Source organism: Prionailurus bengalensis, chromosome A2, assembly GCF_016509475.1.
Source record: "Prionailurus bengalensis isolate Pbe53 chromosome A2, Fcat_Pben_1.1_paternal_pri, whole genome shotgun sequence".
Lineage (NCBI taxonomy): Eukaryota > Metazoa > Chordata > Mammalia > Carnivora > Felidae > Prionailurus > Prionailurus bengalensis.
This window is the reverse complement of record NC_057348.1, coordinates 46,248,217-46,824,932: the sequence shown is the minus strand read 5'-3', so window position 1 is coordinate 46,824,932 and position 576,716 is coordinate 46,248,217. Positions and strand designations below refer to the sequence as shown.

General features: G+C 41.4%; 3 protein-coding genes and 1 long non-coding RNA gene across 9 annotated transcripts; 2 read left to right on the top strand and 2 right to left on the bottom strand.

Annotated features, from left to right (window-relative positions):
- Positions 1-16,906: 16,906 nt before the first annotated feature.
- Positions 16,907-23,246, bottom strand: BHLHE40 (basic helix-loop-helix family member e40). Its single transcript, XM_043587986.1, has 5 exons — positions 22,407-23,246; positions 22,170-22,239; positions 21,804-21,911; positions 20,670-20,793; positions 16,907-19,385 (listed from the first exon to the last, which is right to left on the bottom strand). The coding sequence occupies exons 1-5, from the start codon at positions 22,982-22,984 to the stop codon at positions 18,529-18,531; spliced, it is 1,737 nt and encodes a 578-aa protein (XP_043443921.1). The 5' UTR covers positions 22,985-23,246; the 3' UTR covers positions 16,907-18,528.
- Positions 23,247-119,646: 96,400 nt separating this feature from the next.
- Positions 119,647-138,459, top strand: LOC122487458. The gene is made up of 5 exons (XR_006298387.1): positions 119,647-122,897; positions 135,156-136,036; positions 136,826-136,958; positions 137,188-137,225; positions 137,329-138,459. It is a non-coding gene; the product is annotated as an uncharacterized LOC122487458 (long non-coding RNA).
- On the bottom strand, positions 123,031-451,237 carry ITPR1 (inositol 1,4,5-trisphosphate receptor type 1). Of its 6 annotated transcripts, none has more exons than XM_043587979.1 (62): positions 450,984-451,237; positions 450,128-450,198; positions 429,135-429,242; positions 423,912-423,982; positions 332,048-332,163; positions 322,642-322,728; positions 320,245-320,403; positions 318,255-318,353; positions 317,152-317,235; positions 316,897-317,043; positions 312,531-312,626; positions 310,996-311,040; positions 306,938-307,092; positions 299,044-299,143; positions 297,466-297,626; positions 296,825-296,966; positions 294,741-294,899; positions 292,450-292,622; positions 291,119-291,238; positions 289,390-289,584; positions 286,549-286,800; positions 285,508-285,649; positions 284,250-284,403; positions 283,062-283,249; positions 279,575-279,713; positions 278,847-278,901; positions 276,569-276,734; positions 276,289-276,459; positions 275,724-275,789; positions 274,077-274,214; positions 270,441-270,566; positions 267,883-268,083; positions 265,555-265,806; positions 264,076-264,201; positions 261,708-261,836; positions 257,143-257,263; positions 254,268-254,452; positions 250,112-250,260; positions 249,037-249,148; positions 243,365-243,397; positions 235,633-235,668; positions 234,440-234,490; positions 228,952-229,084; positions 226,757-226,947; positions 196,751-196,931; positions 194,775-195,028; positions 188,850-189,050; positions 187,195-187,305; positions 184,943-185,038; positions 182,323-182,445; positions 181,134-181,238; positions 178,107-178,299; positions 171,486-171,608; positions 165,175-165,350; positions 160,839-161,003; positions 155,988-156,183; positions 154,536-154,628; positions 153,198-153,337; positions 152,470-152,635; positions 149,406-149,566; positions 131,277-131,438; positions 123,031-124,349 (listed from the first exon to the last, which is right to left on the bottom strand). In XM_043587979.1, the coding sequence occupies exons 3-62, from the start codon at positions 429,224-429,226 to the stop codon at positions 124,263-124,265; spliced, it is 8,250 nt and encodes a 2,749-aa protein (XP_043443914.1). In that variant the 5' UTR covers positions 429,227-429,242; positions 450,128-450,198; positions 450,984-451,237; the 3' UTR covers positions 123,031-124,262. The 6 variants fall into 6 exon arrangements, with proteins under 6 accessions (XP_043443914.1, XP_043443915.1, XP_043443916.1 ...); XM_043587980.1 differs by having other exon boundaries at positions 234,440-234,487; XM_043587981.1 differs by lacking the exon at positions 310,996-311,040.
- A 32,219-nt stretch (positions 451,238-483,456) lies between these two features.
- Positions 483,457-576,478, top strand: SUMF1 (sulfatase modifying factor 1). The gene is made up of 9 exons (XM_043587978.1): positions 483,457-483,772; positions 501,607-501,780; positions 505,672-505,746; positions 527,507-527,589; positions 529,477-529,599; positions 530,352-530,466; positions 535,719-535,832; positions 564,681-564,740; positions 575,356-576,478. Exons 1-9 carry the CDS (start codon positions 483,503-483,505, stop codon positions 575,464-575,466), a joined length of 1,125 nt encoding a protein of 374 aa, XP_043443913.1. The 5' UTR covers positions 483,457-483,502; the 3' UTR covers positions 575,467-576,478.
- The last annotated feature ends 238 nt before the right edge of the window (positions 576,479-576,716 follow it).

Here is a 576,716-nt window from a genome sequence, read left to right as displayed (position 1 = left end):
CAGCCATACCTACTGATCCCACCCATGCAGTGGCTACAGTCCTAGATGAGAGGAATAGAGCCCTGAAAGCACTTCCTGTCACCAAGTTTATTCGTGTATGTTCTAGAGAAGGGTGAATAAATAAGCAAGTCAACAAGGAAAGTAATTGCAGATTGGGATAGGAGGCAAGCTAGGTGAGGAAATAGAGAGTATGAATGTGATGGTGTTTTAGAAAAAAGGTTAAGGGAAGGCTTTTTTTCAGAGGTGCCGTATGAACTATGGTTGGGTGGGTGAGGACCCTGGGAAAGGTTGTTCTCAGCAGGACTAACTGTGAGAGCAAAGGTCCTGGGGTGGGAAAGAATCCAGTGGGTTTCCAGGATGTCCAAGGAGGGACTGAGGTGTGAAGGGAGAAGCATGGAGTGGGGGGTGGGGCAGCAGGGCCTGGGTCCCAACATCTTGTAGACCACGGGAAAGGGATCAGTTTGTCAGGGACTGTCAGTAGCAGAGGCTGGATTTTAATCCAGAATTTTAGGTCTCCATGGCCAGCACAGGCTCTGCCCCTTTGGCCCAGGCCTCGGTCCCCATTCCCCTAGGTCACCTCCACTCGCAGAGGGTCATAGGGTGGACACAGACGTGTCCATTGCCCAGCGCAGGAGCCTCTCAGGCCTGCTGGTTCCCCACTGAACAACAGGAACAAACTCGAATTATCAGACAATCAGACCTAAGGAAGTTGTTCCAACCCAAGACTCTCCCTGCAGACTTCTGGGTCTCCTCTCTGCCTCCACTTACCAATCTGTCACAGTGGTATCAAGATTGGCCTGACCTGGGTTCAGATCCTACCCTCATTACCAGTGGGACAGCAGACGAGTGGTTTAATTGCCTCTCTGAGCCCCCCTTCCCTCACCTGTGAAGTGGGCTAATACCTGTCTGCTTTCACAGGGATGTGGCTGAACAGACAACAGGATAGGAGTAGCGTCAGAAAACATGGAGAGCCTGCTCTGGGTCAAGCATGTGCTCGTTGCTTTACGGGCATTAACTCACTTTATCCTTGTATCAACAACGTGGGATCAGTATTGTTAGCAGATCCAGCTTCGTGGGCATGTGGCCCGTGCAGTCATGCAGGGCCACCCTGCACGTCAAAGGGCCCCACATTTGGTTTCATGTTGCCATGCCATGCCATGAAATTCTTAATTTTTCAACAAGGGGTCCCACATTGTCATTTTTACTCTGAACCCTACAAGTTATGCAGCTGGCCCTGATTATTTTATATTCATCCATAAATTCAAGAGCTGTTTATTAAGCCAGGCATGGTTTTAAGGCCTTGAGGAGACAGGAGTCAACAAACAGAATTTCTCACCCTCACAGAGCTTACTTTGTGTCATTTGCCAGAGAGAACCCATGTTCAGAGAAGGTTAGTACCTGCTTAAGGTCACACAGGGAGCAAGGGGGTGCCCAGGTTCCAAGTCAGAGCATAAACAGCAATAGCATCCATCCCCACCCCTACCTGGCCTGCCCCAGCATAAGGCTGGAAAGTGTTTAACAGAGTGCCCGGTAAAGAAATAGGGAATACTGTTGTTCTAAGAGCTTTAAATGTATTAACGCATTTAGTTACAACCCCAGTTTACAGACAAGGAAATGGAGTCTTAGAAGGATTTAAATAATTTGCCCAGAGTCGCTGGTAAAACACAGGGCTGAGATTAGGAACCCAAGTAGACTGGCCTAGAGCCATGCTCCTAGCCTCTCCAGCATATTGTCTTTTGAAGTAATCATTCAGAAAATGATGCGTTTTATAATTATTTTATCACCACCATTTTCATTTTTGTCTCTGGGGCCCCATGCACACATGACCCAAATCACTTTGTGCAGAATGAAAGGTTAACACATGAATGAGCAGATTCATTCAACATGTGTGGCACCCTGCCACAGCACCCCAACCATTGGTCCTTCACTCCCAGCCTTTCTGTCTTGCCTTGAGCCAGTGATGAACTCTCTCAGTGCTCAGGATGTAGAAAACAGGGTCGTGCCTTCCAGTAAACAGGCCAGGGCTTGAAGGGAGGGGGTGCTGTGGGGAGGAGTTCACAGCGATGTTTATCACTGAGTAAAAGCCTTCCTTTTCCTCCCTATGGGATGACGTGATGATGGGGCTCCTGTAGCAGAGGTTCCCTCCCCTAGAGGCTGTCACTGCTCAGAGGGTCTCATCTCCCATGCTTGGGCTGATTGGAGGATTGTATCAGGCAGACAGTCTGTAAGCACTGGGTGGTTTCTAGAGCTCTGGAAGAGACTACTGCCCAGACTTCCTATCATGCTCACTGATGCCGGACATCCCCTGTCATTCATTCATTATTCAGCAAGTATTTATTGCATGCCTACTGTGTGTCAAACACTTTTCTAGAAACTGGGAAATAAAACAGACAAAAAAAAAAAAACCCTTGCCCTCAGGGAGCTTATATTCTTGTCAAAGATATTTCCACTGGAAATTCTTTTGAATGGATGGCAGACATTGGGAAATTTACCTTGTTGGTTGCTGGATATTTTTTCACTCATAAATATAATTGAGTTTTGTCTAGGACATAGATGAGGCTTTTTTTTTTTTTAATTGTTTCAGGTGGGAGAGTAGATCTGGGGAGAAAGGCTATAGGCCTAGGAGGAGGAAGACTCCTATTAGTTATTATTAGTTATTAGTTATTCATGTGAACGAATTTATAAGATCCTTTCTGAGGCGTTGTGGTAACAGGATGGGAAGCCCTCGTAGACACTAGAGTAGAAGCTAGGACTCAGAAGAAAAATCCAAAATTGCTCTTGTAGCATTATTTCATTTGAACTCATCACAATCTTGCAAATCAGCCACAAGTCAAGAGCTTCTATTTCCATTTTATAGATGAGGGAGGTGAGGCTTGGTTGGAGAGCTCAGACGACTGGCTAGTTAAGACTCAGGGCTACTCATGTCTCCCCTAGAGTTCCTTCCAACAAACCTTGGGTCAGGGGTCACGGTCCAGTGAGGGAGAACAAAGGGCATCGATGATCCCCAGCACTTGTGCTGACTTGGTTATTTCACACACCGCTGGCTTTGCTCCTTCTACTTCAGGTTTTTCTGAGAAAACAGCCTTGGGGCAGAAGCCAGTACAGCTCAGGTCCCCTGAGCAGCAGCCACAGGGTTAGGAAGAATGTTGATTCCTTGAGGGCAGGGACCATGGCAGGGGAGACGGTGGGGGTGGGGAGCAGTACCTAGAACACAGCCTGACCCCTAGTAGGTTTTTAAGGAATATTCGTTGAACAACAAGACACAAAGGAATGGATTTGGGAGTTAAATAGACAGTAATAAACACCTGCCTCAGTGACTTCATCTGTAAAATGGAAACAGAGATTCCTTGCCTTTTAATGCTATTTTTAAATTTTGTTGATGTGCTTTATGCTCCATGAGGGCAGGGTTTTTTTTTTCTGTTTTATTTAACTACTGGTATATCCCCAGTATCTTAAACAGTACCTGTCACATAGTAGGTCCTTAAGAAATACATGTTGGGTGAATGGACAAGAGTGAAACATCTAGGTTTCAGTGAATGTGCCTAAACAGGATCCAGCATAGCACTACACTTAAGAGCAGGGAATTTGAGGTCAGACCTGAGTTTGACTCCTGGCTCTACCACTTATTAGCTATATAACCTCAAAAAAAGATCTCTGAACCTCAATTTCCCAAGGATATATAGTGAGGAGAGTCATCTTGTCTGCATAAGGTGTCCTGAGGCTTAAGTGAGGTTCTATGTATAAAGTGCTTAGCTTAGTACCAGGAATACAAAAAAAAAAAGTTCCTAAATTATTAAAGTTTTCATATGTCTAAGAGTGAGGGTGCATTTTTTTAAGGGCCATTTTTCTCCAAAAGGACTTTTATCCCTGAGACTACCCCCCAAAGATCCCAGAGGTTGTTCTCCTGAGACATGAGGCTGCATGGAAAATTAATGTCTGTCAAATCTCCTGTTGGCAACTTAGGAACGCCTTGAGCCTACGAGGCAGCACCCTGTCATGCCTTGTACCAGCTCGCTCCTGATGCAGCTGGATTCACTGTGGGGGCGCCAGCCTCTGCTCAGTGCTCTGGTCTTCAACAGCCTTTTGAAACTGGGATGTGCCTTCTCTTGTCTTGTTGGCCTGGCCTCAAAGCTAACAAGCAGCCTGTTCCTGCACCAGGGTGAAGTGGGTGCTCGAGAGATCACCAGTGGAGATAGTGAGTGAAATCTAGTCCCCCAGCAAAGGCAGCCAGCAGATAAAGTGACCGCTGCAGGCTCTACCGTTCCCTGTGGGGCCCGTCCATGCTCATCAATGGATCTAGTCTAATTCATAGGCCAGAGTTTTGGACTTCCTGGACTCAGCCTCTTGAGCCCATGGGCATCATGAATATTTGTCAATTTTTGCCTTCGAAACTTTGGTCATTATCAAGGAAGATTGCATGGCTTTGAAAAGAAGCCAAGGAGGCTGACCTTGCTGTATACTGCAAGGCAGGGGAGGACTCCCAAAGGTGATTAGACAAGCCTCTGACACCAGAGGGTGAGGACTCAGAAGATAAGGTAGGAAGGGTGCTGGTCACAGAGAAAGCTCTCGACTCATGAAAGCAATTATTATGTTGATTTAAGAAGGAGATTCCAGACCTAAGTGTCCATATTTCCTTTTGACATTTAAAAGATAACCCAGGTTTGAGGCTCATTCATACCTCACTTCTTTGGAGACCTTTCTGGTGCTTAGTCTCAGGCTTCACTACTTCTCTGTGACTTTACTCCCCATCTGTTCCTCATCACTGCAAGCTCCCTTAAACACATGTGTATGTGTGCGTCTGCAGCTCGCTGGTGTGCTTTCATTCATTCATTCAAAAATATGCAGTATGGTCTAATGGTTAGGAGCACACCTGGGAGCCAGGGGGCTAGAGGTCACTCAGACACTTGCTAGCCTACCCGCTTACAGGTAATGGGTGACCTACCCACTTACTCTCTCTGCCTCAGCCCTCTCTCACCTTCAGAATGGGCATAAGAGTACCAACTTCATAAGGTTGGGTGATAGTCAGCTAAATGATTACCCACAAAGCATTAGAATAGGGCCCGGAATAGAGTAAGCACTCAGTATACATACTGTTCTTAATCTCTAACAGCCAAGGCAAAAAGGAGAAATGAGGGGTGATGAACCTGGGGGTAAGTCATGTAAGCACAGGAAAAGCAGAAGTGTAGCCAGACCTTGAGACAGCTGAAGGGTTTTCCCGTTCTGTCTCTTTCTGTCTCTCCCATCTTATCTCTCTGCCTGTCAGCTTCATTCGGTCACAGCAGCCCCCTCTATATGGCAGGAAACATGGCCTCCAAAGCATCCTATTTCCTTAGAGAGAGACTAAATTTTCTACCCTAGATTCAATAATACCCCGCCCCATGCCCGGCCAAAAAATAAATAAATAAATAAATAAATAAATAAATAAATAAATAAATTCCCAGGGAAATATTCTGATTGGCCCAGTTTGGGTCATGTGTTTATTCCCCCCACCCCCCTCCAATAATCAGCTTTGAGGGGAGGGAGGGAGATGGAGTTGCACAGCACAGACACAGCCACCAGGGGGCCTTTACCCAGGTATCAGGAACCCCCTGTGAGGGAAGCCCCCACTTGAGTCCTTGAGACTATCTGATACTGTCTTCTAACCACTCCTAGCACTTTTATTGTGTACTGGCCGGAATGAATGCCATTTCCCCGAGTAAACTAGAAGTCCCATAAGAAGAAAAATGATGTTGGACACTATTTTCATTCCTTCTGTCTTCCCTCTCACCCTGCCTGTCACACACAGGATGGCAACGTGAAGCACACTGCTAGTCACATGGTCATGGAATGTCCCAGATAAGGAAAGAGGTTGAAGAACTAAGGCACAGAGACAGCAATTTGCCCAATGTCACACAGCTCAAACTAGACTCCAGGTCACTTGCCCTGTGATTTCTGATAGCTTTCCCTCTCTTCTAAGGTTAAGGCTGCAGTCCTCATCCTCACAAGGAAACTTCCACCTAGCCCAGGCACTTCCTGTCTCCCCAGGCTTATCTCATACATTCTGTACATCCCCAAGGTGGTCATTATTTGTATTATTTTTATAGTTGCCCGAGGAGCCCATACTGATCCACTTTCCTCTCATTAGAGATAAAGGGATTTGCGCCTCTGCATTCCAGCCAGAGTGGCTTTCTTTCTGAAATTTGCCTCACTCCCCTCACCTTCAGGGCTTTTGCACTTGCAGCTTCCTCTGCATGGAACACTATATTGGTTTGCTGGGGCTGCTGCAACACAGGACCACAGATCGGGTGACTTAAACAGCAGAAATTTATGTGCTCAAGTTGCGGAGGCTAGAAATCCAGAATTAAGGTCTTGGCAGGGTGGATTCCTCCTGAAGGCTTCGAGGGAGATCCTGTTCCAGGTCTCTCCCCCAGCCTCTGGTGAATTTCTGGCCATCTTTGGCATTCCTTGGCTGATAGATGCATCACTCGGTCAGAGTGCCTTCATCCTCACATCGCCTTCTCCCTGTGTCATGTCTGTCTCTGTGTCCAAACTGCCCCTTTTTACTAGGACACCAGTCGTATTGGAGGAAGGCCCACCCTAACAACCTCAGATTAACTTGCTTACCTCTGTAATCACCCCATTTCCAAAGAAGGTCACATTCCAAGGTATCGGTGTGGGGACACAATTCAATCCAAAACAAGCACGCTGCTTACACTCTTCCCCACTCCAACCAGACAGCTCCTCCTTATCTATTCCATCTCAGGCAAGCTTTCTCTGACACCAGGCCCTGCCGCCTTCTCTTGCGTACTCTTCCTTCATATTTGTCACGGATTGTTGGTATCTGCTAATGTAATTATCTGGCAAGCACCCGTGTCCCCCCTCAGACTCTCCACTTCCCAGATATAGGAGTGTGACTGTTGTGTGCCCTGCTACAGCCCCAAAGCCCAGAACTTGGGCTTCCAATAAAGGGCATCAGTAAATATCTCTGGCCTGAATGAATGATAGATTGAGAGAGGGGAGTCTTTGCTAGTCACAAAAATGAAAAGGAGGTGGAAGCCAGAGCTTCAGACGCGGAGAGGCTAGTGTCACCTCCAGAGAGAAAGAATTTATTCCATGAGCCACCAAGGGCCAAAACCCTGCCCACACACACCCTTCCCACCTTTGAGGAGCAGTCATCGCCTCTCCTCTCCCAACAGGTACACTGCATAGCTGTGCAGGGAAGGCTTCGAGAACCTCAGGGAAGCTGGAGGTGAGTCAGAAGGGACTGTAAAGTGAACAGCTCTGAAACCTAACCCCTGGCCTGGAGCTGGGAGGGAGGCAGGTTCATGGAAGGTAACAGTGTTTGCTTTAAGATCCAAGGGGCCCTAGGCAGCAGCATCATTCAGGAAAGCATTCTAGCTGGCAAGGGGCCAAGTGAGCCCCAAGCTCCAGGTACCTGGGCTCGCTGTGCCACCATGGCCTGCGAAAGGTGGCAGGATGGACTCCGCAGGGTACACCCCTTCCCCAGTGAGCCTTCCACAGGGTCACCTGTGTTGGAGATGCAGCTATAACCTTTGTGGCCTCCACTTTCTCTTGTGTAAGTGAGGGACAGTGTCATCAGTGGAAGCAACTCAACCTATCCCCAGCAGGAGAATTCCAGCCCCCAGGCTTCCCAGGGCCCCCCTGGGAGCATGCCATAGGCAATAGGATCCCAAAGGGAAAAAACGAAGCCCTCCCAAAACCCAGCCCAGGACCAGGGCCAAGCTGGAAAAAGTGACTTCCCAGCCAGTCACCACGTTTTACCCCAGTGAAAGGCTGACTCATTGCAACAGGCCTGGGCTGGCTCTGACTCGAGCCGGTGGCTTGGAACATGCCTGGACAGTGAGCGCCTTGTCTGAGAGGCTGGTCCATGAGAAGCCACGGGTCGGGGGAGCCCAGGCCACTGCCCTGGGAAACACCTGAATGAGGCCTCAGGAGCCCCCAGGGAAGCGGTGGTTGGGGGGACACCTCCTCACACCCACAAACTCTCAGAGGCTGGCATAACACATGCTGGATAAGGTTCGGAGAGGCTCTGAGACCCCAGGGTGAGTTAAGCCCTAATGTCCTGAGGCATAAATGTCATGGTGCACTCTCCCCACAGGAAATTCAAACAGAAAACAACACTAAACAAAATAAATGTAGAAAAACTTGACAAGGTCTTGATTTTTTTCATGAGATTGTCTCAGTAGTTTCCTTTGAAATATCAAAAACATTATTTTTCAGTACTGGGGGCAGTGGGAGAGAGCTGGGGCTGCTTCCTCAGGGCCCTTCAGTGCACCTGTGTAGTGGTTAACTCAGCACCATGCCGAGTGCGGCCTGTCTCTGATGGATGCCCCAGACCCTCTTCTCTCTTCAGGACATCGTCCATGTTGTCATCCAGGGCTCTTTGGCAAGGACTCTTGAGTCATGTGTTGGCTTAAATCCTGGCTGTGCCATCTGTTTGCCATGTGACCTTGGGTAAGTCACTTGATCTCACTGAGTCTCAATTTCTGTACATGTAAAAATGGAAATTACACAAGGTAATGCACACATCGTGCCGAGTATAGTACTTAGCACAGAGTCTGGTATATATACTAGATCTCTTCCAGCTTCTCCCTTTATCCCCTACAACGCTTCTTTCCGGCAAGGACGTCATCAGTCATTTGCACTTTAGTACAAATAAGCTCCTATAAGTGCCATTCGTTGTTTTCATTCACTTACCCAACAAATGTTTGTGCACCTTCCTTGCACCTGATTTGAGCTGGGTGCTACTACTCTGTGTACACAACTGTTTCTGTAAGATCACCAATATGCCCATTTGGTAGTGGAGGAAACTGAGATTCAGGAAGGTGAGAGAATGTTCCCAAAGTCACACAGCAGAGTCTAAGTTCACTTGTTCATTCAGGAAACAATGACTGAAATTTCTTTCAGGATCGGTACTAGGGACACAGCAGTGAATGTGTTGGACCCCTATCTTAAGACTCTCGTGGGCTACTCTGTGTATCTTACCTTTTGTCATCGCTCTCATTGTTCAAGTCCTTTTAAAAGCTTGTGTATGTGGGAAGGGAGAGCCTTCCCCTTCTGACCAATTGACTGTTGGATGGAGTTGCCTTCTTCCTGGTGTGCAGGACTGGCCCTGCCCAAGGCTGAGCTGACAAACCAAAAGAGCCTGCTGACTTTTTTTTCCATATCTTTCTGGGGCTCTGCTGAGTGTAGATTTCCAAGACTACCTAGGAAGAATTCCATTCTTTTCCTTTTTTTGCACTTCATGATACATATCACAGACACAATACATGTTCATTATTAAAAAAAAAAAGAAAATACAGAAAAGCAAAAATTCTCAAAGTAACAATAACTCTAAGTGCTGCTAAGATGGTTAAAATTTTGCTATATTGTCTGCCAGACCTTCCTCTTATGCAATTATAACACAATTAATAATGATAATAATGATGATGATAACACTAATTTTCACTAACCCTGAGCAGAACTTCCTTTGTGCCAGAGACAGTTCTAAGCATCTTAGACATTTTGGCTAATTTAATCCTTACAGCAACTCAACAGATTATTGCTGCCTTCATTTTTATGGGTACAGAAATTGAGGCAGAGAAAGAGAAAATTTAAAAGTATGGATGTTATTCTTTATTTTAAAAATAGGATCATTCTGAAGACAGTTTTGTGACCTACTTTTTCCCTTCACAATAAACATATTTTCCCAACATACTTTTTCATGGCTATTTAGTATTTCAGCATTTACACAAACCATAAATTACTCAGTTACTCAACCAGTCTTCTCTAGGTCATTTTTTCTGATTTTTTTTTTTTTACTATGACACAGAAATGTCCATCCTTGCAGCTAAATATATGAACACCTAATTAATAACTTCCTTAGAATAACTCCTAGAGATAGAATCACTTGGGCTGAAGATGTACATGTTCCAAGGCTTCTGACATCTTTTGCGAACTACCTCCCAGACAGGCAACTCTCCTGAGTTGCTAAAGGAATATTAACTATCACCGCTCATGGAAGACAGCTTTGCTAATACCCATCATAATGACAGCCGCTCATGCTACCAATCCAGCAATCCCACTTCTGGGAGTTTACCCCATAAGTATTGTTGTACACATTCAAAATGATACGTGTATAAAATTACTCCTTGCAGCCCTGTTGGTAATAGTAAAATATCAGAAATAACCCAAATGTCCATAATAAGGAACTGGTCAATAAATGATAGTATAGCTATACAATGATATCCTGTGAAGTTGTGAAAAAGAATTAAAAGCCTTTCTATGTATTCATGGGGATAGCTGCCAAGACATAGTAAATTAAAAATAAGTGCAAAATGGTGTCGATAGCATGTTATTTTTTAAGTTTATTTATTTATGTTTGAGACAGGGAGAACACAGGCATGAGTGGGGGAGGAGCAAAGAGAGAGGGGAGGAGAGAGCATCCCAAGCAGGCACGGAGCCTGATGCAGGGCTTGAACTCACAAACCATGAGATCATGACCTGATCAAAAGTCAGACGCTTAACCAACTGAGCCACTTAGGCTCGCCAGCATGTTATTTTTGTATGAAGAAATGATAGCCTGCGTTAATATTTGCACCTATAAACATAAATAAGCACTAAGATAAGTTAAAACAGTGTCTAGCTGCTTACTTGTAAGTGGCTTTGGTGAGGCCAGGGGGACCGGATAAAAGAAGATGAATCAGGACAGGAGAGAAATTTTTTTCAATGATCACTTTTTATGTTTTTAGATTTTGAAACCATTCTGTGCTTATACTCAGACAATTAGTCTTTAAAAATTGCCTTCTAGGAGATGTCAAGTGAAGTGTGTGCATTTTTGATAACTGTGTGTTTCTGGTGACTGTACAGTTTGAAATACTGCTTTTTTTAAATCAAGTTTTATAAAAAAAATTAAATAAATGGAAATTGTCTTCCAGTATTCTTAAATTATTTTAGGTATGATAATGCTATTGTAGTAATTTTTTAAAGAATGCTTACCTTTTAGAGATATATATTAAAATATTTATAAATGAAGTTATTTAATGTCCAGATTTGCTTCTAAATAATATATAAGCAGGGGAAGCAGATCAGTACATATATTACAGCTGAAATTGATGGGGCATGAATTGATGATTGTTAAAGCCAAGTGATTGATACAAAGAGGGTTCATTATGCTCTTCTATGTATTTAAAAAAAAATTTTTAATGTTTATTTATTTATTTTTGAGACAGAGAGCATGAATGGGGGAGGGTCAGAGAGAGAAGGAGACACAGAATCCCAAGCAGACTCCAGGCTCTGAGCTGTCAGCACAGAGCCTGACATGGGGCTTGAACTCACGGACTGTAAGATCATGACCTGAGCCGAAGTCGGACGCTTAACCTACAAAGCCATCCAGGCGCCCCACTTCTGTGTATTTTTTTAAAAAATAATTTATCGAAGGGCTCCTGGGTGGCTCAGTCAGTTAAGCGACCAACTTTTGGTTTCGGCTCAGGTCGTGATCTCACAACTCGTGGGTTCGAGCCCTACATTTAGCTCTGCGTTGACAGTGCGGAGCCTGCTTGGGATTTTCTGTCTCCCTCTGTCTCTGCCTCTCTCTCTCTCTCTCTCTCTCTCTCTCTCTCTCTCTCTCTCTCTGTCTCTCTATCAAAAATAAACGAATAAACATTGAAAAATAATTTATCAAGGTGAGATTCACATAAAATTAACCATTTTAAAGTGGACAATTCGGTGGCACTTAGCATGTTCATAAACTTGTGCAACTACCCCATCTATCTAGTTCCAAAATATCTCCATCACTTCCAACTAAAACCGCTGTACCCATTAAGTATTTTTTCCCCATTTCTTCCTCCCTCAAGCCCCTGGAAGCCACCAGTCTTTGTTCTGTCACTGTGGATTTATCTAGTCTCAATATTTTATGTAAATGGAATCATACAAGGTATGACTCTTTGTCTGGCTTCTTTTACTGAGTGTAATGTTTTTGAGGCTCATCCACATTTTAAGATTTATCAGCACTTCGTTCTTTTTTAGTCTAATAATACATAGAGACCACATTTTGTTTGTCCATTCATCCACTGGTGAACATTTGGGCTGTTTCCACCTTTTGGCTATTGTGAGTAGTGTTGTTATGTGTGTGCATGTACATGTACTTTGTTGGAGTACCTGTTTTCAATTCTTTTGGGGACCTACCTAGGTGTGGACTTTAGGGTTATATGGTAATTCTATATTTAACTTTTTGAGGAAGCACTAATGTGTTTCCCAAAGCAGCCGAAACATTCTACATTCCTGATAGCAGCGTATGAAGGTTCCGATTTCTCCACATCCTCGACAACACTTGTTATTTTCCGTTTTGTTTTTTCTTCATTACAACCATCCTAGTGGGTGTGAAGTGATATCTCACTGTGGTTTTGATTTGCATTTCCCTGATGACTAATGATGTTGAGCATCTTTTCATGTGCTTCTTGGCCATTTGTATATCTTCTTTAGAGAAATGTCTATTCAAGTCCTCTGCCTATTTTTAAATTGGGTCATTTTCCTTTTTGTTGTTGCTGTCTACTTTTATATATGTTTTAAATGCTCCATAGTAAAAAAAAAAAAAAAGATGTAAAAATATTAGATATTTTATTTAAAACTTTAAAAATGTTTTTTTTTTTTTTTCTGGAAAGAGAGTACTTTTCCCTCTTTCTTGCCCCCACATGTGAATTCCCCAGAGACCCTTGCATAATCCCTATCTCCATATGCCATTCGTAATGTGATTTCAAAAAACTATTTGTTCTTCAAACAAACAAATAAATAAGCATAAGTTTCTTCCCTTTTGCCTTTTCAAGGATGAATGGGGGATGGGAGAGCAGGGCTGGGGCTTAGGAGTAACAGAGGCTGGCTGTCCCTGCCACTCTGGCCTCAGCCTGGGGCTGACCCCCCCCCCCCCCCCCCCCCACCTAGAAGCCTGGTAATTCATTCCCTGATGTCCCACCTCAATGTCTTTGCTAAGATTCCTCCGGGAAGGGAGGGTCCCATCTATAGCAGGAGAAACCTTCTGGGCCCAAATCCAGCCACATCACAAGACTGGATGGCCCAGCCGCGAGACAAGCATGTCAGTGGCTTCCATAGCCAATGGGAGAGGCTTCGCCCAGCTCATGTTCCCCTGTGGTAGTCGGGCCAAACAGATGGCTTGGGATAAACAGGGGGGTGGTGCTGGGTTGGGGGGGGTGGGGTGGAGGTGGCTTTGAGTGGCCTTAGCCTCCCTCTGGATCCTAGAGAAAGAGGCAGGGGACATGAAGGCCATGCCTGAGGAATGGGCTATCGTTTGGTGCCTTCCAAACATGCGTGTGATGTTTTTAGCAGTGGAACTCTTGTTTGGACCAATCATTAAAATATATAAGTCAGAGAAGAAGGAAAGAGGGAGCAGCTCCAGCTGAAGAGGCAGTGAGAAGCCCAGAGCCTTCTCTCCCTCCATGCCACGTGGCACCTCTGGGAATTCTGGGTCTCAGGAGAACACTCCGATCCCGTTAACACATAGTCTTTATATGAAAGCACTTGGGAACTCAACACATTCTGTCTCTTTGAACCTTGTAGTGGGTTCCAGAGCCCTGAGGAGAAACTAATAGCAAGGCAAACTCCAACCAGAGATACTGGCTCTATTCTCCAAAGTGCGGTGGCCTCTTGCTTACCCCTCACCAGCCGAGCACTGGGGAAGTGGTCAAGGGCTAGAGAGACACTCCAGGGTTTGGGTGGGCTGAAGGAAGCTGAGAGGGACAGTGGGTGCAGTGGCCTGGTCTCCAAGCCTGCTCAGGTCCCCTTCTAGGGAGAGAGGGTGGAACTCAGTCTGCCTCCCTCTCTCCCTCCTTCCCTCTGGCAGAGCTGCCTTGGGCCCCAGGCATCTCTACCCTACCTCTCCTAACCTTAAGAGAGATGTGAGCACACCCCTATTCCCACCGCAGAAAATAGGACATAGAATTTCCTCAAACCCAGATCCTGATTCTCAGCACAATCAATCTGTAGGATGCCCCTAAATGTCCCCCAATTCCTGTGGGTTTCGTTCTTTAGAGAATGGGCCCATTTTATTTTTGTACTGCAGGATGGTATGTGGGGGCATTTGTAAGGAAACAAAGAGTTGGGCAAGTAACTTTACTCTCCGCGTTTGTTACATCTTCTGCCCACGGGGGATCAGCGTACCTACTCCACGGGGCTGTTGTGAGGGTTACATGAGTTCATGCATATCCAAGCCAGCAGTAGCTCAGTTTAGAAGCAGTTCCATACCAGAGAAAGGGCATGATACTTGCTGTCTCTTCCATGAAGTGTCACCTCAGATAAGGCATTTCCTCTCTCTGAGCTTCAGTTTTCTCATCTGTAAAATGGGCATATTAATATCTACCCTTCATAGTTACCAGAGGAAATAGAGATAATTCACACAAAGTGCTTAATATCGTGCTTGGCACAGGGAAAGTACTCAAAATATGGTAAGAACAATTGTAATTATCACTACTTTTACTTTTATTATTATTACTATCATTTCACTAGAAGGGCAATGTGGGTTAAGCACATAGACACGGGAGTCAAACTGCCTGGGTTTAAATTCCACTTCACCTCTGGAGCTGTGCTACCTTATGCAAGTTACTTAACCTCTCTGTGCCTATATTTTTAAAAACCACATAAGGGGAATAATACTTGTACCTATCTCATGGAGTTGCTGCAAGAATTCAGTGATTGTATGTGGAGCGCTTTGAAGAGTGCCTGGCAAATTATAAATTCTACAAATGTGTTTGCTGTTAACAGTTCTGTTATTATTATTATTATTATTATTATTTATTATTATCAACAACCAAACTCTGAAAGTCTTCACCTTGGATCCGATTGACAGCCACAATGCAACATTAATGGTTTGGCAACTCAGAAGCTGTGTAACTTCAGGCAAATTACCTCCCCTCTCTGAGCCTGCTTTTATTTGTCTCCAAAATGCGAGTTGTAATACCACCTATAATGGTGCTTCTAGGTTGTTAGGCTTCATTAAGGAGCGATGACCCGTGGGAAGCTCCTAGCTTGTAGTTAATTAGGCCCTTGTCCCAATGCCCTGACTAAATCCAGCTCCCCACCCCACCCCTGAGGGAAAGCGCTTGGATTCCTTCCTTCTGGGTGCGAAGGGGGGAGGGGGGGCTGCCCGGCACCCGCTGCCAGGCCCTATTCTGGGGGCCGAGCGATCCCGTGGCCGTGCCAAGCTTCCCCGGGGATCAGGTTTCTGCTGACGCGGTGCCAGGCACGTCTGCTTCCAGGAACCGGCAGCCGCATTTAGCCGCGGGCCGCACATGAAAGGGCTGCAGTCGGAAACGTGACGTTGTGTCAACAGGCGAGGCAGGTCAGCGCTGGGTGAGACCATCCCGGCAGGCCCGGAGGGTCACGCCCTGTCTGAAGGCGGCCAGATCCCAGGCCTGGGCTCCCCTGCCTCTCGCCACCTCTCTCTGGCCGCCTCGGAGCCCAGCACTTCACCCCCTCACACTCACACCCCTTTTAAACAGAGGCCCTCTTTGTACCCAATGGGCAAAGGACTGGGGTGGAAGCCTCTCCTCGCATCTCCCTCTGAGCTACTTGGAACCTGCTGCAACTGGGCTAGAAGGCAAGGCAAGGGCAAAGGGGGCAGAGGGACAACTGCTACTTTTAGGGGTGTGCGACAGGGCAGGCTCGTGGGGGGGGGGGGGTGGGGATTCTGGGCTGAGGATGTGTCTGAAGCCTCAAACCCTTTCTTAGTTGAGGTTGCTCCAACCACTTCCTTCAGTCCCCACAGCTACTCCTTGAGTTATGGCCCCGGAAAGAGAGAGGGGCATGCAAAACGAGTTTGGCCCTGGTGTCAACCCCATGTTCCATCTCCAGAATAAACTTGACTTGTTTGGGTTTTTACCAAAGAAGTCTAGCCAGAAAAGCCTAGCAATTCATGGAGGCATTTCAGGGGTTTAGCAGGTAGGAGAGCTGGAGGCCCAGGCCCTAAGGATCTAGGAGAAAGCGGGATTTCCAGAATTTGCCATCTGTCTTGCTGTAGAACATGTGAGAAGGGCTCAGGATCCTTATTTTACCTAATCAAGAATAGGCATGGAAGGGAGATGATGGGCCACCAGCTCATCTCTGGACGCCTTGTGCAGGGCTCCTTCCGTGACACCATGCTGCCTGGGGAGGACTGTGTTTTTTACAGCCTGCATTCTGCATCTCACACAGCCAGGCAACTCTCACTCTTGCCTGCTGGCTCATCAGATGGCAGGGAAGCAAAGTCCTGCCAGGCAGGTGGTGCCTTGACCTGGCTGAGAACTCCCTGGGGGCACGTTCCCCACTTAGGCTCCAGACACCCAGAGGGTTCTAGAAGACTCCTGTGCTTAGGGATCTGAAGCATGGCAAACCAGGCACTGGCCGTCAGGACATCCCTTAGAGGGAGAAGGGGAGAAGCAAAAATACTCGACCGGGTCATTTCCCACTTCTTTTCCCGTGGAATTTTTTTTTTTTTTTCTCATAAGAGCGCTTGACTAAGGAACACCGATACTCATTCACGCACAAACACACCCAATGAGAGGAAGTCCAGGAAGGATGTAGAACATAATTATGGAATGTTGCCTTCAGCAGCAATAAGGCAGGATATGGCAAATCCATTAGACATTGCTAGACTCAAAAAAGTTAGACTGGCTTGGCAGAGGTACTATCCCCAGCACCAATTATTATTGCATAATAATCCATTAAATCTTTTCTCCATGTGCCTCCCCCTCCAGCAAGCTCCCCAGACCCTAAGGCCCAACCATCCCACATTTTGATTTTCTGTCAAGTTCTTAAGGACCGTGTCAAAAACAGGCTGGGGTGGGGGACAATGTACTTTTTTTTTGCTTAACTCTGAAAGGAGGCACAGGGTGACTATGAACCTCTAACAAGGGTTAGTTAAAAAAAAACAAATTAAATATTTACCTACGAAATTGACCAAGTTTATTCTGTCTGATTGAATACGAGGCACATTAAAAGCTGAATGAAATGATGCCAAGATTAAGTAGTTGTTGCCTACAGCCAAAAGGGGAGGGCAGGAGACAGCCATATCACACGACTGAGCTATTTTTAAAGATGCAAAAGACCATCTTTCTCTTCCACAGGAAAAGGATTATTTTATTAAGTATTTTAAAACAACTACTTAACATTGACTCATAGATAAAAATATTTACAATTTCACACCTTCAGGAAGGTTCCAAAATATAAACACTGTACCTCTCCCTAGAGAAAAAAATTATTCTTCTCTTCAAAAACAGGGATACATTCATTTTTCTCACTTTGTAGATCAAGTAATTATACAAATAAACATCTGAAACATTTTCCTTTCAATATATTTATATAATATATATTTATAACAGTTTTACAAATAAAGGCAATGACTTTATACCAAAATAAAAACAGGAAAAGAAAAAGTTAAAACACGATCGGCGATCAAGCATAGTGCATTTTGAAAAGCTGGTGCAGGGCTAGCTGGACAAGTCAGAAAACAAGTACTCTGGACCAAAAATAAAACTTCTTTGAAGGAGGCAGAATCCTTTTTAGCAATAAGGACGCTCCCTATGCCGTCGGTGAGGGGAATTAGCCTGCAGAAAGGATCTTGCTGTGCCGAGAGCTGGTTAGGCCTTTAAGCTAAGCTTGGTGAAAAGCGGTTTTAAGGATAGAACTGAAACCCGAATCTAGCTCTGCTTGTTGAAGGTAGCAGTTTGTTACTTGGCTTTATGCATTTTGGGGGTACTGGAACTTAGGCACCTGCGTCTCTCAGACCCTGCTTTGGTTCTCCAGACAGCGAGATTGTTTTCTAGGTGAGACCTAGAAACAGGTGCCAGAGGCCCCAGGGACTCCTCCCTCTTTCCCTGGCAGCTCAGCTTTATCAGGGGGCCCTTTTCAGTTCCTTATTAAGCTAATCACTGCGAAAGCCTGAGTAGGGAACTACATTCTCTTTATTCATCAGAGGCAGGGGTGGGGGGCAGACCTGTAGAAATCTCCCCAAACCACTACCGTGCTATGCCAGTGTCTGCTACCTCACCGCTTAGCAGAAAGCTCAGTGTGGCTGCCCTCTCCCCATTTGGTGAGTCACGGCAACAATAAAAGGGAGAAGGGTGGGGTCAAAGAGCTGGCTGGGAACTGCGCTCTGGAAAGCCCTCTTTTGAAAGTACCTTTTTCTCAAAGCCACAGACCCGGCTCCCAAAATGAAGACTGACTCACAGACCAAGAGTCTGAAGCTTTTGAATATCCAGCTGATTTGTATGTTATCGGAGGGGGCTATTTTCTGGGTGGGGGAAAGTCCAGAGGTCTGCTACAATCCCCCCTATATCTCCTGATGTCAGGCAATCCTTCATATCTTCCCTATGCCAAAAGGAGCTTTAATGTTCTATACCAACCCACCAATGCACACGCGTGCATGTGCACACACATGTACCCCAAATCTTCTCTCCATGCCTCAGATTATCTCAGCATACACACTAGAACAATCTTGCTGCAGTCACACTTTGGGGGGTGGGGGTGAAGTAGGGAGGAAAGAGAGCAGAGTGGCAGGGTCCCTTAGTCTTTGGTTTCTAAGTTTAAAGGGGGGATCTGCTTCAAAGCCTGGAGCAGGGCAGAAGAGTCGATGGCTGGATGGGCTGGCAAGGGAGAAGGGAGTCTCTGGGGCATGAGCAAGGGGGCTGAGATCTTGTCTGGGTTCATGAAGCTGGTGAGGGCTGCAGCAGAGGCGTTGAGGCCTGGGTACAACACTGGGACGGAGGTGGGATACCAGCACTTCTCCAGCATGGGTAAGTAGGCGGTTGCAGACGGCGGGATCAGATAGAAGGGCAGACAGAAGGGAGGTTGGTGTGGGTGCGGGCCCAGGAACGGGGAGCTGATCAGGTCACTGCCAGTGAAATGGCCTTCATCATCTGACAGCTGCATTCTGCTCTTTTTCGTTGGTGGTTCTTCAGATTCTTGCTTAATAACACCGATCCTTTCTCCCATGGTGAACCTACGTCCATGATCACTTTTGAAGTACGGCTGCTCACCACGTAAGTCACTCTTCTCGGACTCTCCTCCATAGCCACTGTCTGTGTCCGTGTCACTGCCACTCTGCTCCCCACTCGAGTGAGCAAAAGTCCGCTGGATGACCGGCACACAGTTTTTCCCAGGGCCTTCGGAGCCTTTGGCTAGGGAGCTGGGTTTCTCCTTGAAGTCCATGGCTTTGGGAGCTGGGTCCGACGGCTTCCTGGAGGTACCACCCTGTAGCAGCTCTGAGACCACACGGTGAAGGTGGGTGACAAGCTGTGAAGACTTCAGGTCCCGAGTGTTCTCATGCTTGGCCAGGTACTGAAGCACCTCCCGGGCACACGTCTGGAAACCTGAGCAGAACATCTCTTGACCTGCTTCCACATTTCTCCCCGACAGCTCACCTGGATCAACACAGATCCAAAGGAAGACATTTCAGAAGGCCCTGTGGTTCAGCCACATCCCATACCTCAAAGACTGAGAGCTTTCCTTTTTTTTTTAACAGCACCTGCTGATGTGTGTCCCTAACTCCAAAAGTAATCTCAGAAAAAATGTGGATTACACTGAGAAGTATAAATACAACAAAAATAACCCATTATCCTGCCACCCAGAGGTAAACTATGAGTTGTGATGGCTACATAATATCCCATCATAGAAACAGAACATAATTTATAGAGATGGACTATTTTCCCTCTTTTTCAATTTAGAGCTTGTTCCCGCATCCTCCTATGTTTATAACAAGAGTCATTTTACAGAACATCAACCCTACCATACTGCACAGAGACCAGTCAAAAAATGAGATGAAGAATAAAGGAACAATGTCCCCTAAGTAAGCTTATTTTCAATTATAAAAGTTACAGCCATGCTGGGATCTTTACATTTCAAAGCTATTTCAAAGCCTTTTCCATGTATTCTATCCCCAACCCCCAAGAAATTAGGTAAGTTCATCTTCCTATTTTCCATGAGGGAACTGGCAGAAAAAAAGCACTTGCTAGGTTTTGGGGATTCTCATGATACTAGTTTTGGAAAGATGGGGGAGAAGAAAGGAACGAGGCAGTGGGTAGAAGAACTTCTCCCCAGTCTGTTCAGTATTATTTGGGACGGGTGAAACTAGAAGGTTACAAGGTGACGGTGATTCTCTGGAAGTCAGTAGAAACTAATGATGAAACTTCAGTGGTTTCATTAGATTGTGCAACGCACCGAGATACCTAGTGGCTATTCAGGGAACCACATGAAATGCAGGAAAAACTCCCGCTGTCATCCTGCCAGGATCATACCACACACGGAGTGATAAGGAAGTACAGAAACAGGAAAACACTGGGGCATACCCATGATTTATTCTCCAGTGAAAGAGGACGAGGAAGACCGACTGTAAAACACCCACGATACAAATTAGAGGTGCCTTGGCATTTTAAACAGGAGGGGGAAAATGTCCCAGAACCCAGAAACCCTTAAACCAAAATGCCACAGAAATATTTTATCATTTGACTAATACCTATTCATGCCAGGTGGCACACAGCAACATTCCAAATGAAAAGTTTGACCTTTTAGGAGAGATAAAATGACATCTCCCCCGACGAACGTGCATAAGCAATTTGTTGTAGGAATGTTTCTTATACCAGATGTTGAGCCCACAGGCTATTTGCGCTACAACTCTTAGGTGATGGTAACCAGACTCGGGCACTCACCAGCTTGTAAACCGCTCTGCAGGGCAATGATTTTCTGCTGCTGCTGATCAATTAGGTTTGTTAGTGCTTTCACATGCTTCAACGTAAGTTCAAGAACCACTGCTTTTTCCAAGTGACCCAAAGTCTGGAATAAAAAGAGCCTTAGTCAGCAGTGAGCTTTGAGAAGTCCCACCTCTGGGACACTTATTAGCAATGGGAAACATCTCTAAAGGGAAAAAGAAAAAAAAAAGAAAGAGAAAGAAAGAAGGAAAGAAAGAAAGAAAGGAAGAAAGAAGGAAAGAAAGGAAGAAAGGAAGGAAGAAAGAAAGAAACAGCCTTTCCTGGTTGACTACATTTAGTTTTAAGTTTGGAGATGATGTTTTTAAAAAGTGTGTGTGTATACGTCAATACATATCCACATGCTTCTGATTAAAGAATAAAAAAGAAGTGTCATTTATCTTTGGAGGCATTTTGGAAGAGGCAGCTACATCAGCTCTGACAGATAAATTTCTCCAGCAGCCACTGCTGACCTTAACTCAGGGGAATCCGGAGATAACATTTCTCTGCCGTGGTGTCAACCTGAGGAGGGACTTCTACCGTGTCTGGCAGCCAAGAGGCTTCCCCTAGCTTCTTTCCTGACACCCTTTCATAACTTGCAGCTCATCCAGCCTTTTACTTCCTCCTTAAATACATTTTTTTCCCCTTTCCCCAACCAAAGGCTGCCAAGCCGTTGGCTACTGACAAGAAAGGACAGGACATAGAAATCACGCACCAAAAACAAGTCCTCTTTATTTTTAAAAAGGAAAAGGTGGCGAGAAGGGGGTAAATAAAATCTGTGTGTTGCTTGGTTTTACCCAAGTCAGCAAAACTAAAAAACCCTGAAAATCACCAGAAAGGAAAGGGTTAGACTCTTGAAAACGAAGGCTAGTTGGTATTGGAGCCAACTTGGAGAAGCCCAAGTGGTTCTCACTTCATTTGCTGAGGACGCCAGAAAATTCCAGGGCTGGGGAAGGGTACCCCCAAACAGAGCCACCCGCCAGCTCCGAGCCGGCCATCTGCTCTGCAGTTCCCTGAGGGGCCTGCAGGCGGCGAGTGACCCCCGCCCGCCCTCTGGGCAGAAGAGCTGCCTTGGAGAGGGCCCAGCTTCTCACTTACTGTAAGTTTGAGATGTTCGGGTAGGAGATCCTTCAGCTGGGCGATGCACTCGTTAATCCGGTCACGTCTCTTTTTCTCGATGAGCCGGTGCGGCAGTTTGTAGGTCTCCTGCGAGGCGCACGGGGAGGCGGTGGGCGCCAGACCAAGCGGGTAGTGAAGCCCCTCTCCTCCCTCACCCGGCAGCGGGATAAGAGTTGGGGCAGCGAAGTCACACCCAGAACCACTTTCTGTCCCTTCTTCTCCAAGCATTTAATAGAACCACCGATCCCACACCGTGCATACCCCCGCCAAGCTCAAAGTGAGAAAACTTTTCTTGGAAACTGCGCGCGCCAGGGGCTGGGGTCCCGAGAGGTGCGGTGTTCTTACCTTGCTGTCCTCGCTCCGCTTTATTCCCCTCTTCGACTTGAACACTTGGTACATGTGGGCAAAATCCATCCTGCAGGGAGAGGGGCCAGGTAGGGTCGTGACTTTGCGTGCGCACAGGCTGCAGGAGCCCTGGCGGGTAAGAGCCCCCGGATGCGCCCGAAGCTGCTCCGAGTTGAGAGCGGCGCAGAACGTAGGGTTGGAGCCGAGGCTTGAAGGCGCCAGGGAGTGCCAACTTACCCAGGTAGGTCTCCGGGCTCCAGTCCTGGAGCTTTGGGCAGGCAGGCAGGGGGCGGTTGCGCGCTGGGGATCCGCTCCATGGCGCGGCGAGCCGGGGCCACTGTGCACTCCTGTCTGCAGTAGCGGAACGTCGGGGTGAGGACTGTCCTGCAAGGGGCTTCCGGGAGGTCTCTCCGCAAGGGTTCCTCTGAGTCTGATCTCTGAAATCCGCTGGGCTGCGGGGCGCTGCGGCTTTGAGGTGCTGCTTCAGTTGGGGGCGTGCATGGTGTCCCCGCGGCCTCTGGCTCCGGCTCTGCGCACAGACTGGCGGTGTGTGCTCCCTGCGCCGTCTGCGCGGTGCGAGCCAAGTGAATGAGAAGTGGGGCGGGCGGGGAGGCGGGAGGGAGCGCGGAGGGGGGGGCGGTTAGGGCGGAGGGGGGTGGGGGGGGCGAGCTGAGGAGTAATGGAGAGGCTGCGGGCTGGGTTAAATGGGAGCGAGTGGGTGGGTTGGAGCTACGTGTTCTACCCTGTGACTCCAGGCACGTCTGGCCGCTGCCAGGGAGGGAAGGAGCGACCTGCCCGCCCTCCCCCGGCTTCATCACATGAGTCTCACGTGTTGGACAACGCTCCCGCGGCTGCGAGGGAGCCCCCACCCCCAGCCCCGGCCCCCAGGTGTCTGCGGCTGCGGCTGCCTTTCCCCGAAGAGGGGGTGGCAGCGCGGCCCGAGTCCTGCCCAGCCGGGTGGGGGGCGCGGAAGCTGGAAGGGGCCGGGGAGCCGCTGGGGCCGGGGGGGGGGGGGGTTAGTAACGTGGGCGAACCTGCCCCAGGGAAATGAAGTAAGTTCCCGTCTCCTGGGAGGGAACGGGGGAGGACGGATCCGCCCGCGTCTGACTCAAGCCGGGAGAGGAATATCCCCTCGCTCGCTCCAGCCCAACCCTCTTCCTCCTCCCCCGCCCGGCCGGCTCCGAGGAACCGGCGCGCAGCGGAGGGAGGCGCCCGGCCCCCCCTGCCTTCCCCAGAGGCTGGTGTTTCTTTCCGTCCCGGCTTCCCCGCCCCCACCCCTCAGCCGGGCGTCCAGGAATTGCCCGCCGTGGGGAGGGGCCTAGGGGCGGGGCGGATGTCACCCCATGGGAAGCGGGCCGCCAGCCAAGCGCAGGGGCAGCCGAGGCCGCCGCTGAGCACGCTGCGCGCACCTGACCGCCGAGCGTGTGCGCCACGGGCCCCTCGCTCCCCTGGAGCTTCGCTCCTGGGTGCAGCCGGCGGGCACCCTCTTGCGCGTACCCCCTGGGTGTCCCAGTGCCCATCTCCACCCGACTTCGACAAGTCCAACACTGAAAGATACCGGGCGCCGTGCCCTGCGTTCCCTCCCTCCCCTGCCCTCCCCAGAGCAGAGGCTCCCGGGTCGCCTCCCCTCCGGCTGCAACGTTACACAACTGCGGCGGCGACGCCTGCCCCGCAGCAGCACGGGGCGTGACGCTTCACGTGGCCGGGGCTCGGCCTCAGGGCAGTCGACTGCGAGCCCCTCTGCGTCGGCCATGGGCCGGAGACCCCGGGGACCGGGACGCGGTGTGCCCGCCAGGGTGGGCCATCCCTCCGCCTGCCAGGAGCTTGGGCGGCGCTGTTGGCTGTCTGCACCCAGAGCGGGAGGGAAGAGAGAGACTAGGACAAACTATCTGTCCATCACATTGAAATCCTAGCATTCGTTCAGTGGGTACACATTTGCTGAGCCCCCTCCTCTGTGCCAGGCGTTGTGCCCGTTGCTAGAGATACTGTTGGGAGTCCAATAGAGTCCACCCTTGAATTTACAGGAGCCTCTGGAAAGAGGATAAATTGGGCAATGAGGGGAAGGCGGCCCTGGGAAAATTATAGAGGTGCCAGTGGCAGAGAAAAAAAGAGAAGTTTGTTTTGTTTTCAAATTTTATTTAATACGGACCAAGATGCCTTGGAAGAGGAGGAGGGGGAAGAAGCTAACCCATTGCCCTCAGCTTGGCGCAGAAAGGCCTCCCGCAAGGGGCCCCAGACCTCTGCAATGTGCGCGGGCGGGGGCCCCCACCTACCTCCGCCGGCAAAGTCCGGTCTCCGTGACCTTCTAACTCAGCCTGGAGCAGGGAAAACAGCTGAAACTCCAAGCCCGCGGTGTGAGCCGCGCTGATGCAGTCAGAGGAGGGAGCCAGTGGAAATTCATGACTAAAATAAGGCCTGGCTGGGGATTTCACTGACCTCTGTGCTGCCCTGCCCTGCAAGTTCGGGGAGTTGAGAGATGACTGTAAGCCGTTCCCACCGCGCCTCGGGTCAGTCACCCCGCTGCTGAGTGGCCTGGCTGTGGGAAGGATTGAAAAAAAAACGGGGTCGCCGCTGGGACTGGGTGAAGTTTAGCCTGGGGCGCAGTTTGGGGGTGTCAGTCTTAATTGGCAGTGTCCTTGACAACCTAGAGAACTGGGATTCACACTTTGACCAAACTGGGAGTGGATTTCCTCCAGGTCGCTCTGGAGAGCTCCCACTTCCTGTTTATGTTTCACAAGCGTCGAGCTCATTAGCAAGTGTGAGAAATGCCTCCTTTTCTAGCTGCTAACTGGCTTGTGACCTCTTTTGGGGGCTCAGGGATCCTTCCTTCGCAGAACGTACTTTTGGTGGTTTCTGTTGTCGGCCATCTTTAGGAAGGGAATGACGGCACTCAACTTCCTGCCAGGAGGTGGGCAGCAGAGAAGGAGAAGGGGGGGACTGGCCTGCCCTGGGTTTGCGCTTTCAATCTAGGGCGACCTGCTTCATTGTGACTTTAATACGGGTGAAGAATTGTCATGACTGCATCAAAACCACAGTTCCATCAGGAAAGAAGCACTAGGGGAGGAAGGAACACTTGTCCCTGAGCTGTCATATACGCCGCGCACCCCGTGCCAGTCGTGAACTCAAACATTTGAGCTTCCAAGCCTCAATGTCATTCTTAGATGCTTTGATGTTATCAATACTTTGTGTCCTTACCCGTTCTACAGTTGGAAATAACAAAATGTATGCATTTCCTACTTTTTGTATCAAATGTATTCTCAAGCTTCAAGAAATATCTCAAGAAAAAAAGAAGGAAAGGAAGAGAGGTGGGGGGAGGAGGGGAGGAGGAGAGATGGGGAGGAAGAGAAGTGGGGAGGAGGAGAAGTGGGGAGGAAGAAAGGTGGGGGGCAGGGAGGGAGGGAAGGAAGGAAGGAAGGAAGGAAGGAAGGAAGGAAGGAAGGAAGGAAAGGATCTCCACCCTACCAAAGTTTTTCTTCTCTTAATAGCTTGTGATTATTTTTTCATTAATAAACAAAATAATTCCTTCCCAGCCTGTGTCTTTACACCTTGGAAAATCTTAAACTTTCATTCTGTCAGCTTTTGTAGATACTTGTTTAATGCTGTTTTAATTTTTAGACTGTCTGTAAAAACTTTTGTCTATGTTAATTCATTTACTCACCACCACCTTATAAGGCAGCTATTAGCTCATTCTTACATTGATTTAACACAGCTTTATTGAGAACCACTATATGCCAGGCATTGAATTATATCCTAGGAATACGTGTGTGCTCTTAAGGAAATTGAGGCTCGGGGAGGTTAAATAACCTGCCCCAGAGGGTTAGATCTGGAATTAGACCCTAGGTTTGTTTGGCTTCAAAGCCTGTACTCTTAATCACTACATTCTTGGCTGCTTGGTAGGGTTGTATGTGTTGTGTACTGTTCAACTCTAGGGGGAGCCATTCACATCACAGTCTGTGTGAGAGCACCCTCTAGAGTTGTGCATTATAACATTGAGCAGCTGCACTGGGTAATGGTGACATTTTGTAGCTCTCCCCTCTGTTTTGTCTCTTTTACATGTAGAGAAAACATAATTTTGTACAGAGAAGGACAAGAGTCTCCTTTTATTTTCCTACTGAGACTCAGCATTTTGAAGGTCTGATGCTGTGTGTTGGGAAGAGTCTGTACTGTTACCAGGTTCCTTCCTGTGTAAGAAGTTGGAGCTCATAGCCTCCTGCATTTACCCACACCTTTTTTGCTCAGACATCATCACTTTTTGCCTATTTATGAATCCTCAAATTTTTAAAATCACATTTCACATATCACATTTTTATACATTATGATCCAATAAACACACAAAAACACACACACTTTAAGTACATTTAAGCATAAGGCAGCCCAGTCCAGGGCAGGGCTATAGCAATAAGTCACCACTACCCTCTCTCTCTTACTCCTGAGTAACCATTGCTAACTTAAAGAAAAACTTAAACCATTTAAGAAGAAGCCAGCTCAGTGTATTTCAGACATAAATTTTACAAAACAAAATTCCCTTGATATATGAATTCTGGTATTTGCTAGTCTACTCAATTTTATTTAAAAAGTATTCTGGTCTTTACTTAACAAATTGATTTTACAACTTACCAGCAAATCCTAACCTACAGTTTGAACCCACAGTTTGAAAACATGCTCTTTCCACTAGTGATGTATTGTAATTTTAGCTGGTTCCCATCAGAAAGAAGTCAATAGCATTTGTGTATCTGAATATCTTTCAAATCACTTGTAAAAATGTTACATAAGGCTGCTGGCCCTGGTTGAATTCAATGTTATAAATGTCTCCATTCAGGATATCTTGCCTTATGCTCAAATGTAGGAGTAAAAATATTCAGAGTTTCATCAATGCATATAATGTTATATGTTGATGAAATGTAGTTCCTTCGTTCAGTGAAGGAAGTTTTCTTCTATTGCTAGAGTTCTGTGAGAGTTTGTCATGAAAGCAGGTTGAATTTGTCAAATGCTTTTTCTGCATCCAATGAGAAATTCGTATGGTTTTTCTCTTTCATTTTGTTAATATCATGAATTATGTTACTTTTGAATGTTAAGCCAACCTTGAATTCCTGAAGAAGTCTATCTTGATCAGTGTATTATCCTTATTTTTATTTCCAGATTTGCTTTGCTTTGCTAATATTTGCTGGGGATTTTTGTGTCTATGATTGTGAAGGATATACATCCGTAGTTTTTCTTTCCTCATAATCTTTGTCAGGTTTTAGTATCAGAGTAATGCTACCCTCATAAAATAAGTTGGGAAATATTCCTTCTCTTTTTTGTAAGACCTGATGTAGGATTGGTACTGCTTCTTTCTTACATCCCAGGAGAAGCTTCCTGGGCCTGGAATTTTCTTTGGGGGAAGGTTTTTACTATGTATACATTTTCTATAATACGTGTCAGATATATACTTTTTGTTTTTTCTCAGTTGGTAATTTTTGTTTTTTAAGGAATTTGTCTATTTCACTGGAATTTGTCAATATGTTGGTATAAAGTTTTATCCTTTTAATGTCTATATGATCCATAGTGATAAACACTTTTTACTCTTAAAAATTTTTTTTGTTAATTTGTGTTTCCTTTTTTTTCCCTTGATCATCTTGCTAAGAGTTATATCAGTTGTATGAATCTTTACAAACATCCAAATTTTGATTTTGTTGATTTTCTCTATTGTTTGTTCATTTTATATTTGATTAATTTTCTTTCTTATTTTTCTTATTCTCTTTCTTCTAGCTATTTTGGATTTCATTCCTCCAATTTTTCTAGTTTCTTGTGATGTAAGGTAATATCACTGATTTTAAACCTTTCTTCTTAGTAAGTATTTAAAGCTAAAATTTTTCCTCTAAGCACTGCTTTCACAGAACCCCACAATAGTGGGATTTGTGTTTTACTTATCATTCAGGTGAAAATATGTTCTAATAGTTATTATCAGTCTTCTTTGACTCATAGGTTATTCAGAAGGGTATGTTTAATTCCCAAATCTTTGTGAATTTTTCAGATAACTTTTTTCTTTCTCTTTTGAAGTAATTATAGAATCATAGGAAGTTACAATAATAATACAGAGAAGTTGTATGCATCCTGCATTTATCCTGCACTCATCCTGCTTGGCACCATTTTACTGTCTATAATACAATGTTAAAACAAGGAAATTAGCATGGGCACAATCTACCGACAGTTTTCAGATTTCACCCATTTTACATGCACTCACGTGTGTGTGTGTGTGTGTGTGTGTGTGCGTGTTTCTAGTTCTATGAAATTTTTATCACATGCATAGATTAATGTAACTACTGCCACCATCAAGATGCAAAACTATCCTATTACTACAAAGTCCCCTCATGCTATCCCTTTGTAGTCATACTCATTCCTTTCTCCTCCCATATCTCTAATGTTTGACAACCATTAATCTGTTCTCCATCTCTATAATATTCTCATTCTAAGAATGATACATAAATGGAATCATATAGTATTTAACCTCTGGGGTAAATTTTTTTTTCCGCTCAGCATAATCTCTTGAGATCCATCCAAGTGGTTATGTGTATCAGTAGTAAGTTTTGATGAGTGGTATTTCATGATATGGCATGGATTGTTTACCCATTCACCCACGGAAGGACAGTTGACTTGTTCCTATTTTTTGTTATTATAAAACTGTGAATATTTTCTTTTTTATTTTATTTAATGTATTTTTAAAATTTACATCCAAGTTAGTTAGCATATTGTGCAACAATGATTTCAGGAGTGGATTCCTTAATGTCCCTTACCCATTTAGCCCATACAGCCCCTCCAGTAACCCTCTGTTTGTTCTCCATATTTGAGTCTCTTATGTTTTGTCCCCTTCCCTGTTTTTATATTATTTTTGCTTCCCTTCCCTTATGTTCACCTGTTTTGTATCTTAAAGTCCTCATATGAGTGAAGTCACATGATATTTGTCTCTCTCTAATTTAGCTTAGCGTAATACCCTCTAGTTCCATATATGTAATTGCACATGGCAAGATTTCATTCTTTTTTATTGCCAAGTAATACTCCATTGTATATATATACCATATCTTCTTTATCCATTCAGCCATCGATGGACATTTGGGCTCCTTCCATACTTTGGCTATTGTCGATAGCGCTGCTATAAACACTGGGGTGCATGTGCCCCTTCAAAACAGCACACCTGTATCCTTTGGATAAACATGTAGTAGTGCAATTGCTGGGTCATTGGGTAGTTCTATTTTTCATTTTTGAGGAACCTCCAAACCGTTTTCCAGAGTGGCTGCACCAGCTTGCATTCCCACCAACAATGCAAAAGAGATCCTCTTTCTCTGCATCCTCGCCAACATCTGTTGTTGCCTGAGTTGTTAATGTTAGCCATTCTGACAGGTGTGAGGTGGTATCTCATTGTGGTTTTGCTTTGTATTTCCCTGATGATAAGTGATGTTGAGCATTTTTTCATGTGTCTGTTGGCCATGTGGATGTCTTCTTTGGAGAAGTGTCTATTCATGTCTTTTGCCCATTTCTTCACTGGATTGTTTGTATTTTGGGTGTTGAGTTTGATAAGTTCTTTATAGATTTTGGATACTAATCCTTTATCTGATATGTCATTTGCAAATATCTTCTCCCATTCCTTTGGTTCCCTTTTAGTTTTGCTGATTGTTTCCTTCGCTGTGCAGAAGCTTTTTATTTTGATGAGGTCCCCATAGTTCATTTTTGCTTTTGTTTCCCTTGCCTCTGGAGACGTGTTGAGTAAGCAGTTGCTGTGGCTGAGCTCAAAGAGGTTTTGCCTGCTTTCTCCTCGAGGATTTTGATGGCTTCCTGTCTTACATTTAGGTCTTTCATCCATTTTGAGTTTATTTTTGTGTATGGTGTAAGAAAGTGGTCCAGGTTCATTTTTCTGCATGTCGCTGTCCAGTTTTCCCAGCACCACTTGCTGAAGAGACTGTCTTTATTCCATTGAATATTCTTTCCTGCTTTGTCAAAGATTAGTTGGCCATACGTTTGTGCTCCATTTCTGGGTTCTCTAGTCTGTTCAACTGATCTGAGTGTCTGTTTTAGTGCCAGTACCATACTGGCTTGATGATTACAGCTTTGTAATACAACTTGAAGTCCGTCTACTGTGAATAATTTTCTACACATGTTTATGTGGACATAAGTTTTCTTCTCTGAGATAAATGCCCAGGAGTATAATTCCTGGGTCATATAGTAATTTATGTTTAGTTTGTAAAGAAACTGACCGACTATTTACTGGAGAGGCTATACCATTTTATCTTCACAATTGCAAGGAATGAAAGATCTAGTTTTTCTCTATCCCTACCAACATTTGCTGTTGTCACTAGTTTTAATTTTAGCTTGTCCAAATAGGTGTGTAATGCCAGATATCTTTTTTATGTTGGTTTCTACTTTATTACTATTGGGTCAGAAAACATACTCTATTAGATTTTAATTCTTTGACATTTATGAAGATGTCTTTCATTACCCAGCATATAATCTATCTTGATGAATGTTCCCTGTGGGTTTGAAAGAATGTGTATTCTGTAATTGGGTACAATATTTTGTCAAGTCGGTATTTTATTGAGTTGGTTGACAGTGCTATTCAAGTAGACCTCTCTACTGATTTTTTTTTCTCTGTGTGTCCTAAAATTACTGAGACAAGAGTATTAAAATCTCTTCAACTATGAGTGAAGATTTGTCCATTTCTGTCTTTTTTTTCTTTATACGTTTTGGAACTCTGTTATTAGTTGCAAATATGTTTAGGATTGATATGTCTTCTCAATGATTTTATTCTCATCATTAAAATTTTTTCCTCTTTTCTTCCAGTATTATTCTTATTCTGAAGTCCAGTATTATTCTTTTATCCTTGTCTGATATTAATATAATTACATAAGCTTTTTTTTTGTTTTTTTTAAGTAGGATCCACACCCAACATGGGGCTTGAATTCATGACCCATGATCATAAGTGGCGTGCTATACAGACTAAGCCAGACAGGTGCCCCCACACTGGCTTTTTTATACTTAGTGATTGAATGATATATGTTTCTCTACCCTTATGTTTGCAATCTGTGTCTTTATAATTGAATTATATATATTATTAAGCCACATGTTGCTTTTGTATCAGTCTGACAATCTTTGCCTTTTTATTGCAGTATTTAATATATTCATATTAGAGGTAATCATTAATACAGTTGGGTTTAAATCTCCCATCTTGATGTTTATTTTCTATGTGCCCTATTTATTCTTTGTTTCTGTGTCTACTCTTCTACCTCCTTTGGGTTTATTGCATTTTTGAAGCATTCCATTTTATCTCCTGTTTTTAAGTATACTTCTTTATGGTATATTCTAGTGGCTGTTCCTGAGCAGTGGTTCTTAAACTGTACATACTTTAGAAAACAGCTGGAGGTCTTATTAAAATATAGATTTCTGGGCCATACCCCCAGAGTTTCTTACTCAGTGGGTCTGTGATAGAGCTCAAAAATTTGCATGTCTGAAAACATAAGAGACTCTTAAATATAGTGAACTAACAGAGGGTTGCTGGAGGGGTTGTGGGAGGGAGGATGGGCTAAACGGGTAAAGGGCATTAAGGAATCTACTTCTGAAATCATTGTTGCACCATATGCTAACTAACTTGGATGTGAATTAAAAAAAAAATTTGCATGTCTGCTAAGTTCTCAGATGCCAATGACGATGTGTATCTGGGGACCATACTTTGGTAATTTCTGCTGTAGAGATTATACTCTATCTTTAAGTTATCACAATCTATGTTCAAATAACATGCTGACAAATACTATTATACAACTATTATACAACAAAGTTGTATTATACAACTTTATAGATGTATAAGAATCTTACCATATAATTCTATTTATTCCTCCTCTTAACCTTCGTGCTCCTGTTATTTCCATTTTACTTCTGCATAAATTATAAACCTCATAATATATTGGGGTTTTTTTCTTGAAACACTCAATAGTATTTTAAAATATCATGCATGCAGATAAATAGATATAGATGCACATATATTACTTTAAAAAGGTCTCGGGACACCTGGGTACCTCAGTCAGTTAAGTGTCTGACTTTGGCTCAGGTTATGATCTTGTGGTTTGTGGGTTCGAGCCCCATGGCGGGCTCTGTACTGACAGCTCAGAGCCTGGAGCCTCCTTCAGATTCTGTGTCTCCCTCTCTCTCTGTCCCTCCCCCGCTCACACTCTGTCTCTCTCTCTCTCAAGAAAAACTTTTTTTTTTAAAGGTCTTTAGCATTTGTTAAAGTGCATTTCTTAGCACTTTAAGGATATTCTATTGTCTTCTGGCCTCCACTAATTCCAGTGAAAAGTCACCTGTTATTCATACCATCAATCCTTTATGTTTATACCTTTTATCCCCTTTCAGATTTACTGCTTACCATTGCTTTTCACCATTTTTGCTATGATTTGTTTAGGTGTGGTTTTCCCTGTATTTATTCTGTTTGGGGTGTGCTGTTTCCTGGTTCTGTAAGTTGGTATTTTTCATCAGGTTTGATAAGTCTTAGCTAACAAAACCTCAATGGTTTCTTCTGTCATGTTGTCTCTCTTATTTCTGGGACACCGTTTACATATTGGGTTGTTTGAAACAACAACCCCTTTTATATCAGTCTGACAATCCTGGCCTTTTTATTGCAGTGTTTAATATATTTATATATGAGGTAATCATTAATACAGTTGAGTTTAAATCTTCCATCTTGGTATTTTTTCTACGTATCCTATATATTCTTTGTTTCTGTTTCTACTTTTCTACCTCCTTTTGAATTTATTGAGCTTATTGTCCAATGCTCAGGTTCCTCTGCTATTGAGTCTGCTACTAAGCGCAACTTCCAAGCTATTTCTGGATCTGCTTCTATTGCTTCTTTTATATATTAACCACAAGACACATTTTGTTGGTTTTCTGTAGGTCTTAGATTTTTTTTTTTCTTTTTTAATTTTTTTTTTAACATTCATTCATTCATTTTGGGGAGTGAGAGAGCATGAGCAGGGGAGAGGCAGAGAGAATGGGAAACACAGAATCTGAAGCAGGCTCCAGGCTTTGAGTTGTCAGCACAGAGCCCTATGTGGGGCTTAAACTCATGGACCGCCAGATCATGACCTGAGCTGAAGTCGGACGTTTAGCCGACTGACCCACCCAGGCACCCCTATAGGTCTTAGATTTTTATTGTGTGCTTCGTATTTTGTAGGAAAGCAAAGTAGAACAGAAAGTAAGTATTTACCTCCAGAAAGAGCAAGCCCCTTCTGTGAAAGGCTGAGTCAGTCTGATCTGTAATTGAGCTGGGCCAGGGCTCTGTCATAGCTTTAGTTAGATTCATTTCCCTGCTGCTTTCAAATGTTTTCAGAGTGAGATTAGGACTTCCCCTTCCGCGAAGTCTGAGATCTGAGCTCTGCTGAGAATTTTGAGATCTTACCTGTACTTCAAAACCAAGCTAACAGGTATGAGAACTGAAGGAAATCTCTCCCTGCTCTACTACCTGGATGATAACTTTCTGATTTCTCTTTGCCTTTTGCTCCCTTGTTTCTGCCCCTCTGGAGATCTCCTCCAGCCCTTTTGTGCCTCTCAGTTGTTTGCAGATCCCTGGAATTTGTGAAAGCCAAAAATTCCTCAAGGAGTGAACCAGGCCTTTTATGGCTCTGGTGTCTGCCTGAGGCCTGGGAACACCGCTGCAAGGAGGGAAGGATGGAAAAAGGACCTGTGGAGAGGGTTTGGGCAGCTCCTTAGGGCTCAGCCAAGAGTTTGGCTTTGTACATGGAGTGGTGGCAACTGCAGAGAATATTCAAGGGGTTACAAATGAGCATCTGAATTCCCCTGCCCCGCTTTTCCTTCCAATAGCCAGGTAGATTTGTTTTCACCAAAAGAGACTTACCAATTGGAATTTTGTAGTTACGATATTAGCTATTGGTCCTGTGTTTTTTACAGAACTAATTAATACCTCAGTAGAAGAGAAAATAAAATTTCCTTCAGTTTCTGAACTTAGTAATGCAGTACTAATCTCAAACAAAGATGATTACAGTCCAGATTGCCTTGTTAGGAAGAAAGCATGGAGAAATCTGGAAAATAATGACAAACCAGCTGAAGATACAGATTCAATTTAATAAAACTTTACCACTCAAAAAGATGTAGAGGGAAATAATCTAAAGTTTTGGTGACATCTAGTTAAAGAGAATTTAAGGGATTGCAATATTTATTTAATCAAAAACATTTACTGAGAGTTTTCTATGTACCAGACACTATGTGAATAAAATTTTTATGACTTTACTCTCATGGTGCTTGTGGATGGCAATTTTATTACTTTAAAGCATGTAAGTAACTTGAACTAGGCTAACTAATTATTGCATGCTAGTCCCCTGGGGCAATTGTTTAATGAGTAGACAAGAACTATTGATAAATTACCATGATTTTTGCATACAAACAAGGGCGTTTTAACTGGAAATTAATTTGTTCTCTTAGGTGCTTAAATCATATTTCTTCAGATATTATCCACCCGATTCCTTTTCTTGAGCAGTGCCCTTACCCTCTTCAATGGCAAAGATAAAGTTGAAGCTGACCTCTAGCCAGTTAGCACAGTGTTTTCAAAGAGTAAGGACTTATAAATGGTGAATGATAAAAAAGATTAAGAGGTCCAAGGGGCACCTGGGTGGTTCAGTCGGTTAAGCTGCCGACTTCGGTTCAGGTAATGATCTTTCGGTTCATGAGTTTGAGCCCCGAGTCGGGCTCTGTTCTGACAGCTCGGAGCCTGGAGCCTGCTTCGGATTCTGTGTTTCCCTCTCTCTCTGCCCCTCCCCCACTCACACTCTGTCTCAAAAATAAATAAACATTAAAAAAATTTTTTTAAAAAGAGGTCCAAGAAAGCAGAATGATATTTTTAGTAGTTAGAACCAGTGCTTTGGTGCAAGAAGACCAATGAGGATGAGAGCCTTGTGGGAGTTACTTAAAACCTCAATTTACTCTTCTGTAAGATGAGGTAACAATGATAGCTATCTCATGGGGTCCTTGTGAGGATCAAATTAAATATGTTTAAAAGACTCTCACGGGGGCGCCTGGTTGGCGCAGTCGGTTAAGCGTCCGACTTCAGCCAGGTCACGATCTCGCGGTCCGTGAGTTCGAGCCCCACGTCCGGCTCTGGGCTGATGGCTCAGAGCCTGGAGCCTGTTTCCCATTCTGTGTCTCCCTCTCTCTCTGCCCCTCCCCCGTTCATGCTCTGTCTCTCTCTGTCCCAAAAATAAATAAAAAAATGTTGAAAAAAAAAATTAAAAAAAAAAAAAGACTCTCACAGTGCTTGGCACATACTAATGACTCAATGTTCGTCAATACTATTTATTTTTATTAGTAGAATGCCAAGAATTGCTTAGCATATCTGAGCAGAATTTTCTCTGCGAAAGATATTGACATTGACCTCAGATTCTAAGACTGGAAGGTTTCGTATGCAAATCGTCCATTGCTTTTGGAACCAGCAGCAAGGTAACAATTTGGGAATCCTAAGCTTTTTGCCCAATAAAACATTGACCTTGTTGTGTTGCCCTTCCCCAGCATGGTGAAGTTTCCAGAGTAACCTAATAAGTTTTAGTTGTTGTTGTTAATAAACAAAGCAAACCTTAAATTTTAGCTTTTAAGTATATAAAAAAATCAATAGGGGTGCCTGGGTCGTTCGGTTGGTTGACTCTTGATTTGGGCTCAGGTCACGATCCCACAACCGTGAGTTGAGTTCCTGGATTAGCGTGGAGCCTGCTTAAGATTCTCTCTCTCTCTCTCTCTCTCTCTCTCTTTCTCTCTCTCTCTCTCTCTCTTGCTTTGCCCCTCCCCTGTGCATTCTCTCTTTCTCTCTCTCTTAAAAACAGAAATAAAAAATAAATAGATGATTCTGAGGAATATAAATTAATGTTTATAAGAATTGTGACTGAACTGAAAACAAAATGATTAGGCCTATGTGAAAGTACCTTCCCTTAGAATCTAAGCAAAGTCATGGAAATTTTTAGAATTAACCTACATAAATTCATTCCACAAAGAGGCAGTTCCATGGAAGTGTTCAGAGCTCTGTGGTTTTGTCTACAGGGTGCTGAAACTTTTGAACAATTCAAACAATTGGCCAGTATTTTTTAAAAATAAAATAAAATGAAAGCTGTTTTACAGATGGGCTCAGTAAGTTAAGACATCTGATCCAATGGCCAGCTGTGCCTGGGTGGACTTTGCCTGGATGTATCTTTTTAAATAGTTTAGCAATAATAGGGATTTGTGATAAGAGTAGCAAAGAAAAATAGACAAGTTGTATTTAATAAAGCTCCTAATAAATACAGTATGAAACTCTGCCAACCCACACTTTATTTAAAAAAAATCATCCAGGACTATTCATATTACAAAATGTGGTTAACTCTTGATTTTGTATAAGAGATTATATACCGGTTCATTCAACACAGATTTATTGAATGCTGAATTCATCTGCTTGGGCTGACATAATAAAATACTATAGACTGGGTAGCTCCAAAAACAGAAATTTATTGTCTCATTGTTCTGGAGGCTGGAAGTGTGAGATCAAGGTGCCAGCATGGTCGGATTCTTGTGAAGACTCCCTTCCTGGCTTGCAGACAGCTGCCTTCTCACCGTGTCTGTGCGTGGCAGAGAGAGAGGGAGAGAGCAAGCTCTCTGGTGTCTCCTCTTATAAGGGCACTAGTCCCATCACAAGGGCCCCACCCTTATGACCTTACTTAATATTACTTACCTTCCAAAGGCCCCAACTCCAGATATTATTACACTGGGGCTTAGGGCTTCAACATACAAATTTTGGGGGAACACAGTTTAGTCCCTAGCAAGTGCCTTCCTGTGGTTGGTACTGGAAATACAAATATTATCTCTGTCCTCCTGGAGGAGGGGAAATAGACAATAAGTGAATAAACAAGTACAGTCAATTGATTTCTGAACATGATGACTGCCATAAAGGAAATGAAGGGGGTCTCCAGAGGGAAGATAATGGAGCAAGAGATGAGGAGGCCACTGGCACTTCTGATGACGAAACATTTAAGCTGAGACAAAGCAATAAGAGGGAGCCAAACACCAGAGACCAGCCAAGAGAAGGGTATTCCATAGAAGGGACCACGAGGGCCAAAGCCCTGAGGTGGCAGGGGCTTGCCACGCTCTAGGAGTAGACACAAGGCTTTTGTGATTTAAGGGTCATGAGTGACACAAGAGGAGATTGTAGTGGTAGCGAAGGGCTGGATTATCTGATTATCTCCATTTTTTTCTTTTAATTAATTAACTAATTAATTAATCTTTAAATTTACAATAATGATTTCAGGAGTAGAATCCAGTAATTCATCCCCTACGTATAACACCCAGTGCTCATCCCAACAAGTGTCCTCCTTAATGCCCATCACCCATTTAGTCCATCCCCCCACCCAATACCCCTCCAGCAACCCTCAGTTTGTTCTGTGTATTTAGGAGTCTCTTATGGTTTGCCTTCCTCTCTGTTTTTATCTTGTTTTTCCCTCCTTTCCCTTATGTTCATCTGTTTTGTTTCTTAAATTCCACATATGAGTGAAATCATAGGATATTTGTCTTTCTCTGACTGACTAATTTCGCTTAGCATAATACACTCTAGTTCCATTCACATAGTTGCAAATGGCACGATTTCATTCTTTTTGATTGCTGAGTAATACTCCATTGTATATATATATACCACATCTTCTTTATCCATTCATCCATTGATGGACATTTGGGCTCTTTCCGTACTTTGGCCATTGTGGATGGTGCTGCTATAAACATGGGGATGCATGTACCCCTTTGAAACAGCACACCTGTGTCCTTTGGATAAACATGTAGTAGTACAATTACTGGGTCATAGGGTAGTTTTATTTTTAATTTTTTGAAGAACCTCCATGCTGTTGTCCAGAGTGGCTGCCCCAGATTGTATTCCCACCAGCAGTGCAAAAGGGTTCCTGTTTCTCTGTATCCTCGCCAACATCTGTTGTTGCCTGAATTGTTAATTTTAGCCATTCTGACAGGTGTGAGGTGGTATCCCATTGTGGTTTTGACTTGTGTTTCCCTGATGATGAGTGATGTTGAGCATCTTTTCATGTGCCTGTTGGCCATCTGGATGTCTTCTTTGGAAAAGTGTCTATTCATGTCTTTTGCCTGTTTCTTCACTGGATGATTTGTTTTCTGGGTGTTGGGTTTGATAAATTCTCAATAGATTTTGGATACTAACCCTTTATCTAATATGTCATTTGCAAATATCTTCTCCCATTCCGTTGGTTGCCTTTTAGTTTTGCTGATTGTTTCCTTCACCGTGCAGACGCTTTTTTATCTTGATGAGGTCCCAATAGTTCATTTTTTCTCCAGTTTTGCTAATAATAATACCGAGGCATTTATTGGTACCTTGTTATGAGCTAAACTTAATCACCTACAATACTGTAGAATGTCTGTTAATAATTCAGCTTCCTCAATTCACTTTGCCTACACTGATAACTTTTGACCCTAAGATGCTTAACCACCTATTTAGAAAGACTCAAGGGGTGCCTGGGTGGCTCAGTTGGCCAACTCTTGACCTCAGCTCAGGCCATGATATCACGGTTCATGGGTTGGAGCCCCATGTCATTGGGCTCTGCGCTGACAGCTCAAAGCTTGCCTGGGACTCTTTCTCTCATTCTGCCCCTCTTTCTCTCAAAATGAATAAACTTTTTTAAAAAGGGTATTTAAAAAGAAAGACTCAAGATGTATAGTGTCATCACCAGCATGAGACAAGTCAAGCCCAGTCAGTTATCTGAGGCAGGTTGTCAGTCACCACACTGAGACCAGCTGGGGATAAGCAGCCATGCACAGTGTTGTGACCAATTAAACACTGACTTTGTTGGACTGGAGACTGTCCTGAGCTTAGGTGCAGTGTGACTCGCTAGAACTGAGGCAGCAAAGTAGCCCATATAGAATTAACGCCCACATGGTTTGCCTGCCTCTGTAATCAAGCTCACCCTTACCCTAACTCAACAGGTGTATTTCCCTCCTCATTTGGTACAAGACATCTTTTATCTTGGCACAAGAGCCCAAGGATCTTTGTTTACAGCCCTGATGTTATGCCAATGACATTCTTGAGAGGTAGAAACTATTTGCTTCCTTGGGCTTTTGAGAAGTTCAATAATTTTCCCTAACTGACATCACCAAGTGTTCAGGAGTAGAATTCAAGTTCCTTCTCATCCAGAAAGGTACTTTCTTCTTTTTTTACTGTCTATTTATTTATTTTGATAGAGAGAGAGTGTAAGTGAGCCACAAGCAGGGGAGGGGCAGAGAGAGAGAGGGAGAGAGAGAATCCCAAACAGGTTCCACGCTGTCATCGCAGAGCCCAACTCAGGGCTTGAGCTCATGGAACCATGAGGTCATGACCTAAGCAGAAATCAAGAGTCGGACTCTTAATCGACTGAGCCACTGAGATGCCCCAAAAGGTAGTTTCTGTCTGCTTTCATGTGGTGTGGTGAAAGGGTTTGTGAAAAGTATGCGATGATAAAATGCAAAAGCAGCGTATAAAATTGGCTGCTTTTGACCTCCAGTGTCTGCCGTCTGGAGGGTAAGGTTTAGTGACTTTTCTGGGCTGGGTACATTGCATGCATCCTCATCAATTCAACTGCTTGATTATAGAAAGTACTGAATGTATTTACTAACATCTAAGTACTAACTGAAATGTTTAGTCATTGAGGGAAAGTGTGTATTGTTACTTAAGGGTCTGATCTAATAATGCAAATACTGAAAAGAGAAGGAATATTCGAAAATTCATGAGGGGCAGGACAAATGGATCATGTCATGTAACAATGCAGGTGTAGTCCCCATTTACACCAATGAGTCAGATGAAATCCGGAGAAACACAACAATTCTTTCAGCTTTATAGACCTGGAGTGTGGAACTTCTGATGCCAACTCTCAGGAACCAGTTATTGCCCCAGGAGTGTAGAGACATTTAGTGAATGCAGTAACCTTTTTATTTAAAAAAATTTTTTTAATGTTTATTTTTTTGAGAGACAGAGAGATACAGAATGCAAGTGGGGGGTGGGGGCAGAGAAAGAGGGAGACACAGAATCCAGAGCAGGCTCCAGGCTCTGAGCTGTCAGCACAGACCTCGACACAGGGCTTGAACTCATGAACCATGAGATCATGACCTGAGCCGAAGTCAGATATTTAACTGACTGAGCCACCCAGGCGCCCCAACAGTAACCATTTTAATTCTGCAAATATGCCCTTTGTGCTTTTTAATTCTTTCATGAACTGGACTATAATGTAGAACTATTAAATACCATTTGCTTGTATTAGAGTCTAATTAGATTAATAAACAACCAAATGAAGCTTTATTACCTTATATTTCAGTGTGCCATCTGAATGGGTATGGTTACCTTACGATGTGGTATTTAAAAGCCATGTACTGGGGCGCCTGGGTGGCGCAGTCGGTTAAGCGTCCGACTTCAGCCAGGTCACGATCTCGCGGTCCGTGAGTTCGAGCCCCGCGTCAGGCTCTGGGCTGATGGCTCAGAGCCTGGAGACTGTTTCCGATTCTGTGTCTCCCTCTCTCTCTGCCCCTCCCCCATTCATGCTCTGTCTCTCTCTGTCCCAAAAATAAATAAACGTTGAAAAAAAAAAAAAAAAAAAATTTAAAAGCCATGTACTTTGCTACATTTATTTGGATTGAGCTTACCACAAAGTGTTTTTACTTAAAAAAAAAAAAAAAAAAAAAACAGCCCAGGATTTAAGATGACACTGAACTCAGGAGTGTATATTTCTTATTTTTTTAAACTTTATTTATTTTGTGAGAGAGAAAGCATGAGCAGGGGAGGGGCAGAGAGAGAGTGAGAGAGAGAGAATCCCAAGCAGGCTCCATGGTGTCAACACAGAGCCCAGCTCCGGGCTGGAACTCATGAACCGTGAGATCATGACCTGAGCCAAAGTCAGACGCTTAATGGACTGAGCCACCCTAGTGCTCCTGTACACACTTTCTTGAACAAATGATTTGTGCTTAGGCTTTTGCCCCACCCAGCCTTAGTCATTAGCTTTAAGATCAAACAGGACTTTACATCGGGAGGGAACCGTACAAATGGAAAATAGGAAAGATTTCAGCAGAAAATCTGGCTCAGAAGAGAAACTCTGAAAAGAAGTGGGGGGGGGCCTCTCTCTGATTCTCACCTGTTAATCCTGTAATTCTTTCCCTGGCTTCTCTTCCATTCGTACATTCACTCATTCATTCATTCAATTTATTGAGTGCCAGACATTGTCCTTTGGGAATTGTCATTAAGGAATCTTTTATTGACTTCCTCTTAGTCTGTGTTGTTTTCAAGAATGAAAGAAACAGCAACCAGTGACTTCTGGTATGTGGAACAGATGAGTCCCATTTAAACTTCCTTTCCCTGAATTAGCTCAAAGGGGCAGCCTGGCTCTTTCAGAACACCAATCCGTCTCCAATGCCCTTGGCCAGATATCCACAGAAGGCTCTGGCTCTGGGACAGGGCCAAGAAAAGACGAGGACTCTAACGCTGAGCCAGATTCTCTACAAAATGTGTAAAAGAAGATCCGGAAATGTTTGTTGCCATCTTCAAAATGATGACCCCTGACTAAATGTTGCCATTGAGGAACGGCCACAGAAAGTTTCCCAAACTGTGTTCATGGGAGATTTGTTTCAGTGGTGGTGGCAGGTGTTTCTTCTGGTCTGGGGCTGGGGTGTAGCAAGGGAGGTACCTAGGACAGAAAACTGAAGGGGACACTCACTCTTGCTCAAGTGCTTTTGTGCAAGTGGGCGCTTTCTTAAATGCTGTGTCCTACGTGCCTCCCTTGCCTAACCCTATTTCCGGCCTTGCAAGTAATTCTTTTTTTTTTATTCCCCCCATTTCTTCCCCAAAGAATCCACTGGCAAATAAATTTAGAAAATATGGCTCGCCATATACAGTCTGTTCTTCAATTCTCCATCTGCATTTTCTGGTTTATACTCAGTGCACAGCTGTCTCTTACGGGCCCTGAGAACTCCTGCAGTAAAGAAATCCTATAAGCCTAGTTAACCCTGCATTTCCCCAATGTATTTGTGGAATTATTTTTGCTTTTTAAAAGGAATGCTTATTAACATCTCATGGGACCTTTTGGAAGTTGGTTAAGAGCTACCTCAGAATGGTTGCATATGGAACATAGTCTATTTTGAAAACTTTTCTTTGTTGAGTAATAGCTATTTTCTATTCTGGTTTTGGGTTCATTTGCAGGTTGCACTAATTCCTCCAGCATCCGAATAAGGGAAGGGTTAGAATGTTTACTCATCCCTCCCAGTTCCCAGATTATCAATTCATTTATTCAACCAACATCAATTAGGCACCTACTATCATCTAGGAATCCAAAGGTGAGTGAAATAGAGTTCTTTATCCCTGAGGGACTAAGGAGGAGTGGAATAAGTCCAAATACAGTTTGATAATTGCTATAAAAGAGCAAAAGACAAATAAGAAAAGTGGCTCATGAAAATATCCTTTTATGATTACACCACCAGACTAAATTGGCTGCTTCCTAGAGAAGAGCTATTTACAATATTTTTCGATCTTATAACACCCAGCAGGGACTATGCACATAAGAGATAATAAATATTTGTCAAGTGACAGTTGAGAAAAAAAATCTTACAATTTAATTGATGTACACTTGGTTGTAGTATCTATTAGGGATCCTTGGAAGAGGATCCCTTGCAAGAGGGATCACATTGAAAAGAAAAAAACGAAAAGTGTGTACTGACCCCTCTAAGTTTCTGTTTCCCTCTCCATAAAATAAGGATAATTTCATGGGGTTCTTGAGAGGACAAAATGAGAAGGTACAAAAAGCAGCTGTGTTCCCTGGCATGTCAATAAGCTACAGTTATATTATGACTACAATACAGTGTGCTTTTTATCCACAAAGTTGCTAAAAATGGCCCACTCTGATTTGACAGAGGTCACCTAGGCTTTATACAGTTTCATCCATGGTCTCTCCTTGTTGAGAACACCGTTTTGAAAGGCTGGGGTGAACACATGTATCCCTGGGTAAGACTGCACACACGCAGACACACACACACACACACAGACACCATACCACACCCACTACCAACACCACACACGTACAATACACCACACACACACTTGCACAACCGAATACATAACACACACATACCCCACACCCCAGTACACACACCACACCACACATACAGCGCTGCCCCCAAATGCATACCACACACACACCACACCACACAGACAACACACACACTACAACTCACCCAACACACACATACCACACATCCAATCATACAACACGATACATAATACACACACACCCTCCCTCCACACTCCACAATACATACACCAAACCACATACAGGGCTCTACCCCCCAAAACAGACCACACACACACTTACACAACACAATATACAATACATATACAACACACTGCTTCCACAATATATACAAAACATGCACAACCCTACCCCTAAATACACACCAGAAGCATACACTGCACACACACACCTGCGTGCATATACGCACCGTCCCTCCCCCCAAAGACACTAACAGTAGCTCCCTAAATAATTTGATTTCCCCAATCTTCAATGTAAACTTGCTATGAAAGAGTCAGGTTGGTCGTTCCTCTGAAGGCTGTTTTGAGACACAAAGCAGGCAGGGTAACTAGAAGAGGAAAGCCGTGAGCACCCATCAGCAAGACCAAGGACACATTACTTCCGGTTAGCTTTAAATTCCTCGGCCAGCTCTCTGTAGTGTTCTCTTTGGACACGTCGCTGATTTCTGCTGGATCATATAATTAGCTGAATTGACTATCATCCCCACTAGTCTACATGCTCCCTGAGAAACAGCTTTGAGCCACATTCACCATGATATCGCTGGCTACTTACCCTTGTAGTGTTTTCTAAATTGGAACAGGCATTCCAACTGCACGAGTGACTTGAAAAAAAAGTACCGATTTTCTCCCAAATCTCAAGGAAAGGGACACAGTGAGCTCTGTTTACAAGCCTTTTTGGGAGATTTTAGGCAGCCAGTGTGGTGTTTGGGATGCACGGCCCCAGAGTGCTGTGTTCCAGGTCTTACTCATGGTTAGCTTTCATGCAAAAAAAAAAAAAAAAAAAAAAAAGAATAATGTATGAGAATGCAAGGACTTGAAATATAAGAAGGCGTTTTGCCGGGTGCCTAGATGGCTCAGTCTGTTAAGCATCTGATCCGTTATTTTGACTCAGGTCATGATCTCACAGTTTGTGAGATAGAGCCCTATGTTGGGCTCTGTGCTGATGGTGCAGAGCCTGCTTGGGATTCTCTCTCTCCTTCTCTCTCTGTCCCTCCTCTTTGCTCTCTCTCTCTCAAAGTAAATAAACATTAAAAAAAAAAAAAGAAGGCATTTTGCAGAGGGGTGTGTGTGTGTGTGTGTGTGTGCGTGCGTGTGTGTGCATATGTGCCACATGATTTACAAAATAGAGATTGGTCTGTAGTACAAGATGTTGCCTGTGTCCAGGACCAGGTGACCCAGAAGCCAGAAGATCACCAGGAGGAAACTGGTACCACAGGGTGGCAGTAACTTGAAGAAGCCTGAAGCAAAGCGGATCCCTCCCATTTTGCCTGAGTCTCACCCCGTAAAACAGCACAGCTACCAACTGCAATAGGCTTCATTCTTTTGGTTGCTGGTTACAGGCAGCCCCAGGTTTACATCATCCTGTCCAAAGGATCCTAGAGGAGAGTAAGAGATTTTCTCTCCAAGAATCCACAAGTAAAATATTAGGAAAGGAGCCTGATTGGTCCAGCTAAGGTCACTTACCTTTCCCTGGCCTAATCTCTATGGCCTCAAGGCTGGAGTGTATTGCTGGCCAATCCAACTTTGGCCAGGGGGCAGGGTCCTGCGATCAGCAACCCTGACGGAAGCACCTGGAAGGGAGGCAGCAGTTCCTTGAAGGAATGGTGGCCACTCCCAGAAGATCTCAAAGGGATGGCTGTGGGGATGAAATACATGTCTGCTCCCAGCCATGACTCTGATCTGCTCTAACCTCAGGCGGTCAGCTAGCTCCAAAAGGATGCAGTCCATCCCCCAGGTAAAGCTTCTTAACCCTCTCTGTTGAAGAGACTTTCACCTTCAAGTAGCCTTGAAGACTGTGTGTTTTTATTTCCTTGCATCTAGAGTCAGAGCTCAAAGCAGGTATGGTCAGTCTAAACATCTTTTGGAAGTCTACTGTTCCAAAGAAAATATCTTGAACTGTATTATCCCCATTTGATGCCAAAAATTATGGTTTCCCCCTCAAATTTTTATTTTGAAAAATCTTGAACCTACAGAATACTTGAAAAAACGGTATAATCAACATCCGATTTAACAGATTTAACAATTGTTAACATTTTGTCACACCCATTTGATTTCTCTCTCTTCTCATGTGTATGTAGAAAGATAGATACCTACACAAAAATAAAAATATTTCCTTTCTTTTTTCTTAACCAGTTAAGAGATGGTTGCAGGTATGATGACACTTTACCCCTGAACACTTCTATCTACAAAGAAGACATTCTCCCACATAATCTCTAGCTAATTGATATGTTCAAGAAATTGAACATGGTTGTACTATTATTACCTAACATATAGTCTATATTCAAATTCCCCCCAAGTGTCTCAGTAATGTCCTATAAAGTAATTTCCCCCAGCTCTGGGATCCAATCAAGCATGACACATTGCATTTTGTTGTCTTATTTTTTTAGTCTCCTTTTTTGTCTTTCATTTCATTGATATTTTTGGATCCCAAGCTCCAGTGGCAAATGTTCCTTAATTTGGAACTCTGAGTCTTTCCTTATGATGAGATTCAACATTTTTGGATGGAATACTATGTACTTCTCAGTGTATTCCCTCAGGGGCACATGATATCAGTGTGTGCAATTATTGGCCATGTTCACTTTGAACACTTGATTAATCTAGTACCTGCTAAGTCTATCATTATAACAATACAGTTTGCTTGTATAATTAATAAGTAATTCACATACAATCATGTGAATACCTTGTTTTCCAACAACCTTCCACCTTATGGTGATTTTTTGTCTGAGTCCATTATTACTATGGTGATTGTAAAATGGTTATTTTTCTATTTCTTCTATTTCTCCCACATTTATTAGTTGGTATTATTCTGTTAAAAAGAAGCTTTCTATCTACTCAATATTAATTTTTATTTTTATTAGCAAGATGGACTAGTGGATTTTTAAAATTTAATGTGTTACAGTCCATTTCTATTTTTATTCATTCTGCTGCTCATAGTGTCTGAAATTTGGCCAGCGAAAGTACCTTCATGGTGGCTCCTCTGTCCTTTGGAGATACCATATCAGCTTTTGAAAGTGTCTTTAGTGTCTGGCAGAAGATGTTCCAGAATGGCATTGTATTTTCTCTGCTTATCCTGGAATCGGCCATTTCTCCAAGGAGCCCTGATTCTTTTTTTGGTGTTTAGAAATCAAGGTATAGGTGGTGGGTGTACCCATTACTATTGGAATGACACTGCTTCCACATTCAGTAGAATAGAACCTGGGAATACATGTATGTATATACATGCACATACACACATATACCCCCACATATCTATAGCTATTTCTATGTCTGTCTACACATATTAAAAACTGTGAGATCATACTGTTAGCCTCAGTTCCAAGCAAACACTACAGGATTCATGCTATTCTTCTCCCTTTCCATGTTTTACAACTCTGTTCTTGAACAGTGAAATAGATATATAGATATTTATATAGAAGATAACATTTAATCTTGCAAACACTGTGCTATATTCATAGAATGGAATTCTGCTTGGTAAAATAGAGGAATACGCTAATGCTCAATGTGGATTAATGGATGAATCTAAAAAATTATGTTGACCAAAAGAATCAGACACACAAAACTCAGACATGTATATTGGGTACATTGTATATTCCATTTATACAAAGTCCAAGAATAAGCAAAGCTCATCTATGGTGATAGAAATCAGAAAAAGTGGCTGTGTCTGGAGATAGTGGGAGAATTGACTTGAAAGAAACACAGGGGAACTTTCAAGGGTGATGGAAATGCTCTAGATCTTGTTCTGAGTGGTGGTTGCACAGGTGTATTCGATTGTCAAAATTCATTGAACTGAACACTTAAGATGTGTACAGCTTAATGTATCTAAATTATCTTGATAAAAAGACAAGTATAAAAATATGAAAAATAGCTCTTAAATGAAATGTCACTCTTAATAAGAAAATGCAAATTAAAACAGCACTGAAATACCACATTCACTTATTCAGGTGGCAAAAATAGAAACTTGACAATACACGCTGTTGGTGAGACCATGGGTAAAATAGGCAATAATATCTAAAAATTTCTGGGGCACCTGGGTGGCTCAGTCGGTTGAGCTTCTGACTTTGGCTCAGGGCATGATCTCATAGTTCATGGGTTCGAGCCCCACATCGGGCTCTGTGCGGGCAACTCGGAGCCTGGAGCCTGCTTCAGATTCTGTGTCTCCCTCTCCCTCCTCTCCTCCCTGGTTCATGCTCTCTCTCTCTCTCTCAAAAATAAGTAAATATTAAAAAAAATTTAATATCTAAAAATTCCTAATTCCTAAAAGTATCTAAAAATATTTTTAAATAGCTGTATTTGCCCTTTGCTCCATCTCACTTCTGGGAATTTATCCTGACTATATAGTCTGCTGCTAAGTTTCCATATAGACTTGAGTCTGTTTCTGGATTTCCTATTCTTTTGTGCTGGTCTGTCTATTTATGTTATAATATTATACAGTTTTAATTATAGAGGTTCATAGTAAGTTTTAATGTCCACCAGGGCTAGTCCTCCCTCCTTGCCTTTCTTTTTCAGTTTTTCTAGCTATTCTTGTGTGCTTTATATTTAAAATATGGGTGAAGTTTAAAAGCAACTTGTCTAGCTCTAGAAGCAAAAGTTTAATGGTATTTATTTTTATTTTTCATTTTCTTTAAATCCAAGTTAGTTAACATACAGTTTAATAATGGTTTCAGGAATAGAATTTAGTGATTCATCACTTACATATAACACCCAGTGTTCATTCCAACAAGGGCCTTCTGTAATGCCCATCACCCATTTAGCCCATCCCCCCACCCAACACCCCTCCAGCAACCCTCAGTTTGTTCTCTGTATTTAAGAGTCTCTTATGGTTTGCCTCCCTCTCTGTTTTTATCTTATTTTTCCTTCCCTTCCCTTATGTTCATCTGTTTTGTTTCTTAATTTCCACATATGAATGAAATCATGTGATATTTGCCTTTCTTTGACTGAATTTCACTTAACATAATACATTCTGGTCCCAACCACATTGTTGCAAAAGGCAAGATTTCATTCTTTTTGATCACTGAGTAATATTCCATTGTATATATATACCACATCTCTTTTATCCATTCCTCAGTGGATGGACTTTTGGGCTCTTTCTATACTTTGGCCCTTGTTGATAATGCTACTATAAACATTGAGGTGCATGTGCCCCTTCGAATCAGCATTTTTGTATCCTTTGGATAAATACTTAGTAGTGCAATTGCTGGTCATAGGGTATCTCTATTTTTAATTTTTTGAAGAATCTCCATATTGTTGTCCAGAGTGGCTGCACAAGTTTTCATTCCCACCAGCAGTGCGAAAGTGTTCCCCTTTCTATGCATCCTCATTTACATCTGTTGTTTCCTGGGTGGTTAATTTTAGCCATTCTGACAGGCACAAAGTGGTATCTTATTGTGATTTTGATTTGTATTTCCCTGATGATGAGCTATGTTGAGCATTTTTTCATGTGTCATTAGCCATCTGGATGTCTTCTTTGGAAAAGTGTCTGTTCATGTCTTTTGCCCATTTCATCACTGGATTATTTGTTTTTTGAGTGAGTTTGATAAGTTTTTTTTTAAAATAGATTTCGGATACTAACCCTTCATTTGATATGACATTTGCAAACATCTTCTTCCATTCCAGCGGTTGCCATTTAGTTTTGATTGTTTCCTTCTCTGTGCAGAAACTTTTTATCTAGATGAAGTCCCAATAGTTCATTTTTGGTTTTGTTTCACTTGCTTCTGGACACATGTCTAGTAAGAAGTTGCTGTGGCCAAGGTCACAGAGGTTGTTGCCTGTTTTCTCCTCTAGGATTTCAATGGTTTCCTGTCTTACATTTAGTTCTTTGATCCATTGTGAGTTTATTTTTGTGTATGGTGTAAGACAGTGGTCCAGGTTCATTCTTCTGCATGTTGCTGTCTAGTTTTTCCAACACCATTTGCTGAAGAGACTGTCTTTTCTCCATTAGATATTCTATCCTGCTTTGTTGAATAGTAGTTGGCGATACATTTGTGGGTCCATGTCTGGGTTCTCTATTCTGTTCCATTGGTCTATGTGTCTTTTTTTTGTGCCAGTACCATACTGTCTTGATGATTACAGCTTTGTAATACAACTTGAAGTCCAGAATTATTATGCTTCCACTTTGGTTTTCTTTTTCAACATTACTTTGGTTATTCGGGGCTTAATGGCATTTCTATTGGATTGCATTACATTTATAATTTAGGGATAAGTGACATCTTTATGATGGGGCATACTTTCCAAAAACAAGGGATGTCTTTCCATAAAGTTTACTTTTACATCTTTCAGGAGTGTTTTAAAGATTTCCTCATAGAACTGATACACATTTCTTGTTAATACCCGAGCATTTTAGCTTTGTTGTTGTTGCTGTTGTCATTGAGGCTTTTGTTTTCAAAATCTCTTCTAATTGGTTATTCTTTGTCAATATGAAGCTATTGATTTCTGTGGGTTAGTTTTATATCCTGATATATCATTGAATTATTTTATTATTTAAGTTTTATCATTGAATCTCTGGAGTTTTGCATATCTACTATCATATCATCTACATAGATCATTTTACTTCTGCTTTTCTAATTCTTATGCCTCAAATTGCTTCCACCTGTCTAATTTCATTGGCTGATACTTCCAATATTGTGTTAAATAGTAGTAGAGATAGTTGGCATCCTTACCATACTTTAGTGGTAACATCTCTAATGTTTTCCAATGAAATAAAAAGCTGGCTTTTGGACTTAGGTATGCTTTATTATATTAAGGAAATATCTATCTTCTTATTTTATTGAGTATTGGAATGAATATTGAATTTTATCAAAAGCCTTTGTGGCATTTAGGGAAACAATCATATAACTTTTCTTCTTTAAAAAAATTTTTAATGTTTATTTTTGAAAGAGAGAGAGAGAGACAGCATGAGCAGGGGAGGGACACAGAGAAGAGGGAGACACAGAATTCGAAGAAGGCTCCAGGTTCCAAGCTGTCAGCACAGAGCCCGACGCAGGGCTCAAACTCACAAACTGCGAGATCATGACCTGAGCCGAAGTCAAACGCTTAACGGACTGAGCCACCCAGACACCCCTAACTTTTCTTCTTATACTAATATGGTGAATTATGTTAAAGGATTTCCTAACACCAAACCATTTTTGCATTCCTAAAATAAATTCCGCTTGATCATGATATATTTTTAAATGAGGTGTTTTGTGGGTTTTTTAATGCATCAATATTCATAAGTGAGTCTGATCTTTAGGTTTTTGGTGTGTGCTATATTTATTAGGTTTAAGTATAAATGTTAATCTTTATAAAAAATTTAGAAGTTTCTATTTTCTATGCTCTGGAATAATTCATATAGCATTGGGATTATTCAAATTTGAAAGTTTGATAGAAATCCCCTGTGAAATCATCTGAGTGTGGTGATTTTTTATGGGGTAGTTCTTTGAAATAGTCCTTAATACTCCTATGAAAATTTGTCTGCTTAAAAATTTTCTCTCTACTAAGGTCAGTTTTGTAAAACTTTATTTCTAAGAAGTTATCCATTTCATCTAAGTTTTCAATTTTATTTGTGAAGGATTGTGAGTATGGTCTCATGCTTTAAAAAATTTCCTCCCCTTAAAACTTTTCACTTTTCTTTTTTATTTATTTATGCCTTTTTGTCTTCTTGATTAGGTTAGCTAATGTTTTCCTCCACTTCCAAGGAACTATTTTTTTTATTTATTAATTAGTTATACTATTTTTCTGGGGTTTTTACCCTGTTAATTAATATGTACTACTTCTTTCCTTGCGCTTTCTTTTGGTTGACTTAGTTGTTGGTTTTCTAGCTGTTATCAGTTGGCATTTCATTTGCTTGTTTTCTGTCTTTTATTATTATTTACATAAGTATTTAAGGCTATGAATTTTCCTCTGATCGCTGCTCTAATGTATCCTCTAGTTTCTCATATGTAATACTTTCATTATTGTCATTTTTTAGAAATCCTGCTTTTGTGGTTTTTACTTCCACTTTCACGTAAGTGTTGTTTAATTGAGTGTTTTAATTTTCACCCCTAAAAGTCTTTAAAATATTTTGTAGTTTTATTGTATTGAGGTCACAATAATGTTTTAAATTACTTACTAGTTAAAACATTTTTCTCTGGAAATATTAAATTAAAATTAATATGAAGAAGATGTGCTAATTCATCTGGTGACATCTTGTAGCCCCTGGCATATGAGCACATATTTAGTATTTTCTGGTCATACTTTTTAACGGATAGAACCTTCTCATAATGTTCTAATATTACTTTCTTATCAATGAAACTATTTGATTAAAATAGTCTGGATAGGGCACCTGGGTGGCTCAGTCGGTTAAGCAACTCACTTCGGCTCAGGTCATGATCCCACGGTTTGTGGGTTCGAGCCCCACATCAGGCTCTGTGCTGACAGCTCAAAGCCTAGAGCCTGCTTCGGATTCTGTGTCTCCTGCTCCTGCTCTCTCTCTCTCTCTTAAAAAAAAATTTAAAAAAATTAAAATAGTCTGGATAAATCAAGCCATATTGTCAACCTAAAATATGTATGTATATATATATATATATATATACATACATATATATACACACATATATATGGTATGTGATATAATATATTATATATACTATATGTATTTTTTCTTATGGCTCAATATTTTTATGAGAACTAAATTCCTACCTTTTTTTTCAGTCCACTGAAAATATTTGCTCTCTGCAGTCTTTGTTTTCTTTAGGGTCAAGGTCATGTAAGGGGCTACAGTTCTACATTAAGGACAACCTAGCACAACGCCCAACCATTAGTGTGTTCAATAAAAATTTTAAAAATCGATGAACAAATGAATGAATATACTACATATAGATTATAATTTACTTACTTTCGCAAAATAATATCACTCTGATAGATCATCAAGTAGTTAAGTATGAATGCTTTGATCTTACTGCTAATAACCCCTTTCCTATCACGCTTATAATCTAGGTTTAATGGGTTGGGGTGCCTTATAACTTAAGTACAGTGTGTTGAAAATAGCATTTTCAAGGGTGAGTACAAGAAGACTAGAGTTTTCTCAGGCTAATGAGAAGGAAGTAATTTCTCAGCCTGCCTTAAAATAACAACTCATACACTCTTTCAGTTGATGATACAAAAAAAACAACTCTTGAAAGGATCAGTGTTGGAGAGAAAAGATGGCTTCACAAGTCACTGAATCTTTTCCCCAGGTAAGTGTCTCTAGACAGAATATGGAAGGAAACATAGTTTTATTTTATTTTATTTTATGTTATTTTATTTTAATTTTATTTTTTTTATTTTGTTTTATTTTATTTCATTTCACTTTATCTTATTTTACTTTATTTTATTTTGGAAGTATTTTATTTATTTCATTTCTTTTTCTTTTTTCTTTTTTTAAGTAGGCTCCATGACCAACATGAGGCTTGAACTCATGACCCTGAGATTAAGAGTCATGCTCTACTGACTGAGCCTGGCACCCCTGGAATATAGTTTTAATAAGCAAAAACCTCAGAATTATGTGGCAGTGTGTTGCATTTGATAGCCTTCAGTTAACCATGCCTTCTGGTATTTATACCCTTGAATAGCTCCCTTCCTTGAATCTGAGCAGGCCCTGGGACTCACTTTAGCTGACAGAATATGGTGGAAGTGATGCTATGCAAGCTCCAGGCCTAAACTTTAGAAGGCCTGACAACTTCCACTTCACTTTTGGAACCAGACACTATGTTGTCAACAGCCCAAGCCACATGAAGAAGAAACATAGAGGAGTACCAAGGGACTCCAGGAGCGAGCCATCTTGGATATACCACCATAGTTGAGCCTCAAAATCCTGAGTGGGCAAATTATGGCTTTCAGTCAAATGTGGCCTACCACCTGATTTTGTAAATAAAGTTTTATTGGAACATAGCCATACCCATTCATTTACATATCATCTGTGGCTGCTTTCTCCCTACAGTGGCAGCACTCAAGAGTCACGATAGAGCCCTTACAACTTGCAAAGCCTGAAATATTTTCTGTTTGACCCTTGGGAGGGAAGTTTGCTGACCCCTATCCCAGATGGTTGCAGCCCCAGCTGACATCATGTGAAGCAGAATGCCCACCTGAACCAAATCACCCCGCAGAATGCTGAGTGCTAGCCAAATGGTTTGCTGTCTGAAATCATTAAGTTTTGGGATGGTTTGTTATACAGCAACAACTGAAACAAATGATAAAATCTGATATCTATATTTTATAAGCTTGATGATTTCATGGCTTAGCTTTTTACTTTCTTTCCTTTTTGCTTAACTTTTAGTATGTTCTATTGAAATTTTTCTAATTTGTCTCAGTCACGTGTCACTGAAACCTCTCTCACCAAGGTCAACACACTCCTTGTTACTAAATCCATTGGGTGTTCTTCAGTCGTCATGTTGTTAGACTCTTGGTCAACTTTTGACACTGTTGGCTATTTCTTTCACCTTGAAACACTTCCCCTTTTATTTGTTTAAATCATAACCTCCTACCTTTCTTTTGTCTTCTATGAAGTTCTTTATCAATTTCTTTTTAGGGGAGCTGATCCTCTATCTACCACTTAATGTTATAGTTCCTCAGGATTCCTTCCCTTCTTAGACTTCATTCAGCATTTAACTAATAGATATTGAGCCTACTAAACACTAGGCACTGTTCTAAGTTCGTGGGATCTGTCAGTGAACAAAATAAACAAAAACTCCCTGCCCTGGGAGAAAATTTTAAATGTATACATAATAAAATACATTATTACAAAAGCTTGAATTTAATGTATGTTTTAGAAAAGAAAAGAAAATGGGATTAGAGAGTATGGGGTGGGGGAGGAGGATTTAAAGAAAGGTGGTCAGAATAGAGATCTGAATCATCTAACTCAGAAAGCATCTCTTTGAGATGATGACATTTGAACAAAGCCTTTGAAAAAAAGTGGTAAAGAAGCAGGCATGTGGATATATAGAGAAAGAACATTCCAGGCAGAGGGAGCAACAGTGCAAAGACAGTCAGGCAAGGAACGTGCCTGCAGTGTATGAGAACAGGTCAGATGCCCCTGTGGTGGCAATGAGCAAACAGTAGGAGATGAAGTCTGAGAGAGAATTGTCTCCAGATCCTGTAGGGCCTTGTAAGCCACTGTCAAGACCTTGTCTCTTCTCAGTGAGATGGGATGTCACTGGGGCGTTTTGAGGAGATGAATCAAGTTATCAAGGAGACCACTCTAGCTGCTCACTTGAGAGGGGAATGGGACTGGCAGTAATGGCAGCAGAGCCTCCGAGAGGGCAGACCAACAGGGTGCAAGCAGAAACCAAGAGGAGTGCTAGTGTCTTCTCACTCAACACGCTTTTCCTGGACCATCCAAGGTACTGGTGCTGCCATATTTCTAATTATCATTCATGTGCTTCTCCTCCTAGGTCTATTTTTCCAGCCCAAATCTCTCTCCTGAGTTTCAGACTCACATATGCAAAGACCTGCTGGCCATCTCCTCTCCCTGTATTCTGTAGGCACCTCAGACTCTATTGTTTCCTCTAAAGCCTTTGTCCCCATCTTGTTTCCTCTGCATCACCACTAAAGCCATGCAGCCACACCTTCTTGTTAAAGGCATTCTTTTTAAGAGGCCACTGCTAACACATGTGTTAGTGAACCTTTGCTGGCCTATAAATGCTTTGGGTTCCATTAACACGTCATTATGGTTTAGTTTATCAGATTTTTCTGCCTATAATGGTGGTGTGAAGGATAAGACATAGGATAGATAGGTTTTAATTGGGACAAGATGATGGAATGCTCTCTTAGGAGACAGTTCAGGGCAAGGCGCCATATTGGGAGAGGGTACTAAATGCCCTGAAGACAGAGGATGGAACTGCAAAGGGAATTCTCTACATTTTACAATTTTGCCCAACAGAGGCACTGTCATTGTGTATTATGAAGACACATAATTCTGAAATTGTCACTTTTGTTACAAATAGTACATTTATCACATAGCAAGAGTTGGGCTCTGTATATATCACAGACTTTGAATTTGTGAATTCAATTTTCTACCATCTCTCGCAGGAATTTTTTTTGTCCACTCCCCATTATAATTTTAGAATTTAGCATTCATTCTTTTGACTTTTAGCAAAGAAACCAGTTTTGTTCTGGAAAATATTTTGTCAGAGGGTGTGTGATGCCTTTTTCCATGATCTTGTTTTTTTTTTTTTAATTTGTAAAGGAGCTTAAGAAATATCTTAATCTTTTCTCTTATAAATTTTTTTTAAATAACTGATACAAGGGAAGTAAGTCTTCCTAGGTTATATTTTTCCCATATTATACTTATGTGTGGGAAAGAGTCTTGTAAAAACCATTAATGTGAAACTAACTAGGCCAATGAGAGCTATTATTTTTTATTAGAAAATCAGCTGCAAAATGAATGTTTAAAGGCAAGCTTAGCATAGTTAAAAATGTAATTAAGTCTCATTCCTTGACACTTGAAAGCTCTGTCTTATTTATTCATCATATTCAACAATATTTATCAAAGGCTTGCTCTGTCCCAGGCAGCATGCTTTTGCTAGGGATAGAGTATAAACAAAACAGAGAAGGAGCTTGCTACCATGGAGCTTAATTCTAGTGGGGAAGGCAGACAATAAAACAGTAAAAATAATTACTACTTGTAATAAGTGCTAGGAAGGAAATAAACAGAGTGGTGTTGGAGGAGAGAGAGAGAGAGGTGAGAGAGAGAGGTAGACCCCCAGACAGACATGGGGAGGCTGCTTGAAGAAGGGCCTCTCTGAGATAGATGAATTCCAGTCCAGTACTGAAGGGTGAAATTGAGGCTGCCAAGAGAGCTAGGAAAGCCTCCCTGACAGAGGGCCCAACAGGAACAAAGGTCTAGAGGCCAGAAAGTCTTTGTGTTCCAGAAACAGAAAGGAGGCCACCATGGCCACAGCGAAGTGACCAAGAATGACAGAGGCACAGGACAGGCAGCAAAGAGGGGTGGGAGCCAGATTGTGCACGATATGTATGCCTTGGTAAGGAATTTGGGTTTTATTCTGAGTGTGATGGCCAGACCATGAAGAGATTCTGCAAAGGAATGTGGTGACCAGATGCTGTTTTTCTCTTTCTAAAAAAAAAAAAAAAAAAAATTGTGGCAAAACATACATAACATAAATTGTACTATTTTAACCATTTTAAGTGGACAATGCAGTGTCATTAATGTATTCATAATGTTGTACAACCATCACCACTACTCATTTCCAGAACTTTTTCATTATCCCAAATGGAAATTTCCGTACCCATTAAAAGTTACTGTGGGCTACCTCAGTTGAGAATCATTTTTTGTTCTTTTAACTTTTCTATACCCATTATGATTTTTTTTAGGCTCTCCCTAGGTAGAGACTGTGATGGCGACTCCACAAATTCTGTCGCTAAATCTTGTCCTCAGACCTGTAGTCCAGACTGGAGCCCAGGGGAGTGCAAGCTGATGCTTCTGGTTGGGGGTGCGTGGGAAGTAGCAGCTGGATTTTAGACCAGTTCCAAGCAAATAATCTTCCTCGTGTCAAAAATCAGCCACACCACTGTGGAAAATAGTTTGGCAATTTTTCAAAACATTAAAACAGGGGCGCCTGGGTGGCTCAGTCGGTTGAGCGTCTGACTTCGGCTCAGGTCATGATCTCACGGTCTGTGAGTTCGAGCCCCACGTCGGGCTCTGTGCTGACAGCTCAGAGCCTGGAGCCTGTTTCAGATTCTGTGTCTCCCTCTCTCTGACCCTCCCCCGTTCATGCTCTGTCTCTCTCTGTCTCTAAATAAACATTAAAAGTTAAAAAAAAAAAACATTAAAAAATAGAACGATCATATGACCAGCAATTCCACTCCTAGGTACCTACCCAAGAGAAATGAGAACCTGTGTTCCCACAAAGACTTGCACATGGATGTTCATAGAAACTTTATTCATAATAGTCCCAAATGGAAACAACCTAAGTGTCCATCAACCATTGAAGGGGGAGACACAATGTGGCATATCCATGCAATGGACTACTTTATAGCATCCAAAAGGAACAAGCCTCCAACACGTGTTCCATCATGGAAGCTCAGAGACACGATGAGTGAAAGAAGCCGTACACAAGAAAGCACGTATTATATTTGGATGAAATATACAGAAAAGGCAAATTTATAAAGACAGGCGCTAAATGAGAACGTGTGGTTAGAACAGGGAAGGGAAATCAATAGTAAATGGGCATGAGAGATGGATCTGTCTTGGGTCAGTAAGATGAAACTATACTTAACACGGATTTATGATTATAGTTGTATCACTTGGTAAAGTTACTAAATATCATTGATACACTTGATATGGGTGAATTTTATGTATATAGTCTGATACTTAATGCTCTTTGGAAGATAAAAGATGCTCTGCTGGACCAATGTTGAGACCTTTTTTTTTTAATTTTTTAAATGTTTTATTTTATTTTTTAAGAGACAGAGAGGGACAGAGAGAGAGGGAGATACAGAATCCAAAGCAGGCTCCAGGCTCTGAGCTGTCAGCACAGAGCCAGATGCAGGGCTCAAACCCAGGAATGGGAGATCATGACCTGAGCTGAAGCTGGATACTCAACCGACTGAGCCACCCAGGCACCAACGTTGAAACTTTTTTATCGAGCAGAGTGGGAGGGAAAACCTGTCCTAACATTGCTGACATCTTGCTTAATCTGTGAAGATCTTATTTTGAAAGGTTCTCAATCTCTCTATTTTAAAAAAGAATTAAAGCCTCTAAGGCCATTTTTTAAAATGTTTGTTTATTTATTTATTTATTTATTTATTTATTTATTTATTTAGAGGGGGTGCATGAGAGCAAGCGCATGAATGGGGTAGGGACAGAGAGAGGGGGAGAGAGAGAGAGAGAGAGAGAGAGAGAGAGAGAGAGAGAGAGTCCTAGGCAGGCTCCACACAGTCAGCACAGAGCTCCACGTGGGTTCCATTCGTTATGAGATCATGACCTGAGCTGAAATCAAAAGTCAGCCGCCTAACTGACTGAGCCACCCATGCACCCCTCTCAGGCCATTTTTTTTTTAAATGTGAATTATTTCAGTTTTACCCAATAACTGCAATTCTTATTTCTGTCAGTTTTTCCTGACCAAGATTCAGGATCTGAAATAATTTCTGTTCCCTGAACTATTTATGTTTGTCGCCATGAAAATTGGTTATCCCAAAGATTACTGATGAAGATTTCACTGTTGGTGATATAATGGGTTTGAGGAATTTGTTTTTTAAACTTTCAGAGAGGCATTTGTTCCTCAAAAGGCTAGAAGGTTCTGACAAATACGATGTGGTGGGTAGGGGAACCCTTCATAAGAGAACTTGACCGATGTTTGCTAAAATCCTGTTCTTGGCTGTTATTGAAAACTATCTTCGAATTAATTTTAGTTTTATAGGGTATGGTAGGAAAAGAAGGGCTATTTTACTAAAATCTTTTTTGTAAAGTATCATTTTAGAAAGAATTCAAGAACAAAGGCCTATGGTGTGATCTTGGGTAAGTCTAATTATTTCCATTTTCCCTCTTTTTCATCTATACCGTGGGGACAGAATCTACCTGAAATAAGGCAACATACAGAAGCACCCAGAACAGAGATTGCCAACAGTTGTTGCAAATACAACTCTATAGTGTTTTGTTTTGTTTTGTTTTTATTCTCATGGAAAATACTATTGGCGGTAGTTTGTGCGGTATTGATTTATTTGGCTTTTTTTTTTTGTTGTTCTATTTACACAGTCATTTCTTCTCAAAAAACAAACAAACAAACAAAAAACCCCAGAATGATGGGGCACCTGGGTGACTCAATCACTTAAGCGTCTGGCTCTTGATTTTGTCTCAAGTTATGATCTCACGGTTTGTGAGTTTGAGCCCGGCAGTGGGTTCTGTGCTGACTGCTTGGGGCCTGCTTAGGATTCTCTGTCTCTGTCTCTCTCTCTCCCCCTTCCCTGCTTGATCTCTCTCTCTCTCTCTCAAAAATACATAAACCTTTAAAAAAAGAGAAACAGAATGAAAACCCTTCTATACCATGGCTTTTGAAAGAACAAAGTGATAATCATCATCTGCATCATCATCACCATAAACAATAGACATTTATTTATAAATGTAGGATGGGGTTGTGGTTATGAGTGGGAGCTGGGTCAGCCTACCTGGGTTTGAATTCCCACTCTTCCATTGCTAACTCAAGTAACCTTGAACAACTCACTTAGCTTCCCTTTGCCTGCCTTCCGTTAATAAATTTGGACTCATTAAGGTACTTTTGTCATAGGACAAATATTGGAAGATACAATGTGTAAAAAGCACAACGTGGTGTAAAAATGGAACCAAAATGATGACGATGAGGAGGTATCGATCTTTAGACTCTGTATGAGACCCTCCCCTTCAGTAGCTAGCAATCTCTGTACTTTAATTCTAAATTTTATGTGACTTTAGTGAGTTTTGAACTGATAAACTTCGGGTTTCCTTGCTCATAAATGGAAACCACTATTGTAGTTTTAATGAAAGGCAGAGAAATGTATTGTCTGACTCTTCTCTCCTTTAGGTTTGAGGAGGTATGTGTAGTTGGCAGGTCCAAGGAAGACTTGAATTAAGCATTGCTTATCTTCATGTCTTGGAACCTCCTTTTAGGAGTCTTCTCTCTCTTCCCCTTCCAGACTTTTCTCTGGATGATTAGGGTCTTCTTGTTGCCTCCTGTGGATGACTGGAAAACATGACAAAAATATTTTACAGGTACTTCCATCAAAAGGTAGAGTCTATATGTCCATACTTGGGGTCTGGGTTGTTCTAGTAACTTTCACTGACCAACAGAAGTGCCCAAAGTGATAGCATGCAAATCCAGGAGTTGCAACCTTTCAGCCTCTGCCTTTGCCTCTTTGAACACTTCCGTGTGACCACCACACCATGAAGAATCCTAGCATGAAAGACCATGAGAAGAGAGAGGCCTATACATTCCAGCTTTTCCAGCTGAGTCCTTTGGAGTCCAGCCTCTTCTGATTCACCTGCTGCCTGTGGCCACATGAGTGAGCACAGATGAGACAGATGTGACCCAAAGAATTGTTAAAATAGTAAACCGTAGACCATTGATTGTCCTGAGTATATTCCTAGGAGTGTAATTGCTGGGTTGTGTGATAGCTCTGTGTTTGACTATTTGAGAAATTGTGTTTTTGTTTTGTTGTTGTTGTTTTGAGAGAGAGAGAGACAGAGAGAGACAGAGACCATGAATGGGGGAGGGGCAGAGAGAGAATCCCAAGCAGGCTCTGCATTGTCAGTGCAGAGCCCAATGCAGGGCTCAATCTCACAAACCATGAGATTGTGACATGACCCAAAATCAAGAGTTGCATGCCTAACCAACTGAGCCACCCAGGCACCCCACTGAGAAATTGTTAAGATGTTTTCCACAGTGGCTGCACCATGTCACGTTCCCACCAGCAATGTATGAAGGTTCTAATTTCTCTGCATCCTCATCAAAATGTGTTATTTTCTGTTTTTATTTGTATTTGTTTTTATAGTCTTCCTAGTGAGTGTTTATTGCTAGTGTATGGAAATACAACTGCATTTTGTATATTGATTTGGTGTTATGCAACTTTGCTGAACTGGTTTATTAGCTCTAATGGGCTTTTTGTTGGATTTTTACGGGTTTTCAATGTATAAGTCATGTTACCTGTGAATAGAGACAGTTTTACTTCTTCCTTTCCAGTCTGATTTTCATTTCTTTTTCTTGCCTAATTGTACTAGAACTTCCAGTACTATGTTGAATAGAAGTGGTAAAATCAGATATCCTTATCTTTCTCCTAATCTTAGGAGGAAAACTTTCTTTCACCATTAAGTATAGGGTTAGCTTTTGATGTTCCATAGACACAGCACAAGGGTTTTTATGTGTTCTTCCAGGGATGATTTAGTCATACATAAGATAATAGGTATTAACATAACCGTTAGATGCAATGTGTAGACCTTGACTGGTTGCAGTTATAATATATAAATTATATATACATAATAAAAATATAAAATAAATAATAAAATATATAATATATATATTTCATAATATCGACTTTTTATTTTATTTATTTTTAATTTTTTTAAACGTTTATTTATTTTTGAGACAGAGAGAGACAGAGCATGAACAGGGGAGGGTCAGAGAGAGAGGGAGACACAGATCTGAAACAGGCTCCAGGCTCTGAGCTGTCAGCCCAGAGCCCGACGCGGGGCTCGAACTCACAGACCGTGAGCTCATGACCTGAGCCAAAGTCGGACGCTTAACCGACTGAGCCACCCAGGTGCCCCTAATATCGACTTTTTAAAGAGGCTAAGCTACTTGACTTTTGGAGTGTCCCAGATTCTAGATTTGTCTGATTGTTTCCTCATGGTATTGTTTACTGTGTGCTTTTATTCCCGGTATTTTCTGTAAGTGTGAAGGTTAATCCTAAAGGTTTGATTAGATCCAGGTTAAATATTTTTGGAAGAACATTTAGTAGGTGATTCTATATACTTATTGCATCCTATCAGGAGGCATGTGATGTCAAGTTCTAACTCTAGCCGTGAGATTAAGTTTGATCACTTAAGTGGTGTCCAATGGAACTGTCCTTTGGAAAAGTATATTTTCCCCTTTCAGGCTCTGAAATAACCACTCCTTTAACCATGAGAGAATATTGAAGACTTGGATTTGGGGGTGCGGGGGTAGGAAACCATTTGCTTTTTTTTCTTCCTCATATATCCTAATTCCAACTAGTGTTCAGACAACTTTTAGGTACAAATATAAATCAAAAACATTAAAACTTTTTTTTTTTAATTTTTAGAGAGAAAGAGCACATGAGTGCAGAGGGAGAGAAAGAGTCCCAAGCAGGAGCCATGCTCAGCACGGAGCCTGACGTGGGCTCAATCCCACAACCCCAGAATCATGACCTGAGCCAAAATTAAGAGTCTGACGCTCAACTGACCAGGCACCCCCACAAATAGAAATTTAGAAGCAAGCATGCAATAGATCGTGTGACATTCTGTAATTTGGAGTAGTAGGTCATGGTCAGTCAGCTTCTTACTCTGGGATCAGTGGAAAGGTCATTGTGTTAGAAATAAAAATCAGGGATCAAAATTCCAGTTTCTGATCTCCCACTAACTAGCCATGTTACCTGAACTCATTTAATGTCTCTGGGTTCCAGTTTCTTCATCCATGACTCAAGGTGGTCTTTAGAATCCCCTACCTTAGAGTCTTCAGAATCATGAGTTATGATTCTGTGGTTTCACTCCATTTCAATTAGTGAAAAATATTAGATCACATTTATTAGCCACACAATGTGGGAGCTTTCATTTGTCTCCAAAATTAAAATACTTGGGAATTTCAATTAATCTCATGATTAGGAACTGCCTACTCCATTTGGATGCTCAGTAAGTATTCTTGTGAGCCAGGTACTAGTTTTGATGAGGAGTCTATTTTGCTTTCATCATTATGTTTTATTTTAATTTTAATGTTTCCCTTTATTCTCCATGACCTAAGAAAATTGTTGGGCAGCTGGGTTACTTTTTCTCAGTCCTGCAACTTGAATTGTGTCCATGTCCTAACCCCCAGGACCTCAGAATGTGAGTTGTCTGGAAATAATGTCATTACAGATGTAATTAATTAAGTTAAAATAAAATTCTTAGGGTGGGCTTTAATCATATGACTGGTATCCTCATTAAAAGAGGGAAAGTTGGACACACACACACACACACACACACAGAAAATGCCACTTGAAGGTGAAGGCATAGACTGAGGTGATATATACATAAGCCAAGGAGTGCCAGATTGCTTGCAAACCTCCAAAGTGAATAGAGAGGCCTGGAACAAATTCTTCCTGATAGCTTTCAGAAAGAACCATCTCCACTACCACCTAGACCTTGGGTTTCTAGCCTCCAGAACAGTGAGACAATACATTTCTGTTGTCTAAACCACTCAGTTTTTGGTACTGCCTATGGAAGCCCTAGCAAACTAATACACTTGCTATCTCTGATCTGGTAAAGAATCCCTTGAGGAAATGTAATACTAGCCTATGTGGAAAGTAAAGAATTCACAGGCTTTCTCTTATGTAGATGTCAGAAGCCTGACCCCAGGTTGCAAATGTCTCTTTTTTTTCTTCTTCAAATTCTATCTCAGGCCAGACATGTCTTCTGAACTGTTCGTGGTGACCTTACTGTTATTGTGTCTCTGCTACATTTTGTGCAAATGTACACAGGAGTGTGTATGTGCTTGCAGGCACATATATATGTGAACGCTAACCTTGTCCTTTCAACAGATTTTGACTTTTGATACCAAGGACACAAAGAGAGACTAGAACAGAATTTAAATATCTTAGTTGTGTTACCATACATATGGTCACATCTACAATACAAAAAAAAAAAATATAACCAGACTTTTGACTGAAAATTTCAATAATCGCTTACACTTCCTGCATGGATGTATAGAAAGATTTCAGCCATAGAGAGGCACAGAGGGGCCCAGCTAAATAAAAAAGACCTCTGAAGAATACAGATTATCTAGACATTTTCATTCATTTCTAAGCTTTGCCATAATCTTAGAATGTAGAGCTCTCACTACATGTTATATTTCAGTAAGTAGTTTGAAAAGCACACAGACGCAAAAATACTTTGGTTCAGATGAGTGGCTTCAGAAAACTATATGGATCTAGTGTTTTTTTGTTTTTTGTTTTTTTGGGGTTTTTTTGAGCGTTTCTTGCTTCATCTATTCTAACAGTATAATTCAGTATGCTCTGAAAGATTTTCCTCCCCTGTGCCCTGATGATCGCTATGGTCCCTTTCATTTACAAAATGCTACCAGTCTAACATAAATAATGGCATAAGTAGTTGGTGTTAACATGGATTTTTCAAATATGACTTTTCAAGGTTGACATTCTTACATAAGCCCTCATTGGTGATGTGTAACAACAAAATCATCTTGCAAATTTAACAAACAAGTCTAGGTTTTGTTATCAAAATTTTAACTGTCCGTGTCTTTGATTATGTGCTGTGGAAATAAGAGAGAACTTAACCAGGGAGTTGATGGATGTGAATAAAAAAGGGACAATAATAGGATTTTTATACTTATTCATAAGGAGAAGGTCACAGAGATCTGCATTATCTGCAATTAATGCCCTGTGTCAATATAAGCGAAATGTACTCGTCTGCCTGAAAAGAACTCGAAAAACTTAAGGTTTTAAAGGAATTCTGTTTTATAGAAGGTAAAGTGACTTGTGATGAATGGAGAGTTTGTGTGGAATCCCTGATCTGGTCATTAATTCCTTGAGGAAATATAATAGCCCTTAGGGAAAGTAGAAACAAAACAAAACAAAACAGCCTTTCTCTTCATAGTTGTCAGAACCCTGATCAGGTTGAAAAAGTCTGTTTTTCCTTTTCTTTGCAAATTTTATCTCAGACTAAACACATTTTTCTGAGTTGTTCATGGGGTACTTTGCTGCTGTTGTGTTTCCAATAGGTTCTGTGCCCATGTACATGTGCACATGTGAACCTGTCTAGATGCCACAGGGCCACAACAAAACTGTAACATCTGTGATTGAGGTTAGAATGGTTTTCTCAGGGGCATCTGGATGGCTCGGTTGGTTAAGGGTTGGACTCTTGGTTTCAGCTCAGGTCATGATCTCGCAGGTTCGTGAGTTCAAGCCCCACGTAGGGCTCTGTGGTGACAGTGAGGAGCACGCTACAAATTCTCTTTCTCCCTTTCTCTCTGCCCCTCCCCTGATCATTCTCAAAAATAAAGAAATAAACTTACAAAAAAAAATCTTCAGGGTTACCTGGGTGGCTCAGTTGGTTGAGCTTCCGACATCGGCTTGGGTCCCGATGTCACAGTTTGTGAGTTTGAGCCCGGCATTGGGCTCGCTGCTGTCAGCACAGAGCCCGCTTCAGATCTTCTGTTCCCCTCTCTCTCTGTCTCTCCCCCGCTCACACTCTCACACTCAAAAATAAATAAAACATTAAAAAAATTTTTTTTTAAATCTTCAAAAAAAAAAAATGGTTTTCTCAGGCACAGAGTAGAACGTCATTAACCAGACGTTATACACAACACTCAACTTCTCCAGTGGTATAAAAAGAACGGAGACTTCAGATTTTCCTCTTAAGATTCATGGTGTTACAAAGACAAATGAAAACCAAAATGAACTCCTACAAGCCCAAAGGACTTTGACATAACTTTGACACCATCAGCCTAAAATACTCCCTAGTCTCGTGGAAGTTCTAATAAACTCTGGAGGAGGCATTCATCCAGGGTAAAAATTTATTCCATAAAAATTGTCTTTTCTTTAGGGATGCTTCTGGAAATATCAACACTTATCTCACGAATGGCTCCAAAAATGACTCCATAGTCCATAATTTATCTTTACAAGCATGTATCCTAAGAGTCTGGCTCCAGCAGTGTGGGGTTCAAAACCCAAAGAGGTACAAGCAGGACTGTGACTTGTAACACAAACGTGATAATAACTGGTGATCAAATGTAATCTGACCCAAGATTTTCTAATGATGATACAGGGTTACAATTTGGGGGCTTCAACAAGGTTGTAGATAACACATTTTTAAATACCGATGTTTTTATGATCTCATTTCATATCTGTCAGTTCAGGTTTTCAGGATATCCATCAGTGTATATGAAACATTGTGCCACTGGTTTGACTTTTCCAGGATCCAAATGCTTGTTTTCAAACCTGTGCTGAGTTAGGTTCCTGAATTATGCTAGTACATTTCTGAAAGTTCACATATCTGGCAAACAGATTATTTTTCTATTTACGAATTCACTTCTTTTGTTGTTTTCTAGGTCGTGTGGGCTACCAAACACAAATTTGGTGAGACTTTCAGAAATGTGGGAGGATTAATTATTTAATATGGTGAACTATTCCTGTTTTGTTCACAGTAACAATCTGTCTTCAGACACCCCAGGACATGCCCTGTATTTGGACTCTTTCTCCCCCAAACTCATCAGTGTTAGCAGATATTTAAGGACTCAACAAGACAATTATGGATAAAGTACTAACTAGTACTCACAAGACCTAACTAAGGCTCATATACATTTAAGCAGCTCATAATAAGAGAGGGCAGAGATGGGAATGCTTCATCTACTCAACCAAGGATGTGCTATCCACACTGGTCTTTAAGGGTCAGGTGATGCTTACAGTGTGTATATGCATGCACCATTCTGAACCTGGTGTGAATTATCCAAATGATTTCCCCCTTTCTTCCTTCTAAACCTCAGTTTAGAAATTCTGCTGGGAAGGCTTTCTCCACCAGCCTAATACAGGGCATGGGTCAGGGCTACCATGTTGCCCAACTAGAAGGGTACCATTCACATTGTGTTTTCAGTGGATGGTGCCCCTGGAGTTAATGCAATGAGGCAGACCTCCCCACATGTCCCTCTTGTGTGCTATCAGAGCACTCTGGGCTTACCTCTTCCTCTGACTTTATCCAGCTGGATTGCAACTGCCTGTTTCCTTGTCCATCTCCCCTCCTTAAGAACAGGGACTGTCTTCCTTTTATAGGGCTGAACTTGACAGAGTATGCACTTAGTACAGGTTTATAAAGGACTAACGTGAGTTGTTGAATTGGGAGACCCTGGATCCTGCACTCCCCGACATCCAGCCCTGATCAGCCAGTAGGAGTGGTCTTGTTTTATTCTTTTAATTTTTATATATTAAAAAAAATTTTTTTTTCATGTTTATTTATTTTTGAGAGAGAGACAGACAGACAGAGTGTGAGCAGGGGAGGAGCAGAGAGAAAGGGAGACACAGAATCCAAAGCAGGCTCCAGCTCCAAGCTGTCAGCACAGAACCTGACGCGGGGCTCGAACTCAAAGACTGTGAGATCCTAACCTGAGTTGAAGTTGGACACCCAACCAACTGAGCCACCCAAGTGCCCCTGTGGTCTTGTTTTAGAAAAAGGTGCTACTCAATCCATATGGCAGCTTCCTGTTCCCTGTCAGTTATGAGAATTACCTCCTGCCAGGCCCAGTGCCCTGTGGACCTTCTGAGAGAATGGGGCTGCCTGAGGGGCTGGAATGGGAGACAGGAGTTAAAGAAACCCAGGTGCTCCCCACTTGATTGGCAACAGGGTTTTAAACAGAAGCACTTCCACCCCCTCCTACAACCCCTTCTCTTTTCTAAGGTGGACCTGTCAATCCTAAATTCCGTTTTTTTAATGGCAGAGGATTATATAACCAGTGAAGACTGTTTTTTTAATTTATTTAATATTTTATGAGTATATAAGTATAGATGGAAGTATCAAAATCATTGACACCAAAAAAGTTGGTTCAGCTTTGTGGAAAACAAATCCTTCTGCTGTAGTACATTTTTCCATTAAAAAAGAAAAAAAGAAAAACTGATTTTCAGAGTCCTGCCAACAACACTCTAAATGTAAGTGCTAGATTTGCAAATAGGCTTATATTCAAATTTAGAGAATATGCATATTCAGAGACTTATTATTCAGGAAATATTTGGTTATCTTCAGACTAAGTAAAACTTTTGGCTAAAAATAAAAGGGGTAACATATAAATAGTGGGGAAAGTTAGGGAGCATGCCATCACAAGAATAAAACAGAGAGAAAGAGGTAAGGAGAACTGCGTGTTGTTTGACTTGTCTTTACCACTACCTGAAATTCAATTAAATTTAACAAATATTAACTGGATGCCTAGCATGCAGAGGGTGGGAAAATGAAGTCTTGACTCCCATGTTCTTCGAGTTGAGTAGGCAGGATATAATGGAACAATGAGACTGATTCATCCTCTCCTGCACCATTATGAAGAGCAGGTGTAATTCAGCGTTTGGACTTCAGTTCCAGAGGTGGCCTCTGATTGGTTTAAGCCTATTATGGTAGCCCCACCCCCTAATCAATGATTGGTTCAGGCACTCAGCAGGCCACAGTGGTTGGTTTAGGAATGACTGTGTGACCCAGTTAAAGCCAATGAAACACCAAAGAGAGTTTTTTTCCTCAGGGTTTCAGGGAATGTTTCCTCTCCTACGACAGAGAATAGATAGTAGTCTTCCAAGAGCCCCTGTTGTATATGAATAAATGGCCCAAAATCATCGCAGCCTCTGGCCAGTTGTCTGAGGATAGAAGATGTGAGCAAAGATAGGTAGCATCAAGAAAATCACAGAGAAATGGATGGAGAACTTTGATCAAGCCTTGCCTGAAGCTGTACTACCTACTTATTTTAGTTATGAGTCAACAGATCTTTTTTATTGTTTAAGACAGTTGGAGTTGTCTTTTTTTTTTCATACTAACTGATACAAGTGATAAGCACACTGACATTTGTAACACTGGTCAAAATATATGATAAATAATGTTCAGGTTATACGAAAAGAACAAAGCAGATTCCATCAGAGATGAGATCTTGATGCTAGTAATCATAGAGTTCAATAAGAAATATATTATCAACTAGAAATTAAACTAGGCTTATGATGATGAATTACCAGCCTACAGAACAAATAGCAAACATTAAATAAGAGAAACCTAAGTTAGAAATGAATCATAGAATTTAAGAGTTGGAAGAGATCTTAAAGCTTAGATAGGAAAGCCCCTAGGTTTCCTGTACAGAAATAGGCCCCTAGAGGTTAAGTAACTTGCCCAAAGTCACAGAACTGGATTGAGCAAGACTGAGGACCTAGTTTTTTTGAATTCCAAATGGGGTTCTTTCTGCCACAGTTTCCTCTCTAAAGATAGGAAATGAAATAGGAAAATGGTATTTTAAAATGTCAGCATTGGAAGAGGAGAGAGGAAAATTCTGCATTTTTATTTAACGGGAATTTAGGAAGCTTATAATAGAAATTTTGGATATTTTGTTTTTAAATCAGACCGTGGCCTTTAGTAAAAGGTTGAGCATATGCTACCATGTGGAACCACCTGGGGTGGCACTGTTGCTAAGCGTCCCACCTAAAGTAAGGCAGTGCTGGTTCAACTCATTCTCGACCCAAACCCTGACTCCCCTTCCCCCCCTAGAGCTGTCAGTCAGCTGGCTCTCACCAGAGTTAGACTATACATTATTTTACAAGATCGAAAGTCAGTCTATCAGGGGTCACGAGCAATAGTGTGTTCAGCCTGGTGCTGCCCCAATATAAGTAGTAAGGGATGTTTCTCTCTCTTCCTCCACATATCGAGCAAGGTAGGAGATTCCAATAGAACTGTATTACGCTAAAACTGCAACAAAGCAGATCTCGATTTAGAACTGTGTTCTGGTCTCAGGTGTTCTATTTTAATTGCTCTAAGATCTTAGACATGTTTAATCTCTGGGCCTCCATTTCCTCATCTGTTAAATAACAACTGTCCTGCCCACCTTTCGGGGTTGCTATGAAGATCAAAAGAGCTAATGATTGTGAAAGCAGAGGGTGAATTCTACAACCCTGTTATCATGATCTGCTTCATACCCCTTCAGTTTAAAGATCAGGGGGCCAAGAGCAGCTGAGTGATTTCCTGAGGACTGTTAGTGACAGGTAGAGGTACCCCTTCCTGAGAACAGTGAGAGCCGACCTCCAGCACAGAGATTCATAATTACCTACAAAACAGCCACAAGATTTGCTAGATTTACTCAGCAACTACCTAACGAAGCTACATATGAGCACTGGATTATACCCTCTCTTTTAGAATGATGCCCCAAGTATAATTAAACATTATATACAATGTCAAGAGAGATTGGTAAGAACAGTCTAGCCAAAAGAAGCCCGTTTTAAAAACAGTTTCCGGCACTATTTTGCTTTTTAGCTAAAGAAAGGAAAAATGCTCAAAGAATGAGTAGGAAGTCTGATGAAGGAAATGAAAATGATTTCTTGTGGACTTGCATTAATATTACAGTCATCCAACAAATCATTCTCTTCTTCAAGGAAGAAGAATTTCTTCTTCAGGGAAGAATTTCCTAAATTCTCCTTCCACCCGAGTTGGTGAGCCCTCACACTCGAGGCATTTACCCATAACTTAGCTAGAGTCTCCAGAGTTAACAATTTAAACAAGTGACGTCTTGGCTTAGCCAAAAGGACTCTAAGATCTTAGGGTCTATCATATTAACATTCTTTCTATACTCTGTCTTATGTATTTGTCTGTTTGCTGCTTTCCACAGCCGTATCTGAAGCAGTTTATACAAATATCTCCTCTGTCCAAGAATAAGATAAGTGGAGCAAGTATGGAGAAAGAAAAAAAAAATGTGGGTAAGGAAATGTGATGAACTGCCAAGACATAGATACCCAATAGCCCACCTCAGTTGCCGGAAGTGGGGGAAAAAAAGAAAAGGAATGAAACCAACCAACCAACCTACAAACAAAAAACAAACAAACAAACAAACAAAAAACCAAAAAGCAAATTCTAGGCTTTCTAGAAGCCAAGAGCAAAGACAATCTTTGCTACCTGGTTATTGCCATGTGGCTCACACTCAGCGGCCTGTGTGGGGATGGCAGGCGGGGGCCGAAGGCAAGCTTGGCTTATAGCCGATACAGTGCACTCCTGTGGCATCATACTAGTGAAAGCATTAAAGTTCACCCTGAACTCTGAATATTCACTTTTAAAACATCCATCTGCCATCCACCCACTGAACCCAGTGAAGTGGCTGCTTCACTTCTCCAGTGAGTACCCTATTTACAGATTCTCCTACCTCCAGCAAAGTGGGCACTATCCAAATTCAAAGGCTGTATTTGCTCCCAGGGAAGCCACTTGGAGAGTCTGCTAATTCACTGCCCTAGGCAACTGCTTGTTTCATCTCTGTTCTTTTCCCAGCCGGAGTCTTTGTTCCAACTTATTTGTATGAGTTAATGCTTCTTGATATCCAGAGGCCTATTCCAGAGCTCACTCATTAGTCAAATCTGTTTTTTCACTCATCAATTATATTCTTTTGTAAACTCGCTAATCCAAAGGAAAGTGAGTTAGGTAATTTGGAAAAACAAACAAACAAACAAACGTTTAAATATTGGTATTATAATGTTTTCATGAAAAGTGCTTCTCTAAATTAGAGTCAGGGTGCATATGTGAATAATGCAAGTGGATGTGGAATTTTAGGAACAGGTCTTTATTCCTGGGTCCCATCTCCCTAGAGTTTCTCTCCTCTGATGTTCCTTTTTAACAACCATACTGTATATAAATAACTTTATTCCTTGTTGAAAAAATAGAAGTGTGAAGTGATAGGACAATGGGTGTGTATGGGAGGTAGGATTGAGACGTTTGAAGTAGGAAAAGGATGGGCAATACGAACTGGGCAGCTTGATTTAGCTGTGTCTATAATCATTATTTAGTGACAATTTTTTTTATCACCATCTGCCTTGCTAATCACGGTTTAAGAACTAGGACCTTAATTCAACCTCTACAGATTGTTTTAAAGTATTTGGTCTATCTAACCACTGATGAGAAATTACCAGAACCTTTCAGAGAAAATTTTTAATTCATTTACACAGACTTGAATGTTTAAATTACATGAACATATCATCACTTTTATTTTAGTCAGTTTTCTTCTCTTGTTTTGATCTGCCGTTTGACTTTTTGCCTTGCCAACCCAGATTCAACTGTCTTCAAAGATGTCTTTAGCTATCATTTAAAAAATCAGCTCTCTTTTCTTTGGATAATTTTGCAACCTGGAGAATTCAAACAACATTGTCTAGTTGTGTTGTTGACTCATGTGCAATCTTCAAAAAAATACATCATTTTTGTGTGGCTGATTAGGTTTTGTAGCAAGGTTCTCATAAACATATGCTCTTTGGAGAGTAGCAATAATTCCGTCTGTTTTTCTTTCCTGTTCTTTGTAATACACAAGGTGGAGGATGTACAGATGTACAGGGGATGGAAATTACTCAAACTCTCCATACCTTAAAAATGCATTTTAGATAGAAAAGATTTTTGTTATTTGTGTTGAACAGTACAGTTTAGGAAAAGGAACCATAAATCTATAAAACGTATCTATTGGAATGTTTTCTATGGATTCTAGTGTTTTTTTTTTTTCTTGGCCATCTGTTGCTACAAACTAACAAATGAGAAATAGCAATTATTATGAAAGCAGAAAAACCAAAGAGTGGTTCTCTCCAGTTTTGGAATAGGTTATACTGCTTTGTATTCATCTTTATCTGAAGATGTCAAATATCAGTGGAAACCTCAATGCCTCTATGGGGCAGGTAATTTTGTGTTATTTTCTAGAGAAGGATAATGATAGACTGAGAGGTTAATTAATTCCTGAGGTCATATCGCCATAACACAAAATAAGATTTTTAAGGTCAGATTCGAGGAGCAGAAGTAGGATTGGCTATGAAACCACATCAACAGAGATTCCCAGATTTTTGACACCAAGGCTATGTTTATTTGACATAAAGATAGGCAGGTCGACTGGCTAAAATTTTTCTCCATCTCTCCAGTCTTCCCTCCACTTAATCAAATAAAACATAAGCTCCTCTTGCTCTCTCCAAAGTTTTATCTGTAAGACATGAATTGTAATACTAATACTTACCTCCTAGAGTTGTTTTCAGGAAGAAATGAGAAAATGGAAATATCTTATTACAGACACTAGCACTTAGTAGGTACCAATGAACGTTAACTGCTATTATCGTTGTGATCAGATCATAAAGAAAATAAATGGAGGACTTCAAAACTCCTGACGGGGGAACGTTAAAAGAATGCTTGCTTAGTTTACAAAAGAGAAAGTTTTCTATTGTTTCTTCCAAAAGATTGGCAGGGATAAAATATGCTTCTGTATCCTGTCATGCGTTATTATCTATCTAGCATCTATGTATTATTATCTATAATTTTCTGTTTTCATCTTTTATCTATTATCTATCATTACCTATGATCCTGTCTATTTTGTAAGAATAAATTTTTATCCTGTAACTCTTCATTTACCCACGACCAACTGACGAGTCAAAAACAGTATCGTTGCGATAACAAAGGAGAAATACAGAGGAGGTAGCCAGCAGCCACTTATGAAATTGCCAATATTTGATAATTTTTGACTTAAATAAGTGGCAATTTCCTAAGACTCAACCTAATAGACTCTGAATACAGTCACATCCAGGCTAAGAGTTAAAAACCAAAGAGACTATTTTCTACTGTTTCTTCTCACCTACTTCCAAAGGATATGGAACAAACATAGCAGAAAACCAACAATTGAATAGGAAATAGTAATTCACCAGGATAGTACAAACTGTAGAGGATACCCAATGTCTGCTTATTGTATTTTCCATCTTCAAAAGCCGTTTTAAATATAGCAAATGTTATTTTCTAAATGTAAAATATAAGCAAATATCAAATGATATATATTTTTAAATTATGGCTATTTCTACCATGAAAACCCACTATCTTTTAATGAGACAAAGATATTTTAAAAATTTACCATAGATCAGCTTCACTTTTAGAGGACAAGCCTATTTTTAATAAAATTCTCTATTGTTTTAGCCCATGTATTTTTATTATGTGTTAAATAGCTCTAATTTTGAAGAGTATTATTATAAGATAATTTTGGACCTTTCTTCTTGCTGTTTTCAGCTTCCTTAATTGGTTGCCTAGCTAACAGAAACATTAGCTAGAAACACCTAGCTATTTGAAATATTATGGCTTCGCTGTCAAAAGGGAGAAGTCAACCGGCTTCTTAAGCGTGTCTTCGAAGCTGGGACTATCACACTTCAGCAGACCCTTTTTTTCATACAGGCTGAGCAACCATCCATTATAGTGTGTATGCCCTCTCCCAGGACGGACTAACTCCAGCACACCAATAAAATTATGACATGCCCTCCAACACACAGTTACATTTCGCTGAAGTTCAAGGGTTTTCAGATGTGACATCTTTACGAGAATTTCCTATGTCAAAGTTTCAGGACTCACACACTCTGGCAAATTACCAGGACACTATTCTCAGTTGGATCTCCTCAGGAGAACAGGCTGAAGTATTAACATGAGGGTTTTTGCAAGGCTCCCTATGGCACCTTTGCTGAAAAGATATTAAACCAAACAGCTGCTGATATGGAAACCGGCTGTTTGAACTGTAACTTGGTTAGATATGTTAATAGGGGAAGACTATGATGTCTGACGAACGTGACGCAGGAAATGACTAAACAATTAATGCTTATTACTTTGCAGTTTTCCTGGGGCCGGGGAGGTGGTGAGGGTGGTATCGTGTGGGCACTAAACTGTAACCCAGGTCAGTGAGACTTGAAAAGGACCATTTCTTTGTTCTTTCTAGAGTTTCAGGCATTATAAATATTAACTTGTCCAAGATCCTACTTCAGAGCAATCATTGACAGGACAAATGAAACATTTTGCAATACCTTAAAAAAAAACAATCCTATCAGTGTTACAGAGCTCATTTTATTATCCTGCTTCCTAAGAAAGCCAGGAGGCCTCAATAGCTCTGGCAGAATTTCTGTAAAGGTGATGGAATTTGGCCCTTTAATGACGCAAAAAGATGTACGCATGGATTTTGCAAGTTCATGCTTCCACATACATAAATGCTGGATTTAATCCAGGTTTTAACTGTTTGGACTTTTAAAATAACACAAATATAGATACCGTAATATGGAATTTCACTTAAAAGTACAAAGAGTTCAGCATATAGAAATGTACTGGGGCTCTGTGCACCACTGATCTTTCACAATATTAGAAAACTGTAAGAAAGGGTTTTCCCTTACAATTACTGTCATTTTATCACCAGTAGAAAAATGATCAATTATGCAAAATGTTTATAAATACAAAATAAGCAATTTCCAACATGATTAAGACCATTGATGATAATGCAAGAAATAATTACTAAGCCAGGGTCAGGCAAATTATGGTCTGCCAACTCACCTGGGAGCTAAGGATGTTTTATGTTTTTATGTTTTTATTTTACTTATTTCAAAAAAGTTTTTTTAATGTTTATTTATTTTTTGAGACAGAGAGAGACAGAGCGAGCAGGGTAGGGTCAGAAAGAAAGGGAGACACAGAGTCTGAAATAGGCTCCAGGCTCTGAGCTGTCAGCACAGAGCCCCATGCGGGGCTTGAACTCACGAACCACGAGATCATGCCCTGAGCCTAAGACGGACGCTTAACCGACTGAGCCACCCAAGTGTCCCTGTTTTTATGTTTTTAAAGGGTGTAACAAAGAAGAATCAACAGTGACTATTCATAGTTGGCAGAGTCCAAAATGTTTCCTAATCTGTCTTTTACAGATTTTTACCTGTAGTAATAAGCAGTTCCAAACTCTATGAGGTGAACTGCGCTTTCCATCTCAGATCATGTGTAAAGATGAATAAAACCTTCTGTGCCTGTAAGTAGTTTATAATCTACACGTCCAGGGCATAAGGCTAGTAAGTAAGATAGACCTTGAAAGAAGATGATGTCAGATAAGGGCTTCAAAGGAACAGGTCCCAGGGTTGGTGGGAAAATAGGGAGTGGCCTCTTAGGAGGGTGATTCTTAAAATGAACCTTGAAGACAATAGAAGATTTTGAAGGATACTGGTGGGGGGATGAAGAGGGAATCGGAGAGACCAGAATGCAGGGGTGTTTCTGTAACCAGTGGGTGATCCACTCTCAGAAGCACTTAGGTGGCTGAAGGTGGCCTACCAGAATGGAAAGTGAAGGTAAGTGTTGTGTGACAGAGGCTGTGATAAGGAGTTTGTGTGGAATGGAGAAATTCATTCTCTTAGAGACCCAAAGGACAATTCATATTTTTACTTTGGTTTCTGCTATTACTGTACTCTGTTAGGGTCACAGGGAACTGTTTTTTGATAATCCGTGAAAAGGAAAGAGATAGTCCCTCTTAGGCCTGGTGCATCTAGTAAATGAATGGCTTTTGTCTGTAGGCCATGAATAATAACATTAGTATATGCAGTTACCAAGTCGCCATTAAAAAAGCAAGCAGAGTTTCAGTCTACTCATCAGAATTCTTGAAAGCCTGTTTTCAAGGCAGTTCAAATAGAGGCGAGGCAGCCCAGGTTGGTGAGGCCACCAGGAACACGGAACATGGAGTTCTGAGTTTGCCCTTGACTCAGTGCGTGACCTTCGGCAAACCACTCAACTTCTCACTATCTCAGCTTCCTTGGCAATAAAATGGGGATAACAGATCTTAGCCACCTCATGGGAGTGTGACAAAGAGTAATAAATGTCTGCAAAAAGCTTTCAAGATAAGTGCTCCTGAAAACTGGGGGAGGGAGTTGGGGAGAAGTTCTCTTTCAAGAGTTTAGGTGAAAAAATGAGATTCTTCAAAATTAAAAGAGGACACAGTTTGCAGCTTCTGAGCCAAGAGCTTTGCAAAATAGAAGGGATTACCTATGAATTGTACAGAACCCACAGACTGCTGAAGGTACATGTAAACTACCAGTAGAATTCTGTGACTGTATTTTCTAAATTAAAATCAGGAGACAAATTATTTTGGTGGGAGAGAATATTGAAAATCAGACAATACCGCCCTAGACAGGGTGGCTACATATGGCTGCTATATCTGTACTCCAAAGCTTAGAATGTTCCACTCAGTTCTCCTGCGTATTATTCAGTTACAAAGTTGCAGAGGGAAAAACATCCCTTTCTCCACTTCTTTTTCTCTTCAGACTTTTTTTTTTAAGTTTATTTATTTATTATTAAGAGAGAGAGCACAAGCTGGGGAGGGGCAGAGAGAGGGGGCGACTCAGAATCCAAAGCAGACTGCAGGCTCTGAGCTGTCAGCTCTGAGCCCAACACAGGGCTTGAAAGGGGCTCGAACTCACGGACCATGAGATCATGACCTGAGCTGAAGTTGGATGCTTAAGCAACTGAGCCACCTAGGCACCCGTCTCTTCAGACTTTCACAGTCCGTCCTAGAGAGGGACAGTGGCAGTAGCATCTACCCTGCTGGAAAGGCTGCCTCATAGCTAATGGTCTGTCACTGGCCCTTAGAGGCCAAGGGAGATACTAAATTTCCTAAAAAGCTGAAGAATCAGCCCTGAGATATGCAGCTTCTGGAGCAGACCACTGGGGATACCAGACATGCTCTGCACTGCTCTGGAAACTTTGGGTGGTGAGATATTTCTTAGTATTCTTGCCTTCCCCTATCCCCACTCCTTCTTCCCTCTCACTCCCTCCCTTCCTCTTTCTTGCTGTCTCTCTCTCTTCCTTTCTTAAGGGAATCTTTTACTTTATAGTTGGCTAAACTGGAGAGACAGGCCAAAATAGTTCAACTTGCAATTTGCTGTCTTGTTGGGAGGACAATAGCTCAAAACCACGAAGCCCTGAGTTTGACCCTAGCACTCTGTGGCTACTGTTGACTCATCCTGATAATTATCAGATTGAATCTTCTCTACTGGTTTGATAATAACAGCGAGTGGAAAAAGAACTTCAATCAAATGTTCATGCCTAATAATCGGTCTCCTGATTGCCTGTGTAGACTCTTGGTTCTCTTAATTTTCCTGGTATGTATAAGAATCTTGATTGCTATTGATGCAATCCTTGGGTGCTGCTAAGTGAAAATCTTAGGTCCACTGTTTTCGGGCCCTTGGAGAATGCTGCCTGAATAAAGAAGGGAGCAAAAAAGACAGAAGTATCAGTTGGAGGTGGCTGGAATAGGAGAACGTGCCCTCTGATGAAATCTTGATTTTATGTGGCTTTTCTTTATAATAGGACGGCTAAATAGGAAGTTTAGCTGGAATGTGACTGCCATGGTTCTACCTTTCTTATTTTTTGGAGCTCTCATCCACTGATGCTCCCTGCCACTTATAACTTTCATCACTTTTTCCTCAAGGGAAAGAAAACGTACCTCTCTGACTCAGCAGCATGCCAAGGCCATTTGAGCCTTCCAAACGTTCCAAAGGAACATTGATTTGAATTCACCTGCTTAAACAATTAGTCTCTAAGATGGCAGCTTGCAACTTCCTTAAAGTAATGGTGTGGGTTTGGAGGGGAAGTAAGCTTGTTGGTAATTGTTTTAATTTTTCAGCTCATATTTATTCGTCTGGTTGCATGTGGTCTTTCAAGCCTGATACTCTGCTGAATTACTCTCTATGTTAAAGTAAAATGGGAAGAAGACCAAATTTCTGTTCAGTGGAACTATGCATTTTCTGACACTGAATCACTTGCACATCCATAGTAAAAATTACATATGGATGACCCACCATTCCACTCAACAATGTGTAAGTTATATACACTTATATGTATATAACCTCTGAATGATATATAAGTGTGTATATGTGCACCAAAGAATTACATTATTCACAGCAGCACTGGTCTTACTAGTCAAAAATTAGAGATGACCCAAATGTCTATCAACTGTAGAGTGGATAAATAAACTGTGGCATCCTTATAAAGGGGAATGTTACATAGCAGGGAGAAAGAATGAGCTCCTAATATACACAACATAGAAGAATTTCAAAGAAAATGCTGAGCAAAAGAAGTCAGACACAAAAGAACACATACTAATGAATCCGTTTACATGAAGTCCATAAACAGTTAAAATTAGTCTACATTTTGTATTCTGATGGAAATCTGAATGGTGGGGTTCTTTGGGGTAGGGGATATAGTTCCTTAAGGGAAGTCCCGTAGTCTGGCGATGGTTACAGAGCACTGAGCAGTACAATAGTGATTTGTAAACTTTTATGTATCTATGGTATACTATAATAATGATTTAATTAGAAATATGCAGAGTCATTATTATCAGTTTTGGTTTCATGTTATTTCACTTTTCATCAGAATGAAATTCACATTCATCAGAATGTTGTGCAAATGTTCTTAAGCTGAAAAAAATAGGAGACCCAACTTAAAATGGTTTAAACCAAGGGTTGGCAAACATTTCCTGTAAAGGAAAAAATAGTAAAGACTGTAGGTTTTGGGGGCCATGTGGCTTCTTGTGAGTACTCAGCTCTGTGTTGTAGCAGGAAAGCAGCTATAGACAATAGGTAAAGGTGAACAACTGTGTTCTAACAAAACTCAAGTGAATGTGGGAACCATCTTAGAATTCTGCCTTCTACGAAACAACTCTAATCTGAAACATTAAATCAGGGAATAGCACAGTAGAAAATTGCACATTTGGAAGAAATAGGCTTTATTTGGCATTCTCCTTGCTTGGAAGATTTATATTTAAAATCCAATTCCACAAAAACAAAGGTTACATGAAAGTCCCATAAGATCTTTAGCTATCCACTGTAGCAAGACTGTCAAAATACCAAATTAAATACCAAAGAAAATACTGAACTGTTTACATTAAAAACAATCAAAGTGACAAGGGCTTTTTAAAAACTTTGTTATTTATCTATTTCTAGACTCAGTAATGCCCTCACAGCGTTCACATTTCCAAAGATAAAGGGATGTGCAGAGAAAAATCTCTTTTCTAGTTGTTTCTTTTCTGGAGATAACTGATGACTGCAGTTTCTGGTTTACTTTTTACTTTGCAATAGGCCATGGAAATCGTTTCACATCAGTTCATGAAGAGCTTTCTCATCCTTTTTAACAGCTGCATAATGTTCCATTGTAGAGATGTAACCCAGTTTAACAAATTTCCTGTTGGTAAACATTTAAATTGTTGCTAATCTTTAAAAAATTTTTTTTTCAACGTTTATTTATTTTTGGGACAGAGAGAGACAGAGCATGAACGGGGGAGGGGCAGAGAGAGAGGGAGACACAGAATCGGAAACAGGCTCCAGGCTCTGAGCCATCAGCCCAGAGCCCGACGCGGGGCTCGAACTCGCGGACCGCGAGATCGTGACCTGGCTGAAGTCGGACGCTTAACCGACTGCGCCACCCAGGCGCCCCGTAAATTGTTGCTAATCTTTAGATTAGATTGTTCCTAATCTTTCTTTTAGAAAGTTCCGAATCTTTTGCTACTACAGAAAACTGTGTGTTAAATAACTTTGTACCCACATTATTTAACACATGTTTGAGCACACATATAGGATAAGTCACTGAAGTGAGATTGCTGCATTAAAATACAGGTAAGCTTATGATTGTGATATCTAGTGCCAAATTGCCATGATAGTATTGTGCCAATTTAAACTTTCAGCAGTAAAATTGGAGTGCTTGTTTACCATGCTTGTTTCAACAGCGAATTTTACTTGAGTTTACCCAATCTGACATGTGAAAATGATATCTTGTTTCGAGTGACCTGGAACTTCCTTCTATTTATTTCTTTTTCTGCAGACTGTCTTTTTTTATTGAAATGTTGATCTTTTTTCTTATTAGTTTGTAGGAATCCTTTGTCTGTTATATGAATTGCAGTTTTTTTTGTTTATGTTTTTGTCTTTCAATTTTGCCAATGTTTTGTTGTTGTTGTTTTGCCATATAGAAGTGTTAGGTTTCGTGTATATTTCAATTTTTTAAATGGATTCTGGCTTTTATTCTATACTTCAAAGGGCTTACCCTATTCCAAGAGTACATAAAAAGTTGCCTAACAATTTATTCTGCCATACTCAGAATTTTCTTTCTCCTTCTTTATTTCTAAAAATGTTAATCCATTTGGAATTTATCATGGTGAAAGATGCAAGGTCTGAATCCAACTTTAATATTTTCCCCCCAGAGAGCTATTCAATTGCTTGAACACCATGTATTGAATGATATCATTTTATTATATACTAAATTTCTTTTGTATTTGAGTGCATTTCTGTTCCATCGAGCTACTGTCTATGCATGTAGCATGCCTTTTCAATTATTACAGCTTTACATTTTAGTACTTAATGCGGCTAGGTTAACCCTTGTTTTTTTTGGAGGGGGGTGGATTTTCCTGCATACTTTGGCATGTTTATTTCTTCATATTAATGTTATAGTAAGTGTATATCATTTCCTAAAAACTTTTTGACATCGATATATATGTTTACATTTAGAGATAATTTAGGGAGAATTGACATCTTTATAAAGTCTTTAAAAAAATTTTTTTAATGTTTACTTTTGGGAGAGAGAGGGTGGGAGAGAGAGAGAGACAGAATGTGAGCAGGGGAGGAGCAGAGAGAGAGGGAGACACAGAATCCACGAAGCAGGTTCCAGGCTCTGAGCTGTCAGCACAGAGCCTGATGCAGGGATCGAACTCATGAACCGTAAGATCATGACCTGAGCCAAAGTCAGATGTTTAACTAACTGAGCCACCCAGGCGCTCCTATAAAGTCTTTTTTATTTATTTATTTTTATTTTATATATATTTTTAACGTTTATTTATTTTTGAGAAGAGAGAGACAGAGCATGAGCGGGAAAGGGGCAGAGTGAGGGAGACACAGAATCTGAAACAGGGTCCAGGCTCTGAGCTGTCAGCACGGAGCCCGACGCGGGGCTCGAACTCACGGACTGTGAGATCATGACTTGAGCCGTAGTCGGACGCTCAACCGACTGAGCCACCCAGGCGCCCCTATAAAGTCTTTTTTATATAAAAACATAAATATTCTCTGATTTGTTCAAGTGTTCTTTTTGACCCTCGGTAACTTGAAAAGTCTTCTTTGTACAGCTCTTCACTTCTCAGGTTTTTTCCTGGGAATTTAATCTTTTTGTTGCTAATGCAAATGGAGTCCTTTCTTCACTTTTATTTTCTGATTGTTTCAAGGACTTTTAAAAACCAAAGAAAAAATTTATATTTAGCTAAATACATGGAATATTCTAAACCATGATAAGTAACCATAGCCCTTGTAATTTAATTCTGTTCAAAATAGTGGAAAGGGGGAAAAAAAAACCATTCCCAAATTCATACAAGTAGAAAGATATTAAGAATAAATTAAAATCTTTTTAAAGTTGTTTCTTGATTCACGTTTTAACCTTAAAATAGAATCCATATAATTTTCTCGTTCTCACACATCACTCACTGTTCATCTTCTGCCTGGTAGGGTACACATGTTTTTACTCAGTGCTTCTCAAGGTGCTGTGCTAATTGCCTACCTCTCCCCAGGGGAAGGCTGGCAGCTCAGCTATTCTCTTCTTTCTCACCTAGATCTTAAGGGACAAATGCTGCTGGGGACTGGAGTTTACAGCTCATGCAAAGGAGCTGGCTGATGCCTCCCCCCTGCTGTCACCTGCCAGCTCCCCTCAACAATAGCCTGGGAAAGCAGTCTGTCTCCAGGAAATCCCAGCTCTACCGAGAACTGAGAACATTTCCAAGGTCAGCTGGAAAGAAGAAGGAAGTTCTCAGAGGACTTCCAGATTTGTAACCTGGGAGGATACGGGATGGACGACTAAGTTGTTCTGGGAGGGCAGCCTGGAGCTGGGAAGACACTGGGCTGTGTAGCCATAGGGTAGTTTTTCCTTTAGTGAGCGGCCACTAAAGGTTCTCATCTTTTTTATCTTGCTTCTCAGCCTTAGAACTGAGTTAGTAGGCTCTCTGACTTTGGAAGAACCACTGATTGGGCTAGGAAAGGAGAGAGTAGGGTGCCTTCTCACCTCTCCTTTCAAGCAGGGAAAAGACTGGAAGCCATAACCTTCTCTTCCTGGCAACCAAATAGCCTTTTTACAGGCAAAACTCTACTGATCCCATTGCTTGGCTTAAATGGTAGTCTCTGTATTTCTTAGAAGGCAGTCAAGAGGTCTTTTGCATAATAATAGTAATAAGAAGAAGAAAAGCTTCTGTATTTGGAGTGCCAAGCTCTGTCTCTGTCCCTAACGTGGATTCCCTTATTTTAATCCTCACAATGGCCCTACAAGTCAAATATTACTATATTTCTGATTCACAGATGAGGAAAGTTAGGTTGAGGGACGTTACATAACATTGCAGAAGACAGAGTTGGAATTTGAAATCAAGTATCTGGTTTTAATGATCATGCTTTTTACTATCACACTTCAGTCTTCTGAAAATGAATGGCAAATCTCAATTTTTGAAATAAGGATCAACGAAGAGGTTAACATTTTTCTATATATTAAGTATTTCTTCCTATAATTTTACACATTAATATATCCATTCTAAAAATGTAGGTTTTACTTTATACTGACAGAGCTCATGTCTGTGAGGGATGTTGTAAAGTCCATTCACAAGCATACAATATTTTTTGCTTTTAATGATAGATATACTCAGATAGACATTGAAGTATAAGTAACAGATCAGCCAGCATGTTTATTCTACAACGTTCCAAAGACTATTCTACTTGTGACTATAATTCTGTACTCATGGTTTGTAACATTCTTCCAGAGATGTCAGATGTGTGTGTATGCCTGTGTGTGTGAGTGTGTGTGTGTGTTTATGAATAATGTGATTTCCTTGTGGGTGTGAATTTCATCCTCTCTGTGATTCCTGTGCCCTAACCATATTGCTAGGCAACACAAAGCAACACACATCCCACATTCTCCTAATTCCGTTTAATGTTTCACCAATGGACCTTTGCTTTTATATGCAACCAGAATCACACCAGTGTGTTTAGGGTTTGGATTTTTAAATACTCAAGTGTTCACTCTGATCAAACCAAATGACCATAACTGTCAGAAACTGGCAGAAAAAAGGAAGAGCTGGCATAAGGCAAATACACATATTTGTTTTAAGAGTTCGGTGATAATTCATTAGTAAAATTGAATGTGATTCTTGCAGGTGGTATCAAGGAGAGAGAGAGAATGCCGGCTTCCTTCCAAAGTGTACCTAGGACTTGCAGGGGGATGGAACATGGAATACTCTTTCTGATATTGGTGATGTTGCACATATATAATTTGCTAGATGAAAATGAAGTGCCCATCTTCTTTGTCAACAGAGAGACCAATATTTTCAGGTCAGCTTCCAGCTTAGCAGAATACAGTGAATGTACTCATCATTATAATTCCTTGTCAAAAGCTAAAGTCCCTTACAGTCCTCCTGCCCTCTGTTCCTAGGGAAAGGCCAGAGGGAGGCTTCAGTAGGCATGACGAATACTGGAACTGGGCCCACCATGGACAAACATGGATCTTCATCACTACAAAAAAGGTCCCTTGATGTTTGTTCCCCCATCCCTTCAAGCCAAACCTCAGAGAACCACAGGAAGACCTTTCAAGTCTTTATGCTGCTGATTAGCAGTACTTAAGAGGTAGCACTGCACAAGTCAGAAAGTCCTATGTTGGCACTCTGAAACTGACACTTTACCTGTAAAAGCAAACATCATATTATAACACCTAAGTTGCAGACTTAGAAAAAAAGACAACAAAATTTTTGCCAGTTGAGAGATGACAATTACATGGAAATAAGGCCACTGGGAAGAACAACACATATGGGAAAGTATGGATTGTATTAGTTACCTAAAGCTGTGTAACAATTTCCCCCAAAACTTAAAACAATAAGAAACGTTTATTAGTTCACACAGTTTCAGTGGGTTTAGAGCTGAAGAGTGCCTTAGCCTGTTGATTTCCTCTCATGATCTCTTACGACTTCACAGTTAAGAGGACAGCCAATGCTGCAGTCATTTGAAGGTTTGACTGGGGCTGGAAAATCCACTTTCAAGATGGTTTATTCGTATAATTGGTAAGTCAGTGCTGGCTGTTGGCAAGAGGATTCACTTGCTCACCATTTGGCTTCTTATGTGTCCTCAAAACATAGTATCTAGCTTCTCCAGAGTGGAAAATCCAAGAGAGAACCACACAGAGCTTCTATAAAGTAGCATTGGAAGTCATCAGCTCCACAGTATCCTATTGGTTATTTAGGTCATCCCTGTTCAATGCAGCAGTGGACCACGTAAGGGTGTAAATGAAAGGAAGTGAGGATCATTGGGGGCTATCCTGGAGGCTGGCCACCATAATGATAGAGTTGTTTCTGAGAGGAGATTCATGGATTTGTTGAGTGTTTGATCGCACTGGATCAGTGGTCTCAATACAAGCTGCAAGCAGTGTCTGTATCAGAATCACCTGAGGCACTTTAAATATTGGTCTCCCTGGCCTCTTCCCCAAATAGCCTGATTCAATCAAGGATGCTGCCCAGACTTGACAATTACTGGATTATGTGGTCTCCAAGGTCAAGTCCAACCTTAACCCTGTTCCCTAAAGTCTCTAGATCATAGGTGTTACTTAGGGAGTTCGTTTAAAATGCAGATTTCCAGGTCCTACCTCCAGTTTCCTGAATCAGAACCTCTAGGGAGGTCCCTAAAAATCTGTATTTATGCTTAAATTTTAAAAATTTTGACCAAGTCATTCAACATGATTGGAAATTCTATTTTTTTTCATGTTTATTTATTTTTGAGAGGGAGACAGGGTGCAAGCAGGGAGGGGGCAGAGAGAGAGGGAGACACGGAATCCGAAGCAGGCTCCCGGCTCTGAGCTGTCAGCACAGAACCTGATGCGGGGCTCGAACCCATAGGTTGTGAGATCATGAGCAGTGCTGAAGTCCTATCTTAACTGACTGAGCCACCTAGGCACCCATCGAAATTCTAAAGAGCATAAAAGAATGTCATTAAAAAGTGTTCTTCCCAACTTTGTTCTCCCCAAATCCCAATTCACCTTTCTAGAGAAAGTGATCAGTATTGCTGTGTGTGTGTGTGTGTGTGCGTGTATTCTCTCAGTAAATGAATATATAAAACATATATAACATATATATGTGTACGTGTGTGTGTATATATATACATATATAAATCTGTATTTAAAATTTTTTTATATTTTATTTATTTTTGAGAGAGAGAGAGTACTAGCAGGGGAGGGGCAGAGGGAGAGGGAGACACAGAATCCGAAGCAGGCTGCAGGCTCCAAGCTCTGAGCTGTCAACACAGAGCCCAACACGGGGCTTGAACTCGTGAACCACGAGATCATGACCTGAGCTGAAGTTGGAAGCTTAACTAACTGAGTCCCACCCAGGCGCCCCTAAATGTGTATATTTTTAATTTTTTTAAAGGCAAATCCAAAATCAAAAGCATATATGGTGAAAAGCAAGTCCATTCCTGGTCCTAATCACCAGCTCTCCCCTTCAAATTCAAACACTTTTACCAGTTTCTTGTATGTTTCTTTCTTTTTCAGAGCCAGATCTCTGTCATTTTAATAAGTGACTTCTAATCTGGTGTGTTTGGGACACCCTAAGTCCATTGTAATAAGTTGAAGTAGCTAGAAAACTTCATTTGGCTATTCATGAGTTGTATAAAATGCATTTAGTTGGATTCTATCATGGATATTATGCTTAGATTCATTCATTTAACCATCATTTACAAAGGCCTACGGTGTGCGTGGCCCAGTCAGTGGTGAACAATGAACCCAGCTCACAGAAGCTCACGGTCTAATAGAAGAAACAGCGGCTTTCAGCCCAAGTGCTGTCAGAAAGTTGTGCACAGGGTGCCACAGCAGTTCACTGGCACTGGAGGTGAGTGAAGGCTCTGGAAAAAAGGGGTTTGCCTAGTGGGGCAAGAAGGATGATAAGGTGGTGCTGATTGGGCAAATGAGGAAGCAATCCTTCCCGGCAAAGAGAAAGGGAAAATGCAAGGGGTACCAAGTTTTGATCTAGCACACTGTTCTCAGGCAGCCTTAAAGTGTTTTGATGTTTATGTGCAGGAGAGGCTCAAGGTGACACAAGGGAGGTAAACTGAGGTCAAAATAAGAGGGCAGGACATATGATGGCTCTGTAAGTCAGGTGTTAAATTTGGGTATGACATAATCAGTGCAAAAAATGGATTTTGGGGGTGACTGACTGGCTCAGTCAGCAGACCATGTGAGTCTTGATCACAGGGTTGGGAGTTCAAGCCCCACACTGGACATAGAGCTTACTTTAAAAAAATATATTAAAAAAATTGATTTGAATGCAAAAAAAATGTATTGGAAAGGGTAAGAGTGGGAGGTAGGGAGATGATTTAGGAAGTTGTTGTCAGAGAAGATAGGTATGGCCTGATTTAGATGGCCGTTGTAGGGATGGAAAAAATGAGAAACATTTTGAAGTTATTTGAAAGGTAGATTTAGCGGGACTTGGTGATTGATAGGGGATGGAACTGGGTCACTCCCAAATTTCTAGCATGTGCAGTTAGGTGTTTTGCCCTCTTCTGAGGGGAACACAGGTGGGAAAACCCTTTGGGAGGAGACATTTGGGAGAATGAAGGATGAGTTTGCCATTTTGAGTTTGAGGAAGAGAGAGCAAACAACTAAATGAAAATATAGTGTCCGACTGAGAAATAAGCGTTGGTCGGTGGTGGTCAGTGGCAGGACAAGCATCTCCTACTTTGTCTTTAAGCCTTGCACTTCACCTCTACCCCTGCTTTTGTCCTGCCTCCCACCCTCTCCCATCCCTTCTAAAGCAGGCTGGTAGTACGGATGGTAGACGGATGGTCCTGCGTCATAAGCTACTGCCTTCACAAAATTCAGTGGCCGGCCAACAGTGTATTCGTTCAGTCGATTATAAATGTTTACCTGATGGCTCCATGTTTACCAGAATGGTGTACAAAGCGGACTCTAAATCTTTTTTAGTTTTTAGATTACTGTGGGTACTGATGCTACCTCTTCAGTATTGCACTGGCCACCGATTGCACTGTGGATTTTTCTGAAGCAAGGTAAGCCTGCAGCCATAGCTTTCTTTGCCTTTTGGAGTTATTAATTCTCGTTGCCAGAATTAGTAGAGCTTACTAATTAGGGTTGAAAATGCTCACCTTTGTTTTGTGCTGTGAACAACCAGCCAGATGCATTTTAAGTTGAGAGGGTGACTAAGAAAATAAGATCTTTGCTATTGTACAGAGAAATCTGAAGAATTTTATCCATTCTTCAGTTCTTGCTAAATGGCTCATTGTATGCTATCTGTATGGTATGGGTCTAGGACAGATTTCTCTCTGAACTTCACAGCATGGGTGGAAGAGAGTAATTTGGCCTTTCCTTTTTCCTGGCAGTCGGTGCCAGTCCATTTATATGGTATGTTCACAGGAGAGCTGACAAGTGTTGAGAGGTTTTATTTGATATGCATTTTTTTAAGTAGAAAAAAATCCATAAAAATAGGTACTTTTAAGCTAGTTTTCCTAGTTAGTCTTAAGGTCATAACCCATTCTGTTTCACTAAAAAATTCCACCTCAAACCGACCAACTCCCTATGTTAAATTCTTTGGGCTGTGTTTAATATTTATGATGAAACCATGTACTACAGGGACAGTTTTTAATGATATAAATGCAAAATCACATTATTTTTCTGTGTAACTTGTAAAAGCCATTCCTTCTAAAATGGGGCTGCTTATGCTAATTTGTTATAGTTAGTGAGTTGCAGGCAGCTCTGTGAATTTACTTTTCTTGGCAGTTCTAGAATATCCTGCCATAACACATACTGAAAAACTGTTTGACGGATTATGAAAATCTGGATGTACTAAAGGTACATCTTGTGCAAACCATAAGATAAATACATGATTACATCTTTAAAAATCTGTTATCTCATCAGGTTAAGGAAATTGTCATTATAACAACCCAAAGAAAATTAAACTGTTTTGAGTAGAAGATATACTTTCCATTTGTAATGTCTATAAATATTTTTAATATCCAATGCTGGTTCAATTTTGCTGGTCTTTCTGAATATACTGCCTGCTGGAGGTAAAGTGTATTCCATCTAGAACCCACCTTACAGATGGGGAGCATATCATTGCTCTAGTTGATATTCTTAGTAAAGTGTAAGAAATACTAGTTGTTAGGATTATTGGTGTAAAATATATTTTGAAATCTTATCATTACTCTTAATGAGGCCAACCAAGTCCTATTACTTCAAAGACATTGAATTACCAGGCCTGTCAATATTAGATTTGCCACTGATAGGTGTTGTTTCATTAATAATAAACAAAAAAAGTATATAATTTGGTTCGATTATGTATTAGCTTCATGTAACCAGCTTCTTTGAAAGAGTCTCTAACCTCTAGCACCTTGCATTTCTAACAGATGAAAAGGTGTTGGGGGAAGAAAACAAAGGCAATTCATTTGTTCATTTATTAAAAAAAAATATATATATACATATATATGTATATATATGTATATATTGAGAAGCTGTTATGTAAAAGGCATTCTATTACACTTTCTTAGGGCCTGAGGAATATACCTTGATGAATAGGACAGATTTGGTTCATATCTTTGCATTCTATCAGGGAGACAATCATGAAATGACCAATTATACAATTAATTCTTTAGCAATTATTAGAAGTATTTTAGAAGATACCTATAGGGTGGGTTGAGGGCAGATAACTAGAGTGGGGAGGAGAAGCAAGCTTGTTTTAAGGGAGTTTTTAAAGTTGAAGTTGCATTTGGAATGAATTGGAATAAAATCTTCATCATGTCAATTAAAAAAAGAAGAAGAGTTCTAATATTTAAAGGTAAAAAACCGAACCATCTCTAAGAGAAATATGGTGTGGTTTGATAAGAATCTTAATACAGACAGGAAAATATTCTTGTGTGTGCTAAAGACAGCATCTTAACACTTGAAGGAATGATTTTTAACCTTACGATAAGAGTGAGATATTATATTCTACTTTAGAAGGAGGAAAAATGGGTAAGAAATGCAGATGGCCAATTAACTTCTGAGTCAAACTTTATTGCTTATGCACGTGGTAAAATATGTAAAACTTAACATAAAAAACTTTAACATGTTTATATGTTTATAAATGCTTCCAATTGATTAAAATACTTCAGTAACAAGGTTAGTCTCCTTGATTAGTGAATGTTCTTACATATTTAGAAGCAAAATGGAATGATTTTTATCTGAAGCTGAAGCATAAGAACAGAGTTGTACAATGAGAGCCTAAACTGACTAAGAAAAGTCAGGGATGAGATTAATTTTTGCGATTAGGTAAAAATATTAATTTACCTTTAATTTTTGAATAGGTAATATATACATTATTTTTAAAATGCCAGAAATCCAGAAATTAAAGTCCCTTTCTCTCCTTCCTGTTTCCTACCTACCCTGTTCCCAACCACTCTAGACCACATATAGAAACAACCAAACACTTGAAATTATTATTACTTATGCATAAATACAGGTTACTTAGTACATACTAGCAAATCTCAAATTTAATCTCTTTTAACCCATCCGCTATGGATAAGCATTTCGGGTTGTTTCCAATAAGCAGCTCTATAATGAACAACTTTGTGTGTGGTCATTTCACAAGTATCTTCACGGAGGGAGAATTGCTAGTCAAGGAATATAATCATTAATAATTTCAGTAGTTACTGCCAGAATGGCCTAGGGCTTGTACCAGTTTTCACTTCAGCAGCAATATACAAGAATGTATATTTTCTACTTGGTGTTATCCATCTTTTAGATTTTTTTGTGAATGATTGGAGAAAATGGCATCTCATTTTCTCATTGTTTATCTCTTTTTCAGATTTTCAGTTGGGCTGTTAATTGTTTTTTTTTTTTTTTCCTCCCTCATTTTGAAGAAGCTCTTTTATATTAGGAAGGTAAGCTCTTTAGTAATATGAGCTATAAGTATTTTCATCTCACCTTATCATTTGTATTTTGATTTGCCTATGGTGGCTTTTGCTGCAGCAGTTTTTTGTTTGTTTGTTTGTTTGTTTGTTTGTTTTGTAGTTGAATTCATCAATATTTTCTTTTATGGCTTTTGGGTTTGGCTTATAGCTAGGAAAGACAACTATCTTCAGGATTACTAAGAGAATAACTTACTTTTCTGCCAGGGCTTGAGTACTTTGTCATTGTTTGTCTTTTATCCATTTCAAATTTGTCCTGGTGTAAGATATGAGTTTTCCTCCTAAAATGGTACCCAGTTATCTCAATATCCAGTACTGAATTGCTCATAGTTCCATACTCCCTTGTGATGTCATTTGTATCCCATATGTATTTGGATCAATTTCTACACTTTTATTTTTTAACATATATATTTTTACACATTTCAACTCAAAAATATTCCCATGCTGTTTCTGTGTTTAGGCTCCTTTTAGGTAATTGTAGTATTTAATTCGTTATTTGAAGAAAAAAAAAATTTAATGTTTATTTATTTTTGAGAGAGAGAAAGACAGAGTGTGAGCAGGGGAGGGGCAGAGAGAGAGGGACACAGAATCCGAAGCAGGGTCCAGGCTCTGAGCTGTCAGAATAGAGCCCGATGCGGGGCTTGAACCCACGGACCGTGAGATCACAACCTGAGTTGAAGTTGGATGCTTAACCAACCGAGCCACCCATACGCCCTTTAATTTGTTATTTTAAATATGGTTTTTCCTATTAATAAACTTTGCATTTGTTGCTTCCCTTGAGCAACATCTTTAGAAAGTTACACAAAGTGAAAAAAAATGTATGCACGATTATGTGAAAATATTATTCACAGCAGAGCAAATTCTACAAAGCCTGAAATCTTGTGAAAAAGAAAAACCTATTTCAAGGGAAATCCCCTCAATCCCAGGGAACCTCCATATACTCAGACCAGAAGTGTTTTTTGGTTATACATAATACATTTTAAAGAGAAAGATGGATCAGTTGGGCATTACATCGACCTCAGAATCCCTTGGTGAGGTTACTTAAAGATTTAACCCTAAATCACATTTATTGCAGGCTGGTTTTGTCACTTTTAAAATATATTTTTAATTTGGAAACCACAGCGGGCTGGTTACATAATACGTGAAATTGCAGGATTTTAGTGACAATATCAGGCCTGCAGGTTTTAGATAATCACAAGCAAAGTCATGTTGCTTCCTTCATGGAAAAGGAAGAGAAGCAGAGATATGTCTGTCTGATTATTTATTCTCTGTGGGGTGTACACAGATTATTTCTGGTGTAATTTAATCTGGAAGATTATATAGCTGAGAATAAGAGATCAAATAGATATCCTCCAGACATCAGAATCTCATGAGTCAGTTGTAAACACGAGGCACACAGGCTGCGTCTGACACTGGACAACTCACTCAAGTTCTATTCCTGACTTTCCTTCATCAAATAAGGTCTGCTTCAAAAGCCTGAAGTTAGCATTCAGATAGACAGGGAAGTGCTGAAACCAGCTGACTTTCTGTAAATGAAATCAATAGAATGGTGACTTGGAATACTTTTTTTTTCTTGGTTATTTTGATAGGTTGTCACCATGAATGGCCCAAACCTAAGTCAGCTCTGTGACTCCTCCTGGGGCGGTGGGGGGGGGGGGGGGGGGCGGGAGATGTCAACACTAGCCTTTTACGGTGTTTATTGAATAATTTTCAGAGCATACAGTGAATTTAATATAGACTTGGCTATTTATAAGAATACAATGACTACGTGACAATTTGGGAAGGATTCTGTAGTATGCTAGAAAAAAGAGAAGGCAGTTCCATTACTATCAGACATGGAGTGGAACTTAGTTTTAGCTGGATCCTACATACAAAATGGAAATTAAAAAAATCAAAGGTACTTTTTAAGTGTGTATCAGAATATCTTTCTTCTTCTGATTATTGATCCTGAAATTAAAATGAACACATCAAAAGTGCAGGTCTAATCTCCTCATCAGAAACATAATACAATTACTTGAGAATCATTAACTATACACTGAATAGTTTTCTCTTAATGTTTATTTATTTATTTTGAGAGAGAGGGAGTTCTCATACATGAGCAGGGGAGGGGCAGAGAGAGAGGGAGAAAGAGAAAATCCCAAGCAGGCTCCACACTGTCAGCCCAGAGCCCAACGCAGGGCTCTATCTCACCAACCATGAGATCATGACCTGAACCGAAATCAAGAGTCAGATGTTTAAGACTGAGCCACCCAGGTGCCCATAAAATGAATAGTTCTGTCTGTAAATAACAACACATATAACATAAATACATAAAGTCAAAATTAATTTTAAAGTTTCTCAGCTCTATATTTTCCATGATCAAAAGGGAGAAAAAGTGAGCATTACTGAGAAAATGTCCGAAATCTCTTTTTAAAGACATTTTATTAAATATGAGCACCGAACTATTTTCTTGTATGAAATGATTGACCGATGTGTGATTTTTTCCCCCCAAAGATAAGGAAATAGGCAAATCAAAATTAGGATTAAGAGACTGGATGATTTAAATGCTATGTTTAATTAAATGTTCTTCATGCTCTAAAAATAGTGCTTTGTTGGGCCTGCCTGCACAATAGTGAAACCACCTACAGGTGTTAACCTGTAATAAGTAAGTATACAGTAACTATACAGTTGATAAGAAGTGAATTGGTAGTTCCTATTGATGAGTAAAGAAAATACTGAAATAAGAGGGAAGAAGAGAGGAGCTGTCAAATTGCTAGTAAGAGGCAAAGAATGGATGAAACAGTAGCTTATGGTGATTATTTTGTGGTAAAGCAATGAAGGCCAGGATTACAGGTTATATTTATTTTTATAACCTTCAGTGCCTTGTATGGCTTTCACTGTTTGCTGATTTTGTTGCCTGAGCAGCTTGAATCTCCCTGTTTGATTTCTTTTTAGTGGTTCTTCATTTAAACTTCAAATTTCTGGCGTGCCTGGGTGGCTCAGTCAGTTAAGCGTCTAACTTTGGCTCAGGCCAGCATCTTGTGGTATGTAAGTTCCAGCCCCGTGTCCAGCTCTGTGCTAACAGCTCAGAGCCTGGAGCCGGCTTCAGATTCTGTGTCTCCCTCTCTCTCTGCCCCTCCCCCAATCGTGCTCTGTCTTTCTCTCTCTCAAAAATCAATAAACATTAAACTTCAAATTCCTTTCTGATTAGTGTGTATAATAGAAAACAATTACATTTAAAATTTAAAACTCCCTCTCCTGATATTTTAGACATCCTAAGGCTTGTGGTTTTTTAATTAATGTGATTTATTAAGCACGTTCTATGCCTAAGGGGGTAAGACTTGGTCCCTATTCTGGAAGCAAATGATTTTGTCTGAGGGACATAGTTGATGCTTTCTTCCATGTAATAGTTAAGTCTATATTAAGGGCTTAAGATGATTCCAGTCACAGAATTTCAGAAATAGGAAGGCTACATGAATGATCATTTCAGGAAAGTGTCCCTGTTTCATGAAGGATTCCTTAGGAATCCAAGAATTGGATTGTGTTTAGGAAAGAATGAAGGGTAGGACTTAAAGGATTCGAGAACTTTGTACATAAACTTGAAAAAATTGCTGACATGGGGCGTTGTCACTGGGGGCACTTTGAGGGTATAGGGTATGGGAACAATACTCCCCCTGAATCATTTCTTTTCCTAGAATTTTTTCCCGAGTTTGTAGCTGAAGATGCCTTAGAGGGAGTAGAGGTGATACCAGAGAATGGATAGAATTAGATTTGAAGAAGAAAGTGGTGGTTTCAGGAGGTTCACTTCAGCTTCCGAATCTGGGAAAAGATAACCTGTCCAGGGAAGTATGAAAATGCTGTCTCTCAGGAAGCTGGCATTGGAAGGAATTTCAGTAGAACTCAGGGAAAGACAAAAAGCACCTTTGTTTTTGATAGGAATTGGAGATAGAAGCAGATAATTTGACATCATTATGGGGCTGCTTTTGTCTCTGCTTACATTCTCAGCAGGCTCCCTGGAAGGCTTTCCAGCCGACTGGGATCTTCTGGTTTTCTGTCTTAGACATCTTCCTTCCAGCAATTAATTAAAACACAGGAGCACAATTCCTGATCTGTTCATCTCTAGCAATAACCTCTTCCTTTGAAAGAGAACCCCTCACATTCAGAGTCCTGTCTCTGCTTTCTGCTCAGCTTCTATCCCAGAATGTCCCTCTGAAGTCCAAGGTACAACTCTGAATTCTAGGAATTCTCTGACCTTTGCTCTGGTTCCAGAATGAACATTTGCCTGATTCAATACTCAGGTCATTCTTTACAAATAAGTACATTCTAAACCAGCCTATGCAAACTACTATAATACTACTGGACTTTTTCTTACAGGTCTGAATTTTCTAGAAATGAATGTTTCTTCAGCAATGTTAGCAAATCTACAGTCTCAAGGTGTCTGCCAAATCTTACCTCTGTTAAGCATTTTGTTGCTTAGTGAACTATTCTTTTGATTCTTTTAATCTATTTACAGCCGAAAGCTATGATAATTTGCTATGGTCCGTATGTCACCCTGACCCTCATTTAACAAATATGAGTGTTCTAACTATGTGTGTGGCACTAAAATGCTTTGTTCTTGCTCTGAGTAAAGCACTATAATGACCCTCCTTGTTTTTTGGGAAACGGGGGGTGCTGCTGATCCAACACGTTTCTGTGTTTGACTTACCACAATTTTTCTTCTTTTCGTTTAGAGTTTTCTGTATTTCGGGGAGTTTCTATACTGATTGTGTATATATATTTAAAATTAAATATAAAATTAAAAAATCATCTGAAACCTAAATAGAAACGTCATGCCCCCCAGACCAACAAAAATGGCACACACATACGTATGTACACACACACACACACACACACAAACTGTAACTTTTAAATAAAGGTTCACAGCGAGGGAGTTTTAATAATAGTGATATTTGATGTTGACCTATCATTTTACCATTCAATAGTTGTTTTCATTTCCTTATATTGGAGGTGGAATAGCTTAGTAGTTAGAGGTCAGTTCACATCTTGCCTTTGCCACATACCAGGTATGACCTGGGCAAGGCACTGAATTTTTCTAAGCCTCAGTTTGATCTCTGTACCTGTCTCGTAAAGTTATTGTGAGGATTTGGTGGAGCAAAGCATATAATGTGCCAAGAGAGTAGAGATCATAGGAAATGTTCACTTCATGTTACTTATTGCCTGACCTTTCTGTTCCCCCCACAACACTCTTGTGGACAAGTAGGCCCGGTGGGATGACCTTCATTTTACCAAGAAGAAAAAGTGTGCTCAGAGACATTAGGTGAAATGACAAGCAATTCTTCAGTTTTTAAACAGTTTCAATTGCACTATCAATGCCAGGACTGGAAAGGGCCATCAAGTGAGTTTACTGGGACCTTTCTCTAGGGTGGAGTAAACAGACAGGAAACCTGAAACTCCTGTTGAACTACTCTTGTGGGTTTCAGAGAACCCCTAAAGATCTGATACCATCAGACATTCTACATAGTCACAGAGCCAATAGCCTAAAGTTCAATTTGAGCTGAACATTTTAACAAGGCAGGTTCAAATCATTCTTCACTTTTTTTTGGGGGGGGGGGTTATGCAAAGAAAGGATATTAATTTGTAACTTCCTCACTTTTATGTGAAAATTACTTGTCTTAGGATTTCTGCGAGTGCATAGTTACTTTAAAAACTCAGCTTCGTTGGTTAACGTGGCTTTGCAAAAGGGACACACACAGAGGCTTGGAACCTCAGGGTGCTGGCTGGCCCTTGCCTTACTTGGCCACATGTGTTGATCCAGCAGCTTTATATGAGACAGGGCTCCTCTTTTTAAGCTACTTGAAAAGTAATTCATCTCATCAACTTGTGGCAAAGATGCCCTCTGTGGTTTCTTTGCAGCAATTTTATTTGTTTCACTAGATTAAAGTTACCTCCTCACAGCATACTTTTGCCATTCTTTGGCCTGTAACCCAATTTTATTTTTTTCTAACAAATACTTTCTGACACAAATTCATTCCTTTGAAAATGACCTCAAATAGTAAAACATTTTAGCTAGGAACAAACTCCCCCCTCACTCAGTTGTTGTGCTGCTTGCAAAAATAATCTTGGACTGTTCAGCTTTAAGGGAGATAAACTATGTAAGTGAAAAATTCCCAATAAATAGTTAAAGGGTGACAATCGCATTATTGAAGATTTTGTTGTTGTTGTTCAGTGACGGATTCTGTGAGTTATACACGAATTTATAGGCATGAAATGTTAGAAGTCAGCGGACCAGCAAAATCTTTGAAATCACATTGTTGAGGAGACCATTTAAAATGCAAACATTTGATAGATACCAAAGTTTTTGGCAATGTAGCTATTTGGTAAACTTGAAAATGGCATCTCCAAAGATAGTCTGCAAAGCCGGTGTTAAAAAATTCATAATGGGTGGCTGGGTGGCTCGTTGGTTAAGCGTCTGACTTCAGCTCGGGTCGTGATCTCATTTGTGAGTTCGAGCCCCGCACCTGCTCTCAGCACAGAGCCTGCTTCAGGTCTTCTGTCACCCTCTCTCTTTGACTCCCCCCCTCTTAAAAATAAATAAACATTTATAAAAAAAGAATTATAAAAAGTTCATAAAATCCTATCTTCAGGTTATGATGAAAACATAGTTTAGGAAAATAACCTGAAAAAACTAGGTTAAGAGATCAGACCTCAGACAGACAGGTATTTAACATTGGTACAATAATCTGCAGAGTATACGGATATTCTTACTGGATATTTATTTGTACTCATAACAGTTTCAAAACAATTACAAAATGCCATAGAAGTATAACAGCTCTTCTCTGATTGGTACATGTCCTGGGGCATGTTTTTGCAGTAACAGAAAAGTTAGTTTTCTGCTCACACATAAACTTCACTTTGGCTAAGTGCTAGGCACCATATGTATACCAAAATTACAGTGGGATACTGCACACTTTACTTCCTGTCCTGAGCACTTGAGTGTTGCTAGGCAACAGTTAAAAAGGTGCTGCGTGCTTTTGGTGTGGCGTTGCCAGATTACAAACAAAATACCTGGTGAACTGGGTTGAGAAACTGGAAATCCCTCAGGAATAAAAGATATCGAATGAATGTGCTGTGTGCGTCCGAATTGGATGTGCGTGTAGAAATGTAAGTTATTCGCATTCGTCCAAAACTGGTTATAGAGCCTACAAAACGAATTTTCTTTAAAATATGTGGTTGCCAGAGCCAGATTAAATTCACAATGTCTCAACCTTGCTATGAATACCCTACTTGTTTCAACTGTAAGCAGTGAATCTATTTTTTAAAAGAAAGGGCAGGTTTACAAAACAGCAGTAACAGTAGATTATTCACATTCCCCTTTCCCCAGCTGTCCTCCAAATCTCTGGGCAAAAAGGAGATATACTATGACCCCCAAACATGTCCTCTATAAGGAAAATGAATTAACTCTCACAAGTATTGCAATCAGCAATAACATTCTTTTAAAACATCAGAGCTCCTGGAATTCGTCTTTCTATCAAGATTTTATTCCTAGCATGAAGTTCAGATGTGGAGTTTGGAAGCTGGGTCAGGCAAGATTGTGTTTTCCAAATATGGCAGCCCTAACCTAGCCTTTCCCACATGCTCTTCTAACAGTATGATGTTGGCACTCCTCCATCAAGGAGGGGCGGGGGGGGGGTGCTCCTATTTCCTTGAATATGGGTAGGCCAGTGACAGGGCAGAAAGGACATTATCTGACTTCCAAATCTAAGTCATGCAAAGTGATACAGCTTCTGCTGGGATCCTTTCCTTAGGACTGTGTCTTAGGATCACTGAACAGATGTAAGAACACCAGCCAGCCTGAAGCAATTGAGCTGGGGAGACCACATGGGAAGCTCCATGGAGACAGTAATCTCAGAGAAGCCCAGCTGTTGTAGCCTCCAGCTGCTCAAGTTTCCTTCTCACCACCAATCTCCACATGGGAGAGAGCCAGCCTTCTAGTCAGCCCTACCTGATGCTGAGTATGCAGCATGACTGTCCTCATGGAGGTGTGCCCAAATTGCAAAGTAGTGAGCAAGAGGAGAAAGGTTATCTTAAGCCACTAAATTTTCTGGTGGTCTGTGATGCATCATGAGATAGCCAGAACATTAAGACCTGGACAAAATTTTGTGATAGTTAAATGGTAAGTATAAGTTAACATAACCATAGTAAGATTGGTTGATCAGCAAATTAATATACTAATTTACACCCTCAGTGTCTGAGTTAATTTAAAGCAGAAAACCATCTTGTCTTGATAAAATACACAGAAGTGTTGGTTGACCACGTTCCTTCATAAGACTTCTGAGACCTAACTGTGGTCTAATGTTCTGATTTCTTAATTATGATAATCAAGTGAACAGAATAAGGCAGAAGATGTAGCAGTCTTTCAGTTGTGTATTTCTCATGATTCTCTGGGTCAGGAATTGGGGTAGAGTTCAGTTGGGTAGGTCTTCTGCTCCATGTGATTTTGTGGGGGTAACTTATTCAGCTATGTTCAGCCTGTGGCTGGGCTGGGCTGGAAGTTCTAAGGAGGCTTCCCTCATGTCTGCTGCTCTTCCACATGTCCTCTCCATCCATGTGCTGAGGCTCATCACTCAGCAGTCAAGCCCAGTTTCGTTAAAGCATGGAGGCTGGCTTCCTAGAGCAGGAGGCAGGAGCTGCCAGACCTTTTAGGGCCTGAACTGGGAAGACCCAGAATGTTACTTGCACTGCATCCTATTGGTTAAGTGAAGTCACAAACCAAGTCAAGGGGTGGGAAGAGACCACTTGTTGATGGATGCTGTGTCTTGCACATCCATGGGTGAAGTGGGAGGAAACTGATGGTTATTTGGGGGATAAATGGGAAGAGTAATTGTCTCTAAAGAGAGAGAGTGGTTCTCATCCTAGTTCTGCTATTCTAACTAGCTATGTGGTGTTGGCCAAGTCACCTATTAATATGCTTAACCAGTTTGCACACATGCCAGGTGAGAGGAATGAGCCATGAACTCCAAAAGTCCTTCTCATCAGGGCAGAGGCTACATTAAGCCTGGAAGGTGGGGGTGGAAGGGGATGTAAACAGAAACACGATTAATGAATTCTTCAGTTGTTCTCTCCTGGGCTATTGTTAACCTGTGTTTAACCTTTAGCTGTGGTCTGGCTAACTAGTGACATCTCCCTAATCAATCATCATATGATCTCCGCTCTTGAGGGATCAAATGTTCCTGTTACAATCTACCCTCCCCTTTCTCTGCCTTCTCCTCATCAGCCTCATGGGATGGGAAATCAAAATGCTGTTCTTTTTCACAGCTGTTATTATCTTTTACAGGGAGCAGGAGGCACTAGAGCTTCAAAGGGAGTTGGGGTAGGGATGCTGGAACAAAGATTTGACAAAATAATTTAGCCAACTTTATAAACATTGTGTTGACCAGTATGAACCCTGAAGCAAACTGAAAGATTTTTATGTCTCTAAAAGTCTTCAACCAGGAGCTTTATAATTTTGAAATATACAGCTTCTTCAGCAAGTATTCTAGAAAAACCTTCATTTTAGGAGGATTATAGGTTGCCACAGGGACACTCCTGAACTAGATCTGGGATCATTATTTGGTGAGATGTAGTACATATAGGATCTATGGTAGGTGTACAAGGAGCTCCTTAAGGAGCTCATCATTCAGTAAGTTATCTAGTACCTTCCAACCTAAGTTGTGGACCTAAGTTTGACGTGGCATTGGAGCCCTTACAGGCTGTATCGCTCCAGGAATTTCAGCAACAGCATCCAGATTTAGGCAGAGACCTGTGTACCTTACCCAGTTACTCCTTCACTATAGCCATTGACTTTCAATTTGGGGGTAGGGTGGACACATTAAAACAATGTGTACTGAGGTCTACTGGATCCCAGATTATCTTTCCAGTACTAAACTATCCAACCCTCCTTGTGTCCTTCCAACTTTATTTCCAGAACTGTCAGGACTCCTCAAATGAGGAGATGGTAATGTTTTTTGATCACAATGTATGCATCTTCATGCCCAAGAATATGGCTTCTCATTACTATAAGAACATAGAATAATCTGCTAGATCTGCCACTCTATTTTTTTGTCTTCATTCTTTCTCTAAGCTCTAGTTATCTCCCCTCACCAGCATCTCCTTATCTTCCTTTCCTTGACACACATCTCCATCTCTCACACACCCTATTTCCAGGGATTCCATTCTGCCAAAATTTCAACTCAGGCTATACAAATCCAAATGCAGTAAAGATATTCTTCCAAACATTATGAAGAAAGATGTGATTAAAAGCATTCACTAAAGGGGTGCCTGGATGGCTCATTTGGTTAAGTGTCTGACTCTTGATTTCAGCTCAGGTCTTGATCTCATGGTCGTGGAATTGAGCCCTGCAATGGGCTCTATGCTGACAGTCGGACCCTGCTTGGGATTCTCTCTCTCTCCTCTCCCCACCAACTGCCTGGATCACACACACACACTGTTTCTCAAAATAAATAAATGAACTTAAAAAAAAAAGGCATTCGGTAAACAATGAGTTCTAAAATCTCAGGAGGAGAGGGTGGCAAAGAGGAACCAGAACATTAAGATCTCAAATCTGTGAAGGTTTTTTTATTTGTTCAAATCTCATTGTTCCTTAATCCTTCTCCCATTCTTACAACTGTCTGAAAAAATCTTCAGTAAAACTACCCACCCTAAGAGAAGATAGAAAGAAAAGCAGGAGGAGGAGCCATTCTGTATTAACAAGAAAATGACATTTGGAGGTAGAGGAGCAGATCTGGGGTCTTTGCAGCCAGGTAACAACCTAAAAAAACTGTCCACGGGAACTCATAATCAAGCACAACTATATGCTGCTAGATGTGACAAATGGGGGACATATGTTCGGCTAAGTCCTATGTCAGCAGTGTCCCATTTTGCCAGAGGCCATCATGACAGCTTCGAAGCAGTGTTAAAACCAACAAAAATACTTCGTGTTCCTAAGGGGTAGGTGGTTTGGTTGAGGGACCCGTGGCATAAGAATATACACAACTGACATAGGTACGTATGTCGGGTTTTGAACACAGCAGCATGGTCTAGATACAGTCTTATCTTTTCTTCATAAAACCATGCACGAGAAAGCTGCACAAGAATACCTGGAATTGCGTTAAGTTAATGATAGAAGTCTAAGTGTCACTGAAGTTCTAAGGGGGCCCTGAACTAGCCTACAGAGAACGCCACTGGCCAGGTGGGTGCCTTCGAATGAGATGATCTTTATGAGCCTGCTATTCCTACTGGAAGATCAGAGACCTGGCCCATGGCGGTGCTCAATAGATGATCATTACTGGTCCACGTGTAGCTACTCTAGACAGAGTTAGTGAGGGTTCAAGTAATTTAGCCATAAAATGGGAAAGCCTGGAGTTCTTTCTGACTTCCCCCAAAAGGGCGGTGTGTGCAGCCCACGACACCTACTTCCTTCCTTTTCCAGGGAACTGGCCCTTTCCCCACAAAGCACTGCCCCCACATCGCGTCTTCCCCCGCTTTCCACTAGAGCTTGTGGCCTCAGTTACCTCAACCAAGTTTCAAACTCCGCCTCCCCCACCTCTACCAGCCGCACGCGCGCACACACACGCACACACACACACACACAGGGCACGCAAAGAAGCGGTGCACACGCCACAGCAGGGAGGAACACAGACCAGCTGGGGGTCCAGCTCTCCCTCGAGGGGGTGCGGCAGCAAGGGGGCGTGGCGAACGCGAGGCCCGTTTTGCAATTGGTGGCGGCAGGGCCGCGTGGAGCCCCACGTGACCAGTGGGCTCGAGGGCCCACGGGCCTACGGGATACGGGCCCGGGCGCGCAGACGTGCTCAGCTGGGCTGGGACGTGGGCGGAGGTGGTAAAGGGGTAAAGGCGGAGGAGGGAGTGTCTGCGAACAGGCAACACATGCCTGGCGTGGTGCCTTGCAGCTGGCGGCGGGTGGGGCCGCCTGGCGGGCCGCTGCTTTCCCCTGTCCGCGGAGGCTGCGGACGGGAAACGATCCGGGTGGGGAGCACCCCTGCCCAGACCCCTTCCTCTGAAAGTCTGCGGGATCCAGGGGCCGGGTAAGCCAGGTAGAAGCTCGGGACCGTGTTACACACGGACGTTGAGAATCGCAAAGATCAACCCTCTAGGCTTCTCTCTGCCCATTACGGACTCTGTGATCTCTGGCAAGTCAGTTAGCCCGGGCCTCAGTTTCCCCACTTTTCCAGGGGGCTTGCGACCTGACAGTGGCCATGAAGAACAGAAAGTTCACTTCACAATCACTCCTTGCCTAGTGAGTATTTAGAGCACCTAAGTCATGCCCTTGCCTTCAGGGAAACAGGTGCCTAGTTAAGGCACTGAAGACCAAAGTTTCATGGTGGTTTAGTGCCAGGGCTTTGGAGTGGGCCCCCTGGTGGGTCTTCAGCACTGCCTGTGTGAGCTTGGGCCTCACTTTCCTTATCAGGGCACAAAACGTGCTTCAAAGACCATGAAAAGATAATGTGGGGCGGTTACGTTGTCCTGGGCACGTAGTAGTCTCCTAACACTAGTTAGAGGCTGAGGCAGCGCAAACGGCTTGTAAGTGCAGTTGCTCATTTCAAAGCCGTTGGAATGTCTGGGAATACAAGCACAGTGTGGGAGATGGGGGTGCATGCCCGCAGAACAGAGGTTGATTTTTGTTTTCTAGGCTAGCCAGAGTGAAGGAATGCAGTTATTAATTTATTAAGCACATTCCTATCTCTCCCTGCCTTAGAAAAAGGCTTCTGAGCCTTTCCGAATCTCTAGTTGGTAGTGTTTTAGAACTAATAAAGGAGACATTTAACTGATTTTTCTGAATTCACTCTTACATTTAGACCAGTTCTGATGATCAAGAAGGAAAATGATTCATTTGCATTTCGGGCAGTTAATAGTGTATTGTAACAATTTGGGATGAAACTGTCAGTACTTAACAGGAAAGCTGGCAAAAACAGATAGTCTTCAACTGTTACCGTGGCTCAATGTTGAAAGCTTAAAAGATATTCGTGTTCTGTACTGTGTTTACCTCTTTCTTTTGGTCTCAATAATACCCTGCCTCCCATATCTCTAGGTGGTCCTTAAAAGCTGTTATTTATTACTTTTTTGTAGGCATGCATTTTGACCTTAATCTCACCTTTTCTTACCAGTAACTACTTTAAGATCCTGTTGCTACAAGAGTTCAGGGAAAATCCATTTGTAATATTATTTGGAGAAGGGTGACCACACCCTGACTTCAGCAGAGTGTTGAGTAAATCAAGCTACTGTTCTTTCTGGAAAAAACCTGCAGCTGAAACTGGGATTAGGGATAAAGAAACGCAGCTGGATTTTGACTCTTGAGTGCCAGTGATAGTTTCTGTTTATGATCTGTTTATCATACAACATGCTTTGCCAGAATATGACCAGTTTTTTGTAAGCCTACCATGACTACACATAGTATGTGATGCCTTGTGTCTGAAGTATGTATAAATAGCTGATTGATCTTGACCTGTTGAGTGAATGGGAGATGTTTGCGTAAAGCAGTAGCTTGTCTCCACATAGGTCTTTGTTGAAAAAAGTAGCCATTGATTGATGATATCTAATTGAAAGCATATGAGAGATTCCAGGATTTGACTTTTTCGTTATTTGCAATTATTCATTTTAATATTGTAAACAGTTGTAGAATGGGCCTGTTTATGTTCCAGTTTCCTGAAATTGGCTTTAAAGAATTAGTTGTCCTTGGTCTCGCTCACTATTTCAGTTCAGCATACAGTATAGTATGCTGCATAACTGCAACAATCGTAATAAACATTTGTTGAGCATGTAGTATTTATATTGACAGTTTATATGCTTTATTTATTTATTTATTTATTTATTTACTTATTAAGTACCCTCCAGGCCCAGAGTGGGGCTTGAACTCACGACCCTGAGATCAAGACTTAAGCTGAGACCAAGAATGAGAAGCTTAACTGACTGAACCAACCAGGTGCCCCTATATATATAATTTATATCCATTATCTCACCATATTGGACACTGGGGAATCAAACAGTGTTTATTATATGTTCCTCCACCTCAGAAATTGTATCACCTGTTTTCTCTGTTTTTGTTTGTTTGCACTTTTTTTTCATCTTTATTTTTGAGAGAGTGAGAGAGAGACAGAGTGAGAGCAGGGGAGCAACAGAGAGAGAGGGAGACAGAATCCAAAGCAAGCTCCAAGCCCTGAGCTGTCAGCACAGAGCCTGATGCAAGACACGAACCCACGAACTGTGAGATCATGACCTGAGCCGAAGTCGGACACTTAACCGTCTGAGCCACCCAGGCGCCCCATGTTTGGTTGTTTTTTTTAAAGAAAAAAGAATCTTCCTGAAAAGTTAGGCTTTTCAATTGTGATAGAAATTCTGGATGTTTATATTGTTTCTTTGAGAAATACTTGTCTTTAACATTTTATTTTTTTCTTTGTCTCAAATGAAATAACTAAATCTTGCAATGTTAGTGTGGGTCTTAGCCAAAACTGATTATTTTTTTACTTTAATAAAGGGATCAAGAATTTAATTTAACGCATAGCAGGTCGTTAAGAATTTACTAATAAGGTTGATATTGGCTTAAAAAAGTTTTCAGACAAGAGTTTTTACTTCAGAAAAGGAAAGGTAAATTTGTTTATCCTCTGTTTCATTAAAATAAAAACAATAAATTTGAAAATGCAGGAAATTAGTTATAGAGAGCACTGATAGATGAAAATAAGCCATTAGACTTTGGGCACCATGGATTGGTTTATGATACCTACATGTATATTTGTACATGATGATAGACGTGTTTGTATATATAGCTTTGTTGGATTTACAAAATGCTTTTACTCTGTCTCCTTTCATCTAATTCTCCTATATCACTTTGATAAAGATAATTGCTTAACTCATGTAAGAAATGAAAAAATTTCAGGGGTTCCTGGGTGGCTGAGTCGGTTGAGCCTCCGACTTCAGCTCAGGTCATGATCTCATGGTTTACGGGTTTGAGCCCCACGTTGGGCTCTGTGCTGACAGCTTGGAGCCTGGAGCCTACTTGGGATTCTGTGTCTCCCTCTCTCTCCGCCCCTCCCCCCTCATGCTCTGTCTCTCTCTCCTTCAAAAATAAACATTAAAAAAAAAATTTCAGAGAAGATGAAGGGAATTGCCCAATGTTTTTTGAATCCAAGTTAAATATAAAGACATGGATAGGTTAAAAGTAAAAGAGAAAACATATACTACTCAAAACTCTAATGAAAAGAAAGATGAAGTGGCTGTATTAGTACCAAAGTAGACATCAGATCAAGAAATACTATCGGGAAAGATAAAGAGCATTGCATAATGAGTAAAGGGTCAATTCCTCAAGAATATATAACAATCAAAATGTGAATACCCTGGGGCTCCTGGGTGGCTCAGTCGGTTGAGCGTCGGACTTCAGCTCAGGTCACAGTCCATGAGTTCGAGCTGCATGTTGGGCTCTGTGCTGACAGCTCAGAGCCTGGAGCCTGCTTTGGATTCTATGTCTCCTCTCTCTGCACCTTCCCTGCTCACACTGTGTCTCTCTCTCAAAAATACATAAAATTAAAGAAAAAATTAAAAAAAATAAAATAAAAACAAATGTGAATACACTTTACACAAGTGAAAGAACCTAAAGGTGAAATAGACAAATACACGGTTTCAGTTGGAGATGTCAACAGTCCTACTTCAGTAATCCATAGAACTACTACGTAGAAGATGAATAGGGATGTAGAAAACCTAAGCAGCCCTACCAACCAACTTGGTTGAATTGACTTTGAAAGGATACTGCATCCAACAACAGCAGAATACACATTCTTTTCAAGTGCATATTGAAAATTCACAATGTTAGATATTCTGGGCCATAAAATGAACCTCAAAAAATTTAAAGAAATATGATTTCTCTGGTCATACATGAATTAAATGAGAAATCAATAACAATATCCCAATAATCTCCAAATATTTGGAGATTAAACGATACACTTCTAAGTAACCCATGAGTCAAAGACAAAGGCATAATGGAAATTAAAAATTATTTTGAATGGCAATGAAAATGTAACACGTCAAAATGTATAGGACTAAGCTAAAGCAGTGCTTAGAGGGAAATGCATGGCATTAAAATACATTAGAAAACAAAAAATACTTCAAATCGATGCTCTCAGCCTGTACCTTAAGAAACTAAAAAACAGAAGAGCAAATTAAGCCCCAAAGAAGAAGAAACTAGGAAATAATGAAAATAAGAGCATAAAGTTTGAAATAAAAATAGAGAAAATTTGAAACAAAAACAAAGTCACTAAAACCAAAAGCTGGTATTTGAAAAATAAAATTGACAAACCTTTAGCTAGACTTGTCAGGAGAAAACAGAAGATACAAATGTTAATACTACAAATGAAAAAGAGAATATTACTATATGTTCTACAGAAATTTAATATTCCCTATTAAAATGCTAATAGGGAATATTATGAACAATTTCTGTCAGTAAACTTGATAACATAGGTGAAATGGACAAATTCTTTGAAAGACTACTGAAGCTTACTTAAGAACTAATAAAGAATCTGAAAACCTTTCCTGCAAGATAAGCTTCACTTGGGCAGTTTTACAAGTGTTTAAGGAAGAAATAATACCAATTCTGTATAAACTCTTCTAGAAATAGTAAAGGAGAGAACACTTCCCACTTAATTTTACGAGGCCAGGATTAACAACTCAGGCCCATTAGGATAGCTACTATCAAAAATGAACAAATCAATAAAAGTAAGTGTTGATGAGGATGTGGAGAACTAGAAACCCTTGTGCCCAGTTGATGGGAATATAAAATGATAGCTGCTATGGAAAATGGTATGGTGGTTACTCAAAAAATTAAAAATGGAATTACCATATGACCCAGCAGTTTCAGTTCTGGGTTTATACCCAAAATAATTGAAACTAGGATCTTAAATATTTGTACACCTACATTCATAGCATTTTCGCAGTAGCTAAAATGTGGAAACACTCCAGTGTCCATCAATGAATAAATGCATAGGCAAACCGTGGTACATACGAAAGTGGAATTTTTAAAAAATCTTTTTTAAATGTTTATTTTTGAGAGAGAGACAGAGTGTGAGCAGGGGAGGGGCAGAGAGAGAAGGAGACCCAGAATCCGAAGCAGGCTCCAGGCTCTGAGCTGTCAGCGCAGAGCCGGATGTGGGGCTCAAACCCACAAACCGTGAGATCATGACCTGAGCTGAAGTCGGATGCTTAGCCAACTGAGCCACCCAGGCACCCCCATACAGTGGAATATTATTTAGCCTTAAGAAGGCAGGGAATTCTCATGTATGCTACAACGTGGATAAACCTTTAGACATTATGCTAAATGAGGTAAGCTAGTCACAAAATGACAAATACTATATGAGTCTAATTTACATGAGATAGAGGAGTCAAAATCATAGACACAAAGCAGAATGGTGGTTTGCAGGGGTCTGGGGAAGACAGAATGGGGATTTATTGTTTATGGGTACAAAGTTTGGTTTTGCAAGATGAAAAGAGGTGTGGAGATAGATGGTGGTGATGATTGCACACATTAGGAATTTCTGTAATACTACTGAACTATCTTAAAAATAGTCATGATGGGGGCGCCTGGTTGGCTCAGTGGGTTAAATGTCTGGCTCTGGATTTCAACTTAGGTCATGATATCATGGTCGTGAGATAGAGCCTGGTGTCAGGCTCTGTGCTGGGTATGGAGCCTGCTTAAGAGTCTCTCTCTCCTGAGGCGTCTGGGTGACTCAGTTAAGCATCTGACTTTGGCTCAGGTCATGATCTCATGGTTTGTGAGTTCGAGCCCCACATCGAGCTCTGTGCTGACAGTTCGGAGCCTGGAGCCTGCTTTGGATTCTGTGTCTCCCTCTCTCTCTGCCTGTCCCCCACTTGCACTTCATCTCTTTTTCTCTCTCAAGAATAAGTAAACGTTAAAAAAAAAAAGTCTCCCTCTGTCCCTCCCCTGCTGACTCTCTCTCAAATTTTTTTTTAAATGGTCACTATGGTAAGTTTCATGTTATATATATTCTATCACAAAAATGATTGAAAGATCCACTGTATAAAAAGAATAGTAAATACATCATGACCAAGTGGGGTTTATCACAAGATGCAAAGTTGGTTGACTATTTGTAAATCAGTCAATGCAATTTACCTTATCAACAGACTAAATAAGAAAAACCATATGATGATCATCTCAGTAGATGCAGAAATAGCATTTTACTAACATCTATCATTCATTCATCACAAAACTCTCAGAAAAGTAGAAATAAAAGTAAACTTCCTCTACTTGATAAAGGGCATGTATGAAACATCTGTAGTAAGGATGTTGGCTCTCACCACTCCTAAAGGAAATAGGTATACGGATTGGAAAGGGAGAAATAAAATGCCTTTATTGGTAGATAGCATGGTTGTCTATGTAGAAAATTCCAAAGAACTTACAAAAAAAGTACTGTATCTAGTAGGAAGTTTATCCAGGTTACAAGATACAAGGTCAATATATGAAAATTAATGCTAATTTTCTGACAGAATATTTTGAACTTTAAAACTTTTAAGTGCTTTTTATAATAACATCTAAACAGTTAAAATCGTGATAAATGTAACAAAATATCTGCAAGATTTGTATGCTGAAAACTACAAAACTGATGACAAATCAAAGGAGACCTAAATTAGTGGAGCATTGGACTGTGTTCATGGATTGGAAGACTGAATATTGTCAAAAATATCATTTCTTACCAAATTGTTAAGACTGAATAGGTTCATTGAAATTCTTTTTTTTTTTTTTTTAATTTTTTTTCAACGTTTATTTATTTTTGGGACAGAGAGAGACAGAGCATGAATGGGGGAGGGGCAGAGAGAGAGGGAGACACAGAATCGGAAACTAGCTCCAGGCTCTGAGCCATCAGCCCAGAGCCTGACGCGGGGCTCGAACTCCCGGACCGCGAGATTGTGACCTGGCTGAAGTCGGACGCTTAACCGACTGCGCCACCCAGGCACCCCGGTTCATTGAAATTCTAATCACAATCTTAGTATTCTTTTTTGTGGAAATTGGGCTCTTCTAAAAATTTATTTATTTTCAAATGAAATGTAGCTGACATAGAATATTATATTAGTTTCAGGTGTACAACATGATTCAACATTTATATACATTAAGAAATGCTTAAGTATAGTTATATCTGTCCTTATACAAAGTTATTACAATATTGACTATATTCCCTATGCCATACTTCAGACCTCTGTTACTTATTTTATAACTGGCACTTTGTACATCTTAATTGCCCTCACCTATTTCACTCATCCCTCTGCTCCCCCTCTCCACTTTGGCAACCACCAGTTGGTTCTCTGTATTTGTGACTCTGTTTCTGTTTTGTTTGTTCATTTGTTTTTTAGATTCCACATACAAGTGAAAACATATGCTATTTGTCTTTCTCTGTCTAATTTATTTCACTTAGCATAATACCTCTGGGTCCATCCATGTTTCTGCAAATGGCAAGATTTCATTTCTTTTTATGGCTGAGTAATGTTCCACATACATACATACATACAACATTTTCTTTATCCGTTCATCTGTGGGTGGACCTTTGGGTTGCTTCCATATCTTGGCTATTGTAAATACTGCTTCAGGAAATGTAGGGGTGTATATATATTTTCAAATTAGTGTTTTCATTTTTTTCTGGTAAACCAGAAGTAGAATTATTGGATCATATGGTATTTGTATTTTTAATTTTTTGAGGAAACTTCATACTGTTTTTCATGGTAGCTGCACCAGTTTATATTCCCATGAATAGTATATGAGGGTTCCCTTTTCTCCACATCCTCACCAACACTTGTTATTTCTTTTTGATACTAACCATTCTGACAGGTTTGAGGTAACACCTCATTCTGATTTTGGTTTGCATTTCCCTGATGATTACTGATGTTGAGCATCTTTCCATGTGTCTCTTGGCCCTCTGTATGTCTTCTTTGCAAAAATGTCTATTCAGATCTTCTGCACATTTTTTAAATCAGCTTGGGTTTTTTTGTTTGTTTTGCATTGAGTTGTATAAGTTCTTTATATGTTTTGGATATTAGCCTCTTCCAGATTTGTCATTTTCAAATATTTTCTCCCATTCACTCAGTTGCCTTTTCATTTTGTTGATGGTTTCCTTCACTGTACACAAAAGTTTTAGTTTGATGTAGTCCCAATAGTTCATTTTTACTTTTGTTTCCTTGCCTCAGACAGATCCAAAAACATTGGTAAGAGGAGTGTCCAGGAGTGTACCGCCTATGTGTTTTCTTAGAAGTTTTATGGTTTCAAGTCTTATATTTAGGTCTTTAATCCATTTTCAGTTTATTTTTGTATTTAGCATAAGAAAATGGTCCAGTTGCATTCTTTTCTGTGTAGTGGTACAGTTTTCTCAACATTATTCATTGAAGTGTTGTATATTCTTTTCCCCATTGTATACTCTTGCCTCCTTTGTCATAGATTAATCAACCACATAAGCATGGGTTTATTTCTGGACTCTGTATTCTGTTCCATTGATCTATTGGGTCTGTTTTTATGCCAATACCATACTGTTTTGACTGCTGTGGCTTTGTAGTATAGTTTGAAATCTGGCTGTGTGGTACCTCCATCTTTCTCCTTCTTTCTCACAATTATTTTGGCTCTTTGGAGTCTTCTGTAGTTCCATGCAGATTTTAGGATTATTTGTTCTAGTTTTGTGAGAAATCTATTGGTATTTTGGTGGGGATTGTGGTGAATCTGTAGATTGCTTTGGGTAGTATTGACATTTAAAAAATATTCTTCCAACCATGAGCATGGTATACCTTTCCTTTCATTTGTGTCTTACTCATTTTCTTTTATCAGTATCTTAGACTTTTCAGAGTACCGATCTTTCACCTCCTTGGTTAAATTTATTCCTAGTATTTCATTTCTCTTTGATATAAATGGAATTGTTCTCTTTTGCTAGTTTGGTATTAGTATATAGAAACACAACAGATTTCTGTGCATTAATTTGTATCCTCCAACTTTACTAACTTCATTTATTCTAAAAGTTTTTGGTGGAGTCTTTAGGGTTTTCTGTATGTAGTATTATATCATCTGCAAATAGTGATAATTTTCATTTTTTATTACCAATTTGGATATCTTTTATTCATTTAATTGTCTGATGCTGTGGCTACAACTTCTAGTACAGTGTTGAATAAAAGTAGTGAAAGTGAATATCCTTGTTTTGTTCCTGTTCTTAGAAGAAAGCTTTCACCTTTTCACCATTGAGTATGATGTTAGCTTGGCTTTATAGTATATGCTGTTTATTATGTTAAGGTATGTTCCCTCTACACCCACTTGGTTGAGAGTTTTTATCATGAAACTTAAAATTTTGTCAGATACTTTTTCTGCATCTATTGAGGTGATCATAGGTTTTTTAATTCTTATTAATCTCTTATATCACATTAATTAATTTGCAGATCTTGAACCATCCTTGCATTCCTGGCATAAATCTTACTTGATTTGGTGGTTAATGATCCTTTTAATGTTTAACTCATTTGCTAATATTTTGTTGAGTTTTGCATCTATGGTTCATCAGGGATATTTCTTTTTGGTAGTGTCTTTGGTTTTGGTAACAGAGTAATGCTAGCCTTGTAGAATGAATTTAGAAGTATTCTTTTTAATTATTTGGAATAGTTTGAAAGGATAGGTATTAACTCTTTTTTAAATTGTAGAATTTACCTGTGAAACCATCTGTTCCTAGACTTGAATTTTTTGATTATTTATTTAATTTAATGACTTTTTACTAATTTTTTTTCAGATTTTCTATTGCTTGCTGATTTAGTCTGTATGTTTATATGGATTTATCCATTTTGTTTTTCTAGGTTGTCCAGTTTGTTGGCATATAATTTTTTGTAGTAGCCTTTTAAAATCCTTTATATTTCTGTGGTCCAACAGACTATTTGCAATATTTATATAGAGAGATAAAGAACTTAGTACAACCAAAATAATTTTGAAAAAGAAAAAGCAAAATTGGAAGACTCATGCTACCTGATTTCAAGACTCACTATAGAGTTACAGTAATTAAGACCGTGTGATTTTTTTTAAACCTATGCTAAAAAATGCATGTTATATGAGATCTACCTTCTGTAATTTTGTTTTGTTTCTTTTTAAGGTCTATTTATTTATTTTGAGGGGAAGAGGGGCAGAGAGGGAGAGAGAATCCCATGTGGACTCCACACTGATGGTGCGGGGTTTGAACTCAGAAACTGTGAGATCATGACCTGAGCTGAAATCAAGAGTCGGATGCTTAACCAACTGAGCCATCCAGGTGCCCCTACTCTCAATAAATGTTTAACTGTACAACACAGTATTGTTAACTGTAGGCACAGTGTTATATAGCAGATCTCTAGAACTTTTCAATCTTCCATGACTGGAGGATTAATTATACTCATTGAATAGCAACTCCTTATTTCCACCTCTCCTCAGACCTTGGCAACCACTGTTGTATTTTGTGCTTTGATGACTTCAACCAGTTTAGATACCTCATATAAGTGGAATCTTGCAATGTTTGTCTATGACTAGCTTATTTCACTTAGCTTAATGTCTTCAAGTTCCATCCGTTTTCTGGCATATGACACGATTTCCTTCCTTTTATGGCTGAATAATATTTCACTGTTTGTATATACTACATTTTCTTTATACTCTGTTTTCTTTATCCATTCATCTTTGAACATTTAGGTTGTTTCCCTCCCTTGGCTATTGTCAACAATGCTGTAGTACACCTGGGAGTGCAGATATCTTTTTGAGAACATGTTTCAAATTTTTTTGGATTAATACCCAGAAGTGGGGTTGGTGGATCAAAAGGTAGTTTTATTTAAAATTATTTTGAGTAGCATTCATAGTGTTCTTCATAGTGGCTGCACCGTTCTAAATTTCCACCAGCAGTACACAGTGGTTCCAGTTTGCCTACATGTGTTAGTTTTCTTGATAGTGCCTATCCTAATAGGTGTGAGGTGTTATCTCATTGTGGTTTTGACTTGCATCTCCCTGATGTTTAATGATGTTGAGCATCGTTTCATATATTTACTGGCCATTTGTATATCTTATTTGGAAAAGTCTCTATTCAAATCTCTTGGCCATTTTTAATCAAATTATTTGTGTTTTTGTGCTTTTGAGTTCTAGGAGTGCCTTACATATTTTGGATATTAATCCCTTATAAATTTGCAAAAGGTTTTTTCCCTTTGGATAGATTGCTTTTTCACTCTATTGATTTTTTTTTTTTTTTGTACAGGAGCTTTTTAGTTTGATACAGCCTCAGTTTGTCTGTTTTTGCATCTATTGCTTATACTTTTGGTGTCACATTCAAGAAATCATTGATAAGACCAATGTCATGAAGCTTTTCCCGGGTTTTTTTTTCCTACAGTTTTTCAGTTTCAGGTCTTACATTTAAGTTTTTAATCCATTTGAGTTTATATTTAATATCTGGTGTAAGATAAGGATTCAGTTTCATTCCCTTGCATGTGGATGTCCAGTTTTCCCAGCACCATTTGATGAAGAGACTGTCCTTTCACCATTGTGTATTCTTGGTGCCCTTGTTGAAGATCCGTTGGCCATATATGAAGACAAGGTGATATTGGTGAAAGGATAGACACACAGGTCAATGGAACAGAGTCCAGAAAAAGAAACATGGCCAAAGGTGCCAAGGTAACTCATTGGAGTAAAAGATGGTCTTTTCACAAAATGGTGCAGAAGAATTGGATGTCCATATTTTAAAAAAATGAACCTTGATCTATACTTTAAACACAGACAAAAATTAACTCAAAATGTATCATAGACCAAAATGTAAAATCAAAACTGTAACACTTCTAGAACTTCCTGTCCATATGGTAGCTACATGTGGCTATTTAAATTTAAATAATTAAAACTAAATACAATTTTAAAATTCAGCTCTTAGTTCTAGCCACATGTCAAGTCCTCAGTAGCTATGTGTGGTTAGCTATAGCTAGTGTATTGGTTAGCTTGGAGTATAGCACATTTTCATCATCACAGAAAGCTTTATTGTCTACTGGTGTTCTGGAAGAAAACAAAGGAGAAAAATCTTTGGGATTTTAGACAAAGACTTCTTAGGACACAAAAAAAATGAACCACAAAAGAAAAAAATGATAAGTTCTATCAAAATTAAAAAACTTTGGATCATTGAAAAGCTGTGCTAAGAAAATAAAAAGATAAGCCATAGACCAGGAAAAAAAGTATTTGCCAAACATATATTTGATAAAGAATTGGCAACCAGAATATAAAAAATGAAACTTTAAAAATTCAGTAATAGTAAAAGAAATAAAAAGGTAAGCAAAAAAATTTGTACAGACAGCAAAGAAGAGATGAGGATGGCATATTTTTAAAATTTTAAAAATCTTATCCAGGTATGTATTAGCTTGTTTCCCTCCCCCATCAACAAGGAGTATTGGCTGGGAAGTTTATGGTCCAGTTTTGTTTTCTTTAAGTTTAAATGGGTCTTTCTTACTTTTAAAGGGTTAGTTAATCCTCACAGTTAAACTGAGGAAAATAAGATTTTGTGTGTGTGTGTGTGTGTGTGTGTGTGTGTGTGTGTGTCTGAAAAAGCAAACACATCTCTTTTATAGTTGCTTTTGGTTGTCCAAGAGTATCAATAGTGAAGTTAAAAGCAAGCAACATAACCATCTTAGGCGATCATACATAGCTTTATCAGCTTTTATGATCGGGTTAATGAGCTGACCTTTTAGTCTATTTGGACCATAAGAAAATGTGTTCTTCCTAATTGTATTCAAATCAGTTAAGCTTGAAAACAGATGGGTGATTTGCTGTTCTACTCTTAAACCTAAGTGCTTGCCTAGATTCTGCTGAGGCATATATGGTAGGCAGAATAATGGCCGCCTTAAAGACGTCCACAACCTAATGCCCGAGCCCTATGAATATGTTATGTTCCATGGCAAAGGGTTTTTGCAGATGTGATTATGTTGAGGGATTTGACATGGGAAAACACAACTGGCCGTTTCAGGTTTGGAGACAGGAGCCGGCCACAGTGAAACTGGGGCTGCCTCTGGAAGCGACAAAGGCAAACAAGTAGATTCTCCCCTAAGGCCTCTGGAAGCAATCTGCTGAGCCATTTTAGACTTAGCCAGCCAGAAGTATAATTGTGTTGTTTAAGTCATTAAACTTTTGGTAATTTGTTATGGCAGCAATAGAAAACAAATGCGGTATAACTATAGGACTGTCTATTTGCAAAGTTCTAGAACACAATTTTTTGTAAGCAGGAGCACATCTTTTTTTTTTTTTTCTTTTAAGTCTTGTAGCCAGCCCTACAGGGCTCTCCAGTGAGCATATTTTTTTTTGCTCTTACGCTCCAACTAACTCTGTCAAATGGTACTCAGTTCCCAAAGTGTGCACATTGCGTGTGCCAAAAAGGATAAAGGTCTTGTGATGCAGCCCACACATAAGCAGTGCTTCTCAGACTACGGACTGTGGACAGCCTGCATCAGAATTACCTGGGGAGCAAATGAAAAATGCAAATTGTTGGGGCACCTGGGTGGCTCAGTCAGTTGAGTGTCTGACTTCAGCTCGGGTCATGATCTGACGGTTTGTGGGTTTGAGTCCAGCATTAGTCTCAGTGCTGACAGCTCAGAACCTGCTTCAGATTCTGTGTCTCCCCCTCTTTCTGCCCCTCCCCCACTCACGCTCTGTCTCCCTCAAAAATAAACATTTAAACAAATGCAAATTCTTGGACCTGGCCCTTTTACCCCTCAACCCCACCCCCCAATAGTTTGTAGAAAATTTTTGGTCAAGTTTACTGAGGTATAATTTACATATAGTAAAACTTACCCCTTTTAATAGTTCTATGAATTTTGAAAAGCTTATGTAGTCATGTAACTACTAACACATCGAAGATCTTTCTGTCACCCAATATATTTCCCTAGTGTCCCTTTGTAATAAATCTTCTTGTCATACCTCCTGTCTACGGCAACCGCTGATCCTGATTTCTGCCCCTGTCATTTTACCATTTCCAGAATGTCCTATACCTGGAATGACACATGAATGTAGCCTTTTGAATCTGACTTCATTTATTTAACGTAATGCTTTTGAGATTCATCCATGTTGTATATATGTTCATATGTAAATGAACCATAATTCTTTGTTACCTAAAATGGCCATAACTTCCTTCTGTTACCTAAATTGTGTTCTGTCTCTTCTGGGATAATCTGAGAACTGCTACAGTCCTCCACGGATTGTGGAGGGAGGGTGTCTTTTAGGGTTGTTACAGGAGGGGGTATGGTGGAGAGAGGAGTGTGGGAGCACACGTGAGTCTGAATTTACACCTTCATGGAAAGAACACAGTCACATTAACCTGTTACAAAAATTGAAAGAAGGGAAAGATGGGGTTACTTGATTAGAGAGAGCCGTAGAAGATGGTTTAGAGGTGTGGAGCAGGACTGTTGGAGCCAAAGAGTTAAAATAAATGGTTAGTTGTAGGATTAAATGGTCAATTAGCAGTAGAAGGAGTAGTGCCTGATTGTTCTAAATAGAACACCCTTTGGGCCACTGCTAGATATTCCTTCTTTTTCGAAAGACTCCTAGGCTCCAAAACCCTCAGGCAGATTAAGTGAAGATTTGCAAAAAGTATTGCCCCCCCCATCAATGTATTGAGCCCCTGTGTTAGGTGCCTGTGATTCAGAAATGAACTAGTGCAGCCCTGACCCTTAAGAACTTTTACTTTCCTTTGTGTCTCTTAGGATTTTTGTCTGGTATGTGGAGCTCTTCCCCCAAACAGGTGGGCAAGGAAGAAGTGGAGGCCCCAGCATCTTCTCCGCAGGCCTGCACCTGGAAGCAGGGGCATAGAGAAGAGTGTGTCTGTGATCTGCCATGGATTCCCAGGTCTGATGTTTTGGTTTACCTTTCTGAATTGGTTTTTTTTCTTCTATAAGATAGGGGTGTACAGGAAAGACAAAAACGCTATTTTTTAATTTTAATTTTTAAAAAAATACAATTTATTGTCACATTGGCTAACATACAGTGTGTAAAGTGTGCTCTTAGTTTTGGGGGTAGATTCCTGTGGTTCATCACTTACATACAATACCTAGTGCTCATCCCAACAAAAAAATGCTATTTTAAAAAGCTGGTTGCTTTTTGAATTGGAATCTAAGGACAATAGAATTAGAGTCTTTTTCTTTCTTGGGGTGGTTTTTTTTTTTTTTTTTTTTTTTTTTTTTTTTCAGTTTGGTCAAGGTAAAGGGCTAATTGAGATAGGAGTGCTTAGGACCTGGGGACTAAAATTGCTCTGCATAAAGAAATAAGAACTTTTTGTTTTTAATTGAGGCTGGAGGGAAATTTTTTTATTTTGCTTTTGTTTGGGCAGGAGTGGTGAGAGAGTGGGCCCTAGCAGTAGGGTAGACATGAGAAGTTGCTCCTCCAGTGGCGAGAAGGAAGGGGGCGTGAGCTTTGATGTCTGATTGTCTATTTTAAGTAGTTTCCTATTCACCATTAGAATCTTTCTCTGGTAAAGATATGCTTGCATGACACCCAGATGTTCATGTGTTTTGGAGACTGAATAGAGAGGGCTGCATCAGCAGTAGGGGTGAAGTGAAATAGAAGGGAGATGATGAGAATTGGGTTGCAGTTGGGGTTTAGGATCAAAAGTAACAAGGAATCATTGGGCACTTTTTAGCACCCTCCCTAGGATCCTTAAAATCATTAAGGAGAGGGCTGGGTCCCAACAGTTATGTGAGATCTGGTCTAAAATAGGCACTTGAATGTTAAATGAAAGATAGTATACTTTGGGAGCATGCAGATGTCAGGGAGAATAATCTGACCAGGGTTGGAAGGTTTATGTGGATGTAGGTGAAGGCACTTCATAAACTAGGGAAACACATGCTCTTACACAAGATAAAACCTCTTTCCATGAAGAATATTTTGAAGTCAGATTTGAATTCAACACTGATCATGAATATAAGAATAATTATCTGGAAGTCATGAGCTATGATAGTTTTCTTTCTTTGTGAAGTCAGTTCAGACTGATAGTTAAAACACAATTTGGATGTTAGAGATACAGTTTGAAAAAATGGCTCCATATGACCCAGTGTTTCATGTTAAGATGTGAGATTTAGGATCCCATGGTATATCAGGCCCATTTAGTGGGAACAGAAAGCAGCTTTGGTCATTTAATATTTAGCTGAGACTATGGATAGGTATGAGAAAAAGGAAGTGATGATGTTGCAAAGCAACGGGAAAGAGCATGTATAGGATATATATACTAGACACTCAACATATATTGTCTTTACTGCTCATTCTTGTCCAAAGAAGTGGTGATACGTCCATTCTTTAGATGGGGGTGGGGGAAAGGTGACATTTACACTGATGGAAGGATTTGCTCCAAGTTATAGCGCTGAAGTGGCAGAACTCCTGCAGACTGTCACCAAGGTCAAGGTCCTTGTTATGTTCATCTCACCATGCTGCCATGTGGGCTCTGAATACATCAGTGCTTAGTTCCCAAGCCTTGTGTGCTTCCAGACTCCTTGTCCCCGTTTCACACCATATCTCCATTGTTTTTCTTCCTGAGAATTTTTAAAGAAGGCTTCTGACAAGACTTGATGAGATGCTACAGCTGACAAGCATGTGAAAAAGGATGAAATAACTTGAGGTCTGGAGTGAACAGTTACATTCCTGGATTGTTGAAAGGCCCATTCTTTACATGGGATCAACCATCTTTGGTGAGGTAATGACATAAGTACTGGCAAACTCTTTCCATTAGTGGTTCTTGCATACAGTATGCACTTCTTATGTTGGGGGCTCTTTTTTTTGTTGTTGTTGTTGTTCAGAATTCACCTTAGGGGTTTTCTCAAACTCTGCATTCTCATTCTGTAGTGGTTTTTAGCTTTCTTTTTTCTTTCCAGGCTGGGTGGATGATGCAGTTTCACTTCTAGGTGTTAGGATTCTCTTTCACACTGGTTTGTCATGACCTTAAAGTATTTTAAGTTTCTCCTTTGGTAAGTTTTTCTTCCTTGTCTTTCTTTCTTTTTTTTTTTTTTTTTTTTTTTTTTAATGTAGTGCCCCAGTAAGCTAGAGATTTGTTTTACGAAATGGGTTTAAAATGCCAGCGCCTGGAGAATTTATATTCCATAAGCATTGTTGGAGTTGACAAATGTCAGAACTCACCAGGAATCTGCCTTTGTATTTTATTTTGGCAGGTTTTGGGGTCCAGACTAGAAGGCTAGTTAGGGTTCTGAATTGCCTTTAGGTTGCAGGAATTGCTAATGTGATATATAATACCAAAGAAGGAAGAATGTTATGATCATAATGGTCTTGATTTATAGTTGCCATCATAGCTCTCCCCAGTAGGTAACTGATGAGGCCTAATAGTCGTTTTGAGCTGCAACCACCCACAAAAACCACACACATGGCATTTTACTCAAAACTCTACTTTAACCACTACTTTGTGATGCAAAACTGGTGGAATTTTGGGTACTTTCTGTAAAATTGAAATCTTGATGGGGGTTTTCCAACATTCTAGTTGATTGTTAGCAAATTATCAGTATACTGAACAAGAGCAAAGAAGGGTTTGCTAATAAACACCTGCTTCTGTGGTAAGATAGGATGCCAGTCTATATCTGAGTATTTTCACTTGGAGGAAGCTACCTTCATTGAGAGAACAGATTCTCCTTTTGAAAAATGCAGTTGAGTAAGAGGTATTTACATGAGACCTATAGTTGTAAAAGAGAGATTTTAGAAGCTTCTTGTCTTTGCCACAGTTTACAGTGTTGACACAGTATTCATATTCAATATTTTCTAACTTGTAGATCCCCTTGTAAAAAAGATTTGAAAAGAAAAGCAAATCAATTTGCATTGTAGGACAAAATGCAATTCTCCCTAAGAACTCTCTGTGGAGGGAGAACTGTTAGGGGAACTGATCTCTGATGAGATACTGCAGCCCAATTCTGGAAGACAGGTAGCAAGTGGGAAGAGCACTTTGTGTGTTTGCCTAAGTCAGGAGATCTTTGTTTATTCTGGAGCTGAGTCCTTAGGCCAATTACTTTACCTAAGTCTCCATTTCTTTTTCTTTCTTTCTTTTTTTTGAAAATAATCTCTGTACCCAACATGGGGCTTGAACTCATGACCCTGAGATTGAGTCGCATGGTCTACTGCTTGAGCCAGCCAGGCACCCCTCTAAGTTTCAGTTTCCTGTCTTTATAATTAAAGTATCACTCTTGCTGTGTGCTTTGGTGGATACAACATATTGTCTCAGGAGTCCTTTGTTACATCCTGTGTTATGTAAAGATGACTTTTATTGCCATAAAATTTACATCTTCTATCAAGCACATATTTTTTAGAATCTGTAAAAACATTATTTTAGCAAAACCCAACTCTACTTTTAGAAGCACGTAGTTCTGCCCCTTTTGTATGTAGTAGTTTTGAAGGAGTAAATTTCCATCAGTGCAGCCCAGAAGTCAGCCTTAAAATAACTGTCAGAAACTTTCAGGCTATTTCTCATTAATACATTGTCATGCTCAGGAGGACAGAGAAATCTAAAATTGAGTTTTTAACAGGTTAATTCCTTATTTTACTGTGAAGATCTTGATGATTTCCCACGAGCACATAAGTAAAGCTTTGTTTAGTTTGCCTCGCTGCATAGACTGTTGGTTAGCTTCCAGAAATAAAGCATGCTTGTTTTATAATATATGTTAGGAAATATTTAAACAGGATGAAAGAACAGTTTTTATAAGACCCAACTCAAGGAATCCATTTTCAGAAAGTACAACCAAATAAAAAAACTGGCTGAGTGAAGAACAATGAATAAGGATCATGAACTTGGAAACAAACCAATTAAGTTGAATGAAATTTGTAAAGAATGAAATAAAAGAAGTTGCATTTTGTATGTGTGTGGGGTGACTAGAACAGAGTTCTAAGAAAAATTTTATGGGATGGAATATCATTTAAAGCTTTAGGATCCAGCAAAGAGTAGGGGGTGGGGGGAAAGAAGGTTTATCACCACGGTTTTATATACAGAAGCAGCAAAGGTCAAGATACTGTAAATGTTAGAAAAGTGTAATGGAATTTCTCAGACCCTCTGACTTAACAAATGGTTTAGTTAAGAAAATTGGCAAAATCTTGAAATTTGGATTGGGGCTATAGCAGACTTTTACATTGAAGGCCAAAAAGACTTTCTTGTGTATTAGCACTGTATTACCACATTTGTTACTCAGCCTGATAACACCAGACAACTTTGAAGGTGACTTGGACCTCCATCATTGAAATGGAAGTGTTGAAAAAGCAACATCTGGAGAAAGGTGAAATCACAATTACACATCAAAGGCCATATAAGTTTTAACTTCTGATTTTATGTTTCAATTATACTAGCTTTGTGTTCACGCCCAAACTCCAAGGGTAGGATCTACCACATAGAGGGTGGAGTGGCATTCCAATTCCATTTATTTTCTGCTGAAGCTGGCACATTGAATGAAGATTTATATCTTAAGTGACAGGATTCAGACGAAACACGACAAACCTGTAAAATCTGCAACGTGGACGTGTCAATGCAGAACTTTCTGATGAACTGGATGGGACCAGGAAGACAAACCACACACACTGTCACGTTGTGCTGGGCAGCATGACAGATCAAAGAGAATCCCAAGGAAGAGCAAGTCCTTGCTGGCTGCAGTGCACGTGGTGGGGGGTTCAGCACAGACTGCTGTTTGGTTTACGGATTCAGGTGTGCGTCTATCTTGGGCCTGCCTTTTTATAGAAAAATTTTGTGGAGATACACTGCACTGACTGGAAAATTATTCACTTGTTTTTTAATCAAATTTATCGAGTGGAAGCATTGGTTATGAAACTAGTCATTTCACTAGACTTTAATCCTGACCTAGTTGCCAACAATGGGTGGTAATTATTCTTATTTACCAAAGCACAGAGAGAATCTGTGTTAAAAGAGCAACCCAGGCAGGCACTGCTTTGAGGAGGGAACAAGTTTTACCACCTTAGGAGAGATGAATTAGTTTTGTGAAACATCTCTGATTGTCTTGCTGAAGGGACTCCAACCACTGGACATGAATGGAAGCGTGCGGCAACTTTGTACTGCAGACAGCAAGTTAAAGCCCCCCGCCCCCCCACGCCCAGGAAAGCTCAGGAGTCAGGGGCCTCAGCGGAGCACACTCCTGACTTTACCACTGTGTGCCATGGTGCTCCTGACAGCCTGGTTGGCCATCACTCATCTAGAAGAATGAATGAACCTCGTATTAAGCGCTCCTCGTTGTTGGTTCAAGTAGATCTCCTCAGAGTTCTCACTAATCAGGTAAGCATCTTCTGAATTAATCTGGTGACTAAACCAGTTGTACTTTAAATTGGTCCCAAAGAAAATATGTAATTGGAATAGCTGTTAAGACACAAAGAAATGCCAAAATGAAAGCCACCAGTCTGCCACTGTATTCTGCATCATTAAATATTTATTTTTATATATGCATTTACAAACGACTCATTTCAGAACTCTGCTTTCAGTACATTTTTAAACTTTTTGCAGAGAGATTCTCTTGTAAAATGAGATCCATGTACAAAACTAGGCGACAGATATAAAAGTTCCTTTCATACTTTTCATCCATCAAGGAAAGAAATCATGTGACAAGGAAATAAAACCAAAACGTGGCTCTTTCACAAGAATAACATGTCAGTGTTCAACTAGGAGTTCTAATGGGATAGATGATATTTCCTCTTTATATGGATGTATATACTTTAATACTTCTTAGCTACTATAGCATGTTGGTTCAGATGAAGAAAATCTACTGTTTGGACTAGATAATCTAGACACCATCAATTATTCATTTCTTTATAATGTGACACCAAAATTCACCTAGGAGATGACATTGATTGGCCAGCAGTGTGCATTTTTTCCAAACGTTGCATCAAAAGTTCCTTTTAAAAAACTCATTAACTTCACAAGCTAAAGTCTGAGCTTCTAATTTAGCTCTCTTATTTAAAGAAATAGTTTAAATGATCAGTTCAGAAGCTTAAAATTATCTTTGAAACTAAAGTTGCTTTTCTCAAAATGAATGCTGACTTGGAGCACTGTCACTATGAGACAGAGGCACTAATGCCACGAGCAACGAGAAACAGTATCACCACAGGATAATTACATGGTACAAAATGCCCAGGGGCCTGAAACTCACTATTAATATGATTTTGGCAGCAGCATCATTTGATATTTAACCATTTATTACATAGTATTAACACACCAGCTTCAAAGATGTGCACTCCCTTTAGGACACTCAGGAGTTACAAATTTATTGTGATTGCATAATTCGTATTGCACAGTTTTATAAAAAACATAAATACTGGCTATTCTAGTTTTAAATACAAAATACATGTCATATAGTTTAAATCTATAATCTGGTTCAAGTGCAAATCAGGTGCTTTCTTTAGTCCTTCCAAAAAAGGCATTTTTAATATTTTTGGCACAAATGAAATTTCATCATGCCAACAATTCTAATTACAATACATATATCCAAACCTTTAGAGTAGCAATCATATACATACAGTATAAAACTGATTATTTACAAATGTACTAAGCATTACTGTAATCTTTGTGGGTGAATCAGAACTAATTAGCCATACCCACACTAATGATCATTAAAAAAGGTAAATAAGATTCCTTAATTTCATTTGCTTATGCTGGTTGCTGTGGGTTGACATTCATATGAGGAGGATGTCCTAGAAGACCAATTCTTTGTTTCTGCTTCCTTTGTTCTGTCATCTGGAAAGTTAAAAAGTTTCATCATTAGACCCAGACACTTCCTGTACGTCAGATCATATACTGAACCATAGATTTACCTCTGTGGTTATGGTTTATACTGAAACCCACTTTCTACAAATAGTGTACCGTCACTAAATCAAACACACAGAACTTCAAAAGGGACATCTTCCTAAGCAGAATGGGGAATTCTGTGACCTAGTCATGCAATGTGGCATTCAGAACTATTGCTATTTGTTCATAAGGAAACAAAAAACAGTAAAAGCACAGGATTCTTGATTATCAAATCCATTTCCAAATGATTGAAAGGTTCATTGGAAACTGGTGGCTTTGTATGGTGGTGTCAGCACACCAAACTATCAAGAGAAGCAGTGTGTTGAGAATTCTAGGTTTGGCAGGATTAGATCCATGAGTTTCAGGGGTTCCTGATTCCATTACTCAATGATGCCAGAGTAAACTTGGTTTGAGAGAAAAAAATTATATAGTTCACTTTGGAAGATGAAGAATGTCCTCACATCTCACTGAGATTCAGAGTGACTAAATGCCATAAACAGTGCTCTAGCACTCATTGGGGTCTACTCTTTGCCACCCACAGACCCAGGACTGCTTAAGGTCAGGAGAGACCTTTCCTAACACGGGTCAAATGAAAAAGTGCTTTCAAAACGCCAAACAAGAGGTTGTTACTATTCATTTGGCTGCTGAACTAAATCACGTCTCATATTGATGGGCAGCTAGCTCTGTCCCAGGTATTTTAGGGCACATTTAGTTCTCTGCATTAACATTTTTCTTAACCCGGCACATCCTGGCTCTGGATTTGATACTGGGCATTTACAAGGAGTATTTGCAAAAAGTAGCTTTTTATAAAGAATTGAACTAGAATATTCCAGCTAGCTTCTAAAGTTTCTCTAGATGAATGACAAATCTTTTAAGTTTTATATATTCCACTATACAGATTCAGCTGAGGAAAGAGAACCTGATTTTGACACATGGGATAAATTCACAATTAGATTACAATATAATCAGTAATGCAATAATCTTACTGTCTGATACTTCACAGTATGATCCCTTAGATCCTCCCCCTCTCCCCCAAGGGAAGGGGACACACACACACACACACACTTTGACTCTCCCACTCCTTCCCCTTGGCAGTTAACCCAGAGAGGGAATCCAATGTTAACAATCTCAAGCATTCTAATGGATTTAGGAATCTTGGTGGCCGCAAGCCCTATTGATGGCTACTTTATTTAAATATTTGCTTAAAGTTACTGAGGCCTTTCAACTGTGAAAGTTGGCTATTACAACTTTTTCTGTAATTTTTCTATAAATTACTTGCATTTGAGATGTTTGCATATGTGTTCATACCTGTGGGTTAAATCAGCTTTTCTTAACTTTTCAATCTGTTGGTTATTCAGTCATGCTCTTAAATATAAAAGCCTCTACAACTGTATTTCCTGTAACAGATGAGTCTTCAGCTGATGGGCACACCACCCTTCCCACTTCTGTCTACAACTATCACTTGACACCTCATTGCTGGTCCTATTCTAACTTTCTAGGTTTGCCTTCCTAAGATAATGATCACATGGCCCACCCTCCCTCTTAAACCTTAAAACTCCCTATTGGTTGTAGGTTAGTGGCCAAATTATTTACTCAGGCAGTCCTATTCCTGGTAATTTCAAGTACCTAGTATATACCTATCTAATTTTGTTTTCTGTTTCTGTAGAATACTGGTTCTTTAACTTTGGCAGGAGCCAGAATCACACAGAAGGTTTGTTAAGACACAGATCAAAGGACCCACACACAGAGTTTCTGATTCAGTAGGCCTAGGGTAGGACCCATGAATCTGCACTTCTGACAAGTAACAAGTGACGGTTATGTTGTTGGTCTGGGACCACACTGATGCTTCAGAAGAACTTTCCACTGGTTATCTCGGAAAGTGGCCAAAGATCACTTTAGGTGTATTTTCATATTCTTGAACATCCCAAAAAATTATTTTGGGTCCATATATCATCATTTTTCTCAAAGAAGGTTAAGATCCTGGATAAGATTCTCTACAGTTGAGTACACAGTAGGCACACAAATTTATCTGAATTCTGTTTTGATCAACCATGGCCTTTTAAATAGAATATCCTTTAAGTGACTAATAAATGAGAAGAGGGCAACTGCTAAAGGATTTAGCCCTTGTGACAGTGGGCATAATCCAATGACGACGATAAAGAAACAAAACAAAGGTGTCAATCTGGCCTGTAAAAAACCAAGCTCAACACTGCTAGCCAGTTAAGTTTCCCTGGCCCATTAGTGCATATTCTCACATAACTTTTGGCTTTATGAGCTCAGTTCTACCTACCTACCTACATAATTCACACATAAACTCTTCGTGTGTGTGTATAATAATCTTTAAAGCATATTATCTGTTGTTGTTACCTTTATCAAAGCAAATGGAAGTAATGACCAAAGTGAAACATTCATATTCTTGGAGTATCCTCTCTGGATATTTGAAGCAAAACTGAATAAAAATATCCATCAGATTCTGACCTAAGGTAACCATATACACAATGTGAATACTGAAAAATCTATTTGGGATAGCGTGAACTCATTGTGATATGTTTAAAATTCTGAAGATTCCCATTTAGCGGAGGATAAACATTTGAAAGAGCCGCCTTCTTCATATCTATATGAATATAAAAACTAGCTTGAATTTTAGCATTCCTTCTTTTGACTCAGTCTAAACAAGAGGCAAAGAATATTGCAGTTTTACAAATCAGATGCAGCCAAACATCGGAAAGATCTTTCCTGAAAACGCTAACTGGCCTCAACAACAGAAGGCTGGCAAGGGACTGACTGCTCACCAACAGCACGTGGATGCCACGATCTGGTTTCTAACACATCTCCTGAGTCCGAAAAACTGCTTTCCTGTCTTGGACCTGTCAAGGTCTCGGATACTCAGAGTCTAAATAGCCAGGAAACTCTAAAATCAGCCATGCTTCTAACAATGAGCCTAAAACACCGAGTAAAAAACAAAAAAACAAACAAACAAAAAAACGCAACGCAAGTCTCAGATGCATCTTGTTTCCCACTCTACACTGTTAGGTGTAGGAAGAGAACAGGTTGTATGCATCTTTCTAACCCCAGAACCTAGGGTGCCACCTCGCAATTCTATTTCCTAAATGGTGTTTCAAAGAATGAACTGAATTAATCAGAACACAGTGCCATTCCTGGAGCATGCCATGCGCCTTCATGCCTTTGCTCACGCTGCTTCCTTTCCCAGGAGAACCCCGACTACGTTCCTCTGTTAGCACAAAAGTCACCTACTGGTAAGACAGGAGAATCTGGAGGCTCAAGTCCTTCCTTACTCTGAGCCTCAGACAGGACTCAATGGCACTTGTCTGTGCTCCCTCAAGCTGTATTCATGTCTTGGGTGGGTCATTCCACTTTTTACGTGGTATCATACTGTCCAGTCTATTTCTTTGTCTGTCTTGCTAGATTATAGGACCCCCTAGAGGGCAGTTGCTTTCGTGGTTCCAGAACAGTGTAAGGAACAGAGGCACTCAGTAAACTTTAATATTCCATTTTCTAACTGTAGGCAGTTATACTCATCTTTTGTTATTTTCCCTTCCTTAAGCAATTAATATTCACCAGATAACCCTCTGGCATGAAAAGTGCCAAACACGGTAACATGCTAATGTGATCTGAGTTTTCAAGCACTTTTTGTATTCCTAATAACAACAAATAAGGGTCATTGTCCCATATGAAGCCAGTCACATTTTCAACAAAGTGAAGCCTTCTCTCGATACTTGCTCTTTTGCATTATGAAGAAAACATGCCAAAAAAAAAAAAAAAGTAGCTTCTTACATCAGTTCTCCTCCTTGGAATAAGAATGTAAGAGAATCACATTTAGTATTCAGAACCTCTTGGGAGGGAAGCTTCAAAATGAGACGCATCATTAAAGTAATACTTAGAATAGCAATTCTAATCAACCGCTCTTGGCAAGAGTAGGATAAGTGACACGGCCAACCAGGTTTTCACTTCTATCCTTCACAAGAACTTTTTCTCCTCAAATTGGTATTTTAAGAAAAAAAATCACCAAAGAGGTCAACAGCAGTATAGATTAAAACCAAAGACATTCACATTTAAACTATCATTGCTCCATTATGCCGCTTTTTGGACCAGAAGATCGAAAAAAATATCTCAGTGATGAAGCAATTTTTGTGTTTTCCAGCACTTTTACCAGTGAATGGTATTCTTTCATAGCCATTTTGAAAAGTTATCTATCACAGAGTTTCTTGCTCATTAATCATTCGTTGGCTTTTATTTTTTAATTCAAAAAAATTGCTTCCCTCAGAGGGCAGGAATTCTTACAATTGCCATTTAAGAACCAACCACTCTAACATCTCTGCATGATTTTTTATGCAGAACAATTTAAGAAATCTTTGCTATTTCACCAAATTTAATAAAATTCAAAATTTCTAAGTTGATTCTTAAATGGCTTAAAGGTTTGTTACAAGTTACATAATCAAAAGAAAATGCTGACTAACTCCTTTTGAAAGAAACACATTTCCCCAATAAAAGTAGCTGTGCTGAATTTTTCCTGGGCACCTTTTTAAAACCTAAGCAGATCAATGCTCGTAAAGGAACTGGAGAATACATTACTGGTTTCCTCATACCTCTTTTTAGGTTATAATGTCTTCCAAGAAAAAACAGTTTATATTCATTCACAGGGGAAGGGCTCTCCGAGGGGTGGGTCCAACTGCCAACTTTAAAACAGAAAATATAAAAAGGGCCAAAACCAAGCAGTTTAAACCATACTGGCTTTAATGTTGCTTAATGAACCTGAGTCCATATGCAATCAAGTTTCACATATCTTGTTTAAGCTAAAATGTAGGTTTAATAGAAACAATTCTACCTCGGCTTTTAAACATGCCAAGTTTCTGCTATGCACAGCTGTGTGAAATGGCAACGCCAAGAAGTTTAAGTGTGTGATGCAGTTTCTGAAACTTTAAAGGCTTTTTTTTTTTTTTTTTTTTAAAGAGTAAGAATCTAAACAACCTGAAAGGCAGACAGGGTACAGTGACAAAACAAATGAAAACAAAAATATATGTGACATACAAAAATCAAACCCAGACGGGAGGATCAGGAGTTCCAGCCTTGGCACTGTCCTAGAGAGCCAGAGAGGCCTCCTACGAGCCTCCTGTGCGCCTCAGTACCCTCCTGCGTACAAGGAGGGGAGAGGTGACAGGACAGCCATGGTCCTGGGTGCCCTCCTTCACCTCCGACACCTCCTGCTAATTCCTCGGCCCACCCCACACCTGTGACAGGAGCCCGACAGTTCCTTTATTTAAGTCTGTATTAGATCGATTTCTCTAAGGTTTTTATTTACAACAGCTGATTTAACTAAGGTTCTCGCAGCCACAGGTCTCGCAAAAGGGGGACAGGAACTAAAGCAAGCACTGCTGGATGTGTTAACAAGTTCGCCTCACTCTTGAGGGGGGCAAACAGGAGCAGGGGAGCACGTTTGCCACAGCCAGTGTGGTTCTCTGCAGTATTTGTCAAGTGTGTCCCAGGATGGGGAGAAAGCTTGTGACATAGGAAGCAAGGGAATCGAGTTAGATCTTCATAGTTTTACTCCTCTAGGTTATTCATTTTAGGTGGCTACCACGCTCAGCGCTAGAGACAGCCTTCACAACCAAGCCTTTCTGTGGCCATTTGTCTTTTTTATTCACATCTTAATACAGGCCAAAGAAAAGAACTTTGAGGACAAATGGTGTCTGGGGGCATAGTTCGGAATAATTTAGTTGGAAAAGAAATACATTTCCAAGTAGAAATCTTAAAAGTTCTCTGCAAACCAAGTCCAAGAAGAGTTTATTTCAGACGGGCTGTTCACTGGTTGTGTGCCTAAGGGTTGAAAATCACCTGTGGGAAGATCTTGCAACTTGGCTCCAGGGCAGCCTTGCCTGATCACTACTGCTGTGCAAAATTTATCATCTTGTCCGTGGAGTTGATTAAAAAGCTTTAAAAAACCCTTACAGGATGCTGACCTGTTCCCACGTCTGTACTGGATTATCCCAGTCAGCTTCAGCACAGCACCTGCTCACCACCCAGGTGCAAGTCGCTGACCCACAGCTGCAGCCCATCAGTGGATAACCACTGGATAACAGTGTGAGTGTTCATTTTAAGGGGGTCAGAAGGAGGAACAAAGCACACAGGCTTTGGAACAAATCTCCCCCTCCTCCCACTTCCTTAAAGGGACCAGTGTTTACCTTATGGATGGATGGGGAGCAGGATGGAGTAGTGCTTCTGTATTAAGCTCTGTAGGGAGCAGGGATGGGTCCATATTGTCTGTGGTTTTATCCTTAGCACCTGGCATAATGCCTGCACTGTGGTAGTCACTCAATAAGGACTTGGCCAAAAAAGGAACCAGAAGGAGCTCTACCACGACTATGGTTTATCCCAGCATGCTGAATCTAAATATCTTGGGTGAAGAGTTGATAGATTTGAAGACTAGAAAGCAAAACTAGAAACAGCTTTTAGTCTGTCAGTAAGTGAAGTAAAAAGAGTATGGCTTTGCAGGTTATGTTTTCTGTACAGCCCTTCCCTGAAGTCGTTTGCATTTTCCCATTTTCTGGTTTTGTTTTTCACGTTAAAACCTTGCACTAGCAGCACTGAAAACAGTGTCAGGGGCTCATCCTGAGAAAGGGCAGTGAAGGGGTGTGGAAAGGAAATGGGGAGACCAGGTGAGTTTCTTCTCCGTGGCCCGGATCCCTCTTCTACATCCAGATGGTGGAAACGTCAGCACTTTAACCTGAGCACTACTGACTTCGCCTCGTCAAATCTGGTGTGTCTGGTAGTGAGTGGGGTGTGTGTGTGTGTGTGTGTGTGTGTGTGTGCACGCACGCGCATGTGTGTTTGCGGGTAGATGGGGTTTCTTTTCTTTACCTGATCCTTTAATTCTGACAGCTGGCCGGAAAGGTTAGTGACAAGCTTCATGGTGGACTCCAGCTTCTCCTGCAGGTTCCTCAGCTCATTCTGCTCCCCTTCAGAGTCACTGCTGACCAGGGACATGGCTCTCATCCTGGGGAACCAGTCAAGGTTTCTTTCCTAGAATCCACATTAAAAAAAAAAAGTCATTTCCAAGAGTACAGACAAGAAAGGCGATGCTACCACGCCGTCTTGTCTCTGGGCTGTCTTTCATTAGGCTCTCTGTTCCAGGACTAATGTGCTGTGCATGTTACAACACCATTCAGTTAATACCTTTTTAATTGATTATCATTGAATCCTCAGTTCTTAGCAGTCCCTTTAGAACTAAATGCAGGGGAGAAGGTAGGTTTCCGAACAGCTTCCCTAATCTGTAAATAGGAGTGTAGCCACTGCGTGACCTGGCTAACGAGTGGTGGGTTTTAAAACTGTGGTAAAATATATAGAACATAAAAATTTCCATTTAAGTCACTTCTGTCTGTACAGTTCAATGGCATTAAGTGCATTCACAGTGTTGTGTAACCGTCGTCACCCTCTACACTTCGGGAATTTCATCTTCCCCATGTGAATCTCCAGCCCCATTAAACACTAACTCTCACCCCTGCCAACCACCATTCTGTTTGCCGTCTCTATGAATGTGACTGCTCTAGATACCTCACACTGTGCCGTGTATTTTTAAAAGCATTATACTTGGAAAATGATTTGCAAACACTCTGAAAGTGGAATGAATTTTGAGATCCCAAGTGTTCTGGCATTTACCGGATATGCGTATGAGCACATTTGCTTGGTAGGGAATTGTCAGGAGGCCGAAAATGGGGAAGGGGCTTCTTGTTCAGTTCCCCTGTGAGCTTATGGAAATTACTCTTCTATTGTTTCCTTTTCCTCCCAGCTTGACGTCATTGACAGGTGCCATTAGTTGGTATAAGAAAGGCCCATTCAGTCTCCTCTCCCGTCCATCTCCATCCTTTCTTTTGACATCTACAGCTTACACCTGAAAACAGTTTTTCTCACTGCTGGTTGACAAATGGGCCAAGACTCCTCCTCCCACCTCTCTTCCTTCTGCCCACATAGGCCTTTCTCCTAAAAAGTATGCATCATAGATAAGTTCTGTACAGAGAGGCAGGAATGAATAGTAAAAGCTTAATCAGCACAAGATAAGGGGTGAGAAAATTGACTCAGTTCCATAACTATCTGGTGTCATTTCTAACTGGGACCATTTTGTACTTATCAAGATAAATTTTACTTGACATTCTAACACAAACCTTGCCATCCCCTCACCCCTTACCAACACACACACACACACACACACACACAATTTGTTATTGCTGCTTTGTATACACCAGAGGTCAGCAGAATTTTTCTGTATAGTATTTTCTGATAGTAAACATCTTTGGCTCTGTGGACCATATGGTCTCTGTCACAGTTACTCTGCTGTTGTAGCCCGAAAACAGCCATAGGCAATACATAAATGAATGAGTATAGCTGTATTCCAATAAAACTTTATTTGCGAGTGTTGGTGGCAGCAGACTGGGTTTGGCCCATAGGCTGGAGTTTGCCAACCTCTGGCATATACAGAAGGCATCAGCGTACTTAGACAAAATTCCATGAGACATGTCTAAGTATCAAACAGCAACCAAGACAACCTAGCAATACTGAAGTAAGAACGAGTTGAAAAATATTACAAAGAAGGCATACCACACTGGTAACATGGCATCACATGTCTTTGAAAATGTTTGCTTAAACATCTGGGGAGTCTGGTAAGTAGGAACTCACTAGCCCTTCAATATCATGAGTGCAGGAACTACCTTAGTATAGTGACCAAAACATCATAGACACTTGATAAATACTTGTGGAAGGGAGGAACGATAGACCCTCTCTGTTGCCTGCATGGGCCCTCATAGCAAATGCTTTAGTGGTGAGCCTCAGTGGCTGAGAAAGATTGCTGAGGAGAAAATGATCTCTACCTTACTGTACCAAACACCCTGTGATCAGCACGTCACTCACATGCAACAACATCAACCTGTGTTCATCTTCATCAGTCTCCCCCCACAGTGTTATGGGCAAAAAGACCATTCCATAAAATATTCCAAAGATGACCAGCCTAAAAATCTGAGCTGTTTCTATGTCTATAATCAGTTTTCTGTGTGTGTCTAGAGCAAAGACGAGGAGAACAGATATGTGAAAACATTTAAGCTTGGCATTGCCACTGAAAGGCAGCTAAGGTAACCTGTCACTGATTATATTCACTGCTCTGGTGTCTTTCAGACACGGCACACCTTCCTACTGAAGAAACATCCCATGTTCAGTGTCCAACTCTACATGAGGAATGAACCTAAGTGTTCAGAAAAGGGCACACATAGGGCGCAGTGGCTGGTGCTTACTTACTGCCACTAGGGTGAACGAGCCTGTGGAGGGAGGAGAAGGTGTGGGCTGGGTTGATGAAACTGTGAGCCCAAATCACTAACGCAGTAAGATCACACACGCACAAGGCCGGCCCAGCTATGAGACGCCCCATGGACCCACAGTGACTGCTATAAATTTTCACACACTGATCTCCTCCCAGGAGAACAAGCTGAAGAGGAAAGATCCAATGTTCTGCTTACACTGTCAGACTCAGAGGTGCATACTGGACACACTGTCCATTGGGACATGACAGAATGTCATGCCAAGGAGTTCAGAGATCACTAATGCCATTGCTGTGTCTATAATGCAGCAAGCTGAGCCCTGAAAGAGAAAGTAACTTGTCCTTGGGAGCAAGGGACCTAACAAATTCCCTGTATTTCAAAGGGGACCCTGAACATTATCTGGTGTTGATGAACTGTATACTGCTAATATTTAGTGTATTTTGAGGTGAAGTATTTGCTAGTTTTTTGGATTAAAATAAAAAAAGCATTATTTTAGTTCCCTGGAAGGACATATTTTAAAAACAACATATTCAACCTATATTGAGTGGTCACTTATGTGCATGGTGCTGAGGGTAGAGCAGTGAGCCACATATACATGGTCACCGCCTCCTGGACCTCGTTAAAGTGGAAATGGCTTTCATACCTGAGTATGAGATAGGCTTTCTGCCATCACAGCACTTGCTATTTAATGAGCGTGGACATACACATTACAAAAGAAGAATGGGATAAAGCAGGCTATGCTCTGTCGAATGAGTGGCAGAGAGTAGGGCCAAAGTCAGAACTAACCAGCAGTGATGATGACTGGTTGGAATTCTCTTGGGCAAAGGCAGGTACCTGAAGGGTCAGTGCTTGGCCGAACTAAACGCAAACATGAGGGCATTCTCAACAAAGTGGAGCTGGCCCAGGGAGGAAACCAGTTTGGGTGGAAGTGGGAGCAGCTCAGACTGCAGAATACGTGATCGAGGTGTAGGACAGACCAATGCATGTAACAGGAGTAACTCGGGGCATGGAAAAAGAGGGCCTTGGTCAGGGGGCGGCCAAGGGAAGGAGAAGCAAAGAGGTGACCTGGAGCCCCTGTGAGCCTGCCTGCCCAGATGCGGGGAGAGGGACATGCACACACTACTTTAGCAGGTGGCAGAACTCACCTGTAGCTACTTCACCAATGACCTGCAAATTAATGTTCAACTGTGTAAACTGGTTAGAGTGTGCATCACAAGTCTGACTTGCAAATCTTTCCTATGTTCATTTGCTTAGCAAGCCCCCCACAGAATAGACAACACACATTTCCAACACACATTAATGCAGTCTTCCAAAGAATACAGAAAATCGATGCAAGAGTCTGCACACAGATTAAAGTTTAAGCAACAGTTTCTTTGCTGTATTCCAACAGCAAGTGACCAAATGACTACAGATTAAAAGAAATTTTCCATTGTAGGTTCCCACCGTCTTTGGCAGATTTGATTCCTGGACTCCCACAGAAGGATTTCAGAGAAGTCTTTGAACAAATGCAAGAGGCACAAACTTCACCTAACAACTGTTTACTGAAACATGTGTAACTTCTGTGCCTGGCATAGGGCTGAGTGCGGAGGGTCTGAAGCAAGACAGGTCCCTGCCCCCAAGGTGCTGTAGTGCACAGCCTGCAGTCACGGAGCAGGTCTCAGGGCATGGTTCTTCACTTGTGAGGGACTCCAGAGCTGTGAGTGCCTAATGAGAACCTGCTGATCAAGTGAACGGGGCCGACCAGTATCAGGATGGCTGATACTGGCATCTGTGCAACTCGTCTCCACAGTGAAGAAGATGATGGACTCAGATCCTCTTTGTTTTTGCTCTATTTGTGCTTCTGTACATGAGATACCGGTAACCCTGGAGCATGAAGGCCTTTCCCAAGGAGTACATAAAGCCACAGACAGAAAAGAATGCATCTTTCTTAGAATGTCCATATCATTCAATGATGAATTATGGAAAAGACTTTTATATTGAACTCAAAATATGCCCTGTGACATAACATGAAATTAAATCAAAATTTCAAAATAAAATCTAAGATTTTAAAGAAGTGTCATATTTGCCGCCTAAGGCCACTTTGGGCCATGTGCCCTGATCCCAGGGATAAACCTTCATTCTGCATCTCAGGAGAATCCTTCATCGTAGAGCTAGGACAAGGATTTCCTGGTCTAGATAGTGACTGGTTACCTACCACCTTACAGGCTCTCCCTCGATGCCTCCCTCCAACTCTACTATCTAACAATGAAGTCTAACGTGGGGGAATCCCACTAAAATCCTAAACCAGAGGAAACAAGGTCAACTGCAGAAATTCAGGTACTCTGGATGGCATGTATTATTAGCGTTTCTGCACTGATGTACATAAATCCCCAATTCTGAGGTTCTAGGTATTGCCAGGAATTTAATTAAAACATTACCCTGAGCTGTTAAGTCAAATCTCACATTACCAAGGAGTACCTAGTGGCTAAAATTAATTAGCAATTCTAGCCAAACTATTCTCTCAACTTCCATTTGCTTGGGTGCCCTGCGCAGGAGGATATGCTGGGATGCAGGGTGAGGTTGCTCTCGGACATGCTCCCCCTCTGTAGACGATCTGAATCTCTGATGGAAAATGTTGAGGCTACCCCAATAACTAGTGGAGGGGCCAAGAGCACACCTGAATCCAGTTACTTTGTATTGAGCTCACACCTTCATACAAAATGCCACGCTTGCTTGCGTGCTACAGGACTTCAGTGAAGCCTGTCACGCAGGGCTCTCCAGCTAGTCAGAGTCTGAAGGTCTCAAAGTGTTTGCAGAATGCTACCTTTATCTGTAGTGAAGATCAGAAATATGTCTCAGTGTCCTGGCTTCTGCATTTTTAAAGAAAATCATCTTCAATTGCAGCATTTTGTTTATACATGAATTCAGTGTGTGTGTGTGTGTGTGTGTGTGTGCGTGTGTGTGTGTGTGCGCGCGTGCGCATGCACACGCAGGAAGGTGGGGCTGGGGGAGGCTGTTGGTTCACTGGGCGTCTGTCAGCAGCCTCTGTCACTCTGGGTCTGAGACATCCCTCCGTGCTTCCCTCGCTTTCCTTGCTGCTGGCATCTCACATACCAATGTCATTAGGCACTGTCTGCCCCAGTCCTTCTACAATCCAGCCCGTGCAGTTCCCGTCACAGCAAGTGCTTCCTCTGTCAGAGCAGACAAACTGACTGAAGCCACAGCCGGAAGCACGCTGACCACAAGTGCTAAAGTTCTGGTTAGTTCTTTTCTAGGTAAAGTTGGAAAAGTCCCTGCAAAGGCAAACATTGAAGTTTTAGACACGGGGGCGGTACTGACCTCTTGAAATGTCCTTGACTGGAAAGAGGGAGGGTGTGTGTGAGTGAGAGACACAGAGACAGAGAGGAGGAGGAGAGGAAGTTGGATTGTATGATGCAAATGCTAATCATTCTGAGAAGAGTTTTTTTTTTTTTTTCCCTTCTTCCCAGGTTCAACTGAAGAGGCTGTTCTAAGAAAGACTACTGAGGTAATCAGTCACCTTCCTCAGAGAAAGTCTGCTCAGGTAGTCTTGTTTAGTTTACCACGTAAACAATGGAACATTTACTGTTGAATCCTTTATTCTTTTATAGCCTGATGGGAGACTTGACATTTTTTGGTGGGGGCATGATGGACAAAGAAACCTGGGGCTTCTCTTTCCTTCATAGTCCCCTCTGAGGAGATCAAAGAAGGTAAACACTGTCCTTTCGATCAGACAGCAAGTGTGTTTCTACTCAGCTTGCCAAGCAGGAGGACACACCAGGGTTTCCCAGAATGCCTAGGGACACCCAGGATGAGAGCGCAGAGGAGGCAGGGGAGGACTGAAGATCATCCTTTAACTTTCCAAAAGCAGGAATATAGGACACTTAATAAACCTTAAATCGCTTGCCCCTTTTGTAGGGAGGGGTGATTATTTTTTACTGAACGGGACTAAAATAATCCGCAGAGCTCACTTTTTTAAGATCACAGCAAAAAATAGAACCCCAAATCTGTTGCTTTCGGTGAACAACGGTGATAATGATCTCTATGCTCAGTGACTCTAAAAGCTATTTATAGCAATTATTATACATTCAGAAAAAACTAAACTAAAAAATGGATCCCAGGTATGGACATGGTAAAAAGATCATGGGGTTGGGGAGAGGGAGGGATGAATAAATAGGGGGAGCACAGAGGGTTTTTAGAGCAGTGAAGCTATTCTGTTTGCTGCTGTAATGGTGGATACATGGCATTATACATGTGTCAAAACCTATAGAAGGTACAACACCAAGAGTGAATCCTAATGTAAATTCTGGTCTGTAGCTAATAATGTGTCATCTTGGTTCATCAGTGGAAACAAACATACCACAGTAATGCAACATGTTAATAACAGGAGAAACTGGGTGGGAGTGAGGCAGGGAGGGGGGAATGTACAGGAACTCTGTGCTTTCTGCTCTGTTTTTATGTAAACCTAAAAGTGCTGTAAAAAATAAAGTCTATTAAAAACAATAGATCCCACACCTGGAATTTGTTGGCCAGTCCCTAATTCAAGGATCCACACTTCCCTCTGTTCCCAAAGTACAGTGAACTCAAACCACTTACGGTATCCCTGCATTTCACAGGTGTGTTTCTACAACAGCCTGTGACATGAGTTTGTCATCAGGAAGAGTCATAGCCTGAATCAAAAGCTCAGGACTTGAAGTCACAGTGCCGCAGTGTGTTGTAGACAGTGCACCAGTGAATGGGTTGGTTAACCAACCTGGGTCTCCGTTTCTGTGTTTTGAGAAAGAGATCATGGGCTACCCCCACAGAGTTACCGTGTAAGGATCAAATGGATGTGACAAAGTGTCCCATAAGCTGGAAAGCATTATGCAAAAGTATTCTAAATCGGTGTCATCAGCCTAAGGTCTCAAAGCTAGTGTGGAGTCAACCCTGCAATCCACATTTTGACTCCAGGTGTAGTGACTCCGTGTCAGGTTCCTTCCTTTCTACGGCATTCCATTTTAGAGATACAGAATTTCTCTTTTGGCAATGCAGCCATATGAAGGTTACCCACACGACTCCCAACTTTAGGTGTCAGAGTGGTTCTGTTCTTGAGCTCTGAATGACATTACCAAAGCAGGCCACATTATATAATCTTCAGCTGGGCTGGAGTGACCACTTACCCTTCCCAGACTCGGTTAATAGTTGTTCTTGGATGATACAGTGTAACAAAGACAGGCCCTCGCCAGCATAGAGAACCGCACCCATTTCTGATGAAATCCCTAAGAAAAGCCAGCTGCAGAATCACTGGTTTAAGTCATTGTAGGCCCTCAGGTGAAGCAATTTCTGGGCCCCCACTGAGACTCTGAGAAAGCAATGCTTGCCACTCCAAGTGAGGAATCCAGGGGCCACACAGAAGAGAAAGGTGGGGCTGGCAGACGGTGTCGGACAAGGCATGGCTGACCCACTGGAGGTTCCTAATAGAGAACACTTAGGGTAACCTGCCCCTGGTCAAGCTGGTTCATGACCCTTTGCCCCGGCAGCTTCCCCAGCATATTCAGTTAGCTATGAAATCTAGCAGAACATTCCCAGAGGTTATGTGTGGGATTTTAGCAATTTTTATTGTTTTTTTTCCTGTATTCTTTTCTGGATTCCATGACTTTTTCCAGAAGTCTACTTAAACAGCTTTCCAAATTTCTTTGCTGTTGTTTCAGGAAAAAATACTTGGGATTTTTGAATATACATACACATACGTATACACTCATAAACCTCACTATTGTAAGGTTGTTGTATGTAAGCTGCTTCATATACAACAATGTTCCTTCGAACAGTGTTAGTCATCCTATAGGTCTACATGTTGTCAAACTCTTGCCTGAAATGGTTTTCCTTAAGGTCAGCCCTGCCTAGATAGACTCCCAGAAAAGAGAAAAATGTCATCTCTCTCACCATTGATACGACTCCAGTGAGAGCTGAGGGGCAAGTCACTGGCACTGTTACTGACGTGGGAGTGGCTTGGAGGAAATGTGCCACAGAGCTCCAGCTCTTAAGAGTGAAAGAGATCACCAGCTGTGTGCAGGCTCTCTAAATTCCTCAGTCCTTTCCAAATCCCTCATTTTACTGACCTGACCCGGGCACCGTGACCCCAAAGATTTACCGGCTTGTTCACACAGGTGTCCTCTCTCCCTCCTGACACCCTCATCCCTGCTGTAGACAGAGACCCTCTTCAGTAGTTCACGGACTCCTACCACTGCTTTGCAAGTTGCTTCGCTGAATTACAATGCTAAAGACGGCCTAAGAGACCCTGATTCAACTTTCTCACTTTATATGGGGGTCACACCAAGGCCCTGAGAAGAAGTGGGTGTGTGAAAGGAGAAACTGTGAACCTTGTCCACTTGTGTAATGTGCACATACATAGGACTGTACCTAAATACTAATAACTCCTCATTCTCACATTCCTTAGTGACTTGTTAGCCGGCTTCATTATAAAGGGATATCTTAAAGAATCCTAAACGTATGTACAGTTGACACTTGAACATCCCAGGGATTTAAGGGTGCTGACTCCCACAGGTGAGAATCTGCATATGATTTCTGACTCACCCAAAACTTAACAATTAGCCTACTGTTGCCCAGAAGCCTTACCAATAAACAGTCTATATTATTTTCTGTGTTATATGCATTACATACTGTAATTTCACGGTCAGGTAAGCTGTATCAGGTACAGTCAGTCTTTAGATTCAGGGGAAACGGCACTCTAAGTGCAGTGACGGTGTCTGAGACTGCAGGGGGCAAGGAAGGCAGCTTGGTGGGCGCTGTACTGGGGGAAAGAGCAGGAGGCAGCTCCAGTATGTGGAGGGGAGGAAAATACATTTTTGCACTTCCCATGTCTGCTGAGTTGGGGGAAATATGTGAGTAAATATGTATATACAAATACAAGCGTGTACAGACACATCAATTCCTACATACATCCCTGGACTAGCTCACAATGGGGAGATTGTCACCAGTGGTGGAAGCAGTCCTCAGCTGAATGATCCAACAGTTGCTACGTACCTCTCTCAGATTCTGCACAGGCTCTAAGTGAGCATAGATAATCCTTTCCGATTATGGCTCTGTTCCACTCATTCTTACCAATGGTGCCTTGCACACCCTCTATGAAGGTCAGAGTGTGGAAAATTCAGAGAGAGCTGGGAGGTCAGTGCAGACCAAGGGTCCCAATGCCAAGTGCTTCGTAAGAAGAAGCACGCACTTGTGAAGTGCACAGCAGGGCAAGGGGTGACTTGTTAGCCTCTAGACTAGAGGGCAGAGCGTGTGATAAGCCTGGGCGGGGAATCATAGCTCAGCAACTGCTCTGTGCAGCCGCCACGGACAGAAACCCAAGCTCAAGTGCAGAGGGTGGGGCGCGAGCATGTCTGGCTGGTTGGGAGGTGAGTCCGGTGCTGCTGACACGCTGTTTCCAGCCACCGAAGGGCAAGTGCCAAATCCCTCTCCACTTCTCCCTTGCTCTAATATTCTCGCGCTCTGCCATGGTGTCAGCTAACTTCAGAAAGCATTCTGGGAATTGTACTGGAGCACAGCACGGGCTGTATCCACACCCACGGCGAAGGGCTTTCGGAGCCTGAGGGACATTTAATCAAGGCTTGTGGCCCCCCAGGTTAGACAGGGAAGCTGACGATGCAGCACTACCAGCGCTGAAATGTCTGTCCCTGGAACTGATGAAGGCACTCTCTTCCTCTCAGCAACCTCACCGGAATCCCAGAATAAAAGTCGGAATCCGGGGCGCCTGGGTGTCTCAGTCGGTTAAGTGTCCAACTTCGGCTCAGGTCATGATCTCGCGGTCCGTGAGTTCGAGCCCCGCATCAGGCTCTGTGCTAACCACTCAGAGCCTGGAGCCTGTTTCCGATTCTGTGTCTCCCTCTCTCTCTGACCCTCCCCCGTTCCTGCTCTGTCTCTCTCTGTCTCAAAAATAAATAAACGTTAAAAAAAAAAAGTCGGAATCCACTACTGCACATCTGCACGAAAGCACAGGGTTTCCATGTCACTCAATCACCAGCCAGGACATGCCCGCCTGGCACGCGATGAGGCAGGTGGTTGTGGGGAGGTGGGTGCACAGCCTGCTGACCTCTTCTGGCACTGTACTCTCAGTCCTGGCTACTAGGGACTCCCCATTTCTCATTGCCTTGAGCTGAGACCCTTCGGGTTGACGTTTACGTTCACTTTTCTGCTCACAAGACCACTACCAGCATTCCCTCCTTGCAGACGGACTCGCTCTTATCTGATTATGAAACACAAGTAATTCCTGGTTTCCATTTCTGTCCCGAGTTATTTCCTTCCGTCCCTTCACGGAGCTCCTCGGGCAGAAAGCTGCTGCCCTCACTTCGCCAAGTGCCCGCCTGCAGATTTTCTAGCACCAAGGCTCTCTCTTGGGTCAAGAAAGGTGCAAGACTTGGGTCATTTCCCCTCTTAAAAGAAGTCGGTGACATGTAGGTAATTCAGTTCCTATTCTGATCTTTTGCCCTTGTTAACACACTGCTTTCTGACGTGCTTGCTTCCTGTGTCTTCTTAGCTAATACAGATCAACATGATCTGCTAAGGCCAGATGCCCTATGGCTTTGAATCTTCTTACAGTATTTCCTCATCGATGTTTAGTAGTGCTTTATTTGCTAAGAGAATTTCTTTGCTTGGAAAATTTGGAGGTATTTTCTAGCAAAAACATCTCCCTCTTACATGTTTTTTTAAGAGTTTATTTCTTTATTTTGAGAGAGAAGAACAGACAGAGCATGTGATCGTGGGAACGAGTGGGGAAGGGGCAGAGGGAGAGAAAGAATCCCAAGCAGGCTCTGTGCGGTCAGCATGTTGTTCCACACGGATCTTGATCTCATGAATCATGACATATGACCTGAGACTAAATCAAGGGTCGGATGCTTAACTGACTGAGCCACCTCCTACATAGTTTTTTGATGCAAATTGAAAAGGGCTTTCAGCAAAGCATTTTCTAGGAATGGAGGCTCCTGGACTCTCTCCTCTTATGTGAAAGAAGGCACTATTTTCTAACAGCATTTCACCAGCTGCCATGACACTACTTTTGATTTAGAAGATTGTTTCTTTGCTTTTATATCCCCATACAACTAGTTTCTGAAGAGGTCAAGTGAATTAATACAAGCTGGAACAAATTGAGAAATCTCTAGTGGAATAGTGTGTGAGAGCATGCGTGGGGAAGGGAGGGAGGAAGACAGAGAGAGAGGAAGAGGGAGGGAGGGAGGGAGGGAGGGAGAGCGTGGTCTGTTCTCACTATGAGAAAAAGTCAGCACCAGGCTTAAAGGATGATGGATCAGACACTCTAATTATCAGGGAGTTCTAACCATTCAGATGAGTCACTCGGGTGTGGAAGCCCGTCTGTCTATGGTTCTGGTGAATTTTCCTTCCCCTTACCTTAGACACCTCTCCCCCCTCAAATAATGGCCACGAAAGGAACGAGCATTCCCTGTTCCAGGCTCAGGTGAGGGTAAGGAGGTTCATCAGATTTTACCGAGTTAGAATTAACACGTAATTTCAGATACACCCTTCGCAAGAGTTGGCTCTGCCTTTCCTGAACTCCCATCATTCCTATAACCCCTGTAGTATTCGACTCAAGGGGGTTCCCTAACTAGCTGTGCTGGCGGCAGCTCAGGGAATTAACACTCATCTACTGCACAGAGCTTCTATCTCGTTGATTTATGCGTTAGCCACTCAGCACCACCCAGGGGGTCAGTCTTCCTCACCCTTCTCCCTACCCCCAGTGGGGCCTTTGCTGGGCCTTGCCTCTTTTGAAGGTGGCTAATTCAGCACCACCTGGATGGAAGGAGGCCCTTGGGGGATGAGCCAGTCCAAGGCAGGAAAACCAGATTCAGCCTGACCAACAGCTGCAGGTTCTTGACACTGAGGGCTGCGTGTTAACGCAGAGGAAAACCACACTGTATATGCACAGGTCAGGACAGCCCCAGGGTGGGTTCTGTCAGCACCAGCCCTTCCTAGCAGGGTGACCCTGCAGAAGCTGCTCAACCTTTCTGGGCCCCAGTTTCCCATCTGTAAAATGGTAATGGTGCTATCTACAATGCTGTTATGGGGAGTAATTGGGATCATGCGTGCAAAGCATTTATTTCAGTACGTAATGATTAAACATGGCCTGTTATCAGAGTTATTATCCAGTCTGCCTTGTTACGGCAGAGCACAGCAGAGTCCACTCCTCTGGAAGCAGCCTTTCTCAGGACACTCAGGCTGTGGTAGGAGAAGGTTCTCCCCAGCTGGCCCGGTGGTCAGTTAACATGCCATATGGGAGAAGAGAAGGGTCAGGAGCAGCTCCAGGTAGCAGGAGATGTTGAAATCAGACCCACAGCATTCTCTCTTATCACCCTGCAATTCACTCAAAAACACAACTCTGAAAGTAGAACTTATTTTTGAAGGTAGAATTCCAAGTACAGAGGGGAAATCTAGATTTCATTAATAAAATCTGTACTTGTATAGTTTAAGTTATAGTTTGGTCTTTACCAATCTTCCTTCTTAATATTCCTGGAGTTTCTAACTTTCAGGAATAACTTATTCTGCTTAACAAAGTAAGCACTGGCTTTTCTCCTGAGGTTGACTGTCACAGAAAATTGGGCTGCTGCATCTTTGCTGGGAATCATATATGTGATCTTTTATGTACGACATGCCCAATGTGCAGTATTTAAATTCCTTCAGGCAAAGATACAACTAATTTACCACTTATCCAGGTTAAATATATCTGATTGTGTCATTATCTATGGACTAACAAATTCTCATTTCAGTCAGCAGTGGATACAAATCAAAGAATGTTGAATTACTGAAAAAGAGCGTGTGCTACAGAAGCGCCTGAGTGGCTCGGTGGGTTAAGCGTCTGACTTTGGCTGAGGTCATGATCCCATAGGTTCATGAGCTTGAGCCCTACGTCGGACTCTGTGCTGACAGCTCAGAGCCTGGAGCCTGCTTTGAAGACTGTGTCTCCCTCTTTCTCTGCCCTTCCCTGGCTAGTGCTCTCTCTCTCAAAAATAACTAAACCTTAAAAAAAAAAAATTTAAAAAGTGTGTGACATAAATTACTGTGAAAATTTAAATGCAGTTCAGGGCTAATAAAACTGCTTATCATAAAAGGCTATCACTAAAACTCCACATGGTAGCACAAAAATCAAGTTCCTATGGGGAGAGGAAGGAAACTCAGGGTTTTTTCTCTTGCTTTGAACTGCCAGGGTTGAGTGAGGTCATTCCGTAGTCACATTTCTCTGAAAGTACAGCTCTGTCTGGGGCCTGAGTCAACGAATCTGAGACTGCATCTCCAGAAGGAGCGATACTGGGCGATCCGTACAGAGTCACAGGGGAGGCCTCGCTTCCCCTCTGAGGCGCTGGTTACAGCCCACCTCCCATCACGTGTGTGGAGTCGAGGGACGAATCCACCAGGGAGCCAAGTCCAGTCGTGACAGAACCCAACATACAGAACTCAGGGGCCACTCCCCAAGTTACCTGAACCCCTGGTCCTGGGCTGTGAATGTGAGTGGAGGACACCTCTAGACACACAGATTGTGTGTTTAGTCACAAGTATGGAGGCCAGTTCGATGGAGAACGAATGCTACTGTCAACTTTGTCCTACCTCAACATTTAACAGCACTTAAGATGTTAAATTTAAGAGCCACGAAGAAGCCGGAATTTTCCATGGGAGGAACTTCTTGGAGTCAGGATGCCCATTCTGACTTTTCTAAGCAACAGTGTGCCAACAGCCAAGACATCTTACACAGTTGTGGAAGTGTAGGACGCGATGCTTGCGTCAGCTCTCTGTCAGCACTGCACTCTGTTTCCCTGCTGACTGCTCTGTCCGTCCATCTGGCCCTTCTGTCATCCACCCCCGGGTTCCCCACATTCATCTCATTCCCACCACCCAGTGGACCTGTGAGGTGGTATTAACCCCACTTACAGACAGTAACTCAGGTCAGGGAAGTCCCCTGACTTCCTGGAGCGACATGGCTAGGAAGGAGCAGAGTCAAAACTCACATCTTGGATTCTCTGCCTCCAAATCCAATGCTTAGGGAGGAAGGACTTCATGGGCGGCATCAGCCTGGCCTTGGCTCTGCCAGGGATAGCCTCATCTCTACTGAAAGGAGAGAGGGCAAGGAGAGAGAAGAGAATATACAATCTTCTCTTCTGTTCAGACGAGAGTTAATTTGTGGGTGAACATGTGGGTGCTGAGTCCTCTACCGTGATCTTCACACGCTCCTTCTTTCCCTCCTGAGATGGCAAGAAACACAGTGTCTCCTTGTTTTTTGAGATGAAAACCTATTCGCCCTCCCTGACACCCCTGTCAGCAGGGAGCTGTTTTCAGGGCAGCTGTGAAGCTCCTCCCCCTCCGCACTGACCACCTGGGGCCTCTTCTGCTCCAGGCTTCTGGGGTGTCTATAGGCAGCTGGTACTTCACAGTTCTTAATGAGTCTCTGGGATCTTAATTCATGAGCTGAGGGAGAGCTAAAGACCCCCGGCCTCCAGCCAGTGGGCTAGAGGTGGTTTTCCTGAGAAACCCAAGTCCCAGAAGAGCCTGTCTCACTGAGATCTTTTGGGACATGAGGTAAGTGAAAGAGTAGGTGAGCGGCCAGCTGACTCTTTCTTCTGTCTCTGACATGGTTAGCTGCCCTTCTCTCTCCTTGATCCCGGAGTAATAGAGGTGGCTTCTCAGAGAGATCACCTGGCTTTTCCTCCCTGGGTGGAGGGCAGGATGCCTGCCTCCTCAGGGGGAATGTTCAGAGGACCTCCTCTCCTGGCTGTGGCTGCCCTGCAGGGTATGACTGAATGGGTCCACCACGTAGGCATGCCCCTCACAGCTCTGAGTTCCCACGGACTTCCAGCTGAACACCCCCAGGACCCAACCTCCTGTGGCCAGTGTTCTCTGGGGAGTCCCTAGCAGGGATGCGTGCAACCTTAACACTAGGCACCACTGAAAAAGGCACTGCCTTTCAGCCAGTGGATCTAACACTTTCCTGAGCCCTCGCTAAGGGCACAAAACGTCTGGTTCCTCAGCAACTCTGACATTTCAGAGTTAACAATCTTTTGATGCTACATATTTTTAGGTCTTTTGACAAGAAGTTCTTGTACAATTTAAGAATGATGTGGATGAGGAAAGCACACTGAATGCTGGATTTTTTCAAAGCATGGCCAAGCAGTGGGCTCTGAGCAGGCTGGGTGGTGACTTCCGGCACTTAATCCTCACCAGGTGACAGCTCACAAGGCCCTTTTACGTGATTGAGACAGAAACCTAAAAGTGCACCAGAATCTTCTCTGACTGTCAGGTAAGGGGATTAACAGAAAACTTTAAAACTGGCCCCTAAAGATTTAAAGATAGGACACAAACACTTCTGAGAGAAGCACACAAAGTGAGGGAGAAAAAGAATGAGGAAAAGGGTAAAAACTAGAGGTACTCTCCTCTCTGCGTTATAGGACTTAATGCAAATGAAGCGACTTATGTGTGTGTATGCAGACCAGTCTCTGTCAGCATCATGCTGACAGAATGTCTTTGTTTGTCAACATCAACAACTGCAGGAAAAGAAAGGCACTGAGAACTTTTTCAGTTGATGTGTCCTGACCCTGGAGACCTAACGGGAAATCTGCACTGGCAACCATCAGAATTCCTAACCTTAAAAACCAGTCCCGGGGCGCCTGGGTGGCGCAGTCGGTTAAGCGTCCGACTTCAGCCAGGTCACGATCTCGCGGTCCGTGAGTTCGAGCCCCGCGTCGGGCTCTGGGCTGATGGCTCAGAGCCTGGAGCCTGTTTCCGATTCTGTGTCTCCCTCTCTCTCTGCCCCTCCCCCATTCATGCTCTGTCTCTCTCTGTCCCAAAAATAAATAAACGTTGAAAAAAAAAAATTTAAAAACCAGTCCCGTCCCAGGCCAGCCCAGTGCTGCCAGCTCCCTCCTCGTCTACTGTCTAGCGTGGCTGTGGTCCCGTCCCCGATCCCTGTTTCCCTCCTTCTGGGCAAGCTACCTAACCCTGAGCGTGGCTTTCATCTGTAAGAGAGAACATCTATTGACCGCATTCTGGAACTCGCATCTTTCTCTCATTCTCTATGGTTTTTTTTTTTTCCCCCCTCCCCCACCTCTGCTAATTGGTGACTCTCTCTCTTTCAAAACCCCTTAAAAATCATCTCCTCTGTCAAGCCTCATCGATTTCTCTTGGAGAGAACCTCCAAGTTCTCTCGGATTGTTTCCCCACTTAAGGTAATTTTAATTACAAACACAGTAAAATATGTGAAAGAGCTTTACAAGCCAGAAAATGCTAAATGCTTACAGAGTATTAGGAATACCTGTCCTTAGCACCCACATCACCAGTTTAGAGGATCATTTCTCAAATCAGCATCTGTTTTGTCTCTTCAGTTAGGTTCTCACTACTCCAAGCATGACCCGCCAACCAGCAGCGTGGGCACCCCCTGGTAGCTTGCTGGAGCTGCCCCACCTCAAGTCCTGACAGTGCCTGCTGAATCACAATCAAAACTCTAAGCCTGTGTCAGATGATTTGTATGTACACTGAGTTTCAGAAGCATGACATTAGACTTTAAGGACCTCAAAGGTACAGACGGCACAGTATCCCCAGAAAGCCTTCCAGAACCCAGAGTCCTTCGAGCTGGTGTCAAATGGGGGTTTTCAAGACTATTACCATGTGACTGCTGACCTGCCAGCAAGAAAAGAACGAACCTGGCTGCATCTGCTGCATACAATGATATTTATACGAACACACATCACCTGAGATTTCTTTAGATAAAAAGCTTTAAAATCACATCTGCATAAAAAACACAGAAGGGTTCATTTAGGATAACTCATTATCGGGCTGAGTGCTTAAGTCCTTGGCAACTGGAAGGAGAGTCAACGAACTGTGTAGTCTTTCTTACGAGCTAACGGCTCCCTCTCCCCCAAGTGAGCTAGTGCAAATCACAAAGGCTCCCCAGACTTCACAGATCATGCCTCCTCACTTTACCGAGGCCCCTGAACGTTTTAACGAAGTTCAGAAACCACACGTATGAAAGGACAGCTGGCCTGGGACTCTTATGGCACACGTTTCGTGCCTCCACAAAGCCCTGACTGAGAAGAGTGCTCTGGAAACTGCAGCAGCTCCCCCTCCTCCCAGGACATGGCGGTCACGCTCCCCAACAGCAACAAGATTAATTTGGGATTCCAGTTCCTCTGTCATATGATCCCTTTATGATGATTAGCGAAGCATCTCCCAGAAAGGGTAGGCCGAGGCCAAACAAACCAAGCTGAATTACAACGACTGATCATTTTTAAAAGCTATCTCTTAGGGACAGGTCTTATTTAAGGAGAAAACAGAAAAGCAGCCATAATGGAGAGAAGAGGCTGAGTACACAGAGATGGGAAATCAGGCTACAGAGTTAGATCTAGGTGAAAACTCCAGTCCCAGTTAGGTGGCTGTGCATGAACCTCTTAGAGCCTCACTGTTTCCTCCTTTAAAGTGTAGATGATACCACCTGCCCGGTGCTTCTGAAGTTCACTTGAGAGGACGCACAAAGTTCTAGAGTTTAATACCCGAACTATGATAAGAGCCCATTAAGCGTGAGATGTTATTTTCCTGCCGTGTGACCTGCCCGCTGGCTCCCAGCACCAGGCCGTGAGCCGCGAGGACAGACCTGCCGTCTGGCCCCAGCGCGAGCTGCCTCCAGGAGCTTCCTGCTCACCTTGATCATTTCTGCCACATAACTCTCGGGCCCGGTGTACTCTGTAGAGTCCTTCACTTTCACCAGCACGATGAAGCACAGATAGTGCCACATGTTGTGTTCTTCCTTGATGTGCTCTTCAAAGGTGACAGTCTTGTTGTCAAACTTGTCTCTTTCCAAGCCTAAGGAGAGACAGAAAGCCCCCGGCCCCAAGTGAGCAGCCATGGTCTAGAAAAATCTGTGAGAGAACTGTCCAGAGAGGAGGCTGTGGTTCCAGCTCCCATCTTGGTGAAGGGTTGGATTCTGTTGGCCTTCTACATGCATTCCCTTTTACATCACAGCAGGAAAGACACAGGATGTGAGAGAGATGGACTTCGGTCTGAGTCCCACCTCTGCCCCTTACCGGTCACTGTTTAGTCTCCACGTGCCTCAGTTGCTCCATCAGGGAACAGGGGACTGCCGTCTGCGTTCTAGGAGTGCTCAGGCTTAAATGAGCACAGGTGTGACCTGCTCATGCATAGCAGGCAACTGGTGAATGTGAGGTCCCTTCTCCCAGGGAGATGCCAAAATGTACACATGTTAAAAGGTTTTGGAAGAGACAGAATGAGGACAAAAAGAACTTTAAGCACATTTTGAACTCTAGCTGGTAAGTTTGTTTTGCAGAGGTCTGGGTGAGCAATTGTGAGACTAGTTTCTGTATATTCTTGGATCGATCAAAGAACTATGTGGTATATCATGGGAGCCAGATTTCTCACTGTCAAAAGAAGAGAGCACAAATATGGAAAGGGAGAAAGATAAACACCATAACATTGAATTGGAATTAGAGCTATGGGTATGAACTCATCCTTTTTCATATGTATATAAAATAGATACATAAGTGTGTCGATACATATGTATGTGTATACAAACACCCAGGTGTATGCATTTACATGTGTACTCCTCATCTGCACCCTAATAACCCTTCTGGGGTCTGGCAGTGGCACGCCAACAGGAATGAGCACACCTAGATCCCAGATCTTCTAGATGTTAGCTTCCAAATACCATTCTCTGCTAAAAAGAACCAGGACTTTTTGGAGAAATGGGTGATACCAGGGCTGGGTCAGGGAAGTACAAGTTAAGCTTGAAATGAACAGCTCATGGAACTAAAAATGTAAGGAAAGTACATAAAAAATTATGGTTCCATGGTAAAACAGAAACCACAAGGGCCTCTCGCTGGACAAATCTGGGGAAATCTGATTATTAAAGCAAATAATGATATTGAAGGATTATAATCCATTGGAATAAATAAAAATATAGGAATCCATGTTGTTACAAATCCAAAAGTACTTACACATATATAGTATACATACATAATGAGAAGAGAGAGTTTTTATTTAAGAGAAAAAGCCAGTTAACAAAGGCAAAAATAGTAAAATGAGAAAATCGTCATTGGAGAGCCATCCTAATAAAAGACTCGGGCAGAAATCATTAGTGGACATTAAAGCTACTGGATTAATGTTTAATTTGAGGGATAGTGGGGTATTTACATGATCTCAAAGTATCTCCCCATAAAATGTTTCTTAATTACAAAGAGATAAAAACCTAACTTAGTGGAAAAACCTGGCAATTATCACCTTAACCTAGTGATCAGAGTTCATGTCACTGGTTATGAGTGGGTATCTCATGCCTCCTGAAATGATGCACTGAGGAGAAAAAAAAAAACAGATTTCTTTGATGTTCCTATAAAAAAATGCATACCCCACTTCTATTGTGAGGAAACATCAGAGAAACCAAAACCAAGGGACATTCTACACAATAAGTGACCAAACTCTTAAAAAATGTCAATGGAGGCTAATGAGCCATGACAAGTGAATGCAATGACGTGACCTGGGCTTTCATTTGCTGTACAGGACATTTCTGGGATAAAGAGTGAAATCTGAATAGGGTCTGGAGATGGAGTGATAACATGGTATCTTTGTTAATTTCCTAATTTTGATAACTATGCTGCGTGTGTGTGTGTGCGTGTGTCTGTATGTATATATACAGCTTACTATTTAGGAAATATATATTGAAATATTTAGGGATAAAGATACATCATGCCAGCCAATCTCTGACTTTTCGGAAAAACTATGAGTAAAGCAGATTAGGTAAATTATTACTATTTGGGGAGTCTGGTTAACGAGTGTATAGATATTCTTTGTACTGCTCTAATCACTTTTCTGTAACTCTGGAATTATTTCAAAACAAAAGGCTTTAAGTGGTTTTCAGGGGGCAAAAAGCAAAGATTTAAGTTTTGAAATGGGAAATGCTCATTTTGTGAGCATCTGTACCAATAGGAAATTTATATATTCAGTAACTATATTATGAATAATCCTGAAATGACTACTCAGCTCCCAGATCCCTACATGATTAGTTTACATTTACATATACTTTTCTGCAGTTATTGTGACAATGGTTTCTTGGGTATCCCCTGTACCTCTCTTCTGTTGCTGTTTACTGCTTATCATCAAGCACCTACAATGTGCAGGTTCTGTGCTAGCTGTGTTACATAAACTGACTCTCATAGCCCCACAATAATGCAAAGAAGTACATATTATTGCATCCATTTCACAGATGAGCAGTTCAAGTTCAGAGAACTGAAGGGACTATACCATGATTACATGACTACTAAGTTGCAGTAACTTAATCAGAACCCAGGTCTGACTCCTGACACCTTCACCATACACTCTAAGAGGAATATTCTTTCACTTAATGCCTGATACCATTTGCAGTGAAGACATCCACAGGCTGGAACCAGACGAAGATCTCCATTCTGGTTACTTAGGACGGGACCAGGAGATACTCGGCAGCCCAACAAACACAAGACCATAAGCCATGTTCATTTCCGATCCTGTGCGATCACATCCCCGCCACCCCACACTTCGTTCCTTAAAACAAACTGGCACAGGCAACCCTTACAGGGAATTGACAGGCACTCCAAACACTGCCCGGCAGAGGCAGAACCGAAGTCCACCCGGCGCCAAGGCCAGAGATGCTAGAGCAGGAGGGCAGCGCCTCTCCCACAGAAAGCCCGTGCTTCCCTGCTGAGGCTGGCTGCCACACTCACCACAGATAAAGCACGTGGTCTTTAAGATCTCCTCTTTCTTCTGCTTTTCACTCCTCAGGTCAGCAAATGTGTCAATGATGACCCCGAAAATCAGATTAAGGACGATGATGATGACCATGAAGAAGAACAAGAGGTCATAGATTACTCTGGCAGCAAAGAGGGGCTCCTGGAAAAGAGGCGTCGCCATCAGCAAAGTGACCCACCGTCCTCTGGCCCACAGAGCTCAGGGCAGAAGGAGGAGGACTCGACGCGCCCGACATTCAGGGCTCACCCTCACCCTATTGGTCTGCTCTGTCACAAGTTAAATTGGGCATCAAACTTGAAAAGTCACAACTGTGTCCCTTTTCAAGCCCTTTGCCCAGACTGTCGGTTCTGCAAGTGTTGTGTGGCATGTGCACAAGAACAGCTTCCTGGGATCTAAGGTGTCTGGGAGATGTGCTCAGGCAGGCCAGACCCAGCCCTGCACGAGCATTTCAGTACGTGGAGTGGGCGGGGCTTTCCACAAAGAGGGTTTCCCTGCACCCTGATACTAAGGCCATGGATGGAGGGGAGAGAAGCCTCAACTGGCCAGTCCTGCACGTCTCCTCATCACTACTCCAGCTCTGCCTCTGTCTTCGGTTTCCATGCAAGCTTTCTGCGTGCTGCTCCCCACCCCCACCCAGCTCTGCCTTCCCTTCGGGATCCAGCCACCTCCCCCCACCTCTGCCTTCCCGTCAGGATCCAGCTACCTCTTTGGATGGTTTCCTGAGCACGTCTCCTACTCCGCCCCCGCTCCTCAGCCCGTGACTCAGCACCGTGACAATGCACATCAGAAGTGTCTCACACGTGTGCTCCTTGTCTTGCTCCGTCTCTTCTGTGAGGACCAGCTCTATGAATGTGGTAAGAAACAACAGATTTACAGCATGTGGGAAAAGACGTACCATGATTTTGACACTGTCTTTCCTGAATGCCATCTTGCCAGCTGACAGACACATGGGAACAAGAAAGAGTAAAACTAAGGAATCAGGTATCAAATACTTTCTTTCAAATATCTGAGGTTACCTGGGGGCAATTCTGTTTTCATCACCAACCCCTGCTAGTTTCTCAAGCCAAGTCACAAGTGCCCTTCCCTATATTAAATCTATAATATTCCCTATCCTTCTCAGATTTTAAACTCCAGTCCCAGCTCAGAACAGGTGTTTGACCTTAGATAAGTTGCTTAATACTCTGAGTCAGGAGCATCTTGTCTCTCAGCTGAGGGTAATCCCATAGGACCCAAGCTCCTCACTGGCTAAACCCAGCAACGTTTTACAGCAGGTCCTCTAGATAAATCACTTTATATTGGACGCTGTCCATTCATTCTTCATCATTTTTGCAAAAAGAACCATGCTGCCTATCTTGTTCTTTTCTCCAGTTGCAGTGATAATGGTCTTGCTAAAAACACAGATCACTCCTGGCTTTCAACAACTTCCATTCATCCTTTGGATGTAGTTTAACCTTCTTAGCCTAACATGTAAGATCCTTCATGATCTGGCCTACTGATGACCCATCTGGCTTCATTTCTTACTACTACTCTTCCTCATGATCATTGTATCCCTCAACATGGTATATTCTACCTCAGAGTCTTTGGACACCTTATTCCCTTTAACTGGAACACTCACTTCTCCTCCTCTGTCCAAGATTTTACCATTTTAGTTTAGCTATCACCTCCTTGGGGATTCTCTTACTCCAGTATTAGGCTGGGTGCCTCTCTTCTGTATTCTGTCCTTGTTCCTAGCATTAGCATACTCTCCAGTCATCAGCAAGGTGCCTGCCTGGCTGCCTACCCCACTACACTGGCGTATCTTAGAGTATAGCACAGTCCCTGGCAACTAGAGGGCACCCAGGAAATAGTGGCTGAATCAATCAAGCAGGTATTAGACCTTCTTCCCTTTCACCTCCCTCCTCTCTCCCAGTCTTTCCTCTTTGCTATTGGCCTTACTTCTCAAGAGTAAATCTGCTTCCATCTGCTTCCAATGTCACGTGCGCCATCTAAGCTTCAAGAGGGGCCTGTCACTAACACGGGGCTTAAGGCTACACGTTCCTACCTTCTTTGGGTGCAGGAGAGGAACAGTTCTCCCCAGTCTCCACCCTACACACGTCAGAATACAGGAACTCGCTTGCCAAACTCTCTCCGGCTTCTGGGAGAGAGAGGAAATTTTATGATGAACAATCTGGCAGCATATGGTTAAAATGTTTGAAGTCCCCAATTCACGGCTGATTAAACAATTCTTTACATAAATAACACCCTACATTCCTGCATATAAATTCAAGGCAGAGATGCAATTTACACTTTCATTTGGTGATCTGGATGGGAAAGAAGCCAGAAATGTCAATTCCTGTAGGCTTACTAGAAATATCACACTTAAATAGCACCTCTCCAACTTTAAAGACACACAGCTGAAACTCTTCGACAAATACTACTGAGCGTACAGACTCCAGCAAGATTTACACCAAGTCTGCACGGAAAGCATCAGCAGGCATGAGCGGAAATCCAAGGTCCAGGCCAGTTTAGTTCAGAACCCTAAGATGGTTGGCAGGAAATTTCAGTCAGTGTCAACTGGGAAGCTGGAATTACATGTCAAGAATGCAGCATTTAGAAAAAGGCTGCCTGGCGCAGCCAGTGATAATAATTCTACTTTGTTCCTTGGACTCAGGGCCTCTGGTTACCTGATAAAAAACCAGTTAACATTTCACTTAACGGTGTTAAAATATTGTGATTGACACAAAGGAAGACTTGGGTATCACTCACTCAAGTATATAATCATTTTATTTCATTCTCAAAACTGTTCTTGCTCTATATAAAAATAATACACATTGTCAAACTTGTATATAGTAAACAAGCCCCAGAGACAGCCACTGCTGGGGGAGGGGGGGGGGGTGTATATTCTTCCATATTTTAAAGGACGTATGTGAGGTTTTAATTTTTAAAAATATATACGTGGCTCCTATTATAGTTATTACTCTGCAGTTTCCCATATATTTGTGGGTGCTTTTCGTTGAAGGATTATAAAGGTGTGTCCTAACTGTAGGGCACGCCACCCCAGAGGACTGCAGTCTAATAAAACACTTGATGTTTAGACTGCTTCCAGTTTCCCAATGGAGTCAGCATCCTTCATACACATCATTTCTGCATGCACAGGCAGGCGGCTTTTCCTTTAAGGATCAATTCCTAGAAGTAGATTTACCAAGCCAGAGGGATGCACCCTCCTATCTTTCAACATATATGGTCAAACTGTTTTTGAATAAATCCTATTAGTTTAAAATATGACTTTAGGCAATAAAGTAAGTGTAGGCTCTGGACACTCCCACTCAGCATTCGATATATCCTACCACCCTTTGAATAAAGCGACGACTAAGCCCTCTATTCAGAATTCATGCTCTCAGTGCTGGGGAGATACCTACACTGCTAAAGTCATCATTCTCTTACAATTCATTCACTTACAATTAAGAAATATTTTTTTAACATTAAAAAAAAAGATGAGAAGACTCAAACTCACCTGGAAGAGCTGTTTCATTGGGCAACCTATCTACTTCCAAGATAAAATCATCTTTGAAGAAAAGATAGCCCACTATTGAGAACAGGTAAACCAGGATCAAAGCCAGAACTGCTGTCAAGATGATGGACCGGCCATTGCGAGTGACACTTTTAATGACATTAAGCAGAGTCTCTTCTCTGTATACCAAATCAAAAAGCTTTAAAAACAAAGAAGACAATGTGATGGTTTTAAGAAACCTCTATATTAGATGTATGTATGTAATTACATATCTCATAATGACAACTTGATTTATAGAGAATTTACCCTTTTAACAACTCAGAAGCATTCTACTGTTTTCTTAACACTTAACACTTGCCTGTCTTAATGAAAACTGAGACAAGGGAAATAAGCATAGGAAAGGAAGGAGGGAACCAGTTGGAATTTCAAGAGTTACTCAGACAGTTTAGAGGTGCTTGTAGAGGGAACAAATACAGGGTGGTACCAGTGAGTTTCAGCAAGCAAGGGAGAGGAAAGTGATGAGTGTGCATTCATGGAGTAGTTACTGAGCTTCTGCTAAGGGCCAGCCACTCTGGAAGCGGGAGTGGGCAAGCCCTGGTCCTTGTCCTCCCAGAGCTGAGAGCCTCAAGGAGAAGGCCACACCCAACCGGGCAGTACAGGCAGTGGGCACTGTGGAGTTAAGAGGTGCAAATCTTAGTTCAACCACAGGACATCACAACAGCAGACTAGGTTCTTTCTCCTTCCCTCTGAGCCTCTGTTTCCTCATGTGCAGACGGGAGGACAGAGAGTTGTAGTGAACAAGAGCTACGTGATGTATATACTGTGTATGGTACATCCCGTATGGCTAGCCTTATGTGCTGAGTGCCTCACGGTAAATGGTAATTATAATTTCCTGATGAAGGGACTAGGCCAAGGTCCCAAAGCTCATGGCAGGATCACTGGTGGTGGTAATACAAGAGGAAGTCTAAACCTTTCCCATTTCTCTAGTGGCAGGGCGAGGCAGAGATCCCCTGAAGTGCACTGTGGGTTCAGTCTAGGCTTGCCCTCTGCAAAGAGACTTCCTCTGTGCAAGAAGTTGGCCTGTAGGTACTTCTAGGTATGGGGGGACTGATGGGTTGTTTTTTCAGATATTTGCCTGGAGAAAGAATAAAGAGACATGGAGGAGAACTCTGTGGGCTAATTCTTGGACCTAGGGGCTAGTTTTAATCTGGCCTCTGTGCTGACATCGACTGCATTTTCTGAAGGTTTTGCCTCCACTTGGCTTTTGGGAATGACTGCACAGCCAAGTGAGCCAGGGGACAAGAGTTTCAATCCTCACTCTGCTTTTAATTTGCAGCAAGATGTTGGCGGAGCTCTGTAACCTCTCTGGACCTCAGTTTCCTCATCTGTAAAATCAGCGGAATGAAATAGCTGATCTCTGAGTCCCTTCCAATTTATAGCTTTACATCTGAGTTCATTTTCTGGTCAATTAGCCCTTCTGCCTCCATAACACCAATCTGTGTCCTGAGACCTGCGTGAAGGACACTGGGTAAAGGAGCATAGTCAAAAGGAAGGAAGGAAGCAAGGAAGAGGTGTTTCATCAATTGAAGAGTACAAAAGGCTAATGTTGCCATTAACGTTGGTTAAATATTTTCCAACAAGCCGCTATGAAGCAGCAAGTGAGAGCAACTTCAGACAATCAACAAATGACACTTGTTTTGGGGGGGCGGTAAGAACTCTAAGATTATATAGCCACCAAGTTCTTGAAACGACAAGTGATTTTTTTTTTCCCTCACTCACCTATAACTTCTGGCTTTGAAACAATGGATATGCGTTACTTTATACAGGAAAAACTGTCTTCTAATTAGTGAATTACCCGTTTAATGAAGAAAACTTTGAAAACAGAGAAAAGGACACAGAAAACCAAAAATCACCAATAACTCCACCATCTATAGACATCGACTCAAGTTCTCTCCTTCTGCCTTTATTAGAAAAAATGTAATAAATATAATATACCGTAATAGTGGCATACAGTCAGGCTCTTTCACCAAGCAATCACAAACATTTTCACGTCAAAAATAATCACCTAGAATGTCAGTATATGGAAAAACCACAGTTTACTTAACCGAAGTATTTACCTTTTTTAAAAAAAAACAGTCAAGATGTTTTAAATTGCATGTCATTAAAAATAATGCTGTGATGCACATTCTGTACTTGCCTCTATACATACTTGTCCAATTATTTCTTTTTGGAGAACTTCCAGAAAGGAAATTTTTGGGCCAAATGTTGTAACCGACTATGTCGCCCCATTGCGTTCCCAAAAGGCTGTACTGCATAGTCCATGCTGTCAGAGGCCGGTGCCTGCTGCTGCACATCCACATGAGACCCGAGCATGCTCATGCCTCTGAACCTTTCCATACATCAGAGGTATAGCTCAGGATCTCATTGCTGTTTTAACTAGCAGGTATTTGTTTAGCATTGAGGATGAACAATCTTTCAGGTTTACTGACCATATGGATTTCTTCTTCTGTTACCTGTCCATCTACAAACTTCACACAGTTTCATCTCAGGGTGTTAATATTTTCTACGGATTTGCCTGGATGCAGGCTCGAGACAAGGTTCAGCCAGTCTGGGGGGTCCCACCCTCCCACTGTGCCTTTCTGGCCTGCTGGTGTGGTGCTTTCACAGCCCTGGGACATGTGGGTTTTCCCTGCTGAAGGTCTCTTTCCAGTTCCTCTCTGTCATCAACTCGCCTTACTTGTGGAATAACTTGAATGGTTTCAGTATTCTGTCTGTGATTCTCAATAAACATGTTAAATACCACTTTTGACACCAAAAGTAACAAGTCACCTGAGGTCACAGACAAGTCAAGGCCCAGAAGCACATGAGAGGCATCTAGCCACAATCAAGTTTGATGCTAGTACGTTTTCTACAAGGGAACTGAGCTCAGGTGTCCTGAGGCTTAGGGTTACTCTGTGACAGATCAGAGATGTGACAGCACGAATACAGACTGCACTGGGAGATAACAGATGCATGTAGCAGGGACTTCTTCACGAGCTCCAGTGAAAGGCAGTTCAGGGCTGTGCTTCAGAAGTGACTGGGCAATCAACAGAGCTAAGTTGCTATCTGGCCTGTGGCACTTCCTGGGTGACTTTGGTAAGTCACTTAACCTTGCCAACCCTCGGTTTCACCATCTGTAATTTGGAGATACCATCTACCTCCGCAGTCGCTGTGAGAGACTATATGAAAACAGCACACAGCACATGTTCAGTAAATGGCTATAACGATGACTTTCTGGACTGTAAGGCCTGTGAGGGAAGATAGGATATCGGTTTGGCTTACCACGACATCCCCGCACGTAGCACTAGATGGCATTGCAAATGACCAAAAGGAGAGGACTTGAACGTATGGAGAAGGAAATGAAGCCAACAAGACATAAAGTGTAGAATCGCCTGTCTCTTGGGAGAGATCCCTCAGTTGGGACGAGAGACCTGTACGTGAACTTGGCCTCCCTGCCCAGGATGACTTGGGTCTTCCTGACTCAAATACCAGATGTTCATCCAGGGACATCGCTGCAGGAGACCAACAGGCTCAGAACTATACACAGGGCTCTCAAGATTTCTGATACACAGTGTCCAAAATAGGCCCCATAATGGCCATCACAAGTACATCCAGAGACCTCTTTGCCTAAAACCTCAAAGTCTAGCCAGACCTATTTTAAAATGAGGTAAAAGAATCCATTTCCCTCAGCCTGCCAACATATACCACTAATGGAATGAGCTAATCCTGATGACCTGAATGGTGAATTCTTTATGATGTTTTGGATGGCAGAGGAAGTAAGCGATGACAAAGACAGTAATAATAGCTAGAATTGCTAAGCATTTCTCGTGTGGTAGTGCTATTCTAAGGCCCTGACGTGCACAGTTGCACATAATCCCTGTGACGGCCCTGTGAGGGGGACGGCTTGTTTTCATTTTGTGGATGGGGAAACTGAGGCACAGAGCAATTAAATAGCCAGTCCAGAGACCACAGGAGGACACCTCCCAGATTTTTCCTTGTTCTGCTGTTTGCAAATTAAGTCCCTCACTTTGAGTCAACACTTAGTCTTTGATCATTTTTTAACCGCACTCACAGTTTAATACTTCCAGTCGCTTTATGGATGGATTTGCTGGCAAATAGGTCAATTTTATGCTTCCTGTCACTTGATGTAGGTATAGGCAAAGGTTTCTTATCTATAACTCTACAGGTATAGATTCCCTCTAATGACAGGAGATTGAGTAGATATTTGGTCTATAATTTAAAAACCTACTCAGGAGGAAGAAGGTGATCGAACCAATTCATTGTACGGACTATCAAGACATTATTCCCTTGGCTCAGATTGGAACAAAATCACTTCCAATGAAAAGGTCTCCTGGACCAATAAATCTACTGAGGTCAATGTTATAAATCTAGGGACTTAGAAAATAGCTCCTACTCTTATTCTGTCACTACACGTCCTCCCTGGGAAGTGGACCCCATGAGAATTATCAGAAGATGACGGTTTCAACAACATTCTCCTCAGTAAGTGCTGGCTGAGTCCAAGAAAGAAAGACAAAGACACAATGGAGGGAACATCCCTGATCCAGACTGTAGGCACTTTCTATCACTGACAAGTAAAAGGTCCAATGTGCACCATGATCCCACACCTGCCTCTCTCCTGCTAGCTGCCCTGCTCCCTGAGGAGCTTTCCTCTCCAGATCCCCAAAATGAGGCATGTGACCTCCTGTGAGACCAGACATACCAATCACCACTAAAAGGAGGGGTCTGTGATAAGACACAGGTCACAGGGCACTCCTGGTGTTCAACATGTAAGATCCTTCCACACCAGGAACTCACCAGCAAACTGTAGAAGAACTCGTGGACGAAGAGCCCCATGGCGCAGATCAGCAGATATAACAAATGGTAAAGGAACTCAACATCCAGAACCATGGCTCGGTAGCCTCTGGTGAACGTTCCACAGTTGCCCACAAAGCTCATCAGAAAGATGATTTTATTGCAGACCTGAGAATAATGACAGGAACAGCCACATAAGAATGGATCATGCCGAACTTCAGACTTTGTGAGAGCTGAGGGCCATTTTCACTCAAGGTATTTTAGCAACTATACCCGAGCAAAGCTTCCTTTTGCACCCAAGTGCCCACCAAACACGCCAAGAACCATTTTGCCGATCTAAGTCATATCATTACTTTGCTTTTCAGGCATATTTCAAATTACGTGGTAGTCAAATAACTTCAGGAGCAACAGTAATCAAGTGGCATTTGTATGTGACAAAAACAAAATTAACACATACTGAAATTATGATTTTCGAAATGAGATATGAATCATTTCTAACATTCTTATATGACTTAGTCAAACACAGAAGTGACCTCAATCTATGAACCCTGTGATCAGCATAAATATTAGCATTTTCTGAATTTCTGTTACATTCTAGGCATTATAAGGGTTGCAGTGTAATGAGAAGCAGTTGGTTTTTGTCTTTTATTACTCCTAATTCATAGGGGAAATAAGAATTTTCTGGAGGAAAAAAACAGTAAGGGAGACTTCAGGATGAATTGTATACCTCTGCCCCCTCTTCTGGGAATAACTTATAATTTTCCTTTGGGGATCTGTCCCTTTCCATCTATCAGTCCTTGAAATCTGGGCAGGGCTCCATCCCAGTTGATTGGAATATACTACTTCCCGGGCAATGTGGATTGGTTCAAGGACAGTCACATGACCAAATGGAACCAATGATACCCAATGAAACCTTTTGCAACAAAAGACAACTTTGTTCTTTCCTTCCGACCTTGAACCTGACAGAAAGTAAGCTTTGAAGCTGCTGGCATCCATCTTGCCATACCACTGAGCCTCGGGGTACAATCAATGCAGACCCAAAAGACGCAACTGGATGCTGAGGCTACTGCCTGGGCAACGGTATTCAGCTGCACCTAAAGCTAGGATCTTCCTTTCTCAGTCACATGAAACTATGCATTTTCTCCTTTGCTTAGACTGGCATGGATTAGGTTTCCCGACATTTGTAACTGGAGGTCGATCTACTCTGTTATAGTCCCACCGTGAATAGAAACCCCAAGCCTAGAACGCTGTCTCTAGCAACATGTTGACAGAAAAACTCGAACCAAGAGAAGGCTGAAGAGAAAGCTTTTCAGATGTATTCGGTGAAACCATCTTCTGCTGCCCTAGCTACATTGGCTGTAGGTACTAGGGAAATTCTGCCAGTTAATCTGGTGGGTCAGTGTAAGTGAGCTTCTCAGCAATCAGATAAGAGCGAAAGCCCACACCCAAAGAGAAAGTCAGGCTTTCTCAGACAGGATAAAGATTCAGTCTACCAGTTTTGATTTTTTCTAGTATTCTAGCTGTTGGTAGTACAGGATCTTTCATAGGGTGAGGGAGCATCACTGGCTCTGGATGATCTGTGTTGATGAGGTTTGGGGAGGGCGGGGTGGGGGGTGGGGGATGGCCATGCTCTGGTTTACCTTCCAGGACCTCAAACCTGCCAGGGCTATGAACAGCTCAGCAGAGCAATTCACTTCACTTGAATCCACTCAAGCCCCTTAACAACTTCTGCCCTGGTTGCCTCTATTGCTTCAGCAGCAAATAAGGGTTCTCAGTCTTGGTCCAAGACCAGTGTCCTCACCTCCGACGGACCCTGCTTAAGGAGTCTGACATCTGGCTTCCGGCCCCACCTCCCCACCGTAGCAGCTCCACCCCAGTCTCCAGGACTCTGCCAGGGCACATGCAGCAGTCTGTCTGCCTTTAGCACCTAATCCCAGCGCCTGCAACATGACAGGGCTCAGCAGCCCCCCTTTCCCAGTGCCCCCCCCGTGTCCCCCTTCCCGCCCCCGTGCCTGGCTGTCAGGACACCACCTCGTCCTGCTTTGCCAGCCCCTGCAGGCCAGCATACCTTCTCTGCCCAAAGCCACCCTTTGGTCTCCAACATACTCCACGTGATCACTTCCCTTTTTTGGTTCACTCTGAACAGTTATTTATGCTAGTTATTTCAGCTCTCCCCACTCAGCTAATGTGACTAGAAATGGCAATTAATTGTCTAATTTAAGTCTTTCCCCCAACTGATATATGTAACAGAAGAGAGAACCATGCAATGATTAAAGCCCAGAAACACAAAACAACCAGACGGCCGACACAGGACAACCACCTCTGAACTGCTGAGTTTTCCCCTTTTTCTTTACTTGTTTATTCTGTATTTCCTTCTTAAGTGGCTTCCTCTTCCCTTCTGCAGCACTGATGAGTCTTTGTCACTCTGCTCATACATTTCCAAATGCCACAGCTAACATCAATGACTTGCTTTGTCACCTCAAGCCTAGTAAGTCGACAGTTTAAGTGCGTTTTCACCCTGAAAACTAGGTCTCCGCATGACTTCCTTTCTGTCCGTTGCCTCGTTCTTTTTCCAGTCATGTGGGATTGAAGACGTGGAGCTGGAATCGCCTCCCTCGTCTCCCTCCCCGTCAAGACGGTCACACCTTCTCGGCCTGGAGAAGAGGCCCCAGCGCAAGGTGCCCCCATGGCTTTCTGGTGTAAGGCTTGGCCTCTACACCCACCGCACATTACTGTTTCCTTTACAGCTGTGGCATCAGTCCCTTCCTTCCTGCTTCCACACAATGACCAAGACCCGGGCTTGTCACGCCTACTCACAAGCTCTGCTGGGGGTCCTAAGTGGTCCACCTGCCTCCAGTCCCTCCCACTTGAATCCACATCACATGCCACTACTTGAGGGCATTTTGCCAAGAATACTTCTTTGTATATACCATGTCTTTGCTCAGAAAAACTTGAGTCATTTCCCACTACTGGGAATAGAGTTTCCCAACCTATATTCTACCACACTAATTCCACGTGATACTTAAAATGTGGGCCAGTAAGTTTAGGAAACACAGATACACTGTTTCCCTTTCTTAGAGATTCATAACCCTTATCGTGCATGTTAAAGTGTCTCAGAAATCCTACAGTAAAAACCCTTTTATTTTGTTTAATGCAGCCTCTCCCTCACTGACTGGATCATGGAACCCCCTTCTCACCTAAGATTTATCAACTTGAAACATGCTCTGGAAGTGCTGACCTGGAGGATGAGGTCCAAGGGCATTCTCCTCAAATGCAGTGCCCTGGTGACCTGTACCGGGGTCAGGTCCCACACAGCCCTCCCTGAACCACACGGAGGGGAGCTCTACTGCTGGCCACCTCTTCAGAGTGTCCTGGGCCTTCCCTACTGCTTCGGCCTGTGGGGCGTCTTGGAAAATGCTCTTCTCTATCCCTGCTTTCGGGCCCATCCTTTCCATTCTACAACAGAGCTGCAATCCTGCCTCATCCCCTGGGGCTCACTGGCTTGAAGTGGTCCCTGCTCCCCTAATGTCCTTGCTGCCTCTGCCATATGAACACACCCATTTGGGGACACTTACTGATGCAACGAATTACTATATTAGTCTTATTTTGTTACATCACTTCCATTTTTGTACAGTGACCTTAGCTTCCTTATATGACCAGGGCAGAAACCTCTGGAAGGCAGTTTCAATCCCCACACTGCCTCACATATCCAAACTTTCTACTTCTGTTCACCAGGAAACCCCTCTGATTTATGGTCCTGTGTCAGCTGTCTCCACTTGCCAAGAAGTCCCCCTGCAGGGTCAGTTGGCACTTATCCTTCAACTACAGTGAAGGAGCACTTTCAAACTTCACCACTGACTTCGAAATAACGGATCTGCTCCTCACCTGTATATGTGCTCCATTTCTGTTTCAGCGATTCCTCCTGCCTCTTCTCTTGATTCTGTGTGGCCCTCACACAAGTGGGTGTGCTGTATTAATATCTGATCATTTGACGTATTACACTGGCTAAAATCTCCCGTCCCAGCAAAGCTTTGACCTGACTGGGAGAACTAATTTACATCTCAACTTCTCTCCCTCTTCCTCCCTTACTTCTGAGAGGGATTTTCCCTAAAAAGGAGACTATCAATGCCCAGATAACAGATTAAGAGGTTCACTGGACCATGAGAAGGTTAAGAGGGAGATGTCCACCCACACTGCTCTTGCTTCTGCTATTTTAACAGTTGACCCCAACAGTCTTTTTCTGCCCTGAAAACACAGGGCAAGATTCCGGGAACCAGAATGGAAGGCGTTCCTGTTTGCATGCCAACAAGCAAGTGGCCATGAAGGTATTCCTACTTACGTTGAAAGCTCCCAGAAGAAACAACGTGGGTTGTAACCCAACCGAAAATATCAACCGGAGAATTGTGGAGGCAATTAAGGCCCGGATGCCATGGGGCTTGGGGAGGGCAATGACAATGGCCAGAGAGATGAGCATGGCTGTCCACAGCAGTCCTGACCAGTGTGGCTCCAGTGTTCCTGGAAAGACAAGGTGGGGCTCTCAGAGATCAGCATTTCACCGAGTAAGCGAAGACAGACCAAAATGGGTATAATGACACTTTCTTCAATTAACAAATGGGCCTCATTGTCCAAACTCTTGCCTCCAATTCTGTGCCTCTCGACATAACCCATCATACCCATGTCTTCTCACTGGCAAGCCTTGACCAATGTTCGTTCTACCTGGGGAATTCTTCTCCCCTTCCTATTCATCTTAGGTCTTCACCATCAACTCATCCCCACCTCCTTCCTCTTCAGAAAACTATGCCAGGTGCCCCTCACTCTCTGTGTTCTCATTCCCCACCCTGGTCATCCGTATACAACACTATTTTTCTGGGCGTCAGTTTACCTGTCTTTCTCTACCCTCCACCCCTACCCTAAATGCCCCCCAGCCAGGTTCCAAATTCCCTGAGGGAAGCACTGGGCACCCAGTAGGAACTAATCAGATGAATTTGTTCCATCAATAAAATCCATACATGTATCACATTTCACTCTTCAGGAAGACGAACTGGAAGCCTAAACTTCTAATTTCTATTAAAAGTATGCAAAGGAAAATTGCAGGTCTCCTGCCTGAATCAGATTTCTTCAAGGGAAGGAGGAAGGCAACTTCCGTATCATTAACATCATCCTACAATTAGATTATCCTTGTAGTCAAAGAGCTTATACCAGTTTTTGTCATCTCTTGCTATTTCAAGTTCTATTTAGAGTGTCCCACGAGACGGCTTAGTTATATAACATGAGCCAACACGGCTAAAAATATAGTTCTGTAAAACACTCATTAAAAAAAATAAAACCCTATTTCAAATGCTGTCACATTTTGAGTCTCCTTCAGATGTAAACAAGCAGCACTACATGATCAAGGCCACTTATATAAAGGAGTTTCGCTTCTCCAGAACTGCTGGGATTGAAGCCCCACCCAGGAAAGAGACTCGCTTGCGAGTTACAGCTCTTCCACGAGCCTGCTGGCTGCCCTAGTTCACTCTGTCCATGTCTGCCGAGACACTTTTTCTCTAGAAACTGTTCCCCCCACTCCCAACCACTTCCCTCTTCCCTTTTTATATCCTTCAAAAGGAAAACCTGATTAGAAATGGGCACAGAGAGGCAGAAGCTTCTGGGAAATTCAGGAAGACATGGATATTGAGGCATATGTCACTTCCTGTGCATTTAACAATGGTTAAGTATCACAGGAAGCTGTTGACACTGATCCTCATTTATTTGATCCTCCCATCCAGCTGAACAATTGTCTTCACTGTACTCTGGAGGAAACAGAGTCTTGGTTACATGTCTTGCCCAAGGTGACAGAGCACATGGCTGGAGTGTGTAAGCCTCTGAAGTTGATGGTCCTTAATGGCCAATTAAAAAAACAACAACAACGCATAAAACCCACCAATTTTAAGCTCATAACGTGATGAGTTCTGGCAGTTTATATAGTCATAGACCACAAGTAACTGCCAACACAATCCAGATGTAAGCATTTTTCCGACCCTACAGGGTTTCCTTGTGTTCTTTGCAGCTGCCCCATCTCCACCCTGACACAACCACTGACCTCCCTTCCATCACTAGGGCCTTGCATTCTCCACAATTTCATAAAAATGGAAACATAATCATATTAGTAGGTAGGCTTTTAATTCTTTCACTTAACAAATTTCTGAGATTCAGTCAGGTTATTTTGTATGTAAGTATTTTGTTCTTTCTGTCGGCGTAATATTCCATAGTATGGATATACCACAATTTACTTATCCACTCAACAATTAATGGGTATTTGTTGTCTCCAGTTTGTGTTCTTATAAATAACGTTACTGGGAACATTCAAGTACACATCTTGAAACTGGTGTAAGTTTTTGTTTCCCTTGGGCAAATGCATGGAAATAGATATGTGGATCATAAGAATATGTTTAACTTTTTAAGACACAACCATACTGTTTTCCAGAGTGAATGCACTATTGTGTAGTACATGGGGTTCCACTTGCTCTAAGTCGGCACCAATACTTGGTGGAATCAGTGTTTCTATGTATGTGTATATATAAATATGTATCTGTTTTTTCAGCATTTTCAATTGTAGCCATTCTAGTAGGTTTCTAGTGGTATGCCATTGTAGTTTTCATTCACATGTCTCTGATAACTACTGATAATGAATATCTTTTAAAAAAAATTTTTTTAGCATTTATTTATTTTTGAAAGACACAGCATGAGCAGGGGAGGGGCAGAGAGAGAGAGGGAGACACAGAATCTGAAGCAGGCTCCAGGCTCTGAGTTGTCAGCACAGAGCCTGACATGGGGCCTGAACCCATGAACGGTGAAATCGTGACCTAAGATGAAGTCATATGCTCAACCGATTAAGCCACCCAGGCATGCTCCCCACTCTTCTAAAAAAGTTTTTTAAACATGTGATGTTGAATATCTTTTTATGTGCTAATCCCCATTCTTCTGTGAAATATCTGATCAAATCTTCTGCCCACTGTTCTAACTGCGTAGTCTTTTTATTACTGAATTGTAAGAGTTCTTTATTCTGGATATTAGCCTTTGGTCAGATATATATTTTGTATATATTTTCTCCCAGTCCGTGTACTCTAAAGTGTCTCAGTCATTTTCTCTAAGTGTCTAATCACCATCTGGGGCACCTGGGTGGCTCAGTTGGTTAAGTGTCTGACCTTGACTCAGATCATGATCTTGTGGTGAGTTCTGAGCCCCGTGTCAGGCTCTGTGCAGACAACTCAGAGCATGGAGCCTGCTTAGGATTCTGCATCTCCCCCTCTCTCTGCCCCTCTCCTGTTTGCACTCTTTCTCTCTCTCAGAAATAAACATTAAAAAGATTTTTTTTAATTAAAAAAAATCACCATCTTAAACTGCCTAAAGATCTCAGCATAATAAATGGGACCAGTACAGTGGATGTACCTAAATCCTGAAGAGGCCAAAATAAAAACCTGTTGTCTCCCGACTATAAAAGCAGTGTTAAAAAATGCTACATTTTAAAAAACCAATTATAGAAAGACATCTTTAAGACAATTGGAGAAACATGAATATGGACAGGCTATTACATGATTTACTGTTAGTTCTGTTAGATATGATAATGTTATGGTAATTATACATATTTTGAAATATTCTTAGAAGTTAGAGATGCACACTGAAATATTTATGGGCAAAACAACAAGATGTCTAGACTTCTTTAACATCTTTCAAAATACAGTTGGAGAATAGATGAAATAAGATTGACAAAATGTTGGTAGTTGTTAAAGCTGGGTTAACAGATACATGGCAGTGAATTAACTGTTATTATTTGTGTGTATATTTGAAACTTTCAAAAATGAAAAAGTTTAAAAGGCAGTAATACATTTGCTTTGATCATAGTAGCATGCTCACAAGTTCAGTAAACAATGTGAATCTGCCCAGGTTTCATGCTTTCCAAAGGCTGTGTGACTCATCAGTTCTAAAATAAAGGGGGAAAAGGATACTTTTGAAAAGGAGCTTTTAAGGCCACCAGTATTCTTGGCAGCCAGAGGCCTAATAAGCCACAGAGCCATATCAGCACTCATAAAAAAAAAAAAAAAAGGGGGGGGGGGACATTCAACTGGGACATTTTGGAAATCCTGGTTTTAGGGTTCAACATGAACAAATACTCATCTCAAAGAAATACTTTCAGGTAACCAACCAGATCTTATTTCAAGGCAGGCCTAACACACCCCTCTTCTTGAAGATGGTTAATAGTGAACATAGAAGATGCCCCCAACATGTCTTACAAAAGAGAAAAATAAATCTGAGGGTGAATTGATGTGTTGGAAGTGAGCTCAGTCACTGTATAATGGAAAAGGCTTCCTGAGGTCAGATCAATCTCCTTCTTTCCTGGGAGATCTAATTATGCTTTTCCATTTAATCCATCCACATGAAGTTTCTAAAGCCCGCACTGCCCAAACAGAAAGTCTCAACTACTACGGATCAACCAGATCACCACTGTAGAATTGGAGGGACTTTTAACAATCATCTCCTCACTGGGTCTTGAACTTGTATGGGCGGGAAACAGGATGCCCCCGAGATCCTGACTGGGTCAACCACTATTTTTCTCTGAACCACACGGCAATTCCCCAATTCACACCAAGGTTTCCCAACTACTGGGTCATTTTAAGTATCTTTTAGTAGAGAGGATAAGGAAGACTAATGGAAGCTGCCTGCCCAGAGTCACGTGGTAAATGAGTGGCAATCAGGCCTGGATGGTGACTCTGGACTTTGTAGATCAAGTATGCCGCTGCATTAGGCTTACCATGGAAGGGGAGGGGAGCTGTCAACTGCCTCCCTTCAGACAAGGTCCTCAACGTTTCCACAAACGACCAATGAAGAAAATTGTCAAGGTGTATAATAAAAGCTAATTTTAAGTGTTGTGAAAGAAATGGGGAATAAAGGAAAACACATCCAAGGTAATGGTTGAAGAGTCAGTGATGATAAGGATGACAACTTTCCTGAAATGGAAAGAGGGCAAGGCTCTTCTGTCACTCTATTTCACGCTCTTATCTCTGCTGACCGGCAGCCTGGCTGAGCACATGTCCTCTCCGAGCAAACCTCACAGCCCTGTGGATCTGCAGAATCTTTTCACACAGGGGTGTTTATGATCCCTGACATGGCACTTAAAAGGAAAATACCCCCAGACTTGTGTTTAGGTAGTGCTTTTGGCGGGGGGGGGGGGGGGTGGGTGGGTGGAAATCACTCAAACAAGGATTTCAAGGTAACTGAAGGCCAAGCAGAAAAGCTAACTCCTCAAATGGGTATGTTGGATACCTAAATATCACAGAACAAGTTACCACTTTCAAAATGGACCTTAAATAGACTGTAAGTATAGACATGCTGTCTCATCATGTATACCCATCTGCATTATTAGGCTCAAGAGCTAAACCTGGAACTGCTCTACTGTTTTGGTGTCTTACTTTTGGGCTCCATTCCCTGTATTTCACAAAAGGTGGCTACTGGTCAGTTGTTACATATGTACATGAGACAATCTGCCAGGTAGGTCTGATGAAAAATGTAGCTGAGAAAGAGATCTCTCAAGAGGCTGTACAACATGTCAGAAAAGGGGCCATGGATGTATAACAGGAGAGGGGCTTCTGCTGGGCCCCAGAACCCCGCAAATGTAAATAACTCTAGAACACTGTCAAGCAAATGGAGGAGCCACAAAGAGAAAAATAAATGGCCCTCCTGACTTGTTTGCCTGTTCTCAGAGAAATATGTAGAATGCACATGGCAGGGGACTGGAAAGAGAGAGGGGCTGGGGAGGATATCCATAAAGATCATGGACATGTTCTACTGCGAGAATGATGGCATAGAGCTCTTAATAGCCTAACCATCCAAGGAGGTGCAGTCTTTAGTCATTCAAGTCCTGTCTCATCAAGCCCCCTGCCAAAAAAAGAAAAAAAAGAAAAAAAAGAAAAAAAAATTCCAGACATGCCTTACAAATTCTTTAGTTTGAAATTAATTCTCTAAATATGGGATGGGGAAAATCATCTACAGGACTGAACATCAAAATGTCTATGTTCTGGGGAGCCTAGGTGGCGCAGTCGGTTAAGCGTCCGACTTCAACCAGGTCACGATCTCGCGGTCTGTGGGTTCGAGCCCCGCGTCAGGCTCCGGGCTGATGGCTCAGAGCCTGGAGCCTGTTTCCGATTCTGTGTCTCTCTCTCTGCCCCTCCCCCATTCATGCTCTGTCTCTCTCTGTCCCAAAAAAATAAATAAACGTTGAAAAAAAAAAATTAAAAAAAAAAATGTCTATGTTCTAGGGTTAGCCTTGCCACTAGCTAGCTGTGCAGCTTTGGCTAAATCTCTCAACTTCTCTGAGACGAGAGTTTCCCAATATCTAAAACAAGGAGGTTGACTGAGACTATTTCTTACAGGTTTCGGAGTGTACAACTTCTTCTCGGTCTTTCCTGCTAGATAAATGTGGACACAAAATTTATATTGTTGTAAGTGAGATTTAAAACTAAATCTGTGGTAAAAGCTGCAATCCCATCTTGTCTGGAAATGGGTAACTGAGATCCTGTAATATTGTACCAATACTTCCAGGGATCATATTTAAGATGCAAGTCATAACTTTCCTGCTACTTCTAGTAGTTTCTTTGAAACAGAAAATATGGGTACCTCCTCGAACTCCTTTAAATGGGTAGAAAAACGCCACAAGCAGGTTCATCAGGACAGCCAGGTTAAATGAAATGCTGCTCCAGAAAGACATGTTGCGGGCACACCAATACAGAACGGGCTGGGCTGTGAAAACAAAGACCAGACCATGTAAGGTTCGATTCAGAATGCTGGGAATCCCACTTGGCCCTTCCTCCCGCTCTGCCCCACAAGCCCACTTTTGTTCCTAGTTTTTACCACAACAGTAAGAAAAATGATCATTTGTTTTGAGGTTGACTCACAGGCTCACAACGACATCAGATTGGTTTATTTCTGTTTGGAGTACTTATTGGAACAGAAGATGTATTTGGGGTCAAGGAAGCAAAGAAAAGGAGAAAAGTTGGAACATCTAAAAACCCTGCATGCCCCAGTCAATATCACCAGTTATGGAATCTGGGGGTTGTCCAGAGTTCATGCACTGAATCCTCAATCAACCACTGAATCTGGGACCAGAGGAGATGCTCAGACAGACCCAAGAACTTAATCAGCCTTTTAGAAGTGTGGGGCTCCAGTTGGAGGGACACGGAGCATCCAGAATTGGCCGAGCTGGGCTCCAGACTAGGGTGGCTACCATTTCCATACTCCTGTCTTGCTCAAAATCCTCCACTAACTTACAGATCCTTTGCCTGACATTGAGCCATCTGCCCTTTTCCTCAAGTCTGATGATCACACCAGGGGCAGGGAGCTGCTGACTTGGGAAGTGAGCAGCAGAGCTCCCATTCTCAAAGGCTACCATGGAGAGAGGATGTGGTACCAAAGCCATCACTAATAGGCGAGACACACTTTCCATACTGCTGCCATCTTATAGGGCAATACCACACTGGCTGGGCATGCTCAGTGTTAGAACAACAGGCCTCTGGCCACATAGTGTGTGGTGGTGCTTCCTTTTCCACTGAATTCTTTTCCAGTGGTGCCTTATACTTCGGATGATGCTCAAATATAGATATGGTAGGAATAATTTCAGTCTCCATGCCAGAAGCAGAGTTTCTAATAGGTAGACTCATTCAACATTATCTCCCTCCAAACAAGTATGGAGTATGGGAGAATGGGTCTCTATGGTGTGTTTCTCTTTCCCAATGAAATCATCACTTAACTTTAGGACAGCAGCCAATGACATATTCAATGGCCCTATAATGATGCCTAGAGCAGCAGCCAAGTCTTTGAAAGCTTCTCTCCAAAATAAAGTTATGCCACAATTAAACAGAGCCCTGGGTAATTTAATAATTGCTCAATTCATGTTTGTACTTGGGAAACAGGAAATATTTCCAAAGTCTAGAGTTTTAGGGTTACAAGCACCATCTACCTTAAAAATCTCTCCTTTTACAAATGAGGGAAACTGAGGCCCAGCAGGGGGTGGAAGTTATGGAGGAGATATCATCACCCAGGTCAGTGATCCTTTGGGGCTAGTGACAAGGACAAAGGTAAGTGGCTCATATCAACATTCAGAAGAGGAGCTGACCAGAATTCAGTCAACCTTCAGTAACAATTAACTTTTTTTTTTAAAAGCAAAGTGGTGAAACAAATTTAAGATGACAAATCATCTGCCCTGGAAACAATAGATACTAGTGTTTCTTCTGGGAATGAAGCCCATTTCTGATCTGGATATGTAGACTCCAGAAGAGCTGGGTGGCAAGAATGGCAAAGGGTTGGTAATGGTTGAAACTGAGCGGTGGGTACATGGGAATTTATAATGTCCTCTCCACGTTTGCATATTTGTAAAAAGCTCGTATGGAGTAAAAGAAAAATAGGAAATGGCAAAGCTCAGTAATGGTCTATGTAAGCCAAAATTCTCTTCAGAGGGGCTCTCAATATCAAATATGAGAGCAGCCACTGTAGGATGCTTTAATTGTAATAAATGACCCTCAACTATGGCATGCAGCTCACAAATAAATCATGTATTTATAAAGCTAACACACTTGAACTGTAGTATCATTCTGAATATGATGAATATTCAGTCCTTCAAATCAACTAAGTATCTATCCAGGTGCAAAAAGATACTTAGAGACCAACCTTGACATGCACTGTCTTCTATTTACACATGAAACTGTGATCCCATTTAATTTTCCAGACTCTTTTTTCTCCTGCTTCTCTTCCCCAGATAGGCCACCTTTACATCCCAGTCTAGTGATGCTCCCTGAATGCATGTGGTACCTTGAGCCTCTGTGCACTGTCCCCGTGCTATTTCAAAAATATGTCCCCAAAGTCTTTGATCCTCTCCTTTTCAAGGGGTGCAGCTTATCCCCTTTCCCTTGAGTGTGGGCTGGACTTAGTCACCACTTCTAAGACAGTACAGAAGTGATGGGCGTGTTTCCTGAGACTAGGTCATAAAAGGCACTGCAGCTTCCTCCTTTACCTCTCCTCAGTCATGTGCTCTGAGGAAACCAACCACCAATTTGTGTGGAACTCAAGCAGCCCTACAGAGTGGCCCAGGTGTACAAGAAATGAGGCCTCCTACCAATGGCCACGTGAGTGAGCAGAGAAATGGGTCCTCCAGGTCCATCAAACCTTCAGATGAGGAGGGCCTGGCTGCCATCTTGACCGCAACCTCATGAAAAACCCTGAGTCAGAACAACCCAGCTGAGCCACTCCCAAACTCAGGACACTGAGAAACTGTGAGGAAATAGATATTTATTGTTTTAAGCCACTAAGTGTTTTTGTTTTTTTCATTTTTTAATGTTTATTTAGTTTTAAGAGAGAGACAGAGTGCAAGCAGGGGGAGGGGGAGAGTGACGGAGACTCAGAATCTGAAGCAGGCTCCAGGCTCTGAGCTGTCGGCACAGAGCCCGATGTGGGGCTTAAACACAAACCAGGAGATCATGACCTGAGCCGAGGTTGGATGCTTCCCCGACTGTGCCACCCAGGCACCCCTAAGCCACTAAGTTTTGAGGTAAGTTGTCATACAGCAATATAATGCAACTAATGTACATTGTGTGATGGGAAAATAGCAGCCCTCCCCACCCCCCCCAAGGATGTCCACATCCTCATTTTCAGAATCAATAAATATGTTACCTTTCATGGGAAAATGGACTTCACAGATGTAATACAGTTAAGGATCTGGAGATGGGGAAATTATCCTGAATTATCCAGTGGGCCCAACATAATCACAAACATGCTTACAAGCAAAGGAAGGGTGTGGGAGTGTCAGAGACAGGGTCCTGCAGTGTGAGCAGGGCTCTCCTGGCCACAGCTGGCTTTGCAGATGGAGGAAGAGGCCAAGAGCCAAACAATGCAAAAGCAGCCCCTAGAAGCTGGAAAAAGCTAGAGCCTCTAGAAGGCAGACAGTCCTGACAACACTTGAATTTTAGCCTGAGGAGAACCTTTGTAGGGTTCTGGCCTCCGGAAACGTAAGATAGTAAATGTATGTTATGGTAAGCCTCCAGGTTTGTGGTAATTTGTTACAGTAGTCATTGGAAATGAATACACCTTCCCTCTCCCCAAACTCTCAGGCTTGTGTTTATCCAAGTGCTATCTATCCTCCCAGATGCTGTTCAGTTCCCGCCTTTTCTCAGAAGGCTGCCTTTCCCATACTTCCATGGCGTGTCACTGCTTAATTACAGTCCTGCTCATCATCAGGCGGCTCAATTATAGCCACTTAAAAATATGCCTGCGTTGCCTGCGCCCATCACATGGTACGTTCACACAGGAAGGAATCACAGCTTAAACACCGATGAACCCCCCCTGCTGTATTCCGTAGCATGTTTTCTACTTAGGATGGGTAAAAGTTGGCTGAGTGGATATACCTACTACCTCACAGTAAAAACACAGAATGCCACGATCCCATTTAGGCAGGTCAGTCTAAATTACTGAACCCCAGGGCATCATGTGGTAACCCTCTTCTCCAGCCTTTGTGTCTGGGCTGTGCTCGGGGACCTGGACTCCAGAATTCCCTAGCTCTATTTGGATGGGTGTGATAACCATGAGGGAAAACCCCACACAGGAATACGTCAGCATATGTAACCGGGCCTCTGTTTCCCCTTTCATGATCTTCTCATTCTCTGAGCCCAGAGTTTTACTTCACTGGGGCTGGGAACTTCAGGAGAAGGTGTCAGAGAGGCACGGGTGAGAAAGGATGTCAACATATCGAACGGGCTGTGCGTGTGCGTGTGTGTGTGTGCGCGCACACACATGTGCATGTTCTGTGAGAAGAGCAGCGAAGAGGGCTTCAGGAGACCATAGGAATTGAGTATCATAAGATTTGCAGAAGAAATTACTAAGCAACAGCAGCCTGGGACAGACTTGACTTTTTACATCTGAGCCCTAGCTCCAGATGTACCAAAGCACAGGTGGTTCTGTGACACTTTCAGGAAAGGGGAAAGCAGCTTCATGAATAAAGCAGAAATTTTCTTCCTACAGATTTATTAGAAGAGAAACAGGCTACTAAGAGAGAAGAGTGTTTTTCATTTTAATTGCACTTCTAACGAGGGCATTTCTCCCCTCCCTAAATACGCATATCATGTTTCATCCAGTTACTGTTTTCAATTTCTCTTACCAGCAGATAGCTTTGAAGCCAATTAAAATCTTTCAGTTGACAACTATAGCTGTGTTTAAGCTATACTGAAACAAAGGCAGACTAAGCAAGAGGAGGCATTAGCTACAATGCAACACACATCGAAGGATGATGACGTGAGCACTCCACAATCAATGAGTCAATCAATCTTCATTCCCCACTTTGTAGGTGGGGGTCTGGGAGCAGTGAAGTCATCTGCTCAGGGCCACACAGCCAGTGGGGAGCAGAAGCGGAATGGAAGTGAGATTCCCCCACCTCTTGGGGCTGAGGTCTTCCTCCTGTGCCTGCGTGAAGACAACCGTCTCATAAAGAGTGATCACAAGGTATCTATCCTCACAAGAAAAGGTGAAAACCCTTCTGTCGGTTCCCAAGCCTCCTGGAGAGCCTAGCATGTATTTCTATGTTTTCATAGGCTCCCAGAATTGTGGGAATGAATATACCTGACCAGTCTTAGTAGACCCATACACTGATCAGAGCAAAGTCACAGTTTTAGTAACTACGGTGGAGGTCTGGATACGGGGATTCAGGATTATCCCTTGATGCAGGAATCGCAGACCACCCCAGTGAGGCTAAGAGCTGAAAACACAAGAATGCAAAGTGCATAGGGTCTATGCCTACCTTACTTTGCTATTTTTATTCTGTGTTCACCTAAGCGTTGTGTTGTGTGGGTGTTCAAGGCTACTCATGGCGCTTGAGCTGGAGGAGCTTGGATGAAGGACACACTGATATCGGTTAGAAGTGCACCCTAAATCTTCTGAAGTCCCTACCAAGGAGAACATGCAAGCTGGTCTTCTAAAGGCCTCCTGGCCTCTTGGTCAGACACCAAGCATGGGACTGGGTAACGAATGGGTGTGGCCAGGAAACATTTTCTTTACTTTTTCTTTCCTTCCTTCCTTCCTTTTTTAAAGATTTTGAGTATCTCTACATTCAATGTGGGGCTTGAACTCACGACCCTAAAATAAAGAATCGTATGTTCTACTGACTGAGCCAGCCAGATGCACCCCAGAAAACATTTTCTAAGTTCGAAAGTGCTGGATGATGAAGTAGCCTTAGAGATGAGTGAGAATGTTGTGGGGTGGGGGTGTGATGAGAACAGGTCTTCTGGCTGACGTGTGTGCACAACCCTCTTTGCCACTGGCCAAACCTAAGGGTGCAGGGAGGTAGGGAGAAGACTGGTGAAGTGAAAGAAGCATGCAGTGAAGGCTGGTCCGTTCTGGCTCAAGCTGGTGGGAGGCAGGAAGAGGACAGAAGATCCCAGAAACTGACCTCCAATTCTGCTTCCACTCCTGCAGCCCCGCCCCGCACAAAGAGCCCAAAAGATCACAACTGTAGCTGGAATCCAGGGTTTCAAATAAAAAAACCTGGCTCCTGACTAACAGACAGAAATAAAGCACAGTCCTTTCTAAGTTGGTCACAACAGTTGGTGCGGAGTGTACTGTCAGTACTGAAGGATCCCATTAAAATCCTAATGAAAACCAGGAGCTGAGAAGCCCTCTGGGACAGCCCTATAAAAGTGTTTTAGATGAGTTATTTCAGCCCGACTGGCCAGGCATCGCAGTGGGACTAGGTGGTGAGCAACGATGCGTCTTATGTGGCAAATGATTCCACTGCCTATAAAATGATTACAGTAGAGTCTAAAACCTGAGCTACACCTGTAAAAGGGAGAGACCAGTGTCTTCAGAGCAGGTGAGCTAGTAAATGAGCAGTCAAGCTGGCTGAATTTCCTGCTCAAGTGCACCATCCTGAGAGCTCAAAGCCTTGCTTTTTCTCCCTTCCTTTTATTTTCTACATCAAGATACCAAAAAACGACATTCTAAAAGTCTTCCACAGAGCTCTCCAATCAAATAAAATCAAATGGTGAATGAAGGAAGACTTTTCTGGGGAGATGCCTCCCCAAGGCCAGAGCCCATTGATCAGCTACAAAGGTATCTAGGTCTGCCCGGCGCTCAGAGGTAGAAGTACTGTAAATTATTCTAGCTCTGGTCCAACTGGAGGCACACCCACCACCATCAAGCTGAGGTCTCTGAAACCCCAGGAGGACATCGCTCTGACGTGTTGTGGATGCAGTGCTGACCCACCTCTCAGTTTCTTTTGCCAGTTCATTTCATTGAAGAGGTCCTCGGACCGCAGGAAGAAGTCATTGATCTTGCTGCCTTGTTCATCCCTCTCTGTAGTATAGTATATTCGTAGTTTTGACTCCTTGGTTAGGAATTCACATATGCTGGGCACAGGGAACACAATCTGTTCCATGGTTCGGTCTAATCTGACAATCTAGGGTGGAAAAATAGAGGAGCTTTAACGGTCATTTTCAAAAACCTTTCACTGAGGATCTCTGCAATCGGTCATGGGCTCAGTATTCGAGACTGAATATAATACGAACCTGTTCTGGAGCCTTCTCAGACTGGGCTGTGTCTCTCAGATTTATATAAAAAACAGTTTGGGCAAGTCTCCAAGAAGACTTTTTGTTTGTTTTGTTTTGTTTTTTAAGCTGAGACCCATTGCTTTTACTGTGATTAACTTTTGTCTCAATTTAAACTGTGTTTTGTGCATAAAACCAAATGAGGCTCTAGACTAGGGCTGTCCAATAGAACTTTCTGTAATGATGGAATGGTTCTATATCTAAGCATCTGCCCCGTGCAAAAGGTGGCCACTAGTCACACGTGGCCATTGAGCACTGGCACATGTGGCTAGTGCAACTGACAAACTGAGTATTTAATTTTAAACAGCCACACATGACTAATGATTACTATATTGGACAGTACAGCACCAGACTGTGGTGCAAACCTCTCCTAAACTTCTCTGATGGCAAAATTAGGTGTTTTCTTTTTTCTCCTAAATAGGAACTTTAAAAAAGAGAATTTTGGTTTATCCAGTTGCATTGGCCTCCTATGATGTCACAGCACCTAAGATGTACAGGGCATGAACTAGTACGGCCATTTAACACTGGCACAGCGTTCACTGTTCTTTGAACCAGCTATGTCGAGCCCTGGAGTAGACACCTTACAGGTTTTCTCTGTGCCCTTCCTAGAATGGCTCAATCTCCAGACAGGAGGTAGTCTGGTCAGGATTGTGCAGATTCTAGGACACTGTATTTAGTCACCACCCTGGGGAATTGGCATTTCAAAAGGGGTACAGGTTGTGGTACAATAGGAGCATGACCTCTCTTTATTCTTTCACCCCAGAGGCTGGAGAAGTCAGGTGAGGGCCAATGCCCTCTACAAGAAGATCTGGTTCTCACTTTTCCAACACTTTTGCTCCCTGACACAGCAAGGGAAGTGACTCAGGTCCAGTTGTAGTGGAAAAACCCTCAGACATGAGACAGGTTCCCACAGCCCTACCTCTATAAATTCTGGGAGGCACGATCTTTAGACCAGTGGTTCCCCAATCTAGCTGCAGATCAGGTTACAGGAAACTTCACTGTCATAATGATTCTGGTTCTTCAGTCAACCTCATTTAAATGGAATTGTGGTTTGAGGATTGGTGACTGGAACCTGCCCACAGGTGATGCTCCTATTTGGATAGGCTCAGGGACTGCGTCTTTACTGGAGTCTGCCTGTTGTGCAGTCAAGTGGCCTCTGGATCTTCCTAAGCTGAACGACTATGATGTGACAAGTGCTTTTGTTGTCAAGAGGGAAAGGACGATGACACTGGAGGCCCCCTGACAAGAACTAAGTCCCAGACTCCAGACACACCCAGGCTAACTCCCATGATCAAAGCACTCTATGAGGAAGCCCCAGGGAGTAATGGGGTATTTTCCAGCTTTTCACAGGTAACTTCTTCAGGAAACTGGAAGAAATGGGTGGCTAGCCAAGGGTAGGATTTGAGAGCGAGGGACACCATGCCTGACCATTTCTCCTCATCATTTCATATCTGTCCACACCTCCTTTTCAGGAGACTTACAACCGGGAGTCAGGAGAACACACTTCAATCCCTCCCCAGCTCTAACAGGCCTGGGTGACCTTGTTCATGCCTCGGAACCTCATCAAGCTTCAGTCTTCTCTCCAGTGAACCAAGGAGCTCTGACATCCTACACTGCAAACACCTGAAGCCTGTCTTTTAAGGGCTCCAAAGGACAGAGCAGGGCTGCCATCAAGCTTCTCACTGTTAACAATAAATTAAGAGTATTTGCCCACATGCGCTGCCATGGTCAACTCATCAGTAAAATGACACATTTTATTAGAACAGCCCAGACACCTGATACATTTGGTAAGAATATATTCTTAAAAAGTCTCTATCCTGAACATTTCATATGGCCCAAAGGAGTCTGTTAGCCCTTCAAAATCGCTGTTCCAGCAATGATCCTCAATCTGTGCACGTCTTTGTTAGCCAAACAAGGCACACCATGCCTCACTGCCTAGAGCCTGGAGACACAAGTCTGGGTTCAACGCAGGTAACAAAATGCACCCACAGGCTCTGGGGTCAGCCAGACCTGGATTACAACCGCAGTTCTGCCACTGTTAGCTGGGCAAATGACACGACCTCTCTGAGTCTTATTTCAGAGTTTCCCTTTCTGCAAAATGCAAGATGGCCCCATTGAGTTCACAGAGGATCAGTAAGGTATGGGGTGTGCGTGTGTGTGTGTGTGTGCATGTGTAATGCAGATCTGACTGTACCATTCCTCTTTGTAAAACTCTCCCTCAGTTCTGCATGGCTCTGCCAGTAAATCCAGACTTCTCAAAAGGATGGTGGACAGGATTCTGCAGGCCCAGAGCCACCGGTCTTTCCTTTCGGACCTTGTGTTGGTCACCGGTTTCCAGCTCCCTGTCTTCCCCTAGCGTCTCCCTCCTCAGGGCCTCCACTTGTCGTTATTCCCCAGGTGTGAGAAGCTCTTCTCTCCAAGCTCTGCCTGCTTCAATCCAATTTTTCCTAAGGTCTGTGCTTAAATGCCTTTCTTCAGAAAAGGCCTCTGTGACCAGCACAATCCATAGCAGGTCCCTCTGCTGGACTTTCTTACAATACTTTCTACTTGTCCTCACAGCCTTGTCAGAATGCATAACCAACACGTTGCTGTTCAGATGAATGACTGTGTGCCAGCCCCAGCACAGGGCAGAGCCCACTGCAGGCCCTCAACACAGGCCCGAGCCCTGAGTTCCCTCTGTTTTTACCTCTATCTGGGCTGTGTGCTTGGCATAAAACTCCAGAGCTTCATCCCCATCCACTTGGCCACCAGGTTTCAGCATGGTCTGGAGTTCTTTGTTATGCCGAGCCAACTAGAACACAAGTTCAGAAAACGGGGGGAGTCACTGTCACTTTGTGATGGGCACATGTGCGCCCCTTTCATTGTGGGGCATAAAGAATGCATCATACACAGTGGTAAGCTGAAGGGCAAAGATGGCGGGAGGTTTGCTACATCCTGTCAAGGTATGCTCTGCACAGCAGCTATTTTGGGAGCGTGGGACAACAGCATGGAGAAAGCTCATGCCCACATGAGGTCCCACTTTCCCCCAATTTCTTCAGCCACGTGGGAGAGAGATGGGGTTTTCTGTACAGCCACACAGGTCTCCACTCAGAAAGTTCTGAAACCCACTGAGTGGCAAAACATGGGTAGTGGAAGAGATGTGGGACAGGAGATGGTTTTCTCTTCTTCTGCCAGCACGCCGTAGCAGGGCATACCATCCCACCCAATACTGTTACTGCTTTATTCCTAAGTCCTCTAGCCCAGCGAGGTGAAAGGGACAGGAAGCACAAGCCTGCAGCAGAGTTACAAGCTGCCCACACACATCAGCGAGCTCAAGGCATATCAGCCTCCAGAAAAAGAAAGTATCTTCAAAAGCCCAGACACTTGGGAAGAGAGTTATGAAACAGGGCATTCTGGTGCCAGGGTAGGAAGAATTACTACTCCCCACCCCCCACCCCCCAAAAGCAAACACAAAGAACTCATAATGACAGGTTAGCTCCCAAAGATTTTTAAACGTGATAGGAGGCAAGGCAGCTGAGGTTTATTTCTTAGATTGTTAAGATAGACTCATCAATATTTATGAAAAGCCTAAGACTCCTTTCAACTGTCTCCAAACACAGTTATAAACTATGTAAGTGTCAAGGCTCAGTGCGAAGGCTTTTAAGAAACGTGGGGATTTCCAAGGACACGACCCTCCCATGGGAAAATGGAAGAGCCCTGGAACGCGGGACATTGGGTCAGGCTGCCACGAGTACCTGTGAACGACATCACCATGAATACAAACAGCCCCAGGTTAAACCCTTAGGGGAGAACCAAGTTGAAGCGCACATTCTGCTGGGAATTCTGGCAGTGAAGGCAAACCGTGCCTGACGCGGGGACCCAGGGACAGGTCATACCTGATGAGCTAATATGTAGATGTTGTGCCCCACGTTCCTGGGGGAGGCAGCTCCGTCCTCACCATTTTCTCCATCCTCAAATTCCACTTCGCCTTGCATGTAGGCTTTCTTGATCACTTCCACCTGCAAGAGTGGTCAAACAAAGGAAGCTCCTGTTTCAAGGAAGACCCACACAGGACTGCCATCTTAGAGTCTGCCCTCTTGGGGCAGACAGTGCTCATCAGGCTCAGCATTTGCTTCCTATCAGGTTTGGACACAGCCTCAGAATCCTTCTCAACACGGTCACGGGCAGTCTCTACCAATCAACTTCCGTGGACATAAGAAATTAAACCCGGGTGCTATAACTAGGTATTATGTCTCCTTAGAAGGGGACAATGGTTATAGAAGTTCCCTGAAACAATAAAATATGACACAAATGTAGACAAGAAGCCAGACTTTTCCTATCTCCACATTCCCTCCTACCATCTTTCTCCAACCTCCGACCTTTGCCATTTCAAGGGACAACTAGTAGGAAATCCACTAACCTTTAGCAAGAGCTAGCCAAACTGTCATCTCCAATTCCACATTTTCCCATCTACGTTTCTCTGTCCCTATTCCATGTAAAAATAACACCATCAACAAATAACATCTACTCAGGCCTTTCTCCGTGCCAAGCACACTGTGTTTAGTATTTCAACATTCTTTTGGGGAATTTAATACTCATCCTCATTTTATGAAATATCAACAATTCCCAGTTATTACGGATGAGGAAACAGACTCAGGGCAGTAAAGAGGCACTCCTGAAATCATATGGCTAATGAGCTGAGACTTGATCTCAAATGTGCTACCAGAGGACCCATGCATGTCACTGGTTTCACGCTCAGAGCACATTCCCTAGTAAATTTTTGTACTTGTCTACTGCTCCCACCTACCTCAGTGCCCTACCCAGTGCCCAGGGGCTGGGTCTCCTCATTTCTCAATCCCTCCCTGGTGCCCAGAAAAACGCCATGGACAAAGTAGGGCCTGGCCAATGTTTATCAAATGAACAAATCATTCAAGATTTAATCAAAGAATAAGAACAAAATGCCTTCAACCCCTAAGTTGAACTGAAAATTAATCATTTTCTTTAATGATTCAGAAGGCATTTCAGCTTCCTGCATTGCCACAACGCTATTACCCCGAATTATTTCTCATTATCCAAGACCAAGCATGCAGAGGGCCGTACATTTCTGTACTGACACCGGGTCAGGCCCTGAAAAATAAATTTGGAGAAAAGATCCTTGAGATTCCCGCTCTCTGAGCTCGATTTCCTGTTAGTTCTAATACCAAATTGAATAGACAGCATGTTGCATGGAACGAGTGCCAGAATTCACACGGATGCATGCACAGATGTGCAGAAGTGTCCTGGACATTAGTTTCTCTTCTATGTGAATTCTTAGAACCCAGTTGTTCCAGCAAGCCCTTGACTTCCTGTGAGCTGTGAATGATGTTCCCCAACCACAAGGGGGCATCCCAGGAGTCTGTGGCATGCGTGACCCTGGGGGCTGACATTAATCCCATCAAGGCAGGGAGGTGTTGTTGGTCTATGAGAGTTGGAATGGGGTCTCTGCGAAGTTATTCTGTCCTACTCACGAGGGACACCTGGAGCTCCCCCCAAGCCTGTTACATAAGTTGTTATGTAAACTCAGGGAGGACATCCATCTCAGGCTGAGAACTCACTCCTGACCTCAGAGATCAAAGAGCTGGGCTCACTGTTAACTTTATTTCAAGGAATACATGAAGGGACTTTAGCCCGGCCCCCAGCGCACACAGGTCACCAGGCGAGAGAAAAGTTTTAGTGCCCTCATTTAGTTCTGTCGGTTACAGTTTATTTGTGTGGGAAGAAGTCCAAATAGAGTTCTCTCCTCAGCCCGTCTCATGGTCTCTGAGAACTGCCTGTCTCACAGGTTGTAGCGCTAACCCCTGCCCTGGAAGTCACAGCCCATCGTGAATATCACCCTGCAAAAATAAGCAAGATTGGTTTTTCCTATATATATTAAAAAAAAAAAAAAAGCCCTCAGAACATCAGCTCCCAACAAACATTCTTCTGTTGTCCAAACTATTGGCAGCCAGAAGAGATGGGGATTCTCTAGGTCTGGACACAGACAAGGTACAGAGAGCAGCAGTGAAGAACGAAGGAGGGGGAAGGAGCTACAAGTCACGGAGGGCACTGGGCACTGGGCTAAGGGCCTGATGCGAACTGTCTCATCTTCGACAGCCCTCAGGCCTGCATGACATCATCATCTTCCTTTAAGGGATGAGGAAACTGTGGTGCAGAGCAGTCAGGAGCCTGCCCAAGGTGAGCCACCAGAAAGGGAAAGCCAGGCCTCCAGATTGCTCGCTGCACCATCTTGCAGGAGGGACAACAGGCAAGGGTGGCTGCCGCTGGCAGCTATGCAGCAGGGAGAGGGCAGATGCCACTTATTCAAAGTAGTACTTCACTTTTCCAGCCGAGTCGTAGACCTGAATCCAATGTTGTCTTTATATTTGTGATCTGTGGCATCTTTAAGAAAGCTCAAGGAAGCAGGTTCCTTTTCTGCCACAGATGCTGTTCTGACTCTCTGCAAGGAGTCATGGCTGGGAGACCAGCCATTCAACTCACCAGTTCTTTTGGCCTCATGTTGTAAAGTATCCGCTCTGCATTCTCGCTGTCGTGCCTGCTCTCCATGATGGCCAGCAGCAACTTGGAAGCATTGTTCTAATTGGACAAAGAAAGGGAGGAGGAAATGGAGAGGAGCAGCATGGGGGTACTGGCCTGAATGTGTGTGCCCCATCGGTGCAAGCCCTGCACCCTGGCTAAACGAGCGTTTTATCCCATGGAAGACCTGTGGGTCTAGGACAGCAAAAACCACCTGTATGCAACAGAGAACGTGCTACTACAGACCCCAAAACCATGTCCGTGGACTCTGATTTGGGTCAAAGAGGAACATAGTTGTTTGGGCATACTTTCTCCCTAATGCTACCTTATATAAGTCTTGGTGGAAATTGGAAATTGTTTTAAATGTTCATTTATTTTTGACAGGGGGGGTGAGAGAGAGTGAGAGAGTGAGAGTGAGAGAGAGAGAGAGAGAGAGAGCGCGCGCACGCGCGCGCAAATGGGGGGAGGGGCAGAGAGAGGGGAGGGGAAAGAGGAATAGAAGCGGGCTCTATGCTGACAGCAGTAAGTCTGATGTGGGGCTCAAACTCATGACTCAAGCTGAAGTCAGATGCTCAACTGACTGAGCCACCCGGGTGCCCCAAAATTGGAAATTTAAGGGTCTTGTGGGTGTGTGTTGGCACTCTCATGGTGATTGTGGTTGGAAAGAATCTGCTATATAGACCCACGAGCCTTCAGGGCAGGTGTGGTTATAAACCTTGTTATTCAGCCTTGCAGGGCAGAGGAGGCAGTCAATTAAGGTAATTCCTCCCTTTTTAAAAATAATGCTATCAGCTCTCATAACCCCCAATATTATAACTGGAGCACAGCCGACAGCAATTAACAAAAGTGACCCAAAGGAACCGTATATATGCCAAATCCTAATTTCCCATTAGATCAGAGTTTTCACGTGCCCACATCCTGCACTTCTTGGCTTGACCTCATTTTAGGGACTGAGCCTAGGATAACCTGTATGGTTCTTTGTGTACAGGACTGTAAAGTTCTTGGTATGCTATGTTAAGAGAGGGCAGTATTTTTTTCCTCCCCAAGTACAGGTTACAGCAATTCAATCAGGATGCTGTGCTACCAACTGATGGCTTTTCAGAGCACACACATTTCTATCATAATCCACAGATTACGAGATTAGTTGGAAAAGTCACTGAAACGCTGATCAGTAGCATATGAAATTCTGGTCATTTCAAGCTCTCATTATGTACATTCTGATAAATGGGAGCCCGGCACATGAGCTTGAATAATGTTCAAGTCAATTCTACAACACAATTTGTCAAAGGAAGTAAAAATAGCTCACATACAAAAAAATCCATTTAAATCATACACCCAAATCAATGATCCGTTTGGAGTCTTAGCTCTAAACAATGAAGGAAAAATAAAAATAACTGTGCAATTCCTGTGGACTTCTGTGTTAACATCTTCCCTAGTGACCTCTCTTTCCTATGACACTGTTTATGCAATCAATACAGATCAGCTTTAGAGCTAAACCCTGCAGTTCTAGGCTCTTCTGTGGTGATGACAAAAAGTTCCCTGTTGCATATGGGCGTAAGATAGAGGACGGATCTCAACATGACCCAACATGGGAACAGTTAAAAAGGAAATGTGCTCAGTGAGGCCAACACATTTTGAAATACACTTTAGACACCAAGACAGGTTGCAAGTTTAATCTTTGGACTCTTAAAGAATCTTTGGAAGCTCTGGGTACAAATGAGGGTTTTATTTTGTTTTTTGAGGAGTATGCTTAAGAAAGCAACATCAGAAGTAGTATCCTGTCTTTATTTTTTTAATTAAAAAATCTTTAATGTTTTATTTTTTGAGAGACAGAGAGAGACAGAGCATGAGTGGGGAAAGGAAAATGAGAGAGAGAGGGAGACACAAAATCTGAAGTAGGCTCCAGGCTCTGAGCTGTTAGCACAGAGCCTGACACAGGGCTCGAATCCACGAGCTGTGAGATCATGGCCTGAGCCAAAGTCAGACACTTAACCAACTAAGCCATGCAGGCGCCCCAGGAGTATCCTGTCTTAAGACTCTTATTTGGAGGGCCAGACTGAAGTTCTGCATTTCAGTCAGAACTTACAACATGGACCATTCACTTATCTAAGAGAACTGTATTTAGTTTCATAACACTGACCATATCACGTGCTGAGGCAAAACACAAAGTAACTATTTTCACATGCTCCTGTCTTTTGCTTTCAATTCCTACTTGCCTTCAGTTCCAATACAAGGTCCATCCTCTTCTTTCCCAAAGGATTGATGTCATTAAGGATCAGGGCTGTGATGATGTCAATGCCATTGGATTCATGGGTGGCTATGCAGTTCTGAGAAAACACGCACACACACAAACACACACATACACAGATCTTTACACAAATGCTGGTCATAAATCAGATGTCAAAAGCCAACAGGCTCAACTGCTATTTCAACACAATGCGTGCCACTCCTAGTAATGTCTCTAGGGGAGAGCTGCAAATTTTCCGTGAGAAAGTGGTAAAAATAAAAGACAGATGAAAATCGCTAGTTTCAGAATTAACAGTAAACAGCAGGAAAGTCCCCATGCACTGTAACTGATAAATTAGTCGTGTCTAATCCAAATAGTGCAATACAGTTGGCTTTTGTTCTTAAGGGAAAATACAGTGTGTGACTGATTCTGAGTTCTGAGCCCTGTTTTCCCCTTTAAAGGTGTGTTCCATTCTCTCTACATCACTCGGCTTTCGTATTGCATACTTTTGCTTAAGACTTAAGCCTGGAAAGCAAGTTTCCTGTTTAATTCACACAATACCAAGATTAATCATCTTCCTCCAGGTAAGGTCCCCATTTGCAACAGAATCCACTCTAGTATGTTCCTTTTGACAGACCCATGTTTGGCAGAAAAGCAAACTTGAGGTTATAAGGAAATTCACTTAGATGTTAGATAAAGCCTTTTCCTCCAAGCCTGCTGTAAATTTTTTTTGTTCCTTTTCATTTTAACTTTGACTATACCATCTGTCTCACCAGTGAACCAGGCGAGGAAAGTGGATCCAACAACAAGCGAGCCTGGTACTTATAGCCAACTATGACCAGGTGTGTTTGAAAAACAAAAGGTTGTCCCTTTTGTAAAGCATTTTTCTCCCCTGAGTGAAGGTCCTGGCCTTGTTCCCCATGTAACATAGCGTATCACACCTTCCCTGTCTACTGGATTTAGGACTAGCAATTTCCGGGTCCATCTATCCCCCAGGACAGAGCTCAGTTGAGTTAAAAATCATAATCATCCTAGTATCAATTCAAAAACTCACAAAGTTTGCAATATGTCATGGATAAAAGCAACAGTTTTACTCTAGGAACCGTTGGGTTCCCCTCCAAAAATCTACTTCTTGAGAGGCCAAAATCAAGACTAATGGGTCATTCATTCTTTTCTCTGAATGTGGTGTTTAAATTTCAACCAAACATTTTCTCATACTGTTTTCAAGCTGTCTTGTGTGTAGCAAGGTTTCTCTCTCTAGGTAGGTTTCAATCTTTTTCCATTAAGTAGCTTTCCTAGTGTTCAAAATAGAGCCCAGTTCTTGTGTGTCTTAATTTAACACCAACTTTATTATTTATCTCTAGTCAAGTTAGTTAAGTTTGGACATTCAAGCCAAGCCAAGCCAAGCCAAGCCAAGCATGGAGACCAAGGATAAGTCCTCCAATGCCTGTGGTTAGGTCAAATCTTGAAGCATAATAAAGCACCAAAGCTCCTTCTTGACTGCTGGAAAAAAGATCTCTAGTTGTTGCGACCTCCTAGTCCAATAGGCAAATGCTGTGTGACTTCTGAACTAGTTCCTGTCAATAACATTTCCAAAATGATGAACTTTGTTTTTTCCCCACCCCCAAATAAAAATGGAGGTACCTGGTTCTCATGGCACGGTCCTTGACAGTATTCAGTCAGACTTTCCAGGGTTTGGTTGATAAGGGCTACGTTCTTTTCGTTTATATAGAGCCCGAGAAGACCAAGACCTCCAGTAGTGCTTCCGCAAATACAGTCCAGGAACTGTAGTGTCTCACACACCAAATTGTAGTTGGTCTTGTTATTTTGACAACGAAGGAAGTTCTACAATTGGGCAGTCCCCAGTATCGGGGCAGCAAAGTAGGAGAGAAGAGGGAAAAGGTCATACATAGTGACATTTTGCTAGTATCTAATTGGTTGATGTCCAGAATTGATCAGCAGTTATGAAGAGAGATGCAGCACCGGAGAAAAGAGCCCCCAACATGGTCAACTGTGGACTTGATCTATGGCAATGGCCACCAAACACAGGAGCTTGTTCTCCAAGGTGCTTTTCTATGTGATGCTGGGGGAGGAAGGGTCCTCTTTGACAGCCCACTTCAGATGCCTAAAGCCTTTCAGAGTTCTCCTTTCTCTCTTTCCCACTCCAGCCCATGCTCCTCCCAGCAAGTATTAGGTTCAGAGGCATTTGACATTTCAAGAGGCAATGGTTATGTTTAAAAGATGATGGTGTAGTCTGGATGCTGAATGCCTACAGCCTAGTACTGGGGATGGCTCATCACAAAATAAGGTGTCATAAGCTGACCTGAGCTCACTGCCATGGCAGGAACCTAGGTTGTCTTTTTTTGGCTATTTCCATTAATTCTTAAAGGAAGGGGCAGGGATGAGTAAACGTTTGTGTGCTTGTGCCCAAATATATGTTCTCCAGCTAAACAGATCATGTTAACAAGAGATGTAAGAGCAGGTACTTCCTCCATAAAATCAAGTAAACCACATTCAACCACCTCACGAAGCAGAGTCTATTTTGATGAAGAGGAGATTTTTGTCAGTGACTCTTCTTAAAAAGAAGCAAAAATTAACTGCAAATATTCTTTTAAGCAAAACTATAAAAGTTACGTTTACCATAGATGACTGGTACTATATAAAAAGATACAAACAAAAGATAAAATAAATGTCAAAGATACCTTTGATGTGGTAATTCCACTTCTATAAAATAATGACTTCTATTCACAAAGTATGTATTGGAAGTTCACTATAGCACTGCTTATAATAGTCAAGAACTGGAAACAACCTAAACACCCATCAAATGGGGAGTAGTTAAATAAATTATAGCATATCAACATCATTTACTATTAGAATTTAGAAACACCAAGTGAGGTCAATATCTGCCAAAATGGAAAGATCTCTAGGACATACTGTTAAAAGTTAAAAAAAACTAGAAGGTAAATAGCAAATTAATATGTATACACTGCTCCCATCCAAAAATATAGAAGAATGACTGGAAAGATACAACCAACCAGTTGGTTTGTTGTCCATAGCCCCCACATAACTTTAGTCCTTTATGCTCGTCTGTCTAATTAGTCTAAAAATTGAACAATCTTCCAGGTCTGAAAGGGCGGTGGAGCAAAGGACAGATGATTTGGAACCATGTGGGCTTTCATAAGGGGATTGTTTTTCTAAGGGCCATGGAAAGCCACAGTAGGGTCCCACAGCCATTCCTCGACCCAGCTGCCCAGGGAAGGTGCTACTTGTTGGAGGGCCTAGCTGAGCCCCTTATCATGCAGAGAGGAATAGAGATGTATTCAGGAAGAGAACAGGAAACAGCCTGGCTGTCCAAGGCTGAAATTCATAGCATGGCTCTCCAGGCCATCTGCCTCTTAAACTCGTGTTTAAGAGTATTCCTCATTCTCTTTCCTCTGGGGCTTTAGCCACGCTATTCTCTCTGCCTGCCACCCTGATGACTCCTCTTCCTTCAGGATGGGGTCTCAAGTCACTTGTTTCAGGCAGCCCGTCTGAGTCTCCATCCTGACTCCAACAAGATCAGAAATGGCACACACCTCTCTTGGCCTTCCTTACACTTTGTGATGTGCTTATAGAGATGTCTGTCAGCTCTGCCCAGGACCATGCTGACAGCACGGGGTGCCTGGCAGCAGGCACAGGGACCAGAACATGCCAGGTGCTTCATCAACACTGGCTAAAATAATCTGAATTAAATTGAAGGGATGGAGGAAAGGAGACCTAGGAAGTCTTCAAGGCTGTTATGTTTCAACTCCCCATGAAGACAGCTGGCTGCCCTTTCTTGAAAGCCTCTCCCATAGCTCATGGTTTTTGCAGGGTGTTGAGCCACAATGTCTCCTTCCCTAGTTCAGATCCATTTCCTTTTGTCCTCTACAAAAATAGATGGGTGTCACTCACTAGGAGGCTCACAGGGACTGTTTCCATGTTCAGGGAATAGATCTCACCCTTAGTGCACAGTACCCTGCCTTGTTTAGGCTGGAGAAGACCTGTTCTTTCTGTGGTCTTCCTTGGAGGGCAAGGGGCCAAGTTGATATGTGTGAATTAAGAAATGAAAGACTTCAAGTCTGTTCTCACACAGCTGTCAGTGGCCAGAGACCTGCATTCCGTAACCCAGGTGAAAAGCAAAGCCAACCTTTCAGGGGAAGGTTCAAAAGCACAGGCAAAATGGCTCAAGAATAGTCCTTCCCACCAAGTTTCTTACTAATGTGAATGAAGCTTGCTTAAGGCAGCCACTGCCTGTTTGGCAAAGCCAAACGCAGTGGCCTTATCTCTACTGAGCATTTACCAACAGGAAAGTTAAGGTTATAAATATGACAAGCAATGCTGGGCAAATTCAAAAGGCTGGATTCCTTCTCCTCAGGGTTTATCTCCACTTGTTTATACCAGGGAGGCAATCATTCTGTCCTCATGAGAATGTCTTCTCCTCCCTTTGGTACACAAGAAAACCGTGACCCAGAGATCCACCATCTGGTCTGGAACACAGCCAACAGGGTGGTGTTCAGAGTAGCTGAATCCCGCTCAAAACCGTAATTTTGAGAACAAGATTTCTACAAATGTAATTTTATCAACATCTCTAGATGATTCTAACCTTCATCCTTGTGAACCACTGGTTTAAGATCATTGGTTTTCCAACTGGGCCCTATAGGAGAAACCCAGAATGCCCTGCCTCTCAGGGCTCTGGTAGGTAAGGGAGAAAAGGAAAGTTCTTGTCATCTGTAGTTTCTACTCTGAACAGAGAAGTTTGGCTTTCATCTGCTTTACTTACTACATTTCTGCATAAGATCTTAAACAGAGGATTCTGTGGCCAAAACCAAAAAGTGTAACACCACTGACTTGGATAATCTTTATGATACTTTCAAAGATTAAGCTGCTAAGACTTTTTTTTTAAGTTGCTAAGACTAAAAAAAAAAAAAAATACACACACACACACACACACACACACACACACACACTAAAATATACTATATACTCCCCTTTCACTCAATACTACTGTTTTCCATAGAGCAATGTGTTGGAGAATCAAGTGTATGAACGGACTCATTAACAGGTCCTTCTGCCCATGGGGTTCTTAGGGCCTTAGGTCAAAGCAGAGTTTCGTGACGAGCTAAGGTGAAAAATAGAAACTGTGATGACTTCCAGATGAGAAAAGGTGAACTCTAGCAATGAAAGCCTTACTCTGCTTCCACAGCGGGATGTGCATGTGCTGGTGAAGACGTGAAATCAAGAGGTGGGCAGGGGGCCGTGAGAACAGGTGTGCGAAACCAGAACCATCAGGACGGCCTCTCCAACATCTGTGGAGGGATTTTACTCAAGGTAGTCTTGTGTTAGTTCAGGACTCAGCAGATATGAGCTCCTCTGAGAAGCCTTCCTAGACCCAGCAAAGGGGGCTGGTCTGCCTGCTCTGAACCCACAAAACCCCTAAGATGACACCACGACAGCACTCAGCATGCTGCACAGCAATCTTGGGTTTCCCCGGGTGGCTCCTGCCCTAGACTCTCAGGTCTGTGAGGGAAAGGGTGAGGTCTCTATTGCCACCAATGCCAGGCACAGAGCAGGTATTCACCGAGATGATGAAATAAACATACATGCACAGGCACAGTCTCAACCCACTTCCCTCCAGAGCCCGAGGTTGGTGGAGACCAGTGACAGCAGTACAGGGGAACAGTACAGGGCTCTGACCACTCAGCTCAGCCTAGAAATAGCCCCAGCAGCAGGGAGGTCCCCCCATCCACAAAGATGCCACAAATGACTTTGCTTTCCTGCTGGTAGGACAGCCTGGCTTTCCCTGGTGTCATTCACACTCCCGTGGCCAGTCTCCCTTGTGACTAATGGTGTACGTATGGAAGGTGGAAAGGACAGAGCTGGCCTGCAGACACAAGAACACCAGCCAATGAGACAATAACCAATCCCTGCATCTTTGAGTCATGAGTACTTTGTTCAACCCGACTGAGCTACACAGTTCCCAGGCCAGTGGATCTAGGGCCAACATGGTCCAAGTCCAAAGTAGGAATATTTGAGCAACAGGCAAGGAAAAAAAAAACAGCCAGGATCCCACACTCAGACACAGAGAGGGATCAAGCGGGGAAGGTCAATGGAGGAAGTGAATGAACAGCAAAATGGAAGACAATGGGGGTTAGGGAAAACTCTTTCAGATTTAAATATGGGCCAAATCTGGCCAATTGATGATGACCTTGGATACACCTCCCTTTTCAAAGCTCAGGCTCTTCAGACCAATGTGATTAAAAATAAAAACCAGTGTAGAAGTAATTAATAGTGCAGAGTTCACCCAGTTACATTTCATTATTCTGTCTTACCATGTAACAATGTAATTTCTTACTCAACTTCTCCAGGCAGAGACTCTGTGGCAAGTTTTAAGTATGAGGGATTTATGGCCCTGACCCTGAATGGTCTGGCTACAGGTGACATATGAAAGGCCATCAAATCATCTGATAAAGTCAGCAATACAAATATTTTAAGACAGCACCTTTAACTTGCCACGTGTGGACTGGAATTTTCTTTTCATACCATCATTATTCAAAGAACTAAAGTATCACTGCCAACTTGTTTATTTTAGGAGAAAATATTCTATCTTAGCAGAGTTGTTCAGACACACTTTTCTTGTTAATCCTCAATCCCTTTTAGGCACAGAAGGGTGTTTTTCCCAAAAGCCAACAGCAAAACCAGGCAATGGCCAAGGACCTGGTACTCTAGCATGCTTCTCCTAAGCAGTGAGGGGCTCCACAGATCTATTACCATTCAGTAAAAAGAAACTTATCTCTGGAATCCACCCTTAGCCGTTCCATATAGGCTTCGCTGGTGGGCAAACTTTGCAAAGGAGAAAATATGCTATCTTAACGTAGTTCTTTAACACATGAGCATTACCATCTCCCGGATGGTCTGGGTTCAAGTCCCAGCTCTGCACTCCCTAACTATGTCCGCTGAACCTCAGTTCCCTCATCTGTAAAACAAGTACAAGGGGATCAGCAACACTTAGTATCCAACATACCCTAAGTGCCTGATAAACATTGGCCATTGTTTTCTTTCCAACAATAATAAAAAAGTGAACAGAAGATTTCTGGAGTAATCAGTTCAACACATATATTTGAGCACCGATTTGTGTAAACCCTGGTAGGCCACTTCATTCAACCAACCATTGCTTAAATGAATTGAAACTTTCTATGTGTCAGATTTTCTAAGTCTCGTATATTTAATCATCCATCCATCCATCCATCCATCCATCCATCCAAGTTTTACCTGTGCCAAACAGGGGCATGCTACCACATGCACGCACACAGAGGTACATACCCACGTTTAAATATGTACGAAGTAGGCACCTGTACTGGTGAACAAGAGATTTGGTTCCTGTCCCTGAGGAGATGGTGTGGAAGACAGAGAGACAAACACCTCAGTTGCCCATATGTCAGAACCATTCTGGGCCCTCAACTCAAGGATGCTGGTGGCAGGGAGAGGAGCTGAGACGTCTGAGGCTGCCGGCAGCTCTGAGGAGCTGCAACTCCCAGGGCCCAGCCTCACCTGCAGGTCTCGGTTGTGGTTTTCACACAGGAGCTGCAGGAACCGGAGAATGGGCTGCATGATGGTGATGACCGCACTCATCTCCAGGTCATCCTTGGTCTTATCCGCCGTAGCCTGGGCACCTTCCCCAGATGGGTAGTGATCGTCGGGGTCAGCCTCCCTCCTGAAGGTGGTGAAGGCTTTCCTCGTGGCAGCAGAGGCCTCCAGGAGCTGATCTCGGACCTCTTCTGTTATTTGTGTTGAGGGCTCTTTGGCTGGAATGCAAACGTGAGATGATCAATGCTGCTCACGCCTCAGGAGTACTATTCACTGCATGAAAGAAGAGGTTCAAATATCTAAGTTCTGGTATTCATATAAATCTTCAAGGCTGGCAAAATACTCCATGAAGTCACTTCTCTTAGTCCTTAGGATTAAAACTGAGTCAAGCCATGCCAACTTGCTCACGGCTCTGACATTTCATCTATGCTTGCTCTGTGTTTTAGAGGAAAAGCCTTAGCATCAGCTTTGTCAGCCTCACAAACCTATATGGCTCTGGGCCTCAGTGTCCTCATCTGTAAAACAGGGAGAACATCAGTAAATTCTACCCGGAGAAGCTTCTGGGAGAGTCAACATATCAATGATTCCAACTGTAATTACTGCTATTGTAATGACAACTGACTGAGCCCTTTATTAAGTGTGGAGACACTGTGGTTAAGCACCTGATGTATATTTTCTCATCTAATCCTCAGAGTAACCCTGTGAGGTAAATACGCATTAGCTTTAAGAAGGTGACACTCTGCACCCAGACTGCCTGGGTTTGAATGCTGGCTCTGCTGCCTACTTGCTACATAGCCTTAACAAGGACAAGTTAATCTCTGTGCCTCAGTTTCCTCATCAGTAAAATGGGGATAACAATCCTATCTATTTTACAGGGTTAACTTCAGTTATAAGTGAACTAAAGGATGTAATAAAGGACTTTGAACAGTACCTGGTTCATAGGAAGCACTTAGCAAATATTAACCTTTCTTCTTCTCTTAATTCCGATTCTAGACCAGTGGTTATAGACTGAGGCTGATTTTCCCCCATCCCCACCCAGGGGACAATTAGCAAAATCTGGAGACACTTTCAGTTGGCAGTGGGAGCAGGCTAATGGCATCTACTGGGTAGAGTACGCTGTTTAACATATGCTGTTAAACATCCTACAGTGCACAGGACAGCCCCCTCCAGCAACGAATTCTCCAAATGCCAAATGCACTGTGGCTCAGAAACCCAGTTCTAAACATAAAAAAAAAAAAAAAAAAAAAAAAGAGAGAGACTCAGAGTGGCTAAGTCACCTGCTCACGGCCATTTTACTCCAACCCTGGTGCATCTAACTATTATTTCTCTTTAAGTGACATCATGCATACAACTTTAGAAACTTTCAAATATTTTTTAACATAACAGAGAATTAGCTGACAAAGGATAGACACCCAGTTTTAAAGTGTATATCTTCGGGGCCCCTGGGTGGCTCAGTCGGTTAAGCGTCCGACTTCGGCTCGGGTCACGATCTCATGGTCCGTGGGTTCGAGCCCCGTGCCGGGCTCTGTGCTGACGGCTCGGAGCCTGGAGCCTGCTTTGGATTCTGTGTCTCCCTCTCTCTCTCTGCTCCTCCCCTGTTCATGCTCTGTCTCTCTCTGTCTCAAAAGTAAATAAACATTAAAAAAAAAATAAAGTGTATATCTTCATTAACGTTTTGTAACATTAAATTAAAAATTACAGAGAAAATTACAAATGGATTTCCTGCCAATAAAACCCTGTCACCAAGAAGAAGGTATGTTAATTTTTTTTTCTTTTTATACAAGAAGAAACACCGAGGCACAGCAATTCAGCTCAGGTTACTCAGGAAGAATTAGATCATAACCAGAATGGTGTGCTTCTTTCTGAAAGCCTGAGACAGAATAAAGTTTGGAGTCTAGAAGTCCAGCTGGTGAGAGGGCCATGCGCAGGAGAGCGCTTACCTTTTTTCCGTGATGGGGCATCCCTGTCTATCTCATCATCTTTCTTTTTATTCCCTAAGTCACTGGTGTTCACAGTCACTGTTGCCTTGATTTCCTGCTGGGCCACCTTCATTCGGTCATAGAAGACCTTGAAGAATTTTTCCGACTTCTTATCTTCTGTTAACCGGCAGAAAAAGGAGTGCTGCCAAAGAAAACCCACGGATTTTCAACACTGTGACAGATCAGTGATTGAATCCCACTCAGGACACCAAAACCTCATGGAGATCAGAGCCAGCCAACAAAACCTCACAAACAGTTTATAGTTCAGACCAAAGTTAAACATGGTTCTATGCACTATCATTCTCTGGATTGTATGGCCTGAGGTTTTCTAAACAGGGACCTCAAAGCAACCTGCCATGGATGTCTTTGATGGAGCAGTCATATAGGCTTGGGAAGCATGCTAAGGGGTGTTGGGGAGATTCCAGCCTACTAAAAACAAGCCCCTGCAAAACAACGCCATTAACAAAGGAAACAATGTATTTTTTTGGTAATTACTGTAGGTCCAGTCCTGTGTTTAAGGACTTCCAAGAGTCCCTCAACTCTGCACAGCCTTGTGAATATACACAGATGAGTAAGATGTGCTACCTTCCCCTATAGGGCTCCATACCAGGTTAACAAGTCCCTAAGTAAGACAAAAATGTGCACATAAGAAGGGTTCTAGGAGCTACACAGACAGTTACATCACAGAAGCTCAGAGCTGGCAAGGAGGACAGTGGGCCAGAGCGATCTCAAAATCTTTGTAGAAAAGGTGATTTTCACATCTTGTCTAGAAGGACAGGTAAAGAGTGGTTAGATGAAGAAGCTCAAAGTTAACAGGTAGCTTGCCTCTTGGATGCACATTTGTTTTTGGACCCACTGCAAGCAATCATATACACTGTTGATATAAAAACACAATATGGTGTCTCAACTTCATTTATGAGTGTTCGTTTTTCACCCCTTTGCAAACACCACGCTGTTGTGAATTATTTACATAAAAATACAATACGGTCATTTCCAGAGGAATAAAACAAAGCTCCAAACAATATATTTGCTTCTCTCAGTTGGATCTTTCTGCCAATTTCATATCCTCCCCCATTTGGAAAGATGGCATTTCCCTACAGAAGGTAGACCTAGGCTTGCAATCCTAGAAAAAAGTAAAATCTTACCAGCCTTTGCAACCCCTTAACTCCTCAATCTCTCACTCCCTCCCAACACACACCTGCTGCCAGATTCAGCAGGCCCCGGGAAAGCCACCATGTTTCCATCTGCCAGAAGGCAACTGCAGTCACCATGACCCTTCTTCTAGCCACTAGCCCATATGCTATATTGACAAATGTCAGTCTCCTTTGCCTACAAAGCACTTCCTGATTGTGCTTTTTCCTCTCCCTCCACTGTTCTTCTTTACTTCTGGTTGTTTCCAACATACAGCACAAGATCCATCCTTCCCACTTGTACTTCCTGGTTCTATCTTTTCCCCTCCAACTACTCTCAAGGCCGGTACAAGTCACTGCCTGCTTACTGCTTGGTTGTACTGTGTGTCACTGAGTCCACTAAGACTCCCACATTCTCTGAACCAAGCTCAAATCTTTAGTGTCCTCGATTGCCCTTTACCACCTTGTATTTTCTTACAGGTTTCTTATTACTTCATCCATCGTTCCATTCATTTACCCCTTCATCCATGCACCTATGCATCCATCTATCTGTTCATCCATCCGGTATTTACTGTGCACCTGTCATGAGTTGGACACTACGCCCATCGCAGAAGATAACAACAGTGAACAAAAAGGGGCCTGGACCCTGCTGCCTTCCCATGAAATTGGCAGCCTGGTAAGGACAGACATAGTAATTCAATAATCACCCTAATGATGTTTTACTAAAGTAGCCATTTATCCTTATGACCCTGACCCAAGAGAATGGGTTAATGGGCTAATACTGTGGCAGATGCTCAGTGCCACCGCCTTGCTCTTCCTTGCTTTGCATGGCTCTTCCCGTGGCTGGGTCCCCTAGTAACATCACCTCCTCAGTGAAGCCATCTCTGATAATCCTCCCTGAAGCAGCAACCCAGGCAACTGCTTATTCTCCCATGCTTTGTTTTATTTTCTACTTAGCAACTGGTATCTGTTGTATTTGTGCTTTACCTACTTACTGCATGTGTTAAGCAGAATGTAAGTTCCAAGAGGGTAGGTGCCTCACCTCTATGGTTCACAGCTGTCTCCAGAGCACCCAGAGGAGGCCCAGCACATAGAAGGAGCTTCCTAATTATCTGACAAAAGAATAAATACAACCCAATACTTCATGGCTCCTTTTAACTATAGCCTCCCAATCAGATCCTGCTTATATTCAGTGGCTGTGCCAGATGTGAATCCTCAACAGAGACTAATTCTAGAAAACTTAATTAATCAAGATATGAAAAATCAAGTTCTAATCGTTCACTCCTTTGAGAGCTGATACATCCACCAACAAAAGAAGTGTGGGGATGAAGCACACAACCTACAGCCACCTACCTAACTGGGGTGACTACAGTTTCCACCAAAATGAACCAATACAGCGTCTTGCCCACATGGGGTCATGGGGTGACAGCACCAGAAGGTGGCTGGTCAGGGCAATTAACTTGAGTTGCTACCCCATTAATCTTCTCGCTGTATGGAGGCAACTGAACAAAGCATCCTTTGGACAATCTGGTCACTCAGAAAAAACAAATGCACTTTAAGTAGGTGAGCAAAAAGATAAATAACTAAAGCCTTCCATCTGTCATATTTAACAGGGCAACACAGCACAGACTGACGGCCAGCTACAAACCGCACTGCTTAACGTCTAGCCGGTTAACCCAACAGATGTCAACTGATAGCGTCAAGGTAAGAAAGCCTCTTATGAAATGGGAGAAGGGCAAGTGACTGAGGATTACACACTTCTATATATGTTTTGCAATGGCCAGTATATTTATTTTACATTATTTATATCAGTCCTTAGTCTCTCAAGGATCTGAAGCAGCTTTATAAACAGAATGTGGTCAACAAAATAATAAAGTAGACACGAGGGTACAGAGGCATCAAGAAGCACAGAGAACTGGAATGAAACAAGGGTGGTGCCTGGAAGATGGAAGAAATGATTCAGGGCAGTCCTAAGTCTCTGAGGTACCCGCCTATCAAGCTAAAATGGGAGGCATACTCCACCAGGGTTATTATTAAGTATCAAAAAGAAAGATGCTGCCACTGCCTAAAAGGAAGGAAAGCATTCTTTAATGACAGGGTTAGAGGGCAGGCTTTCCAGTCAGACCGCCTGGGTTCAAGTGCCGGGTCCCTCACTCACTAGCTCTGTGCAACTTACTCACCTCTCTGGACCCACATGGAAGGGCTGCTCCCATGTACACCAAGTGCTCAGCACAGGGCCCAATGAGCGTCAGTTTTTTTGTACCGCCATCACATCAGTAGGACGTGGAAGCCCCATGGTGAAGGCATCCCCCTGAGTGGCTAGGGCAGGATAGCAAAGCGTGAGCATTCTGTCTCCAGAGTCAGAGACACTTGGGTTTCAGCACTACCACTCATGAGCTTGTGTCACCTTAAAAAGTGACAACATCTCTGAAACCTAAATTTTCTCATCTGAAAAATGGGCATGGTAACAGTACCTCACAGTGGTTATGAAGCTCTAATGAGATAATCACAGTAAAACGCACAAGGGCCAGTATTTCCTGACTGTTTATGAGGTGCCAGGAACTCAGAGTAAAACTTGCGTGTGGTGTCTCACCAAAAATCCTACAGAGGCAGTTATTTCTCCTTGGAGATCAGGGGACCCTAAAAGATAATGGGCATCAAGTATTTAGCACACCCCCAAGATGCCCACACCGTGACAAATGTAACCTTGCCAAGACGCTGGTGAGACCCAAGAGCTGTCGCTTCAGGTCTCCTGCCTGAGAATCTAAATAAAGATACTCTGAAAGGAAGAAGCTTGGTCTCCAAAAGGGAAGCAGTACTATCTTGTGTAAGAGGAGAAGTGAAAAGTGACAGCAGTGCAGAAGAACTAAGGTACCTCCCCCACAGAGGCAGGATGTGCCACGGGAGAAACGGGGGGCTGAGGAACAGGGGCCCTCAACCAGAGGCTCGTGGAGACAGTCACTGCCCCTCCCTACTGGACTTAGCGAGCCCAGAGCCCTACACACAGTTCAAAGGCCTGTTTGATCAACCTCTTACTGTGATGCTCTGTTTGGAGGGCTTGGGAGGAAAAGGGGACACCCCCCTCTCAGGACTGTTTCCCCAGATGCAGGTTGGACCTCAGAATGGAGGCAGCGGGGGGCTCGTCCTCCCAGACCTCAGGCTCTCAAAACAGGGCCTTTCCACACGCCACGTATCCACTCCTCCGTGAACCTACGAATCACCCCTTTCTCCATCTAAGAACCAGTAGGCAGGTAGAGACTGTTTTGCTTTTGCAAAGGTTTTGCTGCACCCCACCTGGCAGATTTGAGGTAACCATTTGGTGGATGCCCCTGGAGAGTGTGAGTGGGGAGACTAAAGGGAAACAAGAAAACTTTCTGGACTGAAAGAAATATGCTAATTAGGCTGGCGGTAGACAGAAAGGTGTGGTAGGAATAACAGCAACAACAAGACTATACCTGGGACCTGTGAACATGTCACCTTACAGGGCAAAGGGAAACAAAGTCGCAGACGGGATGGAGGTTGCTCATCAGCTGACCTTAAAATAGGGATATTATCCTAGATTGTTCAGGGAGGCAATCTAATCATAAAGGTCCTTAGAAGAGGAAGAGGAAGTCAGATGCCATAAGAGAAGGACTCCATTCAGCACTGCTGGCTACAAGGATGGAGGACGGGCCATGACCCAAGGAATCCAGGTGGCCTCTACTGGAAAAGGAAAGGAAACAGAGTCTCCAGGGGAGAATTCAGAAAAAAACGCAGCCTTGCCAACACGTGGATTTCAGCCCACTTAAGGCTCATGTCAAACTCGAGATAAAAAATCTGGTTGTTTTAAATCACTAAGTTTGTAGTAATTTGTTACAGCAGCCGTAGAAAACGAGTAGAGCTATAAACATTTGTCAAATCTGATCAAACCATACACTTATCATCTATGCACATTAGAGTCTATAAATTATGTCACAACGAAAAGGGAGAGATGGTAAAAAGATGGGCTTTGTTCCCAGAAAGCTCGAGTACTAGGTAAAGTTGTCCAGAGAAGGGGCTACCCTCCGAGGCCAACCCCACCGCAGACGGATCTGTGATGCTGCCCTCACCGCTGCCCTTTCATTACCCTCCATGTGTCTCCACAACACATGGGACCTCAAAGCCCCTTCCATGCAAGCTGTCTTGTCAGCATGTTAGGAGACTGCCAAGACAGATATCATCATTCATAAATCCGTCACATTATATATCAAAGAGTTGGGTTAGGAGAGGTCAGGGTCTTCCTGCTCCCCCGTCCTGGGCTCTTTCTACCATCCTTCCTTTTTAAGGAACACATGGAAGCCCGGCCCCAGTGGTTGGACAGGGAACTCAGAGGAAATGAAGGCTGCTTTGGAGGGCAGACCCATAGAACCAATTCCAACCTCACAGACAAAGGGTCTGCTTGGAGTAGCTTTAAGGAAGTCAGGGGTTGGAGCAGATGAGCAAGTGACCAGAGGCAGTGGCCACCTCCATAGCAGCTCTGGAGGGCAGTGGTGGCCACGGGGGGGAGGGCGCTAGGCGTGGCTATTGTAAGCCAAGCTGAAAGACAAGAACCACAGAAAAATACTTATCACAAAATGTTAAAGCAGGAAGCACTCTATTCTGGCAGTTTCCATTTCCAAAGCTGTTCCCAGCAGAGAAATCGCATTCCCTGCCTCCCTCCACAAACACCATCTTAGGGAAAGATGCCATGTTGAAGGGAGATAACGCAGAACTGTTCAGCTTGAAGCAGGGTGGGAAGAACCGTCTCTCTGCCACTGGAACTCCTCCTTAAAACGGCAGGCCCAGGAAGTCTCTTTAGAAACCACCACTTCAGTCTGGCCCTCCACATTTTACAGAGGAGGCGACTGAGGCCTAGAGGGGCAAAGGGACAGACTAAGGACACAGAATCCTTGGCTCCTGACCATCCATGCTAGTCACTTTATGACCACGCTAGGCTGTGGCTGGGTGACACGATGGCCTGAGTGCACACTCCTGCCCTCAGATAACTGTCAGGTGGCCACAGGTGGCCCTCATTGGGCTACTTAAGCTGTAGAGGTTCTAAGGAACTGAGGTCTTAGTTTTAAATAATAATGAAAACATTGTTTCAGGTTGCTCGAAAATAGTAAGATATTACCTTGGCAGCCACCCACTATGGCCACTTAAATCCTTGCAAAGAAATGGAACATGGTTTATGACAAGCCCACCCAGCTATTGAAATAAGAGGCACCCTGAAGTCAGAGACTTACAGACAGTGGCAGCTATTCTAGGAACAGGCAGGCAGTGTGCAGGAGGGGGTGGGCGGACACTTTTCTTCAGGTGCAAGAGGTCACAGTCTCAATGACACTGCAGGCAGGGGGTCCCAGAGCAGAATGGGAAACAGAGGCTTTCCCTATGCTCTGGACACAGACCAGGGAAGGTACGAGAATGAGCACCTTATTGAAAAGCCATCTTCCCCAGAGTTCAGAGACTTGAGGGGCAAAGACAGACTTTGTACCCCAGAACACAGAGCCAGCCAGCCAGCCTGCACCTATAGGAACACAAGGCCTTTGAGAAGGAAGCAGCCCTTTATAGGTGACTTAACTCAAAGAATGGGGAATGGCAGGAAGCAGAGGTAGACATCATCCCAGATGGAGCCTGTCAGGAGCAGGGAGAATCCGGGAGCAGCGGTAAACAGCACCAATGGGACAGCTTCAAAACTTTGATCCTGCCCCAAAGGAAAGCATTTCCATGTTGAGGTTGGCCCACCTTCTAGAAGCCCTTGTACTAGGCCTGGAGGGAATCCAGAGGATGAGCTTTTCCATTTCACTGTCTAGTACTACACGACTTGACCACCAAAGCCCATGAGGTTCCCTCTGGATGGTCACTTATCTGCTGTAAAATGAATTAAACTCTCTGAGTCCCACAATTTGAAGAATGTGACTGCTGACCAGATTCCTCCACATAGTCAGATTTCTCTCTTCTCACTCTACCTCTGAAACAAAAGGATCTCAGACTTGGCCTTGGGAGTCTTGGGGACTTGAGGAGACATCTCCACCCAGACCTTCCCAGTTTGAACAGATCCTCTCTGGGTGTCACAGTAACAGCAATGGCTACCTGTGGAGTTCTCTTCCTGTACCTGGGGTTAACTGAAAGTTTACCACTTCCTGGGGACCTCCTTTCTATAAACTATGCTATAGTGAATGGTAATTGAACAGTTCCTATTTTTTAAGCACTAGGTATTTTATACATATTATCTCATTTAATCCTTACAACTATCCCATGAAGTACGTATATGTATTGTTATTAATCCCACTTTACAGATCAGGAATCTGAGGCTCAAAGAGGTTAAATAACTTGCCAAGTCACACAGCTAGGAAATGGTAGTGGTGCCCCAGGACTTAGTCCCCATTTGTCTGTTACATCAGCCCATGCTCTAGACCACTCCGCTTTGTTAAATACCTCTCACCTGAGCAAGTCTGTCAACCTCTAAACACTTTCTAACTTTTTATAATCCAACCCCCACCCCACCCACCCCCAGTCTCCCAGCTGCACAAACACAGACTATTCTCACAGTAAAGAAGAGGTATGGTAGACACACATGTGAATGTCCCAACTTTCCTCTGAGGCTTGATGCACTTGTTAAGATGGGCTCCCAAATAAGGTCCCTCTGCTAGTTGAAGATTTGCCAGGGCTGTGGGTTATATGTGAACAAAACCATGGTCACACAATGACAGCTATAGGTCTTGAGTCTTTTTCTTAGAAACCAAGGACAACAATCAAAACACAAGACCATGAACCCTGAACTAGGTGATAAAGCACACGTGATTAGGCATAGCTGCTTGGAGAACTGCAGGTCTGGAAACTTAAATTTTAGCCTTCTCTCCCCACTAACCAGCTGCCTGACCTGGGCAATTTACTTAACTGCACTTATGCCCTCAGTTCCTTATCTGAACAAGGAGACTCTTACCACCTGCCTTGTCTGCATCACGTGGAAGCTAGGGGCCCATCAAGGTTGCAGCTAGGAAACATTATGTGTGAAGAACACTTTGATTACCATGGGATCCTATTCAAACCCAAGGTGCTGCTGTTATCTTTTCAATTCCCCTTTCAAAGGAAGGGTATTAGAACATAAGACAGGTGGATCAACCTATGCGCTGGGTGGTACATGATGAGCAAAGTCTAGTGTGCAAAAATCATCCAAGGATAAACAATTCTAGCTGATACTGGCAGGTCAAGATGGCCTCTAAATGGACAGCAAAAATACAGTAAATAACAATTCTCAGTAACTGTCACAATAAAGGAAGTTAAAAAAAATTCCAGCTGGTATTTTATTAGTTACAGAAACCATTCAGATTCCTTTGTACATAAAAATAAACAATTTTCCTTCCATTTCTCAAAGTTTAATGTAACCCAAGGCACAATACAAGCTTGTTGTCAAATGTTCCTCTTAGTCCCTAATCTTTCAACATAAACTATTTTTCCTTTATTTACTTACTTATTTTATTTAATTTAATTTTTTTTTTTTTTTTTTTTTTTTTTTTTTTTTTTACCATTCTTGATTTGGGGAAAAGTCTGATGAATGAAAAGGGTCTAATAATTAATAAAGTGGTCAAGAATCAAATACTCCCCTGGTATAAATGATCACTCTAAGAAGGAAATTTCTTGCAAGGTTTGAGATGGGTTTTAACCGGTAAACATCAGGAACTTTCAGCTCACCAAGCTGTGTGAGGATGTCTCCAGCTTTAATGAGTTTAGAAATAATACACATTCAAGGCAGAAAATAAAGAAGTGATGAAGCAAACCAACTCTGGGTTAGAAAGATATCCACATTTCAAGTTCATTTTTCTGAGAGAAAGTTCTCCCTCATCTAAACCATATAGCTGTCTTTTGAGGACTTACACAAATGCCCTATTTCAATTACTCTGCCAGCTAGGGCTGGACAGAGGCCACCTTCTGGTACAAGGCAGATTTCTAATGCCTGAGAGAAGAGGTGGGGGACAAGGAGATCCTCACTCGAATTAGTCTGGTCACTGAGCTCCGAGTAAGGGCCTGAACTTCCAGGTCAAAGCCAAAGCAGTGGCTCTTCATGATGCTTCTTAAGGTGAATTAATTTTGGGTTTAGCAAGCAGAGAAGTCCAACCTGCTCTATAAAAACCACTTTTCTCCTGGGATGGAAAGCTTAACAACTCTCCTTTTTTTTTGTCGCCCAGTGCCCACAGGAATCAGCACCTGTGAAGAAAGTCTGCCCTGTTTGGTAAGGAGGCTGGTCCCCCCTCAGTGTGGATCAAAACACTAACAGTTTCTCAAATATTCATCAACAAACAACTAACAAAGTGTACTCCCACCCCCAATATTTAAAGGTGCTTTCTTACAAAGTCCCTGTGTGTATAGGTAAACTGTAAGTAAACATCTCTAGCAATATTTAACAGAAATATCAAACAGTTTTCAGAAAGGCAGGTCAGGCATCCTTCTAGAGGACCTTGGACCTTTGACCAAGGGAAAAGACATTAAGGAGACTCCACATTTTCTCTGGGTTCAATTCTCAAAACCCACCATCTTTTGTGTGTGTGTGATGGCACTGTCTCTTCTAGCCAAAGATGGAAGAGAAAAACATAAAGTCTCCAGAGGAAAAGATGACCAATGGAATGTGAAATAGTTCCAACGCCCAAACTTGCCTGACATCACAGTGGACTGTAGTAGGTACCTCCTCAGGAATCTTCTTTGAGGGCAAGAATGCATCATGGTTGCTCTTCACGTCAACATGAGGCTTATAATAAGGAAAGGTGGGTGTGTATAGCAAACAAGACTTTGATTAGACTTGACGAAGGACTTTTGTTAAAGCACTCAGGGAGGTTTGAGAATCTGTCCACGGACGTCTACTCAACTAAAGAAGATGATGAGAACAATCTCAAGTGCATGCCTGGGGCTGCAGGAGGGGCTCATCAGCCTTCAGGAGTGCCCTCCATGCCTGCTTCTAGGATTCAATGAAAAGTAACTTCTGGCGGTTAGGGTGCTCACAGGTCCCATTTTGGCTGCCCACAGACTTGCCATGGCATCTGTAACACGAGCGAACAGGAGCCTTCTCGGCGAGCCTCCAACCTGTGCCATCAGGCCTGAGAAGACATGTGTTGGAAAACTCTTAACACCCCAAATTTCGACTATGCATCCACACTAGAGGGCACAGGGGGCCAAGGCTGAGTCTGTCTGTTCCCTCCCACTTCACTCAGGGTGACATCTGTGCTACTGAGAAAGAGGACTAACACACGAATTGGATGGTAAGAACTTTGGTCTTTGCTCTTCTTTCCATTCCATGTGCTGAGGGCCATTAATCAACATTGACCGACTTTTCCTGCCCTAAAACCTATAAAGTTCCCCAGGGCATCCAACTTGAGCTCTGTATCCTTCACACACCCATTTCCCCTGTTTGCACAGAGAGCGGCAGGGGCTCCAAGGAAGGGCTCTGTATCCCTCACACTTAGCAAGGTCCAAGTGGATGGGCAGGGATGGCTGAGGAGATGGGTAGGTTGGGACAGGTCATTTGTTAGCATGCAGCCTCAGTTCCCTCACGTGTAATGGGGGAAGCAAGAGAAGTACCACCCTGCTGACAGGCCTGCCGGATGGAGTAAAGGAGGCACCATGGATGAGAGCCCGGCAGAGGCCTGGTACGTGGTGGCCACTTTCCCTTCTCTGCTCTCAACAAATCTATGACAAATCCACTCGACCATAAAATCCAAAGAAAAATAAATCCACTCCGGACTGCCAGGGGCAAGGACACTGGCTGGCAAAGAGCAAAACATCAACCAGAGTGAGTGCCTTCCTGATGGAGATTCCAGTCACCCTGAGTCCTCTGCCCAGCTCAACCAACTCTCAGGTGACAGCTCCCCTGTGAACCCCAAAGAAGAAGCTCCAGGACTTGCATCTCCCAACCCCACAGGCCCATTTCACTAGGTACTAGCCCACCATGTAGCTTCCTTGTGGCTGCAGAGAACATACTTGGGATTTGACAGTAAAATATACAGATGGCCAAGAGGATGGAGACGGCGGGATGAAATTACACAGCACTCATCTGTGTAAGTGCTGCGTAATATATTATGGCTTTGGCTTCAGTAACGTGTATCCAAGCAAATGATGGCCAGAGCCAACTTGGTGCCCTTTAGAAGCACTGACTAGGGGTTGGCAGGGGCCACAGAGATCACTTAATCCAGCCTCCCACCTGACGACAGGCATATTACCGGGGTCCAGCCATCATTAGATGCCCTGCTTCCCGCACCCCTCCCCGATGCTATGCTTCGACCACCTTGACCTCCTCCAGCTCTGGCAATAGACCAAGCCCACACCAACCTGTCTGTCTGAACACCCTTGCCCTCTGCTCTTTACATGGCTGGTTCTCATCGTTAGGTTTGGGCTTAAAGGGCACCTCCTTGGAGAAGCCTTTCCTGACCATCCTAAGTGGGTTCTCCTTGACATTCTACACCCTGGTTGCTTCCTTCCTCATGCTTCTCCCAGTGTGTTAATTATTTAGCTGGTTTACTAGCCATGTCTCCCACTAGACTGTAAGCTCCTAAAGGGCAAGGACTGACTACATCAAGGCCAACTCATACAATGCCTGGCACCCACTAGGTGCTCAGTGAGTATCTGCTCCCTTGAGGAATGCACAATTCTGAAGGAGATTTATTTCCAAAAAACTTAAAGTGAATCAAGCTTTGCATGACAGTAGCTAAAGTTTAACTCAATTACCCAAAGATCCCTGTCTGCGAAAGCCCAAAGTCCTGCCAAATGGAGAAAATGAAGCATTCCAAAGACCAGGTGAAGGTGGCTGATGTGGCCTTCTAGCCTCTCACAGGCTTATCAGGTTTGTACACATGCCTCGGTGATAGGCTCAGGCTACCTGAGATCCTTAATCCATCTAGTTAACTGTTAACTACTCTGGCCCCACTGACACCTGCATTAGTAACTATGGAGCGGGAAGGACAATCAATTGTGAGCCTTCCACCGACTCCCCGACATAACTACAGGCTCTTGGGCTGAACAGTTTGTGGGGTTGTGTTGCAAGGAGGCTAATAAAAACATATTTCTCAAACACCGTATGGTGAGGGCAACTGAAATGCATCCTCCTCAAAAGCAATCTAATTTTTTTTTTTTTTTACATCCTGAATGCAGAGGGAAGCAAACAGCTTGAAGATGTTAGATGGTTTATAGAACTACCCCTTCAGTGTCTGGGCCATCTTGATGGAAGCAAGTTTAAAACCCAGGCATAAGAAAGTGGTAGAAACATCAAGAGAACCTTTGCCATTTTCAAAAAGGAATCTGGGGGGCCCTTAGGAAACATAAGTGGGCAGAGATTTATCAGTGAAAAGAAGGGTCGTGGCAGAAGTCCCCAAGCCAGCTGTGGAGGTCTGTTAGGTTCTGAGGCCTAGGTTCCTTACTTCTGCACCAGGTGCCTTTCCTCTCGCCAGGGCAGGATTCACACTGTTGGCAGTTTCTAACAAGAAAAATATTTTCAACCATGAAGTTAACTCTGCTGGAAGAGCTCCAAAGGGAAAGTCCCTCTAGTTACTCCAAGGAAAAAAAAAAATTACCTTCTTGGTCTGGAATCTGGGGATATTTTATGCAGATGTCTCTAACAGAAGTTAATAAAGGGAAGTCAGCTTGCCTTTGATTATTCAAACAGGCTACTGCTATTAAGAGTTGCACAACTCTTGGGCAAGGCAGGGGTGGGTTCTGGCTTTTTTTTTTTTTTTTTAAGCCTGTCCTCATGGCAACTACTTACTCTTTTCTAAGAATATTTCATTCTAACTTCCCTACTCACATCTTTCCAATACCTCTCTTCTGGCGGGAATGTGGCCAGTAACATGAGGCCAGCTCAGAAGGCTCTGTGGTGGGCACTCCTGGTGCCTGCCACATAGGGGTTCTGAGAATGACAGTTCCATGTCCCTGCTGAGAAATGGATGGAGGAGCCACTATTCTTTTCTTCCTCTCTTTTTTTTTGCGGGGGGTGGGGGTGCAGGCTGAATAATTTCAACCTGCAAGGTAACAGAAGTTGCCCAAGCTCTAGGAATTATCACTGTGGGACAAACGCGTTCCCTTATTTTCATGTGGTTCTATTTTATAATGTGCTAGGTGACACAGGAGACATCCACCCCCCTAGGGCAAGAGCACACAGGAGGATGGAGGGAAAAACAAACAGCCCTTCTCCTCTGGGGCATAGCAACTGTTCATACAACTGACAATGGAATCCACCTGGTTTGGGGGCAATCCAACAGGGAAGAGTAAATTTCTATTGGGTGAGATTAAAGATGTCTGGGATAGGTCCCTATTATGGAGGGGCTGGGTAATAAAAAAAAAAAGAAAACCATGAGAAAATAGGGGAGGGTGAAAACAATATACCTTAGCGGAAACTCTTCTGATGTCCTGGAGCTACACAATGCAGAGCTCTTGGTGGGGGGTGGAGGTGGGGGGGAAGGAAAAATATTCTGTTTCCGGAGACAGCTCCAAGAATCATGAGTAGGTGTGAGAAACAAGGAAGCTTATAGATTACAAAAAAAAAGAAGAAAAAAAAAAAAAAAAGAAAGAAAAGGGGGGAAAGGAAGGAGTCAGGGAAGAGGGGGGTGAGATCTCTGGGAGACAGGAGAATTAAAGAACACCATGGCAACAAGTCCGTCCACCTACCCTGGCCGCCCACCCACAGCCAGATTCTTTGCTGACGCACTTGAGAACAAGCTGGTTCCTACCAGCTCAGGAAGGTGAGCAAACCCAGAGAGCTCATTAAATCCCTTCTCAGCGACTCTTGTCTGCCTGCAGATAGTGAGCAAGGAGGATATAAATAGAAGTTATATAACATCTCTTTGTTGATTCCTGTGCTTACCAAAAAAATGCAGCATGACCTTGTTTTTTCTGAAGCGTTTTCCTCGGCCTACTGGTTGAGGACTTTAATCAAGTTAGGATCATCTTAAAGTTTAAATAGCAGGACATAGATTTCCAAGTTAAGGGTACTCAGGACAATCAGCCGAGTTCGGAACCCTCAGGGTCAAGTCCTCCTCAGGTATACAAAAATATCCAATAGCTATTAAAATTTTTTTTTAAAGAATTGTGTGCTTCTCCTTAGACACTTCCTGATGATGCTAGGGATAATATTAATTCCCAAGAGCAAAGAACCATTAATAAATTGGCTTCTTTGGTTTTCCAAAGGAGGTCAGAGCACTTAAAAAATACAAATATATAAATGTTTAAAGCTAACTGATGGCTTCTAAATGACTCCAGGCATAATCAGCACACCTTTCCTCTCTTAAAAGGCAAGACATTAAGGGTCCAGTGGATGTCCTCAGAGACACCTTCAAAAGTAAGCACTGAAGGAAACACAAATGTGCCCTGAAATCCAGCCCAACCTGGCCAGTCCTCCAGTGTCTGCTGGGACTTCTGAACAGACTCCTGCTTTGGCGCCTTTGCAGAGAGGTATTTAATAGGAGTGTGTGCTTACAGGATGCGCTGCACAGCTCAGTTACTCTGATACCTCGTCTAACCTGTTGATGCCACATAACTCTTAGAAACTGTTGCCATGGGAACTTGTCCCTCTCCGGCATTCGTCAAGAAATGTTACAGGTGCTAGAGAATTCAATGCCTTTAGTCTCAGTAAGCTTTGTCTGAGTCTTGCAAGGCGTGGCTTCAACCAAGAGGACTTTCAAACCCATGATGGAGGGTTTTGAATACAAATGTCTTCAAAGGACAGGGGTTCACTGCACAGAGCATGGAAGGGAGGCATGTCTGTGCTGGGATAGCCTGAGAGTACATATAGGCCCCACTAAGCATTTAAATTCTATATACAGTGTTTTCAACGCATCATATCAGCTAAACAAAGATCGTGTAGGGCTCTAAGTAGCTCAGATGGTGACCCCAGCAAGAGATGTAGTGGCTGTCATCCCTGAGATGGGATTTCCTTTCTCATCAGAACTGGTGGGTGGGCAACAACACAATAATGCATAAATTCAAGTAAGGCAAGAGTCTACATCCCTGGTCGGATCTCTAGTCCAGGGACAGTCACTTGAAATGCTTCAGCCCATCTCTCAACTGAGTTGCTTTAAGCCTCCTGCCTTCTCTTCTTATAAATTCCTGCCAGAAAAACAGGATCTACCTTCTACAATATGAACAGTGCAGATCTGGTAGGAACCAACACATCTCCATGTCCCGACGCAGCAATGTTGCCAGGTAACAAATGTAGAAATATACTCAGAAAACTGTATGTGACAATATACAACCTCCGCGCTGCAGCTGATAACCGAGGGAGTGTTAAAACACCATGTTCTCTTAACACTTGGGCTTTTGGTGTGAAAATAAAATTAAACGGGATACTTCCTCTTGTAAATATAAGACAGGCATACAACTCACACATGCATCCACTAATTGGAAATAGTAGAGGGGCTTGCAACAGCCATCTGCAATGCGCCCTGTCTTTCACTCCCCATTCTCCCCGCCAACATGAATTCCAGAAAACTCAAAACTGAGCAAGAGCCCTTCTTTTATCAGGGAGAAGTTCACCTTTGACCACAAAAAGATACTCAATAAAGACACCAGTGGAAACTAAAGGAAGGCTCTTACATTATTATAAAATTCCTCATGTTTCCATCGTGTGGGTTTGTAAGACAACTTTTATAATTTGTGGCCTAACCAAGCAGTGATTCCTTGCTTCTTAGATCAAAAAACCAGTACATCCTGGCCCTAGCCCCAACGAGAACAAGACAGACACTGCTCTCTATTGTGTGTAGCCCATGAGTGGAAACAGGCTAAGCCCCTGACATTGGACTCCTGTATCTCAAAGACTTTCTAGCATGGTAGAGAGTTGGGAGATTTTGGAGAGGCAGACCTGGGTTCAAATCTCAGCTGTGCTAATAGGGTGACTTTCTTTTTTTTGTTTTTTTTTTTAATTTTTTTTTTCAACGTTTATTTATTTTTGGGACAGAGAGAGACAGAGCATGAACGGGGGAGGGGCAGAGAGAGAGGGAGTCACAGAATCGGAAACAGGCTCCAGGCTCCGAGCCATCAGCCCAGAGCCTGACGCGGGGCTCGAACTCACGGACCGCGAGATCGTGACCTGGCTGAAGTCGGACGCTTAACCGACTGCGCCACCCAGGCGCCCCAATAGGGTGACTTTGAATAAGAGCTCTGGCTCTTTTGAGACTCATTTTCCTCACACGTAACTAGAGCTACCAGACCTAGCCCAGGGGAACTACATAACAGTACCACGTATAGCTCCTGCTCTCTTCCTTTATCTTTGCCCCCAAGTGAATACTGTCCAACCAATCAATGACTCAAATATGAGAAGAATCCAGTGCAATGAGCCTCTTTGTGCAAAATGGGTAAAACGTGAGATCTAACAAGCCTCTCATTATGCCAGAGTACATGTGCTTCTTTATATACAAGTAAAAAACAAAACTTGCTAATAATGTAACCTAACCTTTCATATAAGCCCTAATTAAATGAGCTGCCACTTTCTCCACAGAGAGGAAGTTATGCAATAGAGTTTCCTTATCATTAACTTTCATAGACCTGGGAACGTGGAATTTGATAGAGGTGAAGCAGCATGTATAACACTTACAGTTTTTATTTAGCAAACAAGACACTAAGCCTAAAAGAAAGACTTTCATGGTTTCCTTCTCTGTCATTCACAAGCCAATATTATAACCAAAGCAAAGACACCAGCCACACGAGCTGTCTTCTCATGTGCTTCTCACAGCACCCTCCACAGAGTCCATCCACCAAACGAGCAACCAAGAGTGAAGCCACAAATTCTAATTTGCCTGATAGGAGGCAAGGTCCTCAAAAGGGGTCCAGAGCCCCTTTTCTTGGTCTCCAGGGAGGGGAATGTGGACCATGTCTGTGCCAGGGAAATTAATGGAGGCTTCTCATACACCATGGAAGCACCAACACAGAGAGAAGACAACTCAGGCTGTGGCAAGAAATAAACCCAGACACAACTACCAGCTACCTCAGTGGCCCTGAACAACTACCATGACCTCCTGGATCCTTTATTTCCCCTTTGGAAAAAGGGTTCATGGCAGTACCTACCCACACAGGATCACCAAAGAGAGTAACTGAGATCAAGCGGAGAAGGCATGTAGCATACCTCCTGGAATATGCACACTCATATTCTGGTACTCGTTACCATTACTACTATCTCTAGTTATTAAGAACAAGAAAACAGAGACCCTTAGTGTTTCTGGCATCATAAGGATGTTTCTCCAAAGTGACACTGTATATTTCCCTTAGACTCAGATAAACCTAATTCCCTTTCACCCCTAAATTTAGATGGTGCCCCTTTATAACTGTTACAACCAGTAACAACAAATTTTCACATCCTTATGTTTATATTCAAAAAACAATAATAAGGCTAACATACCATGATGGCCATATAAGGGTCAGAACTTCTGTTCATTCAGTGGATATTTACTGAGCACCCACCATGGTCCAGGTGCTGAGGAGTAAGACAGAGGTTTGACCCTGGAAGAAATTACATTCTTGGGTGGGTGAGTGGAGAGAAAAACGTACTACTGACAAGTAACCATAAGCAATTACTGCGTGTTAAGCACCATGGTGAGCTGAGCATCTTCCACATATTAGCTCATTTGGATCTCAGAAGAAGCCTCGAGAGTAGGATTCTCTACAATGACATTATGTACAAATGAGGTTCCCCTTCATCTAACACATATGAGGTGTTTTCTGTTTTTTTTTTTTAAATTTTTTTAATGTTTATTTTTGAGACAGAGAAAGACAGAGCACGAATGGGGGAGGGACAGAGAGAGAGGGAGACAAAGAATCTGAAGCAGGCTCCAGGCTCTGAACTGTCAGCACAGAGCCCGATGCGGGGCTCGAACTCATGGACCGCGAGATCATGGCCTGAGCCCAAGTCGGATGCTTAACCGACTGAGCCACCCAGGCGCCCCACACACAGGTCATTTTCTATGGAACTTGGAGGTCAACACAAACTTGCTTTCTGTTCTCTCGGGTCTTACAATGAACTTTCACTTCAAGTGTGGTGATCGCTATAATGAATGAACAGCCTATCGGTGGAGACCACTACTTCTGCCTCCAGGGGAACCAAGAGAAAGTTTCCAAAGCAGGAGACATTTCAGACAGGGTTTGCTAAGTATTCCAGGCAAAGGGAAACAGGACACATCCTACATGGAGCAGAGGCATCTGAGTACACAGAAGGGACTGGCAAATGAACAGATGTAGCTCCAAGACAATGAGCGTGGGGGAGTGGGTGCAGAAACCCAGGCAGGGCCAGATCATGCAGCATACCACTGGATTCCATCATCTGCAGAAGGCTGTTAAGATAGGAAATGAGGGGGCGCCTGGGTGGCTCAGTCGGTTGAGCGGTCGACTTCGGCTCAGGTCATGATCTCGCGGTCCGTGAGTTCGAGCCCCGCATCGGGCTCTGTGCTGACAGCTCAGAGCCTGGAGCATGTTTCGGATTCTGTGTCTCCCTCTCTCTGACCCTCCCCTGTTCATGCTCTGTCTCTCCCTGTCTCAAAAATAAATAAAACGTTAAAAAAAAATTAAAAAAAAAAGATAGGAAATGAGGTGGTCAGGCTTCTGTTTGGGGGACATCATTGACAGCAGCATGCAAGAGGTAAATGCCCACAGGCGGGGAGGGCTCTAAGAAGCTATCCCAGTTATCCAGGGGAGACACAATCAGGATCACAACTCGGAGAGCTGCATGGTGGTCAGCAGTAGGAATTCTAAAGCCAGAGTGACTTCTAAGCCCCACCTCCTTCCACCTCAGCTGAGCCAATTTGGGCATGTCATTTAACCTGAAGGTGCCAACTGTCTGGCTCATTACAAGTCCTAACTGAACGCTGACCACTAAACTACTGGGAGGTGGAGTGGGCACAGAATAAGTAAGAGAGGAGTGACATACAGTGACCAGTGACATCCAGGTATGTCCCCTGGTCAACAGGAGGGGTGCTGGTGAGCCCCTTGACCAGGGCATGGAATACAAGAGAGCAAATGGGACAGAGGAGGGGAGGTGACAGGTGCACTTAAGGTCACGCTAACCTACAGTTAACACAGGTGGAGATGCTCAACGGGGATTCAAACAGAAACGTAGAAATCAGCAAAGAGGCGGAGCCAGGAACTACACCTTTGCGAGCTGTTGGCATAAATGGTAGCCGGAAGCCACGGGAGATGATGAGATCACCCAGTGAGTTTGGAGAAAAAGAAGACAGGCTCCAACATTTCAGATATTTTAAGATTAACTGTATATGCCCCAAGGCCAGGAGGAAACCTTTGTAGGAGGCAAAGAAATAGCACAGCACTGAGCCCTAAGGAAGCGACTAACTTAAAGTGTGGTGGTCTAAGGTAGGTTGGTCAGAGAGGGCCCACAGATGAAAATCCTGCAGTCCCAAGTATATGGACTCTTAAACTGCTTTAATCTGCCTTCCAAATCTGTTGAAAGGTGATAAATAAGGGTAATGGAATATATCTGAGCAGAGATGGTGAAGGAAAGGGAAGACCTCCTCTAGGGGAAAAAAAAAAAAAAAAGTCTTCTAAAATATACTCCCACTGTCCCTATACACCCCTCACACACACAAAAAAGGAAGAAAAGTAGACACCCCTCTTTCCCTGAATTCCTTATTAAGTGAATAAGTGGCCAAAGTATCTTGGAATTTAGGATATTGGTCATCTGGTGAAGAGAATAAAGAGGGAAAGACATGGTTCTTCCCCTTTGCCAGGTTAATATTTAGACAGTCAAGATTCAATAAGCACAGGGATTGGCCAAAATTTCGGTAAAGGGACAAATGCTAAATATTCTAGGCTTTATACGAACTCTGTAGCAACTATTCCACTCTGCCCTCACAACATGAAAGCAGCCAGAGATAACACTAAAGGAGTAAGCATGGCTGTGTTCCAATAAAACTTTATTTACAAAAGTAGGTGACAGACTGAATTGGACCTACTGGCCAGTTTGCTAAGCCCCCGACTAACACATCACAAGCCAACAGAGGAGAATCTGGGGTCAGCCTGAAAGTTCATAAGATGCATTCATTCCCTCCTTAGAAGTCATTAAGGAAAGTTAGCAAGAGCACAGACCTTTTGCTAGACCTGAAGGAAGAGAAAGAAAGGAGAAAAATCTGGACTTGTGGATTTAAAAGGATGAAATGAAATGATGGTTCAACATACAACCTCTTTCAAGTCTTCTTGTTTTTTTTTCCTGTTCTTTAGTCAAATGTTGGAAACTATGGAAAACCCAATGGTTTCTTTGAAGACCCTCCTTAGAAACCAATTCCTGCTTCTAGGTTTCGCACAAAGTAAAGAGCTTAACATTCTGCTTCCAAAGATCTTCCCTCAATCCCCAATGAATGTAATCCTCTACTGGAACACTAGAAGAGCAGATACATGTACCTGTCCACTTCTGCCTAAACTGATGGCTTTGCTATTCAGGAAAAAGGAAAAATAATACTGGGTCTCCATTTCCTCTAAAAACATGAGCCAGGGTGCATACTTTCCCTTCAAAGCACCTCAACAGGAATGTGTTTCTTTCTTTTTTAAAAAATGGTTTTTTTTATTTTTGAGAGAGACATAGTGCAAGTAGGGGAGGGGCAGGCTCCAGGCTCTGAGCTGCTAGCAGAGAGCCCAACATGGGGCTCAGACTCACAAACTGTGAGATCATGACCTGAGCCAAAGTCGGACACGTAACCCAGTAAGCCACCCAGGCAACCCCAGACTGTGCTTCTTTATACCCAAGTGAGGAGGAACGACATATGGATGTGCTGATAATCCCTGCAGTCACTTCTTGTCCTGGACTGCAAACCCAAGCCAATATGCCCATGCCTTCTCTAGTGTCCACTAACGTCTGGAGAACTGCCATGACCAGCTGCGTGGGGTGTCACCTTTTTGGAGAGTCATTCACATCTTATGTTCTCAAGAATGGTAACTACCTTCAAGTGTTGACTTTCTACCTGAAAACTTGAATTTAGACCAAAAATCTTGAAAGAACTTTCAGTGACACATCAGTTTCATGGGAATGGAGAAAAAGGGTAAGACAGTAAGGTACCTATGTCAAAGAAGTTATCTGCACCACAAAAAAAAAGGGGGGGGAGCAAAGTAAGCACCTAGGTCAGGGAGCACTTGAAACCACAGAGTGACTGGAGTTCCCTTCACTTCCCGCTTCACGCAGAATGTCTGTCAGGAAAGGTAACCAGTATCCAAGACATGGAAGTGTCCTGACCTTATGGACCTCTAGCATCATTTCAAATATATAGTCAGAGGAACTTAGGTGAACTGAGTATGAAAACAAGGTAAAACAGCACCCCCCAACCCCCGGCCCAATGGACCATAAACCGCTACACAGAAGCAAAAGCTCAGGAGTCAGCTTTTTGACAAGAAACCTATTTTAAAAAATGAACTCCACTTTTTAAAATAATAAATGTTTATTAATAAAAAAATCAGCATATTTTGAGATCCTTCTATGACCCTGACAACTGTCTGAGGCACTTGGTGTGAACTACCCTGTTGCAGGAGACCTGTGAGGTGGTCACTCTCACCACCCTGATCTCTAGCTGGCAACCACACTGACAGAGGTCAAAAACTTTGCCCCATGTCCTGAAGAGGGACGTGGCAGAAGCAAGGCTCAAACCCCGGACCATCCTCATTCCACAAAACCAGTCCCCACGGCAGCAGCTCACAGGTGCTCACTGTCTATAGGGACACGCGCTTTACCCCCAATGCTACTCCATCTTATCCTCGCAACAGCTCCATAAGGAAGGGACTTAGTTTTTCTAACTCTTACTTTACAGATGAGAAAGCTGAGTTTCAAAGCGTCCTGAGAAAGTCCAAGGTCACCCCACTGGCCGAGGGCAGGGCTGGGGTTCCAACACAGGTGTTTCCACTGTGGAGGTCAAACTCCTTCCCACGTCAGAGGCTCCCCTTCTAGGCAGTGTCCCCAGAGTCTGCAACCCATTACCACCAGCTCTCAAAGGAGGGGCAGATGTTCAGACCCTTCACAGCTTCAGCTGAAAGGCAGAGAGTCCAGGGAAGCCTGCGGGGGACAGGCCACCTGCCTCCCTCCTATTTCAAGGCCAATGGCTCCCAACTCCGCCACACTAGGGCAGGGGTTGGGAAGCCATCTTCTGACTGTGGCAGGCCACACTCATTTCCCACATGGATAAAACCTGAGGTCAGAAAACACCACTCAGAAGTGACTCATTTCTGACTTCCCTGCCAAAAACAACACCCTTTTACGTAACTTGCTCACACACCAATCTCCTCCTCCTTCTAAGGGTGAGAGCCCTGTCAAACCAAGGCTGCTTGTCCTCACAAACTGGCCTTCTATTTCCAGCAAAGGCAAATCAAATTGCCCTTTCTGCCCTCATCTCCCTGCTAAGTGGGGTCAGAGGTAGCCAGATCAACATGATCCTCCAATGTGCCCTTCTGGTAACTCCTTCTGGAAGGGGTGGGAGATTTCATATATAATATTGGCTCTTGGGCTGATTTCTTAAGCCAACCACAAAAAATAAGTGTGTGGTGAAGGAAAGGCCCCCAAGGACTAGGGATCTCTCTCAGATGAGTTTGCAAGCCAGTTTCCCGAAGGAGCACTTCTCACATTTTCCATCTCCAGCTGCGTACGTGCAAAAAAGAAAGCCCTTTTCGGGTGTGTCTGTAGGCTAGACTTGGCATAGGAATAGCTGTGGGCAGCCATTTGATACATAAAATTCACTGTGCTTCTGCAACCAGAAGCAATTAGTCCAAAAATTTTTTTTTGTTATGTCTGTCTCCTTAATTTGCTATGAGGTCCTCTATGGTCATGTCAGCACATGTATCTCCCAACATCTGTATTTGCTTTCAAAAACCCCAAAAAGGGGCGCCTGGGTGGCTCAGTCACTTAAGTGTCTGACTTAAGCTCAGGTCATGATCTCATGGCTTGTGAGTTTGAGCCCCATGACAGTGATCTCATGGCTTGTGAGTTCGAGCCCCATGTCAGGCTCTGTGCTGACCGCTCAGAGCCTGGAGCCTGCTTCAGATTCTGTGTCTCCCTCTCTCTCTGCTCCACCCCTGCTTGCTCTCTGTCTCTCTCTAAAATAAATAAGAAATTTTAAAACTTAAAAAAAAAAAAAAAAAAAGACAGGGGTGCCTAGGTGGCTCAGGTGGTTAAGCGTTCGACTTTGGCTCAGGTCATGATCTCACAGTTCGTGGGTTCAACCCCCGTGTCTGGCTCTGGCTCTGTGCTGACAGCTCAGGGCCTGGAGCCTGCTTTGGATTCTGTGTCTCCGTCTCTCTGCCCCTCCCCGGCTCACACTCTGTCTCTCTCTCCCTCTCAAAAATAAACATTAAAAAAATAATAAAATTTAAAAAATTTAAAAACCCACAACACAAGATATGTTCAAAGATATACTTTACTCCTCCTCTTCTCCAGGTGAGGACAGCTTCTGCCCTCCCGCAGGGAAGAGGAAGCAGAGGGAACTTCCCCCAGGGTGCTGGTGGGAACGTCGCAGGAGGAAGGAACACAGAAATTGGCAAGGACTTGAAGGACGGATATGCAAGTGCCGTAAGGCTTGCTGAGCCCTGAGTGTGCCAAAAATTAATTCATAAGCAAATGCTTATTTTATAGTTTCCCACTTGCTACAAAACACCAAGCAGAAAGACTCCTTTTGAGAGCTGGTAGGAAGGGGGTGAAGCTGGAGTGGGGAGGTAACGTAGGGGTTGCTCGAAGAGAAGCTCGATTCCATGGTTTGACAATGTCTCATCCTACCTTGCGGAGCTGAAGGGCAGTGGTAGCATCTCCTTGTTCCTGTAAGCACAGGGTTCACCATAAAGTCTGAGCTGCTCTCAGGTCAGAGGAGTTTGGAGATTAATATCCACCCCTCAGATAAGCCAGGGCACAGACAGAAGATGCTCGAAGACTTGAGGACACCGTCCCTAAGAGTCCATTATGCCAGGATGGGAAATATCCTAAATGTGGGTTCCTGTCATTTCAGGGCTTTAGGTGATGATGTGACAGATAACAAGGTTTCAGAATAAAGGAGCAAACTCTCTCTGTGAGGGTTCCTAGCAAGCACTACATGTCTTTATTTTTGGATTCCCATAATTGATTCCTCCAAGGTCTGGGCAATGAAATTCACAACTTTTGGAGAGCTAAGGGCCCCACCAACTTCATCCTAAGGACTGGGATGAATATTCACAGAACACCCAGAAAGGCAATGACATGAGTCGTCGCTTCTGCAAAGACAGGACTGAATTTTCAGGGAGAACAAAGCTCCTCTGTGGCAGACAACGGTGCCTTTTTTTTTTTTTTTTGAAACTTTAGCGCCCAACTCAGGGGTTTGACTGACCCATGATAGGTGCTCAATCGTTTATAATGCGGGGGGGGGGGCATGGAGCCAGTCTCCAAAGTTGCCCACCTCCACACAGTTCCCTCCTAATATGCACATGCCCTCATCTCAACAACAGGTGGGGCTTTTCTCACCCCCCCACCTCTGAAATTGGGCTGACCTTATGACAAAGCCTTATGACTGGTTTTGACCAAAAGAATGCGGCAGAAGTGACATTCGAGGAATCCCCCTCAGCCCAGGACTTACAAGGATTTGTAGCTTCCACTTTCCACTTCTTGAAACTCCACTTAGACCCCAGTCAAGATGCTCTAAGAACTCCAAACCACATGGAAAGGCCACAGGGAGGAGAACCAAAGCAATCCGAGTGACAGTGCCCAGTAAGCTCCCAGATGAGAGCCAGAACCAAGTGGCCACCGTGGCTGACTACCCAATCAAGCCCATGCCAAAATCACATGGTATAGAAGAACCACTCAGCTGAGCCCAAGCCTACAGAAGTGTGACAGCTGTGAGAACGGTCACTGCTTCAAGGCACTAAATTTCAAGAGGGCCGCTAAAGTGACAGAACTAAAAGAGGGGGGTGGAGGAGACAAGAGGCACACGGCATTTAGTCTAGTTCTGTAGCTCTAAGTCAGAACCCTCACTGAACTCCTCAGACTCCAAAGAGATAGCCTGAGTGGAAGGACTTTATACACAGTAAGTGCCCAAACCCAGGGAGAATGGATGCCAGTTCCACTGTCTTCACTACTGAGCTCTGCAGCCAAGAACCCACCCCTGGCCCACCTACAGCTCTGTTCCTGAAGGTGACAAGGAGTTAAGCGGTAAGAAGGAGCAAGTCGTCTTTCTCTATAAAGCACCTACTATTCTTCCTCGGACCTTTACCATCATCCTACAGAATGAAGGCATCATAGGGAATGAGGAGTTCAGAGAACCCAGCTGCCCTGGTTTAAATCTTGGCTCTGCTACTTACTTATTGTAGGATTTGGGGCAAGTTCCTTAACGTTTTTTCATTTTACTTTCCTCATGTGTTAAAAGGGGTAATTATGGCATCTACCACCTATAGAGAGAGTGAGGATTAGAGGAGAGGATACACTGAAAACACTGAAGCATAGTTCCTGGCTCATAGTAAGCACTTAACTGGCTATTATCATCATCATTATGGCTTTTACTTTTGTTAATTTTTAAAATGATCATACAGTAAAACTAACTTCTTTGGTATACAGTTCTACAAATTTTCACACATGTATAGATTCACGTGGCCACTACCAAAAGCAGGACACACAATAGTGTTATCACACAAAAAAAAACCCTTGTGCTGTTTCTTTATAGAGTCAAATTCTCCCCTCGCCCCTAGTCCTGGCAAATACTGATCTGTTCTTCATCACTACAGTCCTGTCCTTTCGAGAATGTCATAGAATTAGAACCACATAGTATGCCTCCTTTTGAGATTGGCTCCTTTCTCTCAGCATAATGCCTTTAAGATGCATCGAAGTTATTGCATGGATCAATAGTTTTTTTCCTTTTTATTGCTGAGTAGTATTCCATTGTGTGGATCACCTGGAGTTTGTCCAATCATATTTTTCATAATTATTTTCACAAGCCAAAGAAAACTTCAGAAATGGAATCGGCCAAACATCACTGATAGATTCTAAGAATTCCTGGAAAAACATTTAATAATTGCTTACAAGTTCTGATTCAAGGCGACAAGGAACCCAGGGGTCTGCACTTAGGCCTCACACTTGATAGACACAGGAACAGAAACGCAGTAATAACTTCCTTAATCCCACACAGACCCGAACTGGAAGGTAGTACTTATTCTCCTTCTTCTCCACGTGAAACATGTTCTAAGTCCTGGGAAGAGGTGCTTATAAGCATAAGGGTCCTTCTGCAGCCCTCTTTCTGAATAGGCAACACCCAGTTCCGGAACCCTATAGCCCTCTATGCTTCCCTTTGACTGCCCTTTCTACCACCAGTCACTGAGAAACATTATTCCATGGAAGCCCACCTGACCTCAGACCAATTTCCCTTCCTGACACCACAACTGGACAATACAAACAGGAGTAACGGGCATGGAGTTGCAGTGGGACCTTAGGCCACCTTCAATGGATTACAGCATTTCAGCAATCATTAATGGTCGCAGCGACAGTGTTAACCCAACTCAGACTAACTTCCCACAGCTACTCATTTACTACTTCAACCAGCTTCTCTAAAGCAGGATGAAATTTTCAATCACTCCCCCTGGGGCTTCAAAGTTCTTAACCAGCTCCAGACACAACCTGAGTTCCACATCATTCTCTCCAGAGAAAGAAAGCTCGGGGCCAAGGGAGAGCTCACAACTCAACTCTAGGCTAGAATCAATATTCCTGGAACCACGGGTCTCTACTAAAGCCATGGGCCAGATTCTCCCTTCCACCCTCTGAGGTCACAGAATGGAGAGGATGAGGGAGAAAGAAAGCGTGAGCATGTGTGCCCTTGGTGCTATGCCCTCCCATCCCGGCTCACCCCCTCATGAGCACACTGGCTCCCTTAAGAGAAAACATCTCCACTCCCTGCGAGGCTGAACTATTGGAACTCTATTGTGGCAGTTCATCTGGAGCCTGAGCTTATGAGTAATAAATGTGTGAAAACATGAAACTAATATTCATAATTACTTTACAAGATAAAGAACTTGAAGGAAAAACAGCTTCTGTGTGCCTTGCCATCATCATGAGGGGTACACTGTGAAAAACACGGCATCCTGCCAGAACCGCAATCTCCATCTCGCCAGCCAGCCTTAGCATCGGCGGCCCTCAGCCCCCACGAGCCCTTTCCAAGTTTCATTATTCCTTAATTAACGGTGCCTTCATGCTTCTCCTCATCCAGACGCTTTTGAGCCTCAAAGAGCCAAATGAGACCTCTGATCTTCTCATCTTCCACATCTGTTTAGGTTCCATTTTGGCCAGCATTTACCAACTATCAGTGGGTCTAGGGTCCAGTCTCAAGCAGGGAGTGTTGGAGAGTCTGCATTCATGATATCCTGTCCCTGAGCCTGTTGCCCCACTAGGTTCAGTACCTCTTCTTCTCCCCATTTTTTTTCTACTGAAGTATAACTTATGTACAATAAAGCACACCAATTTTCATTGTATGGGTCACCGAGTTTCAAACAGGTATGTACCCGTGTATTCACCCCCTAGGTGGAGATGTTAATTATCTCTAGCACCCCAAAAAGTGCCTATCCTAGAAAATATCCTTTCCCACATTATGACCAATTTTATCATATAATTATTTTCAGTTTAAGTTCTTCTTAGCTCTCTCCTACGTTATTGCTAATTAACTTACTTATTTGAACTGCCACCTTCTGGATCCTGTTCTCATGTCACCTGTCCAACACTGCCAGATCTGTAGTCCTAAATGGCAGCACCAAGGTCCTTGACAGGCTGCCCTATACTGCATACAAACTCTCACACCCACCGCCAGTCCCCGTTCACCACCCTACGCCAGCTCTGCTCAGTGTGACGGACCCAATCCCTGTTCTCCAGCACCCCTCCAGCTCCTGCACCCTGGGCCTCCTCTTCCCTCCCAAGCAGCACAAAAGGGCTGGCTCATGACCCAGTTCCACGTCATTTCCACCCTTCAGACCCACAGCCATCCTTCACAGCCAATCTCATCAAAAAGACCTTCCACTGACTCCTCACACAGATGTCGTTACTTCTTCCTTGGAGGGTCTGTGTTATCATTCTTACCTTTTAGATGGCATTACCATTATCCTTGAGAAAAATACATGTGTTTGCATTCTTGTATTCTTGATTTTTCAGTTTCTCTAAGACTAAGCTTCTAGGATTCTAGGATTTCTCTAATTAGTAAAGCTTTAAAAGAAAACTGCAATTTCCAAAAAACTGGAAGCAATAACCTAGGGTTTCCACCTTTTTCTTTAGCCAGAGGGGGGGAAAACCTGTCACCCACTATCAAAATCTTTTCATTAAAGCAAAGACTTTGGAGCTAAAACAAAAATTGGAGAGGATATAACATCAGAAATAAAATAGTAAGATGGTCCTTCAAATTGAATTTACTTGGTTTGTGAAAAACTCCTCCCAAGCTCTCCATTTTTTATACCTGGCTGTGCCTGGAGAACCTTCTCATAAACCAACTGGCTCCAGTGTCTAAAAACCACTGCCTTATAGTTCCTACTAAAGCACTGTGTACACACAAAGCACTCGATACATGTTTAGTTCAACTGATCTAGTCACTGCAAATCAGGTGGTTGAAAAACAGGGAGTGTTTGACAGTGCTTCCATTCCAACAGGGCAATAAGTGGGCCCTATTCTCAGGAGAATGACCACAGGATCCATCCACGCTCACAGTCAGACTCACATGTGACAAAATCAGCAATCCCAACTTGTCACAACTCCGGTGCAAGTGATGACTCAGGCAAGCACTGGACTTTGCCCCTGTCACAAATCTCCAGTTAGGGAAGTGCCTAATAATGAACTTCAGAATTGTGTGTTGGGGCAAGCAGGGAATGGAGGGCGAGAAGACAGGACCACCACAGTTCGCTGCGCAGCGTGTTCAAGCAGCAGGGCGTCTGGGAGAATGAGCAGGGGCTGAAATTCAACCTGGCCCAGGCAAACCTCCCCACAGCAAGGCATGTCCTTGGCTGGTTTGCACAAAGAACCAAGACTCCATTGATCAAGACTCTGAATTTAAGTTCAAGCCCAAGAATTTAATGTCAAATATACACATAAGGGTAAATTTTATGGTGTATTGGTATATCTCAATAAAGCTGTTAGTCAAAATGTGTATACACACACACAGTGAGCAAACCCTTATTCAAGAGCCAACAAAGAAGGAAGACTGCATGATGAACAGGATAAAATATTTAAAGAAATAATTTTAATTGCCATTTCTACATGAAAATTATAAATATATTATTAAATTTATTAAAATTGACTTATTAAGGACTTCTGTCAAGAATTCTATCAAGTTTTTATTGTTTTAAAATATATATCCAGCTAACAAAAAATCATCTACACATCTCTGACTAACCTCGCCTGACTTTTCCCAGTTAGTACAAATTGGTGTTATTAGTTCAAATGGCTGTATTGAGCTTTTCACTTCAAAGGTAGGGAAATTTATAGCCATTATCTACAGATACAAAAATTAAATCCAAATAGCACACACAGTCTAAACTCTTTTTTAGTCATCCTCTGATGGGATCCTCTATGATCTTGGATAAAAAAAGTAAATACACTTCATTCAATCATTCATTGAACAAACATTTATGGACATCCTACCATGCCTCAGATCTTGGACCAATTTTCTTCATACATCCTTAGCAGTTTATCATTTTCAAATGTGACTTGTGTTTTGAAACCAAGTCTAAACTATGACTGAATGACCAAGGAAGATACTGGTAGAATTCGTTTTTCAGAAGAACAGAATTTTGTACTCTAAGAACGAGGGTTCCATTGTAGAAGATCTTGGCATCACCTAGGTGCCTGGCTCCCAGAACAGATTCTCTTCCTGCTCAGTGGGGATGCCACACAGAAACCAAGCTGCCTTCTTACCTGTATAGTGGTGTTGCCTCCTTCCAGAAGGGCAATGGCCAGGAGAATGCTTTCATGAAACACTCGGTCACTGGACGCGTTCATTATGAGGTCAATGACCAGATTAGAGGCACCCTCCTTGTCGAGGTGGCACTGAACCTCAGCCAGGCTCATCTCACCCCTGCTTGTGGAGCTGGACCCAGAGCCTCCCGCTAGGAAGATGGAATATTGTTCTTATTAACCACAATCAGAGCAGCAAACGTGTATTGCATACCTACTATGGACCAACACTTGATGCACTAAACATTGTAACAGTATTATCTCCTTCAACCTTCTTAAAAAAAACCCACAAGGAAGGTACTAATTATTAGCACAGAGGTGAAGTCACTTGTCTTCAAGTGTGAGTAGCAGAGATGGTAACTGAACGTAGGCAGGTAAGATGAAGAAGGATATATTTCCAGCAAGAGACCCAAAGCCATCCAGTCAAGACTCTCCCTAGCATTAAAACACAGTGACTTAGTGCAGAATTATCAAGAACTAGTTTGAGTTCAAGAGATAAATCAAACTTATACATGTCTTAGAACACTCCTAAGAAAATTAAGACTGTAACATTCACTTTAGCCCTGTTTCTAACAAACCTGCCTTAGCTAACCCCAGACTCATTCTTTCCCGTAATTTACCTGTTCATTCATTCAATCAATAGTTACTCCATGCTTGGCATGGAGCCAAGAGCTGGGGATAGGAGAGTGGAGAAAACAAATGAAATTCCCATCCATACTGAGCTTGAGATGACATGAATAAACTTAAGAATACATGGCCTATGTCACTTAGTGGAATGGATTCCAACTGTGCTTAGAAAATGCCTATTTATGAACTTGACTGGCACTATTATTGGCAATAACTGAAACATTAATGTACATGGGGACATGGACTGATTAATTTCAGAAAAAAGAAAATCAGCCATCAGTCCTTCCCTGCAGACCTCAATTCAAATGCCACCTCCTTTACACTGCTTGTCTTGACTATCTGGATCCATTACATCCATAGTGCAGAGTACAAATTGGGTTGCTGATCTTCTCTTTTACAGCTTTTTAAAGCAGTTTCTAAACACCCAAACACCCTCATAATGCCTCCCCAGGCCTCATATTTGTGGAGTGACCCCACTACAGAAAATAAAGTGAAATCGTTTTGAGATGTTATGTGAGGAACTTCTGCTTGAGAATCCCTGGGAACTTTCAGATGAAATGAGAAGGTCCTGTTCCTGAAATGGTCTGAGAAGTGTGTCGTCACCGAAGCTGCTCAACCTCATGAAGCGAGCAGATATGTTTCAAGTTTTTATCTGGAGAGAAACTCAAGGTTCTTTCCCAGAAATTGCTAGGATAACTTTATTAATCACCAAATATCTTGGTGCTACTTACAGAATCTGCAGTCCATAACAGTCTTCATTAGAGATAGGGAATCAGACAAGTCACATTTGTGCTTCAAGCAATGAGCTCCCACCCCAAACTCAAATCAACACCCCCAATGAGTTCAATGTACTTGCAACTTTTACCTGTAATTGTGCTTACTATGTTTTGTAACATCTTTAAGGATTTACTTTTATGCAATTCTGGACTTTTTTTTTTTTTTTTTTTTTTTTTTTGTAGTGGGGAGAAAAACTCTCTTAAGAGTTTGGGAGGATTACAGCATAGGCATTAGAATTAGCTCTATCAAGGTTCAAATTATAGGCCAGTCACTAAGAAGCTTCCAATTTCTCTGTTAAAAAGGGACAGCAACACTACCCACCATAGAATGAAGAACTCGGAGGAGCAAATAAGAACGTAGAACACTTAGGAGAGCCCCGGCACTCATTTATAACATAAATGTGAGCTTTTGCCATCCTTGCTGCTAACGTCATTGTTATTTAATGGTAAGAATGATTTCTAATGACCACAAGAAAACAGGCAGTGAAATCAAGTTCCTTGAGTCATTCAAAAATCACCAAGAGGGTTGCTGTACTGGAAAGAGGGGCAAGAGTCTTAGCCAATACCTAATTGCAGGGAAATATTTTTAGCTATCACTTTGATGGTAGACCAAAAACAAAACGAATTGCTAGAAAACACACTGGCAACCCAAATTCATCTGTCAGAGTTTCAACCTGTTAAGTAGAAACATGTAGCTTTTACGTGGCACACTCAATTCACACGTGCAGCTAATTAGCACACAACACAGCCTACCTCCTCCCCCAGGCTTGCTGGGTCCTCCTGGTGACAGCGGGCCATTGCCAAAGCTGGTGAGGCTTTCTCTTCTTCCTGAAGGTCTGATGTTTCCATAGTAACGGTTGACCAAAATTTGCCTGAGCGCCTCACCCTTAATTCAAACAGGATAATGAAATCAGGTTCTGAATTCAATGCATAACTAAGCTACTAATATTCAAAAAACACAGAGGTACTCAGTTATAATTGGCTCAGTTTCACTCAGTGAAAAAATAAATTATTAATAAAAGCATTTGGAAACTGTAAAGTTAACTTCTTCAATATTTTCTCAGGAAACCACATCATTAAAAAAAAGCAGCAATCTAGAATACTAAATATCTCAAGTACTCTCTCTCACGGTGATAAATACAGAACATTAATTTTGAAAGGTAACTAACAATAACAAAAACAAAAAAATCCCTTGGAGTAAGCCAATAAAATTCAGACAAAAAGAGACTTTTACAGGTCACCTTTCACATAGCAATATAAAAATGTTACTCCAGGCACAGAGTTATTCATAAGACTGTAAGAGAATACTAAGACATAAAAGTAATACTGCATAATGATATGATAAGCTGAACATAAGCCTTTCTAATAGAAACAGTCAATGGGTCAAGTGGTGAAGAAAAATGCTATGGAAAATAAGTGGCAGATATCAGATACGTCATTCAAAAAATAAGCACCATAGATGAAACGACATTTGACATTTGCTTTGAAATAACAAGGGAAGGGAATAGGTAGGGATATAAATGAGACAAGAGCAGCAAGGAGTTGATGGTTGTTGAAGCCGAGTTATGCATGCAGCTTCTTAAAAGTTTTCTGATTCTTCTCGTATGTATTTGAACATTTCTGCAATAAAATGTTTTAAAAATATAACCATCAAAAGAATCTTGGACAGAAGACATAACATCTCTTTCACACAACTCCAACCAAAAAAATAAATAAATAAAACTGTGATTTGTTCTCTAACACTGCGGGGACATTGGCAAAGCGGCACAGAGCAGCAGGATTTTATTCTCAGCTCTATTCCACTTTCAGTTATGCTAAGTGACTCCCAGGACACCTCCCAGTCTGGAAGCTTCTGAAAGTCAGAGGCTGTATGGTTCTCCCCCACGCTCTTTCCCAGGGACAAAGTAGTAAGGCCTGGAGTTCCTCTGGCACATCATCAGGAGGGGTAAGTGAGAAGTCTAGCAGAGAGAAGGCGTGCTGAAATATAGCAGGTGTCTAAAATAGAGGCTCAAGAGTTCTTCTGAAGAGACCTGCAACGGTAACATGAGCCAGTAGAATTTAAAGTGATTTGTTAATTAGCTCCAAGAATAGGTCTGGAGACTTCAAGTAGGGTGTCTGCAAAATAAGATGGGATGGAGCAGACAGGAGGCCAGGAAGGTCCCTGAGAGTAGCAGAGAGGCTGGGGGCCAGAGGGAGATGGGACCAGGGAACCAAGGAGAAAGGAAGAAAACTCCTTAATTCAGCGCCAAAATCACGTAAGGTCTTAGGGCTACACTGCCAAATTTTTCTTCTCAATTCATGCGGTTGGTCAAAGACCCCAGGGACAAACTGGGATGGGATAAACAGGAGAGGAGGGGGTGGGCAGTACTGATTCTTAACTCAAAGCTCAGGAAATGGAAAAAATCTCTATTTTCTTCTATCCATTCCACCCACAAATGTCTCTCATCGTAGTTCAGCAAAGAATGGTGCTTCTATTAGCTCATAAGACTTGTTTCCCACCTTGAACAACTGTAAATACAAAATTCCAAGAGTTGCTTTCGATGGGGAAGTTATTTCTGAGATTTTCACGTACTTTTTAAATGGACTGCATTTGGTACAGTAGTCTTTAGTGGCTTAGAAAACCACATTTTTGTTATAAAGGTTTAGCTCTGCTGCTGTTTACGTCTCCAGGACCAGTACAAACACATCGATACTCTCCAAAGCAGTCACTGAGAGCATGGTGATTTGAAAGGGTGACTTCATTTTTTTTTTTTTTATGAAGGAAATTGAGTAAGACACAAAAAAATGGAAAAACATTCCATGCTCCTGGACTGGAAGAATAAATATTGTTAAAATGTCAATACTACTGAAAGGCTGACTTCATAAGAGAAATATAAATTTCAAAGGATAGTTCAAAAAAGCCTACTCAAAAAGAAAAAGAGAAAGAAAAGGTTAACTCCACATTGGAGGTAACAGGAGACTGAACATGATTTCTTTTTTTTTTCAACATAATGATGTATCTATTTGATTTTCTTTCAGTAACATACAGACTGAATTTCCACAATAGGGAATGGTTGACAGTAAACCACCCCAAGTCTCTAACTGGATCCCTTTGGGCAGCACAAGGACTGGGAGGTTGACAACGGAGTTGAGACCTAAGAGCTGCAATCACAGAAGACAGCCAATATAGCCATCCTGGCAAAAGCATCTGGAGGATCGTAGGGTGGAATGGTCAAGTCACAAGCAGGGCGATTGTGACCAACTGACAAACACGCATCTTTAAGCAACTGTCAACCACAGTGTTTGCACTATAATCCCACTTAAGGAAGGAGAGACTCAGATTTTCCACTTCTGAGTTCGAGGGGAATTAGCAAGACTATGGTCAGTTTGTAATCAAGCAAGCAGGAGGTGAAGAAAGGAGCACATGCCATCTGGGAACACGTGGACTCCAGGAACAGGAACTTCACATTTATGCAGCTTGGACGCCAACTGAAGTTACAGAGGGATCTCACATTACCATTTTGTCTCTCTTTCCACAGAAAAACCCTGGCAGTTACCATAGCAACTGATGCATCAAATGGTACATTTTTCCCCATAAGAGAATATCATGAAATGTGCTAATTATGGAAAAACACACACACGTACATTCTACCCTACGAACTTTTATTTTTTCTCCCTTTTAATTATAAGGTTTTTGGCACATATTCACCTCACCTTCTCTCCACAAACACACACACACACACACACACACACACACACACACACACAAGTTTAAGCTGCAAGGGAAAAAAAACCCACAGAGCATGTGGGATTTGCCTTTTTTCTTTTCTTTTTTAACAAGTTGAGATTTATTCCTTTTTCTGAAAGAATAAAGATTGATAATTTTAGGTAAAAAGGAAAAAAGAAAATGGACAACATTATAAAAAGTTATGCAAATCCCTAGTGTAAAAACTTAGGTTGAAGAAAAATTCTGTTTTCTGAGCCAGTGGTTTAATTTAGGAAAAATTAAAATCCGCAGAGAAAAAGCCTTCCTAATCATCGTGATATAAATTACTCAAGAGCACAAAACTGTTCAGAGTACTAGGCTCAGAAACCTGACTGCAGAAAAGGAAAAACAACAACAACAACAACAACAAAACCCCCCAAATTCCCCAAATAACCTTACTTCTTCAGTTTTAATATTTGGCCACGCAGCCCTTTTTAAAAAATAAGAGTAATTTTTTTTCCCAGCAGTTCACACCTGTAGTATACAAACAAGTATCAGATGTTTGTCTTGGTAAGTAACTCCACACACACATTATTACCTAAGATTGAGTAAAGGCAAAGGCCAAGAGCTTCTTTTGCAGGAAGTGTGATTTTAAAACCGTAAAAATGGTAGACCAGTGATGTAGAGTAATGAAACCAAGCTCCTGCCTTGCAGTTTGCTCACACAAGTTTCATTTCTCTCAGACTAGTGGCTAAGGACAGGTGGAAATATAGCCAAGTGTCGAACAAGGCACTAAGGAGTTAACATTGCCATTTACACAGGAGAGAAAAAGTAACTTTTTGGCTTCCCAGGTTCCAGGCACTTAAAAATCATGTGCTGCAGGAAAGATCACCCTCGCACATGAGTGGTGGGCCTTTCACATCTTAGTCAGCATTAAGGTAGTGCCTTGATTTTAACATACCTGCCTTTTGTTACTAGTGTATACCGAATCACTGAAGTGTTTCAAGCTGGAAGGTAACTACAGCAGTTAGCAACCCTTGTCATAGTGCAGCCATTGTGCTAAGTGCTTCACGTGCACACCCCAGCAGAACAGTCCTAAGGGAGTAGAGCCTATTAATGGCCTCATTTTACAGCAGAAGAAACTGAGGCCCAAATGACACTGCTAGGACTTGGCAAAGGGAGACCTGAACTTGTTTTTAATTCTAAAGCTGACATGCTTGCGCAGCATTCAACAGTGTGCCCCCTGGGAACCCAGGGTGTAAGGGACACCTGTATGGCCTTACCAGCTACTTCTAAGGCCCATAGTAATTCTTAGAGGACAGGCAAGGACAGAAAACACAGGAATGCAAGGGGCCCTCGCTCAATGAACTGCAAGAGATCCAGGATGCTGGAGAGGAAGGGTTGAATGCCAACTCTCTGGGAGCTATTCTTTGGTCATAGCCTGAGAAATTATCGCAGAAGAGTGGAAAGAATTTGGGACAAAGTGGGACTGGGCAGGGGCTGGATCGTGTGAGCAGAGCAAAGGTGCACCAGGCTGCCCCCTGATCTCAGGCCTAAGCCCTCCGGACACTGATGACCACAATTCCAAGGCAATCTTTGCAATAACTGCTTGTGTTCTAACTCCATGACTTTGAGTAAAGTACTTTACCTGCCTATGACTCAGTTTCCTAATGCGTGAAATGGGGATGAAGGCCGTGTCACTGGGTTAAGGTCAGCATTGATAGAAACTGATGAGTTAACGTATGTACAAGGCTTAGCACAGTCACTGGTATATGATAAGTACTCAGAAGCCCAGGATATCTGCTTATCTTCCAAACATGAATAACATGAATTGGTCAGCATGCTAATGATGTATACAGGCCTTGTAGAAAATGGTTTGGCAATGCATAATCAGCACCTTAAGAAAGTGTCTATCCTTTAGCCTAAGAGTGCCCCTTCTAGGAATCTATCCAAAGTTGTACACATTTCATTTCTTCATCAAAGGGATAAAATGACAGACTACTTGCTTATTTGTGGAACTTTAGACAGCTATTAACGTTCAAAGACTTTCAAAGAAAATGACCATATATAATATTGAATGACAAAAGGTACACAAGTTGTACACTTAGACTAATCCCAAGGACAGTGAAAATGCTCAAGGGCACACATTCACATCTGTGTAAAAAATGGGCAGAATAAATATATCGTTAGCTGTTTTTATAGCTGAGTAGTACAATTATCAAGTTTTTCACTATACTTTATTATAAATTACCCATAATGATCATCAATGACTTACAAAAAAATATTTATGACTTCACCTAACTAGAAAGCCACTACAGAAAAAGAAAAGAGGTCACAAAAAACTTATTAGCTTGCTGGTCATTATTTGAGACTGGTCCTATAGGTAGGTAAGAGGGAGACTCTCCAGTTACCCTCATTGATACAAATGGCTGTGACTGGTCCTGAGCCAGTTAGCACTTTAAGAATATCAACACCAACAAAAGCCGTCTTTAAATTATAGTGTATGGCTGAGGGAGGTGTTATGGTCATTAGCTCCCAACATCCAAGACTACGTACCCTTTTATGGTCTTCCAGTTGCCTCAGGGGGGGACTCGGTTCAAGTTCCTGCTAAGCATGCAGAAATTCCATTTTAAGTACAACACTAGGCAGACATGACCATCTTCAGTATCAGTCACAAATGAAACACACCAAGAGCTCAGACTGAGCAAAGAGTTACACAAAAGGATTATAGGCCCTTAAAAAAATTTTCCCAGACACATATTAATGCTCGATTACTTTGAATGCTGAACAATTGTCCTGTCCCCAACCCGGATGCACTGTTTAAAGTGAGCAGACTTATGACTTTTTTGCCATATGTTATATTATGTACTTTTACATAACAGGGCAGGTCCTCACAATTCATACATGCATTAACTGCGTGGCACATGCATAAGAACATCAATGCACACACTTCTGAACAGACACATACATGGCACCTTGGCTCTCCCCGACCCACCAGTACACAGCATTCTAATCCAAGCTGCTAAGAGTGACGTGCTCTGATCAGCCTATTAGAGACTGATCATTACAGAGCATCCACATTGCAACTCAGCTACCTGGTAATCGGTTTCATTTTTAAGATCTTCATTAGACTTTTTTTTTTAAATATAGTGCACTTCATTCATGCTTTACCCTACTGTGGTTTTAGAATAGTTTCTGAAAGTAAATTTTCATAGTTAGAAATATGCCGCCCCAGAAAGCATCTCTAAGACTTTAGATGCCTTAATTAATTCTAGTTCCTCATTTAACAAGATTAGTTAGCAAGAAGAAGAGAAAGAGTGCAATGTGAAACTGACTATATTAGCAGCTTTCACCAAAACTACACATTAATATCCAGAACTTCAAATGTGCATCATCTCTGCACAGAACCCAGGATTTATTTTGTGTAACAAGAGAAAGGTCTTGACATTCCAGAGTCTCTCAAAAGAACATTTCAAGAGGGAGACAGTTTTGTGTGAAAGCCTTCACAGAGCCCTATCTCCTCACCTGGAGGGACACTTTGGTTTACCTCCAGCAACTCAGAACATTCTTTCTACAGAGAGAGCCACCTCAGTTACAGAAACCATCAGTTCCCAGCCCAGCTAGAGGACTTCCCTCCTGTATCTACCACCAGGACAGAAATTCCCCCACAACAACTCAGACACTCAACCAGGACAACTGAGAAGCACCCATATTTGCTGTCATTGCAAATATAGGTAAGCAACACACACCTCTGTGGAGTTCTCAGAATCCGGAGCTTGTGGTAGCTAGTTGGGAGTAAAACAAATCATGTTAGTTATGGCACTTGAATCTCGTGGGGTACAAAGAAGTCCAGAGACCAACACTCAAGGACAAAACACAGAAGGCAAGATCAAAGATGAGGTGACCTGGCTATACCACATCTTCAGCAACCGAGGCAGGGAGATCATTTCTCTCTTAAATTGGATTAAATGTGGTCATGCTGGAAGAACAATTGGCCCGAGATAGGGAAATTTATTTAAAATGAGCAAAGAAACGAAAGACTACTAATGACCAAGGAGGAAATCTGTATTTAAAAAAAAAAAAAAAAAAAAAAGGATGCCAAACAAAGAACCGCTGCACACCTGTGTTTTGATCATCAAGAGAGGAAAAGCTATTCCAGGGCTATCCGCAAAGGTGCAGGGAGGGAGGAACAGGTGGGTAATGACAACAGAGGTCTCGGGGGCAGTCTCCTTTCCAGGGGTCCAAAGGTTGCCAAAGACAGCACCACCAATCTGTCCTCCACAGGGCACGTGCTCCAAGCAGGGAAGTGATGTCAGATGTAACTGCCAGACCCCACCCAGACCTCCCTGGACCAAAGTCACGCACAGGGCACGGCTGGCTGGTTCAAGGTGCAGTTTGGGACTATGGAATGAGGCCAAGGCTCCTGCTGCAAGGGAGTGACCTTGGCCTGCCTTAGCAGTGCTCCAGTGACATAGCACACCCGTACTGAGGCTCGGTTGTGGCTGTTTGGTGGTGAGCCAGGGGATGTGTTGAAAGCACAGAAGGACTATTCCTGTGAAGTCTGGTGGTGTCTCAATCCAGCTCAATGCTACCCACCCCCTTGGTTTGATCCCCCAGATGGAAACGATGTTTCTGATGTGAGAATGTTATTATACAACATCATGATGTATCTTGTTTTCTATTCTCAACAGGTAAAATGAAAAAAAATATAGGAGATCTCTTTAAGTACAGAGATTAAAGCAATTCTCCAGGGACAGTGCGGACATATAGAGAGGGCTGCTCACTCAATAATGGACAGAAGAATTTTGAGACATGAGCACAACTCCCCTAACCTCAGGGGAAGGAAAAAATGTATCTCCAGAGCACTGAGCTTCCTGCTGGGGTGGGGATACACAGAGTGGCAGGACAGACGGAAGAAAGTATGGCCAGGTCAGTTATAGGTCTTTTCGAGACATAAATAATATCACAACCCAAGAAAACACTTTATTGTTTTATTTGGTATGCTTTAGGCTAAAGAATTAAAATTGTGTAAACATTTTTGCTATCTCAGTGCGAAAGGGACACAGAAGAAAAAGGAGAATTAAGGTAATGGCCCATACATTTTAGAGCAGTTGGAGGTATCAATGGAAAAACATGTCATCTCTGGCTACATTCTCACTAACATATCCTTTTATAGTGATCCTGTATGATTAGAACAATAGAATTCTAGGCATGGGTTTACTGGAGGAACTCCCCAGAGCTACCGTCTTGCTCATTTTCCCAATCCAAACAAAAGTTAAAGGAAATGAAGAAGAGAGAACCTGGAAGTGGTGGGGTTTGGTTCAGTTTTGTCAATTTTCCTGTCTGACATCTCTGTGTCCGAAGAAGCATCGTGAGTACGTTTAGTATGCTCAAAGGGAGTATATGGCTATTTCTTAATCACTCAGGCATCAGTGGCCTCTGATAAGCTTTATGATTGTACAGTTAGTCCACTGCTTCCTTAGACCACTGTCATGCTTGTTTTGCAATTAATTTCCAAGATAAAAATGACATTAAAATTATCTTTTCTCCTTGAACATTTCATGAAGCCTTTTGAGACAACAAAGGATGCTGTGCAGCCTTGGGAATCATTATGTAAACAGAAGGACACCTTTTTAATGCTATCCGTTCATGAAACAGAATAGAAACACCCAACGTGCTGCACAGGGTCATGTGTCCAGAAGGTCATCCAGGCACCGGCTTTATGTGAACCTGAGCCAGTCACTGAACTTCTCTGGGCCTCCATGTCCTGACCTGCAGTCAAGGAGACTGGAGCACATATTCTTTAGGGTTTCCTCCAGTTAAAACATTAAACAATCGTTGGTGTATTTTTAGTAAACTTCATTTCATTATATTTAAGAGCCAGTCCCCTAAATAAGACAACTTGCTAGGACATAAAATGAGTTCAGGCATGGCAAAGGCCAAACTATACGTGGCATATAATTTGGTAAAAAACAACAACAACAACAACAACAGAACTCCAACGGCCTTTGCCAGCACTTCCTCCAAGAGGATTTCAGTTCTATTTCCTTGAGGATGAGGTTACTTCACGGCAATTACTTGAAATTTTGAAAAATAGAAGCATATTCCTAATAAGCTACATTGTTCAAATAAGATAACAGCTACATAATTACCAAAAGCAATTGATAATGTTTAGTAAATGCATGAGGTTATTTTTCTCAGCACATTTTCATTATAAAATTATTTTTTTTTTACATGAAGCATCATCCTCAATGTTAAGGAAGGATGCTGAGAGAAAGAAAATGGTCATGTCTGAATTCGGACAAGTCTGGTCTTTCCCACCCTATTCCCAGGATCAGTCACTATATTCAGGTGCTGACATCTTCAATCAAGGCAAAGCCTCCCGAACCAGCAGATGATGCACAACAGTCTGATGCTGTGTGGTTTTGAACTTGGAAACCCACTACTGCGCCCTACTGCCTATTCTTATTTCTCTCATCTTAAGTCTTCCCGTTGCTTTTAGACAAGGTCAGCAAAATTTAAACTAATTTAAACTAAAATAGATTTCAAATGATTGGCTTTGAAAGACAAATTCAAAATCAATCTCAAGTCACTGAATCCCAAGTGTCCTTGGATGAGGCCACAAATCAAGGCATCATAACTATGGTCCTTGAGTGGTAACTACCTATGTGCTTCTAAGACACTGGCATGCTCACTTTCAATATGCGATGTACCTAGCACTTTATAAAAGGATGAAGTTCTACTATAAATGAAGGAAATCATACCTTCTCATCTTAAAAAAAAAAAAAAAAAACCAGCTCTTAGTCTTCCTAGACTATACACCTATTTCCGGTGTATGTACAAGACTATCCGTTCACATACATACATACATTTCATGTATGCCTCCAACAGACTAGCAGAGACCACAGCCTTGTAAAAAAAACAAAACCAAACCTTTTTTTTTCCGCTGCCATCAACATAAATCATCCTATTAACCATAGGTTTCTAGAATTTTCCTTTGAAAGATGAAGTCTTTTTCCATGGACCATCCCTAGTAGAAACTGAATACAGTTTAAGAAATACAAGCGTATTATGATCCTCATTATCAGCACATCAAAGGGAATGTATGAACTCCAGTACCCCTGAATCAGCCTCTGGTTCCTCTTCACCCACTCAAAACCTCAAAGGGGCAAACCAACCAAGCAGCCAACAGTGAACAGGCTTGCAAATATGTTTGCAGGAACCTGTCCTTCATGAGCGTATGCAAACCCACCTTAAGAGACCAGAGAGCTTTAAAGAAAATTGAGCTGACATAGGTTACCTAAGCATTTTACCAGAACAATTTAAAACCATCACACAATGCCCTTTATTAATAGTATTTGTTTTTAGAAACAAAGAAGTAAAAATCATTTAGTCCCAATGACAGTTTCACCTTTACTTTATAGAACACATTCATCGGAACTCAGATAAATTCATTTTTAAAAAACACATCTGATTTAATTATACAATTCCAGTCATTGTGGAATAATGTCATGATATTAAAAAAAAAAAAAAAAGCTACCAAAAAAAAAAAAAAACACCAAAAAACCTCAAATCATCCAGAGATTTCTGCAACAGCTTCTGTATGCTCTGAATTGAGCTTGCTTGCTCTATGGTTGCTAGTGTCTAACAGTAAACAGCCCCACTGCATTTATTGGCAATTGCTGCTGAAGGTCACACATCAGCAGTGAGCCTAAATTCCAGGAAAAAAAGAAGCTCTTATGTAACTGCCGCCTGAATGTTGGCAGGTGCCCAACCCAGCAGTTCACAGCAATGTAAAAAAGTAGGACACCTCCACCCTGGGTTGGACGTCATGAGAACGCCCCCTGAAGGTGAAATTTAATAATTCTTCGGTTTCTCTTCTCTTCTCTTCTCCCCCACCCCCCCCCCACCCCAAGTGAATCTTACAAAATTCTCCGTTGGTGGCATCCTTTGCTTGCAGAAGCAGCTCAAAGTGGGGTAAGCTGAGGGCTGATGTTAGCGGGCTGCAGCCACCCTGAACAAGTGGGCATGCCACTCTAGCTCTTCTGTTGTGATGCAGGAAGCCCAAGCTGGCACAGGTGGCTCTGCAGATTCCATGGGTCCAAGTGACAGTGATTACATGGGGATCACATCTTGAATACGAAGAAACGCAGCATGTTCCACTGAGCTATAGCACATACTTATCTAAACACACTGTTTCCTTTCATAGACACATACGCGAAAATGAGGTGGATTACTGTTCTGCCCATGGCCTCCACCTCAAGTTGGAGTATTTGATCGCAATCATCTGGTCAGTTAGCACAGCACTTTACACTTTAGAAAGGTGACTTACACGATCACCTGCTGGTGCTACCCACTTGTTGCTACCTGACCTAAGCTCTTACAAGACCTCCCTGCTCAGGTAGACGTTCCCAAACTCTATGTTCTCATGAGTCCGTGTACTTCTTCATGCTAGCAATTCTCATAGTTGACAGTTGTCACTGAACATTAATTTTAACCACTGCCCGTCTCCCCCACAGGACTGTGTACTTCAGAAGGGCAGACGCTGTGCTTATGTGAGGGCATCACCATATTCATATCCCCTTGCACTGTGCCTGGAATGTAACAGGCACTCAAATGTTACTCATATAACTCAGTGTTGTTGGCATCATTAGTGTCCATTGAAAGCCAAGAATGGGTAGACAGGAGAACTTTCTGAGGGTGATGGAAATCTCTACTACCTTGAAGTATGTGTATACATATATAACAATTCATCAAACTATAAACTTTAAGAGTGAGCTGAAGGAACTCAAGTATGGTGTTTCCTTTTCTCCTTCACCCAATCTATACCTCTCAACCAACACCCCAAAGAAAAGGTAAAATCAGGGGGATGAAGACTGTGCCTGTTTATTTGCCAGAAAGAAAGAAAGAAAGAAAGAAAGAAAGAAAGAAAGAAAGAAAGAAAGAAAGAAAAGGGAAAGAAGAAAGAAAAGGGAAAAGAAAAGGAATGAGAAAAGAAAAGGAAGGAAGAAACCTTCTCTTTTCTTAGTTTCAAATGAAATTTTGTTCTACAAGACAGCTGGGAAGGCCCCATACCATGCCCTTTCCTTGTAGGGACTCCATGACTCTGACCTCATTTCACCCTGTTTTCTCAGAGCACTGACAGAGACACAGAGGCGCTGTGTTGGTTTTTTTTTTGTTTTGTTTTTTTGTTTTTACGAGTCGTTCATAGCACATCTCCTTCCTTGAGATGCCCAAGTGGCCTCTATCATCAAAGGGCAGTGGCCCTTCCCCAGTCAGGGTATCATGAGATTACTACATATGTCTTACACTATTCCGGGGGCGATTCCCCACCATGTTTAGAATGGAACAGTGGTTTCCAAGTTAGGTGTGATGCCTTGTCTGTATCCTGGGCCAGCATGAACTCTCTCATTAAGCTTCCGTAGAACTCCAGCTGTGTGCTGCAGGCTTCCACCAGCACACACTGACAAAAGGCCGGGTAGAGTAGAAGCTGCAGGAGCAGTGGTGGTTTCCAGAACAGCCATTGATGATAAAGGCCAATCAGACATCTCTGCTTAGAGGACCAGATCCAACAGCCTAAGGGACTGGGGACAGAGTGTTGGTGTCCCAGGGCTCTGACGGTTGCCAGGGGTAACAACGAAGAGGGGATCCACAGTTGCTTCCTCAGGGAATTTTCAAAGAATCCAAGCGGCTGCCAGAACATTCTTCTTTTATAAACAGACAGTATTCTATTTCCTAGAGTATAATTATAAACACACCTGCTCCAACTGTGGAATCTTTCCATAAGCAAGCAATAAACTCCCAGCCAGGATACCCAAGTCCTATCTTGAGCAAGCAAACACATCAAATGATTACTATGGTGCAAAACAGTATATTAATAACATTGCAGACTCCGATGAAGGAAGATCTTCTTTTCTGACTTCATTTGTACTTAAGCAAGTAGAAATACAACTTCAGTATTTAAGAGTTCAAATCAGTGAGACATTTATAATACCAGGTAGAAAGACGAGTAACAAAAGGTGCTGACACGCTAAGTCAGCATTAGGTATTTTTCAGGGGCACACCAGGAAGAGAATAAACCAGACGGAAATGGCAAAAATATCTATGGGGTAAAGTTATTAATTAACCCACCACACAGCCTTTTGTTTTTCTCCCCTTCTATTCATCCCAGAGGGTATGGCCTCCTCCTGGGTTCATGAGGGATTAATATAAGGAAAAGTCTCTGCATACAGAGTTTACTGTGGCACAGAAGCAAACACACCAGGTGAGGGGCTGAGGCGGCAGTGTGCTAGCCTCCATTTAGCCTATCTGGCTGTGTGAGCTAAGTCCAGTCACTTAACCTCTCTGAGCTCCATTCCTGCAGGAACACGGTGAAATTCATCATCACTTGCTTTAAGTCTGTAATTCAAACTCTCCCTACATACATCTGAAACATCTCTTAATATTTTTGAAACGATGGTAGTGGATATTAGAATAGACAACATATTCTATCTGGTAGCTCTATCCTACCCAAAAATAAGGAGTTAATTAGCCTGTCAAAAGAAATAATAGGTATCTAAAAAAGTAGACCAGTTAAGTGATTTTTAAAAGTCTAATAAAATTTTCCAGGGTGCTCAATTTGCCAAGTAATTAAACTCCTTCATTTATATACTTTAATTCCCAAATTAATACATTCTAGTACCATTTACCAAATGTTTATTGCAACCTAAATATACGGCAGGAAATGCTGAAAATATTCACCAAACAAAAAATATTTCAGAGATCCCCAAATCCCAAACAAAATGACTACTCATTGGTCCCCAGGATAATTCTGGGTAAGTAAAACTAATTTGATACTTAAGTATAGAAACCATCAGATGACAATTATATTTCTTGACCTGTAGGTATTTTTCCAAGATGTAAAGCCATGGTAATAATACATTCCTAATCCCATTTCAAGTCTGTAGCTGGAAAGTCTCAATGTGTATTTTGGAATTCACAATGCACTCTGGCAGAAATTTTTAGGACCCCCTCACACTCAATACCTTCCAACATGGGGACCAAGAAAACAGTGTTGTTTTTTTTTCTCCTTTTACTACTTTCAAACTATATGAATGCAGTTATTTCTTTTTGTATTGGTGCTCTATGTGCAGATAGGAAAGCTCTTTATGAATATCAACACTGAGTTTAGGAATAGGTTAATAACCAGCATCAACCACAAATTCGGTTGAGATTCTAAACAGTGAATGACGGAAATCTTATCACAGTTTAGAAAATCTTTATCTAGACTCAGATGGGATCTCCAAGGACAAATGGCAAACAAACTCATGGGAAATGCTAACACAGACACAAAGGACTCAACTCACGCCCAGAAGGCACACTACACAAAAGTCAGATACTAGACACTGCAAAGACTAAGGAACAGACCACAGTGTTCACTGGAAGGATGTCATGGAAACATCACCATGGGACATTTAAAAAAAAAAAAAATGAAATTAGGACCTCAGCATTATCCAATTCATCAATGGAAATTAGCTGGAAAAGAAAAAAAGGGGGAGAAAAAGAAGGAAACGTTAGGAAACAAGAGCAAGCGAAGCATTAGAAACTTCGTCAGCGTGTTCTTAGCGCTGAGTACCCCACGGTGAAGCACTGTTACATGGTGACCCTCCAAAGGGGTGCAGGCACCAGGGGCACTAACTACAACAGCTCACAGTGACATCTGCTCTCAACCCCACTGCTCAGGAACAGACGGGCAGGATGCTGCCCCACCGTGTTCACATGCCAGAGAGCAAACCTGGCAGGTCACTTAACTAAGAGCTCAGAGGCGCACCTTCTCTCTCCCCTGCAAGGTGAAAACTTGCACTGAGCTGGGAGCAAGGGCAAACTGCCCAATCAAGAACCACAATCTTTCAGAAGAGGATGGGAAAGAGGAGAGCCAAAGACTACAGGTGATCAACTCAGCTAAGGAGAAAATTCATTCTTTCCATTCATTTTACCATTCAGGGGGGATCTGGGGCCTAAACTGCATTTGGGCTAAATCAGAACCAGGTTCAATTTCAGCAAATATGAAATGATGTAGGGGCAGGCCAGCCGACATATCCTAAGACTAGAAGCTCCATATCCTGGTTACTGTTGATTATTAAAAAAGAAATGTTTTCCCCCATAGATGATTAGAGCCAACGCAAGTGATATTAGTTAATAAGTAAGTGACTTATTAGCATCAGGTTCAAGAAAAAGAAAACAACTAGAGCATTAATCACAATTGTGCTTAATGGGGGAGATGACCCTCAAGTTATTTATATTATGGTTCACTAATAATACATTTGCAAATTTAAGTTCCTATTAGAAATCCTGAAATACTTTATTCACCTAGACAAAAGAAGCATTAGTAAATTAACAGGTTCTGCCAATTAATAGGAAATGAAAACCCTGACATTACTTGAGGTCAAAAACTCTCTGGTAGTAAAAGAGCTACTACTATCAGAAGACAAAATTTTTTTTAAATGTTTATTTATTGATTTTGAGAGAGTGAGGACAGTGAGGAGAGAGGGAGAGACGGAGGGAGGGAAGAGAGAATCCCAAGCAGGTTCCATGTTGTCAGCACAGAGACCAACTTGGGGCTCAATCTCACAAACTGAGATCATGACCTGAGCCAAAATCAAGAGTCGGACGTTTAACCCTTTGAGCCACACAGGCACCTCAAGAAAACAGATTTTAAATAAATTCTGAGATACCCTTTCAAATTAATTCTTGGCCTCTGAATTTCTTTTCAAGCTCTTTGAACCTACAGTAGACTACAGAGGAGCCAGTATGTAACATACAACATATGTTCTAGGGGCATATGGGTCTAGGGGGCTTTTAGATGTTCTTTGAGTTAAAGAGAGATTCAGATTAAATTTTAGAGATGTTTAGCCATATGAAGTTTTTTGTTGTTTTTTTAAATAAAGACATTGTTTAATTTGTGGATTAAAAGCAGAATTCAGTAGGCATTGCATACAAAGAGTGGTGGTAAAGTCCTGATATGATTTTAAAGTTCATTAATTTTGAATACACAGGATAGCAAGTCATTGTAGGCACCATACAAAAACACACTCCAACATTATTTTGGTTATCGTTTTTCATATGTATTTTATATTTACCACTCTATGAGACAAATACTCATTGCTGGTCCTTAGCATTTTAGAGACATAATAAAGATGATTTTTTTTTTTATTCCTAAATGATCATGATTAAATCTTTTGACAATCTTCTAGCAGTCCTGAGCTTAGCATCATAGGTGACAATTCTTGGACAGGCACTTCTCAGTGAGCTGACCAAGACAAGAGGACTGACCACTGACTACTCACCGATTGGATGCTTTCTTTTGGGACCTAAGCGAAACCACAGGTTTTGGATGACTCTGAGACAATCATAATTTGTAAAGCAAGATGGCATCAAGTGGAGACTGTTTTCAACAGGTGAGAAGTCAGAACTGAGCTGAAGATTAGATATTTAAGTCCTGCTACGTGCAGCACAGTCAGGGTCACTGCCTCAGGTCACTTTATGTGATGTAACATAATTGAAATTTAAACTTGTGGGAGAACTTCAAATGGTGTCAATCACAAATGATACAGTGGAGAAGAGCAAGGACTCTGAAGTCACGGTGTTTGCCTCAGTTTGAATTCCTGGTTCCCCCATTATTAGCTGTGTGACCCTAGGCAAGTTTCTGAAACTTTCTGAGCCTAAGTTTTCTTCCCCAAGAATAGTTAATAACAATAATGATATTCCTGAGGCTGATCTGACAAATGGTAAGAGACGCTTAGTATAGTGGCTGGCACATAAGAAGCCAAAGAATGTTATTTTTATTTAAGACATACTTTAGGACACTAATGGGTACATATGGCATTAAAAAAATTTAAGTTGGTGTTACAGTGATTCTGTTATGTTTTAGCGTATCCAGTAATATATGGGTGGCAGTACTCAATGGCTTTCTTTTCAGACAAGTAGATCCATATAAACACACCAATGTTTCAATGTTTTTTAACAGAATAATCATGACCTCATCTTTCATTTTTATCTGTGACCTTGATAATCCTAAACGTTGAATGAAAATGTAGAGATGAGGGCACCTTGGTGGCTTAGTCAGTTAAGCGTCCGACTTCGGCTCCGGTCATGATCTCATGGTTCATGGGTTCAAGCCCCACGTGGGACTCTGTGCTGATGGCTCAGAGCCTGAAGCCTGTTTCAGATTCTGTTGCCTCCCTCTTTCTCTGCCCCTCCCCTACTCGTGCTCAGTAGTATCGTTGAGTATCGTGTCTCAACAATAAAAATTTTAAAAATGTTTTTGAAAAATAAAAAAAAGAAAATGTAGAGATGAATAAAGACATCTATTTCTCATGATCTTTAAGGATTATGGCTTAGAAGAAAACTTGGCACACAAACATGGTGGAAACCATGTTGGGGGTGGGAGGAAAGGACAGGATTCAAGACCCTGGCTTTCAGTCTTGATCCTGTCACACATTAGCCATGTGACCTTGGGAGGTCACTTCAGCTCTCTGCTATGGCCTCCTTGTGTGTGGACGGAGGGCTGGACAAAGCAATGCCAGATCAGACTATGGCCATGAAGACTCAGGACAAGGCAGAGAGGCAGAACAATTCTGCACATCCCAGAAGGGTAGTAGTCATGGGACAAATTCCACTTAAGAGACAACTAATAGGAAAACTGGGCCAGGAAGACGGAAATGACTTCACACTTGCCCTTGTGCCCTGAGCATCCAGTCCAAAGAACACCTCATTTATTTTATCAACTAAAGCCAACTGGTTTGCCTGAGAAAGGTTAGTTCTTTGGCTCTGGGTTCCTTCCACCCTTGAAAGAGCTGGCCTGCCCCTACGTCATGCATCTTTACTCAAATAGGGACAGCCAGCAGAACATCAAAACCATTTTCAACAGCCTTAATAAAATAGGACAAATTTAATACTCACTATTGGATCGGAAGAAACAGAAATAGTTTAACGTCCTCCCCCCCCCCACTCTTTTTAGTTCCATTAATGTGAAGGGTTAAGAAGCATTTTCCCACAAAGCATAGGGCCAGAAGCATTCTAAGTATGTGCTATAGGCATTGAAACTGTTGACTACCATGGGTTTCTGGAATGTCTTCCTTGGTTGCATGGCATTTCCCACATTTGCCTGCAGTATTTTCACTTTCATAAAGGGGGATGACAGCCCCCAACCAGACTGGAAAGACATGCCATCTTTCCTTTAAGCCTCTCTGCCTGGGTATGGCTAATTTCTTCACCAGCTGAAAAAAGAATGTGAGCCAGGGTCTAAGAAGCTCTTCTCAACTATTTACTTTTTCCTAACAACCTCCACCTACTGCCCTCTTAAATCCCCAGGCTTTAACATTTTCCATGAGCTTTATAACAGACAATTTTACAACATTTCAGATCCAGTATCTCCCGTGGTCTGTAATGATGTTCTCCCAGTTAGCACCAACAGGCAGGGAAAGCCAGTGGGGAAGCATACCTTCCACACAGCCCAAAGACCCTGACGTACTTGGCTGCCAAGCAACAGATTCGACTCCTAGATTTTCTACTTTCTATGGTATAAAAAAGAAAACTTCAGAGAAACGGAAATATAATCACAACTTGTAACATTTGTGGGAGTAGAGACACCAAGTTTACTATAAAAATCTCAGTCACAGAGATGAACAGATACTCTAAAAGAGAGAAAACTGGTCTCAACCTTTGAAAATCAAGTTTTATGCCCCCAAAGCTACAAATATATTCATAACTGGTTATGGCCCTTTTGGTGGATTCTATCTTATTATGAAGAGTGAATTTCTGTAACTGGAATTTTATTTTTAAAAATTTCTTAAAGCTCACTCAAAGAAAAATAAAGATCTTGTGAAAAAAAATGTCGTTTGTTTGTCTGGTATTCTCTGCTGTTAGTTCCTTCCTATTCTTCTTTTTCTTTTTTTAGTGCAAGACCTATGTAAGTGCCTATACAGGTGTATGTATGAACGGGACATCTCATCATTTCTCATCTGTACAATGTTTCTTCATGTCTATCATTTGTATTTATAAACTCTTTTCTAGCAGGTTTCCACCATCAAATTCCTGAGTTATAGATACTTATTTCCTAATTAGTCAACATTCATTCACCTTTTAATTTATGTATTTTTAAAACTTAGAGTGACATTTAAAAGCCAAGTAATCTGGGGACAGTGAAGAAATATATACTGCTAAAGGGCTTGTGTACTTTGCTGTTTTATGTTTCTTATCCAAAGATTTTCATATGTGAAATAGTTCTAATATTTACGTTCGAGATTGCTTAGGTTAGAAATCAGGATCCCTGCAGGCCTCTATACTTGGAATAATACAGTTGTAACTATCCACTTTTAAAAAGAAGGCTGTGATTTAATTATTAAGGCTTCTTCACAGAGATGAATCAATGAGTTACTGGGTTTTTTGACAAATCAATGACATCAGTCGATTTACCAATTCAGAAAAAGCTGCTTAAGTGGCTTGGAGATAATTAGTGACCTATTACCTTCAAATGAAAACTGGTGAGATTTTAAACTGAGGCCCAGATTTTTTTTAGTGGGGGGGCAAAGGGTGGGGGACAATGAAATTGTTGTTTTTTCCCCACGTATTGGACCAAAATTGAAACTGTGAGGGTCTCTAAACATCCTTACTCACTGCCGATGCCAAGAAGTATCCTGTCGCAGGGACTGCCCATTTCCCAATCTCAGCTAGAAATGGTGTGTTTGCCTGCCTTAATTCCAGTTAGAACTGGAGGGAGTTTCTTAGTACACTGCAGGGATTGTGCAACATCTCCCCAGAAAGAAGTAAACCCACAGGTATGCTTAGCTGGATCCAAAACTCAGGAATGCACGCTGGGATACACAAGAGGTGTCTGCATTCCCGTTGGGAATTTAGATGAAAAGTCTTATTACTATTTCCCTGACATTAGATTCATTATGTAGCAAGCAGTCTATACAACAGCTAAGTATATGTGCCTTTTAAAAGAGAAGGAATATGATGTAGCTACTCTTCGTGACAAGATAATTAGCTTTAAAAAAGAAAGAAGTTAACCCCTCAGTCAATATGCCTGAACTATGGTGTATTTCTAACCCACAACCCCACGTCAACTTCATAGAAATACCCTGTTTTAACAAGAAAATAACATTCAGTACCTTTTCTCCATAGCCTCTATCTTTGGTCATCATTTCTCTGAGAGTCTGCAGGACCTTAATGCAGAGTTTCTCTTCATTCTCCTCTAGCAGCTGTTTAGTATGCTTTATTAACCTGAATGTGGTAGGAGGAAAACCATGCATTAGGTCCCTGAAAACACATTTAAATAAGTAAGTAACTAAGTAAACAAATAAATAAACAAACTTCACAAGAAACTTATTGTAACTAGGCAGTAAATGAACAAATATTTATCAAGGACTCCCAGGTTAAACATGCTTGGCCATTCACTGTTGTGAGAACAGCCAGTTAGTGTCTCAATAGCGTCTCAATGGCGACACCTGCTGGTCAGTAACCGCAAAAGGGCTCAGAGGGCAGGAGTCTACCACACATGATAGAAAGATTATAGGAAGAGAAGAAACAGGACAGAAGTCCACTCAAACTTGTTAGTTTATACAGTGCAGCTCTTTATCCACTGAGGAGTGCCCATAGCACTGTTAAAATATAAAGTATAAAAAAGCCTCATAAGGATGATTGTGAAGGCGAAAAAACACCGTTCCTTTACCCACAGTCTTGTCCCTTGAGCATCCCAGAAAAGTACGAAACTCAGAGGCAGAGCCGACTCTCAAGTTAAACCAACTAAACTTAGTGGTAAAAATCAGATGAAGATTTTTGGTCATGGAACCTGTTGTTTAGGTAATGCACCAATGCAAAACCTAAGCAACTACAAAGGTGTTAGGTAAAGACTGTGGGGTCCTGGGAGATCTGAGCTTTTTGAGGGCAGCAGGCTCACGACTTTTCTGCATCTGTACTGCAGCCCATGGTGGGCGCTCTGTCAGTTCTTGTGGAGTGGAAGACAAATGATGGGGTATGCAGGGAAAAGGAGAAACTCACCAAAACAAGTGTCGGGAAGAACAACCAAACCTACAAACTTACTTTGGAAAGGTCAGCACAGGACTCTAACACATGACCTTATATTGATCAAAGTGAAAAGGCGAGCGTCTGTTTCTTCACGAGGAAGTGCTTCATCTGCTCAGCAGTGCTCTGCCCTGGACCACCCCAGAGCACGAGGCTGCTTACTTGCAAATGAAGCCACCGCTTTCGCACTTTCTTCTGGCATCTGTGTTCTCTGGGAAAAGTAGCTCAGGTCGGTGGAGCACATCCACGAGCACAGATAACTCTGCCTGGACCAGGGGCCTCAGACGGTCCTCCAGGGCTGAGACAATGTCCTGGAACAGATGGACAGCTTTGGTGAGCAGCTCAGGCCAGGCTGACTACAGGAGAGTGAGAACATTCATATCTGACCTCAAAAATGACCACAAGCCAGGCTAGGTTAGAGTACCTTTAGTAACGTCTGGTATTTATCTCAAATTGTTAAACGCTGCCCCAGAGGTATCCGAAGCATTAACCCCTGATGCAGAAAACAAGGGAAGAATAGCCCCACCAGCCCTTCTTTTTAGATGATCTTTAAGCTACTCAAGGGATCATTCCACATATTTTAAAATATAATGCACAAAAGTACATTCAACCACATGGAAAAATGTCTACAATGAGTGTAAAAAAATGGTTAAACAATAGGATGGACTACATGACCTGATTTTGTATAGAAAATATCAACATCAAAGGATATATATCAAGTATCATCAAAACATCACTCCTAGTTTTCTCTGGGTGGTGGGATTGCAGGTGATTCTGATTTTATCCCACGTATGAGTACTTGTAAGTATTGTCAAATTATTTCCAATGAGCATGAATTATTCATATAATAAAAAGTCATACAAAAATGAGAACACAAATGAATGAACATGCTGTATCAACATGCTAAATACATGTACCCTGATAGCATGATGGTCTTCAAATGCAAAACACATAGCTGTAGGAGAGGAAAACAGAGAGAAGTTGAAAGAGCAGCAAAACCAACACAACAAACACCATATAAAGGCAAATGGCAGAAAACAGATGAGAAATTATCTTCAAAAGATGCTAAAGTCATCTGGATGGCTCGGTAACTCAGAACTTAACTAGAAGCTGGCTAAGGCAGGTGCTTAACACATCATGTTGGACAGTATTAGGAGGGCCTCGTTAACCAAAGAGATTTGCATGGGAAAGGGCACTTAAAATGCATTCAACTCAACTGGAGATGTCAATTTCATAGGCAATGGTCATAAAGAATTGATTTATCTTTTACCCAAAAACTAAAACAGGTTTATATTATTTATTTTATATTTAACAAAATTTGTAATCACTCAATAATATTTAGGACACAGAATGCATGAATCAAATTACTTCTTGGGGGAGGCAATTTCCCCAGAAAAAATTAAGAGTATACTGCAACACTCCTTAATTCATATGGACATTCACAGCATAGACAAAAAGAGGGGCGTTTTTGCAAAACTCTCCTAGCTTCCCCAACAGTTTGAAAGCTTCCCAAAGTTCTCTTCTTCAGTAGTCACTGGTCCTAACTCTGGCAAATCTTTGTCTATAGCATTTTCAGGGGATTCAAGTAGCTTCTCAACATTATATTCATAAAATCCTGCATCTTTTGCAAGGTTTGAACTTTACATTGCAATTGATTTGCATTGTATTGTCAAATGTTTAACAGTGAGCAATCGAGAAGAGACCAACAGACAAGGATGGCAAAGCAATGGGCAGGGAAAGATGCTGGTGTTAAGTGAGGGGGATGTCTCAATGGGGATTAATTATATAAGCAGTCCACAGGTGAATGTTCTTACATTATAACTTTGGCTGTCCTAGGCAATCTTGTAACTATCAGGGATTCATTAGATAAATCATTAGATAATGAGGACCCTTTCAGCCACTAGCCAAGCATTACATGGGCATACAGATTTTATTTTACTTCTCAAGAATATGTATAATAAATTCAAGAAGAGCATAAAAAAACTGGCTTGGCCGTAGATAATTTATTTAGTTTGAACAGACAAAAAAGTACTATGCACTCAAACAATTCTGAATCTATAATACCCTTCCCCTTTAAAAACATAGTGGAGTCAGGAAACACTCTATTTGGAACCAAATTATCTTTAAGAACTGGGTCTGTCACGGTGCGGCTAAAATTCTTTCCTTTACCTAAGAAATGCTTCCTTTTCCCCCAGCTTCATGGGCTCCAGCCACACTAACCTTCCTTTGGTCTCTGAGTGCACCACACTTTTGTCCCGTAAAATGTTCTTTTCACATGCTGTTTCCCTCCCTCCTATTTCTTTCTTCAAGCAAGTCACACATTCCTCTGATCTCGGTTCAAATGTCACTCCTCCAGCAATGCCTTCCTGGATCACCATCCCAGCTGTGGACACCATTAGGTTCCTTATCATCCTTCTGTAGCACTACTCACTTCTCTGCAACATGGTCTCTCCTGCCATTTTACTTTCACCTGTATGATTAGCTGACTCACGTACCTCCCTTCCAAAACTTGAGAATCTATAAAGGCAAAGATCATTTGTGGTTTTGCTCACCATTGTATCCCAATGCCTAGCATGAGTGGGGCTGATGAATGAATCTTTAGCCAGGTTACATAAACCTCACAGAGATTCATGTTTTATCTAATCATCATTATTACAGTCATCACAGAAGTGACAGTAACAGTAATAATCATAATAGCACTGCCATTGATCAAGCCTTCACTACGTGCCAGGCTCTGTTCTATGTGGTTTATGTGTACGCAATTTTCCAAAGATGGCCACTGCAATATATGTTATCTTACATGTTCTTCTTACACCGTGTCACTGACATTCTTCCCATCAAATGCTGGTCTATATCCCCTTCCCTTGAACCTCAAATAGACACTTGTGACTGCCTTGACCAACAGAAATTGACAGACGTGATGCTATGTGATTCCTGAAACCATGTCATAAAGGCAATACAGCCTTCATTTGTCTCTCTCTAGAGATGCTGATCTTGGAATCCAGCCGCCATGTTGTGAGAAAGGTCAGACCACATGGGGAGACTACAGGTGGGTATTTCAGTTGACAACTCCAGCTGGGGTCCCAACATCTACTGCCAAACATGTGCAAGAGTTCAAGATGAGTCCAACCACAGCTGCCATCTGACCATTACTGCATTCAAAACCCTGAGCAACAGACACCTTATTGAGCCCAGTCAACCTCTAAACAGACTAAGAGAATGAAAAAATTGGTGTTATTCATTAGGCAGGCACAGATAACCGGAACATGTAATCAATGCTCGTGATCCTCACATTAACCCTGAGGTAGGTGTTATTATTATGCTATTTTAAAATGAGGAAACTGAGGCATAGAGAAGTGAGGTAACCTTCCCAAAGATACACTATTTATAAGCAGTGGAGTCAGGATTTGACCCGAGGCACTGGCCTGAGTTCATGCTTTTAACCACTCCAGCAGGCTCATTTGAAACGGCTGAGACTCTCCAACTATAGCCCATGCACTACCTGTGAGAGAATCACTTGAGGTGCTTGTGTAAAGATGTTAATGTTATGATGGAAGTTTAAGTGTTTCACATGCACCTAATATTCACTACTCTCCACTTGACAAAGGGATAGATCTCTTCATACGTCCAAGAAAAAAGTAAAATACAGATACAATTTAGTATTGGTTTTATTTTCTTTTGACTCATTCTGAGAGAAAACTCTTCTCTTGGACATTATAATACTTGTTTACCTGCTGATTCCAGAGGCTAAATATCCCAGAGTGATTAAAAAAAAAAATGGAGCACTTATGCCCTTATTCTAAGCATCCTTTTGTAATACTTAATTATTCCTTCCTAAAAAGAGCAGTCCCCATTCTTCATGAAGAAATCTGTCAATACAGGGCCACCTGGGTGGCTCAGTTGGTTAAGCGTCTGACTCTTGGATTCAGGTCAGGTCATGATCTCTTGGTTCCGTGGGTTCAAACCCACATCAGGCTCTGCGCTAACAGTGCAGAGCCTGCTTGGGATTCTTTCTCTCCTCTGTCTCTGCCCCATCCCATTTGTGTTCTCTCAAATAAACTTTAAAAAAAAAAAAAAAAAAAGCAAAGAAAGAAATCTGTCGAAAACCTTTAAAGACCATGACTTTGCCAGAAGCCTTTCTCTTCCCAAGCAGCTTTGCATTCTTGGTCCTACACACATTACTGTGCTTGACTAGCCATTCACATGCTGACATCTCTTTCTGGCCAATCTTGGATTTCCTCTGGCTCATGGAAGCGCTGCTTTGTGGGAACCACCTCAGGCCAGGTTCAGGTTCACTCCTCTCTGGGCCTGACATTACCTGCAATCTCTCAATGATATTCCGGTAGTCTCTGGAAGCCGCCAGAACAGAGTCTCTGCGAGCCGCATTGCGGGCGGTCAGTCGCCAGTTCATGGCAGTTTTCTGCACAATGTTGTGAGACTTTAGGAAGAGGTTGTTGACTTGGCTGTCCAGGTCCACAGGAATAGCGATGGCCCGGCTCTTGGCTACACAGAAGAAACAGGACTCATGAGCCTCCAACTTGCATGGGAGATGCCTTAAAGACAGACTTAATTCCCCCCATCAACCCTTAGGCAGATTCATCCATGCCTGTAATAGGTCACTTGCATGCTTGTGTCAACACTGAGGAACTCAAATGAACTTTGACATCGTTAGGTCAGGGCTTCTCAATATGAATTCGGGGGGGGGGGGGCAGAAGCTCTGAGGTATGTTGAAATGTTTTAGGTCAAAGTTTAGGCAGGCAGGTCAAAGTTAGACCTCAATGGGTTTCCTCAATGAATGGCATCTTAAGGTCTCTCATGTTGTTCACATATTTTAAGAATTCTCACAACAGGGAATTCATTTTTCCAAGAAATTATTTTTCCAAAAATTCTCTCTCATTGGTGTTCTATACAACAATCTACAAAATGCCAATTTAAGCCAAACATAAAACAAAAATAACATTTATAATAACATAAGCTATCCTTTCTATTTAGGCTGTTCTCTTTTCCTCTTAAAAAAACCTCCAGAGGGGCGCCTGGGTGGCGCAGTCGGTTAAGCGTCCGACTTCAGCCAGGTCACGATCTCGCGGTCCGTGAGTTCGAGCCCCGCGTCGGGCTCTGGGCTGATGGCTCAGAGCCTGGAGCCTGTTTCCGATCCTGTGTCTCCCTCTCTCTCTGCCCCTCCCCCGTTCATGCTCTGTCTCTCTCTGTCCCAAAAATAAATAAACGTTGAAAAAAAAAAAAAAAACCCTCCAGTCTAATCATGAGACAGATGACAGTCAAGTCCACAAGGGGGGATACTCTACAGAACACCTGACCAGCACTCTTCAAGATTATTAATGTCATTAAAAAAAACAAGGAAAGTCTGAGAAACTGTCGCAGACCAGAAGGGACTGGGGAGGCATCACAACTAAATGCAACATGGTAGCCTAGATTGAAACCTGGAACAGATTAAGGACATTAATGGAAAAAGTGGTACCAAATCTGGACTGTAGTTCATAGCTAATGGGCCAACATCAGTTTCATAGTTCGGAAAAATATACCCGGGTGATGTAAGATGTTGACAGTGGGGGAAACTGGGTGAGAGGTACATGGGGAACTGTGTGTGTTATCTTGGCAACTTCCTATAAATCTAAAATTATTCCAAAATAAAAACTTTAGTTAAACTTTTTAAAAAGGAACATAACTAACAATCCTTTTTTTCAATATGGAAAATCCAACAACCTCCAAAAAACAAGACAACTATTTCATGTCTTCAATGCTTCATAAGACCAGAAGCAAAGAAGGTGTTATATTACCTATATCTAATTCTAAAAACAACTCCAGCACCCTGGAAGAAGAAATCTGAGAAGCAAAGGTTTAAGTCCCAGTAAAAACAAAAGAAAACAAAACACAATGTGGGGCAAGAAAACATCGGCCAATCAACAAATTTCGAACAGTTTAATACAGGAAGTAAGAAATATGGGGGGGAAATATGACTAATATCAAAAAGCAGGATGCACAGCATACACTCAGCTAGAAACTATGTGCCTTAGATACCCCTTTAGAATATGAACAATGAAAACAGTGAATTTTGGGTGTGATTTCAGTCAGGAGAAGGTATTCCACAAGGGAAAGAAGTCTGAGTTCCTGGGCCGAGTGTGCTGTGCTGCTTTCATGCCCTGCCATTTTGCAGACATCAACTCCCTTTGTCTTTTCGCATCACTGCCAAGACTATTGAAGCATTTCATCTCCCTAATGAGTGCTGAGCTAGCCAACTCAGCAACCTGCCCAAATTTCAACAAAGAGCTTCATGATGCACAATCCTATGTGGGTAGAGAACAGGGTTTCGGGGATATAGTCTCAGAGCCCTGGATCTAAGATATCACATCATGAACCTATAATGTACACTCTTTCAAAAGCTTCATCTCTTATTGTGAGATAGTACCACATAAACAGTAAAAAGACACCATTACCTACCATATGAGAATCAAGGAAATCAGGATGGGATGACTAAAATCAGGCAAGAAACCCTAATCAACACAATTTATATTTGGTGGACAGCTACATGATAATCCAAGAACCCGACTTGCCTCTGTGCTGCCTGTCTGCAGGAATGTAAAGAGATACCTCTTCTTAAATTTATGCAGTAAGAGAGACCCTTGCTTCCCATTTATGAAGGGGAGTAGGGCCGAGTAACAGAGTCTGATAAAGTCAGGGTGAAGGGAGCAGTCATTTTCAGAGCTACCAGAGAGGTGACAATTGATAGGCAATAGGGAGCAGTGTACCTTTTCTGAGAAAGGGTGTCCCCCTGGGATTGGATGTGCACTTAGCAAGAAAAAAAGTTCCCATGTGGTTGAATACACTTACTGGAGTAAACAAATTAGTTTCTTGAGAGAGACTTCCCAGGGCCTTGAGTAAGTGTGTGTGCACTGGGACCTGCCAAGAGATGCCTAACACCATGCACCTGTATTTTTCAAAGCCTCTCTCTCTTTGGGACTTACTGGCTCTTCGCTTTGGGAGATGCCAGCTTGGTAGATGAAGGAAGGCAAGGGTTAGCTATCATGAAGACCTCCATTCCTATTCTACCTCTGCCAACTTCCTGTGTGTGGGACTCTAGAAGAGCTGTAACAAGTGCTCAATAAAACTGAGTGGCCTTTACTGCTGTGAGGTAATTCATTGTCATCATGTTACTCCAAACTGCACTGATAGCTTACCTACATCAGAGAGCACCCGAATACAGCTCTCCACAGAGGCTTTTTGGCTCGGCATTAACCAGTTGCAGTGGTAAACCCTGAACACACCTTGTAGCAGTTGCACAAAGACAGGCTGGCGAGTCTGCAAGGAAGAGAGGCCAAGAGACAGGCAATATGACTTTTCTGTAGATCACTGACACACAGATCAGAAACAGACATTATAATGAACTGTGAATTAATGGTAATGGACCCTTTGCAAGAGTGGGAAGGAGTGACTAGTTATGAGCAGGATTCCAGCAGGTGCCTCATCAAAGGAGGAAAAAAATCCGAAGCATTTTAAGGCCACGTACAAACTTGACACCATTCAAGTCTGACCATAAGAATCAACAGTGGAATCAATGTCTCAAAACTTGTATTCCTGTCCAGTTACCAACTGGCTATTTGACTTGAGGCAAATGAGCTTACATCTGAGCTATAACTTCATCCAATACATAAAATGAGTGGATTGAGGCAGAATAACCCAAAGTTCCTTCCAGACATTGTATACTATATGTAGAACCTCTGTTTTTGATTAGCAAAAACAAACTATTAAGTGAATCTCACCAAGAATGCATACTTATTTCTAGCACTGTCTTCCATGATATAAACAGAGTAGAATTCTGATATTATACTTTATAAATATTCATTTACTAGAGAGGAGTCCTGGGAAGTTAACTACATGATAGGATTTATTCTATGACAGCATAAATTTTGCTCTTTTTAAAATAAAAGAACTCAAACATTTACTTTATCAGTTTGATGGTGATTTCTGAATGCATTTCAAAGTTATAATTTTGGTCTCTATCCATAGCTACCTGGATCCAGGTAGCTTTGGACTTTAGTTTGTAGGAAGAGGACTTGCACAGCCCCTCCAAACAACAGAAGGAGCTAATATAGCAAAGAAAAAAAGTAGTGAAACACTGTAGAGAAGTTTCTGAGATGGAAGGAAAAAAAAAAACAAAAAACATAGTGCTAGGGAGAAAATCAAGTCTATTACAAGACAACACAACAGGTTAGTAAGAATTCAGAACCTCTTCTACGAACAATGTTTGGATAACATACTTATTAAGTGTCACATATCAGGTGAAAGCTCATTGGGGGCCTCAACTAACAATCCTATAGCACATGAACTGCCTTAATGCCACAAATAAGAAATGGAGGCCCATAAAAGTTAAAAGAAAGTATCCAAAAGAACTAACAAGTGGTGCCAGAGCAGTCAGTCAACCTCAGGGCTCTCTGATGCTGACAATTTGTGCTCTTTCCACGAAGTTCACCTGCAAAGCAGAATCTTATTGCTTTCTTCAGGAAGTACTTTCTGTTCTACACCTCCCAGCTACCCAGGACAGTAAACTGCATTACTAAGAGAGGACAAGATCATAAAGAGCCTGAGAAATTGGCTCCAAAACCCTGATATTTAGCTCCTGAGACAACGTTCCCAATGAGAGAAGCCATTTATGGAGAACACTTCCCACACACCAAGTGCTGAGTGCTTTCTGCATATCTCATGGAACCCTTACCATGACCATAGGAAGTAAGCAGTGGTATTATCACCCACCCCACTGGGAATATGTGTTAGAGTTGGGATGGGAACCCAACACCCAAACTCAAAGAAAGAAGTATCCTTTGACTCAATTCAATTTAATCAGTATTTATTGGGCATTTGCTCTGTTCCCGTCTCACCTCTGGATAAACAAAAGAGGAATACGTTAGCCAGTGTAGCTGCTTTCTAATGACCCACTCCAATGGGCAATCTGGTGCCATCAACTCACTCAAACTCTTGGACTAAAGAACACGGCTGCCCATCACCCTCTTCGTAAAATCCTCCCTTCTCTTATCCTGAAGCCCTGCTTGTTCCTGAATCCCACACTGCCTGCGTGATCAAGTGAAGACCTTCCTCTGGCCTCTTTTAGATGCTATCTTTAATTACACGTGCTCTGACCAGTCTGTTCTAGTAAAATGCTTCATTTTCCTGGCCATGACTTCAACTACCAACTGTTTATATCCGGATTCTACCACTCCACTCTCCTGAGTCTCATGGACTCATTTACTTACTCAGTGAATCAGCACGTACCAGGTCCCAAGCACAAAAAGCTACAAGGGACAGAGCAGTATCAGAAGTAACTATGCACATAAGGCATAGCTATGCCCTTCTTACTGTAGCTTATGGTGTAGCAGAAAAAGTACAGGATCATATTTACTAAGCAGCTACTCTGTGCCAGGCATTATGCTAGATGTTTCGCAAATATTTTCTCTCTTGCTCACGATAGCCTACAGGATTGACATTACAGCCCTGTTTCAAATATAAGAAAAGAGGTTCTGTGACCAAGCCACGTTCACAGAGCTGATAAGGCAAAGAGTGCGAATTTGAAACCAGCTTTATCCTGCTCTGAAGCCTCCAAAATTCTATCCTTCCTCCCTAGATCCCATAGTCCCAGCTGCCTCCTGGACATTCCACTGGCAATAAGTAAATAAATAATAAAATAAATGTGACACGGCCAAACCCAAGCTCACCATTTTCCTTCCTCATATGCTTGGGTTGAAAGAAAAGAAGGAAAAAACTAAACAAACAAGGAAGGCAGCCAGGAAGGAGGTAAAAATCTAGCTGGGAAATGACGCATATACTGTTCAGCATATAAACAAAACAAGATAGGCCATGAGAACTCCAAAAATAGTATTCCTTGGAAAATACATGCTCTAGAAAGCCATAAAAAAAAAAAAAAAACTAAAATCCACTTTGGATTTTGTATTCTAAGTATATATGGACAACCTGAGTCTTGCTGGAACTTACAGCATTTATACTGAAGATTCATGTCTCTGACCATTCTGGCTTATTAGGTGGTCCAAAAATTGGTTTCAGAGTAAGGCAATAAGAAGAGAGAGGAGTGACCAAAATGGGAAACCAAAACTCACATTCCTGTTTAATAGTTTTCCAATTAATTTGATTGACTTACTTTGACATTTTGGTTTTGCAATACTATTTCACGATCCATAGGAGAATGGGCATTGCTGTGAGGATTGTCACTTTAAATTGCAAAAGCAGCAAGTCCAATCTTAGCAACCATGGCAGCTTTCCTGGCTGGCTCTCAGCATAATAGCACTTGGTAAAGAACACATTCTAGCCTCTGGTAACTCATGCGCTTGGGATCCAACCAGTTTCTGCTCCCCAATTACTCAAGAATATATACAGACATTTGAAAGATAGCATTCAAACTTTGCAATACTTTAGCTTAATTGCTAGCTTTTATAGTTATTTCTAACCAAACAGAAGGTTACCAATAGTTCCCAGCAAATGTACCTCACTAAAAACTCCACAAGTTTCAGAATCAGAGAAAAGTAGGTTGAAATCATGGTTATGCCACTTAATGGATGTGACCATGACTCAGCATGGTAATTAAACTTTCTGAGCCTCAGTTTATGGAGCTACAAAGATGGCAATATCATTTACCTCACAGACTATACTGAGCTTATATGAACTCTCTGCATGTTAATGAAATAAGGCAGGATGTGATAAATATACTAATGAGTATGATACTACCATGAATCACCTTTCGCTTGGGAGAATTTACCTGCATTAGGATTATCTGTCTATAATCCAATAACTCTGGGCCATCCATCAACCCCAGGACAGCCTCTACCTCTTTCTATGACAAGGATGGTTACTATTTCTCTTCTGATCACTGGAGACCAAGGCCAACTTTCATCTTGTAGGCTGTACCAATGCACCTGCTGTAAGACTCCCACAGCAGTTGACCCAGACCTAAGTTATAAAAAGAGGAGTGATTTTTTTTCAAGTCGAAGAATGAAATTCTCTTTCAGATCCATGGATTCAAAGCTTTGAAACTGTACAGTGAGAACCAGCATGCAGGGCTGCTGCACTGCACACCCCAGGAGCACCGTGCACAAAGGAGTTCACATGCCCACGTTGCTGTACAATACACCAGCCCTGCTGTCATGGCTAAAAGACTTCTCACTCTTGCCATGCAGCACTTGGGATGAGCTTAAGGCACACACTTCAGGAGTTAAAATGGAGGTTTCCAAACATGTTTTTAAAAAGCCTTGTCCGACTTCAGCCAGGTCACGATCTCACGGTCTGTGAGTTCGAGCCCCGCATCAGGCTCTGGGCTGATGGCTCAGAGCCTGGAGCCTATTTCCGATTCTGTGTCTCCCTCTCTCTCTGCCCCTCCCCTGCTCATGCTCTGTCTCTCTCTGTCCCAAAAATAAATAAAAGTTGAAAAAAAAAATTTTTAAAAAGCCTTAATAACATGCTAGCACCTATTTGAAAGCTGCTTCTCCTAAAATTGGAAGGGAGGAATCAACAAGATTGAAGAGGGGAAGAACAGGCATTGTAAGGAAAAAAGATCAACAATCAATAGAACCATCTGGTGAAGAAAAACATCCTCAGGTGCTTATTTATCCAAGGGCATCCTGAGAAAGCAAAGGATCTTGTATCCATGAAGGCTCGTGTACAGCTGCTCACTGCCATATCAGCACCAACAGCATTTGCTGAAGCTCTGTCGGGAAGGCCCTGCACTGCTTGTGTTTCTTACCTGCAGGGTAGTACTCTGGTCTGAGAAGGGAGAACTGAAGAAGGTAGTAACGATACTCATGACGATTTCAGTAACGTACTTTTCCAAAATTGAGTCTGCATGCTTCCTGTCACTTGTGTTGTTACAGGCCTGCAAGGCAAGTGGATGCTTTAGACAACACACCAAACCTGTAGATCAGCTGTAGAATTAAGAAATCTGTAACCACTCCTGCTTATCCAACAAACGAAAATAAAGGCTTGAAATAACAACAATAAATCATGCGGCCAGAGAAACCGATCAACTTGTGTATCCCAGTATAGACTCATAAAACAAAATTGATAAGGGACCAGGGTGCGTGAGTGGCTCAGTCAGTTAAGCAGCTGACTTCAGCTTAGGTCATGCATGGTCTCATGGCTTGTGGGTTCGAATCCCTTGTCAGCTCTCTGTTGAAAGCTCAGAGCTTGGAACCTGCTTCAGATTCTGTGTCTCCCTCTCTCTCTTCCCCTCCCCCACTCACACTCTCTCAAAAAAATAAACATTAAAAAAATTTTTTTAAAGTCGGTATGGGACCTACAGGGCTTTTGCTTCCAAATTCCTAGCAAATCTAGGTTTGTGTGGCAAATCTAATACCTTAAAAGGCAACAAGAGGTATAGTAACTACAGTTGTCTGTATTTTCCCCTAAAAGTGAACTGCACTCCTTGTTAAGCCATTCATCTGTTCTACGCAATGTTTCCTAACATATATGATCAAGAGAATCAAATATATCAGGTCCACTGTGTGTAATATTCTCCAACGCTACAACACTCTTCTATTCAATAAAAATGCTACTGTAGTATAACATATAAAATTGTCAAATTGCTACGATGTACAGTAAAGCTAATATAACATTGTGTGTCAACTATACTTCAATTAAAAAAAAAGTTACTGATATGCAATACTGCTGAAAATAGTGGAGTTTTGAGTCAAAATCATTGATTCCATAGGTCTTGGGGTGAGAGACTTCAGGTTTTACTGGCATTATACTTAATTTTGCTACTTAAAATAAGATTAGGCATTTAGAGGAAAAGATTTAGAAAATACACTTTTAAAAATCAAGTTTTATTACCAAATTCATTAGTGCTGTAATTTGAGATGTAATGTTGCTTACAATAAAAATATATGAAGGGCAAAAAAAATCATGTTTTATTAACTAATTGCCATATTGTCAGCTTAATACTGAGCAGTTTAGACACATTCAGAGAATGAAATTAGTAACTGATTTTACATTTCTGAATAATGTAATGTAGAGGTCAGCACAGTTACGGGCTGGTGGCTGCTTTTATAAATAAAGTTTTATTGGAACACAGCTATGCCCACCTATTTACCTATTGTCATGGCTGTTTTCAAACTACCAGGGCAGACTTGAGTAGTTGTGTCAGAGACCAGATGGACCACAAACCTGAACATATTAATATCTGGTCCTTTACAGAAAGCTTTGTTCAGCCCTGATTAAAAAACAAACAAACAAACAAAAAAACCCCACAAAAAACAGAGCAGGCCTTCCATTCCAATCTCCAAAACCAGATTTATGGGATTAAAAGACTAGGAGGAAATTGAGATTAAAAAAAATAGATATGTGTACATTTGTCTGTGATACCAACATGTGAGTATTATTAAACACAGACCTTGATTAGAAAGAAAACAAGTTCTTGCAGGGTGTTTTACACTGTAATTTGTACCATCAAGCAAAGAGTATCACAGTGTAAGACTCTCCAAAGCACCTTTCTTATTAACATGAAGATTCCGAAAATCATCTTATAATCATTCTTTCAAGAACTTGGTTACCATCCCCCATCCCCCAAACCCACCACCACAAAACTCATCGTGAATCCATGGTGTGCCTTGTTAGGTAGTGGTCTTGCAGCTTTAGAAACAGTATTAAGCTCAGAGCAAAACCAAATCCAGAATATGAAGCCCATCCAACTGCTAGGTCAGGAAAGCAGATCCAAAGGGAAGTGCTTTGCAGAATCCTTGACACCAGACTGAAGGAGATAAATGCTCAAGTTCAGGAAGGTGTCCTTTAAAGAGAGATATCGTCAAGGAAAAGAAAGCTTTCAAATGTGATTTTAGTATGTCTTGGATTATTATTCACAAATCAGTCCATAAAGGATGAAATGAAAAGCAATAACCCACCTTTCTGACATGTGATGAATAAAATCTGTTCTCAGCAAGAGGTAAAAGGCATTAAGAAATGAGGCGTGTGCAAGTGTAGAGCCACATCTGCCTCCCCGTGTCACATGAGCAAGCTGAAATGACGTGAATATTTTCCTCATGCCTGCATAAGGATGTCCAGACGCACGCACATACACAAACATTTCCGCTCTGCCCCTCAGTTCCAGAAAGCCTTACCCTGCAGATGTCTACAAGGAAATTCTCAAACAACTTCCACATGTGATTGCTGGTATAAATCTCCTTCATTTCCACCTCAGTATCCACGTAGCAGTGATTAAGGAAGTTAATGTAGGCAATTTTAACCTGAAGACAGAAATAGATGTTTCTGAAAAACCAATTTCGTATACATAGAAAAAGAGAAATGCAAATTAAAACTATGTCAAAACACCATTTCCATCTGTCAAATAAATGAGTCCAAAAGTCTGATAAAATGCTGTGTGGACAAGGCTGTGAGAAAAATGTGATCTTGTTTTTTTCTCCTTTATTATAGTCATCAGTTATTAATTATCTCATTTTATTAGCATAAGCTGGTTAAACAGACATGCAAGGCAATTATAGTACATCCATATGATAAAATTTTTATGTAACTGTAAAAAAAAAAAAAAAGAATGTGGAATCTCTTTATGGACAGATATGAAAAAGAACAACAGTGTATACAGAATGTCATCTTTTGTGTTTAGGAAAAAAAAAAACGGGGAGGCAATGAAGAATATTTATTTCATTTGTTTATATACAGAACTCTAAAAGGATGTACAAGACCATAATAATTTTCTATGGGGTGGGAAGGGACAGATTAGGAGATATGTCATAGTTCACTCCTTTAAAGTCTCTGCTATTTGAACTTTTCATAATGTATTAACTTTTCAAAAATTCATCTAAAAACATCTATTTGATATATACTACATATACTATAAAAGTATATTCAGTTTAAGATTAAGTTACCAGCATATATTTTAAACAAAGACAAAATACACACTGTATCTGCTATAAATATATGTGTATTTAGTTTAAGATATAAATTAATAGCATGTATTTTAAACATACAAAGGCAAAATATAAACTGTATGATGCACTGTTTTTGCTGTCATTGTTGTTATTAGCCAACACTTATCAACAACGAAACAGAAAACTTGAAAGGAATCATTTCCAAAACCTAACAGGTATGTATGTATGTATTTATTTATTTATTTTTAACAGGTATTTATTATGGGTGGTAGAATTATAGATTATTTTAATTTTCCTATTGGTTACCTATAGTTCCTAAATGTTTTATAATTGTCATTCATTCATTTTTGCAATACACATTTTCATTAAAGAATCTACTTGCAGAATAGGTCTTATGTGCACATGAACTATATCTCAAACCACTCCATCTCATTTTTCAGACATTCATTCCAAGCAAATACTCTTTGCTCAACAGGCTAAATGATTAGTTTTCAAGAGCGGAAGCACAGAAGCAGATTCCCACTCTTCTTGAGGAGACATCAAGAAGGACTAAAATCCCCTCAATGTTCTTCATACACTAAATTGGCATTTCAGAAAATGTTGTTTCCTCACTACAAAATGAGCTGCAGATCTTATCGTACTGTGAGGCCACATCAGAGCTGGCTGCAAGTCCACATGCCACATGCAGAGACATGAGAAGAGCTTGCTCACCTCGGGGATGCAATCCTCATGGGTCACTACACGGACAATGTCATCCAGTGGGAGCAGAGAGTTGCACTTTATCTCTGTATAGACGTTCTTGCCCTCAGTGCATACAGCCAAGAGCTCAACCAGGTGGATGTGGTACATGAGAGGGCTGTTCTCGTCCATCCGGTCCCGCTCTGACCTCATCATCTGGATTAGGGTCTGGAAAGAGGCTCTGTCATTGTAGAACACCAGGACGTCCTCTCCCGAATTAACCAGCTGCAGAAAGAATGGGGCTTGCTTATAGTATGAGCTTGCAGAGGTGGGGACATTTAAAAAATGAGGGAAAAGGGAAAAAGAGATGTTCTGTCGGCATTTCCTTTCTAAAACCAGTCTCACCTGTTTTACCAAACTCGTCTAAACTTCATTTATATTAATGAACAACTGAAAATCTTCAGCAGCAGCATTTCGATCGACAGATACAGGTATAGGACAGTGGTCCTAAAGCCACCGGGGGAAGACAAGGTCTGCATACCAACATTCATGTATCAAGTGGAAATGCAGACTGTAAGCTTGCACTTTTAATTCCAAACCTAATAATTAGGCTATGATTTTTCTACTTAAAAATATTTACAGGGCGCTTGGGTGACTCGGTTGGTTGAGTGTCCACCTGACTCTTAGTTTTGGCTCAGGACATGATCTCTTGGTTTGTGACATCGATCCCGGTGTCAGGCTCTGTGCTGATGGTACAGATTCTCTCTCTCTCCCCTTCTGCCACCCACCCCCAAATAAACAAACATTTCAAAAAATGTTTCCATCTTTTTATGCCTGAAAAGCAGTATCCCTCTTACAACTCTCTCATGCAGTGCCTTCTCTCTTCACAAATTATCCAGTTCTCATTAAGATACACCTAACTTTTGGGGCACCTGGGTGGCTCAGTCGGTTAAGCGTCCGACTTCGGCTCAGGTCACGATCTCACGGTCTGTGAGTTCGAGCCCCGCGTCCGGCTCTGGGCTGATGGCTCAGAGCCTGGAGCCTGCCTCTGATTCTGTGTCTCCCTCTCTCTCTGCCCCTCCCCCATTCATGCTCTGTCTCTGTCTCAAAAATAAATGAACGTTAAAAAAAAAAAAAAAAGATACACCTAACTTTCAACACTCATCAAAAAATCAAGGTTTTCCTACTTATAACTTGTCCCCAGGACTGAATGTGGCTTCTCATAAATCTACTTAAGAATAAATCAATTTCAGCACTGCATGAAATACAGAAGATCCAAAAAGGGCTGGTACAGAAGCCAAAATAAATATAGTCAATATTATTTACACAATAACATCTAACCTTCATAGGCTCTAAGTAAGTGCCAAGTATTGTGATAAATACTTCACATGGATCACCTAACTTCATTGTGCCTCAGTTTTGTCCATAAAACTGAGGACAAAGAAGATAATGAGCTCATGGTGCTGTCATGTAGATTAAATAAATGATTATATGTAAATTGCTTAGAGCCCTGACTAGGGTATGGCAGGCTTCCAAGAAATGTTAGCTATTTTTGTCATCATTATTTCAATGAGTTCACATATCAGTTCCTAAGGTGAATATGGCTACACCTTCTTTCACAAAAATGCATGCTGAGGGTTGGGGAAGTTGACATGTCACATAGCCAGTAAAGCAGTACAGCCTTCATTCATATCCCAGGTAAGTCAGTTCTTTTAATTATGCGACACTACCTTCCACTGGTATCGTATGTTCTTTATTAGATGACATTTTAAATCCAAATGGTAGGTGGATTTACTTAAGTTTTCATTTTTTAAACAGGTAAAAGATGAAATGGAGTGTATCTGAAAGTGGTGGCAGAGGGCTTTTTTGGTCAGACAGCATTCATGGGGCATTGACTTCCCACAGAGAACCAAGCAGGACTTTGTCCCAATCCCACGGTCTAGCTTCTTCTCAAGAATCATCAAGTAACAATTTTTCTAGCTAATGAAGTGAATAATTAAAGACAACTTATTCACAGGAACATAGGCTGTTCTGGCTCACTGGTTTCTATCCACATTTAATCGCTATTCATCGTATTTTTGGTTTGTTACTCCTGGTTTTATTTTCCCCCTCTCAAAAAAAATCTGATCCCAAACTCCTCAAAATAAACAGATTCACTGCTATGAAAAACCTGATAAGACTCTTGCCTACGTGTGTATCTGATTTATGCTCACAAACACACTCTCTCACACAAACAAACCACAATTATGTTTTGTCCCTTCATGTGGGTCCAGGAGAGGGTGCTAGTTCATACAGAGAGTAGTAATTTAAAAATTTGTGTGGAACACCAAAGGTAGGGATATAGAAATAAGCAGTTGTTACCTCAGCCATAACCATGTCTTGGCACTTTTTAATGAATTTCCCTTCTGCCTTGACAATCGTCTGCAAGAACTTGATGTACTGGACGTTCCGACCGTGAGTTTCGATGCAGTGAACAAAGTGCTGGACGACCCTTTCATTGATCTCACTGCAGAGCTGGAAGTTGTTCATGAAGATGTGCTGCATGGTTACCGCCTCCAGGATCTGACAGAAGAGTCAGAGCAGGAGCACAGGGACATCAGAGAACAAAGTGACAAAGAGTCTACCAAAACACACAAAGAAGCCTTTAAACCAGTGAAGAGATGGCTCTCCTTTCTCACTTCTGTACGGCCTTTTTTCATAAACCTTTTCAATCATGTGTAATAAACATATAGAAAGGGAAACAACTAGTATTCACCTCAATGAACTATGGTGGGAATCCCAGCACCCAGATCAAGAAACAAAATGTCTTACCACCCAATTTAACTCCTATTTTGATTTCTGCAACCACAGATTAGTTTTGCCTGTTTTTGAGCTTCCTGTACTATCTTCCACCTGCTTTCTTTTGTTTAATAGTACATTTGCGGTGCTGTCAACATGTTGTTGCATGTTATCAGTACATAGAATATACTGCTATGTATATTCCATGACATGAATAAACCACAGTGTGCTGATCTCTTCTATTGCTGATGGGCATTAGGGGCGTATCCAGTTTAACGGAAGGTTTTAGTGGCACTACTCTTCGCACAATAGGGCTGCTCTGGGCATTCTCGAACATGTCTTCTGGTAAATTTTAATGTGTGTGCCTGTTGGCTTTATATCCAAGAGTGGAATTGCTGGGTTGCAGAATATAAATGTTTGGCTTTAAAAGTACTTCTCAACAGGGGCACCTGGATGGCTCAGTTGGTTAAGTGTCAGACTTTGGCTCAGGTCATGATCTCACGGTTAATGAGTTTGAGCCCCACAACGGGTTCTTTGCTGACCGATAGCTCAGAACCTAGAGGTTGCTTTGGATTCTGTGTCTCCCTCTCTGCCCCTCCCCCACTCACTTTGGTGTCTCTCAAAAGTGAATGAACAGTAAAAAAAAATTTTTTTAAAAAGTACTTCTCAACAGCTTTCAAAAGATATTAACAATTTCCATTCTACACCACAGCTTTTCCATACCCTTGCTGATTTACAGTGTTGTTGGTCTCTGAATTTAGTCATACTTTGTTTTGCCTATCTTAGTTAATTTATACTTCTCTGATGATCACCTTGTCCCAGTGACAGGCCATCTGGGTATGTTCTACTACAGATGATTTCATTTTAAAGTTTTTTTTATCCATTTAAAAAATGGGTTGCCTTTTTCCTTATTGACTTTTCTTAAGTTTATTATAAATTCTGGACATGAGTTCTTAATTGAACATATATGCAAGCAAACGTCCTCCCCCATTCTCTGGCTTGCCTCTGGATGATCTTAATGAGCTCACTCGGTGAACAGAAGTCTTTATTTTATGTTTTCCTTTATAATTAATTCTATTTTTATACTGTGTAAGAAAACTCTGGGCGCATCTGGCTGGCTCAGTTCAAGGAGTGTATGAACCGATCTCAGGGTTGTGAGTTCGAGCCCCAGGTAAGGTGTAGAGATTACTTAAAACTTAAATTAAAAACAAAAACAAAAACAAAAAACTTTGCTCTCCACAAGGTCATCAAAATATTTTCATGTTCTCTTCTAGAAGGCTTATTTTCTGTGGTTTTTACCCCGAGTTATTGAGGGATAAGTTTTATGTCTGGTATGAAGTAGGGGGCTTTCAGCTTTGTATCTTTTGTCTTTTCTCTTCCTAACATCACAATTCTAGTAGTCCTGTCCTCCAAAGCTCCAGCAGTACTAACAAATACGTCAGTGTGCATGTATTTACAAGGAGGTCCTTCGTAGAATTATACAAAGCCAAAAATTAGAGCTGGCCTAAATGTCCATTAATATGGCAATGGGTTTTAAAAAGTTACAGACATACTATGGAATGCCACATAGCCATCAAAAATTCTCATCAAAAATCAGAAAAATTTATCTCTGACTTGCAAAGATAGCCACAATGTATTAAGAGAAAAAAGCTACAAGTAGGGTATGCCACCATTTATCTCTAAAAAAAATGCACTCCACATACTTCAAAAACATATGTGACACACTAAAATATAACAATTATGTTTTATATGAATATATTGTGTATTTATATGTATCTAACGTATTATTATGTATTGTATTACATACACAGAAAACTTTATGCAAGACCTCAGGAGGATGTCGCTGGCGAGTGAGAATTAGCAACTCACTAGTGCTACAATTTGATGTAATGAAGAACGTTAAGAAAAAATAAAAATATACCTTACTTTGTCCTACCACCTCCTCCTCCTTTTCCCTTTCTCCTCCCAAAATAAGGGGAATATTTATGTCCTCCTGAGAGATGGTCCCAACATTCCCCTTGGAATAAATGTTGCTTTGTAACAAGTCCCCATGGTCACAACAGCAAAAGAACCAGCTGTTTTTCCTTAGTGCTTCGCACCCTCCTCCCCTCACAGATTTCCAGATAGGCCTTAAGTCTTACCCCTGGGTTGAGAAACAGGTTTATGTGTTTGTGTAGCAATGCTTGATTCTGCTGGTTGCCAGCACAGAAATTCTGCAGAAATTCATGAGCCAGCCTCATTATCTCCTGCATCTTGGTATCTTCAGCCTGTGTGGAAGGAGGGAGATGAAAAATCAGTCGAAAACGGGCGATGCAGTAGACAACAGAAGGTCAGCAGGAGACAGCACTTATCTCTAGGCCAAGAGATCACGTTCTATGATACGCTCACCACCTGCTAAGTGGGTTCCAGCCAAGGTGCTTGCCGAGGGACTGTTGGGTAAAGACACTGGGGTGCCGCATCGCTGACGGTGAAAAGACGCCAGTAACTTATTCAATTCTCCTATATTCTCTTCCACTAGCCTTGGGTAGATATAAAAAGAATTGATTCGGGAAAAATGCAATACAGAGTGGAAGCTGAGAGGAAGCCTCTGGAATTTCATTTCTGGCAATGCCTGGAACTTCTGAACGCCCCACTTCTGAGAACAGAGTGACAGCGGAGCCGTGGCCGACCGCATCGCTAGCGATGAGGTCACACCGCCCAGGTCTCGGGCTCACTCTCTTTAATCCACCTCACAAATGTATGTGTTCATTTTTGGCAGGGATCATGTGACAAAGTGGGACTCTTTTTGGATTCTAAATGTGGGCAAATATACTTGCCACAATCCTTTCCTTGTCATCTCTGTCTTAGCATCTAACCTAAGAGTTAATTTTCCCATCTGCAAAATGGGGATAATACCTGCCCCAAGGCATTTCGACAGCTGATCATGCGATTCTCATTTCCTATAGTAAAAGCATGTACTGTACTCAGTATTTTTAGAGAGCGTTAGATGCCCCAAGATAAGACAAATGCATAAAACCTATCACCATTTTGCCCAATTCTAAACAAGCAAAAGTTTAAATATAGTAAAAATGAAAGAATTCCAAAAATGGAATCGTCCCTCCTACTCAGCCCACAACAATCTCCCTACGTCTTCTCACATACACCACCTCATTTCAAATGCCAGACAGCAGAGCAGTTAGCAACATAGACCCTGAAACCAGACTGCTTAGCTCTTATCCAGATCTACCACTCACTAGCTCTGTGACGTTGGGCAAGTTACTTAACCCTTCAGGGCTTCTGTCTCCTCATCTATAAAAGTGAGATATGAAAAATGCACACTTTATACAGTTGCTGTGAAGATTAAATGGGAAAATCCAAGTCAAGGGCTTAGATAATAATTACTCAGTAAAGGTAAGCTACTGGTTCTGGTCTAGACCAAGGGTCAGACAGATACTTTGTGGCTTTGTGGATCAAAAAGCAAAGGAAAGGATATTAGGCAGGTACTACTAAAGATGTAAGATTTAAGAATGCGTTCTTAACTACTACGCTGTATAACAACAGATGGCAGACTGGATTTGGTTCAGGTCTGCAGGTTGCCCACCCTGGTCTAGACAATAACCCTGGAAGAAAGGACGCATCTGTCAGAACAACGGACAGAAGGAATCTGAGCTACCAGCCTTGACAACCAAAAACAGAAGAGTTTAAAAGGACATTAATAGCAAATCCCATACAACATACTGGATATTACATTTGTCTCCTACTAACAGGGAAAGTGGCAAATCCTCCAGCTCTAAGAAATCAGTGGCCTTGGGACAGAGAGACCCTGCTGGTTTTCAGCAGTAATCTCCAACAGTTCTGCACTTTCACTTCTTAGGCTCAAAGGAGTATCTTCGGGGGCTCATTGAAACCAAACACTTCATCATGTGAAACAAATTTTTACAAGGCAGGTAAACTCTAAAGATACCACCTAACAAGAGAGTATCTGCTGGTAGGAATTCTTCCACTGTTCTCCCACAATGTACTATCCGTACCCATCCCAAATCAAACCAGTCTGTCTCTCTCTCTCTGTCTCTCTCTCTCTGTCTCTCTCTCTCTCTCTCTCTCTGTCTCTCTCTCTCTCACACACACACACACACACACACACACAATTGTCTAACCCAATTCCAGCTGAATCGCGTTACCTGTTACTTTCACACTACTCTATGAAGAGCTGTCTTTCTTTAAGGAAACTGGTGAAATTGTAAGGCAAAGATACGGCCAGCAAACTACCTTCTCACATTCTGTATACGTAGCAAAGTTATTCAGCTTGCTGGTTCTAGTTACATGTCAGCCAAGTTTGGATGACAAGCACACTTAGATTGAAGTTATATTCAAGTCAGTTAAGTTCCTGACCTATCAGAGGGATTAAGCTTGCACTTTATCTGTGGCTGCAGAAAGGCTTGACCAGGCTGAATCACATGGGCCCCATGATTGTGGCAGCGGCCTTTGCAGAGAAATTCCTGGAGCATAGGGCAGCAGGCCCAAGTGAGGTACGTGGAAGATAAGGTACAGCAAGCAGGGCCTGGGCCTCACGGGTGAGCAGATCTGGCTCTGCCATGTGTTGCTGGGCTGTACAGGCAAGGTACTGAACCTCTGGCCAGTCTTCTTATCTAAAATGGGGCTACTAATAGTAAGGGCGCCTGGGTGACTCAGTCACTTAAACGTACGACTTCAGCTCAGCTCATGATCTCACGGTTTGTGGGTTTGAGCCCCGCGTTGGGCTCGGTACTGAAAGCCCAGAGCCTGGAGCCTACTTTGGATTCTGTGTCTCCCTCTCTCTCTGCCTCTCCCTTGCTTGTGCTCTCTCACTCGATCTCAAAAGTAAATAATAGTTAAATAACATAAAATAACATAAAATAACATGGAATAACATAAAATAACATAATATAAAATAATAAAATGGGGCTACGGATAGTATGAGCAATCTCAAGCGCTGTGTTAAGGATGAAATGAACTGGAGAATGAATATGACTCAATGCAGTGCCTGGCACCCTCCAAGCACTAGCAGTGAGCCTTCTTTAGCCAACTCTTCACCACCAAGTCTCTCTGGAAGTCACTGGTGAACACAAGAGACTAAATCCATTCCCTGGGACTCTCGAGTTCCCCAAGCCTCGGTCTCCTCATCTGTCAAGTGGGAACGACATGATAACTGTGCTAGATTTTAGAAGTGAATAGAGGTTTTTGAAAGTGCCCTGTCAGGCTTCACGGCACAGAGCACTGTTACCCTACTTCCCTAAATCCTATCATGGTCAACGACAAATGCTGGCATGCAAAAATGGGACAGAGAGTGTAACTTCTAACAACAGAAAAGAGGACTTGGAGCCAAGTATCCTGAAAGATCCAAATAATTTAACCAGAAATCAGCACACTACTGAGAACCTCACAAGTGGGCAGGCCCCATGTCCCCACATGCATCCAGTCACTTGCAGGGCTTACGTTGCCCAAAAGGCATTTGCAGATGACCCAGGACACAGCACATGCCCATGTGCATATACAGGTCCGTCCATGCCACCTTTGCATCTAGTGCCGCGTGGGAGCAAGTGGAGAAGCAACGGATTCTGGAGGCAGGTTACGGGTGGCTGTATTTCATGACACCCTGTCTGTCTAGCGCAAGTTGCCTACAAGTGCCTTATGTTCACCATCGCCACGTCAGCTCCATGTGGCCACCAACACTATCCCAACGTGGAGGGTTTCGGAAAATGCGGGGACCTGCCCCGGCCCTGGGAACAGCTGCCGCCGCCAGAGGGGAACTCACTCACCTTCTCGTAGGGGATCTGCAGCAGCTCGAGCACCACTGCATGCGCGCCCATGTTCCGGAGCAGGCGCTGCTGCTGCTTCTTGCTCTTCCTCACGGTGGCGCTCTCCTGCACGCAGAGTTTGCTGAGCCGAATCAGGATCTGTCAGAAAGAGAAACTCCAAGTGTGTACCCACGACCAGCATCCCAGTTATGAGATCCAATGCACAGCGCGGCGGCAACAGTCAGCGAAGGTGCGCCGTGTGCGTAAAACCGGCTGACAGTAAATCTGAACTGTTCTCACCCACCCTCCAAAGAGCTTGCCATGTGAGGTGGTGGATGTGTTAAGTAACCTGATTGTGATCATCACTTCACAGAGTGTCTATCAAGTTATTACGTGTCACACTTCAGCAAGATGACAGTTTCTTTTGTCAATTTTATCTGCATAAAGCCTGAAAAAATTATTTCAAAAAAAAATGAAAGAAATCAACTTCAGAAAACTGGGAAGCATAACTGAGAAAAGATTGTAGGCTCTGGTCATGGGCAGGGAGGCAGAACTGATCACGACATATTAAACACAGGATGGAGTGCCTGGGTGGCTCAGTCGGTTGGACGTCCAACTTCGGCTCAGGTCATGATCTCGCGGTCCGTGAGTTTGAGCCCCGCGTCAGGCTCTGTGCTGACAGCTCAGAGCCTGGAGCCTGTTTCGGATTCTGTGTCTCCCTCTCTCTCTGACCTTCCCCCACTCATGCTCTCTCTCTGTCTCAAAAATGAATAAATGTTAAAAAAAAAAATTTTTTTAAACACAGGAGGTTCCTCCCATATGTAGTATCCCTTAATCACATCAAACCGAATCTACACATGGTTAAAAACATGCCCTTCCAGAGTATGAAGTAGGTTATGTCTTCAACCAAAAGTGAGATAGTTTCAGAAAGATCTCCAGGGGTGCCTGGGTGGGTCAGTTGGGTAAGTGTCCAACTCTTGACTTTGGCTCAGGTCATGATCTTACAGTTTGTGAGATCAAACCCTGCATGAGGCTCCACACTGACCGTGCAGAGCCCACTTGTGATTCTCTCTCTCTCCCTCTGTCTCTGCCCCCTTCCGCTTGTATGTGTGCACACTTTCTCTCTCTAAAAATAAAGAAACTTTAAAAGGGATGAAGGGAGAAAGGGAGGAAGGAAGGAAGGAAGATCGACCTCCTAAAATGGTGAGACTCATATCATTGCCAAGGACTTGGGAAGAGTTTGCTCTGGGGTTAAAAAAAAAAAAAAAATACAAAGCTCCCAACCTTCCAACTGTGAACCACCCTATGCAAAGATATCTAAAGAACTAGAGCCCTCACTGGTGGACACTAAGTGCCAGTCATTGATATAAAGGCTTGACAATTCTATAAAATTAGTCCTTTGGTCAATTACAAACTTTCAGAATCACGGGTGCTGGCTGCACCTCTAAAAGGTGAGAAAATTGAGGGCACACAAATAATAAGCAGCAGAGGATGATTCGAACCCAGATATGACCCTAAAATCCATGCACTTAACCTCTGAGAGCTTTTTCTTTCCTGTTAAACTTCACATGAAGAAAAAAGATGAAGTGTTTGCATCTTCAAGTCGACTCTCACTATCTCTCCTTAGAGAATTAATACACAAGGAAAAAGGGCAGTAGAACCACTCACCTCTTTGACCACCCTGTAATTGTAGCTGCTGGTGCTCTCATGCTTCTGTGACTTGTTATTCCCCTCCTAGGGACCAAAACAAACGTAAGTGTGGTTCGTCCAGCCCCTGGACTGTAAGGTATGTGTGTTCATATGGTCATTGGAGTTTAGGAAACAATGGGAGTTTTTGCAGCTTTCCTATTGTCACGCTGGGTTTAAGCCCGAGTCACGTGTTCATCCCCCTTGCGACTGACAGGATTTCCCTGATGTGGGAGAGGATGGCGGACCAGCCTACTGACAACAGGTTCTTCCCCGGGTGGGTCTGGAAGGGAAATATGGGGCTAATCCACTCAACAACCAAGTATTTTCCCTGTGGTCCAAAGTGACACAGGCGAGGTAGCTACCCTTCCATCCTGCAGCTTATTGCCTGGGAGAATGGCTGTTACTTTGGCTACTCAACATGCAGGTCTCTTGAGAATAAAGCTCATCCCATAATATACACTTTTATGTGAAACCAGAGTAAGCTATTCACTTGTTTGAGGAGCCTATCCACCTCCTCCGGCAGCGTGACCTGGGTCTCACCCACCTCTGTTTTCTTATGTTCGATTTCACCAGAGACACCATCCATGGCCTCATCAGGGCCCTGCCCTTTGTACACCCAAAGCTCCGACTTTTCCACAATGGATCTCAGCTGGTCCAAGTCTTGTTTGATCTGTTTGTAGTTGTCCACATCTTGGCTGGTAACAAGCAGCTGAACCTGAGCAAACGCAACGTGCCCGTGTCACCATGGCCTCTTGGGCAGCTGACGATGACGATACCACACACACACACACACACACACACACACACACACACACACACACTACCTGTTTGAAGGCCTGCAGGACCTCCTGCCTCTGACTGAAGTGCCGAAAGAGGAGCTGCAGGGCCCCTGACACCAGGGGTGGGTAGTCGTGCATTGTCAAATGCAGCAAGACTCGGAGGAAGGTTCTGCCACCATGGTCGTCCAAGTCCAGCGGTGTGTTCTCCTCACTACAGGAGTGCACAGAAGGGGAAAGGACAGATGAGCCACAAGCACCCTTCTCTCACGCACTTGGACCCAGACACACGTTAACCAGAGTTCTAACCCCGTGGTCAACCCTGGGTGACTTGAGTTTTAGTAAGTTCCTGTAAGAACACAATCTTGTTTTAACTTCAACTGGACTGCGAGCAGACTATGAGGAGGTCACAACTGTCAAATTCTAAGCCAAAGTCCCTACCTTCCCCCAGTGACAGGAATTGACTTTTTATCCATATTTCTGACTCTGTGAGTGTTCTTCTGCGGGGTCTTATCTGTGGTTTGAGAATGGCACACTGTTGTGTTTCTTCTAATGAGAAGTTTTATTTTTTATTTAAGAGGCTGTAACTCAGCACCTACCAAAACACCTGTGTTAAAGCACCAGCTTCTTTTACTTTAACTTTACAGCTAACTGATGTCTTAGTCTATACCAGGCCCACTGATCAGGCACTTGGAGGCTGTGGCAGGGTCTAGCTGCCATAAAAGTACCCAAAATGATTACTCCCATGATCTGGACTTACCATGTCACAAACTGGTAGCAAGCAGTCTGAAGACCGCACTTTGAAGAGTGTTCTTCAAACGGATTAATAAGCAAATTGTCAGGGGTTATCTCAGTATCTGTGATAACTGTGTGTTATTTCCATAAAGAAAGAATTAATGACCATGTACTGGATCAAATGGCATTCTACTGCAGAACTGAGCACTGCCATTCAATTATTACATCAGTGCCTATATTGTGTTCACCATCTAAGGAACCTTCATGTGTGCAGGCTAGCAGGAAAAGCAGAGAGGATCTCCCAGGAAAATACTCTATTTGTGCTACATCCTCCAAAAGAGGAGTGAAGACAGTGTCACTGCTGTGTCAATATCAGGAAAGGTGAGATACAAGACAGCACAAAGGAGTGTCATCATACTGAACTCAACACACTCTGTTTCCGAAAAACAAGATCTTTCATCACAGTCAGTAATATTACTAACTCAAAATTCAAAGGCTTTACATTAAGCGCTGGGGTAGAACGTTAACATTGGTGGCCCTCAACAAAATAGACCCTTATGTAGACTCCTCCCACATTGACAGTGGGCTCAGCCATGTGACTTGCTTTGACCAATAGGACATCAGCAACATGCTACAAGCAGAGGCTTAATTAGTGTTGTACACTGTTGGCCTATCCTGTTGGGAACTTTGCTCTTAGAGCCAGTCACCATGCTGTGAAGAAGCCTAAGACAGTCATGCGTAGAGAGAGAGGAAGGGAGGGAGAAAGAGACGTCCCAGCCTTAGAGAGCCAGAAATGTGAGTAAAGCACCTTGGATGTACTAGCCCCAGTCACCAGACCACCACAGTTTTACAATACACTGAACAGTGACCAGCAGACGAAATAGCCAGCTTAGCTCCAGTCAAGCCATTGAATTGTGAGAAGCAATAAAAGGCTTATTTTTTTAATCCATTAAATTTCTGGAGTAGTTTATTATACAGCAATAGATAACTGAATCAAGGGTATATGTTAAAAGAACTAGGTGCATAAGGTATTTATATAAGCTTACAGCTATTCAAATCTGATAGGTATTTAGATCTCAATCAACAATGAGTAACCCACTCTTTTAAAAAAGGAAATCATACATTAATTTAATGTTAGGGACAGGTATATTTTTGTTGCTGTTGTTGTTGCATGGGCTCTAAAGAGCCAACGGATAAAAATGTCAGTCCATCAACAGCAGAAGGACATGATCTTGTTAACCTCACTCTGTTTTCAATCTCCTTTTTTCTTTCAACCCTATTTTTCACCATTAAAGAAATCCTAGCATATGTGTATTTGGGGAAACCTACTTACATTCTTTCTATCCTAGGCAGGAAACACAAACACACACACACACACACACACACACACACACACACACACACACACACACACACAGCCTAGTATCATTCTGACCGGAGCACCAAAAGTTACAAAGATAGCCGTAAAATAACCTAAACCCAAAGACTAAGCATTTCCTAGAAGAATGAAGGAAAGAGCCTTTCAAAGCTATATGAAAGAAGCTTCCCAACCAGAACCACCCACAAAACAGGACACCGAAAATATACTTTCCTTCCTCCAAAGATGCCTTCTGCTTGCTCTTCAATATGTTCAAAGTCAAGAGTACCTGAAAATTTAGAGAACACAGCTTCAGGTGCAGAAAGGTCTAGAAAAACAGGATGTTGGTGAACTTTCCCAAAAATAGACTTGCCCCTGTCCATAGGTTAACCTCAAGTCTTCCAGAATCTTATATTGCAAACCTGTGAAGCCACATCAACTCAGATCACACTGTCCAGTGGCTCCGGTGTGCGATGTTCCACATTTCTGCCAATTTCCTACCCACTCATGATCCCCTTAGTAGAGCAGAGTGATGACCTTGTGCCAAGGAAGCTCAGGCCTTGATAGGTGGGATTATGTCTACTACCCCTTATTCTTCACCACTATTTCCTGGGCAGGGGAAAACTTCCATCATGAGTAAAAGCTGCTGGTGGACAACAAATTTTCTTAGAGGGTTATGTTTTGTTTTTTTGGCATTTCTGTAACCACAACACAACCACACAGCGGTCCTATGATTAAGACACTCCAAGATGGAAGGAAAGAAGACCTAACCCAGAAGAGATCTGAACTCTTTTAATTATTCCTCTGCCCAAAAAGGGTAACTCCTAGGATTTTGTTCTAAATTACAGTAATATTCAAAATATTCACATTTTACCTTTTGTAGTGTGTACTGTTTGAATCCCCAGCTTTTATTAGTCCCACATCCCATTCTATGGCTGAAATCCCATTCTGAAATCACTAACCTGGTACGTTACTTGGCCCCTCTTGGCTGCTGCCTCCGGAGGATGTTTCCGAAGTCTGGGAATTGCTTTCATCAAATTCTCGCTTAAATATACACAGGAGGCAGGAGATCCTATAATCCAACCTCACATTCAAAATAAACTAAAGATTCAAGTGGAAATGGAAACAGATTGGTTACATTAGCATACCACCTGTAACACTGTGCCAACCCACCACACTCTGGCTGGGTCTGGTATCTGCTGCATCAATTACCTTAAGCATTAAGGGAACCAAATATTTGGCTTAGACCTCAACAGTTACTTCAACAACAGACTGCCATGGGGTCTATCAAATCTGTCTGCAGCACCTTTGCATCTAAACTTCAGCATCCTGATAATTAATTTAATAATCAGAACAATTAATCACTCACTACTTACTCCATCCTCTATAAAACATTATTTTTTGGAAGTATTAAATCCCAACTCTGGTCTATGAGAACGGTGATGTTGGCCACTTTGCTTTTAAAAAATTAAGAGAGAAAAATGTTTTTACTACTAGAAATTAGCTTGGTTTGTCTTTTTCATTTCTGATGGTTTCCTTTGATTTATATACTAACTCTTGGGTTCCCTCTTCATTCTCTCTGCCCCTCCCCTGCTTGCACTGTCTCTCTCACTCTCAAAAAATAAATAAATATTGAAAAAAAAGAAAAGAATAGAAAATCAAAGTTCAAGACCCTGGTGACCTTACTCAATCCCAGGACATACACTTCTCCCAGACTATACTACCTAGGCTTGCTTTCCAAGTTCTTGGGTCATGGTTTCCTACTTACTACTGGATACCCCATTTGGTTTCTTTCCAGAGTCTCCAACTCAGTATTGTATAAAACTAGCAATGTCAGTCCTGCCTGGGTTCTCTCATCCTGAATCAATCTCAGTCAATCTAACCCTCCCTCTCTGATACACACATCTCATCAGTGACGATGTCCTGTTGGCTCCACCTCTACCAAGTCTCCTGGATCTTTCCTATCATTTATCCTTGCTCATATCTTCATGATCTCCTGCCTTGCCATACCAGATCCAGCTCCCAAAGGGGCCTATTCTTAGGTCAGTCCCCTACATAAAAACTCTCAAAGGCTCACCAAAGAATAAAATCCTGGCACTTTAGGCACCCGGAGTGCTTAGGCACCCAGAGTGCTCAGAACCTGGTCTGCTCCTCCTTTCCAATCTTATTTCTGACAAGCTCCATACACTCTATGTCCTTGCCCAAGGAGAGTTGTTACTGGTCCATGTGATGTCATGCTCTGGTCTGACATGCTCCAAGTTCAAGGGGACTTGAGAAGGTCCCCTTGTTTCTATACTACAAATCCTTTTCAGGGTTAAAAGCAGAGTTAAGATCCTACCTCTTCTGTAAAAACCTTCTCTGGTGCTTACCAAATGAGATCCCAGGACCCACCCTTGTGTCCCAAGAGAACACGTTCCTCACAGTTTTATTTGCATGAAGACACAGCTTCATCACATCTTATTTTCCTCTTAGACTATATAATCCCTGGTGGATACAGTCCCTGCCCAAATCATCTGTGCATTCCTGCCAGTGCCCGGCAAAGCGCCTTGCATATGGGAGAGGGTCAGTAAGCATTTGATGAAACAATGAATCCACCAACCAACTGCTGTCTGTTCTCAGATGGCTACAGTGAGAGGACCTCAAGGTATCATCAAGTTTTACAACACATCACTTTTTTTTTTCTTTGAGAAAGACAGGGTGCAAGCAGGGATGGGGCAGAAAGTAGAGGGATACATAATCCATGGCCTAAGAAGTCCTCCACAACTTTTGTTCAGGCATAAGTTCAATGAGGTTCCTTCCTAAGTCATTCTCTACAGCCTTAAATATTTGAGGACTCTAATGGATGTTTTCAAACTACTGATAAAATGTGATTCAGACTCAAGAGACAAATTAAGTCTACAAACATTTATAATCATCTACTACATGTTCTGGGGTTGGGATTAGGCAGCATGGGAAAAAGAAGTGGTAACAGTCTTCTATTCACTGAGGAACAAATAATTCTGCTGATGAATAAAAATGATGTATGAACAGAAAGAGGAAAACACAGAATGTCATGAGATCAGGAGGGTTTTCATACCTAAGATCAAACCCTATCTTCAGGAGACTGACTCCCGGACCTCATTTTGCCAATGTAGGGAGTTTACTCCTACAATTATCCTCTCTCTCCTGTGTCAACAACTTGTCCCTCTCTACCTGACCATTCCATTCAGGATATAAACTTGCTATAATCTCCCAACTTAAAACTTATTACAACAAAAACTTCCTGTCACCAACAATCACCCTTCAGTCACTTCCCCACTTCTCTATACATCTTTATACCAAATCTCCTCAAAGAGTTTTGTACTTACTCTCCCTGATTCATTTTCTTCCATTCCCTCTTGAACCCAACCTATTCCAAAATTTTCCAAGTGTACTCCCACCTCAGGGTCTTCTCACTGTTATTCCCTCTGCCTCAGAGAATTTTCCTAGATACTCACATATTAGGTTCCTCACTTCATTCAGGTCTCTGATCATGTTCCCTTACTAGAGAGGCCCTGACAACCCCATCGAAAGAAATATCCCTGGCCCCACATTCTGGTGGCCTCCAAACAATCCTGACCCTCTTATATTTTAGCATCCTTACCACTTACCACTATCTGACATAGCATACCTGTTGTTTAACATGCCTATGACTCTTACCAATATGTAGGCTCTTTAGAAACAGGAAATTAATATATGCTGTTCAGCCCTGGCTCTCAAATGTTTAAAAGTACTTGGCACAGAATCAATTTCAATAAATAATGAATGAATGGGGCGCCTGGGTGGCGCAGTCGGTTAGGCGTCCAACTTCAGCCAGGTCACGATCTCGCGGTCCGTGAGTTCGAGCCCCGCGTCGGGCTCTGGGCTGATGGCTCAGAGCCTGGAGCCTGTTTCCGATTCTGTGTCTCCCTCTCTCTCTGCCCCTCCCCCGTTCATGCTCTGTCTCTCTCTGTCCCCAAAATAAATAAACGTTGAAAAAAAAAAAATTAAAAAAAAAAATAAATAAATAATGAATGAATGAAAGAATTAATGAATGAATGAAAAAGGGAGGGAGGCAGTTAATTGAACCTTAAGCTGAGTTGTAAGCAATAAATAAGCAAGAAATCTGTCTTTATGTAGAAGAATACCTATGTGAGTTCTAAGCAAAGGGAGCATCTTGGGGGCAGACCTAGAGGCCAATGGTGATGGAAAGCTAAGGTAACTAGAGGAAGTTGTGTCATGGCTGGCAGGAAAAGGGCACACTGGGGAGGGGTATGAGATGACAAAAGGATGAAGACAGCTGGTTCATAAATGGCACTTAACAATGAGCTAAGAATTTGCTTCCACTCTCTTCCCAGAAAGTCTAGGGCTTTATAAAAGGAGGGACACAATCCAAAATGGTAGCCCTATGAAGTACATTCTGTCCCCACCACCTCTGGCTGAGACGGTTACCTGGAGTATTTCAATGATCTTCAACTTGGTGTCCATGACCATGATATCCTCCTTCTCTGGCTCTGTCTGCTTCACGTTGCCTTCAGGGGCAGCAGCCATAGGAGTCATGGGTAAAAAGCCTCCTCCGCGGAGTACCACCTGGGTCATCAGCTCTCCAACCCCATGGATGGACCGCATTACATTACTTCCTAGGAAGGGCCAGGACAGACCCCAGTCATGACAACACTCCGGGAGAGTACTCTGAGGCACCTGACAAGGAGCACAACTCTAAACATATTTAACAAATCTGTCCCAACACGTTCTCAGGATCCAAGGAACTGGAAAGGGTTAATACCCATCAAAAATACGGGGAAAAAAGAGTAGTGGAAAACAGATGGGCTTTGAAATCCATAAAGGAGCACTTTGGTATATTAATTTGCCTTCCAAATTTTACTGGTCACCTAGCACATGCTTGTTGCTACCCACAAAATTAGGGGCACAGGAGCTAACGAGGCACAAATTGAGTGCTGCTACAAACACTGATCTCAAGTACGCAGGATTACCTCTGAGGCTCAGTTTCTTCATCTATAAAATGAGACTAAAGGAGCTCAGAGGATGAAATGGTGAAATATATGTGAAATGACTGAGCACAGGATCTAACACAGTATTTTTCTGTTCTAGCTATAGAGACAAGGTCAACAATTATCCGTATGTGAGTACATAGTAGGTACCTAAAGCAGAAGAAAAAATAAACATATAAAAGCGGAGTTATCTATTCACAGACTGGAAATACAATACTCAGATACAAGCCAGGATTTTATTTCATCATATACTAATATCATCATTGAATGCCTCATGATACATTGAAGACAAGGCTAGGACATGTGTTCTTAAGAGATAAGCATTCAATTTGTTAGGTAACTTTCAAATGGTTTTGCAAAATTTCCTAAGGAGAAATACAGATAGACTTATATATGAAGGAAACAGAGCAAAATGTGAATAATCAAGGACTCATATGTATTGGTATTGGCTGTGCTATTCTTTCAGCTTTTTTGTTCAAAAATGTCCACAATGAAAAGTCAAGAAGAAAAGGACAGGACATCACAGGGAAACATGACAAGAGTAGTAACAGAAGAAGCTGGGAGGGCATGTCCCGGGTGTGCAGGTGCCACCAAATATCACTTCTCCACTTTGCCATGACATTCTTACCTTTATTCTCTTCTCCTTTCGCCATCTTACTAATGGGAAAGATGGTCGTCACATGCACACAGTCCAGTATGGCCAAGAGAATCTTGGTCAATCGGAGAAGGTCAGAGAAGTTGTAGAAACCAAAGTAGATGAGATTCCTAGCTAAATTTACAACCTATTATATTAAAACGAGAGAGAGTGAGAGAGAGATGGTATTAGGTCAACTGCATCCTTTAGTTCCATTTTATGCTAATTTATAAATGTCTGATTCTGACCCTTCTTATGGTAAGAGGAGACATATATTTTGCTTGCATTTCTGATCAAATTCCACTTTGTTTCCTAAGGAGAAAAAATAAGAAACAAAAACCTGCAAAGCTACTGAACTGTTTTAATAACTAGTTGATAAAAAACTGACATAATCATCTGTGGAGTGTGGATGGAACTGGAGGATATTATGTTAAGTGAAATTAGTCAGAGAAAGACAAAAATCATATGACTTCACTCATATGAGGACTTTAAGAGACAAAACAGATGAACATAAGGGAAGGGAAACAAAAATAATATAAAAACACGGAGGGGGACAAAACAGAAGAGACTCATAAATATGGAGAACAAACTAAGGGTTACGGGAGGGGTTTTGGGAGGGGGAGGATGGGATAAATGGGTAAGGGGCACTAAAGAATCTACCCCTGAAATCATTGTTGCACTATATGCTAACTAATTTGGATGTAAATTTTTTAAAAATTTAAAAATTAAAAATAAATTAAAAATAAATAAATAAACAAACAAACAAACAAATAAATAAATAAGATACTGCAGGGCAAGCCACGTTGCAGCCCAACAGGACACAGAAAACAATATTGCAATCCTTGGAAATAGACTCCTCAAAAGGAAAACTGGTCTCAAAAAGAAACATTTTAAGTCAAAGGTAATAAGGATTTGTGTCCCTCAAATGATTAATCTATGATGGATCCCAAGCATAGTCTGTTTCTTTCCTGTTGTTTTTAAGATCACGTACAGAGTATACGTAATGTTCTATCATTTTATGTGATTCAATTAACCCTGGATATTTATTCTACCAGCATAACTACCAGTAAGTCAAGCGACTGGTATTCGTTCTATTTTCTTGTGGAACAAAATTGAGCTCAATTCCCTTTTATTAAAAAACCGGAGTATCATCACAGAAATCACCACATGCTAAAATATTTTCTATTTATCCCAGAGAAAAATGACCAATGAAAAGCAGGTAAAACATATAGATTATTTCATCATGAATTACCTCAAATGTAAGCTTATTTTTCTCCTTATCAGAGAAAGGAAACCTCTGACAAACCACATCTCTTAAATACTCCTCCACAAATTCCATGGTCTGAGCAAACCTCTCCTTAATTTCATCTTTGGAAGCTCCGCTACTATCATAGCTAAAAGGAAAAGAGAAAGAAAAGGAAATCAGGGGCGCCTGGGTGGCTCAGTCGGTTAAGAGCCTGACTTCAGCTCAGGTCACGATCTCATGGTTCATGGGTTCAAGTCCTGCATTGGGCTCTGTGCTGACAGCTCCAGAGCCTGGACGGAACCTGCTTTGGATTCTGTGCCTCCCTCTCTCTGCCCCTCCCCCATTTGCACTCTGTCTCTCTCACTCTCCAAAATAAATAAATATTGGGGAAAAAACACAAAGAAAATGAAATAAAAGTTCAAGATCCTGGGGCCCCTAGGTGGCTCGGTTAAGCGTCTGACTTCGGTTGAGATCATGATCTTGCGGTTTGTGAGTTGGAGCCCTCTATCAGGCTCTGTGCTGACAGCTCAGAGCCTGGAGTCTGCTTCAGATTCTGTGTCTCCCTCTCTCTCTGCCCTTCCCTTGCTCACACTCTCTCTGTCAAAAATAAACATTTAAAAAAATTTAACAAAAAAAAAGTTCAATATCTTCCCTGTTGAGCCTTCCCCAGCTGCTCAGCCACAAAGCCAATATCCCCTCCCCAAAATCCCCTCTCCTACCCTCTGTCCTTAATTTATTTCTCCTCCTTAGCAAGTATCACTAAGACATGTAATCATTTATCTTGTTTATATCTTTTTTCCCTATCTAGTGTACAGATAGTGTTTTGGTTTGTTCACTGATACATTAGTTAAGGCTGACACAGAGACAAATATTTGTTGAATTACAAAAAAAAAGACAAGACAAAAAATCGAAGTATGCCATCTTTTGCATTCTTGAAAAAAAAAAATACACTTCACCTTTCATCTATGCTTTAACTAGACTGAACTTGACCATAAGTGGTCTACAGTGACACAAAACATTAATGAGGTTTTAAAGCAGCAGGCTCACTCATCAATGGCGATCTCCGAGGGAATCTCAGACCAGAGGCGGGCATATTTCACGGGAGTGACTTGTTCCTGGGGATCTCGGTCCACGTGCATATGAAGCATGAGGCGACAGAAGGATGCCCTCAGGTCATAGGGCAGGTTCTCATCAGACATGCAGCGGAGAATGAGATCTACATCCAGCTGGCCTGATATTTCATTGATGGCCAGGTACTGGCGGTCTAGACACATCCTAGCAAAAAGGTTCAACTGATACCTGAAGAAAAGAAAAGTTATGTGAAGAAATCAGAAATCATTGAGCAAAGGGGCGCCTTGGTGGCACTGTCAGTTAAACGTCCAACTTTGGCTCAGGTCCATCATCTCACCGCCTGTGAGTTCAAGCCCCATATTAGGCTCTGTAGTGACAGCTCAGAGTCTGTAGCCTGCTTCGGAATCTGTGTCTCCCTCTCTCTCTGCCCCTCCCCTGCTCACGCTCTGTCTCTCTTTCTCAAAATATATAATAAAACATTTAAAACAAGAGAAATTATTGAGGATGAATGGCAACACACAGCAAGACCATTTGAATATCCCCAACTTTCACAGGAGTGACATTTGGCCACCTGATCTTATACATCGACACCCTTAAATTGCCTGTGTACCAAGCAAATGAAGAAACTGTTCAGGCTTTACCACCAGTCATACAAGTCCACGCTGCTGAGTTGGAGTAATTATGTGACTACTTGATTCCATTTTGTCCTTGTTTGTTTTATGATAAAAAGGGGGGAAAATGTTATATTTAAAATGGTTGTCTATTTCCTCAGCTGTTTTTTTATACAGTACATTAAAGACCATGTAGAAAATGTTAAACATCATCTCCCATACTGAAACTCATAGAAATTTTATCATCCTCTTTGGATCTTATCTCATATCAGCCTCTTGGACTTCTACATGAAAAACATGTTGTGCAAAGTAGGGGACTCCTCAAACTGTTTTGTTTTCTTCCTCATCCAACTACATGTGATCTTTGTCACCTTCTGAACTGGACCATAGAAGTACCCTTTCCCATTCACCCTCAGGAGAAGATACATCAGACATTAAAAGAAAAAACAACTTGTAATGTGAAATCAAAAAGCTATAAGCTTCCAATGTGGCCAATACTGACTTCTGAATCCAAAATCCTATTTATTATTGATAACTATGAGTTGAAAATGTTCTCAATCTCACTAGATTTCAGTGGATACAGATTAAAATATGATTCTATTTCATGCTTATAAAATTACCAAAGAGTAAAAAGCATCACAATATTCACAGGTAGCAAACAGCAGGAGAAACAAAGTTCTCACTCACAACTGGTGTGAGTGTGCACCACAATACCCAATCTAGGATCGCTCAGTAAAACTTGCCAATTCAACAATTCCACTCCTAATAGGAAAGACAAACTCTCACTCATACGCATACCTTTTGAATAAGGAGGTCCCCTGACATGAAAAACTAAATTGTGGCATATGATGGAATATCCAAGAGCAATGAAAACATGGCATAATAAAAGGGAATGCCATCCAGAAGTCGAAATTAGAGAAACAGATCTACCACCATTAACACGAGCACATTTCAGAAACAATACAGGATAAATGAGACAAGTACAGTACCATTTACATACAGTCCTAAGAACTGGCAAAATGCTATATATTTTTTATGAATACATACAAATGTAGTAAAACAGAAACACAGAGAATGTAGGAGGGTATACACTACATGCATGAATGGGAGGGAAGAGAACACAGGAGCTATCAAAGGGCACTGTAGCTGCAAAGTTTTACTTGTTAAAAAATGCCCTAAGCACTTTTCCATCTTTGCTTCTCTATTCTTTAAAAAGTTTTCCTTGGCTCTCTTGCCCCTTCATTTCCTTTCCACTGCCTTCCCTTGAGGTGGCAGGGCCAGCAGATCTTAAAGCTGGGACCCGGGAGACCCTAGGGCCAGATGAGGTAACCGGCAGAGGTGGAGAGTGAGCAAACAAGGATGCACACCAGGTAAAAGGCCAGCCAGGTTTCTCTCAAGAGTAAGTTATCAATACGGAAAGGTGAAGGCCATAACAACACTATGGTGTGAGAAAGGAACTGGAAGTACAGATGGGGACGGGACTCATGGTTTTATTCTGTATTTGTACAGGGGCACCTGGGTGGCTCAGTCGGTTAACCATCCGACTCTTAACTTAGGCTCAGGTCGTGATCTCATGGTTTGTGAGTTCGAACCCCACGTGAAACTCTGTGCTGATGGTGCAGAGCCTGCTTGGGATTCTCTCTCCCTCTTTCTCTGCCCCTCCCCAACTTGTACTTGCTCCCACGCTCAAAAAAAATATTTGTACAGATATAGAAAGACATATGTGTTATGTGTATGTATAAACATACACACATGTATGAATACACGTATTCATGTTCTACCTCTGTCTGCAAAATTCTATGAGGTTGGCACTACTGTCTCTATTTTGCAGATAAAGGAGCTGGGGCATGAAGAGGTATATGACTTGGCCAAAGGCAAAAAAACCTAGTAAGTAGAAAGGTCAGGATTTGAACACAAGCAATGTGACCACATGATATGCGCTTGTATGCTATTATTCTGTTAAGGACAAATAGTAATGAGGGGCCGATGCAAGCACTCACTGTTTTCCCTACTTGGCCACGTCCAGGAATCAATTTACTACCTAAGTACCAATGAAACCTTACACGCCCAAATCCTAAAATCTACATCTTTTTGCTAGATAGGTGACAACATGTGATTGTGTGGAGCAACCAATAAGCAAGCAGTAAATTCCTCATCAGTTCCCTCCAGGGCAGCCTGAACTGAGCCCAGCGGGACTCCCCATCACCTGTAGTAGCTGAGAACATCGCGGTCCTCCTTCTGCCCTTCTTTGGCATCTTGGGCCAGTTCCCGGACACTTTTGCTGCGAATCTCCTTGTTGCTGTCCCTCCAAAAGAGCCACACCTCTTCCTCGTCTTCTCCTGCTTCCAGAGCATTCTCTCCAGTAGAAACACCCTCAAATTCAAAACGAGAAAGAACCAGCCTGGAAAATAAGAGGAGGAGTAGTGAAAACTCCTTATGTTAGCAATACTTGCTAATCTAAGATCAGCTCTAGCAATATATTGAAATCTAGCTTCACTTTCAGCATAGGGGTGCCTGGGTGGCTTAGCTGGTGAGGCAGCCGACTTTGGGTCAGGTCATGATCTCGCAGTTTGTGGGTTTGAGCTCCGCACTGGGCTGTGTGCTGACAGCTCAGAGCCTACAGCCTGCTTCGATTCTGTGTCTCCCTGTCTCTTTCTGCCCCTCCTCCACTCAGGCTCTGTCTCTCAAAATTAAAAAAAAAAATAAAAAAAACAAAAAAACATAAAAAACTTTTAGCATAAAAACACATAACCTTTTTTTTTTTTGCCCCTTAATGGCAAAATCACAAAGAGCCAAACTTGAACTTCTTCATTTTATTCACCACTTTATTCCAGTGGTGCTCAAGCAGGTGATTTTGTCTGCCCTGCACCCTCCCCAGGAGACACTGGGCAATGTCTGCAAACATTTTAACATTTTTGTTTGTCCCAACTGAGTGGGAGGGGTACAATGAGCATCTAGTGAGTAGAAGCCAAGGATGCTGCTAAACACACAGATAGTCCATCATGATTAACAGTTATTCAGGCCCAAATGCCAAAATGCTGAGAGGTTGCATTAGCCCAAACCCAAAATTAAGTTATGAGAAGCAAAAAAAACCAAAAAAACAACTAAACAAAAAAAGCAACAAACAAACAAACCCCACTAGAGCTCAGGGCATAATTCAGTTTTGGGTTTTGTTTTGTTTTCTAAACACTGGCCCTATTACTAGTACTGTACTTACCAGGAAAACTGTTCCCCTGATAAAAAATCAATCACTACTATTACCAAAATTTTTATGTACCACTAAACACATTTTCAACAGTGATAATTAAAAAGCTCTTTCCTACAGTGACCTAACATCACCATTGAATTATCTTCTTTAACTTTTAAAACTGGTGATCCTACCCAAAGAACTTTAAACTCTTAACATTAAATCAAGTATGTGCAAAATGCTCTCTGGTGAATTCACATTATTTTTAAGCCAATGTGCAAGGGGGTGCATGGGTGGCTCAGATGGCTAAGTGTCTGCTGATTTCAGCTCAGGTCATGATTTCACAATTTTGTGAGTTCAAGTCCCACATCAGGCTCTGTGCTGACAGTGTGGAGCCTTCTTGGGATTCTCCCTCTCTCTCTCTGCCCCTCCCCTGCTTGCCTTTCTCAAAATAAAACTTTAAAAAATGTATTAAAAAAATAAATATATTCAAAAATAAATAAATAAACCAGTGTGCAAAGTGATACCTATGTACAGAGGAGGCCACTCTAAAGGTAAACTGAATTCCCCCATCAAAGACCTTTGCATAAGCAAGATCCCATGCCAGCTCATCTGACTTCAGACCAACTCTAAAGAAATCAAAGTGTTAAGTTCTATTATCCTAGAGTGCAGACATCCACTGGACCATACATTCTCCATCTAAATCCCTTCCTCATCTGTATCTTCAACCCCAATAGCCCCCACTCACTTGGTCTCAATCAGGATGTCGGCATTGGTTGGATTCAGCACAGCTTTACATATCAGTTCCTGGGTCACCGGGATCGATTTGTTCATGGAAACACAGAGGTCGGAGAGGTAATCTAAGAATCTATGGAGAAAGAGAAAGCAAACGAAATGTTTTCTGCAGCCACAGTAGAGGTTTGGCTCTCGAAGCCAGACTCCTCCTCAAATGGACAGACCCAACGTATCTTCGACACAAGAAACTAGAGACATTTTAGGTTTTGGTGCCAGTGTCTACAGCACCAGCAGAAACCCGGTTGCGCTAAGAGAAGAAATCAAGAAAGGAGAAAAAGAAAAAAGATGGCAAGGGCCAGGGCAGATGAACAGATGATGAGATTAAAATGAAACAAACAAGACAAGGAAGACGTTTGCATAAGGAAGAAATGGTGGAGATGGAGGAGGACCAGAGAGGTGAGGAAAGGCTCTGAGGCCTGATGGCCCAAGTTGGAATCCCTGTTCTCATTAGTGATATTCTCATATGCAGTGTTACATGGGAATATGTCTTAACCTCACTTTTCTCATCTTCAGGAGAGGGTAACGTAAAACCTTGTAGTACTGTCCTGAGGATTAAATGCAATAATACATGTCAAGTGCTTATTTAGTTGATTCCCTGAACATGAGAATGCTCCATGGAACATTCTTCATCTTTATGGGGTGGGAGGAGTCACTTTATAACAACACTATCAGCTCTCATTGTATCTCAGTGTGACCATTCACCATACCTATATTATAAACTACTTTCCACTGCTTCTGAAATGGTGTAGATCTTAATGAGGAGAAGAAAAGAGGAAAGGGGGGGGGGGGGAGATCTATGTGAATGAGAAATGACAGAACTGTAATGTAAAATAGAAACACTCAAGTGACAACTAAGTTTGCAAGAGACTCTTACTGATGACACTTGGGGGAGGTGTTCTAAGTGATAATTAGGGGGTGCTAAACTGTGAATAAATGGCCATCACTGTGATTTCCTGTGCGTCTACCAAGTGCCAGGCACTTCACGTGTATTTATTCTCATTCAATTTTCATAAACACCCATTTAGCATAGAAGAAAATTAAAGCTCAAGTGGAAAGAGAAAGTCACCCAGCTGGCCAAGTGCAGAACTAGGATTCCACTACGGGTCTATCCCACTACCGTGTTCTTTCCACTACTCACCCAAGAGCCTCTCCAGACCAGCCTAACCGAAATCTGTCACTGGCAGCCCTCCAAAGGAAACCTCGCCAAAAGCACCCTGACTAGCTCAATGCCTGCATCTTCAAGGCACAGACACCTTCGGTGGATCAGACCCACTTCCACCTCACCTGGGCTCCCTGTTCTTTCGCACCAGACTGACAAACGTGTCGATCTCAGCGGCGGTGATGTGTTTTTCCAGGAGTTTTCGGTTATTGTGAAGCAGGGCGGTGATGGTGTCTTCGGCCAACACATCATAGCCAATCTGCTTCTGCATAAAGCCAAACTGCTTGGCTATGTACTCCTTTTAAGGATGAAAAGGGAGGTCAAGCGGGGAGAACAGAAGATTTTAAGGTTAACCCCAAACTAAGCAAAGCAGCAACCTTCCCTAGCGAGAAGGACTGTTCATAAGGGAAATCCTAGTTAGGTGCCTTTCTACAACTTTCTCATCTAGGTCAACAGCTGCAAACTCCCTCACACTTCTTGGTTTTACTAAACCTGCCACACAAATGTAATTAAGCAAATTATGTACAGATGGGCATTTTATCAAGTGCACAGTATAAATATTAATGTGGTGACTTATTTTTCTAAAAGGTCAAAAGCTGTTTTTCAGCTGTGATTTTACTGCTAATTCAAGAGGACTTAACTGTGCCTTATTGCTCTGTGCTGCTGAATAAACATACTTAAGCCTACCTAGATGTTTAGAACAGTACCACCCTATTTTGTTTTCTTTATCTGGGGTGAAAATACATTTGCATAGTCAATGGGGAGCAGAATCAAGTGAGGAATACCTAAGCCAGTCAATCATATTCACAGAACGCATAAAAACATCGCTGGCTTCTCTCTTTGGGAAGCAGACATGACATTCCATAAAAAATATATGAGAAGTCAGGGAAATCTCTTGTCGGTATTTGTTTCTATTCAGAGACGTTTCCTGCCTAAGACAGACTCAAAGTTCAAACAGCACTTGAAACTTGGTTTAATGTTTCAAAATTAATTCCAAAATCCTAAAAACTACTCAGGGTGTTTACAGTGGACACTGGCCACTTTTCAGCCCATACTCAAGTAAGGATGCATGTTTCATAATTAATCAGACTTCAGGGACAGACTGCTGCTGGGTGGCAGACAATCCATAACAACAAGCAAAGACATTCAATGTAGCAGCGACAGGTGGGACTTTTTTGGCCTTTTCATGTACAAGCGAAATGTGCTAGTACACTCTAGAGGCTCTGATGTATCCTCATTGGAAGATGGCAGAGAGGAACAGAACAAAAATCTCTTTGGCACTATTTGAGTATGGTTTTAATGCACTGGCAGAATTAAAGTAACCAGAGCACCCAAAGGCAACCTGTCCAGGCTAATGAACAAAGCATCATAGGTATATGATACCTTCTATTTAGATAATAGCAAAGGCTAAGTCAAAAGCTTATACTTGCTAACAAGGTTATATCTAATACTTGAGAGCACTGCTGAAGTTTAACACTTTCTTCATGACAGAACAGAACAATTTTCATTACAGAGAGATGTTTAAATTTAAAGGCCAGATGTGGTGGCAGTCCAAAGTTTACAAACAAAAGCCTTTTGCAACACAATGCAGAGAGGAGGAGTCAAGGTTATGATAAGCATCATCTGTGCACCTACACTAATTCAATGCAGTACAAGACTTCTCAGCCTCAGCACTACTGACTTTCTGGGTTGGGTAACTGTTCGTTGTTGGGGGATGTCTTGTGCATTACTGGATATTCAATAGCATCCGTGGCTTCTACCCACCAGATGCCCCCTCGCCCCATCCCGCCCAAGTTGTGACACTCAAAAAGGTCTCCAGATATTGCCAAGTATTTCCTGGGGGACAAAATTACTCCCAGCTGAGAACTACTAAGTGTGGCAACACAGTTTCCAGGTTTCCTTAGAATGGCAAATTGATGGGAGACCCCAGAGAGGTTAGAAAGTTTATCTCATGAGGACACTATATACAGTGTCATGACACAGATAAGAACTTAGAATACCATAAAACATGAACCACAACCAAGATAAAGAGAAAGTTACCAGCACAGATGGAAGATATGGAAGGGAGCAAGAAGATTCCACTCTTGCTTTAATATAAACACATGCAATCATTTCCCTGATTTTTAAGATAACGTGCCATAAAAAATACTAGAAATGTACTAACAGTATCAAAAAAAAAAAATCTCACTGAAAGGTGGCTGCAGAAGGGGACTTCTTGGGTATCCTTCTTAAGGACTCTAGAATGTATCTTCTTCTCAGGCTTGCAAAAAATCTATTTCCTTTCTACACACAAACCTAATGAACTATTCTCTAGCCATTAAGTAATTACAGATTTAACACTTAGAACTCATGAGGCAAGTAAGTGAACTTCAGGGACAAAACTGCCCATCACTTCCCATCAATCCTAAATCCCAACCTGGTTTTTCCTGTAGTCTTGCTGAGAGTGTCTCAGGACCCTGTAGCAGAGCCGACAGATATGTCTGAAAGGAGCATGCCGCTGGTCCCCAAGCTCCTCGAGCCGCAGCATTGGGCCATCGCCACAGTCTGTGAATGGGGCTTGTAACAATTTGAAGATCTGGTTGTGAGAAGGAAGAATAAACACCATCACCATTTAGTGTGTTAATGGCTAGTCCTCTGTCGCAAACTAATAGAATCTCCTGGGAGGCAGCACTACACAGACCACTCTCTCTACATCAATGGCAGTAACCTGAAAATTGTACACCCACTCACCACAGTCCACCTGGACCTAACTGGTCCTCAAACACTTCCCAGTACAGTGTGTAGGGCTATGGTTAAGAGTGCGGACTCTGCAGTCAGCAGATTCTAGGCTGAAATCATTCACCTGCATTATTCCCTAGTGGTAAAGAACACAGTTAAGGTAACCTTTGGTTTTCTCAGGAATAAAATGGAAAGAACACTACCCAGCTCACAAGGGAGTGCTAAGGATAAAAGATTAAAAACTGTCAGTTGCATAAATATAGTGCTCAGCAAAGGCTTCTGCCACAGAATCTGATCATTTTGGCCCCTCAAGGAATTGTTATTGTAGAAATGAGCATTGGCATTGAGCCAATCTAATCTGGGAGGTCATCACCTGAAACAGCTGGACATAATTTCTTCTTGGACTAGAAAACCGTGCTGAAACATGATGAAGTGTTAATAAATTTTGTCTTTCATCAACCAACAGGAAAAAGTGTTCTCAAATCCCAAGTTCCTATGGAGAACTGAAGGAGTAGTAACTAATATATTTTTCTTTGGGTTCTAGTGGCCAGGAATTTCTATGCCAAGCGTACACCCCCATCTCTGACAGCTTTAGAGAACTATATAGTATGCATTTCTGTGCACTTCATCTACCCTTGTCACTTACCTCCCTACAATTTGTCTTTACACCAGCTTACTTAAATTTATACCAGATAATACCATCTATATATGTCCTGTAAGCCATTACTCATTCTTTGTGGTAAGATCTTGTGTTGATTTATGGAGGTCCCTGTAAGCGCTTATACAGGCCTGAGTTTACCAAATCCTCCAAATTTTCCAGTCCTATGAAATAACATTAAGAACACATGGCACTTATTATTATTTTTGATGAAAATACAGTTGTCAACTGAACTCTTCTTGGAGTTCCTAACAGGTGAATTGTTATATGCTGACATTCAACAAGTGTGTTGTCAATTTAACTGAGCTATGAAAGCCTGGGTGGCTCAGTTGGTTAAGTATCCAGCTTCGGCTTAGGTCATGATCTCGCATTTAGTGACTTCGAGCCCTGCATCGGGCTCTGTGCCATCAGCTCAGAGCCTGGAGACTGCTTCAGATTCTGTCTCCCTCCCTCCCCCCCCCCCCCCCCACTCTCTCTCTCTCTCAAAAGCAAATAAACATTAAAAAAAAATTAACTGAGCTATGAAGCCATGAAAAGACACAGAGGAATCTTAGATGCATATTATTAAGTGAGAGAAAGGCTACATACTGTATGATTTCAACCACATGACACTCTGGAAAAGGCAAAACAATGGAGGCAATAAAAGGATCAGTGGGTGCCAGGGGTTGAGGGCAGGGAGGGATGAACAGGCAGAGTACAGAAAGTTTTTAGGTCAGTGACAATACTCTGTATGAATCTATCATGATGGATATGTTATTATACATTTGCCTAAATCCAGAAAATGCATACCACCAAGAGTGAACCCTAATGTCAACTCTAGATTTGGGGAAATTATGATGTGTCAATGTACGTTCAGCAATTGTAACAAATGTATCACTACAGCTATAGCGGAGGATATTAATCATAGGTGAGGCTATGCATATGTAGAAGGAGGAGGTATACGTGAACTCTGTGCTTTCCATGCATTACTGTTATGAACTTAGAACTGCTCTATAAAATCAAATCTGTTTTCTTCAAAAGTCAGCTGATCAAGCCTTCCAGGTGGGAACCAGTCATGTCCCTCTGTAAGAGCGGTGATCCCACTGATTTCTTACAGAGATCCCAATATGTTGCATCTCACAGACCTGCTTGAGGATATTCTGTTCTCTCATCAGCTTCTGCCGTTCTCTGTTAGGCTTGGAGAAGACCACTTCAAGCACATCTTGACCAGAGTTAGTGCCACCAGTGACAAAGTAAACCAAGTCTTCCAGCAGCTTGGTTACAGACCTTGAGAGCAAAGAAGCTATTAGAGATGGGAAATGTTCGACGTGTAACAGGTTGAAAACTTTACCTTGAAAGACCCAGGCCTAATGAGGCACTTAAATGCAAACAAGTCCTTTCTTCCCAATTTCCTCAAAAGTGAGGATCAATGACCAAAAAGAGTAAAATACACATAACACATTATTGTCCACAAAAGGATAAACACCTTCACAAAATATGATCCTTCAAATTTTACGTCAGAGTAACTGTGGCCCCTATCATTTATTAGAAAGTTCTAGAGGCCAAACTAGAGATGGAGAAAAAGGTCTTTACAATTTTAGAGACTTTCAAAGAAGTGAGTGTGGTTCTTGAAAATCACAAATTAAAGCCACATATAAATGTTAAGGCCTGACCCTCTCACACAAAGCTGTTCAGAGTTGGCATTTTCTCTTTCTGCAAACAACAGATTTAAGAGCTCCACAGTGGGTGAGGTTGAGTATGTCTGGTTCTTATGTGAAGCCCTTACCTTCTTTCATTCTGAGTGATGGTGCCTTTCTCCAGCTTCCCAGCTATAGAGCCCAGCACCTTGCTGGCATCATTGGCAAAATCCAGGTCCCGAACCTCAGCAGGAGAAACCGGAACTATGGCAAATGCTTCCTTATCCTCCTTCACAGGGGAGGTGCCAATCTGAAAAGCAAAATGGTCTTTATGGGATTGTCTCTTGGACTGAGACAGTAAAACATTAATCAAAACACTATTTATGTGACACTGGGCAATTCAAGTAGCTGGAGCTATCTCGCAGTAAGAATCAACTAGACACAGAAAAACATATGAAAGGAAGTACCTCAAATCATTAACAGTTGTTACCTCTAGAGATTGTTACTGTGGGAAAGAAGGAGGCAGAAAGGGGGCTCTGATGTCATTTTACACCTTCATTTGTGAAAAGAAGCATGTTAAGACTGTTAACAATTGTAAAACATGTTTATAAACACATACGGAGGTGTGCCTGAGTGGCTCAGTGGGTTAAGCATGTGAATCTTGATTTCAGCTCAGATCAAGATCTCTTGGTTCCTGAGAATGAGCCTCACATTCGGGGGCTGTTTGGGATTCTCTCACCCTGCTCCCTGCCTCTCTGAGCCTCCCCGACTTGTGCGTGTACATGCACACACGTGCTCTCTTTCAAAATAAAACATTTAAAAATAAATAAATAGGTGGGAGACTACGTGGCTCAGCTGGTTAACCATCCAACTTCAGGTTATGATCTCACATTTCATGAGTTTAAGTGTGGGTCGGGTTCTGTGCAGACAGCTCAGAGCCTGGAGCTTGCTTCGGATTCTGTGTTTCCCTCTCTCTCTGCCCTTCCTCTGCTTACGCTCTCTCTCAAAAATAAACAAACACTAATTTTTTTTAATAAATAAAAATAAGTAAGCAAATACATAGGGAAAAAACAAATGAGCAAAATAATTATTGACTCAGAGTATCATATGGGCAGACACTGTACCAATCTTTTAACTTTTCTATATACTTGAAAATGTTCATAAAAATAGAAAAAAAAATTCCAGTAACCTCCCCCATCACTAAAAAAACAAACTAAGAGTATCATTTGACTTTTTCAAAACAAAATCCCTATGTTTGTGTTTTTATGTTTTATGACCCTAGAGAAGGTAGGGAAGGAGAGGTGGGCTTGAGGGAGAGAAATTAAAGGGGCTAAGAGAACTTCCAAAAAAATAAAAGTGTCTATTTAAAGACAGAGAGAAAGAAATAATAAAGATTGGGGAAAACCAACTAGGTATGTGATGTGCCTCAAGGCACAAGCAAACACTCCCCCAGCCAAAATCATCCTTCAAACAGACATGAAATCCAGACAATTGCTCAACCTTTAGGGCAAAAGCCATGGAATAAAAGGTTCTGGTTATTTAAAAAAGGCTAGGCTTGCTTTAGCCAAGTCCCTTGGAGAGAATTCTTTCACTGCATTCAAGTCTGTCCATGACTACCTCTGGCCAAAGCAACAAAATGCAGCTCCCTCCTCCCCAATGTGTTCTCAAAGGAGCCCTTTCATTAGGGAGCACAAGACCAAAGGAGGCAGCCAAGTTCCAGAACTTACTTTCAGCATTACAGGTTTTTCTTCTTCCTTGTCGATTGGGATATTTGTGCTATGAACCCAGGTATTAGTGCAAAGGTGTCTGAGTCGGACATAGGAGTTTCTGGGGGGAAAAATAAAAGGATTTGGGTGACAGGAATTTTTAGGTTCTCTAAAGCCACTGGCCTAGAATATATTCTATCAAAATAAAACGGGATACCAAAATGGTTTCCTGCTACATACACTAGACAATATAAACCGAGGCACAAATGAATGCACACCAAAATATGTTTTAATGTATTTACAATAAAAAATCATTCATAATGATTCTAACATTGTGATATGCTGTATTTCTAAATGTAAGATCACTCCTGTGAATGAATATCCCAGAACGGAGCATGAGACAGAGTAACAAAAACTATTTATTGACTATATATTAATGCATATCATGAGAAATGATAGAGCAATGCATGAACTTTTCCTATGGATCCATGAAGCAAAAAATAAAATTACCAGGATAAAATGTGAGTCAATATTTAATAATCTTGTGGTAAGGAAGGCCTTTGAAGCACACAGCAACATACGAGTTTCATCAATTTTAAAAGTAAAAGATGGATACATCTTATAATATTGTTTACATTTTTCATGTTCCATAAAGCAAAAAAAAAAAAAAACCCCATCATGAAGAAAGTTGAAAGAAAAAGGACAACTTGGGAAAATAAAAGAATAACACAAAGCATAAAAAGGTAATTAATCTGCATATATAAAGAGATCTTTAAATCAGTAAGAAAAAATGGGAAAAGTGGCAAGGAAAATAAGACAGTGATATCAGCCAGTAATTTAATAAAGCAATATAAACTGCCAATAAACTTGCAAGTATACATTTAATTTCCTTAATATACAATTTACACAAATAAAAACTATGCATCTTTTTACTGAATGCCTTCCAAAGATCTTAAGAGACCAACATAACCCAGTATTTACAAGAGTTTAGGGAAATGACCTCTCCCCGCACTCACAGTGACAGTGTGAACAAGTTAAACTCTAGAAGGGAGTCTGGCACTTTGTAAAACAAATAAAATGTTCGCCAAATAAAAATCTTTTCAACTAGCAATCTCACTTTTAGATAGTTCGCCTAAGAGATGACAACCCAAGTACAAACTGGGGCGTAAGTATGTTCAACAAGGCATTATTTATGGTAGTAAAAAACTAAACAATCCAATGTCTCAATAATGGACTAGCTAATTATCATACATGCAGTGGAATACTAAAAAGTTATTAAAAAAAGATTACAATCAATATTTATGTGGAAATATGTACAGAACATATCGTTCAGTGAAAAATTGTTAAAAATAGCTTATAATTTTTATTAATGACAAATCATACAGAGGTATTCTGCATGCCCAGAGATTTGTCTAAAACTACATAAACCCTAATGTTAACAGTGTTTATATCTGAATGGTTAAATTTTACATAATCTTTATTTGCTTCTTTGCTCTCCATGATGTTAACACATTTTTGTGGCTTTACAATGGACATGGATAATTTTACATTTTCCAATTTTGCTTTAAGGAAGTAGTTGAAATAGTGGCATCATTTTTGCATCAGGAACCCACCCCGTCAGTGAGACAAGACCAATGAACACCAAACAATAGTAAGTAACATGAAATGCAAATGAAAAAGCATTAAGTTGGGAGACAGTCAAGGTACGCACTGAAGCACTTTTAGAGGAGGAGATCAATGAGGCTACACGAAGTCATGGACATTTTCTGATACAGAAAACTTGAATTGGAACTTTAAACACTGTTGGGGCTCAGGCAGACAAGGGACCAAAGAAGATATTTGCATTAAGAGGAATTTAGAGCAATGGTAGAGACATGGAAAAGAGGTGGGGGCAAGGGGCATCAAACCAGACATCTATCTTTAGTACACACTCTCTGCCTTCCGCTTTTGTTCATTATACCTGTCCTGAATATTCCAAGTAAGGGCAACCATAGTGATATTTAACTAGAATGAATATACATCAAACAACATGAAGAAGAAACCTGACAGAGATGTGCCAATTCTTTTTTGTCTGAGTGACATGGACTAATTCTCTGAATTTCAAAATATAACCAAAGCCTGGAGCTTAGCTTTTAATTGGATGATTACCTTCTGTAAAGTTCTATGTCAAATTATATTTGAGACACAAAAGGGTGTTCTATCAATTCATCCCAAGTCTCATTCCTAATCCTTAACTCAAAAGCCATGGTATCAGGACAATTACAAAGGGAGTCACAAAGTTGGGTGCTCTCCCAGTGTCCATCTAAAGCATCTATTTTACATATACTGGAATTTTATTATCTTATTCAGTATACCCAGGATTTGCCATTATCCTTTTCACTTCGGCTTGGAAAGATTCTTCTAACCATTGACTATCACAAAAATTCCTTTGCTGATAACATTTCAGAGACATTCATTTATCTACTTTCAGTCTTCCTCATCTTCAAACAAGCAATATTTAGCACAACTTTAAGATGCAGGGAAATGAGTGTACTACTCCTAAAGCTTTTTGATCCCTCCACAGGATAAATGAATAGGAAGCCCATTCAATTCTGGCTCTCACGTTGTTGGTCAGGGGCAAGAATGAATAAAAATTTTTAAAGTTAAGACCAAGCTCAAGATCGTAACTGGTAATTAATACTAGTGGACCATGCCAGACACTTCTCCCATGGTGAATGCAAGGCTTCCATTGTTTAAGAGTTTAGAATCCATCTACCTATGGACAACTATCCACAAAGACAGTTTTCCAATTTGGCTATGTTACCTAAAAGCATAGACCTCCCCTTCCTACAGCATCATGCAAATTTCCAACCCACTGGGGAATATGGCCAACTTGCTCACTCCTCTTGCCTAGGAAATGCATGAAGCACCTTGTGATGGAACAATGTGGTATTTTACATCACAGGGTTCTGTTTTTTGCTATCCCTTGCAAACTAAAACATTTAACATGTAAGATAAATGTCATTCCCTTGTCTCCTGGGAACCTGAACAAATTCATTAGATAACTTCCTGAAGAGAAGTTATATGGATATGAACATATGAACATATGAACATATGGAAATTTACTTAAACCAAAATGGAAATGGGTTTTACAAACCTGTACCTATCCAGTTAACAAGTCAATGAGAAAGGAAGCTTTTAAAAGGCAATCTACCCTACCCAAATCATATTTAAAAAGGATCTCAGAATGGATCAAAGACCTAAGAGTAAAAACCAAAAACCATAAAAGTCTTAAAAGAAAACATGAGCATAAATGTTTGTGACCTTGGAATGTGCAATGGTTTAAGAAACTGAAAGCATAAGCAATCAAAGAAAAAACAGATAGGACTTTGACAAAATTAAAAACTTTTGTACTTCAAGAGATACCATCTAGAAAGTGAAAAGACAACCTAGAGAATGGTCAAAAATTCTGGCAAATCACTTACCTGGTAAGGGATCTGTCTTGAGAAAAAAGAACACTTAAAACTCAATAATAAAAAGACAACTCAATTTTTGAAATAGGCAAAAGATAATGGGCAAAGGATGTGAAGAGATACTTCTCCTAAGATGATACACAAGTAGCCAATACGCACATGAAACCATGATGAACCTCACAGACAGAAAAATCAAAACCACAATGAGAGGGGTGCCTGGTGGCTCAGTTGGTTAGGCATCCAACTTTGGCTCAGGTCATGATCTTGCAGTTCGTGACTTCAAGCCTCGCATCAGGCTCTGTGCTATCAGCACAGAGGACCAGAGCCTGCTTCAGATTCTGTGACTCCCTCTCTTCTCTGTCCTTCCCCTGCTCCAAGCTCTCTCTCTCAAAATTAAACATTAAAAAAATTAATAAAAAAAAAACCTAAACACAACGAGATACCACCTCAGGCTTACCAGGATAGCTCAAACAAACAAACAAAAAGAGTAACAAGTATTGGAAAGAATGTAGAAAAAGTGGAACCCTCACACACAGGTGGCAGGAATGTAAAATGCTGGATCCATGTTGAAAAACCATCTGGCAGCTCCTCAAAATGTTACACAGAGTTACTGCATGACATAGCATTCCAGTCCTAGGTATATACCCAAGAGAATGAAAACTTATGTCCCCCCAGAATGTGTACAAGAATGTTCAAAGTGGCATAATAGCCAAAAAGGCCAACAACACAAATGGGCATCAAGTAATAAGTGAGTAAATACAGGGCACCTGGCTGGCTCAGTCAGAAAAGCACACAACTCTTCATCTTGAGGTCGTGAGGTTGAGCCCCTTTGGGCATTTATTTATTTAAAACATAAATAAATAAATGAAAGAGTAAATTTTAAATATATTTAAAAAAAAGGATTAGGTATTAGCCCTTTTTTTTTCTTCTTTAAGGAGGTTTCACAGCCAGCATGGAGCCCAAAGTGAGGCTTGAAGTCACAACTGTAAGATCAAGACCTGAGATGTGATCAAGAATCAGACACCCAACTAACTGAGCCAATCAGGCACTCCCAACCCTTTTTTTAAAAAAGAAAATAAGGGGGCGCCTGGGTAGCTCAGTCGGTTAAGCGACCAACTTCGGCTCAGGTCATGATCTCACGGTTTGTGAGTTCGGGCCCCGTGTCGGGCTCTGTGCTGCCAGCTCAGAGTCTGGAGCCTGTTACAGATTCTGTGTCTCCCTCTCTCTCTGACCCTCCCCCACTCATGCTCTGTCTCTCTCTGCCTCAGAAATAAATAAACATTAAAAAAAATTTTTTTTAAATAATAAAATAAAAAATAAATAAAAAAGAAAATAAGGGCACCCAGGTGGCTCCGTCAGTTAAGCATCCGACTCTGGACTTCAGCTCAAGTCACAGTTTCCAGATTCGTGGTGCGAGCCACCCATTGGGCTCTGAGCTGACAGTTCTACCTCTCTCTCTGCCCCTCCCTGCTCTCTCTCAAAATAGATAAATGAACATTTAAAAATAAAATAAAATAAAAAAATAAGTAGATGGGGCGCCTGGGTAGCTCATTCAGTTTAAGTGTCTGACTTCGGCTCAGGTCATGATCTCAATGGTTTGTGGGTTTAAGCCCTGCAACGGACTCTCTACTGACAGCTTGGAGCCTGCTTCACAGTCTGTGTCTTCCTCCCTCTCTGCAATGCCCCCCCCCCACTGTTCATGCTCTCTCTCTCAAAAATACACAAACATTAAAAAAAATTTTATAATTAAAAAAAATAAGTGGATAAATACAACGTGTTATAACCATATAATGAAATATTATTCAGCAATAAAATAAAATGAAGGGCTAAAATATGCTTTAACACGAATGAACCTTAAAAATACTAAGTGAAATACACCAGTCACAAAAGAGCACATGATACATGATTCCATTTAGATGAAATGTCCAGATCAGGCAGATCAATAAAGACATGAAGCAGGTAAGTCTAAGGCTGGATGTGGAGAACAGGGAAATAACAGTAACTGAGAAAGGGTGTGGTGTTCTTTTTTGGGAAGAATGTTCTAAAACTGTGATGATAGTTGTCCAGCATTGTTCATAAAAACTACTGAATTGAGCACTGTAGGTGAATTGTATGGTATATGAATTAATTATATCTCAACAAGTCTGTTACTGTAAAAAAACAAAAACAAAACAAAACAAACAAAAAAACTGGGGACAACTCATTCAGTTCAGCATCTGACTTTGGCTCAGGTCATGATGTTGTAGTTCGTGGGTTCCAGAGCCACATCGAGCCTGCTTCAGATCCTCTGTCCCCCACCCCCCCCCAATCCAGCTCCTCTCCCACTCATGTATGCTCACGTGCTCTTTCCCTCTCAAAAAAAAAACATTAAAAAAGTATGGTAAAAAAAAAAAAAAAAATCAGTGTACATCAGCTCAATCAGGGCTTCCAAACCTGGAGAATGCAAAGCTGTGCACATACTTGGGATTTCCTGGAGGAACATCTGTAGCTTTCCCCCAGATTCTCAAGGAATTAACCACCCAACAGAGTTGAAGAACCAATTGACAATTTTACTGGGTGGCAAGGAAAGGCCTCCTTGCAATGTCAAGTACTCTTCCACGTGGACACTGTCCTCCATTCATCACTCTGACAGCACAAGAGAAGGTACTCATCTAGTGCTCAGAGCACCCGCACTGCAGAGACCAGTCTCACTGACATGGTGCATTGCTCTGGGCCAAAGCAGGCATGGAGAGGAAGAAATGAAGGAAACCAAAGGTCAGCAGATCTGCAGATGTCACACCTTGCTCGAATACTTATGCTGCCAACAGGCATTCGACTGCTCCATCCACCCAGGGGACTTGTGCTTTGGCCGCTGATACCAACTCAGCACATGCTGGTAGGTTTTTTTTAAAGACAGGCTTACAAACAGGGACTGGAGTCTACTAACTTCTGGGACATTCTGAGCAGGATCTTTGGGTCTCTCTAATGTTTGACTTGGATCTAAACGTAATTTTAAAAAGTGCATACATGGTCAAATGTCCTTTATGGAAAATGATCAGTAGTTAATTTGCATTAATAGGTTATTGAGTCTGGGTTCAGACCATGGAATGAAGCTTCTCCTGCTGTCTCTGTTTGAAAAGTAACTGGAGATTGCAAGGGAGCTGTTAAATCTTACTATTTGTAACCAGGTATGTATATGAATCAGAATTTTGTTAATAGGGTGTCAAATCCCCAAAATACAGAAATGAATCAGACACCATGGCTCATAAAACAATGTAACTGCTTTCCATAATCCCCTATTTCACATTTTTCTCATGAAAAAAAAAAAAAAACTGATTTTTTTTAACCTAACAAATGTTATAAACTTTTATTTCTAAAACATTTGTATTCATTAAATACTTGTCTGTATGTCAAAAATAATGTGTAAAACCTACAAATGCCAACAAGAGTGCTACTAACCACTGCTGTATTCAAGAGTCAGAACTGCCCACGCAACCCTGTCTGTCTTAAGCATTTAAGATTTCGGGCTCTGCAAAGGAACTGGCTGACATGTGAGAAGTTGCTCGAACTCTCTGAGCTTCAGTTTCTTTTTCTATAGGAAGGGAAAGATAACCTTTTGTGCAGATGAAATGATGTAACACAAAGTATTTTGCATTGAACATAGCATGAAGTCAGCATTCAATAAGTGTAAGCCATTACTAACAATACTGTTGCTGGTTTTGGGGTTAAGCATGACCTTTCATCCCATTTAGAAGCCAGTTAATCCCTCCACCAAAAGGCATTGTTATGCAACAAAACTAAGAGTCAAATTTAATAAAAGTACAAAGAACACTGGTCTGACATCTCAATATATTACTATATTCAGTGAACTGTAAATGTTCCTTTTTCCAGAATTTCTTTATAATTGTTTCTTCAGTTAACTAGGAGATCTCTCAAGTGTGGGAATGTGGAAGAGAGTATAGGAAACTAGAATTATGGAGCTACTTGAGGGGCGCCTGGGTGGCTCAGTTAAGCATATGACTTCGGCTCAGGTCATAATCTCACATTTTGCTAGTTCAAGCCCTGTTGTCAGGGGCTTCCTGATGCTCAGAGCCCGGAGGCTGCTTCGGATTCTGTGCCTTCCTCTCTCTCTGCCCCTCCCCTGCTCGCTTGCTTGCTCTCTCTCTCTCTCTCTCACACACACACACTCTCTCTTTCTCAAAATTAAGTAAAACATTAAAAAAATATATATCAAGCTATTTGAGCTTATGGTTTTGACTTGTTTACCTCAATAAAGCACTTCTTGTCCAACTACAGAGAACTTACTAATTGATGAGCCATAAAAAAAAAAAAAAAAAAAATCAGACACCATTCCAATAGGCAACCAGAACAAATCTTTCACAAGAGCTTTGAGAAAGGCAATGGTGACTTGGAACCCAAGAAGCCCAGCCAGGCCACAGATATCAGCTCTGACTTACTTGGGATAAGTCATTTTAGAACCCTACCTTGGGACAAGGCTATCACCTCCACGGAGAGTGGTGGGGTCCAGCTCGAAAATGGATGAGATGTCATTGCCCTCAGGCACAGAGACCAGGGAGTACACCATCTTCTCTTGGGCATTTCGCAACCTGCTTCGAGAGGCATCCTGATCAGGATCCACCTGAGGAGGAAAAGTCATCAAGTCATGGATTCTGTATGCCAGACCCTTCACTCACTACAATCACTGCACAGTCCACAGGAACAGGGAAGAAACAATAGTGAACATCAGCAGTTGGCAGGAAAAGAACGAGTTTCAGAGCAGTCATAAAAGATGATAATCGGCCACCCACGCCAAGAATACTGACACTCTACCTTCTTGTGTTGCAATAAAAATGTTTAAACAATGCGGGGTTACAATAACAGATGTCCAATGAAAGAGTGCTACAGGTGACGAAGAAGTCCATATAGCTACATCCGTCTGCAGTAGTTGGAAGAGAAAAGAAGCACTTTGAGAAAACTCATCCTGTGGATTTGGTTATGGGACACTGTGTTAACCTACAGTTCAATTGTCTAGCAATAATATGATACAGCTACTTCCCAGGAGGAAAAGGAAAATCAAGTAAGCCTGAACCCAGGTGTTCGTAAACAGAGATCCCAGTGTGGCCAAGAAAAATATCTGAGAAGTCAGACTAGCCCTGAAAAAAACATTTGAAATTAATCACGGAGTACTGCCAATGACAATTCAGGGGAAAAGAGGCCTCTGTTGCGATGTAAGGGATTTGGCGGAGATTGAAGAAAATCTCTGACAGTCAAGACTAATGAACAATGAGGAAAGCTTTCCTGAGAAACTGTTAAGAACACATTCTAGGCTCCAGAGCCCGTCTGCCTGAGCAGATCTAAGCACCAAGCTCAGACTACCATGCCTTTTCATATGCTTTGCGAGGTCTCTCCCAGAGCTGAGACTCTATGTGGGATTATTTTTAATTTTTAACAGCCTTATCCAACAATATCCACCTGCAACTACCAGGAAAAACACATTTTCTTTGTCACTAACTTGCTTTGCTTGAGCTGAGGCACTGACTCCTTTCCAAACGGGAAATGGATAAAAGAAAATTAAATCCAACAGGCAAAGGAAAGAGCTTGAGAGAATTTAATTCTAGGGACTAACATCTAAGATGGAGGGCAACAGTGTGCTCTTGGAGTTTATCTGCAGCCCCAACTTTTGTATGGGTAAAGGAAGAAGGGAGTGGGGGGGGCGGTGGAGAGGAAGAGAGAGGAGGGATGAAGGGATAGAGAAACAAAGAAAATACAAATGGTTCTTTTAATACCCAAAGGCTCTGTCTCCTCCTTGCTATACACTCCTCCAATATCTTATAGCGCTACCTTAACAAACCCACAACTTGTTGATCTATCTACACTCAAGTAGGAACCAACTAGAGAGTACCAAATATCTCAGTTCAAGAAAAAAGAACTCTGAATAGAATTTGTCCTCTTCTAACTACTTTTACCTGCAAAGTCTTCCACATCACTTTCAAAATAAACCCTGACCCGATTCTGGTCTGAGATAAATAGCTCAGCGTCTGAGCTCAGTTCAGCTTCAGACCTGCCGGCAGACTGAAGAAAAATTGAAATTGCATGCAATGCACTCTATCTGGACCTGTGACTGAGCAACAGCGTCTTCATGTTCTTTGTGTTCAGTCAGCGTTTGCCACCTAGTGGGAGGAAAGGCACATGTACAAAAGGCTGTCAGACAAGAGCTAGTGTGCGTGGGGCTCATTGGTGCTGATGAATTGAGAAGGACAAGCCCAAGAAGCTAAGTAGGATTCCAGGTGAAGATTCCCACGAGCACTGGGTGCCAAACCCAGGGAAGTAGGTGACCCAGAACAGAATCAAGTTTCCTCCCCCCAACTTTTACAACTCCAGCTTTTCTGCCCAAGTTTCCTAGCCAACAAGAGGGGGAGGCTTGCAAAAAAACTCCTTCCTGCCTCTTTCCAGGGGCAGGAGCTGTGCTGATGGCCTTGGGGGTACAGGATGAGCCCCCCAACCCCTCCTCCCCATGAAGACTAACCACCCATGCACCATTCCAGAGCAGCCAGGACAATGCAGTCCAGACCTGCACCCAAGCCTGCTGGCACATTCCACCACCATGGCATATAAAAGCATGAGAAAGATAAAGAGATGACTGAACTCTCAGAGACCCGAACCAGGTGATGAGTTAGGACCACTCTCTGGTTCTTTACTGGTCCAACAAAGATCATAAAATCTCCCCTAACTCCTTCACGCAGCTGCTGTGCAGCCCAGATGAACTTGTGGACATAAAGGCACTAAAAATGTTACTGATCTGATGCAACTTACATAAATGCCGCTTACTGAGAGCTTACTAAGGGGCCGCGTCTTATGCACACATTACTTCGTCCTTACAACAAGCGTATCTATCCACCACTCTTACAGGTGAGGGAATGGAGGCCCAAGGAGGAGCAAGGAGCTTGTTTAGTCACACAGCTCATACGTGATGGGTCTCCCATTTAAACCCAGGTCTGCCTCTCTTCCCTGCCCTGCTTTTGATCATTATGTTCTTCCTCTTGCACTACAAATGCCAGACCTCTTCTCGCACATCAGCAGTCCAGGAGAGCAACCCCATTACTCACAGAGCTCAAGGTTCAATTGCACATCAGCTCTCAGGGACAGAAGCCACAGCTCTCCTTCAAAGTAATCTCAGAGGGGAGACTTGCTCTGTGTGACAACTCCGATGGCAGCACTAATACCCATAGATTCAAGTCACGCAAAGCCAATTTTTTCTCTCAAAGTAAAGAAGGTGCAGGGACGAGAGCTGCCTTATGAAAAATAATACTGCTTCCAGCCCAAGTCTCCCAAGACAAGCCACATGAACACCGTGCACAGATGGTGGGCAAAGATTTTCCTCCACATTGGCAGAAAGTTGGACCAGGTCAGTGCTGTCTACCTTCCAGTTAGTTGCAAGGGCAGCTTTTACAATGAGCTCTACAGATTAAAGGAGCAGGACACCCCTGAGCTCCCTCAAGAACTGGGAAAGACCAAGTACAGGAATTAATGATGTGATGCCCTTAGAACTCCTCTTCTTTCCTTCCAAAGCTAACATTGTATTCAAACATAACTACAAGGTTCACCCTTCCCACAGAATTCGTACTTTCCAAAGACAATTGCATTCTGTATTATCTCCACCCCAAACCCCTTTATTAACGTATCCACTTGAAAACCTTTCAATTCTTTCAAAACTTTACCCTGCAAAAACAAGTAACCTCAATACCTCCTACCATATCCCACCAGAGATGACCACATGAACACACCATGTCAAATACAGTAGCAAATGTTTGCTTTGTTGTTGTTGTTGTTTTTCACCCTAGACCAGAATGAAGCACTCCACAAGAGAAGTGTTCTATTGATATCCATCATTTTCATGTAACACAACCACTGCCCTCTTTAACCCGTAATTGTAGACAACTCAACCCCCAAGGGCCTCCAAGTCAGCATGAATTGGCAATATGGCCTCCAAAGAGAGATCCTGTTGGCATTAAATTTCAAACCAAATTATAAAATCTATTTCTGAATTTGCATAAAGGACAGATGGATAGACAACTGAGCATCTAAGCAGATGACAGGAGCACCATGCCTCATGTGTTACCTCCATCACCTACATGATACTATCCACTTCACAAACTCATTCCTTGAAAAAATCTGAGACAGTCATAGTTTGAGGTCAACAGCAATAGAACACTCATTTGTAGAAGACCGACTTCTAAGGAGCCATCCCTGTCTTTAACCTAGGGACATTCCCAAAGATACCATCAGCTTCTCCCACTTAAAGGTGGAGATTGCTTGACTAAGCACACAGAAAGAGCATCATCACTGGAAGTCTTGGACCAATGGAACACAAGGAGTAATGACTGCCTTCAAGGGAAGCATAGAACAAGACCCTCTTTTAAGGCTCCCTAATGGCTCCCCTTCCCCAGCACTCAGTGACAAGTGGCAGTTTCTTAAACAGGGTTCCAGATCACTTGGCCTCACCCTACCAGATGGAGACAAGAAGGCTCTTGCTCATACTTACTGAGGGCTGAAACTCCAGGCATTCTTCCTCAAAGTCAGGGTCTACCTGATGAAAAAGAATCATTAGGAAATTAAAACATCCATTGATTTCTCCAGGACTCGGCCCCACTTGCAGGAGACTTCAAGGCCCGTGAACATCTCTGAACAGCTAAAATCTTGTCCCTTCCCTCTGTTTATGAAACTGGCATGCCACAACCACACACGTCACATAAGTACAACACACATGGAACGATCTACCAGTTACCAATAGACGGATCTCAAGTGTCGACAGAAGAACACAATGAATTCACTAGCAAAGCAACAGTTAAATGCCTGAAGTAAATAAAAGATCAGTATCCAGTCATTGATAGTCCTGCTTCGTTTTAGTTAGAAATAAAAAAAAAACTAGAAATAGTTTTAGTTCGTGGCCTCCAGCAAGAGTTACACTCGCTTCAGAACATAACAAATAATGCAACCATCAAGGAGCTTTGGCAAACCATGTAATCAACATTGCCTCGCAGCTGGTTAGCTGGGTCCAAAATTCCGTATGGCACCATTTTAAATTTCAACTTAGTGTTGATCTTTGGTTCTTAAATATTTCAAAATCATCAGTTCCTCAAGTATCAGGCATCCCAGGGGATTCAGGACATTTAGATTCAGCCTTCCTCGGGGTCAGGTGTGGAAGCAATACTGATACCCAGGCATCACACTGAGAATCTCTGAGCCATCCCACCGTGAAACCAGACAACAGGAGGTATCTTTTGATGGACATCTAGAATCTGATATGAGGAGGTATTGTACATCTTCCAGCAGATCAGAGTAAAACTCAGCATCTGTCACACAGTATGATGGCTCCTTAACTTAACACAAACATTAAAAAGTAAATTCCTCCTGTCCTTCAGCTTTGAGTTTTGCCTTTCCCCAAAAGCCTTTTACAGACATTTAAACTAAAGTTAATTTCCTTGATTTTTGGCATTCCTGCAAGTAAAAGATAAGGCCCTGCCTATTTCACTAATGCCTGAAAACCACAATACTTTATAAAGTTGTCTAATTCTTTATGTGTCTTAATGCTTCCGGCTTTACAAAGCATGTTTCCCTACAGCTGAGTCCTGGACATTCATGTTAGGAGCAGGGTTGGTAGATAAGATGTGGGGAGAAGAGAATACAAGAGCAAAAATTTCTATAATCCTAAAATCCAGATTAGCATTCTTTTCTTTAAAAACAAATCTACTCTCTTAACTTTCAAATATAAAGTACAGTATTAGTAACTACCATCATCATGCTGTACATTACATTCTCACGATAGCAGTATTTTCTAACTTACTTTCTCCCCCACATCTTGATCAACATCCCTGTGAAGTACTAAAATGTGTTTATCATCTTTACCTTTTCTTGTCTATAAGCAGGAAAATGAGGCAGGAGGAAACAGAAAAGCAGAAGGAAAAACAAGGTGACTGAGCATTACCCCAAGTGTCTAACTACCCAATGGCCACAGGTAAATGAAGAAAAAGCAATGTATCGGCCTTGAAAGAGAGAGACACGGAGGCCGCTACTTACCTCTGCTGCTAAGTAATGCCCAGTAGCAAGATGCTTGAAACGGAAGAGGCTATTCCAGTATCCGGCTCCACCCCGACATGGGTCATGTTGGACTACCTGCAAGGGGAGGAATGATTAACAGGAGTAGAAGAAATGTCAACCCATGCTAAGATAACACGGACACTTCACACATAGATCACAGTTCAGGAGTCATATCTATTAGCCGAAAATCTTCTAAGAAAGCCACTGCAATGATCATATGTAATGTCAGAGCTCAAACATATGGAAATGTTATGCTTCTCCTAAGAAGATAGTCTCCAAGTTAATACAAAATGCTTATAGTAAAAAGTTGAAGGGAAGGGGTGCCTGGGTGGCTCAGTCGGTTGAGCGTTCGACTTCAGCTCAGATCATGATCTCATAGCTCGTGAGTTTGAGCCCCGCATCGGGCCCTGTGTTGACAGCTGAGAGCCTGGAGCCTGCTTTCGATTCTGTGTCTCCTTCTCTCTCTGCCCCTAACCCACTCGCATTCTGTCTCTGTCTCTCTCAAAAATAAACATTAAAAAAAAATTTTTTTTTAAAGTTGAAGGGTTTTCAGGTTATTAGGTTTAATGATAATGAAGTAGAAGATTCTACAATTCATCCATAAAAGACATGACAAATAAAAAGAAATTTCAGAGAAACTGTAAAAGCATGCTTATGCTGGTATTCATGTGCTGCAATACATAGATAGACCTATGCTCTGAAACTTGAAGCTCAGAGAGCCAGGGGTCAATTTACCCTAAAAATCCATGTAACTTCAGCATCTGGTCATGATAGAGTAACTGGCAATGGCAGCTGATGTCATGAACAATTAGTCACTGCACAAAATATATAAACTTTCCATAGACACCTAGAATACCTAGAAAACTGGATAAAACATAGGAAACAACTGTGTTCAGATGATGGACAACAGGTAGTATATAACTGTGATCCCTGAGTAAAGGGAAACAAAGTGATCTCCATGATTTGTCCAGCTTTCTGCTTTAAGGTCCTCTCTGGATGATCCCACTGAGAGGGCGAATCCAAGCAGAAGACACTGGTCTGAGTCGAGGAGGCAAATCAGAATTTAGGGAGACTGAAGTGTCTGGAATGTGTGGGGGCAGAACACAAAGCTTCCCACAGAAGCTCCAGACATCTATGCAGGGGCCCCCACCAGTCTTTGGTTGATTACAAAGTTGCGGATGTGTAAGGTGAAACCAGAAGGCCAAATGAAAAATAACAAGGAAGCTGTGAGCTCGTTCTCAGAGCTCATTCTCAGAGCTGGGATGTGTTCTGAGAGACTCCATGGAACACCTGGGGCGTTCAGTAAAAATGTCAAAAGGGTGACACCTTAGTATCAGGGCCAATCCAGGCCTTAAAAAAGGACTGTAACATACTTGACTTAACAAAGCTTTAAAATAAGCCTCCAAAGCATCGAACTCATTCACAAGTAACTGTACTGTCTGACAAAACAAAACTCAAAACTTTTTTTTTTAAAGGAAAGATTTTTTTTTTTTAATGTTTGTTTATTTTTGAGAGAGAGACAGAGTCTCTCGCAGAGAGAGAGGGAGACACAGAATCTGAAGGGAGGCTTCAGGCTCCCAGCTGTCAGCAGCACAGAGCCTGATGTGGGGGGCTCAACCTCACAGACCATAAGATCACGACCTGAGCCAAAGTCAGATGTCCAATTGACTGAGCCACTCAGGCGCCCCAAAACTCCTTAAAAGAAGGCAACAGAATGCAAACACTCCACACAGAGTGCACTGTCTCTCTCCCTCTCCGTGTTTTTTTTTTTTGGCACTAGTATCCAAATCACACATGAAAAGTCATTCAGACTCTTTTCATAAAACTCTGTGCGGAGTACAATGGTGGCATCAATGATCAATGACCAAGGTCTGGCTCACAAGGAGTTTATAACCTAGCAAGATTGATAGTGTCTCTAAGTAAACCCTAACCCTAAAGAACTGCCAACAAGTGCTAGGTGTATAAAGAGGAGGCAAAGCGGAAAACATGGAAGAGGAAGGAAATGAAAACTTCACATAGATTCCTTTCATAATAAAAATAGCGCAAATTTTTCTATAAAACAGGCAAGATAAACCTGAGTATTACAACATCCACAGTAAAGGGGAGGTTAAGACAATTCTTTAAATGGGCAAAATATGAGAACAAAAACTTCAGTGAAAAAGATGCATTGATGAAAAATAAACACATGAAAAAATGCTCAATATCATCTGCCATCAGGGAAATGCAGATTAAAAGCATTAAGACGGGCACGTGGGTGGCTCAGTTAGTTTAGCATCTCTTAATTTTGGCTCAGGTCATGATCTCACCGTTTGTGAGACTGAGCGCCACATCAGGTTCCGCACTGAGCATGAGCCTGCTTGGGATTCTCTCTTTCTCCTCTGTCTGCTCCTCCCCAACTCTCTAATAAACACGTGAAAAGAAAGCACCACAAAATTTCACCACACACCTATTAAAATGGCTACCATGAAAAAGACTGACGTGCCAAGTGTTGGTGATTATGTGGAAGAACTGGGACTTTCATACTCCGCTGGTAGGAATATAAAACAGTACGAGCACTCTGGAAAGCAGTTTAGTAGTTTCTTTTAAACATATATCCACCATATAATCCAGCTATTCCTTTACTAAATATTTAGCAAAGAGAAACGAAAGCTCATGACCATAAAGAGACGTGTACACATTTAAAACGCCCACAGAAGCTTTAGTTGTAAAGCCAAAAGTTGGATCAACTCAAATGTTCATGAACAGATGAATACATTGTGGGATACCTTACGGTGAAATACGACTCACCAACAGAAAGGAATGAACTATTGATACATGCAACAACATGAATCTCAAAATAATTATGCGGAGTGCAAAAACAAGACCAAAAAAGGTTATATACTGATTCCATTTATTTAAAAAAAATTTTTTTCAACGTTTTATTATTTATTTATGGGACAGAGAGAGACAGAGCATGAACGGGCGAGGGGCAGAGAGAGAGGGAGACACAGAATCAGAAACAGGCTCCAGGCTCTGAGCCATCAGCCCAGAGCCCGACGCGGGACTTGAACTCACGGACCGCGAGATTGTGACCTGGCTGAAGTCGGACGCTTAACCCACTGCGCCACCCAAGCGCCCCTGTCTGACTCCATTTATACGAAGTTCAAGAACAGACAACACCCAACCATGGAGATGGAAATCAAATTACTGGTTACTTTTCTAGGAAAAAAGACAAGACAGTTCTGAAAAGGAGGTTCAAGGGAGACTTCTAGGTGCTACTAGTCTTCTAGTTCCTGACCTGGGTGTTGGTTACACGACTGTATGTGTATGTAAAACTTCATCAAGTTGTGTCTTTTTGACCTGGGCACTTTGTGTCTGCTGTATCTCAATAAAAACATACAACAGTTGAAGGAAGGAAAAAGAGAGGAGGCAAGCCAAGACAAAAGCATGTACCCCAACAGCTGCAGTTAAGCAGAGAGGAGGACTTTGGGGGAGGGGCCATGTCCCTGCCGATCAGGCCCTAGTCACCTCTGTCACCAAGCACTCATGCCACTGACTCTTGGGTTCGACCTCATCTCTCTCCACCTCCTCTCAATAAATGACACGCCGTGAACAGAATCATCTATCTCCTCAAGCGGCACACTCACTACATTACTCCCCTTCTCAAAACTACTCTCCAAGCTCCTCCCCTGCTTATGACTTAAATCCCAGCTCCTCACAGCCTGGGTATGAGCCCTGCAACCTCTGGTCTCTAAAACCAGTTTGTTTCATTTCCCTGCCTATCCTTTCCACCCCACCAAAATGGGATGTTAAGCCTGATCTCCAGACCGTCTCACATTCCCAATTCCGCACCACTGTCTGATACGAAGTGACCTTCACTCTGTGTATCTCTGCCTTTGGAAATACACATCACTCTCTAAGTACCAGCTCAAATGTTACCTTCTTCACCCAACCTGAACTCCTCCCTCCCTCATCTCGATCTCCAGAGCACGGGGAACGTGCCTCTACCCACTTCGCCATCCAGTGATCTGGGTATCTTTCTACCCTATCAATGACAGGAGACACCTCTGTATCATGCTGAGTAGGCACTCAATAACATATTGTTGTGACAGACAAATGAGCAAGGGAAATTCGACACAGAAGGAAAAGATGATACGATGCCTAAGAGAAACAAAGGTCCAGTTCCAGTTGCCAGCTTGCTTCCAAAGTAGACATCATTTTCCTCCAGCAGCACATCCAGCTTCCTTCAGATATGGTATGAAACACTTGTTTATCTGTCATCCTGACCCATTTTTGGAAAGAGGTGGGCTTATGTACCCTACAGGCCCACGAGTCCTCGCTCTCCCTCTCTGGCCCCACCTCTTACCTCCACTTCCCACAGGGCCTTCGAACTCGTGGCAGATGTAGCTGACTGCCGGCCGGTAGTTCTCAAGAACACATGCTGCTTCTTCCTGTGCTCATCACAGGTGAGGAACTTCTCCTGCTCCGCATGGAACAGCCTTACCACGTCACCCTGCAAGTCAACGCATGGAGGAATTAAGGGAAACCAATTCTAAAAGAGAACTTAGCTGCTGCCCCATATAGAGCCGAGTGCTGGCGGCCCAGAAAGTATCCAACTCACCCCCTTCAGTATGTCGTCTTTGTTATCGCTCCATTTCATGAAAAGGACAATTTTCCAGCTAGTATTGCAGTTGACAGAATTTACCTGGAAAACAGATGACAGTTATTATTTTGTTTTTAATGTCCCTCACAACTGTGTCTTCCAGCCCAAAAGCCCTAACATTAAGATCACAGGAACTGCAAATTCAACTGGCCTGTCAGATGGGTTTGGTAATTGATGGTGCATTTGTGCCAACCACCATGTATGCCCAAAATGACTCCAGGAACCTTGCTCCCTGACCTTCTTCTCCAAGTCTCTTGTTCTGTAGCCAAAAAGTAAAAGCTCAATAAAAACAAGTACTAATAAAAGCTATAAAGGTAAGAAGCGTCCAGGGAATACATTCTGAAATGTGAATGATCATCACCAAAAGCAGCAGCCACTGCCGGAACACTAATTATGTGCCAGGCGTGGGGCTACCATCATGCCCATTTCAGAGATGGGAAAACTAACGCACAGGGAGATAAGGGAGATGCACACTAACTAACCTACAGACATGGAGCTAGGGAATGGCAGATAGGGGATTTCAATCCACATCTACTGGACTCCAGAGCTGATGTTTTCAACCATTAGACAAGTACTTCTGTCACAATCAAGTCACTGTCCTTTTGTCTTATAATTATCAATTTGAGACCAAGGAGAGGTCCTGCCAAAAGCAACCTAACACTCTTGCAAGGTTGCTGATGGCCTGTAGCAAACCCACCTTAGTCAGCCAAAGGCAGGCTCTTAAGGGAGACCAATTGGAAAAAGGTGCCCCTCTGGCCAGAAAAATTTTGTACCAGGGCACTTTTCTGGCTGAACAAATTAGACAACAATCCCCCAGTGATATGAGGCTTAGTACACTGAGCCCCAGGGTAGCTACCAGCCCTCACCCACCACCCACTGCCTAGGCTTGCACAACACCACGTGACAACACTGATTCTGGGCTTTGATTGCTTACCTGAAGAAGAGGTATGCTGCCCCAACTCAGTCATGAGGTCACTTTCAGCACGCACATGTTTTGGCCCCAGGAAGGACTGCTCTTACAGCATATGTCTACCCACAAGCCATAATGGAGTTTCCCTTACCTCATTGCAGCCTGGGTTATCCACCAGCTGATGGCTGCTGGCATGTAGGGGCTGGCCAGCATTGACGGGGTTCAGTACAACCTTGTCACCTATGACCACCTGGCAAGGAAGAGACCAATAGAGCTTTTCACCAAACAGGTCAGAAGTGGTGGAGGGCAGGTGAGCATTCTTAGTCTTCCCCTTAAATGTGGCACATCCTAAGCCAGCAGAGCTGAAGCCTTCGTAGTGTGGGCCAGGCACAGAAGTCCGATAGCACCTGTCCAATCCCTGGAGAAGTGCTACAACCAGCATAAGACGCCACTTCCGGCTGTCAATATCCCCTTTTCCCTATGTTAACAGATACATATAAATAAGCCCTAACTAAATATTTGGAGTAGAAGCAGAATACTGTCTGAAGGAAGTCTATCTCTGAAACAATAAAGCTGTAATTTTATAGATCTAAAGCAATGACTTTCATACTTTTTTGGGGGCAAAGTCACATTAAGAAATACTTCTCCATTATATTCCAGTCATACCTATTTATGTGCACATATGTGGGTGTATGTGTACATATATAGATATACACGTTTATATTTACCTGAAACAGAAGTTCCCTCCCTAAAACAATACTTACCTCATTATGTTTAGGACAGCTTGATACCATTCTATTCCACTTACTAAAATGAGAGTCACAAGCCACTAAACTGATCTCGTGGCCCACGAATGGATCAACACTTGTTGTCTGTAAAACACTGTCCTAAAAAGGATAACCAACTGCTCAAGTTCATCTTATCCTCTCAACGAAGGCACAGCTAAACAGGTATGTTTGAAGGATAAGAAAGCTAAGGACTTGCTGAAATTCAGGACAAAGTACATTTGTCTTTTATTACGAGGGTAGAAGGTAGGAGAACAGAAACGATGGTTTCCAAGAGGTAAAACTCATTTATTATCAGTTTGATACGTTTGGGGAGTATATACAATTAAATTTTCCCTAATTCCAACTATATATAAGTACCTCAAAAAAAAGCCAAAACTTTTGGTGAACACTAAGCTTTACTGGATTAGTTCTTCTATTCTCAGCTGAGGATCAATATTTACTATAACTGGGAAGGAATAGAGTGCTTCTGTATGCTTCTGGTATGACGTATATAACGTGATACACCCACCAATATATAAACTAACACACATGCTGTCCAAAGCTTGTAAGCTTAAATGGCAGTACTGAAAATAGCAAAATCCAGTTTTAGGTTAAGGCTAAATGAGCATTTTGAAGAGATTTCAAGCTGTTTAAGGGCACATTTCATTCTGGTAAAAAAAAAAAAAAATTACTATTTTGGAATCTTTAACAAGGTCAGAAATGCAGCCTGATGGCATTTAAACACACTCATTGTCAACTCTATGCCCACATAATGACGTGCTAATGTAGCTGACAAATAGCAGAACTGTTCTAAGTCACATGAAGAAGTATTTCAGTGGCTTTATATCCTAATGATCTGTTAGGAGAGGAGCCAGCTCAGGACCAAGTGCAGTCACTGAAATGGGATGGAGAGCCTACAGGTTTATCGACAAAGAAACAAGTGAAGACAATCCTAAAATCCATTCTCTTTCCCTGCTGTATCTCCTTATTTTCTTTCCTCCTTCTTTACTAACTTTATTTCCAAAATAGAGAGGCATTTCTATTCCACTACGGATCTAAAATGACAGGAACACTGCCCAGGACATTAATATATGAAAGCTGTTTTCGTGAAGTTACTGAAGTAATGGGCTATTCATACAATTTTTTTTTTTTTTTTCTCAGAAACTCCGTAGGAAAAACATAGCTACTGTATTTAGGTCACACTTCTCTCCAAATTTCCCTGTTTTCCCAAACACTGGTTTCCATAGTGATTCCCCTCTCTTCACACAGGATAAGTCTCTGGTTCCAAGTACAAATTCTCCTAGTTGACTTTTATATACAATTACGGTTTGAGGCATGGCACGGGCACTCCCCAGGCTGGGACTTCACACTTACACTGTCTCCGATGGATCGCAGTTTGTAGAATGGCTGAATATAAAACCAGGACCCTTCATTTCCAGCTTCGTCCAAAGTCACTCTCATGGCATTCTTCTCCAGGAGTGCTGGAAGCCTCTTATTCACAGTTAGGTATTTATTACTTTTCAAATGCAGGAGCTGAAAACCCACCGAGAGAATAAGGTGAGTGCAAGCCTATCTCTAAATCTCTAGGATTTCTCTCTCAGTCAGATAAATATGTATCAAACATTCCTTCCACCCCTGAGCTAACTGTGAAGTTACAGAGCCATAAAACTGCCTGAGGCAGAGAGTAATTAGAAAACAACAAAGAGCAAAAGGAGAAGAAGTTGAGGGAAGAAGAAATATTTTGTTTTTTCCCCTCAACATGGCCCTGGACAAGATGGATGTTGCTCAGGTCAAGCGCACCATCAGCAAGGTAAACCACTCTGCCATCTGTTAACATCTAATTCCATGTAAAGGAGCTGAGGAACTGCTATCTGAATATCCCGGACCCTAATATGCAGCTAAGGAAAGGCACCTCTGAGCACAAGAAATAGTTTAAGTGAATACCCTGTAAGGGGTATTCATTTCATGTGGAAGAACATGGCTGCTATAAATTTCCACTTTGAATTGCTAAGCACTTAATTCTTTAGAATTAAGGGTTATAATTAAGGGTTCCCAATTAATGGGAAACAACTTGTCTCAGAGTAGGTCTACATCAAGAAGCGTTGATTAATGCTTCCCGACTTAACAGGCTGTAAGAGAAAAGGAAGGGTGAATAAAAGACTGCCAAATCCTGAAAAAATATTAAGACTGGCAGGGAACTTCATTGCCAACTGCCAATATCTCTTTTTCCTATGTCAATACATACAGTGTCTAGAATACGCCTAGATAGTCTACATTCTTCTACCAGCATTGTTGGGGTGAAGGAGTAACTTGTCTGATCTGTGAGCCCGGCCATGATACACAGGGGAAGGTGATACCCTCTTGACATCTTCATTGTTACCCTGGTGAGTGGTCCCTGCTCCTCCACACACCTGTCCAGGTGCTGAACTCACTTGGTTTATAAACTGACATTATATAGAGATGGATCCCAAGATCCAGGCTTTGAAGAAGGCATAATAAATAACATCAGCTAAAATGTATTCAAAGCTTACTTTGTGACAGGTACCTCTCAGTTATTCTTGGAAACAAATACCATTATTATTCCCATTTTGCTGGTAAGCAAACTGAGACATTCCATTTCTTGCTATAAATCTCACAAAATCTGAACTGGAATGCACTTAAGGGCTTACACTCTGAGCTCCTGTCCCCATCTGTCATCTTTAGTTCAAGCCATATTCTCTCATCTTACCACATCATGGAATTCTTCGCTCTGACTGTGAACGCATTGGCCTGGCCCAGCGATAAAGCAGATACTGAACTCTGGGCCCACCTGGCCCCCTGTGTCCTTTCTCAGCCAGATAGAATTTGAAAGGAAGGCAGAGCGGGACTGGCGGGATTTGAAAGCCACTTTACTATTCCAGAAGACCAAATAATAATAACCCATTTAAACATAAAACTTTGCTGTTACCCATGTGGCAATTCTAGTTTTCCCATGCTCCAGTTTATCACTGCTCTCTAATAGAAATAACAATGGGAAAGAATACCTTTGTAACCAGAAGGTTTAAATGTTAAGTAAAATCTTTCAGAGAGGGAAATAATGAAGCAAGATAACGAAATGGGTCAGGTCCTCAAAAGTTAGTAACTATTACCCTTTGTCAAAACTAGCTGGCAACTAGATAAACAGAAAAAGGCTACATTTGGCCCTGGATATCTTCACACACTATTTTCTGCAAGGACAGACCCAGAAAGATTTTCTTAGCAAAGCCCTCAGTAGCTCTTTCCTAGATTGTGTTTTATCCCCACACCAACTCTAAAGGCACAAGGGATAAACAAGTAAACCTTACAAACCTGTGAGACAAGACTTGGGACCTATTCACCAAATATTCTACCTGAAGGCCCAGAATTGCTCTTATTACCCCTATGACCAGCTCTTGAACCAACAGATAAAAGTTACAGGGAATCCAATTTTCACCAATAGGAAGAACCTTCAAGGAAGGCATGTGAAACAGAAGTGCAGTGGCCAGGCTGGTTTCCAGGTGGGGAAATACCCACTTAAAATATCTGCATAGAACTTAAATCACCAACTACGGGGCAGAGTAGTGGGTTCCCGCACTGACAGAAGGCCAACTCAAAAGCAAGCCCAAGAGACCACCATATAAGAACAAACACTAGACCTTTTGCAACAGTCTGTCTCCATGGAGTTGGAACCTTGTCCAAACCCGATCTCACGTGCTTGTTTTTTCAGTTTTGTTCTCTGTAATGCTCCAGAGGAGAAGAGCAGCCATGACCTACCTGGATCACGTTGCCATACTGGATTACGGTCCCAAGCAATTTCCTGTTTTCTGTCTCATTCTGCTTCTTTTCCAAGTCTGCAGCATGCTACACACGGAGAAAGGAGACTGGTCACAAACAGGAAACAATGGCTTATATTTCTCCTCAATGATGCAAAACCAATGTTGCCGGTTTTATACGAGAACCACAAATATAAGCAAATACTGTACATAAATATGCCCTGAGGCTATGCAAAATGACCAAGGGGTTCAAGAGGCCAACCCCCTATGCCCTTGTTTTGTTGGCCTTTTTTGCTTTTTTAAAATGTATTTTTTTTTCTTTCAGGAATTCACTGACATCTGCTTAGGTTAAGACTACGTCAAAAGCTTATATATTTTTGAAAAAAATAGGGTAGGGGTGGGAGAGAATTTACATAGCCTTTTTATGATTTGTAAAAATCCTCTTTTAAGGTTTCGCAGAAAAATAAAACTAAATTTAAATGCTGGTTTTGGGTGATTTCTGGATCTGTGTCCTGGAATGCATTATTTAATATTCATGATCCTCAGTTTCTACTTTCATAAAATGAGGATAAAAAGAGCACCTACACCTCAGAGGAATCACGTACCATTACGTCTGGTCATTGCAGCATTTATGGAGTTATTATTGTTAGACATTATAATTTAATTTTCATAGTAGCTTCCTGAGGGATTATTCCCATTTAAAAACTTTTTTTAATGTTTTATTTATTTTTGAGAGAGCACAAGCAGGGAGGGGCAGAGAGAGAGGGACAGAGGATCTGAAGTGGGCTCTGGGATGACAGCAGCAACCCTGATGTGGGGCTTAAACACACCAAACACGAGATCATGATCTGAGCCCAAGTCAGACGCTCAACTGACTGAGCCACACAGGCGCCCCATCATTATCCCCATTTTAAAGAAGAGAAAACAGGTTCCAAGATTAAAGGGTTTATTCAACACTACACAGCTGGATAATGGGTACAAAAGGGATTTGTTATACTGTTTACTTCTGTGTACACTTAAAATTTGGGACGCCTGGGTGGCTCAGTTGGTTAAGCTTATTACGACACTTGGTTTTAACTCAGGTCATGATTTCATTGTTTCCAGAGTTGGGGCCCTGTGTTGGGCTCTGTACTGGCAGCGCAGAACCTGCTTGGGATTTTCTGTCTCCCTCTCTCTCTGCCCCTCCTCCACTCACGCTGTCTCTATATCTTTCAAAAGAAATAAACAAAATTTTAAAAAAATAAATATAAAATAAAAATCACACATCTATATTGCAGTGTAAGTGCACACAGAAGCACACATACACACAATGGAGTATTCCTCAGCCATTACAAAGAATGAGATCCCGCTATTTGTGGCAACATGGGTGAACCTAGGGTGTTGAGGGTGAATCTCAACCAAAAAAGCACAAAGAGACCCATCAATAAGGGCAACAAAGTGGTAGTAGCCAGAAGGGAGAGGGTGAGGGGTAGACAAAGTGAACGAAGAGGACTGGGAAGTAGAGGCCTCCAGTTACGGAATGAGTAAGTCATGGGGATGAAGGGCACAGCTCAGGGAATATAATCATCGGTATTGTAATAGTATAGTAAGGGGACAGATGGTAGCTACACTTACAGTGGGCATAACATACGGACTTGTCAAATCATGATGTTGTACACCTGAAGTAATGTAACATTGCATGCTAATTACCCTTCAATTTAAAACAATTATAAAATAATACTGGATATTTTTAAAAATCACAAAGCTACTAAGCAGAGGTAATTCTCAAACCCACATTTGGATTAACTACAAATCTGTAGTTACAAACGGGACTGGGAGACATTACCAGTCCAAATATGGCATACTAGAGAACCAGGTAAAGCTGAAGAGAGGGTTCCTGAATAGTCTGCCAGGGCCATCAACATGAATATTTTTTTCATTTATTTGTACAACGGAGAAAGCACTGTTATCATATTATAACCATGTTGAAGGCAAACTAGTTTTGCCCTAGGCAACAAAGAAACTGTTGATCGCAGCCTTTTCCCCCAAACCTAGACTCGGTCAAACAGAAGTACATTAAGAAGGAACAAATTCAGTATCTGATGGGTAATAAAACCCTGGTGACCAGTTGTAGATTTCAGAACACTTTCCATTGTTCTCTTCCTGGAGTTTCCCTTTCCTTGAGGCCAGATGCCAATGAGTTAAAGGGCCTCTTTCCCAAGGAACAGTGTGCATTTTCATAGGACCCTTCTGGGCTTGGGCTTGGTCCCACACATACTAGCTTTATCATGTTGGCCAGGTTACTTCATCTCACCAAGCCTTCTTGTTCAATATTCTTATTCACAAAATGGGGACAAAAGCAAGTCTTTCTGGGCAGATGTGAAGATTAGAGAAAATAAACTCAATAAATTCTAACCATCATTATTATACGTAAGTTTCTAAAGTTAAGAAATGTTCTAACAATGAGAATTTCAACTGGTGAAGTAAGTTGGCTGGGTGAAGGATCTCTCCATTTCCTTCAAATTCAGCATCTGCTCCACCTCTACCTTGAATGTAGGTATTTTTAGCTAAGTATGTCTTTTGACAAAAATAAGCTGCAGAAAGCAATTGTAAACCAAAAAGAAACCCGTGTTGCAGGAGAGAATGATCTGCCTGTATCAGTGTAAATCACTTTAAGTTTCTCACATCTGTCTCAACCCCATACAACAATGGTCCATTCAGAGGCTTTCTACCTTCCCTCTCTCTCCTAGAATTAGTTACCAGCCTGCTCTTCTCAGTTACACAATGATAAAATCCACTGGGTTCAAGACACATCCAGAAATAATACCCGTGTGGATGAGATGGTAATCCTAGGCATCCAAACTCCTTCAGCACCATTCTCAGCTCTCCCTTCCCCTGCATCCACATCCTCCCTTCATTTCCTCCCACCTTCTGTTCTGCTTAGTTTCATGCCTGTGCGGCACCCTTCCAGAGATCTCTACAGTATCCACAGGTTTAGCAGGTAGTTTCCCAAACACAATATTGCACTGAATCCACTTGGAAGGAAGGTTTATACTTTTTAGAGACACATTTGTTCTTTCTGCTAAGTAGTTGTCTCAGCTAATATGGACAAGAAATTCAAGAAAAAAATGTCAAAGTGGGGAAAATCGATACCTTCAGTAAAATAAAATTTAACATTTTCCAACATAGTTTTTGTCTACTCAAAACCCCACAGTAAGTTTTCATCTTTAGTAAATCACAAAGCCGTGTTTCTTGGATTTAAAATGATGTAAAGATTACTGTTTAGGAGAGAAAATTCTCATGGGCATTCCTCTTACTTTTAATTTCCAGTGGCCTCAGTTTAAGTAGCACCAATCTAAAATACTAAGTTCCTACCCATGCCTAGATGGAGTACAAGAGTGGTAACTCAGTGTTTGCTGGCATATCTAAAAACAAGCATCAAGTTAGTCATGAAGAAGGCATTTTTCCATATGAAAAATCAATTAAATACCACCACTTTCACAGATTCAAGGGTATTTGTCTAAAAATATATAAAAAGTAAAATTAGAAAATTATATTGGAAAATAAATACCTAAGAACCTCACTTAAAATACCCAAAGTCACATCTCTAATTCTGTTTAAAAGATTTAATGATAACCAAGCCTAGGTAAGTATTAAATGAACCAATGCATTAACCTTATGGACCACTCAAAAAATTTACTTTTTCTATAAGCACTCTTTGTTTAAGGAGAAAAGTGTCCAATTTATATTACTTTTTGCTAAATACGTAAAATACCAAATGTATTCATTTGAGTTCACCCATCAGTCCTTAGCTAACTCCTTCCACAAAGCCAAATTAGAGTTTTAGACAAAAATAACCTTCATGATTTTTAGGTTCAACAGGTAAGGCACAGATTGCTACAAAGATAGTAAGGTACTAACTATACTTGGGCCCACTGATTAAGGTTGCTTCACCCTTGCACAGAGTGAAATTTTGTCTGTTAAATCCTTTAAGTAAATTCTAAGAAATGGCCCACACCGTAAGATGGTAAACCAATAAACGTATCTAAAGGATAACCTGGCAATGTCGCTCAGAAAGTTTTTCAATGGGTTCAACTTTGATTTACCAATTCCATTTCCAGAAGTTTCTCCTTAAAAGATAACCTTCCACAGACATCAGTCCATAACAACTAGTTTTGACACTGTAAAAACTCAGAATTCTGAATACAACACACCACACAAGGATTGGCTATCTAGAATTAAAGTACTGGAGTACAATGGAGGAACCATGTAATCAATACAATGAAGGTAAAAGATTCTTACTCATTCATAACATATTAAGTGAATAAAACAAAGTTAAAGAAGGAGAATACAGTATGTTCCCATTGATAGTTCCAAATGTAGAAATACAGGAATATAAGAGGGGGTGGATGGGGGGACACACCAAATAAAAACCAACATTATAGTTGAGGATTAAGATTTAGGGATTACATTATTTTTTCCCCTTTTCTTACTCATGTATATTTTGGAATTATTTGTCTTTAACACTCCTGTATGTTATTTCTTCAAAAACCTCTTCATTGTATCTCTGGGACAAATAGCCTGGAGTTTTTAAAAAGCCATCTTAAATGTGTTCTTTTTCAATGTTTAAAACCTAATTATTTAAATACCTGTTGCTCTTTTCCCTAACACACTAGGTTGAGGACTGTTTTGTTCTGAGGAAGAAATCACACTTAATGCTACGGCCTCTATCTCCATGGTTCATCATGGATACTACCATGCTCCCTAAGCAACATCAAGGTCACCCCTATCATAGCCACCTGTTACTTTATTTCACAAACAGACAAACCATTATTCAATTACTACAGAAAGGTCACAGGAACAGTGGGGAGAGGTTATTTAAGGTCAAAAATCCCTGAACCATGTAATAAGACAAGGAAGATAAGGAATTAAGGCTTCTAAAAACAAGCAATACAAGACTCAGGCTTCTGAGGACAGGAGATGGGTCACTCTTCGGGTTCTTCCTAGCTTGCCCAAACTATGACTTAATGTAATTGACTGTTTTTCAGAACCAAAACAACGTCAGTCAAAATGCTGTCAGCAAACAGTAGTCAAGGCCTGTAGAGCACATTATATGATGTGCAGATAGGAGAAGCTCCTTTTGCCAAGAGACTTTTGAGAAATCATGAGCAGACAAGTTAGAATCCAGTTAGTGCTGTAGAGGGAATGAACACACAGTATCCAGCCACTAGATGTCATTCTCCTTCAGAATGCTGTTTCTATGTGGCTTATCCTAGTCAAAGGGAAGTCAAGTGGTCTAGACAACTAATTCCTTAAATGGAATTAATTTAAAATAATCTGACCTTTGATTGGGGTACTGCACAGTAGTTGACAAAAATAAAAATGAAAACTCAATGGAGACTGGCCATTAACCCCCAAAGGCAAGTGGCTCCCCAAAATACAACATTTTTAATGAATGAACTAAGACATGTACATGACTTTCAGACACTAGGTGGGGGTGGGGGTGGGGAGGTCCAAATAAGCCATAAAAGTAGGAAATGCACAAAGTCAACACCCAAGCCACATCAGGAATCCCAAATCAGGAAAAAGTATTGGTTTCCTTTTAAAAAATATAAAGAATCAACAGCATGAAACAAATAATTGTGTTTTTTTTTTTTCAAATAAGGAGTTCAGAGTTCTTGCTCACCTTGAGGATTACGTTTTCTCAAACGTAATGTGCAGGGTTTTTTCACAGTTCATTCATGGGAAGGAGCATTGCACGGAATTTCCATTGAAAGGAAACATAATACATATCACAGGTTGCAAACAGCTGACTAAAGAACCCCACTCAGCTTGAGACATTATTGTGCTGAATGCATGCTTTAAACTAAAATTGAATTAGTTGCTGACATTTTTAAAAAACTGAGATAATAGACATAAAGCATGAATTTGTAGCTTCTCTTGAGAAAGCAGAAGATGTGGCAGCAGCTCTGAGCCCACCTTCCCACACAGCAACAGCAGAGGAGTGTATCTGCCCCCTGTGGACCCACACACACGCACACTCCACTTAGCAACCAGGTCCACCAAGTTCCCTTTATTCCGGTTGATTATGTTTCCTGCATGATCAAGAGGAATCTTAATTTACAACCCCTGCTGTAAAAAGCATAGGAGAAGTTTTGAGATGTCCTAATAAGATCTCATTGAACAGAATGATTTTCCTTCCAGAAAAAGAAAGGCGGGACAACAGAAGATGCACTTCTTGCAAGATAACCCCACAGGCATAAGCACTAAATAGCTCACATTAGAGACGTGAAAGATTTAAACAAACCCATTCAACTGGATTCCACAGTCCCAGATACAGACTTTAGGAGGACCCTGGGTCATCACAGTGGTGAGGGGCAGTGGGGGGCACTACTGATGTTGAGTGGACAGGAGCTAGGAATGCTGGGTGCCCTGAAATGCATGGTAAAGTCTCATTCATCCCGTACAATGTTATGTCTGGTTGACATTCCCATGGGTTAAAAGGTGGTCTGCAATTTCTGGGTCTAGCCTCTAACTCCCCTTTACAGATCAACACAAAGTACAGTTTTATATGGTCTAATTACTACCATTAATACATTTAAGCAAAATGCAAGTCCTATTTAATAACAGGAAGAGTACACTTTGCACTCTTCCTAACACTGCCAAGGGCTGCTGACCATTTTGGAAAATCACATTACGAAAAACATGCTTTCTGGTGGCCAGCACTACACACCTACCTGAGTCACCATCTTTGGCTGCCTTATGCATAGAGTTTATACAAATAGGTGAGAGCATTTATTTCCTTAAATCCTCTAGAATAATCGTGCCTGAGCATTAATTTACCAGAGCACACCATTATAATATTTATTACTTTCCTGTTATTTCTCCTTTTTTAAAAACTGGTATCTTCAGGGGTGTCTGGGTGGCTTGGTTATGTGTCCAAGTTTGGCTCAGGTCATGATCTCATGGTCCATGGGTTCCAGCCCCACATCAGGTTCTGTGCTGACAGTTCAGAGCCTGGAGCCTGCTTCAGATTCTTTGTCTCCCTCTTGCGCTGCCCCTCCCGTGCCACTCCCACCTCCCCTCTCTCTCGCACGCACGCGTGCACACGCTCTCAAAAATACACATTAAAAAAACACTGGTATCTTCAGAGGTTGCATTATTTATGAATGTTACTTCCTGTTCATAAAATTACATAATATTTTCTCTTAAGAGGGAGCAATCAGTCTGCTGAGGTTGAGAACGTCGGCCCTGAAACCATGAAAATAATGATGCAATTCCTGAAGTATTCACAACAATCTCTTTGTGCTCTTTCTTCTTCTCCTACTCTCTGACTCCCACAGATGCCTCACATTGAGACTCATCATTTCCTCCTCCGGGAGGCCCTCCCTGACTACCATATCGTTACTGCTTATTCACAAAGATGGATTTGGGTGCCCCTTCTAAGTGTTTCCACAACCTCCTGGGGGCTTTTAGGTTGACCCTGTAAGAGTACTTGCCATGGTGCCTTGTCACCACCTCTTTGTTCTTGATTAGCTATTGAGCTCCCAAAGCGTTCAGATACTATCACAGTTTCATTACCATCACCTAGCACAGTGCTCATTTACTCAGCAAGTATTTCTTGAGCACCTACTACATACCAGACACTATTCTAAGCACTGGGGATACAGTGGTGATCAAGCCAGCCATTGTTCCTCATCTCGTGGAGCTGTCATTCTAATGAGTAAGACAGGGAAGAGTGCTGAGAAAAATCCGAAGACAGGAAAGCAAGCAGGGCATCACTTAGATAAGGAAGTGAGGAGAGGCCTCACTGAGGTAACACTTAAAACAGAGATATGAAGGAGACAAAGGTCTTAACTTAGGAAGAGTCAGGGAAAGAATGTTCTAAGAATAAACAGAAAGCACAAAAGTAGCAAAGTTGTTGGAGCATCTGACTTGTGATTTTTGGCTCAGATGATGATCTCACGGTTTTTCTGTCTGAGCCCCGCATCATGCTCTGCACTGACAGTGTGGAGCCTGCTTGAGATTCTCTCTCTCCCTCTCTCTTCTCTCAAAATAAATACATAAACTTAAAAAAAAAAATCTGTAAGAGTCTGTGGTGCTCAAAACAATAAAATGAAATAAAGCCAGTGGAGCATAATGAGTGTAGTTCAGAAGCCTCAAAGGAGAAAGCACGGTCCAGCAGGCATAAAGTCTCGATTTCATTTTAAGTGCAACAGGAGTGACTGCCTGCGTGCTCTCACAGGGTACAATAAGCTCGCCGAGGCTGGGAACCAGGTCTTTTCAGCATACCTAGAGTACCTAACACCCACCTAACATGGTATCACTAAATAAAGACGGTCCTCCACATGTCCCTTCCCTTAACAAATGCAGCTGGTGGTGACTCTGTCATATGTTAGTCCGGGAGACCCAGTGTGAGACATGACCTGGCAAGTTCCATGGTGCTCATAGATACTCTATGTCTTCAACTGTTATCACTAAGTCTCAATAAAGACCTTTTTTTTTTCATTCTGTTGGTAAATATTTGAGTGCCTACTACATATTGTAGGCACGAAGGATACAGCAATGAGCAAATCTGATACAAATCTGTGTCCTCAGGTAGTTTACATACTAGTGGCAGTAGCCAGCTGATAAATTAGAAAGATCATGATAAACAACACTGAGAAAAACAAAGCAGGAAAATCCTGGGATAGAAAATGCGTTGCAATTTTAATACCACTACATTGGATATATGTCATGTCCTTCTTCTAAACACCTCCAAGTAGTTCCACACAAATTAGCCTCACAGAAGAATTAGGTCATCTAGATACTAGACAATAAAAAAACTATGTCATCATTTTACAGATGGATAAACATGCGCAGAGAGGCTCAAAAACTTGCTTATGGTCACACAGCACATTAACAGTGGAATACACTTCTCTCTTATATGCCAAGATAATAGTCAGGATCAATACAATGGTAATAGCTAAAATTTATTAAGCACTTACTACATTCCAGGCACTGTTCATGTACCTTTTATGTTTCATTTCATGTTTGATTTCATTTCACAAGAGTCTCCTGGTGTGGATATTATCATTCCCTTTTTATAAGCAGAGAATGGCACCAAATAGCTAATTAACGTCCCCAAGATCAGCATTTAGTGAGTGATGCAGCCAGAATTTGCTTCCAGAACTTATGCTCATAACCAGTACTATAGCCAGTCATCTGAGAAGTGGAATGGCTAAGCAGAGAGTAACTCTCAAGATATCTCAGGCTGACTATGATATTTCTCTCCTTAGGGTCAAGCTCCCCTTTATCCCTTTCACAAAGGTCATATGAAAGCCAGTACCTAGAGCTGAGGGGTTGTAATGCTAACCCATTTCGCTCAGACACTACCCAGTGGCCACTCCAAAGACCCTCCTCATGGAGAGACCCCTCGCAATACATACGTGCAGTTTGTTGAGCAGCACTGCATCGGTTGTACTGTTGGCCCCTGGCTTGGCAGCTTTCCAGAACTGCTTCTGGGCAGAGTAGCGATTCATGGGACATAGCTTAAAGAGGCAATCTAGAAGTGAAACAAACAAAAATGTTTTTGAGGAAGTATATGCATTCAACGTATGAAAAAGCTTTGCCCTTTTATTCATACAAGGCATTACAGATTATATGTAAGTATAAATGACAAGTTACAAGATCCTTTTGGGAACCTCTCCTTTGACCTTTAATCCTCACCACCACAATGGTGGTGCCGATGAGGAAACTGAGGCTTTTAGAAATTAAGTCAATTCATTTGCCATTGTCACCCAGCCAGTTAGTGGCAGAGCTAGGACTCAGAGTCCAGGACTCTTAAAGCTACCCCCCCCCCCCCAGTCATCTCCTTTCCTTCATGATGGACAGCTAGAAGGACAGACATCCTAGTTATATGCAACGACACAAGCATTTTCATTTGTAAATACAACTCTCTTCAAGCCAACCACACTTAAAAAAAAAATACTACAGAAGTCTTTTTGCAGAGACTTCCTAGGGCAGTGGTCTCTTGAACACCATGTACTAGATGATTCTCAGGAGAATAGAACATCTGGGGGTTGTGCTGAGACAGTACATGCCCTTGTCTCTCAGCATCGGTGCATCACAATGTGCTCCCATTTAGGTATGCCTGGGCTCACACGACTTTGTATATTGTCCTAGGTGGTGCAACTGACCCTCACAAAATAGACCAGCGGCTTCAAAATATTTCTGCCAAGATATCCAAACATCGAAGACAATGGTAATGCAAACCCCACAAATGAAAAAATGGCACAATCAACCATCCTCATGTTCCTCTCGTGAGCCACTATACAGAGAAAATAATGATGATCTAAAAAAACAAAAACACCTAACATCACCTAGATAATAAAAATGATAAAAAACCATTTAAAGTATTGTCTCTAATTATTAGCCTTACCCTACAGCACTTCTGTGCCTTACAGTATGATAATCATAACAGGATAATCATGATTGACAGGATACTACACTATTATTTACTCTTTTCATCATTGTCTATTTTCCTGCTTATTTTTACAATATACACAATATATTAGTACAGTGACACATACATAAAACTTTTACATATATACATACACATAGTTTAGGGGTGTATTTGCTGAATTTTTTGACAGGGATATGCCACCAATAAAGTTTAGAAATAATTGTTCTTAAAAAAAAGAAAGACTTTCGGGATGAGCACTGGGAGCTGTATGGAAACCAATTTGACAATAAACTTCATATATTGAAAAAAAATAGGCAGAAGAGAGAAGAATCAGAAAAAAAAAGAGAAAGAATTGCTCTTGAAAACTAACACTAATAGTGACACCTATTCCCTGAGAAATGTACATACTGACATACTTAGGTTTTCAAATGGTTAAGTATTTATATAGTACAATCAGTAACTTTGGAATGAAAACCCAGATTTGGAAAAATTATACCCTGAAGTATTTCAGAACAAGCTTCTAAGGAAATTCAGCCTACTAACCACAAACTTACTGTCGTCTGTTCACTAAAACAGATTTTCTTAAAGGAACTTGAACAATATTGAGTTTTTGTAGTTCCCAACTAACTCTCTCACAGCAACAAAAATTCATTTGCTATCAAGTACGCAGACACTAGGACTTTGCTCTAAGTCAGACCACCATTTCTTTTAGTTGTGATCAGTGAATTTTTACCAATTACTGCACAAATACAGTGTGGAGGAAAAAATAAAACATCAACCATAGAAATAAAAAGTATTTTCTGTTCTGTAATCTTCATCACTAAATATTTCTATATAGTCATAAGCAGTTATAAGGTATATACATACTCATCAAGAACATAAAGTAATCATCAATCAAAGTAATCATTAGAGCATATGAAAGATGCCATCTAGATCTTTAGAAAACAAAAGACAACACAGGTAACTTGTTAAAAATAGAGCTGCTGGCCCCACCTTTTATGAAAGCCACAGGTCACTGTTACTGTATCAATGGCCACTTAATGACATCATTGAGACAGTATTCCTACCAGTCTGACATATGTGAACCCACTATTTACCCCATGAACAATTACACACAACCACGAGACTATTGGTTAGCTGTTAAGGTCCTTTCTTTGGCACAGAATAGAGGGTGGGCAAAGAGTGGACTGAGCAAGGGTGACTTCCTTGATAATCACAGGACTTAAAAAAGGCATTCAAAACATGTATGCCGTTGGTATTAATATTTCACACAGGACTTATTTTATGGACCAAACAGAGTAAATAAACACTTTTAAATTTCATCAATAATGAGAGTACAATGGACTTTTTCCTCCAACAAACTTCACCTGATAATAACTAAATGGTATGAATTGCAAACAAAAGAATTTAAGTTGATTTTAGGAACAATCAGAATGGAACCATAATGCCAATGGATTAACATGCAATGGAAAGAACTATTCTACAATCTTCAAGGGACAGCCAAGTCAAACACCCCACATGACAAGTAAGTGGGTCACAACACAGGCTCAAAACTTCAGATGACTTTACATTCACCTAGGATAAGAGTGTAAATTTAAGCACTATCAATGCAACCAAAGCCTTTCCATGACTTCCACACCAACTATTTTCCTTGGACAAAACAATGCATTGCAATGGATTAAGCCTATTTACAACCAATCAGCTATGTAAACATAAGAGATGCTAACAAACTAGTAACTGAACCAAATTAGCCTTGCTGATTTTGTCCTGTCTTGCCAGTTGCTTAGCAACTGATTCAAAGAGAAAATTAAATTAAGCAATTCAAATGTGATGTTAAACTAACCTTCCAAAATTCTGCAAGTCAGCGGCTCCACATTGCCCTTTGCTATTTGGATGGCACAGCAGAACAAAATTAAAGTTCCACTGGATCTTAATACTGGGCTAAGTATAGAAATACACAAATGCAGGAAATCCAGTAGAAAAAAAAAATATATATATAATACATATTTGAGGGAAGTGCGTATATATATATACACACACACACACACACACACACATATATATACACACACGCATGTACACACAGAGTAGTTTGATCTCACCCCAAAGAAATGCCACAAAGAATACCTTATGTGACAACTGTTATTTTAAGCCTTTGAAGAATAAACTAAATTAAGCTTTCAAAAAATTACTCCTGAATATTCCTAAGCTTTAGCAGATGCCATGCTGGGCTAGCACAGAAGTTAGCTAAAAAGAGAGCTGGGTTAAGTGAGAAAGGGCTGAGTGGGCTGGAACCCATGGCCATGGGTGATGTTCCATGGTTTAAACAGCATCCCAGAACTTGGTGGGAGGGAGAACGTTCAACAGCTTTAAGATTCATCAACTATGAAATGAGCACTTATGGTACAGTTAAGAGAAGAGGAAGTCAAGAGGAGCTACAGGTGTGCCCCAGAGTCCCTGGGGGAGTGAAAAAGCAAAGAAGCGCACCCAGAGAGAGTCACATTAAAGACTAAGTCACATAACAAAGGCTACCAGAAGAACAGGCGAAACCCCACTGTCTCCATATCACCCTCCTTTGGTTCCCGAGTGCAGAGATTTTTGTCTGTTCTCCAAGCACTTGTAATTCAGGGCCTAGGAATACAGAAGGAGCGCAGTGATGGTTGCTGAATTAGTGACCGGATTGTGCTGTAATCTCTACAGCTCCCCAAGTGGGGGCAGGTATGTCCTCTCAAGATACCTCCAGCTCTAAGTCCTCATACATCTATTCACCGATTCAATTACTATTTATTAAAATGCCTACAGGGGCGCCTAGGTGGCGCAGTCGGTTAAGCGTCCGACTTCAGCCAGGTCACGATCTCACGGTCCGTGAGTTCGAGCCCCGCATCAGGCTCTGGGCTGATGGCTCAGAGCCTGGAGCCTGTTTCCAATTCTGTGTCTCCCTCTCTCTCTGCCCCTCCCCCGTTCAGGCTCTGTCTCTCTGTGTCCCAAAAATAAATAAACGTTGAAAAAAAAAAACTTTTAAAATGCCTACTGTGTGTTGGGTGTGGTACCGGGTGCTGAAAATAAAACACTAAACCCAACTCACACGTTTCTTAGTACAATTCTAATGATAGCAAAAAACTAAAGACACGAGTTGAACTACATCAAGTCAAAGAGTACAACAGAGGATTTATGTACTAATAAGAATTATATGCTGACACAATGTGGCTGGTATACAGCAGCAGCCTTTTACACGGGGCCGTGGGGTTGGGCAACTCCAGCAGAGGGGCACCTGACAGACAGCTCAAGGGTGTGAAGGAGCCACGTTGATAAACATCTGGAGGCATAGCCTTCCAAGGGGAAAGACTAGCAAGCACAATGGCCCTTGAAAGAAATTTTGACATGGTTACGTAAAAAATAGAAAAAAAACAGCCTGAAGGGTACTGGGCAAAAGGGAGTTACAAGAGATGTGGCCAGAGAAGCAGGCAGAAGTTCCATCATGCAGGGTCATATAGACCCTGGCGAAGCAGGGAATAGTTATTTCTAAAAGCAGTGAGAAGCTACCCCAGGACTTTAAGCAGAGAACCTGGCAAGGGGGCTTTTTTCTTGTTTTTTTGTTGGTTTTTTGTGGTGGTGGTGGTGGTGTCAGTGCCCACCAAGAAAGGTTGAGGCGAGGGAGGGGCGGCTTTGGGGAGAGAGGTAGAAATCAGTAATTTTAGCTATGCTTAGTTTGAAGTGCCTATGAAACATCCAAGCTGAAATGTTGAGTAAGCCATCCATCAACTAGCAGGTTGGAAATACAGGAGTTATTTAAGGAGTGAGGGTGGGGTGGTGGGGGGCAGAAGAAGGATGGTAATGCTGAAGAGGAGAAAACTTGAGGATGTCAGCATTACAAATACAACATGGCTATCCATCTGCAACTAGGCAGAGCAGAATAAAGACCCTTCCTCCCGCTTTCCCTCCCTCCAGAAGAGGGAGTCTCTCAAGAATAAATAAACATTAACAATTTTTTTTAAAAAAGAGATACATATCATCTAGAAATACAGGGGTAAATGTCAGTAGAAAATGTTAAAACATTTTAAATTGTTGCCTCTGGAAAGTGGAAGGCTTGAAGTGTCAGACATAGAATTGTTAGTTTTATTCTGCATTTTATCAGTATTTGAACTTTTTTGAGGTGAAATTCACATATCATTAATATTAGCCATTTTACTTTTACTTTTTAACTTTTTAATTTTTTATTATTTTTTAATGTTTTATTCAGTTTTGAGAGACAGAAGGGGAGAGTGGGACAGAGAGAGGGGGAGAGAGGGAGAGAGGAGAGACAGCCTGCAAGCAGGGGAGGGGCAGACAGAGACAGAGACACAGACTCTGAAGCAGGTTCCACGCTCTGAGCTGAGAGCACAGAGTCCCACACAGGGCTTGAACTCAAGAACCGCAAGATCATGACCTGAGCTGAAGTTGGTTGCTTAACCGACTAACCCACCCAATTAAGGTGCCCCTTCATTTTATTTTTTAAAGATGTTATTTTTTAAGTAATCACTATACCCAACATGGGGCTTCAACTCACAACCCCAAGAACAAGAGTCGCATGCTCTACCAACTGAACCAGCCAGGCGCCCCAAAATTAACCATTTTAAAGTAAACAATTCAGTGGCGTTTAGAACATCATAATGTTGTGCAACCACCACCACTGCCTAGGTCCAAAACACTGTCATCACCCACAAAAGAAAACCCTGTATCTATGACGTTCATTCCCACCTCCAGGAATTCACTTTTTAAAGAAGGTGCACATACCATTGAAAATATTTAACTTTTTTAAACAACCTTTTTGTACTCAAAGGCATTTCAGTTTTTACTGACTTATCACTTTGCAACCGAATGACAAAAGGCAACAAGCTGGATAATGCCACAGATCAGTGGAGATGTGGAAACCTTTCTGCACTGTTGAGAGATAGGCAAAGAGATAGTTTCACTAGGGATGAGTAAAGTTACGTAGATATATAGAACCTGTAACATATAATCTGGCAATTCTGCTACTGGGCATACATTCCAAGGACATCTCCCACAGGCCCTCAGGTCTCCCACTTGAAGGAGGAGGTCTCAGCAAAGACAGCCATGAGAAGGCACACCTGCTCTTAGCTGTACTGTCCTGGAAGGAACACAAAACCTGTATCACCAGTCATCAGTGATAACCAAACACATGACCCCACCAAGATATAAGGAGCTAAAAAATGCAGTTCAGATGAGTGCCAAGAAAGAAGGAGTTTTCTGTATATCTAACCAACCTCTGCTACTGTCTGTCTTTGAATTTGCCAAGTATCCATTTTGCTCTTTCCTACTACCATGCACTGGCTGGAGTTGTAGCTGTTAACTAGACAAAAACAGTTCCTTCTTTCATAGAATGAGCTCTTCCAACCTACTTGAAAGACCAAAAACACAATCAACAAGCTATGATTTTTTAAAAATGTCTTCATTCACCCACCATATGTACATGCAATTTTATATCGAGAGAAATCAAGGGGGAGAGTTTATGTAAGTTACAAGTATGAAAAATTTAAGTGTTGTTCATATCCTGCCTTCTTTTGAAATGGTTAAGAGGCAGAGGAATGAAATTTTCAAAAGAACAGACAGTATGATTACCAAAGAGAAGACGGGGCATTAATTCCCCAATAATGGAGTTTAGATTTAAAAGAAGTAATCAAAGGGGACTACAAAACAATTCATATCTTAAGTATTTCACAAGGGTATGGCTTCTTCATCATTCTGTTCCCTATTGCATTCAATAAAATATTAGGCCAATAAATAAGTGGATACTCGAGGTTTAAGAGTAGTCTAAAATGGCAGTTCACAAAAGTAAAACCTACTCATATTTCCAACAAAAGCCTTCAATGAACAAGTAATTAACTCCAATTCACAAAACAGGAAACCAGTACAACACACTGTTGTGTCTGTTGCTTGTTAATCACATTTCCCAAGTCATGAGTCCTTTGAAGTTAAGTGACATATTCCAACTGGGACTGCAAAATAAACCTTCCAATACCTGTCTGCATAAGAATATACACATTGTTATTAAGAGACAAAGGGAAACAAGTTAATTTTTTTCCCACTTAGGCCACCAGATGGTTTTTCTGAGTAGAAAACTCAGGACAGTAATTGTTTCAGGGTACAAACTTACAAGTAGTAAGTAGGCCCTAGAGATCTAACATACTATCCTGTAGATAACAGTAGTGTGCTACAATCATTCAATTTGCTTAGAAACTAGAACTTAATTTTTCCAATCACTAAAAAAAAAGAAAAAGGATAATTACATAATGAGATGGAGGTGCTAATTATGGGTACGATGGCAATCACATTACAATATATAAATGTATGAAAATATCAAGTTGTATACCTTCAATTTACAACAGCGTTATACATCAAATATATTTCAATTAAAAAGTATATGTCAGGGACACCTGGGTGGCTTAGTTAAGCATCTGACTCTTGGTGTTGGCTCAGGTCATGATCTCATTGTTCTTAAGTTCGAGCCACGCGTCAGGCTCCGTGCTGCCAGTGCAGAGCCTGCTTGTGATTCTCTTTCCCCCTCTCTATCTGCTCCTCCCCTACTCGAGCCCTCACTTGCTCTCTCTCTCTCAAACTAAACAAACACTAAAAAAGAATTTTTTTAATTTAAAAATACATGTTAAAAAAAAAAAAGGAAAACCCCAGCTAATTACACTCAAGGCTGTTATCGTCTACCTTTTTCACCTTTCCTGGTTGTAGAGCCATCATTCACAAACACATTAACTAAGTGGAAACGCAGGTACACACTTCCTTTTTGATCTACTTTAGCTCAACCAATTAAATTTTTATTTACCAATTCATGAGCATTATTGAAAATAATCAATTCTAAAGGCAAGGCCTCTTCCCACTATACAAGACAAAAGTATACACAAGCGCCCTCCAGCTACAGCCATAACACAAGCAACTGCCTGCCTTTGGACTGTCAGATGTCCCTCCCTCTGTACCTGGACAGACAGATGCAAAGACCCAAAGCCACTTAAGGATCACTTGTGACAGCAAGGTCAGATGTCCAGGGGCAATATGCATAGTGGATGAACATGGGGTGACGGGTTACTGTGACAGAGGTGACACCCCCCACAAAAGGTTCCTCAACAAGGACCAGGTGGTGCTCCTACAGCTCCTTTGTGCCTGAGCCTGGCTGCGTCCCTGCTGATTTTGAGCTACCTGATATTCTTCCAGCAGTTTGCTTTTTGCCTTATCTTACTCCGTTTCTATGGTTTACCACCAAGAGTCCTAGCCGACTTCCAGAGTGAAAAAACACTTCACTTTGGTGGCAATAGAAATGAACAAAGGCTTTTACCATCACCTAAGAGAATGCCAGAAAGTAAGACACAATCAATCTGGAAACCTGGCTATCAGTCCTGGTTCCGCCACTCAGTACCTAAGGAGTCTTGGCTAGGTTACTGAAGTTCTCTGTGGAAGCATGTCTTCCTCTGGCAAATGAGTCACCCTTAAGGGACCAAAGATCCTTGAGACCCGATGGAGTATGTGGAAGCATACATTCCAAGTCAGGTAACTCAAAAAGACCCAGATACAGAAGGACTGAGTGGAAACCGCTCTGCAATCTAGCTGACTGGGTTTAAACCTCAGCTCGACCATGGGAGCTGTATGATCTGGAGAAAATTACACAGTCTCTATAGGTTTTTGTCTCTTGCCAATACAAGGGCAATAACCACAATGACTAACTACAAACTAACTTAAATTATTAAATTAACTACTTCATTTAAAGCACTTACTACAGATCCTGACACAAAGTAAACACTCAATAAATACTCACCACCATGATAGAATGGATACACAGACTGCATACCCATTGTATACCGCACAGCTAGAAGAATACACTGGATTTAACAAATTATTTTGAGTGAAAGAAGTCAAAGCAAAAAAAAAAAAAAAAAGAATCCAATTATACTTAACGAATCTATTTACATGAATTCAAAACCAGGCAAAACTAATCTATAGATAGAAGAGTCTGAATACTGGTTACCTTTGTTGTGTGTGTGTGGTGGGGGGGGGGGGTGGGTGGGTAGGGATAATTCCTGGTAAGGGGCACTTTCTGAGATGCTAGAAATGGTTTCTACCTCAATGTGGGTTGGGGTCATGTGAATGTGAGTGAGTGAGAGAGTGACTGTAAAACTTCACTGAGATGTGAATTTAAGGCTTGTGTATATAAGTATGTGTATGTGTAATACCTGAATAAAAAATAAAAATAAAATAGTAGCTGTTCTTACCAAAAGGAGGATTAAACAAAATTTCCCTTTATGTGGAAGGTTAACAATAGTGTCTGATTTCCATTGCTGGGAAAACATGCTTTGTTTTGTCACGGTTTGGGTTGGGCATTTGTTGGTTTATAATGGAGAGGAGGAAAGGCACAAGAGAGATTACATCACTGACTCCCCAAATGGCCTCAGTTATTTGCGTTACTCGCAGGACACCCTGGGCAGTGAGCATTCCCTGGCCCAAAGCCTAATACCCACAGGGACTGTGACCAAGGGAGGCTTTGCTTTGCTGACTCCCTGTATTATCCAAATATAATACCATTAATAGGCAGCAGTTTTAAAATGTAATCTGTAACAAAATGCTAGGATACCTATTTGCTTCAAAATAATCAGGAAGAGGGGAATGGGGGGGATACAGATCGGCCAACAAGATTGGCCATGAGTTCATAACTATTAAAGGTGGGTGTTGGGAACATGGATGTTCATTATACTATTATTCTCTCACATTGTATATGGGCTTAAATTTTTCTATAATAAAATCATCTGTGAAATTTATTTTTAAGTATGAATTTTTTTTAATAAACCACACAAGTATTCATCAAGTTCAAAACAAGATTGTTTCTAGGTAGGTAGGTAGGTAGGTAGGAAGGAAGGAAGGAAGGAAGGAAGGAAGGAAGGGTAAACCCTGTTATATATGTAAACCTGGTCCAATTTCCCAATCCACCTGAAAACCAATATATTCTATAAAGGAAGAAATAGATGGAAAGATCTGTCAAATAAGAAATACAGTGAACCGAAATGTATCTCAAAATGAGAGAATTCCCAGCTCTAAATGAGATCTGTGAATAGCATGTAATACCACAGATTTTGCAAAGCCTTGCTCTAATAGAACTCTAGATCCTGGGCACCTCTCAGAGTTAAAAGGCAAATGAAACTTCACTGTGTATAGCCCTGGCTATTTAAACAAACTACAGCACTTGTGAACCTCTGAGAATATGTCCTATCTTTTACAAAAGGGCATTCAAAAAGTCTGGAACATCCAGTCTGAAAGGAGTTACATAAGCTATTGGACTGGTCATCCTGGGATCCTCCTGGAAAAATACTTTTCCCATTAGAAACTCCCATTACACAAAGGAAACATAGGCAGTCTCTCTTGAAGTAATTTGATTTCTCCTTCATTCAACAAACATTTTTTAAGCGCCTGTGTACTAGAGATAAAGAGTCAGTACAATCGGGTCCTAAATGTTCTCAGGAAGGGAGAGGAGCCAACAGATAACTCCAGGGTGTATGGAGCAAAGGGGCACCTAACCCAGTGTGGGGAGAGATGGGAGAGTCTGTGAGAGAAGGCCCCTCAGCAGAGCTTTCAGATCTATTGCTGAAGTCAGTGGGTAGGGCAGGAAAAGGGAAAAAACAATTTAAAAAGAATGGAAAATTTGTTGCATTATATGCAGCATATTAGCCCCAGAATTAACTTACTTCTCTGTGAAGTGGGTCAGACTTCCTGTTATGGCCCACAGTTCAGAATGAGAAGGTCTAATACCACCAACCTGCTGTCCACTCTCCGCTACCTGGGAACCTCAAAGGTGTGTTGTCTTCCCTTGTTCTCCACTTGGGGTTCAAAGCAATGGCACCTAAATCAACAAACCTGTCATGGCTGATTTGCACCCATTTCTTCACAGAGAGATAAGACAGCAAGAAAACACCAACAACCAAGAGAAGACACTAGCTCGTTTGTCTTGTTCTGGTCCTTTCTTCACTGGTCTCCACTGAGGACCTAGAAACACAACTCTGAGCCTCCCAGCACTTCTCCCCCACGCTGGGATTTCCCAATCAGCCCCTACCATTTGTGAGCAGGGCCTCTCCTCCACATGGCTTTGACTTTTTACATATTACTCATCCTGTCAATGAATAGATTCCTTCCAAAGAGGCCCTTTCACTGACTCTAAACCAGCCAAAAGGAACTAACCAAACAAATCAAGAGTCAAAGATGTCATATATTTACCCTAAATGAAAAGTTGCTTTCTGAATTTCATGACCTATGTTTCCTTTACTTGCACTCTATTTTTAACTTAGCAAACACACACAGTCTACCATCAAGCAGCCTTTGGAAGTCAAAATATTTGCCAAGAATGATTATCGAGTTTTTTCTCTCCCCAAAATACCTACCTGAAAGATACACACTGTCACCCCAGATAGTGGTTTGTTATAATAGAGGTTCTCCAAGAAGCCTCCTCAAAAATGATAACCTTGTCTCAAACCAGGAGATTAAACCAGGGTTTCTCAACACTGTTACTTGTTAATAGGGTATCACCTATAATCCTTTGTTTGGTGTGGCAGGGTTGAGTGGGGGGGGGGGGGGTGGTTCCTGCATGCTGTAGGATGCTTAGCAGCATCCCAGCATCCCCAGCCTGTGCTCTTCAGCTGTCAGTAGTACCCCATCCCCCAGTTTCTTACCAAAAAAATGTCTCCATATGTTGCCAAATGTCCTCTGATTGGGGCAAAATTATCCCCCATTAAGAACCACAGGATTAAACCATCCTTCCTAACCTTCTTGAGAATCAATGCCCTTAAGTTACCAAAAGTGACAAGATGGACTGACAAAGACAACAGCGAGAGGCAAAAAGCATTCTAGACTCTTATGAATTATGTCTCAAAAGCAGCTTGTTTGCTGTACTTGGACTTCTACTTGATGGTTAGAATTCTCTTTCTATAACTGACTCCCCTGCCTAAAATCCTTGAGGGCTGTGATTCTCAGCCCTGGCTAATCCTCATAGTCACATGGGGGAGCTTTCAAAATAATACAGTGCTCTGACCCCTCCCTCACAGATTCTAATTCATTGGTCTGCAGGTGGGGCATGAGCAAGGTTTCCCACCAAAACTCCCCAGGTGATTTCCACTGAGAAGAGCTCCTTTAAGATTTCACACCGCAGTAGTATGCTCTAACATGGGTATATTAAAATCGCCAGGGGGTTTTAGTAAAATACAGATGCCTGGGTGGAACATAGTGGCCCAGGAATCCTCATTTTTAACAAGTTCTATAGGTGATTCTTATGTAAATGGCCCCCAACCACACTCTGAGAAACTGCAGCCTGCAGAATAAATGAATTCTAAATACAGCATTTCTCCAACTTTAATATGCAGACAAATCATCTAAGGATCTTGTTAAAATGCTGGCACTAATGCAGCAGCTCTGAGGAGGGATCTGGAATTCTGCATTTCTAACAAGCTCCCAGGTGATGGGAAGTGCTGGCCTGGGGACCACTCCACCTAGCAAGGTTCTAACAGTCTCAAGCGACTGCTAGCAATGTGCTTGCTGGAGGCCTTGTCGGTACATAGATCACAGAGCTTAGCAGCAGAAACGTCCAGATGCTTCGCATGCTCAGGCGTGGTAGAAAGAATGGCGGCCAGGAATGTGTGGCCCTTCATGTGGCCCATCTCCAGCTTCACTTCTTCACAGCACTCCCCCACCAACGTCCCACTCCGGCCATTCCAAACTACTTACAATTCTTACAAACATGTGCCATCTGTCACTCTGCTGTATCTGTACCAACTATTTTCCTCTACCGGAAACCGTCTTCCCATATCACCATCTCAACCAGCATCGTCACCATTTTCTGCCCAGCCCACTCTTTATCTATCAAGCTTCAGGTTCACCTCCAAGTTCAGCTCCCCAGGGAAGACTTCCCCGTCCTCCATCCTACCCCTCCCTACCACAGGATACCAAACAGTATCTTCATTCCAGGACTGCCTTATGGTTTGTCGATGTAATGGGTATGCAGACTCGTGATTTAACCAGAAAACATCTAACGCTGTTTTAAAATTTGGTGGAGGGGCGCCTGGGTGGCTCAGTTAGTTAAGCCTCCAATTTTGGCTCAGGTCATGATCTCACGGATCATGAGTTTGAACCCCTTATCAGGCTTGCTGCTGTCAGCTTGACAGCACAGAGCCCACTTCGGATCCTCTGTGCCCCAAGTCTCTCTGACCCTCCCCTGTTCATACATGCACATAGGCGCATGTGCACACACTCAAAAATAAACATCTTTTTTAAAAAACTCCCATAGTGGCACTTGTACCCCAATGTTTATAGCAGCACTCTCAACAATAGCCAAATTATGGAAAGAGCCTAAATGTCCATCACTGATGAATGGATAAAGAAATTGTGGTTTATATACACAATGGAATACTACGTGACAATGAGAAAGAATGAAATATGGACTTTTGTAGCAACATGGATGGAACTGGAGAGTGTTATGCTAAGTGAAGTAAGTCATACAGAGAAAGACATATACCATGTGTTTTCACTCTTACGTGGATCCTGAGAAACTTAACAGAAGACCATGGGTGGGGGGAGGGGAAGGGGGGGGTAGAAAAAAAAAAGTTAGGGAGAGAGCCAAACCATAAGAGACTCTTAAAAACTGAGAATAAACTGAGGGTTGATGGGGGGTGGGAAGGAGGGGAAGGCGGGTGATGGGCATTGAAGAGGGCACCTGTTGGGATGAGCACTGGGTGTTATATGGAAACCAATTTGACAATAAATTTCACATTAAAAAAATAATAATAAATAAAGGTAAATAAATAAAAAATAAAAAACTCCCATAGAATAATAAAAATAAAATGTATTTGGTGGGAAAGGTCCTTTTCTCTGTCCCTGGATACAAAAACTTGGATAAGACTCTGGTAACAGCAAGACACTGACTATCCTAGGTTGCAAATACTGCCAATTCAGAAATTAAAATTATCCGGACCCATATAATGATCAAAGTTCCCAGTATTATTTCAAGCTTAGATTCCACTCCCCCGACTTCCCATCTTAGGCTTCCATCCTCCCTGCCATACTTTTATCTTGCCTACTTGACTTCGGATCCCATCTGGGTAGAAGCAGGGCATGTGGGAAGAAGGGCAGCAGGGTTCTGACTTGGCTGGAGGTATCAAGCTGCCTTCATACACCAACCCTAGATGATAGATGCTTAAAGCTGACTTCTTCATTCACTGGGTACTTTTTCATACATTTTTGTTTGTAAATAATTGTAAACTTACAAAGAAGTTGAAAGAATAGTAATACATAAACTACTCTTTACCCAAAGTCACCGTTTGTTAACATTCTACCCGTTTGCTTTATCATTCATATTCTGTCTTAGACACATAGAGAATATATAACCTTTCAAGTGTATGATATATACGAACGATATAGGAAATTATTTCCTGAACCATTTGAGAAGAAGTTGCATTACATTATGCCCTTTATACTTCTTTCAGTGTCCATTTTCTAAGAATAAGGATATCCTCTAACATAACAACAGCACATTATCAATTTCAGTAAAGTTAACATTGACCTTGTGCTTTTATCTAATCTACAGTCCACATCTCTACTTTGTCATTAGACCCAACAATGGCCTTCTTAGCGCTTTCCCCACTCTGGTTCAAGATCCAGTTAGGATCAGGGACTACATTTACCTGTAATCTTACTATAGCTAATCTTCATGTTTTATAACCATGACATTTAAAAACACAATCCCCCATTTTTTAAAACAGAATACTTCTCATTCAGAGTCTGAAGTATCCTCGTGGTTCAGTTCTAGCTGAAATACTGCATAAAGGCTATCATACTCTTCTCAGGGCATCGCATCTGGAAGTACCCGGTGCCCATCTGCTCTGGCTGGCACTTTAACAGGCATCCTGGAGATCAGCCAGCCACCACTAGAGGTCCCTCCTCTGCAGTCCCACTTCAGGGGGAAACCGATCTATCCTGACAGTCACAGCCCCTCCTCAGTCACTGAAGATCCAGCATCGTGCACCCAGGTTCTCCTCTGCAGAGTCTCCCTTTCTAGCGAAGACGACCTCCATACCAGCTCCCTCACACATGGCCCATATATGCCCAATGGAAAAATTGTGAATTCTTTGCTTGGGCAAAAAGACACCAACATAACAGAAATGCTTTTTTGCTTTGATATTAACACACCTAGACAGCCACTTTCCTCCCCTAGATATTTTCTAGTTGGAATCAGACACCCTCAACTCTCCCCAAGCAGAGGGGACACATAGTCAGCTTTCTAAATAATCCCATTGTAACTCAATGCCTTTATAAATACTCGGAACCTCTCCACATGAATGTGTTATCCTTTGAGCCTTGGTGCCACAGCAGACTTCTAACTTCTACCCTACCTACCTGATCTCCTCCTACCTCCTACCTCCTGAATTCTGCAAAGGCCTGCAAATGCAGGCCCTGGGTCTTATTCATCACTGTGTTCCAAAGGGCCTATCCAGTACATAAGCCTTCCATAACCTTTGTTCAGTGAACTATAATGTACCTCCCACTTGGAATATATCCTCAAACACATTCAAACATGGCCATCTAAACAAGAGGTCTTGCTTTATTTTCTTGCCTTTTACTTCTTTTTCACTGTTTTTTTTTTTTTTGGTCAAAAGTTGGTATTTCATTTTATTTTACAGGACTGTTTCATTTTCAGGTTTTGTGCAGTAAGCTTCAAATTTTTCTATACGTACCCATTTTTTTAATTGAGATTTCATTCATACCCAACAAAATTCACACTTTCAAAGTAAACAATTCAGTAGGGGTTTTTGGAAATTTAGGGTTGGTGTAACTATCACCACTTATCCCACAACACCTGCATCATCCCGAAAAGACACCCAGGCTGATTAGCAGTCACTCCCCAATCTCTCCTCCCCTTAGCACCTAGCAACTACAACTCTACTTTCTGCCTCGATGGATCCTGGACATTTCACATAAATGGAATCACAGAATACATGGCCTATTGTGACTGGCTTCTTACATTTAGCATAGTGATTGCAAGGTTCATCCTCATTGTGATGTTCCTTTTTATGACTGAATAATATCCCATTGTGTGGAGAGACATTTCATTTATCCATTCATCAGCTGATGGACATTTAAGTGGTTTCCATTTTTTAGCTATTATGAATAATGCTGCTATGAACATGTGTGTATGAGTTTCTGTGCAGACATGTTTTCAATTCTCCTGGAGATATACTAAGAGTGAAATTGCTGGGTCATATTGTAACTATGTTCAACCTTTTGATGAACTACCCAACTGTTTTCCAAAGTGGCTGCATCATTTCATGACCCCAACAGCAGGAGGGCTCCAATTTCCCCAGTCCTCACCAACACATGCTATTCTCCACCTTTTGACTCTGGTCATCCTAATAGTTTCTCTCTGTATTTCCCTAATTATGGATGATACAGAACATCTTTTCATGTGCTTATTGGCCAACTGTATACTTCCATTGAAGAAAGGTCTATTTAGAGCCTTTGTCCATTTTTAATTGGATTATTTTTTTAATTGTGGAGTTGTAAGACTACTTCATACACCCTATATCCTACCCCATGATTAGAAAAATGATGTTTACCCCTTTCCATGAACCGTCTCTTCACTTTCTTGATATTATCCTTTGAAGCAGAAAAAATTTTATGCTTCATTAAGTCCAATTTATTTTTCTTTCTTTTATTGCCTATGCTTTTTGTGTCCTATCAGGAAACTATGGCCTGATCCAAGGTCATCAAGATTTATACCTATGTTTTCTTCTAGGATTTGTATAGTTTCAGCTCTTACATTTACATCTTTGATCTAAATATTCACTTTTGTTTATGATGTGAGGTCCCTAGGGGTCCAACTTTTGCATGTGAAAATCTATTTGTCCAAGCACCACCTGTTGAATCTACTATTGTCTTGGATACATGTGGAAAACCAGTTGAGTATAAATTATGGGTTTCTTGGGGGCACCTGAGTGACTCAGTCGGTTAAGCATCGACTTCAGCTCAGGTCATGATCTCACAGTTCATGGGTTCAAGCCCCACATCGGGCTCTGTGCTGACAGCTTGGAGCCTGGAGCCTGCTTCAGATTCTGTGTCTCCTTCTCTCTCTGCCCTTCCTTCACTCCTGCTCGTTCAGTCTTTCTCTTTCTCTCTCTCTCTCTCTAAGATAAACATTTAAAAATTAATTAAAAATTAATTTTAAAAATTAAAAAAATAAAAAATAAATTGAAAAAAATTTTTAAAAAATTTGTTTACATTTATTTATTTTTGATAGAGAGAGACAGAGCACAAGTGAGGGAGGGGCAGAGAGAAAAGGAGGGACAGAATCCGAAGCAGGCTCCAGGCTCCGAGCTGTCAGCACAGAGCCCGACGTGGTGCTCCAACTCACCAACTGTGAGATCATGACCTCAGACGAAGTCGAACGCTTAAACAACTGAGCCACTCAGGCACCCGAAAAAAAATTTAAAAATTAGGGGTTTTGTTCCCTTTCACTTTTCACAGGTAATTAATGTCCACTAAACCTTTCGACACTCAGTTGTTACCAACAGAAGGAAAGAAAAGAACTTTATTTATTCAAAAAAGTTGTTCTAGAATTTCACAAGAAAGCTACAAATATAATTAAGGACATTTGAAATGTAAAATTAGCATAATTTCTCTAAAAGTTAGCCATAGCATTCAGAAACAAACAAAAAAACCCACCACTTATAACACACTCTAGTATGTGAGAATGTGAGGGGATATAAAAACCCAGCTTTTCAATTATAGAAAGAGGAAATAAAGTTTTCAAAATGGGTCTTGTTGACATAAAAGTAGGAAACAATTTGCCAGGACATTTCTCTTTACTATCAGTATTTTTTAAACTATGCATATGACACCATATTTGGTCAAGTTAGCTTTGACCAGGTTCTCTTCCAGGAATAACTGCAACTTATAACACTGAATTTCTCTGAAAACCACAAAATTATGATGTGGTTTCATGAACTGTACCATCCAACCAAGAAATTAAGTGGAGCTCATATTTTTATTTCTCCATTCCTGCATTATGAAGACTATCAATATTCTGTAGAACCCATTTTTAGGGAGCAAACCAGTCTTCTATAGAGGGAAAGCCACAGAAATTAGCTTGTATGACACAATCTTGACCTTTTTCCAAGGAATGTGTCTACCACCATTAACTTCAAATTCCCAGAATACCACCCTTCGCACCATAATCTCCCAATTATCATTTCCAAACAGCCCACAGACTATCCTTTTACATAGAAGACACGTAAACATTCACATGTATTTCACAAATGCCAGGAAAGTGTTCTCAATTTAGAAGCTAAAAATTAAAGCTTTTTAAACTCTTCACAAAACAAACAAAGAAACACACAACAGGAAGGTATGGAGAGATGGCATTCTTTCTGAGCTCCAAGCTGGGGACCTTCAAACAGCCCATCTGCACACTCCCCAGTAAAGCCATATACAATAAGACCCATGGATGGCATCTCCTTAGAATCAAAGAATAATTTAAGACCTTAGAAATCCTCAACTATAATTCTAACCCATGGGAAGAATTTGAGGGAGCATGATGAGTGGGCAGAAACCAGGCCCATAATGTCCAAAAATCTGCCTTGAGTGGATAAACATCCTGAGGTATGCAAGGGACCATGCTCAGGAGTAAAAAAAAAAAAAAAAAGACTACTGACAGACTCAACTATACGAATGAATCTTAATGTAAGTATACTGCATGAAAGAGGTCAAACAACAGAGAGTATATACTGTATGGCTCCATTTAAACATAAAATTCTAGGAAATGCAAACTAATCCTTAGTCATCAAGCAGATCAGGCTACTTGGGCAGGGAGGGGGGCGGGTGGCAGTGATTGTAGGGAAGGGGGAATAGGGATTACCAAGGGGTAGGATGAAACTTTTGGGGGTAGTAACTATATTCATTATCATAACTGTGGTGATAGTTTTACGAGAATACACATGTATCAAAACTTACCAAACTGTACATTTTCAAAATATGAAATATACTGTATGTCAATGACACCTCAACAAAGATATTAAAACCCCCACAAAATTACATCACCACTTTGCAACTTTAGGCACTGACATGCCAACCTGACACTCTCTAGTCCAAGAACTGATTCAATGCAGAGTAAATCTGACTCGTGCTAGAGCTAGGAAAGTAAACCCAAGACCCCTAAGGAATCCAACTGAAAACCTGCCACCACTGTCTAGATGGGTGAGGACTTTAGTCAATTAATTTTGTTCAACAATTTTCACTTTTAGAGTTAACTACTTCTCTTATCTCCAGTTTTCATTAATCCAGCACAACATCACAAACCCAACTGGCTGCAGGAGCCAATCAAGAATTAGAAGGTGGGGCGCCTGGGTGGCGCAGTTGGTTGAGCGTCCGACTTCAGCCAGGTCACGATCTCGCGGTCCGTGAGTTCGAGCCCCGCGTCAGGCTCTGGGCTGATGGCTCAGAGCCTGGAGCCTGTTTCCGATTCTGTGTCTCCCTCTCTCTCTGCCCCTCCCCGTTCATGCTCTGTCTCTCTCTGTCCCAAAAATAAATAAAAACGTTGAAAGAATTAGAAGGTGAGGCCATAGGAAATCAAGGAACAGGAGCAAACTGTTGAGTGCTTCCCCTGGTGAAAAGGAGAAAGATGCTACTCAATTTCTAATAAATGCTGCCATCTGGGAATGCTAATCCAATGTGGCTAGATCTGAATTTTACAGAAAAGCCAAAATTTTGTGTTTTCATGTAAAATCTGAAATTTTTAAGGGTGAAGCCAGTAACTCAGTTTTTCAAATACCATGTAAATTAAACAAAAAACAAGTGTGAGCAGGAGCCAGCCTATGGGTTGCAGATCTGCAACTACAGGCAGAGCTATGAACACAGGCTCTGGGTTCTAGGACCAACTTTATCCCTTCTTGCTCTGAGAGGTTAGGTAACAGACTCAGCCTCTCTAAGATGCCATATCCTCACCAGCCAAATAGGCTAACAAAAGAGGTCCACATCTGAGGGTTGCAGATAAAAATGAGATGTTTTACACATGGAAAACGTACAGTAAATATTATCGGTAGTATTCTCCAAATTAGAGCCTGCCTCACTTTTAATAGGTTTCTCCAAATATACATTTTTCTTTTGTGTTGACACTGCAGATGGCTTGTGGCTGCCAGTGCTCATACAAGTACCGGATAGCAGCAAGTGGGCTGCAACAAGCAAGAGGAAGGGGACAAAACAAAGCTCGTCACACTCAAACACACAGCAAACTCTAATGTCACAAGTAAGACACAGGGAAAATTGTCTTGGGAAGGAGTTTGAGTGATGGGAGTAGAATGTGCCAGTGTTATGTGGCACCACAACATGATGGCCAGGAAAAAAAAAATTAGTAATGATCCAGTGCAATGACTAGACCACACCTAGAACATGCCCTTTAGTTTTGAAAGCCACACTAGGAGACATGAGCAAACTGCATCCCAGCCAGACAGAGGAACCAGGACACTTCACAATGTTCTCAGAGGAAAGGGAGGCTCAGGGAAGTTAGGTAAGTTACATGAGATCACACCTCGACTGGGTTACTCCCAATCAACAGACTGTAAGTATACTTCTGGAAAAGTTCGTTTGGACAAAGCTAAAACAGTTTCTTTACCCTAAGACTTGACGGAGGCTTTAATGTAACTCCCACATTTTATGACCATCTTAATGGTAGATGCATTAATTGTGCTTCCTCAAAGTTTTCCGCTTTCATTTTTCAATTCTCTGGTCAAACTAAGGTTTCCTGAAACACACCCAAGAGAGTAAAGGGAAGACCTCCTTGCTGCTGTCAATAATCATGCCACAGTTAGAGATTTGACTGCTACATGACACATCCAGAAAAAGAGCACGAGTGGTCACAGAAAGGAAGACCTGCTTCCTTGCAACCAGGAGGGATGAGAAGAACAGGGAGGAGGACTTAAGCTCAGCACGACTCGCTATCCAGAGCTGTGCAAGGCCATGGAGACCCTGGATAGGTGCCCAAGGCCCATGCCCAGTCACACTCCCCTCCCTAATAGATAGATTCAAGGGAACTCAGATTCAAGGGAACAGCAGGGGAGCTCCAGGATGGTTTATCAACCCAGCTCTCTGACTCTGACAGTCTTCTAAGAGTATTAGACTCTCAATGCAAGAGTCTCTGTAGTTGTTTGCAAATCCAAGTGCCAGGATTAACACAAGAGAGGAGACAACTATGACTCTGTACTTTAGAGACCAACCGGACAGCTAGGAATGGCCTGCCAAGTTAGGAGGGGTAGTGTGGGAGGAGCAGCAGCTAAACAGGACCACACAACACACCAGATCAGAATCTCCAGGCAAAAATTAACTGGAACTTTACTTTGAACCAAACCAAGTCACGGACCGTTATCTGAACGCATGTGCTCTGTCTCACTTCTACAACTTCGCTGTGCTTCTCCGTGTGACCTTTTGCGCCCTACTGCCTTCACAGGGCAACTCAATGCACCAGCCACAAGTCACCTCTCCAGCCTGGAAATCCCTCATCACTTCTGCGCTTGCTCTCTTACAAAAGTGTTCGGGGACAGCCCTGGATTGCTCTCTCATTTGTGTACCGCACTGTAGACAGCAGCTCCGTTGGGGCTCAGGGGACATCATCACCACCTGTGCAGACCCCCAGCTCCATAAAACCTTCCTCTGTAAGCACAGACACATGCAGTGAATGAACAGCAATAGCAGCTTCACTCAAAACGCTTGTTACCTCAACCAAGAGTTGCCAGCTGGTGGGCTTAAGGCTAAACCCAGCACATAGACAATGTTCTATCTGGCCTGCTCAGTGTTTTGAACAGACTGATACTAAATGCCACTATTTAAAAGGCAATTTCACATTAAAATCCAGCTCTCCAGTTTTTCATTAAATGACAAACAAAAACAGAATTGGCAATACTGACTCTTATTCGTGCATGGCAGCAAAGAGCCTGGAGACGAGTAAGAGGACCCCTTCAGGCAGAACAGATACTTATTCCCTCATCTACCCAGTTGTCTCTGAGCTAAATTACTTATTACTCTACTGTCCTAACCCATGTTTACTGAGTATGAGTAAGCCTCTAACCACTGCTGACATATGAATACACTGGGAATATCAGCCCCTAAGAGATTACACCCTTTTATTGACCCAGAGAAAAAAAATAGTTTTTTTTTTTTTAATGTTTATTTATTTTTGAGAGAGAGAGACAGAGCATGAGCAGGGTAGGGGCAGAGAGAGAGGGAGACACAGAATTCGAAGCAGGCTCCAGGCTCCGAGCTGTCAGCACAGAGCCCGACGTGGGGCTCGTACCCACAAACTGTAACACCGTGACCTGAGCCAAAGTCGGACGCTTAACCGACCAAGCCACCCAGGTGCCCCTAAAGTCAACTTGTTTTAATGTGAATTACAAACATATTCCTATTCCGCCATAGGGTGACTTTTGTCTTTTCCTGTGTAATAAGCATGGAGTAGTTGCTGGAATGAAACACTAACAAGGTAAATAAATGAAGGGGATTATGACAAGAGTGAGCAGCTAGTGAGGAGTTCTGATCCTAAGAAGTGGCCTAAGATTTTAGGGAGGAGAGAGATTTCCATGTACGAGAATGAAAAGGATTCTAGCAAAAAGGTAGTCCCCAAACTGGAAAGGTAACACTTCACACCTTTATCACAATAACAACCTGGTTGTTGAGAGCTAAAAACCCGACTGTGACCACTTACTAAACGCTGCAGACCATAAATAACCCCCACGTTCCACCTGTGCCTCCTGTAAACAAGGGAGCAGCAGAGCACCAACACCACTTTACACAACATAACAGACTTCTTCCACTTAGCTACGTAGTCTAAGATTTGGAACTAAAGATGATAAAATACAGGGCAGGCATAAACATTATTAAAAATACTTTACAAGCAGGAAAGAAAACTCACAGAGTTATATGTTTAGGACCTTAGTTTTCAACCATAAAGGCAGACAGACCCCCTTACAACATCCTAAGGCATTTTTTCTCAATTCTTGGCTCATAGGGAGTTTTACTGTTAGAGGCTTACCTGAAATACACAAACCAATTTAAGCTTAGTGAGTTTTTTTTTAAATATATATGTATGTTTTTGATATGAAGCTTAGTGAGCTTTCTGAAATAAGGGGGGCCTTTTACAACTCGATTTGTCTGTAACTGGAGCTTATCACTATTTTGTAAATGCTGCTGGCATCCATAGCAAGGCCTTCATAAGCAGGGGAGCTGGATTTAATTTCTGGTTTCACCTTAATCAATTGGGTGGGGGTGGTGGTGGCAGGGCAGGACGTGCTTAGGAAAACTCCAAAGAGAAAAACATATGCCATAGTTCTCCATCTATGAAATGGCAGTCACACCTGGCCTTCTGATTTCATAAGAACATTCTGCCCCAGCCATGCTATCGAAATTCTCTCAAAGGTCATCAGTGACCTAAACGCCGAAAAGTGAACTTACTTTCCAGATGGCATTCTCCCCAATCTTGGCGCTCTATGACACTCTACCATGACCCTCCACCGAAGCAGTTACCTTCATGGCAGTTTCCAACCTCCCATTCTCTGCCTCACTTCCCTCTTGAGGCCTCCTCATTACCTCCTCTGTCTCAGCTCCTGAAAACATCCTTGAGGGGTGCCTGGGTGGCTCACTCGACTGATCCTCTGTCCCCCTCTCTCTCTGTCCCTCCACCCTCCCACCCCCACACCCAGCCCCATACTGCTCAAATTCTTTTTCTTTCTTAAAAACAAATAAACTTTGGGGCGCCTGGGTGGCTCAGTCTTTTGAGCGTCCAACTTCGGCTCAGGTCATGATCTCACGGTCCGTGAGTTCCAGCCCCATGTCGGGCTCTGGGCTGATGGCTCAGAGCCTGGAGCTTGTTTCAGATTCTGTGCCTCCCTCTCTCTCTGACCCTCCCCCGTTCATGCTCTGTCTCTCTCTGTAACAAAAATAAACGTTAAAAAAAAAGTTAAAAAAAAAACAAAACAAATAAACATTAACCTAAGAAAACATCCTTGAGCCAATGTCCCTGTTCCTCATCTGTAATGGCCCAAACTAACTATAATATCTATTACATTATACTATTACTCAGTATTATACTAAGTTTCATATACAACTTCTACCTTACTCCTTTTTGAGCTAGGTCCCATTAACATCCTCATTTTTCAGATGCAGAAACTGAGCCTTAGCAGGGGAGGAGTTTTAAAACCAGGTCTAAGTCCAGAGACCATTTCCTTAACACCATGCCCGACTTTCTCCACCTCACTCAGGCTTCAATGAGCAACACCATCTGAATGCTTAGTTTTGATTTTAACTTCCCAAGCAGACATTGTTTGCGGCTTACTCAGTACCCATTCCCCTTCATCCTAACCAAACACTTTATCATTGGTGGTGGCAATGGGCCCAGATTTACACACACACACACACACACACACACACACACACACACACACACATTTCCCAGCCTCCCAGTAAGATACCCATGGGGAAGGGCTTTTGGCCAAAGGCTTTTAAAGGAGGCTCAATGACTAGGTAGGTGCATCCTTGTGCCCCCTCCCTATTTCCACAGCCTGGAATGTGAACATGATGGCTGGAGCAAAACCAGCCATCTTATGGTAAAGACACAACCTAAGGATAGGCACACACTAGGGATAGGAGAGCAGAAGGGACAAGAGGCCCAGCTCTCATTAACCATGCAGGTGCCACATGAGACCCAGGACACCTGTATCTGGACTTCATTTATCTCAGGTAAAGACCTATCTTGGGCTGGGTCCCCCAGAAGGGGAAAGTGGGGACAAGAATTCAGGCACCAATGATTTATTAAGGAAGTGCTCCCAGGATAAACCTATGGAGAGGTGAAGAAAGCAGAATAGAGAAGAGAGAAGCCCATCAGGGTGGACTTTATGGAAGGATTTCTAGAAGACCATCCTATGAAGAACCCTGAAGTATAAATGATCCCTCTTAATATCCCGACCTGAGGCTGGGTTCCCATTCTTCTACATCAGTCAGTCCCTGGTTAGGGTGAAGAATGACACTTTTAGCTCTTCATGTTTTAAAGTATCTTCCAGATCCCAAGGACAATCTTCTGATGATGAGGCAGGAGCTCAGGCTGTAGGATGCAAATGTTCACAAAACCCAGTAGGAACACATGGAAGTGTTAGGAGATCAGCAGAGCAAGGACACCAGCCACTACTATGTCCGTTTGGTTTAAGTCCCTATGATTTGTATTTCTGTCTGGTAACAGCCAGACCCAATCCTGAGTGATGCAGCTTCTTGGCTGAAGACATGTACACTTGCATCTCTAACTCCAATGGCTCTCCAGAACTCCAGACCAGAATTTGTCTGTTGTGTGTCTCCACATTTCCACATTTGTTCATACCTCACTGGCTTCTTCAAAGATATGAGCAGCTGACACCTGTCCCATGGCCAGGGCAACATGACCTGAACCAGTGTCAAATCATTCTCTGTCCCTGTCCCCACCCTAAATCCTTCCTTTCTTCAAACATCTGTCTTGCTTAATGGCATCACTAACCTCCTCATAAATCAGGCAAGAATGCTTAAATTATTTCATTTTATCTTTCTCCTACACATCTTCCAAAGCCAGTATACAGGCTCTAGTGAATCTACCTTCCAGTATGGCCACTCCACCTTTCGTGCTGCCTCTGCCTTGGTTTTTGGTCCCACTGTCTCCCATAGGAACCCTCCCCAAAATCTCTTTGGTTCCTATCTTCCACCTCTCCACTAGAGGTGGTTTTCTTAAACACTTGTTGACCATATCCTTCCCTAGGCAGACATCTTTAAAGCCTCTCATTGCCAAAATAAAGGCCTGACCTCCTCAAACCAGGACCCAAGTTCAAGGGGCTCCACTCCCCATTTCCAGTTTCCACCATATCCTGCACATCTTTAACAACACGTCTTCAACTTTCTGCTGTTCTGGGCTCTCCTGGTGTAGGACATGCGTCTGTTTAGTATTTATTTTCTCATATCTTGTAATAGAATTGTAATACAATAATAAAGTTGCCTTTTTCTCCTATAGTGTTCTACATGACTGGAGGCAAACATCTTATTCACTTTGGTATTCCCCAAAGCAACTAACATCAGAACTCTGCACACAGTTATTCAGTTTTTATTGCTGAATTGACCTCAAGGCTGTAAGGGGGGAAAAAATCCATCACCAGCCCACTTGCTGTTGTCTTCACTTCTTTGTAAAGTTAGTCCTTAGATAAAATATAACATGCAACCCAGACTCTGCCACTGGCAGTGGTCACTTATAGTCTCACATTCCTTTTCTGAAAATAGGAGAGTGGCCTGAATGACATCATCAAGTTTTAGAGCTAAAAGTCCCCTTACCTAGGCCTCCCACTTACAAATAATTTTAACAGTTACACGGAGAGGGGGAATGATGTGTCTAAGTTCAGAAAACATGCAAATAAATACTAACCATGGAAGCTATGAGGAAAGCATCAATGAGTTATTGTTAGACATGGCACCGAGTGACAGAGCAAGTCTCCTGACTGAGCAAGTTTTCATCTTAGCACAGAGCATGTCCTGAACTATCAGAACATGGGTTACTTTCCAACAATTACACCAGAGACGCCAATTGCTTGTTCCCAGCATGCCCAGCTATGACCAACCCCCGCTCTCCCAATACTACTCAGGATTTTCCCCAAAGAACCAGCCTCCTCCCAGAGTCCCATATTTGACTGAAGTTCACTCAACCCTCCTGCTCCAAAGGTGGGATTGTGACAGAGCCCTGTTTGAAAAAGGGATCATGTCCCCTGGCCACAGTACTAAGAAGAGTCCGGTGGGATTTACTCAGCTGGAGAAACTGGGAGGGGACATCTCCCCTCTCCTGGCATGGCTCAAGAGCATGCAAATCCAGACCTGCACACCAAAGTCTGGACACCACCAGGAGAGGCCTGAGAAGGAGGCCCAGCCACAGAGAAGCAGAGATGAAAACAAGGAGAAAATGGCAGAGTATAGCCCATGAAGACACAATGAGAGCATTTCAGCCTCTACATGCCAGTCAGCTACATGAGCCAATAAACTCCTCTATCAGCTAGGTTTTCATTTTGTACCCTAAAGAATCATGATAAATATAAAGGTCATGAAAATAACAAGAACTGCTTTGATTAAATAGCCAGATATGGATCTCACAGTAGATGAAAGACTATATATACACTTTATAAGTTATGAGCAAAATTTGATGCCAACAGTTAACATACAATGATTATCACATAAGTGTCGAAACTACAAAATAAGGTGCCTGAGACCAACAGGGATTAAACACATAACCTAAAACAGGCCAGTCAACCAACATTGGGTACAAAGACTGACTCCTGCATCGTAACCATGGTGGCTCGATCACCTTCCTGGCATTCTGAGTAGAGCGGGCAGGTACTAGTGATACAAGACTGATGCTGTCCCCTGCCCTCACTCACTGTGTTCTTTTTTTGGTTGAAGAATCCCTTAGAACCTTGGCTCTGAATTAACCTACTGAAGGAGGGATCAAGGCTATCAGATCAAAAGCAGGAAGATCAACCCTCAAAGCATATAAAATAAAAGAAGTTCTAAAACCGAACTGCAATGACTTTTCAATTTGCATCCTTAAAAAGTCTGATTATGTAATTGCAGTTATGTCAGAGCTGTTAAACTGACACTGTTCCAAATGAGGACTTAAAAAGAAATTGACTAAGATAAAGCAAGCTATCATTTAAGTACATCAACGCCAAATCAAAGCCAAAATAACCTCTGACATTTAACACTCCAATATCAGTCCTAAATGCTATAGGTTTCTGTTACTCAGTTTTAAGCTTCTCTTGAGAAAGAAAAAGAAAATGCCCAGGTTAAATGAAAAAGTCTTCCAAACGCTACCAAAAAAAAAAAAAGAAAAAAGGCAAAACCAGCTCGAGGTGAAGATCTGGTGATCTGAAGACACTCAACTGAAGTAGGTAGGCTATCTTGCTATTCAAAGAATACTGTCCAGAATCAAAACATATAGGCAGGATCAGAGTTACAGTTTACTGGGGATGAAGCAATGCTTCCTGCCTCGTGGTCTTGAAACAGCATGGGCAGACTCCTTGGTAAAAGTCCAGAAAAACCATGACACAGTCATGTACTTATTCTACTGACTCCCATTCATTCATAAATGCTAATTCAGCATCTCCTGAGAGCCAGGATCATAGCCCAGCTACGAAGCATACAACGGTGAGCAAGACAAATATGGTAGCTGTCCTCACATGGCTTCAGTTTTAGAGGGGGAGATAAAAGAGTCAACAGGCAACAATGCAAAATATAGTACTGGGAGTAACAACCGCTAAGGAGAAGAATAAAGCAAGGCAGACAAACAAAACGGATAAAGCTGTGAGAGATGTGGTCATCTACGCAAGCACATGCAGGAAGTGAGGGTGGGAACTCTGCACTAATACAGAAGAGAATTCCAGGCAGCACAAAGGCTCCGGGGCATAAATTAACTCCCCATGTGCAAGTCGCACTAGAGCAGCCAATGTGGTTTGAGCTGGGTGAGCCAGGAGAGCCACACTAGGTAAATTCTGAGCAGTAAGCAGGGGTCAGTTCGCATCAATCAGTAGCTCTCAATTCTGGTTGCACACGCAGATACTCTGATCCAATTCTGTGATGCATTCCAAGTACTGTTTTTTTGTATGTTTTTCAGTTCCTCCAGGTGATCTTCATGTGCAGCCAGCCAAGGTTGAGAACGTGGCTTGATACAGTGCCCTGGAGGATTTTATTCTAAGTGACATGGGAAGCCCTGTAAGCAGCTCCGGGCACAGTGCAGAGGACTGCAGGGGACATGGCTGGAAAAAAAAGAGCTACTGGACAACCACAGTAACCATTCCAGACTAGTGCCACTCCAAGTTCAAGTGCAGACAAATCACCCGGGATCTCCTTCCATGCAGAGTTCAATTCAATAGGCCATCAGGAGAGCTGAGATTTCCATTTCTAAAAAGCCCCCAGTTACAGAAAGGCTCTTGGCTCTACAGGTCAGCTTAAATAGTAAGGATCCAGACCAGTGTTTTTGAAACTGCAGCTCATGACTGAAATTGGGTCAAAGAAATCACTTTAGTGGGTCTCAACTAATATTTTTTTCCCCACAAAATTAAAAAAAAAGTGAAATATCAGGGTATGCTATAAGCAATAAAGGTAAATACTGTTTTGTGAACCTTCTGTTTTAGTCACATAATCATATAAATATAACATCTACACATGTAGCTATACACATATGAGTATGCCCGCTGGGTTGCAATATGAAATATATTTCTTATAAGGAGGTCCAGTGCTGAGAAGCACTGGCCTTGACAACACATGATGGTGGCTACAGACTAGGAGGTGAGAAGTAGGCAGATGTGGAGCATAAGGATGGGAGAGGAAGGCCTCAGCTGACTAAGATGTGGGTCAACGATGGAGATCTATCAGAAAACTTAAGGTTCTGACTTGGGCAACAAGAGTGACCATTCACCAAGACAGGGGAAAGCAATGATGGATGAGGTTTGGGGCAAGGGGAACCTACCAATTTGAGACAGATTCAAAGTTTAAGATGCCTCTGAGGGCCATTCAAATGGAAAGTTGGATGTATGAGTGGTTAGCTCTTGGGAGACAGATGTGGGCTGGAGAAACACATTTGTTAGCACCTTGAAGGACTGGATGAGAGCATCTAGACAGTGAACACAGAGAAGAAATGAGAGCCAGGAACCAAGCCCTGGACCAGACCAAGATTTACAGTGATAAAGAGGAAGAGACAGTGAGGAAGACCCTGGTTCTGGAGAACCAGCAGAGTAAAGTGTCTGCAAAGCCAAGTGAAAAAAAGGATGTCGTCAGTGCTTTCAATAACAGGTTTAAACCCACAGTAAGGCTAAAATACACTCTCAATAATAGGATTAAGAAGGAGTAAATGCAGAGAAAACAACATCTGGAGTTACAGAGCGATCTGATAATAGCAGTCAACTAGGAATGGAACAAAAGGAGACAAGCCTTTGCACCAATAATTCATTGTTTTATGAGAAGACTGCGTTTCTTGCATAATGAAAAAAAAATTTTTAAAGCTCATAAATGATTCTGACAGACAGCCCAAGTCTAAGTGTCACTAGATGGGGATGCTCAAGGGGACACAGTCCAGGATCAAATATCAGACTGAATGAAATGTCTTTGAGGGCTTTGAGATGTTGTATGACTGATTTCATACCAGGAAAAAAAAAAATCAATACAACCTTAACAGAGCGTGCTTGGCAGCTGAAATATGTGCTAAGAGAGAATCTCCCTACACAGCTTCTATTTCGGATTCCAGTAGGCTATTTAGCAGAGTCAGATGAGAAGTGTTAAAAAACGTCTGCAGCTAGAAACTGTCTTCAAGAAGACTCTAGGCAGCTTGATTTGCAGCTCTCAGTGACAAAGATTAGATACTAAGCTAGTAATTAAGAAAGCCTGCCTTTTTAACAAGTCCTTTCCAAATCAAGACCGTTTCTCTTTCAATACCCTTCCATTCTGCCCTTTTTCACACTTTAGCCCAGAAGCAAGTGCTTACAGTAAGTTGTGGGAAGCCACAAAATCCAGCCACTGGGAGATACTAGTCATTAAAGTGATTTGGAAAGTAAACAAAGTACAGTCAAGATTCACAGTCTAGGTGCTAGCTACTTGAAACAAAGACCATGAATCAGTAGCTTCAGCATCTCGGCGTGCTCATTAGAAATGCAGGATCTTGGCCACATAGACAGCAATCAGCAGACTGATGCAGAATCTCCGTTTTAACAAGATCACTGTGTCGTTTCACCAGTAAAGTTTCAGAAATTCTGTCTTAAAGTCTGGCTAGTTGGTCATGAAAATCTCCACTGAAACATTTAAAAGAAAAAAAAAAAAAGTATTTCCATGCCCTGTCTCAACTCAAGGAATGAAGCCCGGGAATCTTAACTTCTTTATTCTCTCAGGTGATTCTGAGGCACAGTTAAAGTTCATAAGCTAATGCTTTGGAGGACCCAAAGTTCTGAGAGCTACCTGGATGTAAATGAACCTGAAACTGAGAAAAACCGTAATCAGGGAACAAGGGACATGAAGTTTAAAAGACACCATGGCAATAAAGCAGGGCAAAGGAGTGACCTTATTGAAGTAACAGCAATCACAACAAATAACTTATGTGCATTTAATCTAGGTTGGAGTCCTTGCACCACGGGGTCCATATACTAGTTCATCCAAAAAGCACTCGAGGCTCTGGGTGGCCAGATAGTGACTTAAACCGTGTTAGGAGGCAGTAGAGTAAAGCAGTTGGCAAGAAGTACATTTTTAGCTGTGTTCCTTTGGGCGTGTTAATTCCCTAAGCCTCGGTTTCCTCGACCATCAGGCAAAGACAAAACCAGCACCAGCTTCCTAGTGTTGCTGTGCAGAAGAAATGGCAAACTGTGGGTAAAGCTTTCAGTACAGACCAGGTACACTGTAAGTGTTTGATTATTATAAGCGTGACAAAGAATTATGTGCCTCAGGACAGATAACAAGAAATAAACAGAATTGAGGAAGTAACTCCAGCCAAGAGACATTAATCTCTAGTGCAGAAGGACCACAGATAGTTAAATCAAAATATTCCTATTTATCATATATAGACAGATAATTGGTTGGATTTATCCACTTAATCCAGCATTAGGCAAACATTCATAACATAGCATCTTTTCAGACTTGTTTGTTATTTCCTAAAGATGAAAACAGAAATACCCAAAACTGACAGGACTGAACTGAGCAGCCAGGTGTCAAAACAGCTGCCTGGTCACAGAATGGCACAGAGTTAGTACCCCAGGGGGGAGGGGTGTCCCCTAACTGGCTTTGATAGGTGGGTGATACATTCTGACAGTGTTAAGGTGAGTTTAATTCTGGTATTAAACACCCTGAGGCTGCCCTTCTGTTATTCTCCCTCTGGTCTTCCATTCCAGTAAATTTCTAGATGTCACACATAGGCCTCTTTAGCCTTTGGGATGCCCCATGGTGATAGCATCCCCTAATTCCACATATACACCAAACACGAAGTACAAAGGAAGAAAAAAGAACAGCAAGTCTTTCTGTGACAGGCAGAGCTAGAAGAGAGAAGTGCAGCAAAGATAAAAAAAAAACAAAAACAAACAAACAAACAAGAAAACGCTCCACCAACAGGTTCTTGAAAATGAAAGTGAGTGTGGGAGCTTTGCTGCTTCTCCCACCAAGTGGCAGGCAGCCTCTGCATTCTGGGAGGTGAAAACATTTCCTTCAGCCCCCTCCTTCCAAACCCTTAATAAATCCAACTTCCTTCAACTTAAACAAACAAACAAAAAAAAACCAAAACCAAAAACCCAAGAAACAAAAAATGACTGTCCTTTTGGCAATGAGTTGAGGATTAGCTTACATCAACCTCACTTCCTCTCCTCCCCCTCTTCTGCATACTTCTCTTTCACCAGAAAGAATATAACTATCTTTCTGAGGACTAGGGGTCTACAAACTTCCTTTTTAGGGTAAAACACAAAACAAATCTAAGCTCCAAGAAATAAGCCACACCTTCTCATCTATCTAAAACTTATGCCAATTATTTTTAAAAACAATACCACTTAGACACAAAGGAAGGGTATGTTGTCAGAATTCTAGATTTCACTTGGTTAAGGGAAGGTGTGGGGAGCTGAAGGGATTCTAAGAATATGATTTCCTATATCATGTAGTATGTTAAGAATAAGTTTTCCTATAAATAACATCAAAAGAGGTACTTAGAGAATAATAAACCCTGATCTCTACTAAAACCTGGGATGTAGAGCTTTCATGCGAAAAAAAGTATCTATTCCCTAAAATGACAGGGAAAAGCTCCAAAACAGGCAGAGAGAAATCAAAACCGGAAGTTGTAACTGGGGAACGGCAATCTAGATAGCAAGATATTGGCAAAGCAAGAAGGACATGCTCCTTCCAGGCAAAGCAAAAAAAGCTGGCCTCTTTCATGAGTCCTAGCTTCAAGGGGAAGCTTACACTGCATTATATATATTCTATGTAAACATCTCATTAGTGAGGGATAGATCACCATCAGCCCTGTATACACTGAGAATTCTTAAGGATACTCCAACCCTGGAATTGCCCCCGTTAAAAACACACGCTACAGAGCTGCAAGCAAGCTCTGGTTTCCAGCTCAGAACTAGATGAAAGTGGGAAATAGTCCTTGAAACAGCCCTTTCCAAGAACAACGAAGCCCACAGCTTTACCAAATAAGGCAAGTGAAAGCGAAAAGCCAAGGAAGAGCAGGCTCCAGCTCTATCTTTCCTAAAACTAGCCAGCTGGATGACAGAAATGTGAGTATCCTGATTCTACTAGCGAGGATTGCAAATGGAATGAAAAATGCAAAGGAACTACAAAAGAAAGAATACTTTGCCAAGGAGAGGCCTGCGATGTACTGCTTCCAACCCCTGAAACTATCAGGAAGTTTCAAACCCACTGAGCTGCCGAACATTCTCTTGTGAAACACGTTAACTCAAACTGAAACAAGTCGGTACCATGATTCCAACCCTTTTTTTCCCTCAATGTCATGTATGTAGTTTAATATCATAAGGTTGCGATATAACATAGTTACGCGCTATTACAGATGAGCTTACCCAATGAATTTTCAGTTTTTAAAATGAAATTATTTATGAGACTACTTGTGTTTAAACATCTTATGTAAGAGCTTTTTGGTTTTGGGGGGGTTTTTTTTGCTTCCAAAGCAGCTCCAAATCCAATTTCCTGTTTTAGCAAATCTCTCATAAGAAAAATGGCCTAATTATTTAAAACATCTTTCTACCCTCAAAAAAAGTCTTCCCTCTTTTTTCCCCTAAAAGACTCATGTAAAAGCCACATGCTGAAGATGAATTTAAATAAATATTGGAAAGAAAGATTGCTAAAAAAAAAATGGAAAGAGAGAGAAAAAAATTCTCCGTAGGTGCAGGATTTAGACTTTGCCACTGTCTTCAGCAGGTTTTCAGACATGTCACCAGCCCACAGAGTAGGGACATCTTACAGAAGAGAAGACAGCTTCACTTAAGCACACACATCACTGTGAGAAGAGGGCACATCCCATAAACTTTTCCAGAAAGTCTAGTATTGCTTTTACTTTCCTTGAGACATTGAGGTTCCTGAAAGCTCATCATCTCACAGAAAAATCAAACAAAGGGTAAGAAATTTTCATAGACATGATGGGATGCATTCACAGAATTAAGAGGCTCGGAAAAAATGCACTGCCCAGTCAAATGCTAATCCCTTCAAATCCAATGTGTGTCCTCTCTGTCCATTGCCTTTTGATGCAACATGGCCAATCACTTACACCTTGGATCTTTTTTTTCCTTTGAAGTTTGGACATAAGAACACAAAGTGAAATTGTATCGAGAGGTTGACATGACTGCATGCATCTCTCAATGAACATCTGCTGGCTGCTGGGGCAAGGACCTGGTCACTACCCATTCTTCCTAGCACACTGAGAAGCGGGTCAGCGGGGCTCATCTTGGACATACTCAGACTAGGAGAAGAGCATTTTCCTACAGATGCAGCAGGAACAGTCTTTAGGCATTAAAACAACCAGCTGTTCCTTTGGCACACTCTAACGTTTCTGGACCTGCAAGCCTGTTTATTTGCTAGGGAGAGAGGGAAATTGCCTACTTGATAAAAATCAGAGGCGTCTAACCTAGAAGCTCAGAGCTGCATTTCTGATGTCACGTTGACAACATTGGCAAATACACTATTTGGTAGGAGGACTCAGGCTAGTACGGAAGTACAAGGATATTCAAGTGTCATGCTAGCGTAGCTTATAAAACAACGTCAACATTAGGAAACATGGCTAAGATTTTAAAAGGCCTAACAACTCTGTCTTTTGGTTACTCTAACCTGTGGTCTGTTTGTTTCCATTTCTCTCTCTTTTTAAGCCCTATTAAAAAAAAAAATAAAAAAAACTAAGTCTTCAAAACCCAAATAGGCCATTTGCTTTAGGCAATTAAAAAAAAAAAGTCTGTCTAAGTTATTTTAAGTTTCTTTAACAGTTTGAGTGGGCAAGAAGACATTTCAAGTCCACAGGGAAAACCATAGAGCCCTTCAACACCAGAAAAGCCTTGGAATGACCTAACAAAACCAGTTCTAGGGCACAATTTCTGGCCTATACTATTTAGTCATTAACCAGGGCAGAAAACAACACGGTTCCCCCTACAGTCCTTTTCTGTATCACAAATGGTTTCTGAGCATTTTGGTTATTTTTAGCACTTTATACAGTGGAGTCTGCACAAAGCAAAAATAGATGTTTACTTCATATGAAACTTGTAATAGAGTGGGCGTTGCTGGTTGTCCTAGACTCATTTAATACCGAAGAGGGATGGTTCCCAAGATAGACTACCACTACCAGGCTAAATTTTCCTAAAAGAGGTTTATATAGAATATGGCAAGCAACTGAAAGTTATGTAAAAGTAACCAACATACACAACACTGGTCTGGGAACAACAAAGAAGCCTTTCCTGGGAGTTCTGAGCCCTCCAACAAGGAGATGTACTTGGGACATGAGCCCAGAGCATCACGGTAGATGGGTTTCATCCACACAAGCAACTCTCTTGCTCAAGCATCTCTTGGGCCTCCCAGTAACACAAGAGTGTACCATTTGACATTCTTCCTCTACCCTAATGCTGCTTCAGCAAAAACACTCTCCAAGATGACTGGGCTATCAGGTCAGTTCTGGGTCACTTCTTTGGAGAATTACTTTGAAATTTTACCAGTACTTGAAACAGGTTCATATCCTAGGGTCAATACAGCTAAGTCCTAAGGGCCATAAAGTCCAGAGGTAACAGAGTTTAATTAACTACTCTGCCACCTAACACACTGTTTGGTGTTTATAGAAACAATAAACATTTGTGGGGACAAGGTTCCTACCTTCATGCCTCTTCCCTGATGTTTCCCTTGGTAGGGGTTATCTACCCAAGGATGACATACCTAGCCTCTCACCAGTCCCCCTCAATCCCTCCTCCCAGTAGGAAGAAGTACCATTCCATGATTGGAGGGCTTGGAAAAGGCTAGGCATGCTCAGTTCAGCCCCTGTGGCTTGCCCACAGAGTTTGTTCTGATCAGCTCAGCCATGGAAACTCTCCCTGCAAGGGGTTGGGGATAAGGACACTTGTGGGGGAGTATTAGCAAGCATGTGGGATAGCAGAGCTAAAGCCACATCCTTCATGTGCTTTATCAGTGAGCTATAAAACACAGGAGCAAAAAGCTCTCCACTGTGCTCATCTATAACTTCCCTGTAACACTTGTTCTTCCTGCCAGGGATATAAGGAGATTGAAGAACTATGCTGATTTGAATAAGTGACAAGGTAGTTTCTATAAAGCAAAATAAGGAGAATCTGTGGGATTCTCTTGTTCTGTCTCCTGAATGCTTAGTGAGTTAAGATTCTCCAACAAGGGGTCCCTTGAACAAATCACATGGTTTACAAAGAAGTCTTTAACATTCAAAATGCAATTATATCTAACTATCTGATCTAGATGAAACATAACTATAATCTGAGACTAGGATATGCTTTTTGAAAAAAAAAAAGCAATAAAAGAAAACAATTACCCATAAAGTCTATGTCCAACTTCTTTTCATACAGGACCAAAAAAAAAATCCACTACATCATCTGAGAATGCCACTTTTCAATTCTCTATCATTAAAACAAAAACTCTAGTTTAGTGTCATTGTTTAATACAGATTTTCCTATAAAAAGGAACCAAATCAGGATAGACTTTTTGTCCATCAAGGGAAACCACCAAAGATGTATGCATTGAGTGGATGAGTGACCATCATATCCTCTAAGCACATCTAAGCCAGCAACCAACCATCTCACAACCATTTATCCTGAAAAGAATAAATTTCAATGAAAATGGCACTTGGTCAAGTTACATGATCTACATGATGCTCCCTCTAATTTATTATTCTAAGCCATACATATATATTTATATTTATATTATATATATGATTTACATACAAAAACTATGTCAAACAAGTATTTAGAAATATATATTGGGGTGCCTGGGCGGCTCAGTTGGCTAAGTGACTCTTGATTTTGGCTCAGATCAGGATCCCAGGGTTGTGGGATCAAGCTCTAGGTTGGGCTCCGTGCTGAATGTGGAGCCTGCTTAAAATTCTTTCTCTTACACTCTATCCCCTCCCCTGCTCACTCTCTCTAAAATAAAAATATAAATATGTATACTTATATTAATGAGGCATGATCATTATTATATAACTAGTAATTATAGAGCTCAACAAATTCTCAACTGTATTATTATTAAAAGCTTCTCATAAGAGACCTTAAAAACTGAGAACTGAGGGTTGATGGGGGGTGGGAGGGAGGGGAGGGTGGGTGATGGGTATTGAGGAGGGCACCTTTTGGGATGAGCACTGGGTGTTGTATGGAAACCAATTTGACAATAAATTTCATATGTTGAAAGAAAAAAAAAGCTTCTAATGTTCTATGTAATATGTAACTACTTTACAGTACCATGTCATTTCCTCATCAGAGCCAACGTATCTCTTAGAACAAGAAACCAAGGTTGGGAGAGGTTAAGTATTCTTCCCAACATGCCACAGCTAATGAGCTTTCAGGATGGAAATCAAACCCAGGCCACGTGATCCCAAGCCCACCACAGGAAGTCAAATGCCCAAATGGAGTTTCTTACTGTTCACGTCTTGACAGCTGTAGTTAACTCACACAACTAGGTAGGTAGAATCAAATAAAACACTTTGGTAGGTCGAAATTGGAAGTATCACACAGGTCAAATTTTTGTTCTAGTAAGAACTGTAGAATGCTCAAAATTACAATATAAAAAACAAAAGATGCCTTGATCCCTTGAGTTCTACCCTCCTGATGATACCACAAAGATCACTGCTATGACTTCTATCTCTACACAGACCAGCAATAAAAACTCTGTGTACACAGACAAAAATGTGAAGGGAGTTAAAAAAAATCTACAATTAAAACAATTTTTTTTGAGATTTGGTCATTTATAGTAATTTTGTTGTTCCTTGGAAACTAAATACTTCATTATAGCTATCAGAAGAGTCCTCCACAGTCAAGTCTCCTGCACAAATGTCAACTGAACAATTACTCAATATAAACAGAGGCACTTAGGGGACAGGCACGTCAGCAAAAGAAACACACACACTGAGAAATTCTACCATACAATACAGGATTACTGGGCTGAGAAGTACCAAGATCAATTTTCACCCTACAAACACAGCCAGTTCCACAATTTTAAGTGGCAAAGGATCCTGGAGCAACTCGATGAACACCCTTGTTGTCAGCCATGGAAATTTCTAATTTGAACATGGGTGCTAATACACAATAGAAGGAAATTCACTAGGAAGGCCAAACAGTTTCTCTCTCCTGTGATATGTTATAGTCTCTGATAGTATCATTGAAAAAATGGAAAAATCACTCTTTAAAAAAAATGGCAGAGAAAAATCTATTTTCTATAGAATCTTATGTAATTAAGTTTCTAACCTCACATCAAACAACTTAAAAAAAAGAAACATTCCTACACAAAAGCTCAATTTGTTCACCTACGGCCTTTAAAAAGCCCAATAATGTTAAGCATTATAGCAATCTGAAAGTAATATTTTTTCTACTTCTGCTTGCTATAAACAAACTATGAGCCAGAAGTAAAACAGCTATTATTTCAAGACACATAATGAAATATGCAGTTTCACTAACAATTGGTTGTTGGATCAGCTTCAGGTAGTATCATTATCCTCCAAGATTTTCTGTGCCAGGATATGCTCTTATGCACTAAGATGGGGACATGGGAGACAAGAAACCAATATGGCTTCTACCCAAGCGTTCTGAAGTTAGAACAGCCCAATAGGACATCCCCAGTGTCCTTCCCATTTCCTTTGTAACACTGGTCACATTTGCCATTACAGCCTTTCCTGCTCTCATGTGATAGCTGGTGAATTCATGAAATCTTTCATCCAAAATGAACTCACAATTTTTTCTGAGGTAGAAAGGGCTTAGAGAGGAGAGGACTTGCAAACATGACCCAAAGCAATCTACACATTCAAAGCAATCCCTATTAAAATACCAACAGCATGTTTCACAGAACTAGAACCAACAATCCTAGGATTTGTATGGAACCACAAAAGACCCCGAATAGCCAAAACAATCTTGAAAAAGAAAAGCAAAGCTGGAAGCATCACAATTAAGGACTTCAAGTTATATTACAAAGCTGTAGTAATCAAAACAGTACAGTACCGGCACAAAAACAGATCAATGGAACAGAATAGAAAATTCAGAAACAAACCTGCGGGAGATGCAGCAGCGAAGCATCAAAGGAAAAGACTTCAAAAGGGAAAGGCTGGAGAAGGTGCAAGGACTTAGGACATGTTTACACACCTGAACGCAGCTGCGGCTTGTAAGGAACGCCTAGAGCCATTAACATTGTTCAGAGCCAGATCCTCCTTCACACTTGACCCTTCCTAGTATTATAGAAACCAATTAACTCGAAACTCAACCTTAGAAAGCTAAACCATTAAACTGATTAACACACTTGCTTAGCTGACTTTACACACTTAGTCTTTAGCAATTATCCTAATAAAAAGAAGCTTCATTCTGGAGTCAGGGCCTCATTCCAACTCAAGTATGAGGACCTTCACTTAACTGCACTTTGCGGACTCATCTTTTGTGACTCTGGTCATACTCCCTGCAACACAAACCCACAATTACATGGTCAATTAATCTTCCACAAAGGAGGAAAGAGTATCCAACAGGAAAAAGTCTCTTCAACAAATGGGGTTGGGAAAACTGGACAGCAACATGCAAAAGAATGAATATGGACCACTTTCTTACACCATACACAAAAATAAATTCCAAATTCTAAATGTGAGACCTGAAACCATAAAACTCTTGAAAAGAACACAGGCAGTAACTTCTCTGACATCAGCTGTAATAACTTTTTCTAGATATGTCTCCTGAGGCAAGGGAAACAAAAACAAAAACAAACTATTGAAACTGTATCAAAATAAAAAACTTCTGCACAGTCAAGGAAACAATCAACAAAACTGAAAGACTACCTATAGAATGGGAAAAGATATTTCCAAATGACATATCCGATAAAAGATAAGTATCCAAAATATATACAAAATTTTAAAAAATGTTTAATCAAAACACCCATAAAACAAGTCAATTAAAAAATGTACAGAAGACATGAACTGACATTTCTCCAAAGACCTACATATGGCCAATGGACACATGAAAAGATACTCATCATCCCTTTCATCAGGGAAATGCAAATCAAAACTACAATGAGTCGTCACCTCACACCTACAATGAGACATCATTTAGTTAGAATGGCTAAAATCAACAACACAAGAAACAACAGGTGTTGGCAAGGATGTGGAGAAAAATAAACACTTGTGCACTGTTGGTGGGAATGCAAACTGGTGCAGCCACTGTGGAAAATAGTATGAAGTCTCCTCATAAGTGAAAAATAAAACTAGCAATTGCACTACTGGGTATTTACTCAATGAATACAAGAACACGAATTCAAAGGGATACAGGCACATCTATGTTTATAGCAGCATTATCTACAAGAGACAAAACCTGGAAGCAGTCCAAGTATCCAGTGACTGACGAACGGATAAAGACAATACAGTACACACACACACATACACACACACACACATACACACACACACACACACACACACACAGAATATTACTCAGCCATCAAAAAGAATGAAATTTTGACATTTGCAATGACATGTATGGAGCTAGAGAGTACAATCCTAAGCAAAATAAATCAGCCAGAGAAATACAAATACCATATGATTTCACTCATATGTGGAACTTAATAAAAAAAACCAAATGAGCAAAGGAGGGAAAAAAGGGAGACAGAGAGAGACAAAGCAAGCAACAGACTCTTAATTACAGAGAACTGATGGTTACCAGATGGGAGGGAAGTGAGAGAATGGGTGAAATAGGTGATGGGGATTAAATTAAGGAGGGCATTCTCATCAAAAGCAGAGAGTGATGTATGGAAATGTTGAAATTCTATACTGTACATCTGAAATTAATTTAACAGTATGTTAACTACGGGAATTAAAATAAATATTTTTAGGGGCGCCTGGGTGGCTCAGTCAGTTGAGTGTCTGACTTTGGCTCAGGTCATGATCTCACAGTTTGTGGGTTAGAGCCCCGCATCAGGCTCTGTGCTGACCTCTTACTCAGAGCCTGGAGCCTGCTTCAGGTTCTGTGTCTCCTTCTCTCTCTGCCCCTCCCCCGCTCACGCTTTGTCTCCCTCTGTTTCTCAAAAATAAATAAATGTAAAAAAAAATTTTTTTTTAATATTTTAAATAAATTATTGTAGAAAGAAAAAAAAAACAATCACTAGGGGTCAGGGTAATGCACAGTTTCCTAGTAAAACAACCCTGCTGGGGGCGCCTGGGTGGCGCAGTCGGTTAAGCGGCCGACTTCAGCCAGGTCACGATCTCGCAGTCCGTGAGTTCGAGCCCCACGTCGGGCTCTGTGCTGACAGCTCAGAGCCTGGAGCCTGCTTCCAATTCTGTGTCTCCCTCTCTCTCTGCCCCCCCCCCCGTTCATGCTCTGTCTCTCTCTGTTTCAAAAATAAATAAACGTGTAAAAAAAATAATAATAATAAATAAATAAATAAATAAAACCCTGCTGTATTTAAGTGACCCATGGGAAAAAGAACTAGCAGTAGGAGAATTTCCTGTACTTGTCCTACAGCTGACATGTTCATTAGACTATAAACTCCTTAAGGGCAAGGACTCCATCAATTTTTTTTCCTCCATAGAATCTCAGAGCCTAGCCCAGGACTAAGTACATCATAATGGCTTAGTAAGTGATGAACAAACCAGTAAGTGAAATGATTACCTATTGGAGAACTCGGACTTGGAGCCAAAGCTCGGCTAGGACTCACGAGTTACTTCCCTGACTCTGGAACTCCAAGTCTGCTCTCTCACATGACAAGTTAGATCAAGAAGCTCCTCTCTGAGACTAGTTCCAGCTCTAATATGTAAAGACACAAACTCATCTAAAATGACATTTTCATTTAAATATTAACCTCATTTTTAAGCCACCTTCAAACAAAAATATTAAATATAGACCATAGCATTTGAAGAATACAGGTTCCATTGCTGTTATCTGTTCCAACATCAGACCTTCCAGTACAAGAGACTGCTGCCTCATTTGCTCCTTCTGGACTTTTTTTTTTGTTTCTATCTTGGGAACTAGCCTGCCTCCTTACTGAATGTCATCGTTTTTTACTTCCAAGCATTTGCCTTCCACCAATCCTCTCTCTCCCTATCCTCATTTCCAACCATCACCTCTCACAACATAGTCTGTGAACCACCCACACCTGCATAATGCTAGGCTTCCCCTAGACCCACAGAATCTGGGGACAAGACCTAGGAATCTACATTTTCAACTTTTTACCGAGGTATTTCTTAGGTGCTTGCAAGTCTGGAACCCACTGTTCAGAGATCAATTTGGGTCTTAATGACTCTACATGTCCAACCATTCCTTACCCATCAGTTCCTTCTATGAGCTCAGTGCATTTATTTTAGACAAAATAGCTTTTTACTACCGTGTGATGCTAGCTAATTACTGCCTATTACAATTTTGTTCAATCATTATGATAAAAAGAAAAAGCTAAACCTTTTGTGTCTCATTAGAACCTTTCACAGCAACATTTTTTTTTAAATAGTGATGTCAATTTTGTTTTAAAAGAATTACTACCCCAGCACTCCTAACACACACCACACCAATACCAGTCTCCTCCAAAACAGGGTCAAGGCCAGCCATCAATAATAACAAATATTTCACATTAACAAAACACTTCAATGGACAACCTCAAGTCATGTTTTCAATTCTATTCATTCACCCATCTAGATATCCATGACAAAATGGAAGTAGGTCTGGGGAGACAAGTTCCCTGAGGGCAATGATATTTTTAATGAATATTTGCTTTTTTAAAAAGGATATTTTATCTTCTAAGCGTGCTAATCACAGAACTAGAATCTAACCTACTTATCCTGGTTTCCTCTATATAAATCCTGATCATGTACAGAGGAAACCAGGAAAAGGTGATAAATTCCACTCAAATTGTCTCTTCAATGTTTCTCTACCCTCCCCTTAAAAGATGAGCTCAATCCCTTTTATTTGTGCTCCTATAATATGCGTTCTCTAATCCCAGCACTAATCTGAGTATGTAATTTATCTGAACGTATCTCCACAAGGAGGAGATTTTCTTGCAGGTAGCAATTATGGTTGATTTGTGTTCTTTGGAGAGCTTTTTTACTGAAGGGTAACATACGTACACAAAAGTATCCAAACCGTAAGTAGAGAACCTGAATTTTCACAAAGTGAACACCCTGGTGTCAACAGCACCCAAATGGAGCAACCAAAATCTATGCTGCAATCATCTTTCAATCTCTTGAAATTGATAAACCTTGATTAATATCCAAAGACCCCAGGAGTCCCCAAGACCATTTTTAAGGATCCTTGTTTCTAACAGACTAGTAAAAGTGAAAAAGCCTTGGCTAGGCCATGAGGAGGCGTGAGCAGACAAAGACAATGTTCCAATCCTATGACATTATCACAGTGACTGACGTGTCAGAAGTTCACTCTTGCACAGCATGGAAGACCATTTAAGGTAGCAGCGTTCTGCTCAGCAAGTGCGCGCAGATCCCTCAGAATTAACTGAATGTTTCCATCAGAATAACTTCATCACAAACCCAGCTGGAGGGAAACAAAGCTAATACACGTAATTCGACTCCCAGAGCCCCTTAAGTATAGATAGCAGGTAGCAGAGTGCCAGGAATGTCCCAAACGAAATGGGAAGAAAAGCCCATTGTTTTGGATATTTTGGTATCTTTTATAAGACAGGTAAGGGAAGATCCCATTACTTAATTCACAGACTTGTCAAGCTATCAACCCCCCTGCAGGAGGAATTTCTGGCTCTGCTTTTTGCTTTAAAACCCATTTCCAGCATTCACTGTGCCAATGAAGCATCGCCTTCACATTACAAAAGGAAATGCGCTTGCCGGGTAGAAAGAACAGCCAAAACTCATTTAAGAAGGGTAATCTAGGGCCAAGAGGACAGAGGCAAACAACTCCCATCAATCTTTGGATTATTTTTTTCAATACGAGATTGGATGAGGCATCTCTATTTTCCCAGAGATCTCCTAACAACAGCCCACAAGTGAGTAAGAGCTGGAGAAACCAGATGGAGCAGGAAGATACACCACAGCCATTTTCCTTGGAAGTTACCCTACCTAAGACACCATGTGTGCACAAGGTATCTATGTCACCATGGCCAAAGCTGTTTTAGATTCAAGAGTACAAATTATTCTTTTATTCGTTCATTCAACAAATATTGGTAGAGCATCTCTGAAGTGCTTCAGGATGGTCTTCCAGACGCTGAGATAGAATTCATGGGGCTTACATTCTCTTGGAAAAGAAAGGCAAAAATAAAGTCACAAGCAAACATGCTATGATGTCGAAGAATGGTAAGAAGTTTGACAGCTCAAAGAAGTTCGACAGTGAATGACCCTTTGGATAAGATAATTTGGGAAGGCCTTTCTGAATAGGTCACAACTGAGCAGACACCAGAATTAAGGGAAGAAGTCAATCAAGGTGTCTATGAAAACAGCAGCCCAGATTGAGGGTACATCAAGTACAAAGGCCCTGAGGCAGGAACGATCTTAGTGTGTTTAAGACACAGATGGACATCAGTGTGTCTGAAGCCAATATGTAAAGGGATGAGAATTTTTCAGACACTAAAACCAAGGGAGAGACTTTGGATTTTTAGCCTCAGTGTGATGGGAGCCATTAGAAGGAATTGAGCAGAGTGATAAGGTCTGGCTTATGTTTTTAAATTAGAGTTCTGGTTACTCTGTGGAGAACAGACTGAAGGAGGCAAGTGCAGTGGTCAGGACAAGAGCCAATGTTGATTAGGAAAAGGGTGACAGTGATTAACAAGCCGAGAAGCAGATGGGGGACATGTTTTAAACATAAACCAAGAGGATTTGCTGATGGATTCCACGGGCAACGTAATCTAAATTAAGAGAGAAAAGTTACAAAGACTCTAAATCTTGGATATGAGGAAATTAGAATCCCTGCGTACTGTTGATAGGATTGTAAAATTGTGCGACAGCTATGGAAAACAGTATGGAGTTCTTCAAAAAATTAATAACACAACTACCATGTGATCCAAACAATTATTTAGCCCTAAAAAAGTAAGGAATTCCTGCCACATGCTACAACAGGAATCAACTTAGAGGGTATTATGCTAAGTGAAATAAACCAGTCACAAAAAGACAAATACTGTATGGCTCCACCTATATGAAATATCTCAAGCAGTAAAATTCAGAGGAACAGCAGAATGCTGGTTACCAAAGGCTGAGGCGAGGTGGAAAAGAGGAGTGGTAGTTTAATGGGTATAGAGAGTCAGACGTGCAAAATAAAGAAGTTCTGGAAGGTCTGTTTCATAACAATGTGAATATACTTAACATTACTGACTTGTACACTTAAAAAAAAGGTTAAGATGGTAAATGTTATGTTAAGTGTTTTTACCACAATAAAAAAATGAAACCCACATTTAAAAATTTTTTTTATTTATTTTTGAGAGAGACAGAGACAGAGCATGAGCGGGCAAGGGGAAGAGAGAGAGGGACACTCAGAATCCAAAGCAGGCTCCAAGCTCTCAGATGTAAGCAGAGTCCAACACAGGGCTCAAACTCACAAACTGCAAGATCATGACCTGAGCTGAAGTCAAATGCTTAACTGACTGAGCCACCCAGGCACCCTGAAACTCACACTTAAGGCACATTTAAGCATTTACTGTGTTTACGATATTCATAAAGGAAAATGAAACTTAGCAAGAATTTTATGATTTTATTTCATCTATATCATGTTAGGCTTGCAAATTTGTTTTCTTTTATAATATCTGCACTATATTAGAGCTGTAATACAGGTTTGTAATTTAAAAATAAATCTAAAACAAATAATAAGTAAAAATAAATACATAACCAAATGTTTAAAAAGATTCCAAAGCTTAAACAAATGGGACACTGGAACTGCCAATAACTGAAAAAAGACTGGGAAGTGCAGGATTATAAAGAGGAAATCAAGTGGTCCATGTGGGATATAAGCATGAGATTCCTAAGAGATACAGCCAAGTGGAATGTGGAATAAGATGTAGAATATGTGAGTCTGGAGTTCAAGGGAGAACTCTAAGCTGGAGACAGAAATTTATGAGTCACTAGCATCATGACAGAATTTAAAGTGTTGGCACTGGCCCAAGTGAAGAGAGTAAAAAGAAAGATGAAGTCTGAGAACTCAGCCCTAGGAGCCTCAAAGAGCAGACCTGAGAATAACCCATCCATGAGCTAGGATTTGGGTACCTGAATTTGAGACTGACAGAATTCACACAGAGAGATATGGTGGATGCTTGAGCTCAAAGTCCACACAAAGTTGGGAATGAGGGGGCCATGCAGGGTCACAGGCAAGGGAGAAGAAAAAGGGGCACCTGGGTTGCTCAGCCGGTTGAACACCTCACTTCAGCTCAGGTCATAATCTCATGCTTTGTGAGTTCAAGCCCCACATCCGGCGCTCTGTCAGTGCAGAGCCCCCTGTGGATCCTCTGACCCCCCCCCCCCTTCTCATGCCCTCTCACAAATAAACAAACCTTTAAAAAAAGAAGAAATAGGAGGAGCACCGAGAGAAGCCACATGGACTCTTTCAGATAAAAGAGAATGGTCTCCAAGTCTAACATCTAGCAGTCCCCATGAGACCTGCCTATTCTTGGTTTTCTACTTTTACATGTGAGTGAGCTTGCCTGTTGTGTTTACAGTAACCCTGAAGCCAACTTGAATGGGTTTCTATTCCTTATCACTAAATAATACTAATGAAATCCTAAAGAGAGGAGAAAATACACACAGTGGATACGAAGTGCAATAAAGTGTTCTTGGTAAAACCTCTAAATCCTACGTGGTGGGTTGTAATATTTGGCCCTAGTTCTCTGCTCCCCCCATACCCATGTCCTTTGCCATGTAATTTGCACTGCCAATATACGCTGGGTGGGGTGGCCTGCTCTGCATCTTGACTTTGGCCTCAGCCCAGAGTGACAAGCTTTGGTCAGGAGACATGATACAAGCAATCATCAGCTCGTGCTCTGAGGCTTGGTCTGTGGAGCCACTGCGGTGAATGCAGGACAATGAGAGACATATGGAGCAGAGCCAAGTCACCTCAACCCATTGGACAGCCAGCCAATCCCCAGACACGTGGGTACGCTCACCCATGATCCATCAACAGAACTTCAGTGATCCCAGACATGAGCAATAAACCCTCATTGTTGTGTGCCCCCCGATGTTTTGTAATTGCCATGTAGCTAAGATTAACTGATACATCATGTATCAAAACATGGAGTGGATTTCATCAATTTATCTCCCACTTGGTTATCACCACTGGTAAGTGAGGACAAGCCTGGCCCCCAAAAATGGCCCAATATAAACAAAAAGTAATTGATAGAGCAAAAAAGAGAGTTTCAAAAATATCTAGATGATACAGTTATCCATAACTACTGTAGAAGTAACTACAATTGTAAGGCTTATTATTAAATAAGCAAATAGTCTTCCATAATTGTCTTATTTGCTTGGTTGTCTATCAGGCATTCAGAGTCTTCTATTCACAATTTGCTATACATGTGGTTAAAAAAAAAAAAAAAAAACGAAAAAGCAGTCTCTTTAAGAACCAGTCTTTTATTCTTTCAGCATAAAAACCTCATTCATCCTCAATGAGTGGTTATACAGTCCAAAGCATTACTTAGAAAATGATTTTACATGAACTCAAGTTAGCATAGGTCTTATAAATGCTATTCATAGATTATAAAAAATTGTGAACATGGAGCTGGATATTTTATGAGAAGTGCAAAAGTTCTCAGTGAACTGAAATAAATATTTCAACAGTCTAGTTTTTGTTTAGCAATCAACATCTCAGCGTGTTATCTTATTTGGAAATAACCTGGCATTCAAAGAATATCCAATATCTAGTGTAACAGCATAAGCTTTGATCCCATTTACATTTAAATTACTTGCTTTTAACAATTATACTTGGATTATAAATTAAACAGCCATCATCTTATTTCTCTCATCGGCATATTTTGTAATACATACATAGCAAGAGCTTTTATGATTAGTAAACACATGTAGACAAAGGTGTTGATCTGCACTATGTAATGCTGATAACTCTGAACACATGCCTGTTTTTATTAAACAAACTAAAAACCAGGGTTTATTAATCAAAGATTATCTGAGATTATGTGAACCCAAGAAACCTTTAGTTCCTATTATATTTCTGAGAATATTTGGAATACGTAATTCATACAAGTGCTTCACTTTCTTTAAGCCAAATTAAATAAAGTTGTTTTACAAATTAACTTTGTCAATACCATCTAGAGGTAGAAAATATGACATATCTGTGACATATACATATATAACATACAGAAAGACAAACAGAAACCTTAGTTTCATTTTTAAATTCATGCCATCAATCAAGGACAAAACACAAAATAATAGTTGAAAACAAAAAATATTTTTGGCAGATGAACTAAGTTAAGGTCACCTGCTCAGGTAGCTGAAGTCTTTTACGAAGTATTTTATTTGCCCACTGTGAGGATCCGTTTAGAGCTGGTTTTTTTCTTTTTTTTTTTTGACTGAAGTATGGTTGGCACACAATGTCACATTAGTTTCAGGTGTACAACATAGTGATTCTACTAGTCTATACATTACCCAGTGCTCACCGCAAGTGTGGCTACCATCTGTCCCATACAACCCTATTACAATACCATTGACTGTATTCCCTACTCTGTACCTTTCATCCCCATGACTTATTCTGTAACTACAACCCTGTATCTTCCACTCCCCTTCACCCATTTTGCCCATCCCCCTCCTCTCCTTTCCAGCAACCATCAGTTTGTTCTCTGTATTTATGTGTCTGTTCTGCTTTTTTGTTTCTTTGTTCATTTGTTTTGTTTTTTAGATTCTACATATAAAAGAAAACATATGGTATTTGTCTCTCTCTGTCAATAGTCTATACTTTTAATCTGATAGTATCGTGAGGCTTAAGGGTTTAAGAATTTTGAAAGAAGACAACAACCTCATATTTGCCTCTGACCAAGCTTGAAATCCGGTCATTTTCTCCCAGCAACTATACTTGTATTGTACAATGAAACAGTGAGCCTCAAAGCTGGAGTGTGAAACTATGTAAGGCTCCAAATTGAAGGGTAGCTCAATTGTAGAGTTGGGAGGAAAGAGGCAATGAATAGCAATATAATCCTCAACTGTTATACTTGGTACTCCTGAAGTCAAGAATATCAGTAAATACCAGTCCTTGGTGAGCCAACAGTTTAAAAATATTAAATTCCCAACGGAAGTCCTTTCCTTGAACCTGAATATAATTGTCTTCAGATCCTTAATAGTGATTCAAAAAAAAAAAACTTAATTAAATATGCATGAATGCATTCAACAGCTGGTCTTCAAAAACCACAGTTATTCTCGAGTTCAATGTGAACAAAGTTTAAGGTGAAAATGGTTTCCAAAACTATGCAACTCCCACAACAGGCTCAAAGACCTATTCCTTAAATATCAAAATATTCATGCACCCTTTTCAAGACCTCTACAAAACAGGTGTGTTACCTAGGCTGGCAAAAACATGGAATCACTTGTTCCTAGTTTTCAGATCGGGGTTCTGGGATCTCTCATAATACACAAAAAGAAAAGAAAGCATTTCAAAAAGGTGCCAGAGATGTGGCTTAAGTTCCTTTATCTCGTGGTTCCCACAAACTAAGTTTTGTTCTTTGACACTCAAATTCATTTTTCCATAAAAAGCATGGTCACAAAAATGACTTAATTTATAGGAACCTAAAATATGACTTGCTTTAAAATTTGTAAAAGTATTGCCATACATGCGGCCATACATGGGTGGCTCAGTTGGTTGAGTGTCTGACTCGATTTCGGCTCAGGTCGTGATCTCACAGTTGCACGTGTTTGAGCCCAGGACAAGCTCTGTGGCAGCCCAGAGCCTGCTTGAGATTATCCCCCTCTCTCTACCCCTCCCCCGCTTGTGTGCGCTCTCTCGCTCACTGGAAATAAACTTAAAAAAAAGCACAGCTATATTATTACATTGTCAGAACAGTTTATATACATGCATACAATATATATATATACTGTTATAGTGCTAGAAATTAATGTTTTAAAAATTAAATTTTAATTTAAATGGGTGGAAGCAAACATATCTTCTACACTATCACCAGAAATAACTTTAAAAAAAAAAGTCATTTTTAATGATTTTTAAGCCAGTTTCTGGCTTAAAAACTTTCTTGGAGGGGCGCCTGGGTGGCGCAGTCGGTTAAGCGTCCGACTTCAGCCAGGTCAGATCTCGAGGTCTGTGAGTTCGAGCCCCGCGTCGGGCTCTGGGCTGATGGCTCAGGGCCTGGAACCTGTTTCCGATTCTGTGTCTCCCTCTCTCTCTGCCCCTCCCCCGTTCATGCTCTGTCTCTCTCTGTCCCAAAAATAAATAAACGTTGAAAAAAAAATTAAAAAAAAAAAAACAAAACTTTCTTGGAATCTGTGGATTCTACCAGATAAAATGCACATGCCCTGAAAAGAGCATAAAAATGCGTCCCATATACTTGCCCTCATGAGCATTTCTAGCCTCATCCGGAACCACTCCTGCTCTCCACATCACCTACACAACTCTGCCTATCCTTAACTCAAGCTCTAGCCTTTTCTATCTCCTTGATTTTGGAGGCTCTGTTCCATGTGCTTAAATGCCTTTTTCTACCTGGTCAGTGTCAATCCATGGTTCAAGACCTACCTCAACTTGAAGCCATCCCCACAACATGCTAAGGACAAGTTCCCGCCTGAGCACATACATTCTCTATACCCCACCAGCCACACCTGACATTATCATTAGTTCTTCACACTATCTGGAGGCTATCTGCCTCCCATAGGTGAAATCACCTCCAGGGCAGGGATACTGTCTTCACCCAGCTTCCTATCCCCTACTGCCTGGCAGGTAACAGGTTTTTAGCAAAGTTCTGTGGGAGTGATTGGGAAGGAAAGAGAAGTGAAATTAAAATAGAAACAGATGTAAGCATACAAGTGTCCTGAAGGACAGTAAGTTTCCTAGCAGGTGAGTATGACTTATTTTTACTATGTCTCAGTTCACATCTTGATTTTTTGTCTTCTGTATTTCTCTAAAACATCACTAGCACCAGGAAGTTCTATCATAAAACTCTACAGTAACAACCATCACCTTCATGGCCTAACTTTGTAATGAGAATACTTTTGGGGGGAAGGGGACCTGGGTGGCTCAGTCAGTTGAGTGTCTGACTCTTGATATCAGCTCATGTCATGATGCCAGGTTTGTGAGATCAACACCCATGTCCAGCTCCACACTGAGCATGAAGCCTACTTAGGATTCTCTCTCCCTCTCTCTGCCCCTCCCCTCTGCTCATGTGTGCTCTCTATAAAAAAAATATTTATTTATAAATAAAAAAGTGTTTTTTTAACCTGCTCCTCTCCTCAGTTCCTGCATTCAGGCTCCCCCACCCCATCTCCTGCTATTACTTTGGCATAGACTCCTAGTGACCACGTCTGTTAAATCCAATGAATGGCTCTCTTGCCTCAACCTGTTTCATTAGGGGTGTTGGGGGTGTTAACTATCCCATCACTGAACCTCTTGTCCCACTTGGCATCCAGAACAGTATCCTTTCCCACATGTTCTGCTATTCTCCCCCAACTGTCTTTGCCCCTGTGTTTTCTCCCTTCCCTTTACTTCTCCTCCAAACACTGGTGTTCCCTGAATTACTAGCTTTTACTCTTTTGCCTTTCTTTTTTTCTATGCCATCTCTTCCATTCCCACACTTCTAACCTGCCATCTACTTGTCAGTGACTTCTAAACATGAATCTACCTTCAGCCACATCTCACTCCTAGACCCTTTTTTCCAGCTACCCATTGAATACTGAACACTCCCTATACTGCAATCAGCATCATTTCAACCTTTCCCTCATACACCCCCTATCATGGTTGGCTGCACCACCATGCCAGCAAGCTCCCACAGCAGAAACATGGGAATGTTCCCAGAGCCTCCCTCTCCATCAGCATCCATATCCCACCGGATACCAAGGGCCGTCACTGTACTTCCTGGATTTCTCTTCCGACCACCCCCACAGCCGGGGCTCCTTGCCATCTCTCACCCATACTGTAGAACACTTGGTCTTTGGTTTTCTGAAGAATTCCCTCTCCACACATCTTACACACAGTGCTAACAGAGCTGTACCCAAAATGCAAGGGTACCAGACTCACTCCTTTGCTAGAGACCGTCAATGGCACTCCTGCCTAAAGGTCAAATCCCAGTTGCCTCACTGCCCACAGGACTCCCCCTGACCCTGGTGCCTGTTCATCCAGCCTCAACTGCCCTGCAGCATGACAACCCCCTGCTCCTTCTGGCCATGGTAAACCTCTTACACAGTCTTCCCAATACTGTTTCTATCTCCATTCTTTCACATGTTATTTCTTTCTGGAATTATTCTTCCTATCATGTGTGCCTAGAAAATGCCTCCTCATCCTTTAAAAAGTAGCTCAAGTGTTACCTCCTCTGTGAAGCCCTCCAAGACTAACCCCTGTCCCCAAGCCTATTCTATATGGTTGACTATGGCTTTCTTTTGTCCTAGGTCTAATTTTGGTTTGTTCTTGGGGTCTAGCACCTTCTGTAGTATATTGGAATCCCTTCCTGGCATGTCCCCTCTCCCACTACACTCTAAGTTCTATGAAAAAAGGAATGTATCTTCTTGGGCTTTATTGTTTCACCTCTGACTTGGAGCATTCAACAAGGACTTGATCTAATAGCAACCAGATCTTTTCTTCTTCTCATTAGTGCTGTAAGAATGAATAAAAGCAAGAACTAAAGAAAAATAGAGAGTGATTGTCCAATGTTACCCAGGTAAGAACTGAAAGGGATAAAGAGGAAAGTTCACTTCCTCTTCCATTACTACCAGTTGAAACATTACAGGTTACACCCCAAAAGCTTAACATACATTAACACATTTAATTCTGAAAACATTGTGATCAAATAGGTATCACTAATATACCCATTTCACTGATGGAGAAACTGAGGCAAAGAGAGACTAACTTTCCCAAGGTCATATAGGTTCTAAGTGGCATGACCAGAATTCACACTCAGGCCATCTTAACCTACCCGGCAGCACCAGTCAAGACACACACCCAGGAGAGAGAGCTAAAGAAGGATTGCCTAAATGAGGAATGGAGGAAGCAGAGGCAAGGAAGAGAACCACATAAACATTCAACTCTCCTGAGGAGAAATGAAGACAAAACAAACTGGTCTTGACTGCCCTTGGTGCCAGGAGATTATCTAGTAGTGGCCAAGACCCATGACTGGTTGGTTATTGTCCAGAGCCATACGGGTTAGACAGGTAGCGTAACAAAGGAAGGCAAGCAGGGAGGCATCTGTATTGCATTCAGGAACCCTACATTTGCAGGGTAGGAATGTTTGTGTCTATCTCTAAAGCCAAACACTGCTAGCCACTTCTTTCCACCCCAACTCTGACTTGGCTCTGAACTTGGCTCACCTGGCCTCACTCCTGGCTGAAATTAGTCACCTACTCCTAACCTTGCCTATTCATTCACAGCTCAGGTTCTAGGAGCTAAGCCCAACAGAAGCTTGCTCACAGGTGAGACTTGAAGTAAAGGTCTATGTACGTGGTCTATGTACGTTTGGAAAACAATTCCTGCATAATAAAATACTGCGGATACATATTGCTCTTTTAAAAAAGCAACTGTTAAACTCATGAGTTGAGGGCACTGTATAGAAGATCTACCCAAGAGGAGAAGGCAAGAATACACTCTTTTAAAAATCCAAGATTCTGGGGCGCCTGGGTGGCTCAGTCGGTTAAGTGGCCAACTTCAGCTCAGGTCACGATCTCGCGGTCCGTGAGTTCGAGCCCCGTGTCGGGCTCTGTGCTGACAGCTCAGAGCCTGGAGCCTGTTTCGGATTCTGTGTCTCCCTCTCTCTGACCCTCCCCCGTTCATGCTCTGTCTCTCTCTGTCTCAAAAATAAATAAATGTTAAAAAAAAAAAAATCCAAGATTCAATCTCCAACTTGGCTCCCAATTTGGCTTATGCATTCTTACAAGTCATAACTTTTTACATTTATTTGTCCTGTGAATTTATCTTCTCCCTCATCTCCAAAGCACCTTTATGAAGTTCATTTGAGGATGTGTCACAGCACACTGTTTAGGGATTTGGCTACCAAGAAGAGCAGTGGACAAGACTGAGCCAACACCACGCCTCTCAGATTCATTAAGACTGACACATCTGAACTTCCTGGCACAAGTCTCAGGACAAAATGGTAACAAATGTAGAAGACAAGGAAACAACTACAACCTAATGTTCTGAAACCTCGATATCCCTTCTGGCATTCATGCACTCAGTTGAACATCAGAATCACTTTCCAAACTACAGTGACATTCATCTCCGAATTTATGGGGTTGCACTCAATTTAATTCCCTCGAAGTTAGATTTAAAACATGTTTCAGTATCAACCGCACTTCTATTTAGCAGTGAGTCAACTGTTCAATAGTTTGCAGGATCCATTCTAGGGTAAAAGAGAACTGGTCACCAATTCAGATCGTCGCCTCAGGGAGATAATCAACACAGCCCGCTCCCTGCCAGGACGCATGTGCTCTCCTGCAAACTAAGGGGAAGATTTTGACCCCAAGCAGGAAGGAAAAAAACTGTTTATTTCTTGGCACCACGAGACCAAATTTAATTTTACTTAGTGTCCATGAGCTTTTCGTGTTCAAAGTCCTTCACAAATATTAACTAATTAATCTTCACAGTACTGCTGCACAAAGACGTAAGATCTTACAAGGATAAAGACCAAGGGAGGCACCGAATGCAAGGGTATATACAGTTCAGAAGGTAAGAAACTCCTTTTGCCTAGAGGTGCTGTTACTGTGGCAAAGGCAGGCCCCTCGTACCCCACCAAGTCTAGCAGTTTAAAATCCATTTGAAGAGTAGCATTGAAACTAGACCTGACGAGGAGACAAGGCCAAGGGTTTGTTATAGAATAGAAAGCCTCAGGGTCCTCAACTGCAAGGGAGGCTGATTCCAAAACCATCCTGAAAGGGTGCTTCTAAGGATTCAACAGGGTAACACCTGTCAAGATCTTTGCACAGAGAAACGAGTGCCTAGTTAGAAGAGCTCAATAAACCCTGGGCCATGGCTTCCATGTATCTAAGCTGAAAAATGGGTTAACAGCTTCACACATTTTCAGGCAGTGTCCATTTTTCCATTTGTGAGAGACAATGAATTTAGCCAAATTATATACAATGAGTTGAACTGTGTTCTGACCAAATTCAGATGCTGAAGTCCTAACCCCCTGTAGCTCTGAATATGATGTTATTTGGAAAGAGGGTGACTGCACATGTAATTAAGATGAAGTCACAATGGAACAGGGTGAGCCCTAATCCAATATGCTGCTGCCTTATAAAAAGGGTATCTGGACACTCATACCTGTAGAATGCCCTGTGAGGACACAGACAAAGATCAGGGTGATGCAGCAGAAGCAGAAAGCGGCCAAAGATGGCCAGCAAACCACCGAAAGCGAGGAGAGAGACAGAGCGGATGTATTTCTTGTTTGCCACTGTCAGAATGCTGCCAACACCTTAATTTAGTTGAGAAATTTCTGTTGTTTAAGCCACCGAATTTGTGGTGCTTTGTTACAGCAGCCGTCGCAAACTAATACAACCTCTAAATAAAGTCAATTTTGTTTAATCAACAACCAAGAACCTACCAAATACCAAGCACAAGTATACTGGTCTGTGGATTTACAAGTTCTCCTAGCATCCTGAATGAACAAATCCAGTACGGTCCCACCCCCTTGCCAAGAAAAGAGTAGGCAAAAGAGGAAAGGGGGAACTGGAAATCTACACAACCTGAAGGACTGGGGACAAGTGGCCCTACAACCAGTTAAGAAATCAAACTTTTGTCACCTCAACTTTACATGACTTATCAAAACCTGATTTACATAATACTTCTCGGTATCCATATGAAGAGGTCAAATCACTTCTTACATGGTCTTAACCACTCCATATAGTGAGGATGAGTTAGGACACAATGATGGGCTCCCTGGTGCCCTCTTTTCTTCCTATTTCTCCAACACTCCATGCACCCACATGATAGCATTTACCCTTGATATTCCAGGGGCCTACCACACCATGCCCCACAGGCTCACATGGCTCGTTCCTTATAGACTTTTAAGTATCAACTCCCATGTTACCTTCTCTGGAAGATTCCCTCAGCACCAAATTTAGTGCTGGCCACACCATTTTGTCCCAATCACACTGCATATCACCATCTGATATTATATTCTTCACAGCATTCATCACTCCGACGCACCTTACTTATTACTGTTTACTTGCCTGGTGTGTCTGTCTTACCCTATCAGAATGGAAACTCTATGACAGTAAACACTTCTCTTGTCTCATTCAGTACTATGATTTTGAAGCTTAGCATGATGCATAGTGCACTTCAGGCATGTAAGTTTTTTTTTAATGAATAAATGAATGAGTACTGCCTTCAAAGGTGAACCATGTTCAGCTAGTTGCAAAGTTCTGCAGTTTATTCAAAGGGAAGGGAGAACAACCATGAGTTTGTGCAATTGTAAGATTCTGGAAAGTCTCAACATACAGAGTTGGCAAATCTCAAATCTCAGATATTGGTAATGCATATTTAAATGATCGCTACTATAAACAATTTCCTCAGTGTAATATAAACATGTCAGATATCCTTTCCTAAGTAATCAGCTTAAACAATTAGTCTGCTTCACCCACTCATGCAACTTAACGTTTCAATCTAACAATTTTTTTCTTATAAAAGATAGAAATTAACAATTTTTTTTAGAGTATCAAGGTATTTTGTTAAAAAGTATCTCAATTCTCATGTTTTACATGTTTGGAAAGTTAACAAGCATTAAAATCAAAGTGAATAGATGTCAATGACCCAGGAGATACACACTAAATTCAACTTGTCTAAAAAATTCCTTTAAGAAAAACAGCTACCCTAAGAGTCATGAGCTCTGAATCCTGAATGTGACCTTTAAAGGAAAACAAACAGCTATCTGTTTATATTTTAAAATAGTTATTGGCAGGTCTATTACTCATGTTCTTTTGTCCCACATTAAAAAAACAAAAAACAAAAAAAAAACCCTTTAAGTCATGTAGGGCAACCATGAATACAACAAGCCAACACTGGGGAAGGGGGAGAGAGGTACGTAGGAAAATGTAATGCTGTACCACAATCCATTTCAGATTCAAAAATTGGACATAAAATTAATTAAAACACATTCTTTCTTATTCTCTTTTTTTTTTTTGGTCAGTTTATCACAATGCACCAAAATGCATCAGTAAGCCTGAAACTAGAAATGTGCTTTAATGAGTTTTGGTTAATACACAAATTCTAAACAACTATGTATTAGCAAAGTTCAAAAGGTTAAACAAACTAACTAAACAAGATTTCTGGAGCCATCATTAATGACTCGGTCACATTATTGTTATGGTCCCTGGAACTCACTGTATGTTATTCACAGAATAAAGGTACACAATGGAAAATTCCACCTTGTCCTTCTCAATCAGAGAAGTTGTTGCATCTGTTAAGACAGAATTTCGTTCACTTTATTTACCAACTCCAGGAACAATTTACTAGGCAGACCAGATCACCTTCTTTCATCTAAGACCACATATCCCAAACTACCTGACACTTACTAACACCTATTATACACGAGTAATCAGCAAATTACAATCAACAAGGTCAGCTGCTGGAAATACATCAGGAGGAATTAACTACAAGATTCTCCACCTCATTCTACATCTGTCTCCAGCAAATTCAATACAGGATCTACAGTCAGATCAGCCTGCAAAATGCCATCTTGAACTGGTCTCCAGATTGCTCTAGACTCCTACATCATAAACATTTATGTGTTAGCAAGTTGAAAAGGTTAAAAAAAAAAAGGTTGGTCAAACCAAGTGAGAAGTTCTGTGTCATCATTAACTGCTCAGTCACATTATCATCATCTACTGTCACCTGTACTTGCTCTTCCTTGAGACCTTGAGGACGCATTACAGCAGAGGTTCAATTACTGCATCTACTACCCACACCTAAAGTTAATCTGTTCTTCCAGAACCTTTTGAGATTTTTTTCAATACTCTAATGTGACTAACATTTTTTTCTTTCTCCTTGAGAGAAAAACCCAAAGCCAGTTCTCTCTCCTCCCACAGAAAGCTTAACATGATAGTCACCCTTACATTTCCTGATTATTCATAGGATTTGAAAAAGAAAATGAAAAGAAATAGTCAGAAACTTGACATGAACACTAAACACCAAGAAATCCATCAACAAAATATAATGACGCTGACAAAGCATCTTACTACTGATCTTTCACTGATGAAATAGAAGAAAAAACAACCTACAACTTGCTTCCACTTTTTCTTATTTGTCCTTCTGTCCATCATCCATCTGTCCACATATATGCCAATCACAGGGTTTCCGGGTGGCAGTTATTTTTCTATTTATGTATGCACCAGGTGCTGTTCCAAGGTCCTTAAAATTACGAAGTCATTTAAAATTTGTAACAACCTATGAGACAGGACTATTATCCTCATTTAAAAATTTTTTGTATGTTTATTTATTTATTTATTCATTTATTTGAAAGACACACACAGAGATCATAAGTTGGGGAGACACAGAAAGAGGGAGGGAGACAGAATCCGAAGCAGGTTGCAGGCTCTGAGCTGTCAGCACAGAGCCCGACTCCAGGCACAAACCCACAAACTGTGAGATCATGACCTGGGCAGAAGTCAGCCTCTTAACCGACTGAGCCACCCAGGTGCCCCACTGCTATCCTCATTTGAAAGATGGAGAAACTGGGGTGCCTGGGTGGTTCAGTCAGTTAAGCATCTGAATTCAGCTCAGGTCATGATTTCGCAATTCAGGAGTTCGAGCCCTGCGTTGGGCTCTGTGCTGACAGCTCAGAGCCTGGAGCCAGTTTCAGATTCTGTGTCTCCTTCTCTCTCTGGCCCTCCCCTGATCTCTCTCTCTCAATAATAAACATTAAAAAAACTTTTTAAAAAAATATAAAAGATGGAGAAACTGAGACACAGAGAGATTAAGTAATTCACCCAAGGCCACAAAGCTATCAAGTGTCATAGCCAGAACTAAAACCAGGTAGTCTGACTCCATAGTTCATAGTTTGAACCAGAACATGATGCTGCCTATTAGGAGGGATAGCTAGCAAGTCAAAACTGGAAAGCCCAATGTTGTTTAGAAATGAGGGCTCAGGGTCCAGCATCAAAAAGACCTTGCTCATATACAGGCTGAGTCCCTTACTGGCTCGGTGACCTTCCAGCAAGTTACATAATCTCCTCGGGTCTCAAGATTCTTGTCCTACACACTGAGGATTCACTCATAAGGAAGGGTAAAGATTAAATAATATACTTAAAGCACTTAGTGGCCAGCACTTAATAAGGAATTCATTAACTGTTACCTTAAAAAATAATTACAATTCCATATGGCAAAACGCCTCATCAGGGATGTTCAAAAATCCTTGAAGAAAATAATTATTTTTATTCACTTTCATACGCTAAGAATCCTGGCCAAAGAGTTGATAAATAAACACTGCTACATTGGAGATGTTTGAACTCAGGCATTAAAAAGGAATTTTTTTATTACAATATACTTAAGGAGAACATAAAACTTTAAAAAATAAAGTTACCTGCACTTTTGTTTTTAACCCTTTAAAGGTTTTAATCAAATTACTACCAGCACGTATTTTTAATATCCAATATTGAAGTCACTTACTTCAATATTCAAGTGAAGACACTTACTGAAGTCAGTGGCAGGGTAAAAAGGAAAAAGGAACTATTCTAGATTAAAGGGACTTAAAAGAGCCTAAAGACACATAATGTTCATATATAGGCATGATTGGGAACCTCATTTGAACATATTAATTTTTTCACATCATCAGAGAAAAATCAAAATGGTAATGATAGGAATTGTTAGTTTCAAGAGGTGTGATAATGGCACTGTCATTATCTAAGATGTCTTTTTATTTTGAGATTGTGTTTAAATTATTATGATCATGTAACTACTGTCCAAAGCGCATGAAATAATATGAATAAATTTCCGTTTTAGTTCAGTTTCAGTGTTTTCTGCAGTCTAATGATTTTTTTTTCTTGCACTACTTGCCTTTAGAATATCCTCAACTTTCTTCAAATTTTTCATCCTATCAGGCACTATACTGGATGACTTTACTTCCAATTAGGATTGTTTTGGGGGGCACCTGGGTAGCTCAGTTAAACCTCCAACTCCTAATTTTGGCTCAGGTCATGATCACGTGGTTCATCAGTTCAAGCCCAATACCAGGCTCTGCGCTCTCAGAGTACAAGGAGAGTGCAGAGCCTGCTTGGGATTCTCTCTCTCCCTATCTGCCCCTCCCCCACTCACATTGTCTGTCTCTCACTCTCTTTCAAAATAAATGAACTTAAAAAAATATTTTTCTCCTCCTAGGTTTTACTCATCCTCCATCTGTCAGCTGACAGAAGAAATTCCCAGATTATCTCTTCTAAAGCATATTTTCCCAGTTTTTAAACTCAATTGTGAAGTCGACTAGTTTGGAGACTGTCTAAACACTGTTATAAACTTACTCAGAGTGGACAGGCAATGCTCTTACAGGAAAGCAGTGGGAGGCAGTATGGAGCAGCTTATGTGGTTGTAATAATGCTTACTTTTAAAACTCTGTAAGGGTGCCTGGGTGGCTCAGTCGGTTAAGCATCCACCTTCGGCTCAGGTCATGATCTCAGGGTTCATGAGTTTGAGCCCCACATCGGGCTCTGTGCTGACAGCTCAGAGACTGGAGCCTGCTTCAGATTCTGTGTCTCCCTCTCCCTCTGCCCCTCCCCTGCTCACGCTCTCTGTCTCTCAATAATAAATAAACGTGAAAAAAAAAATTTTTTAACTCAGGGGATTTGCCCATGAATTTATGAATTTCAGTGAATTTACAATGAATGCTGAAATAATTAATTATAGAAGGGGGATATGCATCCACATGAAACCTCTGATTCACATTTATATTTAGACTAAGTGCAAACACCCCTATTCTTAGCTGGTTTCAGAGTCATATCCCTACACTTTAACTTTGATCAAGGGGGAAAATACCAAATCTTCAGAAATAATCTGAAAGAAAAATCCCAAAAATAAATTGCTTTGTAAGCTGACTTCCAAATACTCTTAAAGAGATACTATTCTTAAGTTAGAAAGCCACAGGTAACTATTTAGAAGTCCAAAGTCTTAGCCAAAATATTTCATCAAATGGAAACCCAACTGAACCTAGTCAAAAGGAAATTACACAGTATTAAGGGTTGAGGCTCTGGAACTAAAGAAACCTGGGTTCAAGTCACCACCTGTCATTCATTACATGTGTAATCTCTACTGGTGGAAATGTAAACTGGCAGCCACTATGGAAAACAGTATGGAGGTTCCTCAAAAAATTAAAAATACAACTACCATCTAACCCAGCAATCCCACTTCTGAGTTTGTATCCAAAGGAAACAAAATCAGTATCTTTAAACAATATCTCCCATGTTCATTGCAACGTTATTCACAATAGCCAAGATATGGAAACAACCTAAGTGTTCATCAGAGATGAATGGATAAAGATGATACAGCATGTACATACAACAGGATATTATTCATTCTTGAGAAAAAAAGACACTGTCATTTGCAACAACCTGGATGGACCTTGAAGGCATTGTGTTAAATGAAGTAAGTCAGACAAGGACAAATACTGCATGATATCACTTATATGTGGAATCCAAAAAAGCCAAACTCCTAGAAACAGACCAGAATAGTGGTTATTATGGGATGGGGGATGGAAGAAAAGGACAGATGTTGGTTCGAGAGTACAAACTTTCAGTTATAAGATGAAGGAGTTCTGGGGACCTAATGTACAGCATGGTCATTACAGTTAACAATATTATATACCGGAAAGTTGCTAAGAGAGTAAACCTTAAATGTTCTCACCACATACATGCACATATAGTAACCATGTGACACGATGTGGCGCAGCTGTTAAAACTTACGGTGGTAATCATTTTGTAATACAAAAATGTATCAAATCAACACATGGTACACCTTAAACTTACACAATGTTACATGTCAATTATATCTCAATAAAGATTAAAAAAAAAACTAAATAAATGAATGAATGATCTGGGGTCATAAAAACCCTCCCACACTGTAATTTCCTTAGAAGTAAGAGATTCCATCTGGCCAAGTGAGGACCAAATGTGGGAAAGCATATGAAGCACTTAGCACCGTGTGAAATAAAGGCCAGTCACTGACATCATTATCAACACTCAGAAGCCATCTTGTGTCTGAATGGTTGGCCATTACACCATAAAAATGGGTCTTTGAGAATTCCCTTTCTATGCTACCCGTCATATAGAAATGTTTGCATGTGTGGATGCAAAGCTATGTAAGATATACTCATTGATGAAAGGCAGCTTAGCGCAGTGGTTAAGAACACGAGCTCTCCAGCTGGACCACAGGGTTCAAATCCTGACTCCAAACCATGTGGCATTAAATACTTAACCTTTCTGTCTCACTTTCTTCATTTATAAGGCAGATAAGCCTCAGTAGGCAGTTACAAGCAACACATTACATACTATGTGCACAGCACATGGCACAAAGTAGTGACTGTACGAGTCCTTGATAAATTGTGGTATTGTTCACGACAGTAAAAAGCAGAAACTTATGCTTATCATTCAGAGAAACGTTAAAGAAATGCTGTGCAAAAAGCAAGTTGTAGAAGAATAATTACAAGGTCAAGAAAAGTCAGAAAATATTATTTTCATATTCTTCTATAAGGCTTCAAATAAATGGAAAACATTCTAAAAAGATACATACCCAAGTGCTAAAAACCATCAGTTATCACTGAAAATGTAGGTTCTGGTCCTCTGTAACACCTAGCTATACAACTCTGGCTAAGTCACCTAACTTAGGAAACACCCACGGAGAGTTTCCTCATCCGAAAAGATGGGGAAGTTAGACATGGCTGCTGCATTCAGTAATCCCTCCAGTCAATTCCAATCCTCCAAATACCCTGACTTAGATTATGGGATTCTGGTGCTTTCTATAAATAAAAAACACCACATTCTACAAAGCTTCATGCTGCTCAGTATTTATTAGAAACGCTATGGAACAGGGTGCATTGTTTCAAAAGCACAGCCGGTGCCAGATGGAAAACATTCCGTGTGGGTACAGTTCCATCCCCAGATCATGCTCTCAGTAACAAAATCTTTCTTTGCTCCCAGCCCCCACACTCATACCATGTGTTCTTACAGAAGAGAGTTGCTTTATCAATTAATATATGAGCAACAATTCCTTTATTGCCTTTTTTTTGCTTTTTCTCTGGATTGTCATCAGAAATATATTTATACCATCAATCACAAACATATGTAACTCAGTTTGTCTACCCACAAGCAGGAAGACAAGAAATCGCTCTTTCAAAATCAGGGTTATCTTCCCATCATCTTCCCAATGGACACTGAGAGTCACACCTTCTGTCACTAACACCCATCATGACTCTTGGTCACGAGTGCATGAACCAGCAACTCAGTTCTCAATCTCCTTTATGGTCCATCCTCATCTTTTTGAGGATGGTCCATCCCCATCCTGAGGATGGATGAGGTACATCCTCATCCAGATCCACTCATCCTGTTGTTGCTGAGGCCTGTCACTTCACCCACATGCCTTCCTGCCTGGCCTCCTGCTCCCCTACAACCTGCATCCAGCCCAACCTACCACTGAGCTCACCACCACTGGTCCCCAGCCCCTATGTCACCACCTAGCACAAAGCAAGCATCAAATTATTAATTCAATAGGAATGCTCAGTCAGAAGAGCAAGGGACTCTTGATCTCGGGGTCATGAGTGTGAGCCCCATGTTGGGTATGGAGATTAATAAATAAACTTAAAATTCAAAGTATTAACTCAATATATTCATGCCATCAAAAAAGTTAACTATTATAACGAATCTTCCTAAAGGAAAATAATGATCCTATCTGTGAATGGGCAAAAATTCATTCTCTCACACCCTATAAGTGTGTATAAAGTGCTCATTTCTGATGTTATAAAGAATGATATATTGCTCCCACCTGCAAAAAAAAAAAAAAATGCTAGGCTCACAGATTTCAGTGACAGATAATACATATCACCAACTCTTCTACTCAGTGATAGATATGATCTGAATGTTTGTGTCCCCACCCTCCAAAATTTTATGTTCCAACCTAATCCCTAATGTGATAGTATTAGAAAGTGGGGCTTTTAGAAGGTGATTATGTTATGAGGGTGGAGGCCCCATAAACAGATTAGTGCCCTTATGAAAGAGATTTGAGGGAGCTAGCCCCTTCTACCACATGAGGACACAGCTAAAAGGCACTTATAAACCAGAAAGTGAGCTCTCGCCAGGTACCAAGACTGCCGACATCTTGATCATGGACTTCTAGTCTCCACAACTGTGAGAAATTAATTTCTTTTGTAATCCAGTTTGTGGTGCTGTAATTACAGTAGCCTGAAGACAATGACTTTGTGATTTCGGTCGAGTTACTTAAGCTCTGTGGGCGTCAGTTCCCATGTCTATAAGATATGGTATCATCACTATCACTGATGATCACTATCATCATCAGTCCACCCCATGGACTGATTCAACTGCTAAATGAGGTCATGTATGTAACTTTTTCAGCACCGCAAGAGTAATACATGTTCTTTCTTTAACGTTAACAGTATGAACAAAACCCCAATGTCTTATGTAGTCAATCAGTGGTTTCAAATTCCTACAAATAGGATTACTTCTGCGATCTTGACACTTAGAAAGTCTGTTTCAACATAAAACCTCCAGAATGTACTTAGAAACTATGTTCATTGGAGTCAACTAAATTATGTAGAAAACATTAAAAGTAGAATTGGTTGAGAGGAGAAACCATGTCTTAGAGAGTAAAGAAAATGAACAGGAGAAAAAGAACAAGATAGGGTCAATTGCAAGTATAGCTCTTTGACTTGCCAACAATATAACTTTAAACTGTCCTCTCCCATTTTCAAATTCCTCATTGTTTTTAACAGAATAAGCTTTAAGAAACTGTTCAGAGCACTGCACATGGAATATAATCTTTGTCTCTACCCCAATATTGCACAAATTTGGGAAATATTTACTGAATGGGTAAATAAATCACTAAGGCCAGGGGCTAGCTCTGTTACGACCTTGTTTTACAATCAAGGACCAATGTCAACCCTGAAAAATCTGCTCAACCCTTTATAATTAAGACATGGAATAAACTCTCTAGATAAGAAGCATAGGCATTTCTTGGCAATGATGAGAAATTAGAAGTATCTACCCTCATAAAAGCTCTGTATGCCAAAGCTATCAGAAGACAGTGTTTTTCTATGGAAACATTTCTGAATCATTCCATAATTTCATATCTCTCAATCTCAGCACGAAGAGCAAGAGGTAAGTAAGAGAGTTCATCCCCTAAATCCAATGATGCTGAGGCAACTCTAACACACTCTCCCCATTCTCATTACATTTTCCTTCTAGACTCCAGCTGGGCTCTCTCGTGCGTGTTCCCGCCCACCACCCCCCCTCCAAGTCTGTTACATACACACTAAGACTAGAATAAAACCAACAAAACACATGTTGTACAAGAGGTACTTCCCTGTATCCCAATCTTTGGCCTCCAAACCTCCGCTGTGACAAGCCACAGCTGGCATCCTCTTTTCCCAGTCACCCCCCCTCTTACATACAGAAATGTGAACATTTCAGCTGTCTGCTCCATGCAGGGGAGAAAACAGCTCCACGTAAGATATAAACACAAAGCCAGACAGCATTATTCTATCCTTAGTCCTCCCTTCCTCCAGCCATTTTGGTTCCTCATGGAATCATCTTCAAGAGATCAGTGTTTCCTATTTATTTCTTCAAGCCATGGTCAGGAATGCGTGTCACTAGTATCATGGATGAAATCTAACTTAAAGATAATTGCTTTAATTATGCACTCAGGGATTTTTTTTTAACAGTTTAGGAGCATTTATAATATGCCAGGCACAAGGAAAACAAAAATTTATAATCATTTATTACACAGCAGGCAGTAAATGGTTTCTATGAAACAGCCAATAAAATCATCACCACAGGGGCACCTCGGTGGCTCAGTTGGCTGGGCACAGGACTTTTGATTTCGGCTCAGGTCATGATCTCACAGTTCATGAGTTCAAGCCCCGCATTGGGCTCTGCACTGACAGTATGAAGCCTGCTTGGGATTCTCTCTCTTCCTCTTCCTGCCGCTCCCCTGCTCATGTTCTCTCACTCAAAATAAATAAATAAAACTTAAAAAAAAATTAAAACCATCACCACAACACTGTCAGGTAGATGCCACCTTGTCAGTAGGTGGGTGAGATGGGTTCTGTGCATTCTGACAGCAGCCAAGTCTCTGCCCTTTTGCTGTCCTGTGTGATGGGAGCATCTGCACCAATAGCGTTCCTACCATATGGAGGTGGCTTGCTGTGGCCCTTTGGAGTAGAATCTAAACAGCACATGTACTCAAAATCTCCAATCTGGCCCTGATCAGAGTGTTACAGGGAATTTTTAATAGCAAGAAGCCAACACCACCAAGAATGGCTTTCTTTCTGGTACATGCCAAGTTGTTAGCAGATTCAATGACAGGTGAATGTTACACCTTTCTGAAAGAGATGGAAAGCACAGGAAATACTGCAGACACTGATTTCATCAGCAAAAAAATAAAATAAAAATAAAAATAAAGCCCTCCAAAGAAAACAGGGGTAATGAAGAGTTGTCTCAAGAAGATAACCGTGTTTTGTTTTCTCAGGGGTGAGGGAATAACCCCACCCTTGAGTTAGCAGAAATATCCAGGTTCCTCATTTATTCCTCTTTCCTACCTTGAAGGGCTCACAAGGTGTAGAGGATTTATTAGACCAGCATAAACCCCACAGTAGAAAACAAACATGGAAAAAAGGAAAAAAGTAACAGTTTCCACGGACACCCTGCTACTTCTCAGCCATCCAGGTTACAGTTATGATGGGGGCGGGGGGGGGGGGGAGCCAAAGGCTACTGATGAAAACACAACATCAGGGATGGGAGAATTCATTTGCTGGTTTATGCCTCTGAAGAGTTCCCATTGCCCACAATGGGGTACAGCAGCTGCACTTTTCAGATGGAATCGGCATCAAACACACACGGGGGCAAACGACCTGTTCACAGATTCCAAAATGTTCCATGTTAAAAAAAAAAAAAATTCAAACTTCAAGACATATTTATAAGAAATGAACAAACACTTTAATATTTCATTCATGGTGAAAGTTGTCAGGATTTTAGAAGCTTGGAAGTCCTTTTAAAATTTTTTTTTTGCATGAAAAAAATAATTTCAAGTCCTTCTGCTTTAAATAGCTCTATGGATTCTTTCAGTTTCTGTGACTTCCATTTTAAGTATTTTTGTGACAACATGGGAAGGAGGATTACTAAATAGCTCTGTCAGTCCATTTGCCAACTATGAAGAAGCAAAACCTCACATCTATTTGAACTATTATAGAGTAAATTAGAATTTGGAAGGTGCTGTGCTCTCCTGAAGTGATTCCTTAGTAACATGATAACACCCATCAGCGTTCTGTTCAATTAAGTCATTTTTTGCTGAGAAGACAGAGTTAACAACCCAGATTTTCTTAACAAGGTTTACAGATTAGGTGAGAATTACAACAGTTTTACTCCCAAGTGTAAAATGCAAACACTTACTTGAAACTTGTTTTTCTGACAGAGAATGTGGGGTTCTACATTATTTTAGATTAGAAGACCACTCAGCCCTTAGGCCCAAAATGTGGCCTCAAAATACAACCCAGGACTTGAATGAGACATTCCTTGCTCCTTCTTCACACAATAAAATGTCCTTCATGCCACCTTGAAATAACTGACGTGACCAGGGGAAAGGGTCACTGAAACAGCGCTCATCAACAGGACAAAGGGTTCATTCATCACTACCTGTACATTTTGTTAGGAGGCATGCGGGCTTCAGGAAAGGTGCTGAAATTTCCTTTCTGCATGAGGTAAATTGAACAGCTGCTAAATTTGATGAGCTGAACTGAACTTAAGTGCCATCCGAAAAATGAGAAATAAACGACTGAGTATTTGCTGTAAAGTCAAGAATAACCTGCTCTCTCACACATGCATAACCCTTTTTTTACTTTACAAGTTATTGGGTAATGTGGCTAAAAACATCATGGAAAAGGAAATCCAAATGTGTAAACAACTCAAACTTGGTGTCCAAGGGCAGCACAAACAAAAGCGAAAAACAGAAGATGAATGCTGAGACATAATTCTCAATTTTTATTAGCCAAATTCAATACCATTGATTTTAATTCAACAGCAATTTAATATTGGCAGTGTCTTTCCACTGAAGTCAGATTAAGGTCTTATAACTTTACTCAGTACTAAAAACAAACCTGAGAGAGCTGGGGACAGACTGTATTTAGAGGAATTTTTTTAAATATTTATTTATTTTTGAGAGAGAGAGAGAGAGAGAGAGAGCAAGCGAGCATGAGCAGGGGAGGGGCAGAGAACAAGGAAGACACAGAATCTGAAACAGGTTCCAGGCTGTGAGCTGTCAGCACAGAGCCTGATGCAGGGCTCGAACTCAGGAACCATGAGATCATGACCTGAGCCAAAGTCAGATGCTTAACAGACTGAGCCACCCAGGCGTCCCCTGGGGTGCGCCCAGGAATTTTTTTAAATTATGGTTTCTAGTAACCTCTCTGCCATTCCTTACCCAATCACCCTCCATAATCCTGGCCAATCGGAGTTAAGTGAGAGTTTCTTACTAACTCCACATGAGAAGTAAGGAGATAGGATGGCTTTGTCATAGGCAGGTAGCCAGACTGAGCCAATCTCGTAGCTGTGTTTCTAAGTGGGTACAGAAGAAAATGCAAATTTAATAGAGTAAAATAAAATGATCCAAAAATGGTATGTAAGGCCTTCTTGCCAAGAAATGGGCTGGCATCCTGTTTCATACCCCACCTATAACACTACCACTCTGCCTTTTGGGTAGGAGGGAGGAAGAGGATTCTGATGCATTTAAGGCTCAACCCCTTGGATTTGAGTAAGTGACTTATTACCCCAAAGGTAACTGGATAGGAAGAGGATTGGGAATTAACTCTTACCATGTGCCTAGGAGATGCATAACAGGCCGTCTTTTTTGATAGACTTATTATTTTACAGCTTAAGTAAGCTTCAAAGACATTAGCACATTGTAAATGGCAAAGCTAATATTTCAACACAAGTAGTATTATAAAGTCCTTGTTACTGCCACCATGCCAAAGTCCTTTGAAGACATTCTGAAGAGGAGTACAGTTACAAGAGACAAATCCATGTAACCTAACAGGAAATGGAGGCAGGGAATCTAGAAGCAGTCACAAGGGATGGCTGAAGATCAGTCTTTCCATTGCTTATTTTAAAGCTTTTCCTTATGGCTAAGTTCAGACACCATTATAAATTCTTAGCCATATTTAATAAATGCATATGTAGTGTTTATTTACGTAAGTGTGAATGACAAATTCAAGGGATTTTTATGGGTCTCTTATAAATGAGAAGAACAAAATGTTAGATCTAATCTTTCATAAAACAGAGATTAAAATTAATCAGACACAGGAGCGCCTGGGTGATTCAGTCAGTTGAGCATGTGACTCTTGATTTCAGCTCAGGTCATAATCTCATGGTTTGTGGGTTCAACTCCCAGCATGAGGCTCTGCACTGACAGTGTGAAGCCTGCTTGGGGTTCTCTCTCTCCCTCTCTCTGCCTCTCCCCAGCCTGTGTGCACTCTGTCTCAAAAATAAACAAACTTCAAAAAAATCAGATACAGAGGAGGTCTGAGTGATAGAAGAGATTGTAAATACAACTGTAATATAAACTCTGCCTACCTCAGGCCTTGAATGGTACAGATATTCAATAAAAGTTTCATTGTGTTTCATTATCCAATTCAACATACTTCTGTCACAGGGGAAGAAGCAAGGACCCAGATATGGAAGAGCGTTTGGAGGTCACATTGCTAGTCAAGGACAAAGCAAGGGCTGGGACTCAGGTCCTTCAGTTCTTAAACTGCTTTCTGGAAGCTCTAAGTCATTCTGTCCCCTTGTCCTACCATCCATGTACACACTTCTTCACCTGGGGAGGGTCTTCTAAGATTTACTACAGAATACAGTATACCATAACCCAAAAGGGAAAAAAGCCACAACTCTCAATAATGTTTGGGATTTTTTTAAAGCATTACCCCACCTCTTCTGCCTTTAAATTATTTGCCCACTCTTATGACAGATACGCAACCTTTTTAAGTAGATGAAGTTTAAGAAGAGACAACAAAAAGTGTAATACAGCTTTTAGATTCTGTGGCCTGTAGGCAGAGCACACATTTCCTACTGAGTGGTCAGAACACCATGAGAGCGAGCTTAGGCCAATGTAAGAGCTCCAAAGCAAGAAATTCTGTAGAGAAGAAGAGGTTCAGGGGTTACTTCTTCTTAGCTTCAAGCCTTGCTCTTCCATTTGCTAGAATGTCAAGTTTGGGCAAGTTTCATAACTTATATGGTCATCTTCCCTCAATGAGAAAATGGTTATAACCCACCAGCTTCACAAAGTTAAGATGAAGACCAAATGGTATAAAGGTAAATGAAAGGTTTGAGCATATACACACTCTAATGCACCAGCGATCCTAATGTCTTGTTATGGTGCCTTGAGGATACACATTCTGCTCTTTCACTCTATCCTTCCAAAACAAAAACAAAAAACAAACAAAGAAAGGATAATTCTCTTCCAACTCAGTCAAAACTCAAAAGAAATTCAGTTAGTTTTAAAAAAGCGAAACAATTTACCTCATTATCATAACAATAACGTTCAGCATTAGCTACATGCCTACAATGCACTTAGCATTGCTCTAAGATAATTTCTTCTATCCTTTAGTCTTCTAAACCCTATAATAAAGTTGTTGATACCATTTTAGTCATGAGCAAATCAACACAGAAAAAAAATTAAATACTTTGCCCAAGATCACACACCAGTCAGGATTTGAACCCAATAAAAATGCTTCCAGAGCCAAATTCTTCACCATAACATGTACAGCCTCCATACACAAACACTAGAAGTAAGAATGGAAAGGTTTCCCTGCCACTTTCTAGGAAAAATACTTCCTTCTTAAGAGAAAAAAAATACTGAATTTAAAATAGACATCTAACTTATTTTTGGTTTTTCTCACAAGCTTAATCTTTTTGAGGATAAGTTATTAACCAAACTGTTTTGGATGCCACAAGTGCGCTTTTGTTTCTTAAGAAGTGGTTCCAATCAAAGCAAACCTAAGGGCAAGCTCACAGAATGACCCTTCGACATCACTATCACATACAAGAGATGACAGATAAAGATAAAATCTAAGACTATCCACTTCCGTGTGTGAGCTGGCAATATCTTTCCAAAATGACTGAACGGACAGCCCCCAGACTTGGTCAATGGATATCAGTCACGTGTGTGAAATGCCTCTCTTCACCTAGCCCTGCTTATCCAGCCAAACTAAGGAATTACAAACCAAAAGCTTGGGGCATACTTCTCATATGCAGGCCAATAACATAAAACAAGCAGCTATGACTCATTTAATTATGTGTTTCACCAATCGTCATACTATGGACACCGGCATCTGGTGAACACACATAGTTGCTTTCATCCAGTTGAGATGCCTTTTTCCCTTATTGTCAGTCAAAATCATTCCTAACAGACTCAGATGTTATTCCTTTCCCCCTGATCATCACCACAGGAGACATCTGGATTGTATATCCAATACCTGTTCTTTTAGAACCAATCCTAGCACAGATGGTTTTCTTAGAGGCTTCCCACTTAACACATACAACCCTAACTCCCTGCCCTGGCTTGATCCAGATGAAGAAATCTGACCCAAGCTCAACCAGTCCTCTTCTTAAGACTTGTGAGTATTAAAACAACAGAGATCAGTCTCTCTCCAATTATTAAAGCTACAAAATTACAAAATTTAGGAGTTACTGGCAGCCATGTTTTCCATCACACAAAAAATGATAGTTTGGGAGCACCGGGATGGCTCAGTAAGTTGAGCATCCAACTTCGGCTCAAGTCATGATCTCACCGTTTATGTGTTCGAGCCCCAGGTCGGGCTCTATGCTAACAGCTCAGAGCCTGGAGCCTGCTTCAGATTCTGTGTCTGTCTTTCTCTCTGCTCCTCGCCCACTCACGCTCTCTCTCAAAAATAAATAAACATTAAAAAAAAAAAACAAAAAACAGGGGGTGCCTGGGTGGCTCAGTCAGTTAAGCGTCCAACTTTGGCTCAGGTCATTATCTCACAGTTCGTAGGTTCAAGGCCTGTGTCAGGCTCTGTGCTGACAGCTCAGAGCCCAGAGCCTCCTTTGGATTCTCTATGTCCCTCTCTCTCTGCCCCTCCCCCGCTCATGCTCTGTCTCTCTGTCTCTCAAAAATAAATAAACGGTAAAATTTTTTTTTAATTAAAAAGAAAAGAAAATGACAGTTTGAAGTGAGACAAAAAGTAGCAGGTTTGTATTTCCATTTTTTACAGTATGACAGACTAGATATCCTGAATGAGATCCTCAATTAAAACACAAAAAACACTGGATGAAGTATTAAAACACAAGTGTAAACCATGCACTGAAGTAGTTAGCTAGTAGGGAATCCAGAGAGGCAATAATTAAGTGAAAACAAGACCGCCAATAGTTATGTCAGTCCTAAAGCCAGCATTCACCCTGTAATTTTGTTGGATAAAGCTTTGAGCCTACTCAAGGTCTTCTAGGAAATCCTCGCATAAAGCTTGAATCCCTAAGCAGTTACACCTTCAACACAGTGGTGAATGAAAACCAACCGACCTTGAAAGATGGGAGGGTAGGGTAACCTATCTTGAATTTGGCACTAGCTACAGAAGAAAAAAACTCTAATAATTCATAACCACAAGTGGGCCCCCATACTGGTTTGTCACCCACATTCAATGCTATGTGGGAAATCCTTAAACTTTAAGCAGAAAACAAAATTCCACAAAACTTCCAGCAGAAAATTTGATTTCAAGTTCCTGAGTTGTAGCACCTCAGACAATTGACAATAAGAAATGACTTTTCACTGGAGGAATACAGCTTTAACACAGGCCTCAAAGAATTCCCAGATGACATTCCAAGAAACACAAGCGAATAATCAAAATTACAAAACACGGAGGGAAATAAGACACCATTTTTAGAACAAGTCACTATAGAAAATAGAGTAACATCTGCAGAGATTTTACCTACTGGCATTTTTAGAGATTGAGTATTTTTAAACTATAGTTTTTATGTAACAGGAAACAAAATAGAGACTTCAAAATATGGAAGCATGAGAATGAACAAACATTTTTAGAACACACAAATAGAACTTTTAAAAATGAAAAATATAACTGAAATTAAACTCTCAAAGAAGAAATTAAAACAGGATAAAGAATGATAGATTAGAAGAAATCACCCAGAGTGCAGCATAAAGAGCAAAGATGGAAAAGATAATGAGGTTAAGGAACACACAGCCTACCACAAGTTCCAGAAGGTAACTGACCAGGGAAAGGAGTATTCCAATAAAGCCTCAAAATTTTCCATGACTGTTAGCCAAAAAAGCAACCTCAAGTTTAGGAATCTAACAAATATGTAAAATACATGACAACAAATCACTACCTGGACTCCCACCATTAAAACTGAAGAAAATCAAAGGCCAACAGAAGGTCCTAAAGTCAACCACAGAGATCAAGAATCAAGTCTCTGTCAACTAATTTTTTTTTAATGCTTATTTTTGAGAGACAGAGAGAGAGAAAGAGCATGAAGTGGGAGGGGCAGAGAGAGAATCCCAAGCAGACTCCATGCTGTCAGCTCAGAGCCAGATGCAGGGCTTGACCTTATGAACCATGAGATCATGACCTGAGCTGAAATCAAGAGTTGGCCACTTAACCAGCTGAGCCACCCAGGTGCCCCTGTCAATAATTTTTTTTAACAGCAAAAATGAAACTCTTAAAAAAATAAAACAAAAAAAAAAACAAACAAAAAACTGAGATGTTGAGAGAAAGTACCTATCCACCTAAATTCTATACCAAGCAAAACTATCACTTGAGAATAAAAGTGATATTTTCACACAAACAAGCGAGTATTTTCAAATAAAGAGAATTTACCACTAACAGACATTCTAAGTTATCTAAGATGTTCTTCAGGCAGAAAGATAACTATCCCAGATAAAAAGTCTGGTAAATGTAACTAAAAATATAAGTCAATTTCAGAAATGACAATGTAGCGGCTACTGGGTGGCTCAGTCAAGTGTCCAACTCATGATTTTGGCTCTCATCATGACCTCACTGCTTTGAGATCGAGACCCACATCAGGCTCAGAGCTAACAGCACAGAGCCTGCTTGGGATTCCCTCTCTCCCTCTTTCTCTGCCCCATGCCCATTCATGCTCGCTCACTTGCAAAATGCATAAATTTAAAAAAACTATACAAAAAAATGACAATGTAAAACAAAATCATATCTAATATGCAAGTTTAAAGAAAATACTAACATTACAAACAGCATATACAAACAGAGAGTGAAAAGGCCTTACAATGTTCTAGGGTCCTCACAGTGTAGCAGAAAAAGAATGATAGTTATTAATATTAGGCTTAATTAAACACACACTAAACTATCAGAGTAAGTACTATAATGAACATATAAAGTATAACCCTCCAGCTAGGAAAAGGAAAAAAGTGGAATGGAGAACAATAAAAGGCTTCCATGAAACATAAGGAAGGCAAAAAAGGGAAAAAACAGAAAAAATTTTTGAGGTAAAAAAGAAAAACACAAACTAAGACTGTAAATCCAATACCATCAGTAATTACAACAAATGTATATGAACTGGAGATTCTAATTAACAAAAATGGTCAGAATAGTTTTAAAAATCTGGTTATGTGTGTTTATGAGAGATCTCTAACACATAATGACAATTCAAAAGTTAATGTAAAGAAAAAACTACACCAAATAAATACTAACAAACAAACCAATTCAGGTGTGCATATGCTAGTAAACAGAAGAGACGCCAAGGCATAAAACAGAAAAAAAATGTTCCCTACATAATTACAGAATGTTTAGTTCACCAGTAAGTTAACAATTTTACAGGTGTTAGTTAGCTTTTAGTGACCTAACTTCGGTAAGCTAAAAACAAAAAACAAACAAAAAACTCACCAACTAGAAGGCAAGATTGCAAATCCACTTTCATGGCGGGAAATTTTTAAGTGTTTAAAAAATGTTTACATACAGTAAAGTTCACTTTTTTCTTTGGTATACAGTTCTATGAGTTTTAACACATACATATACTATATAACCACCATCATAATGAGGATGTAGAATAGTTTCACAACCCCCAAAAATTAACAGTGGGAAATTTTAACAAATGTCTTTCAACAATTGATAGATCAAGCAAACAAACAAAAAACCAAATGGATTCATATAGAAAATTTACTGCACCCCAGAAATGGAAAATTCATATTCTCTGAAACACAGTGGAACATGTATAAAAATTGGTCACATGCTAAACCCATAAAGCAAGCCTCTCCAGCCATAAAAAACTGATCTGATACAGTTATTGTCTGACCAACATAGAACTTGTAAAACATTTTTTTAAATAAGAACTAGAATGTACACTTACACTCCATGTAAGTGGAAATATAAAACACTTCTAAATAACGCATACATACAAGAAATGATGGCAAATATAATATTCAGAACTCAATAGAGTAAAAAATACATATCAATATATGTAGGATGCAACCAAAGTACATGGACGCAACCATGTTTAAAAGCAACTTAAAGCTTTAGACGCTTACATTACAATTTGAGAACGGCTCAAGACTCAAAGTTGATTTTCCAGCTTAAGAGAGTAGTAAAGCAAGAGCAAAATAAACCCAAAGAAGATAGGAGCAAGAAAATAATAACGGGCAGTAATTAAGGAACTTCAAAACCAACTTACAATGAAATCAATACAGCCAAATTTTGTTATCTGAAGACTAGTAAGACAGCAAAACATGTGTCAATACTTACACAGAAAAAAAGAACACAGAAATGAACAATATTGGGAATATTATCATAGTAATGTTGCCATTGATGCTGTAACACATTACCAAAAACTGGGTGGCTTAAAGCAACACAAATCGTTTCTCTTAATGTCGTGACATCTAAAATCAAAGTGTCGCCAGGGCGGTATTTTTTCTGGAGTCTTCGGAGGGAAAATCCATTTCCTTGCCTTTTCCAACTTCCTGCACTGCTCGGCACAGAGCCACATCACTCCAACCTGCTGCTTCCATCCCCATGTGTCCCACTACTAACTCTAATCCTCCGGCTTCCCTCCTTTAAGGACCTTGTGATTACATCAGCCACACCTGGAAATCCAGGAAAATCCTCCCAAGAGCCTTAATTTAATCACATCTGTGAAGCCCCTTTTACCAATTAAGGTAATGTACACAGGTTGTAGGGATTACAAAGTGGACATGGGGGTGAAAAGGGGGCCTTCTTAAGCCTACCACAGGGACCAAACCAGACACTTAAGGAATTAACAACATAATAGGAGGATATTACAGATTAGAAAACTTAAATAACATTGGGTAAATTTCTAGACACGTACAACTTACAAAACTGAGCCAAGAATAAGTAACCCTTTAAAGAAACAGTATCAGTAGTTAATCTTGCCATAATGAAAACATAAGGCCGGCGGGCACCTTGGTGGCTGAGTCATTTGGGCCTCCTAACTTCAGCTCAGGCCATGATTTCACCGTTCGTGGGTTCAAGCCCCATGTTGGGCTCTGTGCTGACAGCTCAGAGCTTGGAGCCTAAATGGGATTCTGTGTCTCCCTCTCTCTCTGCCCTCCCCTGCTCTCTCTCTCTTTAGAATAAACATTAAAAATTTTTTAATAAAAAAGAAAAAAAGAAAAAGAAAACATATGGCCAAGACTGCTTTACTTACCAAGCACTATAGGAACAGGTAATTCCAACACTACAGAAACTCTCCCAGAGAACAGAAAAATAACAAACACTTGACAACTAGTTTTGAGAGGGTAGCATAACCCTGACACCCAAACTAGATGAGAACAGGACAAGAACAAATTAGAAGACGTGCAGACAGGAAATGACCACAGACAGACACAGGCTGCTGAAGGGACTCAGTGCCCAAAATGGGTCTATCCTAGGTCCTTGCTGCATCCCTGCCCTTCATACAATTCAGTTGTTCAGTCAGGACTGTTTTAGCCAGTAAAAGTCCCCTTTTTGTTAAAGCTAGTTCAAGCTGGCTATCACCTGGAATACAGTCCTGACTAGTTCACTCTGCCACCAACCAGCCTGCCACATCCAAACTCTTTAATGATATTTGCTAAGTATCATCAACTCAATTATCCATACTAATGCAAGGGCCTGAGGACAAATGGGTAGTGAAAGCCAGGTCAACCAGAAGTACTTTAAAATGCATGCTGTTGCTTTTCCAGCAAGCTCTCTAACTGCATTTTTTTCCCCTAAGCTATTATTAAGATGAATTCAAATTATTTGGGCACAGTGAACTGACGGAATAGACGAAAACAATGAACATCAGGGCAATAAAAACATGTGTAGGATTCAACATTTTCCAAGGATAATCCTCAAAGTAGTTCTCACTCATCTCTCCTCATAGGACTGCTAATTCCTTAAGGGCAGGGACCATTTGTATTTGTTCAGGTAGATGACCTTATAAATAGTCAAGAAGCTTGCACAATCCAATGACCTCTGGGACTGTGTTTCTAAGAGTCTTGCCAAGGACATATTTTCCATCGGAATAGTTAAGATGCCAGTACAGAAACACGCAAAATGGTGAAAAAAGTCAAGTGGAGAAACTCTGTATTCCCTTTAGTAATGCCCCACACTTCAAATTCTCTTAACTAATCAATTCGTTTAAGGTAAAAGAAAAAAAATCTTGAAATAAAAATGAAATTGAAAGAGAACATTTATCAAGATGTAATTGACAAGGAGAAAGATGAAAGTTCCAGAAGAGCCTTAACAATGTTCTCAATCAATAAAACACCTGGCAAACAAATTAACTCCATTGTACCTTCACAGCATCCACAGCAGGTGATGAAAAATTAGACAAGAAGGTCAACTAGAGACTGGAATACATGTCCTGAAACCACAAAACCTGAAACCTACTTCACTCAATAACTAGTACCACAACTTTCTGAGTAAGCACAATATTGGTAACATTTTCAGCCATCACCAAAATGATGAGCTATTACAGGGATTCTTAATAGGTGGGTGACAAGGGAGGTCAAATTTTACATAATCTAAATGCAGATCATTGCTTGGGGCTAAGTCAGGGCTCAACAATTTGATGGACTGTAGGGCTGCAGGAAGGAGAACACAATTATACTCAGAACTCGGGATAAGGGGCCAATAGGGAGGCACTGTTTCCTTATTCACACATTAAGTGTTCAAAGGAACAAGAATCTAGACTCTCCATGCTCAAAAAGATCCAGATTTCAGACAGGAAATAACTTTCGAAATGCCTCTGCTTCTCAACAAGCACAAACTACAAGATTACCCCCAAGTATCCTTGTTAGGGTCCCAGCCAACATCACTTTCCCCTCTTGCCTTGTTAGTCTGTACCCTGTAGGGGACAACTGGAAATAATGTTGAATGTTGTTTTGCTGTCTCAACAAGCATTATATATTCATCCCCAAGAGATCTGAAAATAAAGTCAAAGCTAACATTAAAAAAAAAGAAGAAAGAAAAAAAAAGTTCTTCTAGCTAATAAGAGAGCAGTAAAGCACGATTATGGGTTTCCTCCCTCCCCCTGCCCAGATCAAGGGACTGCATTCCCTCGGGTTTTTATATTCTTGTATAATATTTAATTAAATACTCTGTTCCTACTGGTTTATGTACTAGAGAACACTAATTTTAGAAAACCGATTAGCTAGTTCTTTCTAACTGTATGTTATTGTAGCTAAGGTCAAATTTTTCACTGAAACTATGGCAACAAAACTCCAGTATTCTTTGTCGACAAAACTGAGGCAAAGTTCTCCAGAGATAGGCCTCCACTAGATGGCTAGACCTAGGCTGGATTATTCTATTTCTTACTTCTACCTGAAATGCTATGTTCCTGGGAATGGTTGGGGGGAGGGGGGAGGACCTCAGTCACAGAAATTTGCTAGCATAAGTCCAAGTGAGCTTATATAGAAGTGTCATCACTGATAACATTTTTAGACACATGTAATTTTAGCAGCACAAAACATCAAGACATTTCAGAAGCACCCAAATTGGAACTCAAATGTACCCGGAAAAATACCAGATGAAAAAAGGAACTTTTAAAATTTAAAAAAAGAGGAATAATTGCCCAATTTATTTTCTCAATTATTACAACTGCTCAAATTGGAGTTTTTCCTGCACTGATCTCCAGCTATTGCTTTGTAAAGGAAAAAAACACTGAGTCTTTGAAGGGACAAATTCTTCTCCCCACACCTATGGCCACTTTCTACTTATTTCCCCAAACCAGTGCCCATGGACACAAGCACAGTTTTTGCCTTCTATAGGAGTCATGCTGGCCTCTCGCCTTAGAGGTTCCTCTGCCTTGGCTGACAGGACCAAGGAAGCAGCCAGTGGTTCATCCCTCCTCCTCAGAATTAAACTGTCCTCAAAGACAGGGAGAATGTCACTCTGCAGGCTAACTGGCAAGAACCCCTCCAAACTTACAACACATGGGGGTGGGGGTAGAGGACTTTCAGGAAAACAGCAGATTGGCAATATCTTCCTCCTGTCTGTCAAGAGTGGCTGGAATGCCTGCTGCTTGGGTTAAGATAAACACAACTTCCTCTCCCAGCTAGCCTTGTAATTTTATACATAAGGCAGGATTACCATCTGGAGCAAATGCGCCATCAGTAACTGAAGCTCTGGTCAAGGCTTGTGCAAGTTGGAAAAAAAGGCCTCATGGCTTCCCTTCAAAAGGTCACAAGCTCTAGAGCTCCCTCTTGATTATGAGGCAAAGCCAATAAAAATCTAAGAAATTCAGAAAGGTCAAAGTGTGGTTGTAGATACCTTTGTATAATCCACATACTCAAATTTTAAAACAAACATATCATGGTTAAACAAGGCAAGGGCTAGGTGTGATCTTCATAAAAAATGTCCTGAGAGCTGCTAATTGCAGATTTAGTCATGACAGCTACTTGACTACCACTTCCAGAGTGCTTAGGTTGTGCTCAGCATGTTGCTAACTCTGCTATATGCACACACCACATCAGCCTAAAATAATTCAATCAGTTCCATACTATTATTAACCATAGTAACCAGCTGGAGAAGTAAGGTTTAGAGAGATTAAGTCATTGCCCATGGTCACTCAGCTAATTAAGAGGTAGAGTAGGAACTTGACCCCACCTCTGACTCCAGAGCCAGCCCTCCTAACCACTACCTTCCATGGCCTCCCCACCATACCTCACAGTCATTAAAATCAGATTCTGCAGGAGTTTAACTCAGATTTTTGGTTTTTGTATTCATTCAGCTTTTCCAATATTCAATAATTTCATCTTTCCACTACTTTGCAATGTTATCTGCTGGTTGGACTGAACACATTGGATCCCTGAGAGTTCCTCAGTTGGAGAGTGTATCTGTCCTCTCCCCAGCTGTTTGCTGACCCAACGCCCCCAACCACAAGGCTTCCACAGGAAGCAAAACAGAAAAAACAGCTGGGTTCTTTGGTGGGAAAACAGACACTTATGGTCAAATGGGATCATCTACCTAACCTCTGTCCCCAAAATGAAATTCCCTCTTCAAAATCCCTGACAAATGGTTAGTCCCCTTTGAATGAGAGGAAACTCAATCATTTGAAGCAGGCCTCTTCCTTGAGCAATTGTTTGGCACTTATAATCAGAAGCAAGTTCCTTAAATCCGAAACTCTGACTCTGGTCACTTTTATCTGCTGGCCCTAATTCTCTATTATTGTTCTGAGCTCAGGACATCCGTCTTCCATATGACAGCCCTAAATTAAGGGAAGATTGACAACTGGTCCTTAGAGCCTTGCAAGAGAATGGCAGCCACTCAGAAATGGTAGAATCTCAGGCCTCACCCCAGACCTACACAATCAGAATCTGCATTTTTAACAAGATCCCCTAGTGGATTCTATACACATTCAAGTTTCAGAAGCAATGCCTTAGAGGGCTCTTTTCATTTATTCTACAAATATCTAAGAGCCTACTATAGGCCAGGACCTGTGCAAAACCTTAGGGGAGACAGGCCTCATTCCTAACCTCAGTTAAGATAGAGCTGGGTAGGAGTGAAGTCATAAACCAGCAATAACAGCAAAGAGTTTTATAGCATGTAATAGAGGCCAGCTGCTCCTTTAAGTACTTAACATGGACTGGCTCCTTTGATCCTCCCCAATACACTAGGAGACACATAGAATCATAGCCCCATTTTCAAGATGAGGAAACAGAGGTACTGAGAGGGTACATAATGGGTCCAAGGGGACATGATCAGCAAAACGCAGAGGTGAGAGTCAAACCCAAGAAGTCTGGCTTCAGAGTCTTTGAAAAGGAGGAGCAGCTTAAGTGCACACAAGAGGCCAGTGAAGATACTTCAGAGGGAATGTATGAGGTCTGAAGGATGGGTGGGCATTAGGGGGACTGGGGAACCCAAGAGGAAGGACAGAGATGGGGAGATCATTTCAGCGAGAAGAAAAAGGGCATGCAAAGGCCCAAAGGGTAGAGCAAGCACAGTGACTGCCAGGAAGAAATAAATCAGTTTGGCGGGAGCACAGGACGTAGCGTGGGACTGCAGATGAGGCTGAGAGGTAAGCAGAGTGACTCATGCAGGGCCCTGTGAACCCTGGAAGTACGTTGTATATCCTAAGCACAACTAGGGAACAACCCAGGGCTCCACCCAGCCAATGACACCATCAGATTTGCACAGATTCCTCTGGCTGCAGGCAACACTGCATCAGAGTGGGGGGCCCCCACATTCAAAACAGGCAAAGAGGGAAATGCAGCAACAAGCAAGGAGGTCATTGTAGGAGCTTAGGTGAGAAATTCTTAAGCTGGTCTAAAATGTCTTAAGTTTCCTCCATTACTCATTGGGCAACATGAATGCAATCATTTTGTGACCCTTCCTTCTAGTTACTCCTCCTTGAGCTTTATTCCCACTGAGCAATATGCCTCTTAAATGTGGAACCCAGGACTTGGTAAGAGGCCCCAAATGTTTCCTGAGCAGCACAGATCTATTCACTGGAGTGGTTCAGTGGAGACTTTCTAGCCCTCCAGATGTGGGTTCAAATCCTGAGTCTAGCTTGATTACAGGTCCTTTCTGGGCTTGGGGTGCCCAACTGTAAAATGGGGATAAATACCACCTACCACACCACAGGGGTGTTTCAACAGTCAAGAAGAAAAGTAGGCCATGAGCCTACCAAGAGGCCAGGCACAAAAGAGGAAGATCTTTAACCACATCTTTTTCTTGATCATGAATTTAGTGAAGGCAAGGAATCTCAAAACCATAGGCATCAGAGAGAGAAAAGAGATCAAACACTGGGGGTCAAAGAGGAAGTACGCTCAGAAGGTAGGGTCAGTCCACTACTCCAGGAGAAGACAAGTCAACTATAAAAAAAAAATCTTTTCAGAAGACCAGACTCAGGTAATGTGGAGAGAGGTGATAAAACAGTACAAGGCACCCCTGTAAAAAAAAAAAAAAAAAAAAAAAAAAAAAAAAAAAAAAAAAAATCACTTGTTGACCTAAAATGTCACTAGCAGAAACACTGGTAGCAATGGGAAAAGTGAAAACCTTTTCAGGAAAAAACATGAATTCTTCCCCAACCAGCTTTGAAAAAAAGGACCGACATTACACCAGGCACTGGGCCAGAAGTGCAGGGTAAGATGTGGTCCCTCCAGATGCTCCAAAATCTAGCTATGGAGACAAAAATAGAAAACAGCTGTGATAAATATTATAGTCCAGGTTGTTAAGCAGGCAGCTAGCTAGTACCACCTCTAGTATGTAGACATTTGTTCCTGTCAGCTCATCTCAGAAGGACTTATTTTGGGGTAATAGAGGAGGAACCTGAGCAAGAAACCAGCAATTTAGTGAAGGAATATTTGAAGACTGGTCCCCTTCTTGGGGCGCCTGGGTGGCGCAGTCGGTTAAGCGTCCGACTTCAGCCAGGTCACGATCTCGCGCTCCGTGAGTTCGAGCCCCGCATCGGGCTCTGGGCTGATGGCTTGGAGCCTGGAGCCTGTTTCCGATGCTGTGTCTCCCTCTCTCTCTGCCCCTCCCCCGTTCATGCTCTGTTTCTCTCTGTCCCAAAAATTAAAAAAATAAATAAATTAAAAAAAAATGTTGAAAAAAAAAACTTTGAAGACTGGTCCCCTTCTAAATTTTTTTTTCCTTACATTTTATTTATTTTTGAGAGAAAGAGAGAGAGAGAGAGAGAGTGCACACGTGGGGGAGGGAGGGGCAGAGAGAGGGAGACACAGAATCTGAAGCAGGCTCCAGGTTCTGAGCTGTCAGCACAGAGCCCGATGCGGGGCCTGAACCCAGGAACTGTGAGATCATGACCTAAAGCCGAAGTCGGACACTTAACTGACTGAGCCACCCAGGTGCCCCAAAGACTGGTTCCCTTCTAAAAACAGTTTACGGTAGGTATTAGGGGGGGGTTTCTGATATCAGATTGTCTGGGTTCAAAGCCTGGGTATGCGAACTTCTACCTAGCTAATCCTGGACCAGACATTCAACACACTGTGCTTCAGCAGCCTCACCTGTAGAAGGTTAACTATAGCTGCCTTATGGGGTTATTACGAGGGTCAAACAGATTAATGCATATAAAGGTAATGATATAAATTAAATAGATTGAGCTAATTAATGTACATATGCACTATACAAGCTATTCACTCTTATTTACAGAAAAGACAATACCATTAAATATAGAAGGTAATGGGGAAAAAAAATGCTTCTTAAATCTATGGCCCAAACACAGCAGCCTAAAAGATAGTGTGTGTGGAAACCCAGACTGTGTCCCAATACCAATTTTGATACAGAATTTTTCTTTGACCCCAGGAGTTTTCCTAAATCTAATTTCCATATCTGTCAAAAAAAAAAAAAAAAAGAAAGAAAGAAAGAAAGAAAGAAAGAAAGAAAGAAAGAAAGAAAGAAAAATGAGTTATCTTAAGCTCAAGTGATTCACCACATATCTTCATCAATGCTCTGAAGACAGGATAATAAAAGCCTTTCCCTTAAGAAAAAGTCTTTCATCAACCACTATGTTGTACTTTCAGGAAAACCATGTAACAGTGTGACAATATGACCCCATTACACTTGCTTGCTGTCCCAATCAATTTTGCCCTCAATGGAGGAAGCCACAACAGCAATATTGAGATTGAATTACATGACAAGGTCAACATTCCCATTGCAATGCAAGTGTTTTCTGCATTGGAGCTGAAAGCTGTTCTCCATTAGTAAATCAATTATTACGTGTAAACGAATATAAAAACAGGGGTCCGAGGTCTAATTTCCATGCATCACTCAGATAGCATAGGAAGCAATCCAGGGCATCAGAGTAAGCACAAGCTCTCTTGTGCCCATGTGCAGGATGCCCCAGAGCCTTCAGACAAGCAGCTCAAAGCTTTGAGCAAGTAGGCAGAAATCCAGTGAGGGACACATGCAGCAGTGTGTGGGACTCCAGCATAATCAAGCAGCAGGCATCATCCCAGTGAATGTGTGACACACTGTGAGCATTCTATGTTGCCTGGGGAATGGATATAAATTACAGTGTTGTTCCCTTTGAATGGAGTCTGTTGGTGCAAGATTGAGATAAGCTGGTAAATCTGAAATGAAGATTATAAAAAACCTACTAATCTTTTTATTAAATTTGAATTGATTTTGTGAACACAAAAGCGACTTTCCTACAAAGCAGCTCCACGCAGGCGCATGCACACCCAAAACCTTCAATATGCCTCAAAGCATATATACTTGACAAGCACCTCAAGTAGAGGGGTTTTTCTGCCTTATTTTACAAGACAGGCAGAAACTAAGTCCTTTACCCCCACTGTGAGAGGCCCATCATGGATTAGAATCAAAAGAACAAACAAATTTTAAGTTAGGCCTTCCCCTTTGCATGTGGGTATTTAAAACTAAGATATGGGTTCATTCCTTCAATGCTTTGCCAAAAGAAAAAAAAATGTTGCCTAGCAACAATTAAGGCAACGTGCAGCAAAGGAGGGTGGTTTGAAAGAAAGCTAAGCCAGTGAGTTTGTTATGGTCACCCTAGTCCAGAGACCTTTGTGACCCAAGACCGGGCTGTGTCCCCATCTGGCCTCAGAGTAAGGCCTGGCTGTTTCCATCCTTTTGTCGTATCTGATCAAAGGATATCTGCAGTCCCAAAGAAATAAAAACCTACTTCTGGACAGCACCAGACTCCTGAACATCAATGCTCTCTTGTGAAATGTTAACTGGCTTGTTTCTGGCACCAATCACAAAGTTCCGAGCTGAAAGAGATCTTGGAAGTCACTTCGCCTACATTCCACTTAACAGATAGAAAAACTGAGGCCTGCAGAGAGGGAATGATTGCCTCAAATTACCATAGCAGTTGGCAGCAGATACTGGTCTGGAAACTGGCTCTCAGATAAGATGATGCTCTTTACTTCAGTCTTAGTTTTCCCACAAGGGCTAAGAACCACTGCCTACCTCCACCTAAACACAGGTAAACAATGATCAGGTAAGCGGGTCACTGCTACTTAAATACTTATCACCCGACCATGAAAAATGCCATTCTTATTTGAAGCCCCTTTCAAAACCACTGGGGGGTGGCGTGTGATATGAAAGCACTTTCTCTCCATCAAGACATCCTAAGTCCACAACTCCCCTAACAGGTGGGCTGGCACAGTGCAAGCACACTGGGACTGTGGAAAACAACAGTAAATGTGACAAAGCCACAAGCCTGACCTTCAAATTCATGGCCAAGCTTTAGGTCCAAGACTGGCTTGTCATAGCCAAGCAACATAGACTTCTTCCCAGTATGATCTGGAGACTGTGATTCCAGGCTTTCACTGCTAAGCAGGACACTTGCTGAGCAATCTAGAGCTGTCAGTCAACTTGGAGATGCCCAGGAATCAGGTTATACCTGCTCCGACCAGACCTTCGCTCTCAGTACAGACAGGACTCACATCAAGCTGTAGGTAACATGTTGCATATCCCACATATGCATATATACAATATACCCGAAGATAACTTGTCCTGGATGTAGTTAAAAACACATTAAGTCAAGGGGCGCCTGGGTGATTCAGTTGGTTAAGCGTCCAACTTCGGCTCAGGTCATGATCTCACAGTTTGTCAGTTCAAGCCCCTCATCAGGCTCTGTGCTGACAGCTCAGAGGCTGGAGCCTGCTTCAGATTCTGTATCTCCCTCTCTCTCTGCCCCTCCCCTGCTTGCACTTTGTCTGTCTCTCTCTCTCTCTCTCTCTCTCGAAAATAAATGTTAAAAAAAAAAAAAAAGATTGGCCTCTTGAACTGAATGGAGAAGATCAAGTTTTGAGGGTAAGAACTTTACCATCGCCCCATTCTGAAAAAGCAGATTACACAATAAATAGCGTGTTCAATACTAACACCTACCTTATTTCCGGAAAACCCCAGACCTTGTTGCTCCTCCAACACCCCTGGAGGTTACATTTAAAACAGCAAAGATTGTAGGATCAAAATAAGAATGGTAGTTAATTTCCTTCTTTTCTTTAGAGAAGATGCTGTTATATTTAGTAGGGGGAAGGGGTGGGTGGGGGTGGAAGAGGAAAACATCATCTCAAGAAAGGAATTCTCTAACCACAAAGTTTCTATTGCCGGTTTCAATCTAATGTTTGTCTTCCTTCTTTCAAGATCACAGGCAAAGCCAACACAAACCAGCAAGAAAAGAGATTCTGTCTTACTTGCCATGGACACTTCCACTTTAAAATGGTACTATATTAACTAAAGGGCTAAAGTAACTGAATTATTCTACTTTTCAGCTCTTCTCATCACCTAGAGGACAAGGGATATTGTCCAAAATTCTTTTGGATAATCAAAGAAGCTTGTAAAATTTTCGTGAAACAGATGTGCACCCAATCCTCTCTTCCTACTGATGAAGTTCCGGGCAGGAGATATATTCAAGGGAATCACCACAAAAGCAATTTACTTGGTAATGTACTTTTACCTATCAGGAAGAAGCAAGTGTATCAAGATTTTAATTCTTTTGCATCTACTATGAAAAATAATAGCTATCAGTCACTGAACAGGTCTTAGGTATCAACCAAGTACTCTGATTGGTTCTTTACCCTTATTATCATCGATCCTATTACCTTTAAAGGGAAGGAATTCTCTTCCCCCATATTATAGGTGAGGAAACAAGCTTAGAAAAATTAAGTAATCTATCAAGGTCACTTAGCTTGCATACAGGAACCCTGGGACTCAAACCTAAGCCATTGGGTCCCTGTGCAAACCCCTACTCACAAAAGCATTTAAACACAAAAAGACAAACAATAATTATTTTCATATCGTTAAAGGATTCATATATAGGATGCCCTTCTGCCAACATTTATGAGCACTAACCTCTGTAAGAAGTACCAGGAATGAAAAGATAGGAGTAAATAAAGCTTACTCTGTCCTTAACTCAAGGGCAGGCTCCGTCACTGCTAAATTTGAAACACACACTTAATCTTCACGGTAACCGTATGAGGTACCGACTCATATAATCTCCCATTTTACAGATGAGAAAACCAAGCTTCACAGAAAACCAAGCTTAAACATTTTGTCCAGGGTCACACAGCTAAGAATTAGAACATAAATGTGAACCCAGAAAGCCTGATCCTAGGGCCTATAATATTAATCACTAGAGTAGCAGACTTTAAGAGGAGCCCACAAAATTAAAAACCCCAAGTCAGAAGCCACAGGGAGCATTACATAAATAGGCCTTCGGTTTCCATTTACTTAAGAACAGGTTATGATGGTTCTCAATATAGGAAATAACTTGGCAAGGAAACAATGGAAGCAACAACAAATCCGAATGACTAAATGTAGCTCTGCTGATTGCTCAGATAAAGACTCCATCATCCCATCCGGCTGCTTGCCAGCATCTCACTTTTCCATATGTGTTTGTTAAACTCCACGGTGTAATGGCACGGCAAGGAAATGGACTAGAAATGCCTCCAAATTGCCCAAATGCCCTATGCACAATTTCTAAACATCAAAATGGCTTCAACTTCAAAAAGCACTTGTATTTGGAAAGGCAATAATCCCTTCCAAAAGAGAAATCTGTTTCTTCATTTTAGGGGAAAAAAAAATCTTTTTTCAAAGAATGCTGCATCAGAATTGAAGGGCTGCTTTGGAAAGTGTTTAAATCCTCGCCCAGATTCCAAGGTGGAGGAGATCTTCCTGGCACTCTGCCTGGGCCCCTCACCTGCGTGCAGGGGCCCTCCAGTGCAGCAAAAGGAATTCAGGCAGTCCTGACCCACATTTGAAAAGCCTGCAGCAAAGCTTGTTTTGAACCGGATTTTCCCACAAGTGCAAAGCACCTCACAACCTAGAAACCTTTATTTTTAATTTATGAGGAAAAGTAGTCAACTTATCAAGTTGCTGTCATGTGACTACCTGTAGAACCAGGCCAGGCCATAAACAAAGTTTGGTTCTTTCCAAGTGGCCTCTATCAGATTGTCATTTTTATCTCCAAACAGCCCCTTCAAATCGGCCACCAGATACCTATCTAAGCACAAGCACTTTTACCCTAGTGCCAGGAAAACAAATATGTCTTCTGACTTCCTGTGGGTATGGTCCTATTTAACATTCTAAACCTATATTCAAATAGCCACTGGTTAAATTTGTACAAGGCATTAACATCTTTCTCAAGGTTCCTTTCCCAGCTATCACGGCCTGCGTGCAGAGTGGGATAGAGCTCACACTAGCAATGAGCTCCCTGCATTTGGCTCCAACTGCAAAGCCACACTTCAACCAGCTCACTCTTAAGTAATAAAGCCAGTGGTTTATAGCCTAGGCTACATTAGCAGTGGTTCTTGACCTTGGCTACACAGGAGAAACACCCGGGAAGCTTTTAAAAAATAATAATAATAATAATAATGCCAAATTAAATGAGAATCCCTGAGTGTGGGACTCAGACATTATTACTTTTCAAAGTCCCACAACTGACTGTGCAGCCAAAGTTGAGAACTACAGCTCCTGCTCCATCCATCCTCAGGTATGTGACCCCAGACAAGATACTTAACATCAACCATAGAGGGCTTCAGTCCCCTCACAGGGCGGACAGACCAATCCAGGAGCTAAAAATTTAGCAAAGCCCTTAGCACAGCACCTGGCACTGAGTCCACTGAGCTTGACCCTGTTAAAAGATAAACTGAGGCATATTTTATTATTCAGTATAGAGAATTATTCCTATAAGTAACTGGCTTATGACTATTAGATCAAATCTTTCATTTCTGCTACATTCAGGATTCTGTTCTGAAAAAGTCATGGATGAAGGGTTGAAAATAAAAGGCCACTGAGGCCAGAGCTGCCTCAGGATCCTGTCACAGGGGCATATGCCAACACTTTTTTTTCAATAGTCTTCCCTCCTGCCCCCCAACCTCCCAGGTGAAAACATTCTCCTGATAGTCTCATGCCAACTGGAGGCAGCTCAACACTAAACATCTCTAAATCCTTCTCTCCATCTGAACATCTGCCTTCTATTTTATTCTAAGTCCTTTAGCTTTTATCCAAACAGTTGCTATATCACTACAGTTTCTACATCTACCAACAATAAGAACTCATAACTCAAATGATGTAACCTGAAAATGGCAAGGTCTGAGCCCTTTGGGATCAAGGCCAAGAGTCATATAGTGACCCAATGGGTTCTCAACCCGAGGTCAGTATTTTTTTTAATGTTTATTTATTTTTGAGAGAGACAGAAGACCAACAGAGCACAAGCAGGGGAGGAGCAGAGAGAGAGAGGGACACACAGAATCCAAGCAGGCTCCAAGCTGAGCTGTCAGCACAGAGTCTGATGTGGGGCTAGAACTCAAAAGCCTTCGGATCATGACCTGTACTGAAGTTAGACACTCAAGCGACTGACCCATCCAGGAGCCCCAACCCCAGTTCATCATTAAAAAAAAAAAAAAAAACACTTGTGGGGGCACCTGGTGGTTCACTCGGTTAAGCACCTCACTCTTGATCTCAGCTCATCATCTCACAGTTCATGAGTTAGAGCCCTGCATCAGACTCTGCACTGACAGCGTGGAGCCTACTTGGTAGTCAGTCTCTCTGTCTCTGTCTCTTTTCCTCCCCCGCTCGTGCTCTCTCTCTCTCTCTCTCTCTCTCTCTCTCTCTCTCACACACACACACACACACACACTCACACACACACACACACACACACACACACACACACACGCTGTCATGCGTGCACGCGCGTGCTCTCTCTCTCAAAATAAATGTAAAGAAATCACTTGGGAAGCTTAAAAAAATGCCCGTGCCCAGGCCACAACCTTCCAAGATTCATTTGATTGGTCTGGAGCAGGGCCCTAAGTATCCGTTTAATTGTATATCTCTCCCAGATATTTCTATGCAGCTAGAGTTGAGAACTACAAACCACAAAAACAAGAAAGAAAAACAAAATGTTTATCATCTTAACATACCAATTATATTTTAAACACCTTCTGGAATAAAAGTAAACTACCTTGGGAGGAAAATAACAAATGTAAGAGGCTTAAAAAGCCAGGGGGTACCTGGGTGGCTCAATTAGTTAAGTGTCTAATTTAGGCTCAGGTCATGATCTCGTGGTTTATGACTTCAAGTCCCACATTGGGTTCTATGCTGACAGCTCAGAGCCTGGAGCCTACTTCGGATTCTTTGTCTCAGTCTCTCTCTGTCCTTCCCCTGCTCGCACGCTCTCTCTCAAAAATAAACATTCAAAAACAAAAAGAAAGAAAAGAAAAGAAAAGAAAAGAAAAGAAAAGAAAAGAAAAGAAAAGAAAAGAAAAGAAAAGAAAAGAAAAGAAAAGAAAAGAAAAGAAAAGAAAAGAAAAGAAAAAAGAAAAGCAAGCCAGGAGTGGTGGCGAGCTACTGGTAGTAAGGCTGTCATGTGGAGGTCTTTTACTTCAAAAAATAAGTGCAATAATCAAGAACTCCTCACTCCAGGTTGAAGCATCTAGAAATACCAGAGCCTCTAAGGCAGAGCGAGATCTGCTTCAATGACACATGTTCCTTGTGACCAGATCGATAAATCCTGTTCAGGGACATACTTGCACAAATGTAAACGTTTAAGCTGAATTTACACTGACCAACATGTATTCAATATACACATGAAGGCTCTAATAAAAGCCATTCCAATCTTGACGTTCAACTTATTTAGGCATTTTCAAAAGGTCACAAAGCTTGGACTTGAAATCATACTTTTAAAAAAAATGTAAGCAAATTAACCTACAACTGCTTATTAAACTCACATCTGCATAAGCAACCGTGCGCGCGCGCGCGCACACACACACACACACACACACACACAGCAACACACTTGCTGAATTTTCAATTAAAGCAGGGTACCCATTCCAGGAAGGTCATCAACTTACCTCTGAATTTCTTGGGTGGATTATTAAGGTCCCCAGCTTCTGGCTGTACAACACAACGATCGTCAACCAGGCTATGAAGACAAAGATAAACATTCTATGAGGCCAAGTCTAAGAAAATAAAACCTAAGCACTATGCAAAAATTGTACATCCAGGGCTGCTCCTGTGCAAAACTTATATGGCCATGTTCTCCTGCCAGGGAGCTGTTTACACGAGAGGTTTCCCATGCAGGGAGCTAAACCTAATCCACAATCCCAGGTTGTGCTTCTGCAATGCATACATGAACCTCCTATTTTCTATGGCTCTTTTCCCTTAACCACGTCCATGATGGATTTGAGCACAACATGCAGTAATGCTGAAGTCAGGAGGGATAGCAAGGGGTGAGTGCATTCAACTCATGGTGGATGAGGGGCCCATTTGGTGCCAGGCACAATGCTGGGCTATGGGGTGTGAGGACAAATATGAACCAGGCCCTGCCCTTAGGGAGCTCAAGGCTAACACAGGAGCCACAAAGGCAAACTAATGAAGAGAATCCAATCTAAGGGCTCGAAGAGAAAGGACAACAAAATTCAGTCAGGAACTAATTGTGCCTGAGGCCATCTGAGAAGCTGCTAGCAGACAGTCATATGGAACTACTGGAAATTGAAATAGAGGTGGGGAACAGTACAAAAAGTTATAAATAACCAGCCTGCAATTATATACAGACCCTGTATTTAGAAATCCAGACTGACCAATCGAACTTACACGATTCTTTTAGAAGAACCTATTTAAAATACTGTGTGTTTTGAACAGATGAGCAAATTGAGAGTGAGAAGTTTAAGTGATTTATCCAAGTTCCTAACACTAGTATTGGTCATTTCCAAGTGACTGCAGAACTTGCACCCAGCTAATATACTATGGATTTCCAGGGTTTCTTCCATTTGTCTGTGCTGCTTTTTCCCAAAAGCAAGGTACCATTAGCCAGCCTTTCTCTTACCACTGCTTCCTCCAAAATTCCACTTCCCCTCCTGGACCGTTTTTCAAGACTGACTCAGAGCCCTCATCTTCTCCATGAAGGTCTCCCTGCCAAGCCTGTCCTGGACCAGGAATTCCCTGCCTCTCCTCCTGTCTTCCCTACCTCACTGGACTGAAGCACAAAAGGTGCAGGAGGCTATGAGCTCCCTGGGGGCAGAGAAATGTGTGCGATCCAAAAGATGCCCAAGCCTAGTACATCTTCCTGCCCAGGCAAGGTGCTCGGTGCATCAAAGTGGGTGAATCAAAGTGACTAGAGTAGCCCACCAGCAGCTTGCCTCAGCTCTAAGACGCAAGACCTTTCTCCATCAAGAAGAGCAACAGTGTGGTCAATGGCTTGAGCTTTTATGCAAAAATCGACCAGAATGTGCACATTTCCAACTCCCACCTGGAGCCCCTATGAATGTAAATACAGTAATGCCACCAGAACTGATATAATGTGTGAACTGGGGGAGTGGCTTGGAATTTAATGTACAGCTGGGTTAAATACTCATCAAGTTCTCAAACAAGGACAAGGGGTAGGAGAAAGGGCCCCAGGCTAAGCCAGAAGACAAATGAATTGAAGATGGTACTTTGCCATCTACTAGCAGCTTGACTGTGACTACATTACTTGATTCCTCCTGGTCTCAGTTCCTTTATATGTAAAACTCAAAGAGTTGGGCTCAAGGATTCTCAAATAGGGATATGTTCATCAGACTTTCCATTTGTTTATAAAATATATTGATACCAGGTCCCTATCATACCCAGGCCTACTAAAGTTGTGTTCCGGGATGGGACCCAAGAACTTCTATTTTTAACAAGTTCCTCAGGTGATTCTGCAGCACACCTCTACACAGCATGTGCACACACCCCGACTCTCCAAGGTCCGATTCAAGTTCTAAAGCTCAGTGAGTCAAGAGAGCCAGGTGGGAGATAACTGCCATCTGTATAAATGGAATGTGACTGGGGAGTTAGAATGCCAAGTTCTACAAGAACTGGTGGTCATTCACTGTCATTCACAACTAGTACCCCATAAATGTTAACAAATATTAAAAGGAAGAAGAAGGCCAAACTTTATTTTCCAAGTCCATTTTGAAGCAAGGAAAAACTCATCTGAGGTAAGTAGTAGAGCCCAAAATTCAAAATGGGCCATCTTCACATTAGAGAAAAAGGAAGGAGGGGCACCTGGATGGCTCAGTCAGTTAAGTGTCTGACCTCCACTCATGTCATGATCTCACAGTTCATGGGTTCCAGCCCCGCGTCGGGCTCTGTGATGACAGCTCAGAGCCTAGAGCCTACTTCAGATTCTGTGTCTTCCTCTCTCTCTGCCCCTTCCCCACCTGTGCTCTGTCTCTGTCTCAAAAATGAATACTAAAAAAAATTTTAAGAAAAAGTGAGAAGGAACCTTATAATTAATTTGTTTATAATACCTGAGGGAAACTCTTATAAAGCAAAGAATTCGTACCTCATAAAAATTCTAAGAAGGGACGCTCTCAAAGAAAAGGACAAAGGGAAAGGCAGCACTAAGATTTCAGGGGCTGCCACAAGTGGGCTCAGCTATCAACTGGAAGTAAGCCTGGGTGACTGGAAGGGCAATGGCACCATTAAAAGAAATCAGGGCCATAGAGAGGAGATGAGGCATAAGGTGGGGTTGGGGTTTAATAAGGCATCCACAGGAGTAAGAGCTGTGGGCAGACAGCGAGGAGGGTGATGAGCCGATTCTGCCTGACAACACGGATTGTCAGGAAAGGTAGGGAATGCAAAGTCTACCCCTCTCAAGGCAACTGCTAAGAGCACTGGTCCTGGAGTCAAGGTTGTTTGTTCACAGCTGTGAAACCTTGAGCAGATGACTTCACCTCTCAGAAGCTCAGAGGTTTTTGCCTCCATAAAGAGGAATAATAATAATGCTCACTCTAAAGAGGTGTTTGGGGATTAAAGGCAAGATGTATATACAGTACGGAGCACAGTGCTATAAACATCCATAGGACTCCTGTAAGGGGTTACTCCTATTTATTACCATCGCTGGGAAATAAGCAGAGGATCCAAGATTCAAGCATGAGGAACAGAAAAAGGAAGGACTCAGCCAAGAAGAGAAAATGGGCAATTGGAGACGCACAAACAGGAAGGCCTCTTAGCCAAAAGCCACGGAAGAGAAGTTGTGAAGGGTGGGTCTCTGGTATAGAGAGGTTAAGAAAAGTAAGAACTGACAAACACTGTTTGGTGATCAAGATGACTTTTGAAAACAAACATTTTCTACAACAAGGTCCAACTGAGCTAACTAAGATTCTACATCTGAAGTAACTTGTTCCTTGAGGCTAGAGTGACCTGAATGACAGCCTGAGAATATCCATTCTGCACAAATACCAGAGAACAAGCATGCTTTCAATAATAGCTGTTATTAAAAGAGAGGTTCTGGCTGCTATAAGAATAAGGTTCTTGGAGAAGCTGTTGGCTTTCCTTCCCCCATTTGAGATCAGCTCCTGCCAAATTCAACAATTCCACCCTGGGGCCTAACTACTTTCTACACAAAGACAATCAAGACCATTCCTTTGTCTTCTGGAGTTAACCATCTTGATTCTCCATTCTGCTTCTCTCTGCCTTTGGGGCTATTTCACTTCTCATTTCCTCTTGCAGACAATGGGAGGAGGAAAAGGGAGAAGATCATCCAATAAGGACATTATGGAATGTAGTTACACTCTTACAAGTTGGGTAAAAATTGAAGAAATCACAAAAGAACAAAAATCTTATTTACAGAACTTTGTGCAATATGTAATTTTCAAATGCGTACAGCAATTTATTTTTTTTTTTAATTTTTTAGCGTTTATTCATCTATGAGAGACGAGAGTGTGAGCGGGGGAGGGACAGAGAGAGAGGGAGACAGAATCTGAAGCAGGTTCCAGGCTCTGAGCTGTCAACACACAGCCCCATGCAGGGCTTGAACTCACAAGCTGTGAGATCATGACCTGAGCTGAAGTCAGACGCTTAACCAACGGAGCCACCCAGGTGCCCCTCAAATGCGTACATCAATTTAAAATAGGAAAGGTTAGGGGCGCCTGGGTGGCTCAGTCATTTAAGCGTCTCACTTTGCTCAGGTCATGATCTTGCACTTGGGGAGTTCAAGCCCCACATTGGGGAGTTCAGGCCCCTGGGCTGTAGGCAGAGCCCAGAGCCTGTTTCAGATCCTGTGTCTCCCCCTCTCTCTGCCCCTAGCCTATTCATGCTCTCTCTCTCAAAAATAAACAAATATTGGGGCGCCTGGGTGGCGCAGTCGGTTGAGCGTCCGACTTCAGCCAGGTCACGATCTCGCGGTCCGGGAGTTCGAGCCCCGCATCAGGCTCTGGGCTGATGGCTCAGAGCCTGGAGCCTGTTTCCGATTCTGTGTCTCCCTCTCTCTCTGCCCCTCCCCCGTTCATGCTCTGTCTCTCTCTGTCCCAAAAATAAATAAACGTTGGAAAAAAAAATTTAAAAAAAAAAAAAAATAAAAAAATAAACAAATATTTAAAAATTTAAAAAGAAAATAAATAAATAAGTAAACTAGGAAAAGGTTATACTTCAAAGAAAAGAGATAAGCATCCAAGAAGTGCTAGTCTTCGCTTAAATGACAAGTAAGTTAGCATTTGAAAATAACAACTGTGTGGTGCCTGGATGGCTTTGGTTAAGGATCCGACTTTGGCTCAGGTCATGATCTCACAGTTCATGAGTCTGAGCCCTCTTGGGCTCCCCTCTTGGGCTCTATGCTGACAGCTTCGAGTCTGGAGTCTGCTTTGGATTCTGTCCCTCTCTCTCTCTCTCTCTCTCTGCCCCTCCCTGCTTGTGCGTGCGCACTCTCTCACAAATAAATAAATAAACTTTAAAAAACAAAGAAAATAAGAGTTTTTATGAAAGCTAAAAAGCATTTCTTTCAGATCTGTATTAAATAGTATTAAAATTTTATCCCATACACTTCGCACTTTTCCCCTTATGATTCTCCCTTGTATGTGAATAGGAAATTATAGTAAATTCTGAATTGTAAGAGTCCTAATTAATCAGATTTTGCTCTTCCAGAACTGACAAGAAAACAGTACTTTTGTGTAAGAGGTAAACTTGGCTAACCTGAGATTTGGTATTATGATTCCAAATGCTCCTAGAAAAGCCAAGTCAAATAGTAACATTCTTATCTTAGAAAAATCAGTTTTTAAGCTGGCATTATGAGGTCTTAAACAAAACCTGCAACACAAGAAATCAGGCACTCTTACCCCAAGGTGCTAATAAATCCATTTGTCGATCCTTCCGCGTACAAAGAACAAATGTCTCCAATATGTAGGAAACTAGACATCTTGTCAGACATGTCTTTCTCGAAAAGCCTAGACAAAGTAAAATATGCAACGTTATTAGAAGGAAAGAAATGCTCAGAGGGGGGAAAAGAGTCACTGAGAGTTGGCTTAGCTCAACTTTCCTAAGCGCCCTACTTAAAAGTCAAATTTAAACGAGAGTGTGACAGGCAGGCAATTAAATGAGCCAAGCAAGGACATATGCAACAACATTTTTTTCCATATATCATTTATTTCAGGATATTCCAACCACAATAACGCTGGTTTCTAACAAAACCACACCCAAATCCAACTCTACAAATTGAGGACCCTCGATAATGAATAGTGAATATAAAGACTGCATGGAAGTCAGCCAACAACTCTGCAGTGATTAAGGAGTTGGAAAGTCTGACTTATGAAACATTAACATATTCAATCTGCCTCAGGCAATGTGAAGTCAGAAGGAAACACCTGGTATAAAACTTGGGTCTGGCTGTGCCTGTACTGAGGTACCAAAGCAACAAAATTAATAAAAGGAAACCTAGTAACAAATACCACAAACCTCCAGTGGCCTTTTAAAAATTCAACAACTGTACCCACTTCATCCAAATGCTATTTCAATTTCTTTCCTTCTTTTACCCTTCTTACCCTTCACCCAAACACTTGGGGAGAAAGGATCTTAGCACCTGGTCCAAACCCTGCAGGTAAGAATAAGATGGCTCAGGTCAGGTAAGAACCCTGGTCAGGAATACATAATGGGTAGTTAGGGGCAGTCCTAGAAAAGACTCTTAAGTTCCAGGAAATCTCTCCACAGCCCAGAAATCATTACACACACACACACACACACACACACCACATACACACACACCAACAAAAATATTGACATGACTCATAGGCACAGCTTTCATGAGGGCCATAAATATTGAGGAGTGGGAGCCAATTATAAAAATTTTGACATTTAAAAAACAAGCTCAGTTATGTGGGAAAACAGTGCGCTGGTGTGGACCCCAGCTAACACCCCATGGCTTCCTCAGGCATCTGATGTAGATGCATGGAGTAAACCGAGTCTTTCCAGAATCTCTCCTCCAAACCCAGAGCCTCTTAAGCATCTTCTCCAAGTCTTTACTCCAGCTCCCCAGCTAGAAATCATTCACCTGCAAAGCCACAAGACTTGTAATGGCGTGGAAAAGTATTCTCTTCTGGAATTGCCTTCTGGGCACCAAGTTTTCTTCTGGTTAAAATCATGGAGCAATGATCATCAGGAAACCTAGGGAAGCATTTCTCCTACTTAGCAGGAGTGCCAGGTGCTAAAAATGAACTGTTAAATAACCTCAGTTCACTGCTTGAGAATCTACAAGGAAAAACTAATCCCTCCAAACAACCCAGATATAGCAAGAGAAGGAACATTTCACTGAACATGAACTTATGCATTGAGAAAGACAGCAAGTGAGAACACATTCTCCAAAAAAACAGCCAACATCTGTAAACCTTGTGGAAAGACACACAAATCATGTGTAGAGGGACAATTTGCCAGCCAAGACCCACTCTCCAGAATCAAGTCTGTTATTTCTTCCTAACTGGTTATTTTATACCTAAAAGGCAAACCAGTGTTTTAAACAACACCCAAAAAAGCTGCACAAGTGGAAAACACTAAGGACTTTAATATTTCCCTTATGTGCTTATATTTAAAAGCCTCATCATAAGGGGTCAGCAAGTCAACATACATCTGGGACTGATTATTGGAAATCAAGTTCTGTTTGAATTTTGAGCCAGACCAAATTTGTGTCTTCACACTCTGGCCTCCCAGAAGGACACAGGGGAAGCCTGGATACAGGAGAGCAGGGATGTGCTCAGTCAAGGAGGCCTTGTCTAGTGGGCCTAAACTCTGTCCTTTTGGGCTTGCCCTTCAAATTGGCCTCCGTGGAGATCAGGCCAGTAAATAGCAGTGTGACCCCTGTTTTCTCAACTTTCCTCACCTCCTGGTTACCTTACTGAAAGATTCCAGGTCCCTAATGGAAAGAAGCAGACATAATTCAGTGTTCTGGAATGATGTACTCAGTATCGCCTGCAGTTGATAATTGAAATAGATGTCTGAACACAGTGTTTCTCTAGCACAGTTCTGCAGTGCTACCATTGCAAATAATAATGACTAACATTTATCAAGCATCATCAGGCTCACGGTGGTGCTTAAGGGCTTTACACGTGTTCCCTTACTGAATCCTCACGACCACCACATGAAGTGGGTACAACTATTATTCTCATTTTATTGGAGAAACCAAGATCCAGAGAGGTGAAGATGCCCCAGGCCAGGGTTTTAAGTCACGTCAGAGTCTTAAGCAGAGCTTCTCATCAACAATGACCCCTGGAACATGGACGAAAACATCAGCCATCCTTATTAAGATTATGAAGACCTGAATTTCTGTGTTCTGTACAATTCTGTTTCCTAGTTCTTCTACCTCAGTGTTCCCTAATTTTTCTACCATGGCCACACAACACTTTGGTAAGTCAGAAAAAAGGAAATTAACCTTCTTCCTAACCATGTTTGTTAAGTAGACAACTAAGTCAACTTTAGCCATTATTTTACAGTTTTCCCAGAAAACAATGATCAGTATGTCCACCATAGTTAATGATCCTCAACTGGGAAATCTGCCAGGGGTCCCCAATTTAAAGAAACAACCAAAAACGGGAAGTGGAAGGCGCTACAGAGTCTTCCCCAAGGGCCTCAAGAAGTAGGTCCCCTCAAAAAGGACTGGTCTGGCTGGAAAGCTTTGAAGGGCTCCCCTCATCTATCATTAGTTAAGTGTATGAAGAGGAGAAGGATAAGGGAGAGAGGGAGGAAAGGTCCTGGGGCCATCATCAGCCCTACCCTAGAAGGAAAAACAAAGGCCAGGAAAGTCAACAGAACAGGCCTCTGGAGCCTGGAGGGAAAAGTCAGCCAGTGAGTGATGGGTGTGGGAGCAATCTTTTGGAAGACTTCCTGTTGTTTATAACAGGGTGGGAGAACCTGTCTCTTTATCTGATCCTAGACCATCTGTGCCAGCCAACTTCTCACAGCAGTACCCAGTGCTCCCAGCCGGGGACCCCCTAATACAAAAACAGCCAGCGCCAACCTTGATCTGCAAGACCTTGATAGGTCAAACACTCTAACCACACCCAGGGCTCTTTGCTAATCAGCTTTGAGTCGGTCCACGATATATTGGAAAAGGCTCGGATGGTCAGGTGCAGAGCTCCAATCTTCTTTCTGGGTGCAAGCTATTATTATTATTAGCTCAACACTGCCATCCAGCCCACTTAAACCTGTTTTTGTTTCATCTGTAAAATGAGGATAACACTTAACTGCAAGGGATTATTGTAAGGAACAGATGAAACAGTGCCTGAAAAGTACCTGATACAGAGACTGGTAGACTTTCACTCAGTGCTGGCTATTTATTATTTTTTAGTCAGATGAAGTCGAACTGAAAGATTCTAGGACTCCAAAATTTAAACTCAGCAAAGCAAAGGATCCCCGTACAAAAAATCAGGTGGGTATCCTAACAAACGCACTCCTGGATGATCTGTGACAATATATTTCACTTTAGGGAAAATAATTATCCTCCCTAATTCACCTATTAAAAATAACCTGAACTCTATGGAATTATGCTCAGTTCCCAATCACAAAGCATTGTAGTCTTTCCAAATATACAGAATCATGGCATAAAGGTTGGAGGGAACCTATAAAGTGTGTAATTCCATCTCTTGCCCAATAATGGAATCCCCCTACCATGACTCCTAAGGATGACCTTGCTTCTGCTTAAACACCTGGCAATGTTTCACGGTTCAGATGGTTTGGGCAAGGGTTCAAATGGTTCCAGAAATGGTTCCAGGTTCAAAAAGCCCAGTTAGGAAATATTCGTGTCCCCTGCACAAAAAAATCTCCTAGAAAATCTGCTACTGGTCTATCCCCCAATGCTCAGAAACCTCTCAAAATGTGAACGCCCTCTGATCTCCTTAGGACTTTGCTTCTGTCTGCAGAGCATCATCATCCTGGGTGATTCCAGACATGGCCTGGTCTCCAGAGCAGTCCTCACCCAAGGGCAGACAGGAGCTGAAGCTCCAGAGTCAGATTGCCAGGCACCTCCAGCTCTGCCACCACGTCATTCTAGGACTTCAGGCCAGCTCTCTCATCTTCCTAAACCTCACTTTCCTCATCCATAAAATGGGGATAATATGAGTAGCTCCCTCAACAGGCTGTCACTAGGTTCAGTAAGATCACGTGCATCAACAAGTCAGCAAAACACCTGCAGGAAATAAGTGCAATGTATGCAGGCAACTACTGCGCCCCCTCCACCTCGCCACCTCCCAGCACTGCTCTGACAGGGTGATGTACCTCTTAAAATAGGATTCTCCCAGGGTGGCTGGACCAGGGCACAGAAAGGGGGCTCACTGCCTCTGTGAGACACTCAGGAGCCTCACACTGCCCACTGGCTCAGCTTCAGTTCTTTGTCCACTGAAACCTGAGCAATGTATAAGGAAAAGGTACATTTGATTCCACTCAAAAGAAAGGCGGGAATAAAAACACAAATTCAGAGATCTCCTAGGTGAACAGAAACCAGAGGTCGTAGTCCTCCACATCTGTGGTCTCACAATCTTGTTGTTCTTTGCCTTTTCTACACCCACCCTGGGTCATCCCATCCCACCCGACCCCCACTGGCTCCAGGGGCTTCTAGGATTCCTCAATCTGTACCTCAAGGCCAACAACTACTGGGATTCAGCTCCTGGATACTGACAGCACCTCAATATACCAGAAAGAAGTCAACTATCTCCCCAATCTGTTTCTCCTCCTCCCCACCCACTTCATCTACCTCCACAACGCCTGGTGGCACCTCCAGTCTTCCCTCGCCTTATCCCTGCCACAAGGCCTTTGCCCATGCTCTTCACTCAGGCCTAGAATACATTCATCCTTATCCCATGCCCTGTCCTAGTTTAAGCCAGCATCGGTTTGAGGGATCTGTTTTGCATACTACTTTATTCCTCTCACCAATCCCTAGCACATGGTAGGTGCTGAGTAAATATTTAGCAAGTAATGAAGTAGGAGCATCTAATCTTACTGATTTTAAGTTTCAGTCTCTCTTGAATCCTCCAATTCTTTGTAACTCTTTTACTCCCGCCCAAACCTCAGCCAGGATCATTGACAAATGGGCTCCATAAAGATTCTCTCTGAATCCTTCTTTGCCCCTCAATCTATTCTACACATAAGCCAGCAAAATCTTTTTTTTTTTTTTTCCAGCGTGATCTTATAGAAACATAAATCAGACTATGTCACTCCTGTGCTTAAAACATTCCAAAGAGATTTGGCACTCCTCATGATCTGGTCCTTGCCTACCTTCACCTCTTCGTCTCGCTGTACTGCCCACCCACCTTTTACCCTCTGGCCATGATGAACATTCTCCCGGATCCCCCAACATGCCATGTGCCTTTGGACACGCTGTGATTGCTGCCTGACATTCTTCTCTACTCGGTACTCTAATTACCCTATCTGGGCACTACCACTGTCCTAAAATTGCTTATTTACTGGTTTGCTTATTTACTTGTCTTCACCTCTAGACTATCAAGCCCATGAAGACAGGAGAGCTGAGTTCTTCCTTCCCTTGTACAGCGCCTGGGAAGCGTCCGACTTCAGCCAGGTCACGATCTCGCGCTCCGTGAGTTCGAGCCCCGCGTCAGGCTCTGGGCTGATGGCTCGGAGCCTGGAGCCTGCTTCCGATTCTGTGTCTCCCTCTCTCTCTGCCCCTCCCCCGTTCATGCTCTCTCTCTCTCTGTCCCAAAAATAAATAAAAGTTGAAAAAAAAAATTTTTAAAAAAAAATAAACAGACATTTAAAAAAAAAAAAAAAAGGAGGAGAGACTCTTCCTATTTCAGGGTCACCAAGAGAGGTTAAACAAATAATCCACACAAAGCGCTCAGCCCAATATATGGCCTTTAGTAAACACCCATTTTTGTATTTTTGAATGAGACTGAAATGGAAAAGTTCACTTTTCTTCCTCCAAAGCCTTCACTCACTTCTGTCTATAACTTATTCTTCTACTTCATATATGCTTCTTACTTTGTCAGCACTGTTGGAAACACATCCCAATAAACATGTCTCAGAAATGTTTCAATCTCTGTAAGCCTAGGAGGTGGGCAGTACTTGCACAGGTCATCCAAGGTACTGTTGCTTTTCAGCCCCCAAACTCACCATACCCAAGACAGTCAGACCTCAACTCCATTCCCACTTCTAACATCAAATCAGGCCCCTGTGGGAGGCAAGGAGGAGATGAGGTGGAAACATCTTCAAAGGAATAATTCAATATTTAGAACCTCTTTCATTTCGGTGTGAAGACAGGCTAAATCATAGCCTCACTGAAAAAGAAGTATATTCGTTTCATTTTAAGCATTAAGATAGGTTTTGAGTTTCCTTTTTTTTTCCTTTTTGCTAAAAGCTTTGACTATGCCAGAAAACTCACTTATTATAATTTTTCCCATCTATTTCTCCCGCACACACTTAACTAATTGCATTATATTCATTTTTCTAAAAAAAAAAAAAAAATCTCAATTTTCGCCTACACACAACTCAGAATTTAGAAGTTAGCAACTCCTGAAATGAGACTAAATTAGAATACTTTCATTAACCAAGAAGTTACCTAAGGTATCACTTAATCCTAGACAGGCAAAGGAGGAAGTCAGAAGCTTTATTTATACCAGGTAATGGACCCCAAAGCCAGGGACCAAAATATTTTGACCTGAAGATTTTTATGGACACATAGAAGCAAGAAGCCTCCTTTATTTAAGTAAGATGAAGCCGCTTGGGCCTTGGGGCTAAACAGTAATTGGGAAGGAGAAAAGCCCCACAGAGTCTGCCCTTAAATTAGGTCCTTCCAAGCATTGGTGTCAGGAACTAAGGACCTCCCTGCCACACCGGCCCCCCAGGGCACCAATCATCTCCTGAGGTCCAAGTTCCCTGTGTGTTTTACCACCCAATTACCTTAACTTTCACAATCTTATATACATTACCCGAGACGTTCAAAATACCCCCCAGAGGCCTGGACTGTAATCATTTGCCTTTCTTAAATGGCTGGCTAGCAGGGATTATCTCATCTATTTTTAACAGCCTCCACCTTGGTATCTTTAAGACCAGTTGTGACAATATCTGAGACCAATAAAGCACTAAACCAATCTAATTTCTATTATAGGACACAACTTCATCTGAGTCCAAAAGCTACAAGGAGAACCAAGTAAGGGTTTAGAGTAACAGCTATAAAGGGAGTTATATTTGAAGCTACTATTCTCAGACATGGAGAAGAACCCACGCTTTATTATTTTTTAATGACCCATCCCACTGCAGAACTTCTAGAATGCTTGCTATAATCTTGCTCATCTGAAAAAGATGAACCTAAAACAAGTACCACTAGCTTCCAAGTTTTCAGGGTCCTTTGCAATTCAGCACTTTAGCTGAGAAGGGTTTTTTTTGTTTTGTTTTCTTGTGTTTGTTTTGCAGACACAGCTTCAATGTATCCCCATGCATGTATTTCTAAACAAAAAGCTCTGATTCAATATCCGGACTTAGGAACAATCAATTGCATCCTGCTACCTAAGCCTTCAGGTTCTCAGTCTCTGAGTTGTTCCATGGCACCACCCACCTTTCAAATTACCTGGCTACTCTACAAGCTAGTGGTTCTCCATGACGCCCAAGGACCCCTGGGAGTTCAACCCAAGACCCTTTCAGAGGCCCTTCAAAGTCCTAACTATTTTCATAATAACACCAACGCACTATTTGCCTTTTTACTCCATCTCTCACACCATGGTTGAGTTTTCCAGAGGCTACAGGACATGAGATGTCAGAAGAGACTGGAGGTGGAAATATGTAAGATACAGGACTCCAGCTATCTTCTATTAAGCCAAATATTCATCAATTTGCAAAAAAGTAAAACAATGCCACTCTCTTGCAAAAATTTTTTTTGGAAAATATAGCTATTGTTCATTAAAAATATGTTACTGTGTTAACATACGATTGGCTTATTTTTCATGTTGTCTCAGTGTTAATTGTCTTGGTGTTAATTTCTAATGAGGTAAGTACAGATGGTTCTAACTCACATAAACCTAAGTTCTTTGGGGTCCTCAGAAATTTCTAAGCATGTCAAGAGTTCCTGAGAACCAAAATTTTGAAAAATGCTACTATAAATTTTAAGTTCTGGTTTGACACTGCCTATGTGCTCAGGACTCATACTGCATAAACATGAAAAACTGGACAGGACTAAAATGCAAAACATACAACATCCAAGACTTTAGAGAAAACCCCCTGATTTGAAACCACCTTTTTATTCAACAAATTTATCAAATACCTACCATGCACTATCCCTACTCCAGGTGTGTGGGACATAGGTAAAAAGAAGACAGTCCAGGTCCTGGTTCTCATGATAGTTTTACAGGCACAACCAATCAGATAGTGTTAAGTACTAGGCAGAGAATTAAAACTGTGTGACATTTTACTTTTGGCTGGTCAGAGAGAGCAAGTTGAGACATTTAAGCTACGACCTGAAAGTCAAGACAGAGGCAATCATGCAAAAAAATCAGGTGGAAGAGCATTTTAGGCAGAGCAAATAGCTAGTACAAAGGCACTGTGCGCAGAAAAGAAGTTGGCAAGTTCAAGAAAAAGACAGCCAGCCACAACGTTTGGACCATTAACGGGGAAAGAAAGAAAGTGCGGGGTAAGGTCAGAGAAGAAGAAGCCCGGGCCAGTGGCATTTCCCAAGCCAGGGTAAAAAGTCTGCCTTTATTGCTAAGTGTGACAGGAAGTTTATAATCTTGACCAAGTTACTTACTCTTTCTGGAACTCAGTTCCCTCATCTGCAGAATGAGGATCATGAGAGCTTGCCTCATAAAGCTGTTTTGAGGTTCAAATGTGTAAAAGAAAATAATGGGCTTGCTTAGCACAAAGAAAGTAAAAGATGGGAAACATTCCTGTTTACTGGGATTATTCCTGTCTGCCAATTTGCTGTATTTTCAACTCTCATAAACTACTCTTACTAAACTTTTTAGGGCTTACAATACGTTGAGGATTAACCCTATCAACCAGCAAGTCCACATGATGAGTGGTATAGACAAAGGACACACTGTGTGATACATTTATCTGAATTTGTCAATGCCAACTCCAGCAGAATGTTCTTCCCACTCTTCCTAGTAAAATTCAAACCCCCAAAGTACAGCCAGGTGAAGAATGAATGACAGCATCCCACCTCCATAGCCCCCTCTGGGTCTACCCTTCAGTCACTAAGCTTTGCCACTTGGCCCCAAAGCACAGGGTACTCGGAAAAGCCATTCTTCTGCTAAAAAAGGTAGCCAATGGAAATCCATCAGTCTTCTCTGCTCTTTCTTGGCATATTCACATCATCTCCACCTCCTAAAAAACAGAAGTCCTCTGCCAAAGACTTAGTGCTGGTTTTATTGCTGCTTGCTTTAAAAATGATTGCTTAAAATGAATAAAATCAAAAGGCTTCCTTTCAAGCTAGGCAGCAAAGAGAGGGCTCATGCACAAAGACTTAAAAGCGCCTGGAGATTCAGCAGGCCTCGGGCAGCTGGTCTCCAGGAACACAGATAGGACCTGGGGGCCACAGCTGCCATCAACACAAAAGAGCAGCACTTCACTTTCAGGTCAAGCAGCACCCCCCCCCCCCCCCCCGTGGGCCAAGCCAGGCAAACCACAAGGCCTTTCAGAGGGAAAGCAAGAGGGTGCACAGAAAAAGGAAGAGTTGCCGGCATTTGATCAATCTCGTGGCTGGAGGCCAAGGACACTCCTTCCAGAGGAGCACAGGCCTCCTTAAGATGCCCTCACCCAGGTACATATATGGTAATATGGCTGTAAATACAGGGAAGAGAAAACCTACCACACTCACAGTGGACTTTTCCAAGACAAGGAAAGAGGCGCTCTTTTACACCGTCTCTTCTGTAACTGGGCACTCTCACAGTTAATTTTGGAACTTCCTTTGAGCAAAGACTTGACGATATCATCTTTCTTGTGAAACGAGGAGCAGAAACACGGTATTTCTGAGGTGGACACCGGCCGGCAGCTCCCCCCACCCCACCATACACATGTTTGTGCAGCCCCCTGCTTGCCTTCTGGTCCTATTAGTGGCTAATCAGATTGTCCTCAGAAATGCAGTGTCCCATCAGGAGACCACTTATTCTATTGCAAAAAGCACTTCTCTCGGAGGATAGAAAATTGCATTCTGCTTTCGTTTTCAGACAGTCCCAAAGGAAGTCACCAACTCAGAAGTTTCAACTTTAAGCAGGGCCCTCTATGACAATCTCAGAAAGAGCAGTTGTAAATCAGCAGTTCAGAGCAATTCTCTAATTTAAATGTTGCTCATTAGACACACAAGAGATAAACACACGCACACAAAGATAAACCTATGTGCCTTTTCACAAACATGCCCACTAAATAGCCTATGCTTGAAAAAGGTACATTATCTACATGGCTATTTTTCAGCAAAGATGTCAATTCTGACACGTGCTCTCAAGTTTCCTATTCTCCCAGGCCAATATAAGAAAAGCCAATCAAAAGCTCAAAGTTGGCAGTCAGAAAATTTTCTATTTGGTGGGTAGAGATCATCTAGCTGAAATTCCTCATTTTATAGGCGGAAAAAGCAAACAACAATAAACCTGAGTGACTTCTTGTAGGTCACACAGCCGTGTACTACCAAAGCTAATAGACCATAGGGGCACCAGGGTGCCTCAGGTGGTTAAGCATCCGACTTAGACTCAGGTCATCATCTCAAGGGTTTGTGAGTTGGAGCCCCACATAAGGCTCTGTGTTGACAGCTCAGAGCCCAGAGCCTGCTTCAGATTCTGTCTCCCTCTCTCTGCCCGTCCCGTGCTCACACGCTCTCTCTCTCTCTCAAAAAAAACATACATTAAAAAACAACAACAAAGCAAATAGATCACAGGGCTCCAGAAACCAAAGCCAGTACCTAGGGGAAGCGGGGGAAGGGTGGTATTTATTTTATTAAAAAGTTAAAGTCATCCCCAGCCTGAAGAGACGCCACTCTGCTCACAACCTGAACCACCAAAATAATAATAAAAATAATAAAAAACAAAAAACAAAAAACAAAAACCAACAAATCAGATTTGATGAACATCCTCAGAGAGAGAGCAGTGTCTCAATTAGTCTGGGAAAAATCAGTCTAGGACAGTTTCTCAACCTCAGGGCTACTGAGGGCTACATTTTAGTGCAGATAATTCCTTGTTGTGGAGGACATATCATGTGTATTGCAGGATGTTTAGTGACATCCCTGACCTCTACCTGCTAAATGCCAGTAGCACCCACTTTCCCTCAGCTGTGACAAAAAAGTCTCCAGACATTGCCACAAGTCCCCACAGGGCAAAATCACCCCACTGGTTGAGAACCATTCCTCTAGGGACACAGGCTTTGTTGTTGTTTTCTTTCTTTTTTTAATCTCTGAGACTTTTTGCAAACATTTGACTTGGCAGCAATGGCCCAAAGCAGGTATTTTTATACCTATTCTACAGAGGAGGAAACAGAAGCACAGATGTTACATGTTTAGCCCCTACTCAAGAGGCAGTCAGTACCCAGTCCTGCGGAGCCCCCATCCTGTGGTTCGGCAGGGCGATACCATTACAGCCTCAGAGCAACTGTGCTTCCCTCCCTGATTATTACCTTCACTCCCTTTTATTAACACTCAACAGTTTCCCAAACCCAATGCCCACCCAAGAACTGTTCTGAGCAACACCTCAAAAGCTATCAAAAGGAACCACTTAATACATTTCTGCACAGTCCTCACTTTGCTCTCCACAGCAAAAGAGGCTTTTCAAAGCAAACCACCAATTTCAGAAATATTTAATCAGGAGAAGCTTACAAATGATTAGATTCTTCTGACAAGCAGCCTACATTCTTCCAAGGGAGATATAACATGGAGATACATAACTTCTTTCAACAAATCTCTTGTGGACACTATTTCTCAGGTGCATTTGTAGGTTAAAAATCAAAAAGGCCCGTGAGGAAAATAGATTTAAAGCGCCATGGAGTTTCAAATAACAAAGATTTTCAAATTATCAGGAAAGGCTTCCCAGAAGAGGAAGCATTTGGGTAGTATTTGGCAAGGTGGATATAGACAGGGCAGGGATGGGGACATAGTCACAGGCACAGATGCACCAAAGCAAATAAATGAATGTCCTTAAGTCTAGGTACTGTATCAGCTTTTTCTATTCTGAAATATGTGCATGGAGGGCACCTGGGTGGCCAGTTTAAACACCCCGACTCTTCAGCTCAGGTCATGATCTTGCAGTTCATGAGTTCGAGCCCCATATCAGGCTCTGCGCTGGCAGTGTGGAGCCCACTTGGGATTCTCCGTCTCTTTCTCTCTCTGTCTCTCTCTCTGCCCATTCACATCTCATGCTCTCAAAATAAATAAATGTTAAAAAAAAAAAAAAAAAAAAGAAATACGTGCATGGTTAAGTCTTGAAACTGTTTTTGCAAAACAAAGTCACTTCCCAAATAAAGTTCCTAGTGAAACACAGACAAACAGCAAAGAATTTGGAGGTCAGTGATGTTTCTTCTTACGTTCATCTATATCTGATAAGCAACCATATAAGCAGCCCAGAAGTTCTGCTAATTTGCTGGGTCACACAACATTATAAAACCTAAGTTGCTCAAAGTGTCTGAAAACAGCATGTTAAATGCAGCCTTGTTCCTACCTGTGACCTCCCAACCCTAAGTAGGTTTCACACGTTATCATTTCTATCTGAAACTGCTGCCAATAAGAGAGTCCCCCAAGTGTAAGAACAAATGTTTCCAGTTTTGTCAGAGACAGTCCTGCCAGACCTTCATGCTCACCTTCAGTGGTGACTTAGCCTACCTTCCACTTGATTGAGAATGAAAAGGCCACTAAGCACAAGTACAAAGGTCAGTTCCAACAGGTGAGAACAAGCCAGGAAAAAATAACCATAAAAATAAGACAACACTGAAAAAACACTGGGGGTTAAGTATAGAGGTTCTCACACTTTCGAGTGTGCATGAATCCCCTGGGGATTGTGCTAAAATGCAGGTTCTGATTCACTGGGTCTGGGGTGGGGCCTGAGAGTCTACATTTCTAACAAGCTCACTGTTGAAGGCAAAGATAATGGTCTGGTGACCACAAATGGAGGAATAAAGACGTAGAGCAATGTTTTTCAAATTTTTGACTGAAACCCACAGTAAGAAATACAACCCACTGTTCACTCTGTATGAGAGACAGAGAGAATGGGGGGGGGGGGATGTCCTTCTAAGTATCCATACAATACACTTTGATGTTTTTCTAATTTACTCGACTTCATTAAAAAAAAAAAAAAATATATATATATATATATATATATATACACATACACACACACACACATATGTATGTGTATATATGTATACACACATACACTGATGGAGGGGCACCTGGGTGGCTCAGTTGGTTAAGCATCTGACTCTTGATTTCGGCTAAGGTCATGATCTCATAGATCCTGAGTTCAAGCCCCAGGTCACGCTCTGTGCTGACAGCGTAGAGCCTGCTTAAGATTCTCTGTCTCCCTCTCTCTGCACTTCCCTCGCTTGTGTTCTCTCTCTCCTTCTCTCTAAATAAATAAAGTTAAAAAAAAAAAAAAACTGCTAAAGGAGGCCCACTAAACTGATTTCAGGATCTCATAGTGGGTTGCCATACAGTATGAAGAACATGGATACAGAACAACAGTAACATTCCTACCAATCTAGGGAGTACTATTGTTACCTGAGCACCAGTACACTAAGGTTAAAACTGATACCAAAGTGCAAAGTTAGGAGTACCTTCAGAATCCTTTTTAAAAAGGCAAAGATGTGTTAACTATGCTTTGGAAATACCTTCATTGAAAATATTCAGGTTTTAAGTTTTCTTCATTCTGCTTTCTTTTCTGACCTGTATGAGGAAAATAAGAATACCTATCTGGCCCTGAGCAGAGGTCTCTGAACACCATTTCCCACTCAAAAGAACTATAGCTCCTTGGAGAAAAGACTGATTCCAGGCCTGGGGCAAGAAATATAGAATATGGGCCTGGAACATTCTCTCATATTGAAAGCAAGCAAGCTATCAAAGACTACTACAGTTGTGTTTTTGAACCAACTTCAAAAGCCTCTCTCTTGCTGAGCAAAAATGAGCACTCTGATCAAGAAGGATAGCTACACAAAAAGAGATATAAATTATGCTTAAATTCACAAGTTCACAAAGATAGTAACCAAAATACACACCCACTGGTCATCTTGGTACAAGGGTTTCTCAATAGTTGCACTGCTGTTAACTGCGAAAGGGAGAATTCTGGGCTGCACATGGCTATGCAATGTATTGTAGGCTGTTTATCAGCACCCTCGCCTCTAGGCCAGCAGCACCCTCTTCCTAGCTGTGACCACCAAAAATGTCCCCAGGGTTACCATGTTGAGAACCATTGCCATGTATCATGGTAAGGAAACGACTTGTTATTTTTGAAAACTAGTAAAATACAGAGAACAAAAAAACTTAGTGGAGGAAAATTTCTTTTTATAAAATAGTTCAGCTAATGAATGAAGAATGAAAAACAGGAGTTTGACAAGTCCTAACAAACTAATGGATTAAGGCAATGAACATCAATGGTTCCTAATATCATAAGGCATATCCAGACATATCATATACTTCCCTGAATGAAGTTCAAAAAAATATAAGTAGCCAACAACAACAATAACCCTGATTCTGATCAAGCCTCTACATTTAAGCACCAGATAGCATAATACACAGGGAACACAGGTACATGTTTAACTATACCACTCTGACACAGTCAGCAAAATCTTAAGTATGGGAAAATAAATCACCCCATTTCCTCAATAATAACCATAAAATGCATGGAGAAGAAGAGGTGTAGAGAAAACATAGATTAAAAGACACATCAACCATTTGTAATCTATTGACCTTATTTGGATCCTGATTCAAACAAACGGTTAAATATACATATATATTATTATTGTGTGTATATATTGTAAGCATGTGTGTATATATGCACCTGTGTAATATATGTTGTATGTATGTACATAAACATAAAAGGAGAACACAGACTCCATTAAAAAATATGTCTTTTTCTCCCTGTGATGGGTCACAGTATTATGTTGTTGTTTTTTTGTTTTTGTTTTTAAATCCCTATGCTAGAGCTACATACTAAAATACAGATGGAGCCTGGGTGATTCAGTCACTTAAGCACCCGACTCTTGGCTTTGGCTCAGGTCATGATCTCATGGTTTGTGAGATCGAGCCCACACTGGGCTCTGCGCTGACAGTACAGGGCCTGTTTGGGATTGTCTCTCTCTGCTCCTTCCCTGTTTGTGCTCACGCACACGCTCGCTCTCTTGCTCTCTCTCAAAATAAATAAATAAACATAAATAAAATAAAATACAGATGAACTGGTATCAGGGATTTGTTCCCAACTCACCCAAGACGCGTGTATCAGAATGCAGGTGAAAACAGAATGGTCATGAATTGGTAACTGTGCAGACAGGTGATAAGTAAAGAGGGGTTCATGATACTAAGATCTCACTGATCTATGTGTTTCCAATTATCTACAGTGAAGGTTACTCTGAAGAATAAGAGATTCTGTATTGAAATAAATCATTACTAAGCTTTATCCCTGTAATGACCCAGCTAACTTTGGAATAGTGCTTTACCTTCCATTTAGTTTTCTTAAAAACCAGTATAAACTGAGAGAGAAAACCTGGATTCTATGATGGTGATGAAATCTGAATGATGTTTTCCCCTAGTGATTCCATACCTGTCACCACCCAAATGCAATCACATCAAAGGTACAGATACCGTCATAAAAATGAAAACACGGGTGTCTATTGATTAACAAGATAGCTGTTCAGGATAGAGTGAAACCAGCAAGGAACAAAACTTGAGGACGGCATGAGTCCTTTTTAATGATATTATACACATAATTTTTACTTATGTATACATGCAGGGGTCTGGAACCCTCATCTTGAATGGGATTATGGATGCCTGGCTTGTTTTTGCTAATTGAATATGTGCATCTTATGCAGTAAGTATCACCAGATATGTATGTTATAAATTTGTACACATGAAGGGATCCCCTTCACTTATCAGAGAGAATTACTTATTTGGAAGTTCATATTCCCCAAGGATGATGCTAGACAGCAGAACGTAAATTCTCCTTGTGTAATTCCTTAAAATGAGACCTGACAGACTGGAGGGTGGTGGCAAAGTACACAAGGTTTCTGTTGAAAAAAACTACAGAATATCATGAGATTCTTAAAATTCTTATCCAAACCAACTGCAGGTTCATCTATTTATCCAAGAAGATTCCCTTCCAACTACAGGGGATTATAATCCGAAGTAAGTCATGTGACTAACAAGACATCTAGGTTTTACCCCCCACCCCCAATCAAGTTCCAAACTGGTAAGTGATCTTGCCAGCCTCACCAGTCTCTTCAGAAAGTACAAGGTAGTTCAGGGATGCTGAGAACCACATGTAGAGTTCTGAGAAAGTTAGGAAATCCTCAGGGAAATAAACCATTGCTTACCTGCAAAACCTTGGTGCCTGCAGGATCTGACCTGGAATCCCTCTCCCATCTGAAGGGCTAGCGCTCTCCCTTAGCTGCAACCAACTTAGCCTCCTTCCTTTCCCTAACCTGTCGAACCTTTTCCCAACTTAGGGCCTTTGCACTTTCGCTCTAGCTCTTTGGAATGTCCTTTCCCCTCAGATACCTACTGGCTAACCTCCCTTCCTTCAGATCTCTGCTCAAATGCACCATATTAAAGAGCACTTTCCGGGGTGCCTGGGTGGCTCAGTCAGTTAAGTGTGTGGCTCTTGATTTCAGTTCAGGTCATGATCTTTCAGTTCATGAGTTCGAGCCCCACATTGGGCTCTGCGCTCACAGCGCAGGGCCTGCTTAGGATTCTTTCTCCCTCCCTCTCTCTTCCCCTCCCCTGCTCATGCTCTCTCTCAAAATAAACATTAAAAAATTAAAAATATGGGCACCTGAGTGGCTCAGTCAGTTAAGTGCCTGACTTTGGCTCAGGTCACAATCTCATGGTTCTTGAGTTTGGGGCTTCCCATCGGGCTCTCTGCTGTCAGCGAGGAGCCCACTTCAGATCCTCTGTACCACCCCCCCACCACGTTCTTTCTCCCTCTCTCTCTGAAAAATAAACATTTAAGTAAATAAATAAATAAAATTTAAAAAAAGAGCCCTTCCCTGATTCCCAATCCCCACTTAATACCTCCTTATCCCCTTTACACTGTTGTTATTGCTGTCAATTTTTATCGTGGTAAAATACACATACACAACATAAAATTTACTATTTTAATCATTTTTAAGTGTACAATTCAATGGCATTAAGTTCGTTCACACAGTTGTGCAACCAACACTGCCATCCACATCCAGAATTTTTTCATCTTCCCAGATGAAACTCTGTACCCATTGAACAAACTCCCCATTCCCCAGGCCCTGGCAAGCACCACTCTACCTGTCCCTATGTGTATGGCTTATTTCACCTAGCATAATGTTTTCAACCTTCACCCATCCTGTAGCATATATAACAATTTCATTCCTTTTTAAGGCTGAATAATATTCCATTATATGGACATGCCACTTTTGGTTTGTCCATTCATTTATCAGTGGACATGTGGGTTGTTTCTACCTTTTGGTTACTATGAATAATTCTATGAATATGAATGTACACATATCAGTTGAGTCTCTGCTTTCAATTCTTTTGGTTATGTACCCAGGAGTGGAATTGTTGGATCATTTGGTAATTCTGTTTAATTTTTTAAGGAACCACCATACTGTCTTCTGCACTGCCTACACTATTTTACATTCCCACCAACAGCACACAAAAGTTCCAAATGCTCCAGATCCTCACCAACATCTGTTATTTTCTGCTCCCCTTTAGTTGGCTTTTTCTCCATAGCACTCACTACCTGTTTGTTTATTTATAATGCCTATTTCCCCCTAACTAGGATCTAAGCCTCTTGGGCACAGGACTTTCAGTGTTGTATCCCCAGCACCTAGAACTCCTAGATCTCAGCACATAGCAGGTGCTCTAGAAATTTGTTGAATGTAGGAATAAACACTTGGATCATATCAACGTTAGCAGGTATTAGAAATTCGCAGATTTATCACACCAAATGTCGTTAACTATGTCCAGCTGAGGGAAGACCCTAGCCATAGTTCAACAGAATTAGCTCCACAGGTGATGGTTTTAGTGGTGTTTTCAGCTCATCCTCATTAGCAATTACCTCAGAACCACACACACTACGAAAATTGGTAGGAATCATAAAAATTATGTTGCTGTCACTGACTTCAAGCCTTAACTGATTTCATTACAAGAGCAGTGCAAAAGCTTAAAAACACAAAAGTAAACCAAAAAAATTGCATGCACTTACAGTTAATAAAGAGCTTGCAAACCCAATGTGTTTTATTTTAAAAGATCAAACCAACACTAAACAAGATGGGACAATGGCCTTATATAGACTCCTTAATTAGATATATCCAAGACAGCTTGACCTAGGAACCTAACTTTAAGCCTACTTTTATTTTTCTGTCGTCTTTTTTTTTTCGGGTGGTCATATTTGGTGTTTGTTGTTTCGTTTTTGTTTTTTAAGAGCTGCTTGTAAAGAAATCAGAATTTCCACAAGATCATTATAAATGAGCTAAAAAGCCATGCGACTCTTTTTGTCTAGAAGTCAGCGAGTTGTATACCATTGGATTAGAGGTTTCATTCCTTTCTCTATCTCTCCCTCTAATACCCTAGTCCTGCTCACTTGAAAATATTTTGAGGAAAAAGGCAAGAGATTTATCTGGTTGGGTTCATCTGTCTCTTTTCCTCTAAGCAACCTTTCCATCTCTCATTCCTCAAGAAAGGATGCCATTTCCCTCCAAAAGGCACCACTTTGTTAAATGGATAATATTGTCAACCCCAAACAACTTCATGGACTTAAAGAGGCAGCCAGGAGTAATTCATATAGAGCATGAAGAACTTTCCCTGCCTGCTACAAGGAAATCTTGATAGTATATTATGTTCTGAATTATTTAAAGAACAGACTGTACTTTCAACACACACACACACACACACACACACACACTCATGCACACACAAGAAAGAAATGAAAAAGTGTTCTACACAACTGTCCACAAACCAAACTGAAGAGTATATGAAAACATACCGATACTTCACAGTTTAGACTCACCGCAATTTAAACTGAATTATTCAGACTGAGAAATTCTGATTCTTTTAACCTGCACAGATGCCTTGATGTAGATGATCAAGATGGATTTCAGTTATGAGATGAACCTAATGCTGAACAGTGTTCCTCGTGGTTTGATTTCTTTTACTCTCCCCATTCAGCTTTCAGCACACAGCTCTCTAAAACACAGTCAGGGTAACATCTAACACCTCCTCAAATAGCCACACTCTTATCCCTACATCTACAGCTACATCGTTTCCTTCTTAAATCAATGTATTACTATTTATTCGTCACTGCTGGGACACAAGAGTTATTTCATCAACAGAAATAAGTACCATTTTTCCAGCTTTTCCCTCACCTCTCCCACCCAACTTAAATGCATTTGTCGGACACAGTGCAGTCCCAAAACCTGGAGTTCTATCTTGCCTCTACTGTGTACTAGCTACTGGGCAATTGTTTTCACTCTCTACACCTCCACTTCTTCACCTGTTCCTGACTTAGAGTTTCTGTGATACATGGCTCTAGATCTGGCTTACAAGTACTTAATGTGTCCGTGCTATTTTTAGCAACAAGTTGGAGAAGAGTCTGTGAATCAGTTTCCCCTTGTCAAGAGCTTGCTCAAAAGAGAGGAACGTAACCCATTCCCTGGACTTTTGAGTGCCCAGGTAGCCATGAAGGTCTATACAACTCCAAGAAGGAACTACAGTCCACACATGCCAATGTTTCCCACTCCACCAGCCCTCCTAAGGATCTTATCAACAGGAAACAAAAGCACTATACTACTATAATGAAGTGTCTGCCTTTTATTTTCTAATTTCAAAAACCCAAAGATTGTAGCCCAGGGAACAGCTAAATATTTAGAAGGTTAAAAAAGTTGCTGAGACCCAGACCTCCACCTGTTTACCCTGTTCCTGATCATTTTGGAAGAAAAAACTTGTGATGGCCAAATCTGCAGCAATGGGCTGTACATGCAGCTGTTAAAACCTCCCTTTCTTAAAGAGCAGTATGACCATGGGGAGGAGGGGGGAGGAGCTGCTGGTCTTCACAGAAAAATGCTGCCTTCGACTCATATCCCACAATAAGCACCTAAACAAGAGGGACTCATCAGATTCCTTGACATTCAGGTGGCTTCAAGTCAAGGACTGGATACTACTCTTTCATGCTTCAAGAACTAACTTCCCTTTTTAAAGTACTAATTCTTTCAAACTGCCAGCAACCACTTTCATTTCTTGCAATCCAACCTACTCTGATTAAACACATGTTACAGTAAGAAAAAAGTGACTATTTTTGAAAGACAGAGGCAGTTAATTTTTGCTTACATATCTTGGCAGATGAAATGTACTGCCTCCTTCAGAATTTAAATCATCAGCACGCTGCCAGACAAGTTCAATTCTCAGCCACCAATGGGCATTCCTTTTATTGCTCCATTTAATGGCTTTTCCCCCCTCCTCTCATAAACTTTCAGACTGCTTTAAGTCTGAGCCTTGGCCAAAAGTGCTAGGCAGAACTGCCCCCTGTATCTCAAATGCTCTCTAAAGCTGTCACCAAAGGCAGTGACAAATTTTGGACACTAAGCCATGGAGTTTCCATTTCTTTCCTACTCCTATCCCCATGGCTCTTTAGAAGAGGACAGAAAATACACTTCGAACAAAAATTCATTATTGACTACAGCACTCAGGCTTCACACTCACCTGACCGAGGTCAGGCACTCTGTTGCCCAAACACGCCAGCTGTGCGAATCCTGCTCCTCTGTAGTCAGCTCCTAAGTATTAAGAAAGAAACTGAGTGTAAGACCACGAAGGCCGGCCCCCAACAGAAATGCTTCGAATTGCAAGCTTCCATCTTCTTTAGCCTCCTTCCTGGAGAGACCCACCTCTTCCCCAAACAAGACACGAAGATTCTAGGTAACTCCGCTTACTTATTTCCAGTATGTAACTGACAAGTGAGACTAGGCACGCAAAAACTTCGAACGTGCTGGGGAAGCTGGAACTAAAGGAAGTGTTTGGCAGATCCCAAAGCACTTGTTTCCCAGAGCCTAGGCCAAGTATCCGAAGCCCGCATCCTCATTGGGCGTGAGCTTCGTCCACATTTCATCCCTCAGCGCTCCCCGTTTTTCTTCCGTTTTTTTAAAACCCTCCCCACTGAGGCCCCCACATGCATTTTTCTCCCAACCAAACAGGTCGAGGGAGGGCTACATTTTTTAAAAGATTATTTCTTTGATTGGACTCACATATGACACCCCCCCAACACCCGCCACCCCCACCCCCCCAAAAAAAACTATTTCCTGCAGCTGCTGCAACAGTTTCCAATTTGGGGGAATGCCATTCCGGTCCAGAATGGGTAGCCCTCGAGGCCAGTCACTCGAATAGAGATTTTTTTTTCAGCCTAAAATGAACACCCCAAAAATGCCCTCAGTAAAAGAACCCCCAAACGTATGCAAGTGCATGCAAATCCACCAAGAACTGCAAGAGCGGGGCAAAAACTTCTGCGCCCGGGGTGGGGGACAGTACCAACTCCCCGCGCCCTCTGCCCGGCCCCAGCCGCTACCTTGGTGCCCGGGAGCCACGCCGGGCTGGGGGAGCAGGGCGAGGAGAGGGGTTAGCAGCCGCTGGGTAATCCCATGTCCGCGAACAGGGAGTTCGTTCCGTTAGGATGGAAACGGAACACCCACACCTCCTCTCGGCGTGCGCTTTCTCTCTCTCCACCCTCTGCCTCCTCCTCCTCCACCACCACCTCCTCCTCCTCTCCTCCCACCCCAGCGAGCTTGAGGAAACGCTTCAGCAGCACATCCACATGGTTACTGCACATCGAAGCGGCTCCTGGCAGCTTATATAGGCCGGGAAGCTCCCTGGGCAATGTAGTCCGAGTCCGAGGTCGTGGCGGCGCCTGGGGCTGCGGGGAAGGACTACGAGTCCCAGAATCCCTTGGGCTCCGGGCTGGGCTCTGAATAGAAGCGCGCGGGGACTGGGAGGGGCGTCCTGCGGGGCGTCCGGGCTTCGAATCCTCCTCTTACCAGAGAGCTGGCCGGGTCTGGAGCCCGAGACCCAAAGCAACCCCTGGGGGGCGCCCCCAACCCTTGGGGACGCTCCTCCTCCGGCTGCCCCCTTTCCTTTGAATCCAGGTATCTCTGGGTGAGGAGGGTGCGGGTAGGATCTCGGATTTCTGCTTTGGGAAGTTTTTACAAGCTGTTACGCACCCTCCCCACCCCCCCGCGCCTTGAGTCCCTGAGCCAAGAATTTCAGAAATCCAGGGCACAAAAAAGCCAGTATTTGCGGTCAAGGATTAAAGGCTCGAGGTTGTCTTTATTTAATCTGCTCCATCCTGCTCGGGTTTGCATAGAAAACGAACTCTGGCAGGGATGATCTACGCAGGAGGGGACATAGGCAAGTAGCTCGAGAGACCCCGAGCCGCGTGTGTTCTTCCTCGCCCCACAGGAGATGAAGAAACGCTAGCCTCTCCGGTCCACAAAAATAAAGGAGCCGAGTTGTGACTCGCCGGCGCGGAGATTGGGAGGCAGAAAGTAAATACAAACCGCCACCTAGGTCCTGACCCTTGCTTCAAGCAGCCCCTCTGCTCCCCGGAGCTGTAAATGCTTAAGTAAATAAACCGCAAGCCAGAAAAATTAGGGCTTCGGAGACAGCTGCTGGCACGATGTTGCGCGTTCAGGCGGGTCGCCCTCCGGCAGCCCCCGATAACGGCGGCTGGGATGAGATGGATTGCTGCCCCCTGCTAAAATGTGCCTGGGCTCTTGGGCTGCATGCTGTTTGGCTTTTGGAAGGAGGGCAAGGGCTAAGCAAAGAGGCAAAGTCAGTCGGCTGCTCTCCCTTCCTGAGATGATAGGCATTCCTTACACAAACGTTTCCTGAATGTCTACTGGGTGCCAGGCACTGTGCCAGGCGCTGGGGCATAGTGGTAAGCCTAAACACACCACAGCATCCCAGATAAGCACTGCCTGCCGTCCCACATGGTGGCTATAACAACAATAGTAATAACAATAGTTTGAGAGGCAGATTTTACCAAACCCAGACCACATGCACTTTTCATGCATCATGCTATTGAGTTTTAACAACCATGGGCATATTATCTCTATTTGATAGATGGAGGCCTAAAGGCTCAGAGAAATCAGGTAATTTCCCAAGATGACACCGTATATTAAGTAGTGCAGCCTGGATTCCAATTCCAGCCTTAGTTCTTGTACTAAGTCCTTGTCTTTGGGGAAATCCATCACCACTGCCTTAAATGGCCTCCTTCCCCATTTTAGGAGCAGCCTCTGAGCCTTTGGGCAAGTTATGTTCATCTCTTTGCCCCAGTTTTGCCATCTTGGAGAAAGTCATTAGAACTTTGCCAACTTTGTATCAGGATTGCTTGACAGAATTAATGGTCTTATGAAACTTGAGGAACAAATTAGGGGAGCACCAGAACTAACAATTATTATTCATAAAATAATGCCAAAACTAATAATAATTACTGACATTTTTTGAGTACATGGCATGTGCCAGGCATTATTCTAAGCTCTTTGTGTACATTTTCTCATCAAATCCTATTAACAATTGTTTTTTATTTATGGGCAAACTGAGGCACAGAGAATTTAAGCAAAGTCCTCCAAATCACATAGGTGATGGGCTGTCTGAGTCCAGAACCCTAGACATTAACTACTATCCTCCGCAGCCTCCCCAATGAAAACATATGCATTCAAGGCATCTGCTCATATAAGCATTTAATACCAGCCCAGGAATGGGCAATGCTCAGAGCAGACAAAGTTTATGTTCATTGTATTTACTCTTGCCTCTCCTCCCATTCAGCAGTAGCCCTTTGTTACTGGGCACTAGAGCGTCATGTTTAATGCCTGAAGCTAGCACTCCCCATCATCAAGAAATACCCGCATCTAGGGGCGCCTGGGTGGCGCAGTCGGTTAAGCGTCCGACTTCAGCCAGGTCACGATCTCGCGGTCCGGGAGTGCGAGCCCGGCGTCGGGCTCTGGGCTGATGGCTCAGAGTCTGGAGCCTGTTTCCGATTCTGTGTCTCCCTCTCTTTCTCTGCCCCTCCCCCGTTCATGCTCTGTCTCTCTCTGTCCCAAAAATAAATAAACGTTGAAAAAAAAAATTAAAAAAAAAAAAGAAATACCCGCATCTTGTCACAACAAAAAGGTCCACACCTTTCCCATCTGTCCCCTTTCTTCTTTTCCCCTATGAAAACAATTTGTTCTGTTTCTAAAGGGTTTTTGGCTCTACTTTTTCAAACAAATTCAATGAATCACTCATTAGTATTAAAACTGGTAAATGCTAAAGGGTAATTATTTCAGGTGCTTCTAACAGAAACAATGGAATTTTTTTAAGCTTATTTACCTATTTTGAGAGAGACAGAGACAGCACAAATGGGGGAGGAGCAGAGAGAGAGAGAGAGAGAGAGAGAGAATCCCAAACAGGCTTCACACTGCCGGTGCAGAGCATGACACAGGGCTTGCACTCACGAAACTGCAAGATCATGACCAGAGCCGAAATCAAGAGTTGGACGCTCAACTGACTGAGCCACCCAGTCACTCCAGAAACAGTGGAATTTTAATGTGGGTTTTCTAAAGAAAATGTGGTCTTGTTTGAGAGCCAGTTACATGGACACTTGACCCTTAACTGCTTTATCCAGTCTTCCCTCCTAGACCACAACTTTCACTGAAGACAGGGATCCTATTTTATTCATACTTGTATTCCCTCCTCCCCTACCCAGCAGGCCTAGTTCTCTGCACATTTTAGTAGATATGTACCAAAAAAAAGTTTGTAAGCAAAAGGATTGTAATAGAATGTGTGTCAGGCATATGGTAGAATAGATGAACATATTTTTTGAGCACACAAACCATGGAACCCACTCCTACCATACACTGTTTCTTCCACCTGTCTGTGTGTATGGTCCTATTCAAAAGTTTGCAACTGTCATCAGGTTCTCGAAGCTACTGGGTCACTAGAAAGTAGTTTTGATAAATATGCCTATCATGCTAATAGGTTCTCTACAATGCTGTATGATGGATGATGAAATATGTCATAATAAAGGGGCAACTGCTCAATTCATTCTCTATTATGAATAGAAGGAAGGAGACTTCTTTGTCTTAACAGTTTTTTTTTTTTTTCTGGAAGAATTTCCCAGAACTGTGCTTCCAAATCCAGTAGCCACTAGCCATTTAGACACTTAAGATATGGCTAGTTCTAACACAGATGTGAAGTAGATATAAAATACAGGTCAAATTTCAAAGACTTAGTACAAAAAAAAAAAACAAAAACAAAATACCTCAATAGTTTTTATATTGATCACATACCAAAATGTTAACATTTTGGTTGGATTGGGTTAAATAAAATAGGTAATTAAATTTAATTCTGCCTTCTTTTTACTTCTTTAATGTGCTACTATGATATTAAAATTTTCATGTGTGGCTAATATTATATACTATTTGACAGTGCTGGTTCAGAAAACCAAGAATCGAATTGTCAAGACCCAGTTCAAGATGACAACCAGCCCTGAAATTGCCATTTATGACTTTGCCCTTGAAATACCCATGCAGGGAAGTAGGAGGGCTTTGCAGAGTCAGGATAGTATCATAGACTGAGCAGAAGCCTGAAGAACATCCAAAACTAGCACACCAGCCTACCCCAGGGAAACCCTACAAATAGAAACAGGTTTCATCAGCAGTGTATAGCTAAAAACCACAACTGAGTGAATCTTCCTAGAAGCCCACCTTCAAATGCCACCCTGATTAGCACAGTAAAATGCACTGGAGAAAGCAAGGATCAGAAAAAGTGGGCTTGACATTCAGCTGCACCCTTAATATCCATGTAACCGTGGCCAGTCACCTAACCTTGCAGAGAATCCGTTTTTTGGTAGTGAAGCCGGTAGTCTTTGCCCAGCCAGCTTCACTGTATCAAATGTGTCACTAGACATGAAAAGGCTTTGTAAGCTCACCCAAGCCATACAAAAGTAAGAGGATGTTATCAACAAGCTTGGAGAAAATGTTGATGTGTCACAATATAATACTCAACTCCACACCAAACTTTTGATTATTGGGGCAATGCTAGTCCAGCTTTTCTCCCATGCAAAAGATTTTAATTGCCCATAAGTGCCCCCAATAAGGCTTAAGTACTTTAATTATCTCTTCTCCAAATCATTATTAAATGGCAAGACAGAATGACCCTGAAGTCAGAGAATTCAATCTATTTTTTGGCACCGATGTATTACTTATATGTGAATCAAACATGAGAACTATCAGTGAAGAGAAAAAGCTACTAGTCAGTCCTCCAACTAGTCTATCTCGGTCATTGTTAACTTTTGTGGTGAAGGGATGGTGCTTTCTTTGAGAATCTTATAAAAGTCATGGACATTTGCTCCAGCATGACACAGATTCTCACAATTTTAGCACCAGTTCTTAGAATTTCTGGTACCAATGGCCACCCCCCCACTGCCAAACTCATTCATAGATACCCCTGGCAACTAGACTATCTTTCAGCTCCATCTTTGTGTGATATTGTCTCTCCAAGCAGATAAACTTTTTGAAGACAGAGATCAAGTCCTATATTTGTGTACCCTTTGCAGCATCTAGCTAAGCTCTGTATACAGAATAGGTGCACAGCATTTACTGGCTTAATCCATTTTTGGAACCATAAGAGTAGCCAGAAGAAATCACCCACAGGCACATAGCAGCCCTAGATGAGACAGAAAAGTGTAGGGGGCGCCTGGGTGGCTCAGTCAATTTAACATCTGACTTTGGCTCATGAGTTTGTGAGTTCAAGCCCCACATGGGGCTCTCTGCTGTCAGTGCAGAGCCTGCTTTGGATCCTCTGTCCCCCTCTCTCTGCACCTACCCCCCTTTCTCAAAATAAATAAACATTAAAAAAAATTAAAAAGAAAAAAAGAAAAGTGCAGCTGGTGTTTGGACATGAGCAGGAGAGAGAACAATTTGGCATGGAGCTAGGAAAATGAGACATTTTTCCCAGGCCCAGGCATTCTGTGAGGCTAAAAGAAGGCATGGACAGGGAGACGTCCTGTATTTGTTGTCCTGTCTGGAGTTTAGAAGAGACTGCTAGTCCGTAAACTTGCAAAAGGAAGGGAACATTGGCAAATTGTCAATGATTTAAGGTCTGGGAGGCAGCATCATGGCTACAGAAGAATGCAGAAGTTAAGGAGTTACTACCACTTTATCGCATTTAGAATTGACAGCTATAGCATCTCTGATAATTGCTGCCAACATTGTCTCCCACTGTGTAAGCAAATAAAGAGGACTATTACTGTCTACCACATTATCTTCCTGAGACACATGCAGAACCAGGAGTTTATTATCAACTTAGATCATTTCCCCCCATCTCCTGCTTCCCATCTGCAAGGCTATCATCCTGAATCGCTCTAGTAGCCAAGTTAGATCTGGGGAAGAAATTTGGGTAAAGGCCTTCATATCTTATCCTAGTGTTTGAACTAAAGGAAATATGTTTATCAAACGAAAAACAAAAAAAACTCTTCTCTACAGGGGAATTCATCCAATACATGTAGAAGAAAAATATAAAATTAGAAAATCACCATTTTGCAACTTACAGTGCAATAATTTACTTAGATATCAGTAAATGCCAAACCTCCTGAGCAAAAGGTAATGGAGACAAAGATATTCATATAGCCCTAAAAAATCACCCCCATGGACTACCCACTAATTATGAGGTGGAAAATGGAACTTTATAATGAAGAAATATGGCAACCACCACACACCCAAGTGATCAAATTTATCGTCAACAATACTGGCACAACCAGACACTATTTGCCTCCTGGTATGACTCGATAACAAATATACAACACCACATAGAAATGTTTTTGCCAAAGATGTCTGAGGATACAATCAGACCCAGAGTATGGAGCATTCCAGAAGACCTGAACTCTTCAAATAAATCAGTGTCATGAAAACAAAAAATAGATTTAAAAGACAAACACATAGCATTACCAGCTAAATGAAACATATGACCCATGATTGGTTCCTGGATAGAAAGAAACAAAAAATAAATCTATAGAAGACATTTCTCAGCAACTAAAAAATTTGAATCTAGACTATGTATTAAAGGAAAGTATGGAATGATTAATTATGGGGGTGTGATAATAATACTGTGGTTCTATAGCAGAATGTCTTTGTCCTTAGGAGATGTAACCTAAAGTATTTATTCATTTATTTACCTACTTATTTAAAGTTTATTTCTTTATTTTGAGAGAGAGAGAGAGAGAGAATCCCAAGCAGACTCAGTGCTGTCAGTGCAGAGCCTGATGCAGGGCTGGATCTCACAAACCGTGAGATCATGACCTGAGCCGAGATCAAGAGTCAGGTGCTCAACAGACAGCCACCCAGGCACCCCTGTGTCCTAAAGTATCTAGAAATGGGATCTCATGGTGTCTAAAGCCCACTCTCAAAAAAAATGTATCTTCTGAATCTGAAAACAATCATATGTTTATGTATTTAGACTTGTCAACATTATTAAAAAAAAACTAAAATCTTGACACATTTATAGATATTTCTATGACTGTTTTTGTGATCATTTCACAGTTATGCGGGCAAATTATTTTATCTTTAAAGACTATAGTTAACAGCAATAAATTATTTTAAAATCTACATTTAATTTTTTAGATAAATTACAAAACAAGCTAGTAGTTATAGCTAGGCAAGTTTTCTGTCAACAGTCTCTCAAGTTGTGAGTAATTCCACTTGTTGCAATATATCCTTCCTAGCGTCTAAGTCAACCAGAAAAGCAAAGGGAATTAAGTATGAAAAAGGGGAAGTGGAAAACTTGAATTTTTACAGGCTTCAATTTTGCCTTCTCCTGGGAGAGTTATTTGATGATCGGTAGACCTACTCACTAAAGCAGGCACACTGCATTCAGTTACTAATAGGATCTCAAAGTTCTATCTTCACTTCCTGTGCTATCTCGGTGTATCCAGACTCAATCAAGTTAACAGTTTCCTTTTTTCCCCACTTAGTTTTGTTCCCAGATTTGAAGTAGTATTTGCCTTTAATTGTAGTTTTAGGATATGGTTAACCTGTCTCATGAGTTCACACCCAGATGGTGTGAATTGAGGTTCATTCTTCATGAAACAGATAAGGCAGGGTCATCCCAGTGAAGTGGGACTGGATGGGTCAGGGGTCGAGTGGAGGGATCCACACAGGAACATTTTATTGATTGCTTAAGTGCCTGGCTGTCAGTATTAAGCTGGTATTTAATGGGTACCTCTGGGGTCTACTAGGTGCTGTGCTGGGCATGGGGAGGGTAGAAAAGACAGAATAGAGTACACTGTGCTTTTGCTGTCTGCCTTTTTCTTAATCATGACCTTCCTTCGAAAGGAATTTCAAATGTGGTGTTCAGTGGGTCACAAACAGGAAAACTGTCTTCTTTTTAATCATAAGTTTTTGACCTCAGCTGGCCATTAATTCTATTTCCTGAAAGGTTTCTTCTTTCCAGTAATATTTTGCAGACCTAGCAGCTGTGACTAGGAAATCACCTAGATGCTGTCCAGGGCCTCTGACCTTCCTTAATTATTTAACCACCATCCAGGCACCTGTCTGTTTACATTGGAAATTTTCTCCATTAGAGGTACACATTATCAAGATGATCTTCTGTCAGGGCGCCTGGGTAGCTCAGTTGGTTGGGTGTCTGACCTCGGCTCTAGGTCATGATCTTAGGTCATGAACTCATGGGTTTGAGCCCTGCGTCGGGCTCTGTGCTGACAGCTCAGAGCCTAGACATTGCTTGGGATTCTGTGTCTCCCTCTCTCTCTCTGTCTCCCCTGCTCATGCACCCCCCCTCTCTCTCCCTCAGAAATAAACATTAAAAAAATAAAAAAAAAGATGATCCTTTGTCACTGAAATACTTATAATGAACATAGTACAGCAAGTAAAGGACGAAATAATGTCTCCTAAGTAGTTCTTCTACTCTGCTCCCTCTCAAAAAAAGTCCTTTTATTTACATTGATAACTGTGCTACTTGTTAGAAGGAAAAGGAGGAGGAAGCACAAAGTGCATCACTCAGCACCTCAAATACCTTGAGAAACAGATGAAATCAGCAAGCCTTGAAGCAAATGAGCCATTTTGTAAAGATTCGTATTCATGAGGAAGAAAATTAAACATATAGCATTCTTTTTTTTTTTTTTAAATTTTTTTTCAACATTTTTATTTATTTTTGGGACAGAGAGAGACAGAGCATGAGCGGGGGAGGGGCAGAGAGAGAGGGAGACACAGAATCGGAAACAGGCTCCAGGCTCCGAGCCGTCAGCCCAGAGCCTGATGCGGGGCTCGAACTCACGGACCGCGAGATCCTGACCTGGCTGAAGTCGAACGCTTAACCGACTGCGCCACCCAGGCGCCCCAAACATATAGCATTCTTATCATCAGAAATAAGTAAGGATATTTAGGGGCACCTGGGTGGCTCACTCAGTTAAGTGTCTGACTCTTGATTTTCGCTCAGGTCATGATGTCACATTCGTGAGTTCAAGTCCTGCATCGGGCTCTGTGCTGACGATGCAAAGCCTGCTTGGGACGCTCTCTCTCCTTCTCTCTGCCCCTCCCCTGCTCATGCACTCTCTCCCTCTCTCAACAAGAAGTAAGTAAGTAAACAAACAAACAAACTTTAAAAAAAAAAAGAAATAAGTACGGATATTTAAAAGAGCAAGAGGGGCACCTGGGTAGCTCAGTCGATTAACCGTCTGACTTTGACTTAGCTCACGATCTCCGTGTTTCGTGAGTTTGAGCCCCTTGTCGGGCTGTGTGCTGACAGCTCAGAGCCTGGAGCCTGCTTTGGATTCTGTGTCTCCCTCTCTCTGCCCCTCCCCCCGTTCATGCTTCTCTCTCTCTCTCTCTCTCTCTCTCTCTCTCTCTCTGTCTCAAAAATAAACATTAAAAAAATTTTAAGAGAAAGATTATTTCTGAAAGAATCTCACTCATAAGAAAAACAAAGCCTTTATTTCTAAGTTTCTGAATATACTGTTTTGAACCTGAATTTTTAAAAAATTGTAATAGGGGCGCCTGGGTGGCTCAGTCGGTTAAGCGTCAGGCTTTGGCTCAGGTCATGATCTCATGGTCTGTGAGTTCGAGCCCCGAGTCAGGCTCTGTGCTGACAGCTCAGAGCCTGGAGCCTGCTTCAGATTCTGTGTCTCCCTCTCTCTCTGCCCCTCCCCCATTCATGCTCTGTCTCTCTCTGTCTCAAAAATAAATAAATTAAAAAAAAAATTTTTTTTAAATAAATAAATAATAAATAAAATAAAATAAATTGTAATAAAGCTCAGTGAAAATGTTTACACATAGTAACAAGTGAATAGATCCAGTTTTTTCAAAAAAATCAATCAAGTAAGAATGTACTCAGTATTTTTAACTTGTGCATTATTGAATGATCATTTGACCTTCAGAAAAAGCAAAATGTTTAAGTTTGTCTGGTTTTAGAAAAGTTCACTTGGTTTAGAAAGTAGGGTGAAAAGCTGCTATTAGAGAAGTCTTTGTATGATGTCTGTTGCCCTCGCTTTAAAAAAAAAAAAAAGAATGTACATTCTGACCCCAAATCAGTATTAGAAATTAGGTTCTGAGATTAAATTAGCCTTTATGTCTCTTACACTTAACTTACTTTCAAAACACTATCACAAGGGAAGAGACATCAATATAGAAAAGAAAAGGGGAAAAAAGACTTTTTATAATGCTAACCTATTTTGGAACAATGTTTTAAAGCAATAGAGTGGCACTTGATGATATGCCAATCCATATGCAAAGCAAAGGAAGAAGAAAAACACTTTCATGCATTTCATGGCATAATTTTTAATCAGCAAGTAATTAAATTTTGATTAATTGTAGCCATTAAATTATGAATCCTGTTTTGTGTCACCATCTCATTTGAAAGGTAGTAGAAGTGAAACATCTTGGGGAAATGAGGAAACAGTAGAGTTCGCCTTGAAACTCTATTTTAGGGGAAAAGAAATAATGGATTTATATCATTGCTCATAGAGAATAAACCTATTTAGGAAGTATAGGAAACGTTTTGCTCATATTATAGGACACCCTATTAGAGACACGTATTTGGCAAATTTTGGCATCTGTAAAGCACATGATAGCAGAAAGAGTTAGCAGATTTGGGTAGAATTTAGAATGCATGCCTGGATTTCCAAAGCTACATTCTTTGATTTTGTGGGTCCCCCCATTCCTCCCACAGTGCCTGACACATGGTGGAGGCTCAAAAGGTATTTATTATATAACATGTGTAGTCAATATATTCCTTAGACATAGGTCCAAGATATGAATAGGATATTGGTCTCCAAGTGTCACTTTAAATGATAATGGAGATCCCTAAAGTATTATAAACAAACTAGATGGGCCTGGTTAATTAATATTCATCTATGGATTCTAAGAAAAGTATGTTAGTATAAAATTTTTTTACTGAATTGAGATATAGATACTACTAACTGGTAAGTGATCTGTATTCTAGGCAGGCCAGACTTCAAAAGCTGACCATGCCTGCCAGTAGAATGAAGTGAAAATACTTGGGCTTTCCCATTCCTGGGTATCTGCCTACCCAACAGAAATGAAAGCATAGATTCATAAAAAAAACCCTGTACAAGGGGTCCCTGGGGGGCTCAGTTGGTTAAGCAACCGACTTCAGCTCAGGTCATGATCTCACGGCTTGTGAGTTCAAGTCCCACATTGGGTTCTGTGCTGACAGCTCAGAGCCTGGAGCCTGCTTCAGATTCTATGTCTCTTCTTCTCTCTACTCCTCCCCTGCTCACACTCTGTATCTCTCTCTCAATAATAAATAAATGTTGAATTTTTTTTTAAAAACCCTGCACAAACGTTCACAGCAACATTAATGGTAATAGGCAAAAAGGGGAAACAACCCAAATGTCCATCAGCCATAGAAACTATATGTAGATATATCTATACACTAAATATCTATATCAATAACTGATATCTAATGTGGATATATCTATATCTAATATAGAATATCTATATAATGGAATATTATTCAGCCAGAAAAATGAATGAACTGACACATGATATAACATGGAAGACCCTTGAAAACATCATGCTAAGTCACAAAAGGCTACATATATTATGTAATTCCCTTCATGTGAAATGTCCAGAATAGACAAAGCTACAGAGACAGAAAGTAAATCAGCATTGGTCTAGGGATGGTGGGGAATGGGGGTGACTACTAAGAGGTGTGGGATTTCTTGTGGAGGTGGTGAAATGTTCCAAAATCAACTGTGAAGATGATTGCACATCTCTGTAGTTATGCAAAAACAAACAAAAACACATAGAATTGTACACTTTAAATAGATGAATTGTATGTTATATAAACTGTTTCTCAATAAAGCTGTCATAAGAGAAAATGCAAAAGTGGGTTTGGATCCTACAACCTGTTGTTCACTAATTTAGGTAGATTACTTATCTCAAAATGGGCTGATATACTGTTTACCTGGCAGGGTTGTTGCTATAATGATTAAGTAAGATAATCCTGCTGAAAAGCCTCAACTAGAACAAGCATGTAAGTGGTAGTTATTCTCAATTATTATAGTGCATTGGTCCAACCACAGCAACTTCTGCTGTATTTCAAACCATTTAGGGTGTGTTCCAGGCCCCATAGCTTCATGTTAAAGGTGAGCATGGACAAATTACCGCTGTTTAGATTTAAATGGAGAAACAGAGAGGGGCGCCTGGGTGGCTCTGTTGATTAAGCGTTTGACTTCGGCTCCGTTCATGACCTCATGGTTTGTGAGTTTGAGCCCCATGTTGGGCTCTGTGCTGACAGCTCAGAGCCTGGAGCCTACGTCGATTCTCCCTCTCTTCCTGCTTCTTCCCCACTTATGCTCTGTCTCTCTCTGTCTCTCTCAAAAATAAATATTTAAAAAATAAATAAATAAATGGAGGAGTGCCTGGGTGGCTCAGTGGGTTAAGCGTCCAACTTCAGTTCAGGTCATGATCTCCCAGTTCGTGAGGTCAAGCCCCTCGTCGGGCGCTGTGCTGACAGCTCAGAGCCTGGAGCCTGCTTCAGATTCTGTGTCTCCCTCTCTCTCTGCCCCCACTTCACTCTCTCTCTCTCTCCCTCTCTCTAAAAAATAAAGATTAAAAAAATTTTTTAATACAAAAAATAAAAAAATAAATGGAGAAACAGAGTTTTGGATAAATGACTGTTTCAGTTTTCAAGGTCACAGGGGTTGGGTGAGCCCTATGCAAATCAAATTGATGAGGGAACCAAAATAATGTTGCAGGGGCAGAGGGTAGCACAGAAGACATGCTGAGGAGAAGGCAAGATGCCATGAGTGGGGCTGAAGGTGGCCAATACCTAGAACTGCCTGGATTCCTGATAATTTCCTGTCTTAGCTGAAACCATTTGTAACCACACAATATGCTGGCCCCACTGTTGAGTCAGCGTTACCAAAGGCTAAATAGCAGGGATGCTGCAATCACATTGCAGAGATCCAAGACCCCCTTTCAAACCCTGACTTAACACTTACTAGCTCTGTGACTTTGGGCGAGACACTGGATTGACTTCTTTTCAGATAAGACATTTACCTAAGCCTTCTGAGGCTCAGTTGCCTTATTGGTCCACTTGGTATCAGGATAGAACTTCTCTCACTGCATTGTTGAAGGAATAAAATGAGATAATGCACCTAAATGCTCAGCACATAGTGAATACTCAATAAATGAGAGAGATTAATAGTTAATGTACAGTCTCTCTTTTTTCAAATTAATGTAACTTTACTCCTTACTAGCAAAGGCATTTAATTAAATAGGTGGTTATAGAGTCAGTTACAATGTGAAGCCTTTAGCTGAAATGTAAACTGTATAAAAGGCAACTTGATAGTGAAAATTTTAGGAAGAGTGACCTACTCAATCTTTTGGCTGATGAAGGAAGGGACACCTAAAGATTCAGTATTCCTGGGATGCCTGGGTGGCTCAATTGGTTGAGTGACCAACTCTTGATTTCAGCTCAGGTCCTGACTGCTTGGGATTCTCTCTCTCCCTCTTTCTTTGCCCCTCCCCTGCTCACACACATGCTCTCTCTATCTCAAAATAAATAAATAAACACTTCAAAAAAAATTCAATAGTCCATCCAGCTCACACAGCCACACAGAAGTTATGTAGGGATGAGAAGACTTGCTCCCTGACCTTAGGCTAGAGCTCGGTCCAATGAATTTCAGATCACTGAGATTGAAACTATTAACTTAGTAAAACTTTCCCATTATTCTCTTAACCAGCAATTTATTATTAGATTTTTAAACAGAAGTTACAATTAAAATCTTAATGCTACTTACTTTTTTATTGTATCAAGTTTTTTTCTTAAAAAAATTTTTTTTTTATTTTAGAGATAGCATGGTGGGGCAGAGGGGCAAAGGGAAAGAGAGAGAGAGAGAATTTTTTTTTATTTGAGAGAGAGAAAGGGTGAGAGGAAGGGAGGAGGAGAAAGAGAGGGAAAGGGAAAGATAGAATCCCAAGCAGGCTCCAAGCAGTCAGCCCAGAACCCAATGCAGGGCTGGATTTCACAAACCATGAGATCTTGCCATGAGTCAAGAGCCAGATGCTTAACTGACTAAGCCACCCAAGGGAGAGAAAATCTTAAGCAGGCTCCACGCTCAGTGCAGAGCCCAATGCAGGGCTCATTCCCACTACCCTGGGATCATGGCCTGAGCTGAAATCAAGAGTGGACACTCAGGGCGCCTGGGTGGCTCAGTCAGTTAAGTGTCCAACTTCAGCTGAGGACATGATCTTGTGGTCTGTGAGTTCGAGCCCTGCGTCAGGCTCTGAGCTGACAGCTCAAAGCCCTGAGCCTTCTTCAGATTCTGTCTCCCTCTCTCTCTGCCCTTCCAACACTCACGCTCTGTATCTCTCTCTCTCTCTCCCTCAAAAAATAAACAAACATTTAAAAAAATGTAAGAAAACTGAGTTGGACGCTCAACCAACTGAGCCACCCAGGTGCCCTGTGTCAATTTTTTATTATATAAATTATGATCAATTCAATCCACTATTTATTATAGTTACATTTTATTCCACTGAGCTATTTGGTTTGTCCATCTATATAGCCAAGTTCCACCAAGAAAGAGACACTTTTCCATGAGGAAATCAGAAGAATGTTGTGGGTTCCCAGTGACCTAACATGTTATTCTGTTGGCGTGTTCTGGAGAAAGAATTTCTCATAGCAGAGGGCAATGAAGTCATTCCAGGGGTGACATTTTTGTGTTTTTTTTTTTTTTACATAATGGTAATACCAATTTTCCTAGAACTGGGAAGGGCAGAAAAAAAATAAAACCCTTCCTTTTTTTTTTTTGTCAGATTTCCCAGAGGCGAGAGCATGACACAGTTCCTTTTTCTTTTCTGCAATTATTATCAAATTAATTTGCTCCTGGCCTGGTTTACTTTCATTCATTTCTATAGCCTTTGCATCATACCCAAAGGAGTTTCCTTTTTCTATTGTTAGACAGATTTTCTCAAATTGTTTTAAAACTTTGTGCTTCTTGTTCATTCTGTTTTGTGGGTGAAGCATTTTTAGACTCTTTCCTCCGGAGTTCTTTTGAGTTACAAAGTTAAACAATGTGATTGGGAGACTTTGAGAAAGTCCTGGTGGTTTGTGAGGTGCCATTATCATCTGCCATTAACTTGTCTGTGGTGCCTTGCCTGGTACACTTATTAACTTGGCATTAACCGTAATACTAATGGTAAACGCATTAGAATAGAAACCATTTATTGTGTACTTACTACGTGCTAAATGCTTTACATAGACCATTCTATTTAATTCCAAGAGGTGGGTTTTAGTAGCCCTATTTGATACATGGAAGAAAGTTGAGAATTCTAAAGTTGCCCAAGATCGTTCAACTTGTAAGCAGCAAGCGCTGCCTGAGTCCTAAGTTCTTATTTACTGTGTCTATTGTTCTAATACTGTGGTCCTCAGTCCAGCAAAACCAGAAATCCCTGGGAGATTGTTAGAAATGTGAATTCTCGAGCTGCATCCCCGTTCTACTGAATCAGAAATTCAATGAATGAGGGCCATCAATCTTTGTTTGAACAAGCCATCTGGATGATTCTGATGCATGCTGAATGAGCAGCATCATGTGATACTTTCTAGGCATCAGGTCATCACACCTGTAATGAGGGAGCTGGAAGGTCTGTTTGTGAAATGACTCCAGGAACTTTGGGCTGCCTGGCCAAGAACTGATGTTACTTCCTGGCTTTCAGAGGTTAAGGCTGAGACTTCCCAGGGCTCTAGAGGACCCCAAGATCGCCAGGAGTTGCAGCTGGCATTTCTCTGAATCCCCAATCAGCTGGCATCTAAGTTCACGTGGTCTGTACCTAAGCCCTAAATAGTTTTCAGTTATCATCACCTTCATGCCCCTACCTCATGCAGAATCACTCAGACTTTCCTAGCAACAAGGGAGAGAAGTGGGAAGGAGAAGGTGAAGGGTAGCTTACCTTCTGGAACACACACACACTCTGGTCTAGCTATGTTCCAACCACAGCACGTTGTCCGACTCTCCAAAGAATGCCCTGTGCATCTGCTGACCTTCTGCCTGTGAGTTGCAGCCTGCACCTCATGAGAACGTTCAAACTGAATATATACTCGTGCTAGTTTCCTATTGCTGCCATAACGAATGATTAGAAACTTAATGGCTTAAATAATGAAAATTTATTATCCTATAGTTCTGTGGGTCAGAAGTCCAACATGGGTCTCCCTGTGCTAAATCAAGGTGCTATCAAGCCCTTTGGGGGTGGGGGGGATCAAGAGGGAGAATCCATATCCTTGCCTCTTCCATCTTCCAGAGGCAACCCACATTCTTTGGCTTGTGGCCAAGGAATATATTATTTGTCAATTAGAGGAACATGTATAATTCTATTTCCTTGATTCCAAGATCACTTACTGGATATATACCCCTGCTTCAAAAATGTTTTTTTGAGGTGAAAGGAAGCATAACCCCATTATAGGTGTCTATAGCTCATATCCATAGCTTCTATTATGTTAGGCAAGTTTTCCCGGAAAGAAGTTACTTCTTAATGATAGCCAAGCTTTAGGTCAAAGACCCTGGGGAAACAGTAATTACAAGGGTTGGAAGTTCATTCATATGCTAAGCATTAGCTGAAGCTTGAAAGAGTAATGTACATTTGTACCTTTCTAATACACACAGGTGCTAAAACACACACACACACACACACACACACACACACACACACAGCCAAAAAAAGAAAAAAACCCTACAAACATATACAGACGCTGGTGTGATTTAATATGCAGTTTCCTTTGCTAATGTTCCTGCCTTCACAGTGGCATCTTGGCATTTCATTTTCTAAATAAATGGACATGAAAAGTAAAACGCTATTTGATGAGATTCTGAAATAAATATGTATATATTTATTACATATGTATTTATATATTTCCTCCTTATTCTTGACAAAGGAGGGGATCATTCTTCTCCCTCATTTTATTTTATTTCAAACATTGAGAAAGATAGGATCTACAAGAGAACCATGACTGTGATTTCTTATTCTTTCCTTTTCCTTTCCAAAGGCACAGAAAACATCTTTTATGCTTTAAACTTGTTTTGGTGTCATTCTATCTTTCTCTTCCCGTCTTTCTCTTCAACCACCACTGTTCAGGAACATCAGGAAGATTAAATGGATGGTAAGTTTGGAGAAGGAATATTATAGGCCATATGGAGCTGTCAGTCACAGTGCTTATTGTGGCCCCAATGTCGCTAAGAGAAAAACAGGTTTGGGTCTAGAACACGCAAATAATGCAAATATCACAATAAAGCAAGTCAAACGAAGTTTTTTGGTTTTCCAGTGCATATAAAAGTAATGTGTATATTATACTGAAGCCTTTAGGTATACAATAGCATTTTGTCTTTAAAAATACAGACCTTAAGGGGCACCTGGGTGGCTCAGTCGGTTAAGTGTCCAACTTCAGCTCAGGTCACAATCTTGTGGTTCACGGGTTTGAGCCCCACATCCAGCTTTGTGCCAACAGCTTGGAGCCTGGAGCCTGCTTCGGATTCTGTGTCTCCCTCTCTCTCTGTCCCTCCCCTACTTACACTCTGTCTCTCTCAAAAATAAACATTTAATAAAAATTTTTTTAAATAAATAAACATACATACTTTAATTTAAAAATACTTTATTGCAAAAAAAATTGCTAACCCTTATGTGAGCTTTCAGTGAATTATAATCTTTTTTGCTGCTGGATGGTCTTGCCTCAATGTTGACAGCGCTGATTGATCAGGGTGGTGGTTGACAGAGGTTGGGGAGGCTGCGGCAATTTCTTAAAATAAGACAACAGTGAAGTTTGACTCTTCCTTTCAGTAGCTTGTGATAGTGTTTGATAGCATTTTACCTACAGTAGAACTTCTTTCAAAATTAAGCTCAATCCTCTCAAATTCTGCCACTGCTTTATTAATAAGTTTTTTGTGATATTCGAAATCCTTTGTTTTCATTTCAACAAACTTCACAGCATCTTCACCAGGAGAAGATTCCATCTCAAGAAACTACTTTCTTTCCTCATCTGTAAGAAGCAATTTCTCATCAGTTCAGGTTTTATGAGACTCCAGCAATTCGGTCCCATTGTCAGGCTCCACTTCTGATCCTGGCTCTCTTGCTATTTCCACCACATGTGCAGTTACTTTCTGCACTGAAGTCTTGAACTCCCTTAAAGTCATCTATGAGGGCTGGGATCAGCTTCTTCCAAACTCTTATTCGTGTCAGTAATTTGGTCTCTTCCCATGAATCATGAATGTTCTTAATGGCATGTAGAATGGTGACTCCTTTCCAGGTTTTCAACTGATGTTACCTAGATCTACTAGAGGAATCACCATCTATGATAGCTACAGCCTTATGAAATGTTGAAAGTCAAAAGGACCCCTTAATTCTTGGGCTGCAGAATGGATGTTGTGTTAGCAGGCATGAAAACAGCTTTAATCCCATTGTATATCTCCATCAGAGCTCTTGGTTGACTAGGCGCATTGCCAATGAATGGTAACATTTTGTGAGGATTTTTTTTCTGAGCAGTAGGTCTCAACAGTGGGCTTAAAATATTCAGTAAAGCAGGTTATAAATGGATGTACTGTCATCCAGGCTTTGTTGTTCCACAAATAGAGCACAGGCAGAGAAGATTTAGCATAATTCTTAAGGGCCTTAGGTTATTTGGAATGCCAAATGGCATTGGCTTCAACTTGAAGTCATCAGCATTATCCCCTAACAAGAGAGTCAGCCCGTCCTTTGAAGCTTTGAAGCCAGGCATGGACTTCTCTCCAGCTATGAAAAAGTCCTAGATGGCATCTTTTTCCAATAGAAGTCTATTTTGCCTGCATTGAAAATCTGCTGTTTAGAGTAGCCAGCTTCATTAAATATCATTCGTTAATGAACCAGATCTTTTGGATAACTTGCTGCAGCTTCTACATCAGCACTTGCTGCTTCATTTTACACTTTTATGTTATGGATAACATAACCAACCTCTGCTGGCTTCAAAGTTTCCTTCTGCAACTTCCTCACCTCTCTCAGCCTTCATAGAATTGGAGAGTTAGGGCCTTGCTCTGGATTAGGCTCTGACTTAAGGGGGTGTTGTGGTTGGTTTGATCTTCTATCCAGACTACTAAAATTGATATCAGCAATAAGATTTTCTTATCGTTTGTGTGTTAAACTGGAATAGCACTTTTAATGTCCTTCAAGAACTTTTCCTTTGCATTCACAATTTGGCTAACTGTTGGCACAAGAAGAGACCTAGTGTTTGGCCTATTGGCTTTCAACAGGCCTTCCTCACTAAACTGAATTGTTTCTAGCCTTTGATTTAAAGTGACATATATACAATTAATCCTTTTACTTGAACACTTAGAAGCCATTGCAGGGTTATTAATTGGCCTAATTTCGATATTTTTGTGTCCCAGGGAATAGGGAGATGAGGTGAAGAGGAGAGAGAGGGGAGGGACTGGTGGAACAATCATACATATTTATTGATGAAGTTCACCATCATATGGGCACGGCTTGTGGCACTCCAAAACAACATCAAAGATAGTGACCACCGATCATCATAAGAAGTACAATAATAATGAAAAAAATGGAAATATCATGAGAATTACCAAAATGGACATGGAGACATGAACTGAGCAAATGCTGTTGAAAAATGGCACTGAAAGACTTGTTCCGTGTAGAGCTGTGGCTCAGTCGGTTAAGCATCTGACTCCTGGTTTCCACTCACATCATGATCTTGGGGTTCATGGGTTCGAGCCCCACATTGGGCTCTGCATTGACAGTGTGAAGCCTGCTTTGGATTCCCTCTCTCTCTTTCCCCCAAAATAAATAAATAAAACTTAAAAATATTTTTAATAATAATTACAATAAGAAAATAGTAGTTTACAAACTGTCCACATCAGCAACATCGGCAGCATTGGGAACTCATTAGAAATATAAATTCTCGGGGCGCCTGGGTGGCGCAGTCGGTTAAGCGACCGACTTCAGCCAGGTCACGATCTCGCGGTCTGTGAGTTCGAGCCCCGCGTCAGGCTCTGGGCTGATGGCTCAGAGCCTGGAGCCTGTTTCCGATTCTGTGTCTCCCTCTCTCTCTGCCCCTCCCCCGTTCATGCTCTGTCTCTCTCTGTCCCCAAAATAAAGAAATGTTGAAAAAAAAAAAAAGAAATATAAATTCTCCATCCCCACCCCAAGACCTACTGAATCTGGGGATAGGCCACCCAATTGTTATTTTAAGTAATTCTGATTCACACTATAGTTTTGCCTGAACTTCTAATGGTAGCTGATTGGACCAAGGGTGACTACCTGACTCAAGTACAGCTAAGCCATAGGCTCCTGTAGCCTGTGGTAGGCTGTGGTGTGAGACAGAGGAACTGGACAAGCCAGTCCTCCCCTTCTTGACAGCTGAGTGGGGAAACAGTGATCTCCGAGTGTTAGCAGCACAGGCAATACTGAGTGAGGCTCTGCTGTGGTGTTGAGGCCATGAAGGGTCCTGGGTACTGGAAATAGGAACTGTACTGTGATTAAACAGAAGCTGTGGGGAAAAAAAGATAAGAAGATACACTCCTCAAGGTAAGGCAATTGCAGAAGAAATAAGTGTGCAGGGAATAACAGACCTCTTGGGGAAGTGGGCAGTGAACCAGGGCAGCACCCAAGTGAAAATCAAGAACACCTGCTACAGAATCTTCAGGTTCTGGTTCCATTCTCAATGGCGTTACAGTCCCTTCTGAAGTGGAATAGTTAACTTTTCTGCTGCTCCTGTTCTGTTTGTGAATCCTTAAAATGTATCTCTTCTTTGCATTTTCTTTAAGGAAGCTGTGTGTGTGTCTGTGTGTGTGTGTGTGTGTGTGTGTGTGTGTGTGTGTGTCTGTGTGTCTGGGTGTCTATGCGCGTGTGTGTGTGTGCTTTCAAGGAGGGAGAGAAGACCAACCTATTATAAGAAAAGAAGAAAACCAACAAACAAAAAATGAAAAATTTTCTGTCTGTGAGTTTTCCTCATTGACTGCAGCACAATTTAGCAAATTTAAAAAGCCTAAGTTAATAAGCTTTCCAGTCAGGTGATTTCACCACACAATGGCTCTGAAGAATGCCTAATGAAGAACTGCCTGGCAACATTTTCCTGCCTGTAATTATTTGCACTTCTCATTTTTACTCTCTAAACATACAGAGGATAGTGTCGTATTAAAAATGAAAACCTGGGGTGCCTGACTAGCTCAGTCGGTTAAGTGTCCAACTTCGGCTCAGGTCACAGTCTCATAGTTCGTGGGTTCAAGCCCCGCATCAGACTCTGTGATGACAGCTCAGAGCCTGGAGCCTGTATCACATTCTGTGTCTCCCTCTCTCTCTGCTCCTCCCCCACTCACGCTCTGTCTCTGTCTCTCTCAAAAATAAATAACCATTAAAAAAAATGAAAACCTTTGGGGCACCTGGGTGGCTCAGTCGGTTAAGTGTCTGACTTCAGCTCAGGTCATGATCTCACAGTCAGTAAGTTCAGGCCCCACATTGGGGCCTGCTTCGGATTCTGTATCTCCCTCTCTCTCTGCCCCTCCTCTCTTCAGGCTGTTTCTCTCTGTCTCTGAAAAATAAATAAACCTAAAAAACAATAAATAAAAATAAAGAAGTTTGGAATGCTCATTTGAGATACTAGATAGTTTAATAATTATAATAATCATAACTAATAAATTTTTAGCTATTACTGTGAACCAAGAAATGTTCTAAATATCTCACGTATTTTGAATTATTTAATGCCAGTTCCACAAGGGAAAGAGTTTTTATCTGTTTTGTTCTCAAACCTGGAATCATGCTGGATAGCTAGTCAATATGCAATAAATACTTATTGAATGAATTACAATGGGGCATCACAAAATCCTGGATGGAGGTGCTATCCATTCATCTCACAGACACTCCTGCTGTCAGTATGGAAAGTCACATCCTGAATGTCTATGTGAGCATAACAATGTCAGGCAGCAAGCTTCTGAGACAAAGAACCTGATCTTTAGGGTCCATCTTACAAATGTTTTGAAGCATCGTTATTTAAGGAATTTTGATGTTCCACAATAAAAACCTTTCAGAGTCTCAAGGCTTTTATTCCTTTAATGATTCATTCATTTATTTGACAAATATTTACTTAGCACTTATACATACCATGTGTTGTTAGAGTGATGGAGGATATAGCATTGAACACTAAAGACGCTATACTTGCCCTGATAGGGAGACAGGTTACAAAAAATAATTTCAGGTAGTGACAAGTACATGGAGACAATAAAAGAGGTGATGTGATATGATGTAATAGAGAAGGGCTGCTTTATATTTGGAGATCAAGAAAGGCTTCACTGAAGAGATAATACTTGTGTTGAGACCTGAATGACAAGAAAGAGCCAGCCATGAAAAGGGTAGGGCATCGCAGGTGGAGGGAACAACAAATGCAAAGACCTGCAGGTGGATTGTGCTTGCTGGGTTTTCAGAAGCAGTAAGAAGGATACCATGGCTAGAACGTGGTGAGCAAAGGTCACATGACTGAAGATGAAATGAGAGGGGGAGACAGATCAAAGAGGGTCCTATGAGTCATGGTGGCAGCCAGGAGGTGTGTGTTCTGAACTCTCTTCAAGAACGGACCTGCCACAAGGAGTACAGTCAACTGACAGTCTCCAGCAGCAGCCCCTGTGGGATTAGCCAGTATTTAAACTGAGAACACACTTGTCCTGGGCATCTCCAGCCAATGACTGAACACAGTGGGAAGACGAGGAGCTGCCCATTTTGGCTCCATGCAAGACTCCTCTAATGAGCAATCTTTGCTCTAGAATTTCCCTTTGTGCTTGCTTAGACCTTCTCAGTGCAGCACTGTATCGGTTCTCCAGAGAAACAGGACCAACAGAAGGTAGATCTAAACATAGACATAGAAAAGATGCAGACATAGATAATGAGATTTATTATAAGGAATGGGATTATGTGATTACGGAGGCTGAAAAGTCCTATATCTACCACCTGCAAGCTGGAGACCCAGGAAAGCTGGTGATGTCATTCCAAAGCCTGAGAATCAGGGAGCTGATGGTGCAGGTTCGAGTCTAGGTCTGAAAGTTTGAGAACCATCGAGTCCCAAAAGCGGAAGATCAGTGTTCCCACTCAAGTAGTCAAAAAGCTAATTCAACCTTCCTCCACTTTTTTTGTTCCATCCAGGTGCTCAATGGATTGGACGATGCCCTCCCACATTGGAGAAGGCCATATGCTTTAATAAATCCACTGATTCAAATCCTAATCTGTTCTGAAACACCCTCATAGACACACCCAGAAATAATGTTGACCCCATGGCCAGTCAGGTTAACACATGAAGTTAACCTTCACAAACACCAGACCCAGAGGCTTTTCCTGCCCAGTGTTTCCTCCTGGTTCCTTCCTTTCATCGGTGTCGTGCCTGTATTGGAGCCTGGAGGCTTTTGATGCCAACCCCTCCTCATTCTCTCTCCCATTTGTAGTTTTCACAGGTGTTAACACCAAAGAACTCTCTTGCACTTCTAATGGAATCCTGGCACCTGTTTTTTGAGAGAAACCACAATAATACAGTTGATACTAAAAATGGTCCAAGAACTCAGGTGACAAGATGAGTTTTTGGACGGGGTCACTCACTGCCTAAGTGGCAGTGAGGACTCCCATTTTGAGTGGTGTGTGGGACACATATAATTCCTGGCACAAGGTGGCAGCCCATCTGCTAAAAATTTTACTGGTTGTGACCTGGGAACATGTCCATGTGGAAAGGAATGTCTGTGATGGTGTGCGGACTCAAATTTGAAAGGTCAATAGGTACAATAAATCCATGGATAATGGGCTGTCTGGTTATTACCAAGATGCATTGATCCCCTACAAAACATAATGAAAAACTGAAGGCAGTTAATAGTCAAAAACTGAGTGAGAGAGCCAGAGGGCCTCTTTGGTAACTTGCAAAGAGGCCTTTATCCATTACTGTGCAAGACCAGACTCAGTTGAGTGGTAGGCTGATGGGCTAATTGTTAGAACCCAGAAATCCAGAGATGTTTGGACATTCAGCTAATGCAAGTCTCCTATGCTAAAGTTAGGGATCAGGTTGGAAAAACCTGGGGCCTGAAACATGGGACAGGGACATTTAGGTGGATGCGCTTGGGAAATGTAGTGGTATAGACTTTGAACCCCCATAGCCTGTGGAGGTGGCCTATCCCTCCCTATAGAGAAGTAACAGCTCCCCCATGGGGGAAGACACTGTAGAACCCCCTCCCTTACAAGGTAATAGGTCCCCCTGACACAAGGAGCTGCAATGTGGTGTCTAATGGGGTGTCTCTTGATTGGATGAGGGCCCCCAAATGTAGGGCAATGATCAGGTGGACGCCAACGGTGCAGGAGGTGAAATAATTCACCAGAGGCAGAATAAAGGCAATAGAAGTTCATTGAATACACTGCAAGGGAGCATGGGCGGGACAGCCAAGGAGAGGCTATATGCCATGAGGCAGTGAGTGGGGGATATTTTTAAAGAGGGAAAGTGAGGAGGTAGGCTATGTATGGAATTCTTCTTTTTTTGGTAACGGTGCCTGGTTGTAAGTAGCCCATTGGTCATTTAGGGCCTATGGATATTTTGGGGTGGGTCTCCCGATGGGCCTGTTTGTATTCAACCAGGTGATTGCTGAGGGCCCTTTCTACATTCCATCACCCAAACCTGTTTGTCTAAAAGTGTCTCTTCATGCTCCACCTCCTCTGTGGCTGCCAGGCTATAAACAGGGTTAAATCCCAGTATAGCCAAACATAAGAAATGCTGGGCCTGATAAAAGGGGAGAAAAGACTTTATGTTAAAGGAGATGCAAGAATAATTATCATGGTGGAGACATTGGAATGCCTTATGCATTATTGATGGGATGTAAAATGGCACAACCATTTCGATTTTAGCCATCCTGACAGGTGTGAGGTGATATCTCATTGTGGTTTCGATTTGCATTTCCTTGATGTTAAGTAATGTTGAACATCTTTTCATGTGCCTGCTGGCCATCTGTGAGTCTTTGGAGAAATGTCTGTTCATGTCTTCTGCTCATTTTGATTAGATTATTTGTATTTTTGGTGTTGAGTTGTGTAAATTCTTTATATATTTTGGATACTGACCATTTGGATATGTCATTTGCAAATATCCTCTCCCATTCAGTAGGTTGTCTTTTAGCTTTGTTGATTGTTTCCTTCACTGTGCAGAAGTGTTTTATTTTGATGTACTCCTGATAGTTTACTTTTGGTTTTGTTTCCCTTGCCTCGGGAGACATATGTAGAAAAACGTTGCTATAGCTGATGTAGAGAAATTACTGCCTGTGCTCTCTTCTAGGGTTTTTATGGTTTCAGGACTCACTTTTCAGTCCTTAACCCATTTTGAGTTTATTTTGTATATGATGTAAGAAAGTGATCCAGGTTTATTCTTTTGCATGTAGATCCAGCCACTTTGGAAAACAGTTTGGCAGATCCCTCGAAAGGTTAAAACGGAATTACAATATGACCAAACAGTCCCACTCCTAGTTTATTCCCAACAGAAATGAAAACATTACTCATAATGGCTAAAACTCAACAGTTCAGGCAAGAAGGAATGATGTTTGCATTTGTTCCAAGAGGCCAGAAGACCCACCGAGGACTATAACCCCTTGGAGGGCTCAGAGGACACACATTCCCCAAGGCCATCAGACATGCACCGGGCAGAGGGGCACCAGCATCAGTCAGCAGTTCAGTGGAGGCTTGCCTCTGCAGGCCAGGGCTGACTGGGAAGGGCAGCCACAAAGCTGGAGCTTGCAAATAGCAATGGAGATGACAGGGTCCTGGGGTAATACAAGCTAGCTGGTGGCATTTATCATTAGCCTCCAGGGGGATAGCATTAGTGCAACAGCAGACAAGTAGGAGGGGGAGCCAAGGAGACTTGCCCCACAGGGCGTGTGTGGATGGTAAAATAGGTGAGTAACCAACAGAGCGCTGCTACAGTTAGAAGGAGGCTAAGGGTGGTCAGCCCACTAAAAAGAGTGCAGACATCAGCAAGCTCAACCAATACTGGCCTCAATCTCAACTGCTGTGCTTGATGTGGCATTGTTGCCAGAACAGACTTGAATTAAGAATGGTTTTTATGTTTTTCAAGGTTTGTAAAATAACAGCAATGAAATTGAAGAATATGCAACAGAGAAACTATGCAGCCCATAAAGCCTAAAATATTTGTCATCTGGCCCTTTATAGAAAAATTTTGCCCACCCCTGCTTTACAGTTTTACTCTCCGTCTGTGTTAATGTTCTTGCCCTGTGTCATAGTACAGTTTGAAGAGAGCTGGACTAAGTTATCTGGACATCCTCAGAATATTATGAAGCTATATCACACTGATGATATTAGGTTAATCAGCCAGGATGAGCAAGAGGGGGTTAGCACTGGAGGCCTTTGTATAAAACGTAACACTCCAGAGAAGGGAGATAAGCCCGTGAAGATTCAAGAATTGTCCATCTCTGTAAAGGTGGGTTCACTGGTCAGGCCTGTGCCAGGACAGCTTCTCCAAAGTGAAAGACAGATTGCTGCATTAGGCATCCTATGAAAAAGGAAGCACAAGGGCTAGTCTGGTTCTAGAGACAACTATTCCACAGCTAGGACTGTTGAGATAGCCCATACACCAGGTAACATGGAAGGGCAGGTTTAAGTGGGGCTAGGAGAAAGAAAGAGCTCAGCAGCAGGAAAGAGGCCATATGGAGAGAATGGCAAGCCCAAGTGAAAGAATCACTACACTAGGCCTCAGGGATTCATTAGAAGCAAAGTTGTGCCATCCACAGCAGAGAATGACTGTGATGATTAATTTTGTGTCACCTTCACTGGACCATGAGGCACCCAGATACTTGGTCAAACATTATTCCAGTTGTTTCTGTAAGGGTGTCTTTGGATTAGGTTAACATTTAAGTTGGTAGACTGACAAAAGCAAATTGTTCTCCTTCATGTTGGTGGGCCCCATATAATCAGTTGATGGCAAGACTAGCATAAAAAGGCTGATCCTCCCCTGAGTAAGAGAGAGTTCTTCCTCTCCAAATGCCTTTGAACTGGTACATCACCTTCTCTCCTGCCTTCAGGCTTGAACTGAAACATTTGCTCTTCCTGGGTCTTGAGCCTGCCAGCCTTTGGACTAAAACTACACCATTATCTCTCCTGGTTCTCAGACTTAGACTTGGACTTACACTATCAGTTCTTTTGGATCTCCAGCTTTCCCATTCACCCTGCAGATCTGGGGACTTGCCTGCCTCCGTAGTCATGTAATTCAATTCCTCATAATAAATCTCTTTATTATTAATTTATTTATTTTTAATTATTTTTAATGTTTATTTTTGACAGAGAAAGAGAGAGACAGAGCATGAGTGGGGGAGGGGCAGAGAGGGAGACACAGAATCTGAATCAGGCTCCAGGCTCTGAGCTGTCAGCACAGAGCCTAACACAGGGCTAGAACTCATGGAACTGTGAGATCATGACCTGAGCCGAAGTTGGATGCTCAACCGACTGAGCCACCCAGGCGCCCCTCTTTATTATTTATTCACACACACACACATACACACACACACACTCTCTCTCTCTCTCTCTCTCTCTCTCTCTCGGTTCTGTTTCTCTGGAAATTATGCATCTTTTATTTTATTTTTTTAAGTTTTATTAAGCAGGTAAGAGGGGCAGAGGGAGAGAGAGGAAGAATTCCAAACAGGCTCCATGCGGAGCATGGAGCCTGATGCAGGGCTCAATCCCATGACCCTGGGATCAAAACCTGATCTGAAATCAAGAACTGGATGCTCAACCAAGTGGGCCACCCAGGAGCCCCAATTATGCATCTTTTAAAAGCAGTTCTTGCTTTTAAAAGCAGTGCTCCTAAGCACTGCTCCTAAGAATTGGTAGAGATAGAAAGACATGCTCCTAAGCACTGATAGAGATAGAATCGTTGGTGACCAAGTAATCATGAATCTGGAACTGCATTATTAACTTGTTCTGTCAGACCCACTAAGTTCTTAAGTCAGGAAAGCTGAACAACAATCCATTATGAGATGGAAATGGTACATCCAAGATCAAGTCCAAGCAAGACGTGATGACATGAGCAAGCTGCACATAACCACCATTGCACCAGTGCCCCTTCCTCCACTCATATTTAGGGTCATGTAGGGGTCTCTTATGACTCACAGAAGTAGGAGAAAAAAAGCCCAAGCTGGGTTTTTGTATGGGCAGCCTCAGGTTGAGGATGCAACCCGAAAATGGATGGGAGAGCTAGTAGAATGCCTTATCCACAGGCAAGTTTTCCCACCAACACAGCAATTGAGCAGGGGACCCATTTCATAAGGAAGGAGATGCAGGGGTGAACCCATCCAATGGTTTTATCTCGTACCACATCAACCGGAAACAAGCTGTCCTTGTGGAAACTGGGAGTGAGTTACTGAGGGCACAGTTGAAATGCCAGCTTGGAGGCCATCCTCTTCGGGATGGGGTCATTTATAAGGATGCCTATATGGCACTGTGTCCCCAAGTAGTAGGAGTAAATGGTTTAGGAATCAAGGGGGTGGTAGTAGAAGTGGCCCCACTTATTATCATTTGGTTTTTTTTTTTAATTTTTTTTTAACGTTTATATATTTTTTGAGACAGAGAGAGACAGAGCATGAACAGGGGAGGGGCAGAGAGAGAGGGAGACACAGAATCCGAAACAGGCTCCAGGCTCTGAGCTGTCAGCACAGAGCCCGATGCGGGGCTCGAACTCAGGGACCGTGAGATCATGACCTGAGCCGAAGTCGGACGCTTAACCGACCAAGCCACCCAGGCGCCCCCACTTATTATCATTTGTAATAACCCGCTGGGGACTTTGTTCCTCCCATCTCTGGAACTCTAAGCCCTGCAGAGTTGAAGGTCCTGGTCCATTAGATACAGGAAGGGTCCCACTGAACTGTAAGTCATGGCTGCCATCAGGGCACTTTGGATTCCTTGTGTTCAGAGACCAGCAGGCAATGTAAGGAATCTCTAATTTGGCAGGGAAATTGACCTGATTGTCAGAAAAAAATGTGAGGTGTCTTCTTAAAACTGCACAATGGCACTGCTTTTCACTTACAGTAAAAGTTTACCATATCGTACATCATCTAGCCCTCTGCTACCTTTCTGATCTCCCTTTCTTTTTATCTTCCTTTTGCTCACTCTATTGTAGCCAAACTCATCTCCTTGCTGCTTAGAAAACATGCATACTTTCAGGGCTAGGGTTCTTTCATCCAGCTTCATTAGTAGAAGGAGCAAGAAGACCAGCACAAGTACCTCAAAAGGGAGGTGGAGAGTGGGAGAGACACTGAATAAAATGACCTTATTTGTACAGAGTTTGTTGGTGAATTGCATGTTTACCTCTACTGTCTAGTGTAAGCCTCTTCATGTAGGGATTTCTTACCAATATCTTCCACTCATTCTTTGATTGGTGACCAGTAAGAAATTATCCAGTGGCTTGAGACAGGAGGTTGACACTTCCTGGAGAATCTACAAAGTATCCATTTTGGATAATGATTGCTAAAAATAGCAAACTATTTTTTGAGGTACTATGAAATTCCAAGCACTGGGCTAAGCCTTACATACTTTAACTTAATCTTTTTTTTTTTTTTTTTTTTTTTTACATTTTAACGTTTATTCATTTTTGAGAGACAGAGAGATAGAGCATGAACGGGGGAGGGGCGGGAGATAGGGAGACACAGAATCCGAAGCAGGCTCCAGGCTCTGTGCTAACAGCACAGAGCCCGACACGGGGCTCAAACTTACAACTGTGAGATTGTGACCTAGGCCGAAGTCAGACGCTTAACAGACTGAGCCAGGCAGGCGCCTCAACTCACTTAATCTTTATAAAACCTCTAAGAAGAAGATATTGTTATCCCTATTTCACATATAAAGAAATAGAGGCTCAGAAAGGTGAATTGGCTAATGTCCTACCTCTCACAAGTGGATAGCTTTAAACTCAGCTCTTTCTAAGCCTAGATCTGTATTATTTTCTCAGCAATCTGCTTCCCTTTAAGAGAAAGAGGTGACATTCATTCATTTATCCATTAATTCAATAAATTCACTGAGTGCTTATCACATGCCAGGCTTTGGCCTAATTTTGCCGATAACAGGGGTGAAAATTGGCAGGCTTCTTGCCTTCATGGAGGTCATACCCTAATGGTATAGGAGGATCATGAATCTAAGGTGTTCAGTTTTCAGAAGGGTAGCTGACACAGCATGTGCAGAGACTGAACTTTTGCATAGAGACTGATAACAATTATCTTTGACCTAGACTCTGGAATCTAAATTGTCCATAGTAAATTTATAACCATAGTTAAAACAATGAACTTTTAGCCTCACCAATTGTGAAATGGGTATAATCATAGTAGGCTCCTTGTCAAGTGGTTGTGATCTCAAATAATAAAATGTGTGAAAGCTCTTGGAAAACTGTGAGATAGTCAACAAGGGGGAAAGGACTATCCTATATTCTTTTTTTAAAGTTTATTTATTTATTGGGGGGGGGGCAGAAAGTGAGAGGGAGAGAGAGAGCCCCAAGCAGGCTCCATGCTCAGCACTGAGCCCAAAGCAGGGCTCTATCTCACAACCATGAGATCATGACCGGAGCTGAAATCCAGAGTTGGTCGCCCAACTGACTGAGCCACCCAGGAGCCCCTATATTCTTTAATAAAAAAACAAACCAACAAAATCCAAATGTAAACTAGATAGTGATATAACAAACACCTAGATACCCATAAACAAAAAGCTTCAACAAATATCAACTCAAGGCCAATTCTGTTTCAATTCTAGTCACCACCTTCCTCCCATCACCCATTTTTTGGGAAGCAAATCCTTGACAGCATATCTCCTTATCTATATATAGATTCCACCACATAAATTTCAAAGGAAGGGATTCTTTAAAAACATAACCACAAATACTATTACCAATCTTAAAAATCTACACGCAAAATTGATATTAATTCCTTAATTTTATTGAATATGGTAGTTTGATTCAGGGTCATATTTCCCTGATTATCTCAAAAATGTTTAGATCTCAAAAAAATGTTTGAATCAATATTTAAATAAGATGCAGGGGCGCCTGGGTGGCTCAGTCGTTGGGCGGCCAACTTCGGCTCAGGTCATGCTCTCATGGTTCATGGGTTCGAGCCCCGTGTCAGGCTCTGTGCTGACAGCTCGGAGCCTGGAGCCTGCTTCTGAATCTGTGACTCCCCCCACCTCTCTGTCCCCTTCCCAGCTCATGCTCTGTCTCTGTCTCTCAAAAAATAAATAAACGTTAAAAAAATTTTTTAAAATAAGATGCATATATTACAGTTGGTTGAGGTATCATTTTATTCTTTCTACCTCTTTTTCTTTTGATTTTTTTTTTTCCTGAGGAAACTGGGTCCTGTAAAACAGTAGCTCTTGAACTTTAGTGTGTATTAGTGTGCATCAGTATGCATCAGAATCATCTAGAAAACATGTTAAAACACGGGTTGCTGGGGGTGCCTGGGTGGCTCATTCATTTAAGCATCTGACTCTCGATTTCACCTCAGGTCATGATCTCACAAGCCCCACATTGGGCTCTGTGCTGACAGTGAAGAGCCTGCTTGGGAGTCTCCCCCCCTCCCCCCAAATGCTTGCAGGCTCTCTCTCTCAAAAATAAATAAATATTAAAAACAACAACAACAACAACAAACCACAGGTTGCTGCATCCTGTCTCCACAGATTCTGACTGAATACTACATTTCTAACGTGTCCCCAGATGATGCTGACGCTGGCTGGTCTGAGACTTTTCAAGAGCCACTGTTGTACCTATCCCAGTGTACCTAGGATTTCTCTAATTATACCCTCAGTGAAGTGTTTCAATACGCTCATCTTCCCCTTATTTCTTATTAAGGGAAGTTTCTTTAATTGCCTACAGTACAGCATAATGACTAAACTCAGGTTTTAAGTTAGATTGGGCTTAAAACTTGTTTTTTGACACTTAATTTGCTATGTGACCTTGGGCAAGTCATTTAATTGCTCTGGGAACCCAGTATTACAGGATCCTCGGGGCACCTGGGGCTCAGTTGGTTGAGCCTCTGACTTTGGCTCTGGTCATGAACTCACAGCTTGTGAGTTGAGCCCTGCGTCGGGCTCTGTGCTGGCAGCTCAGAGCCTAGAACCTGCTTCAGATTCTGTCTCCCTCTCTCTCTCTCTCTCTCTCTGCCCCTCTCCCGCTTGTGGTCTCTCTCTCTCTTTTTCTCTCTCAAAAATAAACGTTAAAAAATTTAAAAAATATTACAGGGTCCCTGTGAGGATTAATGAGATTTCAAAAAGTTAAGTACTTACTTAGCATACTGCCTGGCATTTAGCAAATGCTCAACAAATTTGATTATCATTTTTCAACCAAGAAATAATGATGAGGCTCAGAGTCGCTGTAAGGCCTTGAGTTTTGTAGGGTTTTGCGTTGCAGGGTTAGCGGAGCCTACCAGAGGCGCTCCATAGGAATGGTACCCAGAGAAAGTTGGAGAGACAGCAAGGCTACCTCAAAAATCAACTCAGGGTTGGCTCCTTTAAGGAGGGCGCAGTCACGTGACCCACCTGGTCACATGGCTTGCGGGACAACATGGCTGCGCCCTCACTAGGGCTGGCTGGTGGATCCTGCGCCCGGCTCGGTCTCGTCCTCTTGCTGCCACTGTTCTTGCTGCCGGGCGAGGCGGCTGGGGGCGAAGAGGCCAGGACTGGCGCGGGCGCGGCTTCCCTGGCGGGCTCATGCGGCTGTGGCACTCCCCAGCGTCGCGGGGACCATGGCAGCTCGGCGGCCGCGCACCGATACTCGCGGGAAGCGAACGCCCCCGGGCAGGTCCCGGGAGAGCGGCCGCTCGCGCCCACCAAGGTGCTCTCTCGATTCCCTGAAGGCGGGTGGGGACCTCGGGGTTCTTGGACAGGGTCGGGATGAGCAAGGCAAGGGGTTTGCAGGAAGGCAGGTAAAGATTATAACCACACCCCAAGTCGCTCACGTGCTGATTCGATTCGATGAAAAGCACCTCCCCCCTTTTCCCCCTCAAGACGGTGGGATCTTGGGGCCCGGCTGAATCCTGCTTGTTAGGGAATTTGGTTTGAGGACAGTTGACACTCCCCTTTCTCACTTCTTACTCATTTCCTCCTTACTCCACCCTATCTTCCTCTTGAGTTTCTCAGGCGTTTACGGGCGACAGGTTTTATTAACTGTGAAGGAATCTGGACAGTGGTCTTTAAATGTCGTTAACATTGTTGTATGTTTATCGATAGATTCTTCCAGTAGACACTGGTTCTTTTGTTTTTTCAGTAGACTTTCTTGAGGGCAAGGACTTGTCCTGTTTATCTTATTATCCTTATTACTTCAGCACATAGGAAGGACCAAACCAATTGTAGTTCCTTTATTAGTGTTATTTATCTGTGCCTCTCTTAGTGCCTGGATGTGTTAAGTTTTAGTATATATGAATAATAACATTGGTAACAACAGTTACTTCATTCTTTCCAGGTACTTTGCATATTGGTATGGGTGTGGAATTATGGGGACTAGAACCCAGATGTTTGACTCCTAAACTCCTTCTTGTATATCTAGTACATCCTTTCCTTATTTTTTCTATCCCCCTTTTCTTTCCTGTGGTTTAATTCTGAACAGTACTCAGGACTTAGGTGAGAGGTAGTGTCTTCCATCAGGCCATGCCTGACTTCTTCCTTTTTCTTCCTCTTCAGTATTTCCGTATGCTGCCACCATAGTAGTTCTTTACTTTCACATTACAGTTACCAAAGATACTGTCTGGGGGTGCCTTTCCCCAGCTAGGGAGTGAGGATGTTGGGGGTGAGGACTCTAACTTTGTGGCTCAGGTATAGAGGGTTAGGAGGTTGGTAGCTGGGCTTCTGGTTGTTTCTCTATCCTGTGTAATTTTTGGCCTTATACATTTTCTGGTTGTTACTCAGAGGATGCCCTGATTTATTAGTGTTTATCTTTTGTGTGGTAGGAGCCCTGGTTATTGTTGTAGTGTGTATTGACCATTGATGATTTTAATTTCTTTCTACCTTTGTGGTAAATGATAATCAGTTCCTCCCTCCTTCAAAAGAGAATGCCTTGTATCTTTTTATCTGCTTTGTTACTAACAGGGTGACATTTACAGATTGATCTATATCAAATTTTTCCCTAGAACCTTTTGGCCAGTACAGAACATTCCTCATTTTAAGTGCTCTAACTTCTTTTTTAATTTCAGAATGAGATGTGGGTGCCAATGTCTGTTTAATTATGTTCATAAGATAAACATTTTTTTTTCCATTTTTTCAGAGTGGTTTTGGGTCTGGCCTAGGTATTGTTTGAGTCATTTTTGGCAAGTTCCTGTTTGCTTGTTTGTTTGTTTCTTCCATACATGTTTTTATTTTATGCTAGTCTTCCCTTGAATTCACTTTCTCTAATGTTTGGAGGCATCTTATGCTATTAGTGAACTAGCTGTTGCTGAGAACACAGCTCACAAGCATTCAAGGACTCTACTTAATGACTGAACCCAAAGTAGCCTTGTTATCAAGACAAAAGACTTCATAAGAGGCAGTTCTTTATCTCTATGTTTTCCTTAGTTTCAAGTGTTTCAGTTCATGTGGAGATGACTTTGGTCTAATTCTGACACTTAGCCATTATTCTGAATTCAAGAAGTCCAATATTATGAGAGAGATACTTGGTTGTAGTGATTGACATTGTTTCCCTTAATTTTCTTTTTTTTTAAACTTACTGTTTCTTTTAGAGGATTTTTACATTTAAAACAAAACTGAGAAGGTACAGAAATTTCCCATATATCCCCAGCCCCTACACAATGTATAGCCTCCCCAGTTATCAACATCCTCCACCAGAATGGTACATTTGTTACAAATGATGAGCCTACATTCATGTATCATAGTTATCCAAAGTCCATAGTTTTCCTTAGGGTTCACACTTGGTGTTGTGCGTTGTATGGGTTTGGACAAATGTATGGTGTATATTCATCATTATAATATCATATAGTGTGGTATATAGTATAGTATTTTCATTCCCCTAAAACTGTTTGTGCTCCCTCTATTCATTCCTTCCCCTCCTCCCCACTGGCAACGTCTGATCTTTTTGTTGTGCCCATAGTTTTGCCTTTTCTGGAATGCCACAATTGGAATTATATACTATGTAGCCTTTCAGATTGTCTTCTTTCTTTGGTAATATGCATTTACGATTCTTCGATGTCTTTTCATAGTTTAATAGCTAGTTTCTTTGTAGCACTGAATAATATCCATAAACTACAGTTTATCTCTCCATTCACTTACCAAAGGGCATCTTGCTTGCATTTAAGTTTTGGCAATTAGGAATAAAGCTGCTATAAACATCTGTGTGCAGGTTTTTGTATGGACATAAATTTTCATAAATACCAAGAAGCACAATTGCTGGAACATATGGCAAGAATATGCTTAGGTTTTTAAGAAACTGCAAAATTGTCTTCCAAAGTGGTTGTATCATTTTGCATTCCCACTAGCAATATATGAGCGTTCCTCTTGCTCCACACTGTCACCAGCATTTGGTGTTGTCATTGTTCCAGATTTTGGGCATTCTGAGGTATGTAGTGGTATCTCACTGTTGTTTTAGTTTGCATTTTTTTGCTTAACATATGATATCTTTGCCATCTGTGTGTCTTCTGTGTTGAGGTGTCTGTTAAGTCTTTGGCCCATTTTTATTTTCCTTTTAATTTTTTTCCTTTTCTTTTTGATGTTTATTTATTTTGAGAGAGAAAGAGAGCAAGAGCGAGAGTGAGCAGGGGAGGGGCAGAGAAAGGGGGAGACAGAATCCCAAGCAGGCTTCACACTGTTAGTGTGGAGCCTGATGAGGGCTCGAACTCACAAACCATGAGATCATGACCTGTGCTGAAATCAAGAGTCAGACACGTAACTGACTGAGGCACCCAGGTGCCCCTTGGCCCGTTTTTAAATCAGATTGTTTTGTTTTCTTATTGTTGAGTTTGAAGAGTTCTTTGTTTTGGATAACAGTCCTTTATCAGATGTGTCATCTGCGAATTTTTCTTAGTCTGTGGCTTGTCTTCTCATTCTCTTGAATTATTTTTTGAAGAGCAGAAATTTTTAATTTTATTGAAGCCTGGCTTGGCACCTTCTTTTGTGGATGATGCCTTTGATGTTGTGTCTAAAAAGTCATCACCCGGGCCCCTGGGTGGCTCAGTCATTTAAGCATCTGACTTCACCTCAGGTCATGATCTCACGGTTCGTGAGTTCAAGCCCTGTGTCGGGCTGTGTGCTGACAGCTCAGAGCCTGGAGGCTGCTTCAGTTTCTGTGCCTCCCTCTCTCTCTGCCCCTCCCCTGTTCAAGTCTGTCTGTGTGTCTGTCTCTCTCAAAAATAAATAAACATTAAAAAAATTTAAAAAGTCATCACCATACCCATTGTCATCTAGGTTTTCTCCTATGTTATCTTCTAAGAGTTTTACAGTTGCATTTTAGATTTAGGTCTGTGATCTATTTTGAGTTAATTTTTGTGAAGGGTATAATGTCTGTGTCTGGATTATTATTTTTATGTGAATATCCAGTTCTAGCACTGTTTATTGAAGAGACTATCTTTGCTCCCCTGTTTTGCCTTAGCTCCTTCCTCAAAGACCAGTTGACTTTCTTTACGGATGTTTTCTCCTGGGCTCTCTTTGCTGTTTTATTGATCTATTTGTTCTTTCACCAGTATACACCATCTTGATTACTGTAACTTTACAGTAACTCTTCAAGTTGGGTAGCATCCACCCTCTAGCTTTGTTTTTTTCCTTCAGTGTTGTGTTGGCTATTCTGGGTCTTTTGTCTGTTCATATAAACTTAGAATCACTTTGTTGATATCATAAAATAACTTTCTGAGGTTTGGATTGGGGTTGTATTAAATCTAATTTTTTTCTTTTGTGTTTATTTAGTTTAATTCAGCAGATGTTTATTTGGTACACATATTTTATAACACTACCTTATGTCCTGGACATAAAGAAATGAAAAAGACCTATGCCCTCCCCTTAAGGCATTTACCATTTACTCTCTGGTGGGTGTGCGCTTGCTAGCGTCTGCACATGTGCACTCTCTGTTCTCCCATCGTTTTCTCCCCCTACCTTCCTCTCTCTCTCACTCTCTCTCTCTCTCCCTTCCCCCTCCACGCACAATTACATGTAAGCATCATTTTCCCATAGTGATAACACTACAGGAGAAATATGTTACAAAGCCCTTGGAGAGGAAGCAATGATTCATTCGTCCTGGACAAATTAGGAAATGTCTTAAAGAAAAGGTCACATTAGAGCTAGGGCTTGAAGGAGACATTTTCAGGAGCTGGGATGGAAGGACAGATTGAAGGACATTCCAAGAAGGGGAGGAGCGTGGGCACAAACAAAGCGTTGTGCAGGTGCATGGTGTGTTCTGGGAAATGTTAGTAATGTAAGGTTTCTGGGGATGACATTTTCACACTTTTTAATGTAACGCTTTTCAACTGTGAGTCTTTTTTTGTATTTCAATTCATTTAATGATCACTTGGCAAGATGAGGGACACAAAATAATAAATAGCACTGGCTTTACCCTCAAGGAATTTACAGTTTCATTGGAAAGTTCTTGCAGTAAAAATTGTATGGGAAACAACTTAGATATTTTAAAATTTTACTCAAGTCCCTTCTGGTTAAAAATATATATAATTCTCAATGAGAAAATTGTCCTAACGATTTCTACTGGGGTTATTTTGTACAAGGTAGCAAGATGTTTTGATCTCCACGTATCTTTTAAAACTGTTGCTTGAAAGGCATTTGGAATCATGGGATGATTAAATTGTATGTCATGGCTCTGTATGTATGGGTAACTCCAGTCCTGATTTCCTATCTGAGAATGTTTCTGATTGGGTAATGCTTTCCCATGTGTCGAAGCATGATCAAATGCCATCTCTTCCGTGAAACCTTTCCTCCAGAAAGTAGTATTAAAGGCAACTTGTATATTTTCTTTGGTATTTTCTGTGTAGTTGTCTGATATTCTACATGGGAAGTATTTTTAGACCTTTTTAAATCTCTGTATCTCTATTGCCAGAGTGCCTTACACATTTTAGACGTTCTCTAATAATTGCTTGAATGATTTGTTACCTTTTTTTGGTGGATACAATACTGAAAAAACTGCTGTGGGAATAAAGGGTGTCCCATACTTTGAAGAAAACTTTGTAAAATAATCTTTTGCTGTGTCTCATCCTCCCAAGAATCCAGTAAGAGATACTATTGCCCACTTTACAGATGAGGCCACTGAGGCTTAATAGACTCATAAATCCCAGGGCTTGAAGGAACTTTAATGTTATTCCATCTATAATTATTGTCTGTCTGTGTAGGCGGTAGACTAAGAGAATGGTATAGATAAATGAGCCTTGTATAGACAGCTAAGGCAGATCCAGAGATCATGCTTCTCTTTTTCACCTCACTTTCTTCTGAGCCTTTAGCTTATTAGATTTGAGGAGAGGAAAGAAGGAAAAGGGAGGCCTACCCAAAAGTGTTCATATAAGCTTATTTCATTTTTGTATGTAAGATAAAAATCTCACAGCAAGGGAAAGAAAAGGCAAAGCTGACCTCAGCTGGAAAAAAAGTGGGAGGAGGGCCATTATGGGCTCTCATAGTTGGAAAGTTCAAGAGCAGATAAGGCCCCAGACACAACTGGTTCCAGGGCTTGAGGCAGTATCTTCAGACCTTCCTTTTTGACTGTCTCCTGGCTCTTCTTTCTTATGTGTTTGCTCCGTTTTCAGGCAATCTCTCTCTTTCTGTCTATCTCTTTTTACTGATGGAAGAGAGAGTACCCCTTTTCTCAAAGTCACAGTTGGCCAACCTGAGCCACAGTAGGTGGGGTAAGAGCTCATGACTCTCTATACTTAGAGAGTTGAATACATGGTTTTCAAAGGGATGTCAGTTGCTCTGACAAGAACAGGAAGCATTGAATGCCAGGTGGGCAAAAGTAATAGATGCCCACTGCACCTGGCTGGAGTGTATAGCCCAAATATGGTTCTAGGGGTAAAAGAATCACCTTGACTTCTGTGCTTTTGGCTTGAGTGTCATTGACACAAACTGTGGTGTGGCAAAAGGGTTTTAACATACTTTCAAGGAGGAATGGATTGTTTGAATCTGGAGCTTCAAAAGGAAGACTTGATTAGAATGGTTCTTTCATCTGGCTTACGGTCCCACAGATTGAAACACCTGGTGCTCTGGATTTTACCAGCACCACATTTCACATTTGTAGGACAGGAAACTTTATCTCATTCGTGGAAATTGGAAATTCTGATCTACTCGGAGCAATGCGGGCTACTGTTATCTATTACTTCCAGAACGCCTCCAGAACGGAAACTTGGCTTATTCAGGGTTGGCTATCTCTGATGGTTAATGAAAGAAGAAGAAAAAGAAAAACTAGTCCAGGAGTCCACAGTGGAAGTTGTGATTGTATTAACATTGTTGGTACTCACCTTGAGGGAGAAGAGGATGAGAAAATGAGGTGATTGTAAAACTTCATTAGGAACAAGGCGCACAGCTTCCTGTGGGTCTGAACACCTGTTCTCAGGATAGGACCTACCTGTCTGCTGCTGGAGAGCTTTTTCATTTTTACCTTTTAAGTCCTTTATTAAACCTCTTTTTAGACCATTTTAATAATCATTTTAAGACTACACTTGAAGCTTTTGTCTGAAGTCTTCTATTTTTCTGCTTCTCTGCAGAACTGCTTAACATTCTGCCTTCTCTTCCAAGGCCTGAGGAATCTTGTGTCTCAGACATTTGGAGGATTATGAGAATAATGCATGAACCTAGTTCAGTCCTTGAGCACAGTCTTTCTTTTGGGGGGAGGGGAGGCAAAGCTTTTATGTCACACAATTCAACCTGTGCCTATTACTCCTCTATACTACAACAGCTTTACATTATACCCAGTCACAGAAATACTGCAAGAATACTTCCTAGGAACCCCAAAATAATATTGACCCTGTTCACTTGGTCTGTCTCCAAATGTTCTAATTTCTTCACACTGGAAAACTTCTCCCTGTGTAGGTTGGAGCATTTTCTGGTGGAGAGCTGTGTTGCTTTGTAGTTGATCAGCGTACTACCCGAGGGTGTGGACTGGCTTCTTCCTTAAAAGGGAAGACCGAGCTGGTGATCTGGCTTTGGGCCATGGTTTCTTCTTCCCATAAAATTACCTTGTGGTTGCTTTTGAGAATTTCCTTTGGCCTGAGATTCCAGAAGACAGTGCATTTGGATCTGAGGTTCAAAGGTAAAGATGAGGCCCAAACTCTACTAAGAAAATATAGAATGTTTGTCAAGCAGTGTCTTTTACACAGGTTTCACTATCATGCAACCATGCTATCCAAGTCTGGGACTGTGTTATAAAAGAAAAAGAATTTTTACAATTAGGAATAATTCAAATAGCTAATTCCTCATCATATTCATGATTTCACTTATTCAGTCCATAAAGATTTTTTTTTTTTTTTTTAAGTGTCTGCCCTGAACTATGTGCCATGCTAGGCCCTGGGGATATAGAAGTGAAAACTTTATTTGTGATTCCTAAAGAGCCTAGGATCTGGGGGAGGTGAAAACCCATCATTAAGTTACTGTGTGTGCCATTTTTTAGGATACATAGAGGTATTTATTTGAGGAACCCAAATGAGGGACATACGACTCAGACAGTGGAGGGAATTGTAGGCAATAGGCCTAGAGGAAGTGATCTTGAATATTGACTGTTTACAGACAGTGTAGGTAGAATACAGGGTGAGGGAGATGGTGAGAGATTAGGCTTCAAGGCTTAGATACTTTATTTTACCCTGAAAAGGTGAGGGGCACACCTAAACAAATTAAGTAGGAAAGTGGTATATGATTAAATTGACATGAACCTTGAGATCATCACCTGAGCCAAAACCAAGAGTTGCTTAACTGACTGAACCACCCATACACCCCTACACTATGTGCTTCTTAATGAAGAAGACATCACCACCTCTAGGGAAGTTTTAACTACCCCCAAATCAAACCTGAATCTGATAAAGCCTCCAGATTCAGCTATCAATTTTCAGGAGGTGCAGAGGACAGGGGATAATGGTAAACTACACTATAAGTTTATAGTCAACAAAATCTTGACTCTGGGAATCTCTATTGGACAAATGACCCAGTTTTTTCAGCAAATAAATTGCAAAAGGAAAAAGTTAAGGGAGAACTTACAGATTTAGATACCTAAATACCATATTAAAAAAAAACACAATGTAAACTGTAATGTATAGGATGCATAGTTAAATAATTAAACTGCAAATAAAATAAGGTAACAGTGCATATAAAAGGATAGTGCAGTATGGTGACTATAGTTAATGCAGTATTATATATTTGAAAGTTGGTAAGAGATCTTAAAAGTTTTTACCATAAAAAACAAATTATTTAACTGTTGTGATGGATGTTAACTAGACTTATTATGTAATCATTTCATACTATATAGGATTAATGAACCATGTTATACACCTGCAGCTAATATAATGTCCTGTATCAATTGTATCTTAAATAAAAGTGAAAAGTCTGAGCAGTGGTTTTCCTCTCTGATGAGACAGAGGATTTATGTTCACCATGGGCATAATAATGGCTTCTGCAGTAATTGGCAAAGTACTTTCTTTCATGGAGGGTGGGTTATAAAGATGTTTGCCTTACAATTTATTAAGCAATATATGTAATGCTTTTTAAAATATTTGTTACAACTAAAAAAGATTTTAGGTTTTAGGTGCTGCAGTAAAGGTGTCCATTCTCCTAAAACAAGAACAATAACAAAAACAGCCATTTGCCCTGAATTTTCTTTTTTTTTAAGTTTTTATTTTATTTTATTTTTCAATATATGAAGTTTATTGTCAAACTGGTTTCCATACAACACCCAGTGCTCATCCCAAAAGGTGCCCTCCTCAATACCCATCACCCACCCTCTCCTCCCTCCCACCCCCCCCCCCCATCAACCCTCAGTTTGTTCTCAGTTTTTAAGAGTCTCTTATGCTTTGGCTCTCTCCCACTCTAACCTCTTTTTTTTTTTCCCTTTCCCTCCCCCATGGGTTTCTGTTAAGTTTCTCAGGATCCACATAAGAGTGAAACCATATGGTATCTGTCTTTCTCTGTATGGCTTATTTCACTTAGCATCACACTCTCCAGTTCCATCCACGTTGCTACAATGCCCTGAATTTTCTAAGCAATGATGTGTATGGGGCACTAAGGAAGCCCCAGAATAAATTTGAAATCTTGTATTGGTTACAAGTTGGGTTTCCACCTGATTCCTTATAGAACTGTCAAAAAGTACACAGTATTTTTTTAGAGAAGTAAAAAGCTATGCCTTTCTGGAACTGACCAATCTTTTTAATTAAAAAAAAATTAAAAATGTTTATTTATTTATTTTAAGAGAGGGGAACAGGAGAGGGGCAGAGAGAGAGGGAGACAGAATCCCAAGCAGGCTCTGCACCATCAGCGTGGAGCCTGATGCAGGGCTCGAACCCATGAACCATGAGATTATGACCTGAGCTGAAATCAAGAGTTGGATGTTCAACCAACTGAGCCATCCAGTCCCTCCTGACCAATCTTTTTTAAAAATTTATTTTTATTGAGGTGTAACTGACCAATTTTCTTTTACCTCCTTTCCTGCCCCCCACCCCCTGCCTGTGGCAACCACCAATCTGTTCTCTGTATCTGTAAGCTTGTTTTTTATTTGTTTGTTTCTTTAGATTCCACATAGAAGAGAGGTCATATGTTATTTGTCTTTCTCTGTCTGACTTACTTTACTTAGCGTAATGCCCTCAAGGTCCATCCATGTTGCAAATGACAAGATTTTATTCTTTTTTATGACTGAACAATTGAGAAATATATGTATATATACATTATATATACCATGTATATGATATACACAAGGCGGTATATTTTTATATATACACACATATTTATATACTTACATACATTCCACAGTTTCTTTATCCATTCATCCACTGATGGACACTTAAGTTGTTTCCATATCTTGGCTATTATAAATAGTGCTACCTTGAACATTGGGGTGCATACATATTTTTGAATTTCTGTTTTAGTTATCTTTGGGTAAATACCCAGAAGTGAAATTACTGATTATGTGGTTCTTTATTTTTTTATTTTTTAAATATATTTTAATGTTTGTTTATTTCTGAGAGACAGAGAGACCGCATGAGTGGGGGAGGGCGGAGAGAGCAGGAGACTGAATCTGAAGCAGGCTGTAGGCTCCAAGCTGTCAGCACAGAGCCCATTGTGGGGCTCAAACTTGTGAAACGCAGTATCATGACCTGAACCGAAGTTGGACGCTCAACTGACTGGGCTACAGGGGCGCCTCTATGTGATCATTGTTTAAATAATACTTTTTAGCTTTTTGAGGAGCCTCTATACTGTATTCCATAGTGCTTGTACCAATTTACATCCCTGCCAACAGTACACATGAGTTTCTTTTAACCACATTTTTTGCCAGCACTTATTTCTTATACTGTTGATAAGAGCCATTTTAACAAATGTGAGGTGTATTGATAATAGCCATTCTAACAGGTATGAGGTGCAATCTCATTGTGGTTTTGATTTACATTTCTGTGATAATGATGGTGAGCATCTTTTCATGTACTTGTTGACCATCTATGTATTTTCTTTGGAAAAATGTCTATTTAGGCCATTTATTAATCAGATTTTTTTTTTTGCTGTTGAATTGTATGAGATCTTTATATATTATGAATATTAGCTTCTTGTTAGATACATGATTTGCAAAAAATTTCTATCATTCATTAGGTTGCCTTTTTATTTTATTGATGGTCTCCTTTGCTGTACAGGTGCTTTTTAATTTGATATAGACCCACTTGTTCATTTTTGCTTTTGTTATACTTTTAGTGTCAGATTCAAAAAGTCATCACCAACACCTGTAACAAGGAGCTTACTGCTTAGGTTTTCTTCCAGAATTTTACGGTTTCAGGTCTTATGTTCAAGTCTTTCATCCATTTTGAGTTAATTTTGTGTATGGTGTAAAATAGTGGTTTAGTTTCATTCTTCTGAATGTGGCTATCCAGTTTTCCTGGATTTATTGAAGAGACTCTTGTCTCCATTTGATATTCTTGGCCTCTTTGTTGTAAACTTATTGACCATGTTTACATGGGTTTATTTCTGGGCTCTCTGTTATGTTTCATTGTTTGTTTTTATGCCAATACCATACTGTTTTAATTACTGTAGCTTTGTAATACTGTTTTAAATTAGGGAGTGCAATGCCTCCAGCTTTGTTCTTTCTCAAGGTTGCTTTGGCTATTCAGAGTCTTTTGTGGTTTCATGCAAATTTTAGGTTTGTTTTTTTCTATTTCTGTGAAAAATGCTATTGGTATTTGATAGGAATTGCATTGAATTGTAAGAATGCGATTCTTTATTAATTCTTTATTAATTTATTAATTAATTCAATATTAATTCTTTAAATTCATGAGCATGGAATATCTTTTCCATGGTTGTTTTCAATTTCTTAATGTGTTGTTTTCAGTATACAAGTCTTTCAGCCCCTTGGTTAAATTTATTCCTGGATATTTTATTATTTTTGATGCAGTTGTAAATGGGATTGTTTTATCTTTCTGATATTTGGTTATTACTGTATGGATATGTAACAGGATTTTTTGCTATTGATTTTGTATCCTGCAACATTACTGGAATTTGATTATTAGTTTACAGTTTTTTGGTGGAGTCTTCGGGGTTTTCTATATAATGTTATCTGTACATGGTGATAGTTTTACTTCTTCCTTTCTCATTTGAATGTCTTTTGTTTCTTTTTCTTCTCTAATTACTCTGGCTAGAACTACCAATATTAAATTGAATGAAAGTGGCAAGAGTGGGCATCCTTGTCTTGTTCCTGATCTTAAAGGAAAAACTTTTAGCTTTTTACCATTGAGTATAATGTTACCTGTGGTCTTGTCACATACCCTTTATTATGTTTAGGTACTTTCTGTCTGTACCCACTTTGTTGAGAGTTTTTATCATAAGTAGATGTTGAATTTTGGGGGTGCCTGGGTGGCTCAGACAGTTAAGTGTCTGACTCTTGATTTTAGCTCAGGTCGCAATCTCATGTTTCATGAGATAGAGCCCTGTGTCAGGCTTTGCGCTGACAGCATGTGGCTTGCTAGGATTCCATCTCTCTGCCCCTGCCCCCGCCTTCTCAAAATAAATAAACCTTAAAAAAAATTAAGTGGATGTTGAAATTTGTCAAATGCTTTTTTGCATCTGTTGATATGATCATATGATTTTTTCTCATACGTTATGTTAATGTGGTGTATCACACTGGCTGATTTGTAGATGTTGAATCAGACTTGCTTCCCAGGAATAAATCCCCCATGATCATGGTGTGTGATCTTTTTAATGTATTGTTGAATTCAGTTTGCTAATACTTTGTTGAGAATTTTTGCATCTATGTTCATCACAGATATGCGCCTATAATTTCTTATTCTTGCAGCATCCTGTCTGGTTTTGGTGTTGGGATAATACTGACCTCATAAAATGAGTTCGGAAGTTCTCTCTCTTCAGTTTTTTGGAAATGTTTGGGGAGGATTGGTAATAATTCTTCTTTGAATGTTTGGTAGAATTCCCCAGTGAAGCTGTCTGGTTCTAGACTTTTGTTTTTTGGGGGAGGTTTTTGATTACTGATTCAATTTCCTTAGTAGTAATAGGTCTGTTCAGATTTTGTGTTTCTCCATGATTCATTCTGGTAGGTTGTATGTTTCTGGAAATTTTTTCCAGTTTTTTAGGTTGTTCAATTTTTTGGCATATAATTGTTCATAGTGGTTTCTTATGATCCTTTGTCTTTCTGTGGTATCATTTATAATATCTTCTCTTTCATTTTTGATTTTATTTATTTGAGTCCACTCTCTTTTTTTCTTGGTGAGTCTAGCTAAGGATTTATCATTTTTATCTTTTTAAAGAACTTGTTTCTTCATTTATTGCTCTGAATTTCTCAGAATTTCTTTTGCTGCATCCCATAAATTTTAGTATATTTCCATTTTTATTTGTCTCATATTTTTTAAATTTATGTTTTGATTTTTGACCCCTTGATTGATAAGTAGCCTGTTGTTTAATCTTAACGTAGCTGTGAATTTTGTGGTTTTCTTTATGGAATTGATTTCTAGTTTCATATCATTGTGCTTGGAAAGTTGCTTGACATGATTTCAGACCTCTTAAATTTATTAAGACTTGTTTTGTGGCCTATCATGGGATCTATCCTGGAGAGTGTTCCATGTGCACTTGAGAAGAATGTGTATTTTTTGCTTTTGGATGGGATGTTCTGTATATGTCTGTTAAGTCTATTTGACCTAATGTGTTGTTTAAGGTTGTGGTTTCTCCATTGATTTTCTATCTGGGTATCCTATCCATTGATATAAGTGGGATATATTATTGTGGTGCTATTTCTCCCTTTAGGTCTATTAATATTTGGTTTATCTATTTACATGTTTATATATTTACATATGTTGGTTGCATACATTTTTACAAGTGTTATATCCCCATGTTGGAGTGGCCTCTTTATCATTATGTAATGCTCCTTGTGTTTTATTTTTTTTAATTTTTTTTTTCAACGTTTATTTATTTTTGGCACAGAGAGAGACAGAGCATGAACGGGGGAGGGGCAGAGAGAGAGGGAGACACAGAATCGGAAACAGGCTCCAGGCTCTGAGCCATCAGCCCAGAGCCTGACGCGGGGCTCGAACTCACGGACCGCGAGATCGTGACCTGGCTGAAGTCGGATGCTTAACCGACTGCGCCACCCAGGCGCCCCTCCTTGTGTTTTATTGTAGTCTCTGTTTTAAAGTTGATTTTGTCTGATGTAAGTATAGCTACTCCAGGTTCCTGTTGGTTTCCATTTTCATGGAATATCTTTTTCCTTCCCTTCACTTTCAGTCTGTGTGTGGTTACCTCTAAAGTAAGTGTCTTGTAGACTGCATATAGATGGTTCTTGTTTTTTAATTTATTCAGTCACTCTTTGTCTTTTGATTGGATAGTTTAGCCCATTTACATTTATAGTAATTATTGATAGGTATGTACTTATTGCCATTTTGTTCATTGTTTTCTGGCTTTTGTTGTTGTTATTCCTCTCTGTTCCTCTTTTCTTCTCTTGCTCTCCTTCTTTGTGGTTTGATTGGTTACTTTAGGGGTATGCTTATATTCCTTTTCCTTTATCTTTTGTGTATTTACTATAGGTTTTCACTTTGTGATTACCATGAGGTTTTCATGTAACAACCATGAGATTTTTATATAGCCTATTTTTAAGTTGATAACTTGTTTTATTGCATTCTAAAGTGTCACATTTTTACTCCCTGCTGCCATATTTCATGTTTTTGGTATCTCATTTTGTATCTTTTCATTTTACATATCCCTTAACTAGTTATTGTGATGAGTTGTTTTCACTTTCTGTGTCTTTTAATCTTCATGCTAGTTTTATAAGTGATTAGTCCACTATGTTTGCTATATATTGGTAAATATATTTATTATGTATTTCCTTTACTTGTGGATGTTTAACTTTCTGTTTTGTGGATGGTCCACAATTTACTTAACCTGTCTACTTCTGATGGACATTTAGGTTATTTCCAATCTTCTGTTAAAAACAGAGCTGTAATAAATTGTATTGGATACCAAAGACTGGCATTTCAGAAAGTTCAGTAGGTCCTTAAATATTTGCTGAATGAATGACTGAACAGAAGATAAATAGCTTAGCGTGGAGCAAGGAGGGATGTGAAAGGATGAGACTGGAGACAGGGTGACTGGTTGTGAGGCTCCTGCAGTTCTCTGGGAATAGAAAAGAGGGGAAAAATCAGAGGGAAATACATTTAGAGATCCAGTAAGACAGGGTGACCTCTGTAATGCTGGGATTAGGGACAGGAATAGTCAGGCATGATTTTTTTTTAAGTTTACTTATTTATTTTGAGAGAGAGGGAGTGTACATGTGTGTGCACGCATGTGGTCTCACCAACCATGAGATCGTGACCTGAGCTGAAATCAAGAGTCAGACACTTGACCAACTGAGCCATCCATGTGCCCCAAGCATGATTCCTTAGAGGAATAGTAATACATTGGACAAACAATAAGCATTTATTACCCATATATCATAGATGAAAAGAGCTTCATTTTCATTGGGAAATATATGCACAGAATTAAAGACAACCACTAGCAAAGATAATCAATGGAAATAGTAGGAATCAGTGATTGTTGATTACTACTTTCCATTTCTTCTGATCTTGTTTTTCCAGATCTTCTGCTGTTACTGCTAACCCATATTCTTTCTTTTTATTCCTAGTTATCTCTCTTTGACTTCCTCTTTTTCCTTCCTCAATTTGAACCTTATTTTATTTTATTTTTATTTTATTTTAAAGTTTACTTATTTTTGAGAGAGACAGAGATAGTGTGAGTGGGGGAAGGGCAGAGATAGAGGGAGAGAGAGAGAATCCCAAGCAGGCTCCATTCATACTGTCAGTGCAGAGCCCATTGTGGGGCTCAAATCCATGAAACTGTGAGATCATGACCTGAGCTGAAATCAGGAGTCAGACACTTAACTGACTGGGCCATCCAGGCACCCTGAGAACCCTTATTTTATAGATTAGATACCTCACAATTCTTAAGCTGCCAGGAGGTCAATGAATTGATTTGTCATTCAGCTGATTAGAAAGTAAGATACTGTGCCTGCAGAGTATATTTCTGACAGATGGTAATGTTGTGTGTGTGTGTGTGTGTGTGTGTGTGTGTGTGTGTGTGTTTTAAACATTGAGATAGGAATGCGTGGGTGGCTCACTTGGTTACCTATCTGGCTCTTGATTTTAGATCAGGTTACAATCTCACAGTTCATGAGATTGAGCCCCAAATCAAGGCTTTGTACTGTGTGGATCCTGCTTGGGATTCTCTCCCTCCCCCTCTCTCTGCCCTTCTCCTGCTTGCATGTGTGTGCATGCTGTCTTTCTCTCTCTCAAAATAAATACATAAACTTAAAAAAAATGAGATAGAATGATATACCATGAAATTCACCTTTATGAGTTGCACAGTTCAATGTTTCATATCTCATTCACAAGGTTTCACAACCAGCATCAGTAATTCCAGAACCTTGCATCACCCCCAAAAAGAAACCCTGTATCCATTAGCAGTCATTCCCCATTTTTATTTTCCTCCTACCTCTGGCAACTGCTGGTCTACACTATGTCTCTTTGGATTTGTCTGTTCCGGGCATTTCATAGGTATGGAATCATACAAGATGTGGCCTTTTGTGAGTAGATTCTTTCACTTAGAATAATGTTTTCAAGGTTCATCCATATTGTAATATGTATTGGCACTTCATTTCTTTTTATGGCTGAGTAATATTTCATTTTATAGATGTACCACATTTTGTGTATCTGTCATTTGATGGACATTTGAGTTTCTGGTTTTTTGGCTGTTGTGAATAATGCTACTCTGAACATTTGTGTAGGAGGTTTCTTTGTGGACATTTGTTTTCATTTATCTTGGATATCTTTGTAGGAGTGAAATTGCAGGGTCATATGGTAACTCTGTTTTTAGATTTTTAAAGAACCAAGAGACTGCTTTCTAAGGCAGCTGCATCACTTCACATTCCTTCCAGCAATATGTGAAGGTTCCAACTTCCACATCCTTGTCAATACTTGTTATTGTCAATCTGTTTGGTTGTAGTCATGCTAGTGGGCATGAAGTAGAGTCTCTTTTTAGTTTTTACTTTTATTTTTCTAATGATTCATGATGTTGAGCATAGGCTTGCATTTGTTAGGTGAATATATTCGGTGCAGTCCTTAGGTGCTCTGTTTAGGGCTAGGCATACAGTTGTGAACAAGGCAGTCCACTGCTCTCTTGGAGATTAGATTTTATTTGAGACCGTAGATAGCAAAGTAATTGCAATTAGAGTTTTAATAAGGAATCAATTAAGGACAAGGACATAATAAGGGCAAGACATGGTCCCTTATTAAACTTTTTACATATTCCATTTCAGTGATTTAAGTCTTTTCTATTTCATTGGAGACCCACATTCACTCAGTGGTTTTTTTTTTTTTTTAATTTTTTTTTCAACGTTTATTTATTTTTGGGACAGAGAGAGACAGAGCATGAACGGGGGAAGGGCAGAGAGAGAGGGAGACACAGAATCGGAAACAGGCTCCAGGCTCTGAGCCATCAGCCCAGAGCCCGACGCGGGGCTCGAACTCACGGACCGCAAGATCGTGACCTGGCTGAAGTCGGACGCTCAACCGACTGCGCCACCCAGGCGCCCCTCACTCAGTGGTTTTTAAGAATATGATATATGGCATTTTTTGCATTTGATTTTATTTTTAAAAATAAAATTTGAAAAAAATTCAAAGTAAATGAGAGCGTATTAAAGGAAAATCATACTGAAATGTATAAAAAAGTGGAATATTTTCCCTGCCTTTGCACTCCAGCCATTAGCAGGTTGGTGACTATTTATTGCTCCAGACCTATTTCCACGGCATATATCATGTAGAGTTTTGATTAAGGAAACTACCTTGCGAAAGAATTTTCACGTGTTTTTGAGACTTGCACAGGAGCATGAGTGATATCACTGTGCAGTGATTTATGTGGTAGGCATGTAATACCTTATGTAGGTGCTTATTGTGTGCTAGGTGCTCTGTGCTTGACACAGGTCCACTTTGGCTCTAATGGCACAACTCCTCGTCTCCCCTTTCACTGCAGATGGTCCTCATCCCCGCTGGAGTGTTTACAATGGGCACAGATGATCCTCAGATAAAGCAAGATGGGGAAGCACCTGCGAGGAGAGTTGCTATTGATGCCTTTTACATGGATGCCTATGAAGTCAGTAATGCTGAATTTGAGAAGTTTGTGAACTCAACTGGCTATTTGACAGAGGTAATAGGGTTGGGATGGGGAGGAAGAACTTGGTGTTTTCTAAAAAAAATTTTTTTAAATGTTTATTTTTGAGAGATAGAGAGACAGAGCATGAGTGGGGGAAGGGCAGAGAGAGGGGTAGACACAGAATCTGAAGCAGGTTCCAGGCTCGGAGCTGTCAACACAAAGCCCAATGCAGGGCTTGAGCCCATGAACCACGAGATCATGACCTGAGCTGAAGTTGGACGCTTAACTGACTGAGCCACCCAGGTGCCCTGAACTTGTTCTTTTCTAATATCGATTACCCACTTTTTATTATGTGCCCAATACCATGTTCAACACCTTATATATATTTCATCTAATCTAGTTCTCATAGCAACCCCATGAGGCCAGTTATGTTTCAGGAAACTGAGGATTAGAAAGTGGTTTGCCCTGAGTTACACAGCTAGTGTTGGGGCTGGGATTCAGGCCTGGCTAGTGAGATGGCAGGGCCTGTGTTCTTAACCAGTAGCCTATATTGTGTCTGGGCTTTCAAATGCAGAGTACCACTGCTCGGGGTTTTTGAGATAGCACATAGCATCTAGAGTAAGGCCACTTTTTCCCTTTCAAAAAATTGGAGTTTGGTTACATATTTCATTAAGCTATAGATGCAGAAGTGCGGCTTTTCATTTTTGTGGTTTTATTTCAATGCCTGACAACCCATAAGCTCTCCTGTAGCAGTTCCAGATTATTCTCTGGTTCTGAATCCCAAAGCAAGGTTCTGAAAGTGGATATTTATTCTAAAAGGGAATGAGATGGAAGCTTTCTAGTTTATGAAACTTTCTCTAAGTGTCTAGAGTATACTTTTGTAGACTTCCCGTTTTCTCTCACCAGAGGACTTTACCCTTGCCTTCAGTTTGTGGGATCCTTGTTTTCTTTTATTTCCCCCTGCCCAGGCCCAAGACATCATTTTTTTTTTTTTAAATAGGCTTTATGCCCAGCATGGAGCCCAACGCAGAACTTGAACTCATACCCCTGAGATCAAGACCTGAGCTGAGATCAAGGCTCAGACGTTCCACCAACTGAGTCATCATGGTGCCCCTCAGTTTTCTCTTTTAAGTAAAAAAGTAATTTGAGGGGAGCCTCACTGGCTCAGTTGGAGCATACAACTCTTGATCTCACAGTTGTGAATTTGAGCCCCTCATTGTGTGTAGAGATCGCTTAAAAATAAAATCTTAAAAAAAAATAGTAATTTGAGAGTAAATGTTGAAAGCAAAACAGTGTTCAAACAGTGGTTATGCAGCATCACATTTCTTTGAATTTCCTAAAATATATAAAGTGTTTTTCTCTTTTATATGTGTTTAGAGTACAAGAAGTCCCTCTTTTTTTCGTTGTTTCATAAGGTTCCTCTCAGATCAGTTTCCTCAGTAGTCTACGTAAGTTCGAAGACTTGGAAGGAGAGGAGCTCCCTTCAGATTAGCATTTAACATAAAGAAGATAGAATCAACAGAATTTAGGGCACCCAGGAACATGGATGGGGAAAAATGACATCTAGCTTTTTACTACTCTTTAACTGAAATTTAGCTTTTCCTTCAATTCTGAGGCAGATGACAAATCATACTAATGGTAGTAGCACCTCTAATTTTGTCACCAATAGAAATCACAAATGTTTTTTGTCACATTATTGTTGTTGTATATATCTTAAAATATTTGCATTTATCCCCACTTTAGAAATGATAATTATGATACCTTCCACTAGATCTCACTTAATATTATTAATAAAGAGGACATGTATATTACTATAGCATAAATTTACCTTATTAATATTTATAGATAACTAGTTTTCTTTGTAATCATATTGATTTTGTTTTATGCCTTTAAACATTTCATTCTGAGAAGGAGGCCCCTAAACTTCACCATACTGCCTGAAGGGTCCAGGGCACAAAAGTGTTAAGAACCCCTACTTTGCATAAATACTTCATCTTTTTATGACACTACATTTTTTTTCTTCCCCTGCATCTTCATTTCATATCACATTCTACTTACTCACCATGTTCTAGCCCAGCTGGTCTTGTTTCTATTCCTTGAAAACTCAGCATTCTTTTCCATCCTGAGATCTCAGTCATATTTTTTTCTTTTGAAGTTTATTTATTTATTTTGAGAGAGACAGAGAAAGCATGAGTTGGGGAGGGGCAGAGAGAGAGAGAGAGAGAGAGAGAGAGGAAAACGGAGAATCCCAAGCAGGCTCCACACTGTCAGCATAGACCCTGACATGGGGCTTGAACCCATGAATTTGAGATCATGACCTGAGCTGAAATCAAGAGTCAGTCACTTAACCGACTGAGCCTCCTGGGTACCCCAGTGGCCCATATTTTTTTTCCCTGCTTGGAGTTTCCCTTTCTCCTTGCCTGTCCCCCTCTTACTGTGGCTGGCTTCTTTCTTGATTCGTGTCAGCTTAATGTTTCCTTCTCAAGAAGGCTATCTCGGCGCACTCTGTCAAACAGAGGCTTTTCTTGATACTCTTCATCTTACAGCGTCAAGTAAGTTGTAATTATTTTCTTCCTTTTTTTTTCTTTGATTTGATTTTTTTTGTCTGCATCCTCCCCTTGAACTAAGTAACTGCTCTTAAGACAGGGACTGTGCCTATTTTATATTGATCTTGTATCTCTGTCATTTAGTTCATAGTCAGGCACAGAACAGAGATGGGTGTTTGATACATGTTCATTGGATGAAGGGTTGGCTTAGATGCTTAGGCATGTCCCCACAAGGGAAGAAGGAAGAAGAGCAGGGGAGAAGAAAAGATGATGAGCTCTGATGAGGAAAAGGAGTTTCAGCTGTCTGTAAGGCCTGAACTACAGGGATCCAGTAGGTGGTTAATATCATCTAGTGGGAATAGGACTGGAGGTAGAGATGTGAGGGTCAATTGCAGTGTGTGCTGGTGGCCATTAAAGGGATGAGACTGAAGGATTTTGTGTAGCAGTTTGTCACTGTATCTCAAAGTGTGATCTCTTGGACGACCTGTGTTACAATCACCAGCTGAGCTGTTCACATATGCAGGTTCCTTGACCTCACCCCAGACCTCCAGAATCAGAATCTCTGGAACTGAGAAGCAGTAATGTGTAGTTTTGATAGGCTGGCCAGGTGATCTCCACTGCGCAAAGCCCAAGAGCCACTGGTGTAGTGAGAGAAGAGTAGAGAGCCCAGACAGAGCACTAGGGAGGAACAGTGGTCTAGAGATTAGAAGAAGAGTCTGTGTATTTCAGGGGATGAGTAGGAAGAGTCAGAAAGAGGAGGGAAACTAGCAGAATAGAACCATGGAGACCAAGGGGTTAATGTAGGCATTTGCAGAATGAGGTCACATGCAACAAATAAGACCAGGTAGATGAGGACTTGAGACGGTAATGTTAAACGAAAATAATCAAAATACAAATTTCCATCTGATGCTTGAATTGGCCACTTGAGATTTATAAACACAGTTGACACTTTCATGGAGCCAGAGTATCATATCAGAATATCAGCAAGCAATGCCATTTAGTTCTTTTAGCTAGATTGCAGCAGCAGAACAAAGGACAAAGGTTGATTATGTAATCTGACATGTAAGGAATACTATTATTTCCAAGTCATTTGTAATACTTGGGGAGATGCATTTCCATCAACAGGAGCAATCACATTCTCAAAAGCTAATCTCTTCCAGTCTGCGTTCTTATCAGCTAAATGAACCTGAAAAGACAGTGGCCTCTGTAAGTGATATTAACCTGTTTTAATAGGAAGCCAGATGCTTTTAAGTCATTTCTGAATCCTCTGGGAAGTCATAAGAAAAACTTAAGTTCATCTGGACAAGAAGAATCACTTTAACAGTGTGCAAAGAAAATGGTACTTGTGAAACATGTTACTCCAACCTTCCTGGATTTTTATTGCCTTCTTTCCTTTCAGGCTGAGAAGTTTGGTGACTCCTTTGTCTTTGAAGGCATGTTGAGTGAGCAAGTGAAGACTGATATCCAGCAGGCAGTAAGTAATGTTTAAACAGACTCTCACATTTTCCTACTGCTTGTTGGAAAGGGCTTGAAAACTCCAAACTACAAGTGCCACCCTCCTCACCACCCCCAGCACCTAACCATTTCTGCTCTAGATTTCATTGTGGTAACAGGCCCATGGGCCAGACCACCTTGAATTGAAAATGCCGCAAGTCCAGGATGGTGTTTGAAGAAGTGTTGGGTCTGACTTGGGTTTCTGTCTTGTGCACCTGAGTGACACATTGTGTTGCTGAGGAAAACTCAACTGGTCACTAGATGTTTCTGGGTTTCTTTTACTTATAGTCATGTCTAGAATGGAGGCTTAAGTGTGAATTTTTTTTTTAAGTTCTCTTCTTAAAGTCTTGACCTCAGGTGCCAGTGTGGAGAGAGAGCTTCCTATTTAATTAAACATTCATGAATTCCTATGATCAGAGTAGTATTCATGAAAGGGGGACCTTTGCTCTGGATAGTCACAAGACACTGAGCCATGGAACTGGCCTTACCACCCAGGGTGTACCTGCTTTCATAGAGAGGATCCAGGGAATGTGAATTAGGTGTGTTTTTCTCAGAAATCATGGGAATAGTGCATTGGGCTTCCATAACCTGTGTGGTGAGCAGAACTTGGGATTTCTGTATGTTTGAATATTTGTTTACACATGTCTCAGAAGGAGGCAGAAAGTATAAGAACAAGGGAAGGGGTGTGGGTAAGCTAGGAGGTTGAAGGTTCACAAAACAAAGAGGGTAGGGAATGCAGAAGAGGCAGGAGGTGGTGAGAGAGAAGGGAATTGGGGGCCGCCTTGATTGCAAGGGAGACTGATTAAGATACAGAGATTGAAGACAGGAATTCAACCCTAATCTTCCTTTGTTACACAGATTCCCTTTCAGTTGGCTGAACTTGGTCTTTCTGTATTGGTGTCACTGTTCTCTCTTGTGAGCAGTAGTGCCAAAAAAATTAAACTGTCCTGGCTCCCGTTTTCTTTCTTTTCCAATGACTGTAGCAAAAGTGGTGGGGGAGACATGAGGTGAAACCAGACTTGCTCTCAATTCATTTATAGGAGAATCAGGCCACTTTTTTGTATGTGTTTTACATAAATGTTTTTAAAAACGTGACCAAGCTGCATCTGAATTTCAGTTTTCTTTGTTCATTACAAGTTTTTATTACAAGTCTACTATGTAATCCGATAGACTTTTTTTTTTTTTTTTTTTTTAAAGGCCTTTGAGGTCACATTGGCCTAGGGTTGATGAGCCAGCAACTCAGGATGCAGTACCTTGTTCTGAGATACGGAGCTCAGATGAGGGAGGCCTCTGTACTTATTTTTGTAATTTGCTCTTTTAGATACAGAGCCTCCTGTCACTTGAGAACCTCCAAACACATTAGGCATAAAGGCATAGGCAGATTATTGCTAGGCTCTGAAGGTGCCCTGTAAGTGCCTAGCGAAGTGTGTGTGGCTGTAACTAGGACAATAACAAGCCGCTCTCACGGGATCCTAGTGTTGCTCACTTGCTTAAATGCTCATAATGGAAAAGCAAACCTTTTAAGTATGTTTAGAAATGGCTGGAATGAATACGATGAATCTATTCGTGATTTGAGAAAGCTAAGTTTTTGTTTTCAACCCCTTCTTAGGCCTGACATAGCCTCATGCACCAGACCTTTTTTTAACCCAGTGTTTCCACAAGCATAGCATATGGGATGGCCCAGGAGGGGACTTGAAGTGAAATAGGAGTTAAGTTAAGGTGGTATGCAGCTAAGCATAAGCTAATCCATGGAGTGAGACAGATATTCCCTTTTCAGGTCTCTTCCTAAACCTGAATACGTCAAGGCGTAAGTCTCATTTGAGTGATAACGTCATTAGCACTAGGTGACACTTGTTAGTCTCCTTTTAAACATGCAAAATTGACCTTGAAACCTTCCCCAGGCTACAGTAGCTAACAGAATTTAGTAATATTGTTTACTTTCATGTAATTATTTTATAATATTATTTATTTTCATATAATTATTTAAAATAATTCATACAACTTTTAAATGAATGTAATTATTTTAAATGTAATAAATGTTCTTTTTGTGACAGCACTGGTGATACAGATTTTCCTTTAATAAAGCCTTTTTATTGTAAAATAAAACACAAATACAGAAAACCACACAAAGCAAATGTTTAGCTTACTGAGTGTTCTAAGGTGAGCATGTTTGTAACTATCACTTAAGTCAGGAACAAGAATTTCGCTGCCTGTACCAATAACCCCCTCCATGAACCACAGCTTTGTTCCCCTTCTCTGTCCCTAAAGTTGCCATTATCCTGCTTTTTATTTTTTTATTTTTAAAATAAGCTTCATGCCCAGTGCAGAGCCCAGTGCGGGACTTAAACTCATGACTGTGAGATCAAGACCTGAGCTGAGATCAGATCAAGCTATCCTGCTTTTTAAAGTAAATGCTTCCTGAGCCACCTGGGTGGCTCACTCGGTGAACTGTCCACCTTTGACTCAGGTCATGATCTCACAGTTCATGGGTTCGAGCCCCAGTCAGACTGTGCTGACAGCTCAGAGCCTGCTTGGGATTCTCTCTCTGCCCCTCCTCCAGTCATGCTTTCTCTCTCTCTCTCAAACATAAATAAGTAAACTTAAAAAAAATAAAGTAAATGCTTCCCTGTATTTCTTTATAGTATTATCACCATTTGTACATCCCAAGACTACTATACTATAGTTTAATCCTACCCATTTAAGCATAAATTTGTGGCTTTTTCAAGACATTTTAAATCACAAGTTTCCCTTCCATTGTCCTCTTTCCTCCGCCGCCCCCCCCCCCCTTTTTATCCCTAACAATTTATCTCTGGAAGAATCCTGTGGACGTTTCCCTGGTCTGAATCTTGTTGTTTTCCCTCTCATGGTGTACTTCACCTGTTTTCTCTGTCCTCTGCATTTCCTGTGGTCTGGGAGCTGGATCCACAGGCCTGATCAGACTTGTGTTTAAGCCCTATGGAAAGACCTCAGATAATATGGTGTTTGTTGTATACATTGTTCTTAGGTTTTTGATGTTGCTGTTTAGTTGCTTTGTCTGTCTTATGCATAGATTTGGAGAGATCCAAAAATTATACTGCTGCTTTCATCTTAGGTAGGTGTTTTTTTTTTTTTTTTTTAATGTAAAATTTTGAGGCAAGACATTGAACTGGCTTTTAGGGTTTTCCCGCAAAAATATCTGAAACTGTGTGAATTGTTTAAAACAGAGTACATGTGCATGATGAAATCTACTTAGTTGTGATTATCATTTGAAGGGATTTTAAAAAAGTGTTTATTTATTTATTTTGAGAGAGACAGAGTGCCTTAGTGAGGAGGGGAGGGGCAGAGAGAGAGGAAGAGAGAGAATCCCAAGCAGGTTCCCTGCTAAGCATAGAGCCTGATTCGGGTCTCAGTCCCAGGAACCTCTGAGGTCATGACCTGAACTGAAATCAACAGTTGAATGCTTAACCTGAGCTACCCAGGCGCCCCTGTTGTGATTATCTTTTGAATGCTCAGTTTGAAACAATCGTCTTAAAAGGTATAGCTTTTAAATCCTTTAAAGGATTAATGCTAGTTTTTGTTGCTGTGCTATTTTTGTTTTATGGTATTTTAATCTAGTTAACCTTCTATTGTTGAAAAAGATAGTGTTTAAAATATTTAATGTTTAAAAAGTACCTTCTTTTTAATAATTGTATTATTAATATGTCTCATAAATCTTTGACATGAAGAATGGCCATGGGGTGGGGTGAAAACAGTTGCTCTTGGTTTGTGGTTTGGCACTTTCTGAATTTGCTAACATTTTAAGGAAACAAATTTGAATAGGTGTCCTTGATAAAGGAGGAGGGTAGACTATATTGAGAAGTTCTTTTTAACTGAAAGCTAATTTCAAGTGAGGAATCAGAATTACCAAGTCATTTTTTTTTTTTTGAAGTAAAAAACAATTTCGAGACAGCCGTCTCCTGCCCAAGTAATGCTGGGTACTGTGTTATTTGGATGAGGCTGGACCAGCACAAACCGCAAGGAGTAATGCAGCCTGACTGTCTCTTACATAATCACAACGGGGTGACGACTCTGAGGTAGAAAGAGAGCCCTTAGTAAGGATGTGATTCAGTTACCTAAATGTGCATGGGTTGTAATGAGAAATGCCTTGGGGCCCAGCAAGATTCTGAGGTCATACCGCAAAAATAATTTTTAGAAAAAGCCCTGGTAAATCAACTAGTGTAAGCCAAGCCAGAAAGTGTTCAGAAAGGCAAGTTCCAGTATGTAGGAAAAGTAAATTCAAATGACTCAAAACATTAACCTGACGGATAAATGGCTCAGGCTCGGTTTTGATGTTAGAAGTTTTACTTTTCTGGTAGCTCAACCACGGTTTCTCTGAACAACTTCATTTCGGCTTTAAGAAGTTTCTGCTTTCACAGGACCAACAAGGCTTTTGTTTCTCAAACTGATTTTGAGGCTTGTTTATTCAGAGAAGCCATAAGGAAACGATCATAGCCTTGGAGTGAGGGAGACCTGGTTTTAAACCTCAGCTATGCCTTTTACCAGTTGGTTTTAGGAAAAGGCACTTAATTTCTTTGCTACTCTTTTTTTTTTTTTTTTTTTTTTGACTTTTCAAGTTTGAGAGTTTATTTTGAAAGTTTTGGGTCATCTTTTTTAAGCATTTTGACCTACAGATTTTTTTTTTTATGATCCCATTAGTTCCACATCCTATAATATAGTTGTATTTATACCTAAATATTTTCTAACGTCCAATATCATTTCTCTTAGTGATTCTGTCTGTTTTTGCTTCATATATTTCAGAGCTATGCTGTTAAGCTTGAAATTGTAAGTGCATAAGTGTAGAAATGTATTCTTTTTGTTGAATTAAATGTTTTGTGGTTTGTAAAAAGGGATTCTCTTTTTCTCTAGTAAATTTTATCTTCAAGTCTATTTTTTCTGGTATCTACATAGGTGCACAAGCTTTCTTTTGTCTAATTTTTATCTAATACATACTTCTCCATCTTTTCATTTTCATTCTATCTGTATCTATGTTTTTAGGTAGATTTTTTGGGTTTTTCCCCCCAAAGTTTTATTTATTTAAATAATCTCTATACCCTGTGTGAGGCTTGAACTCATGACCTTGAGATCAAGAGTCATATGCTCTTACAAATGAGCCAGTGGGGCACACCTAAGTATATCTCCTGTAAATAGTATACAGATGTTTTTATTTATTTATTTTTTTTTTAATTTTTGTTTTCAACGTTTATTTATTTTTGGGACAGAGAGAGACAGAGCATGAACGGGGGAGGGGCAGAGAGAGAGGGAGACACAGAATCGGAAACAGGCTCCAGACTCTGAGCTGTCAGCACAGAGCCGGATGTGGGGCTCAAACTCACGGACTGCAAGATCATGACCTGAGCTGAAGTCGGCCGCTTAACTGACTGAGCCACCCAGGCGCCCCTCTAAAGTTTCTTTTTAAAAAATAGTTCCTGTTTCTCTGCTGATAACTCCTACCTATCTATTCATTTCAAGAATATTCACCTTTACCTCATAGCTGATGATTGTAATAGCTGCTTTAAAGTCTTTGGTAATTCCGGGGTGCCTGGGTGGCTTGGTCGGTTCAATGTACAATTCTTGATCTCAGGGTTGTGAGTTCATACCCTGTGTTGGGCTCCATGCCCTTAAAAAAAGTCTTTGATAATTCCATCTTATGGAGTATTCCATCTTATGGAATTCCATCTTATGGAGTAATTCCATTTTATGGGGTATCTTATGGTTGGCACTGGTTCGTTTTCTTTTCCCTTCAGTGTTGAGTTTCTGGTCTTGATATAATTCTCAGGAAAATGTTGAGGTTTTTGTTTTGTTTTGTTTTGTTTTTAAAGGCAGTTAATCTGGTAACCTGGTTAGGTGTAGACCCCAAGTTTTGTCTTGTTTACTGCCAGTGGTGATTTTGTAGTTTGTTTCTTCATTCCTTTTTTGCCAGTGCATCACTGTGGTTAATTATTTTTTTCTTTACTGTAACTAGCATTTTGCTTCTTTTAATCAATTTCTTGTATGGGTAATAATGCCTAACTAGGAGAGTATTGTAAAGATCAAATTCATGTACAAAGAACCACCTACTACAGTACTTAGCACATAAAAAGTCTTTTAGTAAATGTCATTATGCTGGCTTCTTCCAGTGTGCTATCTCTAATTGAAAATTGAGTTAAATTTTCTTTGCTTTGCTTTACTGTTGCCCATTTGTAAGATTTGATAACATCATATATAGCACTCTGCCAAGTTGTAATGATATTTTGAAAGGATTTGGTATTGTGGAATAAATCCTCTTGGATTATCTCAGAGTCCTTGGCTGGAGAAATATCAGTGATACATCCTTTCCTTTTCTTTTTGTTTTTTCTTTTCTTTTCTTTTTTTTTTTAGTGGGGGTGGTGAAAATATACAAAAACATAAAATTTAACATTTTAACCATTAAAAAAAATTTTTTTTAATGTTTATTTATTTTTGAGAGACAGAGTATGAGTGGGATGTGGGGCAGAGAGAGAGGGAGACACAGAATCTGAAGCAGGCTCCAGGCTCTGAGCTGTCAGCACAGAGCCCGATGTGGGGCTGGAACTCACGAATCGAGATCACGACCTGAGCTGAAGTTGGACGCTTAACCGACTGAGTCACTCAGGCGCCCTTTTTTAACCATTTTTGAGCATACAGTTCGCTGGCAGTAAGTCATTCCCAATGTCATGCAGTCATCATCACTGTAGTTTTTCTGAATTTGTTGACCATCCCTTACAGAAACTCTGTACCCATGAAGCAATAACTTCACATTCTCCCTTCCCTCCCATCACCTGGTAACCTTGATTGTACTTGGTCTCTCTATAAGTTTCTTTACTCTCCGTGTCTCATAGAAATGTCCTTTTGTGTCTGGCTTACATGACTTAGCAAAATGTCTTCAAGTTTCATTTATGTTACAGCATGTATTAGATTTCATCTCTTTAAGGCTGAATGATATTCCATTGTTTCTATAGACCACATTTTGTTTATCTGTTCATCTGTTAATGGACATTTGTGCTGTTTCTGGCTATTTAACATCTAATAGCTGTTTTGGCTTTTGTGAATAATGCTGCTGTGAACATTGGTCTACAAGTGTCTGAGTGCCTGCTTTCAATTCTTTTGACTATGTACAGTGACGTATTTTTTGAGTAGTTGTTTGGATTCATGCCTCCTTAATTACCTGCCATTATCCCTGTGGTGTGTTCTTTGACTTCTTCTAGTGATGGAAATGAGTCTACCTCCCTCTGTTTGAAAGTTTGCTTTTTGGCTTAAAATGTGGCCTCTTTAGCAAACAATAAAAAATGTCCTACTGTCCTCCAGATACTTTGCTATTCCTGAGAATACAGAAATGGAAGATATTCCACCCTGTTGCCCTTTACAGGCTCACAATTTAAGGGATGGGGTCATATAGGCTCTAAACCAAAATTAGATGTTTTTTTCTGATTTATGAATTTTTTATATCAAATATTTTAGAGAAATAAAAACGAAGACACATACATCATGTTTTTTTTTAATTTTCAAAAAGAATGAGAATATGTGAGATCCATACCATCGTGGAATGTCCTGGAGGTAGCATGAAATAACATTGAGAAATAAATTGGGAAGGGCATGGACAGGTGCTGTGGTAAGGAGTGCTGTGGAGCAGTTAGGGGAGGTGCCTGGAGAGCTGCATTTGTTGTTGACCAGGAAAGGACTGTGTGAGGAAGAGGCATTTAAGGGAAGCCTTGCAGATATGGAATAACTAATTTTGGGATCAACTAGAGCAAAGCATCTGGTGAAGGACCTACTATGTTCCTATGCTCTGGCTACTCACCTTCAGCCTTCTATAGTCTGGTCTTAGCTACCTTTACTCTGGGAAGTCCATTTGAAATGGCTTTCTCTTGTCCCATATTCCAGATTTAGATTGTTCCATTTATTCTTGTCGCTTCCTGTGCTTTCTTTTTATGTCAGTTGTCTCACTTATAATTGTTTCTGTAGGTATTTGTTGAATGCCTTCCCCTTTACCAGGTATATTCTATAATGGTGTGTGAGAATGCACTATACCACTATGTCCCCAGCATAGTTACTATCGCTTAAGCACCTAATAAATATTTGCCAAAAAAATGAAAGAATGCCATTTGGGTATCATCTATTAGAGCATTTAGTTTTTGAAAGCTATGGGGCTCAGACCTCACATGACCTGTCTCATGTTGGAAAGTTGCTTTTTCTTGGCAAGAAAACACTGGCTTAGTCAATCAGGGTTGAGGTAGGTTCACAGTAACTGAGTTATTTGGGAAGGGTGGTCCAGGGGTGGCTGACGGGATAAGATAAGAAGAAAACATAATCACACAACTGTATTTTGTGTCTGTTTTTGAAAAGAATAGTTGTCTGTCTGATTGAGGAGTCAATGTGTGGTGTAGGCTCAGGAAGCAAAGCCTGATAACCCTGGAAGGTGAGAACCCAATACAATAGGATAACAGGGCATAGTTTTTTTTTCCAACCTGCTCTGAAACAAGGCACCTGATCAGAATGAGTGTGAATGAGGCAAGGCATATTGGGGTTCTAGAGGCTCAGACTTGAAATATCTCTTTAAGGAGTCCTTAAGTTTCTCCTCCTCCTCTTCCTTCTCCTCCTCTTCCTCTTCTTCTCTTTCTTTTCCATTTTCTTCCTCCTCTTCCTCTTCTCCTACTTCTTCTTCTAGTAGGCTTCATACCCAGCACAGAACCCAACACGGGGCTTGAAGTCACCACTCTGACATCAAAACCTGAGCTGAGATCAAGAGTTGGACATTTAAGTAACTGAGCCACCCAGGTACCCCCTTAAGTTTCTTTCCAAGTCCTAGGTCTTTTGTGATTTGACTTCGATGAAGAAGTAATAATGATTTTCACATCCTCGTACCTCCCAAATATTGGTGTCTGCATTGTAAACCTCTAAAGTGAGACAAAGATTGACTATTGAGTAGGGAGTCATGCTTAGGAGAGATCCAGCTTTAAGAAGAAGTTATGCAAAAATGAGAATTTTGAGTCAATGGAACTTTCAAAACCATTTGGCAAAAAACCCTTTCTTTATAGATGAGGCAGTTATGGCCCAGGAGGGGAAATGGTTTGTCTCAGTTCTGGATAATGTCGAGGGTGGTACCTACCTATTAGTCCCTGAGAACCAGTATAGGACCTTTCCCACTGTGTAAAACTCATAAGCCAGGAGCTGAGTCTCTCTTTACAAAAGGACATCCCATTGAAAGACTATATCTAAAATTGGTATTTATCCAGAACATGGTCACCCAAAGTGGGGAGGGGTTTGGAAAACATGGAAACCTCAGGAACAGGTGAATTTATTCATTAAACAAATGTTTATCTCGTATGTGCTATGGGCGAGGCAGTGTTCTGAGTGCTGTGGATACAACAGGGAAGCAGGTATGAGTCCTCAGTCTCTTGAAGGTTTAACTCTGTAAGACTCTAAACAAGTGAAGTTGTAATGGACTATGCTAATGGTCTATGAATAAAGTAAAGAGAGTAACAGGATAGAAAGTGGCTGTAATGTACTGTGGTCAGGTTCATTTGGCTCTTTTATTTGTGGGGTCTGGGATGGCTTCTCTGACACTTGAGTGGAAACCTAAATGAGGAATAGGAGCCAGCATGACCAGTAATGAGGGAGTGATGAGCGAGGGGGATTGTGATGTAAGTTGATGGTTAGGTTGGAAAAATAGGTGGCAAGTGGATTACATAGGGCTCTGCAGCCTCAGAGAAGTTTGGGTTTCTTCTTCAGTGCAGTGAGAAGCCATTGGACCTAGTTAACATTCAATAAAAAATTTTTTTGTTTATTTCTGAGACAGAGAGAGACAGAGCATGAGTGGGGGAGGAGCAGAGAGAGAGGGAGACACAGAATCCGAAGCAGGCTCCAGGCTCTGAGCTGTCAGCACAGAGCCTGACGTGGGGTTTGAACTCACAAACCATGAGATCATGACCTGAGCCAAAGTCAGTCACTCAACCAACTGAGCCACCCAGGCGCCCCGGACCTAGTTAACATTTTAAAGAGGCTGCTCTGTACCATTATCAACAATAGCCAAACTATGGAGAGAGCCAAATGTTCGTTGACTGATGAATGGATAAAGAAGATGAGGTATATATACACAGTAGACTATTACTCAAAAAGAATCAAATCTTGCCATTTGCAATGACGTGGATGAAGCCAGAATGTATTACGCTAAACAAAGTCAATCAGAGAAAGACAAATACCATATGATTTCACTCATATGTGGAATTTAAGAAACAAAACAGATGAACATATGGGAAGGGGTGGGGAAGAGAAGAGTGGGAAACCACAAGAGACTCTTAATGTTAGAAAACAAACTGAGGGTTGATGGAGGGAGGTGCATGGGTGATGGGCTAGATGGTTGATGGACATTAAGGAGGGTACTTGGGATGAGCACTGGATGTTGTCTGTAACTGATGAATCACTGAATTCTACTCCTGAAACCAATACTGCACTATATGTTAACTAATAAAAATTTAAATTAAAAAAAAAGTAAAGAGGTTGCTCTGGCTTCTGCATGGGTTTTGTCACAGTTGGTGAGACTTGATTGCTGTAGAGCAGGGTGGTAGGAGTAGAGATGCTCAAAGTGGTCTGATGTTTGGAAGTACATCTGAACCCATAAGGGGAGAAGGAGAGGAGGGACTCAAGTATGACTACTACGTTTTGGCCTGAGAAGCTGGGGAGATGGCGATTGCCTTTGAGATGGTAGAGAACCTGGAGAAGGTTGGAGAAATTACTGAACCTAGTGAAGACTAAGAGTTGACTGAATTATAATTATTCTACAAATGTCTGAAAGGTGATCTGAAAGGAATTTAATTTATTCCATGTGATCCTTGGGAGCCTAATGAGTGCCAGCAGTTGGAAGGCCTCTGGAAGGCATTTCATTTTAACCATTGATTAGCAATCTTCTGTTTACTAGAATGACCTAGACATGAGGGACTGCCTGTGAGGAAGTGGTGTTGGTTACCCGAATTGTTCAAGCTGAGACAGGGAGACCATCTATTGATAGAGTGACCATACAATTTATTGTCCAAATCAGGACACTTTTGAGAGTGAAATGGGATGCTCTTAATTATGCTGGATAACAGGTGTAAATCTGGACTGCTCCATCACATGAGGACCAGTGTTTATCCTACCTTACCTGTCCTCCTAGGGACACCGTAGAAAGGATGCCTTTGGGTATAAAAGTTGAAATCACGTGACCTCTTGACATTCCATTCAGATCTAAGGTTCTGAAGATCTGTGGTATGTTTTATTGAACCAAAAATATTGATGCCCAACTTTTCTGATTAAGTGAAGTACACTTACAATGCAGGCAGCTTCCTGTGTGGAATGCCCTACCCACTCCTTCCCTGCTTCACTTGCTCTTCCTTCTCACCTCCTATGGGAAGCACTTGCAAAGTAGCATCCCCTGACTGTGGTTGGGTGCCCCTCCTTGGGCTCCCATAGCTCATCCAGTTCCTCTTGGTCACAGTATTAAATGCAGGCTTAAAGTCATCTACTCATTTGTTTGCCTTCACCCCCAGATTGTATGCTTCGTTTCTGCACCTCCTGGGCCCAGCACAGGGCTGGCGTAGGGCAGATGTTCATGGAATGTTTATTGAGTGAATGAATGAATGAGTGAATGAAACCATTGTGAATTAGTTTTTTTTTTTAAATGTTTATTTTTATTTTTGAGAGAGAGAGAGAGACAGAGCATGAATGGGGGAGGGGCAGAGAGAGAGGTGAGCACTGAATCTGAAGCAGGCTCTAGGCTCTGTCAGTGCAGAGACTGACTTGGTGCTTGAACCCACAAATTGTGAGATAATTTTATAAATAAATAAATAAATAAATAAATAAATAAGTTGTGAATTAATTTTATAGATTTCTAGTAATAAACTGACTAGATGTTACTAGTATATTACTAATATCTAGTATATTAGATAAGATTTCTTAGTGTACTAATTTTACTGATTGAGGAAACCATGGCTCAGAGAGGTTCAGTAACTTGCCCAATGTCACATCGCTAGTAAATAGTAGGAGAGGCAGGATTGGAACCTACTAACAACTTGGTGAACTACTTGGCTCAGATGCATACTATATCCCTTTATTCAAAACTTAATTACATGTTACAGTTTAAAGATTTTGAAAAGTTCTGCAATAATAATAATAATAATAATAATAATAAATAACTTGTTTAACTTGATTGACCCTGTGCCTTCCTAACTACTTAGATTGCTGTGACTGTGGAGCCTCCCCACCTCCACCACCACCTCCCCCTTCACCTACCAACATCTTGTAAACTATTAGGAAACAGCTGTTGGAAAATGCTTGGATAGTAGAAAAGAGTTATGAACTGAAAATCTGCAGTTGTAAGTTCTTTTCCTGGCTTTGCCTGCTGCTTTTCAGGGCTTATTTTTTCATCTGTAAAATGAGGAAGTTTAAATAGATGGCCTCCCAGATCCATCCCACCTTTAAAACCCTGCAGCATTGTAAGCATGCCTGTGTTAAGCATGCAGTCATACTGGGAAAACATGGCATCCCTGAGTGTAGAGCCAGGTTTCCACTCCCTGCCAAGCTCGTCTTTGCTTCCCCAACTCTAGCAGAGCTTTGCAAGATACACAATGTTGTTAAAAATTATGCATATGTTTCCTATATTGTGTGTTGTCACCACAAGGAGAATCAGCATTCACTATGCTGCCTCTGGCACAGTGTCCAGCTGCAGGGTGAAACGTACATGTCGGGCTGGTAACCTGAAGAAGTTAGCCCTGTGGAGTATTCAGAATTTGTTCTGTGGTCCTGCAGCCCTAGGCTGAGATGGGCTAGCTCAGTAGTAGCCTCTAGTTTCTTTTCTTTTCTTATTTTTCCTAACATTTATTATTTATTTTTGAGACAGAGAGAGAGTATAAACGGGGGAGGGTCAGAAAGAGAGGGAGACACAGAATCTGAAACAGGCTCCAGGCTCTGAGCTGTCAGCACAGAGCCCGATGCGGGGCTTGCACTCACAGACCGCGAGATCATGACCTGAGCTGAAGTCGGATGCTTAACCGACTGAGCCACCCAGGCGCCCCTAGTAGCCTCTAGTTTCAAGGGACAGGAGTTGAACCACCACGCTGTGTGACCCTCTGCAGATGCCTGTCGCTAAACCACAGTTAGGAAGTAGATAGATCATGTCTGACTGTGGACCTTGACTGCCTTTGCAGCAAGAGTCCTGTCCCCTTTATCATGATACTTTTGGGGGTGATGATTCTCCTCTTTTTCTTCTCTTTTCCAAAAAACAGGCAGGATTATTCATTTTCTGATTTACCTCCAAAATCTCCCATTCTTAGGATGCTTTTTCTACATTCTGTCTTCTGTTTGCCCTTTTTTTTCTCAGAAGCTTCAGAACTTGGAAGGCATGAAGAAAAAAATCAAATGGCATTCAGACTTTGTGCAATTTCCCTGTATTATACATTGAAAAGGATCTAAGTAAGCCACTACCAATTTAAGGAGCCTAAATGGAGCCTCCTTGTAAAGAATTGTAATAAATACCTTGCTGTGGAGTGCCATGATTTTTTTTACATATATTCAGCCCTCTTTGCAGAGGGAAACTACTCACAAAATCTATTAATGTTGAAGATTTTTAAAAATGAGTTTTAGAAAGAACTATAGAGATATACTCTTAGGTACTATTTCTGGAAATTTAGCAGAAGCAAAAAAAATTCAAAATGTAAGTAAAGGTGTTTGAAGATGTTTACTGTATTGTTATCTGTAATAGCTGCCCCCCCCCCCAAGAGCAACAAAGTTTAATATAACTTGAGTGGTTCAGTGTTAGGAGATTATTTGGTAAATTATGATATATCAAGATGACAAAATATTGTGTGTGGCCACTAAAAATGTTTGTTGTGAAGTCCAGATTAAAAATAGGAAAATATTTAGTAAAATGAATGAAAACAATCAATATATAATTTGGAAAAAATATGTAAAAATGTGTACGCTGATTGATGAAACTGGAAGATGAATATAAAAATAAAATTTGCAGGGGCACCTGGGTGGCTCAGTCAGTTTAGCGTCCTACTTTGGCTTAGGTCATGATCTCACGGTTGGTGAGTTTGAGCCCTGCATTGGGCTATCTGCTGTGAGCACAGAGCCCGCTTCAGATGCTCTGCTCCTTCTCTCTCTGCCTCTTTCCTGCTCTCTCTTTCTCAAAATTAAATAAACATTAAAAATAATAAAGTTTGCAGAAGAATGGTGGATATAAATAATTTTTAATTAAATTAATAAATATTTTTAATATTGATTATTTTTTGGTGTTTCATTGTAAACTTAAGTCTTTTACCTCTGTTAAAAGAAAACAGAAAAGCTGAGTAAAAATATGTTCAGTGTAGATAATTTACAAATTAAAAATGGTGCCCACAAAAGAACATTAAATATTATCCATAATCTCACTACCCAGAAATAGCCATCGCAGACACTTCAGTATATGTACTACTAATCTTTTCTTGGGGTGGGTGTGTTTATGGTGTCTGTCTGTAAACACATTTTTTTTTTCTGAAATTTATTGACAAATTGGTTTCCATACAACACCCAGTGCTCATCCCAAAAGGTGCCCTACTCAATACCCATCACCCACCCTCTCCTCCCTCCCACCCCCCATCAACCCTCAGTTTGTTCTCAGTTTTTAACAGTCTCTTATGCTTTGGCTCTCTCCCATTCTAACCTCTTTTTTTTTTTTTTTCCTTCCCCTCCCCCATGGGTTCCTGTTAAGTTTCTCAGGATCCACATAAGAGTGAAACCATATGGTATCTGTCTTTCTCTGTATGGCTTATTTCACTTAGCATCACACTCTCCAGTTCCATCCACGTTGCTACAAAAGGCCATATTTCATTTTTTTCTCATTGCCACGTAATATTCCATTGTGTATATAAACCACAATTTCTTTATCCATTCATCAGTTGATGGACATTTAGGCTCTTTCCATAATTTGGCTATTGTTGAGAGTGCTGCTATGAACATTGGGGTACAAGTGCCCCTATGCATCAGTGCTCCTGTATCCCTTGGATAAATTCCTAGCAGTGCTATTGCTGGGTCATAGGGTAGGTCTATTTTTAATTTTCTGTGTAAACACATTTTTAAGTAGACTTGTCTACACATACTTACTTATAAGTGGCTTTTTTCATTTTCTGTGTAGGGTAAACATTTATCTAAGCAATTACATTTTTACATTTTTCCTGCATATAATTTTTAATGACTACATTCTGTTCCTTCCTCTGGATGTACAAATAAGCTAAGCAACTCAGCCGGTCTCCTCGCTGTGTGTGCAAATGATGTAGTCTTCTGCTGAGTATTATCAAATTGCTGTTATGTTGATTTACATGGACACCTCTTTGCCTAAAGAAGTAAAAAATATATATATTAAAAAAAATCTTTTTCTTTCTCTTTTTTTTTTAAAAAATCCCAAATCAACTTTCTTCACACAACTGAGAAGTAAACTAGAGCACTTATTTTATTTTTTAAAAAATTTTAAAATGTATTTATTTTTTATTTAAATCCAAGTTAGTTAACATATAGTGTAGTAGTGGTTTCAGAGGTAGAATTTAGTGATTCATTACTTACATATAACACTCAATGCTCATTCCAACAAGTGCCTTCCTTAATGCCCATCACCCAGGTAGCCCATCCCCCCACACAACTCCCCTCCTGCAACCCTCAGTTTGTTCTCTGTATTTAAGAGTCTCTTATGGGTAGTGTATTATGATAAGCAAAATAAGTCAGTCAGAGAAAGACAAATATCATATGATTTCACTCATATGTGGAATTTGAGAAACAAAACAGATGAATGTGGGGGAAGGGAAGGAAGAATAAGATAAAAAAAAAGGAGACAAACTAGATCATATTTAAGGATTCTTTGAGCCCAGTGATTCTTTGAGCGATTTTTTTCATGTTACATATAGTGAATGACTATATATAGGCTATCTACCCACTTCTCTCTTAAGGATGTGTAATGAATATTTAGAGTATACTGATTGATGCCGTGGGAATGTAGTGCATTCTAGCATGAGGAATTTCACTAAGAACTGAAGCAAAAAGTATTGAAAATTTTCATATATGTCCTAAATTTCATAAATATTTGTACTCTGTGTGAAAAAGTATGCCTTTTTCTGTCACACAAATTCTATTAATGAATACCTAATTTAGGATTTAATTTAAAATAAGCCTTCAGAATTGACTACCTACCTATTTCAATGATGAATTCATTTTTGTTCTTTATTAAAGCCTAGTTCTTTTATTTTTAATTGTTTGTTTATTTTTGAGAGAGAGAGCGAGCACGCACACATGGGTAGGGAGGGGAAGAGAGAGAGACAGAGAATCCCAAACAGTCTCTGCACTGTCAGCACAGAGCCCAATGTGGGGCTTGAATTCACAAATTCTGATATCATGACTTGAGCCAAAATCAAGAGTCAGATGCTTATGACTGAGCCACCCAGGGGCCCCTGAAGGAAGAGATTTTTAACTCACTGTGTGCTTTCTATTTTGTTTGATTCCTTCAGTTGCTGGATTCTCCTCCGGTTTTAACTTACACTTCATGAATTTGAACAGGTCTATAATTTCTCATTGTTCACTAGAGTCAGTTGAAACTTCTCCCAGGCTGTTTTTATAGGGGTAACTGTCATATTTAAACTGTTTCAAGAAATGTCCATCTTTTTAATTTGCTTGTTTAAATGCATTTAGTTTTTAAGAGAACAGCTGTAAAGTTGTGAACCTGACATCTTTACGCTTGAATATGCATAATTACACAGTGCTCTTTTTCCTGTGCCGACTGTATTCTAGGCTGTGTGTGTATAAGAAGCATAATTTACCACCTCTGGCAAGAATAAAGATGCCTTTGATATCTTCTCCATTTCTTTTCTTTAAACTGTTACTACAATTCCCTAGGGAGAGGTGAGAAAAGATGTCTTTGCGCCAGGAAGTCCATTTCTCAAGGGGACATCAATACTCACATGGCTTCTATTTACATTGTAATTGGTCACCGGCTATCTGGTACAGCTGTTTCAACTTAAAACCCAAGACAGTTGCTATGGAGATGGTTAAGTAGAAATAGGTCAAGTTAAAATCCTTTTCCCCCTGGATATAAGGGAGTGCTGTAACTCTGGAATTGTCTCAGTTGAACAGAAAATGGGTAGGTGGGCAACCACATTAAAAAAAAAAAAAGTCCTCTTTGTAGGATGAGGCTTATCATACATGCCAGTCTGCTCGACTCTGTGAGCAACACACCTGCAGACCCTTGCTGTTGAAGCAAAGGAGCTTAGAGATACCATAATTTGCAGTATGACCTTGATTAGCTGACTCATATATGGCTCTCAGAAGTTATTTGTTTCATAAGTTCCTCAACATGGTAGGATAGCATTTATTTTCAAGACAAACCAGGAGTTCAAGAACACGTTTTTAAAAACGTAGTGTTAACAGTAACAATTGGAAAAAGGAAGGCATCTAGTGACATTGGATGGGGTTTGCCTAAAATTGGGCTGGAAAACATCATGCCTTTCCCAGAGTGTGATTCCCAGGATAAGTGATGTCCTACCTCTGATTGCACTGGTCCTCTCGTGTGGGTGACTTTGATTACCTGTTTTTTCTTCATCATGTGTCAGATGGGGAGATTGTTCCTGACTATGTATCTGATGATTACAGTGAAGACTTAAGGTCTTTATCACAGATAGGCATGTGGTATAGGTACTCTTATAGGTCCCAAAGCTTCGTCTGGCTTAGGGCTTGGCGACTGTGGATTCCTCCTGCATCCTCTATACCCTACCCCCTTCCTCCCCACCCCCCAACTCTGTGGTGCTACTTGCTTCAGGGAATGGGTTAGTTTATGTGTAGATGGTTCTCACATCATGATTGTGATGAAAGTTGACAACTATACACTCTTCTTGAGAATTCTTTGGAAATGACACATGTTCTAATTTCTCAGCCTATCTTCTGAAAAGGTTGAACTGGGGGGTGGCTGGGGCTCATGCTGAAGAAGTATTAGGGGGCAAATTTTCACTGATAGAATATATATTCTTCAAAAGTTCTAAGAGAATATTGCAACATGCAATAGCGTAAATGAATAACAGTAATAATGAGAGCTAACACTTACGTAATTCTTACTCTGTACCAGGCACTGTTCTAAGCTCTTTATGTACATTTCTTTATTTAATCCTCACAACAACCCAAGGAAGAGGATAGAAGTATTATTATCCCATTTTACAAATGAGGAAACTGAGACCTAGAAAGGTTAAACTAAGAAACCCAAGATCATGCAGCTTGTAAAATGTGGTGCTATTGTTCAGACTCAGGTAGCCAGGCTCCAGGATAGGATGCTCTTACTACTATGCCTCTATGAACTATATATTAACATTTAAGAAAGACGATCTTTTTTTTTTTTTTTTTTTTCCTGATTACCATAGTGCAGTGGGTTATTTTGCACCTCCCAGGTGCATTTGGCAATGTCTGGAGACATTTTAGGCTCCCGCAATTAGGGGGAGGGTGCTATTGGCATCTAGTGGGAAGAGGTCAGGGATGCTACTAAACATCCTACAGGGCACAAGACAGCCCTTTACAATAAGGGATTACTTGGTCTAATATGTCAGTCATTGCTGAGGTTGAGAACTCTTATTATCGTAATATACACTCATTCTTAAAAAAGCATATTACTCCTCTAGTCTTGACCCCCATAATTGCAGGTATATTCTTCCAGACTTTTTTTCTGAGTATACTACATATACATTCGTATGCATATATTTTACAGAATCAAATACATATCCTATTCTATAGGTTATCTTTATAACACATTATATACATATTTCCACCTCGGAGTATCTTTTGATAACTGTACAGTATTCCTTTGGATGGATGGCTGCCAAGGCTGGGTTACTTTGTAATTTTTAATTAGAAATAATACTATAATACTGTAGATGTATCTTTGCATACTTACCTCAGGTCTTAGTATCTTGGAGAAAAACTAGGTTGTGGCCTTTGGACGAGGGCAGTGTTACCGTGGTGTCCCCTCCCCATCTCAAGCCAGTCTGTTCTTCGTGTTTCACTGTGCACATCCCTGAGATTGTTGATCATTGTGAACCTCCATGAATTCAAGTCATGTAAGCTAGGGGTCTGGTTGGGATGCGTTGCTAAGATAATGTGAAAGGTTCCAGAGAAGAGAAATCCTGGGAGAAGTGAAAAGGAGATATTTAGAATGAGAGAAAGTGTGTGTGTGTTGTGGGGAGGAAACTGAGTCAGACCTATAGCACTAGTGTGTGTAAGGTGGTACCTAGATCCACCAGTTTGAGTTTTGTAGACATTTTTAAAGGAAAATGAAATGACTAGGTCCACATTTTTTCCCCACTTTGTGCAATGAACCATGTAAGATAAACAAAATAATTTAAAAACTATCGATATACTGTCTTGTCTTTCATTGTGAGAGAGAGAGAGAGACAGAGAGTGAGCGGGGGAGGGACAGAGAGACAGGGAGACAGAATCCCAAGCAGGCTCTGCGCTGTTAGTGCAGAGCCCGACATGGGGCTCGAACCCACAAACCGCGAGATCATGACCTGAGCCAAAACCAAGAATCTGACGCTTAACTGACTGAGCCACCCTGGTGCCCCTCAATATACTGTCTTAACTCATACTCTGAGGATTCCTGGAGTGGAAGAAATCTTTTAGGAATCAGGCTCAGTGCTGGCCGACAGTGGGTGTTCAGCAAATACTTGTAACCAGAGTGAATTGAGGGGAAGAGGAGAGGAAAGGGAACAGTCTAAGAGGCCCTTGGAGCAGCCGTACCAGGGTCTGCTCTACATCAGCCAGGTCCATGGAAGCTCCCCTCTGAAGAAGGGGCTGGAAACCTTGGAGCACATGTGCCATTCGGGCTTGGGTTTGGTTGTCTTCGCTAAAGGTGTGCATATTCAGCAGTGCCACTCTGTGGTGTGCAGTCCACAGAAATGCATATGTATACTTGCTGAAAGTCAGGAGCACCTAAAAATGTTGATAGAAGTAAACACTGTTCATAATAGATAGCCCTGAACTGGAACCCACCCAAATGCCCATCAGTAGAAGAATAGATCAATAAGTCAGTTTTTTAAAAATAGTTGCTACTGATGAAATGTTTCAAAACACAAAAGGTACAAGAAAATTAGGCAATCTCATTTCTTCCACCCAGATTTAACAAAGGTTAACATTTTGTCACATTTGTCTTCTTTACTTCTTTTATTAGTTTAAGAAATAGAACTTCTGGTGCCCTCTCTGATCAGTGTTGGGGATGGGTTGGGGTTGGGTGAGTGATCTGAAGTTACTGAAACTCAAAAGTGGGAAAACCTCGGCTTTCTATGCACCTTTGCCCTTGACATGGAAGGGGTTACCTGTCGCTGGACCCTAAGCATCCAGCAGTCAAGTCAGTGAGAACATCCCCAGATTTAAGTGTCTGCAGGGCCATACTTGAAACAGAAATAAGCCATGCCTTTCCCCCCTCCTGGTCTCAGAAAAATAAAACACCTTGCAATAGTGTCCTTTAAGGACATAATGCCTGTATCATTGAAAAATATAAGAGAATTTGTTTTTTCCCATCAGGTTGTGATTGGAATCCCATGAATGTTTTGATTGTGCTGATATGAAAAAAAGAACAAGAACAGAGTTTGGTGTTTTCAGTGATTGCTGTAATTGTTAGCAGAAACACTTCCCCCTTCTCTTCCACTCAACCCAGCTCATCAGGGAGCAAATGACTGACAGTAGCATTGTCATGGGGACAACCTTGAGTCTACTTCGGTTTATATTACAAGAGTCATTTGCAAATTTCTGTTCTTCGGTTAGTATTAGGAACAGTGGTAATGAAGATGTTTTATGACTCTCCTCCTGTCAGGAGGCCATGGTTGAGATGAGTTCTCTGTACTGAGTGCATGCTAGTGCCAGGCATACTCGTAAGCCCTTCATATATGTTATGTTTCCTCCTTGTCATAACCCATGAGGTAGGTATTGTTACTGTCTCCATCTAAAAGTATGAAAACAGGTCTTGGGAGGTTCAGTAGGTTGCCAGGGGTCACATAATGCGTGATTTGACTCTTGTTTTGACTGGTTCCAAAGCCAAGCTCTTAACCAGTCACTAAATGAGGCCCACTTGGTATTTTACTTGGGTAACTGGAACTGTAAAGTAGGAATTAAGGTCCTGGGAACATCTGGCTGAGCACTTCCCTATCTAATTCAACCTCTGACGTAGGTGAGGCCAGGGTCCTGCGCCCATTTTGCAGATGAAGCCAGATAAACAGTGAACTTGCTTGGGGCTGCACATCTGATGTTGGGCTAGAAATTGAACCAGGGTCTTTTGAAAGCACACTGCAGCTTTTCACCCTATGCTTCAGCTTGATATCTGACCACTTGGGTTGTACCTTCAGCCCAGCACATACTTGTAAGGTTAACTCTGTTTCCCCATGTTTTAAACAGGAGCAATACTACCTGTCTCTCACTTGCTAGAGATTATAGAGGATTAGCTAGCACTTCCTCTTTTAAACAATTCTTGGAGATACACATCATTTAAATACATGTCTATTCAGTCATTGTGGTGCTTTTTGATATGAAATAATACTTTTTTGTTGAAGATTTATTTTTGATAGTCTGGTAAAAGTATTTGTTTGGTAACTGATATGGAAGTTGAAGATCATAAGTCAGATTTTTTTCTGCACATACTGAGTCATTGTTTTTCTAGAGTCATCCTAACTAACCTCAGCTTTTCTGGGTGTTGCTTTGAGGTTGCAGCTGCTCCCTGGTGGTTACCTGTTAAAGGCGCTAACTGGAGACACCCAGAAGGACCAGACTCTACTGTTCGACACAGGTGAGGCTGGTGGTTCTTTCCCTGGTGGACATTTTTAATTGCCAAAAAGATTCCTGTGCTGTTGAAAAGGAACTCGGTGGCCATCTTCATCTGTAAAAGAGTGCTAATGACCAACTCTCGTTGGTTGGTAGGAAAATAACATAGCAGGAAATAACATATGTGGAGACCCAAACACTGTTGTAACTCATAGAAGGCTCCTAACAAGTGACCTCTTTCTTCCTCATTTGGCCTCTCAAAGAGTTTGCTTTGCAAAATTTTTCCCCCTTTGACAGGCCTATTATAAATCTCTTGACATATTTAATGTTTGCAACCTGTCTGTTTGCTCTCTCCTATGAGTGGGTCACGATGAGGAAGAAGACCATCTGTGCTGTGGATAAGTAGTTGTGTCTGGCCAGGTGGTCACTGTGGAAACTCAAGCCTTGGGTATAGGATTCATGTTATCTCCAGTCCTGGACTGACATACTTTGAGGCCACCATCTGACTGAAAAACCACAGAGCTGCAAGTCGGTCAGCCAGTCTCCAGGGTGGCAAGGAAATAATTATCTCAAGCAAAAATAGAGTAGCACTTTAAGCCCTGGAGATGGAGAAAGGTTGGGTCAGGACTCAGCATCTCAACAGCCTAAGAAAACTGTTCTCCTAACCCACTTTTTCTGATGGGAATTTTGAGCCTCTATTTTTAACAACATCCCTGGTTATTGCCCTCATTGTCAGGGAGCGAAGAGCTCATGAAGTTCAGCTTTAGGGATATAGCCCCTTGACGAAGGGCAGAAACCTTGCAAAGCCTGAGCTGGCAGCCTTCGTGGTAGAAATGGACTGTGAGGCAGAAAGTCATAGAATTCTTGGGCACCACAGGTTGACTGGGCCTCTTAGCTCCCAAGTGGTATTTTCTTTCATGAACTTAATAGAAGAAAAAGCTAAGGCAGAAGGAAAACCCAGAGGAGAATGTATTTTTTCCACTGAGTATATTTTCTTAGCAAAGTATGTCTCTAATTGCTGAAAACAGTAACTGACACGTAACAGGTACTCAGTAAACATTTGTTGAAGGAATAAATGAAAGTCATGGTGTAATTGCTGGAGGGAATTCAGAGGTGTTTAAGGAATGGACTAGGAGTGTGTAGTTCACTTGAAAAAGGGTGAACAGGGAATTAGAATTATCTAGTGCTGTATGAACGTGCGGATCCCCTTATTTGCAAACTTTCCCCCTAACCTTCCTTATCCTTCTATGCCCTTAGAAAAAATACTCATTTGGTATCTGCTAGCAGGAGGTGCATATAGATGACTAATCTGTAGTAGAAAGGCACAAAGTTTAAAGCCAAGCAACCTGTGCAGAGGAGGAGAAAAGCAAGATTGTGCAGAGGGAACAGTTGAGATTATAATGTAGGCCCAAGAAGTCCCCACTGATCCCTTTGAGGGCTTTGGGGTAAATAGGGCCTGTAGGACGGAGCTGTGGGTGTTCTGAAATGGCTGGACCTTTATGCCCCTACTGTGGTTAGTCATTGGCTGTTCTTAGGTGACTCTCCACAGCTGTGGGAGACCCTGAAGGGGCACTCCTAGCAGCTGGAACAGCACTCCTTCCTTCGAGGGGGACATGGGGGGTGCATCTCCACACCCAGTGTACCAAGTGAGATTCTCTGGGGGTCTAGGCCTGCCTGCTGGGGAGGACATGTTTTAAGTCTAGTTCCAAGGAGGATTATAACCCATTTGGGAGACTCGGATGTCAGACACCTGTGGTGGAAGGTGACAGATGTGGCACAGCTGGGGGTTTGATTGGACTGAGATTGGACACCCAGATTGGACTGAGGGTGATTATAGGCGCTTTGCTGAAGCTGGTTTCTGTTTCCTGTTCTAGTTCGTGCCCCTCTACACTCTGCTTTTGCTCTTCCCCAGGCCTGATCATCCAGTTCTGCACGTCTCCTGGAACGATGCCGTGGCCTACTGCACGTGGGCGGGAAAGCGGCTGCCCACGGAAGCTGAGTGGGAATACAGCTGTCGAGGAGGCCTGCAAAACAGGTACTCGGAGGGTCTCACCTTGCCTAACTATGTGTTGACCTTTTTCTAAATCTGTGGAACTTACTTCGGTTAGAAAGTTGATTGAAAACAAGAGCTTTTTCTTCCTAGGCTTTCTTCATCTGCATGAACTTACTAGGAGACACTGATGCCTGGGTCACCAAAGCGTCAGGTGAAGTGGGCTCCCTGCAGCCCCAAAGGGTGCTTCACGCATTCATCTCCCTATGATCTTACAGAGTCCTTCTCAGAGCCTCTTGGCAGGCTGCCTTGCGTTTAGGATTTTCTTATTTTAGGCATGTCCTGAAGCAGTGGTATTTCTCTGCTTCTAGAACCATGAGACAGAAAGCTCATGTTTGGGTCACATCTTCTAGGAAAGGCTCCTTAAAATAGCAGAGGCTTTTTAAAAAAGTGTGGTGTGATACTGCCTGATTGTGCTACCATATAAGTCCACAATGATGCCTACTTTCCCAGCCTTCTATAAGCCCTTCTTTTAGCTATGTGACTTATTGCAGGCCTCTCTAGTACCCGGGAAACACGGAGATTGTGGTGAACTTGACATGAGCTGGTTGGGCGGAAGTTTCAAAAGCAAAACAGTTCTGGTTAAAAGCTTTATTTATTTATATATTTGAAATGTAAAACGTAGTTCACTCAGAACAAGTGAGCAATGCCCTCTCTTTCATTGCATTCCTTCTCTTGACTTTAATCCAGAAACCTGTGCCTGTTTGACAGGCTGATGCCTGTGTCTCTTCTGACAGACTTTTCCCCTGGGGCAACAAACTGCAGCCGAAAGGCCAACATTATGCCAACATTTGGCAGGGCGAGTTTCCTGTGACCAACACTGGGGAGGATGGCTTCCGAGGGACTGCGCCTGTGAGTAGCAAGGCTTCCGGAGGCGGGCGGCAGCCACAGAGAACGCGGACATGCGCGGAAGGCATTGCGCGCTCTCTGACCAGCCTGTTGCCGTCTTCCTGTGTTCATCCGCCTGTGCGCGTGGCAGTTCCTAATAATTAATCAAATATTCTTTTTCATAACACAGTTTTCTTTCTGATTCCATCATACTTAGAGAAACTTCGGAAAACAAAAAGAGTATAAAAGAGAAAATTAACAGGACTTGGAATTTTGCCACTCAGAGATAAACCTTGTTAGCATTTTGGTACATTTCTTTATGCTCCTTTCCATGTTTATTGATGCTAATAATAGCTGGTAGTTAGTGAGTGAGTGCAGTGTGGCAGGCTTGGTGCTAGGCCATTTTTATGAGTTAATGCATTTAATGTTAATTCAACTTTGTAAAGTAGGTACCATGTATTTTATCCTCATTTTCCAGGTGGGCATTCTGAGGGACAGAAAGGTTAACTAACTTGCCCAAGGATACGCAGCTGGAAAGTAGCACAGTTGGAGTTTGAACTGGGTCTGTTTGTTTCCAAAGCCCATGTTCTGAACTACCATATATGCCAGCATATTTTTTTCTGGTGTATATATAGCTGTGTATATGTGTATATATGTGTGTGTTTACACACATACATACATATACGCATATACATATGTCTATATATATATATGTATATACTTTTTACATGTTGCTTTTGGGTCATGCTGAATGTAATACTTAAAATCCTGTTTTTCCCTGCTTAATATGAGGAACAAATACATTGTCTTTCAACAGATGGATAACCTGTCATTTGAATAAGCCCTAATTTATTTGCCTTTTATTAATCATTCACTAATTTAGGTTATATCTGTTGTTTTGTCATGTTTTGTTTTTGCTAAATAATTTAACAAGGAACATCTTGTACATAAATAAATATTAAATTGTATATCTGATGATTTGTTTAAGATAGGTTTCCCAAAATGAAATTAATGAGCCAAAGACTAGTAAACACTCTTGGTAAAGGTTTTAGATATATGGCTAAACTGTTTTCCAGAGTGCATATCGCATACTTCCCTCCACAAGTATATAAGAGTTCTTTTCTCATTGCTCTTTTGCTGGCAAAGTCATACACTAATGAAGCAATGTTGGAAATATTTCATTTTCTCCTAACAGTGAGGAAAGAAATCTTGCGGTGGGGAAGTAACACCTTACTGGGTTTGTTGTTACAGGGAATGATTTTCTTTCAACACTCTTTTAAACAGTTGTCATTTTTTTCATATTTGTATTTTTGTTTCACACAAAAATAATTCTTCCAAAATTTACTTATAAATGTAACACAGATACATTGTTTGGAAGATGGCCAAATGACTCTAAAGTTTGACTTAAAATAATAAAGTAGTGAGAAAGACCCAGACATTTTTGGAAAAGATGAAGAATGGAGAGACACTTGACCTACCAGAAATCTAAAAATAGTTTGAGCTATAGTAAAGCATTATAGTTTCATTTTTGGGGGGCAATTGATGTAAATAATAGATTACATGAGAAGATGTAGCCTTCCAAGAGGTATTGGAGTGCATATGTGTATATATAAAATTCCATATATATGTGTAAGCATGTGATAAAGGAACCAACACAAACCAATGGGAAATGATGTACTACCCGAAGGAAGCAGAAGACTAATCATTTGATCTAGAAGTTGGTTCCTCCAAAGTTTCCTTCATGATAGCTGCTACTCTCACAAGCACATAGTTGTATTCAGCAAAATGAGGGATTAGACATGTCAGGGACTAAAGGAGTTCCACCCTTTCTCAGACTTTCCATGGGTGAGAAACCTAGCTAATGATGGGCCACCTTTGGTCAGCAAAACTGGAATTGTAGGTGCTCGGTGAGGATGCTCACGAGTCCCTAGGAAAGATGTTGGTAGATGGAGGCAGTGGGACAGTGGCCATCGAAGTGTTATACACTGCCACGGAGTGTGCAGCAACTCACCTGCAGTGCGCTAACCTTTAACATGGATGGCTCAGAACATTGGGCTCATACCCGGCCTTCTTTGGTAGCAGATACATTAGAGAGACTGGCACAAGGGCCTTAGCAGCCTGGGTCCCCTTCCTAGATGGTAGGCTGTGAGAAGTAGGGCTACTGCAGTAAGCCTTGAATCCTAAGGTGTGGGCTTCCAATGGACCAAATTATATAAGCGCCTGTCAGTTATAGTAAAAGGCCAAGAAAAGGCTGGACTGGGCAGTTATGAATATTTTACAGTGCTTACTGCTATGGAATTTCATATCCTATTTCAGTACTTGAGTCTCCAAGGAAAACAGTCATTTATCCTTAAGGGCACCTGTTCAGAAAACACAAAGTTCCCTGTGAAATAAGGACACTTTACAGATGTTTGGAGTGGGAACATTTAACTGGGAGTTCAGCAGATGTCTATCCTGGAATATATGCACCAGAAATTACCTCAAGAAGCAACCATGCAAGTTCCTAAGACAAAATTAGAACAGTTCCCAGGGGCCCTCAAAGAACCAATTTGAGAGACATGACCTGGGGAGAAAGAAGCAGGAGGGCACAGGGAGGTGGCTTCCACCTGTGTTTGGAATGAGACTTAGCAAGATCTGTATCTTCAAAATAGGACTGTTGACCCAGACAGTTACCTTGAGTCCACTTGAGCTGTTGTGTCCACACAGTCTGTTCATTAGAGAGAAGGAATTTAACTTCAATGGTGGGGTGGACTACAGTGAAACAGCTCTCTCACCTGATATTTTATGTATGCTATTACTTCTGGTGTGGACGGAGCAAACTATTCTGACCACAGTGAATCTTACGAATTGGATTTTTATTTTGTTAGCTGCTTTCATACAACTATTAGTGTGTTTTGGTTTTAATGCATAGCAATCATTCAGCAGGTTTGAAATATTTCTCATGCACATTTGTTTTCTTGTGAGGTTCCTGGAAGGAAGCTTTGGTTAGTGCAATTAATTTAACAATGAGCAGTTATACAGTTTCTTCTCCTTAATGGCATACTCATAGATGGTAATTTTAGGGATGGTGACTTCCAGATTTTATCTCACTTAAACATCAGATTTTTTAAAGGGGGAAGAAAACCCCAAAATTTGAGTCAATTTTATTTCCCCATCTGAATGGTTTAAGAGCACCAGATAGGTTAAATTGCTTGCTCAGTAGCTGCTAAGTGTGGGCACATATAAAGGACCTCAGGCACATGAACTTGAGCCCCCTCCGCTTGTGTGTTCTATGAGCCTGAGAAATGATTCTTTCCTCCAGAATGTTTGTTGCATCTTTTAATTGCTCTTGTGCCCCTGGCTCTTTCTCTTCTCTTCTTGAAACAAATTAATTTCTTCTTTTTCTTTCTATTCCTTGCAGCTATTATCCCACCTTACTCTTTCCGATCATCTCTAAATTCTTGAAGAACGGTTTATGCCTGTGGCCTCTCCACCTTTACTGTCTCTCTCAGTTTAGAACTGTGAACTTGATTCCAATGAGACTCTTCTACCTTTGTAGAGGAGGATACAGCCAGAAATCTGCAACCGGAAATCTCTGCAGCCAGAAATCCTCTCCCTCTTGGGAATTTCTGAGACATTTTTTCCCCACTCATTTCCCTACTCATCCCACTCTGTCTTACAAAATTAGATTTTTTGTTTTGGGTATATATTTTTTCTCCCTCAGTAAGCTCTTTGATGTCTTTACGCCATTGATCCCTTCCTGCCTTCACTTGACATGCATGGAATTACTGAATGATGCAGTAAGTAAAGACTGCTGTTTCCATAATGAATGCTGAATATGGAAGCAGAGTGGCAAAATTTTTTAGCTTTCCAAATTATCCAGATGAAGTTCTTTTAGGAAGTAGCTTCATAACTTTGAAGTGCTCTGAACTGCCCAAGTATCAGGTGCTTCCATATTCAAGTGTCAAATGGAGGTGAATTTTTAGTTTATTCATTTCTTTAGTCCTACGTCATTAGTATGGGGGAAAAAACCCCATGGATTTACAAAAACATATATATTTTTGTATTTTATATTATTATTTTTATTTTTTACAAAAATATTTTTTAAAACGCAAAGATAGGGGCGCCTGGGGCGTTTAGTTGATTGAGCATCTGACTCTTGATTTCCGCTCAGGTCACAGTCCCAGGGTTGTGGGATGGAGCCCTGTGTCAGGCTTTGCACTGAGTGTGGAGCCTGCTTAGGATACTCTCTCTCTCTCTCTCTCTCTGTCTCTCTCCTCCTCTCTCTCTCCCTCTCCTTCTCTCTCTCTCTCTTCTTCTTCCTCTCCCTCTCCTTTTCTCTTTCTCCCTCTACTCTCCCTGATTGTACTTTCTCTCTCTCTCTGTCTCAAAACAAAACAAAAAAATAAATAAATAATAAAACCCCAAAGATAACTTGGTATATTTTCATTTAAAAAATGAAAATTTTCTTTATGTTTGAGAATTTCCATTAAAAAATGTTGGGAAAATATTTTAAGTCGCTAAAATAGTGTAATTGTCTACACTAACTTTTTCAGTTAAAGTTTTTTCTTACCCCTCTCCCTTCCCTCCTTCTTAAAAAAGCTTTATACTTTGGCTCTTTGTCTGTGACAATATTATGTGGCAGGCTGTCTGACCTGCCTTTGAAATGTGATATGATTGCTTGCTGATGAATCTCAGTTGGCCTCATACTTCCAGGTTCCAGAGACTGACTGCAAACCTTTTCTTACAAATATGCTTGATAATGAATTCACATTTTCTTTAGAAAAACAAGTCGTCTCAGTGTTTTGATGATAATGACTGAGGCTTAAAGATAAGATAGTGAGTTGGAGGGGGCTGGTGGGTAGAGAGGACAGAAGTGACTTGGTGTTTTTCAACGTAAAAGACATCATGTGGCCACATATCTTAGCTCTGATGGTAAAACTTATAGTGGGTCTGATATGATGTTTCTGTTATGCTTTTGAGAGTTGAAATCATCATCTCCCCCCTCCCCCATCAGGTACAGATTTGGTCATTATTTGTCTGTTAGGAAGAGTTTTGTTGACTTCCTTACCATGTAGTATAAACTCTCCTTAGGTTTCTAAACTCCCCTTGAGAAATCAAAGCAAAACATGTCTCTTTCTTTGTTTTTACATTGGCCAAATTGCAGTTTGATGGTCAGAATGAAAATTAATATTCATACCTTGAAGTTCTACTTCTTTTAGTGCATTTTTGCAGCAAAGAGATTTTCCAAAGAAGGTGAGTACTTTGACAGCATATTCCCTTTTTTTAATTTTTAGGTCGACGCCTTTCCTCCCAATGGTTATGGCTTATACAATATAGTGGGGAACGCATGGGAATGGACTTCAGACTGGTGGACCGTTCACCATTCTGTTGAAAAAACACTTAATCCAGTGAGTATCATTCTCAGACTGTATCATGAGAAGATTATATCCATCCCCTAGGCAGTCTGTGGCAAGAATTTCATGTGTTTCTGAAGAGTATTTGTCTGCTCTTGAAATTAATCTTGGAATTTCCCCAAAGGGATATTAAGTACGTGTCTCTCATTTCAAGTTTAAAGCGCTGTGTAGAAATATCTACAAGCATTTTATGTACTTCTGGATGGTGATGGTAATAATTATTTGAGTGAATCTGCCTATAACTTTAGAAATTATTATTCAGCCTCATAAATTTGATCAGAGTAAGATATCTAAATAACTATGCAAAATTCATTAATGTTTTTAGTAATAACCAGTGAGATATGCTAGATGGTATTTATCATGCAGCTAAGTGCCTGAGTTTTGATTGGCTGAAATTTTGATTCAGGAGTGTTATTTAGAGAAAAACGAGAAAGTATTTTCTGGTCAATGTTGAGTCAGGAAGTTGAGTCATTTAGTGATTATTTCCTGCACTCTGCAGTATGTCAGTTCGGTGCATCATATGCCTTGGGAATTAAGACAACCAAGTTTATCTAAGTTTTACCTACTCTGGTATGGGAAGAATGTTAAATGCAACTAACATTCAACTGTGCCCCTAAAACCAGGCTCTGCCAGAAGAACATACAAAAATTGAGGGACTACATGGGCATGTAGGTGGGAAGTACTTCCTTAAAAAAAAAAACCGTGTCTGAATATTTTTTGTTGTTTGGGGGGAAAGAACCATTTAAAAATCCTATCTCTAGCAAGCTAGACATTCATAAGTCAGAATCAAGAATATATATTTATACCAAAACTAGCTAGACTGGGAACTTAATATGCTCAACTTTAAACCTTAAACTTTTGAAAAGGCAACTAAGAGTAACTATAAAGAAAATTAATTCTTCAGTCTCTCGTCAGTGGAGGGTTAAGCAGCTCGAGTAATTGAAGAAATTGTCAGGCTCTGTGCCTCAGGCCCTTTTTCGGAATATAAGGATAAATTTGTTTGATGTGCTTGATTTTTCTTCACAGAATAACATGTGGGCTGCTCATGAATAATCTGGAGACACAAACCTACTTTCTTGGGTGCAGATGAAAAAGCTGAGTTCTTCGGAAACTGTCATTCCCCCACTCATTTCCCTTGTACTTTCTGGCAGGGCTGGTGCAAGTAGCGGTCAAAGACAACTCTTCTCTCCAAAATGAGAATAAGGTTGTGAAATTCTCCGTAGGTTTGTGGTTGGGAGATGCCATTCTCTACTGGCAAGATGTGACTTGGCATTTGCTGTCAGAGTCAGAAATAGAACTTTTCCCCCTCGGATAAAAGCATCTGCATGTTTGCAAGGGGGTGCACAAGGCTTCAGGATTCTGGCAAGTTGTGAATGTATCTATCTGACCATCTGTTGTCGAGCTGAGCGCTTATTAGCTTCCAGTCTTATAACTGCTTGTGTGTCTTCTAAGGATTTACAGAAAAATTCACATTTCTCTTGTTTTCCCCAGTCCCAGGAGCTATCTTAGATGTCGTCCTTGCTTTATAAATTGTTCTGATTTTAGATTTCTCTTGGTCACAGTGGCCTCATTTGCTTCCTGATTTGAATGGGCTAAAATTCATCTGTTTTGAGAACTAAACCCCAACTTCCTAGAGAACTCAGATTCCGTCATTCAAATCTTTACAACTTCCTTCATTTCCAGTGCCACTGGCATGTCCCATCTGGGGTACTGCAACAGCCTCCCAGCTGGGCCTCTGCCTTCCATCTCTCTGCACTATGCAGCTACAATGACGTCTACAGAGAACAGATTTAACGCAGTCACTCCTCTGTTTAAAACCCTTCAGTGGCTTCTTGTCTAAAGAAGAAAGTACAGTTTCTTGAACACAAGTTCTCAAGGCTAAGATCATTTAATCCTTGCTGATCTTTCTAGCCATACCTTTTACTTCTTCTTCAAACATTTAGTTATAAAATTTAATAAAAATTCAGGATGGTACAGAAAATAGTATAATACATACCTGCCATTTAGACGTAACATATATTAAGTTTACTGTATTTACTGTATTTCTTTTAACCAGAGGAAAAGGACAAAAACTGGTCTCCAGGTTAACACTGGATATTGTTAATATTTTTAATTTAAACAATTTTAGTCAATGTATAGTGCAATCTCACTGTGGTTTTTAGTCATCATATGTTAAAGTCTGCATCTCATAACTCTAGTCTCTAGCTACCCTTTGACCTGCTTCTGTTGTCATTGTTGGGTTTGGTCACATCTTGTTTTCTCACATGCCTGGCTATTTTTGGCTGAGTACCAGACAATGCATATGAAAAATTATAGATATTATTGGAGATCTGGATAGCGTGATCTTTCTCTAGAGAGGATGTACCTTTGCCTGTGGAAACTTCCATTTCAGATGAGCTAATTCCAATCAGGAGTTGGGATGTTTTGAAGGTGCGCTTCAGTCCCTGTGAGGGCTTGTCTGGATGTAGTTTTTAGGATGCCAACCAAAAGTCAGGGGTTTTACTATGGCTCTTCTTCCTTGAAGGGTCTTGTAATTCCATTTTTTGTTTCCTTAGGCCACGAGTCTATTGAGAGTTCTATTCAGCTTCTCAGCCTTATACCTGCTGCCTTTGTGAATCAGCAGACCTCTAGGTGAAACTAAGAATGGGAAAGGTCGTCTCTGAGCTTCCCTCTTCTCTGGAATTTGAGCCCTGCAGTTCCTCTGGAACTGCAACTATAGTAGTTTTCATCTGGTTTGGTTAAAACTCCCTATTTCTCACTGAGGTCTCAATTTATTTGCCTTCTTTCCCTAATGGCCTGTGTATCTCCAGTGCCTAGCAAAGAATGTGGTGCATAATAGCTGGTCCTGTAACAAAGCCAGTTCCAGAGACCTAGAATTGAGTGTGACCACTATTCATATTTCAGGTGTTTCAAAAGCAAAGGCTGCTGGGAAACAGACATTTTCAGGGAGAGTTTTGAACCAAAATGTCCACGTGATTAGTAAACATTTCTAATTTTTTTTTTTAACGTTTATTTATTCTTGAGACAGAGACAGAGCATGAACGGGGGAGGGGCGGAGAGAGAGGGAGACACAGAATCGGAAGCAGGCTCCAGGCTCTGAGCCATCAGCCCAGAGCCTGACACAGGGCTCGAACTCACAGACCGTGAGATCGTGACCCGGGCTGAAGTCGGACGCTCAACCAACTGAGCCACCCAGGCGCCCCGATTAGTAAACATTTCAACTCAGGAACTGATCTCTTCCATGCCATGCATATGTGTTAGTTCCAAGACTAACTCATAATGGCAAATCATTTTAAAGCTTCTTTGGGGAGCTTGAGAAAAGTCAGTGTTCTGTATGCAAAGGCTATTCAGGGAATATCTTTTTCTCATTCAGTGACTTCCAGGGAGCAAAAGTTAATCATTAGTGCTTATTTTATTGGGCAGTCATTTACGGCAGAAGCAGGTGGTGGAAATATCTTGTGTGCTTTGTACACACAATTCTGAGAGAGGCTGATGTATTTGACCATATGAAGTGAGGGTTGGTTTGGTCTTAGCTGGTAGGAGGTTACGTGGAGGGTGTGTGCATATGTGTGTGTGTGTGTGTGTGTGTGTGTGTGTGTGTGTGTGTCTTCTGGAGCTGCTTAAGATGGCATCACCTCTTTCCACACAGATACAGTCCAGAGTATTACCATTGCTGCTACTATTTCTTTTAACCAAACAAACAAACAAAAAAAGGTCATTTTTTTCCCTTTTCAGTTACCTCACCCCAAGGCCCATATTAATCTATGGCAGTATGTAGTGCTTTCAGTAAAGAATGTGTTGAGCTTACATAGCACCCTAATTTCCAGCACCTGCATACTCACTCACACTACCCACGTACCATGCTGACTTGCTTGCTGATTGTGTGAGAGGATGGTGTGATCTATGATATATTTTCCACTCTAACTTTGAGGTATATGGTTTCATTCGGGCAGCTTTTTTTTTTTCCTGAGGGAAAGAACTCCAGTCTTGGAATGAGTCAAAGTAATTTGGATTATAGCTCTGCCACTTAATATTAAAGGAATTTCTGTAAACTTAGTATATCTCTCTTTTTTTAAAGTTTATTTATTTATTTTTAGAGAGAGACAGCACAAGTAGGGGAGGGACAGAGAGAGAGAGAGGGAGAGAAAGAATCCCAAGCAGGCTCTCCACTGCCAGTGCAGAGCCCAATGAGGGGGGCTCACACTCATGAACCATGAGATCATGACCTGAGCCAAAACCAAGAGTCAGACAGTTAACTGACGAATGCACGCAGGTACCCCTAAACTTAGGATATCTTAACTTTCCTTATCTACAAGTTGGGAATAATTTTACTTTTATCATGAATTTGTTGTGAAGTTAAATTTGATGATGCTGCATGTGAAAGTATTTTATACCTCAGAAATGTTGTTGTGTATTGTTTTTGTTTAAATTGTGTTTTGACTGCCTACTTGGGGTATTATATGCTTCTCTCAGGCAGAGTTGATGAGGAATGTTGGGGAAGAAAGTGATATTTATAAATAAAGAATGCTCAGAACTCCTTCTCTCCTTACCGTTGGCTGGCATAACACATTGTCATCCTTAAATGAGAAACTTGCTAGTGCTTCATGGTTCATTCAAGTTCAGCGGGAATAAAGTTTTTCAAAAACCATTCCTGCTTTGAATGAATCCGGCTGCTTGCCAAATTCTATTAGCCAGAGATTGAGTTTGTTTTGTTTTTGTTGGTGTGTAATTTGATTGTTCAATTAGATTGTATAGCTCCAGACATTTTTGGAACTGTATCCTGTTTTGCCAGGCTGCTTTGTCACGGTATAGGGTTGACCAGGGAGGTGGTAAGCCCTCCTTGTCTGCATTGAATGACACGGTTTTGAATGACACTCGGAGCCCCTGGCTGTCACACATGGCGCATGCCTTCCCTCTGACCTGAAATCTGCATGTACAGTGTGCTGGCAGGTGCCACACTTGTCAGTCCTGCTCAAAATCTTGTTTTCCATGCGGTGATTGCCCTTGGGACTTGGGATGATGGCACTTGGGACATCACTTTGGTCCATCCTCTACACTCCACACTTGATTACTTCTTTTCCCAGTAACCCCTCCTCTGGTCTCCTGCCACTGCATGAATCAATGAATTTTGTATAGCAAGAATGTTAGATTCCTACTTAGCCTGTCTTCCTAGTCCTCCTCTGCCATTGGCATGCGACTGTCCTTGTTTCAGTCTGGCAAAACCCGGTAAATATCATGTCATCGTTCTTAGTTGAGCCTGCCACACCCAGCGATTACCCAACAGCAGCCTAATCAGTGCAGCAAGCCGTCATTGGTACCTAGGTTGTGCTAGGACGAGGAGCTGACTGAGGACTTTTACCTGCTTTTACCTTACCTAAGGACCTCATTCCCATATTTTTAATGAGGATGTTTTAGGGGCATGAATAAATCGATTTGAAGGAGAAGTCACCTAGTATCAAAAATGAAAAAAAAAAAAACATTCAGGTGTTAATGAAGCTGACTTAAACTTGATAGTAAATTAATATGGTTTACATTGTACTTAGTATGTGCTAAAAGGAAAACAGTGTCTTGGGACTGTGTCAGGGAAAATAATTCTTTTTCTCCCAAGTGGTAGATGGAAATCATTAAGGAGAAAAAGCTAATGTTTCTCCACTGCTGCTTTTCTTTGTGGCTCTGGAGCAAGGTTGATCGTCCAACAACAACAAAAGTGCTGAGAAATAGAAATAACCGTGAATGTATATGGCTGAGATATTTAGATCCTGTAAACACATTTTCAAACCCATTATCCAAACACTCGCTTTTTGCTTGCAAAGAGTGAATGCGAATTCCAGTTGCTGTTTGGAAGATCGTAAAAACACTGTTTGTTTCTACTTTACAATAAGAAGTTACCTTTACAGCCTCTTGTTACTGTTGACTCTCCCTGAGCAAACAGAGCAGGACACTCACGTGTATCTTGGCCTCCCCTCTTAGTTTGGAGGACCAGTGGATTTAAAAGTGGGAAATGAAGACCTTCAGCCTCTGCCTCTGTAGGAATCCCTTCTTTGGTACACCGGACAGCTCTGATCCTGCAGCCGCTCTAACACCTGCGGCAACTTGTGTTATCAGATATTCTCATTGTTGTGAGGTTGCTGTGACCAACCAGAGTATCCTGTCCTGAAGTTTCACCTCATTCTGTACTTGGTGAGAACACAGAACACATCTTCTCTCTGTCTTGTACACAAAAGCTTTCCAAATACCTAAAGATAGTCCCAGCCTGTGCCCCTCTGTCTTTGTCATTCTAGATAAGCATCCCCAACTTTCAGGTGCACCTTGGATAACTTGGTTTCCAGTCCAAGGCAAGCTGCATTACATTCCTCTGAATAACAAGAGTGGGAGGGAAAAATCCTTTTTTCTCAACGGGCACCCAGAACTGTATGCAGTATTCAATATGTCCCCTGATCCATGCTATTAATTCTAGGACTGTCCTTTTCCATCATTTTCTCTCATCAGATCTCAGATTATGTCAGCAGTGAAGAGGTGAGCCAGGGGAATCCAATAGAACTGGGTTTGAATGTTTTTGCTATACTTCTGGCTTACCAGTTGTATTGTATGATCCTGGGAAAGTCACTTTACTACGCTGGAACTCAGTTTGCTTCTTTTCCTAAGTGGGGATAGAAGATTCTGACTTCATAGAATTGTGAGGGACAGAGAGAAAGTTTGTATCACCTAGCATGATATTTAGCAAATGGCAAGCATATGATACATTTTAATCATTATTAGTACTGTAGCATTATTCTTGAGAGTCCTATTATTATTTTTATGAATAGTGCAGCAGCAACAGGAAGGGTAGCTTCTCACTGTTGGCCCCTAGTAAGCTTGTAACCAAATAAAACTTCCCTTCCCCCCCCCCCCCACCGTATACATTGATTTTAGGCTATTTCCCCCCCACATACACTTGCCATACAGCTATTTTTTAAAAAAATTTTTTTTAACATTTATTCATTTTTGAGACAGAGAGAGACAGAGCATGGACGGGGGAAGGTCAGAGAGAGAGGGAGACACAGAATCTGAAACAGGCTCCAGGCTCTGAGCTGTCAGCACAGAGCCCAACGCGGGGCTCGAACTCACAGACCGCGAGATCATGACCTGAGCCGAAGTCGGACGCCCAACCGACTGAGCCACCCAGGCGCCCCCATACAGCTATTTTTTTATGCAACTATTTTTTTTAAAGTAGTTTGAAAGAAAACTTTTGAGAAATTTCTCTATGTTTATAGCTGCATTTTGAAACAATTCAGAGCCTATGTCTTCTGTCCATGAAATTCAATTTTTTTTATGATTTTCAACTTTGAGAAACAGTGTATAGAAATCGTTGTGACTATCAGCACTGTCATTTATGGTAATAGCCTTCCCTTCCAGCTCTTTATAATTGACAGATTTGGCTGTGTTTTTGTCATTGATACACTCTGAATGGGGGCTCAGCCTGCATTTACTGAGCACTTACTATGTTCCAGGGCTCTCTTGGGGATGCAAAGATGCATGAGACAGACCTGGTTGTTGAGAAGCCTGTAGGTTGGGTAGCGATCAGATTAATCCAGAGGCACCGTGGTAAGAATTGTTGCTGGTATGGTAGAGGTGGGAGCCTCGATGAACTCTGTTTTCTGCTGGTTGGAGCTTTAAGGGCTTCTCTGAGGAGGTGCCCTATGGAAGGATGGCAGTAGTTGGCAAGATCCCTCTGCTAGGTCCTTGACATCCAGACAGGGAAGACAGGGCACAGCCCTTTGAAGAATTCATAGTAAGCAGAGAAGGAGTTTTGTCTTTTTCCACTGCTTTCATTTTCTTGAAGTAAGTGCTCAGCCGTTGGTACCCTGCGCCACAGCTGCCCTGTCCTTGCCCTTTAGTCCTGAAACATCAAGCCCTCTCCATGCTCAAAGTAAAAGTAAAAATAGTGAGGGGTGTGTGTGTGTGTGTGTGTGTGTGTGTGTGCACGCGCATGAGTGCACGCATGTGTGCATGCCTGTGTCCTTGTGTGTTTGCTTTTTTTAGTTTTGCTGTAACGTATTTACCTCATCCTTATAGGAGCATTAGAGCTGTTTAAAGAATTTGTTAGCTAACCAACTAGGGCTTTGGAGAATGACTTGTAAGTTGTCGTTCTTAGTTTGGTATGTGCTCAGTAAAAGGGCTTTTATAAGCTATCTTTTTCACAGTGTATGGCACTCCTGGGAAGGGAAAACCATGTGTGCTCTAAGATTGGGAGGACAGAAGGTTAGCATAATGGATTGGGGTTATAACAGAAACGTTAAATGAAAGAGTGAAGAGTTTGCTAATGTGATTATTTGCCATCCTCAGTCAGGTTCGTCCTGCTGCGCTGAGTAACAGAACCATTGTTACGTGATGAAAGCAGAGGTCAGTAGCCTGGGTTTCCATCTGAAATTTAGTTTTAAAGAGTCATGGGGCCTTAGGTGTTCTTGCCCTTGTTTGGCTTACTGCTTCATCTGTACATTTTGCTAGGGGTGTAGCAAGCAATTCATGGGGTGCACAGTAAATTTTGGCAATCGCCCTGGCGTCTGGTGCTGGCTTGGAGAGTAGGCCATGATGGGTGAAGTGGCTGGCAGTAACATGGTTGAGAGGACTGGTTTTAAAATGATTCAGACATAGGCCCACATCCTAGTTCTGCCACTTACTGGCATGGTGGCCTCATGGGAAGAGGATGACATCTTTTGATTCTGTCATCTGTCATTTGTAGATTCCTCATCTACAAAATGGGACTAACAACAACACATGAGGATACTGGGTTGTTCGGAGGATTAGAAAGAGGTTAGAGAGAGCAGTCCACACTGTGCCTGCCCCATAGTCAGCACTCATTAGTCTAGAGCCAGTTATTTTTTTCCAAGTACCTGTCTATTGGAACATTTCCTTTTTGAAAATCTTGTCCCCTTCAGCACTTCCTCTTGTTTTTTGTTGGGCCAGATTAAGTTCTTTTTCTTTCATTTATTTAATAAACATTTAATGAGCATGTGCTGTGTGCTAGGGGCAGTTAATTGCTGTGGTAAACATCACAGTCGTTGGGGCACCTGGATGGCTCAGTCAGGTAAGCGTCAGACTTTAGCTCAAGTCATGATCTCACGGTTCATGTGTTCGAGCCCCACATTGGGCTGTGCTGACAGCAAGGAGCCCACTTTAGATCCTCTTTCTCCCTGTCTCTCTGCCCTTTCCCTCTTGCACGCATGCTCTCTCTCAAAAGTAAACATTAAAAAAAAAAAAAATCCTAGTCCTTGCCTACAGAGAGTTTGGATTTCAAAATCCCTAGTTATGGTCCCCTACTTCAACAGTAATAGGAAGTTTTTGCCCCACTGACCTTTAGGAAGTCAGAACCAAAGCCCAGGTTTCTGGCTTCCTCTCAAAGGCTGTTTATTCTTTCCATGTGCTCTGTTTACCTGGAAAGGGCTGAGAAGAAAGGAGCATGGCCGGGCCTGCAAAGGCTCCCTTATTTATTTGGGTCCAAAGCCCAAAGACCAGGGCTGAGCAGCTTTTCTGGCCAGAGGAGGGGTACTCATGAAATTCTAGGTGGAGTAGGCGTGCAGTGCGGGCCACTTGCTGAGGTTTGAATCTCCTGTCTTGGTGTGCTTTGTGGTATGAATTGACAGCCAGAAGCTTATATGCTACCTCTAGGACCAGACCCTCTCAGCTGGGCTTGGCATTCTGTCTTCCACTCTGTGGGCTTCCCTTTCCATCCCTTGCATATGTGGGCTCCCCTGGGCAGTTTTCTTCTTGGTTTTACAATGAATCTCCCAAAATCTCCCTGGTATCTTAGCCCCTAACTTAGGCTTAACGATTGCAGTTAAGACCTCTATCTCATCACACGTGGAAGTCAGCAAAAGTTAACTTCACTTATGTGTATTTTCCAACACACAGAATAATTCTGTTCTTTATAGTTTTTCCCACACAACAGTCCATATTCATAAACCATTTTCCCATGGCACCTCTCTGTCAGAATCATTACCAATTGTTTGGGAAGAAAAAGTGCAGTCTCTCAGCTTGAAGACAGTCCCCCAAGCCCTTCCCTACATTAGCTTTCTAGATTATTAGTGTGAAGTGTGTTTTTGGTTCCAGACAAAGAGATAAGCCTCAGACCCTGCATTCTGGTGTGATCACCGTGACTATACCCGGGGCTGCCTAGTGCTTTTGGGAGGAGTCCAGTCAAAGTGCTTATTCTTTACATTTATAGAGGTTTTCTTTCCCCCCGAAGAGTCCAAAGTGCTTTCCCTCTCTCTCTCTCCCTTCATTTCTCATATCCTCAAAATATTCCTGCCTGTGTAAAAAGAGGAATGTGGTCTTAGATTCATTTCTTATGAGAATTCATGGAATGGAGAGAGGTGTTGACTTTGCCCCAGATTTTGAATTTGATTTTCAGAGTCAGGATTAAGTCTCAGGTCTTCTGATGTTGAGACTTGTACAGTGTTTACCAGACTCCGGATGTTATTTGAAAAACAAAACACAAAAGGCTACTTACTTCCACGTAGTATTTTATCACAAACTGCATACATTAAGTCAGGAATTTCAGGAAGTGTTATAAATATGAAAGATAATTTAAGAGATGTGAATTGCTGTGTCATGCAGTGGCTTCTTCCAAAAGCAAGGGAGAGGCAGTGAATTACGTCTCTCGTTCTTTATACCTTGAGATTTTATTTTATTTTTATTTTTATTTATTTATTTATTTTTCAACGTTTATTTATTTTTGGGACAGAGAGAGACAGAGCATGAACGGGGGAGGGGCAGAGAGAGAGGGAGACACAGAATCGGAAACAGGTTCCAGGCTCTGAGCCATCAGCCCAGAGCCTGACGCGGGGCTCGAACTCACGGACCGCGAGATCGTGACCTGGCTGAAGTCGGACGCTTAACCGACTGCGCCACCCAGGCGCCCCTATATCTTGAGATTTTAAATCAGTTTTCTCTTCTTACGTTCCTAATCTGTTATTTCCACTAAATTATTTTTTAAAAATATTGATCTGGCAAATTGGCTTTTGTACCTAACATTTGACTTGTTAATTAACTTCAGAGTATTATAGTGTCATTCCCATTTCTATAGCTTTACCTTCCATGACTCCCTATGCTATAGTGTGACTCATTTGTTCTTTCCCTAAGGATCTGGAAATAAAATCATGTTATTGAGAAGAGAAAAACAGAACAGTTAAATCATCTTTTTTTGCCAGGATATTCTGTTGTTGTTGGTTTTTTTTTTTTTCATGTCGATATGTAGACACATTTATAATATAGGCATATACATATCTACACCTATGATTTCTGTGTAAGTCTATACTTTTATTCATTCAGGAAAATTATTGGCAGCCCACTCAATGCCAGATTCGTGTGCTGGGTTCTGGGAGTCCAACAGACACAAATTCCTTGCCCTCAAGGATCTTGTAGATGTTAAAGAATCAAGCAAATGCACCTAATTGTGTGTGTGTGTGTGTGTGTGTGTGTGTGTGTATGTATATATATATATATATATATACACACATATACACACATTTATGCATATGTGTAAACATACATATATATGCATACGTATGTATATACATATATATGCATATGTATTTAATTGTACATATGGAAGAAGTATATATAACATGATAGTTAAGAGCGTGCATTTTTAAGGGCGCCTGGGTGGCTCAGTCAGTTGAGCGTCCGACTTTGGCTCAGGTCATGGTCTCACAGTTTGTGAGTTTGAGCCCTGTGTCGGGCTCTGTGCTGACAGCTGGGAGCCTGGAGCCTGCTTCAGATTGTGTTTCCCTCTATCTCTGTCCTTCCATGGCTCATGCTCTGTCTCTCTCTCTCTCTTTTTCTCTCTCTCTCAGAAATAAATAAACATTAAAAAAAGTTAAAAAATAACTTTTAAAAAAGAAAAAGAGCATGCATTTTTAGAGTTGGACCTGGTTTCCTAGCTCTGCCCACTACTAGCTGAATAGCCTGGGGCAAGTCACTTAAACTCTCACACAGCTTCCTCATAGGTGAGGAAATAGGAGCGCCCCTTGTGGTTTCAGTAAGATAACGCAGAGAAAAATTTTAATGTGGCTGTTCTGTAGTAACTACTTGATAAACCTAATTATGACCACTATGTTCCATGTGCAATGACCGTTTAAGTACAGTAAATTAGCAAGCTATGAACTGATACCTCTCTCTGAAATCAAGTCCACGGAAGACATTTATTCTAGACTTTTTTAGGGATGTGATAAGGAGATAAGCCATCTGGTAGCATGCAGTTATAAATAACACTTCTTTCTGTGGACAGTCTTTAGTTTATAGTTACTAAAGGAAGTACACACTGCTTCCTCTAAGCAGAACTTAGAGAATTGGGCCCTTAGCACTTGTCCACTTTCAAAATGTTGAAAATAAAAACATGGAAGCCTTCAAGCACTCATTGAAAATAATGTTTATCTCTAAATACCATCTGGTATAAGCTAATTGCTTATACTCTCTTCCTAACTTGCTAATGAGTTTTCACTGAAGGACAAAGGAAGTTGTGAGAGTAAGAGAATGTGATCAATGAAATCCTTAGGAAGGGTAAAACTTTATGTGTCTCACTTCACGCAGTGCTTAGAGCCATGTCTGACTTTGCAAGGAGGATTGAACAGGTTTATAACATTATTCTGAGAGATGGAAGTGATTTGAGTCTGGAGCAAACCTTTCAGCAAATGTAGTCTATACCCTGTGATGTTGGCGGCTTGGTCAGTTGACCCAGAAGTTACCTTTCTTTAGAATGATACCACCATATACCATGTATTGTTTAGGATAAACCGAAATCAGAAAATACATATATAGGACTATAATGTGTTTATTGAAAAAAATCCACCTATGGGTGGACCTGTAGAGTTCACACTGGTTTGTTGAAGGATCAACTTGTACTTAAAAATGGCTGAAATGGTAAGTTTTAGGTCATGTGTATTTCACCACGATTAAAAAAAAAAAAAAGTTAACGTCCTTGCATAAGGCACCTGAAAGAAAATCGTGTTGCTAATTGCCTGTTTCCTGTCTTGGCAAGAATTAGTGGAAAGGATCCCTGGAGGGAGTGAAGTGATTTGGGATGGAGAAACTCTAAGGTGGAAGGATCTGGGGATGTGTCCACTAGCTTGTGTTGAATGGTCGTGAAGAAAGGGCCTCGTAAGGTTTCTGGTGCAGCATCTGCATTTCATGAGTGAGGAAACTCAGGCCACTAGTAAAGTGACAGAGCCTGGAGTAGACACGGGTTCTCCCACCTTATTGGCCTGTGTGGTGGCTCCCTGATGATACCTTTTGCCCTGGCTCATCCTGTGGGGTCTCAGAAGTTTTCTCACTGATACTTCCTGCTTGTAATCTGTCTTAAGCCCAGGACTTTTTATTTTCTGGAGTTAGTGTTAGTCATTACAGATCACGGTCTCAGATTTCAGACACCAGTTGCAAATGAGGTCACCATGCTTGCCACACTTCTGGCCAGCAAACTACAAACATGGGGGCTCTCATGTTCTCCTCCTCAGGCTTGGTAATTTACTAGAACAGCTCACAGAACTTAAGAAGTTACTTTACTTATCATTATTGGTTAATTTTAAAGGACACAGGTCAGGAATAGCCAAATAGAAGAGATGCATAGGGAAAGATCAGGAACAGGAGTGACACAAGCTTCCATGTCCTTCCCAGCACATCCATTTGTTGATCCAGCTGTCCAAACCCCGTTGGTTAGAGGTTTTTATAGATGTTTAATTAAGTAAGCGTGATTGATCAAATCACTGGTCATTGGTGATTGAACTCAATGTCCATCCCCCCTGCGACCCCGCTCCCTGGATGTCAGCGTGGGCCCGAAAGTTCCAACCCCTCTAATGGCTTGGTTTTTCTGGCAACCAGGCCCCGTCCTGAAGGTAGCTACACCCAGCCCCTATCTCTAATGAAACATCTCTTTATCTTACAAAAGAATTTTTTTTCTTTTTTAGCACTTAGGAAATTGTAAGGGTTTTAGGAGCTGTTTGCCAGGAAGTAGGGACAAAGACCAAATGTTTATTTTTTCTTCTACCATGGCTAGGAAGAAAGGGATAGATGGGGTAAGAGGAGAGAGAGTAATGCTGGCTGGAGGGAGGGCATGATCTTTCAGCCTGGCTGGTGAAGTGCCATCTGACAGAGACACTAAATGGAGCATTGAAGCAAACGTGCATTCATCGGAGGGAAGATGCAGGAAGAGCTGTAAGTGTAAAAGGACAGTGGTATCACTGAGGGATTTGAGAAAGGGGATGATGTGAAACACGCCAGTATTGTGTTGCCTTAAAAAGCACATCCGCAAGCGGTCTTGTATATTCACAAAAACACTTTCTACCTACCTGACGTTGTGGCTCTCTGAAGTTTTATGATGCCTGTAGTTTTTTTTAGTAATGAAAGGAAAATGTTGAACTCCCTACTTACCAAACTCATTTCTGGGACATCATTTTTCCTTGGAAGTTTTTGAAACCCATTCCAGTAATACTCAAGGGAAGGTGAGACTTTGCTTCTATGGTATAAGGTTAAGACCCCAAAGCCCAGTGTGGTTTGAGCCAGTGAAAACACTGAATGTATCTGTGGTATCAATCTAAGTATGCATGTCTGAGTGGTAGGTGTTGCTGCTTTAGATGTGGATTTATTCCTGAGTGAAATGAGGAGATACTATATGCGGAGAAAAGTAATTAAGAAAAGCATGTCTAACAAGGGACATGTTTCAGTTGCATATCTAAGAGCAAATGTATGTATGTGTGTATTTTTAAAGTTTTCATTTATTCTGTGAGAGAGAGAGAGAGAGAGAAAGAATGCAAGCAGGGGAAGGACAGAGAGAGAGAGGAAGAGAGAGAATCTGGCAGTGCAGAGCCTGACGCAGGGCTCCATCTCACCAACCGTGAGATCATGACCTGAGCTGAAATCAGGAGTCCGACGGCTGACTGACTGAGCCACCCAGGCACCCTGTCTTTGTTTTTTAAAGATATGAACTCTTAGGTCATAGTTCTCCTTGGGTTTTAGCCATTTTCTTGTAGCAAATGTATTCTGAAATACAGAGAGGTTTGTGTGCTTCAAAGTGAACAGTGGAATGAGGGGGCACATGGCAGAATGGCTGAATATGAGCCTGGAGCCAGATGACCTGGGCTTAAACCCTGGCTTACTAGATGTGTGACCTTGGATAGCTATTTAACCTTTCTGTTCCTTAAGTCTCCATTTGCAAAATGAGGCTAATGATTATATGTCCAAATGTTTCTGGATTGTGGCTGTGCCTGGCACAATTGTTAATGGCTTTCCCCTTTGATTCCTCAAAGTATCTTTATTTATATAGTTGCCCTACCAATAATTGAACCTGTGTCAGAAGATACATTTTGAAGATTAAAAGCATTAAAAACAATACCTACTTATAATATGTGCTCAGTAAGTATTAGTTGCTATTATTAGCTGTGACAACTAGAATCCATGTTTTAAATATCCAGTTTCATGCATTACCCCAGAAGCAAGAATTGTTACTGTAGACCTTGAGCTCTGAAAGTGACATTTTTTTTTTGTTGGAAAATGGAGAATCACCACAGTGTGAGCAAATTTAATACAGTTTTGAAAAATTCTCTTCCACTTTAACCTAGCATGGGTGAAACAAGTAGCTTGAAAGAAATGGCTGTTTTCTTTCATTTCACTAACAGGGTAATCACCACCCAGGGCATGCTGGTTTTACGGAGAACATACCATGGGGGTTGTTAATTTGGGTTTTGTGTTTAATGTGCTGTTCTTTCCAGTCTGATCCCTAGTTTTCTTTCTTTGATCTTTCTTTGGGCATCACCTTCCTTTTCCTCTCCTTATGTAATGTCTAAAGTTAATTGCTGTCCCTTCTTCATACATCCTTGTGCTAGGGGATAAAGAAATTATACATAACTGAAAAAGCTTTATTTGCAGTAATGGTTTCATGTACCTACTCTTAAAATCCTTTGACGTGTTTGAGATTGGGTAAAAAAAAAAGTGGGTTAATTGGGATATGACTTTTCTTCATATATGCATCTTGATCAGAGTTGCGGCTAAGCTTGAAAGGTAGTCACGCTAGACAGGCACAGAGGTGGAACAGACCTTGACTCCTGGCCCTGCCACATGCTAGCTGTGTGACCTTGGGCACTCCATTTATTTCATCTCTCTGAGTTTCAGTATTTAGCATGCTTAAAATGGGGGTAAAGATATGTGCTGCTTTCCAAGGTTAAACATGAGGCTCAAATGAGATGATGAGTTAGCGTGCTCTAAGCAAATGTTGGCCAGGAGTTCCTTTCTTTAAAAATTGGTTGATGTGGTTGGGACTCCTTTTGGAAGATCAATGAGCAGAAGCTTGGAGGAAAAGAGGATAAAAATGCTGCTTCTGTTTGTGTGTTTCTGAGTTGCCCGTGGCTGTAGTACTTGGCTATCTAACCAGGTGCTGCTTCAGCATGTATGAAGTACTTCAAATGGGCGGCAAGATGGTTTTTCTTTTATCCTAAACTTCAGGCTGTTGGAAGCATATCTGTGGGAGCCTGTGTGATCTGACAGCTTGAAGGCTCGACTAGAAGTCAACTGTGCAAGGGCGCCCAGCTTTGAGCCAACCAGGGATAGGATGACTTAGCTCTCAAAGGAACATGCACATTTCTCAGGTGATAGAGTAGAGAATAAAATCTGTCCCTTTAAACTCCACATTCCCCTGCTCTTCAACTTCTAAGGAAGTCTTTGACTACTAGCAGTCTGGGGCTCTGGAGCCAGCATAGTATTTTTCTTCTTTTAGTTTATCCTGGTTTATGATTTTCTCCCCTTTAACTTAAAAATTGTTTTTATTATAGAAAATTTCAAATATGCAAAAGTCAAGAAAATAGTATATTATACCCCCATGTCCTTAGGACCTAGTTTTAAAAATTATCAACTCATGTCTAATCTTGTTTCATCTGTATTTCTACCCATTTTGTCCTTGCTCCCTACTTCCCCTGGTTTATTTGAAGCAAATCCCACACTTTATATTTTACTAAAAATATCATCCTGTTTGTTTTTATTTTTAAAAAGTTTTATTATAGTATAATTGGCATAAGTTTCAGGAAACTAAAGTGTGCTATTTGATAAGTTTATACATCAGTGTGGATGTGTATACACACAGATCAAAAAGTATATACACACACATATCCATGAAACCACCACAGTCTAGACAGTGAACATATCCATCACCAAAAAGTTTCCTTGTGTCCCTTGGTAATCCTTTCCTCTTGCCCCTCTCTGCCACCCATTACTGATCTGTTTTCTGTCACAATATATTAGTTTCTATTTTTTAGAGTTCTAGATGAATGAGATCATAAAGTACATACTTTTTTTTTTTTTTGTCCAGTTTTTTTTTCGCCGTAGCATAGTCTTTTGTCTATTCTACCAAAATCATCATGCTCTGACTAGGTACCATTTAGGAAGCTGCACGACCCTTTAGCAGATATTATAGTAGTCCCGGTGAGAAATGGTGGTTTGGACCAGGGTGGTTACCATGGAGATGATAGCTGCCACAATTAGAGATCTGCTTTGGAGGTAGAGCTAATCAGACCAGCTGGATTTGGGGATTAGGGCAGGGGGGGGATCCAGAATTACCCCTGAGGATTCTAGCTTGAGCACATGAAGAGAGTGTGATGAAACGGAGGAGACTCAGTGAGGAGCAGCTATGTATGACCTTTCCTGATTCAGTCCTTCCCTGAATGTCCATTGCTTCTTCAAAGCTGTCATTATTATCATTGGTTGATTTGAAGCAGTACTTGAACTGCAGATGAAAAAACTGTATTTGAAGCACTTTAAAGTATTTACAGGATTACTGGGTGTTATCAGGAATAATATTAAATAAAGTCTAGCTGCCATTGTCAAGTTGAAAATAATGAATTTCACTGTTCTCCTCAGGTGTTTGTAGTATCATCTGGACCAGGCAAGGAGAGACTAAGAAGTACAGAGGCAAATCACATTTTTAAGAGCTTTTAAAAGCTGCTTGAGGTGAAGTTCATTCCACTTTTTTCATGGCTCCCAGAATGTTTTTGTGCTGGTTTTATCATTGAAAATGTTCTGCTAAGTCTGATGCTGTGGTGATAACATCTGCACGCAGTGACTAGCTTTGTGAATTTCACCATAAAGTAGGATAGCCTGTCTTCCTTCTACAGGGTTATTAACATGTCAGGTGTTTTATTAGAACTTGGACTCCCTTTGGGGGTTTGGATTCAGAAAAACTGAGTCAAGTGATTTCTTTGGTTTTGGAATTTTAGAAAGTACATGCCACCTGGATTATTAAGTTTATGGGCACCTTTGGGAAACCTGATTAGTTATGAACTAATACTATATGATAGTAACAACTGCACATTTATTGTTTATTACTTGCTGAGTGCTTTATATGCATTATCTTATTTAATCTCCACATCAGTCCAATGAAGTAGGTACTATCATCATCTCCATTTTGCTGGGGAAGAACGTGGGAGGCAGACGGGATACCTGATGAGACCTAGACTAGTCTCACAGTCAGGGTTAGAGCTATGACTTGGACCCAGGCAGGTAGTCTGGCTGCAGGGCTCATGCTTTACATTAAGAGATAATATTTTCATTAAGAGATGGTATTCCCCGGTGGCTCAGTTGGTTAAGCCTGCTTGGGATTTTCTCTCTGCTGCTCCCCTGCTTGTGCTCATATACACTCTCTCTCTGTGTCTCAAAATAAATAAAAATGTGTTCTTTTTAAAAAAAGAGATGATACTTGAGGTGGATCTTGCAAGATAAATAGAAGTTTAATGGACAGTGGGGACTGGCATATAAGGTAGAAAGAATCTAGTATCAATGCAGGGACGTGAGAAACTTATTGTCCTGGGGGCTAATGATGAGAAATAATGTTGATAATGCAGGTATGACCAAAAAGACTTAGGGCCTAAAAAATACCTATTTTGGTTATCTAGAGCAGCTTTTTCATTGATAATTTTATGAGGTCTTTAAAAAGTCTCCTTGAAATCTTGAATAAGTGCAGGATATCCCATTTCTATTTTCTCAGTTCCAAAGATCTCAGAAGGGGAGCTTCTGAACAAGCTGATCTCAAAAGCATTTTCTGATTTCAGACAACCTAGATTTTGCCATCCAGGAGTAAATCCACTGCTCCCACCTTTTCTGCTCAGCTCTGAGTCCCTTTAGTGTTAAAAGAAATCTGCTTGTTACTTTTAAACTGAATAGTATTTCCAAACCTGCTCCCACTGACAATAGTTGAAAGGCTAATAGTCAGCTAGCATCTGAATACCATTGGAGTGGTACCTCACTTATTTGGTTCATAAAAAGGATGATGGTTGTAAAAAGGAAAGTGTATGATGTGGTGGGTTAGCCATTTTTTGGAGGCCAACTCTTATTTCCTGCTTTAAAAATGTATTGTGCTATTTTGTAGTTAAGAATCGATTATAATGAGGAGGTAGTAAATGCAAAATAAAAGGTGCTTTTAGGTTTTAATGAACAGTGCTGTTGCTGAGTATCAGTGAAACAGATTTGTTTTTGTTTTTTAAATGAATAGGTAGTTTGTGGATGTGAATTTCAAAAGGTACACACTTTCATCCTGTATCTCAAATCCCTTCTTTCCTCTTCAAGCAACTTCAATTGTCCTTTAATGGCCCTTTTTATAAAGGGAGTCTATACTTGTATTAGCATATATGAGTGTGTTATTTTTTTTAGGATTTTGTTATGGAAATGCTAATTAGTAAGAGTAGAGAGAATGTTATCTTGCCAGTCATGATAGCAAGTAGTGTGTGTGTGTGTGTGTGTGTGTGTGTGTGTGTGTGTTTGTGTATGTATGTGTGTGCACATGAGCAGATAATCTAAATAAATGTTTACTTTTCACCTAAAAAATAATTAACATGCAAATTAACAAAGTTTAACCCATACTAAGGAAAAAGATTAGTTAGATAGAAACTGACTAGGCCCACATTTGGATTTAACAAAGACTTCAAAGCAGCTACTATATTTAAAGAACTAAAGGAAAATGTATTCAAAGATACAGTAGGAAATATGATGTGAGGCAACAGAGAATCACAATAGACAAATGCAAATGATTTAAAAAAAGTGAAATTTATGGAATTGAAAAATACAATAACTGAAATAAAATTTCCTTGGATTAACTCAGTAGGTTAGAAATAGAAGAAAGAATCAGTGAACTTGAAGGTAAATCCAGAGAAATTTCCCAAGCCAAAGAATAGAGAGGGGAGAAAAATTGGACACAAATCAGTAGAGCACTGTGTGACAATATCAGGTGCTCCAACATAATTATGTAACACATGTATAATAGGAGTCCCAGATGGAGAGGAGGGAGAAAAAGGGACAAAATATTTCTGAAGAAATTGTTTAAATACCAAATTTGATAAAAATTATCTGAAAAATCCAAAAAGTTGAAATAACCTCAATTTGGATGAACACAAAGAAGAATACACCTAGACAAATCATAGTTACACTATTGAAAAACAAAGATAATATTTTGAAAGTAGAAAGAGGAAGCCCCTTAACACATATAGGGCAAGAATAATGTGACTAATGGCTGATTTCTCATCAGAAACAATGGAAGCCCGAAGATGGTGTAGTGATAGATACCAAGTGCTGAAAAAAACCATCAACTAAGAATTCTGTGTCCAACAAAACTATCCTTTAAAAACGAAGATGAAGGAGGTTTTTCTTCTGGTTCTGGCAAAGTGGAGGAGACATACATTTCCCTGTTCCTCCCACTAAATGTAATTAAAACTCTGGATACTACAAATAAAATAAATGTAAGAAAGGTGAAAAGAAGGGTGCCTGGGTGGGTCAGTCGGTTGGGTGTCCAACTCTTGATCTCAGCTGGGGTCACAATCTCGCAGTTTATGTGTTTGAGTCCTGCATCAGGCTCTAAGCTGACAGTGTGGAGCCTGCTTGGAATTCTCTCTCCCTCCCTCACTGCCCTTACCCCACTCATGTTCTCTCTCTCTCTCTCTCTCTCTCTCTCTCTCTCTCTCTGAATGAATGAATGAATAAATAAATAAATAAATAAATAAGATAGGTGAAAAAAAGGAAGAGTACCTGTGGACCTTAGAAATGAAATGGTAGTGAGTTACATGCATTTTCTTTTTGATCCATATGTCTCAGAAGTGGAGCTGAGGAAACCAGCAACCTACAAATGCCAGCAGATATAGATAAAGTCCCAAGGAAAGCCTGCTCTACCTAGTTAAAAGAGAAAATAGGAAAGGGGTAGTCTAACCATACAGAAAACTTTTAGGCAGTAACCACTCTATTCCATCCAAACGCTGCATAAAAAATCGTGTTCTCATCCAAGCCTGCAAAGTCCATGTGGAGAGCCTAGACTTGCACCCTCATGACTCTGTGTTGAGGTGCCATAATACCCCCACCAGGGTGGCATCAGAGAAGGTAAAGTAAGGACAAGGCCTTTCATCATTTCCAAGCAGTAATACTGCCACCCTCACTGTGGTGTACGTGGAGACTTTGTGGGGAACCAGAGCTCTCCCCTCCATGTACCAGTAAATAACGAGAGTCTCTCCTGAGGTGTCAGTGGAAGCCATGTGGGGAACCTGGATTTCTACTTTCACCTGGCAATAATGAGATCGCTCCCTCCCTCCCTTCCCCTGCCAGTGGGTCATAGAAAGCCAGGTGAAACAGCACGGTTAAATAAGATTCAGAGGCTTGCAACATAATAAAAATGTATTCAGGTTTCAACTGAATAATCATTTAATCATACCCAGAACCAAACGAAAGAAACAGTAGATGCTAACACTAAGATGGCAGAGGTTTTAGAATTTTCCACCAAAGATTTTAAAGCAGCCATGATAAAGATTCTTCAGTGAGCAATTAAGAACATGCTTGAAACAAATGAAAGAAAAATGGAAAGCTTCGGGAAAGAAATAGAAGATATAAATGAGAACCAAATGAAAAATTTAGAGCTGAAAAATAGAATGACCAAAATAAAAGCTTTGTGAATGGGCTCAAAAGTAGAATAGGAGGGACAGAATAGCAACAGCAAGAACAACAACAACAAAATCAGTGAACTGGAGACTAGAATAAAAGAAAGTACCCATTCTGAACAACAGAAGAAAAAAGAGAAAATAAGCGAACGAATGAGCCTCAGGGACCTATGTGACTTTAACAAAAGATCTAACATTTGTGTCATGGCAGTCCTGGAGGAGAGAAAGAAGAGGGTGGGGCTGAGGGAGCACTCAAATTAGTACTGGATGCATACCTCCCAGACTGAGGAAAGACTTAAACCTGTAGGTTCAAGAAGTTAAGTGAACCCAAAACAGGACTATCCCAAAGAAATCCATACCAAGACATCCTAATTAAACTGCTGAAAATAAAAGACAAAGAAAAATATTGAAAGAAGACAGAGGAAAGAATACCTTACCTATAGGGAAAAAGTCAAATCGAATGACAGTGGACTTCTCATCAGAGATCCTAATAAAGGCCCGAAGAAATGGCATGATAGTTTTAAAGCATTTTCTCTCGTGTTTTAAAAATTTTGTTTGATGGTTGAAGCAGAAATTATAGCATAGTCTGATGTGTTTCTAAATGAATTTAGAAGAAGTCTTTCATACATTATTTTTTTAATGTTTATTTTCGAGAGAGAGAGAGAGAGAGAGTGGGGAAGGGCAGAGAGAAAGGGAGAAACAGAATCCGAAGCAGGCTTCAAACTCGGAGCTGTCAGCATAGAGCCTGACTTGTGGCTCAAACTCACTAACCTTGAGATCTTGACCTGAGCCAAAGTCAGATGATTAACCAACTGAGCCACCCAGGTGCCCCATGTTTCACTGGAATTGGTAAAATAACACCAGTAGACTCTGATGTTTTATATCATCACAGTTTTATATATATGTTTACATGTCACATATATATCTGTAATGTAGATATAAATGATAAGATATAAACTGTGATTTATATATAAAACTGTGATCTATATATAAAACTGTGACAATATACATGTATACACACACACACACACACACACACATATATATATATATAAATGTACACTCAAAACTCTATAGGTAAGTAAAAATGGATTTCTTAACAAAAATGTTTAGGTAATATATAGGAAGACAGGAAAAAGCAAACAGAAACAAAATCATAGAGAACTGACAGAAAACAACAAAATGGTAGATTTCAGTTCTAACATATCAATAATTTCATTAAAAGTACATGCTCTAAATATATCAGTTAAGAGACAGATTGGCAGTGGGGACTAAAAAATATAACCTAATTATATACTGTCTACAAGAAACTCATTTAAAATATAACGATATAAGTGGACTGAAAACAAAATGTTGGGGGACACCTGGGTGGCTCAGTTAGTTAAGTGTCCAACTTCGGCTCAGGTCATAATCTCATGGTTCGTGAGTTTGAACCCTGCGTTGGACTCCATGCTGACAGCTCAGAGCCTGGAGCTTGCTTCGGATTCTGTGTGTCCCTCTCTCTATGCCCCTCCTCTGTTAGCACTCTGTCTGTCTCTCAAAAACAAATAAACCTTAAAAAAAAATTAAATGTTGGGACAAGAGATACAAACATTAATCAAAAGAAAGCAGGGATGGCTATATGGCTTTATTAATACATAAAGTAGACTTCAAAAAATTTTTCATGTTTACTTTTGAGAGAGACAGACATAGTGTGAGCAGGGGAGGGGCAAAGAAGGAGGCAATTTGAAGCAGGCTTCAGGCTCTGAGCTGTCAGCATAGGACATGGGGCTTGAACCCATGAACCATGAGATCATGACCTGAGCTGAAGTTGAAAGCTTAAATGACTGAGCCACCCACACACTCCTATAAAGTAGACTTTAAAGCAAAGCAAGTTTCCAGAGTCAAGGAAGGATATTCTATAGTGATAAAATGGTTAATCCAACAAGAGGAAATAGAAATACTTAAGAATTTTTTTTAATGTTTATTTTTGAGAGAGAGAGAGAGAGAGAGAGAGAGAGAGACAGAGCGCGAGCAGGGGAGGGGCAGAGAGAGAGAGAGACACAGAATCTGAAGCAGTCTCTAGGCTCTGAGCTATCAGCACAGAGCCTGATGTGGGGCTCTAACTCATGGTCCGTGACCTGAGCCAAAGTCAGATGCTTAACTGACTGAGCCACCCAGGTGCCCCAGGAAATAGTAATACTAAATGTGTATATACCATTGAATACAGCTGAGACATATGAAGCAAAAACTAATTTAACAGAACATTCAAGAAGAAATAGACCAATCCACAATTGTAGCTGGAAACTTTCATGCCCCTTTCTCAACAATTGATAGTATAATTACATAGAAAATCAGCAAGGACATAAAATAACAGTGATACAATCAGTGGATAGGATCTAACCAAGATTTCTAGAACAATTACCCTACAACAGCAGAATATCCATTCAAGTAGTCATGGAAAATATACCAATGGAGACCACATCCCATACCATCATATAAACCTCAGTACATTTAAAAAGTTTTAATTGTATAAAGTATAGTTTCCAGCAACAGTGGAGTCACACTGGAAATCCATAACAGAAACAAAATAGGAAAATCTCCAAACACTTAGAAACTAAACAACACACTTCTAAATAATCCATGGGTCATAGGGCAAGCCTCGAGGTAAATCAAACAGTGCACTGAACTGAATGAGAATGAAGACGTAGATGAATGTGTTACCAGCGAGGAGTGGCCCACGTGGCATCCTCCTGTGCCCCAGGGTCAGATGCTCGCTCCGGGTAACCAACTCCCCACTGGGACACCATGTATAAGAAAATCAGAATAAATGCTTGATTCCGTGTTATGTTCTAAGCAAAAGTGATAGTGCAATAGACTCTTACAGAAATGCCTCATGCCTCATTCTTTTTAATAGCTGTTTAGTAGTCCACACTGTGGACTTTATCAAACAGCATGTTTAATAGTAGTGCTATTTGACTCTTTGCTGACTGATGAAAATTTGTCCAACTCTGTCCTTTCTGTTTTTTCCCTTGTCATTGTGTTGGGTATAAAAAGGAGGGACAAGGAAGTGTCTTTCCTGACTACACAAAATGTCGTTGTTAGTTCTCTTATGAAATACATCTTGGCAGGCCTTGAGCACGTTGGCCACCTTCCTTCCTGCAGGCTTGTTTCTCATTCAGTAAGCCAGTCGTACTGATGAGGGTTCTGTGGTATCTTGTGTGGATTTTTCATTATTGACGGCCTTCATGCCTTCCTGCGTGTTTTGAATGAAGATATATTCCCCTGCACTGACACTCAGAGATTGCTTCTTTATCTCTTTTCCTGAGAACTTTAGCTGCACCTTGGCCTTTTGGGATTATTGGGGCAGACATTTAGAACTTCCAGTTTTGGGGGCACCTGGGTGGTTCAGTCGGTTAAGCAACTGACTCTGGATTTTGGCTTAGGTCATGATTTCACAGTTGGTGAGATCAAGTCCTAAAAGTTTGTTAATGTAACATTAAGCATTTAAGGCCATGGAAATACTGCGACCCTGCAGTGGAATGAAGAATAGACAGTGGCTTAGTCTGTGACTGTTTCTAAGTACCTGGAAATGCTTAGAAAACATGAACTTCTGACCACATAGTTAAAATTTGCAAGTCAACCCAAAGCTATCTACACATTCAATGCAATCCCAATCAAAATTGCACCAGCATTCTTCTTGAAACTAGAACAAGGAATCCTAAAATTCATATGGAACCACAAAAGGCCCCGAATAGCCAAAGTAATTTTGAAGAAGAAGACCAAAGCAGGAGGCATCACAATCCCAGACTTTAGCCTCTACTACAAAGCTGTCATCATCAAGACAGCATGGTATTGGCACCAAAACAGACACATAGACCAATGGAATAGAATAGAAACCCCAGAACTAGACCCACAAATATATGGCCAACTGATCTTTGACAAAGCAGGAAAGAACAACCAATGGAAAAAAGACAGTCTAACAAATGGTGCTGGGGGAACTGGACACCAACATGCAGAAGGTTGAAACTAGACCACTTTCTCACACCATTCACAAAAATAAACTCAAAATGGATAAAGGACTCAAAATGAATGTGAGACAGGAAACCATCAAAACCCTAGAGGAGAAAGCAGGAAAAGACCTCTCTGACCTCAGCCGTAGCAATTTCTTACTTGACACATCCCCAAAGGCAAGGGAATTAAAAGCAAAAATGAACTCCTGGGAACTTATGAAGATAAAAAGCTTCTGCACAGCAAAGGAAATAATCAACAAAACTAAAAGGCAACCAACGGAATGGGAAAAGATATTTGCAAATGACATATCAGATAAAGGGCTAGTATCCAAAATCTATAAAGAGCTCACCAAACTCCATACCCGAAAAACAAATAATCCAGTGAAGAAATGGGCAGAAAACATGAATAGACACTTCTCTAAAGAAGACATCCGGATGGCCAACAGGCACATGAAAAGATGCTCAACGTCGCTCCTCATCAGGGAAATACAAATCAAAACCACACTCAGATATCACCTCACGCCAGAGTGGCCAAAATGAACAAATCAGGAGACTATAGATGCTGGAGAGGATGTGGAGAAACAGGAACCCTCTTGCACTGTTGGTGGGAATGCGAACTAGTACAGCCACTCTGGAAAACAGTGTGGAGTTTCCTCAAAAAATTGAAAATAGATTTACCCTATGATCCAGCAATAGTACTGCTAGGAATTTACCCAAGGGATACAGGAGTACTGATGCATAGGGGCACTTGTACCCCAATGTTTATAGCAGCACTCTCAACAATAGCCAAATTATGGAAAGAGCCTAAATGTCCACCAACTGACAAATGGATAAAGAAATTGTGTTTTATATACACAATGGAGTACTACGTGCCAATGAGAAAGAATGAAATATGGCCCTTTGTAGCAACGTGGATGGAACTGGAGAGTGTGATGCTAAGTGAAATAAGCCATACAGAGAAAGACAGATACCATATGGTTTCACTCTTATGTGGATCCTGAGAAATTTAACAGAAACCCATGGGGGAGGGGAAGGAAAAAAACAAAAAAGAGGTTAGAGTGGGAGAGAGCCAAAGCATAAGAGACTGTTAAAAACTGAGAACAAACTGAGGGTTGATGGGGGGTGGGAGGGAGGGGAGGGTGGGTGATGGGTATTGAGGAGGGCACCTTTTGGGATGAGCACTGGGTGTTGTATGGAAACCAATTTGACAATAAATTTCATTTATTGAAAAAATTAAAAAAAATCTTTAACTTCAAAAAAAAAATTGCAAGTCAGTGTGTTAACCATGCTTGGAGAAAACATGATTCTTTTAACTTCTGCCACTTTTGTCTGAGCCCTTGACACTAGACAAGTAGTTGTCAAGAAAAAGGAAAACTAAGATAGGCAGCATTACTCAACCATCTCTTGTGTTCAGTAGACAAAAAGTAGGCAGCTGTGTGATTAGTTGATTTTTTTTGCATAATAGGGGAAAAGCAAAAAGATCCTTGTAGCCCCCAAACTTCCCGTATGTGGTTCTGGTTTGTAGGAGGTTATTGGTACTTCTCAGATGTTCTTTGCATGGCTAATCTGATGTTGAGGCCCTTTTATCCTGGCAACTGAAGTTTTAGGATGTTCATTTCCAGTGCACTTCTATCCAAAGCTCTCCTTAGAAAAAATAGTCTTACCTCTTGGCTGGCTGTTTCTGGCTTCAATTTTCATTACAGTGGTAGTCACTGTGTGTTCTTGCCTCCTCTTAGGGATTGTCCAATTTCCTCCATTTCTGGTCCCATTACAGGGAGTGTAATGGACTCAAACCAGCTGCCTGGGTGTGAATCCTTGTTCTGCCACTTGCTTAACTTACATCAGAAGTTGTTATGGAGGGGCGCCTGGGTGACTCAGTCAGTTAAGTGTCTGGCTTTGGCTCAGGTCATGATCTCACGGTTCATGAGTTCAAGCCCTGTGTCCGGGCTCTGTGCTGACACTTCAGAGCCTGGAGCCTGCTTCGGATTCCGTGTCTCCCTCTCTTTCTGCCCCTCCCTCACTCACATTTTGTCTCTCTCAAAAATAAACAAACATTAAAAAATAAAAAAAAAAAAGATGTTGTTATAGAGTGGGGTACCTGGCTGGCTCAGTTGGTGGATCATGTGACTCTTGACCTTGGGGTTGTGAGTTTGAGCCCCATGTTGAGTACAGAGATTACTTAAAACTAAAATCTTAAAAAAAAGTTGTTACGGAGATTACAGGGGTTAATATTTGCATCCATGCTTTGTTCATAGTAAGCACTATATACATCTTTTTGGAAAAGATAAACTGTGTTCTATATTTTGATTGTGGTGGTGGTTACATGCCTATACATTTGTCAAAATTCATCAGGCATGTGCATTTAAAAAGGCTTAACAAGGTTAAAGTTTACTGTACGTAAATTATACCTCAATAAACCTGACCTAAATTTTTTTTAAAAGATAAAAGGCAAATTTCTTCAGTCAGCAAAGGGTTTACTAGGTGTTACACAGTAGGATTATAAAAACATAATTCAAAGAGACTAGCCAGTCTAGTTGAACAAGTCAGTTGTTATGCAGGATAAATTTGCATATCAGCTTGAGAAGGTGATATAAAAGATACTGCCAAGCAGCTTGTTAGTCATCTAGGTGAGAAATGCTATTACAGGGGTTTAGAGGTGAGATTGCTTACTATAGTCATAAAGATTTTATCAAAGTGGGAACCTGAGCGGGACCTTAAAGGATGGGTAGGATTTGGAGAGGTGGGCATTTGGGAAGGTGCATGGGTTCAGGGTGCATGGGTTCATGGGTTTTCTGCCCACAGGTGGAAAAGCACATAGAAAGTTAAGGCAGCTATGGAAGAGCTGGTTGGACTAAAATGAACTCTCCGCCAGTCTGTGAGGAGCATCTGTGTTCTCTGGGCTAATGAGTTCTCTTAATCCACAGAAAGGCCCCCCTTCTGGGAAAGACCGGGTGAAGAAAGGTGGATCCTACATGTGCCATAAGGTGAGTCAAGTCATTACATTCTGTTTTGGTGTACTCACAGCTCATTAATGGAACCACTGTCATTAGCCCTAAAATGTCCCATCACTTCTGTGAATATATACCTATCTTCATCAAAACCAAAAAAAAAAAAAAAATAGTCATCTCAAATTTGGACACAGGCATGGGGAAAAACAGCAGAGGTTGTGAATCTTTTGTTAACCAAATTCCATCTGTTGAAACTTGATCCCTTTGAGAGACCTTTATTGTCCCCTGAACCAGGATGGGCTATATACTATTTCCAGCATGCTTATTTGGAAGTACACCCTTAATTTATTTGAGATTATATCTGGATACTCTGTGGAGATTAAGGTAGGGTTAGAAATGGAGGGTGGATTGTGCTGTACTGGAATGGAAACATCACAAATGTTCTAGGTATAATGTGTGTGCTCTATGAAATAAGCATCAATCTCAGAGAGTGTTTCTGCTCTTTGGGCTATGATTTCAGTGTCAGAACTGGTTGTTCTTGGGTAGTCAGCGTGAGTTGGTGTTTCATGAATAACCTTTTTAAGGAGTTTGGAAATTGAATACCACCTCTCCCTTTTTTCTTTAAATCATATATTTTTAGTATCTCCAACACTTGAGCTTCTTTCTATCCCTATGCAAAGATGGCATTTTGCAGATGGTTATTACAAGAAGTTTCCTATGGTAATTCAGTCAGTCCAGGCAGTTAGAGACTTAAAACAACCTATCAGGGCTCCACGTTAAGTTACTAATTTAACGATGGATGTACTATCAAACTTTACCTTAAAACTGTGGTTCTCAAACTTTATTGCATGTTATAATCATCTGGGATCCATAAAAAAGACTGTTGCCTGTTTCCCCACTCACTTCATTTTGATTTCTCTGGAGTGTGGCCTGGGCTTCAGGATTTTAAAGGTCTCAAGGGGTTTAAAACATTCTGCAAAGTTTGGAAACCACTAGTCTATAGAGAATCTCTGGGGGTGCCTGGGTGGCTCAGTCAGTTGAGCATCTGATTTTGATTCAGGTCATGATCTCGCAGTTCGTGGTTTCAAGCCCCACCTTGGGTTCTGTGCTGACAGCTCAGAGCCTGGAACCTGCTTCAGATTCTATGTCTCCCTCTCTGTCTGCTCCTCCCCACTCACACTCTGTCTTTCTCTCAAAAATAAATAAACATAAAAAAATGTTTTTAAGAGAATCTCTGTAGATTGTGTGTGTCTTCTGTATTTCTTAAAAATTTTAATCCAGTTATTTAAGTGAGGTTTATAATTGAGTTTATTTTATGCTTTACACCTACATTTATAACAAGATGCATAGAAATTTATCTTTACAATTCTAATTTTAACTTGAAATAAAAACATTGCCCTAGGTCATGTTCACATACATTAGTCTTTAGTCCCAGATTTTTTCTCTTATTCAAGCTGTTACTACAAGTATATTGAATCCTCTTACTGGGGAAATGGAATTCCATGAAAAACAGGTGAATTTCTCTTTGAAGAATAGTATCTCAAAACCTTAATTACCTCCAGTTGTGTTTCTGACATATGGCACTTTTAAAAATTGAGAATCCATTTACTCTGTAAGAATTGAGGACCAGAAGATTTTCCCTCAAGAAAGTAAGAGAAAATGAAGCTTGTAAAAAACATTTAAGTGTGAACACTAAATGTATTTCATTGCCATGCATATGAATGTGTTTACTTTAACATTTAATATTATTTGCTTATTTTCATAAGCTTCTCAGTTTATTATTTTTAAAATATTTTTTATCCTAATACATGTTTTTAATAAATAAATATACATGGTATAATTGGTTTATCTTGTGTTCTGCAACCTTTGTCAACTCATTTGTACTAGTAATGTTTTTGTAGATTCTGTTGGTTTTTCTGCATAGCTGGTTATATCATCTGTGAATATAGACAATTTTACTTCTTTTAAAATATTTATTACTTTTTTCTTGCTGTATTGCATTAGCTAGAACCTTCAGTATAGTATTGAATATGACTGGTAAGAACAGACATTTTTGCCTCATTTTTTATCTTAAGGGGATAAAAAATCAACTTTTCAAAATTAGTTATATTAGCTATAGTGTTTTCAGAGATGTTCTGTATAAGTTCAAGGAAGTTTCCTTCTATTCCTAGCTTCTTGAGAATTTTTATCAGAAATAGATATAAATTTTGCTGGATGCCTTTTCTGCAGCTGTTGAGATGTTTGTATGGTTTTTCTTTTTCACTCTGTTAATATGGTGAATACATTCATAGATTTTCAGTTTTCAGATGTTAAACCATCTTTGCCTTCCTAGAGTGTGCTAATTTAGGTATGATGTATTATCATTAGGTATGATGTATTATATTATGTATAAATTATGGATTCAGTTTGTTAAAATGTTGAGCATTTTTGCATATATGTTCATGGTTGGTATTGGTCTCTTGTTTTCTTGTCGGGTTTTGGAATCAGTGTACTGTTGGATTTATAAATTGAATTGGTAAATATTCCCTTATCTTCAATTTTCTGGAATAGTTCATGTAGAATTAGCAGTATTTCTTCCTTAAATGTTTGATAGAATTCCCCCACCCCAGGGAAACCATTTAGGAGTAGAGTTGTAACCATAAAATTAATTTAGTTAATAGCTACAAGGTTATGCAGATTATATTTCCTCTTGATTAATCTCTGGGAATTTGTGTCTTTAAGGAATTTGTTTATTTCATCTGAGTTGTTGAATTTACTGGCAAAATCTCTGCCCTGCTGTTTGTCCATTTATATTTAATGTGATTATTGATATGGCTGAATTTAAATTTGCCCTTTTGATATTTTTAGTCTTTTTTGTCTCATCTGTTTCTTTTCTCTGTTTTTGACCTCTTTTGGTTAAGCATTTGTTATCGCTCTATTCTCTCTCCTTTGGTTTATTAGCTAAAACTCTTTGTCTTAAAATTTTAGGGTTTCATTTAGAGCTTATATTACATATCTTTAGCTTTTCTTAATCTACTTGCAAGATAAATTTTAATTTAGTTATGCTCAGAGTGATAGAGTATTCTAGAAGAGGAATAGCAGAGTAACAAAACATGGTTAGATCCATGGGATTTTTCAGAAAAACAAAAACAAAAACAAAAACAGTAGCTCTAGGATCTTGGTCAAGTTAATTGTAGATGATGGAGGTAATTAACATCAGTCTGTCAGGAGAAACAACACAGTGTTGGCTGTGAATTGCTTTCAGAGCACTTATCCTTTCCACTAGATTAAGAGTGGCAGCTATTATTAAATTATTGAGCTATAGACTCTGAAATTAGATCTGAGTTGGAGTTCTATAACTTCTTGCTAGTCCGTTGTCTTAGGAAAATTACTTATCCTTTCTCAGCCTCAGTTTTCACGTTTGTAAAATGCACACTATAATTGCACCTACTGTATGGTTCTTATGAGTAAAGAATGGACCAAGTATATAAGCATGACTAATACCATCATCATTAACCATCATGTTTGTTATCATTAGATTGTTTTTTCCCCTCTCCTTTTGAATAAGGAGCCAACCAATGAACTAACTTGAGAGGCAGAATCCTTGAAATGATTCTTTTGGCATAGGTGAAGATCAGTAAAAGAAAGGAAATTGCTGTAAAGAAAAAAAAATGTTGAAGTTCATTTCGAAAAAAATCACCCTGCTTAGAAGAGGACTTACTTTTGATCATGGACCAGAGCTAGTTGGCATGATTAAAGTAAGCTCTGATGATTATTCATAACTTTTTGAAAGTCCATCTGAAGTACAGCTTTAGTAATGAGAAGAGAGCACAGAATGAAAAACTATGAGTCAACACAGCATTGGGTTAAGAGCCTAGACTCTGAAATGGGATTGAAAAGGCTTGGATCCACCACTTACAAAACCGGGTGACCCTAGGCACACTATTAGCATCTCTGTGCCTCAATTTTTCCTGTGTATACAATGCAGATGTGAATAATACCTTCCTCAGAGGATTAATGGGAGGGCTAAGTGAATTAATACATGTGAATTTTTTAGAACAGTTCATATAGTAAGTACTCAAGAAATATTAGCTGTTGTTCTTGGATGTTGTTAGACTAATCCCTGTGGGGTATTTATCCCAACTCATAATATGGAGGAAATCCTCACTCTCCTGCCATTTTACACGAAGATTACTAAGAAAGGAGTTGATTTAGTTGTCAATGGCAAGAGCAGTGGATGTGAAATTGAGAGACCAGGATTCTGCTGAGGTGATTTTATATAATGATTTCTTTTTTTTTCACAATGAGCTATAATTTCCTTAAAACTTCCCTTTATTCCTGAAAGTTGTCTTCTCATAAAAACCATATTGCTGTCCCATTTGACTTCAGAGCCCCAAGGCTGGTAAGTCATTATCTTAAATGGATTGTTTCTGAGTCCAGGATCACATTCTTAGTGTAGATATTGAGATCAGTTTTACACAATAATTATCCATTTTAATGAAAAGGGGCTAATACAGGTCCTTGCCACTACCTGTGTTCTTAATTAGTAAAATGACCCATATTTCAGCCACTCAAAAAGACCTAACATCATTAATAACCATTTTTGGTGCTAAAAGTAGAGTTGGAAAAAAAGGAAAAGCAATGAGGACATTAAAATCAGGCCATTTTCTGCTTTAAATATGTGTTCCATTAGTTGCCCATTATTCAAATTTAAAATGAACTACTTATTAATAAATGTTTGCTGAGTGAATGAGTTCATTTGAAATGGAATGATGATGTGAACGGTCTCTCTTATGGTGGTCCTGACCTCCCAAACTTTAATTTACAGTGAGCCTTGCTTTTTAGGGCTCAATTCTTCACAGCCATTTAGATTAATGGAAGATTTTAGGGTCTGCTGTGATCTCATAAAGACTAGCTCTTTTTGTTGTCACTGATTTTAAGCTTGTTTGTTTTACAGAAGCAAACATTCATTACATGAAAATTAGAAACTAATAAACATAAAAATGAAAATAAAAACCACTCATCCTGCTTCCTGAAGTAAACTGTTGATAGTATTTTACCCACACTTTTTGGTACACTTCTATTTCTTTTCCCCGCCAAATGGAATTATTCATTATGTGCCAGGGTCTTCAGATACGGCTGTTGTAAAAATCTCTTACATATCATGGATCTTTTTCTACTATCTTATGTCACAGCCTCACGTTCCTTCTGAACACAGTGCTCCGGGCAGGCATGGTTTGTCAGAGTTGTTACAGCCTGCGTTTTGTGGCATATGGACAACATCTTATTTTAAAATAGTTTTTTATATGATTTGAGGGATAAGTTGCATATAGAAATATGCCATCCAACAAAGACCTTAGTCCCATGCCTTCCTACACATATTCCCCATTTTTCCATTTTTATAGCAAATACCTTTGGCATTTGTGTAGCAAATGCACAGTTGACCCTTGAACAATGTAGCACTTAGGGGCACCAACCTCCCAGGCAGTCAAAAAGCCACATAAAACTTTTAACTCTCCCCAAACTTAACTACTAGTAACTTCCTGTTGACCGGAAACCTTATCAAGCACATAGTTGATTAACACACATTTTGTGTGTTATATGTATTACATACTGTATTCTTTAAAAACTTTTTTCAATGCTTATTTATTTTTGAGGGAGAGACAGAGCACGAGTGGGGGAGGGGCAGAGAGAGAGGGAGACACAGAATCTCAAGCAGGCTCCAGGCTCTGAGCTGTCAGCACAGAGCCCAACGCGGGGCTCAAACACACGGACCAGGAGATCATGACCTGAGCCGAAGTCGGACACTTAACCGACTGAGCCACCCAGGCTCCCCTTACATACTGTATTCTTAAAGTAAGTTAAAGAAAAGAAAACAATAATAAAATTATAAAGAGAAGAGGAAATACATTTACAGTAGTCCTGTATTTATTGAAAAACTGTACCTAAATGGAACTGTGTAGTTCAGACCCATGTTGTTCAAGGGTCAGCTGTAAATCCATATTCGGATACTGGCAGTATTATCTTTCCAACATAAGGTTTTAAGACCTGTAGAGAAGCTGGCTATTGCTTTTGTTTTAGTGAGAAAGCAGATGAACCCCAAAATGTCAGGTAAGACAAAGTTAGTTTCTATAATTAAGAGTGTTATGTTCATTATAAAGTAACAGTTACAGTAACTTCCATGTGTCTGATGCTTTGCTTTTTTATGTCAAGAGAAGATAAAGGATTTTAAAAAATGTCTTTTAATGTTTATTTTATTTATGTATAGAGAGAGAACAAGTGGGGAAGGGGCAGAGACAGAGGGAGAGAGAATCCCAAGCAGGCTCTGTCCCTGTGAGACGGGACACTCAACCAACTGAGCCACCCAGGCGCCTCAAGATGAAGCATTTTGACATTTTCCCATTAATAGCCCCATTTCATCGATGGGGGGACAGACTGAGAAAGGCTTTACCTGAGGTTAAATCGCTAATGCGTCTTGGATTTTGCTCTTTCTTTTCATAAATTAGTGCAATGGTTGTCATGATTTCCATTTGTATAAAGCCCAAATTCTTTCTGGTGAGAAGACCACCTGTAATGTAACTCCATCCTATTTACCCATGTTTCCTGCTTTTTATCACTTATTGGCTTTATACAGTGATTGCTTTTGCCTGGAATTACTGTTCTCCAAACCTTTGGGCAACTCAGCTCATCTGGCACCACCTCACATAGGCCTTCCCAGGACACCTTGTCTAAAGTAGCCACCTAGTCAGTGCCACTCCTCTCTCCCTATTTTACTTTCTTCCAAGCTGACCACTACCAGAAACCATCTTGAATTTATCCATTCATTTATTGTCTAACTAATCCCTGTTGAATGTAAGCTTCTTGAAGACAGTTGCATTGTCTGTCTTGTTCCCCATCTTATCCCTCGTGCCCAGAATAGCATCTAGCATGTTGTGAAATCTCAGATATTTAATGAGTAAATAAACCCTGCTCTGACATGATCAGGCTATGGCCTTGCTATCCCCTTAAATTGCCTGAATTTTTCCATTTTCATACCTCTGATGTCATTGTCTTCTCTACTTAATATACCTTCTTTCTTCCATTCTGAATTCTATAAATCATTGCTGCTCAAACTGCAGCCTGTTGGTCCCATAGCATCAGCAGCATCTAAAAGCTTGTTAGAAATGCAAATTCTTGGACTCTGCACCACATGTACTGAATCAGAACCTTTAGGTGTCTGGCCTGGGAATAGGTACTTAAGCTCTTCAGGCTATTCTTTTTTTTTTTTTTTTTTTTTTAAATTTAAATCCAAGTTAGTTAACATAATAGTGTAATAATGATTTCAGGAGTAGAATTTAGTGAGTCATCACTTACATATGACACCCCATGCTCATTCCAACAAGGCCCTCCTTAATTCTCATTGCCCATTTAGCCCATCCCCTCATCCAGCACCCCTCCAACAACCCTCAATTTGTTGTCTCTATTTAAGAGTCTCTTATGGTTTGTCTTCCTCTCTGTTATTTTTGCTTCCCTTCCCCTATTTTATTGTTTCTTAAATTCCACATATGAGCAAAATCATATAGTTGTTCTCTGACTTATTTCACTTAGCCTAATACATTCTAGTTCCATCCACATTGTTGCAAATGGCAAGATTTCATTCTTTTTGATTGTCTTCAGGCTATTCTTAAATGTATACTCAAGTCAGAAGACCACTGCTGTAATTATGTCAATCCAGCCATGGCCTGGTTTTGCCTTCTAGAAGTCTTTACTAAAGACTTTGGCATTCTACAAGGGACAATTCCTTCACCTGAATTAGTAAAAAAACAAAACAAAACAAAATAAAAACCCCAAAAACAAAAAACAAAAAACCTCAGACTCTTTTAACCCTAGCCTGTTTTATCACCGTTTGATGTACAGCCATTGTTTCCGCAACCAGCCTGTGATCTGCAGCAGGACAGGACCATGCGTACGGTCAGGCTTCCTCTAGGCTGTGCACAGCAGGCAATCAGGAAGTGCTTGCTTGTTTTCTGCCGTGTGTGGTGCAGTTATGGAACAAGAATATCCATGTCTAGATGCCTGCCTCTCCCTGAATTCGATTCTTGCTCCAGTGTCAAATTCACTACACATAGTTGGTAGCACAGAGTCCTGGATTGTCCCCGGGAATTTGATTCTAGAAATACCAAAGCACTGCTTGACAGCAGCCTGGTGAGTAGGGCCTCTGTGGGATGAGGCTTCTGCTGCTGATAAACTAGACATTTTAGAGCTGCACGCCAGGCACAGGCAGTATAGCAGATGCCATCAGCTTTTCACTCTTCCAGGTATATTTTTTTATTCATCTTCCCTCTCTCTGCCTGAGTATTGGTAATATGTTATATTCCTCACTGACCACAGGGAAAATGAGAAAATTGGTTGCTACTGTTTCACTATCTATGGAAGACAAACCACTTTGTCTTTCTTTTTATGATAGATGTACTCTGGAGAATTTCTGTGGCAGCTTTGGAGATAATTTTTTTAATTTTTAATTAATAAATGTTTTTAATGTTTTTTTGATTTGAGAGAGAGGAGGGGCAGAAGGAGAGAGTGAGAATCCCAAGTAGGTTCCATGCTCAACACAGAGCCTGATGAGGGGCTCAATCTCAACAACTGTGAGATCATGATCTGAGCTGAAATCAAGATCTCAGCTTAACTAACTGAGCCAACCAGGCACCTCAAGAGATCATTTTTATGCAGGTTAGAAACACTCACCTTCTGTTTGAGAAAGGAGAGTAAGAATTCAGAAAAAAATAAAAACCTCTTTCATGCAGACCTATTTCCCCCATGCCTCCCCCCCGGCCCCCCCCCCCCCCCCCAATGATCTCTCCTTCCTGAGTCCCAAAGTTTCTTTGTGTAGTAGTTTCTGTAACCTGGCAGACGCTTTAGTTTCACTGGGCCGACTCAGCATTAATGCTCATGCTACACAAGATAACTAGTTTATTTTCATTCTCTGTTGTTTGGATCAAAGTACAGTCCTAGGATATGAGAGTTCTGTGCATGGTTGTTTTTGGAATGTGGAAACTTTTGATGTAAGTCAGCTGTGGTTATTCACTGAATACCTACTAGGTGCCCATCCATGAGTGTTAGTCCTTCTTATTTGTGCAAGTATGCATGTACGTGCAGGATGAATGCATTAGAGGTGGGAGAGGAGCATGAGATGTGCTGTCTTTCCATCTAGGAGTATAGAATCTTGCCTCGGAGGCATATGCGCCATGGTCAGACCTGGGTTCAAATTCTGCTTCCTTCAACAACTGTGTCATCTTAGATGACTCATTTAATTCCTCTGTGCTGTTATGATTAAATGAAATAACACTTGAAGTATCTAATGTGCCTGATGTGTACTAGGTGCTCAGTGTCTGTGTGTGTGTGTTTGTGCACATGTATATATGTGTTCTCTGTCCCTGTAAAAGAAAACAGATACAAAACATCCACACACAGCAGTGTGTAGCCAATCCAAAAGCAGTGTATTTCAAAAAATGTTTTTCACAGCCTTTCATACTTTTTATGTTCCTAGGCTTGTTTTTTAATTTTTGCCAATCTGAATCAAAAAGAATGAAATCTTGCCATTTGCAGCTACGTGGATGGAACTAGAGGGCATTATGCTAAGTGAAATTAACCAGTCAGAGGAAGACAAATATCACATGATTTTGCTCATATGAGGAATTTAAGATGCAAAACAGATGAACATAAGGGAAGGGAAGCAAAAATAATAAACAGGGCGGGGGACAAAACTAAGAGACTCTTAAATACAGAGAACAAACTGAGGGTTGCTGGAGGGGTTGTGGGTGGGGGGATGGGCTAAATGGGTAAGGGGCATTAAAGAAGACACTTGTTGGGAGGAGCACTGGGTGTTATACGTAGGGGATGAATCACTGGATTCTGCTCCTGAAATTATTATTGCACTATATGCTAACTAACTTGGATATAAATTAAAAATAACTAAATAAATAAAATTATTTTTTGCCAGTCTGTTGAATATTTAATATGTTAATGGTACTCATAATTAATATTTCCTTGATTGCCATTTAGCTTTACTTTTTGCTTTAATGTCATATACTGTAAATGTAAAAATAACTTTTCAAATTATAAAAGTAACATACACTTATTGTGGGAAATTTGAAACTCCACTGCGCAAATATATTGTGGTCCGTTTTGAATCATCAGTCTTGTTTCCTTGACGTATATAATTGTGTAGCTTGAGATCATACCACACACACAGTTTTGCATTCTGACTCTTTCATTTAACTGTGTGTGTATCGCGAGAATCTCCTGTGTCATTAAGTATTACATAAAAAACATGACTTTTAATGACTGCTGAGTAATCCAGCTTGTGGATGTGCATAACCTCTGTAGTCATCGGTTGTTCCTTTTTTTTTTTTTTTTTAACTGTTCTAAGCAATGCTGGTACTAGCATCCTTGCACCGTGTCTCTGTTTATAAGGTAACTACTGGTCAAACTCTGGACGTGCTGCCCTCTTGAAAACATACGTGCCAAGTAGGCCCGAGGGGGTGTTTGGGGTGGGGCGGGGCGCTGGGAAGCCCTGTCTACAGGTAGGCATGACTTCCCAGTAGCTGGTGCTCGGGTGCAACATGCATCTGACAGTTTAGAGCCTTTAAGCGAGAAACTAAGCACTCTCCCCTTTCCCTTCGTCTCTGCTCAGTCCTACTGCTATCGGTACCGCTGTGCCGCTCGAAGCCAGAACACACCCGACAGCTCTGCTTCCAACCTGGGCTTCCGCTGTGCGGCCGACCGTCAGCCCACCACGGGCTAAGAGCCACGAAGAGCCTTCCTACGCCCAGAAGTCACGTCTGCCCCGCCCTTGGCTTTCCTCAGAACGCTGAACAACCAACCTCGAGTGAAGAATCCCCACTCCGAGCTGGGTTACATACCTGCCCAGGGGCCAAAGGAGCTGCCTCGCAGGACCAGACTGCTGACCTGTGTCAGTGTGCGTGCTTTATGGTGTGGCGCACTTCTGGAGATCATCGCTGTGCTTGAGTTTGGAGAGTCTCTCAAAGAGAAAGGGGGTGAAGGAGACCCTGGGCTAAACTTCAGAAGGCATGGGTTCTTCCCAGGCTCTGCCACCAGGGCTAGACCTCAGGGTCCCACCCTTGACCTTCTGGAGCCTCCGTGACCTCCTCTATCCAGTGGGGCGGATGCACAGCATGATCTCTGAGGCCTTCTCCGACAAATTCTATGCGTATATTAGATTCTATTGTGATTTCATAGTAAGAGTTTATGACAGATTATTTTTTAGCTATTTTTTTCCATGTGTGAACCTTGGGTAATACTAATCATGTAAAATAAGAGTTCTCTTATGTATTATTTTGAGAAAAGGATGGGGTGGTGGAAAAGGTGATGGTGATGAGTCTTTATATTCATACTGCACTTTGTGTTTTCAAGGAAATCAGTGTCTTTTACATGGTTAGGATGAATCCCACGTGGGCCCCTGGTAGTGCACTCAAGTTCAGCAGTCTGAACATGCAGGAATGTCTGTGGGGTGACTCTACTGTGCTTTATCTTTTAACATTAAGTGCCTTTGGTTCAGGGGGGCGGTTATAAGCCCTATATCCCCCCCTCTCCCCAAAGCCTTCGGTGAATGTGAAATGTATGCTACATGAAGAAATGTTTAATTCTAGATGGAGGAGAAGAGGAAAGAGAACCTTGAATTAACTCTATTCAGGGTATCCAGTATTTTATAATAGGGAAGTAGGACATCTTGTTGGCTGTGGAATATCAGATGCTCTGAATCCTGCACTATGTCGAATAAACTGGTATCTGCTAAAGGAGGCTTCCTTCTCCTCTTGTTTCTCTCCATTGTGTTTTCTTTTAAAGAAATGTCTTTGTGACATGTATGTATTTTGTTTGCTATAAAGCTTTCATGTCCATTGGATACTTGACAACTTTGATGTGTGAGCAGTTTGCGGGAATTTTTGTTCCAGAAAGCAAAACCATTTGGCCAGGAACCTTATTATAACCTTGCTTCTTTGTGCCTCAGTAGATGGGGCAGAGGCAGGGGCGTTT

What these genes read in the sequence shown, in the direction of transcription:
- BHLHE40 (XM_043587986.1), bottom strand. Translation starts at nt 22,984, where the DNA reads ATGAAGCCGGGGGAGGGCGGGCAGGTCGCTCCTTCCCTCCCTGGCAGC. An exon ending in GAGCCCGGAGACCTACCTGG is followed by an intron (nt 22,240 to 22,406) that starts GTAAGTTGGCAC and finishes CTCTCCCTGCAG; the next exon opens with GATGGATTTTGCCCACATGT. An exon ending in CCGAACATCTCAAACTTACA is followed by an intron (nt 20,794 to 21,803) that starts GTAAGTGAGAAG and finishes TTTTTATTCCAG; the next exon opens with ACTTTGGGTCACTTGGAAAA.
- ITPR1 (XM_043587979.1), bottom strand. Translation starts at nt 429,226, where the DNA reads ATGTCTGACAAGATGTCTAGTTTCCTACATATTGGAGACATTTGTTCT. An exon ending in GAAAGGAGAAGAGAATAAAG is followed by an intron (nt 283,250 to 284,249) that starts GTAAGAATGTCA and finishes GGCCCTTCCTAG; the next exon opens with GAAGTAATGTAATGCGGTCC. An exon ending in AAGACATGGTTATGGCTGAG is followed by an intron (nt 265,807 to 267,882) that starts GTAACAACTGCT and finishes TTCTTTCTGCAG; the next exon opens with CTGGTTAATTCGGGAGAGGA.
- SUMF1 (XM_043587978.1), top strand. Translation starts at nt 483,503, where the DNA reads ATGGCTGCGCCCTCACTAGGGCTGGCTGGTGGATCCTGCGCCCGGCTC. An exon ending in CAACTGGCTATTTGACAGAG is followed by an intron (nt 501,781 to 505,671) that starts GTAATAGGGTTG and finishes CTTTCCTTTCAG; the next exon opens with GCTGAGAAGTTTGGTGACTC. An exon ending in TTGAAAAAACACTTAATCCA is followed by an intron (nt 535,833 to 564,680) that starts GTGAGTATCATT and finishes CTTAATCCACAG; the next exon opens with AAAGGCCCCCCTTCTGGGAA.